General features: G+C 52.5%; 16 protein-coding genes, 12 long non-coding RNA genes and 4 other non-coding genes across 50 annotated transcripts; 19 read left to right on the top strand and 13 right to left on the bottom strand.

The window, feature by feature from the left end:
- Nucleotides 1–613: 613 nt before the first annotated feature.
- On the bottom strand, nt 614–18690 carry PTPN23 (protein tyrosine phosphatase non-receptor type 23). The gene is made up of 25 exons (XM_065667020.1): nt 18546–18690; nt 15731–15805; nt 14405–14532; nt 13757–13833; nt 12737–12786; nt 11663–11794; nt 11144–11224; nt 9771–9902; nt 9580–9627; nt 9316–9372; nt 8696–8754; nt 8358–8437; nt 8061–8175; nt 7638–7703; nt 7133–7278; nt 6424–6747; nt 5977–6131; nt 5323–5474; nt 4845–5024; nt 2454–4629; nt 2120–2304; nt 1877–1981; nt 1654–1792; nt 1452–1565; nt 614–1364 (listed from the first exon to the last, which is right to left on the bottom strand). Exons 1-25 carry the CDS (start codon nt 18627–18629, stop codon nt 825–827), a joined length of 5400 nt encoding a protein of 1799 aa, XP_065523092.1. The 5' UTR covers nt 18630–18690; the 3' UTR covers nt 614–824.
- Nucleotides 18691–19494: 804 nt separating this feature from the next.
- Nucleotides 19495–32414, bottom strand: MYO1G (myosin IG). 3 transcript variants are annotated; one of them, XM_065667032.1, is made up of 25 exons: nt 32277–32414; nt 31447–31538; nt 30896–30952; nt 30218–30689; nt 29358–29566; nt 29184–29277; nt 28320–28485; nt 28165–28218; nt 27554–27649; nt 27350–27466; nt 26413–26619; nt 26184–26329; nt 25609–25723; nt 24942–25112; nt 24802–24872; nt 23916–23990; nt 23682–23814; nt 22885–23051; nt 22606–22813; nt 21870–22093; nt 21099–21243; nt 20898–21002; nt 20701–20814; nt 19894–20048; nt 19495–19811 (listed from the first exon to the last, which is right to left on the bottom strand). In XM_065667032.1, exons 4-25 carry the CDS (start codon nt 30469–30471, stop codon nt 19655–19657), a joined length of 3183 nt encoding a protein of 1060 aa, XP_065523104.1. In that variant the 5' UTR covers nt 30472–30689; nt 30896–30952; nt 31447–31538; nt 32277–32414; the 3' UTR covers nt 19495–19654. The 3 variants fall into 3 exon arrangements, with proteins under 3 accessions (XP_065523104.1, XP_065523102.1, XP_065523103.1); XM_065667030.1 differs by lacking the exon at nt 32277–32414 and adding an exon at nt 31962–32188; XM_065667031.1 differs by lacking the exon at nt 32277–32414 and adding an exon at nt 31795–31955.
- LOC136009526 (small nucleolar RNA SNORA9) lies at nt 31612–31745 on the bottom strand. The gene has a single exon (XR_010610588.1). It is a non-coding gene; the product is annotated as a small nucleolar RNA SNORA9 (small nucleolar RNA).
- A 176-nt stretch (nt 32415–32590) lies between the features above and the next one.
- On the top strand, nt 32591–66462 carry CCM2 (CCM2 scaffold protein). Of its 2 annotated transcripts, none has more exons than XM_065667008.1 (10): nt 32591–32861; nt 56869–57042; nt 57305–57388; nt 57593–57776; nt 59293–59429; nt 60524–60659; nt 61162–61219; nt 61967–62105; nt 62616–62754; nt 64194–66462. In XM_065667008.1, exons 1-10 carry the CDS (start codon nt 32832–32834, stop codon nt 64472–64474), a joined length of 1362 nt encoding a protein of 453 aa, XP_065523080.1. In that variant the 5' UTR covers nt 32591–32831; the 3' UTR covers nt 64475–66462. The 2 variants fall into 2 exon arrangements, with proteins under 2 accessions (XP_065523080.1, XP_065523081.1); XM_065667009.1 differs by lacking the exon at nt 32591–32861 and adding an exon at nt 53808–53954.
- A 279-nt stretch (nt 66463–66741) lies between these two features.
- Nucleotides 66742–74380, bottom strand: NACAD (NAC alpha domain containing). Of its 2 annotated transcripts, none has more exons than XM_065667007.1 (9): nt 74232–74380; nt 68933–72754; nt 68244–68471; nt 68067–68155; nt 67895–67978; nt 67425–67571; nt 67206–67337; nt 66990–67112; nt 66742–66895 (listed from the first exon to the last, which is right to left on the bottom strand). In XM_065667007.1, the coding sequence occupies exons 1-9, from the start codon at nt 74308–74310 to the stop codon at nt 66881–66883; spliced, it is 4719 nt and encodes a 1572-aa protein (XP_065523079.1). In that variant the 5' UTR covers nt 74311–74380; the 3' UTR covers nt 66742–66880. The 2 variants fall into 2 exon arrangements, with proteins under 2 accessions (XP_065523079.1, XP_065523078.1); XM_065667006.1 differs by lacking the exon at nt 74232–74380 and adding an exon at nt 73220–73275.
- Nucleotides 74381–75988: 1608 nt separating this feature from the next.
- TBRG4 (transforming growth factor beta regulator 4) lies at nt 75989–90270 on the bottom strand. The gene is made up of 11 exons (XM_065667005.1): nt 90206–90270; nt 88990–89467; nt 85383–85700; nt 83954–84125; nt 82243–82400; nt 81601–81711; nt 80411–80555; nt 79312–79554; nt 78514–78625; nt 77710–77824; nt 75989–76164 (listed from the first exon to the last, which is right to left on the bottom strand). Exons 2-11 carry the CDS (start codon nt 89410–89412, stop codon nt 76063–76065), a joined length of 1899 nt encoding a protein of 632 aa, XP_065523077.1. The 5' UTR covers nt 89413–89467; nt 90206–90270; the 3' UTR covers nt 75989–76062.
- Nucleotides 78830–78968, bottom strand: LOC136009525 (small nucleolar RNA SNORA5). The gene has a single exon (XR_010610587.1). It is a non-coding gene; the product is annotated as a small nucleolar RNA SNORA5 (small nucleolar RNA).
- On the bottom strand, nt 79767–79905 carry LOC136009524 (small nucleolar RNA SNORA5). Its single transcript, XR_010610586.1, has one exon. It is a non-coding gene; the product is annotated as a small nucleolar RNA SNORA5 (small nucleolar RNA).
- LOC136009523 (small nucleolar RNA SNORA5) lies at nt 85044–85180 on the bottom strand. Its single transcript, XR_010610585.1, has one exon. It is a non-coding gene; the product is annotated as a small nucleolar RNA SNORA5 (small nucleolar RNA).
- Nucleotides 90271–94868: 4598 nt separating the features above from the next.
- Nucleotides 94869–96013, top strand: LOC136009229 (cathelicidin-B1-like). The gene is made up of 4 exons (XM_065669277.1): nt 94869–95192; nt 95417–95521; nt 95619–95702; nt 95821–96013. The coding sequence occupies exons 1-4, from the start codon at nt 94956–94958 to the stop codon at nt 95947–95949; spliced, it is 555 nt and encodes a 184-aa protein (XP_065525349.1). The 5' UTR covers nt 94869–94955; the 3' UTR covers nt 95950–96013.
- Nucleotides 96014–96355: 342 nt separating this feature from the next.
- LOC136009030 (cathelicidin-3-like) lies at nt 96356–97263 on the top strand. The gene is made up of 4 exons (XM_065669119.1): nt 96356–96653; nt 96760–96858; nt 96970–97050; nt 97136–97263. The coding sequence occupies exons 1-4, from the start codon at nt 96357–96359 to the stop codon at nt 97226–97228; spliced, it is 570 nt and encodes a 189-aa protein (XP_065525191.1). The 5' UTR covers nt 96356; the 3' UTR covers nt 97229–97263.
- A 675-nt stretch (nt 97264–97938) lies between these two features.
- CAMP (cathelicidin antimicrobial peptide) lies at nt 97939–99075 on the bottom strand. The gene is made up of 4 exons (XM_065669276.1): nt 98888–99075; nt 98698–98805; nt 98512–98595; nt 97939–98085 (listed from the first exon to the last, which is right to left on the bottom strand). The coding sequence occupies exons 1-4, from the start codon at nt 99059–99061 to the stop codon at nt 97975–97977; spliced, it is 477 nt and encodes a 158-aa protein (XP_065525348.1). The 5' UTR covers nt 99062–99075; the 3' UTR covers nt 97939–97974.
- A 338-nt stretch (nt 99076–99413) lies between these two features.
- On the bottom strand, nt 99414–101148 carry LOC136008167 (uncharacterized). Its single transcript, XM_065667004.1, has 5 exons — nt 100658–101148; nt 100116–100455; nt 99896–100006; nt 99731–99814; nt 99414–99612 (listed from the first exon to the last, which is right to left on the bottom strand). Exons 1-5 carry the CDS (start codon nt 100723–100725, stop codon nt 99430–99432), a joined length of 786 nt encoding a protein of 261 aa, XP_065523076.1. The 5' UTR covers nt 100726–101148; the 3' UTR covers nt 99414–99429.
- A 450-nt stretch (nt 101149–101598) lies between these two features.
- On the bottom strand, nt 101599–127330 carry KLHL18 (kelch like family member 18). 2 transcript variants are annotated; one of them, XM_065667001.1, is made up of 10 exons: nt 127141–127330; nt 114085–114215; nt 113759–113899; nt 111849–112047; nt 109579–109739; nt 109148–109284; nt 107760–107997; nt 105908–106012; nt 105498–105609; nt 101599–103416 (listed from the first exon to the last, which is right to left on the bottom strand). In XM_065667001.1, exons 1-10 carry the CDS (start codon nt 127291–127293, stop codon nt 103030–103032), a joined length of 1764 nt encoding a protein of 587 aa, XP_065523073.1. In that variant the 5' UTR covers nt 127294–127330; the 3' UTR covers nt 101599–103029. The 2 variants fall into 2 exon arrangements, with proteins under 2 accessions (XP_065523073.1, XP_065523074.1); XM_065667002.1 differs by having other exon boundaries at nt 107760–107982.
- A 76-nt stretch (nt 127331–127406) lies between these two features.
- KIF9 (kinesin family member 9) lies at nt 127407–159213 on the top strand. Of its 5 annotated transcripts, XM_065666996.1 has the most exons (22): nt 127407–127506; nt 129527–129670; nt 130789–130889; nt 131495–131660; nt 132531–132637; nt 133835–134059; nt 136264–136347; nt 136458–136550; nt 137216–137363; nt 138179–138243; nt 139883–139960; nt 141840–141908; nt 142346–142450; nt 144530–144585; nt 146220–146310; nt 146921–147048; nt 148818–149000; nt 151493–151701; nt 153664–153843; nt 155426–155541; nt 158266–158370; nt 158992–159213. In XM_065666996.1, exons 3-22 carry the CDS (start codon nt 130794–130796, stop codon nt 159097–159099), a joined length of 2412 nt encoding a protein of 803 aa, XP_065523068.1. In that variant the 5' UTR covers nt 127407–127506; nt 129527–129670; nt 130789–130793; the 3' UTR covers nt 159100–159213. The 5 variants fall into 5 exon arrangements, with proteins under 5 accessions (XP_065523068.1, XP_065523070.1, XP_065523072.1 ...); XM_065666998.1 differs by lacking the exons at nt 158266–158370; nt 158992–159213 and adding an exon at nt 157608–157928; XM_065666997.1 differs by lacking the exons at nt 127407–127506; nt 129527–129670; nt 130789–130889 and adding an exon at nt 131012–131404.
- Nucleotides 159214–161728: 2515 nt separating this feature from the next.
- On the top strand, nt 161729–225551 carry SETD2 (SET domain containing 2, histone lysine methyltransferase). 5 transcript variants are annotated; one of them, XM_065666995.1, is made up of 21 exons: nt 161729–161979; nt 177332–177347; nt 181092–185539; nt 187717–187848; nt 189236–189364; nt 192577–192700; nt 193824–193901; nt 194127–194224; nt 196125–196251; nt 197762–197896; nt 198552–198680; nt 201424–202062; nt 211735–211783; nt 212337–212520; nt 216240–216915; nt 217930–218064; nt 218682–218821; nt 219481–219592; nt 223888–223968; nt 224097–224198; nt 225131–225551. In XM_065666995.1, exons 1-21 carry the CDS (start codon nt 161942–161944, stop codon nt 225290–225292), a joined length of 7734 nt encoding a protein of 2577 aa, XP_065523067.1. In that variant the 5' UTR covers nt 161729–161941; the 3' UTR covers nt 225293–225551. The 5 variants fall into 5 exon arrangements, 3 of the variants coding, with proteins under 3 accessions (XP_065523067.1, XP_065523065.1, XP_065523064.1); XM_065666993.1 differs by lacking the exon at nt 161729–161979 and adding an exon at nt 164820–165010 and having other exon boundaries at nt 212340–212520; XM_065666992.1 differs by lacking the exon at nt 161729–161979 and adding an exon at nt 164820–165010.
- Nucleotides 225552–226559: 1008 nt separating this feature from the next.
- On the bottom strand, nt 226560–234575 carry LOC136008163 (D-serine dehydratase-like). 3 transcript variants are annotated; one of them, XM_065666991.1, is made up of 12 exons: nt 234465–234575; nt 233893–234048; nt 232841–233121; nt 232072–232258; nt 231168–231289; nt 230892–231081; nt 230720–230825; nt 228551–228680; nt 228363–228473; nt 228057–228207; nt 227829–227974; nt 226560–227082 (listed from the first exon to the last, which is right to left on the bottom strand). In XM_065666991.1, the coding sequence occupies exons 1-12, from the start codon at nt 234482–234484 to the stop codon at nt 226778–226780; spliced, it is 1905 nt and encodes a 634-aa protein (XP_065523063.1). In that variant the 5' UTR covers nt 234485–234575; the 3' UTR covers nt 226560–226777. The 3 variants fall into 3 exon arrangements, with proteins under 3 accessions (XP_065523063.1, XP_065523061.1, XP_065523062.1); XM_065666989.1 differs by lacking the exon at nt 234465–234575 and having other exon boundaries at nt 233893–234435; XM_065666990.1 differs by lacking the exon at nt 234465–234575 and having other exon boundaries at nt 227829–227959; nt 233893–234435.
- A 1073-nt stretch (nt 234576–235648) lies between these two features.
- NBEAL2 (neurobeachin like 2) lies at nt 235649–261198 on the bottom strand. 4 transcript variants are annotated; one of them, XM_065666987.1, is made up of 53 exons: nt 261101–261198; nt 256433–256521; nt 256065–256229; nt 255423–255504; nt 255181–255302; nt 255021–255103; nt 253915–254000; nt 253142–253427; nt 252964–253070; nt 252504–252587; nt 252267–252365; nt 251164–251735; nt 250943–251075; nt 250735–250854; nt 250324–250654; nt 250148–250230; nt 249950–250042; nt 249315–249486; nt 248629–248762; nt 248373–248532; nt 248196–248298; nt 247488–247641; nt 247187–247345; nt 246941–247100; nt 246679–246764; nt 245721–246389; nt 245464–245642; nt 245230–245389; nt 243948–244085; nt 243559–243864; nt 243193–243342; nt 242139–242296; nt 241935–242059; nt 241619–241739; nt 241370–241527; nt 240816–241150; nt 240254–240349; nt 240050–240174; nt 239827–239967; nt 239615–239745; nt 239411–239520; nt 239184–239301; nt 239015–239112; nt 238818–238934; nt 238642–238731; nt 238411–238520; nt 238146–238318; nt 237778–237872; nt 237533–237649; nt 237296–237457; nt 237067–237215; nt 236836–236971; nt 235649–236190 (listed from the first exon to the last, which is right to left on the bottom strand). In XM_065666987.1, exons 1-53 carry the CDS (start codon nt 261149–261151, stop codon nt 236086–236088), a joined length of 8286 nt encoding a protein of 2761 aa, XP_065523059.1. In that variant the 5' UTR covers nt 261152–261198; the 3' UTR covers nt 235649–236085. The 4 variants fall into 4 exon arrangements, with proteins under 4 accessions (XP_065523059.1, XP_065523056.1, XP_065523055.1 ...); XM_065666984.1 differs by lacking the exons at nt 252964–253070; nt 253142–253427; nt 253915–254000; ... (4 more) ...; nt 256433–256521; nt 261101–261198 and having other exon boundaries at nt 240816–240923; nt 241017–241150; nt 252504–252599; XM_065666983.1 differs by lacking the exons at nt 252964–253070; nt 253142–253427; nt 253915–254000; ... (4 more) ...; nt 256433–256521; nt 261101–261198 and having other exon boundaries at nt 247488–247638; nt 252504–252599.
- A 309-nt stretch (nt 261199–261507) lies between these two features.
- On the top strand, nt 261508–307539 carry LOC136008162 (coiled-coil domain-containing protein 12-like). The gene is given in 8 exon segments (XM_065666988.1): nt 261508–261559; nt 261562–261749; nt 291641–291711; nt 303603–303682; nt 305988–306049; nt 306147–306181; nt 306595–306671; nt 306976–307539. Coding segments are annotated over 8 exon segments (630 nt in total). The 5' UTR covers nt 261508–261522; the 3' UTR covers nt 307056–307539.
- A 3864-nt stretch (nt 307540–311403) lies between these two features.
- LOC136008160 (uncharacterized) lies at nt 311404–323890 on the top strand. The gene is made up of 3 exons (XR_010610006.1): nt 311404–311426; nt 320049–322138; nt 323551–323890. It is a non-coding gene; the product is annotated as an uncharacterized LOC136008160 (long non-coding RNA).
- A 5583-nt stretch (nt 323891–329473) lies between these two features.
- On the top strand, nt 329474–330965 carry LOC136008159 (uncharacterized). The gene is made up of 2 exons (XR_010610005.1): nt 329474–330213; nt 330588–330965. It is a non-coding gene; the product is annotated as an uncharacterized LOC136008159 (long non-coding RNA).
- Nucleotides 330966–335046: 4081 nt separating this feature from the next.
- Nucleotides 335047–340895, top strand: LOC136008158 (uncharacterized). Its single transcript, XR_010610004.1, has 2 exons — nt 335047–336168; nt 340382–340895. It is a non-coding gene; the product is annotated as an uncharacterized LOC136008158 (long non-coding RNA).
- A 20132-nt stretch (nt 340896–361027) lies between these two features.
- LOC136008155 (uncharacterized) lies at nt 361028–370139 on the top strand. The gene is made up of 2 exons (XR_010610002.1): nt 361028–361178; nt 369626–370139. It is a non-coding gene; the product is annotated as an uncharacterized LOC136008155 (long non-coding RNA).
- A 1713-nt stretch (nt 370140–371852) lies between these two features.
- Nucleotides 371853–417775, top strand: LOC136008154 (coiled-coil domain-containing protein 12-like). The gene is made up of 7 exons (XM_065666982.1): nt 371853–372003; nt 401879–401949; nt 413841–413920; nt 416224–416285; nt 416383–416417; nt 416831–416907; nt 417212–417775. The coding sequence occupies exons 1-7, from the start codon at nt 371875–371877 to the stop codon at nt 417289–417291; spliced, it is 534 nt and encodes a 177-aa protein (XP_065523054.1). The 5' UTR covers nt 371853–371874; the 3' UTR covers nt 417292–417775.
- On the top strand, nt 372523–374776 carry LOC136008156 (uncharacterized). Its single transcript, XR_010610003.1, has 3 exons — nt 372523–374307; nt 374447–374591; nt 374699–374776. It is a non-coding gene; the product is annotated as an uncharacterized LOC136008156 (long non-coding RNA).
- Nucleotides 417776–424105: 6330 nt separating the features above from the next.
- LOC136008153 (uncharacterized) lies at nt 424106–431839 on the top strand. Its single transcript, XR_010610001.1, has 2 exons — nt 424106–424481; nt 431326–431839. It is a non-coding gene; the product is annotated as an uncharacterized LOC136008153 (long non-coding RNA).
- A 10084-nt stretch (nt 431840–441923) lies between these two features.
- LOC136008152 (uncharacterized) lies at nt 441924–453256 on the top strand. The gene is made up of 2 exons (XR_010610000.1): nt 441924–442074; nt 452734–453256. It is a non-coding gene; the product is annotated as an uncharacterized LOC136008152 (long non-coding RNA).
- Nucleotides 453257–454157: 901 nt separating this feature from the next.
- On the top strand, nt 454158–456319 carry LOC136008151 (uncharacterized). Its single transcript, XR_010609999.1, has 2 exons — nt 454158–454307; nt 455574–456319. It is a non-coding gene; the product is annotated as an uncharacterized LOC136008151 (long non-coding RNA).
- A 5249-nt stretch (nt 456320–461568) lies between these two features.
- LOC136008150 (uncharacterized) lies at nt 461569–472894 on the top strand. The gene is made up of 2 exons (XR_010609998.1): nt 461569–461712; nt 472372–472894. It is a non-coding gene; the product is annotated as an uncharacterized LOC136008150 (long non-coding RNA).
- Nucleotides 472895–473795: 901 nt separating this feature from the next.
- On the top strand, nt 473796–494399 carry LOC136008147 (uncharacterized). The gene is made up of 2 exons (XR_010609995.1): nt 473796–473945; nt 493886–494399. It is a non-coding gene; the product is annotated as an uncharacterized LOC136008147 (long non-coding RNA).
- Nucleotides 494400–497957: 3558 nt separating this feature from the next.
- Nucleotides 497958–503751, top strand: LOC136008148 (uncharacterized). The gene is made up of 2 exons (XR_010609996.1): nt 497958–499075; nt 503238–503751. It is a non-coding gene; the product is annotated as an uncharacterized LOC136008148 (long non-coding RNA).
- A 22162-nt stretch (nt 503752–525913) lies between these two features.
- On the top strand, nt 525914–527714 carry LOC136008145 (uncharacterized). Its single transcript, XR_010609994.1, has 2 exons — nt 525914–526064; nt 527332–527714. It is a non-coding gene; the product is annotated as an uncharacterized LOC136008145 (long non-coding RNA).
- The last annotated feature ends 27111 nt before the right edge of the window (nt 527715–554825 follow it).

The raw sequence follows: 554825 nt of genomic DNA, 5'->3' as shown, positions 1-554825 counted from the left end.
GGCCCTCGCTCCACCCAGCCCCTTGGGGCACTCGGCCCTCCTCCTGGCTGCCCTTCCTGGCTTCTCCTTCACCCAGTTTGCAGCAATAGCACCTTCCTCCTCCTCCCGCTGCGGGGCCAGAGGAGGCTTTTCTCAGGTTGGGAGCGGGCAGGCAGCCCTTGCCCCCATCCTGCCTGCAGGCCTGGGGGAGCAGGGCAGGCTGGCAGAGCCGTGGGGGACCCCTGCATTCCTCCCCATCACTGCAGGCCGGGAGCTTGGCTCCCCCCACAGCTGCACAACAGGGGCCTGGCTGCTGCCCCACCAGCAGAGCCAGGGCCGGACCCTTCCCCTCCGCTCTCAGCCCTCGTGTCAATCAAGGCCGATGATGTCCATTAACCGAACCCTGGTGATTGTAGAGGCAGCGCCACGGGCCCCGGGGGGAGCAGGGCCGGGGGGTCCCCGGGGAGCCCTTCGCCTCCGCCGCGGGTGGCCTTAGCCCGGCTGTACGCTTTGTTCTGTACAGGGGACGCTTTTTGTACCGGATCGTGTTTTGTAACGTGTACAAGGACACCTCCAGTAAAACGGAACTAACCTGAGCGTGGCTGCACCCCCTCCTCCCCGCGCCGGCAGCACGTGCCAATCAAACTCGCTTTATTTTAGTAGCAAAGAGCTGAAAAAGTCAGTCTGAATTGAAGTCAAATAACGGGGCGAGCGCCAGTTACATCTGTACAGAGCTAAGGGGCTGGGGGGGTACAGGGCAGGACCCCACATGCACACCCCTTGGAGCTTGTCCCAAAGTGGGGTCCCAATAGGGAGGGTATTGGGGTCTGGGCCCCCGCCACCCCTCAGGCCTTGTTGAGGGTCCAGAGAGGGTCGAGCATACTGAGGGGGTCATCACTTGGCCGTGGTGCCCGCAGGCCCTCACCCGGCTGCGCCTGCAGGAAGTTCTGCTTGTTCATCCGCTGCTTGCCCTTGAGGGAGGCGTCCAGGGTGAAGGCCTCGGGCGTGAGGGAGGCCAGCAGCTCCAGCGAGGACGAGGAGGGGGGAGCAGCGGCAGGGGGGGGCACCGCCGCCACTGCCACCCCGCCAGGGGGCTCAGCTGCGCTGTTGCTGCTCTCGGGGGCGCCGGGTGGCTCATGGGGGGGTGACTGTGGCGGGCAGGGCTCAGGGGCACCAACACCGTCCATCGCGTCATCGGGAAGCACCGTCAGTGCCTCTGTGTCCACAGCGTCGGCTGGGGGGGCCGCTTCTGGCCCCCAGCCCCCCCCGGGCTCAGTGCTGGCCCCCCCTGGCCGTACGCTGAGCTTGGCGATGGTGGCCTGGATGGAGCTGATGGGCACATCCCCCCCCAGCACCAGGTCCTGGGAGTCCTGGGGGCAGTAGAGCTGGAGCAGGGGGAGGCTCTGTGAGTGGGGGAGCAGCAGCGCTCCCTCCAAACCGCACCCCCAGCTCCCCATTCCCACTGCACCCACCTTGGGGGAGGTGTTGTTGGTGGCCTTGGGGACAGCAGGAGCACCCACCCCATGGCGGAGCAGCACCTGCTCGGCGTGCAGCAGGACGGCCTCATAGCAGAATTTGAGGTGCAGCTGCCAGGGAGGAGGAGGAGGAGGAGGGCAGGGTGAGGCAGTGGCCCATGGCCCCCATCCCACGGCCGCCACCCCACGGCCCCACTACCTTCTCCTGGAGCATGTGCTTGCGCTGCTGCCGCATCCTCTTGACGATCTGGGCCAGGTCAGGGATGCCATTCCCCGCCTCCACCTCCTGCATGGCTGCGTAGAGCAGGCAGAAGGCCCCCGTGCGGCCCACCCCGGAGCTGCAGAGACACCCCCGGCTGTGACACCCCCACGAAGGAGACACCCCCACAGCCCCCCACAGGAGCACCCCAAGCCCTGCTCACCTGCAGTGCACGACGACCGGGGTGTGGAGCGGGCGCTGGTGCAGGTAGTGGCCATGCACCTCCTGGATGAAGCGCAGGAGGCTCCCCTTGCTGTCAGGCAGGCCCCTGGGGACACACACACACACACTTACTGCTCTCACCCCCACCCGCCCAGGAGGGCTCGGTGCCACCCTGAGGAGTAAATCGAGGGTCCCATGGGACTCCCCCCACCCACAGCAGGCCCCTTCCCCTCCAGTGCCATACAGCTCCGGCCAGGAGGTGAACTGGAGGTGGACCACAGTGCGCTTGAGGCTCTGGTCGCGATACTGCAGCGTCATCATCCTTTCCACATGGGTAGGGGCGACCTTCAGGCTGGTGAGGACGAGGGTGATGGGTCCCTGCACCATGGGCTGGCCCCGCTCAGTGGGGAAGTACCGCAGCACCTTCTGCTGCGGGGAGGGAATGGGCTGGCCTCAGGAGCGGGCAGTGGCAGCACCAGAATGCCCCAGCTGGTGCAGCCACTTCCCCAGGGGACCCTCTTGTCCCTTCCCGTCAGCTGTCAACAGCGGCCCTGGCCACCTCTAAGGGAAAGGTGTACCTTGTCCAGCTCCTGCTCTGACACCAGCATGACGACGACGGAGACCTTCTGCTCATAGATCATCAGCCAGAAGTCTGCGGCGGTGCCCAGCAGCGGGGCCTGGGTGGCGATGACCGTGGGGCAGTAGGGTGAGAGGTCCTCCACGCGGCTGGCATTGATGTAGTCATCCTTGCCCGAGCGCAGGACAACGCGGTTCCTGTCGTAGGGCATGATGTCCTGGTGCCGGTTCTTCATGGAGTAGCAGCGGGCAATGGCGATGGAGAGCTGCCGGGCATCGCGTTCCTGCGCGTCCTGCAGCTCTTTCCACACAGTGTCCAGTTCGCTGCCGCCACCGGGCCCCGGCTGCTCCAGCCGCTCCACCAGCCCGCGGAAGCGGTCCAGCTCCGCCAGCAGCCGCAGCACTCGCTCCGGTTTCTCATAGGGATCGTTCTCAATCAGCTGCACTGCTTTGGGCTTCTGCCCCTCCTTGGCATCTGCCTTGGTGGGCTGCAGCAGGGGCTGCCCCACGGCTGCCTTGGAGCCACCGTGCTGGCTCTCAGGGCTGGAGGACAGGAGGTCATCAGTGGAGGAGCTCTGCCGCTGGAATGGGGCCTCGCCAGGGCCCTGGGGCAGTGCGGGCCCCCCTGGCGTCAGTGCGGGTGGGGGTCTCTGTGGCACCAGTGCTGGGGGCTGCATGGCCAAGGCTGGCTGCGGGGAAGGGGCTGGGGAGGGGACCAGGGTGCCCTGGACCACCACAGCACCTGGGCCCTGGCTGAGGCTAGGGCTGGGAGAGGGAGTGACATGGTGGGGGGCAGCCTGGCCAGAGGGGCTGGGTGCCGGGGGACCCAGGGCCATGGTCCCAGGGGGCATCTGGCTGCTGGGGGGGGCAGGGCTGGGGCAGAAGGGCAGCCCTGGGGCGCCAGGGGGCACCGGCTGCAGCCCCCCCATTGCAGTGGGCAGGGGCTGCCTCGGGGGGCAGCTCTGGCTGGGGGCCCTGGGGAAGGGCTGGGCCCCAGCCTGCAGTGTGTCCTGCCCCGGGAGTGGATAAAGCTGGGGGGGCAGCGGGGGCCCCCCGGGGCCAGTAAAGGGCTGCTGGGCAAACCGGGCCGGGGGGGGCAGCGTGGGTGGGGGGAGCGGCTGGAAGGACAGAAGTACCGCGGCTCTCTCAGGGGGCAGAAAGGGGGCTGGGGGAAACTGCTGCGGGCCCTGGGCCCGAGCCGACATCTCCACACTGGGCTGGAGCTGTGCAGTGGGGGCAAAGGTGTGAGGGTGCTGCACAGGGGAGAAGGGGTGCTGCGCCGGCTGCCTGAAGGGCTGTGGCCCTCCCTGGGCATAGGGGTAGGGGGCAGGGGGGGCCCCTGGGGCCAGGAAGGGGCCTGGGGTTACGGCTGGGCCCTGGCTGGGAAGCCGTGGGACAGGGGGGCAGCTGGAGATGGGTGCCTGGATGCTGTCCACCGTGGTGGTGGCTGGCCGGGGACCTGGGGTCAGCTCAGGGCCACCCACCGGTGGCTGGGCACCCCTAGGGGCTGGCCCCACTGTGGCTGGCCCAGGCACGGGCACCCCAGGCTGGCCCAGGCTGTAGGACGCCACAGGAGCAGGAGTAGACCCGGGCAGGGGTCCGTGCTGTGGGGATGAGCGTGGGGGAAGCATGTGGGGCCCCACGTAGCCGGGCTGCACTGGGGCTCGCATCAGTGGCGCTGCTGGGAAGAGCTGGGGGGCTGCGGATGGGGCTGAGCTGGGGCCAGGGGGGAGCCCAGCTGCCTGTGGGGCAGTGGGCTGCAGGAGCTGTACCGGGGCCCCCGTACCAGGGGGAAAGGGGCTTGGTGCCGAGGCAGGGGCTGCTGCCAAGTGATAGTGTCCTGGGAGGGCTGGGGGCCCAGAGAAGCGGGCAAGGGGCTGCAGCGGGGCACTGGCAAGCCTGGCCCCTGGCAGGAAGGGCTCGGGGCCATGGGGCCGCAGCCCGGTGGTCAGGGCCGGGTTGAGGGCGGCCAGCGCGGGGGGCGGCAGGCGGGCCAGGTGCCCAGCCAGCACGTCAGGGGGCAGGCTGCGCAGCTCCTCGGGCAGGTCCGACAGCACCAGCGAGCCCAGCGGCGGCAGGTCCATGGCGTCCAGTCCACCTGCATCCAGCTCTGGGGGCTTCATCTGCAGGGCGGGTTTGGGGGCCGTGGGCCGGGGGGGCGGCTGCTTCTTCATCTCCCTGCCAGGAGGCAGCAGGGCTCAGAGGGGCTCAGGGCAGCACCGGAGGCCCCCAGCACACCCACCGCAGCAGAGTGAACCCCTCCAGCCCCAGCCCAGCTCACCCAGCAGCACCCAAAGGTGCTTCCCACCTCCCGGGGTGTCGCACCCCAACACTGGCTTTACAGCCCGCTTCAGCCCTACATGTGTCATGACAATGGCCGCGGCTCCACCTACTTCTCCAAGATCTGCTGCCGGTTGGCCTCGGCGGCTTGGCAGGCAGCACGGGCCTTCTCCAGCAGCTTGGCAGCTTTCCCCTCCAGGTCGGTGTAGAAGTCCTTCCCCTCCTGTGATTTCTTCATCAGATCCTCATAGGCTTCATAGGAGGCCACCAGGGTCTGAACGGTCGTGTTCCACCTGCAGAGGCAGGGCACAGAGCATGAGCAGGGGTGCAGCGCCAGGCCAATGCTGGGGGTCCCTGCTCCTGGGGCACCCCCCAGCACGCCGCTGGGATGGACACTTGGGTGCAGGATAAGCAGCCACCAGAGGCCCCCAGCCGTGAGGCAGGATGAGGGCAGAGCAGAGGAGCTGGCAGTGACCCTACAGCTCTCCCTCAGGGTGGGTAGAGGCTGTTCGCGTGCACCAAGACCCCATCATGGCACTGAGACCCCCCACCAGAGAACCACCCCCCGCCCCAGCCCTGCACACCACTCACTTGTGCTCCACCTCAGCCAGGGCCTTGCGCACGGCTGCGTATTTGACATTGGCGTCCGTCAGGGCCTTCAGGACGTTCTCCTGGGCAGCCAGGTTCTGCTCCAGGTAGACCTTGATCTGGTCGTACTTCTTCAGCTGCTCCTCAAAGAGTTTCTGCCAAGAGAGAGGGGGCTCTGAGAGGCTGCACGGATGGGGTGGGACAGAGCAGAGCTACTGCTGCAGCCCTGACTGGGATGTGTGGCACAGCCTGGAGAAGAGAAAGCTCCGGAGAGACCTTAGAGCAGCTTCCAGTGCTTAAAGGGGCCAACAAGAAAGCTGAAGAGGGGCTTTTGACAAGGGCAGGTAGGGACAGGACAAGGGGGAATGGCTCTAAACTGAGAAGGGAGATTGAGATGAGATCTGAGGCAGAAGTTCTTCCCTGTGAGGGTGGTGAGGCCCTGGCACAGGGTGCCCAGAGAAGCTGTGGCTGCCCCATCCCTGGCAGTGTTCAAGGCCAGGTTGGACACAGGGGCTTGGAGCAACCTGGTCTAGTGGAAGGTGTCCCTGCCTGTGGCAGGGTTTTGGAACTGGATGAGCTTTAAGGTCACTTCAAACCCAAACCAGTCTGTGCTTCTAGGAAGATGGGACTTCCCCAAACACAGTGGCTGGCACCAACCTTCATCTCGGAGCGGTCGGTGGTGACCAGCGAGGTGGTGATATCGTCCTTCTGGATCATTTCACGCAGCTGCTGCTCCAGGGACATCCGCTGGTCCCTCATCTCCTGTACCTTGGCCAGGATTCGCTTCAGGTTCTGCAGCACCTGCTTGTCATCTGGGGGACAGGGAGGGCTCAGTGACTGTGCTGGAGCCCCTTGAAGCACTCTGCAGGGGTACAGAGCCAACCTGCCCTTGGTCCAGCACACCCAAGGGTAAAGCCAGGCATCTGCCAGGACAAGAACCGCGTCTCTGTCCCCACACCAGGACCCCATTTCATGTGTTTTAGAGAGGGACAAGTCCCCAGCAGGGCTCACAAGGCACAGGGCGACAGGAGGGGAGCCCAGAGAGAGGCATGAGTGGGACCTGCCTTCCCCCAGCCCGGAGTGTGGGTGAGAGGCTCCACTCACCTTCAGTCAAGGTGGGTGAGGGCAGCGCGGCCCGGACCTGCTCCAGCGGCCCGCTGAGCAGGCGAAGGTTGCCGATGTGGAGGTTCATGGCTTTGTGGAGCTCGGTGTTGGTGAAGCTGGCCTTCTCATGCACCTCCAGGTACTTGGAGCACTCCTTGCTGACCTCAGCCAGCCCCGGGGATGGCAGTGGTGGGGACAACCCCTGCGGTGGTGGGACCTTCCCAAGCAGCTCCTGCAGCTTTCGCTCCTGCGCCTCGTCCTCCTCGAGGAGGTCTCGGATCTCCTTCAGGGAAGCCTCCACGTCGGTGAAGACCCCAGAGAGCACTGAAGGGGAGAGACATGGAGGCTGGGAAAGGGCTGAAGCACCACCAGCTATGAACCTGCCTGCTCTGAGCCTAAAGCCAGGCATTGATGTAGCAGCCTGAGGAATAAACCTGGCTGTGGGCAACCACAGAAGCAAAGACACCCTGCCCAAGACGTGTGGGTGCTGAACTCAGGGCCTGCCTGCACTGGCTCCAGAGAGCACCGACCCCCTCGGCCACAGCGGGGCTCAACAGGAAAAACATTTTAGGGTTCAGGAATTTATACCAGCAAAGAATCAGCCATCAGGGCGGGGGTTCCCCAAGCCGAGCCCAGGCATGGAGAGGGGTGCCTGCCCTGAGGCCAGCCCGGATGTCCCTGGTCTCTCTGTGGGTCCCCATGTCCTTACCCTGCATGGACTGCACGAGGTTCTTGACAGTGTCAGGGCGCACACTGAGAGCGGCGCATTTCTCCATCAGGATGGGGGGGATGTGGCTGTACATGTCCAGGTTGTCCACGGTCTCAGGGTCCAGCTGCATGGAGTCCATGAACTGGCTACAGGCAAGAGAACAAGCCCCTGAGTAGTGGCAGAGCCTCCCCGCACCTCCCTGAAGATCCTCCCATCCCAAACCACAGCCAGCTCAGAGCACAGCACTGCTGCATCACCCCAGGTGCTCAGCAAAGCTGCAGGGTGAATCTGGGAAGTGATCACCGGGACTGGAACTGGGAGGACAGGGTTTGCCCGGAGCTGGGCAAACTGGGATTTGACTGTGCTCAGTGTGAGGGTTACAGATTAGGGATGGTTGCACTCCCCTTGGCACTGGGGTAGGAAACCCAACAATGGGATCACTGGGATAACCTGCCCAGCGGGGAGGGACTGGCCAGGGCCCTGTTTGGGTGCAGCTCACACTTACTCCAGCACTTCGTTCTTGGCTTCAATTTTGGCCATCACATCTCGCAGGAGCTTGGCCTTCTCCTCACTGAGACAGGAGAAAATAACATCCTTTAGTGACGTGACAATACCAGGGAAACTTCCACCATAAACTGCAAGAGCCCCTTGGGACATGGCCAGAGCCTCAACCACCCCTCAGACTCCTGCATATGGCCCTCTGGAGCAGCTCCTGAGCCAGGCATGAAGACAACCCCCAGGATGTCAGTGCTTCCACTGTGGCTGGTTTGGTCACCTCCAGCTCCCTTCAGACAGCAGAGGCACAGAGCTGGACCATGGGCTATTTGTTGGTCTTGGTGCTGGAGATCTACATGCACAGCTCCACCGGCTGGTTGCCCTGCTCTGGCAGAGCCGTGCTCGTGACCCACCTATACAGCCTGGGACCCACCTGTACAGGGAAGAGGCCTCATGGGCAGCCATGGGCACCAGCTTGGCAAATATATCAGGGCCGGTGACAGCTGGATCCGTGGGGTTGACAGGGAGGGCTTTCACCAAGGGGGCACCTGGGGGGTGAACATACAACACAGCCCTGTCAGAAACCTTCAAGGGGAGCCTGCTACTCCCAAGTCACATCCTCCTGCTCCACACCTTCATTCCCAGCACATCTATGGAGAGCATGGCACAAAGTCCCATGGGTACCAGAGCCCCACGGATTCAGACAGGAGCGGGCACTGCCCATCCTCACCTTTCACAGACTGCAGCGTGTCTAGCGCAGGCACAGCTTCATGGTAGATGAAGTCATTGTCCTTTTTGGCCGAATTGTACCTGGAAACAAGCAGTGACACTGCATTGGTGAGGAGCAGATGGCATTCCCAGCTCCCTGAGCTCGCTCCCTGTGGGGTCAGGCCATGGCTCTTTTGAGGTCTCTTCAGGGAGAGCAAAGAGCAGCTTCACATCTCAAGTCTCTGGCAGCACAGGGTGCTTGGCTCTGCGCATCAGGGGACATGCTCCCCGGGCTGCTCTGGCCACCAGGCATTTCTGACCCACAGGTTACATCTGGGGGTGCCCCGTGCACAGACTCACTTGCCACCGATCACATCCATGGTGAATCTTAGGGCTTCCTGGACGGTTTCTGGCTGGCCCTGCAGGAATAAAAGCAACTTGGCACGGGCAGGGAGTGTTGAGTGCTTTCCCTGCAGCTGACCACAGCTCTGTGTGCCCAGGACCCAGCAGCAGTCTCACCAGCCATCTCTCCTTGTGCCCCATAGAGGAACCGAGATGCCTGGGGGCAGCCCCAAACCCTCTGTGCCCCAGTTTCACATGCAGACCCTGCCATGGGTTTCCCTGGCACTGCAGCAACGACACAAGGGGCTCTGTGAGGAACCCAATGAGGCAGCAGGGCTGATTCACAGCCCTTCTGGAGCTGCCCACATGCTCCTAAATGATTCAAACCAAACCAAACCCTGCTAAAGCACTTGTAGACAGTGACTAGAGCCTTGGGCTTGGCTGGATGTCCCAGAGGGAAGCAAAGTGAAACACTGGAAAGCCAGCACAGGTTTGCCAACATGCTGAACGAGAAGGAAAGCTTTTAAACTGACAAAGATTCTCATCTTTCCAGTCTGGCATCCCACTGCCCTGAGCCAGGGCCCAGCTCACTCCCTTTAAAAACCCAATTACTGCTCTTGGATGGAGCAGGGACGCACCTTAGCCAGCTTGATGGCTTCATTCAGTTTATCCAGAGCGCTCTGGAAGTAGATGACCTGCACAGAGACCAAGAATCAGGGCTGGCACTGAAGTAGGTGCCCTTGCTTTGCAGTGGACCACCACCAGTCCCTGAGAGCTGCAGCTTTCCATAGCTTAATGGGGCTTTCAAGAGCACCCACAAGTGCTTGCAGGAGGCAGGACGGTTCTGGAGTGTGTCACCAGCAATCACACTGAATGGGATGGGCTGACACGACTTTGCTTACCCTTTCCCCAAACTTCTGCTGCTCCTCAGCCTGTTTTCCCATGTGCAGCTGCAAGAAAACACAATCAGTGGCATCAGAGCTCCAGAACTCGAGGGAGATCTTTGAAACAAGCAAGAAAACCCCACAGGGATGGGAGCAAAGGGCAGGTCCCTCTGCAGCCCAGCAGCCCCCAAGTAGGTCTCCCCACTTACATGGGCCACAGCAGCAAAATAATAGATTTTCATTTGAACCAGCTTCTTCCAGTCCTTCTGGATCTTGCCCAGCAGTGAGGCCGTCTCTGAGTTTTCCAGCGCCCGGCAGGCCTCCTTGTAGTAATCCACCACCTACAGAGAAAGGGACGGGTGTTTGGGAAAGCCCCGGAAAGACAGACCCCAGGTGGAATTCAGAGCAGCAAGGGAAAGGAGGATTCATTGCCACCAGCGTTTGTGTCCAAGGTCTCAGATCACTCAGTGCAGGAAAACGGTCGGTGGAGAACTTGTGGGTGCATTTCAGGTCAGAACCAGGGACTATAGACATTGCCACAACAAACCTATCCCACACAGAGGGTCAGAACTGCAGACTGGTTTGGGTTGGAAGGGACCTTCCAACTCCCTGCCATGGGCAGGGACACCTTCCACTAGACTAGGTTGCCCAAGGCTCTGTCCAACCTGGCCTTGAACACTGCCAGGGATGGGGCAGCCACAGCTTCTCTGGGCAACCTGTGCCAGGGCCTCACCACCCTCACAGGGAGGAACTTCTGCCTCAGATCCCATCTCAATCTCCCCTCTGTCAGTTTAAAGCCATTTCCCCTTTTCCTGTCCCTACCTACCCTTGTCAAAAGCCCCTCTCCAGCTTTCTTGTTGGCCCCTTTAAGCACTGGAAGCTGCTCTAAGTTCTCCCTGGAGCCTTTTCCAGGCTGAACAAGCCCAGCTCTCTCAGCCTGTCTCCATAGCAGAGGTGCTCCAGCCCTTGGAGCATCTTAGCAGCCTCCTCTGGACTTGCTCGAGGAGATCCATGCCATTCTTGCACTGGGAGCCCCAGAGCTGGATGCTGGACTGCAGGGGGGGATCTCACCAGGGTGGAGTAGTGGTGGAGACCTCAACCTGCTGGTCATGCTGCTGGTGATGCAGCCCAGGACATGGCTGGTTTCCGGGCTGTGAGTGCACACTGCTGGGGCGTGGTGAGCTTCTTGTCACCCAACACCCCCAAGTCCTTCTCCTCAGGGCTGCTCTCAATCCAGCTTCCCCCAGCCTGTGCTTGTCCTTGGGATTACCCTGACTCATGTGCAGGACCTTGCATTTGGCCTTCACGCGCTTTGCACTGTCCCCATCTCCAGCCTGTCCAGGTCCCTCTGGATGGATCAGCTTCTTCTGGAGTATCTTACAGTCTCCTTTGAGGAGCTAGCGGCTGTGCTCCCAGCCTGAAGCAGCAGCAGCACCCCATATTGCTGTCTGACTGCACTGACGTTGTGCAGGGTCTGGGACACCCTCCCTGAGCTTCCAACCCCATGTGCAGTGGGAGTGGGGCTGTATTGGGAACAGCAAGTCCCCAGGAAGAAGTGGCCAGAGATTTCCCCAGAGCTCACCTGGGCACTGATCCGGGCCACGAGGAAACTCTTCCTGTTGTCCAACATGGACTTCTCCAGGAGACACTCTTGAGCCTGGCCCTGTCACAGACAAGAAGGAAATACTCACTCTCCCCTACACCTTGGACACTCCCTGTATCCAAGCCAGTGCCAGGCCGGAACCCTGGCAGGACCCAGCACCTACAACCCCTTTCTTGAGCTACAGCCCAAGGGACGCCCAACCGGCCCAGGGACAAGCAGAGCAGCCCAGAGCCCTCCCTCTCCCCTGCTACCTTGCAATACCTCCTTCCCTCCTGCAGGAGGGAGCCCCTCTTGCCTACAGCAGCCTGAATCCCACAGATAATATCCCTCCTGAACACTTGGATCCCATCTCATCTGGCTCCAAACACTTTGACCCCACAGGGAGCACCCAGTGCTAGGAATACCCATCTCCTGGTCACAGGGCAGCAGCCCTCGATGTGTGCAAGGAGCTGTCCCAGTGTGACCAGTGCCCCAGTGGAGGCACAACCCAGTTCCTACCAGCATGAGGTTGATGTTGAGGCTGAGGATCTGGTGGCTCATGTCTACGCTGTAGGAGTGAGGAAAGTGATCCCGCAGGTAGGTGAAGGCCCCAGCAGCACACTGGAAATGGGTGCAGGAAACCTTCATGCCCTGGGAGGATGGGAGGACATGTCAGCCCTCTTGCACACATGCCAAGCCAGCAAACGTACAGAGGCACATTCTGCCAGATGCGAGGAATTTGTGGAGACTCAGCCAGCCAGGAGAATCACACAATGATTTGGGTTGGATTGTAAAGTTCATCCAGCTCCAACCCCCTGCCACAGGCAGGGACACCTTTCACTGGACCAGGTTGCTCCAAGCCCCATCCAGCCTGGCCTTGAACACTGCCAGGGATGGGGCAGCCACAGCTTCTCTGGGCACCCTGTGCCAGGGCCTCAGCACCCTCACAGGGAAGAACTTCTGCCTCAGATCTCATCTCAATCTCCCCTCTGTCAGTTTAAATCCATTCCCCCTTGTCCTATCCCTACCTGCCCTTGACAAAAGCTCCTCTCCAGCTTTCTTGTCAGCCCAGAGCCTTCTTTTCTCCAGGCTGAACAAGCCCAACAAGGAGCAACCTGCTTTCTCACGGCAGGGTTAGAGCGACAGACTCCAGCCCAGCAGTGTTAAGATGTTCCCCACGCTCCTCATGCCTCCTCTGAGACCCCCAAAAACCAGCTGCCATAAACCTGAAGTGAATCCCTGGGCATCACAGGGCTTTAAATCACTCAGCACTTTCCCCTGGTCATGCATGCCCCAAGTTGCATCATATCTCTGCCCTCCCAGGTGCTGGGAAGTTCAGCCCAGCCAACCAGAACACAGAGCTTTGCTGGAGTAGAGACAGCAGCAACATGCATGGAGGTACACAGCCAGGAGGGGATGTCCCCTTGTAACACTCTAAGCGATACTAGGTCACAGCAGACATCTAGAGCTGGTATCCAACAGCTTTGTAACCACCCAGGTGACAGAGGAGAAGTAGTGGGGATGCTGCTGGCTGGTGGCTCGTAACCACATGGGAGAGGAAAGTCATACAGGGCAGATCCCAGGGACCGTTACCTCCTCAGACACTCTCTTGTCCATGGCGCCCAGCATGGAGTGCAGTGCACCTGTGGAAAGAGGATGGATGGTGGCTCAGAAGGGTGAGGAGACACCAACAGCAACCCTGTACTACTTCCAGGGATGGGGTGTCTGATACCAGAGAAGCCTGGACCTGTGGCACATTGGCCAGAGACACCTGACAGAACCCAGCCAGCTCCCTGCACCAGCAGAACACAGGAGAAGCAGCACTCTGGATGCTCCTGTCACAGGGCAGAAGTGCGGAAGGCTGCACACCCAAGTTATTCAGCACAGGAAAGTCCCAGGCTGGAAACAAACCCTCAGTATGGAAAAGCAAATATTTAACACCCTCCTGGTTGAACAAAGGTTTAGTCTAACTTGAGGGAACAGCTCTGGGCTGGGGTTTAAAATAAAGCTCTTTGCTCTGTGTGTGGTGAGCTGGGAGCACACAGTCAGCTCCTGAGCTGCAGTACAAGGGTGGGAGTGTTTCCAGTTACATTAAGCAGCCAGGGGCTGAGTGTTGCCTTTGGGGCTAAAAAAGCCCGCCTCTGAGCCGTGACTGTCCATGAATGACAGCAAGGGTGAGGGAACAAGTGTTAGACTTGGTGCTTTTACACTCATTTACTAGCTTTTGAGGCAATGGCATGCTGGATGAGCTGTACAAAGCCTGGTAGAATCCATAACTGCTCCAGAAAGGGCATTTGCGATGCTGCAGCTCACTGTCAGCCTCCTTGCTGCAACCTCTGGCCAAGACACAAGGCAGTGCATGGGCAGGGCATGCTTAGAGCAGGAGGAAAGGAGAGAAGACCTTGGACAAAAGCCAGCATCAACCTCTCATGCAGCTCTGATGATGAGCACCCAGCGAGGGGAAGAAGCACAATCAGGCTGATCTCCAGCTGCTGGTGGAACCAGGCGGGCCATGCTGCTGGCTGGCCACTCTAAGGAATGCTGACATGGAGCACAGAGACATCTCTCACGCCTGGGGCTGACCAAGAGGGCCGCTGGTCTCCAGGCCCTTACCCAGGTTGTAGAGGATGCAGGCCTGCTCATATTTGATGTCCTCATGAGTCACCGTCTTGCCTGAGAAGATCTCAGTCCTGCAAGAAAAGAAACCTCATTACCAGCCGTAGGTGGAGTTACTGGTGTTCCTGGGCACCACCCAGGGAAAGGATTTGTCAGGAGCTGCTCTCCCTCAGAGGATGGGAGATGGGGCCCTCCTGCCTGGCATCACCCTGGGCATTAAATCCAATTGGGATCTAACAGGAGCAGTCTCCACTGTTTTGGCTTCAAAAGCACAGACACACCTTTTACCCACAGCCAAGCAATTCTGCCACCCAGGGGGAGCTCAGCAGCATCACCTTGCACAGTGACAATGCCTTGCCTCTGCCTTGTGTCTCAGAGCCAGCTGTGCTGCCTTATGGCTTCATTTTGATGTCCTGCCAGATCTCCAGGGCAGGATGCCATTTCCCAAAGGGTCCCCAGGGCCACCAGGTACCAACTGCTGGACCCTGGGGAGGAGCACACCAGATGCACAGGGAGCGAGCAGCTGCTCTGCTTTGGGTCAGCCTCTGCATTTCAGGAAGCTCTCACTGGGAGCCAATCCTCCCACCCGCAACACCCAAGGCCTCATGCCAAGACAGAGGGTCTGGCGAAGCAGCTCCTCCTCACCATGCAATAGGGACCGCTGCCTCCTGCTCGGCGCCCATGGGTATGCGGCTCTGCAGGTAGTGGAGTTGGCCGAAGTACTTGCGCAGTGTGCTGCAGCCCTCGAAATCCCTGGGCACATTGACGGCACTCTGGAGGGGAGAAAGGAAGAGGAAAAGGCTACCACGGGGACAGAAGCAGTTGGGCAGGAACAGGAGCCTGCTGGATTTGTGTTGAGCTGCACAGGATGGGGTAGGAGTCTTTGTGGTTGGGATGGCCAGAGCTGGGTTCGCTAGCTGTCCCAGGAGGAAGGAGCATGGCCTTATAAAAAAGACCTGCAAAACACATCTAGAAAAACAGGTCTGTTCACCTAAAAGTGAGGCTGCTTTATGGATCTAGAGTAACTGATCCGTGAGGAGGTCTCTGCTCTGCTGAGCACAGGCTGCCGCAGGTGAAATAAATGAGGGGAACTTGGAAATGGCTGAAAAGGGGGTGTCTTGGACAGGGCACAGGACCTGCTGCTATGACAAAGCTGGGAGAAGAAAGGGAAGAGCAGGAGACACCAGAATGTTTTTCCAACCTCCTGCTTCACGGTTAAGCCTGCAGGCAGAGGCCAGAGCTCCCCAGATCTGGGCTATGGGTGTTTAAGCTGCCAGTCAGGGAGCTTAAACCCATCAAGTCCTACTGGAAGGCCACCACTGTGCTTTGGAGACACTGGTGAGGTGACAGCAGTGCCTGCACCAGGAGTTCCCCCTGCTCCACCCTACACATCAGGTTTATGGCCCCTCTACAAAACGAGCTCTGGTGCTGGCACAGGGCAGGGCTCTGAGCATCTCCAGCCAGTTTTACCACCCATGTCTCAGGTACCAGCTGGCCAGGGCCGAGGCTGCCTCTAACCTGCTCAGAACCACCAAAAGTGATGACTCCAGTGACTAAAACAACTATATGGGCTCCACAGTTGAGAGCAAAAAGCTGATTTATTCCCTGCAAAGACCTCAGGCACCAGCCCAACTGACAAAGCAATTCCTCCCACCCAACAGGGAACTACTCAATACAAATCCCCCCCATATTCAGGGAAGCAGACACAACAGAAGCTTAAGCATGCTCCTTGGAAAGTTTGAATCTGGGGAGCCAGGACACAGCCCAGTTTCCAAAAGCCTCATCTGTGGGCTGCTGGTGAGGAAGAGAAGCAGACATGGCAGCACTCCGGCACAGCTCCCAGTCCAGGGAGGTGGTGGAAGCCAGAAAACGGATCCTTGAGTGCAGGGCAGGTGATGAACCAACTCCCTGGGTTCACCTCTGGCAGGTCTCCCCAGGGCCACAACCAGTTCGGGAGGGAGCCCAGCTTACCTGCCGGAGCAGCTCCAGCTTCCGCAGCTCCTCATTGTAATTCTCTGGGTTCTCCCCATAGTTCTTCAGGACAAACTGGAGGGACAGGAAAGAGGTGAGAACCTGGCCTGACACCTGAAGCCACCTTCCTAGCCCCACACTGGAGCTACAGCTGGCAGCTCTCCAAGGAGAAGCCCCCAAGGCAGGTCTGGCAATGTGAAGGGGACGACTTGAGGCCTTCTGGGAGCTTGTTTCTCCCCTAAAACTCCCCAAATCTTGCCCAGTTCCTACTGAACCTCAGTTTAATGCAAAGGCAGGGCACAGGATCCTGCACAGACAACACCCTGGGCAGAGGCACTGATCTGGCACACAACGGAGACTTTGGAGCTGGGGTGTAAAAGCTGGAATCAAGTGGCCATGAGGTCCTGAGGAGTTACCAGCAAACAGGAGAGACAGAACTGAAGCGACTCCAGGACCTGCTCTGCACTGGAATGAAAGCAAAGTCTCTTGCAGAGCTTCAAAGGGTGATGCCGCGCTGGCAGCTGGCCAGGTAGCAGCTCATCCCAGTGAGGGCAGAAAGGGAAATGAAATGGGATAGCAAGGAAGAGCCTGGCCCCACAGCCCATACCAGAGAGGAGCTAGAGCCAGGGCTTGACCAAAGATGCTCATTAAGAAATAAAATTGCTGCTGCATCCCTGAGGAAGGCACCTGGTGATGAGTTATGCCTCCCAAACACCACAGAGGGAGCTGCCAGCACAGGGCTCCCCAGATGTGCATTTAGCAAGAGTTTTGGGATCCCTCAGATCATGATGCTGCCAGCAAGCATAGTGCTTCCCAACTGCAGGGAGCTGGGATCCTTCAATGGCCTGTCAGGAACTCATCCAACCTTCCTGACAGCCACAGGGGTGAATGAGGGACCTGCAGCCCCACTCTGCTCTGGCCCAGGTGGACACCGGAGGCTCGATCCACCCCAGCGGCTGCCAGGTTAAGGGTGGCTGGGGATGTGTGGAGGGCTGCCTGCACCCTCTGTCACTTGAGCTCAAGGTGAACACACTCAGCACTGGAGAAAGGAGGGACGTTTCCCTTCCATTTTGACCAGGGCACCAGGTTTCTATTTGCCAGTAAAGCAGCATGCGCTTCCATCAAACACCCACAGGGAAGCTGGGTTCACAAACCGGATTTCCACCTGCTGCCACACACACATTCCCTAAACAGCCCACTTTTGGTAAGACTCTATTTCTTGAGCCCAGCTCTGACCTGGAGGCCACCACCCATCCCTCTGCCTCAGCTCTGAGGCCCACAGCACAGCCAACTCCCCACTGAGAGCTGCTGCACCTTGTCCCGACTGGCACAGCATGACTCAGCTCGGTGATCCCACAACGCCTTCCTTCCGGCACAGGGATGTTCCCACCAGGCTAACACCACTGTCAGGGTCTGACAGGATGCCAGCCCTGCTCAGCACCCCAAAAAACAGGAAGGTGGAAAGTAGGTGGTGACATAAACACAGGAGAACCCCCGCTCCTTCCTCCACATCCATAAATCCTGCTTTTCATCTACGGGTGGCACTAGGAAACGCCAGGCAGAGGTGGAGCTTGTTTACAGCTGATTAATTAAGTCCTTCACGTCCCTAAAGCAACCAGCAAGGGCAGGTCATCTCCCCCGTGACCATCTGTGGCACCCACCAAACTCTCAACCTTCCTCCTACAAAGGGACTGGGGGTTTAACTGATGATCTGACAGCGTGGGGGCTGCTGCCAGTGGGAGATCCAGCATCCCCCTCCTCGGGTTCCCCTTTTAAACAAGCCCGTGGGAGCAGAGCAAAAGGAGATGCCAAAAGGAGACACAAGGGATTGGCCACAAAAGATGTGAGGAATCAGCTATCACCAACCCCAACCTTCTAATGCTATGGCATTAGTAATGACCGGCTGCTGGGGGGGTGCAGGCCGGAGCTGCCACTGGGGCTTGGGGAAGGGTGGCTGGAGTATCGGAAGCCGGGAGTCAGCGCAGTCACATGCAGCAGGGATGGACCTGCCAACTCACCGCTCTGCCCGGAGGTGGCAGGGGAAGGCTCTGCCCGGGGTAGGGGTGCTCCAGGGACCCCCCCTCCCCAAACTCTGTCCCTCTGCCAGCACTCGCTGACCCCGGCTGCTGAGGGAGCGAGTGGGGCCAAGCCGTGGGGCTGGTGGGGGCACACGGCATCACTCCTTATCATTCAAGGCAAAGGGGGCCACCGCACCTCACCCTCTCCCCATGCACCCAGCTGCCCAGGTCCCTGCTTCAGAACGCCCCCAGCAGCCCTGACCCACAGCCCCCACAAACGTCTCCAGCTTTAACTCTCTGCTCCACCAGGACCCCCCCCCCAAATCCCTAACCTTCTACACTCCCTTTCCGTGTGCACCCCAAACACTCCCTACGTCCCAAATACCCACCACAGAGCTCCTCTTCCTATCCCAAGCGCTCCTCATCCTCACAGACTCCAAACACCCCTCACAAAGCCCCCGATCCCCCCCGTGCCCCACACTCCAAGCACTCCCCTCCCTCACAGACCCTACCTATCTCCCCCCAAGCACTCCCTTCTCACAGACCCCAAACACCCCTTATATAGCCCCCACCCCAAACCCTCCCCTCCCCTACAGACCCCCTTCTCTTCCTCCCAAGCACTCTTCCTCACAGACCCCGCTCCCCACACCCTGAGCACTCCTCTCCCTCACACACATCATCCCCCCCACCCAAGCACTCCCCCCCCTCACAGGTCCCTCCCGCCCCGCCCCTGTCAGGCCCCTCCCGCTCCCCCCCGCACCCCTCGCCGGCCCCAGCCGCCCCTTTCCCAGCCCCACCTTCTTGACGGCGGCGTTGAAGGCGAACTCCCCGGCTTCCTTGAGGTCGAGCCAGATCATGGGCATGCGGGGCACGGCCTCCATCCCGGCCTGCGCCCGCCGGAACCACCCGCCCGCCGGAACCCCGCGCGCCGCCTCACGGGAAACCGAGTCCCCGCGACGAGGCTCGCCCCGCCCCGCCCCTTCCGGCGGCCGCTGCCACGCCCCCTCGGCGTCTCCGCCGCGGTTCCCATGGCGACGCTTCCCCCGCCTCCTGAAGGCGGGGTCGGTCGCAGGGGGGACGCCCCGCCCCGAGGCTGTTCCCATGGCGACGCCTCGCTCGCGGATAGGTGGAGGATGGCTGTTCCCATGGCGACCCACCGCCCCTCCCCCCGGGAGGCCGCGGGTCGTTGCTATGGCAACGGCCATCCCTGCCGGGCCTGGCCCAGTGTAGGCCCAAGCGAGGGCCGGGGTGTTCCAAGGACGACCCCTTCAGTTAGCCCTTTTCACTCCGCCTTCTGTGGTTCACCCCCAGTATCACAACGTACACTCAGATTCGTGCTTCATAGGTGATTCCCCATGGCGATTCCCTGGTCTCCCACACTAGGCTATCACCGGATCCACTCCAGTGACACCATTAATGTCAGAATGACAATGGTGGCGTTTCCTATAGCATCCCATTAATTGAACAGGTTGATGAGTTCTGGCTCGTTAACTGTCTTCCAAACACCCAGCCCTCCGCATCCCAGGGACTCCATCCCACCCGATCTAATCCCAGCCTATAAATCCCATCCCACAGATCCCAACCCATCTCATAGACCCTAGTTTACCCCATCTCAGAGATCTGATCCCTTCCATGTCACTCCATCCCACAGATCCCACCCCACCCATCCAACCCACCTCCACCCATGCCCTCCACTCCTTCCCCCCTTCTGGGCTGGGTGGTCCTGGCCGCTCCCAGAGGGCTGTGTGGGTCTCAGCCAGCTCTTTATTCCCAGTGCACACACAGGCTGTGGGATGGTCCCAGGGGAGATGCAGGGTTGGGGGTCACAGGGCCGAAGTGAGGCCACAGCAGAGGCCAGTGGGGTAGAGTGCGGGCAGGGGGTGATGGACCAGCTGCTCCCCCCCCCTCATTTCCCAGGCCAGTAAAGCACGAAGCCATCGCGGCTCTTGCTGAAATCCGGGGTGGCCGCATCCGGCCGTGTTTCCACCGTCAGCAGCCGCCGGCGCCCACGGAAGCTCAGCTGGATGCAGTCGGAGACCCGGACCTGCAGCTCCCGCTTGGTCCTGCAACAACGTCCCAGCATCATCAGTGGGGGGCTCACACGTGGGGCACTGCCACAGCCCCAGCCTGAGCCCCCCGACTCACGCGCGGCAGTGCTCCAGCAGGACCCCCACCAGCTCGCCCACTCGGTTGTCCCCCGCCGGCTGCATCTTGTGCAGGCACACGGCCAGGTCCTCCTGGCTCTGGGTGTGGAACACCACCAGCTGCGCCCGGCAGCTCGTCACGCTCAGGCCTGTCACCTGCGGGAAGAGGGGGACATGTCCCTGTGTCACCACCACGGCCATGGCACAGTGAAGACAGCATGGCACAGACAGTGTGGTGTGGAGAACAGGCAGGGTGGTGGGGACAGCACTGTGCAGATAGCATGGCATGGCCATCATGGCACAGACAGTGTGGTGTGGAGAACAGGCAGGGTGGTGGGGACAGCACTGTGCAGATAGCATGGCATGGCCATCATGGCACAGCCAGTGTGGTATGGAGAACAGGCAGGGTGGTGGGGACAGCACTGTGCGGAGAGCATGGCACGGCCAGCATGGCACAGCCAGTGTGGTGTGGAGAACAGGCAGGGTGGTGGGGACAGCACTGTGCGGAGAGCATGGCATGGCCAGCATGGCACAGACAGTATGGCATGGCCAGCATGGTAGGGAGAGTGTGGTGGGCCCAGCATCCTACCTCCATCCATCCCAGTGCACTTGACCGTGTCAATGCAATGGTCCCAGTGCATGGCTGTAGGGACCATTGAGGGGTCTCCAACCCTCTGGGTGTGAGCTGGACAACAGGACACCAGGTCCCCCTGACCCCGTCTTGCCAGGACAGGGGTACACCCTGCGGTGTTCTTTTCCCCCTGCCATACCCTGGGGACACTGGGGGAAGGTGGCTGGGGACACTCACAGTGCTGAGGGGTATCGCCCGCATCATCAAATAACGCTTCCGGGGATCCAGCTTGTAGACGTGCTGGTCTGTTACCAAGATGGCCCGATCCTGGCTCTTCCCAAAGCGGTTTATCTGCAGGGACAGGGAGAAGTGAGGGGACACACTGCGGGGTGACACAGATGTGGTGGCTTGGCAGGACTCCCCCTGTCCCTCACCTTGCGGACATGGCAGGAGAAGAGAACGGAGCCAAAATGCACCTTGTCCTTGAGGCTCTGGAGGCGGCGGGCAAAGAGCAGCGCCAGCGCCGGGTTCTCACTGGGCTGTGGGAGCCGTGGTGTGAGTAGGGGGTGACACCATAGGGAAGGAGCACCCCAGGGTGCTCTGTGGGGCACCCCAAACCCTCTGGCAGCCCTTACCGAGGAGAGGTAATCCCGTGCCCAGCTGCGCTGGCAGCCCCAGGCCTCCCGTAGCCCCCCCAGTGCCCCCATGGCTGCCACCTTGGCCCGGATCTGCCCCATCTCTGACGGGGGGATGTTCTTGATGATCTGCCGCGCTCGCCACCTGCATTGGGGGGACACAGCACGGTCATGGCCCTGTTCCGTGTCAGCATCCCACGTTTAAGTCCTCATCCTCATTCCCATTTTCCTATCCCACATTCCCAACCCACATCCATCTTACATTCCAGTTTCACATCCCCATCCATGTCCAAGTCCCTGTCTCACATCCCCATCCCACGTCCCCATCTCCTGTCCTCATCTCATGTCCTCATACCACATAAATATCCCACCTCATCTCTCTTTGAGTCCCCATCCTGTATCCCCATCCCATAGTCCCCATTCCCATCCCACGTCCCTATCCCATGTCCCCATCTTATGTCCCTGTCCCACGTCCCAGTTTCACGTCCCCATCCCATGTTCCTGTTCCATGCCCCCATCCCACATCCCACATCCCCATCCCTGTCTGGGTGCCCATCCTGTACCCCACCTCCCACGGTCCCCATCCCATGGCCCTATCCCATTACTCCATCCAACATCCCCATCCAACATCTCCATCCCACGGTCCTCATCTTGTGTCCCAAATCCACATTCCCAACCTACATTTCCATCCCATATCCCCAGTCCCACACCCCGTTCCCATCACCACATCCCCATTCCAACACACGAATGGAGCAGGATTTAAGATGGTACCTGAGGAAGAGGCGCTGGCTGGCATCCTGGAAGTGCGCCAGCACTGCCGGTGGCTCCGGCCAAACCACACTCTTCCCAAAATCAGGAAGGGTGCGGACGGCCTGGAAGCGCCGCAGCAGCTCGCGCAGGTACGCCCTCACCTTGTGCCGTTTGTAGCAGGCCATGATGGTGTAGGCTGCCCGCAGGTACCGGCAGCGCCGGCGTGCCAGGGCTCCGCGCCATGCCTGCTCAGTGCCTGCTGTCAGTGCGGGTGCTGCCACATGGGCCCCCCGGGAGCGCGGCTCCAGGAGGTCCCCAAAATGCTGCTCCCCCCCAAACTCCCTGGTGCAGCCCTTGCCCTGCTCCATGCTGTGCCCTGTGCCAGCCAGCCCCACATCCTGCCCCATAGCTGACCCTATAGAAGGTCCCACACCATGCTGAGCCCAATGCCGTGCCCTATTCTCTGCCCCATGCCATACTCTGTACTGTGCCCTGTACTATGCCCAATATCCCATGCCCCACGCCATGTCCCCCACCATGCCCCATTCCAGGTACCATATCCCATCCTGTGCCATGTCCCATGCCCTATGCCCTGCCCTGTGACATGTCCCCCAGCACACCCCATCCCCTGCCCATATCCTGCTCCACACCTTGGCCCATGCCATGCCCCATTCCATGCTTTGCCCATGCTCTGCACCATTCCGTGCCCCACACCCTGTGCAGCCCTGGGCACCCCCCTCACCCCCACATCACCCACCTTCTGCAGCAGCAGGACAATGATGGGGATGAGCTGCGCCCGCTCCTGCTCGAGGCAGACAAGGGTACGGGGTGTGCGGATAAAGACCTTGGTGTGGCCGTAAGCCACATCGTCCTGGAAGCCGTGCTGCTCCATGAGGGCTTGTGTAGCCTCCCGGTCACTGGCCATCAGGTGGTTGGGCCACGTGTACTCACAGGTCATTTTGTACCTGTGGGGCAGAGCAGGGTGAGGGGACATGGAGGCGGCACTGGGAGTCCCGGGGGTCGGGCCGGGCCATACCGCAGGAGGAAGCGGTGGTAGGGCTGGCGGTAGGCAAAGCCGGCGCGGCGCACACGGACGTTCTCCAGCAGCCCCAGGTAGGAGACCTGGTGCCGGCAGCGCTCCATGTCAAAGAGCGTCGGAGACTTGTGGTCATTGGGCTTGATGCAGCGCACGTAGTAGGGCTCCTGCAGGGACACCAAGGGGATGGTGCTGTGGTGGCACCCACCAGTGGCACTGAGCCCACGGGTGACCTGGGCTGAGGGCCTCAGGGGCTGCAACACACAGGGTGAGAATGCCTTGGACATGGGGACAGGAGAGCACAGTGGCCTGAGGACATGCCTGGATGGCACAGGGACACCTCGGCTGGCCCTGGGGACACGGCTGGCTGCCTCAAGGACGTGCCTGGCTAGCTTGGGGACATGCCAAGCTGTCACAGGGACATGCCAGGCTGGCTCAAGGACATCTTGGCTGGCCTGGGGACATGCCAGGTTGGTACAGGGACATGCCTGGATGGCACAGGGACATCTTGGCTGGCCTGGGGACATGCCTGGCTGTCACAGGGATATCTTGGCTGGCTCTGGGGACAGTTTGGTTGGCTACGGACATGCCTGTCTGTATCAAGGACATCTCGGCTGGCCTGGGGACATGTCACGGTGGTACAGGTACATGGCAGGCTGGCTCAAGGAATATCTTGGCTGTCTGGAGACGTGCCTGTGTGTCTTTGGGTCATACACAGCTGCCACAGGACACACCCAGATGGGTTAGGACATGTCAAGTGGGTGCAGGGATGTGCCTGGCTGTCCGCAGTCCCCTACCTTGGAGGCGAGGTTCTCCACCAGGGCCACGATGGAGTTCTTGAAGAGCGTGCCGGTGGTCAGCGGGCGCTTGGTGACCTCGGTGATGCTCTGCTCGCCGTCGGGCCACATGGCGCGCAGCACAGGGTCCGCACTGAGGGATGGCGTTGGTGTGGGACTGGCAGCACCAGGCACCCCACTCCTGCCCCACAGCTGTGCCATCAGCCCCACAGCTGTGTCTTCTGTGTCCCCAACCTGTTGTAGAAGAGCCGCTTGAAGTCCTGGAAGAGCGTGTCCTTGTTCTTGTCCAGGAACCCTTCCACCGAGTACCTGAGGGAGAGGGACACCATGCTGGGGCTGAGGGTGGGTCAGCTCCCAGCTCCAAACAGAGGTGACATGTGGCCCTAGGGGCACCCATGAAGACCAGGGGACTGTGGGGTTCAGTGCCTGCGGACACAGAGCCCACTGACCCTGTCCCTGCTGTCCCCATGGCACAGCACGTCCCACACAGCCCATCCTGCTGCACGGGGCCTCTGTGCCTCCCAGGCCCCATGGACTTCAGCGGTCCCCCTAAATGGCCTCCCACAGCCCTAGGTGGCTCCCATGCCCTCCTGAGGTCCCACATGGCCACCAATGATGGCCACCCACTTTCCCATGGCCTCAGCTAGCCCCCGGGCCAGTCCCCCATGATCCTCACAGCCTGACAGTCTCCCATGAGCCCAAATCACGACCCACAGTCTCTCAAGACCCTCCTCCATGTTTCCCCATGGTTGCCCAAGATCCCATGGCCAACCTTAGATCCCCCAACACCCCTTATAGTCACATGATCCCAAGTGGACCTCCATAGTTCCCCCACTCCCTCTCAATCCCCCCCATAGTTCCCCTGATCCCCACAACCTGAGGGTCCCTGTGGCCCCAAACCACCTCCCACAGACCCTCATGCACCCTCTCCATACTCCCCCGTGGTTGTCCAAGGCCCCATGGTCAACCACAGACCCCCAAGAACCTTACAGCCCCATGATCCCAAAACGCCTCCCCATGCTCTCCCAAAGCCCTCCATTGTGCCCCACAGCCCCATGGCTATCCAATGACACCCACAGCCCACTGTGACCCCCTCACATCCCCCCAGCTCCCCCCTCACGTGACGTCTCCTGCGTAGTGCTTGATGCGGAAGTCCCGGTTGAACTCCATGGTCTTGTCTGTGGGGCAGAGCTGGGGGGCAGGGGGGTGTCAGCTCCACACTCACAGACCCCTCCACTGCTCCTGACCCCCCAGAAGCACCTTGCGGCTCGTGTAGTGGGGATGGTGGCCCAGGCGGGTGTCCATGGAGGCGAGGAAGAGGGAGTCAGTGATGGTCCCTGCGGCCAGGCAGGCCTCGTCCAGCAGCGCCAGGATGCCACGGTGGGGCTGCTCCACCAGCTCCACGATGGGCTCGTTGCTGAAGTATTCGATCTAGTGGGGGGGAAAGGGGTGGGCACCCCAAATTGGCTCCCCCCAGCACCCTGATTTGCCCCACACACCCCAAATCTTGTCAGGACAGCTGATGGCATCCATGTGTCCCCTATGTTCCCTGTGTTCCCACCATGCTCTGCCAGGTGATGACCAGCAGGTCCCCCTCATGTCTCCCTCAAACCCCTCACCTTCTGCCAGGTCATGTCCCCAGCATGTGTCCCTAGAGCTCCCCATGTTCTAAAAGGTGATGCTACCCATGTCCCCCATATCCCCTTCATGTCCCTCTGTCTCCCCAACAGCCCCTCATGCTCTGCCAAGCACTGTCCCCTCATGTCTCCCCCATGACACCTGGGTTCCCTTATGGCTCCCCGGGCCCCCTCCAACCCCTCATGCTCTGCCAGGCAATGCCCCCCCTGTCCCCATCACGTTCCCCCCATGTCCCCTGTCCCCCAGGCTCTGGCAGGTGATGCCGCCATGTCTCCCTCATGTCCCTCACGCTCTGCCAGGTGATGCCCTCCCGCTGGTACTCGGCCTGCTCCTGCCGCAGGATCAGCTCAATGAAGAGCTGCTGCAGCTTCTCATTGCAGTAGTTGATGCAGAACTGCTCGAAGCTGTGGGCAGAGAGTCAAGGTCAGGACAGCCCCGCCAGCTGCCCCCTGTGCACCCCCCTGAGCTGCACGGCCCTCCTGGTCCTGTCCCCTTGCACGTGTACCTCGGACATCCTCCCTCTCCATGTGTTTCTCTCAAGCCCTGTTTCCCCTGGGCCCTGCCAACTTCATGAGGCACTCCCGAATCCTGCCCCTTCCCTGGCTCCCACCCCCACCCTGTGCCCCCACTGTGTCCTGTCACCTTCCTGTGTCCCTCCCAAGCCCCATCCCTCCCATGAGTCTTGGGGTCCCTTTCCTGTGTCTCTTCTGTGCCCTAACACCTCCCGGTGTTCCCATGCATCTCCCCAACACCTGTCCCCTCCAGGTGTCTCCCATCCCCTCCACATGTCTTTCCCATCCCCAATCCCACACCACATCCCTCCCAGGTCCTGTCCCTCCCCATGTTCCCTCTGGGCCACATCACCTGTTGGTGTCGAAGATCTCAAAGCCGTAGATGTCGAGCACGCCGATGACCGTGCTCTTACCGTGCACACGCACATCGTACCCGCGGGCAGCAATGCCAGCGTTGATGCGCCCCACGATCCAGCAGAAGAGCCGCTCATAGATAGCCTGAGGACAAGGACAGGGTGATGGGCACCCAAAGGTGCTGGTGCGGGCTGGGCTGGCACCCATCACCCTGAGTCCACCCCTACCTTGGCGCAGGCATCGCGGGCATACGCGGCCTCCTTGGGGCTGTGGCCCCTCTCGATGAGCTCCCCGGCACCGGCCGCCACGGTGCGGGTCAGGAGCGCCCGGCGCAGGCTGTCAGGGGCCGTGGCCGTCAGCTCGGCCAGCACCGAGACCCCTGATGCGTCCTCCACCAATGTCATCTCCTCCTCCTGTGTGAACCTGAGGTTGCCCTGGGGAGGGACGCATCTTGTTTGGGGGTGCACAGAGAGGGGAGACACCTGGCGGCACCCAGAAAGGGGTCAGGGTGTCCTGGCACCATGGACTGTACTGGTTTGTATGGGGTTGTGCTGGGTGGTACTGGTTTGTTTGTACCAGGCTCTACTAAGTTTGTATTGAGCTGTAGTGGTTTATACTGGTTTGTATGGCGCTGTGCTGGACACTACAGGTTTGATATCCAGTGATAGGACAAGGGGCAATGGGTGTAAACTGGAACATAGGAAGTTCCACGTTAACATCAGGAAGAACTTCTTTACTGTAAGAGTGACAGAGCACTGGAACAGGTTGCCCAGGGGGGTTGTGGAGTCTCCTACACTGGAGATATTCAAGGCCCGCCTGGACAAGTTCCTGTGTGATGTACTGTAGGTTACCCTGCTCTTGCAGGGGGGTTGGACTAGATGATCTTTTGAGGTCCCTTCCAACCCTTGGGATTCTGTGATTCTGTGATTCTGTACTGGGCTGTGCTGGTTTGCATCAAGCTATACTGGTTTGTGCTGGGCTGGGCTGCACTGCATAAAGCAACACTGGTTTCTGCAGGGGTCTACTTGTTTAAACCAGCCCATACTTGTTTGCACTGGTCTGTACTGGTAGCACTGGGCTGCAATTATCTGCATGGGGCTCTACCGGTTTGCCTGGGGCCAAAGTGGTGCAGAGGGGCCCGGTATGTCCTGGTGGTGGCCTCACCAGGTGCAGGATGGCAGCCAGGATCCGGCGCACGGAGCCCATCTCCTCTGGGGAGAAGCCAATCACAGCCATCGCCTCCTCCACTGCCCTGTAGCCGAACGCGTCATCTGTGCAGGCCTGAGGCCAGGGGGATGGCGTGAGGGGCCGGGACCCCCTCGTCTGCCCTCCCTGGTCCCCTCCTGGCCCTCCCCCAGCCCCACTCACGTCACCCTGGGCACCCTCCCGGGTGTAGCGGTAGGTGCCGGGGTCCTGGCAGAGGTGCAGCGAGGTCAGGAGTGCTGCCGGGGCACCCAGGAGCAGCTGTGGGGAAGGAGGGTGTCAGCACCAGTGCCATTTGTGTGTCCCTATCTCATCCTTCCCAACCCGTCCCATCCACCGCCATCCCACCTCACTTATCCCGTTCTGTCCCACCCACCCCATTCTATCCCATCTTATCCTTCCCAACCCCATCCCATCCATCATGTTCTATCCCAACCCATCCCATCTGCCCTGTCTCATCAATCCCAACCCCATCCCATCCTTCCCATGCCGTCCATCCTGTCCCCATTCCATCCCAAAACTCCCATTCCAACATTCTCATCACATCCATCCTGCCCCCATCCTATAGATCCCATCCATCCCATTTCATAAAATCCATCATCCATCCATTTCATCCATCCCCTGCCAACCTTCTCATCCCATCTGTCCTGTCCCCATCCCACAGATCCCATCTCATCTATCCCTTCCCTATCCCATAGATCCTATCCCACAGGTCCTATCTGTCCCAATCCAACCTTCTCATCCTATCCATCCCACCCACCCCATCCCTGGTTCACCTGGTAGAAGGCATGGAAGTTCCTCTCTCCCGGTTGCTGCTGGAGGACTCGGGACTAGAAGAAGGAGCAGGGGAGTGAGTGCCATGTGGATCCCCTGTGGGAGCAGTGTTCCCATGGGAGCGGTGCCCACCCGGCTGTACCCAGAGGGCCCCCACCTTCTCCAGCAGGTAGTTGTGGACGTGGCCGCCGGTGGGGTCACCCTTGAAGTCGAAGTTGATGTCCATGTACTTGCCGAAGCGGCTGGAGTTGTCGTTGCGGTTGGTCTTGGCATTGCCGAAAGCCTCCAGGACGCAGTTGGACTTGAGCAGCACATTCTTCACCCTTGGTGGGGCAGCATGGCACAGCTGCAGCATCACTGATGGCCCGTGGGCCCCACATACCACCCTGATGGCCTTGGGATGCCCCAAGCTCCCCACAACACCCCACAGGCACGAGGCATCCCTGGTCCCGACACACCTTCTCTATGGGCATGGGGCACCCCTGGTCACCTCATGCTGCCCCATGGCAACTCCTTCGTCCCCCCCACACCATCCCTCTGGCCATGGGACACTCCCAGAGCCCTCCAGGGCCACCCCATATGCATGGCGCACCCCTGATCACCCCAGCCCATCACTACATCCATGGAGCACTTCAGTCCCCCCACACCATCCCTGTGTGGCTGGGGTCCCCCAAGCTCTCCACGGCTTCCCTTCGTGTTTTGGGCACCCTTGTCTTCCCCCATCCCTATGGACACGGGACACCTCAGTCGCCCCACATCCCTATAGGCATGGCACACCCCAGGTTCCCCCAGAATCACCCTGCAAGAGTAGGGCACGCCTGGTCCCCTCACACCTTCCCTATGGCTAGGCAGCATCCCAGAACCGGAACCTATGAGCCTGGAATACCCCAACCCCTCCACTCCATCCCTATGGACATCGGGCACCATGGACCTCCCCACTCCATGGGCCTCCTCCCAGCTCCGGGCTGGTGGGTCCCGGCACCCACCCCACCTCCTGCCGTTGCCGTGGGGCTGGACCCACCTCTCCACCTCAGCGCGCTGGGTGGGGTTGGTGATGGCGGCTATGTACTGCATGATGTACTTGCTGGCCTCTGTCTTGCCTGCCCCGCTCTCACCTGGCAGGGAGGGAAGTAGCTGGGGGAGGGCACCCATCACCTAAGGGTGCCCCGCACCCAAGGGTGCCCCCAGCCCCTACCTGAGATGACGATGCAGGTGTCTTTAGCACGGCGCTTCATGGCCTTGTAAGCAGCGTCAGCCAGGGCAAAGAGATGGGGTGGGCGCTCGTAGAGCTCGCGGCCACGGTATCGCTCCACCATCTGAGGCCCGTAAAGTGCCAGTGCCTGGTATGGGTTCACCGCCACCACCACCTCCCCGATGTAGGTATAGATACGGCCCTGCGAGAACCTGTGCAGAGGAGTGGCCATGGGGCAGGCTGTGGGGTGGCACACTGAAAGATGTAGTGCTGCGGGGATGGCACAAAGTGCCATGGGGCAGGATGTTGCTGTGTCATGGGGTGCCACCCTGCAGGGTGCTGTGGGGCAGGACGATGCTGTGAGGTAGCACCATGCCTGGTGCTGTGCCATGGAACATGGTGGCACCCTGCAGGATGCTGAGCTATTGGGTGGGACATCCTGTGTGGTGCTGTTCAGCAAGGCAGCATCCTGTGGGGTACCATGGTGGGGTGTGGGGTGCCACGCCGTGGGGCAGGATGCACAGCCTGCAGACCACCCCGCCATGAGGCAGGCCATTTCCCCTTGGCGCCCAGGGGATGAGTGGCACGCTGTGAGGCAGAGCCCGCCACTCTACCCACAACCATGGGGCTGGGCGGTGCCGTGGGGCAGTGGCTCTTCCTGTAGGCAGGAAGTGCATGGGAGCCCCTATAGATGTGCACACACCACCACCCCCCCCCAGCCCCATAACCCCACACCAGCCCTCCAACCAGCTCCAAGGCAGGGAGGACCATGCCTTAGTTTCCCCCTGCCACAGCACAGCCCCACCCAGATGCTTCCCCCGGAGCCAAAGATCGGGGTCCCCCCTCCCTGGTGTCCCCCGTACCGCAGGCGCAGGTTCTCCAGGAAGTGCTCCATGGTCACCTCATCCAGGAGGACGAAATCGGCTTTCCCGAATTCGGGACCCTCCAGCTCCGCCATGCCGCGGCACCCACTTCCCTTCTCCCCCTCTCCCCAAAGCCGCGCCGGCTTCCTGCACCGCCAACCGCCGCGCAGGCGCGGTGAGGACCCGGCGTCACCCGGGGTGACATCCTTGCAGACAGCCAAATTTGGGGGTTGGCAACTCCCCACCATGCCCATCCCTCGGGACACGGTTTTGGGGGATCCCGGGGGGATGGTCACTGCTCACGTCACCACAGGTGGGAAAACCCAGTTATTTATTAGGATGCTGCTGGTCAACATAGCTGTGTTCCCATCCCAGTGTTCCCAGTTAAACCCCCAGGATAACTGGGGAGCTCTGGGAATGAGGTGCCCAAGGTGAAGGTCAGCAGAAAGGGAACCCCCATGCTGGCATCCAGCTGGAAGAAAAGAGGGAAAATCGTTAGGATAACGAGGATAACGGTGCTAACTGTGCTCTGCTGGTGGCTCCAAGCCCCTGGAATCCAAATTTCATGGCTCCACTCACGCTTATCGTGGCAAACCTGTGCTTGCCACCTTTCTCAGTCCCAACTTTTAACCAAAAAACCATTCCCAGCAAATCCCAGCAACCAAAAATCTTCCTTACCGAGGCTGTCAGCCAGTTTTCCTGGTGGCTTTCCCAAAAACCTCTCAGATTTTCCACCTGGAATGGAAGAAATAAGGAAGATTTGGACTCGCGATAAGGACAAGTTGAAAGTGTCCTGTTTAATGCACTGCATCCACACAGCTCCTTGGAGCTGAGTGCGACTGGGCAGAGCTTTTGCCTGAACGTTTAATTTAAGGGTATTAAATCCCTGAGGGCACATGTGTGGAACTTCACCGCTCCTTGGGGTCATCCGAACCTGCCCCAGGTGCAAATCCCAGGGGCACAGCCCCACGGCACAGCTCTCCGGTGGGATTTCAGCCTCTTGTTTGATGGCTGAAGGGGTTTAGCAGTGATAACTGCACTTAATCCAACTCATTACAGTAATGGGATGAGCCCACGAGATGCTCCCCACTCAGCACAGGGCTGCCCATAAATCCCTGTGGGATAAAGGGCTCTCCATCCCCCTGTGCCAATGCTCTCCAATGGAATGCCATCCCGAGACTCGTCTGGCACGTTATGAAGCGATCAGGCCTCAGCAGACCCCAACTTACAGTTCAGGTCCTGACAACGCATGGCCGCTGAACCCATCTCCTCGCTCCCGGTGTCTTCCTCACTCCACCCCATGCATCATCCCAGCGGGAGCCTGGAACCGGAGAAGGCAAACCGGCCTCAGCGGCTGCACCTTGCCCAAAGGCCGGGCGCTGCCCTCGGGCACGGCGTGTCCGGGATATCTATAACCCCGCCCCGGAGAGAGTGGGGAGAGGCCTCAAACCGTCCCGGGGTTGCTCTGGCAAGCGCTGTAGGAACGGCGGGGGCCACTCCAGGCCCCCCCACGCTGGAAGGCTTGCGGAGGGGGAACCGGGCCCCACCAGGCCCCTGAGTCACGCAGCCCCCCTTACCCCGCCCCGGTGATCCCTGATCACCCCGGGGACACGCAGCCCCCCCGGCCCGGCGAGCCCTGCTCATCCCGGGGGCACGCAGCCCCCCGGGGCCCGTGATCCCCGCTCTCATCGGTCAGGCCCCACGGAGAACTACCCTTCCCAGCATGCACCGTGCCCCACAGCACCTCACAGCAGCAGCGACTGAGCTCTGTAAGGGAGAAGCGCCCAGCCCTGCGCTGCCCCGGGGCGCCTCCGCTTCATCCCCGGTCCATGGGGGCGGTTCCGGTGGCGGATGGCAGCGGATGCCGCCGGATGGAGCAAGGCCGCGCCGCCCTCACTACACGCCACTGCCGCCATGGCTCAGAACAGAGACTCGCCGGCGTATGACGTCACTGCGCGACGTAAAGGCACAGCGCCACCTGGCAGGGAGGCAGCGCCGGAGGGGTCAGCGCATGCGCAGAAGAGCCGCAACCGCTGTAGAGCCCAGCACCCAGGCCCACCTGCCCGCTGCAGCCGCCGTAACGGAAAGGGGCCGGGAACGGCGTCACCCGCCCTGGCCGAGGGTTCGGCCTCATGGAATGTCTCCGTAGGGCGCACTGGTCTGGGGCGGTGCTAGGCCTCAGAATGGGCGTGGCCATGCGCATGGGCGGGGCCTACGAGCCCACGACTACTGTGGTTCCAGTGGAGGGCGGGGCTAGCGCTGGTGGGCGGGGCTTAACATCCTGCTGAGCGCACGCGCGGTGCGTTTCTGCTCTCCCCCCACCTCCGCGCGGGCCCGGGGAGGACTGACGTCAGTCCTCCCCGGGGAGGGCGGGGCGCGGTGCACGCCGGGAAGCCGCCGCCCAAGATGGCGGCAGGATTGAAAAGTTGTTGGTGGCGCTGAGGTGGTTCCGGGCGGGCCGCGGCCGGGAGCCGGAGCCGGGCCTCTGGTGGGCTCTATGGTCGCTGCCAGGCAGTGAGCCCGGTCACCTGGGCCCCGCCGCGCACCGAGGCCGAGCGAGCACGGCCGCTGCGGGGATGCCCCCTGGGGGGCCGGGGCCGCCGCCGCCGGAGACATGGAGGAGGAGGGCAAGAAAGGCAAAAAGGTGAGAGGGGGCCGCCTCTGGGGCGCCTTAGGGTTGTGAGGCCGCTCTGGAGGCGGAGGCAGAGGGGCATCTCCTCACCCCTGGGACCTCTCACTCCCCCCAGCCCCTTGGGTCCTCTGTGGCCCACGACTTGTGGCCAGCTGTGTTTGAAAGCCCACCTAGGTGCGGCTGGAGCCCCTCCTGGCCTTTTCCCATCCTTGTGGTGGCTTCAGGTGTGGCCCTGTCCGAGCTGACCACCTCCCAGTAGGTGTGACTTCCCTGAGGACTGGGGACCCACTTTCCTCACTAAAATACCTCTCTGTGAGTTTAGGGCTTAGGAGGTGTGTTGCTATGGCCTTCCTGCATTGGTCAAGGGCTGATTCCGGTGCTTTTCAGGCTGCAAACGAGCTTGGAAGCTAAAGACAAGCTTTAAACACTGTTCTGTAACAAAACTGGGTTGTTTTGTCTACTGACTGTGGTGCTAAACCGGCTGCGCTGCATACACGAGCATCATATTTGTATATCTAAATTGAGTCAACTACAGTCAAAGCTACTGCGCTGCAGGCGCCTTACAGCTCAGCAAGCTCCAGCTGCGTTGGCTGTACCCGGGCTGCTCCAGTTTCTCTTGTTTAAGCCTATTTTTACGTCGTGTGGGGGAGGTAAAGGAGCTGAAGATTGAGGCTGGGATGCTTGCCGACAGCAGTGCTCCCTGGGGTGGGGGTGGCTCCTTTTTGAAAGCAACCTGTCCTATGGTTTGGTGACATAAAGGGAGGCGAAAAGAGCTGTCTTCAGTTGTTTTGGGGGTACCTGCAGTAACGGCGATCTCAGAAGGTGGCAGCAGAGTCTCCTGCTGGAACTCTGGTTCGAAGTGATCAGGATACTCACAGAATGAGGATTATTAAATGTGGGTTTGTTGTCTGGTTTGGGTTCTTATTCTGGAGTTACCACACAAGTTTCTCAGGGCTGCGTCTGGGAAGTTAAACCACACCTGTATGTGGGGTGGAAGGATCAGCAGTGCAGGTGGAAGAGAAATTATTTGTCTGGATGTGTCATAGTCCTGCTTTTAAGAAATCATAAAACTATAGAATCACAGAAAGGCTTGGGTTGGAAGGGACCTTAAAGCCCATCCAGTTCCAACCCCCTGCCGTGGACGTGGATACCTTCTACTAGACCAGGTTCCTCCCCATCCAACCTGTCCTTGAACACTGCCAGGGATGGGGCAGCCACAGCTTCTCTGGGCACCCTGTGCCAGGGCCTCACCACCCTCACAGGGAAGAACTTCTGCCTCAGATCCCATCTCAATCTCCCCTCTCTCAGTTTAAAGCCATTCCCCCTTGTCCTGTCCTTACCTGCCCTTGTCAAAAGCCCCTCTCCAGCTTTCTTGTTGGCCCCTATTAGGCACTGGAAGCAGCTCTAAGGTGTTCACAGATCCTTCTCCAGGCTGAACAAGCCCAGCTCTCAGCCTGTTTCCATAGCAGAGGCGTGCCAACCTCAGAGTTGGATGCAGGACTACAGGAAGAATGCTCACTTCTGGGGCTGCAGGTAATTGTAGAGTAGCTGTAGATTTAAGCAAATACCTGATACTTGTGGTGGGCAGTGTCTGCAGGGCTAGGAGCCGTGCTCACCTAGAATATGCAGGCAAGATGCGGTAACCTTGTACAAGTGGAATCAACTCGTCTCTACTGAGAAATGTTTTCTGCTGCTTGGGGAAAAAATTGTGTGTGGGGGAGGTTGCCTTAGAAAATCATATTTTCCAAGAATATTGCTTGCTTTTGTGTCTGGAGATAGAGTGCTGTTGTGCCAGCTGAAGTAATTTGGGATCTTTGTGCTGCTGTCTGGTATCTCTTAGCATGAGAAGAGGTAGCCAGCTCCTGTGGTTGCAGATCCTCAGGACAGCTGAGGTGGCAGGGACCTGTGGAGATGGCCTAACCCAGCCTCCTGCTGGGAGCAGACTGTGTCTTCTTGGGGTTTGATTATCTCTGAGGATGAAGACTCCATGAACTCTCTGGGTAACCTGTTCTACTAAGATGTTCACCCCACATTAATAAGGTCAGGGGTTGACCTGATGCCCTTTTCCTGGGCCTGCTCCAGCATGTTCTGGTCTCTCATGTACTGGTGGCCCCAGATCTGGGCACTCCAGTCCCCCAGTGCTGTTTCCTTGCTGTGTGATAGGTGATCCCTATGGATAAGGAGGTCACTGTGACCCACAGGAGTGGGGCTGCAGCTGGGGAGCTTGGTGTCACACAGTGGTGGCATCTCTGTGGGCTTATGGAGCTTCTTTGGTGAAAGATTTTCATCACGGAGATGGTTGATTAATCCTTGGAGCATGTGCTATGGATGGGCATGTACAGCTGCTGTGCCACAGCAGTTCCCAGCTGCAGGGAGGAACTCTTCTTCCCATTTTTTTTACAAGCTCTGGGGTCATTCTAGATGGCAGGTACACATCCCTCTGCCAGCAGCAGGCTGAAACAGGGGATCTGAGTTCCTTCAGTGATGCTCTGAAGGGGTAGGAAGGCAGGTTTGGTCAGGTCTAGGGAGAAAATCCCAGCCCTGCTTTGGGGTGAACTCCAGCTTTAGGCAAAGCTTGTGCTCATTAAACTGCAGCCCTGGAAATCATGCCAGGAGCTTGCTCTTGGTGGCTCCCACCAAGGACCTTATCCCAGTCAGAACATGGCAAGGGCGGAAGGGAGCACATCCCAGCCTGCTTTTAGCTGTGGTTGAGAGGTGTCTCTTAAACATGTGAGGAATAAAACACCTGTTCCTCACTAATACTGGGAAGAAGGATGGATTGATTCAGAGTGTGTTGGCTCTAGTTGGGCTGTGTGGCTTTCATGGTGCTTGCCAGTGAAGTCAGCTGGGCTGTGGGAACCTGCTTGAAGCTGGAGAGCAGTTGGTCTCCTGCCTTGAGTGAGGATGGGTGTTCCTGGCATGCTTCTCCCTGGAAGGAGAAGGGGTGAAGGGAGGGTGGAGGCACATTTTAATTGTTTTAAGCTGCCAGTGAGGAGATCTAGATGAGATCTGAGGCAGAACCTCTTCCCTGTGAGGGTGGTGAGGCCCTGGCACAGGTTGCCCAGAGAAGCTGTGGCTGCCCCATCCCTGGCAGTGTTCAAGGCCAGGTTGGATGTGGCTTGGAGGAACCTGGTCTGGTGGAAGGTGTCCCTGCCCATGGCAGGGGGATTTGAACTGGATAAACTTTAATGTCCCATTCAGCCCAAACCTTTCTGTGATTCTATGATTTCTTTGCTACCCTGGTTAATTGCCTGTGGAGAGGATTTTCCTGCTGGCCTCCATTGTGCAGGCTCTTACAACATTTTCAATCCATATGATAGCTGCTAGGCTGCAGCAGGTGATCCACTGCAGAACGCTTCCCTGTCTTTCCTGAAGTAATTCTCTGGGCAGTGTTAGATGCTAGCCTGGAATTTCTTAGTTTTCCCTCACAGGTGTGCCCCAAATCTCTGCTGTTGGCTCAGTTTGCCTCTTCCAGCAGTTGCCGGCTCTTCCTTGTAAAGCTGATCTCAATCTGCAGCACCAAATTCCTTGTGGTTTTTAAATGCTGGTTAATGTAGAGGATGTTGGCCAGTCCAGCAATTCCTTCTTGTGCAGATCATTGGGAAATGTCTGCCAAAACTGTACTTGTTACTCCAGAGTGTTCTTTGCCCGGTGCTGGAGGACTTGGGCCGCAGGGTCATGTTCCGCACTGGGGTGTGCAGAGGGGTATGGAAAGCTGAGAAGCTTCTGGGGAGGGGGAAGTAAATAGCTGAAACTGTGAAACTGAGCTGTTTCTTGAAGCTGGATGGTGCAGGGCAAGTACTCAGCATTAATATAAAAGATATTGAGGGGTTCAGGGATTGACTTCAGTCACAGCTTTGTGGGATTTTCTGCTTGCAGGAGAAGTTGCTTGAGCTTCCTTTGTTATCACAAATATCCAGTTTGTACCAGAATAACTGTTGGGTGTTGACAAACCCCCTTGCCTGTGTTCCTGTCTGAGACTCCATTGCCGTAGGAATGGTTCTTATATGACTTCACTTATTTAGGTCACTTAAACCATAGAATCATATCATAGAATCCCAGAGTAGTTTGTGTTGGAAGGGACCTTAAAGCTCATCCAGTTCCAACCCCCTGCCATGGGCAGGGACACCTTCCACTAGGCAAGGCTGCTCCAAGCCCTGTCCAACCTGGCCTTGAACACTGCCAGGGATGGGGCAGCCACAGCTTTTCTGGGCAACCTGTGCCAGGGCCTCACCACCCTCACAGGCAAGAACTTCTTCCTCAGATCCCATCTCAGTCTCCCCTCTGTCAGCTAGAAGCCATTCCACTTGTCCTGTCAATACATGCGCTTGTAAAAAGGGGCTCCAAAGCTGGACACAGGACTGTGGGGGACTTTCACAAGAGCACATGGGGGCGAATTCTCTCCCTCAACCTGCTGGTCACGCTTCTGGAGATGCAGCCCAGGACATGGTTGGTTTCTGGGCTGCAAGCGCACAGTGCTGGGTTATGGTGAGCTTCTCGTTGACCAACACCCCCAAGTCCCCCTCCTCAGGGCTTCTCTCAGTCCAGTCTCCCCCAGCCTGTAGTTGTACTGATGTAACTAACACACTGTGTATTGTTTAGCTTGATTTTTAGGCTAGTGCACCCTGCACTGAGTTGGTTGTGAGCTCAGGGCTGTACTTCCAGCTGATCCAAGCCATGTGACACTCATTCCAGTATGCTGCCTGTCACCTCCTGCTCTCTTCTGTCTCACACCTCGATGCAGCAGCCCTGACCTGATCCCCAGCCATTTTGGGATGAGTATACTTATCAGTTGGGCTGTGATTCCCTGTAATAAAGCTTCAGTTACTGCCTCCTGGCGTGGTGGCTGCTTGGTCACTTCATGCTTTGCTTTGATGCTGTGATGCAGAGGGTGTGATGAGAGACTTTTAGCCTCTTTCTCTGAGCTCTGTGCCTGTGCAGAAGTCCCAGCTGTAACCTGAAAACCTGCTTCCAGGATAACTGCAGAGTTCGGAGTCCTAGGAGGAGTGTGCAATGAGCACTGTCACCTGCTCTGCTCCTGGTGGTCCGCTTGTCCCTAGCCTCGTGTGACTTGCGGTGAAAATGCAGCAGAAGCTGTCCAGGCATCTGCTTGAGTGAGCAGGGTTGGTGCCCTGTCCCAGTGGTTGGGAACCTGTGGAGGGGAGGGGAAATGGCTTCAGTCCTTGAAGGGCTTGGCAAGGGTAAGCCTGGCTGCCCTCATCCATTGCCCTGGTGCAGCTGGGCATGCAGGCATTGCCATCGGGGTGTCAGGGATAAGTTGGCATGCAGCAGACTGCTGCCTCATGCAGCATGGGGCCTGTGTGGTGGGTGCCTCCTGTTTGTAAAACAGGAGCCCAGCTTCTGAGCTCTCCTCATGGACAGACTTAGCTTTATGTGTTTGCTGATTAAGGTAAGGTGGTTTGAAATACAGCGGGGATCCAGCTGTAAGATTCTCTTACCAAGCCTCTAACCCCCCAGGGCTCCTGTACTGGTGACAGATGGTTAGGAATTGCTGATTGAAGTGCTGCCCGTTTTGGTCTCTGCTTTCCCAAGTCACCAGCCACTTTGGCTGCCACAAAGCTGGCTGAGCTCAGCCAGAGCACTCTTATGAGGTTATTCTTGGCTCTCCTGCGTGGAGGGTGTTCTCTGGTCCTCCTTTATAGCTGGAACATCACTTGCTGTGCACCTGAGCTGATGTTTTCAGATAACAGACTCTTCTGAAATGGCTGATATAAGATATCTCTGCTGCACTGTGTTGTGTGAGCCCCATGTGTAGGTGAGAACAACCAAACATCCGGATACAGTGCTCTGAAATCCCTTGGGATTCTGCTTCTTATCCCGTTAAACTTTAACAGTTCCGCTTGCAAGCCCCAGTGCTCTTCCAGACAAAGCTTGGGAAAACTCCCAAGTGCAACTCAGCATTTCCCTAATCACACTTAAACATGTCTGTCTGTGCTGAGCAGCTTGACAAGGAGTAAATCTGGTGTTCCTGCTCCCTCTGAAGGGATGGCCTCTGGGTTGGGAAATGGGCTTTTAGCTTCAAGATCTGTCTCATCATACAAGGCTTTGTGAAGAAGCCAGCCACCTGCTAGACTGAGTTTTAGCAGCTCTCTCCTTTGAAGTGCCAGTTCTTGGCTTGCTTTGGGGCTTGGTGGGACAATCCTGTCCTTGCTGGCTTTGGTCCAGTTAACAGTGTGCAGGGAGTTGCTCTCTTTCTATTCTTCATGCTTCCTCCTGCCTCTGGAGGAAGCCAAAACTGCCTTATGGAGTAGGAGGAGCAGAAGCTGAATGGAGGTGGGATCACATATGGGGTAGGCTTGAAGTCCAAAGAGGGGGAAATGTGGGATAAAAGCTGGGGGAAAGGGGAAGGGCAGGAGAGATGCCCCTCTGCTGTGCTGGCCTCAACCATGGCAGGTCTTATGCCCCATGCTGGGTGGTGGCATCTTGTTGCTGCTGAACCTTGGCTGCTTGGTGGGAAGGTTTGGATGGTTCTGGTGGACCTTGTGGTGACACACAGCTTGTGGCAAGGAACAATTTTAAAAGCTATTTAAAAAAATTAAGCTTAATTATTGTTCTCAAATTATGGCTACAAAGAAGGTGGAAACTTCCTATTTACAAGGAGTCGCATGGAGAAGAAGAATGATGGCATGTGTTACTCCTGGGGAGATTTTGATTGGACACAAGAGGAGAATTTTTCACCATGAGAGCTATCAGCTACTGGAATAATCTCACCAGGGAAGTGGTGACTCCCCAGTGCTGGACATGTGAGTTAGCTGGACAGGGTGCTGGGCTATCTAGTCTAGGTCGTGTGTTGCCTAGAAAGTTGGACCAGATGATCCTTGAGTACCTTCCAACCTGGGATTGTAGGATTCTATGAACTGTGGCATGGGACATCCCCAGCAGCACCTCTCCTGCTCTAAGGTATATACCTCCTGGCAGAAGGACTGAGAGTGGCCATTGGTGGGCATGGAGCTGCAGGTATGGGTCAGTTTGGAGTGCACTTTGCATGGTGCTTACTCTGAGGGTCCAAGTGCTGCAGGAGGGCTTCATGGCAGTGCTGTCCTTAGGATGCTGCTTGTATCCGGATAACTTTGGGACTCTGGTGGTACATGGGATCATCCCTTGTGTATGATAGTTGTGTGGCTGTGATAGTATACTGTGGTTCCAGGCCTTGGGGGTGGAGCAGGGAGGAAATGGGCCTGAAATCATAGAATCCCAGAGTAGTTTGTGTTGGAAGGGACCTTAAAGCTCATCCAGTTCCATCCCCCTGCCACAGGCAGGGACACCTTCTACTAGGTGAGGTTGCTCCAAGCCCCATCCAACCTGGCCTTGAACACTGCCAGGGATGGGGTAGCCACAGCTTCTCTGGGCAACCTGTGCCAGGGCCTCACCGCCCTCACATGGAAGAACTTCTGCCTCAGATCTCATCTCAGTCTCCCCTCTGTCAGGTTAAAGCCATTCCCCCTTGTCCTATCCCTACTTGCCCTTGTCAAAAGCCCCTCTCCAGCTTTCTTGTTGGCCCCTTTAGGCACTGGAAGCTGCTCTAAGTTCTCCCTGGAGCCTTCTCTTCTCCAGGCTGAACAAGCCCAGCTCTCTCAGCCTGTCTCTGTAGCAGAGGTGCTCTCTAGTCTTCAGAGCATCTTTGTTGCTTCCTCTGGACTTGCTCTAACAGCTCCATGCCCTTCTGTTGGGGCCCCAGAGCTGGATGCAGGACTGCAGGGGTGGGGTATGTCTGTCTGAGTGGGTTATGGGGGAGAATACCTTCCCTCCGGTCCCCAAAATAGGGATCCTGGAAACTTAAGAGGCCCCTTGAGACCTGGTGCTTGACCCTGAATGCAGGATGCTTAGTGTTTTTGTGACTGAGGGCAGTGACCTGCTGTGAAGAGGCTGCTGGGAGTGGTAGCTCTGCTCTCCTCCACCCTGGCTCCTGCCCTGTCCTTGGCACTGGTTCTGGAGCTCATCTTCTGCCCACCCAGCTTCCCGCACTCCCTGGGCTGTGCTGTCATAAGAGCAGGACAGCCCTTTCCTCTGGCAGGCAGCCACTAGATCAGAGGGTCTGCTGGCAGGGCTGTGGTCTGCCTTGAGATAGAGGAGGCTGTCCCTGAAACAAGTGAGGGCTGCCAGCAGGCATCGGTGTGATGCCTGGGAACAGGGATATATTCCCAGTTTGCTTCCCTGCTCAGATAGTGGTTGTACCAAACCAGTGCCATGTCTGTAGCTGACTTTTGAGGTTCACAGGCTGCTCCCGTACCAGGCTCCCACCCTGTCTTATGGCAGGTTCTCTGTGGCATGGTGCTTGCAGCTGTATGGCTCCTTCATCTGTGAGCTGATCCCACTCTGGATAGCATTGCTTCCTGCATCTCGGACTGGGACAGGCAAAGAGCTGGTCACCTCTGTCAGCATTATAAATACATCCACCACACTGACTTCCAGGTGGCTGCTGCTTGTTCAGGCTGAGGAAGGCTCCTCCTGGCCTCTGGTTACCCCCATTTCAAGCACCTTCCTGGTTTTCCCAGTGTTCCTCTGTCCCTGTGGGATGGGTGCATCAGAGCTTGATATCAGGAGGGTAATTCCAACAAACATGCTGTCTTCCTGGGTGGAAGCAGGAAAGAGTCTGAAGGTAGTGAGGTGGGAAGTATGCTGCCTGCCTCCTTCTGGGTACCACCTGGGTTCCGCTTCTGCCTGGCTGCTTGGCTGCAGGCAAACCTGAAGTGTTCTTTTTGGCAAGGGCAGGTAGGGACAGGACAAGGGGAATGGCTTTAAACTGTCAGAGGGGAGACTGAGATGGGATCTGAGGCAGAAGTTCTTCCCTGTGAGGGTGGTGAGGCCCTGGCACAGGTTACCCAGAGAAACTGGGGCTGCCCCATCCCTGGCAGTGTTCAAGGCCAGGTTGGATGGGGCATGGAGCAACCTGGTCTAGTGGAAGGTGTCCCTGCCTGTGGCAGGGGGTTGGAACTGGATGGGCTTTAAAATCCCTTCCAACTCAAACCATTCTGGGATTCTATGATCCTAACTGTTCCTGCCTCAGCAGCATCTCCCAGCTCATTCTCCCTTTTCCTCCAGATTTGTGTGTCCTCCCTTGTGTCAGCTGGCACCAGGATGTGAGCAGCAACTGTGACTGGAAGCGAGTTCCCTGGGCTGTGAGGCACTGTGGAGGACAAAGCTCTGCTTCAGAGTCACAGTGTGTCCTGATTTCCAGCCATAGGGAATACCTTCCAGCTGGCTGAGACTGGTGTAATCAGGTGCTTTGCCTTGGCTGCTCTGGCTTCCCACAGCTCCTGGGGTATGTTTGGTTTGTATTTGCTTTCACCTGCAAGGATGTGCAGAAATACTAGCCCAAATAGAGTGCCAGGGTGATGGTGAGGTGTCTTCCCTTAGACTTGGGGGTACAGCTCTTCCAGAAGCCCTGCTTGATGCTCACATGGAGCTTGAACACGTTGGTCTTCTTGTGGGTGCTTGTGGAAGCAGAGGGAAAGCATCCTTGCTGCTGCTGCTTGCTGTCAAGGTGTCTCCACCCCTATTACTTTCCACCTCAATGCATATCCTGGTTGAGTCTCCTCTGGGTTTTGAGCCTGGAGCAGCGTGAGGGAGTTGGGCTGGTGGGAAGGGCATTGCTGGGGTCATCTCTGTGGGGAGCTCATCCAGGGCAAGAAGTGGCCATGGCACCATGCAAGGGGGCACTTACTGGGGGTTGAGTCTTCACAACCATGGAAGCTAATGGTCCCATGTAGGATCACAGCATCACAGAATCACAGAATCCCAAGGGTTGGAAGGCACCTCAAAAGATCATCTAGTCCAACCCCCCTGCAAGAGCAGGGTAACCTACAGTACATCACACAGGAACTTGTCCAGGCGGGCCTTGAATATCTCCAGTGTAGGAGACTCCACAACCCCCCTGAGAAACCCTTTTCCAGTGCTCTGTCACTCTTACAGTAAAGAAGTTCTTCCTGATGTTAACGTGGAACTTCCTATGCTCAAGTTTGCACCCATTGCCCCTTGTCTTCAGTATCTTCAGCTTTTGGTAACCTTCACTGTACCCCAGACTGCTGCTTTGCTGCAGAGGCCAGCATGGGGAAGGACAGATTTCTGCAGCTTAATGCAACACAGATATTTTGCTGGGCTCGTGTCCTTGTGTCCAAATAGTTTTGCTGTTGTGGGTTTTGCTCGGTACAGAATAACTCTACCATGTAATTGGGTAAATACTTGCTTTGCTGTTTGGTTAGAGAATGGCAGACAAAGCTAAAGCTTCCCCAGACTGCATTGCTCAAGCAGAATGCTGGCTGAAGTGATAATACCAGCTTGAAGAAGTGTAACTTGCACTCTGCGAAGCTTCCCATGATGGAAGCTGTGACCCCACACAAGTCTGGTTCTAGCCCCAGATAAAAGCGTGAGGGATTCCTGGTCCTGCAGCCCTCGTTTAAGCCTCTGCCTCCCTCTTTTGGGTGTAACATCCAGAAAGCAGGTAATGTTTTCTTTTTCAGAGGGGCAGCCTGTTTCTGTGCTGGTGAGAGGCTGAAGTCATGCAGGAGTAGTGCTCTGAGACAAGACTCTGTTTAGTCCAGAGACTCTCTGAACGTGAGCAGTTTCCATGTTTACCATCTGCTGCCTTGTTGCATGGGGGGTTACTAGCCCAGCTGTGCTGGTAGATATGAAGCTTTGCCCTGTGGGGTGTTTCAGTCAGAGGCTCATCTTCATGGACCCATGGCACACAGCAGAGCCCAGTTCTCCAAGCATATTGTAGAATCGCATTGGGTTGAAAGGGACCTTGTGAGGTTGCTCCAAGCCCCATCCAACCTGGCCTTGAACACTGCCAGGGATGGGGCAGCCACAGCTTCTCTGGGCACCCTGTGCCAGGGCCTCACCACCCTCACAGGGAAGAACTTCGTCCTCAGATCTCACCTCAGTCTCCCCTCTGTCAGTTTAAAGCCATTCCCCCTTGTCCTGTCCCTACCTGCCCTTGTCAAAAGCCCCTCTCCAGCTTTCTTGTTGGCCCCTTTAGGCACTGGAAGCTGCTCTGAGGTCCCCCCTGGAGCCTTCTCTTCTCCAGGCTGAATGTGCCCAGCTCTCTCAGCCTGTCTCCATAGCAGAAGTGCTTCAGCCCTCAGTTCATTAGGTTTCGGATGACTTTGTTCTGTTTCTCTTCTTTCCAAAGAAGCTTCATGATTTTTCACCTCCAAGTCTGAGAACGTTACCTGATTGCTGTGTGTTTGCATGCTGTGGCATGCCTGCGTCTGGAGGGATACCTGCAGCGGGGAATGAGCTTCCAAGTGAGGAGGTAGAGCTCAGTAAGCAGCTTGGCACAGGAAGCTCTGAGGAGAGAGGTGATGACAGGCCAGTGGCATCACAAGATATGCTGCAGCCATGGTCTGTACAGCTTGGCAGATCCCCTCTGAGAGTCTGGCAGAGCTTTAGAACCTTTTGGTGGGGTGAGCCAGGCATCGGCTTTAAAGCAGGAGACTTGGATGAGGGAGAAGCTGGAGGGTGGTCTAGTTGCACAACTTGTGTTTCTATTTCTCATGTGAGATGGAAGGAGAGTCAGACTCTACACTTAGCTTTAGACACAGCTGATTTCTCCAGGCTGAAGTGGTGGGCTGCCCTTTCCTTCCTTCCTGCCCAGGAATTGGGAGACCTGGTGCCTATGGGACCAGCCCAAACTCAGGTGAGGGACTTCACAGGGACCGTGGGGAGTCTGACATACGGATTTCCAACTTATTTAACATTTCTGATCTCAAACTACAGCTGGTTCCTGCTTTAATTTTGCCGTACTTTTAAGACACTCAAGATTTTGTCAGAGGCAAGGTAGGACAACCAAAACTCACTGCATCAGCTCTGTTGGTGTTTCCAAGGGAAGGTAAAGCCAGTGGAGAGCAGCACTGGCCATCGTGGTGTCACTGCCTTCTGGTGCCTTAAGGGCAGGTAAAAGCAGAACTAGGGGCTGAAATAAATGGCATAATTATGCTCTGTAGCATAAGGGGAGCTCATGTGCTTTCCTTTTGTTCTGGGTGGCTGAAGTGGGCAAAAAGTGAGGTCTGGAAACCTTCCAGGTTGGAGGTAGCTGCTGTCACGGGTGGCTCAGCCTCTGTGCTTACGGGGCAGGGAGCACTGTCAATAAATAAAACTAACTCTGAAATAAATTAACGTCAGGAAAGCAGTGAAAGGATTTATGGAAACCAAGAGAACTGCCAAGCTGAAACCAGAGCACAAAGGTCAGAGCCTGACTGACCCGCCAGTGCGTAATGAGAGCTCAGACTTCCTCCTCTGTGTTTGAATTCCTCTGGGCAGGAATACCAATGGTAAAAGGATTCCTAAATCACTGGTTTTGTCCAAGTCTTGGCATAATGTTAAGTAAATAAATACTCTCAAGAAATTGACTCCTAACAGAGGAAATGTCAGGAGCCAGCCTGAGCGGTGGTGAAATTCCAGGCTTCGGACACTGCCCATGGCAAGTGTCTTACATGTGTGCCTGAGGCCGGCAAGCCTGAACCGTCGGCATCCTTTGAGGCAAGGTATTGCCTCACCTCGGCTGGAGACAGCCACTTGATCCTGCTCCTCCAGAGGGGAACTGCAGCGGATGCAGTTGAAGGGAGTTTTCAGGTCTGTGCCAGCTGTGGCTGAGTCAGGCCAAGGCTCTGGTTTCTCACCTGCACCTCCCTGCTTCCCACCTGCCAGCCTGCGTGGGTCCTTCCTGAGCCTGCCAAGCTTAATTTCAGCATGAAAAACTCCCAAGTTTTGCTCCATGCTGGCTTGTTTTGCCTCCAAACTCCACTCTGGCAGCTATATGTGCTGCTGTATCATAGGGGGAGGCTCTGGAGTAGGGTGGGCTGGGGCAGCACCCCCTTGCCTTGTCACCTATCCTTTGGAAATATACAATCATGTCCCTGAGAGCTGTTGTCTTATTTCCCTTGTGTACCTTCTGCCTGCTTCATTTCAAAACAGCTTTGGGAGTTGGTGCTGGCAGCACTTTCTGTGTCTGTACTTGGAGGATGGCTAAACCCATGTGCTGAGACTGCACCAGATCCCAGCCAGCTGAGGATGTAGGGAATATATGGTAAGTCCAGATCTTGAAAAGAGAGAGGAGAGACTTCTTGAAGCATTTCTGCAAATTTAATTTGACTTGTATAAGATTGTGCTTGTCTTTTTCCTAATCTAGTGGCTTTAATACCATTCAGAAGAGATACTTAGAAGCAGCGTTTCCATAAAGTCCTTCAAATTCTTTGCTTAGTCTTGCCAAACCTGTGTGCATCTGCGGACTTGGTCACCAGCTTCTCCTTGTCTCCCCAGGTACCTGTTTATGTTTACCTCGCTAGAAGCCAGCTATACCACACCCTTCTTGTGTCCATGCACTAGGAGTTTGCCAAGCAGGCTCTTCTTAACCAAAGCAAGTACACTAAGCTGTAAAAAACAACTTCAACAGTGCACTTTGTGCTGCTGGATGTGGACACTGGGTTGAGTGAATGTCTGGGCTTCACTGCTTTTGTTTTGTAACCTTGTTAGGTTAGTAAAATCAAGTGATTTCTTGATTAAAAGCAGGAAATGGCCACCTTTCCTGGTTTAATTTGAGGTGTGAAGTCTCCTTTGAGAGCAGCTTGCACATGAGGCAGGAAATATGGAAAAGCTCCAGAGCCCGGCTGAGCTAACATGGTGGTGGCAAGATGCTGCCTTAGTGACCTACCATCCCATATAGGGTTTTTTGGTTTTTTTTCTTTACTGCTGGAAATGAATGATGTTTCCACCCAAAGCAGATGAGCTCTCTGCCTTGTGTAGGTCCAGCCAGCCTGGCTCTGAAAGACTTTATTCTGAAAGACTACAGCTGGAGTCACCCTTGAAGATGGAACATTGCTGGATTTAGAGGAGCAGTTGCCTCAGGGAGCTGAATGTCACCTTGGGAAGTGTTCCTTGCAGGGTTCGCCTGGGACTGGTGCTTTATGATGACACGGAAACCAGAGACAACATGTCTTCAGCTGGCTTTTTTCATAGAAAACACCAGTGAAGAGGTCTTTGTGCACAGGGGGAGACTGAGTTTGGGAGGAGACAGTTTTAGCGTGTCTTAAATAGCTCGGGAGGTCATCCCTGAGCTGTGGGACACAAAGCCAAGTCACCCACAGAGCTCTTCTCTTCTCTTGCATGTTGTAAATCACATGTGACCTTGAACACCACAAGCTGCACAGTGAGACAGTATAAACCACCTCTCCTCTAAGGACTCCTGAAGGACCTGGTGCCACTTTACATCCCTGGTTTTTGTGGGAAGGGTCCTTCTGTGTCCCCAGTACACTCCATGTCCTGAGAAGGAAAGAAAAGCTTCAAGGTGCATAAGCTGCACACATGCATTCTCAGTGTAGGGATTTTGGCTCCTTTGACCAGTGGAAATGAATAGCAGCACATCCCGGAGAACACACTAAAACAACCCAGACCTTGTTTCTTACTGCCAGAAACATCCCAGATCCCTTATTTGACAGTCTAGACAAAAACCTGCTGGGGAGTTTATGTCTACACTGAGTCAATGCAAAGGGTGTTTCCTTGTGAAAGCATCCTCCCAGCAGACAGCCATAAACTATGTAATTGCATCTCTGGGTGTTTCACCTTTCCTCTTTCAGTATGCAGAGAATAGGGATAATCTCCTGAAAAATGAAGTTCAAGTGACTGTGCTGGAGGACAAGCCTCCAGCTGGGGCCCAGCGGTACTTAAACATTCCCATGGCTGCTCTTCCTCTTCTCCTTTCCTTTCTGTTTCCTTGTCTCTTCATGGCATGCATGATCTCATGTGAAGAACACCAGTAAGCCAGAACCTCACCTTGCCTGTGACTGCCTGAGGTAGTGTCTGTTTGCCAGTGCCCTGCTGCCTGGTCTCCCTGTGGTGCCCATCCACCTCCTGGACCCAGAGTATTGAACCTTTCTGTGTGGGTGGCCTTCCACGTCCACTTCCAAGGCTTGAAGAGGCAGCTGGGCTGGGAAGTGTGGTCTTCCTGCAGCTGGCAGGGTCCTGGGAAGTCCACATAAACAACCTACAGGATCTGTCAGCATCAGTCAGTGCTTTGGAACAACCACCCCTCTGAGACCATGCTTGTCACACCACTTCCTGCTGTTCCCAGGACCTGGACTGGCACAGCTGAGGGAGGCACTGAAATGGTGGGAGAGACCTCCTGGAGCTGGTTGTGATGTTGGAAAACCGTTGGATGCTGTGGGGATGGACAAATGACAGCCATTTCCTTAGGGATTTGTTTGTGGGAAGCTCCATCTTCAGTGTGACTCTAGAAGCTGGGCTTAAGGAAAAAACACTGGGGGTTTAGTTTTGGATAGAAAAAAACCTTAGGGATGTGAAATAAATGTTTAAACTTAACGAGAAGGTGAGTGTTCAAAATCTTTTAGTCCTGATGCCTTGGATAGAAACATTTGGGGAAAATCGGGGATCATAGAATCATACAATCACAGATTGGTTTAGGTTAGAAGGGACCTTAAAGCTTATCCAGTTCCAACCCCCTGCCACAGGCAGGGACACCTTCCACTAGACCAGGCTGCTCCAAGCCCTGTCCAACCTGGCCTTGAACACTGCCAGGGATGGGGCAGCCACAGCTTCTCTGGGCACCCTGTGCCAGGGCCTCACCACCCTCACAGGGAAGAGCTTCTGCCTCAGATCTCATCTCAATCTCCCCTCTGTCAGCTGGGCTTAAATTCTATCCAGTCCTGCAGAGGTGGATTCATGGAATTAGGAAGTGAGGCAGCCAGAGATCAGATCAAGCCCATGAGCTGCTATTAGTACCGCTTTCAGAGGTGTGCTGCTCCTAGAGGAGGGTTTAGCCGGTGGCTGTGTTGATGCTTTTGCCTCTCATTCTCAGCCCAGAGGCTGTGTCAGGGCTGCCTCTGGCCTCTTCCAGATGCATCAGCTCAGCGTGGCTCAGCTGTGCATCCAGGGATGAAAGCTGTGGGTGGAGGCCCGAGCCAGGCCTTAGGAATCTCTCCAGCAGGAGGAACAAGGCTCTGCTAAAAATAGCTGGGGAAAATTCCTTTCCTCTTGCCTTAGAGGAAAAGCCTGTCAGGGAGGCTGGAGCCTGGCTTAGCTGGCAGGGCGGTCCCAGATGTGAAAACACAGAGCTGAGCCTTGCTTTGGAAGTGGGCTTTGTGCAGCCATTGCCTTTCATCTCGAGCTGCTGCCCTCTTTGTGTTTTTGAAGCGGGACTTGGGCGCCAGGCTCACTGTTTTTAGGAAGAGTCTGTTTTTACATCACTTACATTTGATGATGTGTTTGGTTGAGGAGTGGCTTTGAAATCAAATACAGTGATGTCAAATCTGGGTGAAATAGGGATTTTTTTTATTGTTTCACTCCGATGCCACTGGGGTCAGCTCTGTGTCAGCCTGCAGGGAGATGGGGAGCAGCAAGAGGTACCAGGGACAGCAGGACCAGCCCACGAAGATGAAGCCAGGTCATGTGGAGCCACGTGAGGACCTGGAGATTGTCCCACCAGAAGGCTGCTGGGCAGGGTGGTAGGATCTAGAGGCTCTCTGAGCAGCCAGAGTGATCTCAGAGAACTGTCTGCTGACTGGGTTGGAGGAAAGCTGTCAAGGGTAGAAAGGGGACCCATGAGAAGCTCACCATGACACAGCAGTGTGTGCTTGGGCCCAGAAGCCAACCATGTCCTGGGCTGCATCACCAGCAGCAGGACCAGCAGGTCGAGGGAGGGGATTCTACCCCTCTGCTCTGCTCTGGTGAGACCCCACCTGCAGTCCTGCTCTGGGCAACAGCATAAGAAGGATGTGAAGCTGTTAGAGTGAGTCCAGAGGAGGCCATAAAGATGCTCTGAGGGCTGGAGCACCTCTGCTATGGAGACGGGCTGAGAGAGCTGGGCTTGTTCAGCCTGGAGAAGATGGTCTTCAGCATAGATCCCACATGGACCTTTGAGGGGGTTCTCCATGGCTCCTGTTGCTGAGCTCTTGATGTATTTTTCCCTTGCAGTGGTGGGGTCTGAATGGTGCATTTGTGGGATCTGGGTTAGTGGAGACCATCCCATCTTACCAGAGGCTGTTTTCCTACCACATATCAGCACTAAATGATGTTCCTCAATGAAACTACTTCTGAAGTTAAATGTGGAGAGGGTCCTGCTCCTTAGCGCTGAATCAGCCGCCCATCCCTGCTCAGAAACCTGGGCTGCCCGCACTGGGCTGGGTGCCACTGCTGGTCAGACAACTGCAAATCTGCTTGGCTTTGCCGTGTGCATTGCTGAGCTGCTTGTGGAACGTGAGTTTTGGCTTGTGCTCAGCTGCTTGGGCTGTAGACAGCAGTCAAAGGCAGCTCAGTCCTCTTCATACCAAGGGCAGGAGCTAACTCCTTGACCATCCCCTTGCAAGTTCAGAGATGAAACTGGCTTCTTTGGGGATGAGCTTTAGTATTGATCAAGTCAAAACAAACCTAATTACAGGGACAGGATGATCTGGAAAAGGTCACATCTACCTGAATGCCCTAGCTGCCCCTGGTACTTGTTTGATGCCTCCTGCCTAGTTCTGGTCCAGGACCAGAGAAGGTCGTGGTGAGCATCAGTAAACAACATGTCATAGAATCACAGAGTGGTTTGGGTTGAAAGGGACCTTACAGCTCATCCAGTTCCAACCTCCTGCCACAGGCAGGGACACCTTCCGCTAGACCAGGTTGCTCCAAGCCCTGTCCAACCTGGCCTTGAACACTGCCAGGGATGGGGCAGCCACAGCTTCTCTGGGCACCCTGTGCCAGGGCCTCACCATCCTCACAGGGAAGAACTTCTTCCCCAGATCCCATCTCAATCTCCCCTCTGTCAGCTTAAATCCATTCCCCCTTGTCCTGTCCCTGCCTGCCCTTGTCAAAAGCCCCTCTCCAGCTTTCTTGTTGGCTCCTTAAGGCACTGGAAGCTGCTCTGAGATCTTTCTCTTAGAGCCGCTTTCTCTTCTCCAGGCTGAACAACTCTCGGTCTCCCCCTTCAGGTGTTAGTGTTGCAGTGCTTCTCTGTGGCACAAAGAAAGATAAATAAGCTCTTCTTCTGGCAGGGCTGTGCACTTGCAGCGTTACTTTGAGGATACAGAGTACATACTCATTGCGTGTCTGGCTTTCCCAGGTCATAATCCACCTGTGCTCTCGTTGCCCTTGGCTTATGGAGCACGGTGGCTGGTGCTGGGGAGCCTATTCTACACCCACAAAGCCATGTTTCTGTGGCATCACCATGCTGGAGTCTGGTTGGAATTTATTTCTGACCTGCCACATCTTCTCTAAACAAGCTGAATGCGGTTTATTTCTTGCTTGGTTTCACATTTTGTTATGACAGGCATCTCCTGTGACTTCTTGTCCTGCCACACATGCCCTGTGGTCTGTTCTTTATTTCCTTGTGTTTGCCACTGACAGTGAGCTCACACAGGGCCCCTCTGGGCTTATTATTTCACACAGTGCTGTATCACGTGCTCCCTTTGTGCAGATACTCCCTCCACTGAAGCCTTCACGTCACTGGTAAGCTTAAGATTGGCTTTGTGATCTGCTCCCAAACATAGCCCAGTCCTGAAGTGCTGCTGGCAGCTCTCTAGGAGAGTTCTGCCTTCATCCAAAGCGAGCGTGCTGTACATCCCTTTAGGAGCAGGATAACTGGATTTGGGATGCAGGCTGTCCTGGGGATGCATTGCCAGCCAGCAGCAGCACTGAGTGGCTGTTTAGAGCTCTGGCTCCCTTAATCTCCATGCAGACATGCTAGGGGAGAATTAGCCTTACAAATTTGAGATAATCCACTCGAGGGGATTAAGAAGCTGTTTCTGCCGCTAATGAGAGGGATGCACTTTCACTTTTGTGTTCAGCTCAAAGGCTTGAATGTATTTAAAGGGACCATGCAAGGCTTCAGTGGTTTCTTGATGGATGCAAGAGGCCAGGCTCTGAATGAAAGCAGGAAATTGAAACTGCCGGTGCTCCAGCTGGAGCAGTGGTGATCTAAATGAAGTTTAAATCCTCCCTTTTCCCAGAAACACCTCTCTTGGGATGTCCAAAGCCCAGTGGGAGCTGGGGCCAGGACGCATGGCTGAGTGCGCAGGCCCAGCAAGCCACCAGCTTGGCGGCAGTTGGTCCCTGGCACTCACCAGTACCATGTGCCCTGGGCCTAGGTGGGTTCTGGGGGGACACTGGTGGGGCATGTTCCATTCTGGTTCCTCTCCAGTGTCTCTCATTCAAACCTATGTGACTTTTGTCAAGGATACATAGGGATAGGACAAAGGGGAATGGCTTTAAACTGACAGAGGGGAGGTTGAGATGAGATCTGAGGATGAAGTTCTTCCCTGTGAGGGTGGTGAGGCCTTGGCACAGGTTGCCCAGAGAAGCTGTGGCTGCCCCATCCCTGGCAGTGTTCAAGGCCAGGTTGGATGTGGCTTGGAGCAACCTTGCCTAGTGGAAGGTGGCCCTGCCCATGGCAGGAGGTTGGAACTGGATGAGCTGTAAGGTCCCTTTCAACCCAAACCATTCTGTGATTCTGTGGATTAGCCACAGAAATGCCTCCTTAAATGGATGAAATGACCTTTTCCCTCCTGAATTTCGGAGGCATTGGTAGCAGGAGGTCCTGAGAATTGACTGTGTTTCCCTAAGGAGTGACCATGTTTCCCATCCTCTGCCAGGAGCATGAAATGCTGAGTCCTGGCTGACGCAAGGTGTTCGTGTAACCCCTTCCCTGCTGCTTCGCCTCATTTCAAGATGCTTTTATATGCTTTCGAGAAGCAAGCCATGTGGGAATGAGCTCCTGGCATCTCTTGCCTGTGCTGCCGATGCCCAGCCAGTTCCCTGGCACAGGGATGAACCCGTCCTTTCCAGACAAGCTCTGCTCCCCATCCTAACGACTTTTACACGGCTGCCCAAGCTGTTCTGCTGCATATGTGTCTGGACCAGAGAGAAGTGCAGGCAGGTGGGCTGGAAAGTTGTGTTCAGAGATTGATATTGTGGGCAAGGAGGAGTTGGAGGAGAAAACAAGCTCATTATATGCGTTTTAAGGAGAAATGAGATCCTTCTTTACCCAACTCTACTGATTAGGCAGCGTGCTGGAGAGGTTCACTTGCACTCCAGGATGGGAAGAACCTGCAAGGTGCAACCACCAGTGGGTTGCAGCCTGTCAGGTCTTCGGGTGCCACTTCTCCAACTGACCTCCTTTTTGTCTCTGCTCAACACACAGATTTCATCAGGGAAATCACTGCCTTCACCTGTTTAATTTGATTCTCTGCTTGTGAAATGAGCAGCTTGTTTTCATTAATCCTCTGGGCCTGATTCGGGCTCACGTTGGAGCCCTGCAAGGCTTTCTTGAACACTTTGCGCACTCCTGAAGGGCCTCCTGGGAGGCCTTGGCTCAGGCAGGAAAGTCTTAACCTCATTTCCAAGCTTTGCTTTTCAAATGTGAATCTTAAGGACTAGAAATACAGAACCTGAAAAAGGTTCACAGCCCTTGGTCTCAGTAGATCACAGAATCACAGAGTGGTTTGGGTTGGAAGGGACCTTGAAGCTCACCCAGTTCCAACCCCCTGTCATAGACAGGGACACCTTCCACTAGAGCAGGTTGCTCCAAGCCCTGTCCAACCTGGCCTTGAGCACTGCCAAGGATGAGGCAGGCACAGCTTCTCTTGGAGAACAAAACAGCTCCAAAACTCAGGGGAAGAACCAGGGTTAAAAACTCCTGTGGGCTGGGGATATTTCCATCCTGGGTGTAAGTCCAGGCTGTAGTGACAAAGGCCAAAGGATGCTGAGGAGTTCCAGGAGGTTCAGGGGTGTAGGAGGCAGGCCGATGTGTCTGGGAGCCAGCAACATGATCGAGCTTTCTGAAATGGGCTTCAGCACCTGACTTTGCCTTGCGCCTGGCCTTGTTGCTGTCAGACCTTGCTAGTTCTTAACCAGCAACTTGATTTTGTCGCTGTTGCTGCGTGTAACAGAAGGAAGCTGTGGTTATTGCACTTCCTGGCCGCGAGCCGGGTTTGCCTGCCCTTCAGCACGGGCCGCAAGCTTGGGAAGCCCCTGAGACAAGGATAGCAGCTTCTCTCACCCCTCGGAGGTCCTTCCAGTGAAACCACCAGAGGCTCTGCTCCAGCACTGTTTGGTTCTGTTCCCCGTTAGGTGGGTACTTCAATGGAGAACGAGGTAGGTGCTGGTTTTATGTTGGCTCCCAGAAATGCAGAAGCTGCTGTTCCACGTTGCGTCATGCGGGGTAACGCCTTGGGCTTTGGTTTGGGCTTTGGTCTCAGGGGGCGTGGGATGGTCCTGTCGCAGCATCCTCCCAGCACTGCAGGGGCTGCCTGCATCCTCGAGGGAAAAGCAAGTTTCTTCTGGTTTGCTCCATATGGACTGGGACAGATCCAGCAGCCTTGGCATGGAGAGGTGAACTGAGCTGGAGCTGCCAGATCCTGGCTGGTGGAGGGGGAGGTGTTTTGGGGCCATTGTGGCACAATCCTGACCTTGGCAGCAGATTTCTGCTTCTCTGCTGTCGATTTCTACGGTATGCTGGTGGAATGAGATGTTTATGTACCAGCAGACAAGGTTTGGGTTTGGATACTGTTGTAGGTGGAGAGGCAGAGCCCCCCATGCACCAGTCTTGGCAAAAAGAGCTGTTGTGTTCAGGATTTTCTTCTTTCTGGGGATAGGAATGGTCCCAGCCCCTCAACAGGATGCCTTCCCTAGAAGCTGGGGTGCTTGGTGGTCTTGGTCCTGCTGCTGTGAAGGCAGAGCTGTTTCACAAGGCCAACATTGTGTAGCTTTGTTTTCTGTCCCTTCTGTCCTACAAACTCTCTATTTTTATCTCCCTGGTCCAAGGGACATTTTTCAGGGCCGCACTGTCCCCGATGTCCTTGTGGTGCCTGGCTCACTCTGGGAGCTGGTAAATACTATTCAGCCAGGAGCTTTTCCATCCCACTTTCCCATCCTTTTACAACGGTTTCAAATTCTTTTGGTTTGGCTTTAATCTGTCTTGTTCCTGTAGATAGAATCATAGAATCAGAGTGGTTTGGGTTGGAAAGGACCTTAAAACTCATCCAGTTCCAGCTTAGCTTTCTGGGCTGCAAGCGCACACTGCTGGGTCATGGACCAACACCCCCAAGTCCTTCTCCTCAGGGCTGCTCTCCTCAATCCAGCCTCCCCCAGCCTGCGTTTGTGCTTGGGATTGCCCTGACCCATGTGCAGGACCTTGCACGTGGCCTTGTTGAACTTCATGAGGTTGGCCCTGTCCCACCTCTGCAGCCTGTCCAGATCCCTCTGGATCCCATCCCTTCCCTCCAGTTTGGTGACTGCACCACACAGCTCAGCATTGTCAGCAAATTTGCTGAGGGTGCTCGACCCCACTGTCCATGTCACTGACAAAGCTGTTGAACAGTGCCGGTCCCAACCCCGACCCATGCTTGTCCACACTGAGAAAAGCAACGGGAGAGGCTGAAGCTGCCTGATGGGAGCAGATCCCACGCGTGCACCTGAGCATGGTCCTTAGTTGCTGTGCAGGGAGTGGGTGACGTGGTGATGGTGTTCCCCTGCCAATTATAACGTGCTGTGGCAAGGCTCGAGCGGTTTAGGTGACAGGTCTGCAGCAGTTCTTCTTGACGATGGTTTCTAAGGCGAAGTCCTGCAGTGGATGGTGGCAAGTTGAATTTGTTGGAGGGTGCTGTTCTTTAAGGTTGCAGAGCACTCCATGTTTGCCTGAGCAGAAGCACTTGGTTTATATTTAATTAGTTTGCCTTGGGACCATCTTTTCTGCCTGGGCAGAATCAGGGAAGTCAAGATGTGGTTGCCCTGAGGAGTGGGATGCAGAAAGCATCAGTGCCCTGGGATGGGGCAGCCAGAGCCAAGCATGCATGGGCATCCACTGAGGAGCTTGGGAGCTCTGCCTTTCCCCTTCAGTCCATGCAGTGGCCATTTCACACTGCTGGGAATCCCAAGCCCTGGATCTGCCCACTTCAAAGCATCCGTTGGAGATGGTAAACTGAATTGGAGATATCCGTGCACACTCCCAGTCGTTCAGCCATGGGGCGGGCTGGTGAGGAACTCGGTAGGGATCTAACACGGGTTGGTGACGGGCCCTGAGCGTGCAGCATTCCTGGGCTGTCTGCCCCATGCCAAGGTGGAAGGACGGTGGCAATGCTCCCTCTATAGCTGGGAGCTCATGTGTGTATGCTGCTGCCAGCTGGACTCGTGTTGGCTCGCATGTTTTTCCAAACCCAGCACTCAGTGCTTCGGGAACAGCCAGCAGCTGGTTTTCCCAGGGAAGGCCATCTCCTGTGTCATGTACTCACGTTTGTGGGTCTCCTCAGAGACCTCAGACAAGTTTTCAGCGTTTCTGCCTTTTCCTTTCACAATCCTTCATCAGGTTGCTTGCTGCAAATGCTTGGGTGAAAGATAAAATGGCTGTGGAGCTAGGAGGAAGCATGTGGCCATGGCTTGCTGACTCTTACCACTGCTCATCTGAGTAGCTATTTGTATTTGTTTTTCACTGAAAGGTTGGGCATCCTGACTTTAGGGCAAAAACATCCCATTTTGGTAGCAGGCACTTGTGTTCTCATGACATGTCCCAGGAAAAGAGTTTTCAGTGGACGATCCTGCACTTGTGTAGTAGTCATAGCTCTAAATCCAGACTTTCTGTTCAGTGGTTAAGGCTGCTCAAACCAGGCTGTGAGTGCAGATTTACAGGCTGGAGGAGCACTGGGCAGTGAGTGCTGGTGGTTTTATAGAATCCCAAACTGGTTTGGGTTGGAAGGGACCTTAAAGCTCATCCAGTTCCAACCCTCTGCCGTGGGCAGGGACACCTTCCACCAGACCAGGTTGCTCCAAGCCCCATCCAATCTGGCCTTGAGCACTGCCAGGGATGGGGCAGCCACAGCTTCTCTGGGCAACCTGTGCCAAGGCCTCAAGAACTGCTTCCTCAGATCTAATCTCAGTCTCCCCTCTGTCAGTTGAAAGCCATTCCCTCTTGTCCTATCCCTACCTGCCCTTGTAGTTTCATCCCATTTCTCTGCAGAAACTCCCTTTCTTGCCCTTAACCCCAAGGCCCCGGTGTTTCTCTTTCTCTCCTCAGCCTGGAATAGTGTCTCCTTTCAAACGAGTCTTCCTGAAGGGTGAAAAAGGGCGAGATAAAAAAGCCCAGGAGAAGGTTACGGAGAGGCGGCCTCTGCATACGGTGGTGGTGTCCCTGCCTGACCGCGTCGAACCAGATGTGCTGCTGAATGACTACATCGAGAAAGAAGTGAAGGTAACATCTGCCTGGCTGGGACTTAAATACATATATATATATCTATGTAGACTATATATATAACTATATATAGTTATATATACGGACTATATATAACTAGAGCATTATGGTGGCTTCAAGGCATAACAGATCTCCATATATAGCATGGCCTTTGGCCACCACCCCTTTGCTCTGTGCTGATGGTGTCTTGCAGTAGCTGGTGTGTTTGGGGCTGTTCTCTGTGTATTTGTACTGTGGTAATGGTTTGGTTCTTCTTTCCCAGTATTTAGGTCAACTCACATCCATCCCAGGATACCTGAATCCCTCCAGCCGCACAGAAATCCTGCATCTGATTGATAATGCGAAGGTGAGCACTTAGCATGTTGAGTGACCTACTCTGTGTCACCTCTCCGTGCAGCATAGAATAAGAATAGACTGTGTAGCTGCCTTCAGGCTGGGTCTTGGTCTAATTGGTGTCCTTCATCCTGGCATTACAAACGGGAGGGAAGCTCATTACCAGCCCATCACCAAAGAGGAAACATTTGAGCAAATCAGTGTAAATGTTTTGTAGAGAGCACACCAGCTCCCAGGGCAGCTGACCCAAGAACATGATGCTGTCATCAGCCTCTCTGCCTACAACATCAAGCTGGTGTGGAGGGATGGAGAAGATCTCATCCTCAGGGTCCCCATCCATGACATCGCATCTGTTTCCTACATCCGAGATGACTCCTCTCACTTGGTTGTGCTGAAAACAGGTAGGTTGTGGCCAGCACAAGCCATGGCCTCATATTTTGGGGCTGCTGTGTTTTGGGGTTGTAAGCCACAGTCCCACAACAGCCAGAGTTGTGCTCATGGAGGACGGCAGCCAGCCTGACAAGAAGCAGGACAAAGGTTATGTTGGATGAGAACAGTCCAAGGTGCCTTTCACAGAATCACAGAGTGGTTTGGGTTGGAAGGGACCTTAAAGTTCATACAGTTCCAAACCCCTGCCATGGACAGGGATACCTTCTGCTAGACCAGGTTGCTCCAAGCTTCATGCAGCCTGGCCTTGGAACACTGCCAGGGATGGGGCAGCCGCAGCTTCTCTGGGCAACCTGTGCCAAGGCCTCACCACCCTCACAGGGAAGAACTTCTGCCTCAGATCTCATCTAAATCTCCCCCCCTTTTAGTTTAAAGCCATTCCCCCTTGTCCTGTCCCCACCTGCCCTTGTCAAAAGCCGCTCTCCAGCTTTCTTGTCAGCCCCTTTAGGCACTGGAAGCTGCTCTAAGGTCCCCCTGGAGCCTTCTCTTCTCCAGGCTGAACAAGCCCAGCTCTCTCAGCCTGTCTCCATAGCAGAGGTGCTCCAGGCCTCAGAGCATCTTCATGGTCTCCTCTGGACTCACTCCAACAGCTCCACGTCCCTCTTATGTTGGAGGCCCCAGAGCTGGACACAGATCTGCAAGGCGGAGGTCTCACCAGAGCAGAGTAGAGGGGGAAGTATCCCCTCCCTCGACCTGCTAGTCACGCTGCTGGTGATGCAGCCCAGAGCACGGTTGGTTTCTGGGCTGCAAGCACACACTCATTGACCAGCCTCCCCAGGACCTTCTCCTCAGGGCTGCTCTCAATCCAGTCTCCCCCAGCCTGAATTTGTGCCTGGAACTTGTCCTGCTCTTCACAACCCTTGGGCTGTTGCTGGGAGGATTTTGTCACCATCTTGGTTATCTAAATGCCTGTGGTCAGTAACAGGGGTGGTATCACCTCTGCCACCCCTCACCTTTTTTAATACCCGGGGATTGCCTCCAGTCTGTTCCTGGCAACCCTGTTGTCACACCCACGTGGTTTTGGGCTCGAGCATCTGGAGAACGCTGAGCTACTTAAAAGATGTAATGACAGTGACTTGGTGGATTATAAACCCTGTGACAGCAAAGGACAGTCCATACAATAAATGAGTAAGTGACTTAGAAAGCTGTAATTCTGCTGCTGGGTTTCTGAGGCTGGCTAAGCCATGGAATTGAAGCTGGTGGCTTACAGAGTTGTCGAGAAATGGCTTTAAATTAAAGGCTTTGCATTAAAGACTTTGGCCCTGTGCAGTGTTCAGGTGCAGATCCTGAGCTTCTGGGAGCTCTGCCCTCCATGGTGCTTTCTCCTGCCCATGGGATCCTCTGTACTCCTGCTCTGGGGGCTTTACTCTCCCCACAGGCATCCTGTTCACAGTCCAGGTTGCCATGTGGGGACTCATCCTTGTTCTTTCCCTGCCTTGAGGTTTCCATCATGACTTCTCCCTTTCTCAGCTCAGGACCCTGGGATCTCCCCAAGCCAGAGTCTCTGTGCCGAGAGCTCCAAAGCACTTACTTCGGGCTCGCTGTCTGAGAGCGGGGTGGTTCCTGTTGAAGCGTGTTGTTTGGTGGTCCTGGCTACGGAGAACAAAGTAAGACTCAAGACACTCCATTAAAACTGCCCCACATTGGGGTTGCTTCCAGAGTCACTCTCAGATTGTGATCACACTGGGACTGGGATAGGGGGAGGTTTTCTGGCTCTTAGACTGGGGTGGCCACAACTTCTCAGGTGGATGGTGGAAAGCCATCAGCTGCAGGGTGGCCTCATCCTGCTCTCACCAAGTATCCCCTCTGTTACATGACCAGGTACTTACCTGGCCATACATTGTGTGATACACATAGGCCCAGTTGTAAGACTGTGGGGTGGGCTTTACTGGCACACAGGGTGCTACCTGGAGGAGAAAACCTGGTCCGTGCCCCAGACCTGATTTGGCTATAAAAGGATTGGAAGATGATTTTCCCTTGGTGGGAGTGCCTGCTGCACCAGGCTTTCACCAGCAGCAGCAAATCGGTGAAGGCGACTGAATCCTCCCACAATATTTTGCTAAGCAGGGCATTTTCCTGCTGCTGACCTGGAAATTTGTTTCATCTGGTGTCTGAATCCAGAAATTCTGATCTCAATCTGTGTGTTCTTGCTTCAATAGCAAGAACCTTTTGCCTTCAGAGTGGAGCTTTGCCCACCTTGTTTTCCGCTCTGATGGTCTCTGAGGTGCCTGCACCTGTTTGGGATGTAGGTTATGTAGCCAAAATTCTAGGGAGCTGTACTAAGTGGTTGGACAGAATGTCAGCATGAAATCTGGGTGTTACTAGCTGTGGGTTGATGACAGAGAATCCCATGTCCTATCACTTGGGTCTGGGTGGTTGAAGAGGGCTGGGATGCTTCTCTGGAGGGATGGTAGATCTCTAAGGGTTTGTCTCCTCTAGCACTGAAAAACCCTGTGGGACAGCAGGAGGTAGCTAACAAGGGTGGAAGTTTAGTACCTCCAGTCCTGGAGACCCTGTGGGTCAAGTAGTGCTGCCCAGGCTCTTGGACAAGTGGGTTCCATGTCCTTACTGGGACAGCCCTACAGATAGAACACACCACTGTTCCACGTGGCATACCCACCCTAGGAAGCCAAAAAGAAAGGCCACTGCAGCATCTGCATCTTCTTGCCTTGTGCCAGTGCTTCATTGCTCTCTTCCCCAGGTGACTGCCGAGGAGCTGTGCTCACTTCTCAGCCAAGTCTTTCAGATTGTTTACACTGAGTCCACGATAGACTTCCTGGACAGAGCAATATTTGATGGGGCCTCCACACCGACACGGCACATGTCCTTACACAGCGGTAAGTCTGGGCTCTGCACCTTCCTTTTTTCTTACTGGGCCCATCTGAGAGTCTCTCCTCATTTTCACCAACGTCCACCACCTCTCTCCTGCCACCCTCCGAGGTCAGAGCTCTCTCCTGCAAGGTACTGAAAACAGCCCTCTCCTCTGCTTTAACTGAGTGTGAGTTGGACAGGCACAAAGACTCTCTGGTGCCTGCAGATGTTTCCCCAGCTGGGCTGTGGGACATCAACCATTATCCTTCCCCCCCAGACCCTTTGCTTTTCTATTCATGTTGGATGGAAGCAGTTCATAAAACAATCCTTTTGTGGTTCTGCATCTCTGCTGAGTCAGTGTCCTGTCCTGCCACAGCACCTCTGGCACCATCCCGGCCTCAGCCCTGCACTTCTCACCTTCCAGCTGGAAAAACCGAGTCAGAAATCAGTTTGTGTAGGTCATGGGCTGACGAAAAGCACTGAGTTTCTGCCTCTCAGACTCCCATGTCTTGAATGCTTTCCTTGCAGATGACTCTTCTACAAAAGTGGATGTTAAGGAATCTTACGAAACAGAAGCAAGCACTTTGTAAGTTAAACGTGGCATGCTGTGCTCACTCGGCACTCGGACTTATTAGTGTGGCCTTGCTGCCAGGGTTAAAGCCCCCAGAGCAGGAACTGCTGCTGTCTGCACATTGAAAAGCTTCTGCTCGGTCTGGCTGAAACACTGGATGGTGTTTTTACTGTCTGTGTGCAATGCCCTGGTCCCTGCCTGGATTGTTCCACCACTGTGGCTTTCCAGAGAAGGTCACGTACACAGCGTATGCCCTGCGTCAGCAAAGCGGGGATGGATATGATGCTTGAATGGCTGCTTTGCCTTGGTGAAGTCCAAGCAAGTGGGGAGAAAGATTTTCCCAAAACTTCTGTATTGTGGAAACATTTTTCTTCCTAAATCAGTGATTGCTGAAAACATTGATGGTGTCTGGAGGCTGAAAACCTGACACACAAACCAGTTGTTTAAAATTGACTGGTGCTATTTGAAAATTTAACATTTAACACAAAATAAAGGGCTTTGACTTCTCCCTCCCCCCCCATTCCAAACAAAGAAAGCAGTTGGAGGGGAGATTTCCCCACTTAATCCTTCATTTGCAGCAGGTCACCAAGCCAATGTAGTTAAAGTCCCCCCCTGTGCTGTATGGGAGCCTACAGATGCCCTTCAGGAGCTGTAGGCTGCCAGCGTGACTGCAGAGAGCATGGCTCTCCCATGCCACAACCACCAGTGACGCAGAAGGTGCCAAGGAGATCTGGAGGACTCACTTTCTGTTTTGCATTTCAGTTCCTTTCCAGAAACCTTGGATGCAGGTGACAACTCCCCCTCTTCCTTCTCCACACAACAGTCTCCACACATTAAGACAGTCAGCGAGAGTGAGCTGAGCACCACAGCGACAGAGCTGCTCCAGGACTACATGATGACGGTAGAGTGTCCTTGGGGTGGCAGGGCTTTGGGGTGGATGGGTTTTCTTCCCTTTAAGGCATTCAAGTGCTCTCGGGATTTGATTTCGTTGCATTGGTGTGTAAAGCACGAGCTCATGCTGATATAGGAACATCTCATCCTCCTTTTCGTACAAGTTGTACTTGGACACCTCATGAGACCTGAACGCAGGCTTACATCCTTCAGGAGCACCCCGATCTCTTAGTACCCTCTCACCACATAAAGGCATGCCACACCATCCACGGTGCACCAGGCCCGTCACTTTGTGAGTCACAGGCCCTGTGTACACCCACAGCTTGTCCCTGTTTGAAAGCTGCCAGCTCCAGAGTGGGTCACACCAGCCTGTCCTGCTTTTCCATTGGGATGAGCTGGTTCATTAGTGCAGCTCTTATCAAGTAGCAATAAACCCCATAAATGCCATTCCCAGGCTCCACCTTGTCTCTTCCTCCTAAAAAAATCTCAGTGACAGTTGTGCTGTGCTTCTGTTCTGCAGCTCCGCACTAAACTCTCTTCCCAAGAGATCCAGCAATTTGCAATGCTGCTGCACGAATATCGCAATGGGGCTTCAATCCATGAATTCTGCATCAACTTGAAGCAGCTCTATGGGGACAGCAGAAAGTTCCTGCTCTTAGGTGAGTGGCTGCTGCCAGGGATCAATTGTGGCTGGGCAAGCGGAAGGTGAGAGCTGGCATCAGTCTGCTCCCAATGCCTCGTGATGTGGCCCGGTACCACTCACTGATACATGGGCCTCCTGAGAGGGGAGAGGGGTAATTGTGGGTAGCACAGATACTCCTTGGGATGTCACCAAACAAGGAACAACATCTCAATTGGTCTCTCCCTTGATGGTACTTCTTTCCTGAAGGCAGCTGGATCCATCTTGCTCAGGCCCTGGCCTCACAGGTTTGAGTTGCTCCTCAGGATGCTTACCACTCCTTCCTGACTGCAGAGGGAGCCTTCAGACCAGGCACTGGGCTTCTCTGGGCCCACTGGTGTAGAGAGATAGAATGTTCTGGTCCTTGGCTAGCCATGCAGTGCCCGACATCAAGCGATTCTGGTGGTGGATGTGCTGCACATCCAGGCATACTGAATCTGTGTTCCCTGGAGGGGACTTCATGGTGCTGGAAGGAGGGTGTCCACCGTGACAGGGGAGCAGGACCCTTTGGTTCCTCTTCATTAAAAGGAAGCTGAGAGCCTCAGAGACTCTTCATATCCCTCTGTCCTCAAACTCCCTGCTTTGATTTTGGGAAGATAAGGGAAGAGCAATTGACATCATCTACCTGGACTTTTGCAAGGCATTCAGCACTGTCCCACAGAACATCTTTGTCTCTAAACTGGATGGACATGGATTTGACAGATGAAGGAGCTGGCTGGATAGTCACACTCAAAGAGTCGTGGTCAGCAGCTCAATGTCCAAGTGGAGGCTAATGATGAGGGGTGTTCCTCAGGCGGTTGTGCTAGCACTGGCACTGTTCAACATCTTTGTCAGCAACATGGACACCCCAGCTCTAATTACAAGCAAAACCAAGTTAGTTACTTAGAATCCTCAAAGGGTAATCAGTGATGTGTCCAGCCCGCATCCTGCTGCCCCCCTGCTTCACAGCAGGTGACAGCCACCCTCCAGGGACTCTACCCAACGGTGGGAGGCACGAGGGAGACAGCACAGATGTTTCCTGAGTGCAGCCTGCAGCGTGGGCTGCTGCAGTAACAGCAATAAGCTCAGTAAAGCCAAGCAATATGTTTGGGTGAGGAATTGGAAGACGATCCTCTTGAAATCAGAAAATCCCACTTTAGCAGGATTTTTTAGGCTGCAGTTCTCAGGGGTGTAAAATGGGAGCTGGAGTCCTCAGAAGGCCTCATCCTTCCCTCCCCCCTAAACAGGCTCCTCTGCTGAGCCCTGTGCTGTTTGGGGGAGCTGAGGCACAACGGTGCAGCAGGGCTCTGCTGGAACACTCAGAAACCCCGGGGGGTGTTTCAGACAGCCAAGCAAATCCATGTGCAAATCCATCCCAGGTGTCTGTGCCATACAAATGATGCTGACATTTCCCTCCTCGTGTTTTCTTCCCGGCTCCAGGTCTTCGCCCCTTCATCCCCGAGAAGGACAGCCAACACTTTGAGAACTTCCTGGAGACCATTGGGGTGAAGGACGGCCGGGGCATCATCACAGACAGCTTTGGGAGGTACAGGCGGACTCTGAGCACCACCTCCAACTCCACCACCAATGGCAATGGCGCTGCCGGCAGCTCGGATGACCAGTCCGTCCCTTCCGAGGAGGACGAGTGGGACCGGATGATCTCGCACATCAGCAACGACATCGAAGCCCTGGGATGCAGCATGGACCGCGATTCCTCTTGAGAGCGAGCAGGGGGAGGACGGAGACACCCACAGCAGCGCGGGGATCCTCACCCTCCTTCTGGAAGAGGCTTTGGAGCTCCATCAGGATGCAGTTACTCTCCCATCCTCGTTCACAGCTCCAAGGGGCACCTGGTGCCCTCTTACCATGGAGGACCCCAGGGCAGGAGCCCAGCCTGTGGCCGTCTCCAATTTGGTTTTTACCGCTGCAGCAGGGAGACAGGTCGCCTACAGCCCTCTGCCTGGTTTACAGTTTTGCACATGGTATCCCTATTGTAACTGCTCTCCTCCTCCTCCTCTTCTTCTTCCTCCTCCCCCCGTTTTTGAATGAAGTTTACCACAATGTGAATTATTTAAACCTGGTGTTGATGTTGTCGAAACATTTTGGCTCCAGCCCCACAGGAGAAGCCGCCAATGCCTCTGCTGCTGCTGCCCGGCCTGAAAACCCCCCCATATCCCCCCCAGCTCTGCTCAGGGGGCCCCAGGAGCTGGAGAGGGGGGCACACAGCAGAAGTTTTCCCCACCAGCAGGGTCCTGTGTGCCCACAGACCCCTGTGTCTGCTGCAGCCTTCCCTTCCTGCCAAGCACAAAGCTTCGCCCCGTGAAACTCCCGTCAACTCAGTCTTCCCGGCACCCATCCTGGGGTGCTTGGTGGCTTCTGGGGCTCCCTGGAGACTGTGCCATCCCTGGGGGCCGGCGCCAGGATGGGAGAGCTGATCCCGGACCCACCCTAGGAAGGCTAGGAGTACATGTTGTACATGGTTTATATACAGTTATAAATACACACTTATTTTTTTAATCAGAATCCCTATGCAGAGGGAGAGGTGCCATTTGCAGCGGGCACCAGAGGAGAGGAGGCTGGTCCCTAGTTATCCTGGAGGAAGGATGGGGCTGGAAGAGGGATGGGACATCCCAGGCAGCACCCCAGGTCTCAGCCAGAGGCTCTGGCACCCAGGGGTGTTTCTGGCAGGGCTGGGAGTGCTCTAAGAGCAGATGCTGGCTCAGCAGTTTGGGGGATCAGGCCTTACCCCCCCCAGTGCCTTTAACCCCTGCTTTGTCCTTGCAGCCCCCCCCAGATCCTCCCTCCAGCCCCGTTCCTGTCCATCGCAGACGAAGACCAGCCTTCATCCATCCATGCTCTCCCTCCCCACCTTGCTCTGAGCAGCATTCCTTACCTGCCCTTCCCAGGATCGCAGGCACTGGCCCTTGGTACGATCTGGCACAGAGTCACCATTGCACCCCACATGAGGCTGGGGTCAGGGTGACCCCAATTCTGCTCCAGGGAGGGTCCTCACAGCCCAAATCCTCCTTTGTCCTTGACTCATGGGGTACACGAGGCCGCATCACCCCAGTGCCAGGCTAGGATACAGCTGGCCCTTTCGCTTCCAGTTTCAAGGCTGAAAAGAACAAGGCAAAGGGTCCCAGCACACATCCTCCAGCAGCAGGAAAAAGGATTTAGCCAGGACATATCCATCCCAGAGAGCATCGCGATGAAGAAGCTCACAGTTTCCTCCTGCCCCGTGTTTTTGCCATCCACCGAGGGAAAGGAAGCTGAAGGTCCCAGCTCCATCCATAGGGTCCCTAGGTGTCGGGGACTGAGATCTTCGTCCTCCTCCTCCTCAAGCCCAGGCGGCAGCAGCGTGGGGCTGGAGTTGTTTCAGTGCCTTTCTATGATTTACAGATTAAAACCCAAATTGCACGTATGGATGTTCAAGCGCGTAACAACTTCAGGAGAGTTGGAAGAGAAAACACACCCTATTTGGGACATGATTGTGTATGGAGAGGTTTAAACCAAGCTGTAACCACTTGCAGTGGGTTATTTTAATACAACAATGGGACTTAAACCTGGGAATAACCTGGGATGTGGCCTTCTGGGGGCCAAGGGGGGTTTCCTGCCTCCATCTCCCCGTCGGTGGCACCGGGAGGCCGCGTGTGTCTGCTCTCTGTATGGAGTGGTTGTTGCTACAGGTGAATACAGTTCTGCACCCGGCCGTGCTTTGTCTCCTTGCTAAAGCCCTCACTCAGCCCTCCTGGGTCACCCGGCTTCATTGAGCACCTCTAACTAGCAATAGGGGGGGTAAAGCCCTGATGGCTTCAGGAGCATCTTGGGACTCCTGTCACCCCATGCCACCCCCAGAGCCACCTGTCCCAGCACAGCCACCCACATTCCCCAGGTGCCCCCATCCCGTGCTGGAAACACGGGTGCCCCCGAGCTCCACGAGCCACAGGACAGCCCAGAGCCCCCCAAATCACCATGAGGAGAGGTGGGGTGCGATCCAAGTGATACATGAGGCCATTTATTGAGCGATACGGACGCAGAGGAGAAGTATGGGGGTGTATAGAGGAAGGATGGCAGAAGGGGGGTAGTAACTGTGCATCTATACAGGGGGGCCGGGACAGCGCCGGCCGCTACATGGTCAGCTCCTGTGGAAGAGAGCAGAGTGTGAGGGGACCACCCCACAGCACCCCAATTGGTGCTAGGGGTGCCAGGGGGTCCCCCCCCTTCCCAGCCACTCACCATGATGGCGTTGACAATGTCGTTGTTGTTGTGCCGAAGCGCCCGCACGGCTTTCGGGCGCGAGACATTGGCCTGGGCCATCACCAGCTCGATGTCCCTCACCTCCAGTCCCGTCTCATCCACCTGCAAGGTGGGAACACCACTGTCACCCCCCCCAGCGCTGGCCTGTCCCCAGGACACCGGGGGTTCCCCTCTGCCCCCTGTCCCAGCACCCACCTCCTCCTCCTCCTCGCTCTCCTCCTTGATGGTGAGGGTCGGGGCCGTCTCCGTGATCAGTGGCGAGTGCTCCATCGGCACCTTGAACTTCTCTGCCGCCGCCTTGTGCACTTGCTGCGACAGGTCCTCGATCTGCGGTGCGGGGGGGACAGCATCACCCACCCGTGCCCAAAGGGATGTCCCTGCCCGCCCCAAGGGGGGGCACCCCCCACCCCTCACCTTGGCTTCCCCAAAGACAATGTAGATGTCGGACGCGGGGCTCTTGAAGACGTCGGGTTTGGTGATGACGAAGAGGATGTTCTTGGACTTGCGGATGGTGATGCGGGTGACGCCGTGGATCTGCCGCAGCCCCAGCTTGGACATGGCCTGGGGACACACACACATGGACACACAGAGGTGACCTCATGTCCCACCACCCCAGGGCAGCCAAGGAAGGGGGCTCCAGCCCCACAGCAACACCCGCACCCCCTGGGACAAGGGCAAACCCAGGGTTGCAGGACAACATTGTCCCCTGCTGCAGCCCGGCTGAGTCCCCCACCAGGACAGGGGACCCCACATCACCCCCTACCCACCACAACCCCCAAAGCGGGGACTTGCCCTCTAACAGCCCAAGGCTCCCCCCCGCCTCCAATCCCTGGGATGGGATGAGGACCCCAGTGCCATGGCTGACCCCATCGATCCCATCCCACCTTCCTGGCCTTCTTCTCGCTCCGGCTCTGCTTTGCCTTGCTGACCGTCTCCTCCCCGGTGCCCAGCGAGTGGGTGAGCTGTGCCTGCCAGAGAGCACTGGGTGAGAGCAGCCCCAGCACCCTGGGGGGGGCCCCCCAACATCCCACATCCTGCCCCCCAAATCACCCCAACCTGTGTCTGCGCTGGCGGCGGCTCCGAGCCCTCGGGCTCCTCCAGCTCCGGGATGGACTCATCGTTGCTCTCCGACTCATTACAGGACCCTGTGGCCAAGCAGAGGGGTGCGATGGAGACATGCTCTGAGCCCCCCAAAACATGGGGGGAGGGAGCCCCCCGGGACCCTCCTCTCACCCTTGTGGTTGGCCTCGCAGCGGCGGGGGGCCGGGGGCTGCTTGTCCTGGCGCAGGGCGATGCCGGCGGCTTCCCGCAGGCGCTGGATCTCGGGGCAGGGGTACGGAGCCTCCGCCTCGCTGGAGGAGCTCGACTCCGACTGCAGCGACCCCCGGGGGGGGCCCCGGCTGCCCGGCCCCGCCTGCCGGCCTCGGGCCTCCTTCTCCTTGCGCGGGGAGGGCTGGGGGGCTGCAGGGGGGGGGGCAAGAGGGGGCTGAGCTGGGGCCCACCCCCGAACTCGCTTCCATAGGGCTGAACCTGCTCGCCCCATCACACAGCCTGCGAGCACCCAAAGCACACCCCCAGCACCACACCGTGGGGGATGCCCACCCTGGTCCCCCACAGCACCCTATGCGAGTGGGAGGGTAGGGCCAAGGTGGTAGCCCCCCAAATCCCTTCTGTGGGGCTGAACCCACCCCGGGATCCCACAAAGGGGACCCTGGCACTCCACCATAGGTGGCACCCAGCAACGCCTCATGGAAGCAGAGAGTGCCTGAGGGGGCTGAGCTGGTGATGCCCCCGAAATCCCCTCCATGGGGCCAAACCCAGCCTCCTTATCCCCATCGCACACCCTGGGACCTCCCGAAAGGGCCCCCCAAGCAGCCCACCCCACCGCAATAGGCAGGTGCGTGCTGGGGGATGCTTCTTACCCTCGAGGTGCTTCCTGGTGGGCGGCAGGACAGACGGATGCTCCTCGCCGGCGGGGAGCCCTGATGGGGTGTCCTGGGGGCCGCGGGCTGGGTCGGGACGTGGCGATGGCGGCGATGGGGCAGCGGCGAGAGGAGGCACTTGGCTGAGTTTGGGGAGCGGAGAGCAGGGGGCTGGCGGCGCGCTGGGGGGCTCGGGCCGGGGTTGGGGGGCAGCATCCCCGGCTGGCTCCGGGGAGGGCTCCGGCTGAGCATCCCCCCCTTGGCTGGCACCCAGAGCAGGCTGGGGGCTGGATGGGGTCCCCGCCATCGTCGCCATCATCTCCTCTTCCTCCTGCTGGCCGGGGGGCGCCGGGGGCTCACTGGGGGGGCTCGGGGGGCCGCTCTCCCCCAGGACTTTGGCATCGGTTTCCCCATCAGTCTGGCCCGGGGGGGCATCGCCAGGCAGAGGGGTCACGGGCTCCTCTGTTGCCCCATCACTTGGGGGACCCTCCAGGGGCTCTGCAGATGCCTCGGGGGGCTCCGTGGGCCTGGGGGGGAGGCGGGGGGCCGGCAGATCCCCAAAGGAGCCCTGCAGCATGGCAGTGACCCGCTGCCGGTCCTCCCGGCGCTGCCAGCCCGCCCCGCTCTCCGAAAAGGCACCGGGTGTGGGGAGCAGTTCGAGGGGGGCCCCCACGTACACCTCCCGCTCCGAAGCGGTGAAGAGCAACGGGGGGGCGGCGGGGGGCGAGGCGGGCAGGCAGAGGGCCAGGCAGCGGCGGGCAGCAGCATCCTCTGCATCCTCCTTGGGAGACGGGGGTCGGGGGGGGGCAGCCGCTGCTGCTGCGTGGTCCTCAGGAGCTGCGAAGGAGACGGGGTCGGTGCGGGAGCGGGAGGTGTCCAGCAGCTCCGGGGGGGAATCCTTGGAGGAAGCAGTGGGAGCCTCCCGTTCCTCGGGGGGAGGCACCGTTGTCTCCTGCGCCGTGGGACGCGCGCTCACTGGTGGCTCCAGGGATGCGCTGGCTGAGGCTGCCGCATCCACCAGATCCTCGCTGGCATCGCAGGGGGACACATCCCGTGGTGGGGGTGATGGTGCCAGGACGCTGGGAGTCACTGGTGGCACCAGGTCTGGGTCAGTGGATGCGGTGTCCGGCTCGCCCGGTGGGACTGGTGTCACCAGTGATGCCAGGTTCTTGGCCATGGTGTCCGGCTCATCCAGTGCGACTGGTACCACCAATGGCACCGCGTCAGTGGCTACAGGATCCAGCTCATCTGGTGGGATCGGTGTCACCAGTGGTACCATGTCAGTGGCTGCGGTGTCCGGCTCATCCGGCAGGCTGGGTGTTACCAATGACACCAGGTTGGGGGCCGTGGTGTCCAGTTCATCCAGTGGGATTGGTGTCACCATTGGTGCCATGTCAGTGGCTGCGGTGTCCGGCTCATCTGGCAGGCTGGGTGTCACCAATGACACCAGGTTGGTGGCCACGGTGTCTGGCTCATCCAGTGGGATGGGCATTACCAGCGGCACCAGGTTGGTGGCTATAGTGTCCGGCTCATCTGGTAGGTCGGGTGTCACCAATGGCACCAGGTCAGTGGCCATGGGCTCTGGCTCATCCGATGGGCTGGGTGTCACTGGTGGTACCAGGTTGGTGGCCATGGTTTCTGGCTCATCAGATGGGCTGGGTGTCACCGGTGGTACCAGGTTGGTGGCCATGGTTTCTGGCTCATCTGATGGGCTGGGTGTCACCGGTGGCATCAGGTTGGTGGCCATGGTGTCCGGCTCATCTGGAGGGCTGGCTGTCACCAGTGGCACCAGGTTGGTGGCCACAGTGTCCGGCTCATCCAATGGGCTGGCTGTCACCAGTGGCACCAAGTTAGTGGCCACGATATCTGGCTCATCTGGAGGGCTGGCTGTCACCGGTGGCACCAGGTTGGTGGCCATGGTGTCTGGCTCATCCGATGGGCTGGCTGCCACCAGGTTGGTGGCCAGACTGTCCAGCTCATCATGGCCATCAGTGGCTGCCAGCTCGGTGCTGTCCACTCTCCCAGTGCCAAGCTCATGGTCACTGTCACCAACATCATCACCATCATCATCTTCACTCCCAGGGCCACCCTGGGGCTCCCCGTTAGCTGGTGCCGCATCATCCTGCTGCACCCCCTCAATTTGGGGGTCCCTGGAGCAGAGGCTCAGGGGCTGCAGGATGCTGCTGCTCTCTGCTGGCTCCATGCTGGGCCCCTCTCCCAGTGCTGCCATGACGGAATCATCCTTTGCCACTGGCTCCTTCTCAGCACCCGGCATTGCCACTGGCTCCTCTGGGAGTTGCGAGGGTTCTGGCGGGGGACATTCCCTGGGAATGGGGTCTGGCTCCCGTGGGACACTGTGCTCCGGGGCTAACGCTTCCTCCAGCTCCGAGGAGGAAGAGGAAGACGTGAGGAAGGTCTCGCCATCCGGCTGCACGCTGCCTTCCCCAGAGGGTGCTGGGGGGGTCTCGCTGCCATCCCGCTCCTGCATCCCTGGCTCCGTGGTACCGATGTCCCCTCTGATGGCATCCTCCACACCGGGCACCGTGCTCGCCGGCTCCTCACCTCTGCTGTGCTGCGGGGACCCCTCCGCTGACCCATTGCCACCTGGGGCCACCCCGGCGTGAAGGTGGAGCTCGATGCCGCCGTCCCCAGCAGCATCGGTGCCGGCGGGCGCGGTGGCGGAGCCAGGGGGAGCCCCGTCGGCCCCCATGGCGTGGCGCTCGGTGCCGTAGAGCCGCTCGTCCTCCTCGCCATCGTAAGCGGCCGAGTCGGAGGAGGCGGAGGTGTCATCATGGAAGGCAAAGGACTCATCCACCCCTTCGGTGATGGAGGTCTCTGACAGAGAGCGCAGGAAGGAGGCCGAGGTGCTGCCACCTTCTTCCTCTTCCTCCTCCTCTTCTTCTTCCTCCTCATCCTCCTCTTCCTCCTCCTCCTCGCCGGTCAGGGGCAGCAGTGCTGTGCCGGCGGGCAGCGGGGTGATCTCCACCGCCTCAGCCTGGAAGAGCAGGCTGCCGCGGAAGGGCAGCAGTGCCGCTGGGATCAAGCCCGCACCGGGCAGCCCCTCGCCCCCCGACATGTCCCACTCCTCATCCTCCTCCTCGTCCTCCAGCGTCTGCCCATCACCATCATCACCCCCAGGCAGGGCGAAAAGTCCATCTTCCTCCTCATCCTCCTCCTCGGGAGACGGCGGGGTGAAGGCAGGGGGATGCTCCAGGCAGGGGGGCAGAGCTTCCACCTCCACCATGCCTTCAGCCTCAGCTTCAGCCACTGCCAGTGCTTCGGCCTCGGCCACCAGGTTGGGGGAGCAGGACGGGGAGGTGCTGGCCGTGCCGGAGGACCCCCAGCTGCCCCCCTCGGCCGTCATGTAGGAGCCGGAGGGGGACGTCGGGGGGGAGCAGAGCCCCTCGCTCTCCCCGTCCGTCTGCTCCTCGGAGGGAGGCGGCAGCAGCCGGGCCCCCCCGACCCGGATGGGGGTGGAGGGGGCCGTGAAGAAGAGGTCGGGGTCCATGGCGGCAGCAGCGGGGGTTCTCCCGGAGGAGGGCTCAGCCGCTTGGCGCTGGGGGGGATCTTTGGTGGGCGCAGGGAAGGGGCAAGGCACAGCAGGCAGGGGGGCCCCCCCCCGGAGCTCGGGGTCGGTGGGGGAGCGCGTCTCCTCCCCCATGACGATGCGGGTGTCCAGGGGGTCTGCGGGCAGGGGGGGCCGGCAGGACTCGCCGGGGGGGGCAGCAGCGGGGGGGCCCAGGTCGCAGCTGGCCCCCTCGGGCTGCGGGCGAGCCTCCTCCTTGGTGGCCATCGGTGGAGGGCCTGGGGCAGGCGGGGGCACTGCGGAGAGAGGGGGGAAACCCCGTCAGTGCCAGGGCACCCTGGGGTGGGGGGCACCCAGCCAGGACGGTGCCAGGCCCCTCTAGGGGTGGGAAAATAGGGTGACCCCCACCCAGAGCACCCACAGGGTTGGGTGACACTGGGGGGGGGACACACACACCAATAGCTCCCTCCAGCCCCTCTCTATGGGTAAAGGGTGCTGCTGTATTAAGGAAAGGGGGACACCCAGGTGTCCCCAAGAAAAGGCAACCTCTCCATTGCCGGGGGGGCTAAAACACCCCATAACCCCCCCACCTCACAGCATGACCCCTGCAGGGAGCTCTGTGCCCACCCGTGCACTGAGTGCGTGGGTCCTCAGCTGCTCATTACCCAGGTAGGGAACGCTGCAGGCATGGAGCACCACAGCATCCTCCCCATCCCATGAGCACCCCAAAGCCCTTTTCCCAGCGGTGCTCCCCACATTACCTGGGGTCCCCAAGGGCAAGCCCATAGGGAGGAGCAACCAGGACCCACCTCCAGCCACAAACACAGCAAAGCCCCATATGGCCCCCTCGGGGGCTTTATATAGGGGTGAGGGGGCGGGGCACGGCAGCGAGGGATGCTGGGAGGTGGGGGGGGCAGGGCCTCACCTGGGTATTTAGCAGGTGCTTTTCTCTCCCCCCCCCCATAGACCTGGGGTGGTTCAGTCTTGCCGTGTCTCCCCTGGGAGCTGGGCAGTGCTCAAAGGGTTAATGGGGGTGGTGGCTCTCCCCTGTGAGGGATACTGGGATCACCTTACCCCTTCCTTGCTGCTGTCTGTCCAACCGCTGGCTCCCCCCGTGCCTACTGGGGGGTGTTTTGGGGTTCCCCTGATCCCATCTGCACAAAGGACCTTGTTCCCCCCTGGAGGGGAAGCCCTGCTTTCCCCCCATCCCCGCGCACAAATCAGCCGCTCACTCCCTTTTGGGGGGATCATTGTGCTCCCCTTATGTGGCTTATGGGGAAGTGTGGGGAGGAAACCGAGGCACAAGGGGAGGGTGGCAATGGAGACACCCCCCCCCCCCCCGGCTGTCCTCAGCCCCCCATGCTGAGCCCGCGGGGTGACCTTGGGCCGCGGCTCTGCGCTGCCCGTGCCTCAGTTTCCCCACGCAGCTGTCCCTGGGGGGGGGGGGGGGTTCAGCCTCCCCGGGGCACCGAGACCCCCTGTGCGTCCCACGGGGGCTCTCGGTGCGGGGAATGGCGGGGCACGGCCCGGGGCTGGGCACTGGGGGTGAAGAGGGAGGCGTCCCCAAAGGGGTGTCCCCAAAGTCACCTCCCGCCGTGCTCCGGGGGTGCCGGTACCGGAGCCCCTCACGGTGCTGGCTGCCGAGAGCCGCCGCAGCGCCCGGCCCTGTGTCTCCCATCGCTCCTGCTCCTTCCTCCATTGCATCCCTCCATCCGCCCGCTCCATCCCTCCACCCCGCATCCCTCCATCCCCGCGGCCTCCCCGCGGCCTCACCTGCCTCCGATCCCTCCGGCATTCCGTTTTCCTCCTCCAATCCCCCCAGCCCTTGGCTTTTCACCGATTCTCCGGGCATGGCGATGCCAGAGCCCGGCCGGCCGGCCCGGGCGGCCGCCTGCCCACCCAGCTCAGCCACCTTTGGCTCGGGCTGGACGAAGGCGGCTGCGCCGGCAGGAGCGGAGCATTAGTGGGGCTCTGGCGGGGGGGCCGGCGGCCGGATCAGCCCCGTCATCCCAGATGATGTCAGCAGGAATTTTTTTTCCCTGTTTTTTTTCCCTCCCGTTCCCTTCCCTGCCTTTTCTCTCTCTCCAGTATCTTTTTCCCTTGTATTATATATCCCTCCGGCGGGGAGAAAGCGGGGTGTGTGCCAGGCACTGCGGCGGTGGGAGGGGAGGGCAGAGCCCACCCCGTCACCGCTTGCATCAGCTCGGGGTGGGGGACACACACACACACACAACACACACAGGGAGTGGGGTCCCCCCCAGCCTCAGTTTCCCCACCCGGGGTGGGATTGATGAGCAGGGGGGGTGAAGGGTGGATTTTGCCTCCCTAAAATATAGGGGTGAGCATCCAGAGGTCTCCTAGGGATCGGATTGTTTGCATCACCCCCCCCCCTAAAGCAGATGCGTGCGTTTGGTGGTGGCAGGAGGTTGGGGGGACGCCGGTGTCCCCTCCCTGCGCGTCCCCAGGGCATCGCCCCGCGCCCGGGTACCGCTGGGGAGGTAGGATGGGTGCCTGCACGGTCTCCATGGGAACGGCCCTTCTCCTCCTCTCGTCTCCGTGGTGATGGAGACGAGGATGAGGATGGCTCCCTGGCAACACGGCAGGGGGTGGTGGTGGGACCCCCCCTCTCTGGAAGCGGTAGGGAAGAGATCCTGATGGATGGATGGATGGATGAATGGCGATGCCCTGGTGGGACAGGTGACCCCCCCTGCAGACCCCCAGTGACCCTTGGGAAGAGGCAGCCTCTGCCGCAGGATGCTGTGGGGAAACTGAGGCACGGCCCCAGGGCACGGAGCGGGGGGCGCCTGGTGCCGGGCACGGAGCGATGCCGGTGATGCCGGTGCCAGGAGCAGCCCCGAGCCATGACTCAGCAGCTCCAGCACCGCCGCGGCCTCTGCCACAGAGCAGGGCTGCAGCCCACAGCACTGCAGGCAGCGACACACACACATGAGGCTGTGCCCCACAACCAGAGGGGATGGAAGGGACGTGGCAAGGACAAGCAGATGGCCACTAATCCAGCACCAACACCACTCCTGGCACCCGGTGCATCACGGCACAGAGGGGGTTCGTGGCCCACCTTGTCCCCCTAACCCAGGTTCACATGTACTGTGGGATGCTCTGTGTGTGTTGTGGTAGAAAGGGAAACAACAGAGGCACCAGGCCACATTTGGGCAGGATCTAACCCTTCCCCGTTACACTCTCCCACATTCCCAGGTCACCAGGGCTCTCCCCAGCCTGCTCCATGGGTGCCACTGCTCTGGGTGGAAGTGTCAGAGCACCTGAGCCAGCCCATCCTCCCCTCCCCTCTGGCAGTGCCCAGCCACCTGGGGAACAAAGCCCTGCTAATAAAATGGGACTAAGAGAAGACAGGATGGCTCTTAATCCTAATCTCAGCTCAGGCCGGCTTCCTCCGGGCACTGAGCCACGGCTGTGTGACAGGCATCCTGCTGAGCACCAGCATGGAGCTGGCTCCCTCCCCAGGAAGAGGCCAAGCTGCGTGGCCAGCAGCACAGACACCCCCCAGCCTGCAGCACTGTACAGCGGTGGGTTTATTCAAACACGTTTCCAACAGAGGCGCTGCCGGAGCCGCGGGGCAGTGCTGTGGTTAGCTCGCCATCTCCTTGGCCAGGGCCTTGTTGAGCTTGTCTTTGAGGTAGGCTGTCCGCTGCCGCTCCGCCTTCAGGTCCAGGAACTCGTAGTGGGGTACCTGCAGCAGGATGGGGTGAAGAGGAGCCGGCGTCAGAGCCCCGAGATGCACAACGGCATCCTCAAGGAGTCTCTCCCACTGGGACACGGGGCGCAGGCAGCCCATAGGCTGGTCCCCATCACAGCAGAGGTGGGCGCTGAACTTGAGGCAGCCGTGCGGGTGGCTGAGAGCACCCAATGGTCCCGTGGGGCCGTGGCATTGGCACCCAGGGGACCGAACCGCAGACAATTCGGGACTGTCCCCAAATTAACCCGCGTGACCACCACTGAACAACGGGGCTTCTGTGAGCAGCTGGGACGGCACAAAGCACTGGGATGGCCCCAGTGACCACCCTGCCCCTTGTAGAGGAGGACGTGGGGCAGCACCTTCACTGTGAGGAGGCTCGGGGACCTCCTGAGCACCAAACCGTGTTTCGGTTTCCATGTGGACGCAGAGGACGTGCAGGGCTCCATGTCCCTGCTGCCAGCACATCCCATCCTTCGCCCTGTGCCTGTCCCAGCCTGGTGAGCCGCGGATCAAGTGTTTATTTGGAGGGCACGCAGCTGGGGCAGAGGCTCACGTGCCCAGCACTTGCTCTCTGGCTGGAGGGTGATGGTTCAAGCTGCATTAGAACACTGGCACCGGCACGTCGGTCCTCAGTGGTGCCTCTGCCAGCCTGTACGAGGGAGCAGCCGTGTCTGGGGGGATCCCACCACCCACCCCTGCCTCTATATTTAGCAGGGCTGAAGCTGCAGGAAGCAGCACTTCCCTTCTCCTCCTCCTCCTCCTGTCTCCCTGAGTCTTTCTAGCCAGCCAGAGTGGGGGATTATGCAAGAGGCTGGAGAGAAACAGCGGCGGTGAACCTCGAACCTCACTTCACATCAGCCTCAAAGTTTGGCAGTGAGCTCAGAGAGCTGGAAGGAGGACGCTGGGGCAGGGCTGAAGCTCAGGGTTCTCACACGGAAGAGCATCAGACAGGCAGGGGGGACCGCAGTGATGCTCTGGGGTGCCATGCGGCCCTCCAGCCTCCAAAGAGCCACGCAGCTTGGGCAGCGCTGAGCCCAGGCTCTGCAGGGCAAGGGGCAGAGGGATGGCTCCCTGCCCGTGCTGGCAGCACGCTGAGCCACCCTCCCTCCTCCCCTAGCGCAGCCAGTAGCAGAGCAGTGCTTGCTGCCTGCCAGGAGAGCTATAATTACCTCCAGAAAGCTAAATAATGCATGACCCCATGGCTCCAGTGCAGGGGATCAGCACCCTAAGACCTTGTCTGCTGTCCTCCTTGATTACCAATACCCCCACACCACCTTCAGGCTGCCTGGCAGGTGGCCTGGAGGGGATCACGGCGGCTAATCCCAGTGACAGCAGGCAGGAGGGCGACTTGCCGAGCCATCCGCAATGGAGCTCTGGGCACCAGGGAGCGCTTGGGGCTGGCCTAGGGGTTCTGCAGGACCCAGAGCCACCAGGAAGGTGGTGGTGGGGGTAAGAAGGAAGCCAGATCCCCCTCCATGAAGGTGGCTGCTCCTCCATCTCTATGGAATCACAGACCCCTCTCTACCCGCGGCTACTCACGTCCACCACGAGGAAGCCGGCCGCCTGCACGTGGCGCCGGGCCATGACGAAGCGGCCCAGCAGGTCCTTGCTTCTGTTGCTGAAGTTGGGGAACTCCCACCGGAGGAAGGCAATCCTAGGAGACGCAAAGGGGAGCGGGAGGCTGTGAGATGAGAGGCTGGGCATGGGCACCATAAGCAGAGCTGGCAGCAGCACCCAGATCTCAAGGCAGCCATGGCAGAAGGGCCTGCTCCAGCTCTGCTGATTGCCCTGTGCCAATGGGACAGATTTATCCTGCTGGAGCCATTATCCTGCCTCTGAGCTATCCAAGAAGCACCAGGACAGCGGCTCAAGTGCAACTTATCCACTCTCCCTGCCTGGCAGCAAACTGAACGGGGTGATGCTGCCTTTTCCAGGCAGGAAGGAGGCAGCTCAGGGCCCTGCAGGCAGCCAGGCTCCATAGCAGAGAGACCTGGCAAAGGCTTTCTTCAGAGGGAAAACCATCGGCACAACGTGTATGTGGCCCCCTTCCCTTGCTGTGCTGCCACCAGGTTATCTGGCCAGAGCAGCCCCTCGCTCCAAAATGCTACCCTGGGTGCGGATGGCACAGCCTTACCCCAATTTCTGTCCAGCGCCCACCCCTTCTGCCCCCAAACAAGGGGGCACACAGCTGGGCATCACGTCCTTGGCACACATCACTGGCTGTGGTGCCCGGGAGGCACGGAGCCCGCAGCTCCTCACCACCACAGTGGCAGAGCCCTCCTTCTCCCTCTTTCCCCAGCAAGCTTCTGCCCAGCTGGCAGCCACAGCTGAGCCCAGACCCACCTCCTGGCGCCTGATGGCAACGGGTTTGTCCCTTCTGGGCAGAGCAGATGGGGAGCAGCAAAGTTCTTCACGGGGAGAGGTTTATTTTCGCTGTTCACGACCATCTCAGCATCTGCACGGAGAGGGGGGAACACAAGGACTCCTGAACTCCCACCTGGATGCTGCTCACACCATCCCTCCCAAGACTGGTGATGCAGAGCATGCAAGGTCACATTGCTCCCTTCCCAGAAAACCCATCCTTGCTGAAGCCCTGAAGCACCTCTGCACACACAGCGAGGGACAGGGTCTGCTTCCCAAGCATCTCCTCGGGCAGAAGGCATGTCCGTAGCCTGATTTTAGCCCAGCATCCCATGGGGAAGGGGATGTGGGGCTCATGGACCACAGAAGTGGCTGTGGCAGCCGTTTGGCCAATCCTTGCTATGGAAGAGGCAGGGATCGAATTTGACAGGGCTGCAGGAGAGCAGGGGGAGCCCAGGGTGGGCTGCAAGAGCCCAGGGTGCAGCAGAGGAAGGGTGATCAGGGCCAGAAGGCTCTCACCAGCCTTGATGCTGGTTGGCTGCAGGAGGAAGGCATTCCTCCTCCATCTGCTCCCCACAACCATGCCTGGGCTGCGGTTTCTGCTCTGCCGTGAGTTGGGGGAAAAAGATGAAACAAGGCAGGGCAGCTGCAACGAGGAGGCATGAGGCTGAGGAATGAGGGGGGTTAAACCCTGGTAGCTGTACCTGAGCCCTCAAGTTCAACTCCCTCCACTGCTGGGGTCCCGCTGCTGCCTGTGGAGGGGGCAGAGGAGGCACTCACCAATCTGCCAGCCGTAGATGGTGCGTGCATCAAAGCGCCCGTTGTCCTGGCTCCCCAGCACCCCCACCAAGGCCTCCCGCAGGCTGCTCTGCAGCAGGGTCACCTTCTCCCCTGCTGGCTCTGCCACGCTCAGCATCTCTGGCGGCAGGAATGGCCCTCGGTAGTCAGGGCTTTCCAGCTTGGCAGCAGCATTGATATGGATGAGCTTCAGCTGTAAGTTCTGGGCCTTGAGGGACTGATCACCTGGTGAGAAGAGAGAAGCAGAGCTCAGGCACAGCCCAAAGCCCTGGCTCTGTGTAGCCTGTGTGACTGTGAATCCTGGTTCCAATCCCCCCATGATGGTTCCCTGCCTACTGGCATGGAGATACAGTCCACCAATGGCCAAATGCTGGGGGGCTCGCAGGAAGATGGCAAAGCCAGAAATCCCTTGTTTGGCAGGGACAGCCCACGGAGCCCAGTGTCTGTGGTGTCATTTTGTTCCCAGTATCCCATGGGAAGGGAACATGGGGCTCACGGACCACAGAAGTTGCTGTGGCAGCCGGCTGGCCGGTCCCCACCATGGAAGAGGCAGGGATCGAATTTGACAGGGCTGCACCTTCCCAGCAGTCACCATCTGGTGAGGCAATACCCAGCCCTCCTGTCTCGAGGGGATCCCCTTGGCTATCACTGTCTTGTTCTCCTCCTCCCCCATCACACACAGGCACAAATCCACAGCCCAGGGGGCTGCTGGAGGCCATGGCTCTCATTAGCCCAACTCTCCTGGTGCTGCTGCCCTGCACTCTCCATGCCTGGGTACCCTACACAGAGCTCGGGGGGGGGAGAGGTGTTACAGCCACCCCTAACGAGATCTATTTCCTTGTGGTTCATAGAATCCTAGAATGGTTTGGGCTGGAAGGGACCTTAAAGCTCATCCAGTTCCAACCCCCTGCCATAGACAGGGACACCTTCCGCTAGACCAGGTTGCTCCAAGCCCCGTCCAACCTTGCCTTGTTAACAAGGTGTTAACCTAAACTAAATGGACCAGGCTCAGCACCCCCACTCCTTGTCCCAGGTCTGAGGTTCCTGGGCCCTTTCCCATTATCAGAGATGCCCATCTCACCTCGGATCTGAGCGTGGAAGTCAGGTGCCAGCACTTGCTGCAGGTAGGGAGCCTTGGCCTGCTGTAGCACACAAAGCGACCACACCAGGTCTGTCAGCAGGTGAGGCTCCAGGCTGTGCAGCTGGCCCTGGAGCGCCTCATGGACCTGCAGAGAGGGAAATCAAACAGCTCAGCTCAGCACAGTGCTGCTGACATCTCAGTCTTGCGGACAACACACAGGCCTGGCAGCTTGACAGATCCCTGAGGCCTTATGGTGCAACTGATGTGCCCCACCTCCTCTACAGCAGTACTTCTTCCCTGGGTTATCTGCAGAGGGGAAGACATTAAGATCACTCCAACGTGCCCCTGCAGCTCATGAGCGGTGGTTTGCAGGCCCGCGATGCTGCATCACTGCAGGGTAATGCACCACTGCAGCCAGCCCTGCCACAAGGCAGCAGTCAGGAAAGGGAGGGCTGGAGGTGACAGCCTCATCAGGATCCGCAACTACAACAGACCTGGAAGGGTCTGAGGCTGTATGGGTGGTGTTGTGGTGTCTGCCCGGGAATCACAGCAAGAGCCTGGAGCTCTGCACCCTCCCGGGGCTCTTCCTTTTCTACAATGTCTCAAAAATAAGTAGTTTTGCACTTGCTACAAAATCCCCCTTCACAGGACCATCGTTAATGCTGACAGTGGGAGCCCTGGCTGCTACTTCCCCACCTTGTCCTCACTGTCCCAGGGAGACCTCCTGCTCCCCAGGCTGGCCTGGCCACAAGGGATGGGCTGCCCTGTGGTGGCACATAGGGCCCTGCCAATTAGGGACACCCATATCTGATATCCTGGGCTGCATCACCTGCAGCGTGACCAGCAGCTCAAGGAAGGGGATTCTCCCCCTCTGCTCCACTCTGGTGAGACCCCACCTGCAGTCCTGCCTGTGAACATCCCCATGCTCCTGGTGTCTGGCAGAAAAGCAGCCCTGCAGGGCCAGTCAGGGACTAACTGGTTCAGCTGTTGCCCCCACAAAGCCAGGGGAGCACTGTGAAGGTTTTTCAGCCTGGCCAGAGCTCTGGGTTTCCTTTTCCCATTCCTGACACCATTTACAGCTGCCTCAAGCCACCCAACACCCATTTTCACACAGGGATGTGCTAGAAGGAGATCTGCAGCCTCCCCACTGACAGAGTTGATGAAGAGTGGGAAAGGAGGAAGAAGATTACCATGTTGAAGAAATCCTCACTTCCACTGGGCTGGAAGTTCAGGCGAGCAAAAGACAGGATGATACTGCACAGATGGGTGACTGACAGCTGCTTGGTGTTGTCCAGGGCGTACTAGGGGCAAAAGCAAAGGTTTAGGTCTGTCCTGTATCAGTCTAAAATCAGGGAAACACTGAAACCGTCAGCCAAAGATGCACACAGCCCTGTGGCAAGATGGGAAAATGAGAGCAAAAGATGTTTTAGGGCTTCCCTGGGATTTTATCCTGGCACAAGGGAAAGCTGTGAGTGGAAGCAAAGCTCTGGAATATTCCAGAATAGGTGCAAAATGCAGGCACATAAACTGGGGCAGAGCTCGGGGAGAGGAGCAGCGCTGGCACTTGGGGCTGGAGGCTCAGACAGAGCTGAGACCAGCCCAGCTCCACACGGATCCCCAGTGCTGACTTTAGCGGAACATGATAATCAAGCCCTGTCAGACTCAATTACAGCCACTGGCTGGGTAGGGAAAACAGTGACGACATCCCAGAGAGCATCTCGGGAGAGGTGGTGGAAAACTGCTCCCACCTCCAGGAACTGGGGTGGGTCACGGTTGCCCTGGTGCCAGTGGGAGCTCCAGCTCCAGCCCTCCCCAAACATCCTCCTCCTCACCTGTGCAATGGCCTCAAACAGCGGCAGGCTGAGCCACTTGAGGAGGGCGAAGGATCTGATGCAGCGCGTCACCTCGACGGGCGTCATGGTGGGGATGTGGGGCTGCAGGTCGGTGGCTATCTTCTGGAAGACCTGGGGCTGGTGGAAATTCAGTTTTCCTTAAAGGAGCAAAGAGAAAGGGGCAGCCACTTACAAGGAGCTGGTATGGGAGCTGGCAACACAAGGAAAAGCACAAAGCTGTTCATTTGGAGCACAGTGGTACTGCCCCCCTGCAGTTGCCTTGGCCCTATCCTTTCCAGTCAGACCAAGTCTCTACCACATCCTGCTGCACCCACCACCTCTCAATCCCGGTGCCATCTCGTGGCTCCAGCCTCCACCTAGTGCTGGTAGCAGAGTTTAGCTCCAATGTCTCCATCTACAGATCCTGGTCTGGTCAGAAGGGCCCTGAACTCCCTAAGGCTATCAGAAACCTCACGAGGTTCAACCCAGCAACGATCAGCAATCAGCAGCACCAAGACCCAGAGGGGCCTGGGTCAGTGTGGACCAGCCAGGAGGGGACAGTCCCAAGAGGGGCACAGGCAGGGTCTGAGACCGGCTGCAGCAGCAATGACAGGTACAAACCATCCTGACACAACAGTGTGGCAGCTACAAGCATTGAAGAGAAAGGTCAGCACAGGGTCCTGGCCAAGAGCATCTCCCCTGCAGTGGCTACAGCACTGCCAGAGCCTGTCCAAACCATGTCCAGCCATCGCAGTTGTCCACTTTGCACACTTTAAGGCTGGGGAACTGCTGGATTAGCTCCATGTATGACCCAGACTCATATACACTGTCCAGCTGCCCTTCCTTAGCAGGAGGACCTACAGCCCTGCCTCTGAGAAAGGCACCCAGCATAGGTTTGGAAGATGTGACACATGGAGCATCCACCACTCTCCTTGAAACCTGTTCCAGATTAACCAATTTACCAAAGCTGGTAACATCAACGAGAGAAGCACGAGCTCCCTCCAAAGGCAGGTCTACTGGGTTATTTATTTTTAGGGTATAGCTAACCTATGAAGCCTGTCCAGGCCACAGTGGCTGTGAGAAGAGCTGTTCCCACCACCAGAAGCTGGGCTGTCAACTGAAGGAGAGCTCCTCCTTGGCTCTCCTGGCTTCCTTGATCTCTCCTTGTTTGTGTTTTCCACTGGCTACCAACAGTAAGAGGAGAACAGGACCATGTAACATTGCACAGAAAGAGGACCCAGAGAACTAAATATCTTAAGCTAAATGATCAATCAGTGCTACTCTGCTGCTTACAGACCTGTTGTGTGCCAGGTCTGTAACCATCACGTATCTGGTGGCTCTGGTCTAGCCTGGGGCCAGGAACATCACCATGATGGCTGTAAGCACCCCTGTATCTTGTTAGTGCTTGTACACTGCAGCACAGAGGGACTCCCTGACACACGGACCACCCTTCCAGATTGTGCTCTCATCACAAATCCCCTCCTTTCAACATGCTGGATGGAAAATGGCATATTTAGGTTCATTCTACCTGTGCTTGGAGCTGGAAACTCCCTTACTGGGCTGGCTGATATGTTAGGTCCAGCCTAACGTACACCCATGAGCCTTTACCTGACTGTGGGAGCAATATCAAATTCCCACTCAAGTGCCCAAAATCAACTGGACCCTACCGCATGTAACACCCAGCACGTCCCGACACAACCATGCTCCTTACCATAGGCAAAAATAAGGTCCATCAGGATGTTGAGGCTGAGCTCAGAGTGTTTCTGAATCAGGTGGTAGGACATGGCTCGGAGCAGAGGCACGCAGCGCCGGTTCTGGTAGGCTAGAGCCAATGTTATTTTCCGGATGTCATCGGGGTTGAACTGTTCAGCAAGCTCCAGAGCCTGCCAAGAAATGTTTGGAACTGCCATGTAAAGGGAAACCACAAAGCTTGAGTACCTCGAGTCCTGCTTCCAGCTCAAGTGAGTCCAGAGGAGGCCACAAAGATGCTCTGAGGGCTGGAGCACCTCTGCTATGGAGACAGGCTGAGAGAGCTGGGCTTGTTCAGCCTGGAGAAGAGAAGGCTCCAGGGGGACCTTAAAGCAGTGCCTAAAGGGGCCTACAGGAAAGCTGGAGAGGGGCTTTTGACAAGGGCAGGTAGGGACAGGACAAGGGGAAACTGACAGAGGGGAGACTGAGATGAGATCTGAGGAAGTTCTTCCCTGTGAGGGTGGTGAGGCCCTGGCACAGGGTGCCCAGAGAAGCTGTGGCTGCCCCATCCCTGGCAGTGTTCAAGGCCAGGTTGGACAGGGCTTGGAGCAACCTGGTCTAGGGGGAGGTGTCCCTGCCTGTGGCAGGGGGTTGGAACTGGGCGAGTTTTATGATCCCTTCAGACCCAATATGATTCTAGGAAAGCAAGGTGCAGATCCAGCCTTTACACAGAGTGGGATGCACCACTGCTACCAGCTGAGCCCCTCCATGGGTGATGGGGACTGGAACCAGCAGTGAGTATTTAGCACATAGTGAGGCCATGCAGCTGGGAGGGAGCATGAGGGGAAGCAGACCCTTGCTCTCTCAGCAGAGCTCATCCAGGATCTCCCTGCTGCCAGCTCTGCCTCCTGCAGCAGGTGGGACCTCACCATCCACTCCATCCATTACATGCTGTCAGCAAAGACTGACAGGGCAAAGGCACCCACTGGTGGATCAGCACCCACTTTCCACTGTAATTCCATGTCATTGACAGGACACAAACCCAACATCATTAATTTGGGTTCTGCATAAGCCAACAACCCCACCAGATCCAGCTACTCTGCCCCACCACATGGTGTCTGCAGCATTTATTTATCCCCAGGGTCCAGGCAGAGGGACAGGGGGGTCAGGAGCTACAAATGTTGCTGTGGCAGCTGTTTGGCCAGTCCTCAGCACGGGCTGGATGAGGACTGAATTTGACGCAGCTGCATTCAGGCCTCCTGCAGCGGTTCTGACCCAAGAAAGGACATTTCCCTACTCCAGCGAGGAACAGGGATGCACTAAGCCTGTGTGGAATTAGTGTTCCCATATGGGATGAGCTACAGGTGACGGGACTTTCCTACTGTTATCACCTGCAGGGAGGTTGTCTGTCTGAAGGGAATGGAGATGAAAATGAGAGCCAAAGCCCATACCTTGTCCTCCAGCCGGTCCATCAGAGCTGGGGAGATGTGCCCGACCCTGCTCATCAGCATCACCACGGTTCGGGTGCCCTCGAGCTCAGTCCAACGCAGCTCCAGCTTCTTGATGATCTCATTCAGCAGCTGGCTCTCCTTCCCCTGCCTGATCACCAAGAACTCTGCCAGCGAGGCAAGATGCTTGAAGGTGAAGCGCCGCAGCCTCCACAGCACCTCCTGCTCCACTGACTGCATCACCCTGCTGTTTCTGTCCATCCTCAGGGAGTAGAGGCTCTTCAGAAGGCTCACCAAGGTGTTATTCCACACCTGAGAAATCTGGCAGTGAAAAGAAGTAAGGGAAAGGTGTTGATTAGAGACAGCATGAGAGTATCAAGTTGCCAGACACGCCGAACACCAGGCAATGCTCCCTCTACAGGAAGAACTGCACAGCAATGAGGGGGAGGCGAGGCAGACCTCCTTAGGCTGAGAATATCTAGCTGTACCCCACCATGACAGAAGACCTCTGCTCCCTCTCACAGGTTTAGCCTGCATGCTCAGAACCAAACCAAAGCGACCCAGACCCTGGTGAGGAAGAGGAATCTCAATGGCTGTACCAGAAGCTGAAGCCACACAAGGGTCCCAGCAGCATGGATGAGCTGAGGAGTAACCACACATGTTACTTACAGAGCTCTCTCTGCCTCAGAAAAGAAGACACACAGATTTGCTACCAGCTGGGTGAAATACTTACTCAGACTTTACCCTTCTCTCAAAGCACTTACGCTTCCTTGTGGTGCGGCTGGTGAAATGAAGAGCGGTGGGAAAGAGTTATAATTCAGAGGCAGAAACTTGAGGGCCTCGGGGAGGAAACACCATGGGATTCCAACTCGCCTCCGCCCCTCAGGTCAGGTGAAACTTACCCTGAAAGCTCTGATTTCTCTCCAGTGTCTCCGAAAGCATCTTCCCTGTAAGGCCCTGGCACAGGCTGCCCCGTGAAGCTGTGGCTGCCCCATCCCTGGCAGTGTTCAAGGCCAGGCTGGACAGGGCTTGGAGCAGCCTGGTATAGTGGAAGGTGTCCCTGCCTGTGGCAGGGGCTTGGAACTGGATGGGCTTTAAGGTCCCTTTTAACCCAAACCATTCTAGGATTCTATGACAGGATTCTATGAAAGGAGGCTAGGCACGAATCCTACCAGCTGTTTGGAGCACCAGGACCTGCCCAGTCAACACTCTGCCTGCCCACCACTGGCTCTTTCCCACCAGCAGCCCCAGCACAAGGCAAAGCTCATGGTTTTCCACCAGCCATTGGTCTTTCAGCTTTCACCTCCTTCAGTATTCATCAGTGAATGCTGTTTCCAGCCTCAGCTTCCCCAGCTGTGCTCTACTGCTGCTAGGCAGCACTAAAAGGCAATTCCAGTCTGAAAGCTCTCCTGATTGGTATAAAACCAACCCTGATCCTTAGCACAACATCGTTTCTTATGGGCCCTTCAGAAAGCATCACTGCACCAGCTGGTATAGAGCACTGCGCCTGTGCTTGACACAACATCCCAATGTTACAACATGATTGCAGGAATGAGGAGTTGCTTCTCAGTGTGGCTGTGCAGGAAGGAAGTGAGGCAGTGCTGTGAGACACTGAATTTCAGGCAGGAGGGGCCATGAGGGTTTGGGCAAAGGCTTTAACTCTCTGGCCTGTCCAAACTCCATCACTTCCACCAGCATGGCACATTCCTGAAGTTCAGCACCTCGGGCACAAGAATGACCTGAGCCCTGCCCCAGTGCTCTGCTAAAATGTAGAACAAAACCACATCAGGATGCAGCTGGGAAAGGAGCAGCGCTCATGAGGTGGCCCAGTGCACTCAGGTCACAATAAGAACCAGACTGCTCCGCCGACTGATCCCTCACCTTTTATCCCCATTCAGGTGCACAAAACTCACCTCACTAAGAGCATTCCTCCTCAATGCTGTCCTGCCCCATGCCTTAGCTACTGTTCAAAATCTCTGGCTTGTGGACATAAGGACATTGCAAGCTGATTGATTTCAGTTTCTTTGCACCAGACTGTTTTTCCATCTACACAATATTCAACTTACGTTCACTTAACTACATCTGTGGCTGCAGTAATAGCTCATTGGAGAAGAACAAGCATGTCTGCAACAAGTTTGCTTGCTTTACATCTCAAAATTCCTAGCTACACCCCCCTTGGCAGTTTCCAACACTGCCTCACTTGTCATATCACTCGTGCAGTGTGACGGCTTTGCCAGTGCTGGGGCATCCCTTCTCCACCAAGGAGTCTTAAGGACCCCCTGCGAATCCCTCTTATCAACTGGGGTGACAATGACACAGGACCATGTAAATCAGGAGCAAAACATTCAATCCAAATACAGTGGCATGGAACCATTACAGCCCATTACGAAGCTAAATGGGCAGCCTTTGGACAAATCCCATCTCTCTGCTACCCTTAGATGGGGTTTAGGAAGCAGAGATTATGGATGAAGATGAATACAAGGTGCCTACAGAACACTTGTACACTCAGGGCCCTACCAGGAACCTCAAGTTCACAATGCAAGTTCACAAGTCAGAGCAGCCACCTGTACCAGCACAGACTGTGCGATGGATGGACTGAGGAGGACCTGGGGGTACTGGCGGGTGAAAAATGTGACACAAGCTGGCAGTGTGTGCTTGCAGCCCAGAAACCAACCGTGTCTGGGCTGCATCACCACCAGCATGACCAGCAGGTCGAGGGAGGGGATTCTCCCCACTCTGTTCTGGTGAGACCCCAGCTGCAGTCCTGCATCTGACTCTGGGGCCCTGAGAGGAGCTTTTTATAAGGACATGTAGTGACAAGACAAGGGGGAATGGCTTTAAACTGACAGAGAGAAGATACAGATGAGAACTTAGGAACAAGTTCTTCCCTGTGAGGGAGGCGAGGCCCTGGCACAGGTTGTCCAGAGAAGCTGTGGCTGCCCCATCTCTGGCAGTGTTCAAGGCCAGGTTGGATGGGGCTTGGAGCAACCTGGTCTAGTGGAAAGTGGCCCTGCCTGTGGCAGGGGCCTGGAACTGGATGAACTTTAAGGTCCATTCCAGTCCAAAACATCCTGTGATCCACTCTGAGGTCCATGAGCTGCAGCTATTTCTGCAGCAGCTGGCAGGTCCAGCACCAACCACTGCAGATGACACTGAGTTTGAATTTGACAGGGCTGCTGAGGTTTGACAGTACAAAGTGCAGAGCACAGTGCACTGGTTCCCTTCAGGTGCTTCATCTTACCCAGTGGCTTCTCTACTGTCTGGCTGTGCAGCTCTGCTGTGCCTTGGCCAAGATGCAGCTTTATCTTACTGGGAAAACGGAAAATTCAAGGGAGCAGGAGCAAGGCAGCGTTCATTGAGGATGTTCTCTTGCTGCATTTTGTCTCTGGTATGAAAAGTGGTTGTTTTCTGATCGCAAAAATGAGGCATCCTGCCTAGAGCTGGTCATTTCCCTCCTGATCCCAGCAACTTCAGCTTGGAAAGGGAAGCCACAACCCCCTAATAAGCTGCTGGCTGGAGCCAGCTGCACTGTTTAAATTCCAGGAGCACTGTCTGCTTTCTGCCATGTATTCCTTCCCCAAACTACTTCTGCTACAAGGAGGAAACTCACCTGGGAATCCATGATGTTGACAAGCTGCTGGAATCGCTTATCTAGCACAATACTCTCTGTTTCCAGCTTTTTTTCTGCTGCGAGCCGGGAAAGTTGAGTAATTATTAGGGAGGCCTGGTTGCTAGTAAGGGGATGGAGTTCAGCCAGCTGCAGGAGCTCCTGAGGACTCGTGGCTGTTTCAACCACTTCCCCGATCAATTTGTACTCTTGACTTCTGTCCTCCGCCAGCTCTTTGACTGAGAATCCATCTGCCCAGCTGGAAGGGCCTGAAGTATGAAATGAAGCGAGAGGTGCTGGAGGCAGAGCTCTTGCCACCACCACCTTCCCAGCCGGCACCAGCAGGGACGCCGGGACTGCTGAGGCAGGAGAGATGAAGGCACCAAAGTGCCCCCAGCAGCAGCGTCGCACCAAGCGGGCTGCCATGGTGGAAGGCCGGGGCTGGTAACCAGCTGGGGGTCAGTGCCACATGTCAGGAAAGCTGTGAAAGGAAGAGAAACACTTTAGGTACAGGAAAAGTTAATAAACACGTGGTGGCCAAATTCTGGTAATGGTTGTGCTTCTGCCTGTGGCAGAGGGTTGGAACTGGATGATCTTCAAGGTTCCTTCCAACCCAAAGTACTCTATGATTCTGTGACTAGCAATATTGGATGAGAAGGAGCAATGAGAGGTTTCTGATGAGCAGCTAACAAAACACCGCTGTGGCAGAGGCACCTCCCCGCTGGGGCTAAACTCCAGTCGTGTGGCTCCCCAAGGTGGCTTGGAGCCACTTCAGACCGGCTGGCTGCGGGTCTGGCGCGCACACAGCTCCCCACCAGCCCTGACTGGGCCTCACCTGCCACTGGCAGTGCTCAAGGCCAGGTTGGATGGGGCTTGGAGCAACCTGGTCTGGCGGAAGGTGCTCCTGCCCGTGGCAGGGGGGTAGAACCGGATGAGCTTTAAGGTTCCTCCCAGCCCAACCAGTCCGGGATGTGGTAATTCCCCTCCCCGCTGCTCCCGGTTTCCCCGCACCACCTCCCTGGGCTCCCACCTCCCCTGCTCTGCCCGCGCCCCTCACAGGCCCGGGGCCTGGCCCCGCCGCCGGTCGATTCCCCTCAGAGGCCCCAGGCCCCGAGCCCAGCCCTCCGCTCCGGGCTCTTCCCCTCAGCGCCCCGGGCCCGGCTCTCCCCGCCCCGCACCAGGCCCGGCCCGGCCCGGCCCTCCCGCCGCCGCGCCTGACCTCGCCAGCCCCAGCCGCACGGCGGGCCGGCACAGAAGCGCCGCACGCATGTGCGCCGGCGCGGCTTGACTGCGTCATACCACCGCAGCAGAGCGCCCATTGGTTTAGGAGGCGGCACTTCCGGCGCGCGGCGGCGGCGGGCGGTGAAGGTGGCGTGGTCGCTGTGCGGCAGCGTGGGCTGCGGTGGGTTCGGTTCCGCCGTGGTGTGGGAGCGGTTCGGGTCGGAAGGAACCTCAAAGCTCATCCAGTTCCACCCCCCTGCCACGGGCAGGGACACCTTCCCCTAGACCAGGTTGCTCCAAGCCCCATCCAGCCTGGCCTTGAGCACTGCCAGCAATGGGGCAGCCACAGCTTCTCTGGGCACCCTGTGCCAGGGCCTCACCACCCTCACAGGGGAGAACTTCTGCCTCAGATCCCATCTCAGTCTCCCCTCTGCCAGTTTAAATCCATTCCCCCTTGTCCTGTCCCTGCCTGCCCTTGTCAAAAGCCCCTCTCCATCTTGCTTGTTGGCCCTTTTAGGCACTGGAAGCTGCTCTAAGGTCTCCCTGGAGCTGATGCAGAGGGTTAACCAATATACAAGGGGGTTAGAGGAATCCGCTTGCTTAAACAAAAGTCTGTTGTAAACACCTATCATGCCTACTAAGCAGAACAAAGGCACAAACTACTGATAAGGCAAGAAGCAGAGGTCTGGTTCTACTGATAAGCAACTATAGACAAGGAAAAGCGGATGCCTGAGTCTATTTATAAGGGGGAGTAGCAGAGGGTTTGTGCCTGGGATACCAACCAAGGTAAGGCCATGCGTGAAGATTAAAAGGTGAAAAGTTTAAGAAGAGGAAGACTCATTTACTTCATCTTGAGACCCCAGCCCATGACCAGAGGGGGGCACTGCACAGGCGCAAAGGACCTTCTAGCTCCTTATAATACAAAGTGGGGATAGATACTAAATATGTATAGGTGTATCAGTAATCTAATGCGTATGTATACCTTAAGAGAATACATGTAAAGGAAAAACGACCCTGGGTGTGCATACTTTGGAGGAGCTATCCCCATGCACCTCAGCGCTGAATGAAGCATACCTCCTTTACAACTTTAACGAGTTGTGGAGTCTATCTGCGTATCAGAGCCTTCTCTTCTCCAGGCTGAACAAGCCCAGCTCTCTCAGCCTGTCTCCATAGCAGAGCTGCTCCAGCCCTTGGGAGATCTTTGTGGCCTTCTCTGGCCTTGCTTCTGCAGCTCCACATCCTTCTTACGTTGGGGCCCCAAAGCTGAATGCAGGGCTGCAGCAGGGTCTCAAGAGAGCAAAATATGGGGATAGGGTGGGTGAGCTCAGGCTGCTGTGAGCAGGAGGTGTTCTTGGGGTGCCCCTCTACAAGCTCCAGTGAGACTGAGCCCCAACGCTGATTCCTCCAGCGCCCTCCTTCTTCTGACCTGTTAAAGGCCTGTCACGTGCAGCCCCTTTGGCTAGAGGGCTTCTTGTGGGGTGGATTTCCCCACAGCCCTCCCCAGGCTGCAGGGCTGATGGAGCAGCCATGTCCTCCCCTCTGCTGTTGAGGTGGTCACCAGCAGGAGTTACCCGTGTTCTGCCTCACCTACCCCCCATGTTTTCTTTCCTGCTCTATCCATGTCCAAACAGATCAGGGCCCGGCTGTGAGAACTAATGAAAGGCAAATAAATTCATGGCTTGCCAGGAATGAGGAGGGGCAGCTCAGTCTTGAGGTGGTCAAATAAAGTGGGGACTGATTTATGAGCAGGGTATTTTCCACAGCTTGGGGCCTTTGTGTTTGCTTTTGGGGGCGTTGCTTACCCCTGCTTCCAGCACAGGGTGAGGAGGTGGCCTGAGAAGCGCGGCTGTAGCTGTGTGGGATGTGATTTCCCCAACTAAAACTCTCCGAGCTTTTCCCTTTTTGTTCCCAAAATGGCCTCGCAGGATTTCATGTCTGTTGTGAAAGAGTGGAGCCTGCTTAGGGTTTACACAGGACACTTGAAACCAGTACTTAGAGGTCTTGACACTGGTTTTTGGTTGCTCCTAAATCCGAAGTTTGACCTGGTGCACCCTCCCATGGGACCCAGCCTCTTGCGTTGGGCATTATCCCAATTTCTGCTCTCTACAAGTGTCCAGGGCAGTGATCCTGCTTTCTGACCAGCTTCGCCCCTCAGGATCTTGAGCTTCACTATCCCGTGCTCACCACAGCTGGTGCTGCCCTGACCTTCTCATGTCCACCAGCTCCATCCTGGTTTGTAAGCGGGAGGTCCAGTGGAACACTTCTGGCTCCTGAGTTGCCTGGTTTTGGAGCCATCTTCCAGGCCCCCCATGGAGTGATGCGCCCAGTTCTGGACCTGCAAGTCAAGAAGGCCCCAAACAGTGTGGAGAAGGTCCTGAGGAGGGCCAGGATGATGGTCACAGGGCTGGAGAGCCTGCTCTAGGGGGGAAGATTGAGGGAGGTGAGTCTCTTCTCCCTGGAGAAGGCTTGTGGGGACCTCATCCCAGTGGTGGAGCCTTTCAAGGAGCCATGAGAGACATGGGACAGTGGGTACAGGGAGAGGTTTCATCTCAACTTAGGTTATACAGTGAGTCATTCCCTGGAATAACCTCCCCAGGGGCATGGTGGGGTCCCCATCACTGGAGGTTCTCAAGATGAGCATGGGGTGCAGGACAATTCTATATAGGGTCCCTTCTCCATGGAGGTTTGGACCTGGTTGCATCTGGATCTTTCCAGGGCCAAGCTGGACTGTCCCATAGATTGTGATTGAGTGTCCATCCCTGGGGACTTCCCACTAGCTGTGACCTGGGTGCGCTCGTCCCCGCTTGATCTACAGGCTGCTGGCAGAACGTACTCAATGGCTTTCAGCAGCCATGCAGCTCTGAGCCTGTCGGGTGGCTTTGGGCTTCCACTTGCTGTGCATGGCGGTGCAGATGGGGGTTGAACAGAGGGTCATCTTCCGGGCAGGGTTCCTGCAGGTGCTCCTGCAGATTCCTGCTTGGCTTCGGAGAGGGCGGCCGCTCCCAAGGCTGGTGTTTGGTCAAACCCACCGTGTTTGCTGAGAGCTGCAGGTGTCTTCACTGGCAAATGTTTTATCCGCCCAGCCATAAAACATCACCGGGGGCTGGAAAGCCCCGGCCGTGGGGCAGGGTGGATTCTTCATCTGGCCCCATGGGAGAGTGGGGTTGAGAACCCAACGTGGTGTCACCCTGTGTCCCCACCAAACCCAGGGCAGCTCTGTGGTGGTCACCTGTGAGAACATCGAGTCCAACTGTTAACATGGCACTGCCAAGGACACCACTGAATCATGTCAGTCGGTGCCACATCTACACGTCTTTTAAATCCCTTGGGGGCCAGTGCCTCCACCACTCCCTGGGCAGCCTGTGCCAGTGCTTGACAGCCCTTTGGGGAGGAAACTTCTTGTAATATCCAATCTGTTCCTGCCCTGGTGCAACTTGAGGCCGTGTCCTCTTGTCGCTTGTTGCTTGGGAAAGAGACTGGTTGAAGGATGGACTTCACCTGACTACAACCTCCTTTCAGGCAGAGGTGGTATTGTAGAGGGCAATCAAGTCCCCCTTGAGCCTCCTTTCTCTCCAGACTAAATCCCCCCCGGGTCCCTCAGCCATTCCTCATCACAGAACTTGTGCTCCAGACCCTTCACCAGCTTCATTGCCCTTCTCTGGACCCGCTCCAGCACCTCAGTGTCTCTGTCGTAGCAAGGGGCCCGGAGCTGAACACAGGACTCGAGGTGCAGCCTCACCAGGGAGGTGAGCTGCTGAGCTGAGCGCAGGGGGACAGTGCCTGCCCTTGGCCCTGCTGGCTACGCTATTGCTGATACAGGCCAGGATGCCATTGGCCTTCTTGGCTGCCTGGGCACAAGCTGCTCGTGTTCAACTGTCGACCAACACCCCAGGTCCATTTCCACTGAGCAGCTTTCCAGCCACTCTTCCCCAAGCCTGGAGCATTGCACGGGGTTGTTGTGACCAAGTACAGGACCTGGCACTTTGCCTTGTTGAACCTCACACCATTGTCCACAGCCCATTGATCCGGCCTGTCCAGATCCCTCTGCAGAGCGTTCCTACCCTCCAGCAGATCAACATTCCCAGCCAGCTTGCTGTCATCTGAGGGTGCACCTGATCCCCTCATCCGGGTCACTGCTAAAGTCACTAAACAGGCTGGGCCCCAACACTGAGCCCTGGGGAACACCGCTTGTGACTGGCCAGCAGCTGGGTTTAGCTCCATTCACCACCACTCTTTAAGCCCAGCCATCCACCAGTTCTTTACCCATCCAAGCTGTGAGCAGGCAGTTTCTCCAGGATAATGCTGTGGAAAACAGTGTCAAAGGCTTCATTTAGCTCTATGGGAGAACGGGGCTGAGAAACCCAACCTGGTGTCACCCTATGTCCCCATCAGACCTGGCTCAGCTCCTTGGTGGTGGTACCCAGGACCAGCACCCTCCATGGAGACGCTGTGGTTCAGCATCACCCCTGTCCTCATTTCACCCTCCCTGGGTATGCAGTGGCCTTCCACGGGGGACCCCCATGGTGGGGGGACCTCAACCCTGTGGCCTCTGTTCTGCTGAGCAGTGCTGGGCCAGCTGCTGCGGTGGCCAGAGGGGGATGGACTCAGCTCCTGGCCGGATTTGTCCCCCTGGGAATTCCCCACTGGGGGAAGTGTCAGCCCATGGGAACGCCCGTGGTGGCCGTGCCAGCGCATCCAGGGCAGATCCCATAAAAGGGCTGCCTGCACAGAGGGTGGCAGGAGGCAGGATGAGGCTGTGCCAGGTACTGCCGCTGCTGCTGCTGCTGCTGGGGCTGGCTGGAGCCACCACACCGGGGCCAGATGGATCCACACCGGGATCGGCTGGATCCATCCCAGTGTCCCTGCCAGGGCTCTGGACCGTGAGCTATGAAGACGTTGTCTCGGCGGCTGTGGAGCTGCTCAACACGAGGGTCGTCACTCCCTATGTCCTGCGGCTCCGGGACGTGCAGTCCCTGCCCGGCTGGGTGAGTGCTGAGCTCCTCCATCCCCACTGCACCCCGGTGGTGCAGGATCCGTCCCTTCTCAGGGCTGTATTGTCCTGTTTTGGGGCTGGGTCTGACCCACTATGGGGACGCTGCCCACCCAAACTGAGGATGGGGCTGAGCCATCTCCAGCCTGGATGCGGCTCCTCCTGGGGCTGGATCCCTGAACCAAGTGGGTCCCTGATGGGTCCTGTCCTCTCTCCCAGCGTGGGGACCTGCAGCACCTGCAGGAGCTGAGCTTCACCGTGGAGGAGACCTCGTGCCGTGCGCCAGCGATGGCCACCACTGCCTGCAAGAGCCGCTGGTTTGGGGTGAGGCTGCGTCCTGTGGGTCCCCAACAGGGAACCCGAGGCACGGGGAGCGGGGTTCAGCCTCCTCTTCCCCGTGTCCCACTCTGCTTCCCCACAGGCAGTAAGCTGGTGCCGCGGCTACGCCTTCCTGGAGCAGCAGCAGCCCATGGTGGAGCTGTCCTGCGAGAAGATGCCCATCACGGTAAGGAGATGTCCCCACTGCACCCCCTTGGCTTTGCTGTGGGACACGTCCCCGCGGGGGGTCACCCAGACCCCCTCGCCATCCCCCCCAGGGCTGACACCGCTGCTTCTCCCCCCAGCTCGGCCCGATCTGGAAATCCGGCATCAGGAACCTTTTTGGCAGGATCAAGGAGCGTTTCAAGGGCTTCTTCCAGTGCAGCAAGATCTGGATCCGCGACAAACTCAACCTGAAAAAGCCCAAATCCTGAGCGGGTGATGCCGCATCCCCCCTGCCCCGTGATCCCGCCCAGGTGCTCTGCTTCCAGTAAACATCCCTGCAATGATCCCAGTGTCATTCCAGTCCTGTGGGTCCCTGCGCCGCACCGTCCCTCCCTGTGCCCCAACAGGGAGCGGGGATGATCCCTTAGAGCTCCTAGTCCCACAACCTCCCCAGTGCCCAGACAAGGGGCTCCAATGGCTGGGGACACCCCCGGCAGTGGGGCTGTGTCCCCAGTGGGGACTGCCAGCACTTGGGACATGCCAGGACTTGGGACGTGTCCCCCCAACAGCAGCTGCTGCTCTGTGGGCTGGGGCCAGGCGTTTCCGGAGGGGGGATGTTCCCCAGCCTCCCGGAGCAGGGATAAAAGGGGATGCAGGCGGTGGCCGTGGCACAAGGATGCCGAGCTCCTGGGCACTGGTGCTGGTGGTGCTGGGGGGGGCCTGCGCCCTCCCTGCCCCGGCCCCCCTGGCCTACACCCAGGCGCTGGCTCAGGCCGTCAGCTCCTACAACCAGCGCCCCGAGGTGCAGAACTCCTTCAGGCTGCTCAGCGCCGACCCCGAGCCCGCCCCGGTGAGTGGCCCCCCACAGGGACCCCCCCACCGTGATCCCCGACTCAGGCTGCCCAGTGCTGACCCCAAGCCCATGGGGACATCAGGGGGACACCAGGACCTATGCATGGGGAGGGGTTTAGAGGTGCGGGGCGGGATGCGGGGCATGGTCCTCACTGGGCTGGCTCTGGGCGCCTGGGGATGGGTGTCCTTTCTCCCTGGTCACCCCGTCCCCATCCCCGAGCATCCAGCTCAGCTCCCTGCAGCGCCTCAACTTCACCATCACGGAGACGCAGTGCCTGGCGTGCTCCAGAATCCGCCCCGGTGCCTGCGAGTTCAAGGAGGACAGGGTAAGGGACAAGGGGAGTTCTTGGGGGGGGGGGGTGGCACCTCCTGTGGGGTCCCCAACCTGGGGCCGTTCCCCCCTGCGTGTCCCCGCGCTCAGCCCCTGCTCTCCGCAGCTCGTCAAGGACTGCTCCGCACCCGAGCCCCAGCGTGGCGGCTCCGTGCTCGGTGTCACCTGCAGGGACACCACCACAGACGTGAGCTGGGGGATCCCAGGATGCTGCAGGGCCTGGCCGGGGCCGTGGGGGTCCCCTCACCCTGTGACACCTCCTCTCCCCACAGCCCGTCCGGGTCAAGCGCTTCTGGCCGCTGCTGGTAACAGCCATCAGGACGGTGGCCGCTGGTGTTGGCATGTTGAAGTCCCTCAAGGGATGAGCCCCCCTCGCGGGGCTGCCATCTCCTCCCCTTCCCCTTTGGTGTCCCCCCTTCCCCAAATAAAGCTGCTTCCCAGCCCCACTGTGCCTTTTCCTGCCACTGTCACCCCACTGGGGGACAGGAAGGGGGGTGATGCTGATGCAGGAGGGTCCTGGGGTGGGGAGCAGAGTCAGCTCCCCCATATGGGCCTGGCATCATCCTAGCCCCATGGCACTGCTGACTCCCCAGCCCTCATCCTAGCGCTGGCCCTATGGGAGGTCTTGCCTCCTTGGGACTGAGGCAGCACCCCAAGAACAAAGGGTCCCCCGGGAGCTAGTGCCAGCCATGGGGTCCCCATGGGGTGCGTGTGGGGCACAAACCCAAGGGACTGTTGGCCCATGTGGGGTGGGGGGGAACAAGGCGTTACACCCCAGGGGCCACCGGAGCCAGGGCTGCAGCCATGACCATGGTCTGGCCACTTTTGGGGTGCAGGGGTCTGCATGCCCCGAAGTCCCCATCCCAAACTGCCTGTGACAGCACTGGCGGCACAGCTGAGGCCGGTCCGTGTCCCCCCGACAGGGCAGGGGTCAGTCACCGGGGACCCTGGGAGCTGAATTCCCCATGGCCCCTCTCTTGTTCTCCATCACCCATAGGGAGGATGTGGGCACTGGAGCCCTCTTCCCGTGTGCCTCAATTCCCCCCCTCACCCCAGGAGGCAGCCAGGAGCCGGCTCACACACACGGGCCGTGGAGAGCCCCTTTATTGGTTCAGCCCACGCGGATGGTCAGATCGGCTTTGCCGCTGATCCTGATCTTGGGCCTAAAGCGCCGGATCTTGCCCAGGAAGCGCCCGAACCGGCCACGCTGGACCAGGACCGGCTGCCGGAGGGATAACGGGGTCATCGGGATGCTCCAGACCCTGCATCCCACCCAGTGATGCACCCAAGGCACCTTGGACACTGCACCCAGGACCGCTTCCCCACCTCGGACCATACAGTGGGGACCCCGCAGCCCAGAGCCCGCACCCAGGATCCCTGTACCCGGTTCCCCAAGCCCAGTCCCTGCTCCCACCGCCCCTGCAGGACCGCGCACCCAGCACCCTGCACCCAGCACCCCGTGGGTGCCCCAAGACCCCCCCATCCCACCCTCCACTGCGGACTGGAGTTATCCTGGTGGGATGGAGACCTCGGGTTGTCCCTTCTGGGGACGGCAGACCCCAAGATGTGCAGAGGGAGGGAGGGAGGACCCTGACACCCATGGGTGCCAGCACCCACTCTCAGTGGGTGCTGCCCCCCTCAGACTCACATTGGAGGAGGCATCATTGCAGCTCAGGTCGATCTCAGGGGAGCTCTGCAGGAACTGCACCGGCCCTGAGCACTCCTTGATGACCTGGGGGGTAAGACATGGCACCCGGGGTCACCCCAGGGGCCCCGCTGAGGACACCCAGGACCACTGTGGCTGTCCGCCCCCCATCCCCATCCCCATCCTCACCCCATTCTCCTTGAAGTCGCAGTCCTCGGGGCTCACGCGGGAGCTGGGGCTGCACTCCGTCTCCATCATGCTGAAGTTGAGCACCCGCAGCGTGCTCAGCTCGAGGCCCTGTGGGGACACAAGCGTGTGTGTGGGTCACTAAGTGTGTGTGGGGGTCACGGTGGGGGGGTCCCTGTGGGGGGCCACTCACCGGGGCGGGCTCGGGGTCGGCGCTGAGCAGCCTGAAGGAGTTCTGCACCTCGGGGCGCTGGTTGTAGGAGCTGACGGCCTGAGCCAGCGCCTGGGTGTAGGCCAGGGGGGCCGGGGCAGGGAGGGCGCAGGCCCCCCCCAGCACCACCAGCACCAGTGCCCAGGAGCTCGGCATCCTTGTGCCACGGCCACCGCCTGCATCCCCTTTTATCCCTGCTCCGGGAGGCTGGGGAACATCCCCCCTCCGGAAACGCCTGGCCCCAGCCCACAGAGCAGCAGTTGCTGGCGGGGGGGACACGGTGTGGGGGGGTCCTAAGTGTGTCCCAAGTGCTGGTGTCATCACATCTGGTCCCTACTGGGGACATGGCCCCGCTCCCCCAAGGAGCCCCTTGGGGGGAGTTGTGGGACCCCATTGCTGCTGTTGGGGCAGCAACACCAAACCCCAGGGGTTGCCCCATCTCTATTGCCCAACTCTGTGGGGTGTGCCCCTGCCCCCAACCTGTCTCAGCCCCACACACGCACACATATGACCCCAAAACATCTTTATTCCAGCTCCACTGGGGATGGGGGGCGGCGGGGTGTCCCTGGGAGGGATGTGCCAACGCGGGGCCCGGGACGCTGGGGTGGCTGTGAGGAGGAGGAGGATGATGATGATGATGGGTGACTTGGGTTGGTGCCGACGGCTCGTGGGGTGCCGGGGGAGCGGGGCTGGGTGCTGCCACTGGGCTGTTGGGGGAGAAATAAGGGTGAGCTTCACTCTGCAGCCAAAACGTGTCCCTAGAGTGGGGGGGACACACATCCCACCACTGCGCCCACCAAAGGACTGGGGACGCGGAGCCCTCACCGGCTCCTTGCCGCACTCCACCATTGACAGTGGCACGTCGGGCAGGAAGGCAAAGACAGAGACCTGGGCCGTGCACCGCTGCACCTGGGGACACAGACCCTGAGCACCCTGGGGACACCTCTCTGTCCCCCTCCATGTGTCGGGGGGACCGTGTCCCACGCTTACCCTGCCCGGCCGGCCCTGGCAGCCGGCCCCGCGGCGGTCGGGGAGGTTTTTGGGGCAGGCGGGCTGCCGGGCGGTGAAGTTGATGCTGAAATGGGTGCCCCAGTCGAACGTCTGCCGGCAGAACAAGGACCTTGGCGGCTTCGCAGTGCCCGTGGGGAAACGGGTCCCACCGGGCTGGGTGCCGGAGCTGCACCCCCCCCATCGCCCACCCCGCTCCTACCGTCCTGGCGACTCCCAGCATCTTCAGCAGCCGCAGCTCCTGCCCGTGGGTCTCCAGCACCGAGCGTGCCAGGTCGCGGGGAGCCGGCAGCGCCGGAGGCACGGCGGCACCCGCGGCCAGCAGCACGGCTCCCAGCACCAGCGCCATGCGGCCGGGAAAGCGCAGGGACCAGGGAAGCGGCCGGCAGCTCGGGATCGGGAAGCGGCTGTCAGCTCTGCGCGGGGCCCCAGCTCCTCCGGCTTCGCCTCCAGGATAAACACTGGGCCCCGCGGCCGTGGGGAAGGGATCGGGTTGCCGCTGTTTTCCTTGGCCGGCTGCCGTGGTGGGCGCCTGCCCGGACCTGGCGGAGATGCCGGGCTGATCCCCCAACCGCGGCCCCTTCGCTCCACACACTCCCCATTTCACAGGGAGACAGTACAAGCGATGACAAGGGATGCACCCAGCTCCCGCTCCTCCCGAGCCGGGTGTGAGGGCCTCCTCCCGGCTCCTACGGAAAGGAAACCCAGGAACTGCCTTCCCTCTCCCTGTTTCTTTACACTTACGGGGATGTTTTTGAGCCCCTCTCACTGTGCTCAGAGCTCAGCCTTGTCTGAACAGCCCGGCCTCCCATGGATGTCACGCCATCACCCTTCCCACTCCACTTGGAAACACCACAGCAGCTGGCCAGGGGATGAATTTCTCCTGGGTTTAATATAGAAAGGGTTAAGTGACATTATAAGTGCCCTTCTGGGGTAGGGACACAGAGGGGAGAAGCAGCACAGAAAAGGCCCAGGGCTTGTTTCTCCAGAATTCAGTATCTTTCTGTCCCCTTATAGACACTTGGCTGAACAGCTGGGAGCTCCCCCTTGCCTTTGGTTCATCCACAAATGGAAAGCAAAGAAATGCCTAGGAAGGAAACCTGGAAGCCTGGTTGGGGGGCAGCTGAGCCCCCTGGGACCACCATGCTTTGAGGACCAGCTTGGGAGCCTGTGGGTCTTCAACAGCCCCGGCTTCAGCAGGTCTTAATGATGCTGCTCCTGCAAGCGTGTCTGATCCGATATTCATGTCTTTATGGACAGGAAGGCCCTCTGGGAGATGCTGGGAGGGAGAAGGGATGGAAGATGGGACAGCAGCCTGCTGGGAGAGTTGATGCATGTGCATCAAAGCCTCCTCTGCACAAGGCGACCATCAGGACACGTCCTGGAGAAGATGCTATGGGGCTGGAAGGAAAGGCAGGTCCAAGGCCACATGGCCACAATCCCCATGGCTTCCCCCAGCAGCTGTGTGGTCCTTCCCCACAAGAGGATGGAGGTGCCCCATCTGCAAAGACCCCATCACAGCTTCAGGTCTGGCACTCACAGCCTGAAAAGCAACTGCGTTTTCATTCCAGTGTTCATGGGTGGTTGCTTCTTTTGATTATTTTTTTCTTTTTAAAGAGTCTTAGCAGCATGGAACCCCCAGACGAATAACCCAGCAGCTGACATACATGGAAGAAATAGATACATACTGACAAACCACATTTATAGCCAGATACGTTCATTATATATACCTAAAATATACATAGTACCTGAATATATAGACATCCACATATACACCCAAAGTTCAAATCCCGAGTGATGCTGGGAGTCAGGTAGGAACAAGATGGGGGACTGGATTTGGGGACTGGGGTGAACATCCAGCTCCTTCCTGCTTGGAGCTGGGCAGGGGACAGGTTCCGAGCCCCCCACCACACTGGGATTGAGCAGCACAAGGGGTGAAAGCCTCATCCCTTTGCTGCTGCCCGTGGGATTAGTGTCAAGTTCCTCCTGCCCAAGCAGGCAGGGGTGGCAGCTGCCTGTCCCTGCCTGCCCATGGCAGTGGAAGAGGTATGGCTTTGCTGAAGGGTGGCATGGGAGGACAAGGGCATGAGGAGAGCCCCGGAGGGATGGCGGTTCACAGTCATGCAAGAGACGTGCTGAAGAGCTGATGCAGGCAAGGACTTTGCAGGGAGGGAGCTGCTGTGCTGCCTGCATGCTGCTGCTTCGGCCCTGGCAGCGCTCGGCCTCACGTCTTGGTCCTGGCACAAAACCCACTGTGGGCTTCCAGAGCTGACGCATTCAATGCTTACTTTTCTTGCCCTTCCTGAAAGATACTGGCCATGCTCTGCTCCAAATGCCTCTGAAACATTGACAATATCCAATATTTATAAAGCCATCCTGTAAGTTAAATAACACCTTAGCCTGTTTCCTATTTTGAAACCCTATGACTGTTGCTTAGTGTCGTTTACATTCAGCCTCCTCGTCCAAAGCTTGCTAAAACCATGCAATGGTTTAACCGACTGCTTGTCCTCATCCTAGTTTCTCCATCATGTGGCTCTTGTGGAGAAGTTTTCCCCACCGAGCTGAAGAAAGCACAGCTCTGCTCCGGGAAGCCAGCGATGTCTTGTGTAAGAAGCACCTTAGAAAAGGCAGAGCCTGGATGCGGTCTGGGAAGCGCTGCCGGTGGGTTTTTTCTGTCTCAATAAGCCAGATGTATTTCCAAAGTCATTCAAGTGGCAGTTTTTATGTCGCAATTAAGCCTGCCCCTGCTCCGCCAGCCCTTCCCAAAGGTGCAGCCAAAAGCGGACCGCAGGGCGATGTGGAAAACCAATGGCGAGAGGAAAGATTGGCTTGGCCACAGCTCCGAGCGCAGGCTAACGGGCATGGAGGGAGGCAGGCAGGTCCTTGCTCACACGAGAATGCAGATGTATTCCAACATGTTTGATCTTTGAGGAGCCTCAGCCCAAAAAGCCAAGGGCGGGGATTGGTTTGTCAAGTGGTTTTTATGTGCATGTATGTTTGTGAGTGACACTTGAGCACCTGGAAACGCACCGCTGCGGGTATCACATCATGAAACGCTCTCGGAACCCCTCTCTGTGTTGTCGCTAGGAAGACGGCCCAAACTAAAACCTTTCTTCTCAGATGGTGAGGAGGGGTATGCAGCCCACCCCAACCCCTCCCTCGTGGCACACCATCGGTGCCATGAACGTCCAGCGGTTTGTCTCCGGGTCATACATTTCTACCGAGCTGAGGTTGGACTGTCCGTCGTACCCCCCCACCGCGTAGAGACGGCCACAGTTTGCCACGAGGGAGACGCGGCTCCTCCGGGTGTTCATGGGGACGATCAGGTACCACTGGTCCGCCATGGAGCTGTAGACTTCGGCGATGCTGAGGAAGCCCGAGCCGTCGTAGCCCCCGCAGACGAACATCTTGCTGCCCAGCGAGGCTGCTCCGTGGCGGCAGCGCTTGTTGAGCATGCTGGCGACCGGGTGCCAGGTGCCCGTGTGGTGGTTGTAGTACTCCACCTGCAGTCACAGAGAGCATACGGTGTGAGGGGACCCCGGCTCGGGACCCACTGCACAGTGTGAGCGCACAGCCTGTGCTGCATCACACAACTGGAAACTGATAGAGAACGTAAGTTTACTCCTTGGTGCCATATACTCAGATTCCATATTGTTATTAAGCTTTTCCAGCATCCTGGATCCCACCTGCCCCCCCTTGCCCTCAGCCCAGGAACTCACTAGCGAGTTCTGGGGGCACAGACAGTTCTCCCCACCTGATGCATCACAGAAACTACAGCCAATGCAGCTTTGAAGGTTCTCCCTCTACCTCTCTCCCCTTTCACCAGCTTCTGAGTGCTGTTTTAAACAGGGATCTGAGCCCCAGCACCAAAAGGATTGGACACCCTTCAATTAAAAGTTCAACTGCCATAGGACTGTGTCTCAATATCAGTGTATTCGGTTTCCTCGTGCACACACCGTGTTGCTGCCCAAGGCAGAACGAGCCAAAGCTCTGTCAGACCCTAAGAGGGGCATGTTGAAGCTGTGCTGAACTCCCTAATTGTCCCCTAACCTTAAGGGAGGCCCTCTCTCTGCCCCAGGCAGCAGATTTAAGCTATAACAGTTCAAATTTTCCAGTTTCTCATGTTGGATGACCACCACTCGCTATGCAGTTTAAGCCTATGTCCTGAACCCTGTGGCAAAGGGTAGGGCCTCTTTCCTTTTGACAGTGCAGTGAAATCTGCACTTTCAGAAAAGGCCAGCACCTCCTCTCTGTACGTTTGTGGAATGGTTATCTGGGACCTCAGGGGGGAAAGCACACCATTCTGCATCCCTTGCGTTTGTAGAGAGGCCGTTAGATGGATCCCTTCTGTAAGGGCTCCAGCACTGCCCCAAACTTATGTTCAGGAACGTGCTCAGACAAGATTTGTACTTCTTGGCTCTGGGGTACTTCAGGCTGCAGGCGAGAGCCTGCCCCAATGTGCTGAGCAAGGCAGACATAATTACTGCTGCTCCCAGCAAACCCCTTATTACAAATGTTCAAGGGCAGTGCATTAGTGACAGACCCAGCTGGATACAGCTCCTACATTCTCACTCCTCAGCACATGAACGAGTCTTTTCTGATCTGCAGCAGGTTCGGGTTTGGGTTTTTCGGTTTGGTTTTGTTGTTTTTTTTTTAAGAAACAGAACCACAGAGCAGGTGAAGAGGACAAGCTAACCTCATACCTCCAGCTCCCCTGCTGTGAGGCTTGTTTCAGAAATGAAGAATCACAGAATGCTTTGGGTTGGAAGGGACCTCAAAGCTCATCCAGTTCCAACCCCCTGCCATGTGCAGGGACACCTTCCACCAGACCAGGTTGCTCCAAGCCCCTGTGTCCAACCTGGCCTTGAACACTGCCAGGGATGGGGCAGCCACAGCTTCTCTGGGCACCCTGTGCCAGGGCCTCACCTCCCTCACAGGGAAGAACTTCTGCCTCAGATCCCATCTCAGTCTCCCCTCTGCCAGTTTAAATCCATTCCCCCTTGTCCTGTCCCTACCTGTCCTTGTCAAAAGCCCCTCTCCAGCTTTCTTGTTGCCTCCTTTAGGCACTGGAAGCTGCTCTGAGGTCCCCCTGGAGCCTTCTCTTCTCCAGGCTGAACAAGCCCAGCTCTCTCAGCCTATCTCCATAGCAGAGGTGCTCCAGCCCTATCAATAATAACCTGTTTCTGAAACCGAAGCCATCAAACAGGCAAGAAAACAGAGGTAGAAGCCTGACATCTGGGATGCTTCAAAGCTCTAAGGTACAGAGATGCAATGATAAAATTATTTAAAAAGTGAAGGAAGCAGGGAGACAATAAAATGCATTAGGTCAATCCTTTTGATGCTTTGGGGAATAAAAGCAGCACTTGCAGTCCAGTTCCCAGCAGGTTCCTGACTATCTCACTTCCTCCTGAGCAAGAAGGGCCTGGGAAATGGCAGAATTTAGTGCTGCAAACACCCACAGCACTTAAGGTGCACAGGGAAAGGGCACAGAGGTGTCCCAGCTCCAGCCTGACCTTCCGGCTACCTGCTGGAGATGAATCTCTGCCCAAGGCTCGCAGGAAGCCGCAGCACCCCGCAGACTTACACTGTTGAAGATCTGCAGGCCATCGTGCCCTCCCGACACGTAGATCCGGCCCTCAAAGACAGTGACTCCAGCGGCGCTGCGGTTGGAGCTCATGGGGGTCACTACTGTCCACCTTGCCAGGAGAGAGGAGAGATTAGCAAGACTCCTGCAGGCACGGCACATGGATCATTTAAGCTCCACTGGATTTTCTAGGGCTGGGTTCTAGCAACTCTCCATTCACCACCTATTTAAACCAAGGTTTTGTACGCTTGCATCCAGGTAAACTCTTGCAAGGAGGGGTGCTGCTCTGCTGTCAAGGCTTTTCCGCATTGTTCACTGTACTCCTTTTCTAGCCCGGACCCCCAGTAGTGCCACAGCACTACCTGAGCAGCAAACAGATGGATAAGCTGTAGGGCACAAAGAGCTCTTACTTGTTTGTTTCTGGAGAATAGGACTCCACGGAGTTGAGAGATGAGTTTCCATCGTATCCGCCACATACGTAGATCTGACCATCCAGCACCACTGTTCCCATAGCACTGCAATGAAGGGCGGACACTGTGAGATGGCCCCCCAGTCTATAACACACTAAATCGGCACAGCCTGCCTTGCCCACTGCCTGCCCTCACCTCCTTCACCCCACCAAACCTCCTCCACCTTCTTCCTTGCTTCACCCCCAAGCTGCTCAACTGCTCAATCCCACCTGAACTCCAAGCCTCACAGGTCATGAAAAACGCCTGTGGCATATGAACACCCCATATTCCCAACAAAAAGAACTAAACCAAAACACAGAGAGAAATTCTGATCCACATCCTGGGTCAGAATCCCAGCAATTACAGCTTCCCATGAAGAACCTCCCCACTGCTGCTGGTTGGAGGTGACATTAATGAGGGACATCGCTGCACAGCTTCAGATGTGCTCTCAAATGTGAAGCTCTTTAAATCAAGGTGCCCAACCCTGTCATTACACCTTGTAAATCACGTATTTGGCTTTTAGAGGCAAATGGGACACTTCAAACTAGAAGCCCACCTTGGAAATGTAGTCATCAAAACTTCCTGTAGAAGCTTGGCAACACAATCCTTAGTGATAAAACCACAGCACTACAGCTGGAGTCGAGCAGTTTGTACAATAACCAACATCTTCATCTGCACGAAGAGTGCCTGATGCTTGTTATACTTCACTGCAAGGCAGAACAACCCAATCGTGGAAGAGCAACTGCCTCTCACTGTGGGAAAAGGTCCTGGGAACCTCCTTCCTATGGAAAAACTGAGCTGTTCTGCTACAAATCAGAGCCTTGTGCCCAGGGTTTCATGTACTCAACCGCTTGCAGTGTGCTCTTCCCAAGCGATCAACATCTCGGACCACAAAACAAGAAGACAGACAAACCCTTATGGTAAAGAAGTGCTGCAAAGCTTGCAGAAAAGTGAACAACTTAACAGCTCTCAGTGACCAGGCGTGAGTGCTAAGAAAACCGCAGCAGAAACCCTGGGAGATGTTTAAACATGAAAGTGGTGGGGACGACAGGATGACCACACAACTTAAATAGGTGGGTTTTCAAAATGAGGCAGGATAAGCTCCCAAACCACACAGCAGTTGGGAACCATGCAGCTCTGTCCAGCAAGCACAAACACCTTCTGCTTAGCAGTAAAGTCTTCTCCCTGGATGAGGAAGAAGACTTCTCCCTCCTCTTCTTCCCAGCTGTAATTTTCTTATGATTTCTAGTAGGGAAGGAAAATGCCAGCACTGGCCAGAGACGGTAAACCAAGTTTATCTGACTCTGAGCAGCACAGGAGTTTTCTACATGGTGCTCGCCAGTGCTTCACCTACCATCTAGTATCACAATGTGAAGAAATGAGGCTCTGACCGCATCCTTTGGGACTTCAAACCCTTACACGCTTCACCAGCAGAATCTCATCACTCTTGATTTCACTCCCGGATGCCACCAAGCCCAAGATCTCTGTAGCTTACAGCCCACAGTGCTCAGCTGCTTTTTACTTACCGAGGGCTTAACAGCTTTCCTGGTAAATCAGTGCTGTGATACACTGAAATAATATTGTTGGGCTGCTGAAAGTTTTCCTCTCTTACCAGCAAGCAGTTCCCAGAATCAGCATGAGTGCCTCAAAGGTGGCCAAGCAAATCCTGTATGCTTCCATGCTGCTCCACTCCTCCGTTTTCCTTTTGCTCCTTCCCCACACCACCCAACACCTCCAGCCTTCCTACAACCTCATTTCAACCCCCCTCCCCAACCTTCAAAGGCTCCCTGCCCACCGAGCAAGCTGCACGTACCTTCGCTTGCTGTTCATGCTTTCCACTTTGGACCAGGAATCCATCTCCGGGTTGTAAACCTCCACAGTGCTCAGCCTCAGCTGACCGTCGTAGCCGCCGATGGCATAGAGGAGTCCATTCACCACTGCTACCCCAACTCGGCTCCGGGCTGTTGTCATTGGCTGGCACTTCTCCCAGCGGTTGGCAATGGGATCAAAGACTTCCACCACATTCAGCGAGTCACCTGCATAAAAATTTGCTACTCAAATTAAAAGGGGGAGATCTGCTAAAGCACTGTTCTAGCATGCTTGCCTGTGGCAGAGGTGAATGAAGGATAAGCGATTGCTGCTCTGACCCCAAAGACGTGGCTGACACCAGGAATTTGCTCTTCTCTGGGGAAATGCCTGGGAAACGTATGTCCTACTCTGAGCTATTACACACTGTATTTCAGCCTCCCTGCTCCCACATCAAAGTCAAGTCAGGGGCATATTCCAGCAACATCTCTATTCACCTCTGAAAAATTTACATAAAGTGCACTCTGCAATGCAAAATGATCGCAGAGTGGTTCAAAGCTCGCCCATGCTCTGTGCCGTAACACTTGACAAGATCTAGGCTGTGGAAGTGGGACCTATTATAACCTCAGAGTGGCAGCAGAGACCTGCAGTGGCACGAACATGCTCTGAGGTCTGGAGCACCTCTGCTATGGAGACAGGCTGAGACAGCTGGGCTTGTTCAGCCTGGAGAAGGCTCCAGGGAGACCTCAGAGCAGCTTTCAGTGCCTAAAGGAGTCAACAAGAAAGCTGGAGAGGAGTTTTTTTGACAAGGGCTGGAGGGACAGGACAAGGGGGAATGGCTCTAAACTGACAGAGGGGAGATTGAGATGGGATCTGAGGCAGAAGCTCTTCCCTGTGAGGGTGGTGAGGCCCTGGCACAGGGTGCCCAGAGAAGCTGTGGCTGCCCCATCCCTGATAGTGTTCAAGGTTGGATGGGGCTTGGAGCAACCTGGTCTAGTGGTTGCACTAGACCTGGTTGCACGTGTCAGGGGGTTGGAACTGGATAATCTTTAAGGTCCCTTTCAAGCCAAACAATTCTGTGATTCTATGACCATCCCACACCCCAATACTACCACTCAGACACTCCAAGTTCTTGTTACTATAGGCAAGGTCACCACCCTCAAAATACTGATTCTTTAAGAATACTGTCCTAAATAAACTTGACTTAAACAGAATTTTTAGCTGGAAGATGTTAAAATAGGGGCACAGCCACCCTGAGCTTTTCAGTGGAAGGGTCGAAGTGCTGCATGGGGGGACAAACTGCTCAAGGCTTCACAAGAGAAGTCTACGATCCTATTGTCCCACCCAGCAAACTAGCCTGCTCTCTCCACGGTGGGGAGCAGATATGCAAGGTACCTGCTGAGTTCAGTCCTCCGACAGCATATATCAGTCCTGCAATCGACGTACAGCACCGAGGACGGGTCTTGAATGCCGGGAGGTGTGGCCGGCGCTCTGGCATGAGGTGATAATCTTTTGCCTCATCAACCAGATCCCTGAAAATCAAAGCCAAATAATGAAAGAGCTCAGCTGACACGAAGAAATCTGTCTCAAGTCAGATGCAGACTTAAGCAACTGACTTTCCGCCACCATGGCCAGTGCTTCTAGAAGGCAACGTGGCCCTACTGCCAGGTTAAAACTGGGGAGGGTGCTTTGGATTTGTGCTGTTATCTGTCTGGCGAGGACCTGTGTCCACAGAAAGTGAGACTTCTAAATAACGTCCTGCACCTCTATCACACCAACAGCCACCACCCCTGTGGTGGTTTTCTAACCGCACATCCAAGCCTCACCTGCATTTGTGGCAGCAGCGAACCAGGTCATCTTGTTGCACGCGGTCAGTGAGAAACTGAGGTCGACAAAGGGGGAGGCGGATTTTGGACAGGAGCTCAGGTAAGAACGACTCTCTCTGGTCTCGGTCATACCGTATCCACGCTAATGCAGCTTCAAACACCTGCCGGAAAAAGAGGCATGGGAAGTTGGAGTTTTGGGATTTATTTTTGTTTCTGCATGTTCCTACTGCTGCCAGTTGTCTTATGGAAAAGAAATCACGTATTGACAATGATCTTCGCTTGATTGCAGGTGATGTGGTTTCGGTACAGAACAGTGATGCTCTATACAGTGCCAGAAGGATGTGAAGCTGTTGGAATGAGTACAGAGGAGGCTATGAAGATGCTCCGAGGGCTGAAGCACCTCCGCTACAGAGACAGGCTGAGAGAGTTGGGCACGTTCAGCCTGGAGAAGGCTCCAGGGGGACCTCAGAGCAGCTTCCAGTGCCTAAAGGGGCCAACAAGAAAGCTGGAGAGGGGCTTTTGACAAGGGCAGGTAGGGACAGGACAAGGGGGAATGGCTTTAAACTGACAGAGGGGAGACCTGAGGCAGAAGTTCTTCCCTGTGAGGGTGGTGAGGCCCTGGCACAGGCTGCCCAGAGAAGCTGTGGCTGCCCCATCCCTGGCAGTGTTCAAGGCCAGGTTGGACACAGGGGCTTGGAGCAACCTGGTCTAGTGAAAGGTGTCCCTGCCCGTGGCAGGGGTTGGAGCTGGATGGGCTTTAAGCTCCCTTCATCCCAAACCTTTCTGTGATTCTACAGTCACAGGATTCAACAGGACTCTCCTGTTGCATGACACTTGGGTGGCTTGGCCTTGGCATTGCTTTCTCTGCCTCCAACTTAGCCTGCAATAATACTGATCTATTGTCCCATGGGATGGGATGTTTAGTACAAATGTTTTCAGGGAGATGAGGAACCTGGGAAGAGAATTCTAGTAGAGGAGGTAAGGCAGAATGCAAAACCTTATTTATTTAGTGTCAAAAATCAGCAAACCAGGGAAGGAAAGAGAATGGCGCTGCTGGAGGTGCAAACCTCTTCCAAGCACCACTCACTGCCCTGTTTTGGATGACTCCAGACTACAAAGGAGCCTGCTGACTGCTTTAATTGGAGACACATACTCCTTGGCTCACAGGACTCTCACAGTTGAAGCCTGAGCTGGGTTGTCCTTCTACACTCCTGCTCTTACATTCAGGTGACCACATCCAACTCCTGTCACCATCTACTCAGGTAGAGCTCCTACTGAGCACAGTGCCCCCAGCAGATAATCTGCACTGCAGTAAAATACTGCCATTTCTGAAGAGGGGGGCTGGCATATGGGGCACAAGGAAGCATCACCAGGGCAGATTCTTTGGACTCCTACCTGCTCCACTAAGAATTCACTTGGGAAATACAGCAAGGGATCAGTCTGTGGTACGATAGAGCAATGTGGCTGGAATGTGAAGCAGGTTCCCTTCCCTCCCTATTTCAGACAGCCTGATTAACGAAGCGCTCTCTTACCCTACATGGAGATAGCTGTAGGTCTGCTTTTCATTTGTCACCTCCCTAGTAACCTCCTTGGAAAAAGCAGGATAGATTTCCTGGCTCGATGACAGGCTGTTTCTTCCTGCAAGCTCTCAGCCCACCACTGATGGATTCTCAAGGCTGCTGAAACACCCTAAAGCTGTTCAGCCCAGCTTCCTGTTTGGGTTTTTATTTTTTCTAGGAACAAACCAGTCTAGAGGAGGCTCCTGATGGCAAATCCAGTGCAATATTTGTTACGAAATGCTGCAGCACTCACAGCAAATTCATTACACCTCAAAAGCACTCCTTTGGACTTGAACATCAGCTCTAAGGGCTCCCTGCTGTTGCCTACACTCTTGGGCTCTATCCCCAGGACCAGCAACTTACTGACAGTAAGGGACACAGCTGAAGGTCCTCAGAACCCAACAGGTTCCACCTTTGTCACTGATGAAGAATTAAAACACCTTAAACCAATGTTTTGTAAATTTATGGTCCAAAACCAGGGAAACTTTACCAGGCAGTTCTCAGAGCAAGGTGACGCTGGCAGCACAGACAAGAGGTAGGGCTTAAGGGAGTGATCCTGGCTCTATCAAGCACCTGTTAGTGCCCCTGGTGTGCCAGGACATCTCAGCTTCATTCAGACCTGGAAAAGGGTCATGTCCCATTCCACTTCCAAGCAACCAGAAAGTCTCAAGTTAAAATCAGCCTCAGCTGAGACCCACACCAGGTACACACCTGCTCTTCAGACTTCACATTGAGCTCATCCCTAGAAACAAGCTCCAGGACATCTTCAAAAGGCAGTGCCAGGAACTCTTCAGACATGGATACCTCCACAAAGTGCTGATGAATGAAGCTGTTGGCAGCATCGTAGAGCACCGCACACATCATTGTCTCTGCAAACTGCCGCACTCCCAGACAATTCTTAGGGTGAAGCCTGGGAAAGCGGGGAGGAGGTTAAACATCAGTTTAAGGGAAAGACAAAAGGAATTACAAAGAGGTTCAGTGAAGCAATGCAAGCAGAGTGTACACGATGCAGTGAAAGCCACAGCTGTGTACTCTTCAGCAGTGGCAAGCTCCAGCTCACTGATGGAGAGGACCTCAAGGCTCATCCAGTTCCAACCTCCTGCCATGGGCAGGGACACCTTCCACTAGACCAGGTTGCTGCAAGCCCCATCCAACCTGGCCTTGAGCACTGCCAGGGATGGGGCAGCCACAGCTTCTCTGGGCAACCTGTGCCAGGGCCTCACCACCCTCACAGTAAGTTTTCTGTGAAAAAGAGTAATCTTATATCTTTTCTAAGCATGAAGCTGTAACAGATGATGCTCTGTAGTGAAGTCATTTCCTCTGGCTTTCAGCAACCTGGTCTAGTGGAAGCTGTCCCTGCCTGTGGCAAGGGGCTGGAACTAGATGAGTTTTAAGGTCCCTACTAACTCGAATCAGTCTAGCATTCTGTGACCTTCAGGGCTCACACAGGGGTTGGTTACAGCACTGTGGACTCGTCTGTGCATAAGTGCCTAAAAACATCCCATGTCTTAATTCCCTTCTAGAATGAGAGCTGAGTGTGCACATTCCAGCTCTTCAGGACGGTCAAGAGTCCACTAATTTTCTTGTTATTAACCAAAGTGACAGCTACACACGCAAATTCAGGACTTAACGTGGGACACCTGGTTTCTCCTGGTAGAGTTGGGAGAACTGCGGCGGCTAAATGTGAGAAAACAAAGTCCCTTGTTTAATCTACATATAGATAGAACTACCTAAAGCTAGTCAGGACTCTGATACTGTCATATCCAGGATCTCATATAAAATGTTTTTTCTGCAGGAAAAATGAGTACTCTGTAGTCTTATGTAACTTAATTTTAAACCAACTGCAGAAATTCAGGATGCACAGGGGGACAGAAAATTGAGACATCTTAAACACGGAGGAAAAACATGTTTTCTCCCTATCCTGTGGTTTTAGGATACCTCTATTTAGAAGTGAAGAAAAATAAGTGGCTGAGATGTTCCATTTAGTTGGTAGGTATGTTTAATATCACACTACGGAATATGCTGAACAGCTGCAGAGAAATCAGGCTGAGGAAACTAAACACGTAAGACTCCCTGGCACGATCTGAAAACGCGTGTGGTACGTTTCCAAAGAGTAGTCCAGCTTTTCGTCTTCCAGTTCCTGCTGCTGGAACAGTCTGGCAGCCAAACACCAGCAAGGGAACTGAAAAAAACCTGGGACCAATTTAAGGTTCTGCCACAGCTTCCTGTCCAGCTCCTTGGCTGGGTCCCTTTGTTCCTCCCCTCTTACACATGCAACTGCCGAGAGGGTAATTACTGCGAGGGTGGGTTCATTAGCAGTAGAGGCAGTCACGCAGCACTGTGATGGGTAACCAGCTAGTTAACTCTTACAGGGAAATACTCACTTGCTTTTGCTTTAGGTATTATTTCCTGTGGCTGGCCAAGGCCCTATATTGTGTCCCAGCTGCAGCATCTCATAAGCCAGGTAAGTTATAGGGAATGAGAATGATGAGTCTTGGGAGATGCAGAGCTCCTTATCACACTGGCAGGAGACATCCTGCTTCTTCCCAAGCCAGACACAGATGACTAAAACCTTGCTGCTGTTGGGGAGCAGCAAACACAGCCAAAGGACAACCCCTTACCTCTCTCTGAGGAAAGTGCAACAAGCATCTTTGATGTTTTGCAGCTGAAGGAAACTCGCCCCCATCAGCAGAGACTGCACGTTCTGCTGATCTATGGCCAGGTGACCGTTGTAGGCAAAATTGATAAGAGCCTCAAGTGCACTAAAAAAGGGGGAGAAAGGGCAGAAAATGCATTGAATTCAAGTCAGCACAGGACCCTACTAACAGAAAAACCTTTTCTAGCACCATTCACACAAGGCTTTCAAGCCTTGCACACACAACACTGAGGCCCACAGAGCACTCCTGATGCTTCTGGAGATCCTGACTCGTGTGCATTGGGACATTACCTTGGATCCATCCCCTGCATGACAATCTCATCCTGCTTGCACTCCATCATGTCATTGGTGAACATGGCGTGGAAGTACGGGATGGAAGCCGCTAGCACGATCCGGTGAGCACTGAATTTATGGTCCCCTACCTAAAAAGACGGAAAAGGGGAAGGAGGGAAGATCAGCACCATTGACTCCCAACCACATGGTCCAGATAACTTAGTGTAGCAGAGCTCTGCCAGCCCGGCGGTAACTAAGGGCTGAAAACTGAGCAATTTCCATTTGCAAACAGGACTGCAGACTGTCTTTTCAATTCCAACTTTTAAAACCACTTTTCCAACCGTATAGGCAGCCACAAGTGGTCAGCTAGGCAAAGACAGAGTGGGTCATCTTCAGATTGCTAACAAAGCACGGCCAGGTCCCCAGAACCACATGTTTACACAAATCAACTCAGTATTCAACTGCACACACGGATTTCAAACCCAGATCTGTGCCAAGCAGTGGGGGAAGCAGGAAATCCCAAGCACAGCACAGGCTGGAAGAGACTGGATTGAGAGCAGCCCTGAGGAGAAGAACTTGGGGGTGTTGGTCCATGAGACACTCCCCATGACCCAGCAGTGTGCACTTCCAGCCCAGAAACCAGCCGTGTCCTGGGCTGCATCACCACCGGCGTGACCAGCAGGTCGAGGGAGGGGATTCTCCACCTCTGCTCTGCTCTGGTGAGACCCCACCTGCAGTCCCAGCACATGAAGGACATGGAGCTGTGGAGCTCCATGAGTTGGAGCAAGTCCAGAGGATGCCACAAAGATGCTCTGAGGGCTGGAGCACCTCTGCTACGGAGACAGGCTGAGAGAGCTGGGCTTGTTCAGCAGGGAGTTTGATCTAAACGATCTTTAAAGTCCCTTTCAAACCAAACCATTCTATGCTTCTACAAAATACTCCCCGAGCCCTGCTTCAGGTAACACCTTCTCCTACCAGCTGGCAATCACAGATCCCACATCATCCATCTGATCCCACATCACCCATCTGATCCCAGGACAAGCTGAGCACAGCCGCGCAGGCTCAGCGCAAATCCCACATTGTGATTACTCTGCAGAACTAAAAGCTGGGTGATGCAGCTGCCCATTTCCTCTTCCTTAGCTCTTCCTCTGAGCCGATAACTGACTTACAGGTTAAATCCCATGCACTTTTCTTCTTGTACCCCCAGCTTATGCTCACAGCCAGTCACCTTCACTATAACCTAGAAGCTCATACGGGCTCATCTTTCAATCTCCACAGGTTCACTTTCACCGGCTCTGCTATACCTGCATTCGTTTAAATCCTTCCTAACCCATACAGAGTGAGGCTTGGAAGGGCCTTCTTGCACCTCCAATTCCACTTCTCACTCCTCCCACCTCCTACATAAAGGCAGGTGGAGAACATGGGGGCTGTTCAGCCTGGAGAAGAGAAGGCTGCGTGGAGACCTCATAGCAGCCTTCCAGTATCTGAAGGGAGCCTACAGGGATGCTGGAGAGGGACTCTTTGTCAGGGACTGTAGTGATAGGACAAGGGGTTCAAACCAAAACAGGGAAGTTCAGGTTAGATATAAGGAAGAAGTTCTTTCCTGTGAGGGTGGTGAGGCACTGGAATGGGTTGCCCAAACAAATGGTAAAGGCTCCATCCCCAGGGGTGTTCAAGGTCAGGTTGGAAACAGCCTTGCACAACATGGTCTAATGTGAGATGTCCCTGCCCATGGCAGGGGGGTTGGAACTAGATGATCTTAAGGTCCTTTCCAAACCTGACTATTCTATGATTCCTGCAGATGCTATATGATACTTTCTCCTCTTCTGAACTTACTTCTCTCTGATGGTTCTGAGCTTTTTCCTCCCCTAATTTCCAGGCTAACCTGATTCATACCAGTCTCTACCCATCCCAGCTTGTGCAGAACTGCCCTTTTTCCCCCACTTCAGCAAGATTTTATCATTTCAGCTTTGTTTTGCTGGGACAAGCTGGAAGAGAAAGTCCTTTACTCATCAGGTCATCCAAGAAGCCCTTCTCTTCTCCTCCTTACTTCTCTACAAAGAGCTTCATCACCCTTACATGTCTAGGCAGCTTATTAACAAAAATGTTGCTTGCATTCAGGTTTTCACTGTTCCCAACAGTGCCTTGCCTCTCCCTCTAGGCCCAGAGCTCTCACACCCTCTAAATACAACTTGCTAGGAGTTCAGAAAGCAGAATTCCTGACACATGAAAAGAAAAAAAGAGAGGAATTGGGCACTACACAAGATGCGTAAGCAAGCAGGATATTTTTTTTCTTAAACAAAAGCATATTCAAGTACCACAAATGCTGTTAGAAGATATTTCTTTAAAACCAGCCTGACCACCCAGCTGCTCACTGTGCGTGCCTGCCTGCACGATGGCCAGGACTTGCAAACATTTGGAATGTGGTCAGCCTGTGGCACTGCATGCCTGGGGTGCAGGGGCAAGTCTGTTCTGCCAGAGCTTCCCAGTTTTAAATAGTGCTCCAAACATCCAGTCAAACTGCTTCCAAGACCTGCTCCAGCCTGGTAGTGGCAGGTCCACTTTTGGAGAGCCTTGTGTCAGTCCTGATGAACTCAGGTGTGCTTGAATCCATGTTGTCCGCTGTGCGTGGATTACCCTGCACTAATCCCACTGTCCTGGATTTTGCAGTTCTCAATGCCCAGGGCAAAAGCAGCAAGTGAAATGGCACGGGTTGTTGCAGCTCATGGGAAAGAATCCTCACATATACACTTGTACGGTGACTTGGGACACTGGCACAGGGTGCCCAGAGAAGCTGTGGCTGCCCCATCCCTGGCAGTGTTCAAGGCCAGGTTGGATGGGGCTTGGAGCAACCTGGTCTAATGGAAGGTGTCTCTGCCCATGGCAGGGGGTTGGAACTGAATGGGTTTTAAGGTCCCTTCCAACCCAAACCAGTCTGTGATTATCAGCTCAGGAAAGCAAGCTCAGGATGGGTAAAAAGCAGCATCAACGCCTTCTAATAACCCAAAACTACATGTAAAACATCCCATCAGCTCAATGACTCAAGTGCTGTGCCACAAATACCAGCAAATATGCTGCTGCTCTGTTCTCTTCTCTGCTAACTCAGTCATTAATTTCTCTCATGCTTTACCTCCAGCCCCTGCCCTCCTGAGCCCAGCAGAAACCAGACTATGATAGGGACAGAGGCAGGAATAAGAGTGCTTGCTTGGCAGATGAAGGCTAAGATGATATTCCATGAGAGAGAATGAAGAAGCAGAAAAGAATAAGGTAATGAAAGCACGAGGATAGATATTTATAGCAGTGAGCTGGGAAGTACAAGCATGTGAATTAAGACAGCAGCTCTACCACTGCTACAGCAGCAAGAGTTTTACCCTGGTACAGGCACAGCCCATGCTCCCTCAACATACAAAATCATCGGTAGATTCCTTGTGTGCATGCAGCAGGACAGGGAAGCTCCAGCACAGAGTCAGGACTGCTAATACTTGCAAAGGAGCCCACGGTCAAAGAGGGGATGGGGCTCAAGGCCATAAGCCCCAGCCCTGTTTAAGTAATGAATGTTTGCAGAGCAGGGCTCCCCACCCTGGCTTTACGCAGCGTCTTGTAAGTGAGTGCAAACTCTGGCCTGGCCTCTCTGCCACGAGGTTCAAAAACACTTCTAAATACACCGAGTTTAATGAGAAAAGCCCACAAGAGGAAGGAAGCGATTCAAGAACCCGTGCACCCCTGAAAGCTGACAAAACCTCCTTGTGTTCACAGTGGTGGGGTTTTCATTTCCTTACTGCACGCAGCTAACTGCCAAGTCAAGCACACGTGCACATGAACAACTTCGCTTCTGTTTGTCTCTCCATGTGAGTGCCTGACTAAGGTGCTGCTCATTGAGAGAAGCTCAAGAGGCACAGGATGCAGATAGGTAAATAAGGAGACCTGGGTGCTGAAGCTCTTTGTTTGGGACCTCTTGCTGGGGAAAAGTTTGTGTGTGACCAGCCACAACCTGGTTGACCACAATGAGTAACTCGCTGCTCAGCCTGTCCAAGCTCCAGCCCTGGGGCTCAGAAAGGCCAGACCTGCTCGACAAGCTCCGGCACTTCTTGGCCTGTTCTTACCAGTGGATGAAGCCACTCCACCAGCCTCATCCACTCCAGCAGCCATGCTCACAGCAGCTTTCCTGGCCCAGCTTCTCAATGGAAGGTAAACACCAGCAAAGCTAAAGACATGGGTATCATGGGTCTCTCTTAGTTGTCTCATTATGCAGTGTGTGCTTGCAGCCCAGAAAACCAACTGTGTCCTGGGCTGCATCACAAGGAGCATGGCTCCTCAAAAACAGATCTGTGTGTCAGATAGCCATCTATACCATGTGCTGGGATTTCCCCAGTCTGCTGTGCCCTGGGATTTCCCACTCCCTGAACATCTCACCAGCACTGCTCCTGCTTCCCTTTCCACCAAACTCAAGGTCAATCAGTGCTTCCCATGGTGGGATATATTAAGCACAGAATCACAAAACGGCTTGGGTTGGAAGGGACTTTAAAGATCATCCAGTTCCACCAAATGGCCCCATTATCCTTGTTAATACACCTTGTTATTGCAAAACCAATAATTTATAGTCATTCAGCGAGATTCCCGACACGTTAATGAGAGCTGTATCATCACAGGGATGAAATACTTTCTGTCTGGGCAGCAGCACCACCCTTCCAGCTCCAAGCTGCTCAGCAGCTCAACAGGACAGGATTGTTTCCCCAGTGGGGTTCTCACCCTTCATCAAGGAAAAGGTTTCACCCTGGGGAACACCCCATTTAACAGATTAACTGCACTGGGGATGACCCTGCACAGGCAAGGCAGGGTCTGAACCAGCTCTGGTTACCTATAAGGCTCAACGTCCTGCCCCAGCTTGGTCCCCGTCAACATGTGCAATGCAGCTGGACAACACAGATGAAGCCTCATTGTTCACAACTGCTTTGCTTGTGCTGGTGCTCGCCTGACCCTGCTGTTCAGGGAAATAAAACTGAAATAAGCTGTGCAAAAAGGGGAATCATTTTCTGCCATCAGAGCAGGAGAAAGGGGGGGGGGACGGGACTGGGACTGGCCCCTGTCAGCAGCAAGATCCACAGAGTTGCATCAGAAAAGAGCTGATCCACACTGCGACTGCCACCAACTGAATGGAAAGTATTTCCTGGTACTGGACAAGATAAAACCTGCGTTTCCTTTTGCTTTTTTAAACTTGCTTGTGTAATGATACAGGGGCCTCAGGGACATTTATAAATTGAGATTTCTGGTCTAGAAGCTATTATTATGTTCATACCAGTAGCACTTAATAGCAAGTCCCAAAGGAACAACTACATTTCTTGCTGCAGGTGGAAGGACAATACCTGTTTTTCCTGCAGAATATGAAAAATACTTCTGAGGATAAGCACACAGCCCTTGTGACCTAAATTCATCATTGTGTCTTCTGTTTCACGAAGCACTCCCTATCTCCAGCACTCTGTGTCATCATGGGATGCGTGTGTAAAACAGAACCTTGGTTGCAGATTTCAGCTTTCAGCTGAAGGCGGAAGCTCTTGTTTGCAGGAATAGATTGTTTCAAAGCAGTAACTGCTATGTTACCGTACCAGTTGCTCCTGTCGAGTTAAACAAAGATCAGTGTATTTCATAAAACCCTAGACTGGCTTAGGTTGGGGGGGGCTTAAAGCTCATCCAGTTCCAACCCCCTGCCACGGGCAGGGACACCTTCCACTAGACCAGGTTGCTCCAAGCCCCTGTGTCCAACCTGGCCTTGAGCACTGCCAGGGATGGGGCAGCCACAGCTTCTCTGGGCACCCTGTGCCAGGGCCTCACCACCCTCACAGGGAAGAACTTCTGCCTCAGATCCCATCGCAGTCTCCCCTCTGTCAGTTTAAATCCATTCCCCCTTGCCCTGTTGCAACCTGCCCTTGTCAAAAGCCCCTCTCCAGCTTTCTTGTTGGCCCCTTTAGGCTGCTCTAAGATGTCCCTGGAGCCTTCTCTTCTCCAGGCTGAACAAGTCCAGCTCTCTCAGCCTGTCTCCACAGCAGAGATGCTCCAGCCTTCTTTCACTGGAAAGATTTGGTTTTTGCTTTTTGAGCCTGGAGTTCAGGACTGTCTCCAGGCGCAAATGAAATCACCACAAACTTAACAATATCCACATCACTAAGCCAGAATTAGCTATTTATATAAGCACTAATAAAAGAAATACCCCAGGAACTTCACATCAACAAGCTCACTGGAAAGAGGCTTAAAGGCAAGTCCTTTGGGCAGGACTGTCATCCCTTTCATAGCCTGAGCAAAACACTGCCTTTCAGAAGATTTCCACCTTTATGCAAGGATGACAGGTTGGACAGGGCTTGGAGCAACCTGGTCTAGTGGAAGGTGTCCCTGCCTGGGGCAGGGGGATTGGAACTGAATGATTTTAAGGGTCCCTTCCAACTCAAACAATTCTAGGGTTCTAAGATAGAATCACAGAATCAACTAGATTGGAAAAAACCTTTAAGATCATCAAGTCCACCTGTTATGATTTTATGATGTGCTATTTTGCATCATAAAATGAAAGGCATCTACAATATGTAATTTTAGGTGCCTCTCCAGGCAAAAGATACTGTTTACCAGAAACAAGAACAAAACCACTGCTAGCAAAGCACCCTTGTTGACCACAAATACCACAGAATTCCCTTTCAACATGTTCCCTAACCAGTAACAAGAGGCACACTCTCCCTTACACTCCCACATCCACAAAATGCTAACAACTTCCAGGGTACAATGAATCTTTCTCCAGAGAAAAATGGTGTAGGTGGAATAAAGGCATCTATTGTCTTCATGGCATCATTACCCTGCATAGCTAAGAAATCTCTTGAGTTTTCTGCTGCAAAGATCTTCTCAAAACACCCCCATCATTCCTGACGTGACACTGGCATTCAGTCAAAGAGAGGACACAGCAGAAATTAAGGTAGCGCCCAAGTCATTGTAGCAAAGTGTTGTTAGGAAGAAGATAATGGAACAGTAAAATTCAAGAGATCTTGTATCAAAATTCAGGCACTGAAATAAATACCCTTCCACTGCACCCACCCCAAGAGCAGCTGGACGAAACGTGAAAGAGTTTAGATCGAACTCGGCTCATGCAAAACCAAGAGATTGATGCCATTAAGCCAGACATCCTCTGGTCTAGACTCTATTTCCCACAGGGACTGGGGAAAGGAAGCATCCTGAGGGGATCACCTCCGGCCCTGCCTGTCTTCCTGCTCCTGAGGGACTAGCAAAACCGAAGCTGAGGTTAACTCAACAGTGGAGGGCCCCTGCAGCCATAGGCTCCCTGCCACGTTCCCCCAACCTCTTCACAACAGTGACCCCAAACCTTTCCTATATTCTAACAACCCCTATGGCAACACGAAGAACACCCAGCCTCTGCTCTTAACTCATCCCACAGCCTCCAGCTCCTAACTGGGCAATAAGTACCTGCCAGACACCAGGTTAAACACCCTGCAACAGCAGGACAACTCCTGTTTTAAGGAAAGCAAACAAAACCCGTGCAAGTGGGTTTAGAAATCAGACACTAAAGCCTTTCTTCCATGCTCAGAGAAACAGAGGAAAAAGCTTCATGCAGTAATGTGCGGTTTGTGTTAACGCATCAGGTTTAACATCTTTGCAAAGCACTAAAAATACTCAACTTTTACATAAGGGGAGAAGCACTGATGCTAGGTGATACCTCAGGTGAGAAAACAAGCCCAGTCATAATCCAAAGTAGTTTGTTACTGCTGTACAACTTAAATTTAGTGTGAGATTTAAATAAGTGCGCATAACAGATTATTTGGATTTTTAAATCTACTGGCTCCTCAAATAAGCAAAATGCTCTCTTTCCTCCTCAGAGATATTCTCTCCTACCAAGCTCATTTTCCTCAAGAATCTCTTACAAACAGGCTCAAACGTCTGCAGAGCAGCCAGACACAGGGTTTTTAAGGACCCTGCTGAAATTACTCACGCAGCCTAAGCTGCCTGGAATTCCACTTATCTACCACTGCGGGACAAAGGGAGGCTCCTCCACCTCTGCGTCTGCTTGGCAGCGGCAGTTCTCTTGGGTGCATTTGCTGGAGTTTGGAGAGTTTCAAATGAACAGCCTGCTCTGGGAAAAACTGTGATTAGAAGGGGAGAAAAGCCAACAGCACTATGGCCTGTCAGTCTGATTTGGATTGTATGTGAAATAAATACTATAACCTCTCTGTAGCCTGGGAATATTTTAACTTGCCAGGGTTGTATTATTTTTGAAGACACTTTTCTAATGACTCTTGGAGTTAGTAATGGAAATACGGCATTCAAGCGATCCAAACCAAAATGAAGAGCAGCAACAAGAGGAGCTCATGTTAATTTCACTCTTTGAGGAGTCAGAAAGGCACAAACCTTCTCTTGCTGGACACAGGTTTAGCCAAGACTGAAGGTGCCAGCCTGGCACCCAGTTCTCTGGCTCTGACAGGAGCATGCAGGAGCTATAAAGACATTTGCTCTCCCTAAATTTGTCAATGAAGAAACAGGATAAGTATTGCTTCCCTGGCTTATGGAGTGGTGCAGTCCACAGGCTTCCAGCAAGCTGCTGGTATGTCCCTAGAGAGCACTTGTACCTTGGCCTAAAGCAGCCACGCAAGCTCCAGAAAACAAAGCTGCCCAAGCAGCTTTCATCTTCAGAGGATATTTGTCTTCCAAATACAATGCTCAGGAAGACAAATGCCAAGTGGCTGCTTTTCCGCAATTAAAAAGCAGACGAGGATCTCCAGGGAATAACACCCCCAATACCTGTGCTCATCATGGAACTGAAACTCTTTGCCCTTTTGCAGCATTTATTTGTGAGCTCTAAACCACTTTGAGAACACACACACAGAAAAAATGACTGCAAATCCACTGTAAAATAAGCAGGAAAGGTTCTGCTGCGCTACTGTGTATAGGAAAGCAAAGCAAGGAGGGTCCAAACTTTTAATGCAGAGCTTTTCCCTTCCAGTGAGCTTAACAATAAGCTAATTAATTTCTGTCAATACAGTAAAATCCACAGCAGTGGGGATAGCAGAAATCAGTAAAGGCTCCTAGGTTTCGGCAGAAAGCAATGCTAAGGGTGGAATGCTCTTGGGAAGAAAGAGCTCTGGGGAAGAGCAGAGCGGTGACAGGAGAGGAGCATGAGAGCCAGAAAACAACCCAAAAGTCTCCTCATATGAAGACAGCCTGAGAGAAAATGCTTTATATCCAGCTTCTGGGGTAAACCCAGTGGATACAGGAATCAAACCTCATTAAGTTCACCTGTCAATAACTGCAATAACATCTGGCCCATAGTAGGTGACACCCAGAGATCTCACTAGAGCAGATTAAATTCGAACCCATTGCTAGCATGGATACAGACTTTGCCCCTCACGGCCTATTTCAAGCCCGAGAGATGCGGATAACTGAAACTTCAGTCCATCACTGGAAACCCCAGTTTGGCCCCAGCTGTAGGGTATGGAAAGCTGCATGGAGAATGGCTGCTTCTGTGCTGGTTTTGTGGGATGTCCTGATTTAATAGAATTATGGAATGGTTTGGGTTGGAAAGGGCCTTAAAGCTCATCCAGTTCCAATCCCTTGCCATGGATGCTGGGACACCTTCCATGAGACCAGGCTGCTCCAAGCCCCTGTGTCCAACCTGGCCTTGAACACTGCCAGGGATGGGGCAGCCACAGCTTCTCTGGGCAACCTGTGCCAGGGCCTCACCACCCTCACAGGGAAGAACTTCTGCCTCAGATCCCATCTCAACCTCCCTTCTGTCAGTTTAAAGCCATTCCCCCTTGTCCTATCCCTCCCTACATGTCCTTCTTTTACCAGACAAGACCTCACCAACACACAATCTAGCGATCCTTAAAGAAGAAAGCAGTAGCAGAAATTTGGCTTTAGTAAGCAAAAATCCTACTCTCACCAAGGAAAAATGAACTAACCACAGAATAAGGTGTGCCTCCTTGCTTCCCTCCTGCCTCCAGTTTATCCACATGTGTTTCTATCAAACCATCCTCAAATTAGCATTTAACTAAACATTTCAGAGGGCCAATGAAAGGACAGATGCCTGCGATGGAATGTCTTCAAAAGCTCTGACCCATAGATATTTAAGAGACAGGAACAGAAAAGGACTTTTAAAATCTCTAGGCTCAAACATCCATGCACGAAGAAGCTTTGGCTCTCGATGGACACATCCTAAGCCGCTGGAAAGATGGCACATCTTGCTTACTGCCCTGTGAGATATTCATTTTCACACGGGCAGTCATGAGAAGCAGCAACGGATTTCCCTAAGCTGAGTTCGGATAATCGGACCTCCAAGGGAGCCAGTCAAGTCAGCACTTCTTGCTTTTAATCGCATCTAAACCCAGCTGCCGTAGGCTGCTGAGGCAGCACCGTCTCCTGCAGAGCAGCATGAACTGCAGGAAGATGGTTTCTGAGGAAGGGGAACAAATTCCACCCCTCATATTTACTGAATGAATTCTTGCCTGGCCTCATGAGGGAACTAATTGAGACAAACAAGAGTAACAACACTTCATAGCAATTTGTGGCCTGTTTATACATTTCTGTGGGCCGGGAGAATCATTTACAGCCACTGACCCCACGGTGATATTGGTACGGAGGCTGCTAAAAACCTGAACTGTGCTGCAACAAAGCTGCTTGCTCCCATTTCAGCCGCTGATTACATCAGAGGGAATCCAGCTTCTGGCCCAAAGTGGTGCTTAGTAGCTTTTTTCCTGATGTGACCTGAAGTCACACCAGAAGGCATTCTGCTGTAACTAGCAATCCTAGCACTTTTAGGCACACTAAGCCTTAAAAGTAATAGGATTAGAAAAAGAAAAGAGGGCAACAAACTCACTTCAGTGGTGCGAGACGCACCAGGACCCACCACGGTTTCCTTCAGGTGTGGTCTTTAAATGCTTCTCGGTGCTTTTCCTACCTTCATTTTGGGCAAGAAGCATTGGAAAGACATCCCTGTGCTCATGTAGCAGGGGCCTTCTGCATCGTGCTGGGTTTACAGCTTCACCAACACAAGTCAGGGATGAGCACGCTTTGCGTCAGCTGCATTCGAGGTGGTTCACCAGTTCAAAGCCACCTCCAAAGTCCAGCTAAGAAAAATTACTTCTTAACCAGTCAGCAGCTAGAGGAGACACCATGTACTGAACAAGAAGGGAAGGCTTGGCTCAGATTCATCAGGCTGCACTAATTCTATTGCCATGGGATGGAGAAATCTGATGTCAAGAGGCAGTAAGTGGCGAAGAAGTGAGATACTTTGATAGGGTGACTCAATACACACAAGGAACCAAACAGTCAATCCTGAGGCTGCATGTGTACAAAGGAAAGCAGGACTGTTGGAACCAACAGGGAAACATGCTGTCAGCCCTCTGCCAAACATACCAGTCATTGCCAGGGTCTCTCTTCAGTATAATAAAGAATTAAGCAAGTGGTGGAGAAAGTTAAGACTCATTTAAAGAACAACAGAGACATCATTCTTAATACATTTTAAGCCTTTGTAGGGATGAAATGCTCTGTGCCCTCCCCAGATAGCAACAGGCTCTGGAACAGAATGTAATAAAAAGACAAAAAGAAAGCAGGGCCAACAGAGCACCCTCACCCATGAAGTGGCCCAGCGCCATCAGCATATTCGGTCTGACCACTGCACTGGATAGGTCCTGCTGCTCTCAGAACTTCAAAACTTTTCCCACTCTGCCCCAGGAGATACACAAAGGGAGATGAGTAGGATTTAAAAAGCACTTGGCTATGGAAAATCTACAGAAATGGAAACCTTTTCAGAAGCGTTTTGTGAACAATGGTCAGGGAGATTGAGATGGGATCTGAGGCAGAAGTTCTTCCCTGTGAGAGTGGGGAGGCCCTGGCACAGGGTGCCCAGAGAAGCTGCGGCTGCCCCATCCCTGGCAGTGTTCAAGGCCAGGCTGGATGGGGCTTGGAGCAGCCTGGTCTAGTGGAAGGTGTCCCTGCCCGTGGCAGGGGGTTGGAACTGGATGAGCTTTAAGGTCCCTTCCAATCCAAACCATTCCATGATTCTGTGAAATACCACATCTTAAATGGTATGACCCCTGCCAAGGAGGACCAGCATACAGGCATGCTTTTCACAATAAGCATTTCAGCCAGGGGGCTATTGCTGATCTATGGAGATGAAGCATCCTCACATAGCCCAGGGATTCACCCAAATCCCGCATCCCCCACGACAGGCACAACCCTTGCCAGCTCCTTCTTCAGCAGCAGGACGTAGGTGAGATGTTTCAGCATGAGTAGGCTGGGAAACACCTTCACATTTAATTAAACTTCAGAGTTAATTCTGGAATGACTCAACCAATCCACGGAGCTACAGGCACACCCACCGCACAACAAACTCCTCCTGGACTGAGGACTCCAGCATCTCTGGCCCGGCACCGGCCACTCTCAGAGCCCTTTCAGCCCCCCCAGCAGAGCCAGAAACACAACCCTGAGGATTTACCTGTTATATATAATTTCTCTGATGCAGCAAAGTGGGTGCTCTATAAAGATAAAGGTTTCCCGAGGAAAACGACTCTTCTCCCAAGGTTTGGAGGAGAGGCTTGTCCACGAACCTGCACCAACCCATCCTCGGACCTCCCTCAGCACCAGCCCCAGCATCAAAACGTGGCAGAGGTGCTGGGGTGCCCTGTTTCCTCCCCAGAAAACCCCTTCATTGAATCACTCTGCCCGGCTGCTGGAAAACCCCACGATGGTCCCAAGGGAGACAGAAGCTCCATCTCCCACCCTGCACCCAGGGTGAGGAGCAGCGCCGGGGACCGGCTGTCACCAGCACACCCCTGCGCCCACCCTGGGCTGGAGCTGCTCAGCACACCCCTCACCGAGGGGCCCTCAAAGAGCTCCCCCCTGGGGCTGGGGAGACCAGACACCCCCTGATACCCCCCAAGAGCGGCTGGGGGGCCCTCAGCTCCCCCCTTTCCTCCCCCATCAAAGCACCCGAAAGGACCCCAGCTCCCTCCTTCTCCTCAGCAAAGGGTCCCTCCAAGCACCCCTCGGGGACCTGGGACCCCCCAGCGCCCCCGGGCTGGGCCGCACCTTGAGGGTCACGTCGCAGAGCTTGCCCTGCCGCCGGATCTCGCCCATCACGCCATAACCGCGGCTGGGCAGATCGCCCACCGAGAAGTGCACCAGGTCCTCGGGGTCCAGCTCCGGCTCAGCCCCCGCCGCCGCTGCCGCCGTCTCCAGCATCTTCCCAACCACTGCCACCACTCCCCGCCTCGCTTCGCCTCCCCCGCGCCTTGTCCACGCCCGGCCGCCGTAGCGCCGCCACCAGCCCGCCCACTTCCGTCATAAGCCTCTTCCGGAAGCGGGCGGAAGAGGTGGCTGCCATGGCAACGGTGTACACAGCCCCGGCCCCGCTGCGGCCACGCTTCGCCCCGGCCCGGCGGGGGCGGCACGCAGGTAGGTGCGGGCGGGGCTGCCCCGGGAGCAAGCCCCTCCGCAGGGCCGTGTCGCCACCCGCCTCTCCCGGCAGTGCCGGCCCCGCAGGCCGCATCAGCCCTCTTAGGACCTCGTCGTCGTCGTCCCCTCACCGCAAGGCTGTGTTGCCCCCACCCCAGGCGGTGTCTCCGCAGGCCTTGCTCTCTACGGCATGGATGATCCTTTCCCCCCTTTACTCCAGGCCCCGACAGATCACCCACCCGCCTTGGCCCCTGAGTGAGAAAGCAGGGCTGTGGGCACGGCTGGCCCTGGGAAACCTCTGTTCCCTGTTAGAGAATCACAGAATCCCAGACTGGTTTGGGTTGGAAGGGACCTTAAAGACCATCCAGTTCCAACCCCCTGCCACGGGCAGGGACACCTTCCACTAGACCAGGTTGCTCCAAGCCCCGTCCAACCTGGCCTTGAGCACTGCCAGGGATGGGGCAGCCACAGCTTCTCTGGGCAGCCTGTGCCAGGGCCTCACCACCCTCACAGAAGAACTTGTTGTTATTCCTGAGATCTCATCTGTATCTCCCCTCTGTCAGTTTAAAGCCATTCCCATTTGTCCTGTCCCTACCTGCCCTTGTCAGAAGCCCCTCTTCAGCTTTCTTGACAGCCCCTTTAGGCATTGGAAGATGCTGTAAGGTCCCCCTGGAGCCTTCTCTTCTCCAGGCTGAACAAGCCCAGCTCTCTCAGCCTGTCTCCATAGCAGAGGTGCTCCAGTCCTCAGTGCGTCTTTGTGGCCTCTTCTGGACTCACTCCGACAGCTCCACGTCCTTCTCATGTTGGAGCCCCAGAGCTGGACACAGGACTGCAGAGGTGGGGGGTCTCACCAGTGTGGAGTAGAGGGGGAAAATCCCCTCCCTCGACCTGCTGGTCCTGCTGCTGGTGATGCAGCCCAGGAGGACACGGCTGGTTTCTGGGCTGGAAGTGCACACTGCTGGGTCATGGGGAGCTTCTCATGGACCAGTACCCCCAGGTCCTTCTCCTCAGGGCTGCTCTCAATCCAGTCTCCCCCAGCCTGTGTTTGGGATTGCCCCTACCCAGGTGCAGGACCTTGCATTGGCCATGTTGAACTTCATGAGGCTAGTACTGTCCCACCTCTCCAGCCTGTCCAGGCCCCTCTGAATGGCATCCCTTCCCTCCAGCATGTCGACTGCACCACATAGCTCAGTGTTGTCAACAAATATGCTGAAGGTACACTCCATCTCAGTCAGTCCCAGCCATCCTCAAGCCCTTGTCCCTCTTCTTCTGCTTTGTTTGCTCTCAGCTCTTAAGGCAATTTGGGGCTGTTCTCCCCTGGTTCTCTTCAGGGCCGAGGTGGCACTGGATTGTTGGTGTCCAATTGGATGAACCCAATGCTCAAAGTGTCACTGCAGGTGGAATTCTAGGGGCTGCTTCATGGTTGTTTTCCCCAAGCAGCTTTGCCCTTTGCCTCCCTAGTTTGCTTCTCATGTTTAGGACAAGAGGAATGTCTTTAAACTGGCAAAGGGGAGATTTAGGTGAGACCTGAGGCAGAAGTTCTTCCCTGTGACAGTGGTGGGACCCTGGCACAGGTTGCCAGAGAAGCTGTGGCTGCCCCATCCGTGGCAGTGTTCAAGGCCAGGCTGGACGGGTCTTGGAGCAACCTGGTCTAGTGGAAGATGTCCATGTCTGTGGCAGGGAGTTGGAACTGGATGAGCTTTAAGATCTCTTCCAACCCAAACCAGTCTGGGATTCTGTGATTCTGTTATTCTATGAAATGAGGCACATACCAGTGTAATATTCTATTTGTGTAGCGGAGTTTTGTGACCTCTCACAATCCTTATAACCAGATGAGCAGCATTTCCATGCTGGCTCCCAGCTTTAAAGCTTCATTTCTCCTCCATTCAGCTTGTACCTGTGCTGCTCCCGTGTTTATTCACACAGTACTGGCAAATGTCTTGGCAGCTTTATGTTCCTGTCATTTAGAGATCCTTATGGGGATATCCGTGCAGTTCTTTATCACTGTGCTTTTTCACAGATCGTTTATTTGAAGACTGTCTCTGAATCTGAAGAGATTGTGATCATGGAAACTTAGCACCATTTTGGATTCCACAGCGGTCATGTGCTGGAATCACTGAGGTCATCTGCGAAGAGAACAAGGAGCCCACATTACCTTTACCAGGTAGTCATGCAAATGCTCACCTCTGTTTTAAATAAAGAGAAGTCTTGGTCCAACTCACAGCTCTACGTTTCTTTTTAGAGCAGTCACAGCAGATAAGGTGCTGGAGAGAGCGCAGTAATTAATAGACAAGAATTAGAAAATATTTTGGTTGAAAATAGAAATTGTCCCTAGATTATCACACAACTGTTGATCACAGGCTGTCTGTAGGAAATCGGGGGGGGGGGGTGGGGGGGTGGGGTGTGTGAAGAACACAGGATATGCATGTTCCAGGGGTTTAAAGCAGCTTTTTAAGCAGCTGGATTCATCCTGTGAGCCCACCTGCAGCGGATTTTGGTCAGCAGATCCTTTAGTGTCACTGAGTATTGACAGCCGCTGCCTGCATTCACACTGACCTGAAGAATAAAATAAGAATTTCATCAGTTGTCAGGCACATGATTTTTTTCTTTTACTTCTGTAGACTTTAAGATCAGGTCTTCATTAGGAACTTTAAAATATTTTTATGGCTTAGTATAAATAAGGGGTTCTAATTCCAAAATACAGTAAATACACAATCAATCCAGACTGTAAACAAGGTAACTGCTGTTCAGAGCACTGGAAATGTTTGCATATCAACTGCACAGCCCTTTGCAGTGCTGTTGAGATCCTTTTGGCTCAGTTTCACCTACAGCACATCTTACTCAAAACCTCAGAAGCCTGAAATCGAGTTCTGGATGATCAGACATTACAAACCAGGAGGCTGCAAGTGCCTTCACACACTGAAAACATTGGGCAAAAGAAAATGCTTCTCATATTCCTGCAATTATTTTCTTTGCAAGCCTGAGAGGGGGGAAAGCTTGTGCTGTCAAACACTAATGCGCGTGCTACGCAAGAGGAAATCATGATCAGTAATTCTCTGTATACCCACTCAGTGTTCTGAGCAGAACAATGCTGGAAAGAATTTTCAGCAACTGGTTGCCCACAGTTGCTTTTCATAAAGAATAGAAACTGCAACTGAACATTTGTCAACACTTTATTTTTAAACTTGACTACTCTGTACCTTGCCTTTTCATGACAAATAACATTACATTTCTTTTTAGGGAATGCAACAGTGTTGATTTTTTCCTTTTTTCCCTCTCTAGTTAGTATGTATCTAGTAAGAAAGAGAGTCCATACATTCGTGCGAGTCAAGCCAACAGCTGATTTTGCTCAAGATATGATCAAGTTTGGGCCAGATAACAAGGTAGACAAAAAGAGATTGCATGTGTAAAAGGTTTGGGATTTGATTTCAGTTTTGCCCACTGAAATGCAGACTTCTTCCACTCCTTAAGGCGACACGTTTTGGTGCATGTTGTTTTGTCCTGCTTGCTGTTCTCCTCTGCTCTGACAGAGGCTTGTGGTTTTGTATCAGCAAGCGTGACTACGGAAAGCACACTTCTGGTGATGCAGTGACTACAGGAAATCCTCAAAATGACTGGGACTCTGACTGATCCTTGAGGAAGTCCCAGTGGTAACTTCAGTTCCAACCTGTGGAACTGTTTCTATCCTCCCTTATGCAAGTTCCTCCCTTCATCTTCTTTGCTTAGTTCATAATTTCCCTGGGACACAAGATCAGACACATCACTGGGGGGTAAACAGATGACCTGAGCCACCTTTCCTTCTTTTTTTTTTTTTTTTAGAATATGTGTTACCAGAAAATACCATCAGGTGCAGTACACCAATAGTGCTCTTTGTGCTCCATTTCCTCCTGGCCTTCAGGTCTTCAGTGCATATTTTTTCTTTTTGGACAACAATTGCTGAAACTCTTCATGGTTATCAAAGTTAGCTTCGTCTCTTTTTGGGTTTCAGAGCATAGAGATGTGCCTCAAAAAAGATGCCAAGAAAGAAGCTATGAATAGCAGGCAGACCAACTGGAGCTTTAGGATGGATGGCGTCCTTCACAACACCTCCCAGGAACAGCTTTATGAGACAGTGGCAAAGAAATTGGTGTCTGAAGCTTTAATTGGCTATAATGGTAACTTGCTGCTATTTTTATTAACATAGAATGATAGAATCACAGACTGGTTTGGGTTGGAAGGGATCTTAAAGCTCATCCAGTTCCAACCCACTGCCACAGGCAGGGACACCTTCCACTAGACCAGGTTGCTCCAAGCCCCTGTGTCCAACCTGGCCTTGAACACTGCCACGGATGGGGCAGCCACAGCTTCTCTGGGCAACCTGTGCCAGGGTCCCACCACCCTCACAGGGAAGAACTCCTGCCTCAGATCTCACCTAAATCTCCTCTCTGTCAGTTTAAAGCCATTCCGTCTTTTCTTTTTGCCCCTGTCTAAAGCCCTTCTCCAGATTTCTTGTCAGCCCCTTTAGGCACTGGAAGCTGCTCTAAGGTCCCCCTGGAGCCTTCTTCAGGCTGAACAAGCCTAGCTCTTTCAGCCTGTCTCCGTAGCAGAGGTGCTCCAGCCCTTGGGAGCATGCCCATGGCCTCCTCTGGACTCGCTCCGACAGCTCCACATCTGTCATGTGCTGGAGCCCCAGAGCTGGATGCAGGGCTGCAGGGGGGATCTCACCAGAGTGGAGCAGAAGGGGAAAATCCCCACCCTTGACCTGCTGGTTGCGCTGCTGGTGATGCAGCCCAGGATGTGGTTTGTTTCTGGGCTGCAAGTACACAGTGCTGGGTCATGGTAAGCTTCTCATGGAGACTATCCAGTCTTCCACAGCCTTTATTTGTGCTTGGGATTGCCCTGACCCAGATGTAGGACCTTGCACTTGGCCTTATTTTGACAATAAGTGGAGATTTGATCTGAGGGAGAAATCCTGTTGATGTTCCATTTGAAAAATGCAGAGGTTACTTCCGGAGTTTATTCTTTTGCTTTTGAATCTTTTCTAGGCACAATAATGTGCTATGGGCAAACGGGGGCTGGTAAAACTTACACCATGATTGGAACTACTGCCGATTACAAGCATCGAGGAATCATACCACGAGCTATACAGCAGGTATTGGATCTGATTGGGAAAAGAAGCTGGAAGAAATAGCAAGGACATCTCTTGTATCAGCTCTTGCTAATACTCATAGAAGTGTTTTAACATGGTGAATATGTTATAAATTTATCTCCAGCAGTGGGCTTTTAAAATTCTTTTAATATATTATTAAAGATTTAAAGGAGCCTGTAAAACACAGTTACTTTCTAGATTTGTTTTACTACACCATGACCTTGTGCTCTGATAATGATGATGCTTAAGAGCATTGGGATGGTGCTGGCTGGAAATATGCTGATTTGTCAGTCCCATTGGTACATAGATATATCCCTGTTCAGAGGCACAGGCTTAGCAGTGCTTTGAAGGGACAGGTCTGTTTATCTTTAGGCAGTGACACAGAATGCTTTCCACTTCCACAAAGACAGCTGACACGCAGTGTGTGGGGCTGTTGGAGTGAGTCCAGCGGAGGACATGAAGATGCTCCAAGGGCTGGAACAGGTCTTATATGGAGACAGGCTGAGAGGGCTGGGCTTCTTCACCTTGAAGAAGAGAAGGGTCTGGGGAGACCTTAGAGCAGCTTCCAGTGCTAAAGGGGCCCACAAGAAAGCTGGAGAGGGGCTTTTGACAAGGGCATGTAGGGACAGGACAATGGGAATGGCTTTAAACTCATATAAGGGAGATTGAGATGAGATCTTTGGAAGAAGTTCTTCCCTGTGAGGGGGGTGAGGCCCTGGCTGTGGCTGCCCCATTGCTGGCAGTGTTCAAGGCCAGGCTGGATGGGGCTTGGAGCAACCTGGTCTAGTGGAAGGTGTCCCTGCCCATGGCAGGGTTGGGCAGAACTGGATGAGCTTTAAGGTCCCCTCCAACCCAAACCATTCAGCAATTTGATGATTCTGTGAAGCAAAGATGGAAAGAATTCTGTAGTTATGCTTTATTGTAATTTGCAGAGGTTCTTCCTGTTTAATTCTATTTGCTACTTCTCAAATGTAAGCAGGCGTTCAAAAGTGTTGTTTTCAGCACTTCCAGTTTGCAAAATCATATTAAAATTGTTGACCTAACCTTGTCAGCCCTCAGGCAACTCCTGTTCAGAATTAGCTACACACACGTGGATGCACTTCAGAAAGTTATGAATAGCTTTTCTGGAACACCATAAATAGCTAATTATTCTGTTTGTGAGCTAGCACCACTGTTAACAAACTCCTTGTCTTTGTATAGGTCTTCAAAGCAACTGCACAATCCACTGATCCACTCATCACTGTCCGAATATCCTATCTGGAAATCTACAATGAGACCTTGTTTGACCTTCTGTCCACCTTGACAAGCGATGGGAGCAGTGACATGCAGATGGCTATTGTGGATTGTCCGGATGGGGTTTATGTGAAGGGCTTATCTATACATAAAGTTAGCCTTGAGGAAGATGCTCTAAGTCTCCTTTTTGAGGCAAGAGAAAACAAATATTACACTTCATCTAATTGTTTATTGGCTTAGCACAGGGAGGAGGCAGTAAAGCAGGAGGTGGGTGGCCAGGAGGGATGGGGGGAGGTTCAGCCCTCCTTGTTCTCTTTGTTGTGTGGGTAGAAGAACTGGTAACTCTTTGTAGCCCATGTTCTGGCACAGAGATTCTGGAAGATCTCCTTGGGGAAATTCTGGGTTTAGTGTATGCCAGAGCAAGTGAAGTGATGGAAGAAACATGTTGGGGTGAGACACAGAACATAGTAGCATTGGAGGTTTCAGACAGCACCAAAATACAGAAGGCAGCCACAAAATGCCTTAATTTCAGAAGGTTTATCTCACTGGCCCCATCAGCAGGCTGAGATTCCAGACAGCCCAAAAGATTTGTTTTCATGACCCTGGTTATCACATAAGGGTGTTGGTGAATGGCTTAGTACAAAGTGTCCAATGTTTGGGATCCTTTTAGACCAACCAGCTGATCTACAGTGGAATTTCTTCTTGAAAAAACACACCCGCCTGACCTAGCTCTGTCCATGTTCCAAGGAAAGAGTCTTTGCAGCAGCATCTTGGGCAGATAGTTTGGGATGATCATGGCACAGGTACCATTAGTCAGATTTTACAGCAGGATGTTCAGACGAGGGGTTAGATTTGTGAAGGGAATTTGCTTACTTATACCTGCATCTTTCTTTCACTGTGGATGCTTTAGTTCTTAAGGAAAACATGAATAAAGACTTGATTCTGTATGCAGGAAGTGTATTCATAGCAGGAACCACCTGGTGTCTTTAAAGTATTTCACTTACCTTTTTAAAAATGTGACTGTGGTATCCTAAGCCAGCTTCTATGACTGGCAGGAACTCTCTTTTTCTTTTTAAAGAGTAGGGTAATGATAATGCAACTTAGCTTGAGATCTGTTAACAAAAGAAGTGCAAGTGGGGCCCGGGGACCCATTCAGCATCCTTAGATGAGTTCTGCCTGTGGTTTGAAGTTCACAGAAAGCTCCAGGCTTTGAGGAGCCTGGCCACATGCTGTGATTCTTCATTTGTGGACTGGGCTTGATAGTATTGATACCTGAAGTTCTTCACTTTCTTGCTCATGGATTTACACTGCCTAGCATGGAGCCAGTTACTGACCTTTCAGCTCTCAAAAGTCATCTTCCTTTGAGAGCCAGGCAGATTCTGGCTGTGAAACCTATTGACAGGAGCATTTCTGTGCCGTAGAGCCTTCCGTTTCCTTTTCTGCCTTGCCAGCCTGACAGCACTGCTCTGTGATAGCCTGGCACTCCTAACAAACAGTTACCACATCATTTTCAATGCCACTTTCTTTTCCTGTAAGCAGGCATTACAGATTTGTAGCTATTGTGTACGTTGGAGTTTTCTATGACTTTTGAAGCCTGGGGAGCACTTTGGGTTTCTAGTCATCAAGAAACTGAAACAGCCAGGGAGGTATTGCCTCTAAGCAAGGCTTGCCTGACTGTTTCTCAAAAAGCCACAGCTCTGTGAGCTGAGCATTGAGAGTGGAAATAGTTTCCAGTAAAAGGCATTATTATAGTAAACTGTGACCATTATCACCCCCCACGCCCCCCCCTCCCCCCCCCCCGAAATGCTTTGAGTGGCCTTTGAGTAAGAAAGCAAGGCAAATATGGTGAGTTCCCACTCTGACTGCCCTAACCATTGTTCAAGCCTGGAGAAGAGAAGGCTCGGGGGAGACCTCAGAGCAGCTTCCAGTGCCTAAAGGGGCTGACAAGAAAGTTGGAGAGGAGCTTTTGACAAGGGCAGGTAGGGACAGGACAAGGGGGAATGGATTTAAACTGACAGAGGGGAGATTTAAATGAAACATGAGGCAGAAGTTCTTCCCTGTGAGGGTGGTGAGGTCCTGGCACAGGTTGCCCAGAGAAGCTGTGGCTGCCCCATCCCTGGCAGTATTCGAGGCCAGGCTGGACGAGGCTTGGAGCAACCTGGTCTAGTGGAAGGTGTCCCTGCCTGTGGTAGGGGATTGGAACTGGATGAGCTGATTGGAAGGTCCCTTCCAACATTAACAATTCTGTGATTCTGTGAACCAACTGATTGGAGTTACAGTCTGTATGGAGCGAAAATAGAACTTCCATTTATTTAACCGTGTGGATCTATAATTTCCTTTTATTCTACCAATACAGAAGTTTAAAAACACTGTTTGAATTCTGACTTCATTTGCAGGGTGAGAACAAAAGAGTGATAGCAGAACATGCACTGAATAAGCATTCGTCCAGATCCCATTGCATCTTTACTATTTACATTGAGGTAAGCACTCCAGCAGTTTTTCTGGGGACTCAAATGGCTGAGGATCTTCACACATCTGGTTTTTATTGTATTTTGGTTTTGTCCACAGTTTATATTCTTTTCTCCCTCAGTCTCGTTTCAGATTTTTCTCAGACGTCAAATGTGTTAACTCTAAAATCAACTTAATAGATCTGGCAGGCTCAGAGAGACTGAGCAAGTCTGGAGTAAGTGATGGAAGAAATATTTCAGTCTGTGGTGACGAGCCCAGTAATCAACAAGATGGAGGTGAAATTACAGGGTTTCCCCACACCAGAATTCAGCCTGTGATAAATAGGCGACACTGTGACAAACTGTAAGTCACGGTAACACATCAGATGGTGCTCAGTTGTTTGCAGCTGCTGTGTATCGTTTCTAAGTCCACATGTGACTCCTATCCTGTGTTTGCTTTCAAACCCAACCCAGACTCATTTAATTTGAGAGCTGCTGATTTTCCTCTTCATTCCAGCAGCAACAGTGCAAATTCTGGTCACGGCAGGCAAACTGTCCGAAGTTTCACAGGGTGTTAGGGCTCAACAAATGAAAGCTTCTCAGGTCCTGTGTGACATTCTACACTGAGCAGAGTAGAAATTGCATCAGCCCCGTGCCAAAACATGATTTACCCTGTTGGGGGAAAGGCAGTGGTCTGTGTAGCCTTGTAATGAAAACTTGAGGTCTCTGAAAACTTGTTTTCAAACTGAAGAAAGCTCTAGCTCATGACTTTATCAGGTCTGAATTAGCTCCTTGCCCTCAGAGGCAAACAGTTGTACTCTCAGTGAGGAGTATGCTCCCTCCTGCACTTCTGCCAGAAGTATGTGTTGTGGAAGTTTTGCCTGTTGATCTTTCATTACAGTCTGAAGGACAGCTTTTGAAGGAAGCCACGTACATCAACAAGTCTCTGTCATTCCTGGAGCAAGTCATCACTGCCCTGGCTGATCCTAAGAGGGACCACATCCCCTTCCGGCAGAGCAAGCTCACTTACGTCCTTAAGGACTCTCTGGGTAAGAGCTGTGCATCATAGCATGCCCCAACATTTCCTAGTTGTAAGGTCATAACATAGAAACATGCAGAACTCACCATTGTTCAAAGGATGTCTGGTTTTCTTCATCAAATAAAACAGGAGGTGCAGGAGACAGTACAAAGCCCACACTCTTCAAACTGGTAGAAATTCACAAAACCTTAGTTAGAATGCTGTGAAAAACTGCCACAAAAAACCAAACCGGCATGTTACAAGCCTTTTCAGGTGCTCCTGCATTAGCATCAGGCTGCAGGCAATAAACCCAAAGCTGAGGCACATCATGAATCCAGGCTTGTGCTCCCGGAATGCTGGAGACATGGGAAGAGAAAGCAGTTGAAAACAGGCTGGAGGGGTTTGTGTGGTGTATCCAAAGGCATCAGAAAGGGGAGTGATGTTCAAGGCATTTCTGAGCCGAGTCTCGTACTGCTTTTAGGAAAGGCAGGAACTACATCCTGCCAGGTTCCCCACTGTTAGATTTAGGCCAAGGGATTTTAAAATCCTCTGCTCGTTTTCCCGATTTCAGGCTTTCACAGTTTGTGTTCTTGTCTTCCTACTGCATCGCCACCACGTGAGAAATGCAAGTTGCCTTTATTCTTAAGTCATTCCGTGCCACTGTGTCTCCATACCCATGGGAACTTTAGAGGGACAAACTGGCTGTGTTCTTTGTTGCTCTTTTTTCTCTTATTGTAGTCAGCCCAGAGCATAATACATTCAAAAAAATGAAACAATGAACCCCCTAATTATATTATTTGCCTTTTAGAAAATTATTCTTTTTTGATTTTTTTTTTTTTTTCCCAGGGAGAAACTGCAATACTGTCCTAGTGGCAAATGTCTGTGGGGAAGCTGCACATGTGGAACGCACTGTAAGTGAAACTGATTTCTGCAGATTCCAGTCTTGTTCTTGATGCTGTTGCAACTGGCTGCAGCTTGGTTTAAAGAACTGTCTATGGAGGGCTATGGCAGGAGTCCCAGAGCAACATTCTGCCTAATTCATCTTATCTCAAAGGCTAAGAGAAGAGATTGCTCTTACCAGTCTGCTTTGTGATGCAGATGAGTGGTAACTGGCCCAGGGGAAGAAATGAGAGCCTGAGGCACAAGCAGCTAAAATCTAAGCACACTGAGGAGTTGTAATTATTGATGGTTCAACTCTATAAATGCATTTGAATGATACATTGCATAACGAGGTCAGTGGGATTGCACTGGTTCAGAGCTGAGCTGGCTTTCTGCTGCTTCAGGAAGTGGGAGTAACCTCCTAACAGTGGGGTTTTTTTAACCTGTGAAATAGTGAAATTGAGGAAAGTCTCACTGTGTGAACTGAATCCACTTAACCACATCTGTAACCCAGAGAATCACAGAGTCCTGTGATCCCAGGTTGGAAGGGACCTCAAGGATCATCTGGTTCAACTTTTACAGGCAAAGCAGGACCCACACTGCATGGCCCAGCATCCTGTCCAGCCCAGTCTTAACAGTGTCCAGCACCAGAGAGTCACAATTTTCCTGGGGAGATTATTCCAATGGCTGATTGTTCTCATTGTGAAAAATTTTCCTCTTGTGTCCAACTGGAATCTCCCCAGGAGTAACTTGTGCCCACCACCCCTTGTCTTTTCAGTGGAACTACTTGTAAACAGGGAGTCTCCATCTCTTTTGTAGCCACCCTTTAAATTCTGGAACATGGTGATAAAGTCTCCTATGAGCCTTCTTTTCTGAAAAAAAGAGAGAGCTGAACAAGCCCAACTCTCTCAGCCTTTCTTCACATGGCTTTCCAGTCCTTGGATGATCTTTGTGGCCCTTCTTTGGACCCTCTCTGCCCTGTCCGCATCTTTTTTGTATAGCAGGGACCAAAACTGAACACAGTGTTTCAGGAGTCGCCTGACAAGCGCTGAGTGGGTGGGACAGTGACATCTTTATCCCTGCTGGCTCTGCTGGTGGTATCTTTGAAGGGCATCACTTTGCTCTTTGCCAAGAAAAATGTATGTATGTATGTTTGTAGCAAAAAAAAACCCAAACCCAAGTTAATCTGTTGGGTAGCTGTTTTCAAGGCAAAGTTGTTTTATCATCTTCTTGTGTTCTGACAGCATCTAGAAACAGTATTGCTCAGGAGTCAGCTACTATGCTTTGCATCAAGAGGACAATTTCAGGCTGTAGGGGTTTACTCTCAGGATACCACAATTGCAGGGGTTAAACGTGAAGGCCATTGGTGTGTTATTTGGAGGTTTTGGGATGTAAGTCTCATTTTTATGAGAAGTGGGAGTGGGTATTTTTGAGATCACTGCTCTGGTACACACAGAGCTGTCCACAGGCAGAAGAGAAAGGACAAAGACATCATCTGAAGCTGGCTAATCACACAGAAGCCACTGAGCATTAGAAGATATGATCCCCGAATGAGAAATCCTATATTGCTCCCTGCAGTTAAATAGCTTTTTTATTTCTGTGTTCTGGGATCTGATATGATTAAGAAGGAACAGATTATGAAAATTATATCCTTGCTAATATCTTTTTCAGTTGTCTTCTCTTCGGTTTGCTACCAGAATGAAATGGGTCACCACAGAGCCAGTCCTCAATGAGACATATGACCGAGAGGTATGTAGAGAAGGGGAACAGAGGAACGCAATTTTTGTCAGGTTCATTGATCTTTAAGATAATGACCTTAAAAACCAGAGATTTGATAGTGTAATGAATTACCACTCATCAGCTGAGCTGACATTTGCTATATTTAGGTAACTGATGAAATGGATTAGTATTAAACCTTTTTTCATTGGTATTTAATTACAGTTACCTTGAATATGCTACAAGTTACAGTCATGCAGATGGTCATGTCTTCACTGCCATGTGGTAATTCTTTCAAGTGCATGCATACAAGTCCCTCATTTTTCTGATAAGATTGACCTTTTAGCAGAGATTATGCTGTGGGCTACTCCCTGGGCCTGTGGGGAAATTCCTAGGCACTTCTACTATGGAGATACCCTGAGAGAGCTGGGCTTGTTCAGCCTGGAGAAGAGAAGACTCCAGGGACACCTTAGAGCAGCTTCCAGTGCCTAAAGGGGCCAACAAGAAAGCTGGAGAGGGGCTTTTGACAAGGGTGGGTAGGGACAGGACAAGGGAGAATGGCTTTAAACTGACAGAGGGGAGATTGAGATGGGATCTGAGGCAGAAGTTCTTCCCTGTGAGGGAGGTGAGGCCCTGGGACAGGGTGCCCAGAGAAGCTGTGGCTGCCCCATTGCTGGCAGTGTTCAGGGCCAGGTTGGACGGGGCTTGGAGCAACCTGGTCTAGTGGAAGGTGTCCCTGCCCATGGCAGGGGGGGCTGGAGCTGCATGAATTTTAAGGTCTTTCCCAACCCAAACCATTCTATAGTTCTATGAAATTATATACAGTCCTACCTGCGACTTTACACAGCATTATCCCCGTTGCTGCTGGTAACAACTTTTTTGCCACAATTACAAAACTTGTTTAAACTAGGAAATAACTTACAGAAAATGATGATACTATTTCAGATGTCTTGAGTGCACTTTCGCAGCTGAAACACATGTTCCCTGAATTACTGATGGCCGAAGGAACAAGTTTAGAGCTAACTGATCCATAACACATGTGGTGCGTGACAGCCCTGGCATATTTCATGGTCTAATCTCACTGGCAAGCAGAGAAACAGCTAGGGAGTTTCCTCCAGCAGCTTCCAGAAGAAGCTGTGCAGCAAACTGTCTTTTCCTCTTCAGTGCCTTTCATCTGAGATGTGTGGAGTGGAAAAGAGTAGCTGAAAGAGTATCGTAGAATCCTAGAATGGCTTTGGTCATGTTTGGCTTCTCATTGACCGACACCACCAAGTCTTTCTCTTTAGGGCTGCTCCCAATCCAGTAGTGTTTAACTTTTCTTTAAGAAAGCTATTGTGTTCAACAAGTCACTTAAAAAACAGCTCAGTATCCAATTCTCCCTGAATCCCAGGGTCATTTGTGTGTCCACACCTTTCTGAAAACAAATTCTAAATAGTGAATGCTTGAAGATATTCCATGTTATGGAGAAATTCAGGCAAATACATCACAGGGGACTTTCTCCTCTATTAAAGTTAATGTCAGAACTCCTGCTGAGTTCAGTAAGAGTCAGGGTGGAAACCTACACACTTCTTTGCATTTGAGATAATATCTCGTAGTCCAGAATGTGATGGCCCCTACAGTCCCAGCTCAGGAAATCATGAAATTAAAAGCCAGGTGGCCCTCCTTTGATGGCTTGGTCTGACTCTGCAGGCAGTACACCCAGGACACAACAGAAGCTGTCCTGTTGGAAGCTAATGAAAGGCAGAATGATTTCCAGAGCTGCTACTTCACTGATGCAAACCTGACAGCAAACCCTGGGGGAGCTGGTGTGCAGCTGTGATATCTTCTAGCAGCCAGTTTAATGCTGCTTTTCTGTAGGGTTTTTTCTCCAATAGCATTTAGTCATTTGCTCACCCTTTTGTTTTCCTGCTAGGGGACAGTGAAGGCTTTGGAGAAGGAGATTGCTCTTCTGAAGCAGGAACTGGCCATACATGACAGCTTGGTAAGGAATAGGTTGCAGCATCTTAGATGGGACCTAGTTAAAGCTATGTCCTGCTTTTTCTTTTGCAGTAGGATCAGCTAACTCAGCACTCGGCGTGATTGTATTCTTCCTTCAGCTTTCAGCCCTGTCTTTTGGGGTTTAGGCAAAGCTCTGAAGATCCTAGTGAGACTGTGTTGTAGCTTCAGTCCCCAGCCACCCCACCTATTTTTTTCAGACTCTTGAAGCCCTCCTGTTGTGTGATTGAAATGTGCAGGGGATGCATTGCTTCCAGCATGTCCCCATGTCCCATGTCCTGTCAACTGGGATGATGTGTGGAGTCACAATCAGAAATTAAACACAAGGCTTCCCTGGGCACATTAGAGCCATGTCAGGTGTTCATCAGACTTGCTTAGCTTTTTGTGATTTGCTGATACCCAGTTGTTCACCTTTTTTCTCAGGCAAATCGTTCTTTGGTGACTTATGACCCTCTGTCTCACATCCAGATAGAAGAGATTAAGTCTCAAGTCCATAGATACCTAAAAGGAGCCATTGATGAAATTGATGTAAGTAGCTTTCTAGTGGAGAAGCACATAAATACTGATTCCATCTCATTTTACTCTGGGACAGAAGCAATGAAAACGTCTTCTGAAGAGGCTGTCTTTAACCCCCAAAATGCTACAGAACAGTAATTTAATTTGGGTTTTTTTGTGTGTGTTAAGGACTGTCTCTTTGTTTTCATTCAAGTTTTGCTTTTTCAGAAGCTCGAGGAGACTTCTCCTCAGTCCCAAAACCCTTTAAGTTGCTTTATTTGGAACTTCTTTAAATAATTCATGACAAAATTTTGCTCTGCCAGTGTCAAACTAAGTCTTTGCAAGGCGTGTTTCCAAAATCTGTCCAGTCTTTCGGAGACAGATTCACTAAAGGCTGGGTTTCTTGACTTGAAACTAGCTGGTGACTGCAAAATGGTTGTGTAAAAAAACAGCAGAAATCCTGTGGACACAAATATTCCTGCCTGGGCAAACACGAAAACAAGCAAAATGTAAGAAAAAGGAAATGCAAATGCACACTCAGAGGTACTGTGAAATTTGGTTTGGTTGTGAGCAGAAGCCACTGTGACAAGAGTGCAGAAGTTGCTGGAAGAGTGTTTTCGAAACAGATAACCCTTTAGTTTGAACAAAAGACTCAAGACACTCATTTCATGTAATCGTTGTCTTCACTCAAAGTCCCTGTTTTCTCTTTCCAGTGGGCAGGAGTGGAGCAGAATAAGGGCATACATGAAGGTGTGTTTTACCTGACTTGCAAAATGTGATGTGAAGCAGGGAAAGTAGGGAAGGACTAAGGAGTTTTACACAGGGAAGGAGATGTTCAGTGACACTGAAGGATCTTTTAGAGAGGGTTGAGAGCAGAGACTGTGCATTTCATAGCGTGGGCCAGTCTTTCAGACCTTGGGAGAGCTGGAGGCAGATTCTTGCTCATCTGCAGACTGCCCATTATTTGTCCATGCCTCCAATCATCATCTCCAAAACAGAGAGTGGTATGGTTTGACTGCACTGATTTGTTACTATGGGTAAGAGGACTAAACAATAGTGCTGTGGCAGGTCTAACTAATCAGGCAGTCTTGGCCAGCAGTGCAAAGAGAAGTAGCATCATAATCTGCAAGGTGAGTAGATGCCATCTATGTAATTTTAAAAATCATAGAATCATAGAATCACAGAATAGTCAGGGCTGGAAAGGACCTTAAGATCATCAAGTTCCAAGCCCCCTGCCATGGCCAGGGTCACACTAAACCATGTCACCCAAGACTCCGTCCAACCTGGCCTTGAACACCGCCAGGGATGGAGCATTCACAACTTCCCTGGGCAACCTATTCCAGTGCCTCACCACCCTCACAGTAAAGAATTTCCTCCTTATATACAATCTAAACTTCCCCTGTTTAAGTTTGAACCCATTACCCCTTGTCCTATCACTACAGTGCCTAATGAAGAGTCCATCCCCAGTATCCTTATAGGCCCCATTCAGATACTGGAAGGCTGCTATGAGGTCCCCGCGCAGCCTTCTCTTCTCCAGGCTGAACAGCCCCAACTTTCTCAGCCTATCTTCATACGGGAGGTGCTCCAGTCCCCTGATCATCCTCGTGGCCCTCTCTGGACTTGTTCCAACAGTTCCATGTCCTTTTTATGTTGAAGACACCAGAACTGCACACAATACTCCAGGTGAGGTCTCACAAGAGCAGAGTAGAGGGGCAGGATCACCTCTTTCGACCTGCTGGTCACGCTCCTTTTGATGCAGCCCAGGATACGGTTGGCTTTCTGGGCTGCGAGTGCACACTGCTGGGTCATGTTAAGTTTCTCATCAACCAACACCCCCAAAAAATGACTATAATTAATTCATTACCTCAATGGCTGTGCGGTAAATGGAATTTACTGTAGTCTATCAGATTGCTCTCTCTTTAAAAGTCTCCTAAGAGTGAGCAGTGTGTCTACCTCCAGCCTGACTCTCAGGATAAAGGTAATTTTCCATGAGTGTGGACACCCAGCAAATGGAAAGCAGAGTACTTACAGTCTGAAATATTTGAATCAGGTCAGCTGACCACAGCCTAGAGATGCTTACCTACATCTTCACTGTATACCTCTCTTCCTCAGATAGTGAACCTCAGGCAAATCCAGGAGGTATTCAAGCAGTTCAAACTGATTTTAAGGTAAGATATCCAAGGTTGATGCATATCACAGTAAAGTTCAAGAAATGCTACCAGGCTTTTGTCTGTGGTATCACAGTTACAGTGAGTTATAGAATCCCAGACTGGTTTGGGTTGAAAGAGACCTTAAAGCTCATCCAGTTCCAACCCCCTGCCACAGGCAGGGACACCTTCCACCAGACCAGGTTGCTCCAAGCCCCATCCAGCTTGGTCTTGAAAGCTGCCAGGGATGGGGCAGCCACAGCTTCTCTGGGCAGCCTGTGCCAGGGCCTCACCACCCTCACAGGAAAGAGCTTCTTCCTAATATCTCATCTAAATCTCCCCTCTGGCAGTTTAAAGCCATTTCCTCCTTGTAATGGAAAACACAATTCTGGACAAATTCTGCTGGCCTCTGCACAAGAGGACTATTCCCTCTAACTTCTAATGCTCATACATCATGTGCAAGGGATCTTGATGGTGAACGTCACTGGTTATAAATTCTTCTTGGCAAATATACTGTCACTGAGCATAAACTGTGTGGGATCCCTAATCATGGAGCATATCTCCATTGCACAAGGCACTCTGCAAACAGATCAAAAGAAAAAGCAGACCTTGTAGGATGGGGTGATATAAAGTGTTCTCACCACAGCAGCCTCTAGAAGTCATCAGGTTTACTTGGTTTTTTTAGAGATTGTGGCAAAGGTAGGTCACAAAACAATTGCAGGAGCATGATAAGAAGGTTCTGTGGCTGTTTCCAGGGAGGTGCTCTCTGATGTGTGGCGTGGAATGGCAGAAAGCAAGAAAGTGCCTGTTGGAAAATGTCACCAGTGGATGGTGAAAGTTGTTTTTCAGGCTGAAGGAAGGAAGGTGAATGACAGGCTCCTAAAAATGAGGACAAGCAGCTTGCATGTCATGAAATAGAAGAGAACAAAGAAGAATAAGGGTATTAGGGCAACCCACGCAGTCCCTGCCCCATCAAGCTGTGCGACCTGGATGGGCAGTAGAGGTTGCAACTCACAAGCGTGACGGTGGGATGTTGCTGTAGAGAAGCTGCATGCCCTTGAGAAACTTGTGTGAGCACAAGTGTCTGTGGTACATCATCACACTGGGCAGTCAGGCTTTCCTTGGGACCTGAGAACAAAATGGGTTTCATGATAAAATTTTGCCTATTAGTTCTTTTTAACTTGCGGCTCATTTTATTGTTCTGAACCAGTGGAGTTTAGTAGTTTTTAACTTGGAGATTCTTTTAAGAATTTTCAGTCTTGTATAGTCTATTTGAGCCTGCTGATAATGCTTTTCCATAAAAAAAATCACTCAGTTTGAAAAATCACTAGGTTAAAGGAAGGGGATAGCACTGAATGGAGGTAACAGGGTTTGATCTGGACCACTAAAAGGTTATGTAGAGTATTAAAAGAGCCATCAGAAAGCTTCCGTATGTACAAGGCCTAAAGGGAGTTTGTAGAAAATAGGAAGAGGAGAGTAAATAAAGGTTACTGTGGCTATGGAAAGACTGGAAGGAGCAAGGTGGGGTGTTTGGGAATGAGATCACAGGTAAGAAATTATTTTCTTTAGAAATCTGATATTGGCATTATCAAAGGTTTTGACATAAGAAATAGTCCTCCTTGAACTCAATGGTAAGAGGCTGTTTTCTCCCCTAGTCAACAGGAGTGTGAAGTGGAGGCGAGATTACGAAGCAAGTACGCTCTGATAGACAAAAATGACTTTGTTACTATTGCTGCTCTTCATAAGGTAATGTCCGGCGCTCAAGCCTGGCCCAGAATCAGTCATAGAATTGGCTCCTTTGCTGCTGTAACATGAATTGCCTCAAGTTATCAACTTTTCCCTGTTGAAATACGAAGCTCAGAAATCAAAGAATCACCATAGAATCACAAAGTGGTTTGGGTCAGAAGGGACTTTAAAGCTCATCCAGTTCCAACCCCCTGTCACAGGCAGGGAGGCCTTCCACCAGACCAGGTTGCTCCAAGCCCCATCCAGCTTGGTCTTGAACACTGCCAGGGATGGGGCAGCCACAGCTTCTCTGGGCAACCTGTGCCAGGGCCTCACCAGACTTCAGAGGGTGCTTTTATTTCTTTTGGGACACTAGACCCAAGTTGTTCTCCCTCAAAATGGCTGAAACATTTGGCATATGAATTTGAGGATGATTTTGGCCTTACTTTAGTTCTCACTTCTTTCTTACAGATGTGTTTCCCTGGAATACTTGCTAGTGTGTACAGATTTCCATATTAGATGATACAACAGGATGGAATAACTGTTGGGCAAGGGCTGTATAGCTTTTTTGGTATAGAAAGCTACAGATTTAGTGCTTTCTGGTCCATGTTTTATTTCTTCCTGTTTCCAGGCAGGTGTAGTTGATGTGGATGGCCATTTGGTGCAAGAAGAGAATGAGCAGGCTTTTGACAGTAGAGCTGCTCCTTCACCCAGACGTGGTAGGAAGAAGAAATCCAGGAGGAATGGTGAGATGTCCAGGTGAGTTAAGTAGCCAGACTGCTCCCTCTTTTCTCTGCTAATGTGTCATCGCAGTGACCAGGTTTGCTCAAGGTGTGATTGGCAGCAACCCATGGGGAAAGACAGAGATAAAGCTGGCTTAAACAGGTATGTAAAAGTTTTGTGGTTCCTCAAGGAAGACAATTCAGCATAATGCTGTAAGGGTTTCTGGTGTCCTTATGGCCACCAGCCACACTCTTAGAAGGACATGGACCTGTTGGAGTTAGTGCAGAGCAGGCTTTTGGCCATGGGAGCAGTGGCAGAAAGAGCCAGTGCAGGGGACCTTACTTTCATACGTCGAAATCTTTTTCTGCTCACAGCGAAGAACTTCTTCCTCAGATCCCATCTAAATCTCCTCTCTGCCAGTTTAAAGCCATTTCCCCTTGTCCTGTCCCTACCTGCCCTTGTCAAAAGCCCCTCTCCAGCTTTCTTGACAGCCCCTTCAGGCACTGGAAGCTGCTCTAAGGTCCCCCTGGAGCCTTCTCTTCTCCAGGCTGAACAAGCCCAGCTCTCTCAGCCTGTCTCCATAGCAGAGGTGCTGCAACCCTCAGAGCATGTTTGTGGCCTCCTCTGCACTCACTCCAACAGCTCCACATCCTTCTTATGTTAGTCCAAGTCCTTGTATTACAGACGGGAGGAATTGCCAAGGCATTAGTATTCACATGACACAATGGGCTTCTCTGTGCAGTTCTGTTTTCTAGGGAGGTACAAGGAGATTTAGCAAATGCTTTGCTGTATCCCTTTGAAGTCATACTGTCCCCTGCAGATCAGGCTGGTGCTGTTTGTGGAGGTGAGCTAAGGGAAAAGAACAGAGAGCTGGGGTTGATTTTGATGTGAGTTAGATCGAATCCTGGGGAATTTGGTTTGTAAGTTCCTCTGAAAGTAAAGAGGTGCCACAGAAAAATTATGGACTCAGTCAGAGATCAATGTGATCAGAAAAAAGCCATTTATTACAAAGCATCTATCCTTTTTATACTGTTGTCTGCATCTGCTTACAATAGCTTGCTGTATTATAATCGGATACATATTCTTGTAGCACACAGCAACTATGACTACATATACAATAGCTCGCTGTATTATATTTGGATACATCTACAATAGCTTGCTGTAGTATAACTAGGTACATATTCAATAGCTTGCTGTATTACGATTGGATACATATACAATAGCTTAGTATATTATACTTTGATACTTTTTCTTGCAGCACACAGCAACTAGTAACAATTAATCAAATAACCGTATGAGAACTTAACCTTTAAAACTTGCTAACAGTTCACTATTTTGTATCTTAGCACATTCCAGTTTCTTCTTATCTTGCTTGCACTGTTACTTTTGCTTCCTTACCCACGTCCTCCTTCATCCTCGATTCATGTTGAGCTCCATGTAGGCACTTGCTGACTTGGGAACGTGGCCATTCTTTGCTAAAAATCCATCCACGAAGAGGGTTATCCTGTTTGCAGGCATGCTTCACTCCAGACACGGTGGGACTCTTGTCCTTGTGATCCTTCTCTAGAGATCTAGTCCAGCCTGTGCTATATTCTGTATTATTTGCTACCCAAGGCAATTTCTCTGCTCTAGGAGGTAAGGAGAACAAAGCTGATCTTACTCCTTGTCAGTAGGTATTTCACTGCAGGCTTTTGTAGGAGCCTCATCAGATTGCTAGTGTTTTGAATCAGCAACGCTTGCACCCGCAGCAAGATCTGGTTTCATGAAAAATTTAATTAATCTGGTTCATCTTTCCCCCCTGTCAGGAAGGAAGGAATGAGGAGCAATATTTCTTGGAAAGATGTGGAAGGGGATTTGCCATCAAGAAGTCAGGTAATGTTTTCTACTAAGGATCTGGATGTGAAAGAGGTACCAAGGGACCAGGATACAGCAAATATTGATGCAGAGCTCTCAAAGCCATCTCAAATGGAGGATTCCCAGCAGCCCAGGTAGGTTTTTCCTGTGAGGAAGAATATCCCCTTTGCCACAGGTTGGGTTGCACCGAAGTGATTGCATTGTGTTCCCCTAATACAACTATCTGCTTCAAAGTAAAGAGGAGGGATTCAGAGATCTTGCTTGCTTGGATTCATTAATACATTGTAGGACAGCAGTGGCTGTAGGGACACCCTGGGTGCTGAATTATGTTGTTGGTGGTTATCTTCTCCATCTGCTTTGAGCGCTGCCCTGGCCAGTTGCTCTATTACGTAGCCTTGGCCAGCACGTCGAGGAAGGGGATTGTCTCCTTCTATTCTGTTCTTGAGAGGCCCCACATGGAATACTGTGTCCAGCTCTGGGGCCCCAGCATAAGAAGGACATGGGGCTGTTGGAGCAAGTCCAGAAGAGGCCACAAAGATGCTCTGAGGGCTGAAGCACATCTGCTATGGAGACAGGCTGAGAGAGCTGGGCTTGTTCAGCCTGGAGAAGAGAAGGCTCTGGGGAGACCTTAGAGCAGCGCCTGAAGAGGCTGACAAGAAAGCTGGAGAGGAGCTTTCGACAAGGGCCTGTAGGGACAGGACAAGGGAGAATAGCTTTAAACGGACAGAGGAGAGACAGAGATGGGATCTGAGGCAGAAGTTCTTCCCTGTGAGGGTGGTGAGGCCCTGGCACAGGTTGCCCAGAGAAGCTGTGGCTGCCCCATCCCTGGCAGTGTTCAAGGCCAGGCTGGACGGGGCTTGGAGCAACATGGTCTAGTGGAAGGTGTCCCTGCTCGTGACAGGGGGCTGGAGCTGGATGAGCTTTAAGGTCCCTTCCAACCCAAACCGTTCTGGGATTCTATGATTAATTGGGAAGTCTTTGAAAATTGCAGCACTCTTTACCATTTAGCTAATAGTAAAAGTGCGGAAGCACCACATGTGCAGCCACAAAACGCCATGTAGTCATGAAAATGGGTCAATAGCTGCACAGATCATGTCAGGAGGTACCATATCAAAACAGAAGAGTGGAAAATGGCCAAAACTGGAGCAATGTGCCAACCAGCTGCTTGTAGCAAGACGAGTTTAGCATGGGAGGGCAGCACTGAATTGCATTTTGTGCTGGATGAGTGGATGGGGTGAAAAATCCTAAGGGTACCAAGACAAAGAACTCTTTCCAGGAGAATGGTCTCAATAGAATGAGGTTGTTTAGCTCACAGGAGTTCAGCCAGGGCCCTCTACAAACCAGTTCAGGACACTGGTTTTCTCATCATCAACCATCTTTTCTTGCTGAGAGCTCTCAAGTGATGCAGCTCTTAAGTATTGTGAGCACCTGCACTGCCTGTGCTGTAGACAACCAGTCCTTTTTCGTTCCTGCTGCCCAGGGAGAGCATCACAATGAAGCTGTCCCAGGAGAATTTACTCCTGAAGCACCTTAACATGTTATTGTGTTCCTCCAGGACCTCTGCATGTGTTTTAGTATTAATCTAAAAGTCCTGTGGCTGTCAGTGAAGACTGCTGCTGCAGCTGTGTAAGGCACCCAGAGTGCTTCAGGTAACTTGGTAGGTGGCTGTCAAAGCTGTAGCTGTGGCCGTCTGCCCAGTGGTGGTTGTTTACATTGCCATGCTAGCAGTTTGACAGGGAAAGCTGTCTGATGCAGCCTTTGAGAAGTCTGAAAATGCCCTGAAGAGGTCAATCAGGGAAAGGCAGTAGGCAGACTTCTGCTTTGACCAGTCTGGACTGAGGAATGAAGAGACTTCTGGCTACCTTCTGCTACCAGATCCAGCTTGCACACCAAGATCAACCTTATACAGCACAGAGCAGCATCCAAGGGAGTGTGACGTTCCCCTGAGGGTCTCTCCTTTTGCCTAGTGTGGTTTGTGTTGAACTAAGAGCTGGTGTTCATGGGAACACATTTGCATCATAGAATCAAAGAGTGGTTGCCTATTCTCCAGGCTGAACAAGGCCAGCTGTCTCAAAGGAGGAGTGCTCCAGCCCTCAAAGCATCAAAGCCTTTGCATCACAGCCATTTCATAGAAAAGTCGGGATCAACGTGTGCCACTTTGAATTCAGTCTTTCTAAATGGGCAAGACTTCAAAGCCATGGGTGGCAGCATTGTAGAGCCCATGCAGCTGTGGGGTTTGTTGGCAGAGGTGACTGACTGCTCTGTGCTGGGAATTCAGCAAGGAAAGAGCAAAGGCATTTCTGTTTAACAATTGGGAGGATAGTAATTACCTTTTTTCTGAACATTCAGACCATTAAAGGTCCACTTTCCAGAGGAGACTCGGTTCTGAGGCATCTCCTAAGGAATGTGGTTTCTGTGTTAATAACTCTTTCTTCTGGGAATAGTACTGGGGTACACATATGAGGGTTGGTGAAGAGATGGTGCCAGGGTGCAGCTAGGACAGTGAGATCCTCAAAGGGCACCTTGGAATACAAACCTCAGCTATGGCAACTATGGACTCTGTTGTGCTGCAGGGCAGAACTGACCTCCCCATGTCTATGTGTCTTTTCTTTGAATTCTGTTGCAGCTCCCCTCCACCCAAGCCAGCAGCATTTGAGATGTTTAAGGAGGAGTATGGAAGTGAGATCAGCCGGATCTTTACAGAAAACAAAAGCATCCTACTTGACAGGAAGAAGAGAAGAAGTACAGTAACACAGAGAATCAACTCCATCAAGCTTGAGATGGAGAGCATCAAAAAAGCTCTGGGGGATCAGCAGCAGGAGCGGTGGCAGCAGGGTAAGTGGACACTAGCCAGCAAGAACCTGACAGAAGAGGGGAGGTGCTGGTTTCAAAGCAGTTCTGGTAGTGAGACCACTGGACCACCACTGCTGCCTGCCAGGGCCAGGCTTTATGCCCCAGCTCTGCAGCTGAGCTTGTGTTTTGCTACCTGAGTCCTTCACCTGAGTCCTCCACCCTTCATCTGCACTGAATCATGCTACGCAGGCTTTACACTGGTGAGGTGAGCTGCAGTCAGGTTGATTCCTCACCCCATGCTGTGATGGACTAGGCAGCATTCTGCTGACAAAAGCAGGTCAGCACAGTGCAGAAATCCTGGGTAGCACGCCTGCCCTGACTGGTGGAAATGCGTTTCCTATAGCTCCATTTCATCAGGCCCTGGCACAGGTTGCCCCGAGAAGCTGTGGCTGCCCTGTCCCTGGCAGTGTCCAAGGCCAGTCTGGACATGGCTTGGAGCAACCTGGCCTAGTGGAAGGTGTCCCTGCCCATGGCAGAGGGTTGGAACTGGATGAGCTTTAAGGTGTCTTCCAACCCATTCCATGATTTATGAAAGTCAAAATCCCAAACTACAAGGTACTAGAGCAAAATATGGGGTAAGTGCCTTCCTACTTTGCTGTGGCAAGATGTTTGTTAGGTGCAATACACCTAGATGAGACTAGGAAGTGTGTCAAGTTACGTGCTCCCTGCAGCAGGGCTCCCAAGAGTCAATGCTGCTGCACTCTACAGAGGAGTGGAGAAGAAAAGCCTCTGGGTGAGGGAACAAATCTGAAACAAATGGCTTTAGTAACAGAGCAGTCTAGAGTGCTCTGTGAGGAAGTAGCAATGGTGTTCCTTGCATGCGGGGAGGACAGCAAAATAACTCAGTTCTGTGAAACTACACCCTTAATGGATGCCAGGCAATTGGTGGGAAATAAGAGGGAATGAGGGCCCTGACCAGTGAATGAGAGTCAGAGAGTCAGACCCAGTTTCCTCTGCTGGTTTCCATTTCTCTTCCTCTAGAGAGAATTTTATCCAAGGGGCCTTTTCCCATTGGGTCTGCAAGATGCAAAGCTCTTCTGGATAAATGACAAGCAAATCAGATCAAATCGAGGGTCTGTCTTTTCATGGCTTTTCTTGAGCCTTTGCTCTTTATGGTGACATTTACCAACTGGTGGTATATTGTGGATGCTGAAAACCACAGGAATAAGCTGATTTGAGGGTAGTAAAAACTGAGAGATGTTTATCATAGGACAGTAGCACTGGCTTAAGTGTCCCTAAAGGGCTGACCAGCCCTTTGTCACAAAAACCCTCACCATGGCTGCCCATGGGCTTTTTTGGTAGGAGGCATAAAAGCCCTCTGTGATACCCTCCAGCGGGCTGTCTTCCTGCAGAGCCTGGTCCCTTCTCTTCGTGAATCAGAGAATCCCAGAATGGATTGGGTTGGAAGAGACCTTAAAGCTCATCCAGTTCCAACCCCCTGCCACAGGCAGGGACATCTTCCACTAAGACCAGGTTGCTCCAAGCCCCGTCCAACCTGGCCTTGAACACTGCCAGGGATGGGGCAGCCACAGCTTCTCTGGGCAGCCTGTGCCAGGGCCTCACCACCCTCATGGGGAAGAACTTCTGCCTCAGATCCAATCTAAATATCCCCTCTGGCAGTTTAAAGCCATTCTCCTTTGTCTTATCCCTACAGGCTCTTATAAAAAGCCCCTCTCCAGCTTTCTTGTTGGCCTCTTAAGGTTTAAGTGCACATGCCTCAGTTGAGGGAGGAATGGTGTCTGAGAGGGTTCAGGAGTTCAGCAGAGATTTGTGCTGCACACCACTCCAGCACTGTATTTGTAGTAAGCATGTCTAAGGAAATGTCAGTTGTGTGGTTAACCTCAGTATAACTGGGTAACTACTGTGTGGTTCAAAGTATAATGACTGTTCTTCGTTCCTCTCCACCCTCATAAGAAACCTTAATTTCCTTTTCTTACCCTCCAGGAGAGTATGTTGATGAGAAAGGACACATCATAATTGATGAGAAGGAGTTTTTATTCATCGTGAAGCTGAAGGAGCTGAAGGAAGAGTACAGGTCTAGTTATGCTGAACTGCAGGACCTGAAGGCAGAAATCGAGTACTGCCAAGATCTGGTGAACAAATGCCGGAACAAACTCATCTCAGGTACTGGCTCGCCAGGGGAGTTTCCAAACAGTCTCCAGTTTGGAATCAGAATCACAGAATGGTGTGGGTTAGAAGGGACCTTCAAGCTTGACTGCATTTAGACACTGAGCTGGATGATTTCATTTAGTCGAGGTGGTGGCTAAGGAACTGCACTGGGCCAGGGCTTTAGCTTGGACTACAGATGTGTCCTCTGTACCCATATGAGATTCAGGTTCCAGTGTTGCAGCATGGGTGCCTTGGCAGGAAGCAGAGAGTGATCATTTTAGCGCATTCTTCATGAGCACCACTGTCATGGGGACAAGTCACACCTCTGCCGAGGGTGATGCATGCAGATTTCTGGTGCACTGAGCTGCAGGCCACTCCGTTTGAATCTGCTGTAACGGGATTGTAGTCCTGCTGTATTTTGGATTTATCCTGTCTGATGGAAGACAGTAGGTGTACAAATGCCAGATTCGCAAACATTTGGATGCCGTGCACATGGCAACGTTTGATTTTCTACAAACTTGCCAGAGCACAGCTTGTATCCATCAGTGCATCCCATGCTGAAAAAATGCCCGGCTTCTTCCAGGAGACAGACAGGGACAAATCATACATGTGCAGAAACTTTGCCACTGGTTTCCATTGGATCTGGGTTTGGTGTTTTTGCATGCTCCACATATCTGCTGTTTGTTCAAGCACACAGGCAGGGACTCACTCAATATCTGGGTCATCCCTGAGCGAAGAGGTCATCTCAGAGCTAAAACCAGGGGACAAAGTCAGTGCTATTGCATCATGTCCACCGTGCTGTGCAAGAGCAGGGCTCTGTGTTTAACCTTTATTTATCCTTCATGACTCCTGGCACAGAAAGCAGCTCAGTTCCTGGTGTCCCTCCTATGGAGCACAGCCCCCTTCAGGGTCTATGGGCTCTCGCACTCCATGGAGGAACATGTCAGAGTTGTGGAGCAAAGCACAGCTGCTTCACAGCAGGTGTCTGGGAAATGCCTAGTATTAATAAGGACACAATTCCTGCTGTGTGTTATCACTGGCTATTACGGGATGGAGAAAGCATTTGGAATTGAAATCTGAGCCCCAAATATGCTGACCCCTCAAAATGGCCAGCTCGGGGCAGGATGGCTCCAGGGTGCAGGAGCAGTGCCACCTTGCGGACAGCATCTTGGGCTGCAGAAGCCCAGAGGACTGTCCCCAGGGCCGGCCCCAACGATCCGGCCCCATCACAGGCAGCAGGGACAGACAGCAGTTGTCTAAGCACAGCCGATGCCAGCTAACAGTGCCCTGTCCTTTTAGACTAACTTTTCTAATAGTTAAAACCCAAGAATGCTCCATCCCTGGCGGTGTCCAAGACCGGGTTGGGCAGGGCCTTGGGTGACATGGTTTAGTGTGAGGTGTCCCTGCCCATGGCAGGGGCATTGGAACTAGGTGATCTTAAGGTCCTTTCCAACCCTAACTATTCTATGATTCTATAAGATGTGGGGGTTCTGAGGTCCCATCTGAATACTTACAAGCACTGAGTCCTATCTGACTCATGGACAGGAGCAATCTACCTGTCTCTTCCGTCATTAAACCCCCTTGCTTTGCTTTGCAGAGTTTGAGATCTGGTACAACGAGTCCTTCCTTATCCCCAAGGATATGCAGGAAGCTCTGAAGCCCGGTGGCAACATCAGACCTGGAATGATTCCCATAAACAGAGTCATGTGCTTGGTGAGTTTTCCTGGCAGCTCTGCTTATTCTCTTTGATAGCCGCACGTGGCATGGTAATGAGGGCACAACTAAGCCTGTGGGAGGAGGAGGAGGACATGGCATCTCTGCCTTTTTCCCTAAGCAGAGTGGCTGGTATTGAAATGCTATCTGCTATGATGCAGAGAGCAACTATCTGGAGATATGTCTTGCTTTCACATTAGCTTTACCATGAAGAGGCTAAAATAGGACAGAGTGATTGAAGTACCCAGTCATCTGCTGACTATCAGGAATCAGGCACGCTGCCCAGAGGTGCAAGGGGTAGTTGGGAGGGTTGTTTCCAGTTGGTACAGCTAAACTATTGTGTTTTGTATTGTGGCAACTGGTACACAGGCAGCCTTCTGTTTAGAAACCACAACTTTGGGGTGCTCAGGGTCTTCTGTCAGTTCAGTTCTTAAGCTTCTCATTTACCACACTTCTTTGCATTATCCTCCTCAGAAGTAATTCTAGGTTTTGTCCTTCATTGTTAAATGTCAGGCTCAAAACCTTCATGCTGTTTGATAGGAATGTGGTGGCAGTGCCTCCACTCAGTCTGACATGACCTACTGGAGTGAGTCCAGAGGCCACAAAGGTGCTTTGAGGCCTGGAGCACCTCTGCTATGGAGACAGGCTGAGAGAGCTGGGCTTGTTCAGCCTGGAGAAGAGAAGGCTTCAGGGACACCTCAGAGCAGCTTCCAGTACCTAAAGGGGCTGTCAAGAAAGCTGGAGAGGGGCTTTTGACAAGGGCAGGTAGGGACAGGACAAGGGGGAATGGATTTAAACTGATAGAGGGGAGATACAGATGAGATCTCAGGAACAGTAACAAGTTCTTCCCTGTGAGGGTGGTGAGGCCCTGGCACAAGGTGCCCAGAGAAGCTGTGGCTGCCCCATCCCTGGCAGTGTTCAAGGCCAGGCTGGATGGGGCTTGGAGCAACCTGGTCTGGTGGAAGATGTCCCTGCCTGTGGCAGGGGGTTGGAACTGGATGAGCTTTAAGGTCCCTTCCAACCCAAACCATTCTGGGATTCTGAGTCTATAACAAAAGAGTGAGATCCCACCCTGGCTATGAGGGAGAATCAGCCCTTTGTAGGTATAACCCATCTCCATTATTGCTGCTTAACTTCTGAAGATCGCAGAGAACAGCTACAGGGGACAGGTCATAGGTTTCTCTCTCCCAGAAGCCCATCCCCATCAGGTGCAGGGGGCACCCACAGGTGTTTGTGAAAGAGAATGAGCAGGATGTGAGCTGTGTGACCCCTTTCCTAAACGCATAGCCCCATTTCTAGCCAATGTGTAGTGGCTTTTACTTTTTAGAAGGAAAACAGAAAAGGAACTCTTGTCTTCAGGCGTCTGATTATTTTGAGTGTTAATCTCAGTGAAATGTTTTCTTCTTCCCTTCTAGAAAGATATGTGGTGCATTTCAAAGATCAGAGACAGGTTCTTCCCATCCTACTGAATTAGTTTCCCTTGAGGGTATGAGTAACAGACATAATGTGATGGAAAAAAATGGAGTTATTTTGAGTATACTTTTAAACAGAATGTTGTGATTTACAGACTGTGGAAGTTTTCAGACACAGATGCAGACCTGTATAGGAAAGAGCAAAAAACCAAACCTCAACCCTCCAGTGAGGTCAACAGGGAAACCATCTGACTGCTTGGGTCCAGGATGTCCCTCTCTGGGGAAAAGAGGATCCATCACTAGTCACTTCTGTTAACCCAAGTTACTCAGTGTGTTCAGCAATCTCCCTTAATGGCTTCCCGCCCTGGATTTCGTGTCATCACATCAATTATGATCCCAAAGATGAATGAAGCACGCCTTTTAGCAACGTTCTGCAGCTGTGTCAAGTTGCTGATGTTACAGGCAGAAATCTTCAGGGGAAGGATAAACAGTGTCCCTACTAATGTGGCTCAGTGCTGGTTTCTCTTGCTCCTTTTACCGGGCAGTTCACTGCAGCTTCCCAGGATCACTGGCCCCACTGAGGCACTGGGAGGCAACCACTCAGTTTTTCTCTGGAGGTTTGTTTCCTACTTAAAACCATTTTCCCTTTTCCAGGCCAGTTCTTCATTTGCTGTCCTAGACCGTTCCTCCAGGGTGTGAATCTTTTACTCTCAGCTAGATTCTATTTGGCCACCTGCCTTTTATCACGACAGAATTCCACTGTCGCCTTCTCGAGGCTACTCATGAATCACCACAGAAAGTGGCTTAAGCATCTGCTAGAACTATCCTCAAATATGTCATGAAAACATTATATACATGCTGATAACTCAAAATAAATGTACTTAATCCAACCCATGTTCCTATTCTGTGTGCTTACACCTCCTAGAAGGTTCCCTGGAGAAATGTGGGCATAGACATCAGCTAGCTGGGATCAGTGAGGACCACACTGAAGCTCAGACTTCCTTCACACTGCGAGATTATTGTGCAGTGGAAGGGAGACTGTCGACTGTCCTGTGGGCTGTCACAAGCAGAGCATGGCTGTGTGAAGACAGCTGGAGGAACTCCATTTGGGGCTTTACACTTCCAGATGGATTCTGGCCAAAGTCCTGCCCAAATCTGCTCACCTAAGTCATAGGAAGAGGGGACCTCCCACTTCCGAGGCTTCAGAGATACTGGTATATTGGCATTCAGTGAGGCACTTGGGATCGGTTGACCCCTATGCCTCCAGAAGTGTGTTTTTCATATGGAGTGGGGTCTGTCTGTCTCGTGGCAGGAGGAAGACGTTCAGGAGAGGTTCAAGCAGATGCAGGAGACAATGCTGCCAGCCTGCCCAGCTTCAGTCCCCTTCTACAAGGCAAGAATGAGGACTGATCAAAAGGTAATCTCAGGGGGGGCCAGTTCCATGTACCCCTGCCAATGCATGTTGGGAGAGTGATTCTGCACCTCGCTGCCAGGTGGGGTGTAGGACTCCTCCAGAAAGGATGTCATTTTGGCTGTAGCCCGTTGAAAGATGCTAGTTTGGTTTTGTAACTAAGCTCTTTGAAATGTTTTTTGGCTGATGTAAAGGCCCCATCCCATGCTGCTCTTATGCTAAAAACCAGTCTCAGCACCTCTCACTTGGAGTTCTTTCAGGGCTCGCCGTGAGATACCCGAGGCCCTGAGCTTCAAAAAGATCAGGACACTAACAGGGCTGCACATCACCATCAGTAAGGGTTTTTAAGGAACACATCTCAAAACCAGCTCTTCAGTGCTCATGAGGAGCGTTTCCCAGGGTTTCTTGTTGCCCTCCTTTGAGCCTGCTGGGATATGCCCCGGTAGGATGATGCTGGTGTGATGGGGCTTCTTTGGGCAGCTTTTTCCATCACCATTTGGAAAGACTGGGAAAGTGGTTTGGGGTTTGTTTGGGTTTTTTTTTTCAGGAAGAAGTCTTTTACAGGTGGGAATTCTGCTCTGAAAACTGAGCTCACATTGCTGATCCTTTGTTCTTTCCTGTTGCCAGCACGCGTACAGCAAAACCATGTCATCCCTAGAGCAAATGCGCAAGAAACCGGGGCTCGTCCCAGCTGCAGGGAAGAATAAAACCACGTCTTTTCTGCATGTCACATAGCAGATTTGGGCTCAGCCTGGAACCCATAAGCAACACCAGCTCGGAAGGTGCCTCATGTTCATATCCAAATAGATTTATCAACAATAAACAGTAGGAAAAACCCCCACCACCTAACTTTTGTGCAGCTAGACTGACAGTTATTGGTAATCGAACCCACTGTTTAGACAGGCAGCAAGCCAGGGGTTCAAATAGCAACGCTTGTTTATGACACCCTCCCCACCCCAGTGCAGCAGGACTAAGGCATTTTTTGCCCACTGCTTTCCGGGAAGGTGGTTCAGATTCAAGGTGAGATCATGGTGCCCAGCAACTGGAAAGCTCCAGGGGATACTGTGCTGCTTAGCCAGCCTACTGTTATCTTTGCCCATGACGCAGAGCATGCTGAAGGCCTGCTGGAAGTCGTCCTCTTCCTCAGAAGAGGTGGGAGGCTGCTTCCAGCTCGGCACATGCCAGGGGAGTTTGTGCACCAAATATCCAGCCAAAAGAATCCCATCTTCTCCTACTGCTGCCAAGAGGCAGCCATCAGCGTCAGCTCCCCTCTATGCCCATACCACAGGCTCTGAGGAGCGATACATGGATGTGGGCCCGTATATACATATATATATATATATATATGTTGTGCCAGCTGCAGGCTTGACCTAAAGTTGCTCCGGTGTTCAGCTTCTTCTTGGGTATTCCACTTCTTGTCTCTTCAAGGAATAAAAGAGTCAGCCGTGATTTTTGTGTCTACCATGAGTTTCGGGTGGCCCTTCACCACCGCAGCTGATGGGTGCAGGCTCCGGTCTGCATTCGGAACTACTGCAGGCAGGAGTCGCTCCTTTATCCCTCTGGGAGGTTGTGGAACCTCGAGAGCTTCAGAATTACCTGGGGAGCTTGAAGAATAACGCTGAAGACCCCCAAATGCAGCACCTGTGATCCGTGGCTCTTAGCAGCGTCCTGCCCAAAGCCTGGCAAATCACCAGCATTACTGGAAAAGCCACTGGCATGTGGCTTGGAGCGACTGGGTGATGCTGGCTGGGCCCCACTGAGCGATAGGACAGAGGACAAAGAGCCCCTGCTGCTAGACCTGGCACCAGCCACAGCAGGAGCATCCCTGGATTCACACATCCCAGGTCAAAGGTTTTCCACATGCTGCCTCCCCATTTACATGGAACTCTGGGAAATTAATTAATCCAAGCTGTTTGATTTCATTTGTTGCAGCTCACTCCTGTTACGGCAATGGCACCTGCTCCCCAGGAGTGCTGTGGGTAACAGCCTAGAAATGCCCTTTTGTGTCATTATCACTTTCCAAAGGCTTATCAAGCTTCTGGAAATTCAACCCAGCCTGAACTTCCCAAGCACACTCTTCCACAGAAACTGAGCTCCATCCACTCCTCTTCTGCTTCCCTGTTGTGCTTCCACGTGGATGCTGCTCCTGTCCCCGTGGGTCCCTGTGCCACTGCTGCCCATGCCATAGTCCCAAATCTGGAGAAAACAAAAGAGGAAGAAATGTCAATATTGGCTGCTGCAAGTGTAGTTTGGAGGCTCCTGTGTGAGCGGGAAGGTCCTCACACCCCGAAAGCAGGCAGGTATCCTGGGGTACTCCGGCACTGTCTCATTGAGATCTCCCCAGGCTTTGGGAAGTTGGTGGAATAAAGTGCTGCTGTCTTGCTGTGTTACTGGGGCTGTTCTAGGTGGGATCCCTGGGGTACCTGTGATGCCGGGAGAGATCTGGGGTTGTCCTGGGGTGCCAGTGATCCCTGGCTGCCAGGAATCCCAGAGTTATGGTGCCATTGTCTGGGGGTGTGGGTGATCAAGGGGTACCGGTGATCCTGGGTTGCTGGTGCCCTGGGGTATGGGATATCCTAGGGGTGCTGGTGACCCCAGATTCCTGTGGTGCCTGTGTCATGGGGCTGATCCTCATGCGCCGTGGATGACTCAGGATGCTGGTGATCCCAGTGAGATTCTGGTGTGGTCCCAGTGATCCTGGGGAGATCTCATTGATCCTGTGGCTGATCCCAGTGTAGTCCTGGTGATCCCAGGGAGATTTCAGTGATCCCATGGCTGATCCCAGTGTGGTCCCAGTGACCCCAGGGAGATCTTGGTGACAATGCGGCTAATCCCAGTGTGGTCATGGTGATTCCAGAGGTGATCCTGGTACGATCCCAAGGAGATCCCAGTGGTGCCGCGGCTGGCCCTGGTGTAGCCCTGGTAATCCTGGGTTGATCTCATTGATCCCGTGTCTGATCCCAGTGCAGTCCCAGTGATCCCAGGAAGAACTCGTTGAACCCATGGCTGAACCCAGCGCGGTCCCGGTGCTCCTGGGGAGATCTCAGTGATCCTGCAGCTGGTCCCAGTGCAGTCCTGGTGGATCCTGGCGGAGATCCCGGTGGTGCCAGGGCTGATGCCGGTGCGGTCCTGGTGATCCGGGGGATCTCGGCGCTCCCGCGCTTCTCCCGGTGTGTGGTGCGGGCCCGCTGCTCCCGGGGGAACGTCCCGGCGCCCCCGCGGCTGCTCCCGGCCCGGGCCCGTGCCCGTGCCCGCGCCGGGGGGAGCGGAGCGGAGCGGAGCGGAGCGGCGGGCAGGCAGCGGCGGCGCGGCGGCGCGGCGGGGAGGAGCCGGGCGGCCGGGGCGGACTCGGCGGCGGGCGGCGGGCAGGGCAGGGCAGGGCACGGCGCGGATGGCGGGGCCCCGCCGGCGGCCGCTGCAGCGCGGGGCCCAGCGGAGGATGTGAGGCGGCGGCGGCGGAGCCGAGCCCCCGCCGGGCTCGGAGGGCGGAGAGGGGCCTCCCCGCGGCGCGGCGCGGCCCTGCCCGGCCCGGCCCGCCCGAGGGGCCGCGCCTGCCCCCGACAGCGGCCGCCCGACCATGGGGGACTTCTACGACCCGGAGCACCCTACCCCGGAGTAAGCGCGGGCCGTGCCGGCGGCCGCCACGATCCCTCCTTGCGCCGCCGCGGCCTGAGGCCTGCGGGCCCGGGCGGGCCGGGACGAGCAGCGTCGAGCCGCGCCGAGCCAGGCCGGCCGGTCCGCGGGGAGCCGCCGGAGCCGGGAAGGGCCGCGGCACCGCCGCCGCTGCCCTTTCCCTCCCTCTGCAGTGCGCGGCGGGCGGGCGGGCCGCCGGGGTAGGCCGTGCATCCCCGGCCTTGCGTGAGCGCCGCGGCCGGGCGCCGGCGGGCGGAGGCCGGGCGGGTTGGCGGGTTGGCGGGGGTGGGGGATGTGGGTGAGGGAAGGAGCGGAGCGGCGGGCGGTGCTGGTAGCCGGGGGTGGAGTGGTGCGCTCTTGCCCAGCTCTCGCTCCCCTGCACGGGCGGCGGCGAGCCCCGGGCCCTCGGCCCGGCGGGGTGCGCGTTGCCGCTCGGCCCGCGGAGGGTGGCCGGGTGGTGAGTGCGGACGTGTCCCGGCCTCTCCGGGGCTGGGGAGGGGAGGGGGAAGGGTACGTTTCAGCACCTTTATTATTATTATTGTTATTATCGTTAATTTTCTTCCCGGCGTGCAGAGGAGTTACTGAGCCCGCTGTTTATTTTGCCCTTTGAATCCTTCTCCGACAGCTCCCGCCCGGCCCCTGCTCTGACCCCATTTTCTGACAGGAGGAAGGAGCCAGGCACAAGGGGGGGAGAGCAGCCTAATGGCCGGTGAACTGCGGTTCTCCTCTGTGCTGGGGATTTTCCCTAACCTCCCCCCCTCGACATCACGCCACGGCCACTAGCTTTATCGCTCCTTCTGAGCAAGCCATTCAGCACCCGCTGGCAGTGGTGTGGTTTCTTTCCCCACCCCTCCCTTTCCTTGTTGTTTCTGAATGGTGTTTTTACGTTTGTAGACTTCCCTGGTGAAGGATTCGGGTGCTTCGTCAACTTTACGCCAGTGGCATCCCCGGCACGTGGCCGGCCCCGGGGTGGAAGGAGGCAGACACCTGGCATGTTGCACACCTCTGTGCAGGGGTTGGGTTGGAAGCAGAGCTAAAAGCAGTGTGTTTTGAGCAAGGACGAGAGAGAGCAAACCTTTGTGAGCGAACGCTGTGGGTTCTGTCTGTGCCCACCTGGAGCAGCTGAGGGGCTGTTCCAGCTGAAAACGATGCCTGCTGCTGAGCCTCATGAAATTAGTGAGAGGCGGAGGACTTAAGTTTTCATCCAGGTTGTGTTTTGCTAGATGTGGCTTCTGCTTCCCTCCCAGCATGGGGGACCCTGCACCTGATTCACGTGAGCTTAACCCCGTCAGGGAGCGAGGTTCCATCCTGGGTGACCCTCTGGGTTCAAATGGCTCTGCTACCATCCAGAAAGTTTTAGCCTGATTTAGGTATTTCACCTTTGGAGCATGAGGACCCCGTCACCAGTGGTCTGTGGCATTCACTGTCAAACCAGGCATCAGACCGAGCTGAGCAGTTAATGTGTGGGGTATATCGTGCCGCTGCTAAAACAGTCTTGAGCGTTGCAACCCTTGGCTCTTGCAAGAAGCCAGAATGGTTTCTCTAATGACTTTTAAAAATAAATACTAATTTTTGGGGGTTTTTTTGGGGGGTGCTGGTGCTCTGGAAGCTGTCAGGAGGTGTTCACATGGTTGTAGGAGCCTTGTGTCCCAGTGTCCACCTGGAAGCGCAGCGTTTCGCTATGTCTTGAGTCACATTCACCGCTTCGTTAATGTGCGTCTTATTTAGGATGTGCTTTTCCCAGTGCATGCGCTTTTAGCTTGAGAGAAGCATTACTTGCAGTAGTGATGGTTTTCTTCAGAGGTTGGGGATGCCTCAAGGTTCATCATCTCCTTCCTTGCTCTCTAGTGTTGCGGTATGAGGCATGCGCCACAGCACGTCCCAGGAAACAGCTGGGTATTTCCAAAGTGCAGTGGGGAGCACAATTGAAAACAGACCCACGATGGCTGCAAGACGTTTGCTGCTGGTGGTGGCATTCCCCGGTCCCGTACCTGCTGTGGGGGTGTGAGGAAAAGCGATGTGTGCGATTTGGTTTTTGGAAGAGTTGCTTTTTATAGCTCGTAGCTGCTGCAAGATGTAGGGGCTCGGAGAGCGTTGGTCAGAGCCCTGTGATGCAGGCAGAGCCCAGTAAATCTTGAGGCTTATCCTTATCTTTCATGGGAATCATTCATAGAGTGGTTTGGGTTGGACAGGACCTCTAAAGGTCATCCAGTCCAACCCCTGGACAGGAACATCTCCTGCTGGCTTGCTCCAAGCCCTACTGAACCTGACCTTGAACCCTGCCAGTGATGGGGCATCATTGTTGCTGAGTTGGAGCTTCGCGCTGGCTGCAGGAGGTGGGATATGGAGTCAGGAGCTGAACGACCGGTGACTTGAATGTGTGCTGATGGCATTTACTGGAGTTTTGCTGTTAGCAAAGAGTCTCCAGCTTGGTTTAACCTGGTCGGTCTCCACGTCCCACTCATCAGCCGGTGCTCAGGTTCTTGCGAACTTCAGCATCCAGCGAAACCAGCTTACCTCGCCTCTGGGCTGATCAAATTTGGGCCAGCCTGAGCAAACAGGCTCAGAGCCGCCATGGAGCTTCTCCATGGAGCTGCCCGGTGCTGATCTGGACCTACTTAACGGATGTTTTTATGGTATCGTGGGCTACGAGGAGAAAAAACTTCGTCTCTTTGTGCTGTTACTGGAGCTGTGCTGGTGCAGCTGATACAGGCAGACCTGCGGCAAGCGAGTGCTTCCTTCAAGAAGACACCGACCTCATTCCTGGCCACACTGTTCAAGGGCAGAGGACCTTCTCAAACAACTGAGATGTCAGTGGGGTTGTTGCACAGGGCGAGATGGATTGCTTGGAGAGTCCTGAGGATTTGTTTAGCTCACGTCTGCACCCTATGATGGAGACTAAAGGTGCTGCAGCAGGTTCCTTTGCGTTCGCTATGGCTGAAATGTGTTTATCTGCTGCTTCTTCACTGTGCTGCAGGGAGACGTCCCAACCTGAATTTAGCTCCATTTTGGGGTAAGATGGCCATCCTGCATCCATGCAGGCTGGTGACAGCAGTGGGGCTTGGTGGTGCGTGTGAATGGTTTGGTGGGGTTGGGACTTGTAGTCAGTGTGTTTGAGCACCCTGTTGATTTTTGTTAATGTGACTTGATACAGATTCAGCAGTTTAAAACTTAAGGTTTTTGGCTGTGGCTGTTCCTACAGGCTTTATTTAAATGTGCATTTCAGCTGGGGAGACTCACAGGCTGCTCCGTGTTCATGTCACTTCAGGACTTGATTCTTTTTTGCTTCCTGTCAACATCTAGATTCTATTTTCTGCTCTTCTCTAGGGAAGACGATGGGTAGTGCTGGTGCCCTTGGCACAAGGTGGAAGCTCCTGGCAAGTGTGCTGTGGTTAAATACCCAAATCTAGATCCTTGAGTATGTTCTAATCCACTGGGGAGATGCTAATGGAAGGGAAAGGCTTGAAGGCTCTGTTTTACACCTGCATTTCCCTTGAACAGTCCTCCCCTTTACTAAGGAGACTAATGATGGTCCCATGAGGTGCAAAATCAAGAGTAGTAAGGGAGAGACCTGGCTCTCTCTGCCTGAGTGCACCTGAGGGTTTCTCAGCTCTATGCTTAAGCCTTAATGGCTCTGAAAAGTCAGTTTATTTGAAGAACATTCTCTTTGTACATCCAAATTTGTCTTGGTCATGGCAGGAGACTTCACCTGCTTGCCTGGCCAGCCAGTAAGTTATCAGACAGATTTCTCACTTGGGTTTATTATTTTTGATGCCGTTGTAAGAGCATTCCCAGCTGGACCTGAACTGTGGCTGATTGCTTGCAGTGGAACTGAATTCAGTGTGGTTATTGTTGGGTATCTCCAGGAAGGAGGTGCGGATGCCGTGCGGAATTGCCCCTTCCACTCTTCTGTTGCCTTTTTCCTGCTTCCTCTACAGCACATTTTCAGTACCAGTTCTCTTAAAAACAAAGCCTGAGGTCTGTAGATTTGGTCTTGGAGAAGTTGCCTTCTCCCTAGTTTTTGGTACCCAGCCCTGGGTCTTGCCACCACTGTTAGGGTTCGAAGCTTGTCCTTCTGCCCTGGATTCTTTTGCAGCTTCCATCCACTGCTCTGTCATTCCACCTTTTCCATTTGCTTGTGGTCCAGAAGGTCAGTGTGGAGCAAAGGCAGGGTAGATCTGCAGCATTTCAGAGGAAATTAAGAAAGTGAGGAAAATTAAAACTCCACACTTTGAGTTCGAGAAGTTGAGGTCCCTGTGGTTTCTGCCAACCAAAATGCCTGGAAGTAGGAAAATGGTGTGTTTGTCCGGGAGCTGGCTGGGTGTGAGCCTGCTAGGAATACTTTTCTCCTCTGATTTTCAGCTTTTTAGGTCTGCATATGGGCAGTGCTTCTCTATAGTTTAGTAATTAAAGATGTGATGATGTGCGTGAATGGGCTGGGGAAAGTTGTGGCCTCGGGATGCCTCAGTGGGAAGGCGTGCTCGATTAGCTGGGTTTCTCAAAAATGAGGGAATTTAGCACCTGTAGGCTACCCAGGGAATATATTTTGAGCTCTGAGTCGTTCCATGTACCTTTAGTCACCAGACACATGCTCAGGTAATTACACACTCCAGCAAGAGCAGCTAATATATGAACTCAGCTCTCCTAAATACTACGGTCCCGTGATCACAGGGAAAAGAGACGGAGAAATCTCTGTTTTTTAAAAGCTTTTCAATGGTTCTCTGGGTGTAATTGTTTCTATTTTTCCTTCTGTAATTTAATATTTTCCTTGCAATGCCTGAAAGTGGGCTTCAAGTGGGTAGGTGACAGCCTTCCTTCGACGTCCTGCAGCAGAGAGCTGTTGACGTAATTCTAAATATAATTTGTTTGTGTGTATATTTAGACAGCGAGAGAGGACTTATAAACACCTATTTTTAATAGAAACACGAAGAAAAGTTAATGTTTGACATATGTATGTGCCCTTAGTCACAATCAGTACACTGGCCGCACTTGATTGTTTAGGTGATTTAGATTTATTAATGAGCTGAGCCGTGCTGTGCATGTGGAGCCATGCAGGCTGCTTTGGTGTGGCTTCCTTGGTGCTGTGGGAAGTGGTTAGGAGCTGAAATGCTGCACTCCAGAGGCTGAAAAAGATTGTTTTTGTTTTTTTTCCTGACTTTTTTCCTGACTTTTCCCATCATTTTTTGTTTTGTGAACTTCCGTAATGCTCCATCCCTGCAACTGCCCCTCTCCAGCGAGCTTCTGCCCTTAGAATCCATCCCAGATGGGTGATATGACCTGCAATTCAAGACAAGTGCAGTCCAGGAGTCAAAATTTAACCAGAACGATCGATGTGGGAGGTTGAGGGGTCAGACCAGGTGTGGGGAGGGAGCTGGAGCAGGAGCAATGTTTAATGTGAAGCACCATTTTCAGGCTCAAATGTGGCTTTACCCATCGTTGCTCAAAGACTTTGGAATTTCCGCAATATCACATTGAAGCTGCATTATTACCTTCTTATTTGAAATGCATTAGCGGAGGTCTGCAGCTACACATTAGAAGTGTGTCATTGTGGGTTAGCAGATAACAATTATTATTAACATTTTGCAGCCTTCTGCTACAAAGTTTGATGCTACAAAACATCAGACATGAATTTATTCCACATAGATATCCAACAGAGAAAACTTTGGAGTCTGGTACTTGGATTTTTCTTGCACAGCCACTTCCCAACTTGCACTTTTGTTGCAAATTTCTGGTGTAAAGAGGGATGAAGGGGGTTGAATTTATCTGCTCCTACACTAGTTTCCCTGCCTGGCATCACCTTGTGTTCAGCATTGCCACAGCAACCGGCCGCGATGCTGCAGAGCGATAGCGGGGTGCAGGTTTTCAACTCCTTAGCTCTCATTTCTTCTTGCTGTGTTAGGCTGGGTTTAATCTCACTAAAATAGTTTGATTTAAAGCGCTCGGCTCTCCAGGAGTTGGTGTTGCAGCAAGCTTGGGCTGATTTTGTTTTACCGGATTGAGAGCGGCTCCCAAGATGTCTCCCACTGCCGACTTAACCTGCCCGGCAGGTTTATAATAGACAATTCAACTTCATCTATAATTGCATAAGAAATAAATACCTTCAGGATTTTATATTAAAGCAGCAACCTTAAGCTTGGCTGGGGCATTGTGGCGTTTCATTTATGGCACTGAGCTTTTTTTGGGGTGCGTGGTGCTGTTTTGACCCTTTGAAGTCCGAATTTAGTGATGCCTGATTATTGGAAAGTCCCTTCTTTTGGAACATGGGGGGAGTTTGGGGTGAGGATGGGGTGTTTTGTGAGTGCTGACTTCGATACGGTGAATAATGAAAGTGTTTGGTGCTGTATGTATGTCTGTGAATTTTAAGGTGACCTCACTACGCTGGCTGAAGGTGAAAAAGTCATTAAAATTGAATGGTTTTGCCTCTGTGAAGCTTTTGTCACAGTGTTGACTGTCATCTCCACACTGGGCACATCCAGCTGCAGGGGCAGCACAGATGCTTCCCTCTCACCCAGTGACACCAGGCTCTTTGGGCTGGGGGGAGGCCTCCCCATCTTCCATGAGTGGGACCACTGCTGTGGTCAGCCTCCTCATGAGGCAGGTAGACTTCACTGACCCCAGCCTGCAGTCTGAAACAGAAATCCTTATTTGCAAGGCATTTCAAGAGACAAAAGATGACCTGCAGTGCCAGGGCTGGTATTTGTCATGCAGACTTGGGAATGCCTTGATAAGGTCCTGTTAGGAGTTTGCTCACCCACAGAAGGAAAACCCAGCTGATGAATCAGGGTGGTGATTCCTGTATAAGGTCTCTTCGCGCCGATAGCCCAGTGAAGGAGGGGAAGGAGAGGTACAAATCTTTGTTTTACACAGTAAATCTGTAAATGCAGCAGAAGGTGCAGCGTAGCCTGGGGCTGCCCAGGGGGTCCTTTTCAGCCCTGGCGAGTGGGAACGACCCATCCTGCCTTGTGCCTGCCTTTCTGGGGGGAGGGCTTTCTGCTCAGTGGGGCCAGTCTTTCCTCTTTTTAGCACACAGACCTCATTACCCAGAGCCATCGCTCTGGTCAGATGAAGCCTCAAAGTCTCTGCTTGTCCAGCAAGATACGTGGTGGCCTGAGCTGCTGATTTCTCTGCCAAGAGTGAAGTCCTGTGGTGGTCGCTGGTAGTGATGGTCGTAAGTCAGCTAAGATATTTCTGATTATTTTATGCTTGCTTTTATTTTAAATGCTTTCAGGTTCCTCACCTCCTTCTGCTTCCCCTCTTGCTGCAGAGAGAAGCGTTGGTATATCTTGAGCTGGTATTTCCTGGAAGCTGGGTGTAGCCACTTGCTTTTCATCAGGATTTAAATACTGAAATCATGTTTCTGGTATCAAACATCTTTTAACTTAATTCGTTTAGTTCAGCACGTGCTGAACTTTCTCTTTGCAGCCTGCTGACTGCATGGGATGGCAATTTGAGCAAGATTAAAAAACATTGTTTTTTTTCTCCCTAATTCTATTAATTCCTTTCCCTCCAAGCCTAGAAATGTTCCTGGGGTATAGCCTGTGAATGCTGTGCTGTGACAGTCAAGTCAGATGCGACTGTCCCTACTGCACACGCCCTATATGAGAGGGAGCTTTGCAGAAGGCTGGCACTTGCTTTCTCTCCTTTTGTTAATGAACTTGGAGGGTGTTTACTGTCTGCAGCAGAACATTGGAAGGTTTTTGCTGCTTCTTGTGGTGGTGAGCAATTCAGGCGTGCAGGGTTGGTATCCCTGGAACTGTGCAATGGGGGTAGCTGGGATGTGTGATACAAGCTTAGTCCTTAGAGTGGTTTTGTGCTGGTAGGAGAAATGCTTTGTTGTATGGTTGTGCCACGGTGGGGCCTGTGCTTAAACCAGTGTCACAGCCTTGGTGTTGCTAACACTGTGCATAGGTGTCTGAAAGTGTCTGTGGCCTGAAGACCCTGTAAATAAGTAAGTGTGGGTGGAGGGGACAGATAAAAAAGTATGGGAGTGGGGATAACCATCTCAGTGACTTGTTCAGGGTCACACACAGGCTGTTGCAGAGCTAGAAACCAACCCCAAGCTTTTAAGCCTGGCGTAACCCCTGCCATAGGATTAAGGTTTTAATTTGGATGCTGTGAGTGCCCTGCACCAGTTTAGAAACCTGCTGTGGAGTGTTGGTTTTAATGTGGTTTTGGAGTTTTCTTGTGCATCTCCTGTGTGTTCCTGGCAGTACCCTGTGCAGAGACTTTGATGACAAACCACCCTGGAGTGTCAAACCACCCTGTGTCTTCCCCTGCTTGGCTGCTGAAGGTGATAAGCTGGAGGTGATAAAATGCCTTTGTGTTAGATCCAGCCTCATCCATCCCCAGGGGCAACTGCAGCCCTGGACTGACAGCTCAGGGGTGTGTACGTGTTTTAGGAATTAACTGCATCAGATAGGGGAAATGCAGTTTAAGGTTAGCTTGTATGTATGCAATGTTTTCTTTTGTCACCTTTTGAGACAGGGGTTTCCTGAAAAGTGATCCCATTTAAATTTTGTTGATGGGAAGGTACTAACTTTAAAAGCTGCTGCTGAAATTTCTCCTTCCCTGCTCCCAGAGGAGGAGGAAGCTTTCCAAGGACTGATGATCCCACTGTACTGAGCCAGAAACTGATTTTAAGTTAGCGTGGATTTGTGCCCTCTTCTTTTGGCACCGTTGCTCTTTTCATTTCCTCCTCCAGTCTGTCCTCCTTTCCCTTGCCATGTCAGTGCTCTGGTCGGTAAACCCCTTGCCTGGCTGCCATGGGAACAGCATTGCTTATGAGGATTGCTGTAATCATTTCCAACTTGACGTCTTCTTTAGACATGGCCTGGCACTGAGCAGAAAGGAAGAGCAGGAGCTGTGTGCATGGTGGTGAGTTTGAAATTCCTGGGAAGGAGCAGGGTCCTGTGATACCTTTATTGGAGCAGAAGACTGCAGACACTGGATAGCTTTCTTCTTAACTGAGTCTTTTTCCTGAAGTAGAAGATCTTAGCTTCTCTAAAACACTGACACTATTAAGACACAAGTAACTAAATAATCGGTAAATGAAGCTTTGGACAGCAGATAAAAAAATGACCCCCAAAACCTGAGTCTGTGGCTGTTGGCATGCTCCTGCCAGCGTCTCTTCTCTGACCCACCTTTGCAAAAGGAAGAGCAGCAAAGGCAAATGGGTTTCACAAATCGTCCTTTTCCCTCTTCAGTTGTTCCCCTTCTCTTTAGGGTTTGGTTGCTGTGGGGTGAATCTTCCTGGGGAAGGATCTGCATGGGCTCTATCAAACCCAAGGCTTAATCCACAGCTTGGGCACAAGTCCCTTCACTGGTGCTGCCAACTGGCAAAGAACAGGCACATTAGCTCATGCCATTTCTTTTTTTTTTTTTTTAGCTTATATTTTCCCCAGCTGTGAAGAGAGTAGATGCTTGTAGTAAAAGTTTATAGTGTTGTGGGTGTTCCATATTGTGTCGTAATGCCTTTTGAATCTCTTCTCAGTGGCTCTCCTCCAGAGAGATGAGAAATGGGACCCCGGGCTAGCCTGGAGTGGAAGCTGCAGCGCTTTAGTTTCTAAATCGTCTTCATACCTGCTGTTGGTATGGCTCGTGTCTGGGGCTTTGTCTTGATTTATAAAGTTCATTTCAAGGGGTGTATTGGGAGAGAGCATTCACTGATGATTGCAGGTGATTCCACCAGTCACCTGTATTAAAACAAAAATCCCTTTCTGGCATACCTGTGGCTATGCAGGATGTCACTCAGCCCTTATCTTTACGATGAAAGAAGAAATACTTGGTTTTGGTATATACAGCTGCTTGTTTTCCTGGCACGTTCAATCCGCTCTGTTCTTTCCTATTTCAGGGCAGGAGAAATGGTTTCTCTTCCCCTGCTCCAAACTTAACAACTCCAAACCCAGAGAAAATGTATAAAGCAGGGAACGCTGATTTAGGAAAGCACAGGGAATGGGAGAGATGGATCTGCGGGATGTGCCGCAGGGACAGGTATATGCTTACAGCTACCTTGACCTCATTTTCTGGTGAGCTTGACTTTGTTTCCCACTTCTGTTTGAATAAGATGTTTGATACCATTAGTGATTTTTTTCTCCCCTCCTGGATGTGCTTTAGCCTTTCCTCTGTCCCTATTTTTTGTGGGGAGGAGTAGGATTGTCTGTTGACTTCCCTGCTTTTTTCTCTGGTTGTATATTATCCAGTTGTGATGTGGTATTTTTGGGAGGAGGGACCCATTTGGGTATTAAAAGCTCGGAGTTCTGTACAAAAGAGTTCACAGCAATTAGCACTGTGTTTCGGTTAATCACAGGGCCCGCAGAGTGTTTGTCCTTACTTTTTATCTCTAGCCAGCCACATTAGAGACTGATAAACCTAAGTGCGAGATAGTGCTTCAGCCCGGGGAGTATTTTTATCAAGTTGTTTTGGTATTGAGGGTGGCAGGAACTGCAGGAGAGCAGCAGGGAGTGAACTTCATCTGCAGAATCCCAGAGGTGCAGCCAGCCATTCATCACCAGCTGGGCAGCGGTGGAATCTGCCTGGATATTTAGGATCTTGTTGGAACCATGAATTTCCACCTGAGGTGTTAGTTTGTTGTGTTGCCTTCTGGTTTGCTTAGCCCTGGTGCTGTGGATGAAGGTGGCGATGGATCCATGAGCAGCTCTGGCAGTCTGTCCTCATCCCCACTCTGGTAGGATGTATGTGGCCTAAGCAAAAGAGCCTGGAGGTTGGAATTTTCTTCCGCTGAGTGCTGATGTGTTGCACTTTCTCTCCTTTCTTCAGAAAGAAAGGTAATCGCTGAGTCAGGTAGGCTTTCATATGGACCTGTGCTAGTGCTGGCACAATACCCCATTGTCAGCTTAAAGCAAGGTGAGCTGAGTGCCTGCTGGGATAAGGCTTTTTAAGCTGGCAGGGTTTAGTCTTGCAGATGTTTAGATCTGGTGGCTTTAGGCTTCCAGATTCTTTTCTCTTATGAAGAAGAAAATAAAAAAATGGAAAGAGCACACATGGGAGATGAGGCTCGTCAAGCCTTGTCTGAATGCAGCCCAGCATTTGTCATTTAAACTGCTGGAACCTGAGGGCATGTTTGGTTTTTGTTTGCTTCTTTAGCGTAAGCAAAGCCCTGCGTGTAGTTCACATTATGGCATGAAGTCTCATTCATGTCAAGCTGTTCAAGCATCTACAAAATGCTGGATCTGCTGAGCCACAGAGTTAAAATACAACCTTATTTTTTCATTGACATGCCTGTGACAAAACTGGGATGTTTCCATAAGCATAGCAAAGCTGTTGAATTTTAAATATAATGAATTTTGGTAAAAATGGGGGTCTGTAGCCTTAAAAAAGCCTTCCCTGCAAATACAGACTCCTCTGTACGATATGGGGTTTACTTGCCGCCGTGGTTGCTGTCGGGTGCAGTTGTGAATTTGTAGGGAGTGTGCAAGGACATCTTGCTCTCCCCTGATCAGTATTCATCACTAGTTAATCAGATCTGACTGGTGGATGGGCAGGATTGTTCTTTAAGTTTTATATTAGGGACAGATTAGGGAAAATGCCCCAACAGGAAGATGGTGCAGCTTCCTGCTTTGGGCATTTTCTTTCAGTTTAATTTATTATCCACTTGTTTGTATGGTCTTCAGGTTTCCTTTGAGTTTTATTTTATGTTTTAACGATCCCTTTCTCCTAACATTTATGGAAATGAGCCACTGAGTGTATGAATCCAATGCTAATTTTAATAACAGTCTTCCTTTTGTGCACCTGCAGATAGCAAGGTGCAGCCGGAGGGAAACAAGTGGGATTGCTCTAAACCTCTGGGGCTGGAAACCTGCTGGAAAACCTCCGGGTTGTGTGTTTGGATGGATCCCCAGCTAGCGTATGCTCTTGTTGTGCCGAGCCTCCCGTGTGCCAGCTCCTTCCTCGGGCTTCTGACGCTGGGATTTTATGTAACTTCAAACCCAGCGTGGGAGGAATTTGGCAAAAGGGTTTCAAGCGAACAGCAGTGCGTTCACTAATTCTGGAAATCTATTTATATGGTTTTTTGATCTGGGGCGAAGGAAGAGGTTGTAAATGGGAATGGAATCCATAACCCAAGCCAGCTGCCTCCTTTAGTAAGGTTAACCTGCGCGAGGGCACCTCTGACAAGGTGGGGTGAATTTTGGCGAAAGACAGAATGGCAATTCAGGAGAGAAAAGCACAACTGAAGTACCACTGAGGATAGGGAATACTGCTCTTCCCACTGTGAGAAGAATTACTTTTCTGTCCAGGAGACATTAAATTGTGCATGTAGGCATCTAAGACTGTAGAAGATACCTTACCAGTAATGCCATCTCTGCTTCATTCTTACGTATTTTATTTTAAGCCAGTTTAATTCATGCAATGTTTTCTATTTTGTAGCTTCTTAACTGTTTTCTATCTTCTAATATTCTGATTTCTCGCTTGCCACCGTTAAGCTGTTCAAGTTTGAGCAATTTCCCCCACACCAAGTGGCTTTAGAGCAGCAAGATGCCCCATGGGAGTGTTGAAGGCCAGGTTGGATGGGTCTTGGAGCAACCTGGTCTAGTGGAAGGTGTCCCTGCCCATGGCAGGGGGTTGGAACTGTGTGACCTTCAAGGTCCCTTCCAACCCATCTGTGATTCTATGATACGATTCTATGAAGATCATCCATTGCTTAATTCAGCTCACTTTCTCCTGCAAGGTTTTCTCTGGGATTTGAAGGATTTCAGCTGTCTTTATTTCCCCTTGAGTGTGTTGCATTTTTCTTGCATGTTTCGACCCACCATGCAGGAGCTTTGTGCTTTGCCAAGCTGCCTTCATGGAGTGACTGTCTCGAGGTGGAAGATACTGAGGCTGGCATCTTGTTTGGGAAATCTGCTGTCGTGGCTTTGAGCAGGACATGAGCTTACAGCTGGCCCGGATCATGCCATGACTCCTGCTGTTTTGTAGGCTGCATTCTTGGAAGAGAAAGTTTTGTTCTCAGCTTTCAGGTTTTGGAGACATCTACTTTGTGTTCTTGCCAGCATTTTAGCTTAGCACTGGGTTTTAGCTTAATACTGGTTTTATGCAATGTTTCAGCAACGAGAGAAAAAATGGGTTATTAAGAGAGATTAGTTACTCCTTTATACTATTTTAGTATTAATTTTAAATACTAAAGTTCACTACCTGTCTCCCAATACATAGCTACTTAAATCTGTGTTCGTATGTATAAACAGACAGTTATTTCCTTTTGATTTAGGACCAACAACTTTCATCTGTTTTTATTCTGTGCCATATCACAACATGTTTGGTTATGGATGTGTTGAAAATCATCATAGAATCATTTAGGTTGGAAAAGAGTCTTAAGGTTATTGACTCTAGTGTTCATATCATAGAATCATGGAGTCACAGAATGGTTTGGGTTGGAAGCGACCTTAAAGCTCATCCAGTTCCAACCCCCTGCCATGGTCAGGGACACCTTCCACTAGACCAGGTTGCTGCAAGCCCCGTCCAACCTGGCCTTGAACACTGCCAGGGATGGGGCAGCCACAGCTTCTCTGGGCACCCTGTGCCAGGGCCTCACCACCCTCACAGGGAAGAACTTCTGCCTCAGATCCCATCTAAATCTCCGCTCTGTCAGTTTAACATCCTTGTCCTCTCCTTAAGGACCTTGTCAAAAGCCCCTCTCCAGCTTTCTTGTTGGCCCCTTTAGGCACTGGAAGCTGCTCTAAGGTGTCCCCGGATGCTTCTCTTCTCCAGGCTAAGCAAGCCCAGCTCTCTCAGCCTGTCTCCATAGCAGAGGTGCTCCCTTGGAGCATGCTTGTGGCCTCCTCTGGATTCATTTTATCAGGTCCATATCCTTTTTTATGCTGGGGGCTTTGTTGGGTGCTAGATGTCAGTGCTCTTCTTACCCCTGTAGGCATGTGTGTTTAACACTCCAAATATGTGACTGTCAAGAGTGACAGTTTCCTGGAAGTCTAAAACTCCACTTCATGTGATTCTAAAAATGAAACCTCCTTTTAGGTACTAATTCACGTCAAAGTGCCGTTCTGAGAGGGCATGTGACCCCCCTCTGCATTAGCAGCATTTTGAATTCATGGCTTGGTTAACCCCATTAAGTCGCATGCATGCCCTCTTGTACTCTAGAGCTTGCTTAAACGCATGGCTCACGTTTCCTCAGTGAAAACAAACTCTGTTCTTTAAGAATAATTTATAGCCTCTTAATAAGCTTTATCAACAGGCCGTGAGCCTTCGTAGAGGCAGGAGTATATTAGTGCTGGTGATACATCCTTCTAGCTACTTGCTTGGAGTTTTCTGTTGTTGATGATTTAAATGGGGAGATACGTGGTTATTGTTGTGCCGTCACCACTTTGGGTTCCTGCCTGTGTTACACAGAAACCGAAAGCTTTGGCTTTCTTTTCCAGAAACTGATACTTGTCGCTTAGCTGATACTTGAAGTGAAATCTGTGAACCTTTTCTGCAAGAAATCTTTCACTGTGTCACCACAACAGTGCCAAATTATGGCTCAAAAGATGATAAGGATTAGCAGAAGCCTGACTGAAAACTTCCTCTGTGTCTATAAGGTAGAAGGGGAAAAAGCTGTGTGTGGGACAATGTAAAGGTTAAAGCACTGGAGAGTGCTCTGGGCCTTGTGTTAGAGGAGATAACAGATGAAGACAGGTGGGCTATTGGCATCTTGGTGAAGGCGTATTGGTAACCACTGAAACTTGTACATCTGCTTCTGTAGTTTCCCTGTGGGGGCCGAGAGACTCACTGAAACTCTCCTAGGTATTGAGCAAAGGAAGGAGCAAGTGACTAGTTGTGTTCTTGTTCGTTCTTTTTCTGTGGAGGAGAAGCTACTTTGCTCATGGTATCTGAGTGAGGAACTTGGGGAAGTGACGTTTGCTGTTGGGCCAGCATTGGCAGGTTTGGTTGGGATCAGCGTAGTGCTCCAAACTGATCAATTGTTGAGTGGCTGGCTGCCAAAGTACTGATGAATGTCTGTGTTACCGGTCTTCAAATAAGGTTCTTGCTGGTTTGCAAGCCCTCAGATGACAACACCGAGCCAGCAGTTTGCTCAGAAAAGGTTTGCTCTGTTAAAGTCCCTGCAGAATTTTCAGTGTGGAAATTCCTGATCTTCAAAACCATGCCAGAGGTGGTCATTTTGTCTGCTTGACCATTGGGTGATGTTGGCAGGGACATGTGTTGCTGCAGGATTACTTATGGGGTGGTTGTTACCAACACCCTGTGTCCCTGGGTCCATCGCGTTTGCAGTGCCAGACTTCTGATGTTAGGTTTCTTGTTTCTGCTTGACGTTTATGCTCTCTTTTTATGTTTTCTTTTGCATGTTTCCTCGGCTGGATTGCAATAGAGAAGAAGAAAATGAGGTGAGTAAAACTGATTTCTTTCTTGGTGTAGCTCCTGAGACATTCATTAGCCCAACCTGGTTAGTCTGACCTAAAGATTTCTTGAGTGGAGAGTGACTTAGGGTCTAAATAAAGCAACCTGATGTTTTTCTGGGGTGCCTCTACTCCAGGGGTTAAATCCAGGAAAGAAGTGAAACGCCTTCAGTACCACCTCTGCCATTTACACATGGATGCGATAGAGTGTGACAGTGTCCTTGAGTCATTCAGTGTAGGTAGGTGCTGCTTTCTGCACCGTGAGAGGATGATTATTTAAGGACTTCACCTGTAAAAAATGATTAGTTTTGCTGTGTGTGTCTCAATGAATTTAAGAGGAAAGGAGAAAACCTGGGGGGACTGGCACAATTTACAATATCCCTGCACAGCAAGAAGTGCTGCTAATAATTTTTTATGCTGTAGGACAATAGTTTTACAAGGGCAGGTACTGGCAGGACAAGGGGAGATGGCTTTAAGCTGGCAGAAGGGAGATTGAGATGGGATCTGAGGCAGAAGTTCTTCCCTGTGAGGGTGCTGAGGCCCTGGCACAGGGTGCCCAAAGAAGCTGTGGCTGCCCCATCCCTGGCAGTGTTCAAGGCCAGGTTGGATGGGGCTTGGAGCAACCTGGTCTAGTGGAAGGTGTCCCTGCCTCATCCACCTGGAAGTGGGTGCTCTTTAAGGTCTCTTCCAACCCAAACCATTCTGGGATTCTATGATCTTGTGACTCATATCTGCTCTGGTTGTGCTGGTGAGCATACTGTGTGTCCTCCATACGTTCCTAGCAGATCGAGAGCTGCAGGATCGCTGCTGCGTCAGTAATGGTGTAAGTTCTGCTGAGTATGCAAAGGAACTTCTGTCACCTTTTTCTTTCTGTAAAATACTCACAGTAGCATTTTGGGGAATGTTGCCTTTCTGTAAAAGATGAAAGGAAGAACTCCTACTAGGGAGCTTTTACCAGTAATTGCTGCCTGTTAAGTTTCCTAAGTCATGATTTGTTAAACGTGGTGTTATTTAAGAAGAAAAATCCCTGGAAGAAGGGTGAGCACATGAGGGTGAAACGTTTGTTTGGAAATGTATAATCTCTGCTGAATAGACTATGGAAAGGGGAGGAGTGGAAGCTTAACAGCTCCTAATTTTGCCTTCAGGTGCTATGTTTTGTGTAAAGGTGGATGTATCAAAACCCCGTTATTCATGCGTAAGCTCAGATTTCAGATCTGTTGTGCTTTAAGTTGGAAACATTTTGATCAAAACATTGGCACGTTTCCATAACTGTGAATTTTGCATGCAAAACAATTTCACAATAGTTCTCATCAGAAGACTCTTGGCTGCTGATGCACTCTATTTACTACATTTTTAAATATGAATTTGATTCATGGAGACTTCTTCCATTAGACGTCAAGGTATGGTCAAAGATAGGAACCTGCTCTCTTACTCTTCCATTGTCCCAAGACATACACACAGTTTGGGATAAAAAGATGGGAATTTCTGGATGCGTAGGGATAACAATTGACTCCACAAACCCAAAAAATAAACACCGTTCCTTTGCTCTTCAGGAGGCTGAGACCAGTGTGCTATGGGAGGGTGATCTCAGTAGCATTGAGACATGTAGAAGCTCCTACCAGACAGGCTGGACACTTGATTTTGTCTTTTATTCCTCCATGAATTAGTTTATATACACTTGTGCATTGATCTCTAGATCACTTCTGGTGTGTGGATTCTTTTGAAAACACGGATGGTATTTTCAGCACGACTTTCTGGAGATGGTTGTGAGGCAGTTGTGGAGAGAAGAGCGTGTTTCAGAGCCGGGCAAGTGTATGGACATACACTTTGTTTTTAGGGTCACTTTGTTTCGGTGCCCTTTTAGCCACGACCCTCATTTAAAGCAGCCATGAAAATGCACCTGTATAAATAACACCCATTTAGAAAGAGTACTTTTTATTTTTTGCACCCATTTTTTCTAGAATGCAGTTAATATCTGCTGCTGAAGATCAAATGCATGTACGGTGCTGGGTTGGGTAGCCAAAAGTCTAGTCATGTGGAGGCCATGGTGTGGTTTTCACCATTAAAATAAACCCCCGTGTGTTTCCTCAGAAACGAGGACATTTTTGTGTATGTGATGTCCAGGGCTGCAAACAGAATGGGTTGGGGTTTCCATTCCACCAGCGTCTTATTTAATAATTTACTATGGTGCCTCTGGCCTGAGCAACTCTGCGTTGTTTTACAAAAGTTAAAGGATAACAAAGTACATAATCATTCACAGTGGCTTGCAGGGAAACTGCTGCTGCTGCCAAAGATGTGTTCATGCAACAGTTACGGGACTAAAACCCAGCTCTGTACTGATTTTTACATGGCTACAACTGTTTCCATTGGACTTAATGCTTCTTGCACAAGATTTAATTACGCTAATGCAATTTGGATTTAAGGGGATAAAGATTATTGACAAGAACACCCCTTCACCATGGTGCCGTGATACTCGTCTTTAGGGACTACACTCCTGTGACACAGCTTTTGCACAGACAAACCTTAAGCCTTAAAATAGTTGGAGAAATACTAAGGGTAAACATACGGTGTTTTGTCTCTGAAAACTGCTAATCTCAGACTTGGATAGGGTAAGAGGTTCCCATGTGGAAGGAGCTTTGTTGCTCTACACTTGCCCTATTTCCAAAGCCAGGATTCAATCGCAAGTGCTGTCATGGCAGCTTTCCTGATGGAGATCCTGAGCTCTTAATCACAGAATCACCGAATGATTTGGGTTGGAAGGGACCTTAAAGCTCATCCAGTCCCAACCCCCTGCCATGGGCAGGGACACCTCACTCTAGAGCAGGTTGCTTAAAGCGCACTCTGCCAGGTCATGGTGAGCTTGTCTTCAGCCAACATCCCCAAGTCCTTCTCCTTCTCCCAGCCTGTATTTGCATGTAATGTCCTAGAGAAGATGACTTTCGGCTCATTAGCATAAAAACCAAACAGACTTTCTGTAGCATGGTCCTCACTGCAGTGTGGTGAGTGAGATCCTGGGCAGAAGGCAGCAGTTAGCTTCTGGTGAGGTGCATGAGCAGTGTATTACAGTCGGTTGGCCTTGAGGTGACAGTCATCATGCGTGACTGGGTCCTCATGGGAGTTCTTGAAGGTTGTTCTATTAATAGTATGCCTCAGCCTGGAAACTTATTAGGAATTACTAATGACTGAGATAATGCTGTCAGTGGGAGGTGGGAAAGGACAGGGCTTAAAATTGTTGCTGTAATTCTTGATAGTCTGATTTATGCTGAAATTAAATGCATCCAGGTGCAGCCTCCTGGGATGTGAAAACAAATGCACTTAGATGTTAAAAATACAGGTTAACTTATAGCCCAAGACCATAGACACAGCGTAAATAAAGCGATACTATCTCTTCATTTAGCTTTATATGTTAAACTATCTCTTTTTTAAAGAAATAAGAATTATATCAGACAAGGACTTCTCATTTGGTTATTACTAAGTCAGTTAAGCCTCAGCCCAGGCCCCAAAGGAGGTTTTGCTCTAAGCTGGAATTGACTGGGTAGTTGATTTTGTTCAAGAGAGCAAGGCACAGAAGGCATCATGTTTGTGCTGTCCCAGACTCCAGCCCAGGGTATCAATTTCTATTTTATTGTAATGAAAAAATCACCAGATAAAAGAAAACTATTTAGTGTGCCTGTAGCACTGTTAAAACCCCCAGAACGGTTCTTCTAACTGCATCGTCTTTATCTTTCGCAGGGCAAGCCTGAAACCGTGCAGAAAGCTGGCTTTATCAAAGGCCCCGTGTTTAAAGGCGTTGCTTCAAGTCGCTTTTTGCCCAAAGGCACCAAAACAAAGGTTAACCTTGAGGAGCAAGGAAGACAAAAGGTGTCTTTCAGCTTTAGTTTAACCAAGAAAACCTTACCGAATAGATTTCTGACTGGTCTCGGAAACGAGAAACAAAATGAAACTCAGAACTCCCCAGCAGTACCCCTTCAGACTGACTTTAACCCCAAAACTAAAATGGACCTGGGGGATGCCGCTGGTTCAGCTGAGGAGTCATCACCTCCGAAACCGAAGGTAGAATTAGGGAAGATCCATTTTAAAAAACACTTACTTAATGTCACGGCAAAACCACCACCAGCTACAGTGACAACGCTACCGCCGCCACCGGCAGCTGTGGCACCAGTAACAGAACTGGTGGCATTGGCCGCGGACTTTCCCTCAACGCCACCGCCTCCCCCTCCTCCTCCTCCTCCTCCTCCTCCACCACCAGCAGTGTTTCCAGCAGCATCGATGCCTGTTCCTGCAGCAGCAGTCTTGCCACAACTGCCGATAACGCTGATGTCAACGCTGTTGCTGACACCGCCCGTGGAAGCTGAAGTTCCTGCTTCGAAGGAGCTGTGCCATGTGGTGCCTAAGGAGGGTCTGGAGCTGGCTATCAAGCAGGATGTGGTATCGCATGGTTCGGAAGAACGTGTAGTTCAAAACATGCCTGAGCAGACGGAAATAACTCCACAGAAGGAAGATTCCCATATTGGGAAAGAGGATGAGGTTTCCGATGGCTCAAAGGGTGCTGCCCTCTGCTCCCGAAGGCAGGGGTCGAAGAGGAAGTTCTCCCAATCTGATGGAACTGTGCAGGGCTCTGAGTCCGATGAAGATTCGGTGAGGACCTCCTCCAGCCAACGGTCACATGAGCAGAAGATATCCAGTACAGAAAAGGAGAGAGATCCCAGGCGAAGCTCCACGTCCCTCAGAAGTGATGATGTGGGGAAGTCCTCCTCACGCTCCAGGTCGGACAGGGATGAGAAGTACTCGAGCTATTCAAAATCAGACAGAGATTCACGGTATGTGTCCTCCCGCTCTCGATCAGACAGAGAGAGAAGGCGAAGCCGATCTCATTCCCGTTCCCGATCTGATCGAGGCTCCCGAACCAGCTCTTCCTACTCAAGGTCGGAGCGCTCGCATTACTATGAATCAGACCGCAGATACTATCGGAGCTCCCCATACAGGGAAAGGTCGAGATATTCCCGTTCGTATGCGGACAGCAGGGCGCGAGAGAGTTCGGACTCGGAGGATGAGTACAGGAGGACACATTCCAGATCGAGCGATTCAAGGCGTACATCATCCTACTCCTCCTCCTACAGAGACTCGAGGTCTTCTTACTCTAAGTTGGACAGGGATAGCAAAGTAGAATCATCTTATGCTGACATGGAGAGGAGAGGAAAGTCTTCTTTGAAAACAGATAGAGATTCAAAAAGGACTTCAGAAAGTGAAGTAACCAAAAGGTGCTCTCCCCTAGACGAGCTAGGCTATCGAAAGGGGACATCCCATTCTAAGCCCGACAGTAATGTGAATTCCTCCCGTTATAAGTCCACCCCTTCAAAGACCCCTGCACCAAAGCCTGAGAAGTTTAAGAGTTCTTTCTGTTGTACAGAATCAATTGAAGAAATAAAACAGCAGTCTAATTCTCTAGATTTAGAGACTTCTTGTCTAAAAAGCAATGAGATCAGGGTGTCCATTGCGAAAAAAATGGAAAGGGAAAAGACACTTTCTCCATTAAACCAGTTAAATGATTCGCCTGCTTTTAAAAAGGCAGACGAATCAAAAGCGGGTTTTGCTAACTCAAAGTCTGAGGAACTTACAGGCAATGAATGCCATGGCAGTGTTAAGGAGCAAGAAACTCTATTGCAGATAAAACACGATCAGTTAAGAACATGTTTCCCCACGGAGCTGAGTGTAAATGGGTCCCCGGAGGGTAAGGCTGAAGGTTTGGCCACTTCCAGTGCCTCCAAAACAGAGGATGTTGTCCCATCTTCTGATGATAACCTGTGTCGGTCAGAAGTATTGCCTGTTGTGAAGGCAAGTCTGTCATATCCTTTGCCATCTAATGGGTTTGAGAACACATATGCATCTCAAGAGCAAGAGCTGGATGATTCTCGAGTCCAGTCTAGTGAGTGCGACAGTTTGTTTAGGGAAGCAGAGGCTCCAGTCCTGCAGCAGCAAGTGGAAGTCACCCCTTTGCCCGTTGTGAATGTAGATCACCCTGAAACTGTGCTTAAGAAGCTGGATGATCAGGCAACTCCGTGCGATAAAACCAAAGAACCAGTTTTTTGCTACATTTCAGACGATGCTGCCCCTGCTTTGTATCATTCGGAAGTTGAAATTGAAGCAGAACCAGCAGATACAAAAGTTACATCTGAGTCTTTTCTGGACGTGCAGGTAGAGCCACAGACTGTTACGTGCGATTATGAGAGCATGGAGGATCACCTCTCAAAGTCTGCCTGTGATGATGAGCATAGTCATCCTTCCCATAAAATTAGCCTGGCAGTGGAGAGCTCAAGCAGGGATTTCTCCCAGGATGGCTGTTCCCTGAGGCTCAGGTCAGACTGTCCTATCCCGGAGGAAGGCGTCTCTTCCAAATGGGATGTGCCGCCGCCGGATGGACATCAGGAGGTGCTCCAGCATTCGGAAACCGAAGATGTGCTTGAGTTGGAAACTCAGCATGTTGATCTTGGTTTGGCAAAAGGCAAGCCATCATTCAAAGATGAGCATTCATACTATTCGGAAGTGCCGCTGGAGCACCGCAGCAGAGAGGTCGTGGAAGAAAGTGCTGTTTCCACTGAGGGTGTTGGGTTTGATGATTTACGAGTTCGGTGTCCTGTTGTATTGGGTGAGAAGGACGAGGGAAATGAGCCTTTAGTGGCTTCGGCTTTTCCAGATGCCTTTTTTCCCTCCTGTGATGTTGTTGTCACTGCAGAAGAAACAGAGACAGTAAGTCAAGCCCCAACGTGTGACAGCAGTGGCAACGCCGCTGAATTTGTTCCTGATGGCCACGATGATTACTCTGACACGGGGGATAGTGACACTGAGGGGGGCAGTGAAGACAGTGACACGGAGGACTCAGATTCTGATGATGGAACACCACGGAAACGGCTGCAGTCTGTCGTGGTTGTACCAAAGAACTCAACCATTGCTATGGAGGAGAGCAGCCCTGGCTCCTCGCGGAGTAGCCAGGGCAACCGGCGCTATTCCGACCACTGGGATGATGAGCGACCAGAGCCGAGTAGACCCTACTATGAGGAGAGGTTAGAGACTATGGCGAGTAAAGGTGGTCCACAAGTAGAGAGCAGATACTCTCCTAGAGGGATGGAGAAGAGTCCAGCAACTTCTACAGAGCTCAGCAGGAAGGAGACGGAGGAGCTGCGAATGGATCCGTGCCAGCCTCAGAGTGACAGTGTTGACAGTACAAGTCAGGCAGACCTAACAACAGATTCCCATGGCAAACCCAACTCAGATGAGAAAATAATGAAGGAGCTGATGTCCATTGGTAGGCCGATTGGCCAACAGGACGAGCAGCCATTTTGCCTGTCAGAGAGTTTTGAGAGCACTGATAAGCACCAGATGAGCTCTTCCAAGCCAGACAGTAGGCAAGGGAAGGATGGGCTTAACCAGCCTGGTGTTGGAGACTTCACCAGGCTGGATGGTTTTCAAACGACAGAGGAGCTGAGTGGCTTGGGCTGGGACTTTTCCCAGCCAGAGAAGCCCAGTAGCACCTACCAGCAGCCAGATAGCAGCTTTGGGGTCTACTCGGGCTACGTTTACCAACCAGGTTCAGGGGCATATGGTGGCTCTCAGAGTTACTGGCAAGGCAATGGTTACTGGGACGTGAGGTCTGCTAGCAGACCTTCCGCAGTTAATTGTGAACGAATTCAAGGGCAAGTACCAGATTCTCTAACGGAGGATCACGAGGAGTACGAAGAGGATGACCGTTGGGATGATGACTGCAAGCCTCGTTTTCCCAGCCCCTCAAGTAAAAGCCAGATGCCTGGACAGCAAGAAGAAGGCTCCGTGCAGGCACATGAGATCAGCAGCAATTCGACCAAGGAGCCGGTGCCTGTTGGGGAGAAGAAGGAGGAGGTGAAGGTCTCGGAAAAAAATGATGTGAAGGAACGAGGTCCACCAAAAAAAAGGCGCCCAGAGTTGGAGAGCGACTCCGAGAGTGACGTGGACTCGAGGGAGAAGAAGAAGGCAAAACTGGAGGGGGGGGAGCAGGTGGAGTTGGCACCACAGGACGCCTCCATGGTTGGTCGGTTGTGTATCATGGATGACTTCAGAGACCCCCAGCGCTGGAAGGAGTTTGCCAAGCAAGGAAAGATGCCCTGTTACTTTGACCTTATTGAGGAGAACGTGTATTTGACTGAAAGGTAACTTGAGGATTTTTACCCTTTTTTTCTCTTGCCTGTAGCAATTTCAGATTTTAACTTACATTTGGTTCTGTGAGAGTTTGGTGTTTCTATCATGGCCGATATTTGGAGGGAGAGGGAGGCATGTCATGTTCCCTGCATGAGCCAAAGCTGCTCATAGAGGAGATGACACTGGGCAAGCGTTTAATCCACCCTGGGGCTCTTCTCCTAAACAGAAACCCCGAGTTGGGCCCAGGCAGGCCCTGGTGTTGCAAAGAGGCAAAAGATGGGAGGATGTGGGGGAAGGATGATTTATTTATACCTTCTTCTCAGTCGTCTTGCAGCATCCCCTTTCTCTAGTGTTGATTTGAGTATCAGGCAGGACTTGCACACGTGGGATTACTGGCATCTGCACCGAGTAAACATGTTATTTTTGCACCCATGGTAGTTTGTAAGAGTGATTAAGTTATTTTCCAAGCTTTTTGCTTTATTGCCCACTGTTCAGCACCAACTTGGTGCAGCTGTGTTGGAGCCCAGAGCCGTGCATAGCAGCATCATGTCTGGGCTTGCCAGATCTTGTCTGTTTAGTGTCTCCAAATGCCAGCTCTGAAGACACAGGGAAATCTGGGTGTGGGAAAGGTTTTGGACAAACTAAGCATATTTCCAAAGGCCTTGGTTATTTGCATGTAATTATTTGTCATCTCAGATGAGTGATTTTAGATCTAAGAGGCTGTCATTTGAAATATCAGAGGGTAGCTGTTAGCTGCAGATTGTCCTTTTCCCTTTTGCATGGGAACATTGAATGGGATATGATCCCTGGAAAATAAAATTATCTCTTTCCTGGCTTTAGGGATGATTAGTAGGTGTATTGCTTTAGGGCTTAACTACCTTCGTCCTTGCCAAAACCATACTTGCTTTGGCTTTAACGTGTAGGTAGGAGCTCCTTATGAGCATGTAACCAATTGTTACTCCTGGCACAGACTACGACAAGGCCTCCTGATGATTTATGCCTATTTAATTTGCCATTTCAGTCAACCTCGTGGTCCTTTTTCATCTCACGATTCCTCAGGGGTGGTTGAGTAACGGTGTTTCCTGCTGGACCATGGGGCACCAAGCGCTCGCCAGCAGCGAGGGCACCCTCACGCAGCACGAGCACAAGGCGACACTTGAATTTATACCCCTCTTGGGCTTCATGTGTTGTGGTCTTAACACTCGAGGTTTTGCCACATATTTTGTTCGTTAAAATGTTTGGGTTTGGTTGTTTTTTGTTTTTTATAAGTGCTTTTTAAAGTATGCTTGTGATTCAGAGTCTGAATATCAACCACCTCTAGGCTGATAAAACCTGCTCTTTATTTCAGTCCCCGTTTTTTTCCTTATGTATTTTTTTCTTGTTGGGATCCACACTCTGAACCATTTCCCTATCATCACATGGCAACTAAAATATCAATAATTAGATGCCTTTGATGCCCTACCTTTTCCGTAACTACAGTTTTCTTCCCTTTTTCATCATCTTACTTGACAGTAAAGCGGAGCTAACCCCTACAATCTGCTTTATTAGAATAATGCCATTGTAAAATGCGCTGTGAGCTCGGTTTATGTGTTAATATTTTAGAATAGAGTTTTTCTCCTGACCTTTGCATCAGTGAAACCAAGTGGACTATTACAGAATAGCTGAGATTGGAAGGGATCTCTGGAGATTGTCTGTGTAGTATTATGTATCATTACAGAATATAGCATTTCCTGGGAGGCTCACCAAAGTTTACCCTTTTAGTTTAAATCTTAGAACTTGTGTTACGTGGTGAGAAATCCTCTCACCACATAAAAAAGTCTGGAAGAATCAGTTCTGAATTTTCTGGAAATTGGTTTCTTGTGTGACAAAATGACGGGGGTTTAGTTCTTCCTTTGGGTGTAGGTGCATGTGCACATCCACACTGAAAATAGATTGGATTGTGGACATTGAGCAGAAGTGAAAAAAGTTAAATCTTTTGTGATCAGAGATTCATCACCTCATCACTTCCTGCTCAAAACAAACCAGGTGTCCTGAGTATCTTCCTGTGGTTCTCCAAAGGTAATCAGTCCGTATATCCAGTTTCTAGAGAATAAATTGATTTCCTCTTATAGCAACTGATAAAGATTGAGGAGTAATTTTTCTACCCAAATGCTGTCTAACCGGTATTTCAATGACTTGTCTTCCATAGAAAGAAGAACAAATCTCACCGGGATATTAAGCGAATGCTATGTGAATGCCCTCCACTTTCCAAAGAAGAGCGAGCTCAGGGGGAGGTTGCTTGTGGAGAAGACTGTCTCAATCGCCTGCTCATGATAGAGTGGTAAGCAGCATTTCAGGAGTTGCCAGCATTGGGCAGTGTTGTCTGTGAGATGACTTGGAAGTCCCTAAAATCACAGAGAATTCCCTGGGCAGTGGCAGTGCACTGGCTGTGTGCTCTCATTTTCACTGGCTGGTGTAGAGTCATCTTCAGAGCCTACCCACCAGTATTTAAATCTGATTTCAGATGATCTGCAGGAGGCTAGGCCATAGCAACCTCCTGTTAAAAACTGCTACAAATGCTGTGAGTCTTCTGTTCCTCAGCCTTAGCTCTAGTCCTCTAAGCATGGTTGGAGGGAGCCAGGAATGCAAATGTAGCTCTCTACCTGAGAGGTAGGGCCCCCAGCAGAAGGATGTGGAGCTGCAGGAGTGTGTCCAGAGGAGGCCACAAACATGCTCTGAGGGTTGGAGCACCTCTGCTATGGAGACAGGCTGAGAGAGCTGGGCTTGTTCAGCCTGGAGAAGAGAAGGCTCCAGGGACACCTTAGAGCAGCTTCCAGTGCCTAAAGGGGCTGCAAGAAACCTGGAGAGGGGCTTCTGACAAGGGCAGGTAGGGACAGGACAAGGGGGAGTGGATTTAAACTGACAGAGGGGAGACTGAGATGGGATCTGAGGCAGAAGTTCTTCCCTGTGAGGGTGCTGAGGCCCTGGCACAGGTTGCCCAGAGAAGCTGTGGCTGCCCCATCCCTGGCAGTGTTCAAGGCCAGGTTGGATGGGGCTTGGAGCAACCTGGTCTAGTGGAAGGTGTCCCTGCCTGTGCAAGGGGTTGGAACTGGATGGGCTTTATGGTCCCTTCCAACCCAGACCATTTCAGAATACAGTGATTCATTATTTCCTCTTTTTTTCTCCTTTTGCATCTTTCCTCTCCCTAGAGCCTCAACAGGTTACAGGTGTTGTTTCCTTTTGTCTTCTGGGAGAGGCTAGGAGGAGAAAGAGCTGCTGCTCTGTGTGAGAGGGAGGCAGGAGAAAGGGTGCTTAGTGGCATTCACCCACCTGGCAGAAGGATTGTCACAGCTGGGATAGAAGGAGAGAAATTATCTGTCATTATCTATTTGTTTTCTGTTTCCTTGCCCAGGCAGTAGACACAGAAGGGGATATCCTGCGGAAAAAACCCATAAAACGCGGAGAGGGGGCCAGTTCATCCCATTTTGGTTATAAGACATAGAAGTACAGCCACATTAGCATTCCAACTGTTTTTATCCTCCTTCCAGAAATAAATAGTGTGCATTTGCATGTTGATAGTCAGATGGCTATGCTTTTTATAGTGAAACCCATTTGAAGATTTTACACTGAATTTATTGTGGTTACTTGGTATCTATTTCCCATGTGAGCCGTTCCAGTTCTTGTTGTTGTGCTGCTAGGAATTGATTTGTTCCATTTCTTTCTCTTAGTTCTTCCAGGTGCCCAAACGGCGACTACTGCTCCAACAGGCGCTTCCAGAAGAAACAGCATGCAGACGTTGAAGTGATCCTCACTGAGAAGAAAGGCTGGGGGCTGAGAGCTGCCAAAGATCTGCCATCGTAAGCATTTGCTCTTTGAATGACATCCTCGTGCTATTTTACTCCCTTGTGAAGGGAAAATAAGTTCCTTGCATTTTCTTGGTTTCATTGACATTAGTAGCTTTGCTGAGGTTCTTCCAGCTTTATATACTGTCCTTGTGCTCTGTCCCTCCTGGTTATTGGCACCTGCACGTCCACTAATTGCGTGTTAGACCTCCCACACCTGTTTCACTCTTCTCATTAGGGTTTCTGACAGGCTTGCTGTGGCTTCATAGAATCACAGAATGATTTGTGTCTCTTCTGCTCTTCCCACCTCTGCAAGAATTACCCTCTTGTCAAGTCCTCCTTCGCCTCCCCTTCAGACTACAGGAAGACCCTGTGGGGATCTTTCCTCCCTCATTAGCCTGTTGTTACTTAATGGCTGTACTTACAAGTGCATCAGCCATGTTTACAGATCTGAGTCTGTGTTTGACTCATCTCTCTTTCACTCAAGCAAGACAATGTTTACCTGGATCAGTTCATTTACTGACACTGTAAGGCACAAGGAAGCTGGTGGGACTTGAACGCAAGGGCTGTGTGGTGCTTCGCCCCGTTGGTCCCCTCCTAGGTTGGCAGCGGGATGGACCTTGATATTTTTTGCGTTATGTTCCTGTTTGGGAGCCTGCACTCAAAAAGTGAGTGTGGCTGGGAAGAAGAGTAGCGTTAGGTACATTTTACTCTACAGGTGTGTGTGCAAGGAGCAGCTCTGAGATGGGGATGCCTTCTCACTAGGCAGAGTAACTCAAGGAGTTGCCTTCTGTGTTGCCAACCTGGTGTTTTCTCATACTCCCGGTAGTAAAAAGAGCTTTAGGTGAGGCTGTGAGAGAAGTGAGAGGAGCAAAGGCACTCATAGAGCTGTTGGAGCCTGAAGCACAAGGTGCAGCGGAAGGAGCAGGATGAGCAGGAGACAAAGATGGGGTTTGCTGGGAGAAGGGAGCAGGGTGAGAGGTTTCTGAAGGTGAGAGCGGCTGCAGTGAACTGCTGGGCTCAGCTAGCAAGACGCAGATGGCTTTTCCTACCGCAGGTTCAGACCTCACCACTTGAGTGGTTGTGTGGGAGTGGATGTCCTCCCAGAACCACGCCAGGTGAGCAGAAGTTGGTTGTGCTGTTCCACAGAGGGACAACATACTTTGCAGATGAACTCACTGGAGTATTCTGCCATGAGGGAGGCGGTGCTGTGCGCCAGAGTTGCACCAGGCTCTCATTTCCATCTCAAAAGGTTGTGGGATGGGCACTGGGGGTCTGTTCATCCTCAAGAGCACCAGGGACTGAGCTTAGAGACTGTGACAATCTGCCTAGAACTTAATTGTGCAAAGATTTTCTGTAGCTCTGGATGTTACAGTGAGTTTCCGTGGAAACTCTGAATCAATTTTTTCTTGGCTTCTGTTGAAGACAGAGTTCTGAGGAATCCAGTAATGCTTGTGACACTTGAGAAAGCTCTAGGTCTTACAGCAGAGTTCTTTTACTGCTATACCGACTATACGAGACTAATTCACAGGAAGATACGTGGAAGAGTTTTGATTGCTTTGGAGACGTATGCCAACTTATCTAAAATGCAGTAAAAACAATTCTGCATTCTCAACTTGATATGTTTAACCAAGAGTGCCTTCATACTATGTTTATGTAGAAGGTGACAGTGTTGAGCGACTGTCAAAATGAGTGAGCGCTCCCCATCACTGTTCTGTTGCACAGCAACTGTGTCTGAGGAGAGGGTGAGATTCATAGTGTTTTCTGACTCTTCCTTTTCCAGATTTGCCACATAATCTGGGAAGTCCCTGGTGCTGCTGGATGTAACCTTTGCAAGAGGAGGGTCCCGTTGTTTATAGAGTAGTGCATGCACAGAGAAGTATCAGTGATGGGGACTGTTGCCCTGTGTGGAAATGCCAGATCCAGTTTTATTTAAAGGTTTAGGAATTTCTTTTGAAGACAAGGTTTTACTAAAGATGCAGCTGATAGTGAGCATTTTACCATAGCAAGCACTGTATCTGCTAGGTGGGCTAGGATCAGGAACATTGAGAAAGATGGGAAGGGGATAACTGTGTGAAGACCATCTTGGGTAGGGAGGTAAATATGTCATAGAATCCTAGAACGGTTTGGGCTGGAAGGCACCTTAAAGACCGTCTAGTTCGAGCCCCCCTGCTACAGGCACAGATACCTTCCACTAGACCAGGTTGCTCCAAGCCCTGTCCAACCTGGCCTTGAACGCTGCCAGGGATGGGGCAGCCGCAGCTTCTCTGAGCAACCTGTGCCAGGGCCTCAAACCCTCACAGGGAAGAACTTCTTCCTCATGTCTCATTTAAATCTCCCTTCTGTCAGCTTAAAGCCATCCCCCCTTGGCCTGTAACTACATGCCCTTGTGAAAATACAGTCCTTCAGCACCATTTGGTGGACACAGAGATGGGGGAAGGTGGCCCCATTTATTCACATGGGCTGGAAGGCCAGCACGGTACTGCTGGAGGGATTAATGATGGGAAGGAAATGGGGTGAGCTCAAAACACCAAAGGCCTGGTCTAGGTCGAGCTCGGCAAGAGCTTTTTCTTTCCTGGGGCTCTCCCAGGTAAGCACAAGGGAGAAGTTAAAGGGTTCAGGATGATATTTAGCAAGGGAAGACTTAGGACAGATAGCAAGGAAGATATATCACAATGTGCCTTTGTAGACTGGAGGGTTTAAAGCCCAACTATGCTGCATAATGCAACCTGATAGGTTTGTCTGAGTATAGAGGTAACTCCTTGTTCTCTTCCATCTCTGCTTTTAAATTCACTTTTCCTGTGGCCATAAAGGATATTTTATTGACCCCCTCATTTCACCCTCCAGACCAGGAAGGTGCAGACAGGTTTTCCATTTCAGTTGATGACAATCACCTGCCTGCACCTTCTCTTAATACAATTTGTCCTCTTGACAGGGCCCACAAGGTCTTATGCTTTTATCAAATGAACCCTGCTTGAAGGGCAGCTTTATTCTTGTGTCTGGGCTTTTCACTGTGATATACCTGCCTCTGTGATAGCATAGAAAATAAATTAATCAGAACTGCCTGAGATTAAGGCATGCAACAGTCGTAGCTTCACCACCTGGATGACCAGGCTCCAAGTTGTATTCAGAGAGCCCATCTCCACAGTGGCTGTTTTCTTTTCCTTTGTGTTTCTTGCTTATGGCAAAGCAGAGTGATGTTTGGTTTTTTCCCTTGGGCTTTGCAGCAACACTTTTGTCTTGGAGTACTGTGGAGAAGTGCTGGATCACAAAGAGTTCAAGGCTCGTGTGAAGGAATATGCCCGGAACAAGAACATTCACTATTATTTCATGGCCCTGAAAAATGATGAGGTGAGTGGTGAGCCAAAGAAAACATTGGCTGGCTTTGTGTTGTCATGCCTTACATTCTTAAATCATTTTTTTAACCCTTTGCTCAGTTTCAACCTAGTTTAACGGAAGTCTGGCAGCCTAACTGTATCCCAGTCCTTGGAGAGAAGAAATTGTCCTCCCAAGGGAAGGAATGGGGTATGGCCCATCACTTTCACATGAGCAAACCTCTGTGGGAGAGAAACTGTATCTGGGTCCCACGATGGGGAGATGCTTCAAGCCAAACTCATCCTTCTTGAATGCCCAACAAAACAAGTCTAGAAAACACACCAAGAAGCCATGTTACCTTTCTTCCCTTGCTCGCAGAACTACGTTAAGCTGGGACACTTTTAGCTGGAGTCCCTATGTGCGGGATTACTGACATTGAAATATTTATATACCAGATGTGCTTAATTATTTATCTCTGCTTCAGCTCTATGGGATTGCAGAGCTGTGACGCAGAGAGCGCAGCTTTGCTTACCTTGGGCAACGGGCCCTCCCTTGCTGAGAACAAAGCTTATAAATAGAAATTTAATATCATATTCTGCTTGTGTCTTCTGTCAAGACTTTCTGGGTCTGGGTAGCTTTACAGTAAATGAGCTAAAGATACTCTTTTTTTCCCCCAAAGTAAGCATTTTTTTGTAGCTGCCATGGGATTGCTGTGTGATCACAAGGGGGCACAGAGGAGTGTTTCCAGTTATAAAAAAGGACGCAGTGATGCAGGAGACAACCTTCTTATTTGAGTCTGATGTGCATGGCAAAGATGTTTGGCTTTCTCAGCCCTCATGGTCACTGTAGCACATATCAGAGGGTCAGAAACAGATAAAAAATTGAGGATCCCAACCCACCAGAAGAACTCTGCATTAACGTGCTGCTAAGAACCGTGTGCCAGCTGCTTAGTGCTCTTCTTTTGTGGGGGGCACTTAGTATCACTATAAAAGCCATTCTCCAAACCATATAAAGTCAATAGCTGGAACAGGAGAGGGTGGTAACTTCTACGTGGGTTGTCTTCAACTGCGTGATGTTCATAGCTATACTGCTTCGTATTTCTGCCAGTGCAGAAAGAGGGAGGCTGTTTCACTGCGTTTGTTGCTTCTTTTCTTTTCAGATAATCGATGCTACCCAGAAAGGAAACTGCTCTCGTTTTATGAACCACAGCTGTGAACCAAACTGTGAGACACAAAAGGTAAACCGTGGGATCAAAGCTGCTGGCTTCTCACTTCCACTGCCTTGCGACTTAGCAAGCTCAGAGTGAAAAGCATTTCTCCTTTATCTCTCTTTGTTGCTTTTTTGTTCTTTAAATTTATCAGTGGTGCTGTTTGAAGGTTTAATCTTGTTAATTCAAAGCAAAACCAGAGTCAAGCCTGGCTTTTGTAATAACTGCTGTCATCTTGTTTTTCCCTTGCCTCAGTGGACTGTGAACGGACAGCTCAGAGTTGGATTTTTCACCACCAAACTAGTCCCATCGGGCTCAGAGCTGACGTTTGATTACCAATTCCAGAGATACGGGTACGTTTCTTCTCTCTGCTTAAGCTGCTGGAAGTGGGTTTTGTGAGCATTGGTGCGGTCGTGCTCCGAAACAAGTCATTACAAAGCCTCGTCTAACAGAGCAGCTGGAAATGAACTGGAATTCAACTGTATAAAAAGCTACCTGAATAATTTTCTTCCATTTCTAACATAGATTGGGAGAGGAATTTCCTTTTGATTTGTCTTTTCCAATTCACTTTATTGCTTTTGGTTCCACTTCCTACCCTCTCTCCCCAGTGGAAATTTCCCAGATAATCATCTTGACTGTTTCTTTCCCCTGTCTCATTATTAATTAGCCAAGCTCCAGACTTTGCAGTGCTCTTAAATAATGCCTCTTCTTCCCCACCCACCCCTGTTTTACGACTTTGCAAATAGTTGCAGAGCTGTAAAACCCCAATAGATAGGACATCCTCTCTTCCTGGCTGACTCCAGAAGTGCAGGTGTGCAAGCTCCAGCGTGGGCTTTGGCTCCCTTCTCTAAACCTGAGCCGAATATTTTCATATTACTGCTTGTCCAGGTGTATGGTGAATTATTTCACTCTCTTTATCGTGACAAGCATGAAACAGCATCTGATAGGCTTAAAGCAACCTGTAACTATGACATTAATTGTAAATCCATTTTATAATCCCTAGGCTTTTTAATTGAATATAGTTGTTTAAGGAGCATCTCTTCCTTTTTCTTCTGGATCCTGCCTCCTGCAATAGTGTGACTCTTTCTGTAAGGAGGAGAATCAGAAACTAATTTTTAATTGTATTTTTAAATTACTTGTGCTAAAGTGTCAAGTGCTGTCATGGACTTTTCCTAGTCCAAACTTTCAGGAAAGAAGGCAAACTTAGTCTTTCTGGTTGCTCTTGCAGCAAGGCTTCTTTAATTTTTAGGCACATTGGAATATCAGAGAATCATGGAATGGCTTGGGTTGGAAGAGACCTTAAAGCTTCTCCAGTTCCACCCCCCCCCCCCCCCGCCATGGGCATGGACACCTTCCACTAGACCAGGTTGCTCAAAGCCGGGTTTAATATTGTGGCCCTGTTAGGGTCTCTCTAGTGAAGAATCATTTTGCTGTATTGGCCCACTCTGATACCGTGCGTATTTGAGTTCAGTGAGTCTAGTCTTGTCTCAATGGAGTTTTCCAGCTCTAATCTTTTGGGTGTCCTTCCTGAGCTCAGGTTCTGCTTTATAGAAGATCCTGCAGTTTTCTTCCCTGGTTCTTACTGCTGCAAAGCCATGTTCCTCCAGTGGATTATGCACATAAACATCCCCCCCTGCCAGCCCATAACCCACAAACCCCCTCACCAGAAAAACCCTCCAAAACAACCATTCTCCCAAGCAACTGTGGTATGTAGTTTAAAATTTATGGTGTGTCAAGTAGAAAATACAGAGGCTTTGTAGAAGTATTGCCTGAAGGTAATTTATGTCTTTTGCTCTCCATGGCTGTATATGGAGAGCATATCTACCACCCGAATCTTACTACTTCCGTGAATCTTTATTCTGTTTTGAGTATAACTTGCAAGCCTTTTTCCTAATGGATGTATAATCCTGATTACATGTTCTTTAGGAAAAATAATGTATTGATTTCAGTGTGTGGTAAGAAGTTGGCAGACTCAAGAGCCCCAGCTTTTTGTTTCTAGTTCATGGTTCTTGACCTATAAAAAGCCTAGAAGTGAAGCAGACTTTGGTTTCCGGCTGAGACAATATGGGGTCACCATAGCTGTGTGAGAAATACAGACTTAGTTTGAGTTTTCAGTGGCCTCAAAAGCCTTGCCATGCCGAGAAGTTCCTGTCACTTTCTTCTGAGGATGCACTGAAGAGTAAGGGTAAATAACTTGCTGTGGATGGGGTTGATGTGTTATTAAACTGCTCTGTTGCTTATGCCCGCCGATAGCAAAGAGGCTCAGAAATGTTTCTGCGGCTCAGCCAACTGCCGGGGTTACCTGGGAGGAGAGAACAGGGTCAGCATCCGAGCTGCTGGAGGGAAGATGAAAAAGGAGCGCTCCCGCAAGAAGGACTCGGTGAGTCTGAGTCTCCCTCCTGTGAATGTTCTTATTCATATCTAAGAGCAGCAGCAACCAAGGGCTGACTCCAGGCTTCATCTTCTGTATGAGAGTCTTCAGGTCACCTCTGCAGTCATCTATGATTGGTGACTCATGATGGCATTAAGGTTCTGTCTTTTCCATAGATGTATTTGTATCATTTTATTTCACAGGTGCCCTTAGTACTTGTGTTTTCTTGGAGCTTTAGTTAAATCTGTTTCTTTCTCTGGGTTACTTAGCAGCAAGTCCCACTGGAGAGGGACTTTGCCTGGTACAGTATCTGGTCATCAGTACTGTGTGCTACTAAAAAGCATACAAAATTCTACCTGGTTTGAAAAATCTAGTTTATGTTGCATGATTTCTAAATGTTGGTGAAAGGCAGGCAATGCCAGCTTCACTTTCCAGGATGTTACCTGAAATTTGACAGCTGAGAGGGCGCAGATGTTTGCCATCTCCAGGCTGGGATGTGAAATTTGAACCTCTTAACTGCTGTGGCCTAGGGGCAAGACAGCTTCCAGGAGGAACTTGTATGAACATGTGTCGCATTTGTGCTGGCTTCAGTTATAGTTGTGTTTGCAGATGGATGTGAATGAAATATGTAACTTAAATCCAGACTGGTTTTCTAGTCTTTTTATAGCTTTTCGTGTGTGTAATCCTTCCCAAGTGGTTCTATGAACCAACTCCCCATACTGAATTGCAGGGATGGATTCACATGGGAGATGTAGGAAACTGTGCAGAGAAGTTTGAGCAATGCAATCTAATAGAGTTTTTCCTGTGTGGGCTCTTTTTGCTTCCTACAAAATGTAGTAGTTCTGTCCTTGAAGATACAAAACTGTTCCTACAGATAAGATTTGTTACCTGCTCTTTTGGAAGAAGCTGCCTTTAAAAATGTTAGCTTCATATTTATTTACTATGTTAGAGCATCAGGAAGTCAAAAAGTTATTTATAAGTCCTTTATGAGGTATCTTAAAATGGTGATTAGTGGCACTGAGCAGTAGGGTAAATTATGAATGATGATATTTCAGTCTGCACAGAGAGGAATGTGCCTCTGGTGGTAAAGATCATAAATATCCATTAGGTATTTAAAGAAGTAAATCTATTGGCAATAAAGGATAATCTCGTAGTACACATCTGTTTTCCTACATGAAAAGATAAACTTGCCACTGGAAGTATTTTGGTGTGTACCCCTGGAATTTCCTCTATGCAGCATTAGATGTATACATCTAAATCATGCCATTGTTTTGGGAAAATGGATGTTGGAGTCTAGGGATTCCTGCCTTTGGCATATGTCCTAGGCAGGACCAACCCCCATAATAGGCCAGATAAAAGAAACCCAACCATGCTGAGTCAAATTAAAGCCAGGCTTCTTTTCCATATGGAAAATTCCTCGGGAGAGGCTTCTCTTGGCTCTCGAAGATTGTGTCTGCCATCACGTAGGGTGGCACAAGCCTGGTATGACCTGAGAGTTGTTTCTCTTTGGCCGTGGTAGGTGGACGGGGAGCTGGAAGCGCTGCTGGAGAATGGAGAGGGTCTCTCTGATAAGAACCAAGTTCTCAGCTTATCTCGGCTGATGGTTCGGATTGAAACGCTGGAGCAGAAGCTCACCTGCCTCAAACTCATCCAGGTAAGGAAGACCCAGCTGAAGCGGAGAGACCCACATCCTCTTTAAGCTATGTCCTTGGAGCTCTTGGTGGATGAAGAGAGGGAAAGTGGGAGAAAGGTGCCAGCAGCCCATGTGTGAGACAAGCAGTTCTGCTTCATAGATCACATGTGATTTCCACCCTTTGTTCATTTTATGCTTGGTGGAACATGGCCTGGGTGGTGATGTAAAATGCCCATTTCTAGGAGTAAATGAATTCTTTATATGTAAGGGCTTAGAGAGTAAAGAAGTAGTTTGTCAGCTTAAAATTGTAGTTGTCTTCTCTCCAAGATCACCCTGTATTTTAACCTCTGTCTGAGCGCAGATGAGCTGCAGCCGGGTTTCTGTACCATCCCTTATCATTAAGTTTTACTCCCCAGTCTGAGCTGTCCACCAGGTAATCGTTGTAACAGTTCTGCTGTCTGTGTTACTGCCCCTAACCCAGTAGTTATGGCCACTTAAACGATGTTAGATGTGCGCTGGTCTTGGCTGGTCCCTAGTTCTGGCTTCTGTGATGAGTTTGACAGGTAATGTAAGCCCAGTTGAGCAGTTAGCCATGTTAGTCTGGGGAAATTAAAGTGGGTTTTGCCTGTAAGTCTCTGGTCATTCCCATGGACTCTCTTTACTGCGGCTCATCCAGAACACGCACTCGCAGTCCTGCCTGAAGTCCTTCCTGGAGTGTCATGGCTTATCTCTCCTCTGGATTTGGATGACGGAGCTGGGCGATGGAAGAGGAAGCAGTGCTAACAACCTGAAGCTGCAGCTGGAGGTCAGTAATTCCCTTGGGTTTGAAGCTTTCCCTCGCAGCTTTAATAGTTACTCAGAAGCATGGTGATTTTATTGGTTTTTTTTAAATGTATGTATTATATGCCAGGTGTTCATGAAAACAAACTTTGGTATCCTCAGAACTACAGCCTTAAAACTTGTGTTTTAAGGGAGATCCTTGACATATATGGAAATAATTTGCTTCTGTGGTTTTTCTTAGAGTTCTCAGTTAGCAACATGAGACAAACTTAAATAAAGATCATTGCCATTACTGTTTAATTCCATACTGAACCACATAGGGAATTTGAGGTATTGACAGTCTGAAGTGGAGCTTGTGTATTTCTGTTTTCTATACACACTTCGCTGTTGCATGCAAAAATACATCTGGAAGTTCCTTTAATAAAGACACTTCTGCAAGAAGGTTGCTATGCAGTTTGGAGAGGCACACACAGCCACACATCCCGAGCAAGACAGCAGAAGCTGTCTGAGCTGTAGAGCTCAGCGTGCCTCTTCTCCTGCTGACTTCTCCTTTGGTCTTCAGAAGCAATCCTTCCCAACCCAGCTTCCTTAGGCCAGCATGATTTTTCTCTGAGCTGGTACTTTGCATTTCTGAATGAGTTGTGTCCTACTCATGCCTTTCTCCTCTTTAACACTGTGGCTTAATCCTTGAATGATCCTAGAGTGGTTGGGGTTGGAAGGGACCTTAAAACTCATCCAGTTCCAACCCCCTGCCACGGGCAGGGACACCTTCCACCAGACCAGGTTGTTCCAAGCTCCGTCCAACCTGGCCTTGAACACTGCCAGGGATGGGGCAGTCACAGCTTCTCTGGGCACCCTGTGCCAGGGCCTCACCACCCTCACAGGGAAGAACTTCTGCCTCTGATCTCATCTCAGTCTCCCCTCTGTCAGTTTAAAGCCATTCCCCCTTGTCCTGTCCCTACCTGCCCTTGTCAGAAGCCCCTCTCCAGCTTTCTTGTCAGCCCCTTTAGGCACTGGAAGCTGCTCTAAGGTCCCCCTGGAGCCTTCTCTTCTCCAGGCTGAACAAGCCCAGCTCTCTCAGCCTGTCTCCATAGGAGAGGTGCTTCAGTCCTTGGAGCCGCTTTGGTTCAGGAGATCCCTAGTAAAATGAGCACCGTTGATGTCACAAGATGAAGAGCTTCCTATGTGTGCTTTTCTGAGTCTTCAGCTCTTCGAGTGGGATGAGGATACCTGAAAGTTTTTGGAGCCCAGATCACTATCAGACCTAGTAAGATGGCTTCTGCACTTCTCTCTGTGCTGCTGGTGGTTAGAAGGACAGCAGATCTGTTTGCTCTGCAGTATGTCCTGGGGGAATGCCACCAGTTCCACCTCCTAGTCTTTATCTGTCCTTACTAAGACAAAGTTTTGGCTGTAATACGTGCAAAACTTCAGTGCGTGGGGTTCGGGATCTCTGACGGTAAGTTAGAGCTTCTTGACTTAGAGTAGACTTACCCTTACTTCATCTCCATTGTGCTGTGAAGAGCATGTTGTTGTCGATGGGCCATGCATGTTGTGTGCAAGGCATGGATTTGGCAGGTGCCTCCAGTTTTCTCTCCTGCTTATGCGATGTGGCTTTTCAGTACTTCTAGCCAAAGCAGAAGTGCTTGACAGCCACTGAGTGAACATTCCTCTTGCCGCAGTGCATCACTCCCGTCTTGCTGTATGGAGAGGCACTGCTCCTGAGTCTGCAGAAAGATATTTTGAGACCAAGTCTACAGGGGCTGACTTAATCTGTTGCAGTAACTGCTTTTAGAAGGGAGCTGTTCCCCTTTGGGACTGCAGTATTTTCTTCTTTGGGGTAGATAGGATCCATCCCACTTTCTGCATGTTGGAACTGTTGCTCCGAGGGAGTCTCAAGTCTGGATTGTATATGCAGTGCCTATCCTCCTTGCTCCCTGACATACGGGTGCCATGGCATTGCAGAGCTGCAAGGTAGCTCACATCCAACTCATCTTTGACTTCTAGCTTTGGAGAAGTCCATGGTCAGGTTAAGGTTAGACTCTGTTTTCCCCTGTAATAGATTCAAGCACTTTAACTTCATTGTTATGGCTGCTAGCGGCAGCCATATATTTTGGCACAGTTAATTGATCTAGAAGTGCCATCAATATCAGAGGTGCTTGCCTTGTCTTGTGGTTTGGAGGTCCCCAGTTGTCCATATCTCTTTGTGCTTAAGGTTTAGCTCCATGAGCAGCAGGCTGTCTCCTTTCCACTGACACTGGTAACACTCCAGCTTCTGCTGCGGCACATGGCACTGCTGTCAAGTAAAGAAAAGCTTTCCTCACTTGTTTGCAATTAGTTTGCAGGCTTTTTTTTTTTTGGTCAAACTGTTCTGTTTTGAGTGCTGATCCATCTTGCTGTTTCTGATCAGGTTTTTTTTCGTATAGCACATCTAAATGCTGCGTTGTTGTATTGATTGTCCTAGGAATGCGTATGGCTGCTGCTAAGTGCTTGAGCTCCTTGAAATCGGTTTAATTGCAGTTGATTGCTAAATTAGTTTAATTGCTAAATGCTCACTCTTTTCCACACGCTTATGGTTTATTTGCTCTCAACAGCAGTTCACTGCTGCAGTTTAGCCTTGAGGAGGGACATTGTTTTTTCTTACCCATGACTTGTTGCCATCATTTTGATATCTGTTACCTTTTTGTTGAGAAAAAGAAATTGTTCCAACTTGGAGATGGCTTTAAATTCTGGTGGCTCTAACAATGTGATTTTTTTTTCTTTACAATTAGATTATGAAGACACTAGAGCTCCTGCCTATACCTACCAAGAACATGCTGGAGGAGAGCAAAGTGCTTCCCATTATTCAGCGTTGGGCTCAGACCAAGACTGCTGTCCCACAGCTCAGCGAAGGGGATGGCTACTCAAGTGAGAACACCTCACGGGCTCACACACCGCTCAACACACCAGATCTTTCCACCAAGCAGAGTGGGGAAGGTGACACGGACACCCCCAAGAAGCTGGTATTTCGGAGGCTGAAAATTATAAGTGAAAACAGCATGGACAGTGCCATCTCAGATACAACCAGTGAGCTGGAAGGGAAGGAGGGCAAAGAGGACCTGGACCAGCTGGAGAGTGCCCCAATGGAGGTGTCAGAGGAGCATCAGCAGCAGGACATCAAAGCTGTCATTGATGTGCCAGTGGAGAGCAGCAAACCCCAAGCTGCAGAGCTGGAGGTTGAGCCTGAAGCAGAGATCAAGGAGAGCAATGGTGCAAAGCTGGAAGAGCCCATCACGATGGAAACGCCATCTCAAGACGAAGAGGAAGGTGTATCTGACGTTGAGAGTGAGAGGAGCCAAGAACAGACTGACAAAATTGTGGACGTGAGCGATTTGGCTACCAGGCTGCTTGACAGCTGGAAGGAGCTCAAGGTAAGAGGCACCTATCTGCAGCTACACCACCTCCACTCTTGCTAAGGAAAATGCAGAGTTGTTTGCAGTTCAGTAAAAATGGGGTTGAGTTGTTGCCCTGTTGGTAAATGTTTGATAACTCAGATTGCCTTTCCTACACAGAAGGGCTTCTCTGAGTGCTTTCTATATATCTCCTTTTGTTGCAAACTGCCCCGTACATGACTTCAAGTAGATTTCCAGGCATCGGTGCATTGCAGGCTGAAAGCAGCAGATAATTCAGTTTGGGCACACCACAAAGACACCTTAGTCATGAAGTTATTTTTTAGGCTGTTCAGGGGGAGGACAGCTCTAAGGAATTGAGATTCTCTTCCAATCCAAACCATTCTGTGAAATGCCACAAGCATTTTTGGTTGAAGTGACCCAGTATCTGTCAATATTGAAACAAACTGATGGACTATCTACTCCTTACTTCAGTTATCACAACATCATCAGCATTTCCTGTCCTGTTAACATCTGCTGTTCATCTGCAGTGTATAGAGCTTCCAGATCCTGGTCTGCTGGCCATATCATGTTCTCTCAGTAGTAGTTGTGTGGCTTAACCTCATGTTGTTTGCAGTAAATACTCAGATTTGTGGGTGTTATTTGAGCCTTTAAAGACTGCTGGAGTATGCAGATGCTCATGGTTTCGATCCCATCAAGGTCTTCCTCAAGCAGATAACCTCTTTAAGAGAAGAGCTTGGTGGCTGCAAGCTGCCATCTCCTCCAGAATTAGGTGCATGGCCCTGTGCAGCATAGGTGGCCAACTTGGCCGCTTGGTCTTCAGCTGACAGCTCTTTTGGTGGGCCGTAGGATGACGTTCCAGTAGCTCAGCACTCAGCAGTTCAGGCATTTCCTGGGGTGTCTTTATGTCCTTGGAAACCCCTTGCCCATCTGCTGATTTTGTAGGATTATATTCCTTGTATTTGAGAGCAGCAAGGGTGGGAACCTTGAAGTTGCTTTTACACTTTAATAAGTGTGAAAACTTCCACTTATTTGTAATCCTCTTTTGCTGAGGATCCAGCAAAGGAATCAAAGGCATTGCCGTGCTTCTGGCATGGTGTGGCTTTGATGGAAAAGGTCGTGGAGGATCTTCTGCCCTTTTCTTAATCAAGCGTCTGTCCAATTTTAATTACTGGAAGTGGTTTTTAAGCAAATTGCTTTTTATGATGCAGCATGTAGCTAAAGAGTTGATTTACCCATCGAATTTGATAATGAGTAATTATTTAGAAGAGGCTAATAAAAATGGTGGGTGTTACGCATACTACGACGTCACGTGCAGATGGAAACCACAGCAAGCTTTGTACTGTTCAGCAACCGTAGCTACAAACATCAGCATTTATAAAACGTATCTAGAGAGTTACATAAGGCTTAAAAGAAATCTCACCTTCATCTCTGAGTTGTTCAGAAAAAACAGACATTTGCTGATTGTTGGCTAGACTTCAATTTGTAGACTCTTAAAATTTGTGCGGGCCTCATGGTTTTCTTTACTGAAGTGACACTGTCAGGTTGAATTTATGGTTCAATTGAAACAGCATCCTTCTCATCAGTTGCTAGTACCTGGGGTTGTTTAAACTGAAAGCTAAGTCAAGTCGTAGTCCAACACTGCTTTGCAGATAGGTTTGCTCTGGACTACCCAGCCTCAGTTTTATGTTGGCTCACTTCCAGGATGATGTGCTGTGGTGATTAGACTTGAAACAGCACAGAAAATACGTTGAAAACCAATAATGAAAAGTGTAAAGCTTCACCACATGAGTGACTCCTCCGAAGTGGTGGTCTGAGACCAAACTTGATCTTAGGGTGTCACTTTATCACCAAGGCTTGTGTTTTCTGTTGAGCTTGGAGGAGCTCGGCCTTGGCTATGTAGAGTTTGGTTGAGCTGTGGAGTCACAACTTGTCAGTGTTGCTATTTAAGGTGTGGATTCACATCTCTGTGTACTTACTAATTAACTTCAGGTCTTTATAAAGGATGCTAATAGCCTGATGCAGCACGCATGTCTGGTCGTAGGGGTGGGGTTGTATCTCACAAGCTTTAGCTTTGTAGTAGTCCCAGCAAATCCAACCCCAAAAAGCAGAATCATGCCATGGGTCTGTGAAAACTCATTTCTCTCGCACAAAGCGTTTGTGGGGAAACTGTGACCTGGGGCTTCATTCTGTCCTAGATGTTATCATGGCACTAAGAGTTAACTGCTTCTGTCCGATTCTCACCTGTTAAAATGCCAGGTGCCACCACAGGCCAGCCCAGAGGTGGCTGATGTCTAAAAGAAAAGACTAAGCTGGCAGAGCATTGCTTTAGATGGAATGCTTTAGAACCCAGTCACCCCAGCGGCATGAAAGCCAGGGGCCTTTTCCAGCACTTCCAAGCTTTTTAAAAGCTGTCTTTGTTTTGAGTGGTGGAACATCTGCAATAACTGGCATTGGATGGGGGGGTGGGAGGGTCTGAAACCTCGTAACTTAAGCTATGTCCTCTCCAGTCCTGCTGATGACCCCCTTGTAATTTCAACCATTTCCATCTAGCTTCTCAGGGCAGCAAGGAGCTGACCATGTGTCTCCTTTTCTCAACTCCATTTTCAACTCCGTGCTGAAGAAGGGAGAGGACATAGCGTGCATACGGTGAAGAAACGGGAAGATGGTTGGGAAGCTGGATGATGCATGAGCAGTATAATAGGTGAAAAGAGGACAGAGGTGGTTAACTCATTGATGCCGACGTTATTTTGGTGTGTCCATTGCCGGCAATGGACGTCGCTCCGGGAAAATCCCAACTCCTGGCATGAAAGGATTAAGTGAGCTATCTTTTTCTATACCTCTATACACAGGACTTGTAAGTCCTCAGCTTACAGGGCTCGTACACTCTGGCTCCTTACCCATGAGGAGTGTTGGCCACTGCTACATACCCATCACAGCACACACTCACACTCCCCAGTGGAGTAAGTTTTCAGCCTGGGCTTGTGCACGCTGTTCCTGCCCTCCGAGGAAGCAGTGCATATCTTCTCCCATGCTGAAAACTCACTCTGAGTGGCAAGGGCTGGTTGGTGTACACAGGTGGTGGTTCAATGTGATTCTTCCAGGCACCTTAGCTCACTCCAGCCAGAGGATTACGCTCAGGTAAGGCTCCGTGGACTGATCTGTACAGCCAGACCCATGGTGGAGGCAACACATGGTGCTATGGCAAACAGACCTGGTGCTCTACCCTCTTGGCATCACAGGAACAAGTGTTAGGGTCAGCACCACAAAGCATAGTAAGCTTTTCTCAACATCCTTTTGATGGCTTACGTTTCAGTAGCTAAGGCTGATGGACAAGAGAGCAAGTTTGGCTTCAAGTGTCGCATGTGCTTTAATAGCATTGGTGTTTCAGGGTTGTCTGGCTGTTGGGGTTTCCTCACCATTTATGCTGAAGCAGGGCCTCGGGGTCCCGCAGCTCTGCTACCCAAGTTGTAGGCTTCTTGTGATGAAATACCTGAAACAAGTTCCATAGAGAACCTGCGTGCTCTGCCAACTGACTAATGCTGTGTGAACACAACCAGCATGGCAGTGCTGGCTGCTGCAGAATGTTCCACTGTGCTAGTGTAGTTTGGGCACTGCTCTGCTGTGGGTATAACTGAGTTTTTGGCATCTTCCTCCACTCCTCGAGGGCAGAGGATGGGCAGAGGATGCCTTCATCTTGTGGTGAGGCAGCAGGTAGGAACTGTAGTTGTGTAGTTGTGGGGATCCCCAGTCCTTGCCCTTGTGAGGTGGAGAAGACCTTTTTAATTTCAGAAAAGCCTTTTGGAAGAGCCAAGTATTTTGGGTTTAAAAGGTTTTGGTTGGACACTTGTAGCCTCGTAAGTATTTAGCAGTGACTTGGGAGTTCAAGCCTGAAGTGTTACCCCAACTTTAGCCAACGTGGACCTTCTTTTCTTGCAATGAAAACTCCCATTCTGTGAGCTTAATCATCAGCTTGAATAGAGAGATACCAGAGCTTGGGCGACCCAAGCAAACTGAGCCTTTGTCTTCCTCTGAGATAGTCTTTACAAATCACGTCTGATACATCTTGATAGGACAGCCCTGTGAAGCTGCTCTTGCCTGTCCCTTTTCCTAGACAAGCCATCCTGGAGTGGCTGGCTCCTGCTCCAGCACACACATCATGTGCTTTAATTAGGAGGCTTATAATTTGTTATAACTTAGAGCAAGAAATAGTTTGCAAAAACAATAGGTGCTGGCGAGCAGCCAGGCTGTTGTTTGTGGTGGGTTTTTTTGGCCTTCAAGCAGGGATGTCATGGCATTAGTCCTTTCTCTTGCTCTCCTCCATCCCTTGGCATCATGCTGGAGCTTCATGCTCATGCAGAAGGTGTGGGGAGCTGCAGAGGGAAGGAGGGAGGGAAGCAAGGAAGAGGAGATCCAGCTCTGGCTGGTGGAGCATTGGATTTCCAGCCTGGTAGAGAGCAGATTCGGTTGTGTGGCGTTTATTCAGCAAATAAGTGACTTAAGTTCAGAAAACTACAGAGCAGAGTTAGGTGAGACAGCATGGTCTGCAGGTTGTCTTGGCTTAGAGCATGTAAGCCCTGCCAAATGTGGTGAGCTTTGGTGGGCTGCAGGCAGCTTTCCAGAGTAATCTCCTTGGCCTTAGGAGAGGCATGCCTGCTCCCTGTTTGAGTGGCAGAGGTTTTGAAGCACGGGTGTGCGGCTGGATTGGTGTAAAAGAGCAGTCACCCCTTTGCCAGCTGTGCATCTGCTGGCACAAACACAGCCTCCATCCAGTTGCATCGTTGTTTCCCTGTGCCCACCGTTGGTGTCCACTGGTCTTCTGCAGTTTAGTACCATTAAATCTGAAATAATAAGCAGCTAAGGGCAGACATCTGGAGAGCATTTTCTTAGGCACAGTCTTCCTTTCCTACCGCTTTGAGTCTTGAGACTGTTCTGCAGCTCTTTTGCTCCTCCCAAGCCATGGATGGTTTTGTGTCTGCAGCTGGACAGCCTAAATCCTGGGGGATTTTTAGTTTTTAGTTCTTCTCTTTTTGTTCTTAACGGACTTAACACTGCTTTTCTTTCTGTATTTAATTTTCTGTGCAACTCATTAAAAACTGTTCTGGAAGGTAGGGAGCCATTTGGACTCTGTTAGCGGCAGTTGCATTGATTTAGCAGTTATGCACGCTCAAAGCCAGCAGCTTCCGTTTCCAAAAATAAAATAGGCTTTTCTTCGGAGTTCCCCCTGGCTTGCGTCTGGTTTGACCACCATCTGGTTTTCATGGAGCAATTTTGACATACTCCTCCGTTTGTTCCTGCTTCAAAGACTCTGCTGCCTCCCATCTTCACCACACTGATGCTAGAGGCTCTGCAGCCCCTTGAGTAGATCTGTAGCTGCACTCCAACAAGACGTTGCTTGCTCTCTGCTTCGTAATTGTCTTATATTTTGAGCCCCTTGGACCCTTGTTAGGGCAGTACAGTTTGATGGGGTTGATCCTGCCGTTTTCTTCTTCAGTGCCTCCTGTTGCTGTCGGCACAGCTTCATCTTTCACAGGAAGATGCTTTCTCCTACCTAGAGCTGCATCTTTCACAGGCAGATGCTTTCTTTCTCCTTGCACATTCAACCATCACTGACCTTGAAGATTAGACTTAATTATCTCTGTTGAGCTGAAATTGCTGTATTTCTTAGCTGCACTTTGAATCTTCTGCTGCAGCCAAAGCAATGCATGGCTGGAGTGAACACTGCTGTGTATATCAAATCCACTTACCGCAAAGTGGCCCCTGGCCTCGTTCTATTCCCACTGACACTTTTTTTCACTATTTTCCTATTGCACATCCTCCTATTTAATGGGACAAATCTCTTAGGAGCTGAGAAACGTACTCCAGCTTAGCTCTTCCTTACACTTGCCTGCTGCCTTGTCCTTTGGCTGTCCTGGCTGGTTCATCCATCGTAGAATCTCAGAATCATAGAATGGTTTGGGTTGGAAAGGTCCTTAAAAGCTCATCCAGTTCCAACCCCCTGCCAAGGGCAGGGACAGCTTCCAGTTAGCACTGTCCCACCTCTCCAGCCTTTCTGGGCCCCTCTGGATGACATCCCTTCCTTCCAGCATGTCATCTGCACCACACAGCTCAGTGTTGTCCGCAAACTTGCTGAGGGTGCACTTGATCCCACTGTCCATGTTATGCTCCTCATCACACCATCTTCCCTGCTGATGGGACCAGCCCTTGGGCCAGACATGGGGTGTTTTTTTGAGCATGCTGCTCTGTGGTGTGTCTGAGAATGAGCTTTTTGGAGGTGATGTGAGAGAAAGAAAAATAAATACAGAAAACCTGTTGTTCGTGGGTGATTCGGGTCTGCAGAAGCTGCCCTCATGGTCCGCTCGTTCCCACACAAGCCGATAAGAGGCAAAACTGTCCCTGCCACTGGACGGCGAGTAGATAGCATTATATTGGCTTTATTATCCCAACCAGGTCTTTGTGCATCCCTCCCCACCTCTAGCAGTGAGCTGCTGCCTTCTTTGCATTTCGTTAAAAACACACTAGATTTGGGGTCTTTTGATCCATAGCAAACATGTAAATAAATAAGTAACAATTTAAAAAGGGCATGTTTACAGGCTCTCATCACAGCATATGTATCTGCAGCTGCTTCAGACTGCACGTGTTTGCTGTGTTGTGTTCATACGCCATGAAAAAGTAAAATGAGTATTTAAAAACCTAAAAATGTTGGCTAAACTAACTTCTTTTCTATAACCATCATCAGCACTTTTGAAGTGGTTTTGTCTGGTGAACAAAGACCACAGTGGGGTGTCTTCTACTTTCATTTATTTCACCAAAGGAAAGCATAGTTTCTTAGCCCACAGGGTGCGTTTTTTTCCTAACGCATTAAGAGGGGCATTCTCAAACCTGGGATATCTTGTTAAATCCTGTGCTGGAGGTGGACACGCAGCTAGTGAGGGATGCAGTGGGGTGCAGCTGAACAGCCCAGCATAGACGCCAATCAATTAAATAAATCATTTAATTTCCAATTAGCTGTAAAAAATCAATGGGGATTTTATGTAGAAGATAAACAATATATAAGGTTGAGAGTCAAGTCTAGGTAAAGCTTCGTATGTCTGACTGTAGGGAAGCTTTAAATACGCAGCTAGAAGCAGCCTTCATTCACTCCTCCAGTAACATTTCAATACATCTTTTTCTCCTCTCTGCCTCATCCGTGACCCAAATTAAAGGGTATTTTAGTGCTTTAGGGAAGGTCCTCAGTGTTTCTCCCTTGAGGTGCAGTCGGTGAATGTGGCATCACATGGAGTATGAAGAATTAACGCTGTTCGGAGGGTCTGATGGTCATGGACTTGGGGAGGTGGCATTGCTGAGGTTTTGGCTTTGGGAGGGTCAGTTAATTTAGATGCTAGAAGATCACAAATGCTACAAGTCATGAATAGTAGTCTTGAGTGTGTTTTAACAGTGCTGGGGGTAGGATATAGTGCAAATGGGGATCAAAACCAGGCAGGGGCTTGGTGGCCCAGCAGAGACTGGGTTGAGGGCTCTTGGAGGTGCAGAGGTGCGTTGGGTGCGCATCACAGAATCATAGAATAGTCAGGGTTGGAAAGGACCTTAGGATCATCCAGTTCCAACCCCCCCGCCATGGCCAGGGTCACACTAAACCATGTCACTCAAGACTCCATCAAACCTGGCCTTGAACACTGCCGGGGATGGAGCATTCACAGCTTCTTTGGGCGGCCTGTTCCAGTGCCTCACTTCCCTCACAGTAAAGAACTTCTTCCTTATATCTAACCTAAACTTCCCCTGTTTAAGTTTTAACCCGTTACCCCTTGTCCTATCACTACAGTCCGTAATGAAGAGTCCCTCCCCAGCATCTTTATAGGCCTCCTGCAGGTACTGGAAGGCTGCTATGAGGTCTCCACGCAGCCTTCTCTTCTCTAGGCTGAACAGCCCCAACTTTCTCAGCCTGTCTTCATATGGGAGGTGCTCCAGTCCCCTGAGCATCCTCGTGGCCCTCCTCCGGACTTGTTCCAGCAGTTCCATGTCCCTTTTATGTCGAGGACCCCAGAACTGCATGCAATGCTCCAGGTGAGGTCTCACAAGAGCAGAGCAGAGTGGCAGGATCACCTCCTTTGACCTGCTGGCCATGCTCCTTTTGATGCAGCCCAGGATACAGTTGGCTTTCTGGGCTGCGAGCTCACACTGCAGCCGGCTCATGTTCATTTTCTCATCAACCAACACCCCCAAGTCCTTCTCCGCAGGGCTGCTCTGAGTCTCTTCTGTGCCCAGCCTGTAGCTGTGCCTGGGATTCCTTTGACCCAGGTGTAGAACCATGTGCTTGTCATGGTTGAACTTCATAAGGTTGGCATCAGCCCACCTCACAAGCGTGTCAAGGTCCCTCTGGCTGGCATCCCTTCCCTCCAGTGTATCAACCAAATCCACACAGCTTGGTGTCATCAACGAACTTGCTCTGCGTTTCAGGCCCTCAGTATTCATGAGCATGCAGGTGGTGGCTGTGGTCTCAACAGCTCCCCATTCCTGCCCCTGTCCCTGTGGATCTGCTACCCTGTGGCTGAAGGGGTCATGGCCTGGATTCAGCTAGGTGGGCATGGCAGCATGCTGGTGGTGCGGAAAGGAGAGCATTTACAGGGAAAAGAGCACTAGCAACGCCTCTGCATCCCGCACCTCTGCTCTGGGCTCTCCTCATCCCATTTTCTTACTTCTGCCTCTTTTGATCTATGTCAAACATGTAAATAAATAAGAACGATTAAAAAAGGGCCTATTTACAGGCTCTTAGTATGTAGCTAGCTTGTACGAATACTGGAATAGCCACAGTACACAAGGTAGCGTATTTGTAGATGCTTCAGACTGCAGATGTTCACGGTGGTGTGTTCAGGCTCCATGGAATAAGTATTTTTTAAAAATCAGAATCTTGTCCGAAATTATTTTTAACTTTCAGCAGCACTTTTGAAGTGGTTTTGTCTTGTGAACAGACCACAGTGGGATTTATCGTACTTCCATTTTTCCACCAAAGGAAAATGTGTTTTCTTAGGCCAAAACGTGGGGCTTGATATCTTTTTCTTAGATACATATGTATGTGGTTTTTTTCTTAGCTAAAAGGTGGCTATAAAAAGCATCCAGGCACGTGGGGGCTGCTTAAAGGATGGGAAAGGCGAGTTTCTTTGGTAGGTTATCTGGGACATGCTTCTTCCATGCATTGTCCCCATGCCTGATGCTCAGGCATGATTTTCCTGGATAGAAAAATACTGCTTTTCCTTGATAGAAGAAAAAACCATAAAATCACAGAATGGTTTGGGTTGGAAGGGACCTTAAAGCTCACCCAGTTCCAACCCCCTGCCACAGGCAGGGACACCTTCCACTAGACCAGGCTGCTCCAAGCCCCGTCCAACCTGGCCTTGAACGCTGCCAGGGATGGGGCAGCCACAGCTTCCAGTCCAACTGAAACCATTCCATCCTATGATTCTATGATTTATCAAACACAAAATGCTGATCAGAGGCAATATATAGAAAGCACCGTAATGATTTACCTAAAACCAGAACTTTGTGTCAAGAAACACGATTTTACTGTTTGTTTTAAAATTATAATGGAATTGTTTAATTATTAGTGCTGTGTTACGATTCTTACAGCCCTGTAGATATTGAGGTTGTTCTTGTGAGTAGCTGTAATGCTGACCCTGCTTGTTGTTTGCTTTGCAGGAGGTGTACCGGATCCCAAAGAAGAGTCAAGCAGAAAAGGAGAGCAGTGGTATGTATTCACATTTTGCCGTGTATCGCTCTGCTCCTATGAAACTACTTAATTTTCCCGATCTGGGATGTCAAGAGATGTTCTGCCTGTGTGTTCATACTCCTTGAAAACAGTTTCTCTAAATAGGAAAGATAATCTTAGCAGTGGGTGTTGGGAAATGTAGCCCTGAGGCTGATATGGAGCCGTCTGTAACTTGTTTGAATGGAGACTCTGTTGACTACTGCTCTGTTGTTGGGGGAATTCCTGTTGGACACAAGAAGAAAAATTTTCACCAAGAGCACAATCAGCCATTGGAATAACCTCCCCAGGGAAGCGGTGACACCCCAGCACTCGACTCTGTTCAGACTGGGCTATACGCGCTGCTGGGCCATCTAGTCTGGGTTATACTTTGCCTAGAAAGGTTGGACCAGGTGTTCCCTTGAGGTCCCTTCCAACCTGGGATCCTAGGATCCTATGATTCTATGACTAACAGAAGCCACTGAAACTGCAGGAAGAAGGAGCTAGAGATACTCTGAATTACAACAGTTCTCTCCCTTTTGTCTATGTTCCCCAGCAGCTGACCGTGGGAGAGAGACAGCCGGCCCCAAGGACCAGACTCCTGCTCCGAAGAACCCCATCCTGAGCAGAGAGCGGGATCCCGAGAGGCAGAGCCAGAGTAAAGAGAAGAAGAGACGGAGGGACTCGATGTCCCCTCCATCCTCAGCGTATGAGCGAGGAACAAAGAGGCCGGAGGACAGGCAAGTTGTCTGGCAGCAGTGGTGGCAGGGATAAGACTGCCTGACTGGGAGTGTTGGATCTGGGATAGTCCTGGGTCAGAACACTGGCAAAAATGGTCCTGGTGATCTCTGGGAACACCCAGGATGGGTAAGGGAATTTTTTGCCTGGAGGAATCCTGTGTGCATGCTGAGATGCATTCCCTGGCTCCTTGCTGTTAGGTGGCCTTTCCTCTTGGATAGCCTTTGTCTTCAGGCATGTTCTGGGAATTAGATGGACGATTACAGGAGCTATATCCAGCTCTCACACAGGAACAAAGGATGTAGCTCTCCTAATGCAAAGAGGTCTTCTGAGTCCATCAAAACCCATTCCCTTCTACATCCCCTCTCCTGAGTATGTTTGGGGATTATTCTAGACTTGAACTGAGAAGCCTATGCGTGTAGAAAAGCTATCAGTGAACAAGTCAAACAGGAGTTCTAAACCAAAACAACTTCCTTGACCAAATTAATATCCACCAAAATCAGTGAGTGCAAGGGAAGTGATCCAGGTAGGTATAACCTTGCTAAGCTGTTTCCATGTCTCCTGCCTTCCCTTGGGGATGGCGGCATTATGCTGCACTGGCTGGGAAGCCAACTCTTTAAGTTGTAAGGACCTTGCAGTGACCAGCAGGTCGAGGGAGGGGATTCTCCACCTCTGTTCTGCTCTGGTGAGACCCCCCCCTGCAGTCCTGCATCCAGCTCGGGCCCCCAACACAAGAAGGCCGTGGAGCTGTTGGAGCGAGTCCAGAGGAGTCCGCAAAGATGGTCCTAAGCATCAGTGCCTTTGCTATGGAAACAGGCTGAGAGAGCTGGGCTTGTTCAGCCTGAAAAGAAGGCTCTGGGGAGAACTTAGAGCAGCTTCCAGTGTTTAAAGGGATGCACAGGAAAGCTGGAGAGGGGCTTTTGACAAGGACAGGTAGGGACAGGACAAGGGGGAATGGCTTTAAGCTGGCAGAGGGGAGATTGAGATGGGATCAGAGGCAGAAGTTCTTCCCTATGAGGGTGGTGAGGCCCTGGCACAGGCTGCTCAGAGAAACTGTGGCTGCCCCATCCCTGGCAGTGTTCAAGGCCAGGTTGGACGGGGCTTGGAGCAACCTGATCTAGTGAAAGGTGTCCCTGCCCTTGGCAGGGGGTTGGAACTGGATATTGGTTCCCTTCTGACCCAAACCATGCGAGGATTCTGTGAGTTTTACTTTGTGTTTCTTTTTTGTGGGCTCTCTGTTGCCCCATGGATTCCCACCTGCCCTGCAAGTGATGGATACAAGGGAATGCGGGAACTTCAGATTTGCTTACATCTTATTACAAAAAAGCTTTTTAAACACGGGTTGTCTAGGGAAGGCAGGCACAAAGTCTGTAAGCTCCAGTGAAGGTGTAAAATATTTTAAATTGCAGTGCACACAGGTACTGAATATAAAGTAGAAAATAAAAGTAACCATTTTGTGTTGTGTTAGCGTGACTTGTGCCCTTCTGCATTAAATACTTCTGCTAACCAGGTCTGGTGAGATGGGTGTTTAGAAGAGTAAGGGCTAGATAACTGAAATACAGACAGCTTTTGTCGTGGTGAGTTGGCCAGTTCAAGGAGCAAGCAATAAGAGAAAATATTTTTAGCTATTAGTTTAGCTGTTCTCCCAGATCTTAAGTGAGAATCAGACCGGTTCAGTGACCCTGGCAGCCACCCAAAGCTCCTTTTCCTGTAGGTTCACACCATTGCTTTTAGAGTGCCTGAGGCTGTGCTGGCTCCCGGGGTTATTCCCTAGGGCCCCAGGAGCATTTGGCTGGGCAGAGCCAAACCCTCCTGAGGCCAGAGGCATGATGGAGGTGGCAGTTGTGGCAGGGCTGGCCCGAGGCAATGCATGAATTAGCGGCTACTTGTTAGCAGATACCCGTTTTCCTCCCTCAAAAGTTGCTTCTTAAGGAAAGCATTTCATGTCTTGCATTACAGGGAGACCTCAAATCATGTTAAAGGCGGTAAGAATACCAAAGAGTTTCCTTTAAAGAAGTCAGTTTTCTGCTGTCCCTCTTAAATAGGATCTAAAGCCACTTAGTAATTAGGGAACAATTGGTGGTGAGTCAGCCAGACGAGGAAACTTTTGTCCTCTTACTGAGCTGTGCTGGGAAAGTTTAAAACATCTGGGTTAAAAAAAAATTGCATGTAAATCTATACTACTGTAATTAGCCATTTGGAGGATGGAAACATCACTGAGGTCTGGGGATGCAATTGGAGCTGAGTAACAGCGGTGTGTCGAGAGATACGAAGAAGAATGGAATAAATAGTATGTATTTTTGTGTTACTTTAAACAGAGCAACCTCTTTGGTGGGCAAGGCGTTGCCCACTCTGGCTCTTCCCTCCTGTGGCCATGTCCTTGTCGGTGAGTGGTGCCCACAGGCGGAAGGGCTGGGGTGCTGGCATCCTTCTCCCTGCTCGACTGTCCCCTTTGTGTTTGTTCCATGAAGGGTTTAATAAGACAAAATAATAGGTGAAGAGAGGAATAGATACCCGAGTGTCGCTGGTGTGCTTGACACTAAACCAGCCCAAACCAATCTACGATTCTAAGCCCTCAGTTTTCTTCTGCCCATCCCTTCACGCCGGCTGCTTCTCGTGTAAACTCTCCAGGCAGTGCCAGGAAATGCTTTAATTATTGAAATCGAACCCTTCACGTCAATAAGGTTCCCATTAACGGATCCTTGCAGCTACTCTGGGAACCCGAGGAAACATCTTAAGTGTATGTGTTGGTAGCAATGTGCTTTTGATATGTAAATGGAACGCATGAACATCGAGTGACTGTATAGACAATATGCTGGATGCTTTGTAGAATCCATTATATTAGGGCTGCAAAGCATTTTTGCTCATAATCCCTGTTTTACCACACTCATAACTTCTCAAAATACCCACCTTTGATCTGAAATTTTCCTTGGTTGAGGTCTGATCAAAGTCCTTAGGCTTTTTTTTCTTTAACTCCTTGGAAAAATCCCTCCAGCTGCTCTGCGTCTTGGGATGAAAATTCTTATTTGTAAAAAAGGATTTTAAAAAACCCCTCCACACTGTCATTATTTTTTAAGCTGGAGCTGTGGTCTAGTAAATAGCATACTCTCAACAGAAATGTGCTATTTGTTCTTCACAAACATGCCTGTGTCTACAGCTCCAGTGTGGTCCTTAAACAAGAAAGATGGGGTGCTGCCCTGGTCTGGCTTGGTGCAGGTGCTGTGGTGTTATCTGTACCTTCTGCTCGGAGAGCCTCTTCTAAAACCTTCTGTGTTGGTCCTGCTTTGGAAAACTGTGGCAGAGGGTCTCCAGCACAGACACTCAGCCCTTTTGGGAGACATCCTGCTTATTCTACCCTCTCCTCAGGTTCCCTCTTGGCCCTGGAGATGTTACCTCCCCTCTCCGGGTATCTCAGTGCTGCCTGGCCAGTCCCTCAGACAACTTCTGCTGCATTTTTGCGTCTCTGTTAGCTTCAGCACCAACCTAAGTTGATAAATCCAGTGCAGCCTAGCTCATCTTCTGCCCTGGCTCCTTGCTTGAGGAGTTGCTGTGTATAGTTGGTCAAGCAGCTGAAAACAAATGAATGTTTTTAGCAATTGATGTTTCTCTTGGGCATTTGATCTCCCCCAGGTCTGCCACTGTCAGTGGTGGCCTTTTTGCTGCTGGAGCCCTGGGCCTGCAGTTTTCTGGGGTCTCACAAAACCTTTTCTGTCCCTCCCAGGTATGACACGCCAGCGTCTTCAAAGAAGAAAGTCCGGCTTAAGGATCGCAACAAGCTGTCCACGGAGGAGCGCAGGAAGCTGTTCGAGCAGGAGGTTGCCCAGCGGGAAGCCCAGAAACAGCAACAGCAACTGCAAAACCTGGGAATGACATCCCCCCTGCCCTACGATTCCATGGGCTACAGCACGCCCCACCACAGCTTTATTGGCTACCCACCTGGCTACCCCATGCAAGCCTATGTAGATCCCAGCAACCCCAATGCTGGCAAGGTGCTGCTGCCCACACCCACCATGGATTCCATGTGCTCGCCAGCGGCGTATGAGCACCCGCAGACTTTAGTTGGGCACACGGTGGAGCCAGCCCTCACTACTTCTCAGCCGGTACCAGTAGTCCAACATGTAGCAACAACGATGGAGGTTACAACTCCACAGTATGTAGCACAAAGCGATACCGTGGTCCATCAAGAACCCAATGTGGCTGTCCTGCCTGTGGCCACGTCAGGACCAGTGCAGAGCCAGAGCTATGGGGTCTGGGATTCCAGCCAGCAGACTGTAGCTGTCCAGCAGCAGTACTCGCCAGCCCAGTCCCAGCCAGCCATATATTACCAAGGACAGACTTGTCAGACAGTTTATGGTGTGACATCCCCCTACTCGCAGACGACCCCACCTATTGTGCAGGTAATTTCCATTTCAGGCAAGGCCTGCAAAACAAAGGGTACCATCCTGCAGCCAGGAAAAACACTATTTTCTCGCTCTTTGCTAGTGCTCTTAATATCAGAGCACCCTGCTTTGCTCTGATATTAAGCTGCAGTAGCACTTCTCGCATAACTTCCCATCTAAGAGTATGAGAAAGGCACATTCAGGTATTTTTTGTGTACAAACACTGTAGATTCATAAAAACATAGAATCACAGAATGGTTTGGGTTGGAAGGGGTGTTAAAGCTCATCCAGTTCCAACCCCCTGCCATGGGAAGGGACACCTTCCGCTAGACCAGGTTTCTCAAGGCTCTGTCCAGCCTGCCGTTGAACAATTCGAGGGATGGGGCATCCATTATATCTATATTGGATATATATATAATATATATTTTATATAATATATAGTTGTTAGGGTCAAGCAGGAGTTTATGCCTTGTTGAGATTTTTTTTAACCTGTTGGTAAAAGTTATGTTTGTTTCTTTATGATTGTTGGTTATGTTGAACGGATATTTCCAGGTAAGAGCTTCCACTGTCATTGACCAAGTAAGCAGTAGAACATGGAGGTGTGAGCTCACCTTCTGTTGGGTTTTGGAAGTAGGGTCTGGAGCTGCCAGCTCTTGTATGACTTAAACCAAGCAAAATGCCCAACAGATCAACCTTCTTTATCTGTTTTCTCTGAATTACGTGTCCTCTTCCATGAGGCTCAGCCTGGAGCTCCAAATGGCCGCGCTAAAGTGCTTTATCCTTCTGCTTTTTCTTCACAAACAGGTGTCTTGCCAATGCCTAATTCTTCCTAAAATCAAGATGTAGGCAATTGTATGACTCTGGGATACTTGATTTGGGTTGGATATTATCTTCCAGTAGTCCTCGAGGACTGTTACCATCTTCCTGCTTTCACTATTTGGTTTCCATCAAGGAAATCTATACTGTGTCCTCCAAAAAGGGGTTTTGTTTGGTAAAGCAAGCTGATTGATGATTCCCCGTGCTCCGTTTCAGAGTTACGCCCAGCCAGGTCTCCAGTACATTCAAGGCCAACAGATTTACACAGCTCATCCGCAGGGAGTCATAGTGCAGCCACCAACAGCAGTAACAACCATTGTCGCAGCTGGGCAGCCTCAGCCCATCCAGCAGGTAGGGCTCGGAGGGTCAAAAGGGATGGGGAATGTTCCTCTACATCTGCTTTGGGCTTGCTTTGGGAGTCATGTAGAGCTACGATTTCCCGTAGCTTATGGATGCTGTGAAGGCAGTGGTGGTACCAGCCAGAGGAGTTCCCCATATGGCAGCATGCTGGTACTCTTTGCAATGCTGTCCTCCAGGCTGAATGTAGGCATCAGACACATTACTGTGGGCTTTGAGCCCCGATCTTGTTGTGTTCAGGCTTTCTTCCAGCACATCAGGAGAAGGCTGTGTATGGGTGGGCATGTGGAAGTTCCACAACCTGCTTTTGGTGCTGAAACGCCTCCATCAGAACTGGTACTTTTGACATTCACCACAGAGAATTTAAGAACACAGGTAGCAAAGTGGCTGTTATTACAAGCTCAGGATGTGGTTGAGTGGATAATTGGGGTATTTGATGAAGAACTAGGGGGAGATACTGTCCTCGCTGCTTCTTGGGCAAGCACTAGTGTTGTTCTTAAGGTTTACCTTCAACAAGGTCTTTGTTATGGTGGAAAGAGCTGTCAGGGCTGCTCTGACCTCTTTCACGACTACTCACGTTTTACTCTTTGCCCCTTTTGTGCTGTTCTTAGCCAGAGCTTGTGGTGACCAATAACCTCCTGGACTTGCCTCCACCGTCCCCTCCAAAACCCAAAACGATCGTCCTCCCACCCAACTGGAAAACAGCCCGAGATCCAGAGGGGAAGATCTACTACTACCATGTGGTAACGAGGTAAGCATGGTTATGAGGTGAGCGTGATAACAAGGTGAGTGTGATGGCGGCTTCGGGGTTGGAGTTCGAGATATTTCTGCAGAAATGGTGCTTCATGTGTGCAGGGAGCCAAAGAGAGCTCTTGTCGTATGTTTAGCCTCTCCTAGTGTATGCCTGAGCTTCGTGGCATCCACCCATCCATCCCTTCAAACTCCTGCTCATTCCTGTGGCCTTTCTCATGATCTTTGGTCTGTGTCTGTTCCACAGTAAGATACCTGTGGCTGTACGTTTGGCTTGAGGTGCCAAGGGCTGACCCTTGCTCTGCAAGAAAGCATTCCCCAGGGTCTTTGCTGTGATGTCTCGCATCTTTCCATGCTAGAATTGCCAACCTTCTTTATTTCCTGCCTGTGATGAACTCTCCTTGATTCCACATGAAGTGTCACCAGTAATACAAAACAGTGCAAATTCCCTTTTGAAGTTCTTGCTTGGCTTTAGCCTTCTCCAGCTTAGAAGCCTACTCAACGTATCATTAATAGCAAAATGGGGCCATGTGTTAGACCCATGTTAAAGAGCTTTGATGACTGGTGGAGATCAGATGTCCCAGTTGATGGGACAATCAATAAGCAGGTACCAGTTACTTTAAAGAGGGTGACAGGGTCTCTCCATCTGTCTTCCTCCAGGCAAACCCAGTGGGATCCTCCTACCTGGGACAGCCCAGGGGATGATGCCAGCCTTGAACACGAAGCTGAAATGGACCTTGGGACCCCAACTTACGACGAAAACCCCATGAAGGTAAGTGCAGGGTCAGGAAGGAGAAACTTGGCGTTAGATCTCTTTGACAGACCATGGAGACAATCCTGTGCTGTGGAGCAAGAGCAGCAAATGCCAGGGCTGTTGCTGAGGCTGGGTCAGTATTACACGTACCGCACCAGCATTCCCTGCTCAGCAGGAAAAGGAGCCAATAGTCACAGCACCTCGAAGATCCATAAACATGCGAGTGTCCTGGGAGGGCTGGGGCTTGATAGATCCCTTGGGCGAGCTTTGGGCTTAGTAGTGTGCAGCAACCTTGCGTTGTGCTGCTCTGGCTAATGCCTCCTTTCATTGTGCTCAGGAAGAGCATTAAAACCTGACGTTGTGCCCCAGATGACTCAGGCTGAAAGAACAGCAAATATTCTTCATTGGCCTGTTTTCTACAGCACGTTTTGCTTCCGTGGGAAGGGTTTGCCCTGTGCTCGCCTTGAGTCGATCGTGGTTTATCTGCACTTGTTGCTTCTGGGTTTGGGTTACAGATTGCTGTTGAAGGATGTCAGCATGCCAAGCGATACATGAGATCCTGTTAATCAGAGACCTTCATTTTAGGCTTTAAGGCGAGGTTTTCTTAATAGCTGTAAATTGCATCCCCATGGAAGGATGTGCTGCTCTAGCCGTACAAGCTAAAATGCAGTGGTGTGGACCAGCCTGGAGATACTAGGGAACTTCCTCGGGATGCTGAGAAGAAGGTTGGGCTCTTCTGAGCAAGAAAAGAGAGTTGTGCTGCAGCTTTGCAGCTTGTGAGTCTTTTTCCTACGGACTGTAGAGGATCTCAGCAGTGCCTGTGGCTGCAGAGGGAGCAAGGAAAGATGCTTCTGTAAGTGCAGGCAGGTGTTCATGCGCCAGATTCAGAACTGTAAGGGTAAAAAGAAGTGCTGGGGAGTGGGGCAGGGCTTGAAGGGCTTCACCTTGGGGCAGACATGAGCTGGCTGCTTCTGCCAGGAGTTTGCTGCTGCTCACTCAACCCCCCAGATCCCTGTTTTCTGGTGCAAAACTTCTCTGAAGCCATCAATACCTCTTTCCTAGGTTAAGATGAACTGCACAGCGTTGGCTGACCTTGTGGTGATGCGGTTCTTACTCAGTGTAGGGCTTTAAATCTTGTTTCTTCTCAGCCAGGATGGCCTGAAGGTTGGGTTTTTCCCACTCATGGAAATAACATTAAATTCCCCTGTGGTCGTAGCTCGCTCACTGCCGCCTCCGTAACGATGCTTCCACCCTCAAATCACAACCACATTCCTAGGATTTTTTTACACGCCTCCTCTTCACCCCACACCTTTTCCATGAGGGATTAAACCCACCAGCCTCGTGGCTCTGACCATCCAACAGCTGCTGCTGCTATTCCTGGTGTCCCCCGGCCGCGTGGCACCGGCAAAATCCATGCAGTAGCGGTGCCTGGCGTATTTTATTTCCTCCAGAGCCCTCTTCCGAGCATCACCTGCTCCCTTCTTGATAGCCTCCAGGCCCCGGCATCGCCACGGCTGATGTCAGTGGTGGGTGAGCTCGCCCGGTGCTCACATGCTGGTATAAGGATTTTGATGGAAAGGCACAAGAGGTGCGTGAAGCCACGCTCACTCTTTCGCTTAAAGCATGTTTTAAACCCTGTTTTTTTCCCTTGGAAAAGGGGTTTCATGAGAGGGGGGCCCCAACGGAGCACTCGGGGAGGCTGGCAGTAACACAGGGCTGGAAAAAAAAAGATGGAAAAAGGACAGATTTCTTGCATGGATGTGTTAGTGTCTCTGCTCATTTGTTTCTCGCTCTTCTCCCACCATGGCTCGTTTTTCCCAGGGTTTCTCCCACCGATGCTGGTTTTGCAGGCTGGTTTTTCCCTTACAGTTTTGCCGGCTTCTCCATTCCCAGCTTTCATCCCAAGCAGGGCTGATCAGTGTGAATACCACAATTTTGGGGGCTTTCTCTGTTACAGTTCTCCTAGCGGGCAGCATGGCCCTGGATTAGGGGAATGCTTTGGAGGGGCTATAGGGAAAGCACTGTGGTCATGTTCACAGAGGCTGAAGTCCTCTGATAAGCTCAGTCTCACTGTTACCAAACTGACCCCCGCATAGAAAATCACTCCTCCTTTGTGCTGTCTTAGGGGAATTAAGAGAAACTGGGGTGTGCTGGAGGTGCTGGGGAGATGCAGAAGGGCCTGGTGATGGAGAAGGTCCCGGGGATGGTGAAGGTCTTGGTGATGGGAGGTGGCAGGGCTTGATGACGCCTCCACTGTGCTGGTGCCGGAGCCGGTGCCATGCCGGGAGCCAGCAGGGAGCCATCTGCTCCCCATCACTGGCCTTTTGATGTTGCTGCCTGAGCCCCGGGGCAGGGAGCGAGGAGCTTTGATGTGCAGCCAGCCCAGAGACACACCAGGGCTTGCTCAGGACAGCCCTGGGCAGTAAAACCTCCCTGTCAAGGGTTGATTTAAACGCCGCAGTGGTTTGCTCACGGGATTCTGCAGCTCTGCCCTCCAGCCTCGGCCAGGCACGTCTTTGGGATTTGAAAGGGGTGGGATGGCTGGATCCTGCTTTTTTCAGTGTTAAGTACTTTAAAAACCTGGTGTTTTTAGTTAAAAGAAGCACTAAGCCACCTCCAAAGAGCAAATCTCCTCCCAGCCTTTTGAGCCTTTAACAAGGTGGTTTGCTGTCTCCATCTTTAAAATCCAAGTCAGGATAACCTGCCATGCCCAAACCTCTCCCGAAAAGCAGCGCCAGAGGAGAGATCCTGCTTTCCATTTTCTTAGAAGCTGAGAAGGTCGCGGGGCTGGAAGGCAAAGCCCACAGGGCTGGCATGTATGGATGCTCACCGGGGTGCCACCGCTGGCGGCAAATTAAGTCAGCCATGTTTGTGCTCTGTGGGATTAGTACTGAGGAGAACAGTCAGAAATCCCTTTAAAATTCACCTTTATCCTTCCGTGATTGTGGCTAAGGAGAGGTAGTAGATGCGCCATCCCTGGAGACGTTCAAAGCCAGGCTGGATGTGGCTTTAGGTACCTGATCCAGTTGTCACTGCAGGAGGGTTGGCCTAGATGACTTCTGAAGGTCCCTTCCAACACAAACCATTCCCTGATCCTAAAATCCACTGTAAATCCTCCCTGGCAAAGTCCCAACCATTGCAGTGCTTTCAGCACGAGGTTCCAACGCTGCTCCCCACTCCAGTGGGGATGGTTCCGCTGGAGCCATGGCCTTGGTTAGCGGGATGAATACATGTTGCTCCATCAGCCCGCAGAGTGGGGTCAGGACAGTGTTTCCTTCCCCTGGGCGTGCAGCTGGGCTGGATCCATCCCTGCAAATGATTGTTGTGCTGGTAATTTGGAGATGTATGGGGAGGGGGCCACCTATGCTTCCCCCTTATCTCCAGGTAAAGATAATTCCCCACACAGTAGGGCTCCCCCCCCCCGCCCCGAACAGCCCTGCTCCCCAGGACCAGCTCTCACCCTTTATCCAGCTTTTTTTCCCAAAGAAAACAAGGGCGAGGAGTGGGCCCTGCGTCTCCCAGGGGGTTGTGCTCCCAGCCCAGCAGTGTGGCTGGAGCGTGCTGGGAAGCGCGCTGGGACTGGGCTGGGGAGCACTCTGGGTGCGCTGGCACCAGGTTGGAGAGCGTCCCAGGATCAGGCTGGGAAGTGCACTGGTACTGGGCTGGAGCACGGGGCTAGGGAGCATGCCAGGATCAGGGTGGGGAGCACACCAGCAGCGGGCTGGGAAGCTCATGGGGAGCAGGCTGGCAACCATGCCTGGATTGAGGTAAGGAGAATTCCAGCATCCGGCTGGGAAGTACACTGGCACTGAGCTGGGAAGCATGTCAGGACTGGGTAGGGAAGCACACTGGGACTTGGCTGGGAAGCTCACCAGGAGCAGATTGGGAAGTGTGCCTGGATTGGGCTGGAGAGCATGTGAGCATTGGGCTGGGAGGCTCAGCGGGACTGGGCTGGGAATTTTGTTGGGAATGGACTTGGAAGTGTGCTAGGACTGGGGTGGAGAGCATGCCGGCAGTGGGTTGGGAAGCTCACCGGGACCACGCTTGGAAGGGTGCCTGAGCTGGGCTGAAGGGAGTGCTGCTGGGAAGCATGCTGGGACCGGGCTGGGAAGTCCACCAGGACCAGGACCCCTGCGTGTTGGCCCTGTGTGGGAAGTTCACTGGGACAAGGCAGGGAAGCGTGCGCTGCCTGCCTGGCTGTGGGGCAGGGTTGGGCAGGGGGATTACTGTGCTCAAGGTGGGGACAGGGATGGGTGATCCTGGCTCGCACCGGGCAGCATCGAACATCCTCTTCTTCCTTCCCTCCGTTCCAGTCTTCCAAGAAGCCCAAGACAGCGGAAGCGGACACATCGAGCGAGCTGGCCAAGAAGAGCAAGGAGGTGTTCAGGAAAGAAGTGAGTGTCCCCAGTGCCGGGGGGGGGGGGGTCTGTCACCATGCAGGGGGTCACTGGGTCCTCGGGGCCGCGTTGCCCTGGGGCTGGTGAGCGCGGGCAGGGCCAGATCCTGTTCTCCTCTGGCGCAGATGTCGCAGTTCATCGTGCAGTGCCTGAACCCGTACCGCAAACCCGACTGCAAGGTGGGGCGCATCACCACCACCGAGGACTTCAAACATCTGGCGCGCAAGGTGGGGACACGCGGGGGGCACACGGGGGGATGGCCCCTTCATCCCCGGGGCGGCTGGGTCACCCCTTCTGCCACGCGTCTGGGAGGATAAGGGAAGGAAGATGGTGGTGTCGGGGGAATCGGCCGATGTTTGGGGAGTAATAGGGAGTATTGGAGGGGGAAGTAGGTAACATTTGGGGAATAATAACAAAATAGGTTTGGGAATAATAGGAAATATTTTGGGAATATTTGTGGGGAAAATAAAGCAAGCGTTTGGGAATAATAGGAAGTATTAGGGGAATATTGAGGAATAATAGGAAATGCTTGGGGAATATTGGGGTGCTTGGGGAATATTGCAGTACTTGGTGAAAATAGGAAGTATTTCGGCAATATTTAGGGAATATTGGGGGAATATTTGGCGATTAATAGGAAATGCTTGGGGAATATTGGAGTACTTGGTGAAAATAGCAAATATTTCGGCAATATTTAGGGAATATTTGGGGAATATTTGGGAAAAGATAGAAAATATTAGGGGAACAGTAGGAAATATTTAGGCAATATTGGGGACACGTGGGGAATATTTGGGGAAAAAATTGGGGAATAACAGGAAATATTTGGGGCAGTAGCAGATATTTGCAATAATAGCAAATATATGGGGAATATTGGGGAATACTTGCGAAAATAGCAAATGTTTGGGAAATAATAACAAAATAACTTGGGGAATAGCTGGGGACTAATAGCCAATATTTGAGGAGTATCAGGAAATACATGGGGAATATTGGGCAATAATAGGAAATGTTTAGGGAATAATAGCAAATATTAGGGGAATAATAGTGAATAGTTGAGGAATGATAGCAGAATGTAGGGGATGGTAACAGAATGGCTTAGGGAGCCCCTGGGACGTGCGTTATCGGGAATAACGGTGAGTATTCCCTGCCTGTCCTCCCCCGGCAGCTGACTCACGGAGTCATGAACAAGGAGCTGAAATACTGCAAGAACCCGGAGGACCTGGAGTGCAACGAGAACGTGAAACACAAGACGAAGGAGTACATCAAGAAGTACATGCAGAAGTTCGGGGCCATCTACAAACCCAAAGAGGACACGGACCTGGAGTAAGCTCCGCTCCGGCCGCGCCGAGCCCCGGGATACCCCGACTCCGCCAGGATTCACCCCCTTAAACACCAACCTGTGAATTTCCTCCTTTGATTTCGCTTTGGGTTTCATCAGAGAAAGGAAATAAACTCGGTTCCCTGCAGCAGGAGCGGTTTGTGCTACCGGGTCCAAGCCGGCTCCCTCACCCCGGCGCTGCCATCGGGCGCACCACCAACCTCTGTATTATATTTTAACCTATATGTGAATATATGGATAATTTTTCCTTTGTTTTTCCCTTTTTTTCCCCATCCCGCTTCTAGCCCAAGACGTGCCGATCCCACGGGAACACTTTGTAAGGATAGTTTGGGGGTTTCTTACTTCTTGGCTTTTTATTTCGTTTCCCTGGTTGGTTCCTCGGTTTTACTTTTGGTTCCGCGAGGTTTAATCTCTTCTCCTTGTAAATAGCGCGGAGCGGGGCTGCCCCCGGGTTCGCGGCAGGCCTCGCGCTATGTTGATAAGATTGATTTTACTGCTTCAATCATTTTACTTTATCCAATTTTTACGGAACTTTTTATGTAAAAAAAAAAAAAAAAAAAAGGGAAAAAAATTAAATAAAAAGAAAAAATGACAAAAAATCAACACCGGCCCCGGACCCAAAAGAGGTTTGGCATGGCCAGGCCTGGAAGGGGGACATACAACCTACCAGTGGCACCGGTAGGGAAATGGGTGGTCTGTCCCCCCTCGCTCTTAGACAGGTTTTGGGGTGACCCAGCTCGGGGCAGAGCTGCCCGTGCGTGTTTTGGGGCTGAAATGGCTCTTTTCTGTCACACAATGTCCCCCAGTGCCACTCCTGAGGTGTTTGGTGGTGGTGTCCCTCCCCAGTGCCCCCCCCCCCGCTGTCCTTATGGGGACAGGTGTGGGGTGTGTGGGGACACACATAGCTTGGGGCCACGTGAATGCCTGGTCGTGGGGACACATCCCGGGGGCAGGTGCTTGTGGGGGACACACAGAAACTTGAGGACTCATGGATGCTTGAGGACGCACATGGACACCCGAGGGGGATACATCCCATGGAGATGCACTCGTGGACGTCTGAGGACACATGTAATGGGAACAGGCGCTGGTGGGGACACACAGACACCCAGGGACCATCGGAAGCTTGAGGACACATCCTACTGCCACGTCTGTGTGGGGACACATGGACACCGGGGCACGCGTGAACGCCTGAAGGGACGCATCCCATGGACACGCGCTTGTGGGGACGCACGGACACTGAGGACACCCATCCTGGTGACACACAAGTGACACATTTAATGTGCCCGTGCAGGAACCAGTCGCGTCCCCCATCTCCCACCCTCCACCACCACCCACAGCCACCATCTTGGGGCCGCCAAATCACATCCCTGTCCCCATCCCGCCCCCAGCACCCCTGGAAAAGTACAAAACCCACTCATAGAAAACCCCAGAGAGCTCTGGCAGGAGGAGTCGTCGGTGTCCTGGTGTCCCTGGTCACACGGCAGAGGTGGCATCCCCGGGTCCTGCCAGGCCCCGCGCCGCGTCCTGCCGGCCGATGGCACCCAGCGCCTGGCACAGGCTCTCCAGCGTGGCCCCCTCCGTGCTGGCCCAGGCGCTGAGCAGGGTGCGGGTGGGCGCCCGGCCCCGGCCGAAGGTGCCGATGGCTTCGGGGCCGAAGCCCAGGCGTGCGGCCAGGCTGCGCCAGTCCCCGCCGGGACCCCCGCTCTCCAGCAGCCGCTCCAGCTCCTCCTGGCGCTGCGGCGGCACCGCGCTGAGCGGGTGCCCCTCGGGGTAGGGAGCTGCGAGGGGGCAGAGCTGGCACCTCAAATCCCTGCCCAGCACCCAAAGGCGTTTCCGTGCTGGAGGTGCCGCCAGCTCTGGGGAGAGGGATGTAGCGGGGCCCAACCCCGTCTGGGTGCTCCGCATGGCAGGGATGCTGCGCAGCCCCGTCTGGGTGTTTCCCAGGACACAGGTGCTCCCCAGCTCCACTTGGATGCTCTCTGACCCCATCTGTGTGCTACTCAACCCCTTCTTGGTCCTTCCCAGGGCATGGGTGCTCCTTGACCCCATGTGGGTGCTCCCTGACCCCATTTGGGTGCTCCCTGGTGCAAACATGCACCCTCACCCCATCAGGATGCTCCCTGGGGTGTGGGTCTATCCCAGCCTGACCTGGGTGCTCCTTGGGGTGTGATTCCCCCCCAAAACCTGTGCAGATACTCCCAAAGTATGGATGTTCCCTGGGGCATGGGTTCTCCCCAGCCCACCCAGGTGAACCCCAAGGTAGGGATGCTTCCCAACCCCACATGGGTGCTCCCTCGGGTTTAGGTGCACCCCAACCCCATACGGGTGCTCTGCAGGCCATGGTGGCACCCCAAACCCATATGGATGCTCCCTGGGCCAAGGTGGTGCTCCCAACAGCATCCCAACCCCATCCAGATGCTTCCCGGGGGCAGAAGCGCCCTGATCCCCACCCCAGCCATGGCGTTCCCCAACCCCATCCCAATGGCACTGGGGGACAAACGCGCTGTGGGCGGTGGGTGCTCACCCTTGCCGGGCTGGTGGGGCTCCTGCAGGCTATGGGTGTCGAGGAAGACCCCGCTGTCGCTGTGCAGCTTCTCCCCCTCGGGGCACGTCCCCACGTCCCCTGCCCGCGCCTTGGCCAGCTGCTGCTTCTGCCTGCATGTGCGCCAGCTGCCCGCGCCCAGGTCACCCGGGGTGCCGGGGTCTTGCTCCCCCCTGCCCCGTCTTTGTCCCTTGTGCCCCCCAAACCTACCACTTGAAGGCCACGTAGGCCAGGAGCCCCACCACGACGGCGGCCAGGAGGGAGCAGTACACGGGGATGATGTCCTCACCGCTGGCCTCCGGTGGTGGCAACACAAGCTCAGGGGGGGCAGGCGAGGGGTCCACCGTCACCAGCTCCTCATCTGCGGGGTTCGGACGGAGACCCCCCCCCCCAAAGGTGAGGGGAGCTCCGTTTGCCCGGCCGCTGCCTCGGTGCCCCCTTCAGAGGGGAAACTGAGGCACGGCCCCCCCATCCTGCACACATACACAGAGCAGAGGGTACCCGGGTGCCACTCACGGGTGCAGAGGGTGTCGCGGGCAGGGGTGCAGGGCCTCGCGGGGGGCAGCGGGCAGGGGGTGCAGGGCAGGCAGGGCTCCTCCGCGCTGCTCACCGCAGAGAAGGTCCGGTCTGGGGGGGGGGGGGGAGAGAGGGTGCGGGTGGGTGCTGGGGTGGGTTTGGGTGCGGGGGGGCCGGGGGGTACTCACTGTGTGCGCAGGGCTGGCAGCGGGTGTCAGCGTGGCCGCAGGGCTCCGAGACACCGAACCCGGGGGGGCACGGGGTGCAGCACCCCCCCGCCAGCGTCCGCCTCCCGCACTCCTCGCCGCGACCCGGAACCTATGTGGGGGGGGGGCGGCATCAGGATCTGCCCCCTTCCTGCCCCGGGGGGGGGGGGGGAACCAGGAGCCCCCCCCCCAAGAGCCCTCCCAAACCTCCGCTGTGCTCCCCACCGCGGGGTGGGGTCTTGGGGCACCCCGTGGTCCCACTCGGGATGGGGGAGTAAAGGGGTGCTGGGCGGTGGGGTCGCGGGTACCACTGCTTGGGAAGAGGGGGAGGATAAAAGAGAGCGGGTTGGGGTGAAGAACCGGGGAATCGGTTTAAATAGAAAGAAAGAATGAGTGGAAATAAATGGATTTGGGAAGTCCCGTGGAAATAATAAGGAAAAAAGTAAATCGTCACGTAAAGAATAAAAAGAATCATGAAATAAAATGGGTTGAGGTGAACTAAAAAGAAAGAAAACGAAATCAGATGAAATCAAAAGAAATAAAGTGAAAGGGGATGAAATAAAAATGAAATTAAATCAGGTGAAATAGAATGAAACGAAGTAAAATAAAATGCAAAGAAATTAAATAACCTCAAATGAACAAAACTGAGATAAACCCGAAAAAAGTAAAACAAACCCAAAAGAAACACAACGAAAGGGAAGTGGAACGGGGCACCGGTGGGTCCCACAGCGGTACCGGGGAGTCCCGTCCCGTCCCGTCCCGCCCCGCTCCGGTCCCGGTCCGATCCCGCCCGGTCCCGCCCGCACCGAGCAGAGCAGCAGCAGCAGCAGCAGCAGCAGCACCGGCCCCGGCAGCCCCGCACGGCCCCGCCGCATCGCGGACACCCGGGCCCGGCCCCGGGGGCTCCGAGCCGAGTCGAGCCGAGCTGAGCCGATCTGCGCCGAACCGCTCCGATCCGCTCCGGCTCTGCTCGCTCCGCTCCGCCTCGGTTCGGCTCCCCTCGGTCCGGTCCGGCTCCGCTCGGCTCGCTCCGGTCCGCCTCGGCGGGGCTGGGCGCGGCTCCCCCCGCCCGAGCCGGGCCGGGCGGGGCGCTCCGCCATTGGCTGCGAGCCGAGGGGCGGGGGGCTCCGTGCTGGGCTCCGCCCCTCCCGGCTCTGCTGGGTTCGGGTCGCTGAGGGTTCGGGTCCCGGCCCGGCCAGCCCGGCGGTACCGGCCCCACCGGGACCGGCCCGGCCCAGACAGAGCCGGAGCGGGCCGCTTTCCACCGGTTGCGCTGAGTGTCCCCCTCACCGCTCCCCCCCTTCTCGCCCCGGAGCAAAAGTGTCTCCCAGTGGGAGAAGCAGCTTTATTGATTCGGTATTGGGGTGCAGCACCCCGGGGTGGGTGCAGGGGCTCGGGGTGGGTGCAGCACCACACGTGGATGCAGGACCCCAGTGTGGGTGCAGGGGCTCAGTGTGGGAGTAGCAGGACCTTGGCACGGGTGCAGGATGCTGGCGTGGGTGAAGCACTGGGGTATGGATGCAGGATGCTGGCGTGGGTGAAGCACTGGGGTATGGATGCAGGATGCTGGCGTGGGTGAAGCACTGGGGTATGGATGCAGGATGCTGGCGTGGGTGCAGCACTGGGGTATGGATGCAGGATGCTGGCGTGGGTGCAGCACTGGGGTATGGATGCAGGATGCTGGCGTGGGTGAAGCACTGGGGTATGGATGCAGGATGCTGGCGTGGGTGCAGCACTGGGGTATGGATGCAGGATGCTGGCGTGGGTGCAGCACTGGCGTATGGATGCAGGATGCTGGTGTGGGTGCAGGAGTGTGGTATGGATGCAGGATGCTGGCGTGGGTGCAGCGCTGTGGTAAGGATGCAGGATGCTGGCGTAGGTGCAGCAGTGTGGTACGGATGCAGGATGCTGGCGTGGGTGCAGCGCTGGGGTATGGATGCAGGATGCTGGCACAGGCGCAGGGTCTCGGTGTGGGTTCAGCTCCCCACTCTCCTCCCTACCAGCCGCGGACGGGGCGCCAGAGCTCCACCACCTTCCCCTCAGCGTGGACGTAGTAGACAGGGTGCATGGCGGCGGTGGCACAGGCCTGTGGCGGGTGGGAATGTTGAGCCACGGCAGGGCATGGCAGGGTATGATGGGATCGATACTCACATGGAATGGGATAAGAGCCAGGATGCTGCCCAGCGGGTAGCGCCCAAAATCCAACTGTCCATCGACGGCTCCCACCTGCCCGTGCTCCTGCGTCAGCCCCACCAGCCTGTGGGGACACGCTGTCACATCCCCCCCCTTATCTGCTCCCCCCATGTCCCGCCACGGTGCTCACCGGAGCTCGGGGTGCCCCTCGATGGCGGCGCAGCCCGCGGGCGACTGGTCACGGCCATGGAGGCTGAGGGCGGCCCACCCGCAGTCCACCAGCAGCTGGTTGCGGTGCGGGTAGTGGCCGATGACCCTGGTGAGGACGCGGATGGCCACCTCCTCCGGCAGACAGGAGCCCAGCAGCGTCTGCTGCAGGTCTGGGAGGAGACGGTGCCCGGGTCAGGCTGGGGTGCATCCCACCGCAGGGGGTCACACCAGGGCTGGGGGGGCCGTCCTGACCCACCGTAGAGGAGGTAGTTGCCCGGGTGCACCTCGGTGAGCTGGGCCATCTCTGGCACCGGGTGGCTGCAGGATGGTGTGGAGCCGATGCTGGCCTGGGGACACGGCACCCCCGCCTGCCGCAGCCTGCGGGCACATGGGACCTGCTGAGCGCCCTGGGGGGCAGCACCAGAGGTGGTGATGCCTCAAGGAGCCCCAGGTGTGCCAGGGAGACCCCCAGACGGCCAAGGGAGCCAGCCAGATGTGCCAGAGAGCCCCACTCAGGGCAGGCCTCCCCTCCATCCCTGATATGCCAGGGCACCTGTCCTGGTGTGCCTGCGACCCCTTCCCGATGCTTCTGGACCCCTCTAGATGTGCTGCAGCACCCACCAGATGTGCTCGGGGCCAGCCCAAGATGTACCTGGGAGCCTCAGCTATGCCAGAGCAGCCCCCCAAAATTTGGGGATGAGGAGGGACTGGAGGGGCAGGAGGTTTCCCTGCGTGCCTCAGTTTCCCCATCACAAACCAGTGCCACAACCGGCTGGGCTGGGACTGGGGAGCACATCCCTGTGTCGGGAGCGATGGGGGTCCCAGGGGACCCCATTGACCTCGCCCCACCTCCTCAGCAGGAACCATCCGGCAGCAATTCCCTCCAGGATGCAAAACAAAAGGGTGACAAGGAGGAGGGGGACAATGACACAGGTCATAACCCACCACCAAAGCCACATCAAAGGAGACTGGAGCCGCCAACATCCTCCTCCAGCTCCCCGGGGGGGCTTTGTAGGGCACCTTTTATGGGGGTCATTTGTATTTACAAGCAGCCACGGGGGCTTTATGGGGTTGGAGAGAGGGCCCTGGTGTGGATGGAGACATCCCCCCCCCTGCAGAATACCCCTTAACGCTGCTGGCGCCTGGGTTCGGGCACTCACGCGGTGACGAAGTCGAGCACGGCGCTGGTGGTGGCCCTGGCGATGGCCTGGACGGCCTGGACGTCGCGGCAGCCGTACGTGTTCCCACAGTGGGCATAGACCCCGACCAGCGTCACCTCCTCCGGTGCCTCCTCGGCGATGGCCCGGGCCAGGGCCATGGCACTGGGGTCTGTGGGGCGCACACCGGCTGCAGGGTGCAAGGAGGGTCGCGATGTGGGTGCTGGGGTGGGGGGCTTGGGAGGGATGGCGGGGATGGGGAGGGGACATGGGGCATCACCACCATGGGGCGTCCTGGGTGTGCGTGAAAATGGGGGGAGTGGGAGGGACTGAAATCATAGAAAAATACCAGTGTGGAACTGGGTTGGAGGGGACCTTAAAGCTCACCCAGTTCCACCCCCTGCCATGGGCAGGGACACCTTCCACCAGACCAGGTTGCTCCAAGCCCCTGTGTCCAACCTGGCCTTGAACACTGCCAGGGATGGGGCAGCCACAGCTTCTCTGGGCACCCTGTGCCAGGGCCTCACCACCCTCACAGGGAAGAACTTCTGCCTCATGGGGCTTTGGGCCACCTCTGCCCCACGGCACATCCTTGAGTGCTATTGTGGGGGAAGAGCGTCTTAGATGCCCCATCCTGGCTCAGCTGTGGGGGAGCATCCCGCCCCACTGGGCATCCTGGGGGCCGGTGCCTGGGTGCCAGCTCCCCTGCAGAGGAGGTGTCCCCCCCGGGTCAGGTCAGCGCACCCTCAGCCAGGCTATTGCTGCCACCCACCCCGGCCGTTTCCGCAGTCGAGCTTGAGCCAGACGAGCCAGCGCTTGCCGGGGGGCAGCGGGCGCCGGCGCAGCAGGGCCAAGGCCTGGCGGCTGTCGAGGAGGAGCTGGAAGGCCTCGAGGCGCTGGGCCAGGGCGGCACACTCCTCCAGCCGCCCCCCCGGCAGCGGGTACGCGTACAGGATGTCGTCGAAGCCCCCCGCCGCGAAGAACCGGGCCTCGGCCAAGGTGGACACCACGATGCCGCGGCGCGTGCCGCCGGTGGCCAGCTCAGCACCCTCGCTGGGGGGACGTGAGAGGGGGACGCTAAGGAGGTACCAGGGGGGAAGGTGGGGAGGGGATGGGGTTGCTGCTGGGGTGATCGGGGGGGTGTTGGGAGGGATAGTGGGGGGAGAAGTGGGGAGATGTTGGGGGCAGGATGAGGGATGCTGGGGGTGAAAATGGGGGATGCTGGGTGGGATACTGGGCGGATGCTGGAGGAACGCTGGGGAAGGTGCTGGTGAGATGCTAGGGGGATATTAACGGGGATGTTGGATGGGAAGTCTTGGGGAAGGATGGGGTGCTGCTGGGGAGGATTCCTGGGGGATACTGGGAGGGAAGATGGGGGATGCTGGAGGGATGATGGGGAAATGCTTAAGGGGATCTTTTGGGGATGCTGAAGGGGGATTTGGGGGAGGAAGTTCTGGAGATGCTGGTGGGGAAAGTGGGGGGAACGTTGGGGTGAAGTTGGGGGATGCTGGTGGGGGATTTCTGGGAAGAGGATCAGGATGATGCAGGCGGGGAAGGTGAAGAGAACGGTGGGGGGATACTGGGGGGGGATTTTAGGGAGGAGGATGGGAAGATGCTGGTGGGGAAGGTGGAGGGAATGTCGAGGGACTCTGGGGGGATGCCGGAGGAGGATTTGGAGGGAAGGATGGGGAGACACTGATGGGGAAGGTGGGGAATACCAGGGGGATGTTGGGAGTTAGAATGGGGAGATGCTGGGGGGCTGCTGGGGGAGAGGGCGTGCGGATGTCGGGGGGGTGCTGGGGCAGATACTGGGGACACACTCACAGGGTCTTGTGGGTCTTGACGTGGGGGCGCAGGCGCAGGCCCAGCGCCTGGCAGCGCTCCCGCATGCGCTCGGCGTTGCGCCGCATCGTCGCCTGGTCCAGGGTCAGCGCCGGGGTGGGCAACTGCTGCAGGGGGGCTCCCAGCCACGTGCTGGTGCTGCGGGGACGGGGCACGGAGCGGGGGAAAGAGGGAGCCTGACCTGCACCCACCCCGAAGCCAGCCCCGCACCAGGCCATGCACCCCCCACACCTCTACCCAGCGTGCACCCCCTCCATTAAAAACCTTGCACCCACACCAGGGTCGTCCTATATCGGTGCTGGATCACCGGGATAGGACTCCAGGAACAGGGACAGCTGGCACAGGGGTGCCTGCGACGGGGCCACTGGGCGCCGGGCTACGTGGGGCACATGAGACTGTGCCACCTAGGCTGCCTGTGCCACTTGGGCCAGGGCGTGGGGACAGCAGCGGGACCTTGGCGTCCCCCCCGGCCCGCAGGGCACCCGGCACAGCCCCTCCAGGGTGAAGGTGCCGCCGGCACCCCGAGCCCCCAGCCCTCCCCTGCGCGGTCCCACCTGTCTGTCCGCCCGTCCATCCCTCCGCCCGGCGCTGCCGCTGCTCCCGGCTCGGCTCCGGTGGCCCCGCTGGTGCCCGCTCCACGTGATGCCACGGGCACCGCAGCCAGCCTCGGCCGGGGACAGAGGTCGCTGCGGGCCATGGGGCCCCCCCGGGGGGGGCGGAGCAGGGGAGGGCACTCGGTCTGCCTGGGACAGCGCAGGGACAGGCTGCCAGCTCCAGCGACAGGCTGCGGAGCCTCTGTGTGTGTGTGCGTGTGTTGGGGGGGTGTCGAGGAAGGGTGGCTGTGTATGCACAGGGCTGCCGAGAACCCCCCCGTGCGGGTGACACGTGGGTGCGCGGCTGCTGAGAGCTCAGTCCTGTGCCAAGGGGGTGCATGGGGGTGCGGAGTCACCCCCCGCACCCAGGACTTGCTGGTAGACGGCTGCTGAGACCACCCTATGCAGCGCACAGCTCCCGGCCTTGCGCCGTGTGGGTACGTGGCAGCTGAGACCCCCCCATGCTCATGACACGTGTGTTTACGGCTGCTGGCACACGGGTGCTGAGACCTCCATGCTCACACCACATGGGTGTGCGGCTGCTGAGACCCCCCCCCCCGCCTCCTGATGTGGCTGCTGAGACCACCCCACACTTGTGACACGCGGGATGCATAGCTGCTGAGACTCCCTCCCCACATACGCATAACACACGGGTGCCTGGCTGCTGGGACCCCCTGCACTCGTGACACATGGGTACAGGGCTGATGACACAAAGACCCTCCCTTTCCCCAGCTCTGCCATACGGATGCATGGCTGCTGAGACCCACCACCACTCATGACACACGGGTACCCACGGCTGATGAGCCCCTCTACACCCATGACATGGGTACAGGGTTACTGGGAGCCCTTACACTTGTCACACATGGGTACATGGCTGCAGAGCCTCACGGGCTCCTGCGTCCCCCCGCACTCATGACATGTGTGTCCCCATGTCCCAGCCTGGCTGCATCCTGCTGGTCCCCAGCCTGGAGCACAGGCTGTGCTGGGATGGCCCCAGTACGTGGTGAGGGCAGAAAGGGCTTCAAAACACCCCACGGTGGGACACAGACACCGGAGAGTGGGATACATGGAAGAGGGGGGCAGATGGGAGCGGGGGAGACCGCAGAGGGGGTGTCACTCCCCCATCCGGCGCAGGGCAGACGGGGGCCTTGCACGCGTTTATTTCCCATAGATATATTATTATTAATTTCTTTTTCTGTAAAAGGTCTAAAAATGGATAGAAAAGAAACCAACGAAACAACAAAAAGGGGGAAAGAGAGAACACACTGGCCGGCTCCTGGCCAGCGGAATGGCGGGGGGAACGTGGCACCCCCCTTCCCAGCGAGGGGGCCCCACCGCCAATTCCTCTCCCCCATCCTTCCATAGGATGGAGGGACACGTCCCCCTAAAACTGGGGGGGGCAAGCCTGCGCCCCCCACCCCACCGGGGGCTGGATAAGGCCACGGGCGATGGGCTGAGCAGGCAGCCTGCGGGCAGCGCGGGGCTCACCGGCTCCCCAGGGCTCACCGGCCCCCCGGCTCTGCGGGTGCAGGGGCACCCGTGTCTGTGTGCCGGGCACCCTGGGCGGGTGTTGGGTGCCAGCCTAGGCCTTGCCCTCGGCAGGGTGGTACTCGGTCTCCCCGGCAGAGACCTGGGAGATGCGCCGCGTGGAGCGCCACAGCCGGCGGTGGAACTGGCCTGGTCGCACCTGGGTGAGAGGGGATGAGCACCCACCCCCTGTCCCCTTCCACGTCCCTTTATCCATCCTCATTGCCTTCTCCATCCCCATCACCTCCCAAACCTCCATCCTGTTCTCCATCCTCTCTCCCTTCCCCATCTCCACCTTTATCCCTTTGTCCTTTCCCATCACTGTCACGTCCCAAATGTCCAACCCCTTCTCCATCCCCATTTTTTCCATGCCTGTCCTCATCCCCTTTTCCATCCTCTTCCAAACCTCCATCGCTCCCACCCCTTTCTCATCACACAGCCCCTTCCAACCCCCATCCTTTGCTCCACCCACACTCATCCCCTTCCGAATCCTTATCCCCATCCCTCCTCCCATCAACATCACCTTTCCCATCAGCACCTGCATCCCTTTCCCAACCCCTTCATCATCACCATCCACCCACCATCCCCTTCTCCACCTCCATCTCCATCCCTTTCCCTATAACCCACCTCTATCTCCATTCCCTCCCTTTCCCATATCTCCTCCTCCGTATCTCCCCACCCCACCCCTGTCCACTTCTGCTCTGGAGACCAAGGAGGACAAGCGGAGATCTCCAGCCCAGCAGCACCCAGCGGACACTGAGGTACAACCCCCCCAGCCCCCCCACCACTGGGGGTCCACGCTCACCTCCGCGGGCTGCCCAGCCCCCACCACGATGAGCTTCCCGTCCTCCAGCCCCACCAAGATGTGACTCTTCTCCTTGGTGACGGACACGCTGTGGATGGGCACCCGCATGGGCACAGGGGCCACGGCTGCCCTCAGGCTGTGAGGAGACAAGTGATGGGATGGGACCCCTCGATCCTCCCGGGCACCCGAAGGGGGTGGTTGGAGTGGGACAAGGCGGGCGGTAGCCTTCACCTCTGGAGGTCACGGATCTCCAGCCCGCACTGCATGGTCCCCAGCACCACGAAGTCCTCTGTCAGGCACATGGCTGTCACCTCCTCATCCAGCGGGACGGAGGAGAGGTGCTTCCCGTTCACCGAGTAGAGGTGCAGCGCGAACCTGTCCTGAAAGACAGCGCAAAGTCGGGGGGAAACACCCACGCTGACTGTGCCGACAGGGAGGAGGCAGCGACACTTGGCCATACCTTCAAGCAGGCTCGCTGACCCACGGCGGTCTGGGCCACCACCTGCCCTTCTGGCCCCACAGCCAAGTGGGAGAGGGTGGTGGGTGGCGAGCTCTCGCCGGGCGGCCGCAGGGACCGGATGAAGAGACCCCGGCGGATGGTGTGGATGATGATGGTGCCATCCTACGGGGACACAAGGCGATGGTGATGGTGGCACTGCTCACCCTGCCACCCATGCTGCTGCCCACCCCAGCTCACCTTGGAGCCTGACGCTGCCATGTCCAGCTCGGTGCTGATGGCCACGCACGTCACCTCGGCGTCGTGACCGTACAGGACCTGGACGGGTTTGGGAGCCAAGCCACTGGAAAACCCACCCTGGCGTTGGGGACACGGGGACCTCAGTGACCTGGTGGCAGTGCCACCACGAGCTCTGTGGCTGGAGCGCGGAGTAGGGCTCCCTACCCCACCATGGCTGGAACGTGGGGTAAGGATCAACCCCCTACCTGCTGCAGGACCTGCCACACCATGCAGGTGGTGTCCCGGGACCCAGAAATGAGGTAGATGCCACAGAGGTCAAGCGCCAGGCAGGTGACAACATCTGCAATGCCCAGAGGGACACTGTGAGGTGCTCATCCCGTCCCACCATGCTTGGCCCCCTGACCCCAGGGGATAGCATCAAGATGTATTCTGGGGGGTGAAGATGCTGCTAACCCTAATCCCATCCTGCGACTGAGACAGAGCCTGGACTGTCTCCAGAAGATGGGAGGCACTGGGAGATGTCCCCTACCCTCTCACATGTCCCTGCCTTCCCCCGTGGTGCTACAAACCCATCAGGGCATCATTGGACCTTCACCACTGGAGGAGGACATACCTATGTGCCGGGTGATGTGCCCAACGACCTTCCCTTTGGCCAGCGAGGTGACGCGGAGGCTGTTGTCCCAGTGTCCCCCACTGAAAAGCAGCTTCCCATCGGGGGACACAGCCAGCGTCCTGGAGCAGAGGTCTGCGCCGGGGGCGAAGGGGCCCTGCAGGAAGCGCTGGGTCCTGGTGGGGAAGGACGTGGGACAGCGGCAGAGCCATGAGTGGGCCGGTGGCACCTCTGGGGACCCTCGCCAGGTCCCAAGCGCCCAACTCACTTTGCATTGGAGACGGTGGGGTCTTTGGTGAAGCTGAAGTAGTTGGAGATGTTTTTGTCATAGGGTAACCAGTTATGGGTGCCCAGCAAGCCGTTGGCACTCACGGTGACCTGGGCAGAGATGGAGAGGGAGGTGGCACAGCTCCCACCACTAGAACCCTCCTGGGGTTTGGTCCCAGTCTCCCCCCAGGGCTAGCAGCATGCATCCATGCCTCAGCTCCCCTGCACTCACCAGGACGTCAGGTGATCCCTGAGTGATGAAGGAGTGTGCCTGGTTCTTGGGGACCACAGCCTGCACGAGGGCCACCCCATCGCTGATGCCCTGCAGGAAGACAGCAACTGCTGGGTGCTCTCCTGGCCACCACCCCCCCCCTAACCCTAGCCAGGCCCCCCTAGGGTTGTCCTCACCTCCACAAAGAAAGACTTGAGCTGGTCCAGGTTCTCAAAGACATTGGGTGAGCGGGTGTCGAGACGGGCCAGGCTCCGGGCAGCGCTCTCTGCTGAGAGCCGGGCGGGATGGGGCTCCTGGAGGGCCAAGGGAACCCATGAGAAGGGGGGTGGCCCCCCGAAAGGGGCTGGTGTTTTGGGGTGGGGGTATGAGCTACCTTAAGCAGCTGGCAGGGCGTCTGCCCAAAGTTGCTGATGATGCCCTCCAGAGCCTTCCTCTGTGTCTCGTCAGCGATGGCATCAAGGTCCACAGCCCCTGGGGATGGGGACAGTCATGCGGGGAACACCTTGCAGATGCTCCCCCCAACTACTTGCCCCATGGCTCACCTTCATAGGTGCAGTAGTAGAAGACGTTGAGGGCGTCCACGGCAGCCGGGCCTCGTTGCTTGTACCCAAAAATGAGGTCGATCCATTCGTGGAGGTGGGCTGAGACGTACTCCGACTCCTGTCCAAGGATGGGACATCAGGGTGGGCCACAAATGCCCACCACCCCCTGCAGCGACTCCCCCAGGGATGGGAGCAGAGGAGGGGCTGGGTGAGCTCCACCACCTCACCAGGGCTTTGCGGTGCTGGTGGATGAAGTCCTCGCGGGAGCGCGCCCACCGGGGCAGCACCACATCGCCCACCTTCTCGTTGGAGAGCTGCAGGCAGCCCAGGTCGAAGCCTGCAGGCAGAGCAGGCAGGGGGTGAGGGATACTGACCCCTGCGGTGCCCCCATGGGTGCTGTCCCCATGGTGGGGACGTTGGGTGCCCCTCACCGTTCATGTTCTCCAGGAACTCGGGGAAGTAGAAGAACTCGGGGATGAGCTCCTTGACGTCCACAGGGTTCTCCATGCGTGCTTGCCATGCTGCTGGCACCGAGTGGAACTGCCGGTCTGAGCAGTCAAACCTGGTAGCACAGGACAACTGGTTAGAGCCTGCCCGTCCCCACTGATGTCCCCTCCCTGGGGGGCACCCGCTGGGCACCCACCTGCCACTCTGCAGCTGGATGTGGAGGGTGGTGAAGGGCTCGGTGCGGATCAGGTAGTGCATGACCCCCGCTGCGTTGGAGTAGTGCGTGCCGTAGTGGAACTTGTCCACCGTGCCTGTGGGGTCCTCAAAGCTCTCGTACCTGGGGGCGAGGTGGAGGGGGGTCCACCAGGAGCCAGCCAAACGCTCCCTGCACCCCCATCCCTCACCTGTGGGGTACTCACTTTTCCTTCACCTCCTGGGCATGCCGCTCATTGGCCACTCCAATGGGCTTGGACAGGTCCCGGAACACTGCCGGGTTGGTGAGGTCAAGGGTCTCCGAGACGTAATCCCGCAAGATCCAGGGGAACTGCGGGGGGTGGGAGGTGGGTGAGGCTGGAGGGAGGGCATGGGATCTCTGGGGGACAGTGGGGGGAGATGGGGCTCACCACAGGGTATTGGGAGAGGTCATTGTAGGTGCGCCCTGCAATTGTGTTCAGCTGCATGAGGTACTCGAAGTTGGAGATCTCCCGCAGGACCCATTTCTGGGGTGAAGCAAGGGTGGCCAAGATGGGTTGGCAGAGGCAGAAGATGGGGCAGACACCCCCACCGCATGGCTGTGCTGGTCCCATGGCCATCCCTAGTCCCAGATTGTCCCTGGTACCACGGTCATCCCCATGCCATGACCATCTCTGGTCCCATAGCCATCTCTGATCCCACAGCCATTCCCATTCCATGGCCATCCCTGGTTCCAAAGCCATTCCCATTCTGTGCCCATCTCTGGTCCCATGGCCATCCCTGGTCCTACAGCCATTCCCATTCTGTGGCAATGCCCAGTCCCATGACCATTCCCCATCCTATGGTCATCCCTAGCCTATGGCCATCTCTAGTCCCATGGCCATCTCTAGTCCCATGGCCATCCCTGGTCCCATGACCATCCCTGGTCCATGGGCATCCCCCCCTTTGCCAAAGGGAGATACAAGGTGGAGGTGGGCAAGGCAGGGCTGGTACCTGTGTGAGCCCTGAGGCTTTCAGCAGCTCCTGGGGCGATCGGCTGCCAAAGTAGATCTGGTTGGGGGGACGCAGGCCAAGGATGCAGGAGTACACCTTGTTCCTCACCTGTGCGGATGGAGGGGAGGACATGGAGTGGCTGGAGCCTGGGCAGCGCTGAGGCCCCAAGAGGGGTTGGGGCGGGAGGAAGGTTGCCACCACCTTTTTCCTGAAGTTGAGGAAGTAGTTGGCCTGGTCAATGAAGAAGAGCTCCAGTGCGGAGCGGCGCAGGTTGTAGCGGCGCAGGTGGACCTCCCGGAGGTGGGACAAGGGGCGCTTGAAGTCGTAGCCGATCCCTGCCGAGATGCGAACACAGAGCCCCGTGTGTGCCACCATCCACCCAGACCCCCATTCCCGAGGCAGTGACTGGGGCCAGCATTGCTCTGGGAATGGGAGGAGACCACCCCCAAAACACCAGCACTTGGTGTGATGGGCTTCTGGGGGGATCGGATGGGTAAGGGGGGTCCTCACCCCAACCTTGCTGCAGGAACCCCCCAGTTAGCACACGCTGTTACCTCCCTCCGTCTCCTCCTTCTCACTGCTGCCGTCGTAGAAGTAGATGTGCTGCGTTGTCACCTCCAGGCGCCCGGGTATGACAGCCACCGTCGTGATGAGCTCGCAGTCCTCTGAGACCACCAGCTTCTCCCGCTGGTTCTGCTCCTTGGGCTCAGCCCTGGGGGACACCCAGGGGGGTGAGGAGACCCCACTGGTGACACCCCCAGTCTGGTTAAGCCAACGCCATTGAAGGGAATGGGAACACTCACTGGCTGTCCAGGACGGGGAGGTCCTCCTCGGCCAGTTGGTCATCCTCCAGCTCGCTCACCTTGGCCTCCTTGGCCATGGCAAGTGGGAGGGACTCAGCGGGGTTGTGGAGGTGGTCAGCTCCTGCAATGGGGAGAGGGTCAGCAGGCCTCCATCACAGCTGGGGGACAAGTCCTGTGAAGGACCCCATCACACCCCGAGTCCCAACAGGGTCCATGACAGCTCCCAGCTCAATCCCACCATGTACAGCCAACTGCTGGCACCCTCTTGCCTGTGGCATATGGGGACCCCCGGGTGCCCCACTCCCATCAACCTCACCTAAGTTGTCCCGTAGGGCACTGGCCTCCAAGTGTTGGTCAAAATTCAGGTTGGGCACCAGTTTCAGCCTCATCCTGGAGTAGGTCTCGGCACTTGACAGCTTCCAGCGGACCTCCGGTGGGTTCCTGGGGGCAGGTGAAGGTGATGCACCCCGCGGACCCCCAGCCATGGCACCCCTCCATGGGGACTCAGGTTGGGACTCACCGGTCAGCCCAGGCGGAGCGGGGAGAGGTGAGGAGGCGGCACAGGGACCGCCACTGCTTCAGCACGGTGCTGTGGTGGTTGTTGGCCTGCTTGAGCATGTTGGCATGTCGGATGTTTTCCACCTTGGAGCGCTTTGCCGCTGGCTCCAGCACCAGCTCCTGCCAAGGGAGCAGGAGAGTGAAGTGACAGCAGGGCTGGGGTTTGGGGACATCCCCAGGGTAAGGAGCATGTCCATGGGGTGTCATCCCCAAGGCGAGGAGAATATCCCCAGGATGATGTACTTGGGGTGAGGAGCACATCCTAGGATGATGGGCACATCTCCAGGATGGTGTTCCTGAGATGAGAAGCACATCCCTATAAAAATGTCCCCAGGATGAGGAGCACTTCCTGAGGGCAGTGTCCCCAGGGTAAGGAACATGTCCCCGTGATGAAGAGCACATCCCCAGGATCAATGTTTCCAGGCTGATGAGCATGTCCCTGGGGCAAGGATGTCTCTAGGATGACATCCCCAGACCGAGGAACACATCCCCGTGATGATGTCCCTGGGGTGAGGAGCATGTCCCCAGAACAATGTCCCCGGGATGAGGAGCGCATCCTGAGGACAATGTCCTCAGAGTGAGGAAGATCTCCCCATGATGACATCCCCAGGATGAAAAGCACATCCCCCAAATGAATGTCCCTAGGGTGAGGAGCACATCCCCACGACCCCTGGGTGATGACCCTGGAGTGAGAAGCACATACGCAGGGTGAGGAGCACATGAAACAATGTCCCTGGGCTGACAAGCACGTCCCTGAGATGATACTCCCAGGATAAGGAGCATGTTCCAAGGACCATGTCCCCAGGGTGAGGAGGATGTCCCCAGGATGACATTCCTTGAGATGAGGAGCACAATCCCCAGGATTACTTATTCAGGGAGAAGAGCATGTTCCTAGGATGACAACCCCAGAGCAAGGAGCACATCTCCTGGATGACATCTTTGGGGTAAGGAGCATGTCCCCAGGATGAGAAGCACATTCCCAGGGCGATATCCCAGGGGCGAGGAACAGGCAATACCTGGAACATCTTGCCACTGGCTGCCTTCTCCTGCTCCCGCCGCTGGGAGCTGCTCATCATAGCATCATAGCAGGCATTCCAGAAATTGGACATGTGGTCGTGGCTCTTGGCGAAGGTGTCCATCTCAAACTGGGCCATGGTGGGCTGCACCTACCAAGAGAACCGGGACAAGAGGGGAGGTGTTTGCAGGGCTGGGCACCCACCAACCATCCTCCAGGCTATGAGCATCCCTGCCCTGGAGGTCACCCCTGCAGGCTATCCCACTCTGGTGGTGACATGGGAACCCTGCCACAGCACAGACCCATCTCTAAGCCTGGGACAGGATTCCTGCAATAGCAACGCCACCCCATGCCCCATGGTACCCACGTGCTTCTCGATGAAGCCTCTCCACTCCGGTGTGGTACAGAAGAGCTGGAAGTCCTCATAGAAAGTGGGGCTGCCATTGGTGGGGGGCAGCGAGGGCAGGAAGAGCTGCAGCTGCAGGGTCTCATAGCACTGGTCCATCAGTGTACGGACGATGGGCACCAACCAGGAGAAGGTCTCTGACTTGGCATCCAGTGAGCGCCGTAGGGGGGTCTCCAGCTTGCCCAGGAGGTAGCAAGCCTCATCCTTTTTGGGAGCCGAGGAGGTCTGCAGCAGGCTGTGCAGCTTCACATACGCCAGCGAGTGCAACTTGGGGGGGGACACAGCCATCAGATGGGGCCAGCTGCCCTGCCTCAAGGGCTGGGGTCCCACCCCAAGACAGGATGACCCACCTGGGGGTCCTGCAGCATGATGTAGCCCACGAGGATGCGTAGACCCATCTGGGCCATCTCCTTGAGGTCGGAGGTGCCGTTGGCCAGGTGGTACCAGACGCCCAGTTTGTCCAGCAGGCTGCTCACCCCCTCATAGATCTGGGGGGGCACAGTGAGCCCCACACCCGGCCACGCACCCACCCCACCTCTCTGGCTGGGTGGGTGCGTAGCCACCAGGTCTCTCCCCGTCATGGGGGGGCTTTGCTTGCCATGAGTTTGGGTTATGGGTAGGGGTTAGGATTAGAGTATAGGGGTAGGTCAGAATCCTGACTCAAAGGCCTAAGGACAAGCTAGTTTGGGTCTGGCATCAGGGTTACGTACTGGGGCTTAGGGGTTTATGGTAAGGGTGGAGGGATAGGGTTAAAGGTTACGACTGGGGTTAGGGGTAGGGTGTAGGATTGGGATTAGGGTTGAAGTTTACACCAAGTATGTAAGGTTAAGGTTTGGGTTAGGATTTAGGAGGTATGGTTAGATTTGTAAACTGTAACTTCATCTTAGAGTTTACGGTATAGGATTAAGATTCTGGTTTCCTGTAAGAATGTAGGGTTAGGGTTAAGGGTGGGGATTTGGCTTAGGGCTAGGGTATAGAATTGGGGTTAGGGCTGAGATTTACAGCAAGGATATAGGCTTAAGGTTTAGGATTCGGATTTAGGAGGTATGGTTATGAGTTCAGTTTACAGTTTAGGGTTATAGATTAGAACATAGGGCTAAGGCTTTGAGTTTACAGTAAGGGTGTAGAGGTTAGGGTTTAAGCTCAGGGTTAGGCTTTATAGCAATAGCATAGGATGAGGGTTTACAGCAAAGGCTAGGGTGAGATTTACAGGTTAAGAGTTAGGGATGGGGTTTAGGGTTAGATTTTAGCATATAGGATTAGAATATTGGATCTGGGTTTACGGTAAGGTTGTAGGAGTGGGGTTAAAGGTTAGAATTAGGGGTTAGGACTAGGATATAGCATTGGGCTTCACAGCAAGGTTGCAGGGTTAGAACTGAGGTTTAGAGTTAGTGTCAGGTTTATGGCAAGGGTGTAGGGCTAGGGCTAAGCTTTAGGGTTAGGGTTTGATTTACTGGTTATGGGTTAGGGTTGCGGTTTAGGATTAAGGCACAGGTTACTTTCTAAGGTTAGGTTCAAGTGCTGCAGGTAGGGGCAGAGTTTAGGGTTAGGGCTAGCATCAGCAGTTAGGGGTTAGCATTAGGGTTCAGAGCTCGGGTTTGGGATAAGGAAGCCCTGCTCGTGCCCATGCACCTTCTCACTCCAGAGGGCCTGGTTGTTGTGTCCCTCGGAGAACAAGAAGTCCTGGAGCAGCCTTAGCAGCTTGAGGGCATTGTGGGTGAGACCGGGCAGGGTGGCTGGCCCCGACTCCTTCAGATCCGTCAGCGCTGACTCCAGCATCATCTCCAGCAGGCTGCGGAAGGGCAGGCGGCTCTGCAGGGCGGTCCTCCCTCGGCACACACCCATCCGGACCTGCACAGGACTCACCTGCGCTTGATCTCATCGGGAGGCCGCACCAGCTCGCACGCCGTCCCCAGCTTGGTGAGCACGGAGAAGACCTGTCCGCGCTCCCTCCACGCCACGTCGTCCCAGCCCTCCACACCGCGCCAGGTCACGGAGAAGATGATGTTGGTCAAGAGGTTGCACAGCTCCTCCTCAGGTGTTTGCTGCCAACAGAGAGGAAGGGTGAGAGGTTCCATTGCCAGCATAGCCCAGTGTGGCGGGCACGATGGTCTGGGGCTCACCTGGGGGTTGCTGGTGTTGGATACGTTGTCACTGGGCAGCATGTCCTGGTAGCTGCTCTCATCCAGGACATTGGAAAGGCTGGAGCTCTTGCGCGCTCGCATCCCTGGGAAGGGCTTGAAGCTCTCCAGGGGTGATGGGGTGCCAGGGCCACTGGCAGGGGTCTGAGTGCCACTCTCAGCCGTGGCGATGGAGCTGGTGCTGGCCAGGTCGAGCCCCAGGTCAAACGGTGAGGTGGAGAAAGGTGAGAGCGGGTGGTAGACACCATCAAAGGGAGGACCATCACCAGGATTGGAGGATGAGCGGCTGGCCCGGTCGGAGGAGTCAAAAGACCTGAAGTTGTAGGAGTGGAAAGACTTGGTGCGGCCACTTGGGGAGATGGAGTGGTCAGAGAAGCCCTCAGAGAGCTCCTGGTCTGAGGCCTCATAGCCCAGAGGCAGGAAAACATCCAGCTCCTGCAGCTCGGCCGGTGGTGGGCTTGCCCCATCCTTGCCAGCGGGGTCTGAGAGGCGGAGGAGCTCCAGGCAGCCCCCATTGCTCCCGTTGCTCAGGCTGTGCTGGCGGGACTCGTAGGACTCCTTGACGTAGAGCTTGGTGAGTGTGTCCTGCCAGCCAGCCAGCCTCGCCAGCTGCTTCACCATGTCCTGTTGCGCGTAGATCAAGTGGAAGAGCTGCAAGAGAAAGCAAAGGGGGAGACCTGATGATGTTGCCCCAGCTCCTGTTTGCCTCTTGGTGGGGTTAGCTCCTCCAAGGGACAGGATGCTTGATCCTCCATAACTATCATGGGGTCCTGAGGCTGCACCATGTCCATGCTGATATGTCCAGGTGCTGGCAACTCTGTGCATGAGGTGTTACCACCATCCCCATGGCCTCTGTGTCTGGGCATGGCTGAGTGCCCAGGAAACTCAGCCCTAGGATGACAACTCAGTCACGGCCCCTTGCGCTCCCTGCCCGGCTCACCTTGCGGCAGATGTCGAGCCGGACGGTCAGCTCAGCCCGGTGGGACAGGTAAACCACGGCCACTAGGTCCTTGTAGTTGGGAGGGTCTATGGACAAGGAGAGAGAGCACAGTGGTGGGACACCTCCTTCTGTCCCCAAAACCACCAAAGGACCCCAGTCCCAACAGTAGCTGAGCCACATGGGCAGCCACCATGATGACCCCATGGCGTGTGTTTGGGATGGGTGGTCAGGGCTAGCCTGGTGTTGGTAGGGCACATAGTACCTGCTCCAAGGACCTGCTCTGAGAGGCAGCGGAAGAGCAGCATGGAGCCGGGGATGTCACTGAGGCAGGCGATGAGCCCCTGGTACCCGATGTCCTTCAGCTTCAGGCGGTTTTTGCTGCGCTCAGGGACCTTCTCGTACTTCAGCATCTTGTAGAGGACCTGGTGAGACAGAGAAATGTGGCCACTGCATTGCAGCAAAGCCCCTGGCGACTGAGCAAAACGTTGGCACTGGGCACCTGCCTTACCTTGAAAACCCTCTCTCGCACTTCATCAGAGAACTTCTTCTGCACTAGCAGTGAGAAGAGGACCTCCACATGGCCTGGCTCGAAGAGGAAGGCAAAGAGCTGCTCCTGGGCAGGCGAGCCCTTCAACAGGCTGTGGATCACCTCCAGTGCCCCGCAGACCTGCAGGACATGGGGCTGATTGTCCACTGCTCTCCATGCGCCCCACTGGCACCTCAGCAGCTTCTCCCCACCTGCTGCCAAGTGTTGGGCCAGCTCACAGCACACTGAGGTGTTTGGGGACCAGGGTGGCTTGGTGCTGTACCTGCTGCTCATCCTGAGCCCCGGCCACATAGCTCAGCAAGCTCTGCATCTCCTCCCCAGAGAAGCTTCTGCAGAAGAAATCTTTCACCAGGCTGAAGAGGGATGTTTGCACTGTCTTGATGTCATCGGTGGCTGTGGTCTTCTCCCTGGAGCTGCTGATGGACGGACATACATGGGCATCACCTCTGGGGACCTGCGCAACCGCCCCTTGTCACCCACTGCCAGCATGATCCCAAATCCCACCATGAAGTCCAAGACGCTTCGGGATAGCCCAGTGTGGACATCCCTTCTAGCCAATCCTGCCCACTGGGAAATGTCCACCCCACACATTTGGGTCTCTGTGGGGTGTGAACACCCTCACTACTACTGGTGTGCAGAAACACACCGGGTCAGATAAGAAAAGGGCATCAGCCTGCTGCAGGAGCCACCATGCTGCTCTCCATTGCTGCTGGAGAGATGCTGGGGGTGGATTTGGGGGCTGACTGAGCCCTGAAATCTCTGGGTGGAGGCTTGGGCATGGGGCATGGCCATGGGGAGTGGAGGGTCCTGCACCCACCACCATGCTCCCACACTGAGAAAGCATTCCAAGAGGTGCTTGCAGGGGGACTATTACCCCAGCAAATGGTGTCTACCCTCAACTGTAGCTCCAAGAGGTGAAGCCCACCACCACAACAGCATATGGAGGTCCTGGCTACAAGTGGCAGCTCACCCATAATACGTCCGGATGGAGTCAAGGATGTACTGCACCCCATACTTCTTGCGGATGCGCTGCTTGTGGTCCTTGACAACACCGGCCAGATACTGGATGTGACCTGCAGGGGGAAGCTGTGAGTAGCCATGGAAGCCAGTTGGGATGGAGAACACCCCAAGCACCCCCGGTTCCCACCTAAGCGGACGGCAAAGTCGCTGTTGCTCCAGATGCGGAAGTCGAAGAGGAGATGCTGGTAGAGGAGGTGCAGCAGGAGCCCGCTGCCCTCGGAGGCCACCTGCTCCATGAGGATCTGTGAGGCCATCAGTGTGCTCATGTCCAGCAGTGGGCTGGAGACCTGCCATGGGTGAGAGGTGAGGCTTGCAGACCCGGCATCCCCTTTGGGGAATGGTACTGGGGACAACGGGATGGAGCCCTCAGTAGCCCACCACACCTTCTGCAGCAGCGCCCCGATGATGGCCGGCCCGTGGCACTGCACCAGGCTCTCCTGGTTCACAGGGTGGTTCTGGATGAAGTTCTTCACCAGCAGCAGGAACGCGGCCACGCTGTTCCTCTCGAGCCTGCTCTCTGCAAGGCACAGGGCAGAGCCCCACAAGTAGCTGTGAGCCCTGTGCCCATGCAAACACCATTCTACAGTGCTGCCTGTATCTGCCTGCGAAGAGCATCCTGGAGACCCCCACCATTAATGTTTCTCTGCAAAGCTTTCAGCTTGTTCTCCCTTCTCCCCCACATTTATGCAAGTGGAAACCTCTATTGCTCTGAGCTTGGAAATAAGCTCAGGGGTGTTGGGAGAAAGCACATTTCACCTGTGCAGATGAAGGCTCTGGCATGAACCCAGTTCTACAGACATCAGAGATTCTACTCAAAGGCAAACTGGAGGTAAGCAGGCTGAAGTCACCCTCATCTTCCCAGCATTGCTTGTTTATGACTAATTGGGGCATAACAACATTAAAAGTTGTCAACACTTTCTCCATTGCCCATCATTCTTGGTTGCCTCAGGCAAGACCTGAGCAAGACCTAAGACACCGGCTTAGTCCAGGCAGCACTCACATAACAGCAGGGTTACCTCCAGCCGCCTGAGCAGGATGGCTCCTGCTCCACATCCCCCAAGGTCCTCACCTGAGGACTTGCCCAGTGGGATGAGCATGCCCTGGGCATTCCTGGAGGACGTCAGCTCTGGCCCCACCAGGTCACTGGTCTCCTGCTCATCCTCTGGCTCCTCCCTCTTGGAGACCACTTGCTCGAGCAGGGGCAGCAGCACACCCATCCCACCGACACAGTTGACCACGTCCTGCCAGAGGGAGGTGAGAGGCTTTGCTGGGTGCTGTGTGGTGATGGCAGCGTAGAGGACGAAGTTGCACGTGCAGCCGGGGTCCATCCTGCCTGCTCACAGGCTCAGCCCAAGCTGGGGAGAGCCAGGCCCTGTGGCTAGCAAAGACCACGATGTGCCCAGACCCATCCTACAGCACAAACCTGAAACAGGTTCCCGAAAAGGACCTGCTCCATGGCACCACTGATGGTGCCCACCCTGAGGGCCTATGGGGCAGGCAGATCCTCAGGGGACCTATGGGTCATGCAGGTCCTTGGTGGACCCAATACCATGTGGCAGAGTCCCTGTAGAGTCCAGGGGAACCACTATGGCTAGCCAAGACCCTGTGGAGGGCCTGCTCTTTTCTTCTACCCAAGAAGGGACCCAACTGCTTCCATGCCATAGGGCTGATGAGCCAGGATGTGCCACCCTTTACCCAACATACCTTGATGTCCCAGTTGACCACCTTGTGCCCCGTCAGCCTTCCATCCAAGACATGGCTGGGAGAGAGGTCCAGGCAGATGTTGTTCCTGCAGGCCTAGAAGAGAGCACCATAAGAGCATCCTCATGCTCCTGGTGATGTCACTTATGGCCAAGGGTGAGCCTGCACTGTCCCCGTCACCAAAGGGGTTGCTCTCCTCACCTGTGGGGTGTAGTACAGCAAGAGCTTGCTGCTGAGCTCTGCCAAGTCACCTTCCAGTGTAAATGGTGATGTGACATTTGGTCCTGAGGGAAGAGGACTGGGATGAGCTGGGGCATGGTGGAGAAGACCCTGCTGGGCACCAGAACCACACTTCCCCCAGTCCCATCCTGACATACCTGTGCAGAACAGTGTCTTGACCTGGGCTTGCTGCAGAGCCTCACAGAAGATAGCCACGGAGCCGAGGTGACCCTCCAGGGAGGTGGGGCTGCCCCACTCCATGTCCTGGCTGCCGGCTGCTGTGGTGGCCACCACCCCCTCGGTGGGAGGCTGAGTAGGGGTCCAAGCATGGGGCCCCAGTGCGGCGGGGACAGACTGGGAGCGGCCCAGTGCAGGGTGCTGGGGGAAGACCAGCTCCGGCCCATGGGAAGCTGGTGGGTGGCTGGCGGTGGTGGCAGTGGTGGTGGTGGTCCGGTGTCCCGCAGAGCCAATGCAGCAGGAAGTGAAGGACTGGAAGGGAGACGAATTGTGCTCAAACCCCAGCTCCATGCCATGGGGAGGGGTCCGGCTGGGTGCTGGGGGTCTCCTACCTCATGGAGGGAAGGAAAGCGGAGCTGTGCTGTTTTCCGCAGGTGCCCATCGGCATAGATGCTGACAATGGTCTGGCCAAAGGGCCGGCGGCCGGCAACGTGGACAATGTCAACGCAATGCTGGGTGGACAAGGAGGGGCATCAGGCGCCCTGGGGTCCTTGTTGCCCCCTTAACAGGGATGGGGACAGGGACTGGGATGATGCTCACCCAAGCTGAGTCATTGAAGGCAAACTCTGGCAATGCCACTGTCATGTAGTCTTTCTTGGTGCAGACAGCCACCACCAACACGCCGCCGGCGGTGAAGAATGCCTCAAAGCCTGTCCCGCCAGCTGTGAAGAAGCTGGTAGGGAAAGGAGCATGGTGAGGACGGTGGTGCTGCCCCTCCTCGTCCTCACCTTAGCTGCCCTGGTCCCTCCATTGAGCATCACCTGTAGAGCTGCCTCCTCTTTGGCCTCGCGGGTGGCTCGGGCTCCTCCTCACTCAGGCACAACCAGGCGTGGAAGGCGAAGGCACTGCCAGGCCACTTCTGGATGGTGGGCACCATGATCCCTGCCATGCCGGGTGTCAGGTCGAAGCACTGCAGTGCCCGGGGCGGTCCCTCGACCCGTGCCATCCCTGAGAGCGCCCGGATGACGGGCTCCACGTAGGGATGTGGTCCTTGACCCGGCTCACGCCGCAGCAGGCGCAGCAGCTGCCGCAGCTCTCCGGGGCGAATGGAGAGGCTGCCCAATGCCCGCAGCAGCTCCAGCAAGTTTTCGGAGCAGGCAGTGGGCAGCGCTGGCTCGGTGGCCAGGGCAGCCAGCAGGCAGCCCACCATGCCCGCCTTGACGCAGGTGAGGCGGCTGGGCAGGGAGGCTTCGCAGAGCCGCCGCAGCCAGCCCGACAGGAAGACCTGCAGCTCCCGGCATGCCAGAGCCGGCAGCCAGGCCAGCAGGATGAGCAGGGGCTGCTCGTTGCGGATGGGGCGCACGGGGAAGGAGCTGTGGTCACCCTCCAGTGCCTGCCAAAACACAAGAGCCGGTTGGTACAGCCCTGACCCTGTGGAGAGGGATGGATCCTTCCCCCGGCTGCTCTGGGCTGGCAGCAGAGACCTGGTGCATCAAGCCCCTTGGAGACTCCTGTGCATCAAACGTATCAGAGACCCTCATGCATCAAAAGTCTTGGAGAACCCTGTTCATCAAGCATCCTGGAGACCCTCATGCATCAGGAGTTTTGGAGACCATATGCATCAAAGGGTCTTGGAGACTCTCATGCATCAGAGACCACCATGCATCAAGCACTTTGGAGACCTTCCATATACAGCAGTACCGGAGCAAGCAGTAGTACAACAGAAAGGGCTCAAAACTCCAATAAAGTGAGCATAACTTCAAGCTAAAGATGGCCCCAAGACCCTTCAGGAGGAAGCTGATTGGGAACTAGCAGGGTGGAGAGGACTGGAGGGCAAGGAATGGGGCTATTGGGGGCCAAGGTCTGCCACAAACCACCAGTGCCAAGGGCTTTGTTAAGTGCGGAGGAGAAGTGGGATGCTCACCATGTTGAGGAGCTCCTGAAGCAGGTGTTGGGTTGGCTGGCCTTGGCTCTTCAACACCTCATAGAGGTGGGCATAGCCAATGCGCTCCTTGAACACCTCCTGCAAGCATACAGGCACATGGGACCCCTTGCTGAACCCCACCACACGCTGCTTGCACCCCAGCCCACCTAGCAAAGTGAAAATGCCCAAACCCATCCACTTTTGGGGTGTCCTCCCTGCCTCTGGTCCGCTGCCCACCTTGGCCGAGGGAGAGTTGCTCATGATCGCAGTAAGCACCCCAACAGCATGGACCGCGATGGCATCGGAGCTGCTGTTGAAGACCTATAGGGACATGGGAGTCTGCTGAGCCATGGGATTGATGGGACACCATACCTGGAGGTTTGGTTATGGGGTGGCCTCACATGATACCTGCTGGAGCCCATTCCTGTCTGGTGGCTGTGTGGGGAGCTTGTCCTGGGTTTCATTTGCCTCCCGTGAGCTGCCGAGGTAGAGCTGTGGGACATGAAGTGGGTGTCAGCTCCAGGAACAGTACCTGGTACGGGGTGGGGGAAAGAGGGAAGGGGGTTATGGAGGGTCCCCACCCCACAGTTGCCACTGCGGCACAGTCACCCTGTCCCAGCACTGTTTAGAACCAAGAAGGGTGAGAATGGAGATGAGCATTCCCAATCCTAGTGTCACCAAGTGGCAACGCTGGTACCTTGCTGTTTTGGAGGAGCCGAATGATGTGCTCAAAGCAGTTGTTGCTGAGAAAGACAGCCTGGAGGACTGGTCGGTCCTCACAGTTCAGCATGGCCGGGATGGCATCTACAGTGAAGTTAGGATGGCTCAGCACCCACCCCATGTCCCAGTCCCCATCCCCGTCCCTAGCCACCTACCCAGCATGAGCACGCGGAGAGCGATGAGGCCATCGGCCGCCTCCGGCGCCAAGGAAGCGACAGGCAGGTCCGAATTGAGCACCCTGAAGTAACCATCCAGGAGGACACGCAAGGGCACGGGGCCGGCGCCGGGACTGCTGCCGTGCAGCACGTGGACCACGGCCACCACGCTGCGCAATGCCAGCTCCAGCAACCCGGGGACCGGGGGGGTCCCCCCGCCTCCCCACTGCAGCACCCCCAGCAGCGCCTCCACCGCCGACGGCGTGATGGCCCGCAGCGCGTTGGGCTGTCGGGATGATGGGGGGAGACGGGATTTTATGGTGCCTATCGCGATATAAACCCCCTTTTTCAAGCTATTAATGCTGAGCTCAACATCTCCAGCGCTGCAGGCTTTACTCATCTCACTGCACCCTGCTCCTGGGTGCGTGCAAATGAATTTAAAGTGACTTTCGGAGCTATTAATTAAACCCTGATTTTTAAGTACTGGGTTAATTGCAACCTATTTCTGCTCAAATTTATTCAGACAAGAAGTTCTCATCTGCCACCCCACCGGTGATGAACCAGCAGCTTCAACTCAAGCCCCTCTTTAATTGATTTGCTTCAAAGGTAAACCCACTGAATTTAGGGCTGGGATTTTGAAGAACGGCTTTTAAAGGCTTTCGAAAGTGAAGTGGTTTAATCCCAGTGTTTATCTTGCTTAGAATAAATAAAACTTTGGGGCTTATCACTTGGACGATTACCCCAAATCCTCCCCACCCGCTTCCCAGTGCTACCTTGGATCCGGAGAGGATGGCCCCGAAAAGATGGATAAGCCGGAGCTGGAGTGTTTCAGGGAGCTGCTCTCCAGCTTGGAAACTCTCTGCGAGGATGGGAAGGGAAAGACTTACTTCAGAGAGCAAGCAGCCAAAACCCCCCAAAATAGGGACAAAATCCATTTTTCTATCCAAATCCACCCCAAAAGTCAGCCCGTGTGGGTGCTGGACCCTGCTGATGAGGATGCTCAAGTGTTCTGCAGCTCTGGTTGCACCAGGGAAGGTTATTTTGTCCTAACCAATATGAGGGGGTTTGTTCAAAACCAGGGTTCAGTTTGGGGATTTCCAGGCAGTTGGGTGTGTTGGGAGTTTTAGGTGATTTTTTGCAATGCCTTTGCCTCAGGGTTGTTTTTTTTTAGGGGGGGCTTCCCCCCAAAAAAAGTCCCTTTCGCATTAATTTTTGCAGTCTCTCCAGGTTGTGAAGGACCTAATCCCTGCTTCAGGATCCTACATCTGCCCCCCGGGATTCCGGGGTGCAGTTATAGGCTCCTATATTTGCCCTTCAATGATGGAATCATAGAATGGTTAGGGCTGGAAAGGACCTTAAGTTCATCCATTTCCAACCCAATCATATAACAGTCCTGGGGTCAGATACAGGCTCCCAAATGACATCCTGATCCTGGGGCAAATATAGGATCCTATATTTGACCTTCCCTACAAGCATATACAGGGTCCTAGAGCAGGTATAGGATTCGATATTTGTCCTGGCATCAATACTGATCCAGGGGCATGTATAAGATGTTGGATTCTATGTTTGCAGGGACAGGTAGAGGATGTCCTGGGGCAGGAATAAGGTCCTATATTTGCATGGACAGGTATAGAATAATCAGGGGCAGGTATAGAATCCTCTATTTGCCCTCGAATCACATACCTGCCTCTGAATATTATATGCCCCCACGGACCCTATATGCGCTCCTCGATCCCATCCCATGCACTGTATGCCCCCGGCTGCTCTGTGCACCTATGGATCCCAACACTGACCCTCTAGGTGCCCCTAGATCCCATTGCTGGAGCACGCAAGCCCAGCTGCAGCGGGTGAAGGCAGGGTGATTAGGAGCCCCTTTTACCTTGGAAGAAGGCGCCAAACTCGGGGGGCAAAGGGGCCGGGGTGAACTTGTATTTACTCTTCTCCTTCGCACTGATGATTTCCCTGGAAAGAGAGGGGTGAGGTGTGGGGGAAAAATGAGGAAGGGGATTTTGGGGTGCAGGGGGGGCATCTCCGCTCACCCGCTCAGCTGCCGCCTCCAAGTCTGGTAGGGGTCGAAGAAGCACTCGCAGAGATGCAGGGCATAGAGCATCCCGTTCTCCAGCTGCATCCTGCTCCGCTCATCCTCCTGGATAGTCTTCAGCTGCCAGAAAAACAGAGCAGAATTAAACCTCCCCCCCCAGGAAACCCTCCTCTGGCCAAGTTCCCCCCAGAATTAGGGCAGGGGTTCTCCCTGTGTCCTTCTCCCATCTCCCCGTGTCACCTTGATTGCACAGACCCGCAGCAGCTTCAGCACCTCCGGGATGAAACCAGGAGTTTTGTCTGCTTGGATGTTTTCCAGGTTCCTGCAAAAGGTCGGGGGGTAGGAGCTGGGATACAACGCATTGAGAGGTTCATGCATTGGGGTCACCTTATGTTGGCTGGACAGAGGCGGCAGGGCCAAGGAGAGTGGGATGCACTTTGGGAGGGGGATAAATACCGTGTTTTGGGGTGATGTGAGGTACTTCAGATGGGGAGTGATGTACTCAGGTGTGGATGATGCTCTCTGTGTGTGTGGGAATGATGCACTTTTGGGGGGGGATGCTACATTCTGGGGGGAGTATGCAGTTTGGAGGGGGATGCTACACTTCAGTGGGAGGGTTGTGTGTCTTGGAGGGATGCTGATGTATATCCAAGAAGGCACTGTATTGGTCCATGGCAGTCTAGTGATACCAGTTTGGTCCCTTTAGCAAAGATTTGGGGCAGCCCAGAACCCAGAGATGGGGGCGTCCCCTCCATGTCCCCCCAGCACCTGGGGCTCATCCTGCAGTGCTGGAGGACTGAAACCAGGACCATCCGTATGTGTGGCGGGGATGGAGGCAAGCCGGCCCCCCCTCAGGGGTGCCGATGGAGGGGTGTCACCCACCTGCAGATGATGATGAAGAACTTGAGGAGGAGCAGCGCCTGCCCCAGGCTGGCCCCGGCACCCTCCTCCCGTGGGACCTGGGCCACGCACTGCCCCAGCCGCTGGCTCAGCACCTGCAGCACCTCCCGCGGCAGCACCGGGATCTCCGACACCGACTCCTCTGGCCTGTGACAGGGGCAGCACAGGGCGGCAGGATGTGACCCCACAGCCCCCTCCACCATCAACCCCTCCAGAAGCCTCAGCCCGGATGGCTGAAAACCACTGAGAGCGGATGAGCTGCTGCCACGGCAACCCCCAATTTAGCCGTGGATGTCGCCTCCTCCCCCCGCATCGCAGGGTGTCACCCAAGGGCGCTGGGGCGGTCTCACCTCCGGGGCTCCAGCGACGGCAGGGCAATGATCTTCTCGAAGTTCATGACAAACGCTTCCAGCCACTGCTGCAGGTACGAGAGGTCCTTCTGCAAGGGTGGGGAGCCACTGGCCAATCAGATCCCACAGTGACCACCGCCACCGGAGGTATCAGCCAATCAGTAGCTAGAGTGGTCAAGCCCCTCCTTGGTCATTTCAGCCAATGGGCAATCAGAAAAGTACAACCTGTAGAGCTGCTGACCAATCAGCACTCAAAGCAGCACAACCTGTGGACTTACTGACCCATCAGCACAATCCGTTAAGCTCCTGACCAATCAACACAAAAGACCACCTGCCCCATAGACAATAACCGGCCAATCAGCAGTATGAGCCGCTGGCCCTTAAAGACCACTGCTGGCCAACCACCTGCACAGAGCACCTCATCCCTGGGACCTGCTGACCAATCAGCATGCAGAACACCTGCCCCTACAGGCAGCTGCCAGCCAATCCGGTGGCAGAGCCAGGCACAGGCAGCCAGCACTGCCTGACACAACCACCAGCCCGGTGGTTGTGCAATGGCCTGATTCACCCGGGCTGTCACCGCACCCCGGGGCCGGGCACCTCCCGCACAGTGCCCACGGGGGTCACCCATGGCCCTGAGCACCCCAGTGCAGCCCCCTGGGGTGACCCAGGTCCCAGAGAACCCCAACACAGCCCCTTGGGGCCACCCATGTCCCCGAGCACCTCAATAAAGCACTTTGGGGTGACCCATGCACCCCAGTGCAGCCCCTTGGGGTCACCCATGTCCCCAAGCACCCCCATGGAGCACCTTGGGGTGACCCACAGCCCTGAGCACCCAATGCAGCACCTTGGGGTGACCCATGTCCCTAAGCATCTCCGTGCAGCCACTTGGGGTGACCCACGTCCCCACGCACCCCCATGCAGCACCCTCAGGTGTCCCCAGCCCAGGCAGGGACTGTCCCCGCCTGGGGACATCCTGCTCCCCACAGAGACCCGCCTCCCCATCCCCAACTCCCCCCATGACATGGGGAGCCCCGTCACTCCTCCGGGCATTGTCGGCACCTCCACAGTGTGGGGGTCCCCAAGGAGACCTCATGCCCCCCCCCCCAGCAGCATCCCCCCCAAACCCATCCCCCCCATTGTCCCATTCGTTCCCCCCCCATATCACCTATTTCCTCCCAAACTCCCCCATTTATCACTGGGTACCACTCAGCTGCAAGCACCCAGTGGGGTGAGCTGGCTGTGGGGTGTCCCCCCCCTACCCCGCAACCAGACCCTGTTACCTGTCCGCCGTGGCCACCCATGATCCCAGGTGAGCTGCGCTGGTGCAGCCGCGCCGGGACGGGGGATGCAGTTATTCTACACGTTCCCCCCTCCCTTTCTCACCACCGCCTCGCTTTGCTCTTGTGCAAAGCACCCAAAAACACAACAAACCCCAGAGGATCAGGAAATGCCAAGTCACCCGCCGCCCCAACGGCGCTTCCTCCCACTGCAGCTGCCTGCCCGGCACTGCTCTGGGGTGCCAACAGTTGCCCCCAACCCCACGCACCCACCGGCAGCACCGGGATATGCCAGGGATGCAGCCAGGGACATGGTAGCGGCCACGGCGCACACGGGATGATGGGCACCGCTGCTGGAGCTGGCACGTGGCACGGGCACGAAGCTCCGAGGCGGTGGGTTGCAAACACCATGGATAACCAGATCGTGCCAAAACCACGAGCCAAATCCTGCCTGCGTGCCCCCCCTCCCATCAGTGCAACCAAAGCTGGGCTGTCCTGAGTCTGCCAGTTCTCAGCATCCCTCATCCCACCCAATATCCCCCCACCTTGCGCCCATCCGGAGCCGGTGTCCTATCCCATCCCGGCGCAGCACTCACCGGGACGGTGCCAGTGGCCGCCTCCGCTGCCAGTGCCTGTCCCAGCCGGTTGCCGGCTGGCAGAGCCTGTTGGGTGGCTTCTATGCTCCGCCGGCGCGGTGCCGCCTGGGAACGTCATGCCAGCACCTCCATCCCTCACCAGCACTGCTGCCGGCAGCTCCGGACTGCCGCCCAGTAGTGCCAGTGGCAAAGCCACCAGGTTGTCACCTCCCTGCCATCAAGTCCCATGGGGGGGCATCGGGGGTCCTGCTGGATCTCTTTGGATGGATGGTGTGGGACAACACAGCCAGCACCATGCCTGCCAGGGCATGGCCACCTCACAGGACATCCCTGGGGACACCCCTGTCCCCTGCCAGCAGCGGTGGCGCGGTGACGGGAGCTCTGCCCTGTTTTAAAGCCATGAGAGATGGCACCCGCTCTCCCAGCGCACAGCCCTTCCCTGATCCCACCAGCCGGGGAGGGCTGCCATGATGGGGAATGCTGCCCTCGAGGTGACACTCAGACCAGTGCCATCACCAGCTGCATTCAAACCTCAAACCCAGCAGTGACACAGGGAGAGGTGGATGTGGGACAGGGACATGGCCCAGCAGCCTTGTCCTCACCCGTGCCTGCGGGCATCACCACGGGGAAGGCCAGGGCAGCTTTGCACAGGACCCAGCTGGGGAGGTGACACCGAGGTCTCACCTCAGCCTTGGCTCCTCCTGTGTGGCTCTGACTGCGCACACCCTGACAGTGCACCACGCTTGCTATGCAAGGGTGTCCCCGTAAGGCCATGCACACCCCAGCGGCGTGGCACATGTCTCTCTATGACCATGCGCACCCAAGAGCATGTCACGTATGTCCATGCACACCCTGACAGCATGACACATGTCCCCACAGGACCATGCACACCCAGCAGTGTGCCGTGTGTCCCCTGCACAACCATGCACGCTCTGACGGTGTGGCACGTCTCCTCATACAACCATGCACACCCAAACAGCGTGGCACATGTCCTTGTATAACCACACACACCCAATAGCATGTCATGTAGCACCGCGCACACCCCGACAGCATGATGTGTCCCCTGTACAACCATGCAGGCCATGATGGCATGGCACGCGTCCCCACATGACCATGCACACCTGATGACATGGCACGTGTCCCTGTATGACCACACAGCCCCCAACAGTGCAGCACCCATCCCCGTGCAAGTGTGAACACCCAACAGTGTGGCATGTGTCCCTGTATGACCACGGGCACCCAAGGAGATGTCACTCATCCCTGTACAAGCATGCACACCTGATGCCACGTCCCTATACCGCCATGCACACACCAACAGTGCAGCGTCTGTCCCTGGTCAAGTGTGAACACCCCAAAAGCATGTCCCATACCCCCGTACCACCACACACACCTGAAGGCATAGCACGTGTCCCACATGTGAGCACGTACATCCACGTCCCTGTATGACCATGGTCAGACAAGGACATACCGCCCATCCCTATACAACCACTCACACCTGAACAGTGCAACGACCGCACCTGGGTGAGCGTGAACACCCCAATGGCATGGCGTCTGCCCACATGTAACCACGCACACCCTGACAGCGTGGCACATGTCTGCCCCTGCACCATCGCATGCACCTGACAGCATGGTTGGTGTCTGTCCCTGGGTGAGTGTGAACACCCCACAACGTGGCACGTGCTCCTTGTACAAGCCCCCCCCCCAACAGGGGTCCTGGGGGACATGGCGGGGCCAGGGGAGGAGATGGACACAACCGCTGTCCCTGTTCCCAGGTGGCCCCAGGGTCCCCATCCCTCCTGGAACCCCCTGCCATGTGCTGGGAACACGGCAGGGTTTTAGGGAAGAAATAATCCCCTTCACCCCAATCTCTCTGAGACGGACACCCCAGCCCGTGGCATAGGAGCTGGGGGAGACACAGGGGGGTGTGTGATCCTTTCCTCCAGGATCCCCCCCACTACCCTTCCCCAAACCTGGACGCACGGATACTTAAGGAGAAAACAAAGCATAAGGGGCTTTGGAGGTGGATACGGAGGGTCCCCCACGCTGCCGCTCAGAACCCCCCATTCTCCAGGACCCCTGCCTGTGGGACCTGCCCCAGCAGAGGGAAATACGAGGGGGGGACGGGACGGGACGGGACAGGCGGTGGTGCCGGGAGGGTCCCCCCTGTACAGGGAACCCCCGTTTCCCCCCTGCTGCTGCTCCAATGTCACCGCGGCCGCACCTGCTGCTTGGCAAGGGTGCGGGGACCCGGAAGGGGGAAAGGACCCCTCCAAACCCACCCGGGCCGGGTGTAAGGGGATGTGTGTACCCCCCAAATACCCCCGTGATAGATGGGATGCGGTGGGGGAGTCCCGGAGGGTGCGGTGCCCCCCGAGGGGGATCGCGGAACTCGGGGTACGGGGGGGGGGTGTCATCCCCGTGATATAGCAATGGGGATCCGGGGCGGGGGGGGACGACACGCGGTGGCGGCTCCCAGGATGCGGCAGTAGGGTGCGGGCGGGGGGGGTTTGCGGTGACCCCCAAATAGGGAGAATGGGGCGGGGGGATCACGGGATGCCGCAATGAGGGGTACGGAGGGAACGCGGTGCCCCCCCAAGTCGGGGGTGAGACGGGGAGGAGGTGCCGGCAGGGGGTTGCAGGCAGGGTTTAGCGTTCCCCTTTCCCCTAGGGAAGGGGGATGCAGGCAGCGGGGTGATGGGGGTTAAAAGGGGTGCTGCCCCCCCACCCCACCCCACCCCCGAGGGGAGGGAAGGAACTGGGGTGTGCGTGGGGTCCTCCGGTGCCGACCTCACCTTGGCGAAGTAGAGCATCCACAGCTCGTAGAGCCGCTCCCGGGAAGCCATGCCGGGCCGGCACGGCTCGGTACGGCACGGCACGGGCAGCTCCGCCCCCCCCCCCATGGACGGGCCCTCCCCCAGGTACAGGGGGGGCGGTGACAAGGACCCCCCCAAGTAACTGATGCTAGAAGGGGGAGCTTTTCACAGCCCCCCTTTTACCTTCTCCCCCACGCAGCTCCGCTGCGGGGGGAGAAGGTAAAAGGGGGGGTGCGAAAAGGTTAAATGCCCCCTTGAAGTAATCGTCCCTTCCAATCAACGCAACTGAGCCTTGCGCGCCCTAGGACAGCGGGGGAATAAGCGTAGCAAGGCCACAAAGAGGATGATTTGGGACAATTTTACCTTTTATTTGTTAAATCCCATTTATTTTGAATCATTTTATGTGCACCCCACCACCGAAGCTCGGCGCTCGGTGGGTTGAAGGCGCTCGATGCGCGCATGCGCGCTGCGGGTTGTACGGAGTATAAGGAGAAGGGGAAAGATGGCGGCGCCCGGCGGTGGTGTGGAGGTGGAGGAGGAGGTGCACGGCCTGGTGTTGGGGAGGCTGGAGGAGGAAGCGCGGCGGCGGCAGGAGAGGCTGCGGGCTCTGAGGCAGCGCACGCTGCAGGTCGGCGAGGGGCTGTCGGTGGGAGGTGTGTGGGGTGGGAGATGGAGGGGTGTGGAGGTCTGGAGTGGGCCTCTGTGTGTGTGTGTGGATGGTCTGAGGTGGCCTTGGTGGTTTGGGGGAGGAGAGAGAAGGGATGTGGGGGTCAGGGGGTCTCCAGTGGGTCTGTAGTTATTTGGGATGTGGGGGGCAGAGGGTGTGGCGAGTAGGTCTAGAGGTGTGAGAAGGATTGGGCAGGGACAGGAGCATCTGAGGGTAGGTGGGGGGTTCAGGGGTGCTAATGGGTCTGGAGCCCCCAGGCTGGGTGTAACGAGGGGTTCAGGTTGTGGGGCACTGCGGGTTTATGGGGCCAAGTGGGAGGAATGGCTGGTGCCTGGTGGGGTGTGTGGGGAAACAATGGGGAGCAGGCTGTGGGGTGGAGGGAGGAGGAGGGGAGAGTAGTGAGGCAGAGGGGGTGCCCTGCTGTGGGGAAGGGGATGTGGGGTGAGAGGGGTGCCAGAAAAAGCAGGGTGTGAGTGCTGGAGGGGGTTTGGGATTTATGTGATGGTCCTGAGCCTCCTTGGTCTTGTCTGTGGGTTTGTGTGGGCTCTGTATGACCCCAGGGCCTGTATGGCCTGTCCTCGGGCTTCCTCTGGCTTTTAGTTCTGCCTTTGCCATCCCTGGCCTTTGCTAACCCCCTCTCCCAGTGCGTGATTCAGCCTCTTGATTTTCCCGTGCTCTCTCCCCAGTTTGCTGTGTTTGCATCACATCTGGCAGCCAGGCCGCAACCTGGTTTGGTGGTGAGGATGGAAAGAGCTTCACCCCGGGATTAATTAATAGCATGTTGCGTTTCTCTGCTGCTTTCTGGGCCTTCAGCTTCTCATCCAGGAGATGCTGAGACCTCGTTGCCTGTAGTGCAGGCTTGAGGCTACTGAAGCTGTGTTGCCAAAGCCAGGGTCCAGACATGGTGGTTTTCTTCTTGTATGTGTGTGCTGTGCATGGTGCGGCAGGCTCCTTGCTCCGCCCCAGGGGAATTCACTGTGGTTAGTGTAAACCTTGTGTTGCAGAAGGTGCTGCTGGCAGCAAAATATCTGGGCTCAGTTATTACATTTATCTGAGAACTTTTGCCATTGCTTGGATTCTCACCCAGAAAACTGTGGTTGTTTTTCCTGGTGTCCTTGTTGCCTCTGCAGATGCTGAGCTCAGAACATTACAATGGGGTTTTTATTTTATTTTTTTTTAATTGGGGATGGAGTAAACTTGACAAACTCGGTCATTAATATCTTGGCAGCTCCTGCTGAGGAAGGCGGCCGTGCTCCAGTGTGTCTCTGCACATCCTGGCATCGCTTGGTTCTCCTCTTTTGGGCTAGTAGGGCAGCGCTAGCTCTGCTCCTCTTCCACCACAACATCCTGAATTTGTTGATCCAGCTTAGTATGGACTACTAGCGTGGGAAGACGCTCTGTCCTTCCACTGAGGGCCCTTCTCTTGGGGCCACTAAAGGGAGCCGTGGTTTGGTGGTCAGGCCAAGTGTGTTCTGCTCTGGTTCTTGTCTTAAGGTGTACATTATGGTCGGGGAACTGAGCTTTATGAATCAGGAGAGTGGGATACAGCCCTGTGATGACTCTTACCAGGAAGAAAAACCGTGGAAAAGAAAAGCGTCTCCTAAAAGAAAAGCTCTTTCCTTTATTTTCTGTCCCATCTAGCAAATCTAGAAGGAGCGAGGCGTTGCGGAAGGAGTCATGCGTGGAGTGCTGTTCTCATCTGCGTTATTGCTGTAGGGTTTTTGTTCTTAATTTTAGGTGAGATTTTCTGACGTGGTCTCTGTGAAAGCTAATGTGGCTGTTGTTTAACACAAATAGCATCTCACACACAGTACCACTGAACTGTGCCTTTGAGGGTAAAGCTCCTGGTAGACCTGTCCTGGTAAGTTTGTTGAAGCCTCTCTAAATCCATTTTTACTCTTGGCTTTTGCAGCTTCCTGAGACAGAGTTCCACCATTTAATGACAAAACTACTTCCTTTGGTTTAAAACCCATTAAATGGAAGTTGCCTTGGGTGCTCTCTCACGCAGCCCTTGTGAGAAATAAAATACTCACTCCATGTTCTTGTTCATGAGTTTATAGCGTGCTTGGTCTCCCTTTCAGATCCAGGCTGTGGTACGTGAAGTCTGTCTTTGTACACAAATCTCTCTGAATCACCTCGATGACTTTTCCTGGTGCCTCCCTGAGTGCTGGGATGCCCTTTTGCTGTGAGCAGATCAGGATGTGGGGCACTTGTGAGTCGACAGCACTGGCATTTATTTCATGTTCCCCACCTCTCATGTTCTCACTTTGGTTACACAAGCCTGTCTTCAACAGTCAAAAGCTTGTCTGCTTTTTCCAGTCTTATTGGTCTTAACTGAGACCTTTCCACAGGGGCCTTCTCCAGGCTGAACAAGCCCAGCTCTCTCAGCCTATCTCCATAGCAGAGGTGCTCCAGCCCTCGGAGCATCTCCATGGCCTCCTCTGGACTCACTCCAACAGCTCCGCTTCCTTCTCATGTTCTAGGCCTCGGAGCTGGGTACGGGACTGCAGAACAGAGCAGGGAGGGAGAATCCCCTCACTCGACCTGCTGGTCATGCTGCTGGTGATGCAGCCCAGCACACATACTGTTGTCTCATTGCTCAGATGTCGTTTTACAACCCGTCTGCCAGCTGCTGCTGGATTTCCTTCTGAGCGATTTCACCTGCAGCTGCTGTCATCTAGCCAGGCAGGTCTTTCCCAAGTCTTCTGTGGTGCTTGTGACAGCCCAAACCCTGGCAGAGGGCATGAGGGTCGAGAAGAAGAAGGGATCCTCTCCTGCTGCTGTGAAAAGCTGCTGCTGGGGTTTGCAGGAGTGAAGGTGCTGCACTTTCCGCTGTGTTTCTGTTTGAGGAGCAGGTACTTGAGGTGCAGTGAGGAGCCTCCTCCAGCTCAGGACTTCTCTACAAGTTGCGCTGTGTGCTCAGTCTTCCTGGGAAGATGATGCTTCTCTTTTCGCAGATCAGTGAGGAAACGTGGAGTAACTAATGTCCAGACACATAAAAACTCAGAGAACGATCTTATGCTTTCTGCTTTGCTTACCCCACCTGTCGTGCCACCTTTTATTGATTGACAGCAAATGGGCTTTTACTCAATAAAAAGTGTTTGACTTCTGGGTGTAATTTACATTTGAGAAACATCAGTCACTGCTTGCTTCTACAAAGATTCTTAGAACAGTCTGTAAGCTCTCAACCTCAGTGCACAGCCTTGGTGTCAGCACAGTATGCAATGTCAGGGATCAGGTACAGTATCAGAGAGGCTGTTTCCTTCCGAAATTTAAATAGCATTGCCTTTCAGTAGCAAGACATTAAATTGCAGACTCTGACTTGTTGGCATATTGAATATTACTTCCTGTTCCGGCAAAAAAAGTACAGTTTTGGATTGTGTAACTGTTATCTTGGTTTGCAAGCTTTCCTCTCTTCTTGTCTCCTCCCCCAGAAATCTTGCAGTAGTTGCTTACTAAGCTTACAAGCCCTGAGGGCTGCTGCAGTGGCTGGGGAGCTTAAGGGCTGCTCATCTAGGAGTTGCCGGTATGGAACTGAAATGTCTGACCCCCTAAGGCTTCATATGATGCTTCTGAGCACCCAGCATGTCAGGCTATTATCTGAATATGTTTTTACTGCTTTGGGATAAGCCTGATCCATGCAGCCATGGATCCAAACATCCAAACATGGTTTTTGTGTTTTTTCCCTTTGGGCATTTTTACAGTTTCTGTGAGTACAGTTTCTCTTGAGTTTCTTCAAAAGAATCATGAGCAACAGGTTGAAGGAGGTGATCCTGCCCCTCTACTCGGCTCTCGTGAGACCCCACTTGCAGTTCTGCGTCCAGCTCTGGTGTCCCTGATACAAGGACATGGAACTGTTGGAATGAGTCCGGAGGAGGCCACAAAGATAAATGGAGTGGAGCACCTCCCATATGAAAGCAGGCTGAGAAAGTTGGAGCTGTCGAGCCTGGAGAAGAGAAGGGTCTGGGGAGGCCTCATAGCAGCCTTCCAGTGTCTCAAGGGTGCCTACAAGGATGCCGGAGAGGGATTCTTCATCAGGGCTGTAGTGATAGGACAAGGGGTAATGGGCTAAAACTGCCAGAGGGGAGATTTAGATAAGATCAGAGGCAGAAGTTCTTCCCTGTGAGGGTGGTGAGGCCCTGGCACAGGTTGCCCAAAGAAGCTGTGGCTGCCCCAGCCCTGGCAGCGTTCAAGGCCAGGTTGGACGGGGCCTGGGGCAACCTGGTCTAGTGGAAGGTGTCCCTGTGTATGACAGGGGGTTGGAAGTGAGTGATATTAAGGTCCTTTCCAAACCAAGCCATTCTGTGATTCCATGAAAGATCAGATCTCCCTGTTTTATATGCCCCCAAAAATCTGAAACCAAGGAAAGGGAAGCCAAAAATAAAAATGCCAATAAAACAACTCCACAGTATCCTGTTACCTGGAAGCCATTGGAAAGTCATGTGGGAGCAGCCTTGAAGGTAAGCTTTCTGCTGTGCCAAAGCAGAGGAGCCGCACAGGGAAGTGCCATAGTCTCTTAACGTGTCTGTGCGTATTTTCTGCCCGCTTATGATATATAAAAAAGCGTTTCTGAAGCTGATTGCTTATGAAACCGCTGCTTAGCTCATGTTTTCATTGCTGCCTTTTATTAACAGGAAAACCCCACCAAGTTTTTGCAGGGAGCCTTATGAAAGCTCCCATGGTGACATTAGATCTTGTCAAGGTTAAGGTTGGTTTTCTGTGTATGTTTTAGGAAGCAAATGGTTCTAGCTCCCGAGGTCCTGCTGCGGGGAAAAGCGGGACAGGCTGTGCAGACATCTCCAGAATGAAGGCATTGGGGTTAAGAGCTAAGGAATGGGATTCTTCATATGTCTTTTATTTTGCAAATGACTTGAGTATGGGCAGTAGAAGCTGTGTGAGGGCTGGATGGGTCTGTAGCTCACTCTTTGCCCAAGGGTTGTTGTGCTGATGCTCATGACAGTGGTGAGGCTCCTCCTCACAGTATCGTGTGGTAAAGCCCCACTTATCTTCTCTTTTTCTTTTTTTTCTTGCCTAATGTTAAAAATCAGATTAAAATGTTCTCTGTGTGTTTCTCAGGAAGACTTTTATTTTTTTTTTTTTTTTTTAGCTGAAGAAAACCTTTAACCCAATTTAAGCTTCAGCTTAGCACGACTGTATTTAGTTTAGCAGTTCCTGACTGTCACCTAACTGTACACTTTGAAGTAGACTCATAAATCCCAGAATGGTTTGGGTTGAAAAGGACCTTAAAACTCATCCAGTTCCAACCCCCTGCCATGGGCCAGGGGCATCTTCCACTAGACCAGGCTGCTCCAAGCCCCATCCAGCCTGGCCTTGAGCACTGCCAGGGATGGGGCAGCCACAGCTTCTCTGGGCAGCCTGTGCCAGGGCCTCACCACCCTCACAGGGAAGAGCTTCTTTCTAAGGCGTAATCTAAAATGGGAGAGCAAGGTCTCCTGAACCTTTTTGAAGGTAGCTGGCTGGAGGTGACTCTGTATTTGCACACACTGAGGTCTTGCCAGTGCTTGCTGGAGCAAGCTGGAGCAGTTTGACCAGCCGTGAGATATGCAAAACCATGGGTATTTTCAGGATGGAGACATTGTGTGCAAAGTTTCAATGGCACTTTGCAGTTTTCTGGCTTAAAATAAGGTGCTCGGCAGCATGGTGTTTCCTGTGAAAAGCTGACAGCACTTGCACCACCTCAACTATAAAATCATTGTCCTGCAGATTGGACTGAAGCTTTTGGGGAGATTTGTCTGCTTAACGGAGTGTTGAGTCCAAAACTGTGTTTGGAGCGGAAAGGAAGTCCTTGTCCGAGATAAGAAGCCATGAGGTAGCTCTGTTGATCCCCACTGGCTGGTGTAAGAGGAGCCATTGTCCCTTCCTATCTGGAAACAGGAATTTTGTTTCAAGTCCTCTTCTTAATCCACAAGAAGCTGTATTTCCATAACTACAGCTTTCTGCTGAGCAAGTTGATAATTAACTATAGTTACTTGTATTTATGTATTTATGAAATGCTTGTCTGCAGGTTGCCCTTGAAACTGGTTCTCTGATGCATTCCCATCTGCCCGGTTTGGAGTGGAAGTCTTTGCTTGACTGTGGTGTGTGCTGAAGTTTACCTTGCTAAAAATCCTGTTAAGATCACTGTGTAATGTCAGTTCTTCCAGCGGGCACATCCTGTGATGCGGCTGTAAACACCTTGTAAATTGGAGCTTGCATCTTAAAAATATTGAGGTCTCTGCAAAAGCTTAGCTGATTTGGGGATCCATCTGTGATGAGGAAAGCTGTGCTGGTAAAAAAGGGTGGGAGATGGAAAGGTCACGGGCTCTTTAGTTGGTTCGTGTACCCCAGTGCAGTGTGTGTGTGTGATCTACGAATGATTAGGGAGGAATTTGATTTTGGTCAAGAATATGTGTATGTATATTTAGTATAGGATTTGATAGGTTTTCCTCTGGATAGCGCCAAAGAAGCATTGTAGTAGTGAGATAAAGTAGTACGTACATTATCTTTCTTGCAAGGAGCTAAGTACTTTTCCCACAGCTACTTATTTTTAGCAATAGATATCTGAGTAGAGGAGCTGTCGTCTCGGATGCTGCTTGTAACCGGGGTCTGCTCCTTTGATCCAGCTATTGAAATAATCTTGTGTGTGGCTGCTATTGAAATGAGAGGAAATACTTCATGGCTGCTGGTGGCTTGACAGGGCTGTGGCACATTGCTGCTGGGTTAATTTGGATGACAAGGGAGAGGACGGTGTTCAGAGGAAACTTCCCAAATTCACCTCTGCAGGACTGCAAGCGGAGAGGTTGAAGGTGGGCTGGCTCAGGCTGTCAGATGCTGAATGCAGTTAAAACATTGAGAGGAGCTTTGCATCCACTTCTGACCTTTCCCTGCCAGTTTCTAGGGTTTCAGGGTGGGTTTTCCCCCCCCGTTTCAATAATACGGCTTGTGGCTGATGTAAAGACAAAAAGGCAGTGAAGTGCCAATGCGTGCAGGGAGGATTTGGATGGCAGCAGAGCTGGACTCATCTGATGGAGCAGCTCTGTGCTAGGAAGACATGTGGAGCAATCCTTTCTTGTTTTGTTTGGCTCTTTAATGGGCTGCTCTGTCCTGTCCGAGGCTCAGCAGTGCGGGAAGGATGGGCCAGCATGCTTGATGTGGCAAGGAAACATGGCACAGTGGGCAAGGATGAACTGTGGGGAGATGTAAAGCAAATTGCACTAAGTGAAAGGGAGGGAAGCTTGAGGTGCAGTACATGGCCTGGCAGTGTGCACTTGCAGCCCAGAAAGCCAGCCATGCCCTGGGCTGCATCACCAGCAGCGTGACCAGCAGATCGAGGGAGGGGGTTCTCTCTGCTGCGCCCTCGTGAGACCTGCCCCTTGCAGTCCTTTGTCCAGCTCTAGGGCCTCCAACACAAGAAGGGTGTGGAGCTGCTGGAGCGAGCCCAGAGGAGGCCACGAAGATGTTCCAAGTGCTGGAGCACCTCTGCTATAGAGATAGGCTGACAGAGATGTTTGAGATGCTGTTCCTTAGGCCAAGACTTGTACAGGCAGATGCTGTAGGCAGAACTAGCTTGACTCAGACCCTCTTTTTCATATTGCTTTTGCCATTGCCAGCAGGCACTGTTGCCGCTTGTCAGACTGCCAGTGGATCAGCCCAGCAGAAGTTGGCACTTGGAGGCAAAAATCTGTGAAAAGACCATGCCAGATGTTTTCCTCCTTTCAGTACAGAGCCACTGTGATATAATAAACCCTGTCAGGAGTGTATCTTGTAATGGGAGGGCTAGCTTTCCTAGGAGAAACCACCATAAAGTTTGAGATCTGATTTTTTTCTGATGCTCATTAATTTTGAGTGACTTCTGCATCGCCATGATAGTGGACAGAGGGATTTTACATAATTTTTCTCTTTTCACCTGTACCTATACAAAAAGATTAAGCACTCGTTTTCAGCCCAAACTAAGACAGTGCTAAAACCTCAGCTCCTTTAATCTACCACTCGGTAGCCCCAGCTGTGCTGTCTGGGCTGCCTTTTTGCTGAGGCCTTAGGATGGGCTCCGTGGAAATAACAACTGACACGAAGCCTCTTTTCATCCATTGCTGATAACGCACTCGTGCCGAATGAGTAGGAGCTCCAAAGGGTAATGCAGAGCCGGAGGGATGACTTGTGGTAGCGATACAGATAGTGTATAAGCTCTCCGTTGGGGAAATCTCATTTAGCCTTCAAATGTATAAGCTTGTCTCTATCACTGCTTGTTCTTTCCATTATTTAAGGTACCTGTTGTGAGTAGCTTTTTATTTTTTAATATAACAACCTTGTTTTTCCAGGGATGCAGTGCTGGAGGGATTGTGTCTCTCCTCCCTAGCTGCTGGCCCCACTGACTGGTTTCATGCTGTGGTGATGGAGGGCTGATACTCTGTAGCTATGAGGCCTTTCCAAGCTTCAGGAAAAGTGGGTATCAAAGATAGCTGATTTTCTTTTTTACACCCTACTGAAAGGGTTAGTGTGAGCTCAGCTGTTATGAGCTATTAAGGAACTGATATGGGAGATTTGCTGTGAAGCTGAACTGTGGAAGCCGTTTTGATTGGAGTTCCTGTTTTATTACACCTTGGAGAACATACCCAGGAGTCAAATCCGCAGAAGAGCAGGCCTGAACCTACAACAGTTCCTGCGGGAATTTCACTTGGCATCTCTTATTGAAGGAAATATACGATGGTTGTTACTGGGAAGGCAACATTAGTGTGATCCTGAGCTCTTTGGCTTTGTAAATTGTGATACCATTCAAGGTGCTGCTTGTTGTTGAACAGTGTAGTTAAAGGTCAGTTTGAAGCTTTTCCTCCCATGGAAGCGTTTGATTCCCTTTCAGATTCTATTTTTGAAGCTTTTAAAAGCTTTTTGTTTATTCAGATTTGGTTCTGTTTCCTTTGACAACTCCCAGCATCCTTTTGTTTTTTGTCTCTTTTGTTTTTTTTTAACTGGGGCTCGACATTTGTTTTCTTGGTGCCCTCAGTTCCATAAATACAGCAAATGCAAATCATCCCGCTCCTCAGATCGTCTAGTGTAAAGCATGGCCCTTTCAAGGGTAAAGTATTTTCATCTGGAAGAAAGTAATTTGAAATACAAGTGCCAACAGGGAAAAGGAGCTTCTGTGTGAACTTTCAGGCACGCTCCTTAAGCTGCAAATGTGGTGCAGAAATGGGGATGCAAAGCTGATCTAAGCAGCAAACGCATTCCTGAGAGGATTTAGGACAGCTACAAAGGATATTGTTAATAAGCAAAAATCAAGTGACCTTTAGTAGCATGATAAGAGGCAGTGAAGGGCAGCACACCACCTTGAACGTGCGGTCCAGGCTGGTAGTGAGGACGATGTGGGGCATCTAAAGCCAGAAGGTGTTTGCCAAAAGTTGGGGACAAGCTGAAATGAGAAAATCTATTATGTAAGCGCCCAAATTTCACCCATTTCTTGCAGCTTATGCAGCTTGTGTGAGCTTGTGCAGCCCTAATGACAAGACATGCTGCTCTTCCTTTAATTGTATTGTCTTTCCTGCCTCTCTTGGGATGCAGCTAGCTTTGTGCTGAATATGTGTCAGCTTCATGTTGTTTGCACTGCTTTGTGTGAATAGAGGTGAACAAGAGGAGTGGCTGTGGGTCTGTGGAGAAACTGGTGTCTGGCCCTGGCCTGTGCTGTAAATATCCAGGTGCTTGGGACTGCTGGGGATTTTGTGCCGAGGTGGTAGAGGCATCTAAAAAGAAGCAAAAAGTGGATGCCTTGTTTCTGCTTGCTCAGGTTCTCTATCAGAATAGCTTAAGGAGAGCTCTCAAAAAATGCTTAGTTGTGTTTAGGTATAAAAAATAATACCAAAGAACAATAAATAATCCAAATAATGAGAGCTCTGCTTTGAAATACCATGAAACCAGCACTGTGAAGTATGAAGTGGCTTAATAAGCATCCTTTGTCTGTAGCGTTTGAATTTCCAAGGGAGATGAGCAGATGGTTGTGCTGTTGGCTTCTGTGGAAAGGCTTGTTGTAGGCATGTATTGCCCATATAATAAAGAGCATGTACATGTGTATCTCTGTTATGAGTTCCTGCATTAAGATTCTACCTTCTCCGTCCTTGCAGCCTTCCCTCCCTTTCTTCACTTGTGAAGCGGGTGGTGTAATACTTTTTCCTGTCACTTAGGGAGGAACGGTTGTATGGGAAAAAGTCCTCACTGAGGTAGTATTTAGCATTTACACTCATAGACAGACCTTCTCATGCACCTGTGTTCTGGATGTACAGGCTTTCTTTGTCCTTTGGCACTTGGCTCTGCTGCTCTTAAATTCTGGGACAGCATTTGATTGCTGCAGCTAAATAACAGGATCCACTAATAGGTAATTTCCCAGTGGAAGAGCTAGGTTCTCCTCCTCTTTGAAAACAGACTATCCGGAGGTTCAGGGGGATGCTGCTCATTTTCCAAAAGTGTCTGTCAGCAAAACCAAGGAGATCATCAGGTGGGAGGCACTTGCTGTTGTGGGTACTCAGCTCAGCAGGGAAGATGCCTTTCTCTGCACTGAGCCTTCATAATGCAATAACCTAACAAGTGGAATAGCTGCATAGCTGTTTCTCATGCTTTGTTGGCCAAAAAGCCATGACTGAGGCCAAAAAAGGGGGAACCTCTGAGGCTTGTACATCTGTTGAGCTGTGTTTATATGGCAAGGAAGGGTCTCCCACCTGCTCCTTTGCTCCGCGTCCCTGCACCGGTGCTAAAGCTTTTGTGGCTGTATCATGCATTGCACTGGGGGGGAGAAAATGGCTTTGGCCACAGCCCAACCTTTTGTTTAATGTTGCTTTCACTTTGCAGCCAGATCGCTTCCCTGCTCCTCCACGCCTGCCTGTGCTGGCAAGAGAGAGGTAGGTGGGGGAGGAAGGGCACAGAGCTGCTTGTTTCCTTTGCAGTGCAGCTCTGTGCTGTGTTTTCCTGCCACTGCTGTGGATGAGGAGCCTTTCTGCCTGGTTTTCCAGGCTGTCTGGAAGAATCAGTCAATCTGCAAACACTGGTGGACTCTGACCGAAACCTCTCTCCTGTTGAAGACTGACTGGTGTGTGGCCTGGCAGCTTGGCTTGCTTGCTGCCCCCAGTTTTGTTCTTTTCTGCTTGTTTTTTTATCTTGGTGGAGCAAAGCAGCCTTGTGTTCCTGAAAGCAAACTACCAAGTGGCTGAGAAAACAGTTGCTGTGGAAACAGACTGTATTAAAGTTATTGCAGCGAGACTAAAACACACACTTTAGGGCTACAGAGGCTTCATTCCTCTTCAGGCTTTATTAGGAAAGTAATAAACCGTCACAGTGGTGCTCAAGTGGCTGGAGATGGAAGCCTGCAGCCAAAATGATTGTGCTTCCATCAGTGACATGTAAATAGGCATGCAGTGGGTGTCCAGGAGCGGTCGGTCATCTAACCTTGTGAAAGGTTCCTTGAGGCTCTTCTCTCTGGTACCACACTGTTGTTGACTTTGAGACAAGAAGGTTCTCCAGAGCTGTGTTTGTGTATTGCAGGATCTGGGGTGATGGGGAGGATGGGATCGAGGCGGCTGGGATGTTAATTTGGATCCAGGGTTTGCTGGAGATGCGGGTGTTTCTTGATGCCTGTAGTGAGGTCCCAGCTCCGGTGTTGTGTTGCTTGATTGGTACCCGCAGGGAAATCTGTTGACAATAAGATGTGAAGAGCGGTATATTCTTAAGCACTCACTTAGTCTTGTGGGCTGCTTTGGCTTGGAAGCCGATTGTGTGAAATGCATGTTTGGTTTTCTGCTTTCTTTAAGCTCTGGAAACCTTTTGTGACTGTGTGGTTAGGAAAGGGAAAGACTGGAAAATAAGGTGGTAGAGGAGTGCCAGAATATCATTACTTAACCCAGTGCTTTGCTCAACACAAAAGGTGGGAGCTAAAAGTGGAGGTTTCAGGTGAATCACACTTAGGCTGTGCATTGCTGATGCCAGTTCTGTGAAATAAGGAGCTGTCGGTGCTTCTGTAGAAAGGTGGGTCTCTTTGTTTCCTCTAAGGATGTGCACATTTGGTGGTTATAGTCAAGGCCTGAATTAATGTCTGCTCATTCACAGCTCCCTGCTGTAATCACTGGAAACGGTGGCAGTCACAGCTGTCTCCTCCATGTGCGCTTTGACAGGTTTTATGCATGGGAGCCAAATAAATACAAGTATTTTGCTTCAGCTGTAGTTCCCAAGATGCTGCCACACAGACATAAGCCTGCGCTACCAGGGAAGACGGTGATCCTGCTTTTGCTGCTCTCTCTGCCCCTCCTCTGGTGAGCTGAGGTTAAAATAAACCCAGCCAGGTTACAGTGAACCCAGCAGGAAAAAGGAAGCACTTGGTTTCTCTCTGCTTCAATTCCTGGTTCACAGAGAGGCCTTGTGAGCAGGAGGGGTGGGAGAAGGGTGGCCAGACTTTCGTTTAAGCGCTGGCTTTTGTGTATGTGCGGGCCTGTGGCGATAGGCTGGAGTTGAACAACCTTTCACACCCATCTGAGTGGATTCTCCTGTGGCCGCAACCTTACTGTAGCTGCCTGCACTGGCATGCGTTTGACCCTGCCGTGAACTGGTTCAGGAAGCTAACTGGCTTTTATTTTACTTCTTTCTCCTTTTGTTTGGTTGGTTTGGTTTAATTTTTGTGGGAGAGTGAGTCCTTGAAGTGGTTTCCTATGGGGTGAGGTGAGCGCTGGCAATTGGAAGGTGTGGCTGGTGGGATGGACGGAGGATGAAGATGCAGCGGGGCTCTGACATGATCACCTTGGGTGGGACAGGCAGCAGGGTGGCAGTGCCAGTGAGGCCAGCCAAAAGCAGGCTGCTCATGGGGCCAGGGCTGGGGCTGACAGACTGGGAGGCTAGGTGAGAGGTATTTATTTTTAAGCTTGTGACAGTCAGCACCCAGGTATAAATAATGGAGTGTGATGGGATTATTTTGAGTAAAAGCACATTGAGCTGGCACAGAGGCATCCGGGATAATAATAGAATCAGGGAATGGTTTGGGCTGAAAAGGATCTTAAAGCTCATCCAGTTCCAACTCCCTGCCATGGCCAGGGACACCTTCCACTAGACCAGGTTGCTCCAAGCCCCTGTGTCCAGCCTGGCCTTGAACACTGCCAGGGATGGGGCAGCCCCACCTTCTCTGGGCAGCCTGTGCCAGGGCCTCACCACCCTCACAGGTAAGAACTTCTGCCTCAGATCTCACCTAAATCTCCCCTCTGTCAGTTTAAAGCCATTCCCCCTTGTCCTTTCCCAACATGCCCTTGTCAAAAGCCCCTCCAATTAAATCAGTTAAATGCTTGATTAAATGAATTTGAAAAGCACTTTAAACAGGTTTACCCGCAAGTACTTTCTGTGATGCAGTGCTCTGTTCACCCTTGAGAGATGCTGGCCTCCCCCAGACTTGCTTTACTTCAGTGCACCCCATCTGCGTTACTCTGATGGATAAAGTGCAGCAAGAAGCTGCCAACCTCCTACGAGTCAGGCAGGGACCTGCAGAGCTGCTGAGAGCTGGGGGAATCCCTCCTGTCCTGTAACCAGCAGCAGTTAGTAACCAGCGGCACAAAAGCTTTACAGTCTGTAACTCTCGCCCGTCCAAAAGACGGCGGTTGGAGAATGACATAATTGACCTCGTCAGCAAAATGCATCAGATGTTGTGAGGTCAGGGTTACTCAGCCCAGGCGCTGAGCAGATGGACGGGTAAAACATTTTGTTCCGCACGATTTGAGTGTTAATCAGGCTGTGCTTGATTCTGGGAGTCCCTCTGTGCCCATTCCCTCTTGCAGTCTCGCACTTCAATGCAGGTGGAAGAGGAGACTTCCTTCTTTCCCATCTAATTTCTGCTTTGTTGTGGGTGTGTGAGGAGTTTGGAGACAAGACTGGCAAAAGCTGTGTTATGCCTTTTTTCTTTTTTTCTGGTTTTTTTTTGAGGGAACGTGCAGGGCTTCTTTCCTCTACCCACAACAGCGTTACTCTCCTTCCTGCCCTAGAGCTTTGCCAGAGAGGTGGAGATTAGACCTGTCTATGGGACAGCACGTCTGTTGGAGCTGTGGTGTGTATCCTGTGGGTGTGTACTGCAGTCCTGTGTCCAGCTCAGGGGCTCCCAGCATGAGAAGGATGTGGAGCTGGTGGAGCGAGTCCAGAAGAGGCCACAAAGATGCTCTGAGGGCTGGAGCACCTCTGCTATGGAGACAGGCTGAGAGAGCTGGGCTTGTTCAGCCTGGAGAAGAGAAGGCTCCGGGGAGACCTTAGAGCAGCTTCCAGTGCCTAAAGGGGCCCACAAGAAAGCTGGAGAGGGGCTTTTGACAAGGGCAGGTAGGGACAGGACAAGGGGGAATGGCTTTAAACTGACAGAGGGGAGATTGAGATGAGATCTGAGGCAGAAGTTGTTCCCTGTGAGGGTGGTGAGGCCCTGGCACAGGGTGCCCAGAGAAGCTGTGGTTGCCCTATCCCTGTCAGTGTTCAAGGCCAGGTTGGATGGGGCTTGGAGCAACCTGGTCTAGTGGAATGTGTCCCTGCCCATAGCAGGGGGCTGGAACCAGATGAGTTTTGAGTTTCCTTCCAACCGAAATCATCTTAGGATTCTATGTCTGAACTCAGCCTGCTTCATACAGTGAGGCACTGCTACTTCTCTTTATGAAGGGAGACACCACTGTGTGAGCATTCAGGCCATAATGCTCTTTCCTGGAGGTATGTGCAGCATCTCTGCCCATGGCACTATGGAATTTCTCCAGGCAGTTTCTCAAGGAGACAAGTAGCTGAGCTTCTTGGTGACCTCTTGTTGAATAGCCGTTGATGGTGCCTCCCATTAGCTGTTTCCTCTGTTCAGCCCATTTTCCATTTTGGGTACTTATGCTAAATTTCCATGCTGTTTGTCAGTGCTGTGTTCGCTGTTGGGTCCATTGTCTGAACTGCTGGTGTGCTGCTACCACACTGCAGGTGTTGCAGCATCTCAGGTGATGTCTGAACACTTAAACATTCATAAAGGTTGTCAGAGGCTTTAAAGAAAAAAATAAAAAAGGTGACACTTGTATTTGGTGTTTTTCAGAAAATATAATGCAAAGCTCAACTTTTTGAGCACTTTGTCATCTTCTTCTGTATGTTTCAGGCTCTTTGCAAAAGGGAAATGATGCTGTTCTGCCCCAAAATGAGTCTGAAGCAGGTCAGGACTTGGGGTTCCAGCAGCAGGCAGAGATCTTTGTTATTGCTCAGTTTGAGGAGCTGAAGTTACAAAGTTTGATTGAAAATACTTGTCCTTAGCCAAAGAACGTTAGTCCCTGAGCTGAATTTTCAACCCAATGCTGAAATGCTAACTGAAACTCTGTAGGTGCTTTGGGTGGATGTAGGTGGCTTGGTGCTGCCCCTCTCCTGCTGTCAGAAGGAGAGAAATAGTTTTTATATCCAAAATAGTGTGGCCAGCAGGACTAGGTTAGCGACTGTCCCGCTGTACTCAGCACTGGTGAGGCTGCACCTTGGATACTGTGTTCAGTTTTGGCCCCCAAACTATAAGAAAGACATTAAGGGGCTGGAGTGTACCCGAAGAAGAGGGAGGAGCTGGCAAAAGGTCTGGAGCACAAGTCTTGGGAGGAGTGGCTGAGGGAACTGAGGTATTTTGACCTGGAAGAAGAGAAGGCTCTGGGAGGACCTTATCACTCCTTACAGTATCTAAAGGGAGATTGTAGCTAGGGGGAGTTGGTCTCTTCTCCCAAGTAAGAGGGGATAGTACAAGAGGAAATGGCCTCAAGTTGCACCAGGGGAGGTTTAGATTGGATATTAGGAAAATAAGTCTTCACCAAAAGGGTTGTCAAGCATTGGAACAGGCTGCCCAGGGAAGTGGTGGAGTCACCAGTGCTGGTGGTATTTAAAAGATGTGTAGATGTGGCACTTAGGGACGTGGTTTAGTGGTGGCCTTGGCAGTGCTCATTAACGGTTAGACTCGGTGATCTCAATGGTGTTTTCCAACCTAAATGATTCTATGATCCACCACGGCCCAGCAGAGGATTGCAGCATATGGAGAAGGAAAGGTTCAAAGGAGGATTTGTGTCCGTGTTTCTGCAAGAAACTATTTTGTTTTTCAATCAAGGCTTTTGTTCCTGGCTGGTTTGGTGCATGTCTTGAAGTCCCCTGTGGCCATAACCTTGGGTGAATCATGGAAAAGAAACTGCATTTGTTAATGCCACCTCTCCCAGTGCCGCCCAGTCACTTTGGTCTGGACTGTAGTTGCACCTTCTGTGAAACTGTTGAGCTGTTTGCCAAGCCTGTGTGTTCATTGAACGTCGCGGCATCCCTCTCGGGTGAATTCGAACCATCCCAATTTCACGATGGGGAAATTAAAATCTCGTTGCTGAAATAATGTGTGTTGTAAAAAGCCTGAATGAATGGCTGTGTGCTGCTGGGCCGTTCATTTGCTACATGAACATAAGGTTGCTGTTAGTTGTAGAGGAATTTATTTGTAAAGTTGAGTTCCCTTGTAACCTCCAAGCAAATAACTTAAAATACTCATGAAGACGGGATGGGCTTGGTGAACTCCATCCATACACAGGCTTCCCCAGCATCTTTCTGCCTGGGAGAACAAAGTGGAATGCAAGAAAGCAACAGATGATCGAAGAATCCTAGAATAGTTTGGTTTGGAAGGGACATGGTTTCTGGGCTGGAAGTGTACAGTGCTGGGTCATGGAGAGCTTCTCATGGACCAACACCCCCAAGTCCTCCTCAGGGCTGCTCTCCTCAATCCAGCCTCCCCCAGCCTGTGATTTTGCTTGGGATTGCCCTGACCCATGTGCAGGACCTTGCACTTGCCGTGTTGAATTTCATGAGGTTCGCGCTGTCCCACCTTTCCAGCCTGTCCAGGTCCCTCTGGATGGCATTCCTTCCCTCCAGCCTGTTGGCTGCACCACACAGCTCGGTGTTATCAATGGACTTGCTGAGGGTGCTCAATCCCACTGTCCATGTTGCCCACAAAGATGTTGAAAACCATGGCCTGTAGCTGGAGAGCAGCAGCTGTGCTCTGTTATGGTTGGCTGGCATTGCTTTTCAATGGGCTTGTTTGTTTAGTTTATGAATAGGAAAAAGAGACCTCCAGAAAATAGGTTAATCATCAGCTCCAAAAATGCAGTTGGGTTTGCCTGGTGCCCAAGCAGCGCTGCTTAATTGGGGCATGTGAAGCTGTGATTTACATTTGTGAATCTCTCAGTAGTTTATCTAACTTTATATATATATATATACACACGCACACACATATATATACACATATATATATACACATATATATATATGAGTATGGTATGGGGAGGATTCAAGTGTGGAGCTTGTTGGCTGCAGCAAACTGTTAACCTTTCAGCAATGTCCTGGTGTTTAAACCCCAACCTTGTTGTAGTCTTTCTCTTTTTGTTTTTAACTTCCTCAGAGAAATGAAACTGGCCATGTGTAGCGTTTGGTTTTGTTTCTGCTTTTATCTGAGAGCTACAGGAGTGACATATTAACTTGCTGAAAGGCTTCCAAAATCCAGCCAAGCAGCCTGCCCTCTCTTCCCTCCCACCCCAGAGGAGAACAAGAAGATAAGCGGAACGTTGTCCCTGTCTGCGGTGGTGGCTTCTCAGCTTGAATATGACTGACAGGTGTTTTTTTTTTCTAAAGCTGTGTTTTATTTTTTCCTGGATAGTAGAAGAGACTTATGTGACTTAGCGAAGATATAATGGGAGTTAAAGCAGGCACGCTGTTTCTCTGGCAAACATTCTTGAGTTAAACCCCCTTTTTTGGTAGAAAACCAGCCGATTCCCGAGTGTTGTGTCCTGTAAATCAACAGCTTGTACTGGAGGATGGGATGACTTTTGCAAGCACATTAACCTGTCAAATTCAAATAAAGGAGTTTTGTTGTTGGGAGAACAAGCTGTAATGGTCTGCTCTGCCTGCTGCCAGCGCAGCTTTTGCAGGAGGGCTGGCTGTACCTTCTCGGAAGCACGCTCTGACCGCAGCCTGCACACCCCCCCAGATTTTCCATTGCTGATAACAGCAGTGGTTTTATTGGGTGCTGAGGAGTGACTTTTTACTGCCCATCTTCAAGCATATTTATCCTGCCATTTCAAGGATGGATAGTCATAGAACCCTGGAATGGTTTGTGTAAGAAGGAACCTCAAAGCTCATCAAGTTCCAGCCCCCTGCCATCGACAGGGACACCTTCCACCAGACCAGGTTTCTCCAAGCCGCTGTGTCCAACCTGGCCTTGAACACTGCCAGGGGTGGGGCAGCCACAGCTTCTCTGGGCACCCTGCGCCAGGGCCTCACCACCCTCTCAGGGAAGAGCTTCCTCCTCAGATCTCATGTCAATCTCCCCTCTGTCAGTTTAAAGCCATTCCCCCTTGTCCTGTCCCTTCCTGCCCTTGTCAAAAGCCCCTCTCCAGCTTTCTTGTCAGCTCCTTTATGCACTTGGAAGCTGCTCTAAGATGTCCCTGGAGCCTTCTCTTCTCCAGCATGTCTCCATAGCAGAGATGCCCCAGCCCCCCAAGCCCCAGAATTAGACACAGGGCTGCAGGGGGGGTCTCACCAGAGTGGAGTAGAGGGGGAGAATCCCCTCCCTCGACTTGGTCACGCATCTTTGCAGATTAGGAGCTAGTTTCTCGTGTGCGTTTGCTCCATTTAAGGCAGTGGCTCTGGTGCGTATTTCCTTTGGAGAAGCAACTTCAGACTCACACTTCAGCAAAGCACCACTTTACCTCTTATTATTTGGTGCTTTTTCAAATCGTCAGCTCTGTCCATTCTCTCTGATCATGTCAGTGTTTCCCTGCTGGCACAGTCACTCTCCCCACTGCTTCCCAGTGAAGGGTTATGGTATTTCTTAGCAGCATGCAGTGTTTTGCCAGCCAGGGCTGCGGCTTCACTGCAGAGGGTGAGTTTGTTTGAAGGAAAGCCCTGAATTAACATTTTGGATTAATAGGGAGGATTACGGGAGATGCTTGGCATGGGGACTGGGACAAGACTCATTATTCACACTGGATCTGAGGTTAGTGGCAGGGCATCTCTAATAGCCACCTAAAGCAGGCAACACCAGTGCATGCATGTACCCATTGTTAACAGAATCGGTAACAATGTTGGAGCAGCAGCATCCTGTGCCAATGTGAACTGCCGTGACCCAATTGAATCAGTGTCATGAGAAATACCAGGGTGAGGATGGAGGGTGGAATGTAAGCTTAAACTTATTCAGGGCCTGGAAAACGGGTAGTAAGAATTTGTCCAAAATGGGCGATGCCAAGGAAATTTGGTGTGAAGTGGTGTTCTTCTGTAGTGTGTTGGGCAAAGCTCTTAGAGGGAACCTATGGACTGTGTGCGCTCAGGGGTTGTGCCCCAGCCCCCAGTGTTTGTGTTCTGTGCAGCTCGGATTTTGCTTTGACAATGCCCTGCATGTAAAGGGATTAGTGATTTTTCTACTATATTGGGATGGAGAAACTTACTCATGGCTTTTCTAGCTCTTTGATGCCTAAAAAAAAAATGTTCTGGCTTTGAAATGTCTTGTTTGTTCTGCTCAAAAGCTCCTATTTCCTCTCCCTCAAACTTTCTGCATTTAATAGAAACTCATGTATTTTCACATACGCGTTGTCTTCACTGAAGTCTGTAGCTCTGACCTCGGGGAAGTGTCTGTGTCACTGATTTCACTGGGGGACAGCAACTTGCTGCCAGTAACATTCTCGTGTTTGCTGTGTAAGAGCAGTGCTTGCGACGTTTTGAGGTTCTGAAATCGTGATAATAGGCATTTAAAACAGGAAACCACAATCACTTAGGAGTCATTTTGGGTTATTTGAAGGAAAGAAATAGTTGTGCTTGTTCATTATCTAAAAAACCCAACTATTAAAAAAATGAGATAGTATTAAAAATACCTTTCCTTTTGGAAATGTGAGGTTATTTTGTGGCGGCATGGACATAAAGCAAGGTGTTTGATTTTTCAGAGGCAGTTTTGTTCCTTGTTTTTTTTCCTCATGGGAAGTCACGCTGTTCAGGCTCTGATTTAACCATTTCCATAGTAACCAGCTATGAGTGAACCAGGATTAGGCTTCAATAAGGAATAAGCAGCAGGGACACAGAAGTTCCGGCTCTTAAAAAATCATGTTTTTATACAATTACCGCAAGGGATGCTATGAGTAAATGGATTCCTAAGAGCTTTTGAAAAATATCAGTGGATCTCGGGTACTGAGTATACTTTAATGATGTTTTTATGTTCAGAACTTTTTGCCGTGACACCTGATTATGAGGTCCTTTTGTTGGCTATTTAGGGAATTTAAACTGTTGGTTTGCAAACATGCTTTATTGCTAATAGAAACCTTTAGCTACTTGGTGACATTTTGTGATACAGCTTTTTGCATTCTGGCATTAAACATCTTGAAAGAGCAGTGAGGTGAGAGCAGGGCTGCACAGCAGTGCCTTGCCAGATGTCAAGGACATCTAAGCTTAAACCCTGGCCAAGTGGGAAGCAAAAAGTACTAGTACGTGCCATGCTCGGACCAAGGAACCGTGACTCCGGCCTCACCTCGTAGCCGATCTGATTGCTGCGTATGCGTCAGAACAAAGAAATGCTGAGGGAAATGGTGAATGTAACCACCAAACAGGACGAATGCTCGTTACCTGGATGAAGCTGTCTGCTTGTGCAGAAAATCAGACTATATGACCTAGGAGCTTCCCAGTTGTCAGATATATGAGGACAGGCTGTTGTATGGGCTGGTCTTTTCGAGTGCTAGTACTTTGCCTTGCATGGGCTCCCTGTGGCTGGCTCTGGGCAGCCAGTAAGTGGGAATAGGAGCAGCTACAGCTCAGCTGTCAGAGAATAGCTGGAGAGATCAAACTTGCTTTGTTCCAGCACTGACCTCTCTTTAACTCCTCAGAAAGAGACAGTTATTTGTGCCAGAGAAGCACTTGACTGGTAATGTGACCATCCTCTAAGCCTTAAATGGAAGATAAGGAGATCTTTAGTATTCTGGTCAGTCCCAAAGGAAAATAAGTTGGTGTTAGTTCCTGGGAAGAGGAGAAGCTGTCAGGTCATTCTGTTGACTTTAGGGGTTGCCAGGGGATGGCTAGCTGTGGCTGGGTTGCATTTAATACAGTCCGGCAGGGCCAGCTGAGTAGCCTGGGGGATTCGAAAGAGCAGCTCTGCTAAAGCTGGGGAGGAATGGAAAAGTGAGTTGGAAGATTTAGGCATATACCGAAACGTGGCGATTTGGTTATTGTAATGTTGGGTAAAGGCCAGCCTTGATTAAAGGTTGGCCTTCTTCAGACAGAAGTTTTAAAAGACAGTGGAGAGAAGGAAACAAATACAAGCTTCAGTTTACAAAGTGTATTTGGGAAGGAGTTGAGTGACACACTTGTGTCATATGGGAATGATGAGCTGCCTTCCAGACCAGCGGTGATGAGAGGATATTAGGCAGCTAGCGAAAACACTTAAAATCAGCAGTTGTAGGCAATTTGCACCTAGGAATCCTAAAATAATCAGCTAAAGAGGTTGCTGGCCTGCTGCGTTTTGATTTAAATCTTTTCAGAATACTGGATAAATTCCAAAGAACTGGAAGAGCGGTAATAAAACACCACTGTTTAAAATAAATGCAAGAAGGGTAGCTTGGGCGAAGCCAGTTCGACTGCTGTTGGCTTTGAGCAGAATGATGAAAAGGCTGATTTGCAATTCTCTTAACTAAGAGCAAGGAAAAGGGAGTGCCATTTTTGTCATGTAAATTTGATTTAGTGAAGGGTTAGTATTGCACGACATGCTGGTTAAAAATTACGACTCTGAAACGGGTAACCGATAGCTTGATAGCTGTCAAAGGGGCATCGTCATATGGCAGAGAAGTGTTGCTTTGTGGGGCCTGTGCACCCAGTCTTTCCATTAGTCATTTGGAAGTATGTGTAGATTTTCTGCTGGCTTAATGGCAGCTGACTCAAAGTGTGAAGGCTGGTGAGGTCTGAGTAGCGATTGTCTTCTGTTTGTAGTAAGTATGAGCCCTTTTGAGCAAAAAGGGGTTTCAGGGTATGTGGATGTATGCTCTGTACACCTGCATGGGGAAAAGATGGGGTTTATCCATAAAATGGGTTCCTCTCCAGGAAGCCACCAGTGCTTAGAAGGAAGCTGGTTCTTGGGCCCATGTATCAGGTAGGGGATGGTGTTGCCCCCACATTGTGCTGGTTGGTGTGTGTGCATTTGGAGACATCTTAAAAAGTCAGTGATTGGGTGGGGGTAGGAAGAGAGAGACACGTTACTATGGTGGCTTATCAAAAAGATTTGAGAAGTGTCCTTGACTGTAGTGCACAAGTGTTTGTACCCTTTAAATGTACCAGGTACAGAATGTGGGAGTGGTTGCAGGAACCAGCAACTGGAAATAAGTTACAGCATTGTATGGGCTTTAAGAGAAGCTGCTAAAGAAAGGAGGGACAGCTCTACCCACTGTCTTCAGGAAAAGGTTCTGTCCTTTCCCTTTTCTTAGAAAAGGTGATTTTTTTCAGATCTGGATTGCTACAGTGAAGGGATAACTGGCTGAGACTTAGAATGGTTTGGGTTGGAAGGGACCTTAAAGCTTATCCATTTCCACCACATTTCATGGGCAGGGACACCTTCCACTAGACCAGGTTGCTCCAAGCCCCTGTGTCCAGCCTGGCCTTGAACACTGCCAGGGATGGGGCAGCCACAGCTTCTTTGGGTAACCTGTGCCAGGGCCTCACCACCCTCACAGGGAAGAACGTCTTCCTAATGCTTCATCTCAGTCTCCCCTTCTGTCAGTTTAAAGCCATTCTCCCTTGTCCTGTCCCTACCTGCCCTTGTCAAAAGCCCCTCTCCAGCTTTCTTGTGGGCCCCTTCAGGCACTGGAAGCTGCTCTAAGGTGTCCCTGGAGCCTTCTGTTCTCCAGGCTGAACAAGCCCAGCTCTCTCAGCCTGTCTCCAGAGCAGAGGTGCTCCAGTGCCCAGAGCATCTTTGTGGCCTCCCCTGGACTTGCTCCAACAGCTCCACATCCTTCTTATGTCAGGGGCTCCAGAGTTGGACGCAGCACTGCGGGGCTGGGGGGAGTACTGTGAGGCCTTCTTCATGTCCTGGGTAACCAGGTGTCTCAATTGCTTTCAGAGAGGGCCCACATTTTCCCACATCTTCCTTTATCACCAGTGTACCTACAGAAGTTTATCCTGTTGCCCTTGATGTGCCTAGCCAGATTTAATTCTGCCAGGGCTTTAGATTTCCTAATCTGATCCCTGACTGCTTGGACAATTTCTTCATATTCCTTTCCTACTACCTGTCCTACTGTCTCTAGGCTTCCCTTTCATGTTGGAGTTTGTCCAGAAGCTCCTTGTTCATCCATGCAGGCCTCCTGGCATTCTTGCCTTTGTTGGGGTGCATCCCTCCTGAGCTTGGAGTACTTCCCAGATCAGAGGCGCTGCAAGTCAGATGAGGTGACTTAAACGTATCTTTTGGCTTTTTAGATCTTTGAATGTGATGCAAAGTGAGCTGCATCCCTTGTTATTACAATGGAAGGCACCAAATAGCTGGGTAGGCTCCTACCAGCAAGAAAAGAATCGTGATAATGTGCTGATGCCCTGGGAAAGTTTCATATTCCTCAAAAAGTCTCATTCCCCAGAGCAGATTCTTCTCGCAGGTAGCGAAGACCTGCTCCACATGCAGGGAAGCACGTGATGGGTAGGAGAGTTTGCTTTACTGCTGGTAAAATGCATCTCATGTTTTGTAATTTCATATGCAAAGTTTGGCTGTATGCTGAGAGACATGATAGAGATGGTTTCTGTGCCCACATTCCTCTCTGTTGATGATCAAGGCTTACCTCCTGCTATATGATACGACCTGCCTGAAGACTGGGAAGTGGTAGAACACGAAATACGGTGCTTTCCCCAAAATGCTGGAGGAACCTGATATTTTGCAATGGGAACTTGATAAAATCCAGTTGTTCATCAGGCAAATGAAACTTCTGCCTGGCAGGACTGTGGGTTGTGGGTGGTGACAGGGCATGGACTCATCTCCCTAATGATGACCCATAAACCTTCCTCTTTGCTGCCTTCTGCTATGTATAAACACTCGGCCGTGCTTACAAAGTGTTTTTGCTAAGCTGTCATTGTCCATCTCTGAATGCTGAGCTGTGGGATATGTTCTTTTCTCTGCCTGCTGCTGGCTAAAATGGAAGCAAACTAACGCTGTTAATGCTGGGCAAATATTGCGGTTTGCAACCCAGGTTTGCAGGACCCAGGTTCTGAACCATACATGTATCATCCAGTTCCTCGTATGTGTTCAACTAGGAGCAGAAGGCCTTCACTGATCCCATATAAAGCCTGCTATGGGTCTTGCAGTTGTTGCAAAGAGGCAACAGACACCCTTCTTTGAACAACATGATGCAAATCTGCTTGGATTTACACCTTGAAGAGGCAGCAAATTAGACTCTTTTTCATCTCAGACTTTGTGAAGAGTGGGAGTCCATGGAGCAAAACTCTTCAGGTTGGTAGTTGCAAGCCAAGGTTGCCAGCTGCAACGTCTGCAAATTAAAACAGGTAGGAGACTGCAAGCCAGCAAGCTTTTTAATGTTGGGAGATTATCTTTGGAGTGTCTCCTTCCAGAGACTGAAGGATGGGAATGACTTTGTTTGTAGGCAGATTTGTAGACTTGTGCATGTGTCTCTGGTCTTCTGACTTACAGCGAATAATAAACACCTTGCCACAGGGTGCCTTGGAAAGAGGAATCACTAGAGCGAGAGTGGAACGGTAGAGGGGTTATTTTCAGTTCCCTTTGTGGCATTAAGGCTTGAAAGGTGATAAAATTAAGTTGAACTGAAAAGTAGCGAGAGTTGAATTGCTGCTGTGCAGCTGTGGGAAGTGACCACCAGCAAGCAAAGGGAAACACATTAAAACACTTGAAGGAGGGATCAGTAATTAGGGCAAGTGCTGTTTTGGGGAGGAATACATCCTTTCCTGAGTTAAGAAATGAAAGTTGTGACACAACTGTTGAACAGGAATACTTGATGATGAAGGGACAAATCTTAAGGTGAAAAATCAAAGCGAAGTGGAGAACCACAGGGCATTACTGCTGTGTCAAAAGCACGAGGATAAATTCTGGATGGGCAGAGAGGGTAGAGGAGAGGGATGGGGCAGCAGGAAAACAAGGGGCTGTAAGTTAAGTTGTCTGTTTGAGGGGCTGTCTCCGTATCAATAAATGATCAGGGTAATGGGATCTGCTTTTCTACAGTCCCTTGCTCGTGAGGAGGCACAGCGTCCTCCCCACAGACGTATCTTGCATGTGGTTTCAGGTTCTGCACCTACAGGAGTGGCTGGAGAGGGAAGCTGTTCCTCGTTGGTTCAGCTGTTGCCTGCATGGCTGGTTGTGCACAGGAGGAAGGAGGTGTTGGTTGCAAACCCCTGTTGCTTCTCTCTGCAAGGGCAGTTAATCATCCACCTCTGCGCTAAGCAGAATTATCAAACAAACGTGATTTCCCTCTTTTCCCTGCAGCTATCAGTGGCTCTCTGAGTACCACCGTCTCTCAGCTATGCTCAGGCGAGTTCCTGTAAGCAAGGATGCTTCATATCTTAGCCTGGTTAATTTACAGTGTTAATTTATAGTGGTGTTGGCTGCTCTGGCTGCCTTTGCACCGAAGTGGCTGAGCTCATACACAGTCCTTCTGCGACTGATGCTCTGTCTGCATATGAGGATGGTAGCGTTATATGGTATTTCAGCTCTGCCCCAGCTCTTTGTTGATGCCTCAGGGGTTTCTGATAGGTATTCCCTTAAGAACGCAGCTGTATTTGTTCAGCCTAAGGTGTTAGCTTTAAATATAATTTCAGAGTATGCTCTGAGTGTATACACCTGGAGAGTGCAGGGCATGGAGGTGAAGCTTGCAGCTCTAAACCTTTTCTATTGCTAGCCAAAGCTATGGGCATTGCCAGATGATGTGGTGCATGAATGATCTCTGTTGAAGGGGAAATCCGGACCAAGCTGCTGTGACCATTAAGTGAGTCCTTTCTGTCTCCTACTGTCCTTGTGCACAGTCTCGAAGGGTGCAGACAATTTCAGTTGCCTCTCTCTGCTGGACTAGTTGGAAATTCAGCTTTCTTACACAGTGAGAAACCTCAGCATTTTGGATGAGGAAGCGCGGAAAGCAGAGGAGGGGTCTTCTCCAAAGCCTGTCTGTCTGGGTGCTGCTGGCTTTGCTCCCCGCTTGCTGTCTGCACCAGCATAAAAGCGTCGAGAAGTATTTTGAACGAGCTGTAATTTGTATGTATATTTAGAAACCCATGACTGCTCCCTCCCGCAGTATCGCCAGTAGGCCACTGTCGTCTTAAAACTTTGCCTTTATTCAGCTCACGTGAGTTAAAGTGCTTGAAGGCAGCACAGGAAACCCTCGTGGTAAGCTGTGGGCAGGGAGTGTGTGCAGGGGGAAGGCAGTGCAGCATGGCTGGAAATGCAAGCAAAAAGCTCGGCAATCAGAAGAGGAGCTGTACTCCTCCTCTGTTGCATCCATTAAATACTGCTTTAGAACCCCATTTTTTGTAGATTTGATGATGAACTCTGCAGAGCTGCAGGTGTTCCCAATGCTGCTGGAGGTTTATGGTCTCCTCAGCATGTGTTGTCTGTGCCCAAGTGGCTGGGGATTTTTGTCACGCTGCTCACAAAACTGAAATCTTGCTTGCAGACCATTTGCAAACAGGGAACCAGCGTTAATTTCACTTGCTGGGATGCCTGACGGCAGACATCCATTAAAAAACTCTTCTGGTGTTGTACTCGCACACTGATCTACCTGGTGGGTCCTGACCAGTAGCAGGTGATGGCAGGGTATATAATTTAGAGGGCATTTGTGTTGGTGATGAGCAGCCTGAGTTACACTGTCTCTTTGAACTGTACAGCATAGAATCATGGAATGGTTTGGGCTGGCAGGAGACTTAAAGCTGATGCTGTTCCAACCCGCTGCCATGGGCAGGGACATCTTCCACTACGTCTGGTGGTCTTGTCTGAGCTCTCTCCAGCATTTGCACATCCTTCTTATGTTGGAGGCCACAGAGCTGGGAACAGGACTGCAGGTACTGCAATTCTCATTATCCTGCGTTCCCTGCTGCTGAAGTGTAGGATGGACCATATCGTGTTCTTTCCAGCTCTGGACATCCCCAGGGAGACTCTGTCACCCATCCTCATGTTGCTGAAGGGCAGCACGCCTGCTCTGCACCATGTAAGGTACTACAAGGAGAGCTGTAGCAGAGAAAAAGTCCATGGTTGAAGTCACTATGGGGCTTATTGCATGAAGTTGCGTTTGCTGGTGGTGTGCTCAGTTTTTCTAGGGGTATGGTCAAGACTTCAGAAAACGTTTGAATCGTAAAGGGAAATAAACTGGAATTTGGGATTTTAGGCAAGCTCTAGAAGAGTGGTAGGATTTCAGTATCAAATTACTTCAGCATATGGGGAAAAGAAGGATTTTGAGGCTTGCAGTGTAAAGAACATCCATGGCTGGATGTGAATATTTTTGCTAAATATCTCTTTAGGATTTCTGACCCTGCTTATCACCCTCCTGGGTAAAACTCTAGCAAGAATGAGGGGAATGCAGGCTGTACGTGCTTGCATTAAAAGTAGGAAGATATGAAAGGAATGAGAAGGGACTTTTGAGTGCAAGAAGGTACTTCCCACAGCTTTGAATAATGTGTGGACTGAAGGGTGTCTAAATATTACCCAGTGCTAAGCTCACACCAGAAAGTTATAGCAGGCTGTGTGTGCTCTTCCCCAGCCAAGCTCATGGTCTTCATTGAACAAAAATGTCTGTGCAAGTATCACAAGGTTAATACGGAGTTTAAAACTAAAATTGCAAACAGGGAGTTAAAACTGTACTGAATATTTGGTTTAGGAATGATGTTTATCTTTTATTCTCTTTTTGAAAAGACAGGACCGTTTTTATTGCCCTTTGATCAGGAGCTGAACCTGAACAACTCCAGTCACTGATGAGCCTGAAACAGAACTATTTCCTGGATCGCCTCCCTGTTTGCATGTAATCTAATTTTTAACCCAGGTCGCAGAATAGACTTTTAAAGTTCGTGTAGTCAAGATACATGTGGTAAGCAAGCTGTTCACTAGAGAAACCATTCTGGTCCTTTCAGAGGTTAGGAATAAGTTTAGCTGCAAATAAACTTGGTATCCTGAAGTTGGCGTTAGTTATCTGAAATCCCCAGTGAAGCTTTTGAAACAACAAGTAACTAATCAAAGTCATTTCAGATCTGAAAGTGATCTTGGTTGTGTTCTAGTCAAACCCAATTTTTCAAAGCAAGATGTGGAGGTATTTCAGGGTTGAAAAAAGACTTTGAACAGACTGACCTACAGGGCTTCATCTGGGTAACCTTTGCAGTGCGATGGAAGGATGTTTCTTGAAAACAGTTTCTGTGGTGTCTGAGCTGTTCCTGTTGAAAGGTAGATGAATACTGATGCCACAGCCCCCATGCATTTGTGATGACGTGAATCGTAGCCAGACACTACAAATGCTGTGTATTTATTACCTGTTAAATTGGGTAATACTTCTCCTGGAAGTGGTCGTGTTCAAGAAAATAAAGACTTCATCTGCTGCCTGCTAGAGCTGCCACATTTTGCTTCTTATTTGTGAGTTGCCCCAAGAAGCTGTGGCTGCCCCATCCCTGGCAGTGTTCAAGGCCAGGTTGGACGGGGCTTGAAGCAGCCTTGGTCTAGTGGAAGGTGTCCCTGCCTGTGGCAGGGGGTTGGAAATGGATGAGCTTTAAGGTCTCTTCCAACCCAGGCCGTTCTGTGATGCTATGATTCTGTGACTGGCAAGTCAGAAAAGCAACACTTTCCAGGGAAGTTGTTCATTCATTGCATTTGCTATAGCGATATACACTTCAAAATAAGGGCATATGTGTTTGCTGTGGAGTATACTTTGTTCAGCATCTGGATGAAAGTACTTGATCAGTGTGAAAACCAAATAACCCCCTTTCCAGCTCATTATTGTTAATGTTTGATATCTGTGCCTGTTTGGATAATGGATGTAATTGGTAACTTGACTAGTAAGGCATTAGTACCAGTGTCTGGGTGATGCAAAATGAGCCTTTTTACAATACTGTAGCACTGTGTTAAAGAGAAATTTGATTTGTGTTACTGCACAGTGTCTCTAAAGCTGAAATCAGACCTTTTGTTGTGCTGGTCGCTGTTTAATTACTGCTGCCTTGTTTTGCAACCTGTTAAAATGTCCAAAATGATTATTTAGGCGAAAAAAAGGGACCTGTGTGAAGCCTCCTGATAATGTGCTTTTGCAGGTGATGGGCTGCGTTGCCAGCCAGCCGGACATGGACTTGCTCACTTCCTCAACTTGTATTATCTCTTCTGTCCTCCCTTTAACCAATGCAATAATATCCATCCTTTCTTCTGGATCCAGAAATGCGGTGTTTAACTTCAGGTCCCTGCCACAATGACATAGTAAGGTGTCTTAGCTGCCAGCAGTCCTCTGTTTTGCTCAGTGCCCCGATCTCCTTATGTGAGGTGATAATTCAGACACGGGATGAGGTTTCTGAACCTTGTTATTGATTGCAACTTGCTGTTCGCTCTCTGAATTGATGCAGTTACCGGTAATGAGGGGGTCTCAGCACTGAGCGGCGTGATTGCCTCTGAGAGGAAAATGAAATTTGCCATGCTGCCGGTTCTTATCTTTGTTTATCGTGCTCTCTGTACAGGCAGAATACTAAAGGGAGAAAAAGGAAAACAGGCTTAATTTTAAAGGTGTCGTAGCTGAAAAGTAATTTCAAAGCACAACTTGCTGTTTGCCTTGCGCCCTGCGGGAGGGTTTTGGGGCTGCTGTTTGCTTTCCATCATTTATAGAGGGGACAGGGCCTAACAGATCAACTTCTTCTTTCAGAATAAGGACAGCGGTGAATGTGAGAACAAGCGTCCCAGAGAAGATGAAGAAGAGGAGACCGTCAAGCACAAGTAATTATTTATTTATTCCCACTTGTCTCTCTTGTACGTGTCATTCAGGCACTGCTGACGTTGGATAATTAGGATCTTTCCTTGGCTTCTAACACGTGATTTAGTTTTGTTCTTAAGTGTCAGCTTGATCTCATGCTCATGGAAATGATCTGAAATGGGGGCATAAAGGGGAAGAGCCTGTGGCTGACCTACAGGGCTCTTGAGGGTAGCAAGAGAAGGTGCCCTTCACCATCAGAGGTGAATGTGCCAGCCATTGCTGTACCCCTGTCCCCTGCATGTGTGCTCATTTAAATGTGGAGGTTATTATTTTCCATGAACAGCAGCCCATAGGGTACACGTGGCTGCTTAACTGTTGCCCACCGCTGTTCTGTCTTGTCACCGGAAAACGTGAACACAAAACTAACCGAGGCGCAGTGTGGCTCCTGGCAGGGCCAGCTGACTGTGCACTTGGTTTCCTGCCAGTAAAAACGCTGTCAAGTCTCCTTTGGAGATGATGAGGGGTAAAGTTTGGTTTGAAGATGTGGGACATGACCTTTTCTCATCATTTTACTGCTAGAAACCTCCTCTGTGGGAGGTGTGCTGTGGAGATGATGCTGTGGATGAGCACATGTGAGAAAGCAGTACAAAACTCTTGCTGCTTCTGGGGAATAACTGCATAAAAAGGATTGTGGCCAACAGGCTGAGGGAGGAGGTTCTCCCCCTCTGCTCCGCTCTCATGAGATTCCCCTTGCAGGCCTGCTTCTAGCTGTAGGGCCACCAGCATAAGAAGGACGTGGAGGTGTTGCAGTGAGTCCAGAGGAGGCCACAAAAACGCTCCAGGGGCTGGAACGCTTCTCCTATGGAGACAGGCTGAGAGAGCTGGGCTTGTTCAGCCTGGAGAAGAGAAGGCTCTGGGGACACCTTAGAGCAGCTTCCAGTGCCTAAAGGGGCCAACAAGAAAGCTGGAGAGGGGCTTTTGACAAGGTTGGGTAGGGACAGGACAAGGGGGAATGGCTTTAAACTGACAGAGGGGAGACTGACATGAGACATTAGGAAGAAGTTCTTCCCTGTTGGGGTGGTGAGGCCCTGGCACAGGGTGCGCAGAGAAGCTGTGGCTGCCCCATCCCTGGCAGTGTTCAAGGCCAGGTTGGATGGGGCTTGGAGCAACCTGGTCTAGTGGAAGGTGTCCTTGCCCGTGGCAGGGGGTTGGAACTGGATGAGCTTTGAGGTCCCTTCCCACCCTGACCATTCTAGGATTATATGGTATCTCCTGGCAGAAAATACATCCTTTCTTTATAACAGTCCACGTGGATTTGGTGCTGGGAGTGCTTCTTGAGAGCCATCACTGAGACCAAAATTGGTTCGTAGGTTTTGGTTTTGTGCCAGAAGAGGCATGAGGTCTGGGCTGAAGCTGAAACAGGAGGTAGAGATCATGGAAATGATGAATAATGAATAAACAGCTCTTGCTTTCCAGCCCTGCCACTTGATACACTGTGTGGTGAGGTGATGCAGCTTGTGGTGGCCCACTGGCAAGATGCGTCAGGCCTGGGCTGTCTTTACCACTATATAAGCTGGCATCATTAGGCTAACAGCAATGCATTGCTGCTCTGAAACTGAAATTATGAATTGGTTCTCTGAATCTCTGAAAATAATCTGCTTTTCTACTGTGACTGACTTCCAGGCTGGGGATTGATACTTTTTATCTACTATTGGAGTGTATCAGAGTTGATGTGGTTTCTTACTGAGTCTTCAGCGTCACTGCTGTCAAGTTGGTAAATCACTTTTTCCACGAGCGCTTGTTTGTGAGCTCTCATCTTATGGCAGGTTCAGTAAAAAGCCTTCCCCTGCCTGAGGGTGATGCCCTTGAAACTTCACCAAGGCGGAATGTAAAGAGGAGAGGTGTTGAGTAGGAGCTCCCATCTCCAGCCAGCTCTGTACTAATGCACGAAACTCCCCACAGGTATGGGCCAAGGCTTCTCCCGAAGTATGTGGGAGTGGTGCCTTTGGGAGGCAGCTTTTGGGGTGAAATTCTGCTTTCCAGGTTGATTTTCCTGCAGGAGTCTGTATCTCTTTGTCCATCTATCCAACTACAGCATGTTCTGTTGGGATCCAAGTGTAACTTTGCAAGGCAAATTAGGGCAAGATCTGCTCTGCAGGAAATGTTTGAATCACAAATTTGGCTGAGATGATTCTTAGCTTTTGCTTTACTTGTTGCATGTCCTTTCTCTGTTGCCGGAATTGGATCTGTGTTAAGATCTTAGAAAGCTGGTGAGCTGATAATATTTTTATTTCCCAATAGTGTATATGAACTTTCTGAGCCCTTTGAAAAAGGGAACTGCTTTGCACTAATGCCCTGTTTGCTGGTGGCAGAAGGTGAGCAGGGATAATCTGCTGGCATTTACCCCGAATTTGGGAAAGGAGGGGTCCTGGTAAATGAAATCTGCCTTCCCTGCAAACCACTTGCACCTAAACAAGCACCTCAATAGCTGTGCTGCTTTCTCAAGCTGAAAACCACCACGAGCACCACGTGGGGAGGGGAAATGTGGTGGTTCAGTAAATAATCCCATGGCCTGTGTGCAGGGTTTAGGTGCACTGCCTGCCCTGAGAAGCAAACAGCAGCCTGGGGCTTTTGCTGCAGGCCGGTTCCTCTTGCCTCCCTGCAGCTGCACCTTCTGCACCGGCCTGAGACCATCCTTTATTCCCTATACAAAGGACAGAACTGCTGGGCGCTGCCTTAACTAATACTTTCCTCTGCCTATGGGGCGACAGGCTTTTTGGCAGCAGCTTCCTGTTTTGTTTTGTTTTCTGATTGACTCAAATATCCCCATCCCCCTCACCCCCTTTTTCCTTTTCTTTTTTTTTTCTTCCTTGTTTTTATCTTTTGCTGCAAGCCACCACCACAGGAACAAGTGCTGACGAAGCCCCTTGCGAAAACCTCGCAGCAGTTTCAGCTCGGGCTATCTCTGATCTGAGCTCTCGGGGGAGTTTGTATCGTTGTAATTGTGAAGGGCTGGGGTTATTTATGTTTTTGTAACCAGTTTTGCTTTAGCCCCTTGACCAGGAAACACCTTCTGCCGCGGCGCAGGCTGCGATCTGCCTTTGTAAGGAACAGGGTGTGGGTGGACTTCGGCCCTTCCGCCCCATTCCCGCAGGGAAAAGCAGTCTGGGACATGGGAATCGGCAAGGCGAGCTCTGCGTAAAGCCAAGGCTGGCTGGAGGCTGGCACTGCTGCCCCACAGGGAGCAAAGAGGCGTTGGGCTGTAGTTCTGCAAGCAGAGCTCGTCAGGGATGTTAGAAGCTTCAATAAAAATCCAAGGTAGGGCTTGGAGAGGAAGGCCGGAGGTTGGGGGGAGGTAACAATCTTCAACTCTTCAACTTAACTAGAAATGAAGCTTCAGTGAGCTGCTGCTAACCAGCTGCCGGTGTTTCGACACTTAGTCATCCTGTAAAATGACAGCTCTGTGCTGTGCTGCTTGCAGAGATGAATTTCTGGGAGGAGCTGGGGGAGGCCGGGTTGGGAAACGAGATCTCTCCCCTCTCGTGGGAAGAATGTCACGGGGCAGGTCAAACCCACTTTATTTTCTCTGCACAAAAGAAACTACAGTGGCGAGTCTCCTCAGTGTTTGCTTTAGCTTGGCAGGATGGCCAAGGCAGTGGCAGGGATAACTGCTGTGTGGACGTGGTTCCTCACATCCTGGAGCGTGGAGAGCTTAATGAAGAGTTTAACAATAATAAATAGAATGAAATCAAATACGGGAGACATCAGTGTTGGCAGGTAGGCTGGGTTTGGTACATGTGGCATATCTGATCAACATCTGCATGGACAGCTGAACCTATTACTGCTAGTGGTGTGTCCTGATGGACACGGCAGTGTGTCAGGCTCCATCCCCACTCTGCATCTCCAGGGACCATCTGGACCATGTTCCCTTTGCTGAGGAAGTGCTTGGCCCATAGAGGAGGAGGTGGGCATGGGCAAGGCTGTGTAGCATTGTATCTTTTGCTCAGTGCTGGAGAAGGGAGGACAGGAGTTTAGACGGCTGAATTCACTTGGCTGGAGAGACACGGGAGCTGGCAGGATCTTAGCTCCATCCTGAAGGTGCTTGTCCACATTTTGATGCAGCGCAGAGCCCTCTTCCAGAGCAGTTAAGGATGTAAGGATGCTGTGGACCTTCACTCTCATTACAGCTGTATCTGTAACTGGGGGAGATATCCAGAACATGATTTGCTTTTGCAGGGGAAGCCCCATGGAGCTTCAGCTGGTCCAAAGCCTGGCTGCACTCTCCTAACCAAGGCTGTTGCTGTGTTCGATGGGTGCCTGCTGATTCTGGCTTTGCCTTGGACAGGTTGGGTGTCCCTCTGCCTGTTCCCCAACAGCAGGGTGCAAGTGTGAGCACCCAAAGGGTGAAACCTTGGTCCTTCCCATCCAACAACTGGCTCTCAGTTCCCAGCATCTTTCCAGCAGTCCACTCTTCTTCAGTAGTAGAAACCCTGTAAGAGCATCAGCAAAGTATGCTCTTGTGCCAGCATGTGAAGGAGCATAGCTGGGTGCTGCAGGCAGTTTGCATATAGAATCATAGAATTGTTTAGGTTGGAAAAGATCTTCAAGATCATTGAGTCCAACCATTAACCAGACACTGCAAACCAGACACCACTAAACCATGTTCCCAAGTGCCACATCTACACGTCTTTTAGATTCCTCTGAGGATGGTGATTCCACCACCTCTCTGGGCAGCCTGTTCCAATGCTTGACAAGCCTTTCAGTGAAGGAATTTTCCTTATATCCAATCTAAACCTCCCCTGGCACAACTTGAGGCCATTTCCTCTCATCCTACAGCCAGATCCTGGTGCTGTGTCGCCAGCCTGGGTCCTGTGCTGCAGATCAAGTATGGGTTTTGTCCTGATTGTATTTACTGGTTGTAAAGCAGGCACAAGTTGTTTGTGTCTGCTTTGAATGTGCTCAGCTGCCTGGAAAAGCAGCATAGGAGGCCTGACAGCCTTGTGGCACCTGCCTGCGCCTGAAGAGCTTCCCTTGCAGCAGCACTCAGGGATATTTCTCTCCCCATCCTTGCTCCCCCAAGAAGCGCGTCCTGAGAAACCAGCTGCCTCGGCAAGTTTCTGGGGCTCATGGTGTTAATACAGGCCTTTGTTTCTTTGGCATTCCTCGAGTGCCTTTTGGCAGCTTGGGGAGGAGGATGTGCTCTGACATGCTCAGCTATTTGAGCAGGAGCAGCCCTCTCCCAGTGAGAAGAGATTGCTCCTGGGAGGGTGCGTCCTGATGGGTCTCTGCCTCTGCTTGTTGCTTGCTCCTTTTCTGCCTTGGGTGAGGAATCCAGGAAGGAAAGCAGTAACTTTGTCCTCTTGATCAAACAACAGTTCTGGACCTTGGTGTTAGAGAGGACCCCATTTTACTGCAAGAGTGGGTGTGAGTTGAGCCTTGACTAATGTGGTAACATGGTGTGTGTTTGGACGTGAAAGCAATTAGTTGGTTTCCAAGTAGTAGCAGATGCAGCTGTCTTGGTGTCTGTCTTGGCTGCTGAAAAGTCACTCTACACAACAAGGCACCCTGGAGATGGACGGACCTTGCTCTCAAGCCAGCCTGCCTGTATGGGAGCCTCCAGGAAGCTTGTGGCAGGAGGTGGTGCAGCCAGATGTCAAAGCTGCCTGCAAGGGGACCAGCTGGTAGGAAAGCAAAGTGTAAGAAAAAAAAAAGGAGGTTGTGAAATACCTTAAGGGGACTGACAAAAAGTCTGGAGAGGGACTTTCTGCAGGGGCAGGTAGGGACAGGACAATGGGGAATGGCTTTAAACTGACAGAGGGGAGATTGAGATGGGATCTGAGGCAGACGTTCTTCCCTGTGAGGGTGGTGAGGCCCTGGCACAGGGTGCCCAAAGAAGCTGTGGCTGCCCCATCCCTGGCAGTGTTCAAGACCAGGTTGGACACAGCGGCTTGGAGCAACCTGGTCTGGTGGAAGGTGTCCCTGGCCGTGGCAGGGGGTTGGAACTGGATGGGCTTTAAGGTCCCTTCCAACCCAACCCATTCTGTGATTCTATTAAATTAAGTTTGTGCCAGGAGTGATGGGTGTTGTATAGCAAGTCTTGCAGTGGCCTTGAAGGGTGATGGTGCTGTAGAGTTCCATCGGTACCCATTGGTGATCATGCAGCACCCACTATATACTAGGTGACTTTGCAGAGAATTGCAGCAGGTCAGGGAGGGTGTGACTGAAGGGAGCAAAGAGAATAAGCCAAGAATCCAAGCCTGGAATCTCTGTCCAAATGCTCTTAATCTCATTCTTTCCATGGAATCTAAAGATGGTACGAGAGAGTTTATGTTTGTCACTCAGTTGAACTCGCCATACAGTGAATTTTCCCAGAAAAAAAATATTAGGGGACCTGTAGAAGAAGCTTGAAAGTGATGTCTGCTATTTGGTTTGCAATTGGAAGCAGAAGAGGGAAGAGGCATTTTGAGGAGAAGTGTGCTGCTGCTGAAGAGCATCTGAGTGCTGCCCCAAGGGACATCTTCGCTTCATGGTCTTCAGGTATCTCAGCATCCCTGCTCCTTTCAGGTTCTTCAGTAGCTTGGCCAGAGTCTAATGTGGGCTCCCTCCGGCTTGAGTCCCAAACCTCCTGGGCTGCTGCAGGAGTCTCCTGCTTTGCTGTTCTTGGTTGTCGGGCTGCCTTGTCCCTGCTCCTTCAAACCTTCTTGCGCTCACGGAGCACGTGGTGGAGCAGAGAAGGGTCCACCAAACCACTACTCCTTCAGGGATTTGGGCACTTTGCCGTATCTTCTGTAGCAGTAACTCCTTTACATGTTTGAGTGTGGCTTCCCAGGACCCCCAGGAGTCAGTGAATTCTGGAGATGCAGAGAAATAAAATGAAATTCTTGTGCTGGTTCCTCTTTAAAGAACAATGTGGAAATGGTTGCTCAGGACGTTTGGTTCCAAGCAAGTTGGAATAGTGGTCACAAAAATGGAAGGCTCTGAATATGGGGGCTCTGGAGCAGCTTGAGAAGATCAAAGGGCAGGAAATTCTCCTACCAGATGGTATTTCTCCAGGATTTTGAAAGAGAAGTTGCCTGAAGTTGCTAAGACAGGTTTGCGAGCACCCAGTTTAGTCTTCCCTAAACTGCTTCCAAAGAATGGAAGGGCACTTCAGAAATAGCACTCTATGAGCCTGGGTGTTTGAAACCACTTAATTTTGGTGATGCAGCAGGGGAAGTGTCTTTTTCCCCTAGCTTCATCAGGTGCCTAGAGCTGACACTGACGAGCACAAAAGACATTTAAGCAGCGTGATGGGAAGGGCTTGAGCCGTGGAGGGCACTCACCTCTGATCCTGGGCAGAGTAAGCAGGGTCTACAGATGCTGTTGGACTCTTGCCTTCTGCTAGTACCTGTCCTGCTGAGGTCCACTTGCATCTTTTACCTCCAGAAGCACTACGTAAACTGTACTGAGATGTCCTAGCCAGCTTTCCTCGGCCTCTAGCCTTACCCTCAGAGAGGTAAGACCAGGAAGGTGCCCTTCAAGCAGTCTAGTCAGTGCAGCTCCTAGTGATTGTTTTCTGATAATAACTGTGGAAGTGAGGATGCTATGACACCTAAGAAATTGCTGTTACAGGGTTTCTTGGCAAACGCATTCCCCGTGCTCCTGATGCAAGGACATCAGTATGGGGGCTCTTCACCGGAAGTCTTAAAAAGATCCATTCATCAATTGGGGAAACTGTTTGTTCCATAAAGCCCTTGGGGCTGGAGGAGTAAAGCAAAAAACAACCTGTCAGGAAGCTTTTAAGTGTCCTGTGTTTTGCATTGAGATAGCTGTTTGCATTCTGTGCATACCCTGCATGCCATGCTGTTTCCAACCTGCCTGCTTCAAAGAAAACTTAAGGTCTCCTCTTCTTCCTCAGCAAGGAGCTCCAGGCCTGAGTGGAAATTGGATTTGAGGAATTCCTGACACAAAACAGGGAGCATGCCACTCGTGACAGGTCTTTAGGAGATGCTGGAAGGCTGTGTCCATAGCGTCCCTCTGTAATTGCTGCAGCTGCCCAAATCCTCATGTGGTCCTAGGAGCTTCTAGCACAGACCTGCCCTCACCACCAGTTGTAATGGTATAACCATCTCCATTGCTAACTGTCCTGCCTTGTTTGGGCTGCAGTGGTCTGGAAAACACTCCACAAGGTGCTCAAGGAATAGGAGATCATCTGGGTTGGGCACATCCTCCATCACTTACAAGGAGATGGTGTTAAAATCTGGTAGTTGACCATGCATGAACTCGATTTCAACCTAGAGCCAAATGGATCAAACCCAGCTCTTCTCTGGGTGCTCAGCCCTTCCCTCTGAGCATGTTAGTGCTGGTGCTTCACCGTGATGTACCCTCCATCCCCAGGAGCTGTGCTCCCTAACCTGGCTCCTATGTTCCCGTTCTGCCGCAGAGCCTGATGTTAATTCTGGTGTTATTTTTGTTTTCATGGGAACTCGGGTAATTCATCAGTTGTGAAGTGCACCAGCTGTCTTCTTGGAATGCAGCACTAGAGGAACCGCTGGTACCTGAACTTTATTTAACCCACCTCTGCAGAAGATCAGCAACTTCTAAATATAAATATATATATGTATAGTTAACCCTTGCCTGCTTTCAAGTTACTCGGGATAGCACCTCCCTGCTCCTCATCTCTGTTTTTACAGCCTCCTGTGCACAGAAGGGGGAGATGATGTGAGCGTGACCTTGCTGTTAAGTCCCTGAGCCCCCCAAGGAGGCTGCTGTGGGATCACTGGGCACCGAGAATTACCAGAGGCAGGTGCAAGAGCTGCTCTCGCCTCACCCAGTTAATTAAAGGGATCGGTTTTTGTTTGTTTTCTCCCAGTGCTCGCAGTTTAAACCCAGCACATGGGTTGAATAAGGAGCTGAAAGCACTGGTGCCAGGCACGGAGGGGGCTGTGTGCAGCTTTGCAGCCCTTCTCCTCTTCACCACCGCTCGTCTGCTGCTTCCCCTTCTGCCGGGCCAGTGCCACTGCTTGTCCCCATCTGTGGTACAGCCTGCCAAGTTGTGCATTGTGGTTTTATTTTCTTTAATCTTGTGGATGAACCTCCAGCAAGCATGAGCAGTGCTGGACTGCAAGGCTTTTGTTTGCAAGCCGAGGTGGGGCTTTCTGAGTGGGAAGAGTGTCAGGGAGCAGCTTTAAACTCCCAGTTCCTCTTCCTTGTGTGATCCTCAAGTGATGCCAAAGCCCTGCAATAATGTAATGAAGGGCTGGTCTCCCTTCTTGTACCAGGAACCAGGCCTCCAGCATGTGTGTCCCTTGAAATGTGGGACTGGGAGCTTCTGCTGCAAACAGAAGACCTCTTAGCTCTGCTGGCTTGGCTGTGGCCAAGCAGCCGCAGCTCCCACTGCATGTGTAGAATCACAGAATGGTTTGGGTTGGAAGGGACCTTAAAGGTGGCCTAGTTCCAACCCCCTGACATGAACAGGGACACCTAATGATTTTAAAAGATTGCTTGTCAAGATGTAATGGCAGGGTTTTGCTGGACCAAAGGGAACAGCTTGTTTGGCTCAAAACTCTCTTGTTTTGGGTTGTCTGACCCTAGGGAGTCTCGGATTGGTTCCCTTTTAGCTGCAAATCGTTCTAAATGTAGTAAGCTAAGGAGATCAGGATGTCTGGGAGATGCTGAAGTTTGTGTTCTGCAGGGTCTGCCTCTTTGCCGTATAAATCCCCTCCAGCACGTGTGAGCCAGCCTTTGGTCAGATGTGAGACATCACAGCCTGGTGTCCCATTGCTTCCTGAATGAAGCAACTGCTCCTCTTCCTCCTGCAGCTTCCCAGGTTAGAAACAGAATCCTGCTAATTGGAGATTGTCTCTGAAATCACAGAATAACGGTGATTCCTGTGTGCCTGGAGTTGGCATCTCCTTCTGCAAGAAAGTAATTGCTTGATCCTCCAAGATCAACCTTCCTCAAAAGAGCTGCCTTTCTGGCTGGGGATTGATGCTGATCAGTACAGGGTAATTTGATAATTCCCTCCTTCCAGGGCATGTGTGTGTAAAAATACATGTGAAACTCTGCACAGCAGCTTGTCTTCATGAGGTAGTGGTGCTCTTGGCCTGGGGAAGGTATTGTAGCTACATGCTGATCTCTCCTGTGTTTCTTTTGAGCATCCTGTCTCCCACTGCTGGGGAAAGGTGTTCCTGTTTCATAGTGTTGCATTGATGCAAAGGCTCAGGGGACCTGGGCTTGATGACATGAGAAGTGTCTGCAAGTCTTCTAATCTGCCTGGGCTCTGTTTTTCAGTCTGCTGGTTGCATTTATCTTGCTGAGCTCCAGCCGTGTCCTTCCACCACAACTGTGGCACCAGCCATGGTGTGGGTTGGACTCTTTGCAAATAGATTCAGCTGCTGGAGAGGGGATGGCATGGCATGGCATGGGAAGGGTAGGACCTTCCTGTTGTGCTCCAGGAACCACCAAAGTTGTTTGATTTTTGTGGTTCCCACACATGCATGGCCATCTGGCTGCTGACTTTCCTCTTCTCATCTTTCTTGGACTGTAACTTCTTCACCTTTAGTCATTCTTTGCTTTGACTATAAGCCCTTGGGTTGGGTTGTATCTTATGTGCTTCTCCATCAGTAAACTCTAGCAGGGAGATGGCCCCAGGTATTACCTGTCTGCTGGGAGAAAAATGGTAATATTAAACAGTTGATTTTCCTGCCTGATCAAAGCACCTTCTGCTGTGTTTGCATTGGAGCTTTCTGCATCCTTCTCTGCAGCGACACAACTGCCCTCACCGCTGCTGAAGGCTTTGCTGATATCTGGGGCAGAAGCATTTCTGGGCAGCAAGTGCCTCAGTTTCTGTTTAAACTGATTGAGCTCATTGACAATGTTAAATGAATTTAATCTACTTAATTTGCCCTGTTGGCTTAGTGTACTGTTATTAAGATCCATTGACCTGCAGGGCGTGTTGTAGGCATGTGTAAGCAGCTGGAGGTGGGATGGGGTTCTGTGAGCTGGATCCTCAGGGCTCTAGTTGTGGAAATACCTCTGCTTGAAGCTTGTAGGTTTTGACCTCAGGAAGGAATTGACTTGGGAGCCCCCATGACTGTCTAATGGTTGTCCATTTGAGGCCTAAATTATTTGGGAGAAGTATAGAAAGAACTTGAATAGGGGGAGAATTAACATCTGAGTGTCAGGGAGGCGTGTGCCCTGTGGAGAGGACTGACTGCTGACATTGAGCTCTTGTGGAGGGAGGTGTAAGGATGGGTGAACGTAGAATCATAAAATCCTAGAGTGGACCCTTAAAGCTCATCCAGTCCCAACCCCCTGCCACAGGCAGGGGCACCTTCCACTAGACCAGGCTGCTCCAAGCCCCATCCAGCCTGGCCTTGAGCACTGCCAGGGATGGGGCAGCCACAGCTTCTCTGGGCAGACTTCTGTGAGGTTCGGGTATCATCATCCCTGTGTGTGTCAGCTCCATCACCCATTTGCTCAGGAACCTGAATTTGCTCCCCTTACTTGCACCGTGTGTTTGTAGTACTGCAGAAGCCTCTGGTGACTGAGTAAGCGCCTTGTACCCCAAATACTCTTTTCTCCCTGTCCTTCCTATGTACCTTCCTGGGATAGTTTTTTCCCTTGGTTGTGGATCTCTGGTGTTCCCATACTGAGTCTGTCACTGGATTGAGATCTAGAAGGGAGCTGGGCTGAAGTTCAGAGCTTTGCAAAACCACTTGTGTCCAAGCCTCTGCTTGGCTTGCCAAGACATCACCTTTATCCTGCTGAGCTCTGTCATGACCCTGTCTTTTCTGACAAGCATGGGTTGCTGCCAACTCCTGGCCACTGCCTGCAGCTGCTATTGCAGATATGCCCCTCACTATTGAGAGCCCATGGTCTAGCGTGGCAAGTATGTGTCTCACTGCTCTGTGCTCTTCCTTTTCCTTCCCAGGGAGCTCAAACTGCGAAACTACGATCCTGAAGATGAGGAGCTTAAGAAGAGGAAGATGCCCCCGGCCAAGCCGGCCTCAGGTGGGTGCTAGGGTGTGCATGGGAGGTGACACAAGGAAGGACAACAGCAGAAGCGTTGCCGGAGGTGGTGCTGGTGCCTGTGGTGAGGCTCCCTGTGCTTTACTCTCTTCTTGAGTCTTTCAGGCAAGGCAGATCATAGAATCACAGACTGGTTTGGGTTGGAAGGGACCTTAAAGACCATCGAGTTCCAGCCCCCTACCATGGGCAGGGACATCTTCCACTAGACCAGGTTGCTCCAAGCCCCTGTGTCCAACCTGGCCTTGAACACTGCCAGGGATGGGGCAGCCACAGCTTCTCTGGGCAACCTGTGCCAGGGCCTCACCACCCTCACAGGGAAGAACTTCTGCCTCAGATCCCATCTCAGTCTCCCCTCTGTCAGTTTAAAGCCATTCCCCCTTGTCCTGTCCCTACCTGCCCTTGTCAAATGCCCCTCTGCAGCACTCTTATCAGCCCCTTTAGGCACTGGAAGCTGTTCTAAGGTCCCCCTGGAGCCTTCTCTTCTCCAGGCTGAACAAGCCCAGCTCTCTCAGCCTGTCTCCATAGCAGAGGTGCTCCAGCCCTTCAAGCATCTCTGTGACCACCTCTGGACTCACTCCAACAGCTCCATGTCCTTATATTGGAGTCCCAGATCTGGACGCAGGATTGCAGGGGGGCTCTCATGAGAGCAGAGGGGGAGAATCCCCTGCCTCACGCAGAGCCCGTTGCAGGGATTCACTGACTGCTATGATGGGGCTCTCTATAACAGCACATCCCATCTGCATCCCATTCACCAGTCTCCCACACCAGCCATGTTCCCAGGGAGAATGAGGCAACACTTGTCATTGTGAGGACAAAATAAACCAGCACGGAACTTTGCATCCAGCCAGCATGCTGCAGAGTGGATGGGTTGTACCTTTCCTTTCCAAAAGCCAGGTGGCTTGGAAACCTCTGTATTCCTGATCACTTCAGCCAAAGGTGCAAAAGTCACTGGATGTATTCTGTTGGTAGCTTGTTGGTGTGAGGTGTTTAGGTTGTAGGAGATGACTGTCTGCATCCCTGGAGGGTGATGGCATGTCTGAGCAGCCATGGTGGGAGTGCCAGAGCTTTCCCACTGCTGCTGGGTGAGTGTGATGCTTGCGGCCCATGTTTGCCTCATCTTCCTCTCACCCATGAGGACTTCACACCCTGTGTTGCACAAGTGGGGTGGGTGTGTGAGCACACCGGGTCCAGCCCCAAACCAAAGGGTTGACACTCAGGGGAGCCGAGCTCTTGCTGGAGGGTCCTAAAGGAGACTCTGGCTTTTTTTTGTTTGAGTTATCTTTAAACAAATATTAGTCATGAGTCCAGGGTGTTCAGTCTGCTGTTTCCTAGCACTGAACCTCAGCACAGCTCTTGAGAGGGAAGTAAAGGGTAGAAGTTCCCTTGATCTTGAAATATGAAGTCTTCCTGGAGTAGATCTTTTTTAAAATGCCCTATATCAAAAGGCTGCCTGTGGGAGCATGGCAGAGATCTGCTGACACTCTGCTTTCTTGGTCCTTTTGTAAAAGTTTAAAACTTCCCCTGATTCTTCCCTGGAGTGTCATTTGGAATTGGGAACAGGAATTTTGGCTGTTTCCAGTAAAACTCGTCCTCTCAGGAAGCCCTTCTTTGGAGCTGCTGTTCCTGTGTCTGGAGCATCCAACCTGTCTGCCCTTGGGCACTTTGTGGGAGGGAGAAGGACAGAAGGGCTGGGGCTCGGTGTGATTTCATATTAAACGTGCCTTGGGCATATCCGTTTACTGGACCAGGATTCCCACCACAGGGATGTGCTCTCCCTGGTCCCCACACCCCCTCCTTGCACAGACACAGTGTTGAAGGATGGAGGGCTGTTTGCCATGCAAGCTTTGCCATTATCCTTGGTATCTGCAGACCTTTATGTATGGTTTGGGCTGGAGCTTGATTTGTCCAAGTTGTCTCAGGTGGTGGCCTTGTAAATGAGTCACAGTGAGTCAAATGCCACTTGCGGAGCAGCTGGTCCCTGCAGGTTTTATGGAAAGAGGGCTGGAACCCAGCAGGCGACTTCTTGCTGCTGTTGGTTTGTGGCATTTAATGGTTGTTGGGTTTGCATCATTTCCAGGTGATTTTTGGGAGTCTCTGAAAGGGTTTGGGTGGTGGGAGTACACATGCTGCTTGTACTCACTTGTGTGTGCCGTGCTCTTAAGGCAAAGATGTTCAAATTGGCTTTTGTGAACCAAGTCCAGAGCTCTGGTGGGTTTTGCTGTGCCTCGTCCTCTTGGTGTCCTGCTGTTGCGCCTTGCACTAATGCTGGTCTTGTTCCCCCATCTAGTGGAAGACAAGGTGAAGGACCAGCTGGAGGCTGCCAAGCCAGAGCCCATCATCGATGAGGTGGTACGTATATTGCAAGCCATTCTGTGCCAGGTACATCTATCTGTGTCCAGGCTTGAACCTTGCCTGCAGCTCTCAGTGGGTGTCTTCTCTTCCCTAGGATCTGGCAAACCTGGCCCCCAGGAAACCAGATTGGTGAGTGCCTGCAGAGCTCTGCTATGGGGAAAAGGTTGTTGGCATCAGTGGTGGGTTATTATCAGCTCGAGGTTGTCCAGGTTGGGTTAAAACTGCTAGAAATGGGAAACCCAGCCCTGCTTTGAGGAAAATTCAAAGCACGGGACTGTCTTCACTTTTCCTGCTTCCACCAGGTGACTCTGCTGATCCCTCTGGGATGCTTGTCACCATGGTGGCCTCAGTGACAAGGAATGCTAGAGCATTGAGTGGTTTGCCCATCAGTGTGTTGTCCTGATGGGAAACACACTCTGCTCCATGGTGCTCACAGGAGAGATAATAAGTATCTCTTCCAGCGGGAAGGGTGTAATATAGCCCTTGATTTCACATCTGCCTGGGGTGAGGATTTGTTCTGACGTTGTCTCTCTCCTCTCCAGGGATTTGAAGCGAGATGTAGCCAAGAAACTGGAGAAGCTGGAGAAGAGGACACAGAGAGCCATCGCTGAGCTAATAAGTGCGTTACGGTGCCGGAGGGATGGTGTACGTGGGGGTCACCATTTGTTCCAGAGGGATTACATGATGCTTGCTGGGAGCTTGGTGTCTTGCTATTGGGCCAGGGAGGCACTGGCAGAGCTTGGTGGCCGTCCCAAAAGGGTCTGGGAAGCTGTTGGTCCTGCTAGCTTCCCCAAGACTGCATGCACGCTTGGCTTGCATGGCTGGGGGGATGGTCTGTGGGCTCAGGGATTCATGTCCTCCACCATGTAGGTTCCCCAGTACAGCCAGTTTATCACTAAGCCACTGCTGTTTTTCACTTGCAGGAGAGCGGTTGAAAGGGCAGGAGGAGGAGCTGGCATCTGCTGTCGGGTCAGCAAAGCAGGAGGGAAGTGACTCTGACTGAGGAGGTTCATCAGGCAGCCTTGGGCTTGGGATCTGCCAGCAATTCCAATCCTGTTGCCCTCAGGTAGAGGCACCTTGTTGGGACATGCTGCTCGCCAGCCCTTAGAGAGCCAGAGCCATGACAATTTCCCAGAGGACTGGTTCTCCTCTTCCTGCACAAAGATGCTTTTTTAAGGTGCTTCTTTCTGTGGAAGAGCTGGTGGTGACAGCCAGGTGGGGAACAAAGAGGTGGTTTTCTCTAGAGAACTGGCTGTGTGTATTTGGGAGCATCCATGGTCAGACCCAACATGTGCTGGAAGTGGCTGAGTGGCTTGGGACCCGATTGCTGCTTGATGTTAATTTGCAATTTGTTCTATTCTTTGAGGTTTCCCGACCCTCCCAGTGGTGCAGTGTGTCTGTGTATATACACCACTTCTATGTATTGTGTAATTGACAAAGTTTGTTGTTAACAAATCTTTTAATAATAAACCAGTCCCACAGGGGAAGGAGTTGTCACTTGTTCTGCAGAGGACTGGGTAGAGGCAGCTCATGGAATCCTTGAGCACTTCCAGGGATGGAGCAGCCTCAGCTTCTTTGGCCAACCTGTACCACTGCCTCCCCAGCCTCACAGGGGAGAACTTCCTCATATTAGCCCATCTAAATCTCCCCTCTGTCAGTTTAAATCCATTCCCCCTTGTTCTGTCCCTACCTGCCCTTGTTAAAAGTCCATCTCCAGCTGTCCTGTTGGCCCCTTCAGGCACTGGAAGCTGCTCTAAGGTGTCCCGGGAGCCTTCTCCAGGCTGAACAAGCCCAGCTCTCTCAGCCTGTCTCCATAGCAAAGGTGCTTCAGCCCTTGGAGCATCTTTGTGGCCTCTGAACTCACCCCAACAGCTCTATGCCCTTGTGTTGTTGCCTCAGAGCTGGGTGCAAGACTGCAGGGGAGTCTCACCAGAGCAGAGGAGAAGTGGAGAATCCCCTCCCTCACCCTGCTGGTCACACTGCTGGTGATGCAGCCCAGGGCACGGTTGATTTCTGGGCTGCAAGTGAACACTTCTGGGTCATGGAGAGCTTCTTGTCAGCAAAGCTCACCTCATCTCTCTTACGTCTGTGGGGACTTCAGACCACTGTTCGCTAGTCCCTGTCCCCTTCGCTTCCCTGGGATGAGCAGCAGTGGACTTTGAGGTGGCTGAGCTTGTAGCTACCGCAGTTCTAAGCACAACTCCTGGGCTGTGAATGGGGTGACGTGGGATGATGCCAACCTGATGTGGCTGGAAGAAGCAAGGGGGTGGGATGCTGCAAAGCTGACCCTGCACTTTTCCCAGGAACCTTTGCTGTGCTTCTGGGAGGTCTTAAAGGCTGGGTGCCTTGGTCAGGCCTGATTGTACGGGCTTCTGAATCCTCTGTGCTTGGTTCAAAGTGTTCTTATCTTGAGGTAAGACATCTGGGGCATCTGCCTTTGACAGCAGCATTGACAGAAGAGTTCACCTGTGATAAAAATAACTGTTCCTGTCAATGCACACATCCTGCTGCTTTTAAAAGCCTGTTTGAAAGAGCTGCTGGAGGGGGAGAGGTTCTTCATGTGGTAGCAGCCTGCCTTGGAAGGGGGTGGCATTTCTGCCCTCAAGCCTGCTGGAGCCTTGGTGGCTGGAGTGGCCATCTCAGATTATCCCCAGCTGGACCAGGTCTCCACACAGGACACAGTCAGTCCCAGCCATGCTAAATACAGACTGATCAACGCTTGTTCCTCTGCCAGATCTGCTGCTACTGCAAAACTGCTGTGTGGTTGTGTGTGATAAGCAAGTTTCAGGGCTTTCCACCTGCAAGAGTCCCCCTACCTGGTTCCACATGAAGGACAAGGAGCAAAGAGCTGGTGAAATACTCTCTTGATCCTCCAACTTCTGTGCACAAATGGCTGCTTAAAGCCTCCATCCCTAGCTGCCTCCCCTCTCCCTTGGTGTGCTGGTTCCTGGTGTTTGCAGCCATCCCTGCTGCATCCTCCCCTCAGCCTGTCACCCCTCAGAGGGGCCCTTCCGTGCTACATGAGGCCAACAAAGAGATGGAAACCCATGGAGCAAGGGGACATCAGTACCCACCCGACCAGTGAGTATCCAGCACCATGCCAAAGAGTTGATGTGTGGCTGTGGATTCCCTCTGGGCTCTCTAGTGGGAAAGCACTAGGAGTGAAAGCCCAGCCATCTTCCCGAGTGTCATTTTTGTCTCATTTTTACCGTTTTGCTCTGTTTTACCCTGTGCAGGAGGCAGCCAAGTGCCCTCCACCCATGTTTGTGGGCAAGAAAGCCAAGATGTATCATAGGTGTGAAGGTGCCACATAGACACAGGTGGGTGCTGCGTGTCATGGGTGCTCCTGTCCAGGTAACACTGTGTTGTGGGTCTGTCATAGAAAATGGGGGTGTATCTGCTCTACAGGGATATCCTTGGCACTGGGCAGAGCATGTGGTGATGCTTCAAAGATGCTTAAAAATGAAAAGGACCCAACTTGTGACAGTCTCCAACACCAAAGTGAAACTGTGGATCAAGATGAGTGTTGGGTGATCACGGGTGTTTGTAGTTAGTTAGTAACGACCTGGGGCTGTCACACACCTTAAAGTGCATTTCTCCACTGGGAAGGAAATCGGGGAGTGTGAATATGCATCCTCCAAGTAGCTACAGTCTCGTCTCTGTGAAACGCCCTGTAGATGTCAGCAAATATCTGTGCATAAAACCACGCTGCATCCAATCCCAGTACCTGGACCCTGCTCCTCTGTCCATCTGGCTGCGTGGTACCAATGCCAACTTTCCTTTCCCTCTGGACACAGGCTGATGACCTCTGCTCTGAAATACATGTCCAATATGAATATGAACACAGTGTGCATGACTCTTACCAGAAAGAAAAACCGAGGGGAGGGAAGGAACTGGGGTGTGCGTGGGGTCCTCCGGTGCCGACCTCACCTTGGCGAAGTAGAGCATCCACAGCTCGTAGAGCCGCTCCCGGGAAGCCATGCCGGGCCGGCACGGCACGGGCAGCTCCGCCCCCCCCCATGGACGGGCCCTCCCCCAGGTACAGGGGGGGCGGTGACAAGGACCCCCCCAAGTAACTGATGCTAGAAGGGGGAGCTTTTCACAGCCCCCCTTTTACCTTCTCCCCCACGCAGCTCCGCTGCGGGGGGGAGAAGGTAAAAGGGGGGGTGCGAAAAGGTTAAATGCCCCCTTGAAGTAATCGTCCCCTCCAATCAACGCAACTGAGCCTTGCGCGCCCTAGGACAGCGGGGGAATAAGCGTAGCAAGGCCACAAAGAGGATGATTTGGGACAATTTTACCTTTTATTTGTTAAATCCCATTTATTGTGAATCATTTTATGTGCACCCCACCACCGAAGCTCGGCGCTCGGCGGGTTGAAGGCGCTCGGCGCTCGATGCGCGCATGCGCGCTGCGGGTTGTACGGAGCATAAGGAGAAGGGGAAAGACGGCGGCGCCCGGCGGTGGTGTGGAGGTGGCACAGGTGGCACCACCACAGGGTGGTGAGGCCCTGGCACAGGTTGCCCAGAGAAGCTGTGGCTGCCCCAGCCCTGGCAGCGTTCAAGGCCAGGTTGGACGGGGCCTGGGGCAACCTGGTCTAGTGGAAGGTGTCCCTGTGTATGCCAGGGGGTTGGAAGTGGGTGATCTTAAGGTCCTTTCCAAACCAAGCCATTCTGTGATTCCATGAAAGATCAGATCTCCCTGTTTTATATGCCCCCAAAAATCTGAAACCAAGGAAAGGGAAGCCAAAAATAAAAATGCCAATAAAACAACTCCACAGTATCCTGTTACCTGGAAGCCATTGGAAAGTCATGTGGGAGCAGCCTTGAAGGTAAGCTTTCTGCTGTGCCAAAGCAGAGGAGCCGCGCAGGGAAGTGCCATAGTCTCTTAACGTGTCTGTGCGTATTTTCTGCCCGCTTATGATATATAAAAAAGCGTTTCTGAAGCTGATTGCTTATGAAACCGCTGCTTAGCTCATGTTTTCATTGCTGCCTTTTATTAACAGGAAAACCCCACCAAGTTTTTGCAGGGAGCCTTATGAAAGCTCCCATGGTGACATTAGATCTTGTCAAGGTTAAGGTTGGTTTTCTGTGTATGTTTTAGGAAGCAAATGGTTCTAGCTCCCTAGGCCCTGCTGCAGGGAAAAGCGGGACAGGCTGTGCAGACATCTCCAGAATGAAGGCATTGGGGTTAAGAGCTAAGGAATGGGATTCTTCATATGTCTTTTATTTTGCAAATAAGGGGAAAGATGGCGGCGCCCGGCGGTGTTGTGGAGGTGGAGGAGGAGGCCCAGGGCCTGGTGTTGGGGAGGCTGGAGGAGGAAGCGCGGCCGCGGCGGCAGGAGAGGCTGAGGGCTCTGAGGCAGCGCACGCTGCAGGTCGGCGAGGGGCTGGCGGTGGGAGGTGTGTGGGGTGGGAGATGGAGGGGTGTGGAGGTCTGGAGTGGGCCTCTGTGTGTGTGTGTGGATGGTCTGAGGTGGGCTTGGTGGTTTGGGGGAGGGGAGAGAAGGGATGTGGGGGTCAGGGGGTCTCCAGTGGGTCTGTAGTTATTTGGGATGTGGGGGGCAGAGGGTGTGGAGAGTAGGTCTAGAGCTGTGAGAAGGATTGGGCAGGGACAGGAGCATCTGAGGGTAGGTGGGAGGTTCAGGGGTGCTAATGGGTCTGGAGCCCCCAGGCTGGGTGTAATGAGGGGTTCAGGTTGTGGGGCATTGGGGGTTTATGGGGCCAAGTGGGAGGAATGGCTGGTGCCTGGTGGGGTGTGTGGGGAAACAATGGGGAGCAGGCTGTGGGGTGGAGAGAGGAGGAGGGGAGAGTAGTGAGGCAGAGGGGGTGCCCTGCTGTGGGGAAGGGGATGTGGGGTGAGAGGGGTGCCAGAAAAAGCAGGGTGTGAGTGCTGGAGGGGGTTTGGGATTTATGTGATGGTCCTGAGCCTCCTTGGTCTTGTCTGTGGGTTTGTGTGGGCTCTGTATGACCCCAGGGCCTGTATGGCCTGTCCTCGGGCTTCCTCTGGCTTTTAGTTCTGCCTTTGCCATCCCTGGCCTTTGCTAACCCCCTCTCCCAGTGCGTGATTCAGCCTCTTGATTTTCCCGTGCTCTCTCCCCAGTTTGCTGTGTTTGCATCACATCTGGCAGCCAGGCCGCAACCTGGTTTGGTGGTGAGGATGGAAAGAGCTTCACCCCGGGATTAATTAATAACATGTTGCGTTTCTCTGCTGCTTTCTGGGCCTTCAGCTTCTCATCCAGGAGATGCTGAGACCTCGTTGCCTGTAGTGCAGGCTTGAGGCTACTGAAGCTGTGTTGCCAAAGCCAGGGTCCATACATGGTGGTTTTCTTCTTGGATGTGCGTGCTGTGCATGGTGCGGCAGGCTCCTTGCTCCGCCCCAGGGGAATTCACTGTGGTTAGTGTAAACCTTGTGTTGCAGAAGGTGCTGCTGGCAGCAAAATATCTGGGCTCAGTTATTACATTTATCTGAGAACTTTTGCCGTTGCTTGGATTCTCACCCAGAAAACTGTGGTTGTTTTTCCTGGTGTCCTTGTTGCCTCTGCAGATGCTGAGCTCAGAACATTACAATGGGGTTTTTATTTTATTTTTTTTTAATTGGGGATGGAGTAAACTTGACAAACTCGGTCATTAATATCTTGGCAGCTCCTGCTGAGGAAGGCGGCCGTGCTCCAGTGTGTCTCTGCACATCCTGGCATCGCTTGGTTCTCCTCTTTTGGGCTAGTAGGGCAGCGCTAGCTCTGCTCCTCTTCCACCACAACATCCTGAATTTGTTGATCCAGCTTAGTATGGACTACTAGCGTGGGAAGACGCTCTGTCCTTCCACTGAGGGCCCTTCTCTTGGGGCCACTAAAGGGAGCCGTGGTTTGGTGGTCAGGCCAAGTGTGTTCTGCTCTGGTTCTTGTCTTGAGGTGTACATTATGGTCGGGGAACTGAGCTTTATGAATCAGGAGAGTGGGATACAGCCCTGTGATGACTCTTACCAGGAAGAAGAACCGTGGAAAAGAAAAGCGTCTCCTAAAAGAAAAGCGTCTCCTAAAAGAAAAGCTCTTTCCTTTATTTTCTGTCCCATCTAGCAAATCTAGAAGGAGCGAGGCGTTGCGGAAGGAGTCATGCGTGGAGTGCTGTTCTCATCTGCGTTATTGCTGTAGGGTTTTTGTTCTTAATTTTAGGTGAGATTTTCTGACGTGGTCTCTGTGAAAGCTAATGTGGCCTTGAGCACTGCCAGGGATGGGGCAGCCACAGCTTCTCTGGGCAGACTTCTGTGAGGTTCGGGTATCCTCATCCCTGTGTGTGTCAGCTCCATCACCCATTTGCTCAGGAACCTGAATTTGCTCCCCTTACTTGCACCGTGTGTTTGTAGTACTGCAGAAGCCTCTGGTGACTGAGTAAGCGCCTTGTACCCCAAATACTCTTTTCTCCCTGTCCTTCCTATGTACCTTCCTGGGATAGTTTTGTCCCTTGGTTGTGGATCTCTGGTGTTCCCATACTGAGTCTGTCACCGGATTGAGATCTAGAAGGGAGCCCCTTGTACAAGCCCCCCCCCAACAGGGGTCCTGGGGGACATGGCGGGGCCAGGGGAGGAGATGGACACAACCGCTGTCCCTGTTCCCAGGTGGCCCCAGGGTCCCCATCCCTCCTGGAACCCCCTGCCATGTGCTGGGAACACGGCAGGGTTTTAGGGAAGAAATAATCCCCTTCACCCCAGTCTCTCTGAGACGGACACCCCAGCCCGTGGCATAGGAGCTGGGGGAGACACAGGGGGGTGTGTGATCCTTTCCTCCAGGATCCCCCCCACTACCCTTCCCCAAACCTGGACGCACGGATACTTAAGGAGAAAACAAAGCATAAGGGGCTTTGGAGGTGGATACGGAGGGTCCCCCACGCTGCCGCTCAGAACCCCCCATTCTCCAGGACCCCTGCCTGTGGGACCTGCCCCAGCAGAGGGAAATACGAGGGGGGGACGGGACGGGACGGGACAGGACAGGCGGTGGTGCCGGGAGGGTCCCCCCTGTACAGGGAACCCCCGTTTCCCCCCTGCTGCTGCTCCAATGTCACCGCGGCCGCACCTGCTGCTTGGCCAGGGTGCGGGGACCCGGAAGGGGGAAAGGAGACCCCCAAACCGGGTGTAAGGGGATGTGTGTACCCCCCAAATACCCCCGTGAGAGATGGGATGCGGTGGGGGAGTCCCGGAGGGTGCGGTGCCCCCCGAGGGGGATCGCGGAACTCGGGGTACGGGGGGGTGGTGTCATCCCCGTGATATAGCAATGGGGATCCGGGGCGGGGGGGGACGACACGCGGTGGCGGCTCCCAGGATGCGGCAGTAGGGTGCGGGCGGGGGGGGTTTGCGGTGACCCCCAAATAGGGAGAATGGGGCGGGGGGATCACGGGATGCCGCAATGAGGGGTACGGAGGGAACGCGGTGCCCCCCCAAGTCGGGGGTGAGACGGGGAGGAGGTGCCGGCAGGGGGTTGCAGGCAGGGTTTAGCGTTCCCCTTTCCCCTAGGGAAGGGGGATGCAGGCAGCGGGGTGATGGGGGTTAAAAGGGGTGCTGCCCCCCCACCCCACCCCCGAGGGGAGGGAAGGAACTGGGGTGTGCGTGGGGTCCTCCGGTGCCGACCTCCCCTTGGCGAAGTAGAGCATCCACAGCTCGTAGAGCCGCTCCCGGGAAGCCATGCCGGGCCGGCACGGCACGGGCAGCTCCGCCCCCCCCCCATGGACGGGCCCTCCCCCAGGTACAGGGGGGGCGGTGACAAGGACCCCCCCAAGTAACTGATGCGAGAAGGGGGAGCTTTTCACAGCCCCCCTTTTACCTTCTCCCCCACGCAGCTCCGCTGCGGGGGGGAGAAGGTAAAAGGGGGGGTGCGAAAAGGTTAAATGCCCCCTTGAAGTAATCGTCCCCTCCAATCAACGCAACTGAGCCTTGCGCGCCCTAGGACAGCGGGGGAATAAGCGTAGCAAGGCCACAAAGAGGATGATTTGGGACAATTTTACCATTTATTTGTTAAATCCCATTTATTTTGAATCATTTTATGTGCACCCCACCACCGAAGCTCGGCGCTCGGTGGGTTGAAGGCGCTCGGCGCTCGATGCGCGCATGCGCGCTGCGGGTTGTACGGAGTATAAGGAGAAGGGGAAAGACGGCGGCGCCCGGCGGTGGTGTGGAGGTGGCACAGGTGGCACCACCACAGGGTGGTGAGGCCCTGGCACAGGTTGCCCAGAGAAGCTGTGGCTGCCCCAGCCCTGGCAGCGTTCAAGGCCAGGTTGGACGGGGCCTGGGGCAACCTGGTCTAGTGGAAGGTGTCCCTGTGTATGCCAGGGGGTTGGAAGTGGGTGATCTTAAGGTCCTTTCCAAACCAAGCCATTCTGTGATTCCATGAAAGATCAGATCTCCCTGTTTTATATGCCCCCAAAAATCGGAAACCAAGGAAAGGGAAGCCAAAAATAAAAATGCCAATAAAACAACTCCACAGTATCCTGTTACCTGGAAGCCATTGGAAAGTCATGTGGGAGCAGCCTTGAAGGTAAGCTTTCTGCTGTGCCAAAGCAGAGGAGCCGCACAGGGAAGTGCCATAGTCTCTTAACGTGTCTGTGCGTATTTTCTGCCCGCTTATGATATATAAAAAAGCGTTTCTGAAGCTGATTGCTTATGAAACCGCTGCTTAGCTCATGTTTTCATTGCTGCCTTTTATTAACAGGAAAACCCCACCAAGTTTTTGCAGGGAGCCTTATGAAAGCTCCCGTGGTGACATTAGATCTTGTCAAGGTTAAGGTTGGTTTTCTGTGTATGTTTTAGGAAGCAAATGGTTCTAGCTGCCTAGGCCCTGCTGCGGGGAAAAGCGGGACAGGCTGTGCAGACATCTCCAGAACGAAGGCATTGGGGTTAAGAGCTAAGGAATGGGATTCTTCCTATGTCTTTTATTTTGCAAATGACTTGAGTATGGGCAGTAGAAGCTGTGTGAGGGCTGGATGGGTCTGGAGCTCGCTCTTTGCCCAAGGGTTGTTGTGCTGATGCTCATGACAGTGGTGAGGCTCCTCCTCACAGTATCGTGTGGTAAAGCCCCACTTATCTTCTCTTGTTTTTTTCTTGCCTAATGTTAAAAATCAGATTAAAATGTTCTCTGTGTGTTCCTCAGGAAGACTTTTATTTTTTTTTTTAGCTGAAGAAAACCTTTAACCCAATTTAAGCTTCAGCTTAGCACGACTGTATTTAGTTTAACAGTTCCTGACTGTCACCTAACTGTCCACTTTGAAGTAGACTCATAGCATCCCAGAATGGTTTGGGTTGAAAAGGACCTTAAAGCTCATCCAGTTCCAACCCCCTGCCACAGGCAGGGGCACCTTCCACTAGACCAGGCTGCTCCAAGCCCCATCCAGCCTGGCCTTGAGCACTGCCAGGGATGGGGCAGCCACAGCTTCTCTGGGCAGACTTCTGTGAGGTTCGGGTATCATCATCCCTGTGTGTGTCAGCTCCATCACCCATTTGCTCAGGAACCTGAATTTGCTCCCCTTACTTGCACCGTGTGTTTGTAGTACTGCAGAAGCCTCTGGTGACTGAGTAAGCGCCTTGTACCCCAAATACTCTTTTCTCCCTGTCCTTCCTATGTACCTTCCTGGGATAGTTTTTTCCCTTGGTTGTGGATCTCTGGTGTTCCCATACTGAGTCTGTCACCGGATTGAGATCTAGAAGGGAGCCCCTTGTACAAGCCCCCCCCCCAACAGGGGTCCTGGGGGACATGGCGGGGCCAGGGGAGGAGATGGACACAACCGCTGTCCCTGTTCCCAGGTGGCCCCAGGGTCCCCATCCCTCCTGGAACCCCCTGCCATGTGCTGGGAACACGGCAGGGTTTTCGGGAAGAAATAATCCCCTTCACCCCAATCTCTCTGGGACGGACACCCCAGCCCGTGGCATAGGAGCTGGGGGAGACACAGGGGGGTGTGTGATCCTTTCCTCCAGGATCCCCCCCACTACCCTTCCCCAAACCTGGACGCACGGATACTTAAGGAGAAAACAAAGCATAAGGGGCTTTGGAGGTGGATACGGAGGGTCCCCCACGCTGCCGCTCAGAACCCCCCATTCTCCAGGACCCCTGCCTGTGGGACCTGCCCCAGCAGAGGGAAATACGAGGGGGGGACGGGACGGGACGGGACGGGACAGGACAGGCGGTGGTGCCGGGAGGGTCCCCCCTGTACAGGGAACCCCCGTTTCCCCCCTGCTGCTGCTCCAATGTCACCGCGGCCGCACCTGCTGCTTGGCAAGGGTGCGGGGACCCGGAAGGGGGAAAGGACCCCCCCAAACCCACCCGGGCCGGGTGTAAGGGGATGTGTGTACCCCCCAAATACCCCCGTGAGAGATGGGATGCGGTGGGGGAGTCCCGGAGGGTGGGGTGCGGTGCCCCCCGAGGGGGATCGCGGAACTCGGGGTACGGGGGGGGGGGTGTCATCCCCGTGATATAGCAATGGGGATCCGGGGCGGGGGGGGACGACACGCGGTGGCGGCTCCCAGGATGCGGCAGTAGGGTGCGGGCGGGGGGGGTTTGCGGTGACCCCCAAATAGGGAGAATGGGGCGGGGGGATCACGGGATGCCGCAATGAGGGGTACGGAGGGAACGCGGTGCCCCCCCAAGTCGGGGGTGAGACGGGGAGGAGGTGCCGGCAGGGGGTTGCAGGCAGGGTTTAGCGTTCCCCTTTCCCCTAGGGAAGGGGGATGCAGGCAGCGGGGTGATGGGGGTTAAAAGGGGTGCTGCCCCCCCACCCCACCCCACCCCCGAGGGGAGGGAAGGAACTGGGGTGTGCGTGGGGTCCTCCGGTGCCGACCTCACCTTGGCGAAGTAGAGCATCCACAGCTCGTAGAGCCGCTCCCGGGAAGCCATGCCGGGCCGGCACGGCACGGGCAGCTCCGCCCCCCCCCATGGACGGGCCCTCCCCCAGGTACAGGGGGGGCGGTGACAAGGACCCCCCCAAGTAACTGATGCGAGAAGGGGGAGCTTTTCACAGCCCCCCTTTTACCTTCTCCCCCACGCAGCTCCGCTGCGGGGGGGAGAAGGTAAAAGGGGGGGTGCGAAAAGGTTAAATGCCCCCTTGAAGTAATCGTCCCCTCCAATCAACGCAACTGAGCCTTGCGCGCCCTAGGACAGCGGGGGAATAAGCGTAGCAAGGCCACAAAGAGGATGATTTGGGACAATTTTACCTTTTATTTGTTAAATCCCATTTATTTTGAATCATTTTATGTGCACCCCACCACCGAAGCTCGGCGCTCGGTGGGTTGAAGGCGCTCGGCGCGTTGAAGGCGCTCGGCGCTCGATGCGCGCATGCGCGCTGCGGGTTGTACGGAGTATAAGGAGAAGGGGAAAGACGGCGGCGCCCGGCGGTGGTGTGGAGGTGGCACAGGTGGCACCACCACAGGGTGGTGAGGCCCTGGCACAGGTTGCCCAGAGAAGCTGTGGCTGCCCCAGCCCTGGCAGCGTTCAAGGCCAGGTTGGACGGGGCCTGGGGCAACCTGGTCTAGTGGAAGGTGTCCCTGTGTATGCCAGGGGGTTGGAAGTGGGTGATCTTAAGGTCCTTTCCAAACCAAGCCATTCTGTGATTCCATGAAAGATCAGATCTCCCTGTTTTATATGCCCCCAAAAATCTGAAACCAAGGAAAGGGAAGCCAAAAATAAAAATGCCAATAAAACAACTCCACAGTATCCTGTTACCTGGAAGCCATTGGAAAGTCATGTGGGAGCAGCCTTGAAGGTAAGCTTTCTGCTGTGCCAAAGCAGAGGAGCCGCACAGGGAAGTGCCATAGTCTCTTAACGTGTCTGTGCGTATTTTCTGCCCGCTTATGATATATAAAAAAGCGTTTCTGAAGCTGATTGCTTATGAAACCGCTGCTTAGCTCATGTTTTCATTGCTGCCTTTTATTAACAGGAAAACCCCACCAAGTTTTTGCAGGGAGCCTTATGAAAGCTCCCATGGTGACATTAGATCTTGTCAAGGTTAAGGTTGGTTTTCTGTGTATGTTTTAGGAAGCAAATGGTTCTAGCTCCCTAGGCCCTGCTGCGGGGAAAAGCGGGACAGGCTGTGCAGACATCTCCAGAACGAAGGCATTGGGGTTAAGAGCTAAGGAATGGGATTCTTCCTATGTCTTTTATTTTGCAAATGACTTGAGTATGGGCAGTAGAAGCTGTGTGAGGGCTGGATGGGTCTGGAGCTCGCTCTTTGCCCAAGGGTTGTTGTGCTGATGCTCATGACAGTGGTGAGGCTCCTCCTCACAGTATCGTGTGGTAAAGCCCCACTTATCTTCTCTTTTTTTTTTCTTGCCTAATGTTAAAAATCAGAATAAAATGTTCTCTGTGTGTTCCTCAGGAAGACTTTTTTTTTTTTTTTAGCTGAAGAAAACCTTTAACCCAATTTAAGCTTCAGCTTAGCACGACTGTATTTAGTTTAGCAGTTCCTGACTGTCACCTAACTGTCCACTTTGAAGTAGACTCATAGCATCCCAGAATGGTTTGGGTTGAAAAGGACCTTAAAGCTCATCCAGTTCCAACCCCCTGCCACAGGCAGGGGCACCTTCCACTAGACCAGGCTGCTCCAAGCCCCATCCAGCCTGGCCTTGAGCACTGCCAGGGATGGGGCAGCCACAGCTTCTCTGGGCAGACGTCTGTGAGGTTCGGGTATCCTCATCCCTGTGTGTGTCAGCTCCATCACCCATTTGCTCAGGAACCTGAATTTGCTCCCCTTACTTGCACCGTGTGTTTGTAGTACTGCAGAAGCCTCTGGTGACTGAGTAAGCGCCTTGTACCCCAAATACTCTTTTCTCCCTGTCCTTCCTATGTACCTTCCTGGGATAGTTTTTTCCCTTGGTTGTGGATCTCTGGTGTTCCCATACTGAGTCTGTCACTGGATTGAGATCTAGAAGGGAGCCCCTTGTACAAGCCCCCCCCCCCAACAGGGGTCCTGGGGGACATGGCGGGGCCAGGGGAGGAGATGGACACAACCGCTGTCCCTGTTCCCAGGTGGCCCCAGGGTCCCCATCCCTCCTGGAACCCCCTGCCATGTGCTGGGAACATGTGGAGGATTGGCTTGTCGAAAAAAGGTCAAAGGTCATGCTCCCATCAACGAGCTGAAACAAGACATCTGTGTAGAAGATGGTGCAAACCTCTCACGCCAGATAATGAGGAAATGAAGGACACCGGCAAACAGCAACATACTATGACCAATCACAGCCAAGGCCACTAAGTGATAAGTGCATGAGAAGGAGGATGGGGGGGGGTGCACGGTGTAGCTGCAAAAATGTAGAAGCTATAAACCAATGATCTTGTAACATGTAAAAGCTATGAGCCAATGATCTCTCTGTAACCAAACTATAAACATGCAAGCAAGGTATATAAGTATCGATCTGCTTAGCAATAAACGAGACTTGTCGGTCATCATCTGATGAGCTCGTCTCCCGGCGATTCCCACAAATGGTGACCCCGACGTGATCCCTCGAACACCACGGTGGGACGACGTAAGTTGTGCTCGGGTCCTGATCGCAGCCACAGGACGGTCAAAGCGCCAAGATCTCGGGATTTTAAGCGCCGGACCCTGGGTGACCGTATAGACGAGCCCGGCCGATACGCGCCGCCGAAACCTGAAGGGGCTGCAACAAGCGCGCTAAAGGTATGGAAAGGCAAGCGGCGTATGATTTATTTACTGCCTTCTTACAAAAGCGGCAGGTTAAAGGGATCGACCTGCAGAAAGACCTGCAGGGACCGTTAGCTTATGGACAGTCTAAGGGATGTTTTGTTAACCCTCACAGTGTCCATGAATTAGCAGAATGGCGAAAATTTGGAGATAAGATTTGGCAAGCTATATATAATACCCTGTTAAAACAAAAGGCTGGGAAGACAGCAGGGATCAGGAAAGCTCCGAAGAACGCAGCCACGGAGGGCAGTGACACTGTGAAACATTTGTTGGTCATTTGGAGAACTATTTTAGAGATGTTAAAGTCAAAAAGTGAGATCGTGGAACCCAGTGTCCCCCCCCCACCCCTGGCCACCCTTGAGCCTCTGCCAGTTGCCGCCGTGGCTGCAAAGTCTGAAGACAGAGATGAAGACACTCTTTTTGACCCAGACCCTATTGACCCCAAGAAAGAGCCTGTGCGTGCTCATCAGGCTGCTGTTGCTGCTTCTGAAGTTCTGACGCCTGTTAATTCTGATGCTGACCTGGATGATCCTTTTAACATGGAGCCGGAAAAGAAGCCTAATTTATATCCCCCAGATCCTCATGATAAATGGACAGCTGTAAAGGAAGAAGCGAGATGGGTGTGGGATGCAGATGTATTGTGTGCTTTCCCTGTGATGTATGTGCTGGATCAAGACCCGTGGTGGGAAGGTCTCTCGTATGCCCTTATCAGGGGTATCGAGAGGACTGTGGTGGACTGTGGTGGTCCGTGGACTTGGGGTCCCATATACAACTCATTTGATACAGTCTGTCTGTGATACTCATGTACTAGAAGTTAGCAAATATGTCTATGATCTTATTGATGCTTGGAAACCTTTATAGATATTGCTGGCCACTTCTTCTGACATAGGCTGGCCACCTGTGTCAGAATGAGTGTGCATTTTGGTCAGTATAAAAGCCCAAGCCTCATGCGATGTGAGGGAGGCAGAGCCTCTGTGGGGACGCTCGCTAGGGCTGAGCCTGCCACCTCACACTGCGATGATGCTTGTTGGAGCTGGTTTCCTGATAGTCTTCACAGGGTCCTTATGCCACATTCTGTACGTGGAACTGTGTAGTGCGAGTAATGATTGTCTGGATTTTGTGTTTCAAACACTGTAGTTGTGTGAAATGTGCTTGTGGGATCCCATATGCATACGTATGTGTGTGTGTGTGTGTGATGAGAGCAGATGGTGTTCTATGTATTTTTTTTTGTTATCGTGTTCATGTAAAAGTTTTTAACAGGTAGTGGTTTAACATTTCAGGCAAGAAAGGGTTAATGCAAAAGTGTGGTTGCTGACAGGTATTTATGGCTGCTGCTGAAGCAGGCAGGCAGCTGTAGCTGCTGCCCAGCAGGCTGCTGTTTGTAGCCGCGCAAGGCAGAGCGAACAACTTCTGAAAAAAGGTAAAGTTGCAGAGCACAGGCAGACAAATGCGAACCCAGGTGATAGACTGGAAATCTATTCAGAGAGAGGCTCTGTCAAACAATGATTTTGATTGTTGCAGGAAAAGATTCTCGCCTTTCCTGTTAAGTACCAGATTAACGCTCAAGGTCAGGCAGTAAATGCTGAAATGTCTCCCTTAAATTGGAAATTGCTATCTCAGTTAAGGCAAACTGTTATTTCTACAGGCATTCAGTTTGAACCCACTAGGCAGATGTTGTCATATATTTGGGGAACAGATTTGCTGTTATATTAAAAGTATTGTGAAATTGATCCTCACCCCTTCGCAGTTGTTGTTATGGAACATGTATTGGCAGAAAACCTGTCAAGAGGCAGTTGCAGTTCAGCAAGGCCAGGGAGATCCCCTGATTGGGGTGCAATTACAACACCTGATGGGAACTGGACAGTTCTCCACTAAGGAGGCTCAAGTCCAGCTAGGTCCAGAATTGTTAAAAGAATCTATGAAACTAGCCTTGCTACTGGGGAGATCATCATCTGCGTTGAAAGGACTATTCATTGTTCCAGGTGCCATCGATGCTGATTATATGGGTGAAATTACGTTAAATTATTTATGCATCTTTGGTGATGAACAAACTCCAGCGGTTATTAAGCACTTTGTACAAACAGAAGATAAAGCCTTCTTTTAAGGCGTACTATCGAGATCCTAATACAGATTTGTGGCAGGGACCGGCAGAAGTAATATATCTGGGCCGTGGTTACGCCTGTGTTTGTGCTCCTGCAGGACCCTTGTGGGTACCATCCAAGTGACTAAGACCGGCTGTTGCAGAAGCTCCAGTGACGGCGTCTCCGAGCTAGTGTATGGACCCTGACTCGCAGGCCCGGGAGCAGCGTTGCTTGCGCGGAGCGCTACAGCCACTAATAGAAGAACTTAACTCCTTAGTCAACACAGAGCTTTCATTGAGCACGGTCGCCCTCCTAGATCCGGTCCATGGCCACAGGCATATAGTGGTACAACTGAGATTGGTGATACAAGTGCTTCGGTAACTCTGTAGTTTTTGTCATCAGTGTGACCCTACAGTAGAATTATATTGTGGTGGTTGTCAGTCTATAAGGCGTCTTCGCCAGAGTTAGCTGAAACAAAGACCTTTTGTATAGTCTGTCAAATTATCTTTTATGCAACCCGCTTATAGCGCTTCAGAAATATTTAGCTGATTTTAGAAGTACAGATTTTGAATTACTCGAGTTATTTGAAAATCGAGGTTCACTTCATAGAGCTGCATATACGTTTGCTTTACAAGCTGCTTTGCCGTTATAGGTCTCATAATTATAGGGGGTTTGTTACTTTGTTATGCTTTGCAATGTTGTTCTGCTTGTTTACAACGACTCCTGACTCAGTCCTTATTCCTTTATAAAGAAAAAGGGGGAATTGTGGAGGATTGGCTTGTCGAAAAAGGTCAAAAGGTCACGCTCCCATCACCGAGCTGAAACAAGACATCTGTGTAGAAGATGGTGCAAACCTCTCACGCCAGATAATGAGGAAATGAAGGACACCGGCAAACAGCAACATACTATGACCAATCACAGCCAAGGCCACTAAGTGATAAGTGCATGAGAAGGAGGATGGTGGGGGGGTGCACGGTGTAGCTGCAAAAATGTAGAAGCTATAAACCAATGATCTTGTAACATGTAGAAGCTATGAGCCAATGATCTCTCTGTAACCAAACTATAAACATGCAAGCAAGGTATATAAGTATCCATCTGCTTAGCAATAAATGAGACTTGTCGGTCATCATCGGATGAGCTCGTCTCCCGGCGATTCCCACACCCCAGCCAGTGGCATAGGAGCTGGGGGAGACACAGGGGGGTGTGTGATCCTTTCCTCCAGGATCCCCCCCACTACCCTTCCCCAAACCTGGACGCACGGATACTTAAGGAGAAAACAAAGCATAAGGGGCTTTGGAGGTGGATACGGAGGGTCCCCCACGCTGCCGCTCAGAACCCCCCATTCTCCAGGACCCCTGCCTGTGGGACCTGCCCCAGCAGAGGGAAATACGAGGGGGGGACGGGACGGGACGGGACGGGACAGGCGGTGGTGCCGGGAGGGTCCCCCCTGTACAGGGAACCCCCGTTTCCCCCCTGCTGCTGCTCCAATGTCACCGCGGCCGCACCTGCTGCTTGGCAAGGGTGCGGGGACCCGGAAGGGGGAAAGGACCCCCCCAAACCCACCCGGGCCGGGTGTAAGGGGATGTGTGTACCCCCCAAATACCCCCGTGAGAGATGGGATGCGGTGGGGGAGTCCCGGAGGGTGCGGTGCCCCCCGAGGGGGATCGCGGAACTCGGGGTACGGGGGGGGGGGTGTCATCCCCGTGATATAGCAATGGGGATCCGGGGCGGGGGGGGACGACACGCGGTGGCGGCTCCCAGGATGCGGCAGTAGGGTGCGGGCGGGGGGGGTTTGCGGTGACCCCCAAATAGGGAGAATGGGGCGGGGGGATCACGGGATGCCGCAATGAGGGGTACGGAGGGAACGCGGTGCCCCCCCAAGTCGGGGGTGAGACGGGGAGGAGGTGCCGGCAGGGGGTTGCAGGCAGGGTTTAGCGTTCCCCTTTCCCCTAGGGAAGGGGGATGCAGGCAGCGGGGTGATGGGGGTTAAAAGGGGTGCTGCCCCCCCACCCCACCCCACCCCCGAGGGGAGGGAAGGAACTGGGGTGTGCGTGGGGTCCTCCGGTGCCGACCTCACCTTGGCGAAGTAGAGCATCCACAGCTCGTAGAGCCGCTCCCGGGAAGCCATGCCGGGCCGGCACGGCACGGGCAGCTCCGCCCCCCCCCCATGGACGGGCCCTCCCCCAGGTACAGGGGGGGCGGTGACAAGGACCCCCCCAAGTAACTGATGCTAGAAGGGGGAGCTTTTCACAGCCCCCCTTTTACCTTCTCCCCCACGCAGCTCCGCTGCGGGGGGGAGAAGGTAAAAGGGGGGGTGCGAAAAGGTTAAATGCCCCCTTGAAGTAATCGTCCCCTCCAATCAACGCAACTGAGCCTTGCGCGCCCTAGGACAGCGGGGGAATAAGCGTAGCAAGGCCACAAAGAGGATGATTTGGGACAATTTTACCTTTTATTTGTTAAATCCCATTTATTTTGAATCATTTTATGTGCACCCCACCACCGAAGCTCGGCGCTCGGTGGGTTGAAGGCGCTCGGCGCTCGATGCGCGCATGCGCGCTGCGGGTTGTACGGAGTATAAGGAGAAGGGGAAAGACGGCGGCGCCCGGCGGTGGTGTGGAGGTGGCACAGGTGGCACCACCACAGGGTGGTGAGGCCCTGGCACAGGTTGCCCAGAGAAGCTGTGGCTGCCCCAGCCCTGGCAGCGTTCAAGGCCAGGTTGGACGGGGCCTGGGGCAACCTGGTCTAGTGGAAGGTGTCCCTGTGTATGCCAGGGGGTTGGAAGTGGGTGATCTTAAGGTCCTTTCCAAACCAAGCCATTCTGTGATTCCATGAAAGATCAGATCTCCCTGTTTTATATGCCCCCAAAAATCGGAAACCAAGGAAAGGGAAGCCAAAAATAAAAATGCCAATAAAACAACTCCACAGTATCCTGTTACCTGGAAGCCATTGGAAAGTCATGTGGGAGCAGCCTTGAAGGTAAGCTTTCTGCTGTGCCAAAGCAGAGGAGCCGCACAGGGAAGTGCCATAGTCTCTTAACGTGTCTGTGCGTATTTTCTGCCCGCTTATGATATATAAAAAAGCGTTTCTGAAGCTGATTGCTTATGAAACCGCTGCTTAGCTCATGTTTTCATTGCTGCCTTTTATTAACAGGAAAACCCCACCAAGTTTTTGCAGGGAGCCTTATGAAAGCTCCCGTGGTGACATTAGATCTTGTCAAGGTTAAGGTTGGTTTTCTGTGTATGTTTTAGGAAGCAAATGGTTCTAGCTCCCTAGGCCCTGCTGCGGGGAAAAGCGGGACAGGCTGTGCAGACATCTCCAGAACGAAGGCATTGGGGTTAAGAGCTAAGGAATGGGATTCTTCCTATGTCTTTTATTTTGCAAATGACTTGAGTATGGGCAGTAGAAGCTGTGTGAGGGCTGGATGGGTCTGGAGCTCGCTCTTTGCCCAAGGGTTGTTGTGCTGATGCTCATGACAGTGGTGAGGCTCCTCCTCACAGTATCGTGTCGTAAAGCCCCACTTATCTTCTCTTTTTTTTTTCTTGCCTAATGTTAAAAATCAGATTAAAATGTTCTCTGTGTGTTCCTCAGGAAGACTTTTATTTTTTTTTTTAGCTGAAGAAAACCTTTAACCCAATTTAAGCTTCAGCTTAGCACGACTGTATTTAGTTTAGCAGTTCCTGACTGTCACCTAACTGTCCACTTTGAAGTAGACTCATAGCATCCCAGAATGGTTTGGGTTGAAAAGGACCTTAAAGCTCATCCAGTTCCAACCCCCTGCCACAGGCAGGGGCACCTTCCACTAGACCAGGCTGCTCCAAGCCCCATCCAGCCTGGCCTTGAGCACTGCCAGGGATGGGGCAGCCACAGCTTCTCTGGGCAGACTTCTGTGAGGTTCGGGTATCCTCATCCCTGTGTGTGTCAGCTCCATCACCCATTTGCTCAGGAACCTGAATTTGCTCCCCTTACTTGCACCGTGTGTTTGTAGTACTGCAGAAGCCTCTGGTGACTGAGTAAGCGCCTTGTACCCCAAATACTCTTTTCTCCCTGTCCTTCCTATGTACCTTCCTGGGATAGTTTTTTCCCTTGGTTGTGGATCTCTGGTGTTCCCATACTGAGTCTGTCACCGGATTGAGATCTAGAAGGGAGCCCCTTGTACAAGCCCCCCCCCCAACAGGGGTCCTGGGGGACATGGCGGGGCCAGGGGTGGAGATGGACACAACCGCTGTCCCTGTTCCCAAGTGGCCCCAGGGTCCCCATCCCTCCTGGAACCCCCTGCCATGTGCTGGGAACATGTGGAGGATTGGCTTGTCGAAAAAAGGTCAAAGGTCATGCTCCCATCAACGAGCTGAAACAAGACATCTGTGTAGAAGATGGTGCAAACCTCTCACGCCAGATAATGAGGAAATGAAGGACACCGGCAAACAGCAACATACTATGGCCAATCACAGCCAAGGCCACTAAGTGATAAGTGCATGAGAAGGAGGATGGTGGGGGGGTGCACGGTGTAGCTGCAAAAATGTAGAAGCTATAAACCAATGATCTTGTAACATGTAAAAGCTATGAGCCAATGATCTCTCTGTAACCAAACTATAAACATGCAAGCAAGGTATATAAGTATCGATCTGCTTAGCAATAAACGAGACTTGTCGGTCATCATCTGATGAGCTCGTCTCCCGGCGATTCCCACAAATGGTGACCCCGACGTGATCCCTCGCACACCACGGTGGGACGACGTAAGTTGTGCTCGGGTCCTGATCGCAGCCACAGGACGGTCAAAGCGCCAAGATCTCGGGATTTTAAGCGCCGGACCCTGGGTGACCGTATAGACGAGCCCGGCCGATACGCGCCGCCGAAACCTGAAGGGGCTGCAACAAGCGCGCTAAAGGTATGGAAAGGCAAGCGGCGTATGATTTATTTACTGCCTTCTTACAAAAGCGGCAGGTTAAAGGGATCGACCTGCAGAAAGACCTGCAGGGACTGTTAGCTTATGGACAGTCTAAGGGATGTTTTGTTAACCCTCACAGTGTCCATGAATTAGCAGAATGGCGAAAATTTGGAGATAAGATTTGGCAAGCTATATATAATACCCTGTTAAAACAAAAGGCTGGGAAGACAGCAGGGATCAGGAAAGCTCCGAAGAACGCAGCCACGGAGGGCAGTGACACTGTGAAACATTTGTTGGTCATTTGGAGAACTATTTTAGAGATGTTAAAGTCAAAAAGTGAGATCGTGGAACCCAGTGTCCCCCCCCCACCCCTGGCCACCCTTGAGCCTCTGCCAGTTGCCGCCGTGGCTGCAAAGTCTGAAGACAGAGATGAAGACACTCTTTTTGACCCAGACCCTATTGACCCCAAGAAAGAGCCTGTGCGTGCTCATCAGGCTGCTGTTGCTGCTTCTGAAGTTCTGACGCCTGTTAATTCTGATGCTGACCTGGATGATCCTTTTAACATGGAGCCGGAAAAGAAGCCTAATTTATATCCCCCAGATCCTCATGATAAATGGACAGCTGTAAAGGAAGAAGCGAGATGGGTGTGGGATGCAGATGTATTGTGTGCTTTCCCTGTGATGTATGTGCTGGATCAAGAGCCGTGGTGGGAAGGTCTCTCGTATGCCCTTATCAGGGGTATCGAGAGGACTGTGGTGGACTGTGGTGGTCCGTGGACTTGGGGTCCCATATACAACTCATTTGATACAGTCTGTCTGTGATACTCATGTACTAGAAGTTAGCAAATATGTCTATGATCTTATTGATGCTTGGAAACCTTTATAGATATTGCTGGCCACTTCTTCTGACATAGGCTGGCCACCTGTGTCAGAATGAGTGTGCATTTTGGTCAGTATAAAAGCCCAAGCCTCATGCGATGTGAGGGAGGCAGAGCCTCTGTGGGGACGCTCGCTAGGGCTGAGCCTGCCACCTCACACTGCGATGATGCTTGTTGGAGCTGGTTTCCTGATAGTCTTCACAGGGTCCTTATGCCACATTCTGTACGTGGAACTGTGTAGTGCGAGTAATGATTGTCTGGATTTTGTGTTTCAAACACTGTAGTTGTGTGAAATGTGCTTGTGGGATCCCATATGCATACGTATGTGTGTGTGTGTGTGTGATGAGAGCAGATGGTGTTCTATGTATTTTTTTTTTGTTATCGTGTTCATGTAAAAGTTTTTAACAGGTAGTGGTTTAACGTTTCAGGCAAGAAAGGGTTAATGCAAAAGTGCGGTTGCTGACAGGTATTTATGGCTGCTGCTGAAGCAGGCAGGCAGCTGTAGCTGCTGCCCAGCAGGCTGCTGTTTGTAGCCGCGCAAAGCAGAGCGAACAACTTCTGAAAAAAAAAAAAAAAAAAAAAAAAAAGGGGGGGGGGAGAGAAGAAAGGAAGGTAAAGTTGCAGAGCACAGGCAGACAAATGCGAACCCAGGTGATAGACTGGAAATCTATTCAGAGAGAGGCTCTGTCAAACAATGATTTTGATTGTTGCAGGAAAAGATTCTCGCCTTTCCTGTTAAGTACCAGATTAACGCTCAAGGTCAGGCAGTAAATGCTGAAATGTCTCCCTTAAATTGGAAATTGCTATCTCAGTTAAGGCGAACTGTTATATTACAGGCATTCAGTTTGAACCCACTAGGCAGATGCTGTCATATATTTGGGGAACAGATTTGCTGTTATATTAAAAGTATTGTGAAATTGATCCTCACCCCTTCGCAGTTGTTGTTATGGAACATGTATTGGCAGAAAACCTGTCAAGAGGCAGTTGCAGTTCAGCGAGGCCAGGGAGATCCCCTGATTGGGGTGCAATTACAACACCTGATGGGAACTGGACAGTTCTCCACTAAGGAGGCTCAAGTCCAGCTAGGTCCAGAATTGTTAAAAGAATCTATGAGACTAGCCTTGCTACTGGGGAGATCATCATCTGCGTTGAAAGGACTATTCATTGTTCCAGGTGCCATCGATGCTGATTATATGGGTGAAATTACGTTAAATTATTTATGCATCTTTGGTGATGAACAAACTCCAGCGGTTATTAAGCACTTTGTACAAACAGAAGATAAAGCCTTCTTTTAAGGCGTACTATCGAGATCCTAATACAGATTTGTGGCAGGGACCGGCAGAAGTAATATATCTGGGCCGTGGTTACGCCTGTGTTTGTGCTCCTGCAGGACCCTTGTGGGTACCATCCAAGTGACTAAGACCGGCTGTTGCAGAAGCTCCAGTGACGGCGTCTCCGAGCTAGTGTATGGACCCTGACTCGCAGGCCCGGGAGGAGCGTTGCTTGCACGGAGCGCTACAGCCACTAATAGAAGAACTTAACTCCTTAGTCAACACAGAGCTTTCATTGAGCACGGTCGCCCTCCTAGATCCGGTCCATGGCCACAGGCATATAGTGGTACAACTGAGATTGGTGATACAACAAGTGCTTCGGTAACTCTGTAGTTTTTGTCATCAGTGTGACCCTACAGTAGAATTATATTGTGGTGGTTGTCAGTCTATAAGGCGTCTTCGCCAGAGTTAGCTGAAACAAAGACCTTTTGTATAGTCTGTCAAATTATCTTTTATGCAACCCGCTTATAGCGCTTCAGAAATATTTAGCTGATTTTAGAAGTACAGATTTTGAATTACTCGAGTTATTTGAAAATCGAGGTTCACTTCATAGAGCTGCATATACGTTTGCTTTACAAGCTGCTTTGCCGTTATAGGTCTCATAATTATAGGGGGTTTGTTACTTTGTTATGCTTTGCAATGTTGTTCTGCTTGTTTACAACGACTCCTGACTCAGTCCTTATTCCTTTATAAAGAAAAAGGGGGAATTGTGGAGGATTGGCTTGTCGAAAAAGGTCAAAAGGTCACGCTCCCATCACCGAGCTGAAACAAGACATCTGTGTAGAAGATGGTGCAAACCTCTCACGCCAGATAATGAGGAAATGAAGGACACCGGCAAACAGCAACATACTATGACCAATCACAGCCAAGGCCACTAAGTGATAAGTGCATGAGAAGGAGGATGGTGGGGGGGTGCACGGTGTAGCTGCAAAAATGTAGAAGCTATAAACCAATGATCTTGTAACATGTAGAAGCTATGAGCCAATGATCTCTCTGTAACCAAACTATAAACATGCAAGCAAGGTATATAAGTATCCATCTGCTTAGCAATAAACGAGACTTGTCGGTCATCATCTGATGAGCTCCTGTCCCGGCGATTCCCACACCCCAGCCCGTGGCATAGGAGCTGGGGGAGACACAGGGGGGTGTGTGATCCTTTCCTCCAGGATCCCCCCCACTACCCTTCCCCAAACCTGGACGCACGGATACTTAAGGAGAAAACAAAGCATAAGGGGCTTTGGAGGTGGATACGGAGGGTCCCCCACGCTGCCGCTCAGAACCCCCCATTCTCCAGGACCCCTGCCTGTGGGACCTGCCCCAGCAGAGGGAAATACGAGGGGGGGACGGGACGGGACAGGACAGGCGGTGGTGCCGGGAGGGTCCCCCCTGTACAGGGAACCCCCGTTTCCCCCCTGCTGCTGCTCCAATGTCACCGCGGCCGCACCTGCTGCTTGGCAAGGGTGCGGGGACCCGGAAGGGGGAAAGGACCCCCCCAAACCCACCCGGGCCGGGTGTAAGGGGATGTGTGTACCCCCCAAATACCCCCGTGAGAGATGGGATGCGGTGGGGGAGTCCCGGAGGGTGCGGTGCCCCCCGAGGGGGATCGCGGAACTCGGGGTACGGGGGGGGGGTGTCATCCCCGTGATATAGCAATGGGGATCCGGGGCGGGGGGGGACGACACGCGGTGGCGGCTCCCAGGATGCGGCAGTAGGGTGCGGGCGGGGGGGGTTTGCGGTGACCCCCAAATAGGGAGAATGGGGCGGGGGGATCACGGGATGCCGCAATGAGGGGTACGGAGGGAACGCGGTGCCCCCCCAAGTCGGGGGTGAGACGGGGAGGAGGTGCCGGCAGGGGGTTGCAGGCAGGGTTTAGCGTTCCCCTTTCCCCTAGGGAAGGGGGATGCAGGCAGCGGGGTGATGGGGGTTAAAAGGGGTGCTGCCCCCCCAACCCACCCCACCCCCGAGGGGAGGGAAGGAACTGGGGTGTGCGTGGGGTCCTCCGGTGCCGACCTCCCCTTGGCGAAGTAGAGCATCCACAGCTCGTAGAGCCGCTCCCGGGAAGCCATGCCGGGCCGGCACGGCACGGGCAGCTCCGCCCCCCCCCCATGGACGGGCCCTCCCCCAGGTACAGGGGGGGCGGTGACAAGGACCCCCCCAAGTAACTGATGCTAGAAGGGGGAGCTTTTCACAGCCCCCCTTTTACCTTCTCCCCCACGCAGCTCCGCTGCGGGGGGGAGAAGGTAAAAGGGGGGGTGCGAAAAGGTTAAATGCCCCCTTGAAGTAATCGTCCCCTCCAATCAACGCAACTGAGCCTTGCGCGCCCTAGGACAGCGGGGGAATAAGCGTAGCAAGGCCACAAAGAGGATGATTTGGGACAATTTTACCTTTTATTTGTTAAATCCCATTTATTTTGAATCATTTTATGTGCACCCCACCACCGAAGCTCGGCGCTCGGTGGGTTGAAGGCGCTCGGCGCTCGATGCGCGCATGCGCGCTGCGGGTTGTACGGAGTATAAGGAGAAGGGGAAAGACGGCGGCGCCCGGCGGTGGTGTGGAGGTGGCACAGGTGGCACCACCACAGGGTGGTGAGGCCCTGGCACAGGTTGCCCAGAGAAGCTGTGGCTGCCCCAGCCCTGGCAGCGTTCAAGGCCAGGTTGGACGGGGCCTGGGGCAACCTGGTCTAGTGGAAGGTGTCCCTGTGTATGCCAGGGGGTTGGAAGTGGGTGATCTTAAGGTCCTTTCCAAACCAAGCCATTCTGTGATTCCATGAAAGATCAGATCTCCCTGTTTTATATGCCCCCAAAAATCGGAAACCAAGGAAAGGGAAGCCAAAAATAAAAATGCCAATAAAACAACTCCACAGTATCCTGTTACCTGGAAGCCATTGGAAAGTCATGTGGGAGCAGCCTTGAAGGTAAGCTTTCTGCTGTGCCAAAGCAGAGGAGCCGCACAGGGAAGTGCCATAGTCTCTTAACGTGTCTGTGCGTATTTTCTGCCCGCTTATGATATATAAAAAAGCGTTTCTGAAGCTGATTGCTTATGAAACCGCTGCTTAGCTCATGTTTTCATTGCTGCCTTTTATTAACAGGAAAACCCCACCAAGTTTTTGCAGGGAGCCTTATGAAAGCTCCCGTGGTGACATTAGATCTTGTCAAGGTTAAGGTTGGTTTTCTGTGTATGTTTTAGGAAGCAAATGGTTCTAGCTCCCTAGGCCCTGCTGCGGGGAAAAGCGGGACAGGCTGTGCAGACATCTCCAGAACGAAGGCATTGGGGTTAAGAGCTAAGGAATGGGATTCTTCCTATGTCTTTTATTTTGCAAATGACTTGAGTATGGGCAGTAGAAGCTGTGTGAGGGCTGGATGGGTCTGGAGCTCGCTCTTTGCCCAAGGGTTGTTGTGCTGATGCTCATGACAGTGGTGAGGCTCCTCCTCACAGTATCGTGTGGTAAAGCCCCACTTATCTTCTCTTTTTTTTTTCTTGCCTAATGTTAAAAATCAGATTAAAATGTTCTCTGTGTGTTCCTCAGGAAGACTTTTATTTTTTTTTTTTTAGCTGAAGAAAACCTTTAACCCAATTTAAGCTTCAGCTTAGCACGACTGTATTTAGTTTAACAGTTCCTGACTGTCACCTAACTGTCCACTTTGAAGGAGACTCATAGCATCCCAGAATGGTTTGGGTTGAAAAGGACCTTAAAGCTCATCCAGTTCCAACCCCCTGCCACAGGCAGGGGCACCTTCCACTAGACCAGGCTGCTCCAAGCCCCATCCAGCCTGGCCTTGAGCACTGCCAGGGTTGGGGCAGCCACAGCTTCTCTGGGCAGACTTCTGTGAGGTTCGGGTATCCTCATCCCTGTGTGTGTCAGCTCCATCACCCATTTGCTCAGGAACCTGAATTTGCTCCCCTTACTTGCACCGTGTGTTTGTAGTACTGCAGAAGCCTCTGGTGACTGAGTAAGCGCCTTGTACCCCAAATACTCTTTTCTCCCTGTCCTTCCTATGTACCTTCCTGGGATAGTTTTTTCCCTTGGTTGTGGATCTCTGGTGTTCCCATACTGAGTCTGTCACCGGATTGAGATCTAGAAGGGAGCCCCTTGTACAAGCCCCCCCCCCCCCCCAACAGGGGTCCTGGGGGACATGGCGGGGCCAGGGGAGGAGATGGACACAACCGCTGTCCCTGTTCCCAGGTGGCCCCAGGGTCCCCATCCCTCCTGGAACCCCCTGCCATGTGCTGGGAACACGGCAGGGTTTTAGGGAAGAAATAATCCCCTTCACCCCAATCTCTCTGAGACGGACACCCCAGCCCGTGGCATAGGAGCTGGGGGAGACACAGGGGGGTGTGTGATCCTTTCCTCCAGGATCCCCCCCACTACCCTTCCCCAAACCTGGACGCACGGATACTTAAGGAGAAAACAAAGCATAAGGGGCTTTGGAGGTGGATACGGAGGGTCCCCCACGCTGCCGCTCAGAACCCCCCATTCTCCAGGACCCCTGCCTGTGGGACCTGCCCCAGCAGAGGGAAATACGAGGGGGGGACGGGACGGGACGGGACGGGACAGGCGGTGGTGCCGGGAGGGTCCCCCCTGTACAGGGAACCCCCGTTTCCCCCCTGCTGCTGCTCCAATGTCACCGCGGCCGCACCTGCTGCTTGGCAAGGGTGCGGGGACCCGGAAGGGGGAAAGGACCCCCCCAAACCCACCCGGGCCGGGTGTAAGGGGATGTGTGTACCCCCCAAATACCCCCGTGAGAGATGGGATGCGGTGGGGGAGTCCCGGAGGGTGCGGTGCCCCCCGAGGGGGATCGCGGAACTCGGGGTACGGGGGGGGGGTGTCATCCCCGTGATATAGCAATGGGGATCCGGGGCGGGGGGGGACGACACGCGGTGGCGGCTCCCAGGATGCGGCAGTAGGGTGCGGGCGGGGGGGGTTTGCGGTGACCCCCAAATAGGGAGAATGGGGCGGGGGGATCACGGGATGCCGCAATGAGGGGTACGGAGGGAACGCGGTGCCCCCCCAAGTCGGGGGTGAGACGGGGAGGAGGTGCCGGCAGGGGGTTGCAGGCAGGGTTTAGCGTTCCCCTTTCCCCTAGGGAAGGGGGATGCAGGCAGCGGGGTGATGGGGGTTAAAAGGGGTGCTGCCCCCCCCCCCACCCCACCCCCGAGGGGAGGGAAGGAACTGGGGTGTGCGTGGGGTCCTCCGGTGCCGACCTCCCCTTGGCGAAGTAGAGCATCCACAGCTCGTAGAGCCGCTCCCGGGAAGCCATGCCGGGCCGGCACGGCACGGGCAGCTCCGCCCCCCCCCCATGGACGGGCCCTCCCCCAGGTACAGGGGGGGCGGTGACAAGGACCCCCCCAAGTAACTGATGCTAGAAGGGGGAGCTTTTCACAGCCCCCCTTTTACCTTCTCCCCCACGCAGCTCCGCTGCGGGGGGGAGAAGGTAAAAGGGGGGGTGCGAAAAGGTTAAATGCCCCCTTGAAGTAATCGTCCCCTCCAATCAACGCAACTGAGCCTTGCGCGCCTTAGGACAGCGGGGGAATAAGCGTAGCAAGGCCACAAAGAGGATGATTTGGGACAATTTTACCTTTTATTTCTTGTAAGAAACTATGAATTAGGATATTGTTTATTAAGATTTATGTTAAGCCCAATGTAAAGGTTAGGCAATAAAAAGTATGAAATCGCTTACATAGACTAACAGTCGCGAACCGCAAATCGCCTATCGCTTATGCAAACATAGCAGATGTTGCCTAAAGATAGCTGTAAGATGTTCCAGGATATGGCAGAGATAAGACGAACAAAGGACATAGGAGTAGAGGGGTCAACAATGGGACAAAAGAGGAAGACTTCTCACTTCGGCAGAAAACGACCCCGTAACAACAGCTGAAGCATGGCAGAGTACCTGCACTACTTCATGAACACGGAAGTAAAGATGTATAAAAAGGGACTGTTTGAACTGCTCAGGACGGCAGTTGGCGGAGCGCAGACTCCCCTGTCGTCCAGCGCTGTCTTTGCTCATATTCTACTTGCTATAATTAATGAAATTTCAATTGGATTATGATCCGTTGTGGTCTCAATTTATAACAATTTCTGGTGCCGTGACTCGGATGCGGAACGGTGGGCTTTGGTCCTCCGGGGGGGCGCCCCGCGACATTTCGCGGCCCCGCGGCCAACAGCTTACCTCATCCTTACCGACGAACCTAAATGCTAGAATATGAGCAAAGGGAAAACCGGTAAAATCCCATAAAAATTCTGTGCACGGGAGTCCGGACGAAGACGCAGGACGCGTAAGTATATTGCGAAACTTTCCGCAGAGCGAAATAGTTCGCGGCGGAGGACTGCAGAGTGAAATTGTTCACGGCAGGTCTGCAGAGTGAGGTTGTTCACGGCAGGTCTGCAGAGTGAAATGGGTTCACGGCAGGTCTGCAGAGTGAAATGGGTTCACGGCAGGTCTGCAGAGGGTTCACGGCAGAGTTGTTCGCAGGTTTGCCGTTCGGGCGGGATTGGGTTTCCTGGAATATAACGAATGAGAGGTTCGATATACTGAACCAAGCGAGTGTGGACCCTTAAGTACTGCGGTTCCCATCTCCCGCGAGGGACTGGGCCAGGAACAAGGGGGAGCGAGTGAGTGCGTGTTCGGAGATGTTCCAGAAGATGGGGGCGAAGGGCAGCAAGCCTTCGACTCCCATGGGAAGGGTACCCATTGTATGTATAGGCGTAAGGGAATAAATGTAAAGGAAAAACGACCCTGGGTGTGCATACTTTGGAGGAACGATCCCCATGCACCTCAGCGCTGAATAAAGCACACCTACTTTACAACTTTAACGAGTTGTGGAGTCAACCCGCGTATCAATTTGGCGAGCCAGCCAGGAGGCCTCTGTTCGGCTGCAGGATCAGGTGAGGAGCGGATATCCTAAGCCCCCCCCCCCGGCCGCTTGCCTGGGGGAGCTCCGCTTCTCATCCGCTCACTGCGGGGACAGACAGCGACCTGCGCCGGCTGCGGAGAGGCGGTATGCTTGGAATTTGGGTACTTTGGGGGGCCTGTAGGGCGTACGCGTGGCCGGGGCTGCTGGTAAGGCGTGCAGAGACGTCTGGCGCACAGCGGAGTTCCCCGTGGCAGGTAGGGCTTGCAAGCTGGGGGGGCTTGACCGATAGCGCGGCTGCCAGCGATCCTGGAGGCGGATCGGGCGAGCCCGGGTTTTCGCTGCATCCCAAGTTTTGGAGCCAGGGCGGACCTGCTAATGACCGTGTAGGAAGCAGGAGAAGGGCAAGCGGAACCATAGCGTGAGTGTGTGGGAGCCCATGTGTTTCTGTGTGACTGAGACGTAGCGTAGCTACGAAGCGAGTGTGGAGTCCTAATCCGCGGTTCCGTGTCTCCGCGAGGGGAGCGGCCGGAGACGGACGAAGCGTTTATGTTTTTCTGTCCTGTGTCTTGTCTGTGTATAACCATCAAGCAGCTCAGAAAGCGGGGGAAGGTCCGGCTGCCCGTCCCGCAGTGGATAACTTTACGAAATACAAGGGCAAGGGAATTTCCTATATGCCCTGTGAGAGTATGTGCCTTGTAGGAGTGTAACTGTATGGGACGGGTGGCATTTCACGTGGATATTGCCACTCAGGACAGCGGTGGGGCAGATACTGCTCGGGGTGTCTTACAAAACACTGCCAGGTAGAAAATTATAATTATCTAATCGGTGACCAGAAATAAAAGATTACTTTGTGGAGAAAAGCCACAAAATCCTGGCGGACTTCCGGGAAGTTAGAATGGAAAACTGAGAAAGGGTTTATAGAAGGTATCAAAGAAAATTTGAGAAGATGTGGTTACAAAGGGAAAAAAAAAATGGGAATACAACAATTAATGTCTCTTTTTGGGACAATCAACGGGGGATATCAGGAAAACCTTCGTAACCTGACATATGAGTGCATAACAAGTTTTGAACAGTGGAACCTGCTGTGGATACTAGGGCAGTGTAAATTTTGCTGGAACTGAAACTATGTTCTAACGACAGGGGAGTTGATCTGCAGAACCCAGAGATACTATCTTACTGAATCCCCTGAGGATATCATAAAACTTGTGTGTGGGTGCTCTCATATTTTAAGTGCCTTTGCAGAGCACCGGGAAAGAGAAGCTATAGAGATTTGTAAGAGATTGTTTGAAATGGGAGCCGGTCAAAACAAGGGAATTCTGAAGAAAAGCCCATCGGGTTACATTTTGGCACATTGGAAAGAACTGGGAGGTTCTTCTGGGGGCTCGGTAAACAAGAAAACATTGGTAAAATATTGTAATCAATGGTGGCCTTTATAAACTTTGGAAAATCAGGAAAAATGGCCTAAAAATGGAACTCTGAATTCTAATGAATTTTTTTACAATTTATGTTGGTTTTGAGGTGGCCAAGAAAATGCAGTGAAGTAATGCATGCAGACATGTTTCGCTTTAAGAAAGCACCTGGAGTGGCAGACAGAATGTGAAATTAATATAACCCTGCCAGATCCCTAATTTTGGTTTTGGAAAAACAGAAAGCTAAGCTGGAGAGATGTTGTTCAGCCTGTGATATTGGGACAGTCATCAAGAAAATTATATATCACAGGTACCTCCGAGAGGAGCACCCTCTGCCTCTGTCCTATCAGGTATTGATAAGGAGGAGGAAATTGCTGTCACTGGCAACAAGCAGCACATTCACATTCAGGGTTAAGAAGGGGTTAAACCAGAAGTGCTGTTGCAGAGGCGGGCATCTGTAACCCCTGCAGAGCAGGGTGAGCACCTGTGAAAAATAACAAATAAATAAATAAAAAAGGGAAAACCAAAGGGGAAAGGAGGGAAGCTCCCGCAGTTCCTGTGTTTGAGCATGAGATGGGTGCTGGGGCAGGCAGACAGACATGTTGACAGACGGGATTGAACGGTTGATGAATAAATGTGGATGGGAGTGAAGGAGGAAGCATGGAGAGTGTATAGGAATTGGAAATAGGTAGAAAAGAAAAAGCTGGGTCGTGCTACAGCCACGGCTGCGCTGGTTGCTTTGAAACTGGTGGAGGACGAATGTCGGACAGAAGTGGGGGAGTGACCTCCTCTTCTGTGGAGCCGGATCGGTGTGAGTGCTATGAGGAGTTTGGACGCTGGGAGTGAGACTACCCTAGTGGGAGTGCCATGGGGTGGCTCGGGTGATTGAATTGGAACTAGGCTGACGGGACCAGGGGAATCTTCCCTAGCAGATCCACTGGGTACAATGGAATTTTTGGTTGATACAGGTGCAATGTATTCAGTTTTAAACAAAGCTTTAATACCTTTGGGGACGATTATATGATGATAAAAGGGGCGACTGGCCAAGGTGAAAAGGCTTATTTTTGTAAACTACTAAAATATCAATTGGGAAAACAATGGGGCATCCATAAGTTTTTGTATATGCCTAACTCCGCAAAAGCTCTTTTGGGGAGAGATTTGTTAGAACACTTGGGAGCAACCATTACTTTCAAAGGAGGCGAGATCACTTTAAAAGTAAAGGACCAACAGTATATAGAAATGTTAAAAGCTTAATTTTGATCACTAATCATGTCGAGGGAGAAGTCAGATTGAAGATATACTGGATCAGGTATTCCCAGGGATATGGGCTACAAACATACCTGGAAGAGCTCCTAAAAGAATACCAGGTACAAACGGGGAACGTGCTGTTACAGTATGTAGATGATCTGCTCATAGCAGGGAATAATAAGGAGGATGTAAGAAAAGAAAGCATTCGACTTCTAAACTTTCTTGCACAAAAAGGCCTACGGGTATCACAAGAAAAGTTACAATTTGTGGAGGAAAAAGTGAAATATTTGGGACATTATTTGTTTAACGGCCAGAAAATATTGGAGCCAGTCGCATTAAAGGCCCAGTGACGAGACCCCACTGGAAAGTACTCAGTACTCCAGGGGACACCAAGATAACCCTGAAAAGATAACGTAATGATAGAGACTTCATTTAATTATTTTGCCGCATTATCTTTTGGCATAAAGTGTGTATTGCTGTTTATATTTGCTATAATTATTTCTCCTCTTTTCTATTATATATGGAAGCGTACAAAGTGTGCTGAAGGAAATTGCTAAACTTATGCAACCACACAATAGTGAATATAGAAGATATGCTGATGTAAATAATGTATGTACTCTAGGTATACGAATTAGGTGTAATAATTTGAATTGCAATTGTTATCCATTTGCTTGTTTTAGGTGTAAGGTATGTCAGGATAAATGGTGGACACACTGTGAGTGTGGATGCCCTCCAATAGGAGTTTGCACACAGTGTTGGAAAATCCAAAGAACTCTCACTGTGTGGAAACTAAAACAATTAGAGTCTAAAACAAGAAATTATTTGGGAATCCCATGAGTGGTGGGAGATTTTTGCCAAAGGAATAAACCCTCAATATTATTGTTACCACTCCAATGAACCAGTCCCCTTTATAGCCGAAATTTTGATTATAAAGTGTAGAAGGGAAGTACTAACTGTATCTTGCTTTGCCCCATTAGTTAAGGCTGCAAAGTGGGAAGCCTATGTAAACAGGCAGAAAGCCCGAAACAGCTGTTCTCCTGAAGAATTCCCTTGCTGCCGAGAAGATGGTACACCCCGTGGCTCGAAGCAACCGAGTCGACGGGCGAGGCAGAGGAGGAATAAACCGTGGAGAAAAGAACCAGAACAATGGGATGCAAAACCAGCAATGGCCGAACTTCCCCAGGACTGGTAAAAATATACTTAAATTGGCAAAAATTGACAGACACCCTTTTTCCTGGTATACCGTTAGTTTTGTTATTGATAATAACCCAAGCAAATGGAAACCCGCATGAACCATTAAAGTGGGAATTAATATCCTGGGAAACATCCAAAGTGATAACCACTTTCACTGGGGCGGGACAACCTGAATTCCCTGTACAACCTTAATGTAGAACTCCGGAAAAGGTTAAATCAACGTAAGAAAGATCGTCCAGCGCTGTCTTTGCTCATATTCTACTTGCTATAATTAATAAAATTTTAATTGGATTATGATCCGTTGTGGTCTCAATTTATCCCGAGGGGGATCGCGGAACTCGGGGTACGGGGGGGGGGTGTCATCCCCGTGATATAGCAATGGGGATCCGGGGCGGGGGGGGACGACACGCGGTGGCGGCTCCCAGGATGCGGCAGTAGGGTGCGGGCGGGGGGGGTTTGCGGTGACCCCCAAATAGGGAGAATGGGGCGGGGGGATCACGGGATGCCGCAATGAGGGGTACGGAGGGAACGCGGTGCCCCCCCAAGTCGGGGGTGAGACGGGGAGGAGGTGCCGGCAGGGGGTTGCAGGCAGGGTTTAGCGTTCCCCTTTCCCCTAGGGAAGGGGGATGCAGGCAGCGGGGTGATGGGGGTTAAAAGGGGTGCTGCCCCCCCACCCCACCCCACCCCCGAGGGGAGGGAAGGAACTGCGGTGTGCGTGGGGTCCTCCGGTGCCGACCTCCCCTTGGCGAAGTAGAGCATCCACAGCTCGTAGAGCCGCTCCCGGGAAGCCATGCCGGGCCGGCACGGCACGGGCAGCTCCGCCCCCCCCCCATGGACGGGCCCTCCCCCAGGTACAGGGGGGGCGGTGACAAGGACCCCCCCAAGTAACTGATGCTAGAAGGGGGAGCTTTTCACAGCCCCCCTTTTACCTTCTCCCCCACGCAGCTCCGCTGCGGGGGGGAGAAGGTAAAAGGGGGGGTGCGAAAAGGTTAAATGCCCCCTTGAAGTAATCGTCCCCTCCAATCAACGCAACTGAGCCTTGCGCGCCCTAGGACAGCGGGGGAAGAAGCGTAGCAAGGCCACAAAGAGGATGATTTGGGACAATTTTACCTTTTAGTTGTTAAATCCCATTTATTTTGAATCATTTTATGTGCACCCCACCACCGAAGCTCGGCGCTCGGTGGGTTGAAGGCGCTCGGCGCTCGATGCGCGCATGCGCGCTGCGGGTTGTACGGAGTATAAGGAGAAGGGGAAAGACGGCGGCGCCCGGCGGTGGTGTGGAGGTGGCACAGGTGGCACCACCACAGGGTGGTGAGGCCCTGGCACAGGTTGCCCAGAGAAGCTGTGGCTGCCCCAGCCCTGGCAGCGTTCAAGGCCAGGTTGGACGGGGCCTGGGGCAACCTGGTCTAGTGGAAGGTGTCCCTGTGTATGCCAGGGGGTTGGAAGTGGGTGATCTTAAGGTCCTTTCCAAACCAAGCCATTCTGTGATTCCATGAAAGATCAGATCTCCCTGTTTTATATGCCCCCAAAAATCTGAAACCAAGGAAAGGGAAGCCAAAAATAAAAATGCCAATAAAACAACTCCACAGTATCCTGTTACCTGGAAGCCATTGGAAAGTCATGTGGGAGCAGCCTTGAAGGTAAGCTTTCTGCTGTGCCAAAGCAGAGCCGCACAGGGAAGTGCCATAGTCTCTTAACGTGTCTGTGCGTATTTTCTGCCCGCTTATGATATATAAAAAAGCGTTTCTGAAGCTGATTGCTTATGAAACCGCTGCTTAGCTCATGTTTTCATTGCTGCCTTTTATTAACAGGAAAACCCCACCAAGTTTTTGCAGGGAGCCTTATGAAAGCTCCCATGGTGACATTAGATCTTGTCAAGGTTAAGGTTGGTTTTCTGTGTATGTTTTAGGAAGCAAATGGTTCTAGCTCCCTAGGCCCTGCTGCGGGGAAAAGCGGGACAGGCTGTGCAGACATCTCCAGAATGAAGGCATTGGGGTTAAGAGCTAAGGAATGGGATTCTTCCTATGTCTTTTATTTTGCAAATAAGGGGAAAGATGGCGGCGCCCGGCGGTGGTGTGGAGGTGGAGGAGGAGGCCCAGGGCCTGGTGTTGGGGAGGCTGGAGGAGGAAGCGCGGCGGCGGCGGCAGGAGAGGCTGCGGGCTCTGAGGCAGCGCACGCTGCAGGTCGGCGAGGGGCTGTCGGTGGGAGGTGTGTGGGGTGGGAGATGGAGGGGTGTGGTGGTCTGGAGTGGGCCTCTGTGTGTGTGTGTGGATGGTCTGAGGTGGGCTTGGTGGTTTGGGGGAGGGGAGAGAAGGGATGTGGGGGTCAGGGGGTCTCCAGTGGGTCTGTAGTTATTTGGGATGTGGGGGGCAGAGGGTGTGGAGAGTAGGTCTAGAGGTGTGAGAAGGATTGGGCAGGGACAGGAGCATCTGAGGGTAGGTGGGGGGTTCAGGGGTGCTAATGGGTCTGGAGCCCCCAGGCTGGGTGTAACGAGGGGTTCAGGTTGTGGGGCATTGGGGGTTTATGGGGCCAAGTGGGAGGAATGGCTGGTGCCTGGTGGGGTGTGTGGGGAAACAATGGGGAGCAGGCTGTGGGGTGGAGAGAGGAGGAGGGGAGAGTAGTGAGGCAGAGGGGGTGCCCTGCTGTGGGGAAGGGGATGTGGGGTGAGAGGGGTGCCAGAAAAAGCAGGGTGTGAGTGCTGGAGGGGGTTTGGGATTTATGTGATGGTCCTGAGCCTCCTTGGTCTTGTCTGTGGGTTTGTGTGGGCTCTGTATGACCCCAGGGCCTGTATGGCCTGTCCTCGGGCTTCCTCTGGCTTTTAGTTCTGCCTTTGCCATCCCTGGCCTTTGCTAACCCCCTCTCCCAGTGCGTGATTCAGCCTCTTGATTTTCCCGTGCTCTCTCCCCAGTTTGCTGTGTTTGCATCACATCTGGCAGCCAGGCCGCAACCTGGTTTGGTGGTGAGGATGGAAAGAGCTTCACCCTGGGATTAATTAATAACATGTTGCATTTCTCTGCTGCTTTCTGGGCCTTCAGCTTCTCATCCAGGAGATGCTGAGACCTCGTTGCCTGTAGTGCAGGCTTGAGGCTACTGAAGCTGTGTTGCCAAAGCCAGGGTCCATACATGGTGGTTTTCTTCTTGGATGTGTGTGCTGTGCATGGTGCGGCAGGCTCCTTGCTCCGCCCCAGGGGAATTCACTGTGGTTAGTGTAAACCTTGTGTTGCAGAAGGTGCTGCTGGCAGCAAAATATCTGGGCTCAGTTATTACATTTATCTGAGAACTTTTGCCGTTGCTTGGATTCTCACCCAGAAAACTGTGGTTGTTTTTCCTGGTGTCCTTGTTGCCTCTGCAGATGCTGAGCTCAGAACATTACAATGGGGTTTTTATTTTATTTTTTTTTAATTGGGGATGGAGTAAACTTGACAAACTCGGTCATTAATATCTTGGCAGCTCCTGCTGAGGAAGGCGGCCGTGCTCCAGTGTGTCTCTGCACATCCTGGCATCGCTTGGTTCTCCTCTTTTGGGCTAGTAGGGCAGCGCTAGCTCTGCTCCTCTTCCACCACAACATCCTGAATTTGTTGATCCAGCTTGGTATGGACTACTAGCGTGGGAAGACGCTCTGTCCTTCCACTGAGGGCCCTTCTCTTGGGGCCACTAAAGGGAGCCGTGGTTTGGTGGTCAGGCCAAGTGTGTTCTGCTCTGGTTCTTGTCTTGAGGTGTACATTATGGTCGGGGAACTGAGCTTTATGAATCAGGAGAGTGGGATACAGCCCTGTGATGACTCTTACCAGGAAGAAGAACCGTGGAAAAGAAAAGCGTCTCCTAAAAGAAAAGCTCTTTCCTTTATTTTCTGTCCCATCTAGCAAATCTAGAAGGAGCGAGGCGTTGCGGAAGGAGTCATGCGTGGAGTGCTGTTCTCATCTGCGTTATTGCTGTAGGGTTTTTGTTCTTAATTTTAGGTGAGATTTTCTGACGTGGTCTCTGTGAAAGCTAATGTGGCCTTGAGCACTGCCAGGGATGGGGCATCTACCGCTTCTCTGGGCAGACTTCTGTGACGTTCGGGTATCATCATCCCTGTGTGTGTCAGCTCCATCACCCATTTGCTCAGGAACCTGAATTTGCTCGCCTTACTTGCACCGTGTGTTTGTAGTACTGCAGAAGCCTCTGGTGACTGAGTAAGCGCCTTGTACCCCAAATACTCTTTTCTCCCTGTCCTTCCTATGTACCTTCCTGGGATAGTTTTTTCCCTTGGTTGTGGATCTCTGGTGTTCCCATACTGAGTCTGTCACCGGATTGAGATCTAGAAGGGAGCCCCTTGTACAAGCCCCCCCCCCCCCCAACAGGGGTCCTGGGGGACATGGCGGGGCCAGGGGAGGAGATGGACACAACCGCTGTCCCTGTTCCCAGGTGGCCCCAGGGTCCCCATCCCTCCTGGAACCCCCTGCCATGTGCTGGGAACACGGCAGGGTTTTAGGGAAGAAATAATCCCCTTCACCCCAATCTCTCTGGGACGGACACCCCAGCCCGTGGCATAGGAGCTGGGGGAGACACAGGGGGGTGTGTGATCCTTTCCTCCAGGATCCCCCCCACTACCCTTCCCCAAACCTGGACGCACGGATACTTAAGGAGAAAACAAAGCATAAGGGGCTTTGGAGGTGGATACGGAGGGTCCCCCACGCTGCCGCTCAGAACCCCCCATTCTCCAGGACCCCTGCCTGTGGGACCTGCCCCAGCAGAGGGAAATACGAGGGGGGGACGGGACGGGACAGGCGGTGGTGCCGGGAGGGTCCCCCCTGTACAGGGAACCCCCGTTTCCCCCCTGCTGCTGCTCCAATGTCACCGCGGCCGCACCTGCTGCTTGGCAAGGGTGCGGGGACCCGGAAGGGGGAAAGGACCCCCCCAAACCCACCCGGGCCGGGTGTAAGGGGATGTGTGTACCCCCCAAATACCCCCGTGAGAGATGGGATGCGGTGGGGGAGTCCCGGAGGGTGCGGTGCCCCCCGAGGGGGATCGCGGAACTCGGGGTACGGGGGAGGGGGTGTCATCCCCGTGATATAGCAATGGGGATCCGGGGCGGGGGGGGACGACACGCGGTGGCGGCTCCCAGGATGCGGCAGTAGGGTGCGGGCGGGGGGGGTTTGCGGTGACCCCCAAATAGGGAGAATGGGGCGGGGGGATCACGGGATGCCGCAATGAGGGGTACGGAGGGAACGCGGTGCCCCCCCAAGTCGGGGGTGAGACGGGGAGGAGGTGCCGGCAGGGGGTTGCAGGCAGGGTTTAGCGTTCCCCTTTCCCCTAGGGAAGGGGGATGCAGGCAGCGGGGTGATGGGGGTTAAAAGGGGTGCTGCCCCCCCACCCCACCCCACCCCCGAGGGGAGGGAAGGAACTGGGGTGTGCGTGGGGTCCTCCGGTGCCGACCTCACCTTGGCGAAGTAGAGCATCCACAGCTCGTAGAGCCGCTCCCGGGAAGCCATGCCGGGCCGGCACGGCACGGGCAGCTCCGCCCCCCCCCCATGGACGGGCCCTCCCCCAGGTACAGGGGGGGCGGTGACAAGGACCCCCCCAAGTAACTGATGCGAGAAGGGGGAGCTTTTCACAGCCCCCCTTTTACCTTCTCCCCCACGCAGCTCCGCTGCGGGGGGGAGAAGGTAAAAGGGGGGGTGCGAAAAGGTTAAATGCCCCCTTGAAGTAATCGTCCCCTCCAATCAACGCAACTGAGCCTTGCGCGCCCTAGGACAGCGGGGGAATAAGCGTAGCAAGGCCACAAAGAGGATGATTTGGGACAATTTTACCTTTTATTTCTTGTAAGAAACTATGAATTAGGATATTGTTTATTAAGATTTATGTTAAGCCCAATGTAAAGGTTAGGCAATAAAAAGTATGAAATCGCTTACATAGACTAACAGTCGCGAACCGCAAATCGCCTATCGCTTATGCAAACATAGCAGATGTTGCCTAAAGATAGCTGTAAGATGTTCCAGGATATGGCAGAGATAAGACGAACAAAGGACATAGGAGTAGAGGGGTCAACAATGGGACAAAAGAGGAAGACTTCTCACTTCGGCAGAAAACGACCCCGTAACAACAGCTGAAGCATGGCAGAGTACCTGCACTACTTCATGAACACGGAAGTAAAGATGTATAAAAAGGGACTGTTTGAACTGCTCAGGACGGCAGTTGGCGGAGCGCAGACTCCCCTGTCGTCCAGCGCTGTCTTTGCTCATATTCTACTTGCTATAATTAATGAAATTTCAATTGGATTATGATCCGTTGTGGTCTCAATTTATAACAATTTCTGGTGCCGTGACTCGGATGCGGAACGGTGGGCTTTGGTCCTCCGGGGGGGCGCCCCGCGACATTTCGCGGCCCCGCGGCCAACAGCTTACCTCATCCTTACCGACGAACCTAAATGCTAGAATATGAGCAAAGGGAAAACCGGTAAAATCCCATAAAAATTCTGTGCACGGGAGTCCGGACGAAGACGCAGGACGCGTAAGTATATTGCGAAACTTTCCGCAGAGCGAAATAGTTCGCGGCGGAGGTCTGCAGAGTGAAATGGGTTCACGGCAGGTCTGCAGAGTGAAATGGGTTCACGGCAGGTCTGCAGAGTGATTGTTCACGGCAGAGTTGTTCGCAGGTTTGCCGTTCGGGCGGGATTGGGTTTCCTGGAATATAACGAATGAGAGGTTCGATATACTGAACCAAGCGAGTGTGGACCCTTAAGTCCTGCGGTTCCCATCTCCCGCGAGGGACTGGGCCAGGAACAAGGGGGAGCGAGTGAGTGCGTGTTCGGAGATGTTCCAGAAGATGGGGGCGAAGGGCAGCAAGCCTTCGACTCCCATGGGAAGGGTACCCATTGTATGTATAGGCGTAAGGGAATAAATGTAAAGGAAAAACGACCCTGGGTGTGCATACTTTGGAGGAACGATCCCCATGCACCTCAGCGCTGAATAAAGCACACCTACTTTACAACTTTAACGAGTTGTGGAGTCAATCCGCGTATCAATTTGGCGAGCCAGCCAGGAGGCCTCTGTTCGGCTGCAGGATCGGGTGAGGAGCGGATATCCTAAGCCCCCCCCCCTGGCCGCTTGCCTGGGGGAGCTCCGCTTCTCATCCGCTCACTGCGGGGACAGATAGCGACCTGCGCCGGCTGCGGAGAGGCGGTATGCTTGGAATTTAGGTACTTTGGGGGGCCTGTAGGGCGTACGCGTGGCCGGGGCTGCTGGTAAGGCGTGCAGAGACGTCTGGCGCACAGCGGAGTTCCCCGTGGCAGGTAGGGCTTGCAAGCTGGGGGGGCTTGACCGATAGCGCGGCTGCCAGCGATCCTGGAGGCGGATCGGGCGAGCCCGGGTTTTCGCTGCATCCCAAGTTTTGGAGCCAGGGCGGACCTGCTAATGACCGTGTAGGAAGCAGGAGAAGGGCAAGCGGAACCATAGCGTGAGTGTGTGGGATCCCATGTGTTTCTGTGTGACTGAGACGTAGCGTAGCTACGAAGCGAGTGCGGAGTCCTAATCCGCGGTTCCGTGTCTCCGCGAGGGGAGCGGCCGGAGACGGACGAAGCGTTTATGTTTTTCTGTCCTGTGTCTTGTCTGTGTATAACCATCAAGCAGCTCAGAAAGCGGGGGAAGGTCCGGCTACCCGTCCCGCAGTGGATAACTTTACGAAATACAAGGGCAAGGGAATTTCCTATATGCCCTGTGAGAGTATGTGCCTTGTAGGAGTGTAACTGTATGGGACGGGTGGCATTTCACGTGGATATTGCCACTCAGGACAGCGGTGGGGCAGATACTGCTCGGGGTGTCTTACAAAACACTGCCAGGTAGAAAATTATAATTATCTAATCGGTGACCAGAAATAAAAGATTACTTTGTGGAGAAAAGCCACAAAATCCTGGCGGACTTCCGGGAAGTTAGAATGGAAAACTGAGAAAGGGTTTATAGAAGGTATCAAAGAAAATTTGAGAAGATGTGGTTACAAAGGAAAAAAAAAAATAAAATGGGAATACAACAATTAATGTCTCTTTTTGGGACAATCAACGGGGGATATCAGGAAAACCTTCGTAACCTGACATATGAGTGCATAACAAGTTTTGAACAGTGGAACCTGCTGTGGATACTAGGGCAGTGTAAATTTTGCTGGAACTGAAACTATGTTCTAACGACAGGGGAGTTGATCTGCAGAACCCAGAGATACTATCTTACTGAATCCCCTGAGGATATCATAAAACTTGTGTGTGGGTGCTCTCATATTTTAAGTGCGTTTGCAGAGCACCGGGAAAGAGAAGCTATAGAGATTTGTAAGAGATTGTTTGAAATGGGAGCCGGTCAAAACAAGGGAATTCTGAAGAAAAGCCCATTGGGTTACATTTTGGCACATTGGAAAGAACTGGGAGGTTCTTCTGGGGGCTCGGTAAACAAGAAAACATTGGTAAAATATTGTAATCAATGGTGGCCTTTATAAACTTTGGAAAATCAGGGAAAATGGCCTAAAAATGGAATTCTGAATTCTAATGCATTTTTTTACAATTTATGTTGGTTTTGAGGTGGCCAAGAAAATGCAGTGAAGTAATGCATGCAGACATGTTTCGCTTTAAGAAAGCACCTGGAGTGGCAGACAGAATGTGAAATTAATATAACCCTGCCAGATCCCTAATTTTGGTTTTGGAAAAACAGAAAGCTAAGCTGGAGAGATGTTGTTCAGCCTGTGATATTGGGACAGTCATCAAGAAAATTATATATCACAGGTACCTCCGAGAGGAGCACCCTCTGCCTCTGTCCTATCAGGTATTGATAAGGAGGAGGAAATTGCTGTCACTGGCAACAAGCAGCACATTCACATTCAGGGTTAAGAAGGGGTTAAACCAGAAGTGCTGTTGCAGAGGCAGGCATCTGTAACCCCTGCAGAGCAGGGTGAGCACCTGTGAAAAATAACAAATAAATAAATAAAAAAGGGAAAACCAAAGGGGAAAGGAGGGAAGCTCCCGCAGTTCCTGTGTTTGAGCATGAGATGGGTGCTGGGGCAGGCAGACAGACATGTTGACAGACGGGATTGAACGGTTGATGAATAAATGTGGATGGGAGTGAAGGAGGAAGCATGGAGAGTGTATAGGAATTGGAAATAGGTAGAAAAGAAAAAGCTGGGTCGTGCTACAGCCACGGCTGCGCTGGTTGCTTTGAAACTGGTGGAGGACGAATGTCGGACAGAAGTGGGGGAGTGACCTCCTCTTCTGTGGAACCGGATCGGTGTGAGTGCTATGAGGAGTTTGGACGCTGGGAGTGAGACTACCCTAGTGGGAGTGCCATGGGGTGGCTCGGGTGACTGAATTGGAACTAGGCTGATGGGACCAGGGGAATCTTCCCTAGCAGATCCACTGGTTATAATGGAATTTTTGGTTGATACAGGTGCAATGTATTCAGTTTTAAACAAAGCTTTAATACCTTTGGGGATGATTATATGATGATAAAAGGGGCGACTGGCCAAGGTGAAAAGGCTTATTTTTGTAAACTACTAAAATACCAATTGGGAAAACAATGGGGCATCCATAAGTTTTTGTATATGCCTAACTCCGCAAAAGCTCTTTTGGGGAGAGATTTGTTAGAACACTTGGGAGCAACCATTACTTTCAAAGGAGGCGAGATCACTTTAAAAGTAAAGGACCAACAGTATATAGAGATGTTAAAAGCTTAATTTTGATCACTAATCATGTCGAGGGAGAAGTCAGATTGAAGATATACTGGATCAGGTATTCCCAGGGATATGGGCTACAAACGTACCTGGAAGAGCTCCTAAAAGAATACCAGGTACAAACGGGGAACGTGCTGTTACAGTATGTAGATGATCTGCTCATAGCAGGGAATAATAAGGAGGATGTAAGAAAAGAAAGCATTCGATTTCTAAACTTTCTTGCACAAAAAGGCCTACGGGTATCACAAGAAAAGTTACAATTTGTGGAGGAAAAAGTGAAATATTTGGGACATTATTTGTTTAACGGCCAGAAAATATTGGAGCCAGTCGCATTAAAGGCCCAGTGACGAGACCCCACTGGAAAGTAATCAGTACTCCAGGGGACACCAAGATAACCCTGAAAAGATAACGTAATAATAGAAACTTTATTTAATTATTTTGCCGCATTATCTTTTGGTATAAAGTGTGTATTGCTGTTTATATTTGCTATAATTATTTCTCCTCTTTTCTATTATATATGGAAGCGTACAAAGTGTGCTGAAGGAAATTACTAAACTTATGCAACCACACAATAGTGAATATAGAAGATATACTGATGTAAATAATGTATGTACTCTAGATATACGAATTAGGTGTAATAATTTGAATTGCAATTGTTATCCATTTGCTTGTCTTAGGTGTAAGGTATGTCAGGATAAATGGTGGACACACTATGAATGTGGATGCCCTGCAATAGGAGTTTGCACACAGTGTTGGAAAATCCAAAGAACTCTCACTGAGTGGAAATTAAAACAATTAGAGTCTAAAACAAGAAATTATTTGGGAATCCCATGAGTGGTGGGAGATTTTTGCCAAAGGAATAAACCCTCAATATTATTGTTACCACTCCAATGAACCAGTCCCCTTTATAGCCGAAATTTTGATTATAAAGTGTAGAAGGGAAGTACTAACTGTATCTTGCTTTGCCCCATTAGTTAAGGCTGCGAAGTGGGAAGCCTATGTAAACAGGCAGAAAGCCCGAAACAGCTGTTCTCCTGAAGAATTCCCTTGCTGCCGAGAAGATGGTACACCCCGTGGCTCGAAGCAACCGAGTCGACGGGCGAGGCAGAGGAGGAATAAACTGTGGAGAAAAGAACCAGAACAATGGGATGCAAAACCAGCAATGGCCGAACTTCCCCAGGACTGGTAAAAATATACTTAAATTGGCAAAATTGACAGACACCCTTTTTCCTGGTATACCGTTAGTTTTGTTATTGATAATAACCCAAGCAAATGGAAACCCGCATGAACCATTAAAGTGGGAATTAATATCCTGAGAAACATCCAAAGTGATAACCACTTTCACTGAGACGGGACAACCTGAATTCCCTGTACAACCTTAATGTAGAACTCGGGAAAAGGTTAAATCAACATAAGAAAGATCGTGAGGCGAGCAGGTCATGGTATGAAAACTGGTTTAATGTCTCACCTTGGCTAACCACTTTGTTGTCTGCTCTAGCAGGACCGCTTATCATGTTGATTCTGAGACTTATATTTGGGCCTTGTATATTACGCTATATTTTACACTTTATTAGAGAAGGGTTTGACATAGCTAAACTGCTTATTTTAACTACGAGATCTGGGGTAAAATATAAGAGTGTATCTATTGATGAGGATGAAGATTGTTGTGAATGTGTCATGCCACGTAAAAAAATATACCTGTGATTGTAAGGAATTACCTTGTGAGTGTTATGATAAATGTTGGGAGTGTGGAAAAAGGTTGGCTTACAATTCTGAAAATGAAAGCAGCATCTAATAAACAATAATAGGATAAAAGAAAAAGGGGGGATTGTGAGAAACTATAAATTAGGATATTGTTTATTAGGATTTATGTTAAGCCCAATGTAAAGGTTAGGCAATAAAAAGTATGAAACTGCTTACTCAAACAGTCACCGGACACAGCTTACATAGACTAACAGTCGCCAACCGCAATCGCTTATCGCTTATGCAAACATAGTAGATGTTGCCTAAAGATAGCTGTAAGATGTTCCATGTGAGAAACTATAGACTAGTGTATTGTTTATTAAGATATATGTTAAGCCAAATGTAAAGGAACTGACAGAGATAAAACACAGCTGGCCAATATAAGATAGCCGCAAGATGTCCCAGGAACTGGCAGAGATAAGACTAACAACTCCCTGCAAAGACATATGGATGAAGGATCAAAGGAGGAAGACTTCTCACCTTGGTCTCATCGATCACCAGGAGGCAGGAAACTACCCCCTAACAACAACTGAAGCATGCGCAGAGTACTTCCACTATTTCATGAACAAAGAAGTGAAGATGTATAAAAAGGGGCTGTTTGAAATACTTAACACGGCAGTTAGCGGAGCGCAGACTCCCCTGTCGTCCAGCGCTGTCTTTGCTCATATTCTACTTGCTATAATTAATAAAATTTTAATTGGATTATGATCCGTTGTGGTCTCAATTTATAACATTATCTAATCGGTGACCAGAAATAAAAGATTACTTTGTGGAGAAAAGCCACAAAATCCTGGCGGATTTCCGGGAAGTTAGAATGGAAAACTGAGAAAGGGTTTATAGAAGGTATCAAAGAGAATTTGAGAAGATGTGGTTACAAAGGAAAAAAAAAATGGGAATACAACAATTAATGTCTCTTTTTGGGACAATCAACGGGGGATATCAGGAAAACCTTCGTAACCTGACATATGAGTGCATAACAAGTTTTGAACAGTGGAACCTGCTGTGGATACTAGGGCAGTGTAAATTTTGCTGGAACTGAAACTATGTTCTAACGACAGGGGAGTTGATCTGCAGAACCCAGAGATACTATCTTACTGAATCCCCTGAGGATATCATAAAACTTGTGTGTGGGTGCTCTCATATTTTAAGTGCATTTGCAGAGCACCGGGAAAGAGAAGCTATAGAGATTTGTAAGAGATTGTTTGAAATGGGAGCCAGTCAAAACAAGGGAATTCTGAAGAAAAGCCCATTGGGTTACATTTTGGCACATTGGAAAGAACTGGGAGGTTCTTCTGGGGGCTCGGTAAACAAGAAAACATTGGTAAAATATTGTAATCAATGGTGGCCTTTATAAACTTTGGAAAATCAGGAAAAATGGCCTAAAAATGGAATTCTGAATTCTAATGAATTTTTTTTTTACAATTTATGTTGGTTTTGAGGTGGCCAAGAAAATGCAGTGAAGTAATGCATGCAGATATGTTTCGCTTTAAGAAAGCACCTGGAGTGGCAGACAGAATGTGAAATTAATATAACCCTGCCAGATCCCTAATTTTGGTTTTGGAAAAACAGAAAGCTAAGCTGGAGAGATGTTGTTCAGCCTGTGATATTGGGACAGTCATCAAGAAAATTATATATCACAGGTACCTCCGAGAGGAGCACCCTCTGCCTCTGTCCTATCAGGTATTGATAAGGAGGAGGAAATTGCTGTCACTGGCAACAAGCAGCACATTCACATTCAGGGTTAAGAAGGGGTTAAACCAGAAGTGCTGTTGCAGAGGCAGGCATCTGTAACCCCTGCAGAGCAGGGTGAGCACCTGTGAAAAATAACAAATAAATAAATAAAAAAGGGAAAACCAAAGGGGAAAGGAGGGAAGCTGCCGCAGTTCCTGTGTTTAAGTATGAGATGGGTGCTGGGGCAGGCAGACAGACATGTTGACAGACGGGATTGAACGGTTGATGAATAAATGTGGATGGGAGTGAAGGAGAAAGCATGGAGAGTGTATAGGAATTGGAAATAGGTAGAAAAGAAAAAGCTGGGCCGTGCTACAGCCACGGCTGCGCTGGTTGCTTTGAAACTGGTGGAGGACGAATGTCGGACAGAAGTGGGGGAGTGACCTCCTCTTCTGTGGAACCGGATCGGTGTGAGTGCTATGAGGAGTTTGGACGCTGGGAGTGAGACTGCCCTAGTGGGAGTGCCATGGGGTGGCTCGGGTGACTGAATTGGAACTAGGCTGACGGGACCAGGGGAATCTTCCCTAGCAGATCCACTGGGTATAATGGAATTTTTGGTTGATACAGGTGCAATGTATTCAGTTTTAAACAAAGCTTTAATACCTTTGGGGACGATTATATGATGATAAAAGGGGCGACTGGCCAAGGTGAAAAGGCTTATTTTTGTAAACTACTAAAATATCAATTGGGAAAACAATGGGGCATCCATAAGTTTTTGTATATGCCTAACTCCGCAAAAGCTCTTTTGGGGAGAGATTTGTTAGAACACTTGGGAGCAACCATTACTTTCAAAGGAGGCGAGATCACTTTAAAAGTAAAGGACCAACAGTATATAGAAATGTTAAAAGCTTATCACTAATCATGTCGAGGGAGAAGTCAGATTGAAGATATACTGGATCAGGTATTCCCAGGGATATGGGCTACAAACATACCTGGAAGAGCTCTTAAAAGAATACCAGGTACAAACGGGGAACGTGCTGTTACAGTATGTAGATGATCTGCTCATAGCAGGGAATAATAAGGAGGATGTAAGAAAAGAAAGCATTCGACTTCTAAACTTTCTTGCACAAAAAGGCCTACGGGTATCACAAGAAAAGTTACAATTTGTGGAGGAAAAAGTGAAATATCTGGGACATTATTTGTTTAACGGCCAGAAAATATTGGAGCCAGTCGCATTAAAGGCCCAGTGACGAGACCCCACTGGAAAGTACTCAGTACTCCAGGGGACACCAAGATAACCCTGAAAAGATAACGTAATGATAGAGACTTTATTTAATTATTTTGCCGCATTATCTTTTGGCATAAAGTGTGTATTGCTGTTTATATTTGCTATAATTATTTCTCCTCTTTTCTATTGTATATGGAAGCGTACAAAGTGTGCTGAAGAAAATTGCTAAACTTATGCAACCACACAATAGTGAATATAGAAGATATGCTGATGTAAATAATGTATGTACTCTAGGTATACGAATTAGGTGTAATAATTTGAATTGCAATTGTTATCCATTTGCTTGTTTTAGGTGTAAGGTATGTCAGGATAAATGGTGGACACACTGTGAATGTGGATGCCCTCCAATAGGAGTTTGCACACAGTGTTGGAAAATCCAAAGAACTCTCACTGAGTGGAAACTAAAACAATTAGAGTCTAAAACAAGAAATTATTTGGGAATCCCATGAGTGGTGGGAGATTTTTGCCTAAGGAATAAACCCTCAATATTATTGTTACCACTCCAATGAACCGGTCCCCTTTATAGCCGAAATTTTGATTATAAAGTGTAGAAGGGAAGTACTAACTGTATCTTGCTTTGCCCCATTAGTTAAGGCTGCAAAGTGGGAAGCCTATGTAAACAGGCAGAAAGCCCGAAACAGCTGTTCTCCTGAAGAATTCTCTTGCTGCCGAGAAGATGGTACACCCCGTGGCTCGAAGCAACCGAGTCGACGGGCGAGGCAGAGGAGGAATAAACCGTGGAGAAAAGAACCAGAACAATGGGATGCAAAACCAGCAATGGCCGAACTTCCCCAGGACTGGTAAAAATATACTTAAATTGGCAAAAATTGACAGACACCCTTTTTCCTGGTATACCGTTAGTTTTGTTATTGATAATAACCCAAGCAAATGGAAACCCGCATGAACCATTAAAGTGGGAATTAATATCCTGGGAAACATCCAAAGTGATAACCACTTTCACTGGGGCGAGACAACCTGAATTCCCTGTACAGCCTTAATGTAGAACTCCGGAAAAGGTTAAATCAACGTAAGAAAGATCGTCCAGCGCTGTCTTTGCTCATATTCTACTTGCTATAATTAATAAAATTTTAATTGGATTATGATCCGTTGTGGTCTCAATTTATCCCGAGGGGGATCGCGGAACTCGGGGTACGGGGGGGGGGTGTCATCCCCGTGATATAGCAATGGGGATCCGGGGCGGGGGGGGACGACACGCGGTGGCGGCTCCCAGGATGCGGCAGTAGGGTGCGGGCGGGGGGGGTTTGCGGTGACCCCCAAATAGGGAGAATGGGGCGGGGGGATCACGGGATGCCGCAATGAGGGGTACGGAGGGAACGCGGTGCCCCCCCAAGTCGGGGGTGAGACGGGGAGGAGGTGCCGGCAGGGGGTTGCAGGCAGGGTTTAGCGTTCCCCTTTCCCCTAGGGAAGGGGGATGCAGGCAGCGGGGTGATGGGGGTTAAAAGGGGTGCTGCCCCCCCACCCCACCCCACCCCCGAGGGGAGGGAAGGAACTGGGGTGTGCGTGGGGTCCTCCGGTGCCGACCTCCCCTTGGCGAAGTAGAGCATCCACAGCTCGTAGAGCCGCTCCCGGGAAGCCATGCCGGGCCGGCACGGCACGGGCAGCTCCGCCCCCCCCCCATGGACGGGCCCTCCCCCAGGTACAGGGGGGGCGGTGACAAGGACCCCCCCAAGTAACTGATGCTAGAAGGGGGAGCTTTTCACAGCCCCCCTTTTACCTTCTCCCCCACGCAGCTCCGCTGCGGGGGGGAGAAGGTAAAAGGGGGGGTGCGAAAAGGTTAAATGCCCCCTTGAAGTAATCGTCCCCTCCAATCAACGCAACTGAGCCTTGCGCGCCCTAGGACAGCGGGGGAATAAGCGTAGCAAGGCCACAAAGAGGATGATTTGGGACAATTTTACCTTTTATTTGTTAAATCCCATTTATTTTGAATCATTTTATGTGCACCCCACCACCGAAGCTCGGCGCTCGGTGGGTTGGAGGCGCTCGGCGCTCGATGCGCGCATGCGCGCTGCGGGTTGTACGGAGTATAAGGAGAAGGGGAAAGACGGCGGCGCCCGGCGGTGGTGTGGAGGTGGCACAGGTGGCACCACCACAGGGTGGTGAGGCCCTGGCACAGGTTGCCCAGAGAAGCTGTGGCTGCCCCAGCCCTGGCAGCGTTCAAGGCCAGGTTGGACGGGGCCTGGGGCAACCTGGTCTAGTGGAAGGTGTCCCTGTGTATGCCAGGGGGTTGGAAGTGGGTGATCTTAAGGTCCTTTCCAAACCAAGCCATTCTGTGATTCCATGAAAGATCAGATCTCCCTGTTTTATATGCCCCCAAAAATCGGAAACCAAGGAAAGGGAAGCCAAAAATACAAATGCCAATAAAACAACTCCACAGTATCCTGTTACCTGGAAGCCATTGGAAAGTCATGTGGGAGCAGCCTTGAAGGTAAGCTTTCTGCTGTGCCAAAGCAGAGGAGCCGCACAGGGAAGTGCCATAGTCTCTTAACGTGTCTGTGCGTATTTTCTGCCCGCTTATGATATATAAAAAAGCGTTTCTGAAGCTGATTGCTTATGAAACCGCTGCTTAGCTCATGTTTTCATCGCTGCCTTTTATTAACAGGAAAACCCCACCAAGTTTTTGCAGGGAGCCTTATGAAAGCTCCCGTGGTGACATTAGATCTTGTCAAGGTTAAGGTTGGTTTTCTGTGTATGTTTTAGGAAGCAAATGGTTCTAGCTCCCTAGGCCCTGCTGCAGGGAAAAGCGGGACAGGCTGTGCAGACATCTCCAGAACGAAGGCATTGGGGTTAAGAGCTAAGGAATGGGATTCTTCCTATGTCTTTTATTTTGCAAATGACTTGAGTATGGGCAGTAGAAGCTGTGTGAGGGCTGGATGGGTCTGGAGCTCGCTCTTTGCCCAAGGGTTGTTGTGCTGATGCTCATGACAGTGGTGAGGCTCCTCCTCACAGTATCGTGTGGTAAAGCCCCACTTATCTTCTCTTTTTTTTTTTTTTCTTGCCTAATGTTAAAAATCAGATTAAAATGTTCTCTGTGTGTTCCTCAGGAAGACTTTTATTTTTTTTTTTTAGCTGAAGAAAACCTTTAACCCAATTTACGCTTCAGCTTAGCACGACTGTATTTAGTTTAGCAGTTCCTGACTGTCACCTAACTGTCCACTTTGAAGTAGACTCATAGCATCCCAGAATGGTTTGGGTTGAAAAGGACCTTAAAGCTCATCCAGTTCCAACCGCCTGCCACAGGCAGGGGCACCTTCCACTAGACCAGGCTGCTCCAAGCCCCATCCAGCCTGGCCTTGAGCACTGCCAGGGATGGGGCAGCCACAGCTTCTCTGGGCAGACTTCTGTGAGGTTCGGGTATCCTCATCCCTGTGTGTGTCAGCTCCATCACCCATTTCCTCAGGAACCTGAATTTGCTCCCCTTACTTGCACCGTGTGTTTGTAGTACTGCAGAAGCCTCTGGTGACTGAGTAAGCGCCTTGTACCCCAAATACTCTTTTCTCCCTGTCCTTCCTATGTACCTTCCTGGGATAGTTTTTTCCCTTGGTTGTGGATCTCTGGTGTTCCCATACTGAGTCTGTCACCGGATTGAGATCTAGAAGGGAGCCCCTTGTACAAGCCCCCCCCCCAACAGGGGTCCTGGGGGACATGGCGGGGCCAGGGGAGGAGATGGACACAACCGCTGTCCCTGTTCCCAGGTGGCCCCAGGGTCCCCATCCCTCCTGGAACCCCCTGCCATGTGCTGGGAACACGGCAGGGTTTTAGGGAAGAAATAATCCCCTTCACCCCAATCTCTCTGAGACGGACACCCCAGCCCGTGGCACAGGAGCTGGGGGAGACACAGGGGGGTGTGTGATCCTTTCCTCCAGGATCCCCCCCACTACCCTTCCCCAAACCTGGACGCACGGATACTTAAGGAGAAAACAAAGCATAAGGGGCTTTGGAGGTGGATACGGAGGGTCCCCCACGCTGCCGCTCAGAACCCCCCATTCTCCAGGACCCCTGCCTGTGGGACCTGCCCCAGCAGAGGGAAATACGAGGGGGGGACGGGACGGGACGGGACGGGACGGGACGGGACAGGCGGTGGTGCCGGGAGGGTGCCCCCTGTACAGGGAACCCCCGTTTCCCCCCTGCTGCTGCTCCAATGTCACCGCGGCCGCACCTGCTGCTTGGCCAGGGTGCGGGGACCCGGAAGGGGGAAAGGACCCCCCCAAACCCACCCGGGCCGGGTGTAAGGGGATGTGTGTACCCCCCAAATACCCCCGTGAGAGATGGGATGCGGTGGGGGAGTCCCGGAGGGTGCGGTGCCCCCCGAGGGGGATCGCGGAACTCGGGGTACGGGGGGGGGGGTGTCATCCCCGTGATAGAGCAATGGGGATCCGGGGCGGGGGGGGACGACACGCGGTGGCGGCTCCCAGGATGCGGCAGTAGGGTGCGGGCGGGGGGGGTTTGCGGTGACCCCCAAATAGGGAGAATGGGGCGGGGGGATCACGGGATGCCGCAATGAGGGGTACGGAGGGAACGCGGTGCCCCCCCAAGTCGGGGGTGAGACGGGGAGGAGGTGCCGGCAGGGGGTTGCAGGCAGGGTTTAGCGTTCCCCTTTCCCCTAGGGAAGGGGGATGCAGGCAGCGGGGTGATGGGGGTTAAAAGGGGTGCTGCCCCCCCACCCCACCCCACCCCCGAGGGGAGGGAAGGAACTGGGGTGTGCGTGGGGTCCTCCGGTGCCGACCTCACCTTGGCGAAGTAGAGCATCCACAGCTCGTAGAGCCGCTCCCGGGAAGCCATGCCGGGCCGGCACGGCACGGGCAGCTCCGCCCCCCCCCCATGGACGGGCCCTCCCCCAGGTACAGGGGGGGCGGTGACAAGGACCCCCCCAAGTAACTGATGCTAGAAGGGGGAGCTTTTCACAGCCCCCCTTTTACCTTCTCCCCCACGCAGCTCCGCTGCGGGGGGGAGAAGGTAAAAGGGGGGGTGCGAAAAGGTTAAATGCCCCCTTGAAGTAATCGTCCCCTCCAATCAACGCAACTGAGCCTTGCGCGCCCTAGGACAGCGGGGGAATAAGCGTAGCAAGGCCACAAAGAGGATGATTTGGGACAATTTTACCTTTTATTTGTTAAATCCCATTTATTTTGAATCATTTTATGTGCACCCCACCACCGAAGCTCGGCGCTCGGTGGGTTGAAGGCGCTCGGCGCTCGATGCGCGCATGCGCGCTGCGGGTTGTACGGAGTATAAGGAGAAGGGGAAAGACGGCGGCGCCCGGCGGTGGTGTGGAGGTGGCACAGGTGGCACCACCACAGGGTGGTGAGGCCCTGGCACAGGTTGCCCAGAGAAGCTGTGGCTGCCCCAGCCCTGGCAGCGTTCAAGGCCAGGTTGGACGGGGCCTGGGGCAACCTGGTCTAGTGGAAGGTGTCCCTGTGTATGCCAGGGGGTTGGAAGTGGGTGATCTTAAGGTCCTTTCCAAACCAAGCCATTCTGTGATTCCATGAAAGATCAGATCTCCCTGTTTTATATGCCCCCAAAAATCTGAAACCAAGGAAAGGGAAGCCAAAAATAAAAATGCCAATAAAACAACTCCACAGTATCCTGTTACCTGGAAGCCATTGGGAAGTCATGTGGGAGCAGCCTTGAAGGTAAGCTTTCTGCTGTGCCAAAGCAGAGGAGCCGCACAGGGAAGTGCCATAGTCTCTTAACGTGTCTGTGCGTATTTTCTGCCCGCTTATGATATATAAAAAAGCGTTTCTGAAGCTGATTGCTTATGAAACCGCTGCTTAGCTCATGTTTTCATTGCTGCCTTTTATTAACAGGAAAACCCCACCAAGTTTTTGCAGGGAGCCTTATGAAAGCTCCCATGGTGACATTAGATCTTGTCAAGGTTAAGGTTGGTTTTCTGTGTATGTTTTAGGAAGCAAATGGTTCTAGCTCCCTAGGCCCTGCTGCAGGGAAAAGCAGGACAGGCTGTGCAGACATCTCCAGAACGAAGGCATTGGGGTTAAGAGCTAAGGAATGGGATTCTTCCTATGTCTTTTATTTTGCAAATAAGGGGAAAGATGGCGGCGCCCGGCGGTGTTGTGGAGGTGGAGGAGGAGGCCCAGGGCCTGGTGTTGGGGAGGCTGGAGGAGGAAGCGCGGCGGCGGCGGCAGGAGAGGCTGCGGGCTCTGAGGCAGCGCACGCTGCAGGTCGGCGAGGGGCTGTCGGTGGGAGGTGTGTGGGGTGGGAGATGGAGGGGTGTGGAGGTCTGGAGTGGGCCTCTGTGTGTGTGTGTGGATGGTCTGAGGTGGGCTTGGTGGTTTGGGGGAGGGGAGAGAAGGGATGTGGGGGTCAGGGGGTCTCCAGTGGGTCTGTAGTTATTTGGGATGTGGGGGGCAGAGGGTGTGGAGAGTAGGTCTAGAGATGTGAGAAGGATTGGGCAGGGACAGGAGCATCTGAGGGTAGGTGGGGGGTTCAGGGGTGCTAATGGGTCTGGAGCCCCCAGGCTGGGTGTAACGAGGGGTTCAGGTTGTGGGGCATTGGGGGTTTATGGGGCCAAGTGGGAGGAATGGCTGGTGCCTGGTGGGGTGTGTGGGGAAACAATGGGGAGCAGGCTGTGGGGTGGAGAGAGGAGGAGGGGAGAGTAGTGAGGCAGAGGGGGTGCCCTGCTGTGGGGAAGGGGATGTGGGGTGAGAGGGGTGCCAGAAAAAGCAGGGTGTGAGTGCTGGAGGGGGTTTGGGATTTATGTGATGGTCCTGAGCCTCCTTGGTCTTGTCTGTGGGTTTGTGTGGGCTCTGTATGACCCCAGGGCCTGTATGGCCTGTCCTCGGGCTTCCTCTGGCTTTTAGTTCTGCCTTTGCCATCCCTGGCCTTTGCTAACCCCCTCTCCCAGTGCGTGATTCAGCCTCTTGATTTTCCCGTGCTCTCTCCCCAGTTTGCTGTGTTTGCATCACATCTGGCAGCCAGGCCGCAACCTGGTTTGGTGGTGAGGATGGAAAGAGCTTCACCCCGGGATTAATTAATAACATGTTGCGTTTCTCTGCTGCTTTCTGGGCTTTCAGCTTCTCATCCAGGAGATGCTGAGACCTCGTTGCCTGTAGTGCAGGCTTGAGGCTACTGAAGCTGTGTTGCCAAAGCCAGGGTCCAGACATGGTGGTTTTCTTCTTGGATGTGCGTGCTGTGCATGGTGCGGCAGGCTCCTTGCTCCGCCCCAGGGGAATTCACTGTGGTTAGTGTAAACCTTGTGTTGCAGAAGGTGCTGCTGGCAGCAAAATATCTGGGCTCAGTTATTACATTTATCTGAGAACTTTTGCCGTTGCTTGGATTCTCACCCAGAAAACTGTGGTTGTTTTTCCTGGTGTCCTTGTTGCCTCTGCAGATGCTGAGCTCAGAACATTACAATGGGGTTTTTATTTTATTTTTTTTTAATTGGGGATGGAGTAAACTTGACAAACTCGGTCATTAATATCTTGGCAGCTCCTGCTGAGGAAGGCGGCCGTGCTCCAGTGTGTCTCTGCCCATCCTGGCATCGCTTGGTTCTCCTCTTTTGGGCTAGTAGGGCAGCGCTAGCTCTGCTCCTCTTCCACCACAACATCCTGAATTTGTTGATCCAGCTTAGTATGGACTACTAGCGTGGGAAGACGCTCTGTCCTTCCACTGAGGGCCCTTCTCTTGGGGCCACTAAAGGGAGCCGTGGTTTGGTGGTCAGGCCAAGTGTGTTCTGCTCTGGTTCTTGTCTTGAGGTGTACATTATGGTCGGGGAACTGAGCTTTATGAATCAGGAGAGTGGGATACAGCCCTGTGATGACTCTTACCAGGAAGAAGAACCGTGGAAAAGAAAAGCGTCTCCTAAAAGAAAAGCTCTTTCCTTTATTTTCTGTCCCATCTAGCAAATCTAGAAGGAGCGAGGCGTTGCGGAAGGAGTCATGCGTGGAGTGCTGTTCTCATCTGCGTTATTGCTGTAGGGTTTTTGTTCTTAATTTTAGGTGAGATTTTCTGACGTGGTCTCTGTGAAAGCTAATGTGGCCTTGAGCACTGCCAGGGATGGGGCAGCCACAGCTTCTCTGGGCAGACTTCTGTGAGGTTCGGGTATCCTCATCCCTGTGTGTGTCAGCTCCATCACCCATTTGCTCAGGAACCTGAATTTGCTCGCCTTACTTGCACCGTGTGTTTGTAGTACTGCAGAAGCCTCTGGTGACTGAGTAAGCGCCTTGTACCCCAAATACTCTTTTCTCCCTGTCCTTCCTATGTACCTTCCTGGGATAGTTTTTTCCCTTGGTTGTGGATCTCTGGTGTTCCCATACTGAGTCTGTCACCGGATTGAGATCTAGAAGGGAGCCCCTTGTACAAGCCCCCCCCCCCCCCCAACAGGGGTCCTGGGGGACATGGCGGGGCCAGGGGAGGAGATGGACACAACCGCTGTCCCTGTTCCCAGGTGGCCCCAGGGTCCCCATCCCTCCTGGAACCCCCTGCCATGTGCTGGGAACACGGCAGGGTTTTAGGGAAGAAATAATCCCCTTCACCCCAATCTCTCTGAGACGGACACCCCAGCCCGTGGCATAGGAGCTGGGGGAGACACAGGGGGGTGTGTGATCCTTTCCTCCAGGATCCCCCCCACTACCCTTCCCCAAACCTGGACGCACGGATACTTAAGGAGAAAACAAAGCATAAGGGGCTTTGGAGGTGGATACGGAGGGTCCCCCACGCTGCCGCTCAGAACCCCCCATTCTCCAGGACCCCTGCCTGTGGGACCTGCCCCAGCAGAGGGAAATACGAGGGGGGGACGGGACGGGACGGGACGGGACAGGCGGTGGTGCCGGGAGGGTCCCCCCTGTACAGGGAACCCCCGTTTCCCCCCTGCTGCTGCTCCAATGTCACCGCGGCCGCACCTGCTGCTTGGCAAGGGTGCGGGGACCCGGAAGGGGGAAAGGACCCCCCCAAACCCACCCGGGCCGGGTGTAAGGGGATGTGTGTACCCCCCAAATACCCCCGTGAGAGATGGGATGCGGTGGGGGAGTCCCGGAGGGTGCGGTGCCCCCCGAGGGGGATCGCGGAACTCGGGGTACGGGGGGGGGGGGTGTCATCCCCGTGATATAGCAATGGGGATCCGGGGCGGGGGGGGACGACACGCGGTGGCGGCTCCCAGGATGCGGCAGTAGGGTGCGGGCGGGGGGGGTTTGCGGTGACCCCCAAATAGGGAGAATGGGGCGGGGGGATCACGGGATGCCGCAATGAGGGGTACGGAGGGAACGCGGTGCCCCCCCAAGTCGGGGGTGAGACGGGGAGGAGGTGCCGGCAGGGGGTTGCAGGCAGGGTTTAGCGTTCCCCTTTCCCCTAGGGAAGGGGGATGCAGGCAGCGGGGTGATGGGGGTTAAAAGGGGTGCTGCCCCCCCACCCCACCCCACCTCACCCCCGAGGGGAGGGAAGGAACTGGGGTGTGCGTGGGGTCCTCCGGTGCCGACCTCCCCTTGGCGAAGTAGAGCATCCACAGCTCGTAGAGCCGCTCCCGGGAAGCCATGCCGGGCCGGCACGGCACGGGCAGCTCCGCCCCCCCCCCATGGACGGGCCCTCCCCCAGGTACAGGGGGGGCGGTGACAAGGACCCCCCCAAGTAACTGATGCTAGAAGGGGGAGCTTTTCACAGCCCCCCTTTTACCTTATCCCCCACGCAGCTCCGCTGCGGGGGGGAGAAGGTAAAAGGGGGGGTGCGAAAAGGTTAAATGCCCCCTTGAAGTAATCGTCCCCTCCAATCAACGCAACTGAGCCTTGCGCGCCCTAGGACAGCGGGGGAATAAGCGTAGCAAGGCCACAAAGAGGATGATTTGGGACAATTTTACCTTTTATTTGTTGTAAGAAACTATGAATTAGGATATTGTTTATTAAGATTTATGTTAAGCCCAATGTAAAGGTTAGGCAATAAAAAGTATGAAATCGCTTACATAGACTAACAGTCGCGAACCGCAAATCGCCTATCGCTTATGCAAACATAGCAGATGTTGCCTAAAGATAGCTGTAAGATGTTCCAGGATATGGCAGAGATAAGACGAACAAAGGACATAGGAGTAGAGGGGTCAACAATGGGACAAAAGAGGAAGACTTCTCACTTCGGCAGAAAACGACCCCGTAACAACAGCTGAAGCATGGCAGAGTACCTGCACTACTTCATGAACACGGAAGTAAAGATGTATAAAAAGGGACTGTTTGAACTGCTCAGGACGGCAGTTGGCGGAGCGCAGACTCCCCTGTCGTCCAGCGCTGTCTTTGCTCATATTCTACTTGCTATAATTAATGAAATTTCAATTGGATTATGATCCGTTGTGGTCTCAATTTATAACACTTTCTGGTGCCGTGACTCGGATACGGAACGGTGGGCTTTGGTCCTCCGGGGGGGCGCCCCGCGACATTTCGCGGCCCCGCGGCCAACAGCTTACCTCATCCTTACCGACGAACCTAAATGCTAGAATATGAGCAAAGGGAAAACCGGTAAAATCCCATAAAAATTCTGTGCACGGGAGTCCGGACGAAGACGCAGGACGCGTAAGTATATTGCGAAACTTTCCGCAGAGCGAAATAGTTCGCGGCGGAGGTCTGCAGAGTGAAATGGGTTCACGGCAGGTCTGCAGAGTGAAATGGGTTCACGGCAGAGTAGTTCGCAGGTTTGCCGTTCGGGCGGGATTGGGTTTCCTGGAATATAACGAATGAGAGGTTCGATATACTGAACCAAGCGAGTGTGGACCCTTAAGTACTGCGGTTCCCATCTCCCGCGAGGGACTGGGCCAGGAACAAGGGGGAGCGAGTGAGTGCGTGTTCGGAGATATTCCAGAAGATGGGGGCGAAGGGCAGCAAGCCTTCGACTCCCATGGGAAGGGTACCCATTGTATGTATAGGCGTAAGGGAATAAATGTAAAGGAAAAACGACCCTGGGTGTGCATACTTTGGAGGAACGATCCCCATGCACCTCAGCGCTGAATAAAGCACACCTACTTTACAACTTTAACGAGTTGTGGAGTCAATCCGCGTATCAATTTGGCGAGCCAGCCAGGAGGCCTCTGTTCGGCTGCAGGATCGGGTGAGGAGCGGATATCCTAAGCCCCCCCCCAGGCCGCTTGCCTGGGGGAGCTCCGCTTCTCATCCGCTCACTGCGGGCACAGACAGCGACCTGCGCCGGCTGCGGAGAGGCGGTATGCTTGGAATTTAGGTACTTTGGGGGGCCTGTAGGGCGTACGCGTGGCCGGGGCTGCTGGTAAGGCGTGCAGAGACGTCTGGCGCACAGCGGAGTTCCCCGTGGCAGGTAGGGCTTGCAAGCTGGGGGGGCTTGACCGATAGCGCGGCTGCCAGCGATCCTGGAGGCGGATCGGGCGAGCCCGGGTTTTCGCTGCATCCCAAGTTTTGGAGCCAGGGCGGACCTGCTAATGACCGTGTAGGAAGCAGGAGAAGGGCAAGCGGAACCATAGCGTGAGTGTGTGGGAGCCCATGTGTTTCTGTGTGACTGAGACGTAGCGTAGCTACGAAGCGAGTGTGGAGTCCTAATCCGCGGTTCCGTGTCTCCGCGAGGGGAGCGGCCGGAGACGGACGAAGCGTTTATGTTTTTCTGTCCTGTGTCTTGTCTGTGTATAACCATCAAGCAGCTCAGAAAGCGGGGGAAGGTCCGGCTACCCGTCCCGCAGTGGATAACTTTACGAAATACAAGGGCAAGGGAATTTCCTATATGCCCTGTGAGAGTATGTGCCTTGCAGGAGTGTAACTGTATGGGACGGGTGGCATTTCACGTGGATATTGCCACTCAGGACAGCGGTGGGGCAGATACTGCTCGGGGTGTCTTACAAAACACTGCCAGGTAGAAAATTATAATTATCTAATCGGTGACCAGAAATAAAAGATTACTTTGTGGAGAAAAGCCACAAAATCCTGGCGGACTTCCGGGAAGTTAGAATGGAAAACTGAGAAAGGGTTTATAGAAGGTATCAAAGAAAATTTGAGAAGATGTGGTTACAAAGGAAAAAAAAAATGGGAATACAACAATTAATGTCTCTTTTTGGGACAATCAACGGGGGATATCAGGAAAACCTTCGTAACCTGACATATGAGTGCATAACAAGTTTTGAACAGTGGAACCTGCTGTGGATACTAGGGCAGTGTAAATTTTGCTGGAACTGAAACTATGTTCTAACGACAGGGGAGTTGATCTGCAGAACCCAGAGATACTATCTTACTGAATCCCCTGAGGATATCATAAAACTTGTGTGTGGGTGCTCTCATATTTTAAGTGCGTTTGCAGAGCACCGGGAAAGAGAAGCTATAGAGATTTGTAAGAGATTGTTTGAAATGGGAGCCGGTCAAAACAAGGGAATTCTGAAGAAAAGCCCATTGGGTTACATTTTGGCACATTGGAAAGAACTGGGAGGTTCTTCTGGGGGCTCGGTAAACAAGAAAACATTGGTAAAATATTGTAATCAATGGTGGCCTTTATAAACTTTGGAAAATCAGGAAAAATGGCCTAAAAATGGAATTCTGAATTCTAATGCATTTTTTTACAATTTATGTTGGTTTTGAGGTGGCCAAGAAAATGCAGTGAAGTAATGCATGCAGATATGTTTCGCTTTAAGAAAGCACCTGGAGTGGCAGACAGAATGTGAAATTAATATAACCCTGCCAGATCCCTAATTTTGGTTTTGGAAAAACAGAAAGCTAAGCTGGAGAGATGTTGTTCAGCCTGTGATATTGGGACAGTCATCAAGAAAATTATATATCACAGGTACCTCCGAGAGGAGCACCCTCTGCCTCTGTCCTATCAGGTATTGATAAGGAGGAGGAAATTACTGTCACTGGCAACAAGCAGCACATTCACATTCAGGGTTAAGAAGGGGTTAAACCAGAAGTGCTGTTGCAGAGGCAGGCATCTGTAACCCCTGCAGAGCAGGGTGAGCACCTGTGAAAAATAACAAATAAATAAATAAAAAAGGGAAAACCAAAGGGGAAAGGAGGGAAGCTCCCGCAGTTCCTGTGTTTGAGCATGAGATGGGTGCTGGGGCAGGCAGACAGACATGTTGACAGACGGGATTGAACGGTTGATGAATAAATGTGGATGGGAGTGAAGGAGGAAGCATGGAGAGTGTATAGGAATTGGAAATAGGTAGAAAAGAAAAAGCTGGGCCGTGCTACAGCCACGGCTGCGCTGGTTGCTTTGAAACTGGTGGAGGACGAATGTCGGACAGAAGTGGGGGAGTGACCTCCTCTTCTGTGGAACCGGATCGGTGTGAGTGCTATGAGGAGTTTGGATGCTGGGAGTGAGACTGCCCTAGTGGGAGTGCCATGGGGTGGCTCGGGTGACTGAATTGGAACTAGGCTGACGGGACCAGGGGAATCTTCCCTAGCAGATCCACTGGGTATAATGGAATTTTTGGTTGATACAGGTGCAATGTATTCAGTTTTAAACAAAGCTTTAATACCTTTGGGGACGATTATATGATGATAAAAGGGGCGACTGGCCAAGGTGAAAAGGCTTATTTTTGTAAACTACTAAAATATCAATTGGGAAAACAATGGGGCATCCATAAGTTTTTGTATATGCCTAACTCCGCAAAAGCTCTTTTGGGGAGAGATTTGTTAGAACACTTGGGAGCAACCATTACTTTCAAAGGAGGCGAGATCACTTTAAAAAGGACCAACAGTATATAGAAATGTTAAAAGCTTATCACTAATCATGTCGAGGGAGAAGTCAGATTGAAGATATACTGGATCAGGTATTCCCAGGGATATGGGCTACAAACATACCTGGAAGAGCTCTTAAAAGAATACCAGGTACAAACGGGGAACGTGCTGTTACAGTATGTAGATGATCTGCTCATAGCAGGGAATAATAAGGAGGATGTAAGAAAAGAAAGCATTCGATTTCTAAACTTTCTTGCACAAAAAGGCCTACGGGTATCACAAGAAAAGTTACAATTTGTGGAGGAAAAAGTGAAATATCTGGGACATTATTTGTTTAACGGCCAGAAAATATTGGAGCCAGTCGCATTAAAGGCCCAGTGACGAGACCCCACTGGAAAGTACTCAGTACTCCAGGGGACACAAGATAACCCTGAAAAGATAACGTAATGATAGAGACTTCATTTAATTATTTTGCCGCATTATCTTTTGGCATAAAGTGTGTATTGCTGTTTATATTTGCTATAATTATTTCTCCTCTTTTCTATTGTATATGGAAGCGTACAAAGTGTGCTGAAGGAAATTGCTAAACTTATGCAACCACACAATAGTGAATATAGAAGATATACTGATGTAAATAATGTATGTACTCTAGGTATACGAATTAGGTGTAATAATTTGAATTGCAATTGTTATCCATTTGCTTGTCTTAGGTGTAAGGTATGTCAGGATAAATGGTGGACACACTGTGAGTGTGGATGCCCTCCAATAGGAGTTTGCACACAGTGTTGGAAAATCCAAAGAACTCTCACTGAGTGGAAACTAAAACAATTAGAGTCTAAAACAAGAAATTATTTGGGAATCCCATGAGTGGTGGGAGATTTTTGCCTAAGGAATAAACCCTCAATATTATTGTTACCACTCCAATGAACCGGTCCCCTTTATAGCCGAAATTTTGATTATAAAGTGTAGAAGGGAAGTACTAACTGTATCTTGCTTTGCCCCATTAGTTAAGGCTGCAAAGTGGGAAGCCTATGTAAACAGGCAGAAAGCCCGAAACAGCTGTTCTCCTGAAGAATTCCCTTGCTGCCGAGAAGATGGTACACCCCGTGGCTCGAAGCAACCGAGTCGACGGGCGAGGCAGAGGAGGAATAAACCGTGGAGAAAAGAACCAGAACAATGGGATGCAAAACCAGCAATGGCCGAACTTCCCCAGGACTGGTAAAAATATACTTAAATTGGCAAAAATTGACAGACACCCTTTTTCCTGGTATACCGTTAGTTTTGTTATTGATAATAACCCAAGCAAATGGAAACCCGCATGAACCATTAAAGTGGGAATTAATATCCTGGGAAACATCCAAAGTGATAACCACTTTCACTGGGGCGGGACAACCTGAATTCCCTGCACAACCTTAATGTAGAACTCCGGAAAAGGTTAAATCAACGTAAGAAAGATCGTCCAGCGCTGTCTTTGCTCATATTCTACTTGCTATAATTAATAAAATTTTAATTGGATTATGATCCGTTGTGGTCTCAATTTATCCCCAGGGGGATCGCGGAACTCGGGGTACGGGGGGGGGGTGTCATCCCCGTGATATAGCAATGGGGATCCGGGGCGGGGGGGGACGACACGCGGTGGCGGCTCCCAGGATGCGGCAGTAGGGTGCGGGCGGGGGGGGTTTGCGGTGACCCCCAAATAGGGAGAATGGGGCGGGGGGATCACGGGATGCCGCAATGAGGGGTACGGAGGGAACGCGGTGCCCCCCCAAGTCGGGGGTGAGACGGGGAGGAGGTGCCGGCAGGGGGTTGCAGGCAGGGTTTAGCGTTCCCCTTTCCCCTAGGGAAGGGGGATGCAGGCAGCGGGGTGATGGGGGTTAAAAGGGGTGCTGCCCCCCCACCCCACCCCACCCCCGAGGGGAGGGAAGGAACTGGGCTGTGCGTGGGGTCCTCCGGTGCCGACCTCCCCTTGGCGAAGTAGAGCATCCACAGCTCGTAGAGCCGCTCCCGGGAAGCCATGCCGGGCCGGCACGGCACGGGCAGCTCCGCCCCCCCCCCATGGACGGGCCCTCCCCCAGGTACAGGGGGGGCGGTGACAAGGACCCCCCCAAGTAACTGATGCTAGAAGGGGGAGCTTTTCACAGCCCCCCTTTTACCTTCTCCCCCACGCAGCTCCGCTGCGGGGGGGAGAAGGTAAAAGGGGGGGTGCGAAAAGGTTAAATGCCCCCTTGAAGTAATCGTCCCCTCCAATCAACGCAACTGAGCCTTGCGCGCCCTAGGACAGCGGGGGAATAAGCGTAGCAAGGCCACAAAGAGGATGATTTGGGACAATTTTACCTTTTATTTGTTAAATCCCATTTATTTTGAATCATTTTATGTGCACCCCACCACCGAAGCTCGGCGCTCGATGCGCGCATGCGCGCTGCGGGTTGTACGGAGTATAAGGAGAAGGGGAAAGACGGCGGCTCCCGGCGGTGGTGTGGAGGTGGCACAGGTGGCACCACCACAGGGTGGTGAGGCCCTGGCACAGGTTGCCCAGAGAAGCTGTGGCTGCCCCAGCCCTGGCAGCGTTCAAGGCCAGGTTGGACGGGGCCTGGGGCAACCTGGTCTAGTGGAAGGTGTCCCTGTGTATGCCAGGGGGTTGGAAGTGGGTGATCTTAAGGTCCTTTCCAAACCAAGCCATTCTGTGATTCCATGAAAGATCAGATCTCCCTGTTTTATATGCCCCCAAAAATCTGAAACCAAGGAAAGGGAAGCCAAAAATAAAAATGCCAATAAAACAACTCCACAGTATCCTGTTACCTGGAAGCCATTGGAAAGTCATGTGGGAGCAGCCTTGAAGGTAAGCTTTCTGCTGTGCCAAAGCAGAGGAGCCGCACAGGGAAGTGCCATAGTCTCTTAACGTGTCTGTGCGTATTTTCTGCCCGCTTATGATATATAAAAAAGCGTTTCTGAAGCTGATTGCTTATGAAACCGCTGCTTAGCTCATGTTTTCATTGCTGCCTTTTATTAACAGGAAAACCCCACCAAGTTTTTGTAAGGAGCCTTATGAAAGCTCCCGTGGTGACATTAGATCTTGTCAAGGTTAAGGTTGGTTTTCTGTGTATGTTTTAGGAAGCAAATGGTTCTAGCTCCCTAGGCCCTGCTGCGGGGAAAAGCGGGACGGGCTGTGCAGACATCTCCAGAATGAAGGCATTGGGGTTAAGAGCTAAGGAATGGGATTCTTCCTATGTCTTTTATTTTGCAAATAAGGGGAAAGATGGCGGCGCCCGGCGGTGTTGTGGAGGTGGAGGAGGAGGCCCAGGGCCTGGTGTTGGGGAGGCTGGAGGAGGAAGCGCGGCGGCGGCGGCAGGAGAGGCTGCGGGCTCTGAGGCAGCGCACGCTGCAGGTTGGCGAGGGGCTGGCGGTGGGAGGTGTGTGGGGTGGGAGATGGAGGGGTGTGGAGGTCTGGAGTGGGCCTCTGTGTGTGTGTGTGGATGGTCTGAGGTGGGCTTGGTGGTTTGGGGGAGGGGAGAGAAGGGATGTGGGGGTCAGGGGGTCTCCAGTGGGTCTGTAGTTATTTGGGATGTGGGGGGCAGAGGGTGTGGAGAGTAGGTCTAGAGGTGTGAGAAGGATTGGGCAGGGACAGGAGCATCTGAGGGTAGGTGGGGGGTTCAGGGGTGCTAATGGGTCTGGAGCCCCCAGGCTGGGTGTAACGAGGGGTTCAGGTTGTGGGGCATTGGGGCTTTATGGGGCCAAGTGGGAGGAATGGCTGGTGCCTGGTGGGGTGTGTGGGGAAACTGAATTCTAATACATTTTTTACATTGTTCATTTCATTAACCCTGTATCAAAACAATGGGGAGCAGGCTGTGGGGTGGAGGGAGGAGGAGGGGAGAGTAGTGAGGCAGAGGGGGTGCCCTGCTGTGGGGAAGGGGATGTGGGGTGAGAGGGGTGCCAGAAAAAGCAGGGTGTGAGTGCTGGAGGGGGTTTGGGATTTATGTGATGGTCCTGAGCCTCCTTGGTCTTGTCTGTGGGTTTGTGTGGGCTCTGTATGACCCCAGGGCCTGTATGGCCTGTCCTCGGGCTTCCTCTGGCTTTTAGTTCTGCCTTTGCCATCCCTGGCCTTTGCTAACCCCCTCTCCCAGTGCGTGATTCAGCCTCTTGATTTTCCCGTGCTCTCTCCCCAGTTTGCTGTGTTTGCATCACATCTGGCAGCCAGGCCGCAACCTGGTTTGGTGGTGAGGATGGAAAGAGCTTCACCCCGGGATTAATTAATAGCATGTTGCGTTTCTCTGCTGCTTTCTGGGCCTTCAGCTTCTCATCCAGGAGATGCTGAGACCTCGTTGCCTGTAGTGCAGGCTTGAGGCTACTGAAGCTGTGTTGCCAAAGCCAGGGTCCATACATGGTGGTTTTCTTCTTGGATGTGCGTGCTGTGCATGGTGCGGCAGGCTCCTTGCTCCGCCCCAGGGGAATTCACTGTGGTTAGTGTAAACCTTGTGTTGCAGAAGGTGCTGCTGGCAGCAAAATATCTGGGCTCAGTTATTACATTTATCTGAGAACTTTTGCCATTGCTTGGATTCTCACCCAGAAAACTGTGGTTGTTTTTCCTGGTGTCCTTGTTGCCTCTGCAGATGCTGAGCTCAGAACATTACAATGGGGTTTTTATTTTATTTTTTTTTAATTGGGGATGGAGTAAACTTGACAAACTCGGTCATTAATATCTTGGCAGCTCCTGCTGAGGAAGGCGGCCGTGCTCCAGTGTGTCTCTGCACATCCTGGCATCGCTTGGTTCTCCTCTTTTGGGCTAGTAGGGCAGCGCTAGCTCTGCTCCTCTTCCACCACAACATCCTGAATTTGTTGATCCAGCTTAGTATGGACTACTAGCGTGGGAAGACGCTCTGTCCTTCCACTGAGGGCCCTTCTCTTGGGGCCACTAAAGGGAGCCGTGGTTTGGTGGTCAGGCCAAGTGTGTTCTGCTCTGGTTCTTGTCTTAAGGTGTACATTATGGTCGGGGAACTGAGCTTTATGAATCAGGAGAGTGGGATACAGCCCTGTGATGACTCTTACCAGGAAGAAAAACCGTGGAAAAGAAAAGCGTCTCCTAAAAGAAAAGCTCTTTCCTTTATTTTCTGTCCCATCTAGCAAATCTAGAAGGAGCGAGGCGTTGCGGAAGGAGTCATGCGTGGAGTGCTGTTCTCATCTGCGTTATTGCTGTAGGGTTTTTGTTCTTAATTTTAGGTGAGATTTTCTGACGTGGTCTCTGTGAAAGCTAATGTGGCTGTTGTTTAACACAAATAGCATCTCACACACAGTACCACTGAACTGTGCCTTTGAGGGTAAAGCTCCTGGTAGACCTGTCCTGGTAAGTTTGTTGAAGCCTCTCTAAATCCATTTTTACTCTTGGCTTTTGCAGCTTCCTGAGACAGAGTTCCACCATTTAATGACAAAACTACTTCCTTTGGTTTAAAACCCATTAAATGGAAGTTGCCTTGGGTGCTCTCTCACGCAGCCCTTGTGAGAAATAAAATACTCACTCCATGTTCTTGTTCATGAGTTTATAGCGTGCTTGGTCTCCCTTTCAGATCCAGGCTGTGGTACGTGAAGTCTGTCTTTGTACACAAATCTCTCTGAATCACCTCGATGACTTTTCCTGGTGCCTCCCTGAGTGCTGGGATGCCCTTTTGCTGTGAGCAGATCAGGATGTGGGGCACTTGTGAGTCGACAGCACTGGCATTTATTTCATGTTCCCCACCTCTCATGTTCTCACTTTGGTTACACAAGCCTGTCTTCAACAGTCAAAAGCTTGTCTGCTTTTTCCAGTCTTATTGGTCTTAACTGAGACCTTTCCACAGGGGCCTTCTCCAGGCTGAACAAGCCCAGCTCTCTCAGCCTATCTCCATAGCAGAGGTGCTCCAGCCCTCGGAGCATCTCCATGGCCTCCTCTGGACTCACTCCAACAGCTCCGCTTCCTTCTCATGTTCTAGGCCTCGGAGCTGGGTACGGGACTGCAGAACAGAGCAGGGAGGGAGAATCCCCTCACTTGACCTGCTGGTCATGCTGCTGGTGATGCAGCCCTGCACACATACTGTTGTCTCATTGCTCAGATGTCGTTTTACAACCCGTCTGCCAGCTGCTGCTGGATTTCCTTCTGAGCGATTTCACCTGCAGCTGCTGTCATCTAGCCAGGCAGGTCTTTCCCAAGTCTTCTGTGGTGCTTGTGACAGCCCAAACCCTGGCAGAGGGCATGAGGGTCGAGAAGAAGAAGGGATCCTCTCCTGCTGCTGTGAAAAGCTGCTGCTGGGGTTTGCAGGAGGGAAGGTGCTGCACTTTCCGCTGTGTTTCTGTTTGAGGAGCAGGTACTTGAGGTGCAGTGAGGAGCCTCCTCCAGCTCAGGACTTCTCTACAAGTTGCGCTGTGTGCTCAGTCTTCCTGGGAAGATGATGCTTCTCTTTTCGCAGATCAGTGAGGAAACGTGGAGTAACTAATGTCCAGACACATAAAAACTCAGAGAACGATCTTATGCTTTCTGCTTTGCTTACCCCACCTGTCGTGCCACCTTTTATTGATTGACAGCAAATGGGCTTTTACTCAATAAAAAGTGTTTGACTTCTGGGTGTAATTTACATTTGAGAAACATCAGTCACTGCTTGCTTCTACAAAGATTCTTAGAACAGTCTGTAAGCTCTCAACCTCAGTGCACAGCCTTGGTGTCAGCACAGTATGCAATGTCAGGGATCAGGTACAGTATCAGAGAGGCTGTTTCCTTCCGAAATTTAAATAGCATTGCCTTTCAGTAGCAAGACATTAAATTGCAGACTCTGACTTGTTGGCATATTGAATATTACTTCCTGTTCCGGCAAAAAAAGTACAGTTTTGGATTGTGTAACTGTTATCTTGGTTTGCAAGCTTTCCTCTCTTCTTGTCTCCTCCCCCAGAAATCTTGCAGTAGTTGCTTACTAAGCTTACAAGCTCTGAGGGCTGCTGCAGTGGCTGGGGAGCTTAAGGGCTGCTCATCTAGGAGTTGCCGGTATGGAACTGAAATGTCTGACCCCCTAAGGCTTCATATGATGCTTCTGAGCATCCAGCATGTCAGGCTATTATCTGAATATGTTTTTACTGCTTTGGGATAAGCCCGATCCATGCAGCCATGGATCCAAACATCCAAACATGGTTTTTGTGTTTTTTCCCTTTGGGCATTTTTACAGTTTCTGTGAGTACAGTTTCTCTTGAGTTTCTTCAAAAGAATCATGAGCAACAGGTTGAAGGAGGTGATCCTGCCCCTCTACTCGGCTCTCGTGAGACCCCACTTGCAGTTCTGTGTCCAGCACCTCCCATATGAAGGCAGGCTGAGAAAGTTGGAGCTGTCGAGCCTGGAGAAGAGAAGGGTCTGGGGAGGCCTCATAGCAGCCTTCCAGTGTCTCAAGGGTGCCTGCAAGGATGCCGGAGAGGGATTCTTCATCAGGGCTGTAGTGATAGGACAAGGGGTAATGGGCTAAAACCGCCAGAGGGGAGATTTAGATAAGATCAGAGGCAGAAGTTCTTCCCTGTGAGGGTGGTGAGGCCCTGGCACAGGTTGCCCAGAGAAGCTGTGGCTGCCCCATCCCTGGCAGCGTTCAAGGCCAGGTTGGACGGGGCCTGGGGCAACCTGGTCTAGTGGAAGGTGTCCCTGTGTATGACAGGGGGTTGGAAGTGGGTGATCTTAAGGTCCTTTCCAAACCAAGCCATTCTGTGATTCCATGAAAGATCAGATCTCCCTGTTTTATATGCCCCCAAAAATCTGAAACCAAGGAAAGGGAAGCCAAAACTAAAAATGCCAATAAAACAACTCCACAGTATCCTGTTACCTGGAAGCCATTGGAAAGTCATGTGGGAGCAGCCTTGAAGGTAAGCTTTCTGCTGTGCCAAAGCAGAGGAGCCGCACAGGGAAGTGCCATAGTCTCTTAATGTGTCTGTGCGTATTTTCTGCCCGCTTATGATATATAAAAAAGCGTTTCTGAAGCTGATTGCTTATGAAACCGCTGCTTAGCTCATGTTTTCATTGCTGCCTTTTATTAACAGGAAAACCCCACCAAGTTTTTGCAGGGAGCCTTATGAAAGCTCCCATGGTGACATTAGATCTTGTCAAGGTTAAGGTTGTTTTTCTGTGTATGTTTTAGGAAGCAAATGGTTCTAGCTGCCTAGGCCCTGCTGCGGGGAAAAGCGGGACAGGCTGTGCAGACATCTCCAGAATGAAGGCATTGGGGTTAAGAGCTAAGGAATGGGATTCTTCATGTCTTTTATTTTGCAAATGACTTGAGTATGGGCAGTAGAAGCTGTGTGAGGGCTGGATGGGTCTGGAGCTCGCTCTTTGCCCAAGGGTTGTTGTGCTGATGCTCATGACAGTGGTGAGGCTCCTCCTCACAGTATCGTGTGGTAAAGCCCCACTTATCTTCTCTTTTTTTTTTTTTTCTTGTCTAATGTTAAAAATCAGATTAAAATGTTCTCTGTGTGTTTCTTAGGAAGACTTTTATTTTTTTTTTTTTTTAGCTGAAGAAAACCTTTAACCCAATTTAAGCTTCAGCTTAGCACGACTGTATTTAGTTTAGCAGTTCCTGACTGTCACCTAACTGTACACTTTGAAGTAGACTCATAAATCCCAGAATGGTTTGGGTTGAAAAGGACCTTAAAACTCATCCAGTTCCAACCCCCTGCCATGGGCCAGGGGCATCTTCCACTAGACCAGGCTGCTCCAAGCCCCATCCAGCCTGGCCTTGAACACTGCCAGGGATGGGGCAGCCACAGCTTCTCTGGGCAGCCTGTGCCAGGGCCTCACCACCCTCACAGGGAAGAGCTTCTTTCTAAGGCCTAATCTAAAATGGGAGAGCAAGGTCTCCTGAACCTTTTTGAAGGTAGCTGGCTGGAGGTGACTCTGTATTTGCACACACTGAGGTCTTGCCAGTGCTTGCTGGAGCAGTTTGACCAGCCGTGAGATATGCAAAACCATGGGTATTTTCAGGATGGAGACATTGTGTGCGAAGTTTCAATGGCATCTTGCAGTTTTCTGGCTTAAAATAAGGTGCTCGGCAGCATGGTGTTTCCTGTGAAAAGCTGACAGCACTTGCCACCACCTCAACTATAAAATCATTGTCCTACAGATTGGACTGAAGCTTTTGGGGAGATTTGTCTGCTTAATGGAGTGTTGAGTCCAAAACTGTGTTTGGAGCAGAAAGGAAGTCCTTGTCCGAGATAAGAAGCCATGAGGTAGCTCTGTTGATCCCCACTGGCTGGTGTAAGAGGAGCCATTGTCCCTTCCTATCTGGAAACAGGAATTTTGTTTCAAGTCCTCTTCTTAATCCACAAGAAGCTGTATTTCCTTAACTACAGCTTTCTGCTGAGCAAGTTGATAATTAACTGTAGTAACTTGTATTTATGTATTTATGAAATGCTTGTCTGCAGGTTGCCCTTGAAACTGGTTCTCTGATGCATTCCCATCTGCCCGGTTTGGAGTGGAAGTCTTTGCTTGACTGTGGTGTGTGCTGAAGTTTACCTTGCTAAAAATCCTGTTAAGATCACTGTGTAATGTCAGTTCTTCCAGCGGGCACATCCTGTGATGCGGCTGTAAACACCTTGTAAATTGGAGCTTGCATCTTAAAAATATTGAGGTCTCTGCAAAAGCTTAGCTGATTTGGGGATCCATCTGTGATGAGGAAAGCTGTGCTGGTAAAAAAGGGTGGGAGATGGAAAGGTCACGGGCTCTTTAGTTGGTTCGTGTACCCCAGTGCAGTGTGTGTGTGTCATCTACGAATGATTTAGGGAGGAATTTGATTTTGGTCAAGAATATGTGTATGTATATTTAGTATAGGATTTGATAGGTTTTCCTCTGGATAGCGCCAAAGAAGCATTGTAGTAGTGAAATAAAGTAGTACGTACATTATCTTTCTTGCAAGGAGCTAAGTACTTTTCCCACAGCTACTTATTTTTAGCAATAGATATCTGAGTAGAGGAGCTGTCGTCTCGGATGCTGCTTGTAACCGGGGTCTGCTCCTTTGATCCAGCTATTGAAATAATCTTGTGTGTGGCTGCTATTGAAATGAGAGGAAATACTTCATGGCTGCTGGTGGCTTGACAGGGCCGTGGCACATTGCTGCTGGGTTAATTTGGATGACAAGGGAGAGGACGGTGTTCAGAGGAAACTTCCCAAATTCACCTCTGCAGGACTGCAAGCGGAGAGGTTGAAGGTGGGCTGGCTCAGGCTGTCAGATGCTGAATGCAGTTAAAACATTGAGAGGAGCTTTGCATCCACTTCTGACCTTTCCCTGCCAGTTTCTAGGGTTTCAGGGTGGGTTTTCCCCCCCTGTTTCAATAATACGGCTTGTGGCTGATGTAAAGACAAAAAGGCAGTGAAGTGCCAATGCGTGCAGGGAGGATTTGGATGGCAGCAGAGCTGGACTCATCTGATGGAGCAGCTCTGTGCTAGGAAGACATGTGGAGCAATCCTTTCTTGTTTTGTTTGGCTCTTTAATGGGCTGCTCTGTCCTGTCCGAGGCTCAGCAGTGCGGGAAGGATGGGCCAGCATGCTTGATGTGGCAAGGAAACATGGCACAGTGGGCAAGGATGAACTGTGGGGAGATGTAAAGCAAATTGCACTAAGTGAAAGGGAGGGAAGCTTGAGGTGCAGTACATGGCCTGGCAGTGTGCACTTGCAGCCCAGAAAGCCAGCCATGCCCTGGGCTGCATCACCAGCAGCGTGACCAGCAGATCGAGGGAGGGGGTTCTCTCTGCTGCGCCCTCGTGAGACCTGCCCCTTGCAGTCCTTTGTCCAGCTCTAGGGCCTCCAACACAAGAAGGGTGTGGAGCTGCTGGAGCGAGCCCAGAGGAGGCCACGAAGATGTTCCAAGTGCTGGAGCACCTCTGCTATAGAGGTAGGCTGACAGAGATGTTTGAGATGCTGTTCCTTAGGTCAAGACTTGTACAGGCAGATGCTGTAGGCAGAACTAGCTTGACTCAGACCCTCTTTTTCATATTGCTTTTGCCATTGCCAGCAGGCACTGTTGCCGCTTGTCAGACTGCCAGTGGATCAGCCCAGCAGAAGTTGGCACTTGGAGGCAAAAATCTGTGAAAAGACCATGCCAGATGTTTTCCTCCTTTCAGTACAGAGCCACTGTGATATAATAAACCTTGTCAGGAGTGTATCTTGTAATGGGAGGGCTAGCTTTCCTAGGAGAAACCACCATAAAGTTTGAGATCTGATTTTTTTTCTGATGCTCATTAATTTTGAGTGACTTCTGCATCGCCATGATAGTGGACAGAGGGATTTTACATAATTTTTCTCTTTTCACCTGTACCTATACAAAAAGATTAAGCACTTGTTTTCAGCCCAAACTAAGACAGTGCTAAAACCTCAGCTCCTTTAATCTACCACTTAGTAGCCCCAGCTGTGCTGTCTGGGCTGCCTTTTTGCTGAGGCCTTAGGATGGGCTCCGTGGAAATAACAACTGACACAAAGCCTCTTTTCATCCATTGCTGATAACGCACTCGTGCCGAATGAGTAGGAGCTCCAAAGGGTAATGCAGAGCCGGAGGGATGACTTGTGGTAGCGATACAGATAGTGTATAAGCTCTCCGTTGGGGAAATCTCATTTAGCCTTCAAATGTATAAGCTTGTCTCTATCACTGCTTGTTCTTTCCATTATTTAAGGTACCTGTTGTGAGTAGCTTTTTATTTTTTAATATAACAACCTTGTTTTTCCAGGGATGCCGTGGTGGAGGGATTGTGTCTCTCCTCCCTAGCTGCTGGCCCCACTGACCGGTTTCATGCTGTGGTGATGGAGGGCTGATACTCTGTAGCTATGAGGCCTTTCCAAGCTTCCGGAAAAGTGGGTATCAAAGATAGCTGATTTTCTTTTTTACACCCTACTGAAAGGGTTAGTGTGAGCTCAGCTGTTATGAGCTATTAAGGAACCTATATGGGAGATTTGCTGTGAAGCTGAACTGTGGAAACCGTTTTGATTGGAGTTCCTGTTTTATTACACCTTGGAGAACATACCCAGGAGTCAAATCCACAGGAGAGCAGGCCTGAACCTACAACAGTTCCTGCGGGAATTTCGCTTGGCATCTCTTATTGAAGGAAACATACGATGGTTGTTACTGGGAAGGCAACATTAGTGTGATCCTGAGCTCTTTGGCTTTGTAAATTGTGATACCATTCAAGGTGCTGCTTGTTGAACAGTGTAGTTAAAGGTCAGTTTGAAGCTTTTCCTCCCATGGAAGCGCTTGATTCCCTTTCAGATTCTATTTTTGAAGCTTTTAAAAGCTTTTTGTTTATTCAGATTTGGTTCTGTTTCCTTTGACAACTCCCAGCATCCTTTTGTTTTTTGTCTCTTTTGTTTTTTTTAACTGGGGCTCGACATTTGTTTTCTTGGTGCCCTCAGTTCCATAAATACAGCAAATGCAAATGATCCCGCTCCTCAGATCGTCTAGTGTAAAGCATGACCCTTTCAAGGGTAAAGTATTTTCATCTGGAAGAAAGTAATTTGAAATACAAGTGCCAACAGGGAAAAGGAGCTTCTGTGTGAACTTTCAGGCACGCTCCTTAAGCTGCAAATGTGGTGCAGAAATGGGGATGCAAAGCTGATCTAAGCAGCAAACGCATTCCTGAGAGGATTTAGGACAGCTACAAAGGATATTGTTAATAAGCAAAAATCAAGTGACCTTTAGTAGCATGATAAGAGGCAGTGAAGGGCAGCACACCACCTTGAACGTGCGGTCCAGGCTGGTAGTGAGGACGATGTGGGGCATCTAAAGCCAGAAGGTGTTTGCCAAAAGTTGGGGACAAGCTGAAATGGGAAAATCTATTATGTAAGCGCCCAAATTTCACCCATTTCTTGCAGCTTATGCAGCTTGTGTGAGCTTGTGCAGCCCTAATGACAAGACATGCTGCTCTTCCTTTAATTGTATTGTCTTTCCTGCCTCTCTTGGGATGCAGCTAGCTTTGTGCTGAATATGTGTCAGCTTCATGTTGTTTGCACTGCTTTGTGTGAATAGAGGTGAACAAGAGGAGTGGCTGTGGGTCTGTGGAGAAACTGGTGTCTGGCCCTGGCCTGTGCTGTAAATATCCAGGTGCTTGGGACTGCTGGGGATTTTGTGCCGAGGTGGTAGAGGCATCTAAAAAGAAGCAAAAAGTGGATGCCTTGTTTCTGCTTGCTCTGGTTCTCTATCAGAATAGCTTAAGGAGAGCTCTCAAAAAATGCTTAGTTGTGTTTAGGTATAAAAAATAATACCAAAGAACAATAAATAATCCAAATAATGAGAGCTCTGCTTTGAAATACCATGAAACCAGCACTGTGAAGTATGAAGTGGCTTAATAAGCATCCTTTGTCTGTAGCGTTTGAATTTCCAAGGGAGATGAGCAGATGGTTGTGCTGTTGGCTTCTGTGGAAAGGCTTGTTGTAGGCATGTATTGCCCATATAATAAAGAGCATGTACATGTGTATCTCTATCTGTTATGAGTTCCTGCATTAAGACTCTACCTTCTCCGTCCTTGCAGCCTTCCCTCCCTTTCTTCACTTGTGAAGCGGGTGGTGTAATACTTTTTCCTGTCACTTAGGGAGGAACGGTTGTATGGCAAAAAGTCCTCACTGAGGTAGTATTTAGCATTTACACTCATAGACAGACCTTATCGTGCACCTGTGTTCTGGATGTACAGGCTTTCTTTGTCCTTTGGCACTTGGCTCTGCTGCTCTTAAATTCTGGGACAGCATTTGATTGCTGCAGCTAAATAACAGGATCCACTAATAGGTAATTTCCCAGTGGAAGAGCTAGGTTCTCCTCCTCTTTGAAAACAGACTATCCGGAGGTTCAGGGGGATGCTGCTCATTTTCCAAAAGTGTCTGTCAGCAAAACCAAGGAGATCATCAGGTGGGAGGCACCTGCTATTGTGGGTACTCAGCTCAGCAGGGAAGATGCCTTTCTCTGCACTGAGCCTTCATAATGCAATAACCTAACAAGTGGAATAGCTGCATAGCTGTTTCTCATGCTTTGTTGGCCAAAAAGCCATGACTGAGGCCAAAAAAGGGGGAACCTCTGAGGCTTGTACATCTGTTGAGCTGTGTTTATATGGCAAGGAAGGGTCTCCCACCTGCTCCTTTGCTCCGCGTCCCTGCACCGGTGCTAAAGCTTTTGTGGCTGTATCATGCATTGCACTGGGGGGGAGAAAATGGCTTTGGCCACAGCCCAACCTTTTGTTTAATGTTGCTTTCACTTTGCAGCCAGATCGCTTCCCTGCTCCTCCACGCCTGCCTGTGCTGGCAAGAGAGAGGTAGGTGGGGGAGGAAGGGCACAGAGCTGCTTGTTTCCTTTGCAGTGCAGCTCTGTGCTGTGTTTTCCTGCCACTGCTGTGGATGAGGAGCCTTTCTGCCTGGTTTTCCAGGCTGTCTGGAAGAATCAGTCAATCTGCAAACACTGGTGGACTCTGACCGAAACCTCTCTCCTGTTGAAGACTGACTGGTGTGTGGCCTGGCAGCTTGGCTTGCTGCTGCCCCCAGTTTTGTTCTTTTCTGCTTGTTTTTTTATCTTGGTGGAGCAAAGCAGCCTTGTGTTCCTGAAAGCAAACTACCAAGTGGCTGAGAAAACAGTTGCTGTGGAAACAGACTGTATTAAAGTTATTGCAGCGAGACTAAAACACACACTTTAGGGCTACAGAGGCTTCATTCCTCTTCAGGCTTTATTAGGAAAGTAATAAACCGTCACAGTGGTGCTCAAGTGGCTGGAGATGGAAGCCTGCAGCCAAAATGATTGTGCTTCCATCAGTGACATGTAAATAGGCATGCAGTGGGTGTCCAGGAGCGGTCGGTCATCTAACCTTGTGAAAGGTTCCTTGAGGCTCTTCTCTCTGGTACCACACCGTTGTTGACTTTGAGACAAGAAGGTTCTCCAGAGCTGTGTTTGTGTATTGCAGGATCTGGGGTGATGGGGAGGATGGGATCGAGGCGGCTGGGATGTTAATTTGGATCCAGGGTTTGCTGGAGATGCGGGTGTTTCTTGATGCCTGTAGTGAGGTCCCAGCTCCGGTGTTGTGTTGCTTGATTGGTACCCGCAGGGAAATCTGTTGACAATAAGATGTGAAGAGCGGTATATTCTTAAGCACTCACTTAGTCTTGTGGGCTGCTTTGGCTTGGAAGCCGATTGTGTGAAATGCATGTTTGGTTTTCTGCTTTCTTTAAGCTCTGGAAACCTTTTGTGACTGTGTGGTTAGGAAAGGGAAAGACTGGAAAATAAGGTGGTAGAGGAGTGCCAGAATATCATTACTTAACCCAGTGCTTTGCTCAACACAAAAGGTGGGAGCTAAAAGTGGAGGTTTCAGGTGAATCACACTTAGGCTGTGCATTGCTGATGCCAGTTCTGTGAAATAAGGAGCTGTCGGTGCTTCTGTAGAAAGGTGGGTCTCTTTGTTTCCTCTAAGGATGTGCACATTTGGTGGTTATAGTCAAGGCCTGAATTAATGTCTGCTCATTCACAGCTCCCTGCTGTAATCACTGGAAACGGTGGCAGTCACAGCTGTCTCCTCCATGTGCGCTTTGACAGGTTTTATGCATGGGAGCCAAATAAATACAAGTATTTTGCTTCAGCTGTAGTTCCCAAGATGCTGCCACACAGACATAAGCCTGCGCTACCAGGGAAGACGGTGATCCTGCTTTTGCTGCTCTCTCTGCCCCTCCTCTGGTGAGCTGAGGTTAAAATAAACCCAGCCAGGTTACAGTGAACCCAGCAGGAAAAAGGAAGCACTTGGTTTCTCTCTGCTTCAATTCCTGGTTCACAGAGAGGCCTTGTGAGCAGGAGGGGTGGGAGAAGGGTGGCCAGACTTTCGTTTAAGCGCTGGCTTTTGTGTATGTGCGGGCCTGTGGCGATAGGCTGGAGTTGAACAACCTTTCACACCCATCTGAGTGGATTCTCCTGTGGCCGCAACCTTACTGTAGCTGCCTGCACTGGCATGCGTTTGACCCTGCCGTGAACTGGTTCAGGAAGCTAACTGGCTTTTATTTTACTTCTTTCTCCTTTTGTTTGGTTGGTTTGGTTTAATTTTTGTGGGAGAGTGAGTCCTTGAAGTGGTTTCCTATGGGGTGAGGTGAGCGCTGGCAATTGGAAGGTGTGGCTGGTGGGATGGACGGAGGATGAAGATGCAGCGGGGCTCTGACATGATCACCTTGGGTGGGACAGGCAGCAGGGTGGCAGTGCCAGTGAGGCCAGCCAAAAGCAGGCTGCTCATGGGGCCAGGGCTGGGGCTGACAGACTGGGAGGCTAGGTGAGAGGTATTTATTTTTAAGCTTGTGACAGTCAGCACCCAGGTATAAATAATGGAGTGTGATGGGATTATTTTGAGTAAAAGCACATTGAGCTGGCACAGAGGCATCCGGGATAATAATAGAATCAGGGAATGGTTTGGGCTGAAAAGGATCTTAAAGCTCATCCAGTTCCAACTCCCTGCCATGGCCAGGGACACCTTCCACTAGACCAGGTTGCTCCAAGCCCCTGTGTCCAGCCTGGCCTTGAACACTGCCAGGGATGGGGCAGCTCCACCTTCTCTGGGCAACCTGTGCCAGGGCCTCACCACCCTCACAGGTAAGAACTTCTGCCTCAGATCTCACCTAAATCTCCCCTCTGTCAGTTTAAAGCCATTCCCCCTTGTCCTTTCCCAACATGCCCTTGTCAAAAGCCCCTCCAATTAAATCAGTTAAATGCTTGATTAAATGAATTTGAAAAGCACTTTAAACAGGTTTACCCGCAAGTACTTTCTGTGATGCAGTGCTCTGTTCACCCTTGAGAGATGCTGGCCTCCCCCAGACTTGCTTTACTTCAGTGCACCCATCTGCGTTACTCTGATGGATAAAGTGCAGCAAGAAGCTGCCAACCTCCTACGAGTCAGGCAGGGACCTGCAGAGCTGCTGAGAGCTGGGGGAATCCCTCCTGTCCTGTAACCAGCAGCAGTTAGTAACCAGCGGCACAAAAGCTTTACAGTCTGTAACTCTCGCCCGTCCAAAAGACGGCGGTTGGAGAATGACATAATTGACCTCGTCAGCAAAATGCATCAGATGTTGTGAGGTCAGGGTTACTCAGCCCAGGCGCTGAGCAGATGGACGGGTAAAACATTTTGTTCCGCACGATTTGAGTGTTAATCAGGCTGTGCTTGATTCTGGGAGTTCCTCTGTGCCCATTCCCTCTTGCAGTCTCGCACTTCAATGCAGGTGGAAGAGGAGACTTCCTTCTTTCCCATCTAATTTCTGCTTTGTTGTGGGTGTGTGAGGAGTTTGGAGACAAGACTGGCAAAAGCTGTGTTATGCCTTTTTTCTTTTTTTCTGGTTTTTTTTGAGGGAACGTGCAGGGCTTCTTTCCTCTACCCACAACAGCGTTACTCTCCTTCCTGCCCTAGAGCTTTGCCAGAGAGGTGGAGATTAGACCTGTCTATGGGACAGCACGTCTGTTGGAGCTGTGGTGTGTATCCTGTGGGTGTGTACTGCAGTCCTGTGTCCAGCTCAGGGGCTCCCAGCATGAGAAGGATGTGGAGCTGGTGGAGCGAGTCCAGAAGAGGCCACAAAGATGCTCTGAGGGCTGGAGCACCTCTGCTATGGAGACAGGCTGAGAGAGCTGGGCTTGTTCAGCCTGGAGAAGAGAAGGCTCCGGGGAGAACTTAGAGCAGCTTCCAGTGCCTAAAGGGGCCCACAAGAAAGCTGGAGAGGGGCTTTTGACAAGGGCAGGTAGGGACAGGACAAGGGGGAATGGATTTAAACTGACAGAGGGGAGACTGAGATGAGATCTGAGGCAGAAGTTGTTCCCTGTGAGGGTGGTGAGGCCCTGGCACAGGGTGCCCAGAGAAACTGTGGTTGCCCCATCCCTGTCAGTGTTCAAGGCCAGGTTGGATGGGGCTTGGAGCAACCTGGTCTAGTGGAATGTGTCCCTGCCCATAGCAGGGGGCTGGAACCAGATGAGTTTTGAGTTTCCTTCCAACCCAAATCATCTTGGGATTCTATGTCTGAACTCAGCCTGCTTCATACAGTGAGGCACTGCTACTTCTCTTTATGAAGGGAGACACCACTGTGTGAGCATTCAGGCCATAATGCTCTTTCCTGGAGGTATGTGCAGCAGCTCTGCCCATGTCACTATGGAATTTCTCCAGGCAGTTTCTCAAGGAGACAAGTAGCTGAGCTTCTTGGTGACCTCTTGTTGAATAGCCCTTGATGGTGCCTCCCATTAGCTGTTTCCTCTGTTCAGCCCATTTTCCATTTTGGGTACTTATGCTAAATTTCCATGCTGTTCGTCAGTGCTGTGTTTGCTGTTGGGTCCATTGTCTGAACTGCTGGTGTGCTGCTACCACACTGCAGGTGTTGCAGCATCTCAGGTGATGTCTGAATGAACACTTAAACATTCATAAAGGTTGTCAGAGGCTTTAAAGAAAAAAATAAAAAAGGTGACACTTGTATTTGGTGTTTTTCAGAAAAAATAATGCAAAGCTCAGCTTTTGAGCACTTTGTCATCTTCTTCTGTATGTTTCAGGCCCTTTGCAAAAGGGAAATGATGCTGTTCTGCCCCAAAATGAGTCTGAAGCAGGTCAGGACTTGGGGTTCCAGCAGCAGGCAGAGATCTTTGTTATTGCTCAGTTTGAGGAGCTGAAGTTACAAAGTTTGATTGAAAATACTTGTCCTTAGCCAAAGAACGTTAGTCCCTGAGCTGAATTTTCAACCCAATGCTGAAATGCTAACTGAAGCTCTGTAGGTGCTTTGGGTGGATGTAGGTGGCTTGGTGCTGCCCCTCTCCTGCTGTCAGAAGGAGAGAAATAGTTTTTATAGCCAAAATAGTGTGGCCAGCAGGACTAGGTTAGCGACTGTCCCGCTGTACTCAGCACTGGTGAGGCTGCACCTTGGATACTGTGTTCAGTTTTGGGCCCCAAGCTATAAGAAAGACATTAAGGGGCTGGAGTGTACCCGAAGAAGAGGGAGGAGCTGGGGAAAGGTCTGGAGCACAAGTCTTGGGAGGAGTGGCTGAGGGAACTGAGGTATTTTGACCTGGAAGAAGAGAAGGCTCTGGGAGGACCTTATCACTCCTTACAGTATCTAAAGGGAGATTGTAGCTAGGGGGAGTTGGTCTCTTCTCCCAAGTAAGAGGGGATAGTACAAGAGGAAATGGCCTCAAGTTGCACCAGGGGAGGTTTAGATTGGATATTAGGAAAATAAGTCTTCACCAAAAGGGTTGTCAAGCATTGGAACAGGCTGCCCAGGGAAGTGGTGGAGTCACCAGTGCTGGTGGTATTTAAAAGATGTGTAGATGTGGCACTTAGGGACGTGGTTTAGTGGTGGCCTTGGCAGTGCTCGTTAACGGTTAGACTCAGTGATCTCAATGGTGTTTTCCAACCTAAATGATTCTATGATCCACCACGGCCCAGCAGAGGATTGCAGCATATGGAGAAGGAAAGGTTCAAAGGAGGATTTGTGTCCGTGTTTCTGCAAGAAACTATTTTGTTTTTCAATCAAGGCTTTTGTTCCTGGCTAGTTTGGTGCATGTCTTGAAGTCCCCTGTGGCCATAACCTTGGGTGAGTCATGGAAAAGAAACTGCAGTTGTTAATGCCACCTCTCCCAGTGCCGCCCAGTCACTTTGGTCTGGACTGTAGTTGCACCTTCTGTGAAACTGTTGAGCTGTTTGCCAAGCCTGTGTGTTCATTGAACGTCACGGCATCCCTCTCGGGTGGATTCGAACCATCCCAATTTCACGATGGGGAAATTAAAATCTCGTTGCTGAAATAATGTGTGTTGTAAAAAGCCTGAATGAATGGCTGTGTGCTGCTGGGCCATTCATTTGCTACATGAACATAAGGTTGCTGTTAGTTGTAGAGGAATTTATTTGTAAAGTTGAGTTCCCTTGTAACCTCCAAGCAAATAACTTAAAATACTCATGAAGACGGGATGGGCTTGGTGAACTCCATCCATACACAGGCTTCCCCAGCATCTTTCTGCCTGGGAGAACAAAGTGGAATGCAAGAAAGCAACAGATGATCGAAGAATCCTAGAATAGTTTGGTTTGGAAGGGACATGGTTTCTGGGCTGGAAGTGTACAGTGCTGGGTCATGGAGAGCTTCTCATGGACCAACACCCCCAAGTCCTCCTCAGGGCTGCTCTCCTCAATCCAGCCTCCCCCAGCCTGTGATTTTGCTTGGGATTGCCCTGACCCATGTGCAGGACCTTGCACTTGCCGTGTTGAATTTCATGAGGTTCGCGCTGTCCCACCTTTCCAGCCTGTCCAGGTCCCTCTGGATGGCATTCCTTCCCTCCAGCCTGTTGGCTGCACCACACAGCTCGGTGTTATCAATGGACTTGCTGAGGGTGCTCAATCCCACTGTCCATGTTGCCCACAAAGATGTTGAAAACCATGGCCTGTAGCTGGAGAGCAGCAGCTGTGCTCTGTTATGGTTGGCTGGCATTGCTTTTCAATGGGCTTGTTTGTTTAGTTTATGAATAGGAAAAAGAGACCTCCAGAAAATAGGTTAATCATCAGCTCCAAAAATGCAGTTGGGTTTGCCTGGTGCCCAAGCAGCGCTGCTTAATTGGGGCATGTGAAGCTGTGATTTACATTTGTGAATCTCTCAGTAGTTTATCTAACTTTATATATATATATATATATATATATATATATATATACACATACACATATATATATACACATACATATATATACACATATATATATGAATATGGTATGGGGAGGATTCAAGTGTGGAGCTTGTTGGCTGCAGCAAACTGTTAACCTTTCAGCAATGTCCTGGTGTTTAAACCCCAACCTTGTTGTAGTCTTTCTCTTTTTGTTTTTAACTTCCTCAGAGAAATGAAACTGGCCATGTGTAGCGTTTGGTTTTGTTTCTGCTTTTATCTGAGAGCCACAGGAGTGACATATTAACTCGCTGAAAGGCTTCCAAAATCCAGCCAAGCCAGCCTGCCCTCTCTTCCCTCCCACCCCAGAGGAGAACAAGAAGATAAGCGGAACGTTGTCCCTGTCTGCGGTGGTGGCTTCTCAGCTTGAATATGACTGACAGGTGTTTTTTTTCTAAAGCTGTGTTTTATTTTTTCCTGGATAGTAGAAGAGACTTATGTGACTTAGCGAAGATATAATGGGAGTTAAAGCAGGCACGCTGTTTCTCTGGCAAACATTCTTGAGTTAAACCCCCTTTTTTGGTAGAAAACCAGCCGATTCCCGAGTGTTGTGTCCTGTAAATCAACAGCTTGTACTGGAGGATGGGATGACTTTTGCAAGCACATTAACCTGTCAAATTCAAATAAAGGAGTTTTGTTGTTGGGAGAACAAGCTGTAATGGTCTGCTCTGCCTGCTGCCAGCACAGCTTTTTCAGGAGGGCTGGCTGTACCTTCTCGGAAGCACGCTCTGACCGCAGCCTGCACACCCCCCCAGATTTTCCATTGCTGATAACAGCAGTGGTTTTATTGGGTGCTGAGGAGTGACTTTTTACTGCCCATCTTCAAGCATATTTATCCTGCCATTTCAAGGATGGATAGTCATAGAACCCTGGAATGGTTTGTGTAAGAAGGAACCTCAAAGCTCATCAAGTTCCAGCCCACCTTCCACCAGACCAGGTTTCTCCAAGCCGCTGTGTCCAACCTGGCCTTGAACACTGCCAGGGATGGGGCAGCCACAGCTTCTCTGGGCACCCTGCGCCAGGGCCTCACCACCCTCTCAGGGAAGAGCTTCCTCCTCAGATCTCATGTCAATCTCCCCTCTGTCAGTTTAAAGCCATTCCCCCTTGTCCTGTCCCTTCCTGCCCTTGTCAAAAGCCCCTCTCCAGCTTTCTTGTCAGCTCCTTTATGCACTTGGAAGCTGCTCTAAGATGTCCCTGGAGCCTTCTCTTCTCCAGCATGTCTCCATAGCAGAGATGCCCCAGCCCCCCAAGCCCCAGAATTAGACACAGGGCTGCAGGGGGGGTCTCACCAGAGTGGAGTAGAGGGGGAGAATCCCCTCCCTCGACTTGGTCACGCATCTTTGCAGATTAGGAGCTAGTTTCTCGTGTGCGTTTGCTCCATTTAAGGCAGTGGCTCTGGTTGTGCGTATTTCCTTTGGAGAAGCAACTTCAGACTCACACTTCAGCAAAGCACCACTTTACCTCTTATTATTTGGTGCTTTTTCAAATCGTCAGCTCTGTCCATTCTCTCTGATCATGTCAGTGTTTTCCTGCTGGCACAGTCACTCTCCCCACTGCTTCCCAGTGAAGGGTTATGGTATTTCTTAGCAGCATGCAGTGTTTTGCCAGCCAGGGCTGCGGCTTCACTGCAGAGGGTGAGTTTGTTTGAAGGAAAGCCCTGAATTAACATTTTGGATTAATAGGGAGGATTACGGGAGATGCTTGGCATGGGGACTGGGACAAGACTCATTATTCACACTGGATCTGAGGTTAGTGGCAGGGCATCTCTAATAGCCACCTAAAGCAGGCAACACCAGTGCATGCATGTACCCATTGTTAACAGAATCGGTAACAATGTTGGAGCAGCAGCATCCTGTGCCAATGTGAACTGCCGTGACCCAATTGAATCAGTGTCATGAGAAATACCAGGGTGAGGATGGAGGGTGGAATGTAAGCTTAAACTTATTCAGGGCCTGGAAAACGGGTAGTAAGAATTTGTCCAAAATGGGCGATGCCAAGGAAATTTGGTGTGAAGTGGTGTTCTTCTGTAGTGTGTTGGGCAAAGCTCTTAGAGGGAACCTATGGACTGTGTGCGCTCAGGGGTTGTGCCCCAGCCCCCAGTGTTTGTGTTCTGTGCAGCTCGGATTTTGCTTTGACAATGCCCTGCATGTAAAGGGATTAGTGATTTTTCTACTATATTGGGATGGAGAAACTTACTCATGGCTTTTCTAGCTCTTTGATGCCTAAAAAAAAAATGTTCTGGCTTTGAAATGTCTTGTTTGTTCTGCTCAAAAGCTCCTATTTCCTCTCCCTCAAACTTTCTGCATTTAATAGAAACTCATGTATTTTCACATACGCGTTGTCTTCACTGAAGTCTGTAGCTCTGACCTCGGGGAAGTGTCTGTGTCACTGATTTCACTGGGGGACAGCAACTTGCTGCCAGTAACATTCTCGTGTTTGCTGTGTAAGAGCAGTGCTTGCGACGTTTTGAGGTTCTGAAATCGTGATAATAGGCATTTAAAACAGGAAACCACAATCACTTAGGAGTCATTTTGGGTTATTTGAAGGAAAGAAATAGTTGTGCTTGTTCATTATCTAAAAAACCCAACTATTAAAAAAAAATGAGATAGTATTAAAAATACCTTTCTTTTTGGAAATGTGAGGTTATTTTGTGGCGGCATGGACATAAAGCAAGGTGTTTGATTTTTCAGAGGCAGTTTTGTTCCTTGTTTTTTTTCCTCATGGGAAGTCACGCTGTTCAGGCTCTGATTTAACCATTTCCATAGTAACCAGCTATGAGTGAACCAGGATTAGGCTTCAATAAGGAATAAGCAGCAGGGACACAGAAGTTCCGGCTCTTAAAAAATCATGTTTTTATACAATTACCGCAAGGGATGCTATGAGTAAATGGATTCCTAAGAGCTTTTGAAAAATATCAGTGGATCTCGGGTACTGAGTATACTTTAATGATGTTTTTATGTTCAGAACTTTTTGCCGTGACACCTGATTATGAGGTCCTTTTGTTGGCTATTTAGGGAATTTAAACTGTTGGTTTGCAAACATGCTTTATTGCTAATAGAAACCTTTAGCTACTTGGTGACATTTTGTGATACAGCTTTTTGCATTCTGGCATTAAACATCTTGAAAGAGCAGTGAGGTGAGAGCAGGGCTGCACAGCAGTGCCTTGCCAGATGTCAAGGACATCTAAGCTTAAACCCTGGCCAAGTGGGAAGCAAAAAGTACTAGTACGTGCCATGCTCAGACCAAGGAACCGTGACTCCGGCCTCACCTCGTAGCCGATCTGATTGCTGCGTATGCGTCAGAACAAAGAAATGCTGAGGGAAATGGTGAATGTAACCACCAAACAGGACGAATGCTCGTTACCTGGATGAAGCTGTCTGCTTGTGCAGAAAATCAGACTCTATGACCTAGGAGCTTCCCAGTTGTCAGATATATGAGGACAGGCTGTTGTATGGGCTGGTCTTTTCGAGTGCTAGTACTTTGCCTTGCATGGGCTCCCTGTGGCTGGCTCTGGGCAGCCAGTAAGTGGGAATAGGAGCAGCTACAGCTCAGCTGTCAGAGAATAGCTGGAGAGATCAACCTTGCTTTGTTCCAGCGCTGACCTCTCTTTAACTCCTCAGAAAGAGACAGTTGTTTGTGCCAGAGAAGCACTTGACTGGTAATGTGACCATCCTCTAAGCCTTAAATGGAAGATAAGGAGATCTTTAGTATTCTGGTCAGTCCCAAAGGAAAATAAGTTGGTGTTAGTTCCTGGGAAGAGGAGAAGCTGTCAGGTCATTCTGTTGACTTTAGGGGTTGCCAGGGGATGGCTAGCTGTGGCTGGGTTGCATTTAATACAGTCCGGCAGGGCCAGCTGAGTAGCCTGGGGGATTCGAAAGAGCAGCTCTGCTAAAGCTGGGGAGGAATGGAAAAGTGAGTTGGAAGATTTAGGCATATACCGAAACGTGGCGATTTGGTTATTGTAATGTTGGGTAAAGGCCAGCCTTGATTAAAGGTTGGCCTTCTTCAGACAGAAGTTTTAAAAGACAGTGGAGAGAAGGAAACAAATACAAGCTTCAGTTTACAAAGTGTATTTGGGAAGGAGTTGAGTGACACACTTGTGTCATATGGGAATGATGAGCTGCCTTCCAGACCAGCGGTGATGAGCGGATATTAGGCAGCTAGCGAAAACACTTAAAATCAGCAGTTGTAGGCAATTTGCACCTAGGAATCCTAAAATAATCAGCTAAAGAGGTTGCTGGCCTGCTGCGTTTTGATTTAAATCTTTTCAGAATACTGGATAAATTCCAAAGAACTGGAAGAGCGGTAATAAAACACCACTGTTTAAAATAAATGCAAGAAGGGTAGCTTGGGCGAAGCCAGTTCGACTGCTGTTGGCTTTGAGCAGAATGATGAAAAGGCTGATTTGCAATTCTCTTAACTAAGAGCAAGGAAAAGGGAGTGCCATTTTTGTCATGTAAATTTGATTTAGTGAAGGGTTAGTATTGCACGACATGCTGGTTAAAAATTACGACTCTGAAACGGGTAACCGATAGCTTGATAGCTGTCAAAGGGGCATCGTCATATGGCAGAGAAGTGTTGCTTTGTGGGGCCTGTGCACCCAGTCTTTCCATTAGTCATTTGGAAGTATGTGTAGATTTTCTGCTGGCTTAATGGCAGCTGACTCAAAGTGTGAAGGCTGGTGAGGTCTGAGTAGCGATTGTCTTCTGTTTGTAGTAAGTATGAGCCCTTTTGAGCAAAAAGGGGTTTCAGGGTATGTGGATGTATGCTCTGTACACCTGCATGGGGAAAAGATGGGGTTTATCCATAAAATGGGTTCCTCTCCAGGAAGCCACCAGTGCTTAGAAGGAAGCTGGTTCTTGGGCCCATGTATCAGGTAGGGGATGGTGTTGCCCCCACATTGTGCTGGTTGGTGTGTGTGCATTTGGAGACATCTTAAAAAGTCAGTGATTGGGTGGGGGTAGGAAGAGAGAGACACGTTAATATGGTGGCTTATCAAAAAGATTTGAGAAGTGTCCTTGACTGTAGTGCACAAGTGTTTGTACCCTTTAAATGTACCAGGTACAGAATGTGGGAGTGGTTGCAGGAACCAGCAACTGGAAATAAGTTACAGCATTGTATGGGCTTTAAGAGAAGCTGCTAAAGAAAGGAGGGACAGCTCTACCCACTGTCTTCAGGAAAAGGTTCTGTCCTTTCCCTTTTCTTAGAAAAAGTGATTTTTTTCAGATCTGGATTGCTACAGTGAAGGGATAACTGGCTGAGACTTAGAATGGTTTGGGTTGGAAGGGACCTTAAAGCTTATCCATTTCCACCACATTTCATGGGCAGGGACACCTTCCACTAGACCAGGTTGCTCCAAGCCCCGTCCAGCCTGGCCTTGAACACTGCCAGGGATGGGGCAGCCACAGCTTCTTTGGGTAACCTGTGCCAGGGCCTCACCACCCTCACAGGGAAGAACGTCTTCCTAATGCTTCATCTCAGTCTCCCCTCTGTCAGTTTAAAGCCATTCTCCCTTGTCCTGTCCCTACCTGCCCTTGTCAAAAGCCCCTCTCCAGCTTTCTTGTGGGCCCCTTCAGGCACTGGAAGCTGCTCTAAGGTGTCCCTGGAGCCTTCTGTTCTCCAGGCTGAACAAGCCCAGCTCTCTCAGCCTGTCTCCAGAGCAGAGGTGCTCCAGTGCCCAGAGCATCTTTGTGGCCTCCCCTGGACTTGCTCCAACAGCTCCACATCCTTCTTATGTCAGGGGCTCCAGAGTTGGACGCAGCACTGCGGGGCTGGGGGGAGTACTGTGAGGCCTTCTTCATGTCCTGGGTAACCAGGTGTCTCAATTGCTTTCAGAGAGGGCCCACATTTTCCCACATCTTCCTTTATCACCAGTGTACCTACAGAAGTTTATCCTGTTGCCCTTGATGTGCCTAGCCAGATTTAATTCTGCCAGGGCTTTAGATTTCCTAATCTGATCCCTGACTGCTTGGACAATTTCTTCATATTCCTTTCCTACTACCTGTCCTACTGTCTCTAGGCTTCCCTTTCGTGTTGGAGTTTGTCCAGAAGCTCCTTGTTCATCCATGCAGGCCTCCTGGCATTCTTGCCTTTGTTGGGGTGCATCCCTCCTGAGCTTGGAGTACTTCCCAGATCAGAGGCGCTGCAAGTCAGATGAGGTGACTTAAACGTATCTTTTGGCTTTTTAGATCTTTGAATGTGATGCAAAGTGAGCTGCATCCCTTGTTATTACAATGGAAGGCACCAAATAGCTGGGTAGGCTCCTACCAGCAAGAAAAGAATCGTGATAATGTGCTGATGCCCTGGGAAAGTTTCATATTCCTCAAAAAGTCTCATTCCCCAGAGCAGATTCTTCTCGCAGGTAGTGAAGACCTGCTCCACATGCAGGGAAGCACGTGATGGGTAGGAGAGTTTGCTTTACTGCTGGTAAAATGCATCTCATGTTTTGTAATTTCATATGCAAAGTTTGGCTGTATGCTGAGAGACATGATAGAGATGGTTTCTGTGCCCACATTCCTCTCTGTTGATGATCAAGGCTTACCTCCTGCTATATGATACGACCTGCCTGAAGACTGGGAAGTGGTAGAACACGAAATACGGTGCTTTCCCCAAAATGCTGGAGGAACCTGATATTTTGCAATGGGAACTTGATAAAATCCAGTTGTTCATCAGGCAAATGAAACTTCTGCCTGGCAGGACTGTGGGTTGTGGGTGGTGACAGGGCATGGACTCATCTCCCTAATGATGACCCATAAACCTTCCTCTTTGCTGCCTTCTGCTATGTATAAACACTCGGCCGTGCTTACAAAGTGTTTTTGCTAAGCTGTCATTGTCCATCTCTGAATGCTGAGCTGTGGGATATGTTCTTTTCTCTGCCTGCTGCTGGCTAAAACGGAAGCAAACTAACGCTGTTAATGCTGGGCAAATACTGCGGTTTGCAACCCAGGTTTGCAGGACCCAGGTTCTGAACCATACATGTATCATCCAGTTCCTCGTATGTGTTCAACTAGGAGCAGAAGGCCTTCACTGATCCGATATAAAGCCTGCTATGGGTCTTGCAGTTGTTGCAAAGAGGCAACAGACACCCTTCTTTGAACAACATGATGCAAATCTGCTTGGATTTACACCTTGAAGAGGCAGCAAATTAGACTCTTTTTCATCTCAGACTTTGTGAAGAGTGGGAGTCCATGGAGCAAAACTCTTCAGGTTGGTAGTTGCAAGCCAAGGTTGCCAGCTGCAACGTCTGCAAATTAAAACAGGTAGGAGACTGCAAGCCAGCAAGCTTTTTAATGTTGGGAGATTATCTTTGGAGTGTCTCCTTCCAGAGACTAAAGGATGGGAATGACTTTGTTTGTAGGCAGATTTGTAGACTTGTGCATGTGTCTCTGGTCTTCTGACTTACAGCGAATAATAAACACCTTGCCACAGGGTGCCTTGGAAAGAGGAATCACTAGAGCGAGAGTGGAACGGTAGAGGGGTTATTTTCAGTTCCCTTTGTGGCATTAAGGCTTGAAAGGTGATAAAATTAAGTTGAACTGAAAAGTAGTGAGAGTTGAATTGCTGCTGTGCAGCTGTGGGAAGAGACCACCAGCAAGCAAAGGGAAACACATTAAAACATTTGAAGGAGGGATCAGTAATTAGGGCAAGTGCTGTTTTGGGGAGGAATACGTCCTTTCCTGAGTTAAGAAATGAAAGTTGTGACACAACCGTTGAACAGGAATACTTGATGATGAAGGGACAAATCTTAAGGTGAAAAATCAAAGCGAAGTGGAGAACCACAGGGCATTACTGCTGTGTCAAAAGCACGAGGATAAATTCTGGATGGGCAGAGAGGGTAGAGGAGAGGGATGGGGCAGCAGGAAAACAAGGGGCTGTAAGTTAAGTTGTCTGTTTGAGAGGCTGTCTCCGTATCAATAAATGATCAGGGTAATGGGATCTGCTTTTCTACAGTCCCTTGCTCGTGAGGAGGCACAGCGTCCTCCCCACAGACGTATCTTGCATGTGGTTTCAGGTTCTGCACCTACAGGAGTGGCTGGAGAGGGAAGCTGTTCCTCGTTGGTTCAGCTGTTGCCTGCATGGCTGGTTGTGCACAGGAGGAAGGAGGTGTTGGTTGCAAACCCCTGTTGCTTCTCTCTGCAAGGGCAGTTAATCATCCACCTCTGCGCTAAGCAGAATTATCAAACAAACGTGATTTCCCTCTTTTCCCTGCAGCTATCAGTGGCTCTCTGAGTACCACCATCTCTCAGCTATGCTCAGGCGAGTTCCTGTAAGCAAGGATGCTTCATATCTTAGCCTGGTTAATTTACAGTGTTAATTTATAGCGGTGTTGGCTGCTCTGGCTGCCTTTGCACCGAAGTGGCTGAGCTCATACACAGTCCTTCTGCGACTGATGCTCTGTCTGCATATGAGGATGGTAGCGTTATATGGTATTTCAGCTCTGCCCCAGCTCTTTGTTGATGCCTCAGGGGTTTCTGATAGGTATTCCCTTAAGAACGCAGCTGTATTTGTTCAGCCTAAGGTGTTAGCTTTAAATATAATTTCAGAGTATGCTCTGAGTGTATACACCTGGAGAGTGCAGGGCATGGAGGTGAAGCTTGCAGCTCTAAACCTTTTCTATTGCTAGCCAAAGCTATGGGCATTGCCAGATGATGTGGTGCATGAATGATCTCTGTTGAAGGGGAAATCCGGACCAAGCTGCTGTGACCATTAAGTGAGTCCTTTCTGTCTCCTACTGTCCTTGTGCACAGTCTCGAAGGGTGCAGACAATTTCAGTTGCCTCTCTCTGCTGGACTAGTTGGAAATTCAGCTTTCTTACACAGTGAGAAACCTCAGCATTTTGGATGAGGAAGCGTGGAAAGCAGAGGAGGGGTCTTCTCCAAAGCCTGTCTGTCTGGGTGCTGCTGGCTTTGCTCCCCGCTTGCTGTCTGCACCAGCATAAAAGCATCGAAGTATTTTGAACGAGCTGTAATTTGTATGTATATTTAGAAACCCATGACTGCTCCCTCCCGCAGTATCGCCAGTAGGCCACTGTTGTCTTAAAACTTTGCCTTTATTCAGCTCACGTGAGTTAAAGTGCTTGAAGGCAGCACAGGAAACCCTCGTGGTAAGCTGTGGGCAGGGAGTGTGTGCAGGGGGAAGGCAGTGCAGCATGGCTGGAAATGCAAGCAAAAAGCTCGGCAATCAGAAGAGGAGCTGTACTCCTCCTCTGTTGCATCCATTAAATACTGCTTTAGAACCCCATTTTTTGTAGATTTGATGATGAACTCTGCAGAGCTGCAGGTGTTCCCAATGCTGCTGGAGGTTTATGGTCTCCTCAGCATGTGTTGTCTGTGCCCAAGCGGCTGGGGATTTTTGTCACGCTGCTCACAAAACTGAAATCTTGCTTGCAGACCATTTGCAAACAGGGAACCAGCGTTAATTTCACTTGCTGGGATGCCTGACGGCAGACATCCATTAAAAAACTCTTCTGGTGTTGTACTCGCACACTGATCTACCTGGTGGGTCCTGACTAGTAGCAGGTGATGGCAGGGTATATAATTTAGAGGGCATTTGTGTTGGTGATGAGCAGCCTGAGTTACACTGTCTCTTTGAACTGTACAGCATAGAATCATGGAATGGTTTGGGCTGGCAGGAGACTTAAAGCTGATGCTGTTCCAACCCGCTGCCATGGGCAGGGACATCTTCCACTACGTCTGGTGGTCTTGTCTGAGCTCTCTCCAGCATTTGCACATCCTTCTTATGTTGGAGGCCACAGAGCTGGGAACAGGACTGCAGGTACTGCAATTCTCATTATCCTGCGTTCTCTGCTGCTGAAGTGTAGGATGGACCATATCATGTTCTTTCCAGCTCTGGACATCCCCAGGGAGACTCTGTCACCCATCCTCATGTTGCTGAAGGGCAGCACGCCTGCTCTGCACCATGTAAGGTACTACAAGGAGAGCTGTAGCAGAGAAAAAGTCCATGGTTGATGTCACTATGGGTCTTATTGCATGAAGTTGCGTTTGCTGGTGGTGTGCTCAGTTTTTCTAGGGGTATGGTCAAGACTTCAGAAAACGTTTGAATCGTAAAGGGAAATAAACTGGAATTTGGGATTTTAGGCAAGCTCTAGAAGAGTGGTAGGATTTCAGTATCAAATTACTTCAGCATATGGGGAAAAGAAGGATTTTGAGGCTTGCAGTGTAAAGAACATCCATGGCTGGATGTGAATATTTTTGCTAAATATCTCTTTAGGATTTCTGACCCTGCTTATCACCCTCCTGGGTAAAACTCTAGCAAGAATGAGGGGAATGCAGGCTGTACGTGCTTGCATTAAAAGTAGGAAGATATGAAAGGAATGAGAAGGGACTTTTGAGTGCAAGAAGGTACTTCCCACAGCTTTGAATAATGTGTGGACTGAAGGGTGTCTAAATATTACCCAGTGCTAAGCTCACACCAGAAAGTTATAGCAGGCTGTGTGTGCTCTTCCCCAGCCAAGCTCATGGTCTTCATTGAACAAAAATGTCTGTGCAAGTATCACAAGGTTAATACGGAGTTTAAAACTAAAATTGCAAACAGGGAGTTAAAACTGTACTGAATATTTGGTTTAGGAATGATGTTTATCTTTTATTCTCTTTTTGAAAAGACAGGACCGTTTTTATTGCCCTTTGATCAGGAGCTGAACCTGAACAACTCCAGTCACTGATGAGCCTGAAACAGAACTATTTCCTGGATCGCCTCCCTGTTTGCATGTAATCTAATTTTTAACCCAGGTCGCAGAATAGACTTTTAAAGTTCGTGTAGTCAAGATACATGTGGTAAGCAAGCTGTTCACTAGAGAAACCATTCTGGTCCTTTCAGAGGTTAGGAATAAGTTTAGCTGCAAATAAACTTGGTATCCTGAAGTTGGCGTTAGTTATCTGAAATCCCCAGTGAAGCTTTTGAAACAACAAGTAACTAATCAAAGTCATTTCAGATCTGAAAGTGATCTTGGTTGTGTTCTAGTCAAACCCAATTTTTCAAAGCAAGATGTGGAGGTATTTCAGGGTTGAAAAAAGACTTTGAACAGACTGACCTACAGGGCTTCATCTCTCTGAACTGGGTGCAAAGCACCAGTAACCTTTGCAGTGCGATGGAAGGATGTTTCTTGAAAACAGTTTCTGTGGTGTCTGAGCTGTTCCTGTTGAAAGGTAGATGAATACTGATGCCACAGCCCCCATGCATTTGTGATGACGTGAATCGTAGCCAGACACTACAAATGCTGTGTATTTATTACCTGTTAAATTGGGTAATACTTCTCCTGGAAGTGGTCGTGTTCAAGAAAATAAAGACTTCATCTGCTGCCTGCTAGAGCTGCCACATTTTGCTTCTTATTTGTGAGTTGCCCCAAGAAGCTGTGGCTGCCCCATCCCTGGCAGTGTTCAAGGCCAGGTTGGATGGGGCTTGAAGCAGCCTTGGTCTAGTGGAAGGTGTCCCTGCCTGTGGCAGGGGGTTGGAAATGGATGAGCTTTAAGGTCTCTTCCAACCCAGGCTGTTCTGTGATGCTATGATTCTGTGACTGGCAAGTCAGAAAAGCAACACTTTCCAGGGAAGTTGTTCATTCATTGCATTTGCTATAGCGATATACACTTCAAAATAAGGGCATATGTGTTTGCTGTGGAGTATACTTTGTTCAGCATCTGGATGAAAGTACTTGATCAGTGTGAAAACCAAATAACCCCCTTTCCAGCTCATTATTGTTAATGTTTGATATCTGTGCCTGTTTGGATAATGGATGTAATTGGTAACTTGACTAGTAAGGCATTAGTACCAGTGTCTGGGTGATGCAAAATGAGCCTTTTTACAATACTGTAGCACTGTGTTAAAGAGAAATTTGATTTGTGTTACCGCACAGTGTCTCTAAAGCTGAAATCAGACCTTTTGTTGTGCTGGTCGCTGTTTAATTACTGCTGCCTTGTTTTGCAACCTGTTAAAATGTCCAAAATGATTACTTAGGCGAAAAAAAGGGACCTGTGTGAAGCCTCCTGATAATGTGCTTTTGCAGGTGATGGGCTGCGTTGCCAGCCAGCCGGACATGGACTTGCTCACTTCCTCAACTTGTATTATCTCTTCTGTCCTCCCTTTAACCAATGCAATAATATCCATCCTTTCTTCTGGATCCAGAAATGCGGGGTTTAACTTCAGGTCCCTGCCACAATGACATAGTAAGGTGTCTTAGCTGCCAGCAGTCCTCTGTTTTGCTCAGTGCCCCGACCTCCTAATGTGAGGTGATAATTCAGACACGGGATGAGGTTTCTGAACCTTGTTATTGATTGCAACTTGCTGTTCGCTCTCTGAATTGATGCAGTTACCGGTAATGAGGGGGTCTCAGCACTGAGCGGCGTGATTGCCTCTGAGAGGAAAATGAAATTTGCCATGCTGCCGGTTCTTATCTTTGTTTATCGTGCTCTCTGTACAGGCAGAATACTAAAGGGAGAAAAAGGAAAACAGGCTTAATTTTAAAGGTGTCGTAACTGAAAAGTAATTTCAAAGCACAACTTGCTGTTTGCCTTGCGCCCTGCGGGAGGGTTTTGGGGCTGCTGTTCGCTTTCCATCATTTGTAGAGAGGACAGGGCCTAACAGATCAACTTCTTCTTTCAGAATAAGGACAGCGGTGAATGTGAGAACAAGCGTCCCAGAGAAGATGAAGAAGAGGAGACCGTCAAGCACAAGTAATTATTTATTTATTCCCTCTTGTCTCTCTTGTATGTGTCGTTCAGGCACTGCTGTCGTTGGCTAATTAGGATCTTTCCTTGGCTTCTAACACGTGATTTAGTTTTGTTCTTAAGTGTCAGCTTGATCTCATGATCATGGAAATGATCTGAAATGGGGGCATAAAGGGGAAGAGCCTGTGGCTGACCTACAGGGTTCTTGAGGGTAGCAAGAGAAGGTGCCCTTCACCATCAGAGGTGAATGTGCCAGCCATTGCTGTACCCCTGTCCCCTGCATGTGTGCTCATTTAAATGTGGAGGTTATTATTTTCCATGAACAGCAGCCCATAGGGTACACGTGGCTGCTTAACTGTTGCCCACCGCTGTTCTGTCTTGTCACCGGAAAACGTGAACACAAAACTAACCGAGGCGCAGTGTGGCTCCTGGCAGGGCCAGCTGACTGTGCACTTGGTTTCCTGCCAGTAAAAACGCTGTCAAGTCTCCTTTGGAGATGATGAGGGGTAAAGTTTGGTTTGAAGATGTGGGACATGACCTTTTCTCATCATTTTACTGCTAGAAACCTCCTCTGTGGGAGGTGTGCTGTGGAGATGATGCTGTGGATGAGCACATGTGAGAAAGCAGTACAAAACTCTTGCTGCTTCTGGGGAATAACTGCATAAAAAGGATAGTGGCCAACAGGCTGAGGGAGGAGGTTCTCCCCCTCTGCTCCGCTCTCATGAGATTCCCCTTGCAGGCCTGCTTCTAGCTGTAGGGCCACCAGCATAAGAAGGACGTGGAGGTGTTGCAGTGAGTCCAGAGGAGGCCACAAAAACGCTCCAGGGGCTGGAACGCTTCTCCTATGGAGACAGGCTGAGAGAGCTGGGCTTGTTCAGCCTGGAGAAGAGAAGGCTCTGGGGACACCTTGGAGCAGCTTCCAGTGCCTAAAGGGGCCAACAAGAAAGCTGGAGAGGGGCTTTTGACAAGGTTGGGTAGGGACAGGACAAGGGGGAATGGCTTTAAACTGACAGAGGGGAGACTGACATGAGACATTAGGAAGAAGTTCTTCCCTGTTGGGGTGGTGAGGCCCTGGCACAGGGTGCGCAGAGAAGCTGTGGTTGCCCCATCCCTGGCAGTGTTCAAGGCCAGGTTGGATGGGGCTTGGAGCAACCTGGTCTAGTGGAAGGTGTCCTTGCCCGTGGCAGGGGGTTGGAACTGGATGAACTTTGAGGTCCCTTCCCACCCTGACCATTCTAGGATTATATGGTATCTCCTGGCAGAAAATACATCCTTTCTTTATAACAGTCCACGTGGATTTGGTGCTGGGAGTGCTTCTTGAGAGCCATCACTGAGACCAAAATTGGTTCGTAGGTTTTGGTTTTGTGCCAGAAGAGGCATGAGGTCTGGGCTGAAGCTGAAACAGGAGGTAGAGATCATGGAAATGATGAATAATGAATAAACAGCTCTTGCTTTCCAGCCCTGCCACTTGATACACTGTGTGGTGAGGTGATGCAGCTTGTGGTGGCCCACTGGCAAGATGCGTCAGGCCTGGGCTGTCTTTACCACTGTATAAGCTGGCATCATTAGGCTAACAGCAATGCATTGCTGCTCTGAAACTGAAATTATGAATTGGTTCTCTGGATCTCTGAAAATAATCTGCTTTTCTACTGTGACTGACTTCCAGGCTGGGGATTGATACTTTTTATCTACTATTGGAGTGTATCAGAGCTGATGTGGTTTCTTGCTGAATCTTCAGGGTCACTGCTGTCAAGTTGGTAAATCACTTTTTCCACGAGCGCTTGTTTGTGAGCTCTCATCTTATGGCAGGTTCAGTAAAAAGCCTTCCCCTGCCTGAGGGTGATGCCCTTGAAACTTCACCAAGGTGGAATGTAAGGAGGAGAGGTGTTGAGTAGGAGCTCCCATCTCCAGCCAGCTCTGTACTAATGCACGAAACTCCCCACAGGTATGGGCCAAGGCTTCTCCCAAAGTATGTGGGAGTGGTGCCTTTGGGAGGCAGCTTTTGGGGTGAAATTCTGCTTTCCAGGTTGATTTTCCTGCAGGAGTCTCTATCTCTTTGTCCATCTATCCAACTACAGCATGTTCTGTTGGGATCCAAGTGTAACTTTGCAAGGCAAATTAGAGCAAGATCTGCTCTGCAGGAAATGTTTGAATCACAAATTTGGCTGAGATGATTCTTAGCTTTTGCTTTACTTGTTGCATGTCCTTTCTCTGTTGCCGGAATTGGATCTGTGTTAAGATCTTAGAAAGCTGGTGAGCTGATAATATTTTTATTTCCCAATAGTGTATATGAACTTTCTGAGCCCTTTGAAAAAGGGAACTGCTTTGCACTAATGCCCTGTTTGCTGGTGGCAGAAGGTGAGCAGGGATAATCTGCTGGCATTTACCCCGAATTTGGGAAAGGAGGGGTCCTGGTAAATGAAATCTGCCTTCCCTGCAAACCACTTGCACCTAAACAAGCACCTCAATAGCTGTGCTGCTTTCTCAAGCTGAAAACCACCACGAGCACCATGTGGGGAGGGGAAATGTGGTGGTTCAGTAAATAATCCCGTGGCCTGTGTGCAGGGTTTAGGTGCACTGCCTGCCCTGAGAAGCAAACAGCAGCCTGGGGCTTTTGCTGCAGGCCGGTTCCTCTTGCCTCCCTGCAGCTGCACCTTCTGCACCGGCCTGAGACCATCCTTTATTCCCTATACAAAGGACAGAACTGCTGGGTGCTGCCTTGACTAATACTTTCCTCTGCCTATGGGGCGACAGGCTTTTTGGCAGCAGCTTCCTGTTTTGTTTTGTTTTCTGATTGACTCAAATATCCCCATCCCCCTCACCCCCTTTTTCCTTTTCTTTTTTTTTTCTTCCTTGTTTTTATCTTTTGCTGCAAGCCACCACCACAGGAACAAGTGCTGACGAAGCCCCTTGCGAAAACCTCCCAGCAGTTTCAGCTCGGGCTATCTCTGATCTGAGCTCTCGGGGGAGTTTGTATCTTTGTAATTGTGAAGGGCTGGGGTTATTTATGTTTTTGTAACCAGTTTTGCTTTAGCCCCTTGACCAGGAAACACCTTCTGCTGCGGCGCAGCCTGCGATCTGCCTTTGTAAGGAACAGGGTGTGGGTGGACTTCGGCCCTTCCGCCCCATTCCCGCAGGGAAAAGCAGTCTGGGACATGGGAATCGGCAAGGCGAGCTCTGCGTAAAGCCAAGGCTGGCTGGAGGCTGGCATTGCTGCCCCACGGGGAGCAAAGAGGCGTTGGGCTGTAGTTCTGCAAGCAGAGCTCGTCAGGGATGTTAGAAGCTTCAATAAAAATCCAAGGTAGGGCTTGGAGAGGAAGGCCGGAGGTTGGGGGGAGGTAACAATCTTCAACTCTTCAACTTAACTAGAAATGAAGCTTCAGTGAGCTGCTGCTAACCAGCTGCCGGTGTTTCGACACTTAGTCATCCTGTAAAATGACAGCTCTGTGCTGTGCTGCTTGCAGAGATGAATTTCTGGGAGGAGCTGGGGGAGGCCGGGTTGGGAAACGAGATCTCTCCCCTCTCGTGGGAAGAATGTCACGGGGCAGGTCAAACCCACTTTATTTTCTCTGCACAAAAGAAACTACAGTGGCGAGTCTCCTCAGTGTTTGCTTTAGCTTGGCAGGATGGCCAAGGCAGTGGCAGGGATAACTGCTGTGTGGACGTGGTTCCTCACATCCTGGAGCGTGGAGAGCTTAATGAAGAGTTTAACAATAATAAATAGAATGAAATCAAATACGGGAGACATCAGTGTTGGCAGGTAGGCTGGGTTTGGTACATGTGGCATATCTGATCAACATCTGCATGGACAGCTGAACCTATTACTGCTAGTGGTGTGTCCTGATGGACACGGCAGTGTGTCAGGCTCCATCCCCACTCTGCATCTCCAGGGACCATCTGGACCATGTTCCCTTTGCTGAGGAAGTGCTTGGCCCATAGAGGAGGAGGTGGGCATGGGCAAGGCTGTGTAGCATTGTATCTTTTGCTCAGTGCTGGAGAAGGGAGGACAGGAGTTTAGACGGCTGAATTCACTTGGCTGGAGAGACACGGGAGCTGGCAGGATCTTAGCTCCATCCTGAAGGTGCTTGTCCACATTTTGATGCAGCGCAGAGCCCTCTTCCAGAGCAGTTAAGGATGTAAGGATGCTGTGGACCTTCACTCTCATTACAGCTGTATCTGTAACTGGGGGAGATATCCAGAACATGATTTGCTTTTGCAGGGGAAGCCCCATGGAGCTTCAGCTGGTCCAAAGCCTGGCTGCACTCTCCTAACCAAGGCTGTTGCTGTGTTCGATGGGTGCCTGCTGATTCTGGCTTTGCCTTGGACAGGTTGGGTGTCCCTCTGCCTGTTCCCCAACAGCAGGGTGCAAGTGTGAGCACCCAAAGGGTGAAACCTTGGTCCTTCCCATCCAACAACTGGCTCTCAGTTCCCAGCATCTTTCCAGCAGTCCACTCTTCTTCAGTAGTAGAAACCCTGTAAGAGCATCAGCAAAGTATGCTCTTGTGCCAGCATGTGAAGGAGCATAGCTGGGTGCTGCAGGCAGTTTGCATATAGAATCATAGAATTGTTTAGGTTGGAAAAGATCTTCAAGATCATTGAGTCCAACCATTAACCAGACACTGCAAACCAGACACCACTAAACCATGTTCCCAAGTGCCACATCTACACGTCTTTTAGATTCCTCTGAGGATGGTGATTCCACCACCTCTCTGGGCAGCCTGTTCCAATGCTTGACAAGCCTTTCAGTGAAGGAATTTTCCTTATATCCAATCTAAACCTCCCCTGGCACAACTTGAGGCCATTTCCTCTCATCCTACAGCCAGATCCTGGTGCTGTGTCGCCAGCCTGGGTCCTGTGCTGCAGATCAAGTATGGGTTTTGTCCTGATTGTATTTACTGGTTGTAAAGCAGGCACAAGTTGTTTGTGTCTGCTTTGAATGTGCTCAGCTGCCTGGAAAAGCAGCATAGGAGGCCTGACAGCCTTGTGGCACCTGCCTGCGCCTGAAGAGCTTCCCTTGCAGCAGCACTCAGGGATATTTCTCTCCCCATCCTTGCTCCCCCAAGAAGCGCGTCCTGAGAAACCAGCTGCCTCGGCAAGTTTCTGGGGCTCATGGTGTTAATACAGGCCTTTGTTTCTTTGGCATTCCTCGAGTGCCTTTTGGCAGCTTGGGGAGGAGGATGTGCTCTGACATGCTCAGCTATTTGAGCAGGAGCAGCCCTCTCCCAGTGAGAAGAGATTGCTCCTGGGAGGGTGCGTCCTGATGGGTCTCTGCCTCTGCTTGTTGCTTGCTCCTTTTCTGCCTTGGGTGAGGAATCCAGGAAGGAAAGCAGTAACTTTGTCCTCTTGATCAAACAACAGTTCTGGACCTTGGTGTTAGAGAGGACCCCATTTTACTGCAAGAGTGGGTGTGAGTTGAGCCTTGACTAATGTGGTAACATGGTGTGTGTTTGGACGTGAAAGCAATTAGTTGGTTTCCAAGTAGTAGCAGATGCAGCTGTCTTGGTGTCTGTCTTGGCTGCTGAAAAGTCACTCTACACAACAAGGCACCCTGGAGATGGACGGACCTTGCTCTCAAGCCAGCCTGCCTGTATGGGAGCCTCCAGGAAGCTTGTGGCAGGAGGTGGTGCAGCCAGATGTCAAAGCTGCCTGCAAGGGGACCAGCTGGTAGGAAAGCAAAGTGTAAGAAAAAAAAAAGGAGGTTGTGAAATACCTTAAGGGGACTGACAAAAAGTCTGGAGAGGGACTTTCTGCAGGGGCAGGTAGGGACAGGACAATGGGGAATGGCTTTAAACTGACAGAGGGGAGATTGAGATGGGATCTGAGGCAGACGTTCTTCCCTGTGAGGGTGGTGAGGCCCTGGCACAGGGTGCCCAAAGAAGCTGTGGCTGCCCCATCCCTGGCAGTGTTCAAGACCAGGTTGGACACAGCGGCTTGGAGCAACCTGGTCTGGTGGAAGGTGTCCCTGGCCGTGGCAGGGGGTTGGAACTGGATGGGCTTTAAGGTCCCTTCCAACCCAACCCATTCTGTGATTCTATTAAATTAAGTTTGTGCCAGGAGTGATGGGTGTTGTATAGCAAGTCTTGCAGTGGCCTTGAAGGGTGATGGTGCTGTAGAGTTCCATCGGTACCCATTGGTGATCATGCAGCACCCACTATATACTAGGTGACTTTGCAGAGAATTGCAGCAGGTCAGGGAGGGTGTGACTGAAGGGAGCAAAGAGAATAAGCCAAGAATCCAAGCCTGGAATCTCTGTCCAAATGCTCTTAATCTCATTCTTTCCATGGAATCTAAAGATGGTACGAGAGAGTTTATGTTTGTCACTCAGTTGAACTCGCCATACAGTGAATTTTCCCAGAAAAAAAATATTAGGGGACCTGTAGAAGAAGCTTGAAAGTGATGTCTGCTATTTGGTTTGCAATTGGAAGCAGAAGAGGGAAGAGGCATTTTGAGGAGAAGTGTGCTGCTGCTGAAGAGCATCTGAGTGCTGCCCCAAGGGACATCTTCGCTTCATGGTCTTCAGGTATCTCAGCATCCCTGCTCCTTTCAGGTTCTTCAGTAGCTTGGCCAGAGTCTAATGTGGGCTCCCTCCGGCTTGAGTCCCAAACCTCCTGGGCTGCTGCAGGAGTCTCCTGCTTTGCTGTTCTTGGTTGTCGGGCTGCCTTGTCCCTGCTCCTTCAAACCTTCTTGCGCTCACGGAGCACGTGGTGGAGCAGAGAAGGGTCCACCAAACCACTACTCCTTCAGGGATTTGGGCACTTTGCCGTATCTTCTGTAGCAGTAACTCCTTTACATGTTTGAGTGTGGCTTCCCAGGACCCCCAGGAGTCAGTGAATTCTGGAGATGCAGAGAAATAAAATGAAATTCTTGTGCTGGTTCCTCTTTAAAGAACAATGTGGAAATGGTTGCTCAGGACGTTTGGTTCCAAGCAAGTTGGAATAGTGGTCACAAAAATGGAAGGCTCTGAATATGGGGGCTCTGGAGCAGCTTGAGAAGATCAAAGGGCAGGAAATTCTCCTACCAGATGGTATTTCTCCAGGATTTTGAAAGAGAAGTTGCCTGAAGTTGCTAAGACAGGTTTGCGAGCACCCAGTTTAGTCTTCCCTAAACTGCTTCCAAAGAATGGAAGGGCACTTCAGAAATAGCACTCTATGAGCCTGGGTGTTTGAAACCACTTAATTTTGGTGATGCAGCAGGGGAAGTGTCTTTTTCCCCTAGCTTCATCAGGTGCCTAGAGCTGACACTGACGAGCACAAAAGACATTTAAGCAGCGTGATGGGAAGGGCTTGAGCCGTGGAGGGCACTCACCTCTGATCCTGGGCAGAGTAAGCAGGGTCTACAGATGCTGTTGGACTCTTGCCTTCTGCTAGTACCTGTCCTGCTGAGGTCCACTTGCATCTTTTACCTCCAGAAGCACTACGTAAACTGTACTGAGATGTCCTAGCCAGCTTTCCTCGGCCTCTAGCCTTACCCTCAGAGAGGTAAGACCAGGAAGGTGCCCTTCAAGCAGTCTAGTCAGTGCAGCTCCTAGTGATTGTTTTCTGATAATAACTGTGGAAGTGAGGATGCTATGACACCTAAGAAATTGCTGTTACAGGGTTTCTTGGCAAACGCATTCCCCGTGCTCCTGATGCAAGGACATCAGTATGGGGGCTCTTCACCGGAAGTCTTAAAAAGATCCATTCATCAATTGGGGAAACTGTTTGTTCCATAAAGCCCTTGGGGCTGGAGGAGTAAAGCAAAAAACAACCTGTCAGGAAGCTTTTAAGTGTCCTGTGTTTTGCATTGAGATAGCTGTTTGCATTCTGTGCATACCCTGCATGCCATGCTGTTTCCAACCTGCCTGCTTCAAAGAAAACTTAAGGTCTCCTCTTCTTCCTCAGCAAGGAGCTCCAGGCCTGAGTGGAAATTGGATTTGAGGAATTCCTGACACAAAACAGGGAGCATGCCACTCGTGACAGGTCTTTAGGAGATGCTGGAAGGCTGTGTCCATAGCGTCCCTCTGTAATTGCTGCAGCTGCCCAAATCCTCATGTGGTCCTAGGAGCTTCTAGCACAGACCTGCCCTCACCACCAGTTGTAATGGTATAACCATCTCCATTGCTAACTGTCCTGCCTTGTTTGGGCTGCAGTGGTCTGGAAAACACTCCACAAGGTGCTCAAGGAATAGGAGATCATCTGGGTTGGGCACATCCTCCATCACTTACAAGGAGATGGTGTTAAAATCTGGTAGTTGACCATGCATGAACTCGATTTCAACCTAGAGCCAAATGGATCAAACCCAGCTCTTCTCTGGGTGCTCAGCCCTTCCCTCTGAGCATGTTAGTGCTGGTGCTTCACCGTGATGTACCCTCCATCCCCAGGAGCTGTGCTCCCTAACCTGGCTCCTATGTTCCCGTTCTGCCGCAGAGCCTGATGTTAATTCTGGTGTTATTTTTGTTTTCATGGGAACTCGGGTAATTCATCAGTTGTGAAGTGCACCAGCTGTCTTCTTGGAATGCAGCACTAGAGGAACCGCTGGTACCTGAACTTTATTTAACCCACCTCTGCAGAAGATCAGCAACTTCTAAATATAAATATATATATGTATAGTTAACCCTTGCCTGCTTTCAAGTTACTCGGGATAGCACCTCCCTGCTCCTCATCTCTGTTTTTACAGCCTCCTGTGCACAGAAGGGGGAGATGATGTGAGCGTGACCTTGCTGTTAAGTCCCTGAGCCCCCCAAGGAGGCTGCTGTGGGATCACTGGGCACCGAGAATTACCAGAGGCAGGTGCAAGAGCTGCTCTCGCCTCACCCAGTTAATTAAAGGGATCGGTTTTTGTTTGTTTTCTCCCAGTGCTCGCAGTTTAAACCCAGCACATGGGTTGAATAAGGAGCTGAAAGCACTGGTGCCAGGCACGGAGGGGGCTGTGTGCAGCTTTGCAGCCCTTCTCCTCTTCACCACCGCTCGTCTGCTGCTTCCCCTTCTGCCGGGCCAGTGCCACTGCTTGTCCCCATCTGTGGTACAGCCTGCCAAGTTGTGCATTGTGGTTTTATTTTCTTTAATCTTGTGGATGAACCTCCAGCAAGCATGAGCAGTGCTGGACTGCAAGGCTTTTGTTTGCAAGCCGAGGTGGGGCTTTCTGAGTGGGAAGAGTGTCAGGGAGCAGCTTTAAACTCCCAGTTCCTCTTCCTTGTGTGATCCTCAAGTGATGCCAAAGCCCTGCAATAATGTAATGAAGGGCTGGTCTCCCTTCTTGTACCAGGAACCAGGCCTCCAGCATGTGTGTCCCTTGAAATGTGGGACTGGGAGCTTCTGCTGCAAACAGAAGACCTCTTAGCTCTGCTGGCTTGGCTGTGGCCAAGCAGCCGCAGCTCCCACTGCATGTGTAGAATCACAGAATGGTTTGGGTTGGAAGGGACCTTAAAGGTGGCCTAGTTCCAACCCCCTGACATGAACAGGGACACCTAATGATTTTAAAAGATTGCTTGTCAAGATGTAATGGCAGGGTTTTGCTGGACCAAAGGGAACAGCTTGTTTGGCTCAAAACTCTCTTGTTTTGGGTTGTCTGACCCTAGGGAGTCTCGGATTGGTTCCCTTTTAGCTGCAAATCGTTCTAAATGTAGTAAGCTAAGGAGATCAGGATGTCTGGGAGATGCTGAAGTTTGTGTTCTGCAGGGTCTGCCTCTTTGCCGTATAAATCCCCTCCAGCACGTGTGAGCCAGCCTTTGGTCAGATGTGAGACATCACAGCCTGGTGTCCCATTGCTTCCTGAATGAAGCAACTGCTCCTCTTCCTCCTGCAGCTTCCCAGGTTAGAAACAGAATCCTGCTAATTGGAGATTGTCTCTGAAATCACAGAATAACGGTGATTCCTGTGTGCCTGGAGTTGGCATCTCCTTCTGCAAGAAAGTAATTGCTTGATCCTCCAAGATCAACCTTCCTCAAAAGAGCTGCCTTTCTGGCTGGGGATTGATGCTGATCAGTACAGGGTAATTTGATAATTCCCTCCTTCCAGGGCATGTGTGTGTAAAAATACATGTGAAACTCTGCACAGCAGCTTGTCTTCATGAGGTAGTGGTGCTCTTGGCCTGGGGAAGGTATTGTAGCTACATGCTGATCTCTCCTGTGTTTCTTTTGAGCATCCTGTCTCCCACTGCTGGGGAAAGGTGTTCCTGTTTCATAGTGTTGCATTGATGCAAAGGCTCAGGGGACCTGGGCTTGATGACATGAGAAGTGTCTGCAAGTCTTCTAATCTGCCTGGGCTCTGTTTTTCAGTCTGCTGGTTGCATTTATCTTGCTGAGCTCCAGCCGTGTCCTTCCACCACAACTGTGGCACCAGCCATGGTGTGGGTTGGACTCTTTGCAAATAGATTCAGCTGCTGGAGAGGGGATGGCATGGCATGGCATGGGAAGGGTAGGACCTTCCTGTTGTGCTCCAGGAACCACCAAAGTTGTTTGATTTTTGTGGTTCCCACACATGCATGGCCATCTGGCTGCTGACTTTCCTCTTCTCATCTTTCTTGGACTGTAACTTCTTCACCTTTAGTCATTCTTTGCTTTGACTATAAGCCCTTGGGTTGGGTTGTATCTTATGTGCTTCTCCATCAGTAAACTCTAGCAGGGAGATGGCCCCAGGTATTACCTGTCTGCTGGGAGAAAAATGGTAATATTAAACAGTTGATTTTCCTGCCTGATCAAAGCACCTTCTGCTGTGTTTGCATTGGAGCTTTCTGCATCCTTCTCTGCAGCGACACAACTGCCCTCACCGCTGCTGAAGGCTTTGCTGATATCTGGGGCAGAAGCATTTCTGGGCAGCAAGTGCCTCAGTTTCTGTTTAAACTGATTGAGCTCATTGACAATGTTAAATGAATTTAATCTACTTAATTTGCCCTGTTGGCTTAGTGTACTGTTATTAAGATCCATTGACCTGCAGGGCGTGTTGTAGGCATGTGTAAGCAGCTGGAGGTGGGATGGGGTTCTGTGAGCTGGATCCTCAGGGCTCTAGTTGTGGAAATACCTCTGCTTGAAGCTTGTAGGTTTTGACCTCAGGAAGGAATTGACTTGGGAGCCCCCATGACTGTCTAATGGTTGTCCATTTGAGGCCTAAATTATTTGGGAGAAGTATAGAAAGAACTTGAATAGGGGGAGAATTAACATCTGAGTGTCAGGGAGGCGTGTGCCCTGTGGAGAGGACTGACTGCTGACATTGAGCTCTTGTGGAGGGAGGTGTAAGGATGGGTGAACGTAGAATCATAAAATCCTAGAGTGGACCCTTAAAGCTCATCCAGTCCTAACCCCCTGCCACAGGCAGGGGCACCTTCCACTAGACCAGGCTGCTCCAAGCCCCATCCAGCCTGGCCTTGAGCACTGCCAGGGATGGGGCAGCCACAGCTTCTCTGGGCAGACTTCTGTGAGGTTCGGGTATCATCATCCCTGTGTGTGTCAGCTCCATCACCCATTTGCTCAGGAACCTGAATTTGCTCCCCTTACTTGCACCGTGTGTTTGTAGTACTGCAGAAGCCTCTGGTGACTGAGTAAGCGCCTTGTACCCCAAATACTCTTTTCTCCCTGTCCTTCCTATGTACCTTCCTGGGATAGTTTTTTCCCTTGGTTGTGGATCTCTGGTGTTCCCATACTGAGTCTGTCACTGGATTGAGATCTAGAAGGGAGCTGGGCTGAAGTTCAGAGCTTTGCAAAACCACTTGTGTCCAAGCCTCTGCTTGGCTTGCCAAGACATCACCTTTATCCTGCTGAGCTCTGTCATGACCCTGTCTTTTCTGACAAGCATGGGTTGCTGCCAACTCCTGGCCACTGCCTGCAGCTGCTATTGCAGATATGCCCCTCACTATTGAGAGCCCATGGTCTCGCGTGGCAAGTATGTGTCTCACTGCTCTGTGCTCTTCCTTTTCCTTCCCAGGGAGCTCAAACTGCGAAACTACGATCCTGAAGATGAGGAGCTTAAGAAGAGGAAGATGCCCCCGGCCAAGCCGGCCTCAGGTGGGTGCTAGGGTGTGCATGGGAGGTGACACAAGGAAGGACAACAGCAGAAGCGTTGCCAGAGGTGGTGCTGGTGCCTGTGGTGAGGCTCCCTGTGCTTTACTCTCTTTTGAGTCTTTCAGGCAAGGCAGATCATAGAATCACAGACTGGTTTGGGTTGGAAGGGACCTTAAAGACCATCGAGTTCCAGCCCCCTACCATGGGCAGGGACATCTTCCACTAGACCAGGTTGCTCCAAGCCCCTGTGTCCAACCTGGCCTTGAACACTGCCAGGGATGGGGCAGCCACAGCTTCTCTGGGCAGCCTGTGCCAGGGCCTCACCACCCTCACAGGGAAGAACTTCTGCCTCAGATCCCATCTCAGTCTCCCCTCTGTCAGTTTAAAGCCATTCCCCCTTGTCCTGTCCCTACCTGCCCTTGTCAAATGCCCCTCTGCAGCACTCTTATCAGCCCCTTTAGGCACTGGAAGCTGCTCTAAGGTCCCCCTGGAGCCTTCTCTTCTCCAGGCTGAACAAGCCCAGCTCTCTCAGCCTGTCTCCATAGCAGAGGTGCTCCAGCCCTTCAAGCATCTCTGTGACCACCTCTGGACTCACTCCAACAGCTCCATGTCCTTATATTGGAGTCCCAGATCTGGACGCAGGATTGCAGGGGGGCTCTCATGAGAGCAGAGGGGGAGAATCCCCTGCCCCACGCAGAGCCCGTTGCAGGGATTCACTGACTGCTATGATGGGGCTCTCTATAACAGCACATCCCATCTGCATCCCATTCACCAGTCTCCCACACCAGCCATGTTCCCAGGGAGAATGAGGCAACACTTGTCATTGTGAGGACAAAATAAACCAGCACGGAACTTTGCATCCAGCCAGCATGCTGCAGAGTGGATGGGTTGTACCTTTCCTTTCCAAAAGCCAGGTGGCTTGGAAACCTCTGTATTCCTGATCACTTCAGCCAAAGGTGCAAAAGTCACTGGATGTATTCTGTTGGTAGCTTGTTGGTGTGAGGTGTTTAGGTTGTAGGAGATGACTGTCTGCATCCCTGGAGGGTGATGGCATGTCTGAGCAGCCGTGGTGGGAGTACCAGAGCTTTCCCACTGCTGCTGGGTGAGTGTGATGCTTGCGGCCCATGTTGCCTCATCTTCCTCTCACCCATGAGGACTTCACACCCTGTGTTGCACAAGTGGGGTGGGTGTGTGAGCACACGGGGTCCAGCCCCAAACCAAAGGGTTGACACTCAGGGGAGCCGAGCTCTTGCTGGAGGGTCCTAAAGGAGACTCTGGCTTTTTTTTGTTTGAGTTATCTTTAAACAAATATTAGTCATGAGTCCAGGGTGTTCAGTCTGCTGTTTCCTAGCACTGAACCTCAGCACAGCTCTTGAGAGGGAAGCAAAGGGTAGAAGTTCCCTTGATCTTGAAATATGAAGTCTTCCTGGAGTAGATCTTTTTTAAAATGCCCTATATCAAAAGGCTGCCTGTGGGAGCATGGCAGAGATCTGCTGACACTCTGCTTTCTTGGTCCTTTTGTAAAAGTTTAAAACTTCCCCTGATTCTTCCCTGGAGTGTCATTTGGAATTGGGAACAGGAATTTTGGCTGTTTCCAGTAAAACTCGTCCTCTCAGGAAGCCCTTCTTTGGAGCTGCTGTTCCTGTGTCTGGAGCATCCAACCTGTCTGCCCTTGGGCACTTTGTGGGAGGGAGAAGGACAGAAGGGCTGGGGCTCGGTGTGATTTCATATTAAACGTGCCTTGGGCATATCCGTTTACTGGACCAGGATTCCCACCACAGGGATGTGCTCTCCCTGGTCCCCACACCCCCTCCTTGCACAGACACAGTGTTGAAGGATGGAGGGCTGTTTGCCATGCAAGCTTTGCCATTATCCTTGGTATCTGCAGACCTTTATGTATGGTTTGGGCTGGAGCTTGATTTGTCCAAGTTGTCTCAGGTGGTGGCCTTGTAAATGAGTCACAGTGAGTCAAATGCCACTTGCGGAGCAGCTGGTCCCTGCAGGTTTTATGGAAAGAGGGCTGGAACCCAGCAGGCGACTTCTTGCTGCTGTTGGTTTGTGGCATTTAATGGTTGTTGGGTTTGCATCATTTCCAGGTAATTTTTGGGAGTCTCTGAAAGGGTTTGGGTGGTGGGAGTACACATGCTGCTTGTACTCACTTGTGTGTGCCGTGCTCTTAAGGCAAAGATGTTCAAATTGGCTTTTGTGAACCAAGTCCAGAGCTCTGGTGGGTTTTGCTGTGCCTCGTCCTCTTGGTGTCCTGCTGTTGCGCCTTGCACTAATGCTGGTCTTGTTCCCCCATCTAGTGGAAGACAAGGTGAAGGACCAGCTGGAGGCTGCCAAGCCAGAGCCCATCATCGATGAGGTGGTACGTATATTGCAAGCCATTCTGTGCCAGGTACATCTATCTGTGTCCAGGCTTGAACCTTGCCTGCAGCTCTCAGTGGGTGTCTTCTCTTCCCTAGGATCTGGCAAACCTGGCCCCCAGGAAACCAGATTGGTGAGTGCCTGCAGAGCTCTGCTATGGGGAAAAGGTTGTTGGCATCAGTGGTGGGTTATTATCAGCTCGAGGTTGTCCAGGTTGGGTTAAAACTGCTAGAAATGGGAAACCCAGCCCTGCTTTGAGGAAAATTCAAAGCACGGGACTGTCTTCACTTTTCCTGCTTCCACCAGGTGACTCTGCTGATCCCTCTGGGATGCTTGTCACCATGGTGGCCTCAGTGACAAGGAATGCTAGAGCATTGAGTGGTTTGCCCATCAGTGTGTTGTCCTGATGGGAAACACACTCTGCTCCATGGTGCTCACAGGAGAGATAATAAGTATCTCTTCCAGCGGGAAGGGTGTAATATAGCCCTTGATTTCACATCTGCCTGGGGTGAGGATTTGTTCTGACGTTGTCTCTCTCCTCTCCAGGGATTTGAAGCGAGATGTAGCCAAGAAACTGGAGAAGCTGGAGAAGAGGACACAGAGAGCCATCGCTGAGCTAATAAGTGCGTTACGGTGCCGGAGGGATGGTGTACGTGGGGGTCACCATTTGTTCCAGAGGGATTACATGATGCTTGCTGGGAGCTTGGTGTCTTGCTATTGGGCCAGGGAGGCACTGGCAGAGCTTGGTGGCCTTCCCAAAAGGGTCTGGGAAGCTGTTGGTCCTGCTAGCTTCCCCAAGACTGCATGCACGCTTGGCTTGCATGGCTGGGGGGATGGTCTGTGGGCTCAGGGATTCATGTCCTCCACCATGTAGGTTCCCCAGTACAGCCAGTTTATCACTAAGCCACTGCTGTTTTTCACTTGCAGGAGAGCGGTTGAAAGGGCAGGAGGAGGAGCTGGCATCTGCTGTCGGGTCAGCAAAGCAGGAGGGAAGTGACTCTGACTGAGGAGGTTCATCAGGCAGCCTTGGGCTTGGGATCTGCCAGCAATTCCAATCCTGTTGCCCTCAGGTAGAGGCACCTTGTTGGGACATGCTGCTCGCCAGCCCTTAGAGAGCCAGAGCCATGACAATTTCCCAGAGGACTGGTTCTCTTCTTCCTGCACAAAGATGCTTTTTTAAGGTGCTTCTTTCTGTGGAAGAGCTGGTGGTGACTGCCAGGTGGGGAACAAAGAGGTGGTTTTCTCTAGAGAACTGGCTGTGTGTATTTGGGAGCATCCATGGTCAGACCCAACATGTGCTGGAAGTGGCTAAGTGGCTTGGGACCCGATTGCTGCTTGATGTTAATTTGCAATTTGTTCTATTCTTTGAGGTTTCCCGACCCTCCCAGTGGTGCAGTGTGTCTGTGTATATACACCACTTCTATGTATTTTGTAATTGACAAAGTTTGTTGTTAACAAATCTTTTAATAATAAACCAGTCCCACAGGGGAAGGAGTTGTCACTTGTTCTGCAGAGGACTGGGTAGAGGCAGCTCATGGAATCCTTGAGCACTTCCAGGGATGGAGCAGCCTCAGCTTCTTTGGCCAACCTGTACCACTGCCTCCCCAGCCTCACAGGGGAGAACTTCCTCATATTAGCCCATCTAAATCTCCCCTCTGTCAGTTTAAATCCATTCCCCCTTGTTCTGTCCCTACCTGCCCTTGTTAAAAGTCCATCTCCAGCTGTCCTGTTGGCCCCTTCAGGCACTGGAAGCTGCTCTAAGGTGTCCCGGGAGCCTTCTCCAGGCTGAACAAGCCCAGCTCTCTCAGCCTGTCTCCATAGCAAAGGTGCTTCAGCCCTTGGAGCATCTTTGTGGCCTCTGAACTCACCCCAACAGCTCTATGCCCTTGTGTTGTTGCCTCAGAGCTGGGTGCAAGACTGCAGGGGAGTCTCACCAGAGCAGAGGAGAAGTGGAGAATCCCCTCCCTCACCCTGCTGGTCACACTGCTGGTGATGCAGCCCAGGGCACGGTTGGTTTCTGGGCTGCAAGTGAACACTTCTGGGTCATGGAGAGCTTCTTGTCAGCAAAGCTCACCTCATCTCTCTTACGTCTGTGGGGACTTCAGACCACTGTTCGCTAGTCCCTGTCCCCTTCGCTTCCCTGGGATGAGCAGCAGTGGACTTTGAGGTGGCTGAGCTTGTAGCTACCGCAGTTCTAAGCACAACTCCTGGGCTGTGAATGGGGTGACGTGGGATGATGCCAACCTGATGTGGCTGGAAGAAGCAAGGGGGTGGGATGCTGCAAAGCTGACCCTGCACTTTTCCCAGGAACCTTTGCTGTGCCTCTGGGAGGTCTTAAAGGCTGGGTGCCTTGGTCAGGCCTGATTGTATGGGCTCCTGAATCCTCTGTGCTTGGTTCAAAGTGTTCTTATCTTGAGGTAAGACATCTGGGGCATCTGCCTTTGACAGCAGCATTGACAGAAGAGTTCACCTGTGATAAAAATAACTGTTCCTGTCAATGCACACATCCTGCTGCTTTTAAAAGCCTGTTTGAAAGAGCTGCTGGAGGGGGAGAGGTTCTTCATGTGGTAGCAGCCTGCCTTGGAAGGGGGTGGCATTTCTGCCCTCAAGCCTGCTGGAGCCTTGGTGGCTGGAGTGGCTATCTCAGATTATCCCCAGCTGGACCAGGTCTCCACACAGGACACAGTCAGTCCCAGCCATGCTAAATACAGACTGATCAACACTTGTTCCTCTGCCAGATCTGCTGCTACTGCAAAACTGCTGTGTGGTTGTGTGTGATAAGCAAGTTTCAGGGCTTTCCACCTGCAAGAGTCCCCCTACCTGGTTCCACATGAAGGACAAGGAGCAAAGAGCTGGTGAAATACTCTCTTGATCCTCCAACTTCTGTGCACAAATGGCTGCTTAAAGCCTCCATCCCTAGCTGCCTCCCCTCTCCCTTGGTGTGCTGGTTCCTGGTGTTTGCAGCCATCCCTGCTGCATCCTCCCCTCAGCCTGTCACCCCTCAGAGGGGCCCTTCCGTGCTACATGAGGCCAACAAAGAGATGGAAACCCATGGAGCAAGGGGACATCAGTACCCACCCGACCAGTGAGTATCCAGCACCATGCCAAAGAGTTGATGTGTGGCTGTGGATTCCCTCTGGGCTCTCTAGTGGGAAAGCACTAGGCGTGAAAGCCCAGCCATCTTCCCGAGTGTCATTTTTGTCTCATTTTTACCGTTTTGCTCTGTTTTACCCTGTGCAGGAGGCAGCCAAGTGCCCTCCACCCATGTTTGTGGGCAAGAAAGCCAAGATGTATCATAGGTGTGAAGGTGCCACATAGACACAGGTGGGTGCTGCGTGTCATGGGTGCTCCTGTCCAGGTAACACTGTGTTGTGGGTCTGTCATAGAAAATGGGGGTGTTATCTGCTCTACAGGGATATCCTTGGCACTGGGCAGAGCATGTGGTGATGCTTCAAAGATGCTTAAAAATGAAAAGGACCCAACTTGTGACAGTCTCCAACACCAAAGTGAAACTGTGGATCAAGATGAGTGTTGGGTGATCACGGGTGTTTGTAGTTAGTTAGTAACGACCTGGGGCTGTCACACACCTTAAAGTGCATTTCTCCACTGGGAAGGAAATCGGGGAGTGTGAATATGCATCCTCCAAGTAGCTACAGTCTCGTCTCTGTGAAACGCCCTGTAGATGTCAGCAAATATCTGTGCATAAAACCACGCTGCATCCAATCCCAGTACCTGGACCCTACTCCTCTGTCCATCTGGCTGCGTGGTACCAATGCCAACTTTCCTTTCCCTCTGGACACAGGCTGATGACCTCTGCTCTGAAATACATGTCCAATATGAATATGAACACAGTGTGCATGACTCTTACCAGAAAGAAAAACCGAGGGGAGGGAAGGAACTGGGGTGTGCGTGGGGTCCTCCGGTGCCGACCTCCCCTTGGCGAAGTAGAGCATCCACAGCTCGTAGAGCCGCTCCCGGGAAGCCATGCCGGGCCGGCACGGCACGGGCAGCTCCGCCCCCCCCCCATGGACGGGCCCTCCCCCAGGTACAGGGGGGGCGGTGACAAGGACCCCCCCAAGTAACTGATGCGAGAAGGGGGAGCTTTTCACAGCCCCCCTTTTACCTTCTCCCCCACGCAGCTCTGCTGCGGGGGGGAGAAGGTAAAAGGGGGGGTGCGAAAAGGTTAAATGCCCCCTTGAAGTAATCGTCCCCTCCAATCAACGCAACTGAGCCTTGCGCGCCCTAGGACAGCGGGGGAATAAGCGTAGCAAGGCCACAAAGAGGATGATTTGGGACAATTTTACCTTTTATTTGTTAAATCCCATTTATTTTGAATCATTTTATGTGCACCCCACCACCGAAGCTCGGCGCTCGGTGGGTTGAAGGCGCTCGGCGCTCGATGCGCGCATGCGCGCTGCGGGTTGTACGGAGTATAAGGAGAAGGGGAAAGACGGCGGCGCCCGGCGGTGGTGTGGAGGTGGCACAGGTGGCACCACCACAGGGTGGTGAGGCCCTGGCACAGGTTGCCCAGAGAAGCTGTGGCTGCCCCAGCCCTGGCAGCGTTCAAGGCCAGGTTGGACGGGGCCTGGGGCAACCTGGTCTAGTGGAAGGTGTCCCTGTGTATGCCAGGGGGTTGGAAGTGGGTGATCTTAAGGTCCTTTCCAAACCAAGCCATTCTGTGATTCCATGAAAGATCAGATCTCCCTGTTTTATATGCCCCCAAAAATCGGAAACCAAGGAAAGGGAAGCCAAAAATAAAAATGCCAATAAAACAACTCCACAGTATCCTGTTACCTGGAAGCCATTGGAAAGTCATGTGGGAGCAGCCTTGAAGGTAAGCTTTCTGCTGTGCCAAAGCAGAGGAGCCGCACAGGGAAGTGCCATAGTCTCTTAACGTGTCTGTGCGTATTTTCTGCCCGCTTATGATATATAAAAAAGCGTTTCTGAAGCTGATTGCTTATGAAACCGCTGCTTAGCTCATGTTTTCATTGCTGCCTTTTATTAACAGGAAAACCCCACCAAGTTTTTGCAGGGAGCCTTATGAAAGCTCCCGTGGTGACATTAGATCTTGTCAAGGTTAAGGTTGGTTTTCTGTGTATGTTTTAGGAAGCAAATGGTTCTAGCTCCCTAGGCCCTGCTGCGGGGAAAAGCGGGACAGGCTGTGCAGACATCTCCAGAACGAAGGCATTGGGGTTAAGAGCTAAGGAATGGGATTCTTCCTATGTCTTTTATTTTGCAAATGACTTGAGTATGGGCAGTAGAAGCTGTGTGAGGGCTGGATGGGTCTGGAGCTCGCTCTTTGCCCAAGGGTTGTTGTGCTGATGCTCATGACAGTGGTGAGGCTCCTCCTCACAGTATCGTGTGGTAAAGCCCCACTTACCTTCTCTTTTTTTTTTCTTGCCTAATGTTAAAAATCAGATTAAAATGTTCTCTGTGTGTTCCTCAGGAAGACTTTTATTTTTTTTTTTTTAGCTGAAGAAAATCTTTAACCCAATTTAAGCTTCAGCTTAGCACGACTGTATTTAGTTTAACAGTTCCTGACTGTCACCTAACTGTCCACTTTGAAGGAGACTCATAGCATCCCAGAATGGCTTGGGTTGAAAAGGACCTTAAAGCTCATCCAGTTCCAACCCCCTGCCACAGGCAGGGGCACCTTCCACTAGACCAGGCTGCTCCAAGGCCCATCCAGCCTGGCCTTGAGCACTGCCAGGGATGGGGCAGCCACAGCTTCTCTGGGCAGACTTCTGTGAGGTTCGGGTATCCTCATCCCTGTGTGTGTCAGCTCCATCACCCATTTGCTCAGGAACCTGAATTTGCTCCCCTTACTTGCACCGTGTGTTTGTAGTACTGCAGAAGCCTCTGGTGACTGAGTAAGCGCCTTGTACCCCAAATACTCTTTTCTCCCTGTCCTTCCTATGTACCTTCCTGGGATAGTTTTTTCCCTTGGTTGTGGATCTCTGGTGTTCCCATACTGAGTCTGTCACCGGATTGAGATCTAGAAGGGAGCCCCTTGTACAAGCCCCCCCCCCCCAACAGGGGTCCTGGGGGACATGGCGGGGCCAGGGGAGGAGATGGACACAACCGCTGTCCCTGTTCCCAGGTGGCCCCAGGGTCCCCATCCCTCCTGGAACCCCCTGCCATGTGCTGGGAACACGGCAGGGTTTTAGGGAAGAAATAATCCCCTTCACCCCAATCTCTCTGAGACGGACACCGCAGCCCGTGGCATAGGAGCTGGGGGAGACACAGGGGGGTGTGTGATCCTTTCCTCCAGGATCCCCCCCACTACCCTTCCCCAAACCTGGACGCACGGATACTTAAGGAGAAAACAAAGCATAAGGGGCTTTGGAGGTGGATACGGAGGGTCCCCCACGCTGCCGCTCAGAACCCCCCATTCTCCAGGACCCCTGCCTGTGGGACCTGCCCCAGCAGAGGGAAATACGAGGGGGGGACGGGACGGGACGGGACGGGACAGGCGGTGGTGCCGGGAGGGTCCCCCCTGTACAGGGAACCCCCGTTTCCCCCCTGCTGCTGCTCCAATGTCACCGCGGCCGCACCTGCTGCTTGGCAAGGGTGCGGGGACCCGGAAGGGGGAAAGGACCCCCCCAAACCCACCCGGGCCGGGTGTAAGGGGATGTGTGTACCCCCCAAATACCCCCGTGAGAGATGGGATGCGGTGGGGGAGTCCCGGAGGGTGGGGTGCGGTGCCCCCCGAGGGGGATCGCGGAACTCGGGGTACGGGGGGGGGGTGTCATCCCCGTGATATAGCAATGGGGATCCGGGGCGGGGGGGGACGACACGCGGTGGCGGCTCCCAGGATGCGGCAGTAGGGTGCGGGCGGGGGGGGTTTGCGGTGACCCCCAAATAGGGAGAATGGGGCGGGGGGATCACGGGATGCCGCAATGAGGGGTACGGAGGGAACGCGGTGCCCCCCCAAGTCGGGGGTGAGACGGGGAGGAGGTGCCGGCAGGGGGTTGCAGGCAGGGTTTAGCGTTCCCCTTTCCCCTAGGGAAGGGGGATGCAGGCAGCGGGGTGATGGGGGTTAAAAGGGGTGCTGCCCCCCCACCCCACCCCACCCCCGAGGGGAGGGAAGGAACTGGGGTGTGCGTGGGGTCCTCCGGTGCCGACCTCCCCTTGGCGAAGTAGAGCATCCACAGCTCGTAGAGCCGCTCCCGGGAAGCCATGCCGGGCCGGCACGGCACGGGCAGCTCCGCCCCCCCCCCATGGACGGGCCCTCCCCCAGGTACAGGGGGGGCGGTGACAAGGACCCCCCCAAGTAACTGATGCTAGAAGGGGGAGCTTTTCACAGCCCCCCTTTTACCTTCTCCCCCACGCAGCTCCGCTGCGGGGGGGAGAAGGTAAAAGGGGGGGTGCGAAAAGGTTAAATGCCCCCTTGAAGTAATCGTCCCCTCCAATCAACGCAACTGAGCCTTGCGCGCCCTAGGACAGCGGGGGAATAAGCGTAGCAAGGCCACAAAGAGGATGATTTGGGACAATTTTACCTTTTATTTCTTGTAAGAAACTATGAATTAGGATATTGTTTATTAAGATTTATGTTAAGCCCAATGTAAAGGTTAGGCAATAAAAAGTATGAAATCGCTTACGTAGACTAACAGTCGCGAACCGCAAATCGCCTATCGCTTATGCAAACATAGCAGATGTTGCCTAAAGATAGCTGTAAGATGTTCCAGGATATGGCAGAGATAAGACGAACAAAGGACATAGGAGTAGAGGGGTCAACAATGGGACAAAAGAGGAAGACTTCTCACTTCGGCAGAAAACGACCCCCTAACAGCTGAAGCCTGCGCAGAGTACCTGCACTACTTCATGAACACGGAAGTAAAGATGTATAAAAAGGGACTGTTTGAACTGCTCAGGACGGCAGTTGGCGGAGCGCAGACTCCCCTGTCGTCCAGCGCTGTCTTTGCTCATATTCTACTTGCTATAATTAATGAAATTTCAATTGGATTATGATCCGTTGTGGTCTCAATTTATAACAATTTCTGGTGCCGTGACTCGGATGCGGAACGGTGGGCTTTGGTCCTCCGGGGGGGCGCCCCGCGACATTTCGCGGCCCCGCGGCCAACAGCTTACCTCATCCTTACCGACGAACCTAAATGCTAGAATATGAGCAAAGGGAAAACCGGTAAAATCCCATAAAAATTCTGTGCACGGGAGTCCGGACGAAGACGCAGGACGCGTAAGTATATTGCGAAACTTTCCGCAGAGCGAAATAGTTCGCGGCGGAGGACTGCAGAGTGAAATGGGTTCACGGCAGGTCTGCAGAGTGAAATGGGTTCACGGCAGATCTGCAGAGTGAAATGGGTTCACGGCAGGTCTGCAGAGTGAAATTGTTCACGGCAGGTCTGCAGAGTGATTGTTCACGGCAGAGTTGTTCGCAGGTTTGCCGTTCGGGCGGGATTGGGTTTCCTGGAATATAACGAGTGAGAGGTTCGATATACTGAACCAAGCGAGTGTGGACCCTTAAGTACTGCGGTTCCCATCTCCCGCGAGGGACTGGGCCAGGAACAAGGGGGAGCGAGTGAGTGCGTGTTCGGAGATGTTCCAGAAGATGGGGGCGAAGGGCAGCAAGCCTTCGACTCCCATGGGAAGGGTACCCATTGTATGTATAGGCGTAAGGGAATAAATGTAAAGGAAAAACGACCCTGGGTGTGCATACTTTGGAGGAACGATCCCCATGCACCTCAGCGCTGAATAAAGCACACCTACTTTACAACTTTAACGAGTTGTGGAGTCAATCCGCGTATCAATTTGGCGAGCCAGCCAGGAGGCCTCTGTTCGGCTGCAGGATCAGGTGAGGAGCGGATATCCTAAGCCCCCCCCCCAGGCCGCTTGCCTGGGGGAGCTCCGCTTCTCATCCGCTCACTGCGGGGACAGACAGCGACCTGCGCCGGCTGCGGAGAGGCGGTATGCTTGGAATTTGGGTACTTTGGGGGGCCTGTAGGGCGTACGCGTGGCCCGGGGCTGCTGGTAAGGCGTGCAGAGACGTCTGGCGCACAGCGGAGTTCCCCGTGGCAGGTAGGGCTTGCAAGCTGGGGGGGCTTGACCGATAGCGCGGCTGCAAGCGATCCTGGAGGCGGATCGGGCGAGCCCGGGTTTTCGCTGCATCCCAAGTTTTGGAGCCAGGGCGGACCTGCTAATGACCGTGTAGGAAGCAGGAGAAGGGCAAGCGGAACCATAGCGTGAGTGTGTGGGATCCCATGTGTTTCTGTGTGACTGAGACGTAGCGTAGCTACGAAGCGAGTGTGGAGTCCTAATCCGCGGTTCCGTGTCTCCGCGAGGGGAGCGGCCGGAGACGGACGAAGCGTTTATGTTTTTCTGTCCTGTGTCTTGTCTGTGTATAACCATCAAGCAGCTCAGAAAGCGGGGGAAGGTCCGGCTACCCGTCCCGCAGTGGATAACTTTACGAAATACAAGGGCAAGGGAATTTCCTATATGCCCTGTGAGAGTATGTGCCTTGCAGGAGTGTAACTGTATGGGACGGGTGGCATTTCACGTGGATATTGCCACTCAGGACAGCGGTGGGGCAGATACTGCTCGGGGTGTCTTACAAAACACTGCCAGGTAGAAAATTATAATTATCTAATCGGTGACCAGAAATAAAAGATTACTTTGTGGAGAAAAGCCACAAAATCCTGGCGGACTTCCGGGAAGTTAGAATGGAAAACTGAGAAAGGGTTTATAGAAGGTATCAAAGAAAATTTGAGAAGATGTGGTTACAAAGGAAAAAAAAAATGGGAATACAACAATTAATGTCTCTTTTTGGGACAATCAACGGGGGATATCAGGAAAACCTTCGTAACCTGACATATGAGTGCATAACAAGTTTTGAACAGTGGAACCTGCTGTGGATACTAGGGCAGTGTAAATTTTGCTGGAACTGAAACTATGTTCTAACGACAGGGGAGTTGATCTGCAGAACCCAGAGATACTATCTTACTGAATCCCCTGAGGATATCATAAAACTTGTGTGTGGGTGCTCTCATATTTTAAGTGCATTTGCAGAGCACCGGGAAAGAGAAGCTATAGAGATTTGTAAGAGATTGTTTGAAATGGGAGCCGGTCAAAACAAGGGAATTCTGAAGAAAAGCCCATTGGGTTACATTTTGGCACATTGGAAAGAACTGGGAGGTTCTTCTGGGGGCTCGGTAAACAAGAAAACATTGGTAAAATATTGTAATCAATGGTGGCCTTTATAAACTTTGGAAAATCAGGGAAAATGGCCTAAAAATGGAACTCTGAATTCTAATGAATTTTTTTTTTACAATTTATGTTGGTTTTGAGGTGGCCAAGAAAATGCAGTGAAGTAATGCATGCAGATATGTTTCGCTTTAAGAAAGCACCTGGAGTGGCAGACAGAATGTGAAATTAATATAACCCTGCCAGATCCCTAATTTTGGTTTTGGAAAAACAGAAAGCTAAGCTGGAGAGATGTTGTTCAGCCTGTGATATTGGGACAGTCATCAAGAAAATTATATATCACAGGTACCTCCGAGAGGAGCACCCTCTGCCTCTGTCCTATCAGGTATTGATAAGGAGGAGGAAATTGCTGTCACTGGCAACAAGCAGCACATTCACATTCAGGGTTAAGAAGGGGTTAAACCAGAAGTGCTGTTGCAGAGGCAGGCATCTGTAACCCCTGCAGAGCAGGGTGAGCACCTGTGAAAAATAACAAATAAATAAATAAAAAGGGAAAACCAAAGGGGAAAGGAGGGAAGCTGCCGCAGTTCCTGTGTTTAAGTATGAGATGGGTGCTGGGGCAGGCAGACAGACATGTTGACAGACGGGATTGAACGGTTGATGAATAAATGTGGATGGGAGTGAAGGAGAAAGCATGGAGAGTGTATAGGAATTGGAAATAGGTAGAAAAGAAAAAGCTGGGCCGTGCTACAGCCACGGCTGCGCTGGTTGCTTTGAAACTGGTGGAGGACGAATGTCGGACAGAAGTGGGGGAGTGACCTCCTCTTCTGTGGAACCGGATTGGTGTGAGTGCTATGAGGAGTTTGGATGCTGGGAGTGAGACTACCCTAGTGGGAGTGCCATGGGGTGGCTCGGGTGATTGAATTGGAACTAGGCTGACGGGACCAGGGGAATCTTCCCTAGCAGATCCACTGGTTATAATGGAATTTTTGGTTGATACAGGTGCAATGTATTCAGTTTTAAACAAAGCTTTAATACCTTTGGGGACGATTATATGATGATAAAAGGAGCGACTGGCCAAGGTGAAAAGGCTTATTTTTGTAAACTACTAAAATATCAATTGGGAAAACAATGGGGCATCCATAAGTTTTTGTATATGCCTAACTCCGCAAAAGCTCTTTTGGGGAGAGATTTGTTAGAACACTTGGGAGCAACCATTACTTTCAAAGGAGGCGAGATCACTTTAAAAAGGACCAACAGTATATAGAAATGTTAAAAGCTTAATTTTGATCACTAATCATGTCGAGGGAGAAGTCAGATTGAAGATATACTGGATCAGGTATTCCCAGGGATATGGGCTACAAACATACCTGGAAGAGCTCTTAAAAGAATACCAGGTACAAACGGGGAACGTGCTGTTACAGTATGTAGATGATCTGCTCATAGCAGGGAATAATAAGGAGGATGTAAGAAAAGAAAGCATTCGACTTCTAAACTTTCTTGCACAAAAGGGCCTACGGGTATCACAAGAAAAGTTACAATTTGTGGAGGAAAAAGTGAAATATTTGGGACATTATTTGTTTAGCGGCCAGAAAATATTGGAGCCAGTCGCATTAAAGGCCCAGTGACGAGACCCCACTGGAAAGTACTCAGTACTCCAGGGGACACCAAGATAACCCTGAAAAGATAACGTAATGATAGAGACTTTATTTATTTAATTATTTTGCCGCATTATCTTTTGGTATAAAGTGTGTATTGCTGTTTATATTTGCTATAATTATTTCTCCTCTTTTCTATTGTATATGGAAGCGTACAAAGTGTGCTGAAGGAAATTGCTAAACTTATGCAACCACACAATAGTGAATATAGAAGATATGCTGATGTAAATAATGTATGTACTCTAGGTATACGAATTAGGTGTAATAATTTGAATTGCAATTGTTATCCATTTGCTTGTCTTAGGTGTAAGGTATGTCAGGATAAATGGTGGACACACTGTGAGTGTGGATGCCCTCCAATAGGAGTTTGCACACAGTGTTGGAAAATCCAAAGAACTCTCACTGAGTGGAAACTAAAACTATCAGAGTCTAAAACAAGAAATTATTTGGGAATCCCATGAGTGGTGGGAGATTTTTGCCTAAGGAATAAACCCTCAATATTATTGTTACCACTCCAATGAACCGGTCCCCTTTATAGCCGAAATTTTGATTATAAAGTGTTGTCCTGGTTTTGAGCAGCAGCAGTCATTTTTCTCCTTCTTAGGAGCTAGTACAGTGCTGTGTTTTGATCTTTTGGCCTTGGAGCAGTGGTGATAACGCCGATGTTTTCAGTTGCTGCTCGAATGTTTGGTGTGGCCAAGGACTTTGTGAGCCTCATGCTCTGCCAGGGAGGAGGGGAGGCTGGGAGGAAGCAGAGACAGGACACCTGACCCAAACTAGCCAAAGAGGTATTCCATACCACAGCACGTCATGCCCAGGATGTAACGGAGAGTGACCCGGAAGGGTTGGGACTGCAGGGTTGGACGAGGTATCGGTCGGTGCTCGGCTGGGGGGAGTGGGGCGAGTTATTGGTCGGCTGGTGTTGAGGTGTTGTATTCTTTCCTCTTGTTATTTCCTTTATCAGTATTATTATTGGTGGTAGCAGTAGTGATCTATGTTATACCTTAGTTACTAAACTGTTCTTATCTCAACCTGTGGGAGTTGCATTCTTTTTGATTCTCCTCTCCGTCCCTCCAGGAGCAGGGGGAGGGCAAGAAGGGGGGGGGAGTGAGTAAAAGAGGTTTGTGGTTGGGTTCAAACCACGACAGTTCTTTTTGGCGCCCAACGTGGGGCACGAAGGGTTGAGATAAGAACAGCGATGATCAGATTAATAGTCGTCACAGTGCTGATTTATTGGCTCTCAAAGTTGTTTCTCTTGCTCTCAGCGCTTCAGAATGTAGTACATTACATAGAGCCGGTATTCCCTGTGTTCGTGTTTATCAAGTGTGGGGCTTGGGCTAAGGTTTTTGTTTCACTGTACTTTATGGCAATGGCTTGTAATACGGGTGGGCTCCAGCAGCAGGGAGAGATGGATGTGGCCGTGGACTTGTACCCGGCCGTCCCGCTGCTCTTCAGCGCCCTGGCCCTTGTCCTCGCCTCTGTCTTTGTGAATCTGCGGGGAGCCGAGGGGGAGCGGCCCCGGGAGCCGGTGGCGGCCGAAGCGGCCCGGGAGAGCGGCCCCGGGGACCAGGCGGCGGCGGGAGCGGGGCCGGAGGAAGGGAGGAAGGCGGCTGCTGAGCAGCGGGAGGAGGCGGCGGAGGAGCCGAGCCCCGCGGAGGAGCCGAGCCCCGCGGAGGAGCCGAGCCCCGCGGAGGAGCCCAGTCCCGCGGCGGCCGAGAGCGTTCCCCGGCAGCCGCCCGCCGAGCCCCAGGAGGATGCAGGGGCCCAGGCAGCATTTCCCAGCACGGCAGAGGAGGAAGAGCTGCACCCAGGGAAAGAGAAGCTGGTGGTGGGAGAGCCGGCAAGCATAGCAGCTGCACCAGCCCCAGGGACAAGCACAGCAGCGTCATTGGAGAGTTCTGAAGGGTTTGAATGGCCTTTGGGTACCCTTGGGACCTGCCTGCTGATTGTGATGGGGGTCAGCATGGTGGCACACACACAGAGTGTGTTCTACCCACGGCCATTTTGTCTGATCTCAGAAGTCAAGCAGACTCAGGTTTGCTTCTTGTTTGGGGTTAGACCACAATATGGGAAGACCAGGAGATCTTCCCCAAGGCTGGACAGCCATGAGTGGCAGTGTGTGTGGGACAGTATGAGCGAGTACCTGGTCCACTGGGCCCCTCCAGTGCTTTGGAAGCATTGGAGATGGAAGGCAGCTGTATGGAGTCCCCAGCAACAAGCTGCAGAAACTGCTGAAGGGGACAGTGAATTATTTTGAACCTGGTGGGCCCATGGCACTTCAGGCCATCAGGGCAGAGATGCGACACAGAGATGGACTCATCATCGAGGGGTGGACTTAGCAATGGACACTATTGCCCAGGTTATTCACTAGTGTGAACACTGCACACAGCCTCTCCTGCTCTGAGAGACTGTAACAAGAGATGGAACCTGACATCATGGACCAGATGGACTCAGCAGCTTTATAGGTCCATGCACTAAGAAATGATGTTTTTCTCTGTGTATATGTAGATGTATATATATATGTAAGAGTGATGGCATATTGAAGATGTGGGATCTGAGCATGACGTGAATGGTATGGAATAAGGGGTGGATAATGTCCTGGTTTTGAGCAGCAGCAGTCATTTTTCTCCTTCTTAGGAGCTAGTACAGTGCTGTGTTTTGATCTTTTGGCCTTGGAGCAGTGGTGATAACGCCGATGTTTTCAGTTGCTGCTCGAATGTTTGGTGTGGCCAAGGACTTTGTGAGCCTCATGCTCTGCCAGGGAGGAGGGGAGGCTGGGAGGAAGCAGAGACAGGACACCTGACCCAAACTAGCCAAAGAGGTATTCCATACCACAGCACGTCATGCCCAGGATGTAACGGAGAGTGACCCGGAAGGGTTGGGACTGCAGGGTTGGACGAGGTATCGGTCGGTGCTCGGCTGGGGGGAGTGGGGCGAGTTATTGGTCGGCTGGTGTTGAGGTGTTGTATTCTTTCCTCTTGTTATTTCCTTTATCATTATTATTATTGGTGGTAGCAGTAGTGATCTATGTTATACCTTAGTTACTAAACTGTTCTTATCTCAACCTGTGGGAGTTGCATTCTTTTTGATTCTCCTCTCCGTCCCTCCAGGAGCAGGGGGAGGGCAAGAAGGGGGGGGGAGTGAGTAAAAGAGGTTTGTGGTTGGGTTCAAACCACGACAAGTGTAGAAGGGAAGTACTAACTGTATCTTGCTTTGCCCCATTAGTTAAGGCTGCAAAGTGGGAAGCCTATGTAAACAGGCAGAAAGCCCGAAACAGCTGTTCTCCTGAAGAATTCCCTTGCTGCCGAGAAGATGGTACACCCCGTGGCTCGAAGCAACCGAGTCGACGGGCGAGGCAGAGGAGGAATAAACCGTGGAGAAAAGAACCAGAACAATGGGATGCAAAACCAGCAATGGCCGAACTTCCCCAGGACTGGTAAAAATATACTTAAATTGGCAAAAATTGACAGACACCCTTTTTCCTGGTATACCGTTAGTTTTGTTATTGATAATAACCCAAGCAAATGGAAACCCGCATGAACCATTAAAGTGGGAATTAATATCCTGGGAAACATCCAAAGTGATAACCACTTTCACTGGGGCGGGACAACCTGAATTCCCTGCACAACCTTAATGTAGAACTCCGGAAAAGGTTAAATCAACGTAAGAAAGATCGTCCAGCGCTGTCTTTGCTCATATTCTACTTGCTATAATTAATAAAATTTTAATTGGATTATGATCCGTTGTGGTCTCAATTTATCCCGAGGGGGATCGCGGAACTCGGGGTACGGGGGGGGGGGTGTCATCCCCGTGATATAGCAATGGGGATCCGGGGCGGGGGGGGACGACACGCGGTGGCGGCTCCCAGGATGCGGCAGTAGGGTGCGGGCGGGGGGGGTTTGCGGTGACCCCCAAATAGGGAGAATGGGGCGGGGGGATCACGGGATGCCGCAATGAGGGGTACGGAGGGAACGCGGTGCCCCCCCAAGTCGGGGGTGAGACGGGGAGGAGGTGCCGGCAGGGGGTTGCAGGCAGGGTTTAGCGTTCCCCTTTCCCCTAGGGAAGGGGGATGCAGGCAGCGGGGTGATGGGGGTTAAAAGGGGTGCTGCCCCCCCACCCCACCCCCCCCCCGAGGGGAGGGAAGGAACTGGGGTGTGCGTGGGGTCCTCCGGTGCCGACCTCCCCTTGGCGAAGTAGAGCATCCACAGCTCGTAGAGCCGCTCCCGGGAAGCCATGCCGGGCCGGCACGGCACGGGCAGCTCCGCCCCCCCCCCATGGACGGGCCCTCCCCCAGGTACAGGGGGGGCGGTGACAAGGACCCCCCCAAGTAACTGATGCTAGAAGGGGGAGCTTTTCACAGCCCCCCTTTTACCTTCTCCCCCACGCAGCTCCGCTGCGGGGGGGAGAAGGTAAAAGGGGGGGTGCGAAAAGGTTAAATGCCCCCTTGAAGTAATCGTCCCCTCCAATCAACGCAACTGAGCCTTGCGCGCCCTAGGACAGCGGGGGAATAAGCGTAGCAAGGCCACAAAGAGGATGATTTGGGACAATTTTACCTTTTATTTGTTAAATCCCATTTATTTTGAATCATTTTATGTGCACCCCACCACCGAAGCTCGGCGCTCGGTGGGTTGAAGGCGCTCGGCGCTCGATGCGCGCATGCGCGCTGCGGGTTGTACGGAGTATAAGGAGAAGGGGAAAGACGGCGGCGCCCGGCGGTGGTGTGGAGGTGGCACAGGTGGCACCACCACAGGGTGGTGAGGCCCTGGCACAGGTTGCCCAGAGAAGCTGTGGCTGCCCCAGCCCTGGCAGCGTTCAAGGCCAGGTTGGACGGGGCCTGGGGCAACCTGGTCTAGTGGAAGGTGTCCCTGTGTATGCCAGGGGGTTGGAAGTGGGTGATCTTAAGGTCCTTTCCAAACCAAGCCATTCTGTGATTCCATGAAAGATCAGATCTCCCTGTTTTATATGCCCCCAAAAATCGGAAACCAAGGAAAGGGAAGCCAAAAATAAAAATGCCAATAAAACAACTCCACAGTATCCTGTTACCTGGAAGCCATTGGAAAGTCATGTGGGAGCAGCCTTGAAGGTAAGCTTTCTGCTGTGCCAAAGCAGAGGAGCCGCACAGGGAAGTGCCATAGTCTCTTAACGTGTCTGTGCGTATTTTCTGCCCGCTTATGATATATAAAAAAGCGTTTCTGAAGCTGATTGCTTATGAAACCGCTGCTTAGCTCATGTTTTCATTGCTGCCTTTTATTAACAGGAAAACCCCACCAAGTTTTTGCAGGGAGCCTTATGAAAGCTCCCATGGTGACATTAGATCTTGTCAAGGTTAAGGTTGGTTTTCTGTGTATGTTTTAGGAAGCAAATGGTTCTAGCTGCCTAGGCCCTGCTGCGGGGAAAAGCGGGACAGGCTGTGCAGACATCTCCAGGATGAAGGCATTGGGGTTAAGAGCTAAGGAATGGGATTCTTCCTATGTCTTTTATTTTGCAAATGACTTGAGTATGGGCAGTAGAAGCTGTGTGAGGGCTGGATGGGTCTGGAGCTCGCTCTTTGCCCAAGGGTTGTTGTGCTGATGCTCATGACAGTGGTGAGGCTCCTCCTCACAGTATCGTGTGGTAAAGCCCCACTTATCTTCTCTTTTTTTTTTTTTCTTGCCTAATGTTAAAAATCAGATTAAAATGTTCTCTGTGTGTTCCTCAGGAAGACTTTTATTTTTTTTTTTTTAGCTGAAGAAAACCTTTAACCCAATTTAAGCTTCAGCTTAGCACGACTGTATTTAGTTTAACAGTTCCTGACTGTCACCTAACTCTCCACTTTGAAGTAGACTCATAGCATCCCAGAATGGTTTGGGTTGAAAAGGACCTTAAAGCTCATCCAGTTCCAACCCCCTGCCACAGGCAGGGGCACCTTCCACTAGACCAGGCTGCTCCAAGCCCCATCCAGCCTGGCCTTGAGCACTGCCAGGGATGGGGCAGCCACAGCTTCTCTGGGCAGACTTCTGTGAGGTTCGGGTATCCTCATCCCTGTGTGTGTCAGCTCCATCACCCATTTGCTCAGGAACCTGAATTTGCTCCCCTTACTTGCACCGTGTGTTTGTAGTACTGCAGAAGCCTCTGGTGACTGAGTAAGCGCCTTGTACCCCAAATACTCTTTTCTCCCTGTCCTTCCTATGTACCTTCCTGGGATAGTTTTTTCCCTTGGTTGTGGATCTCTGGTGTTCCCATACTGAGTCTGTCACCGGATTGAGATCTAGAAGGGAGCCCCTTGTACAAGCCCCCCCCCCAACAGGGGTCCTGGGGGACATGGCGGGGCCAGGGGAGGAGATGGACACAACCGCTGTCCCTGTTCCCAGGTGGCCCCAGGGTCCCCATCCCTCCTGGAACCCCCTGCCATGTGCTGGGAACATGTGGAGGATTGGCTTGTCGAAAAAAGGTCAAAGGTCACGCTCCCATCAACGAGCTGAAACAAGACATCTGTGTAGAAGATGGTGCAAACCTCTCACGCCAGATAATGAGGAAATGAAGGACACCGGCAAACAGCAACATACTATGACCAATCACAGCCAAGGCCACTAAGTGATAAGTGCATGAGAAGGAGGATGGTGGGGGGGTGCACGGTGTAGCTGCAAAAATGTAGAAGCTATAAACCAATGATCTTGTAACATGTAGAAGCTATGAGCCAATGATCTCTCTGTAACCAAACTATAAACATGCAAGCAAGGTATATAAGTATCCATCTGCTTAGCAATAAACGAGACTTGTCGGTCATCATCTGATGAGCTCGTCTCCCGGCGATTCCCACAAATGGTGACCCCGACGTGATCCCTCGAACACCACGGTGGGACGACGTAAGTTGTGCTCGGGTCCTGATCGCAGCCACAGGACGGTCAAAGCGCCAAGATCTCGGGATTTTAAGCGCCGGACCCTGGGTGACCGTATAGACGAGCCCGGCCGATACGCGCCGCCGAAACCTGAAGGGGCTGCAACAAGCGCGCTAAAGGTATGGAAAGGCAAGCGGCGTATGATTTATTTACTGCCTTCTTACAAAAGCGGCAGGTTAAAGGGATCGACCTGCAGAAAGACCTGCAGGGACCGTTAGCTTATGGACAGTCTAAGGGATGTTTTGTTAACCCTCACAGTGTCCATGAATTAGCAGAATGGCGAAAATTTGGAGATAAGATTTGGCAAGCTATATATAATACCCTGTTAAAACAAAAGGCTGGGAAGACAGCAGGGATCAGGAAAGCTCCGAAGAACGCAGCCACGGAGGGCAGTGACACTGTGAAACATTTGTTGGTCATTTGGAGAACTATTTTAGAGATGTTAAAGTCAAAAAGTGAGATCGTGGAACCCAGTGTCCCCCCCCCACCCCTGGCCACCCTTGAGCCTCTGCCAGTTGCCGCCGTGGCTGCAAAGTCTGAAGACAGAGATGAAGACACTCTTTTTGACCCAGACCCTATTGACCCCAAGAAAGAGCCTGTGCGTGCTCATCAGGCTGCTGTTGCTGCTTCTGAAGTTCTGACGCCTGTTAATTCTGATGCTGACCTGGATGATCCTTTTAACATGGAGCCGGAAAAGAAGCCTAATTTATATCCCCCAGATCCTCATGATAAATGGACAGCTGTAAAGGAAGAAGCGAGATGGGTGTGGGATGCAGATGTATTGTGTGCTTTCCCTGTGATGTATGTGCTGGATCAAGACCCGTGGTGGGAAGGTCTCTCGTATGCCCTTATCAGGGGTATCGAGAGGACTGTGGTGGACTGTGGTGGTCCGTGGACTTGGGGTCCCATATACAACTCATTTGATACAGTCTGTCTGTGATACTCATGTACTAGAAGTTAGCAAATATGTCTATGATCTTATTGATGCTTGGAAACCTTTATAGATATTGCTGGCCACTTCTTCTGACATAGGCTGGCCACCTGTGTCAGAATGAGTGTGCATTTTGGTCAGTATAAAAGCCCAAGCCTCATGCGATGTGAGGGAGGCAGAGCCTCTGTGGGGACGCTCGCTAGGGCTGAGCCTGCCACCTCACACTGCGATGATGCTTGTTGGAGCTGGTTTCCTGATAGTCTTCACAGGGTCCTTATGCCACATTCTGTACGTGGAACTGTGTAGTGCGAGTAATGATTGTCTGGATTTTGTGTTTCAAACACTGTAGTTGTGTGAAATGTGCTTGTGGGATCCCATATGCATACGTATGTGTGTGTGTGTGTGTGATGAGAGCAGATGGTGTTCTATGTATTTTTTTTTGTTATCGTGTTCATGTAAAAGTTTTTAACAGGTAGTGGTTTAACGTTTCAGGCAAGAAAGGGTTAATGCAAAAGTGCGGTTGCTGACAGGTATTTATGGCTGCTGCTGAAGCAGGCAGGCAGCTGTAGCTGCTGCCCAGCAGGCTGCTGTTTGTAGCCGCGCAAAGCAGAGCGAACAACTTCTGAAAAAAGGTAAAGTTGCAGAGCACAGGCAGACAAATGCGAACCCAGGTGATAGACTGGAAATCTATTCAGAGAGAGGCTCTGTCAAACAATGATTTTGATTGTTGCAGGAAAAGATTCTCGCCTTTCCTGTTAAGTACCAGATTAACGCTCAAGGTCAGGCAGTAAATGCTGAAATGTCTCCCTTAAATTGGAAATTGCTATCTCAGTTAAGGCAAACTGTTATTTCTACAGGCATTCAGTTTGAACCCACTAGGCAGATGTTGTCATATATTTGGGGAACAGATTTGCTGTTATATTAAAAGTATTGTGAAATTGATCCTCACCCCTTCGCAGTTGTTGTTATGGAACATGTATTGGCAGAAAACCTGTCAAGAGGCAGTTGCAGTTCAGCGAGGCCAGGGAGATCCCCTGATTGGGGTGCAATTACAACACCTGATGGGAACTGGACAGTTCTCCACTAAGGAGGCTCAAGTCCAGCTAGGTCCAGAATTGTTAAAAGAATCTATGAAACTAGCCTTGCTACTGGGGAGATCATCATCTGCCTTGAAAGGACTATTCATTGTTCCAGGTGCCATCGATGCTGATTATATGGGTGAAATTACGTTAAATTATTTATGCATCTTTGGTGATGAACAAACTCCAGCGGTTATTAAGCACTTTGTACAAACAGAAGATAAAGCCTTCTTTTAAGGCGTACTATCGAGATCCTAATACAGATTTGTGGCAGGGACCGGCAGAAGTAATATATCTGGGCCGTGGTTACGCCTGTGTTTGTGCTCCTGCAGGACCCTTGTGGGTACCATCCAAGTGACTAAGACCGGCTGTTGCAGAAGCTCCAGTGACGGCGTCTCCGAGCTAGTGTATGGACCCTGACTCGCAGGCCCGGGAGGAGCGTTGCTTGCGCGGAGCGCTACAGCCACTAATAGAAGAACTTAACTCCTTAGTCAACACAGAGCTTTCATTGAGCACGGTCGCCCTCCTAGATCCGGTCCATGGCCACAGGCATATAGTGGTACAACTGAGATTGGTGATACAACAAGTGCTTCGATAACTCTGTAGTTTTTGTCATCAGTGTGACCCTACAGTAGAATTATATTGTGGTGGTTGTCAGTCTATAAGGCGTCTTCGCCAGAGTTAGCTGAAACAAAGACCTTTTGTATAGTCTGTCAAATTATCTTTTATGCAACCCGCTTATAGCGCTTCAAAAATATTTAGCTGATTTTAGAAGTACAGATTTTGAATTACTCGAGTTATTTGAAAATCGAGGTTCACTTCATAGAGCTGCATATACGTTTGCTTTACAAGCTGCTTTGCCGTTATAGGTCTCATAATTATAGGGGGTTTGTTACTTTGTTATGCTTTGCAATGTTGTTCTGCTTGTTTACAACGACTCCTGACTCAGTCCTTATTCCTTTATAAAGAAAAAGGGGGAATTGTGGAGGATTGGCTTGTCAAAAAAGGTCAAAAGGTCACGCTCCCATCACCGAGCTGAAACAAGACATCTGTGTAGAAGATGGTGCAAACCTCTCACGCCAGATAATGAGGAAATGAAGGACACCGGCAAACAGCAACATACTATGACCAATCACAGCCAAGGCCACTAAGTGATAAGTGCATGAGAAGGAGGATGGTGGGGGGGTGCACGGTGTAGCTGCAAAAATGTAGAAGCTATAAACCAATGATCTTGTAACATGTAGAAGCTATGAGCCAATGATCTCTCTGTAACCAAACTATAAACATGCAAGCAAGGTATACAAGTATCGATCTGCTTAGCAAGAAACGAGACTTGTCGGTCATCATCTGATGAGCTCGTCTCCCGGCGATTCCCACACCCCAGCCCGTGGCATAGGAGCTGGGGGAGACACAGGGGGGTGTGTGATCCTTTCCTCCAGGATCCCCCCCACTACCCTTCCCCAAACCTGGACGCACGGATACTTAAGGAGAAAACAAAGCATAAGGGGCTTTGGAGGTGGATACGGAGGGTCCCCCACGCTGCCGCTCAGAACCCCCCATTCTCCAGGACCCCTGCCTGTGGGACCTGCCCCAGCAGAGGGAAATACGAGGGGGGGACGGGACGGGACGGGACAGGACAGGCGGTGGTGCGGGGAAAAGCGGGACAGGCTGTGCAGACATCTCCAGAACGAAGGCATTGGGGTTAAGAGCTAAGGAATGGGATTCTTCCTATGTCTTTTATTTTGCAAATGACTTGAGTATGGGCAGTAGAAGCTGTGTGAGGGCTGGATGGGTCTGGAGCTCGCTCTTTGCCCAAGGGTTGTTGTGCTGATGCTCATGACAGTGGTGAGGCTCCTCCTCACAGTATCGTGTGGTAAAGCCCCACTTACCTTCTCTTTTTTTTTTTTTCTTGCCTAATGTTAAAAATCAGATTAAAATGTTCTCTGTGTGTTCCTCAGGAAGACTTTTATTTTTTTTTTTAGCTGAAGAAAACCTTTAACCCAATTTAAGCTTCAGCTTAGCACGACTGTATTTAGTTTAACAGTTCCTGACTGTCACCTAACTGTCCACTTTGAAGGAGACTCATAGCATCCCAGAATGGTTTGGGTTGAAAAGGACCTTAAAGCTCATCCAGTTCCAACCCCCTGCCACAGGCAGGGGCACCTTCCACTAGACCAGGCTGCTCCAAGCCCCATCCAGCCTGGCCTTGAGCACTGCCAGGGATGGGGCAGCCACAGCTTCTCTGGGCAGACTTCTGTGAGGTTCGGGTATCCTCATCCCTGTGTGTGTCAGCTCCATCACCCATTTGCTCAGGAACCTGAATTTGCTCCCCTTACTTGCACCGTGTGTTTGTAGTACTGCAGAAGCCTCTGGTGACTGAGTAAGCGCCTTGTACCCCAAATACTCTTTTCTCCCTGTCCTTCCTATGTACCTTCCTGGGATAGTTTTTTCCCTTGGTTGTGGATCTCTGGTGTTCCCATACTGAGTCTGTCACCGGATTGAGATCTAGAAGGGAGCCCCTTGTACAAGCCCCCCCCCCCAACAGGGGTCCTGGGGGACATGGCGGGGCCAGGGGAGGAGATGGACACAACCGCTGTCCCTGTTCCCAGGTGGCCCCAGGGTCCCCATCCCTCCTGGAACCCCCTGCCATGTGCTGGGAACACGGCAGGGTTTTAGGGAAGAAATAATCCCCTTCACCCCAATCTCTCTGAGACGGACACCCCAGCCCGTGGCATAGGAGCTGGGGGAGACACAGGGGGGTGTGTGATCCTTTCCTCCAGGATCCCCCCCACTACCCTTCCCCAAACCTGGACGCACGGATACTTAAGGAGAAAACAAAGCATAAGGGGCTTTGGAGGTGGATACGGAGGGTCCCCCACGCTGCCGCTCAGAACCCCCCATTCTCCAGGACCCCTGCCTGTGGGACCTGCCCCAGCAGAGGGAAATACGAGGGGGGGACGGGACGGGACGGGACGGGACGGGACAGGCGGTGGTGCCGGGAGGGTCCCCCCTGTACAGGGAACCCCCGTTTCCCCCCTGCTGCTGCTCCAATGTCACCGCGGCCGCACCTGCTGCTTGGCAAGGGTGCGGGGACCCGGAAGGGGGAAAGGACCCCCCCAAACCCACCCGGGCCGGGTGTAAGGGGATGTGTGTACCCCCCAAATACCCCCGTGAGAGATGGGATGCGGTGGGGGAGTCCCGGAGGGTGCGGTGCCCCCCGAGGGGGATCGCGGAACTCGGGGTACGGGGGGGGGGGTGTCATCCCCGTGATATAGCAATGGGGATCCGGGGCGGGGGGGGACGACACGCGGTGGCGGCTCCCAGGATGCGGCAGTAGGGTGCGGGCGGGGGGGGTTTGCGGTGACCCCCAAATAGGGAGAATGGGGCGGGGGGATCACGGGATGCCGCAATGAGGGGTACGGAGGGAACGCGGTGCCCCCCCAAGTCGGGGGTGAGACGGGGAGGAGGTGCCGGCAGGGGGTTGCAGGCAGGGTTTAGCGTTCCCCTTTCCCCTAGGGAAGGGGGATGCAGGCAGCGGGGTGATGGGGGTTAAAAGGGGTGCTGCCCCCCCACCCCACCCCACCCCCGAGGGGAGGGAAGGAACTGGGGTGTGCGTGGGGTCCTCCGGTGCCGACCTCACCTTGGCGAAGTAGAGCATCCACAGCTCGTAGAGCCGCTCCCGGGAAGCCATGCCGGGCCGGCACGGCACGGGCAGCTCCGCCCCCCCCCCATGGACGGGCCCTCCCCCAGGTACAGGGGGGGCGGTGACAAGGACCCCCCCAAGTAACTGATGCTAGAAGGGGGAGCTTTTCACAGCCCCCCCTTTTACCTTCTCCCCCACGCAGCTCCGCTGCGGGGGGGAGAAGGTAAAAGGGGGGGTGCGAAAAGGTTAAATGCCCCCTTGAAGTAATCGTCCCCTCCAATCAACGCAACTGAGCCTTGCGCGCCCTAGGACAGCGGGGGAATAAGCGTAGCAAGGCCACAAAGAGGATGATTTGGGACAATTTTACCTTTTATTTGTTAAATCCCATTTATTTTGAATCATTTTATGTGCACCCCACCACCGAAGCTCGGCGCTCGGTGGGTTGAAGGCGCTCGGCGCTCGATGCGCGCATGCGCGCTGCGGGTTGTACGGAGTATAAGGAGAAGGGGAAAGACGGCGGCGCCCGGCGGTGGTGTGGAGGTGGCACAGGTGGCACCACCACAGGGTGGTGAGGCCCTGGCACAGGTTGCCCAGAGAAGCTGTGGCTGCCCCAGCCCTGGCAGCGTTCAAGGCCAGGTTGGACGGGGCCTGGGGCAACCTGGTCTAGTGGAAGGTGTCCCTGTGTATGCCAGGGGGTTGGAAGTGGGTGATCTTAAGGTCCTTTCCAAACCAAGCCATTCTGTGATTCCATGAAAGATCAGATCTCCCTGTTTTATATGCCCCCAAAAATCGGAAACCAAGGAAAGGGAAGCCAAAAATAAAAATGCCAATAAAACAACTCCACAGTATCCTGTTACCTGGAAGCCATTGGAAAGTCATGTGGGAGCAGCCTTGAAGGTAAGCTTTCTGCTGTGCCAAAGCAGAGGAGCCGCACAGGGAAGTGCCATAGTCTCTTAACGTGTCTGTGCATATTTTCTGCCCGCTTATGATATATAAAAAAGCGTTTCTGAAGCTGATTGCTTATGAAACCGCTGCTTAGCTCATGTTTTCATTGCTGCCTTTTATTAACAGGAAAACCCCACCAAGTTTTTGCAGGGAGCCTTATGAAAGCTCCCGTGGTGACATTAGATCTTGTCAAGGTTAAGGTTGGTTTTCTGTGTATGTTTTAGGAAGCAAATGGTTCTAGCTCCCTAGGCCCTGCTGCAGGGAAAAGCGGGACAGGCTGTGCAGACATCTCCAGAACGAAGGCATTGGGGTTAAGAGCTAAGGAATGGGATTCTTCCTATGTCTTTTATTTTGCAAATAAGGGGAAAGATGGCGGCGCCCGGCGGTGTTGTGGAGGTGGAGGAGGAGGCCCAGGGCCTGGTGTTGGGGAGGCTGGAGGAGGAAGCGCGGCGGCGGCGGCAGGAGAGGCTGCGGGCTCTGAGGCAGCGCACGCTGCAGGTCGGCGAGGGGCTGGCGGTGGGAGGTGTGTGGGGTGGGAGATGGAGGGGTGTGGAGGTCTGGAGTGGGCCTCTGTGTGTGTGTGTGGATGGTCTGAGGTGGGCTTGGTGGTTTGGGGGAGGGGAGAGAAGGGATGTGGGGGTCAGGGGGTCTCCAGTGGGTCTGTAGTTATTTGGGATGTGGGGGGCAGAGGGTGTGGAGAGTAGGTCTAGAGATGTGAGAAGGATTGGGCAGGGACAGGAGCATCTGAGGGTAGGTGGGGGGTTCAGGGGTGCTAATGGGTCTGGAGCCCCCAGGCTGGGTGTAACGAGGGGTTCAGGTTGTGGGGCATTGGGGGTTTATGGGGCCAAGTGGGAGGAATGGCTGGTGCCTGGTGGGGTGTGTGGGGAAACAATGGGGAGCAGGCTGTGGGGTGGAGAGAGGAGGAGGGGAGAGTAGTGAGGCAGAGGGGGTGCCCTGCTGTGGGGAAGGGGATGTGGGGTGAGAGGGGTGCCAGAAAAAGCAGGGTGTGAGTGCTGGAGGGGGTTTGGGATTTATGTGATGGTCCTGAGCCTCCTTGGTCTTGTCTGTGGGTTTGTGTGGGCTCTGTATGACCCCAGGGCCTGTATGGCCTGTCCTCGGGCTTCCTCTGGCTTTTAGTTCTGCCTTTGCCATCCCTGGCCTTTGCTAACCCCCTCTCCCAGTGCGTGATTCAGCCTCTTGATTTTCCCGTGCTCTCTCCCCAGTTTGCTGTGTTTGCATCACATCTGGCAGCCAGGCCGCAACCTGGTTTGGTGGTGAGGATGGAAAGAGCTTCACCCCGGGACTAATTAATAGCATGTTGCGTTTCTCTGCTGCTTTCTGGGCCTTCAGCTTCTCATCCAGGAGATGCTGAGACCTCGTTGCCTGTAGTGCAGGCTTGAGGCTACTGAAGCTGTGTTGCCAAAGCCAGGGTCCATACATGGTGGTTTTCTTCTTGGATGTGTGTGCTGTGCATGGTGCGGCAGGCTCCTTGCTCCGCCCCAGGGGAATTCACTGTGGTTAGTGTAAACCTTGTGTTGCAGAAGGTGCTGCTGGCAGCAAAATATCTGGGCTCAGTTATTACATTTATCTGAGAACTTTTGCCGTTGCTTGGATTCTCACCCAGAAAACTGTGGTTGTTTTTCCTGGTGTCCTTGTTGCCTCTGCAGATGCTGAGCTCAGAACATTACAATGGGGTTTTTATTTTATTTTTTTTTAATTGGGGATGGAGTAAACTTGACAAACTCGGTCATTAATATCTTGGCAGCTCCTGCTGAGGAAGGCGGCCGTGCTCCAGTGTGTCTCTGCACATCCTGGCATCGCTTGGTTCTCCTCTTTTGGGCTAGTAGGGCAGCGCTAGCTCTGCTCCTCTTCCACCACAACATCCTGAATTTGTTGATCCAGCTTAGTATGGACTACTAGCGTGGGAAGACGCTCTGTCCTTCCACTGAGGGCCCTTCTCTTGGGGCCACTAAAGGGAGCCGTGGTTTGGTGGTCAGGCCAAGTGTGTTCTGCTCTGGTTCTTGCCTTGAGGTGTACATTATGGTCGGGGAACTGAGCTTTATGAATCAGGAGAGTGGGATACAGCCCTGTGATGACTCTTACCAGGAAGAAGAACCGTGGAAAAGAAAAGCGTCTCCTAAAAGAAAAGCTCTTTCCTTTATTTTCTGTCCCATCTAGCAAATCTAGAAGGAGCGAGGCGTTGCGGAAGGAGTCATGCGTGGAGTGCTGTTCTCATCTGCGTTATTGCTGTAGGGTTTTTGTTCTTAATTTTAGGTGAGATTTTCTGACGTGGTCTCTGTGAAAGCTAATGTGGCTGTTGTTTAACACAAATAGCATCTCACACACAGTACCACTGAACTGTGCCTTTGAGGGTAAAGCTCCTGGTAGACCTGTCCTGGTAAGTTTGTTGAAGCCTCTCTAAATCCATTTTTACTCTTGGCTTTTGCAGCTTCCTGAGACAGAGTTCCACCATTTAATGACAAAACTACTTCCTTTGGTTTAAAACCCATTAAATGGAAGTTGCCTTGGGTGCTCTCTCACGCAGCCCTTGTGAGAAATAAAATACTCACTCCATGTTCTTGTTCATGAGTTTATAGCGTGCTTGGTCTCCCTTTCAGATCCAGGCTGTGGTATGTGAAGTCTGTCTTTGTACACAAATCTCTCTGAATCACCTCGATGACTATTCCTGGTGCCTCCCTGAGTGCTGGGATGCCCTTTTGCTGTGAGCGGATCAGGATGTGGGGCACTTGTGAGTCGACAGCACTGGCATTTATTTCATGTTCCCCACCTCTCATGTTCTCACTTTGGTTACACAAGCCTGTCTTCAACAGTCAAAAGCTTGTCTGCTTTTTCCAGTCTTATTGGTCTTAACTGAGACCTTTCCACAGGGGCCTTCTCCAGGCTGAACAAGCCCAGCTCTCTCAGCCTATCTCCATAGCAGAGGTGCTCCAGCCCTCGGAGCATCTCCATGGCCTCCTCTGGACTCACTCCAACAGCTCCGCTTCCTTCTCATGTTCTAGGCCTCGGAGCTGGGTACGGGACTGCAGAACAGAGCAGGGAGGGAGAATCCCCTCACTCGACCTGCTGGTCATGCTGCTGGTGATGCAGCCCAGCACACATACTGTTGTCTCATTGCTCAGATGTCGTTTTACAACCCGTCTGCCAGCTGCTGCTGGATTTCCTTCTGAGCGATTTCACCTGCAGCTACTGTCATCTAGCCAGGCAGGTCTTTCCCAAGTCTTCTGTGGTGCTTGTGACAGCCCAAACCCTGGCAGAGGGCATGAGGGTCGAGCACAGGTGGCACCACCACAGGGTGGTGAGGCCCTGGCACAGGTTGCCCAGAGAAGCTGTGGCTGCCCCAGCCCTGGCAGCGTTCAAGGCCAGGTTGGACGGGGCCTGGGGCAACCGGGTCTAGTGGAAGGTGTCCCTGTGTATGCCAGGGGGTTGGAAGTGGGTGATCTTAAGGTCCTTTCCAAACCAAGCCATTCTGTGATTCCATGAAAGATCAGATCTCCCTGTTTTATATGCCCCCAAAAATCTGAAACCAAGGAAAGGGAAGCCAAAAATAAAAATGCCAATAAAACAACTCCACAGTATCCTGTTACCTGGAAGCCATTGGAAAGTCATGTGGGAGCAGCCTTGAAGGTAAGCTTTCTGCTGTGCCAAAGCAGAGGAGCCGCACAGGGAAGTGCCATAGTCTCTTAACGTGTCTGTGCGTATTTTCTGCCCGCTTATGATATATAAAAAAGCGTTTCTGAAGCTGATTGCTTATGAAACCGCTGCTTAGCTCATGTTTTCATTGCTGCCTTTTATTAACAGGAAAACCCCACCAAGTTTTTGCAGGGAGCCTTATGAAAGCTCCCGTGGTGACATTAGATCTTGTCAAGGTTAAGGTTGGTTTTCTGTGTATGTTTTAGGAAGCAAATGGTTCTAGCTCCCTAGGCCCTGCTGCGGGGAAAAGCGGGACAGGCTGTGCAGACATCTCCAGAACGAAGGCATTGGGGTTAAGAGCTAAGGAATGGGATTCTTCCTATGTCTTTTATTTTGCAAATGACTTGAGTATGGGCAGTAGAAGCTGTGTGAGGGCTGGATGGGTCTGGAGCTCGCTCTTTGCCCAAGGGTTGTTGTGCTGATGCTCATGACAGTGGTGAGGCTCCTCCTCACAGTATCGTGTGGTAAAGCCCCACTTATCTTCTCTTTTTTTTTTTTTCTTGCCTAATGTTAAAAATCAGAATAAAATGTTCTCTGTGTGTTCCTCAGGAAGTCTTTTATTTTTTTTTTTAGCTGAAGAAAACCTTTAACCCAATTTAAGCTTCAGCTTAGCACGACTGTATTTAGTTTAGCAGTTCCTGACTGTCACCTAACTGTCCACTTTGAAGTAGACTCATAGCATCCTAGAATGGTTTGGGTTGAAAAGGACCTTAAAGCTCATCCAGTTCCAACCCCCTGCCACAGGCAGGGGCACCTTCCACTAGACCAGGCTGCTCCAAGCCCCATCCAGCCTGGCCTTGAGCACTGCCAGGGATGGGGCAGCCACAGCTTCTCTGGGCAGACTTCTGTGAGGTTCGGGTATCCTCATCCCTGTGTGTGTCAGCTCCATCACCCATTTCCTCAGGAACCTGAATTTGCTCCCCTTACTTGCACCGTGTGTTTGTAGTACTGCAGAAGCCTCTGGTGACTGAGTAAGCGCCTTGTACCCCAAATACTCTTTTCTCCCTGTCCTTCCTATGTACCTTCCTGGGATAGTTTTTTCCCTTGGTTGTGGATCTCTGGTGTTCCCATACTGAGTCTGTCACCGGATTGAGATCTAGAAGGGAGCCCCTTGTACAAGCCCCCCCCCCAACAGGGGTCCTGGGGGACATGGCGGGGCCAGGGGAGGAGATGGACACAACCGCTGTCCCTGTTCCCAGGTGGCCCCAGGGTCCCCATCCCTCCTGGAACCCCCTGCCATGTGCTGGGAACACGGCAGGGTTTTCGGGAAGAAATAATCCCCTTCACCCCAATCTCTCTGAGACGGACACCCCAGCCCGTGGCATAGGAGCTGGGGGAGACACAGGGGGGTGTGTGATCCTTTCCTCCAGGATCCCCCCCACTACCCTTCCCCAAACCTGGACGCACGGATACTTAAGGAGAAAACAAAGCATAAGGGGCTTTGGAGGTGGATACGGAGGGTCCCCCACGCTGCCGCTCAGAACCCCCCATTCTCCAGGACCCCTGCCTGTGGGACCTGCCCCAGCAGAGGGAAATACGAGGGGGGGACGGGACGGGACGGGACAGGCGGTGGTGCCGGGAGGGTCCCCCCTGTACAGGGAACCCCCGTTTCCCCCCTGCTGCTGCTCCAATGTCACCGCGGCCGCACCTGCTGCTTGGCAAGGGTGCGGGGACCCGGAAGGGGGAAAGGACCCCCCCAAACCCACCCGGGCCGGGTGTAAGGGGATGTGTGTACCCCCCAAATACCCCCGTGAGAGATGGGATGCGGTGGGGGAGTCCCGGAGGGTGCGGTGCCCCCCGAGGGGGATCGCGGAACTCGGGGTACGGGGGGGGGGTGTCATCCCCGTGATATAGCAATGGGGATCCGGGGCGGGGGGGGACGACACGCGGTGGCGGCTCCCAGGATGCGGCAGTAGGGTGCGGGCGGGGGGGGCTTGCGGTGACCCCCAAATAGGGAGAATGGGGCGGGGGGATCACGGGATGCCGCAATGAGGGGTACGGAGGGAACGCGGTGCCCCCCCAAGTCGGGGGTGAGACGGGGAGGAGGTGCCGGCAGGGGGTTGCAGGCAGGGTTTAGCGTTCCCCTTTCCCCTAGGGAAGGGGGATGCAGGCAGCGGGGTGATGGGGGTTAAAAGGGGTGCTGCCCCCCCACCCCACCCCACCCCCGAGGGGAGGGAAGGAACTGGGCTGTGCGTGGGGTCCTCCGGTGCCGACCTCACCTTGGCGAAGTAGAGCATCCACAGCTCGTAGAGCCGCTCCCGGGAAGCCATGCCGGGCCGGCACGGCACGGGCAGCTCCGCCCCCCCCCCATGGACGGGCCCTCCCCCAGGTACAGGGGGGGCGGTGACAAGGACCCCCCCAAGTAACAGATGCGAGAAGGGGGAGCTTTTCACAGCCCCCCTTTTACCTTCTCCCCCACGCAGCTCCGCTGCGGGGGGGAGAAGGTAAAAGGGGGGGTGCGAAAAGGTTAAATGCCCCCTTGAAGTAATCGTCCCCTCCAATCAACGCAACTGAGCCTTGCGCGCCCTAGGACAGCGGGGGAATAAGCGTAGCAAGGCCACAAAGAGGATGATTTGGGACAATTTTACCTTTTATTTCTTGTAAGAAACTATGAATTAGGATATTGTTTATTAAGATTTATGTTAAGCCCAATGTAAAGGTTAGGCAATAAAAAGTATGAAATCGCTTACATAGACTAACAGTCGCGAACCGCAAATCGCCTATCGCTTATGCAAACATAGCAGATGTTGCCTAAAGATAGCTGTAAGATGTTCCAGGATATGGCAGAGATAAGACGAACAAAGGACATAGGAGTAGAGGGGTCAACAATGGGACAAAAGAGGAAGACTTCTCACTTCGGCAGAAAACGACCCCGTAACAACAGCTGAAGCATGGCAGAGTACCTGCACTACTTCATGAACACGGAAGTAAAGATGTATAAAAAGGGACTGTTTGAACTGCTCAGGACGGCAGTTGGCGGAGCGCAGACTCCCCTGTCGTCCAGCGCTGTCTTTGCTCATATTCTACTTGCTATAATTAATGAAATTTCAATTGGATTATGATCCGTTGTGGTCTCAATTTATAACACTTTCTGGTGCCGTGACTCGGATACGGAACGGTGGGCTTTGGTCCTCCGGGGGGGCGCCCCGCGACATTTCGCGGCCCCGCGGCCAACAGCTTACCTCATCCTTACCGACGAACCTAAATGCTAGAATATGAGCAAAGGGAAAACCGGTAAAATCCCATAAAAATTCTGTGCACGGGAGTCCGGACGAAGACGCAGGACGCGTAAGTATATTGCGAAACTTTCCGCAGAGCGAAATAGTTCGCGGCGGAGGACTGCAGAGTGAAATGGGTTCACGGCAGGTCTGCAGAGTGAAATGGGTTCACGGCAGATCTGCAGAGTGAAATTGTTCACGGCAGAGTTGTTCGCAGGTTTGCCGTTCGGGCGGGATTGGGTTTCCTGGAATATAACGAATGAGAGGTTCGATATACTGAACCAAGCGAGTGTGGACCCTTAAGTACTGCGGTTCCCATCTCCCGCGAGGGACTGGGCCAGGAACAAGGGGGAGCGAGTGAGTGCGTGTTCGGAGATGTTCCAGAAGATGGGGGCGAAGGGCAGCAAGCCTTCGACTCCCATGGGAAGGGTACCCATTGTATGTATAGGCGTAAGGGAATAAATGTAAAGGAAAAACGACCCTGGGTGTGCATACTTTGGAGGAACGATCCCCATGCACCTCAGCGCTGAATAAAGCACACCTACTTTACAACTTTAACGAGTTGTGGAGTCAACCCGCGTATCAATTTGGCGAGCCAGCCAGGAGGCCTCTGTTCGGCTGCAGGATCAGGTGAGGAGCGGATATCCTAAGCCCCCCCCCAGGCCGCTTGCCTGGGGGAGCTCCGCTTCTCATCCGCTCACTGCGGGGACAGACAGCGACCTGCGCCGGCTGCGGAGAGGCGGTATGCTTGGAATTTAGGTACTTTGGGGGGCCTGTAGGGCGTACGCGTGGCCGGGGCTGCTGGTAAGGCGTGCAGAGACGTCTGGCGCACAGCGGAGTTCCCCGTGGCAGGTAGGGCTTGCAAGCTGGGGGGGCTTGACCGATAGCGCGGCTGCAAGCGATCCTGGAGGCGGATCGGGCGAGCCCGGGTTTTCGCTGCATCCCAAGTTTTGGAGCCAGGGCGGACCTGCTAATGACCGTGTAGGAAGCAGGAGAAGGGCAAGCGGAACCATAGCGTGAGTGTGTGGGATCCCATGTGTTTCTGTGTGACTGAGACGTAGCGTAGCTACGAAGCGAGTGTGGAGTCCTAATCCGCGGTTCCGTGTCTCCGCGAGGGGAGCGCCCGGAGACGGACGAAGCGTTTATGTTTTTCTGTCCTGTGTCTTGTCTGTGTATAACCATCAAGCAGCTCAGAAAGCGGGGGAAGGTCCGGCTACCCGTCCCGCAGTGGATAACTTTACGAAATACAAGGGCAAGGGAATTTCCTATATGCCCTGTGAGAGTATGTGCCTTGTAGGAGTGTAACTGTATGGGACGGGTGGCATTTCACGTGGATATTGCCACTCAGGACAGCGGTGGGGCAGATACTGCTCGGGGTGTCTTACAAAACACTGCCAGGTAGAAAATTATAATTATCTAATCGGTGACCAGAAATAAAAGATTACTTTGTGGAGAAAAGCCACAAAATCCTGGCGGACTTCCGGGAAGTTAGAATGGAAAACTGAGAAAGGGTTTATAGAAGGTATCAAAGAAAATTTGAGAAGATGTGGTTACAAAGGAAAAAAAAATGGGAATACAACAATTAATGTCTCTCTTTTTGGGACAATCAACGGGGGATATCAGGAAAACCTTCGTAACCTGACATATGAGTGCATAACAAGTTTTGAACAGTGGAACCTGCTGTGGATACTAGGGCAGTGTAAATTTTGCTGGAACTGAAACTATGTTCTAACGACAGGGGAGTTGATCTGCAGAACCCAGAGATACTATCTTACTGAATCCCCTGAGGATATCATAAAACTTGTGTGTGGGTGCTCTCATATTTTAAGTGCATTTGCAGAGCACCGGGAAAGAGAAGCTATAGAGATTTGTAAGAGATTGTTTGAAATGGGAGCCGGTCAAAACAAGGGAATTCTGAAGAAAAGCCCATCGGGTTACATTTTGGCACATTGGAAAGAACTGGGAGGTTCTTCTGGGGGCTCGGTAAACAAGAAAACATTGGTAAAATATTGTAATCAATGGTGGCCTTTATAAACTTTGGAAAATCAGGAAAAATGGCCTAAAAATGGAATTCTGAATTCTAATGCATTTTTTTACAATTTATGTTGGTTTTGAGGTGGCCAAGAAAATGCAATGAAGTAATGCATGCAGACATGTTTCGCTTTAAGAAAGCACCTGGAGTGGCAGACAGAATGTGAAATTAATATAACCCTGCCAGATCCCTAATTTTGGTTTTGGAAAAACAGAAAGCTAAGCTGGAGAGATGTTGTTCAGCCTGTGATATTGGGACAGTCATCAAGAAAATTATATATCACAGGTACCTCCGAGAGGAGCACCCTCTGCCTCTGTCCTATCAGGTATTGATAAGGAGGAGGAAATTGCTGTCACTGGCAACAAGCAGCACATTCACATTCAGGGTTAAGAAGGGGTTAAACCAGAAGTGCTGTTGCAGAGGCAGGCATCTGTAACCCCTGCAGAGCAGGGTGAGCACCTGTGAAAAATAACAAATAAATAAATAAAAAAGGGAAAACCAAAGGGGAAAGGAGGGAAGCTCCCGCAGTTCCTGTGTTTGAGCATGAGATGGGTGCTGGGGCAGGCAGACAGACATGTTGACAGACGGGATTGAACGGTTGATGAATAAATGTGGATGGGAGTGAAGGAGGAAGCATGGAGAGTGTATAGGAATTGGAAATAGGTAGAAAAGAAAAAGCTGGGCCGTGCTACAGCCACGGCTGCGCTGGTTGCTTTGAAACTGGTGGAGGACGAATGTCGGACAGAAGTGGGGGAGTGACCTCCTCTTCTGTGGAACCGGATCGGTGTGAGTGCTATGAGGAGTTTGGACGCTGGGAGTGAGACTGCCCTAGTGGGAGTGCCATGGGGTGGCTCGGGTGACTGAATTGGAACTAGGCTGACGGGACCAGGGGAATCTTCCCTAGCAGATCCACTGGGTATAATGGAATTTTTGGTTGATACAGGTGCAATGTATTCAGTTTTAAACAAAGCTTTAATACCTTTGGGGACGATTATATGATGATAAAAGGGGCGACTGGCCAAGGTGAAAAGGCTTATTTTTATAAACTACTAAAATATCAATTGGGAAAACAATGGGGCATCCATAAGTTTTTGTATATGCCTAACTCCGCAAAAGCTCTTTTGGGGAGAGATTTGTTAGAACACTTGGGAGCAACCATTACTTTCAAAGGAGGCGAGATCACTTTAAAAAGGACCAACAGTATATAGAAATGTTAAAAGCTTAATTTTGATCACTAATCATGTCGAGGGAGAAGTCAGATTGAAGATATACTGGATCAGGTATTCCCAGGGATATGGGCTACAAACGTACCTGGAAGAGCTCCTAAAAGAATACCAGGTACAAACGGGGAACGTGCTGTTACAGTATGTAGATGATCTGCTCATAGCAGGGAATAATAAGGAGGATGTAAGAAAAGAAAGCATTCGACTTCTAAACTTTCTTGCACAAAAAGGCCTACGGGTATCACAAGAAAAGTTACAATTTGTGGAGGAAAAAGTGAAATATCTGGGACATTATTTGTTTAACGGCCAGAAAATATTGGAGCCAGTCGCATTAAAGGCCCAGTGACGAGACCCCACTGGAAAGTACTCAGTACTCCAGGGGACACCAAGATAACCCTGAAAAGATAACGTAATGATAGAGACTTTATTTAATTATTTTGCCGCATTATCTTTTGGCATAAAGTGTGTATTGCTGTTTATATTTGCTATAATTATTTCTCCTCTTTTCTATTGTATATGGAAGCGTACAAAGTGTGCTGAAGGAAATTGCTAAACTTATGCAACCACACAATAGTGAATATAGAAGATATGCTGATGTAAATAATGTATGTACTCTAGGTATACGAATTAGGTGCAATAATTTGAATTGCAATTGTTATCCATTTGCTTGTTTTAGGTGTAAGGTATGTCAGGATAAATGGTGGACACACTGTGAATGTGGATGCCCTCCAATAGGAGTTTGCACACAGTGTTGGAAAATCCAAAGAACTCTCACTGAGTGGAAACTAAAACAATTAGAGTCTAAAACAAGAAATTATTTGGGAATCCCATGAGTGGTGGGAGATTTTTGCCAAAGGAATAAACCCTCAATATTATTGTTACCACTCCAATGAACCGGTCCCCTTTATAGCCGAAATTTTGATTATAAAGTGTAGAAGGGAAGTACTAACTGTATCTTGCTTTGCCCCATTAGTTAAGGCTGCAAAGTGGGAAGCCTATGTAAACAGGCAGAAAGCCCGAAACAGCTGTTCTCCTGAAGAATTCCCTTGCTGCCGAGAAGATGGTACACCCCGTGGCTCGAAGCAACCGAAGCAACCGAGTCGACGGGCGAGGCAGAGGAGGAATAAACCGTGGAGAAAAGAACCAGAACAATGGGATGCAAAACCAGCAATGGCCGAACTTCCCCAGGACTGGTAAAAATATACTTAAATTGGCAAAAATTGACAGACACCCTTTTTCCTGGTATACCGTTAGTTTTGTTATTGATAATAACCCAAGCAAATGGAAACCCGCATGAACCATTAAAGTGGGAATTAATATCCTGGGAAACATCCAAAGTGATAACCACTTTCACTGGGGCGGGACAACCTGAATTCCCTGTACAACCTTAATGTAGAACTCCGGAAAAGGTTAAATCAACGTAAGAAAGATCGTCCAGCGCTGTCTTTGCTCATATTCTACTTGCTATAATTAATAAAATTTTAATTGGATTATGATCCGTTGTGGTCTCAATTTATAACAGGGTGTCATCCCCGTGATATAGCAATGGGGATCCGGGGCGGGGGGGGACGACACGCGGTGGCGGCTCCCAGGATGCGGCAGTAGGGTGCGGGCGGGGGGGGTTTGCGGTGACCCCCAAATAGGGAGAATGGGGCGGGGGGATCACGGGATGCCGCAATGAGGGGTACGGAGGGAACGCGGTGCCCCCCCAAGTCGGGGGTGAGACGGGGAGGAGGTGCCGGCAGGGGGTTGCAGGCAGGGTTTAGCGTTCCCCTTTCCCCTAGGGAAGGGGGATGCAGGCAGCGGGGTGATGGGGGTTAAAAGGGGTGCTGCCCCCCCACCCCACCCCACCCCCGAGGGGAGGGAAGGAACTGGGGTGTGCGTGGGGTCCTCCGGTGCCGACCTCCCCTTGGCGAAGTAGAGCATCCACAGCTCGTAGAGCCGCTCCCGGGAAGCCATGCCGGGCCGGCACGGCACGGGCAGCTCCGCCCCCCTCCATGGACGGGCCCTCCCCCAGGTACAGGGGGGGCGGTGACAAGGACCCCCCCAAGTAACTGATGCTAGAAGGGGGAGCTTTTCACAGCCCCCCTTTTACCTTCTCCCCCACGCAGCTCCGCTGCGGGGGGGAGAAGGTAAAAGGGGGGGTGCGAAAAGGTTAAATGCCCCCTTGAAGTAATCGTCCCCTCCAATCAACGCAACTGAGCCTTGCGCGCCCTAGGACAGCGGGGGAATAAGCGTAGCAAGGCCACAAAGAGGATGATTTGGGACAATTTTACCTTTTATTTGTTAAATCCCATTTATTTTGAATCATTTTATGTGCACCCCACCACCGAAGCTCGGCGCTCGGTGGGTTGAAGGCGCTCGATGCGCGCATGCGCGCTGCGGGTTGTACGGAGTATAAGGAGAAGGGGAAAGATGGCGGTGTCCGGCGGTGGTGTGGAGGTGGAGGAGGAGGCGCAGGGCCTGGTGTTGGGGAGGCTGGAGGAGGAAGCGCGGCGGCGGCGGCGGCAGGAGAGGCTGCGGGCTCTGAGGCAGCGCACGCTGCAGGTCGGCGAGGGGCTGGCGGTGGGAGGTGTGTGGGGTGGGAGATGGAGGGGTGTGGAGGTCTGGAGTGGGCCTCTGTGTGTGTGTGTGGATGGTCTGAGGTGGGCTTGGTGGTTTGGGGGAGGGGAGAGAAGGGATGTGGGGGTCAGGGGGTCTCCAGTGGGTCTGTAGTTATTTGGGATGTGGGGGGCAGAGGGTGTGGAGAGTAGGTCTAGAGATGTGAGAAGGATTGGGCAGGGACAGGAGCATCTGAGGGTAGGTGGGGGGTTCAGGGGTGCTAATGGGTCTGGAGCCCCCAGGCTGGGTGTAACGAGGGGTTCAGGTTGTGGGGCATTGGGGGTTTATGGGGCCAAGTGGGAGGAATGGCTGGTGCCTGGTGGGGTGTGTGGGGAAACAATGGGGAGCAGGCTGTGGGTGGAGAGAGGAGGAGGGGAGAGTAGTGAGGCAGAGGGGGTGCCCTGCTGTGGGGAAGGGGATGTGGGGTGAGAGGGGTGCCAGAAAAAGCAGGGTGTGAGTGCTGGAGGGGGTTTGGGATTTATGTGATGGTCCTGAGCCTCCTTGGTCTTGTCTGTGGGTTTGTGTGGGCTCTGTATGACCCCAGGGCCTGTATGGCCTGTCCTCGGGCTTCCTCTGGCTTTTAGTTCTGCCTTTGCCATCCCTGGCCTTTGCTAACCCCCTCTCCCAGTGCGTGATTCAGCCTCTTGATTTTCCCATGCTCTCTCCCCAGTTTGCTGTGTTTGCATCACATCTGGCAGCCAGGCCGCAACCTGGTTTGGTGGTGAGGATGGAAAGAGCTTCACCCCGGGACTAATTAATAACATGTTGCGTTTCTCTGCTGCTTTCTGGGCCTTCAGCTTCTCATCCAGGAGATGCTGAGACCTCGTTGCCTGTAGTGCAGGCTTGAGGCTACTGAAGCTGTGTTGCCAAAGCCAGGGTCCATACATGGTGGTTTTCTTCTTGGATGTGCGTGCTGTGCATGGTGCGGCAGGCTCCTTGCTCCGCCCCAGGGGAATTCACTGTGGTTAGTGTAAACCTTGTGTTGCAGAAGGTGCTGCTGGCAGCAAAATATCTGGGCTCAGTTATTACATTTATCTGAGAACTTTTGCCGTTGCTTGGATTCTCACCCAGAAAACTGTGGTTGTTTTTCCTGGTGTCCTTGTTGCCTCTGCAGATGCTGAGCTCAGAACATTACAATGGGGTTTTTATTTTATTTTTTTTTAATTGGGGATGGAGTAAACTTGACAAACTCGGTCATTAATATCTTGGCAGCTCCTGCTGAGGAAGGCGGCCGTGCTCCAGTGTGTCTCTGCACATCCTGGCATCGCTTGGTTCTCCTCTTTTGGGCTAGTAGGGCAGCGCTAGCTCTGCTCCTCTTCCACCACAACATCCTGAATTTGTTGATCCAGCTTAGTATGGACTACTAGCGTGGGAAGACGCTCTGTCCTTCCACTGAGGGCCCTTCTCTTGGGGCCACTAAAGGGAGCCGTGGTTTGGTGGTCAGGCCAAGTGTGTTCTGCTCTGGTTCTTGTCTTGAGGTGTACATTATGGTCGGGGAACTGAGCTTTATGAACCAGGAGAGTGGGATACAGCCCTGTGATGACTCTTACCAGGAAGAAGAACCGTGGAAAAGAAAAGCGTCTCCTAAAAGAAAAGCTCTTTCCTTTATTTTCTGTCCCATCTAGCAAATCTAGAAGGAGCGAGGCGTTGCGGAAGGAGTCATGCGTGGAGTGCTGTTCTCATCTGCGTTATTGCTGTAGGGTTTTTGTTCTTAATTTTAGGTGAGATTTTCTGACGTGGTCTCTGTGAAAGCTAATGTGGCCTTGAGCACTGCCAGGGATGGGGCATCTACCGCTTCTCTGGGCAGACTTCTGTGAGGTTCGGGTATCATCATCCCTGTGTGTGTCAGCTCCATCACCCATTTGCTCAGGAACCTGAATTTGCTCCCCTTACTTGCACCGTGTGTTTGTAGTACTGCAGAAGCCTCTGGTGACTGAGTAAGCGCCTTGTACCCCAAATACTCTTTTCTCCCTGTCCTTCCTATGTACCTTCCTGGGATAGTTTTTTCCCTTGGTTGTGGATCTCTGGTGTTCCCATACTGAGTCTGTCACCGGATTGAGATCTAGAAGGGAGCCCCTTGTACAAGCCCCCCCCCCAACAGGGGTCCTGGAGGACATGGCGGGGCCAGGGGAGGAGATGGACACAACCGCTGTCCCTGTTCCCAGGTGGCCCCAGGGTCCCCATCCCTCCTGGAACCCCCTGCCATGTGCTGGGAACACGGCAGGGTTTTCGGGAAGAAATAATCCCCTTCACCCCAATCTCTCTGAGACGGACACCCCAGCCCGTGGCATAGGAGCTGGGGGAGACACAGGGGGGTGTGTGATCCTTTCCTCCAGGATCCCCCCCACTACCCTTCCCCAAACCTGGACGCACGGATACTTAAGGAGAAAACAAAGCATAAGGGGCTTTGGAGGTGGATACGGAGGGTCCCCCACGCTGCCGCTCAGAACCCCCCATTCTCCAGGACCCCTGCCTGTGGGACCTGCCCCAGCAGAGGGAAATACGAGGGGGGGACGGGACGGGACGGGACAGGACAGGCGGTGGTGCCGGGAGGGTCCCCCCTGTACAGGGAACCCCCGTTTCCCCCCTGCTGCTGCTCCAATGTCACCGCGGCCGCACCTGCTGCTTGGCAAGGGTGCGGGGACCCGGAAGGGGGAAAGGACCCCCCCAAACCCACCCGGGCCGGGTGTAAGGGGATGTGTGTACCCCCCAAATACCCCCGTGAGAGATGGGATGCGGTGGGGGAGTCCCGGAGGGTGCGGTGCCCCCCGAGGGGGATCGCGGAACTCGGGGTACGGGGGGGGGGTGTCATCCCCGTGATAGAGCAATGGGGATCCGGGGCGGGGGGGGACGACACGCGGTGGCGGCTCCCAGGATGCGGCAGTAGGGTGCGGGCGGGGGGGGTTTGCGGTGACCCCCAAATAGGGAGAATGGGGCGGGGGGATCACGGGATGCCGCAATGAGGGGTACGGAGGGAACGCGGTGCCCCCCCAAGTCGGGGGTGAGACGGGGAGGAGGTGCCGGCAGGGGGTTGCAGGCAGGGTTTAGCGTTCCCCTTTCCCCTAGGGAAGGGGGATGCAGGCAGCGGGGTGATGGGGGTTAAAAGGGGTGCTGCCCCCCCACCCCACCCCACCCCCGAGGGGAGGGAAGGAACTGCGGTGTGCGTGGGGTCCTCCGGTGCCGACCTCCCCTTGGCGAAGTAGAGCATCCACAGCTCGTAGAGCCGCTCCCGGGAAGCCATGCCGGGCCGGCACGGCACGGGCAGCTCCGCCCCCCCCCCATGGACGGGCCCTCCCCCAGGTACAGGGGGGGCGGTGACAAGGACCCCCCCAAGTAACTGATGCTAGAAGGGGGAGCTTTTCACAGCCCCCCTTTTACCTTCTCCCCCACGCAGCTCCGCTGCGGGGGGGAGAAGGTAAAAGGGGGGGTGCGAAAAGGTTAAATGCCCCCTTGAAGTAATCGTCCCCTCCAATCAACGCAACTGAGCCTTGCGCGCCCTAGGACAGCGGGGGAATAAGCGTAGCAAGGCCACAAAGAGGATGATTTGGGACAATTTTACCTTTTATTTGTTAAATCCCATTTATTTTGAATCATTTTATGTGCACCCCACCACCGAAGCTCGGCGCTCGGTGGGTTGAAGGCGCTCGGCGCTCGATGCGCGCATGCGCGCTGCGGGTTGTACGGAGTATAAGGAGAAGGGGAAAGACGGCGGCGCCCGGCGGTGGTGTGGAGGTGGCACAGGTGGCACCACCACAGGGTGGTGAGGCCCTGGCACAGGTTGCCCAGAGAAGCTGTGGCTGCCCCAGCCCTGGCAGCGTTCAAGGCCAGGTTGGACGGGGCCTGGGGCAACCTGGTCTAGTGGAAGGTGTCCCTGTGTATGCCAGGGGGTTGGAAGTGGGTGATCTTAAGGTCCTTTCCAAACCAAGCCATTCTGTGATTCCATGAAAGATCAGATCTCCCTGTTTTATATGCCCCCAAAAATCGGAAACCAAGGAAAGGGAAGCCAAAAATAAAAATGCCAATAAAACAACTCCACAGTATCCTGTTACCTGGAAGCCATTGGAAAGTCATGTGGGAGCAGCCTTGAAGGTAAGCTTTCTGCTGTGCCAAAGCAGAGGAGCCGCACAGGGAAGTGCCATAGTCTCTTAACGTGTCTGTGCGTATTTTCTGCCCGCTTATGATATATAAAAAAGCGTTTCTGAAGCTGATTGCTTATGAAACCGCTGCTTAGCTCATGTTTTCATTGCTGCCTTTTATTAACAGGAAAACCCCACCAAGTTTTTGCAGGGAGCCTTATGAAAGCTCCCATGGTGACATTAGATCTTGTCAAGGTTAAGGTTGGTTTTCTGTGTATGTTTTAGGAAGCAAATGGTTCTAGCTCCCTAGGCCCTGCTGCGGGGAAAAGCGGGACAGGCTGTGCAGACATCTCCAGAACGAAGGCATTGGGGTTAAGAGCTAAGGAATGGGATTCTTCCTATGTCTTTTATTTTGCAAATGACTTGAGTATGGGCAGTAGAAGCTGTGTGAGGGCTGGATGGGTCTGGAGCTCGCTCTTTGCCCAAGGGTTGTTGTGCTGATGCTCATGACAGTGGTGAGGCTCCTCCTCACAGTATCGTGTGGCAAAGCCCCACTTACCTTCTCTTTTTTTTTTTTTCTTGCCTAATGTTAAAAATCAGATTAAAATGTTCTCTGTGTGTTCCTCAGGAAGACTTTTATTTTTTTTTTTAGCTGAAGAAAACCTTTAACCCAATTTAAGCTTCAGCTTAGCACGACTGTATTTAGTTTAACAGTTCCTGACTGTCACCTAACTGTCCACTTTGAAGGAGACTCATAGCATCCCAGAATGGTTTGGGTTGAAAAGGACCTTAAAGCTCATCCAGTTCCAACCCCCTGCCACAGGCAGGGGCACCTTCCACTAGACCAGGCTGCTCCAAGCCCCATCCAGCCTGGCCTTGAGCACTGCCAGGGATGGGGCAGCCACAGCTTCTCTGGGCAGACTTCTGTGAGGTTCGGGTATCCTCATCCCTGTGTGTGTCAGCTCCATCACCCATTTCCTCAGGAACCTGAATTTGCTCCCCTTACTTGCACCGTGTGTTTGTAGTACTGCAGAAGCCTCTGGTGACTGAGTAAGCGCCTTGTACCCCAAATACTCTTTTCTCCCTGTCCTTCCTATGTACCTTCCTGGGATAGTTTTTTCCCTTGGTTGTGGATCTCTGGTGTTCCCATACTGAGTCTGTCACCGGACTGAGATCTAGAAGGGAGCCCCTTGTACAAGCCCCCCCCCCAACAGGGGTCCTGGGGGACATGGCGGGGCCAGGGGAGGAGATGGACACAACCGCTGTCCCTGTTCCCAGGTGGCCCCAGGGTCCCCATCCCTCCTGGAACCCCCTGCCATGTGCTGGGAACATGTGGAGGATTGGCTTGTCGAAAAAAGGTCAAAGGTCACGCTCCCATCACCGAGCTGAAACAAGACATCTGTGTAGAAGATGGTGCAAACCTCTCACGCCAGATAATGAGGAAATGAAGGACACCGGCAAACAGCAACATACTGTGACCAATCACAGCCAAGGCCACTAAGTGATAAGTGCATGAGAGGGAGGATGGTGGGGGGGTGCACGGTGTAGCTGCAAAAATGTAGAAGCTATAAACCAATGATCTTGTAACATGTAGAAGCTATGAGCCAATGATCTCTCTGTAACCAAACTATAAACATGCAAGCAAGGTATATAAGTATCCATCTGCTTAGCAATAAACGAGACTTGTCGGTCATCATCTGATGAGCTCCTGTCCCGGCGATTCCCACACCCCAGCCCGTGGCATAGGAGCTGGGGGAGACACAGGGGGGTGTGTGATCCTTTCCTCCAGGATCCCCCCCACTACCCTTCCCCAAACCTGGACGCACGGATACTTAAGGAGAAAACAAAGCATAAGGGGCTTTGGAGGTGGATACGGAGGGTCCCCCACGCTGCCGCTCAGAACCCCCCATTCTCCAGGACCCCTGCCTGTGGGACCTGCCCCAGCAGAGGGAAATACGAGGGGGGGACGGGACGGGACAGGACAGGCGGTGGTGCCGGGAGGGTCCCCCCTGTACAGGGAACCCCCGTTTCCCCCCTGCTGCTGCTCCAATGTCACCGCGGCCGCACCTGCTGCTTGGCAAGGGTGCGGGGACCCGGAAGGGGGAAAGGACCCCCCCAAACCCACCCGGGCCGGGTGTAAGGGGATGTGTGTACCCCCCAAATACCCCCGTGAGAGATGGGATGCGGTGGGGGAGTCCCGGAGGGTGCGGTGCCCCCCGAGGGGGATCGCGGAACTCGGGGTACGGGGGGGGGGTGTCATCCCCGTGATATAGCAATGGGGATCCGGGGCGGGGGGGGACGACACGCGGTGGCGGCTCCCAGGATGCGGCAGTAGGGTGCGGGCGGGGGGGGTTTGCGGTGACCCCCACATAGGGAGAATGGGGCGGGGGGATCACGGGATGCCGCAATGAGGGGTACGGAGGGAACGCGGTGCCCCCCCAAGTCGGGGGTGAGACGGGGAGGAGGTGCCGGCAGGGGGTTGCAGGCAGGGTTTAGCGTTCCCCTTTCCCCTAGGGAAGGGGGATGCAGGCAGCGGGGTGATGGGGGTTAAAAGGGGTGCTGCCCCCCCACCCCACCCCACCCCCGAGGGGAGGGAAGGAACTGGGGTGTGCGTGGGGTCCTCCGGTGCCGACCTCCCCTTGGCGAAGTAGAGCATCCACAGCTCGTAGAGCCGCTCCCGGGAAGCCATGCCGGGCCGGCACGGCACGGGCAGCTCCGCCCCCCCCCCATGGACGGGCCCTCCCCCAGGTACAGGGGGGGCGGTGACAAGGACCCCCCCAAGTAACTGATGCGAGAAGGGGGAGCTTTTCACAGCCCCCCTTTTACCTTCTCCCCCACGCAGCTCCGCTGCGGGGGGGAGAAGGTAAAAGGGGGGGTGCGAAAAGGTTAAATGCCCCCTTGAAGTAATCGTCCCCTCCAATCAACGCAACTGAGCCTTGCGCGCCCTAGGACAGCGGGGGAAGAAGCGTAGCAAGGCCACAAAGAGGATGATTTGGGACAATTTTACCTTTTATTTGTTAAATCCCATTTATTTTGAATCATTTTATGTGCACCCCACCACCGAAGCTCGGCGCTCGGTGGGTTGAAGGCGCTCGATGCGCGCATGCGCGCTGCGGGTTGTACGGAGCATAAGGAGAAGGGGAAAGATGGCGGCGCCCGGCGGTGGTGTGGAGGTGGAGGAGGAGGCGCCGGGCCAGGTGTTGGGGAGGCTGGAGGAGGAAGCGCGGCGGCGGCGGCAGGAGAGGCTGCGGGCTCTGAGGCAGCGCACGCTGCAGGTCGGCGAGGGGCTGTCGGTGGGAGGTGTGTGGGGTGGGAGATGGAGGGGTGTGGAGGTCTGGAGTGGGCCTCTGTGTGTGTGTGTGGATGGTCTGAGGTGGGCTTGGTGGTTTGGGGGAGGGGAGAGAAGGGATGTGGGGGTCAGGGGGTCTCCAGTGGGTCTGTAGTTATTTGGGATGTGGGGGGCAGAGGGTGTGGAGAGTAGGTCTAGAGATGTGAGAAGGATTGGGCAGGGACAGGAGCATCTGAGGGTAGGTGGGGGGTTCAGGGGTGCTAATGGGTCTGGAGCCCCCAGGCTGGGTGTAACGAGGGGTTCAGGTTGTGGGGCATTGGGGGTTTATGGGGCCAAGTGGGAGGAATGGCTGGTGCCTGGTGGGGTGTGTGGGGAAACAATGGGGAGCAGGCTGTGGGGTGGAGAGAGGAGGAGGGGAGAGTAGTGAGGCAGAGGGGGTGCCCTGCTGTGGGGAAGGGGATGTGGGGTGAGAGGGGTGCCAGAAAAAGCAGGGTGTGAGTGCTGGAGGGGGTTTGGGATTTATGTGATGGTCCTGAGCCTCCTTGGTCTTGTCTGTGGGTTTGTGTGGGCTCTGTATGACCCCAGGGCCTGTATGGCCTGTCCTCGGGCTTCCTCTGGCTTTTAGTTCTGCCTTTGCCATCCCTGGCCTTTGCTAACCCCCTCTCCCAGTGCGTGATTCAGCCTCTTGATTTTCCCGTGCTCTCTCCCCAGTTTGCTGTGTTTGCATCACATCTGGCAGCCAGGCCGCAACCTGGTTTGGTGGTGAGGATGGAAAGAGCTTCACCCCGGGACTAATTAATAGCATGTTGCGTTTCTCTGCTGCTTTCTGGGCCTTCAGCTTCTCATCCAGGAGATGCTGAGACCTCGTTGCCTGTAGTGCAGGCTTGAGGCTACTGAAGCTGTGTTGCCAAAGCCAGGGTCCATACATGGTGGTTTTCTTCTTGGATGTGTGTGCTGTGCATGGTGCGGCAGGCTCCTTTCTCCGCCCCAGGGGAATTCACTGTGGTTAGTGTAAACCTTGTGTTGCAGAAGGTGCTGCTGGCAGCAAAATATCTGGGCTCAGTTATTACATTTATCTGAGAACTTTTGCCGTTGCTTGGATTCTCACCCAGAAAACTGTGGTTGTTTTTCCTGGTGTCCTTGTTGCCTCTGCAGATGCTGAGCTCAGAACATTACAATGGGGTTTTTATTTTATTTTTTTTTAATTGGGGATGGAGTAAACTTGACAAACTCGGTCATTAATATCTTGGCAGCTCCTGCTGAGGAAGGCGGCCGTGCTCCAGTGTGTCTCTGCACATCCTGGCATCGCTTGGTTCTCCTCTTTTGGGCTAGTAGGGCAGCGCTAGCTCTGCTCCTCTTCCACCACAACATCCTGAATTTGTTGATCCAGCTTAGTATGGACTACTAGCGTGGGAAGACGCTCTGTCCTTCCACTGAGGGCCCTTCTCTTGGGGCCACTAAAGGGAGCCGTGGTTTGGTGGTCAGGCCAAGTGTGTTCTGCTCTGGTTCTTGCCTTGAGGTGTACATTATGGTCGGGGAACTGAGCTTTATGAATCAGGAGAGTGGGATACAGCCCTGTGATGACTCTTACCAGGAAGAAGAACCGTGGAAAAGAAAAGCGTCTCCTAAAAGAAAAGCTCTTTCCTTTATTTTCTGTCCCATCTAGCAAATCTAGAAGGAGCGAGGCGTTGCGGAAGGAGTCATGCGTGGAGTGCTGTTCTCATCTGCGTTATTGCTGTAGGGTTTTTGTTCTTAATTTTAGGTGAGATTTTCTGACGTGGTCTCTGTGAAAGCTAATGTGGCTGTTGTTTAACACAAATAGCATCTCACACACAGTACCACTGAACTGTGCCTTTGAGGGTAAAGCTCCTGGTAGACCTGTCCTGGTAAGTTTGTTGAAGCCTCTCTAAATCCATTTTTACTCTTGGCTTTTGCAGCTTCCTGAGACAGAGTTCCACCATTTAATGACAAAACTACTTCCTTTGGTTTAAAACCCATTAAATGGAAGTTGCCTTGGGTGCTCTCTCACGCAGCCCTTGTGAGAAATAAAATACTCACTCCATGTTCTTGTTCATGAGTTTATAGCGTGCTTGGTCTCCCTTTCAGATCCAGGCTGTGGTATGTGAAGTCTGTCTTTGTACACAAATCTCTCTGAATCACCTCGATGACTATTCCTGGTGCCTCCCTGAGTGCTGGGATGCCCTTTTGCTGTGAGCGGATCAGGATGTGGGGCACTTGTGAGTCGACAGCACTGGCATTTATTTCATGTTCCCCACCTCTCATGTTCTCACTTTGGTTACACAAGCCTGTCTTCAACAGTCAAAAGCTTGTCTGCTTTTTCCAGTCTTATTGGTCTTAACTGAGACCTTTCCACAGGGGCCTTCTCCAGGCTGAACAAGCCCAGCTCTCTCAGCCTATCTCCATAGCAGAGGTGCTCCAGCCCTCGGAGCATCTCCATGGCCTCCTCTGGACTCACTCCAACAGCTCCGCTTCCTTCTCATGTTCTAGGCCTCGGAGCTGGGTACGGGACTGCAGAACAGAGCAGGGAGGGAGAATCCCCTCACTCGACCTGCTGGTCATGCTGCTGGTGATGCAGCCCAGCACACATACTGTTGTCTCATTGCTCAGATGTCGTTTTACAACCCGTCTGCCAGCTGCTGCTGGATTTCCTTCTGAGCGATTTCACCTGCAGCTACTGTCATCTAGCCAGGCAGGTCTTTCCCAAGTCTTCTGTGGTGCTTGTGACAGCCCAAACCCTGGCAGAGGGCATGAGGGTCGAGCACAGGTGGCACCACCACAGGGTGGTGAGGCCCTGGCACAGGTTGCCCAGAGAAGCTGTGGCTGCCCCAGCCCTGGCAGCGTTCAAGGCCAGGTTGGACGGGGCCTGGGGCAACCGGGTCTAGTGGAAGGTGTCCCTGTGTATGCCAGGGGGTTGGAAGTGGGTGATCTTAAGGTCCTTTCCAAACCAAGCCATTCTGTGATTCCATGAAAGATCAGATCTCCCTGTTTTATATGCCCCCAAAAATCTGAAACCAAGGAAAGGGAAGCCAAAAATAAAAATGCCAATAAAACAACTCCACAGTATCCTGTTACCTGGAAGCCATTGGAAAGTCATGTGGGAGCAGCCTTGAAGGTAAGCTTTCTGCTGTGCCAAAGCAGAGGAGCCGCACAGGGAAGTGCCATAGTCTCTTAACGTGTCTGTGCGTATTTTCTGCCCGCTTATGATATATAAAAAAGCGTTTCTGAAGCTGATTGCTTATGAAACCGCTGCTTAGCTCATGTTTTCATTGCTGCCTTTTATTAACAGGAAAACCCCACCAAGTTTTTGCAGGGAGCCTTATGAAAGCTCCCGTGGTGACATTAGATCTTGTCAAGGTTAAGGTTGGTTTTCTGTGTATGTTTTAGGAAGCAAATGGTTCTAGCTCCCTAGGCCCTGCTGCGGGGAAAAGCGGGACAGGCTGTGCAGACATCTCCAGAACGAAGGCATTGGGGTTAAGAGCTAAGGAATGGGATTCTTCCTATGTCTTTTATTTTGCAAATGACTTGAGTATGGGCAGTAGAAGCTGTGTGAGGGCTGGATGGGTCTGGAGCTCGCTCTTTGCCCAAGGGTTGTTGTGCTGATGCTCATGACAGTGGTGAGGCTCCTCCTCACAGTATCGTGTGGTAAAGCCCCACTTATCTTCTCTTTTTTTTTTTTTCTTGCCTAATGTTAAAAATCAGAATAAAATGTTCTCTGTGTGTTCCTCAGGAAGTCTTTTATTTTTTTTTTTAGCTGAAGAAAACCTTTAACCCAATTTAAGCTTCAGCTTAGCACGACTGTATTTAGTTTAGCAGTTCCTGACTGTCACCTAACTGTCCACTTTGAAGTAGACTCATAGCATCCTAGAATGGTTTGGGTTGAAAAGGACCTTAAAGCTCATCCAGTTCCAACCCCCTGCCACAGGCAGGGGCACCTTCCACTAGACCAGGCTGCTCCAAGCCCCATCCAGCCTGGCCTTGAGCACTGCCAGGGATGGGGCAGCCACAGCTTCTCTGGGCAGACTTCTGTGAGGTTCGGGTATCCTCATCCCTGTGTGTGTCAGCTCCATCACCCATTTCCTCAGGAACCTGAATTTGCTCCCCTTACTTGCACCGTGTGTTTGTAGTACTGCAGAAGCCTCTGGTGACTGAGTAAGCGCCTTGTACCCCAAATACTCTTTTCTCCCTGTCCTTCCTATGTACCTTCCTGGGATAGTTTTTTCCCTTGGTTGTGGATCTCTGGTGTTCCCATACTGAGTCTGTCACCGGATTGAGATCTAGAAGGGAGCCCCTTGTACAAGCCCCCCCCCCAACAGGGGTCCTGGGGGACATGGCGGGGCCAGGGGAGGAGATGGACACAACCGCTGTCCCTGTTCCCAGGTGGCCCCAGGGTCCCCATCCCTCCTGGAACCCCCTGCCATGTGCTGGGAACACGGCAGGGTTTTCGGGAAGAAATAATCCCCTTCACCCCAATCTCTCTGAGACGGACACCCCAGCCCGTGGCATAGGAGCTGGGGGAGACACAGGGGGGTGTGTGATCCTTTCCTCCAGGATCCCCCCCACTACCCTTCCCCAAACCTGGACGCACGGATACTTAAGGAGAAAACAAAGCATAAGGGGCTTTGGAGGTGGATACGGAGGGTCCCCCACGCTGCCGCTCAGAACCCCCCATTCTCCAGGACCCCTGCCTGTGGGACCTGCCCCAGCAGAGGGAAATACGAGGGGGGGACGGGACGGGACGGGACAGGCGGTGGTGCCGGGAGGGTCCCCCCTGTACAGGGAACCCCCGTTTCCCCCCTGCTGCTGCTCCAATGTCACCGCGGCCGCACCTGCTGCTTGGCAAGGGTGCGGGGACCCGGAAGGGGGAAAGGACCCCCCCAAACCCACCCGGGCCGGGTGTAAGGGGATGTGTGTACCCCCCAAATACCCCCGTGAGAGATGGGATGCGGTGGGGGAGTCCCGGAGGGTGCGGTGCCCCCCGAGGGGGATCGCGGAACTCGGGGTACGGGGGGGGGGTGTCATCCCCGTGATATAGCAATGGGGATCCGGGGCGGGGGGGGACGACACGCGGTGGCGGCTCCCAGGATGCGGCAGTAGGGTGCGGGCGGGGGGGGCTTGCGGTGACCCCCAAATAGGGAGAATGGGGCGGGGGGATCACGGGATGCCGCAATGAGGGGTACGGAGGGAACGCGGTGCCCCCCCAAGTCGGGGGTGAGACGGGGAGGAGGTGCCGGCAGGGGGTTGCAGGCAGGGTTTAGCGTTCCCCTTTCCCCTAGGGAAGGGGGATGCAGGCAGCGGGGTGATGGGGGTTAAAAGGGGTGCTGCCCCCCCACCCCACCCCACCCCCGAGGGGAGGGAAGGAACTGGGCTGTGCGTGGGGTCCTCCGGTGCCGACCTCACCTTGGCGAAGTAGAGCATCCACAGCTCGTAGAGCCGCTCCCGGGAAGCCATGCCGGGCCGGCACGGCACGGGCAGCTCCGCCCCCCCCCCATGGACGGGCCCTCCCCCAGGTACAGGGGGGGCGGTGACAAGGACCCCCCCAAGTAACAGATGCGAGAAGGGGGAGCTTTTCACAGCCCCCCTTTTACCTTCTCCCCCACGCAGCTCCGCTGCGGGGGGGAGAAGGTAAAAGGGGGGGTGCGAAAAGGTTAAATGCCCCCTTGAAGTAATCGTCCCCTCCAATCAACGCAACTGAGCCTTGCGCGCCCTAGGACAGCGGGGGAATAAGCGTAGCAAGGCCACAAAGAGGATGATTTGGGACAATTTTACCTTTTATTTCTTGTAAGAAACTATGAATTAGGATATTGTTTATTAAGATTTATGTTAAGCCCAATGTAAAGGTTAGGCAATAAAAAGTATGAAATCGCTTACATAGACTAACAGTCGCGAACCGCAAATCGCCTATCGCTTATGCAAACATAGCAGATGTTGCCTAAAGATAGCTGTAAGATGTTCCAGGATATGGCAGAGATAAGACGAACAAAGGACATAGGAGTAGAGGGGTCAACAATGGGACAAAAGAGGAAGACTTCTCACTTCGGCAGAAAACGACCCCGTAACAACAGCTGAAGCATGGCAGAGTACCTGCACTACTTCATGAACACGGAAGTAAAGATGTATAAAAAGGGACTGTTTGAACTGCTCAGGACGGCAGTTGGCGGAGCGCAGACTCCCCTGTCGTCCAGCGCTGTCTTTGCTCATATTCTACTTGCTATAATTAATGAAATTTCAATTGGATTATGATCCGTTGTGGTCTCAATTTATAACACTTTCTGGTGCCGTGACTCGGATACGGAACGGTGGGCTTTGGTCCTCCGGGGGGGCGCCCCGCGACATTTCGCGGCCCCGCGGCCAACAGCTTACCTCATCCTTACCGACGAACCTAAATGCTAGAATATGAGCAAAGGGAAAACCGGTAAAATCCCATAAAAATTCTGTGCACGGGAGTCCGGACGAAGACGCAGGACGCGTAAGTATATTGCGAAACTTTCCGCAGAGCGAAATAGTTCGCGGCGGAGGACTGCAGAGTGAAATGGGTTCACGGCAGGTCTGCAGAGTGAAATGGGTTCACGGCAGATCTGCAGAGTGAAATTGTTCACGGCAGAGTTGTTCGCAGGTTTGCCGTTCGGGCGGGATTGGGTTTCCTGGAATATAACGAATGAGAGGTTCGATATACTGAACCAAGCGAGTGTGGACCCTTAAGTACTGCGGTTCCCATCTCCCGCGAGGGACTGGGCCAGGAACAAGGGGGAGCGAGTGAGTGCGTGTTCGGAGATGTTCCAGAAGATGGGGGCGAAGGGCAGCAAGCCTTCGACTCCCATGGGAAGGGTACCCATTGTATGTATAGGCGTAAGGGAATAAATGTAAAGGAAAAACGACCCTGGGTGTGCATACTTTGGAGGAACGATCCCCATGCACCTCAGCGCTGAATAAAGCACACCTACTTTACAACTTTAACGAGTTGTGGAGTCAACCCGCGTATCAATTTGGCGAGCCAGCCAGGAGGCCTCTGTTCGGCTGCAGGATCAGGTGAGGAGCGGATATCCTAAGCCCCCCCCCAGGCCGCTTGCCTGGGGGAGCTCCGCTTCTCATCCGCTCACTGCGGGGACAGACAGCGACCTGCGCCGGCTGCGGAGAGGCGGTATGCTTGGAATTTAGGTACTTTGGGGGGCCTGTAGGGCGTACGCGTGGCCGGGGCTGCTGGTAAGGCGTGCAGAGACGTCTGGCGCACAGCGGAGTTCCCCGTGGCAGGTAGGGCTTGCAAGCTGGGGGGGCTTGACCGATAGCGCGGCTGCAAGCGATCCTGGAGGCGGATCGGGCGAGCCCGGGTTTTCGCTGCATCCCAAGTTTTGGAGCCAGGGCGGACCTGCTAATGACCGTGTAGGAAGCAGGAGAAGGGCAAGCGGAACCATAGCGTGAGTGTGTGGGATCCCATGTGTTTCTGTGTGACTGAGACGTAGCGTAGCTACGAAGCGAGTGTGGAGTCCTAATCCGCGGTTCCGTGTCTCCGCGAGGGGAGCGCCCGGAGACGGACGAAGCGTTTATGTTTTTCTGTCCTGTGTCTTGTCTGTGTATAACCATCAAGCAGCTCAGAAAGCGGGGGAAGGTCCGGCTACCCGTCCCGCAGTGGATAACTTTACGAAATACAAGGGCAAGGGAATTTCCTATATGCCCTGTGAGAGTATGTGCCTTGTAGGAGTGTAACTGTATGGGACGGGTGGCATTTCACGTGGATATTGCCACTCAGGACAGCGGTGGGGCAGATACTGCTCGGGGTGTCTTACAAAACACTGCCAGGTAGAAAATTATAATTATCTAATCGGTGACCAGAAATAAAAGATTACTTTGTGGAGAAAAGCCACAAAATCCTGGCGGACTTCCGGGAAGTTAGAATGGAAAACTGAGAAAGGGTTTATAGAAGGTATCAAAGAAAATTTGAGAAGATGTGGTTACAAAGGAAAAAAAAATGGGAATACAACAATTAATGTCTCTCTTTTTGGGACAATCAACGGGGGATATCAGGAAAACCTTCGTAACCTGACATATGAGTGCATAACAAGTTTTGAACAGTGGAACCTGCTGTGGATACTAGGGCAGTGTAAATTTTGCTGGAACTGAAACTATGTTCTAACGACAGGGGAGTTGATCTGCAGAACCCAGAGATACTATCTTACTGAATCCCCTGAGGATATCATAAAACTTGTGTGTGGGTGCTCTCATATTTTAAGTGCATTTGCAGAGCACCGGGAAAGAGAAGCTATAGAGATTTGTAAGAGATTGTTTGAAATGGGAGCCGGTCAAAACAAGGGAATTCTGAAGAAAAGCCCATCGGGTTACATTTTGGCACATTGGAAAGAACTGGGAGGTTCTTCTGGGGGCTCGGTAAACAAGAAAACATTGGTAAAATATTGTAATCAATGGTGGCCTTTATAAACTTTGGAAAATCAGGAAAAATGGCCTAAAAATGGAATTCTGAATTCTAATGCATTTTTTTACAATTTATGTTGGTTTTGAGGTGGCCAAGAAAATGCAATGAAGTAATGCATGCAGACATGTTTCGCTTTAAGAAAGCACCTGGAGTGGCAGACAGAATGTGAAATTAATATAACCCTGCCAGATCCCTAATTTTGGTTTTGGAAAAACAGAAAGCTAAGCTGGAGAGATGTTGTTCAGCCTGTGATATTGGGACAGTCATCAAGAAAATTATATATCACAGGTACCTCCGAGAGGAGCACCCTCTGCCTCTGTCCTATCAGGTATTGATAAGGAGGAGGAAATTGCTGTCACTGGCAACAAGCAGCACATTCACATTCAGGGTTAAGAAGGGGTTAAACCAGAAGTGCTGTTGCAGAGGCAGGCATCTGTAACCCCTGCAGAGCAGGGTGAGCACCTGTGAAAAATAACAAATAAATAAATAAAAAAGGGAAAACCAAAGGGGAAAGGAGGGAAGCTCCCGCAGTTCCTGTGTTTGAGCATGAGATGGGTGCTGGGGCAGGCAGACAGACATGTTGACAGACGGGATTGAACGGTTGATGAATAAATGTGGATGGGAGTGAAGGAGGAAGCATGGAGAGTGTATAGGAATTGGAAATAGGTAGAAAAGAAAAAGCTGGGCCGTGCTACAGCCACGGCTGCGCTGGTTGCTTTGAAACTGGTGGAGGACGAATGTCGGACAGAAGTGGGGGAGTGACCTCCTCTTCTGTGGAACCGGATCGGTGTGAGTGCTATGAGGAGTTTGGACGCTGGGAGTGAGACTGCCCTAGTGGGAGTGCCATGGGGTGGCTCGGGTGACTGAATTGGAACTAGGCTGACGGGACCAGGGGAATCTTCCCTAGCAGATCCACTGGGTATAATGGAATTTTTGGTTGATACAGGTGCAATGTATTCAGTTTTAAACAAAGCTTTAATACCTTTGGGGACGATTATATGATGATAAAAGGGGCGACTGGCCAAGGTGAAAAGGCTTATTTTTATAAACTACTAAAATATCAATTGGGAAAACAATGGGGCATCCATAAGTTTTTGTATATGCCTAACTCCGCAAAAGCTCTTTTGGGGAGAGATTTGTTAGAACACTTGGGAGCAACCATTACTTTCAAAGGAGGCGAGATCACTTTAAAAAGGACCAACAGTATATAGAAATGTTAAAAGCTTAATTTTGATCACTAATCATGTCGAGGGAGAAGTCAGATTGAAGATATACTGGATCAGGTATTCCCAGGGATATGGGCTACAAACGTACCTGGAAGAGCTCCTAAAAGAATACCAGGTACAAACGGGGAACGTGCTGTTACAGTATGTAGATGATCTGCTCATAGCAGGGAATAATAAGGAGGATGTAAGAAAAGAAAGCATTCGACTTCTAAACTTTCTTGCACAAAAAGGCCTACGGGTATCACAAGAAAAGTTACAATTTGTGGAGGAAAAAGTGAAATATCTGGGACATTATTTGTTTAACGGCCAGAAAATATTGGAGCCAGTCGCATTAAAGGCCCAGTGACGAGACCCCACTGGAAAGTACTCAGTACTCCAGGGGACACCAAGATAACCCTGAAAAGATAACGTAATGATAGAGACTTTATTTAATTATTTTGCCGCATTATCTTTTGGCATAAAGTGTGTATTGCTGTTTATATTTGCTATAATTATTTCTCCTCTTTTCTATTGTATATGGAAGCGTACAAAGTGTGCTGAAGGAAATTGCTAAACTTATGCAACCACACAATAGTGAATATAGAAGATATGCTGATGTAAATAATGTATGTACTCTAGGTATACGAATTAGGTGCAATAATTTGAATTGCAATTGTTATCCATTTGCTTGTTTTAGGTGTAAGGTATGTCAGGATAAATGGTGGACACACTGTGAATGTGGATGCCCTCCAATAGGAGTTTGCACACAGTGTTGGAAAATCCAAAGAACTCTCACTGAGTGGAAACTAAAACAATTAGAGTCTAAAACAAGAAATTATTTGGGAATCCCATGAGTGGTGGGAGATTTTTGCCAAAGGAATAAACCCTCAATATTATTGTTACCACTCCAATGAACCGGTCCCCTTTATAGCCGAAATTTTGATTATAAAGTGTAGAAGGGAAGTACTAACTGTATCTTGCTTTGCCCCATTAGTTAAGGCTGCAAAGTGGGAAGCCTATGTAAACAGGCAGAAAGCCCGAAACAGCTGTTCTCCTGAAGAATTCCCTTGCTGCCGAGAAGATGGTACACCCCGTGGCTCGAAGCAACCGAAGCAACCGAGTCGACGGGCGAGGCAGAGGAGGAATAAACCGTGGAGAAAAGAACCAGAACAATGGGATGCAAAACCAGCAATGGCCGAACTTCCCCAGGACTGGTAAAAATATACTTAAATTGGCAAAAATTGACAGACACCCTTTTTCCTGGTATACCGTTAGTTTTGTTATTGATAATAACCCAAGCAAATGGAAACCCGCATGAACCATTAAAGTGGGAATTAATATCCTGGGAAACATCCAAAGTGATAACCACTTTCACTGGGGCGGGACAACCTGAATTCCCTGTACAACCTTAATGTAGAACTCCGGAAAAGGTTAAATCAACGTAAGAAAGATCGTCCAGCGCTGTCTTTGCTCATATTCTACTTGCTATAATTAATAAAATTTTAATTGGATTATGATCCGTTGTGGTCTCAATTTATAACAGGGTGTCATCCCCGTGATATAGCAATGGGGATCCGGGGCGGGGGGGGACGACACGCGGTGGCGGCTCCCAGGATGCGGCAGTAGGGTGCGGGCGGGGGGGGTTTGCGGTGACCCCCAAATAGGGAGAATGGGGCGGGGGGATCACGGGATGCCGCAATGAGGGGTACGGAGGGAACGCGGTGCCCCCCCAAGTCGGGGGTGAGACGGGGAGGAGGTGCCGGCAGGGGGTTGCAGGCAGGGTTTAGCGTTCCCCTTTCCCCTAGGGAAGGGGGATGCAGGCAGCGGGGTGATGGGGGTTAAAAGGGGTGCTGCCCCCCCACCCCACCCCACCCCCGAGGGGAGGGAAGGAACTGGGGTGTGCGTGGGGTCCTCCGGTGCCGACCTCCCCTTGGCGAAGTAGAGCATCCACAGCTCGTAGAGCCGCTCCCGGGAAGCCATGCCGGGCCGGCACGGCACGGGCAGCTCCGCCCCCCTCCATGGACGGGCCCTCCCCCAGGTACAGGGGGGGCGGTGACAAGGACCCCCCCAAGTAACTGATGCTAGAAGGGGGAGCTTTTCACAGCCCCCCTTTTACCTTCTCCCCCACGCAGCTCCGCTGCGGGGGGGAGAAGGTAAAAGGGGGGGTGCGAAAAGGTTAAATGCCCCCTTGAAGTAATCGTCCCCTCCAATCAACGCAACTGAGCCTTGCGCGCCCTAGGACAGCGGGGGAATAAGCGTAGCAAGGCCACAAAGAGGATGATTTGGGACAATTTTACCTTTTATTTGTTAAATCCCATTTATTTTGAATCATTTTATGTGCACCCCACCACCGAAGCTCGGCGCTCGGTGGGTTGAAGGCGCTCGATGCGCGCATGCGCGCTGCGGGTTGTACGGAGTATAAGGAGAAGGGGAAAGATGGCGGTGTCCGGCGGTGGTGTGGAGGTGGAGGAGGAGGCGCAGGGCCTGGTGTTGGGGAGGCTGGAGGAGGAAGCGCGGCGGCGGCGGCGGCAGGAGAGGCTGCGGGCTCTGAGGCAGCGCACGCTGCAGGTCGGCGAGGGGCTGGCGGTGGGAGGTGTGTGGGGTGGGAGATGGAGGGGTGTGGAGGTCTGGAGTGGGCCTCTGTGTGTGTGTGTGGATGGTCTGAGGTGGGCTTGGTGGTTTGGGGGAGGGGAGAGAAGGGATGTGGGGGTCAGGGGGTCTCCAGTGGGTCTGTAGTTATTTGGGATGTGGGGGGCAGAGGGTGTGGAGAGTAGGTCTAGAGATGTGAGAAGGATTGGGCAGGGACAGGAGCATCTGAGGGTAGGTGGGGGGTTCAGGGGTGCTAATGGGTCTGGAGCCCCCAGGCTGGGTGTAACGAGGGGTTCAGGTTGTGGGGCATTGGGGGTTTATGGGGCCAAGTGGGAGGAATGGCTGGTGCCTGGTGGGGTGTGTGGGGAAACAATGGGGAGCAGGCTGTGGGGTGGAGAGAGGAGGAGGGGAGAGTAGTGAGGCAGAGGGGGTGCCCTGCTGTGGGGAAGGGGATGTGGGGTGAGAGGGGTGCCAGAAAAAGCAGGGTGTGAGTGCTGGAGGGGGTTTGGGATTTATGTGATGGTCCTGAGCCTCCTTGGTCTTGTCTGTGGGTTTGTGTGGGCTCTGTATGACCCCAGGGCCTGTATGGCCTGTCCTCGGGCTTCCTCTGGCTTTTAGTTCTGCCTTTGCCATCCCTGGCCTTTGCTAACCCCCTCTCCCAGTGCGTGATTCAGCCTCTTGATTTTCCCGTGCTCTCTCCCCAGTTTGCTGTGTTTGCATCACATCTGGCAGCCAGGCCGCAACCTGGTTTGGTGGTGAGGATGGAAAGAGCTTCACCCCGGGACTAATTAATAACATGTTGCGTTTCTCTGCTGCTTTCTGGGCCTTCAGCTTCTCATCCAGGAGATGCTGAGACCTCGTTGCCTGTAGTGCAGGCTTGAGGCTACTGAAGCTGTGTTGCCAAAGCCAGGGTCCATACATGGTGGTTTTCTTCTTGGATGTGCGTGCTGTGCATGGTGCGGCAGGCTCCTTGCTCCGCCCCAGGGGAATTCACTGTGGTTAGTGTAAACCTTGTGTTGCAGAAGGTGCTGCTGGCAGCAAAATATCTGGGCTCAGTTATTACATTTATCTGAGAACTTTTGCCGTTGCTTGGATTCTCACCCAGAAAACTGTGGTTGTTTTTCCTGGTGTCCTTGTTGCCTCTGCAGATGCTGAGCTCAGAACATTACAATGGGGTTTTTATTTTATTTTTTTTTAATTGGGGATGGAGTAAACTTGACAAACTCGGTCATTAATATCTTGGCAGCTCCTGCTGAGGAAGGCGGCCGTGCTCCAGTGTGTCTCTGCACATCCTGGCATCGCTTGGTTCTCCTCTTTTGGGCTAGTAGGGCAGCGCTAGCTCTGCTCCTCTTCCACCACAACATCCTGAATTTGTTGATCCAGCTTAGTATGGACTACTAGCGTGGGAAGACGCTCTGTCCTTCCACTGAGGGCCCTTCTCTTGGGGCCACTAAAGGGAGCCGTGGTTTGGTGGTCAGGCCAAGTGTGTTCTGCTCTGGTTCTTGTCTTGAGGTGTACATTATGGTCGGGGAACTGAGCTTTATGAACCAGGAGAGTGGGATACAGCCCTGTGATGACTCTTACCAGGAAGAAGAACCGTGGAAAAGAAAAGCGTCTCCTAAAAGAAAAGCTCTTTCCTTTATTTTCTGTCCCATCTAGCAAATCTAGAAGGAGCGAGGCGTTGCGGAAGGAGTCATGCGTGGAGTGCTGTTCTCATCTGCGTTATTGCTGTAGGGTTTTTGTTCTTAATTTTAGGTGAGATTTTCTGACGTGGTCTCTGTGAAAGCTAATGTGGCCTTGAGCACTGCCAGGGATGGGGCATCTACCGCTTCTCTGGGCAGACTTCTGTGAGGTTCGGGTATCATCATCCCTGTGTGTGTCAGCTCCATCACCCATTTGCTCAGGAACCTGAATTTGCTCCCCTTACTTGCACCGTGTGTTTGTAGTACTGCAGAAGCCTCTGGTGACTGAGTAAGCGCCTTGTACCCCAAATACTCTTTTCTCCCTGTCCTTCCTATGTACCTTCCTGGGATAGTTTTTTCCCTTGGTTGTGGATCTCTGGTGTTCCCATACTGAGTCTGTCACCGGATTGAGATCTAGAAGGGAGCCCCTTGTACAAGCCCCCCCCCCAACAGGGGTCCTGGAGGACATGGCGGGGCCAGGGGAGGAGATGGACACAACCGCTGTCCCTGTTCCCAGGTGGCCCCAGGGTCCCCATCCCTCCTGGAACCCCCTGCCATGTGCTGGGAACACGGCAGGGTTTTCGGGAAGAAATAATCCCCTTCACCCCAATCTCTCTGAGACGGACACCCCAGCCCGTGGCATAGGAGCTGGGGGAGACACAGGGGGGTGTGTGATCCTTTCCTCCAGGATCCCCCCCACTACCCTTCCCCAAACCTGGACGCACGGATACTTAAGGAGAAAACAAAGCATAAGGGGCTTTGGAGGTGGATACGGAGGGTCCCCCACGCTGCCGCTCAGAACCCCCCATTCTCCAGGACCCCTGCCTGTGGGACCTGCCCCAGCAGAGGGAAATACGAGGGGGGGACGGGACGGGACGGGACAGGACAGGCGGTGGTGCCGGGAGGGTCCCCCCTGTACAGGGAACCCCCGTTTCCCCCCTGCTGCTGCTCCAATGTCACCGCGGCCGCACCTGCTGCTTGGCAAGGGTGCGGGGACCCGGAAGGGGGAAAGGACCCCCCCAAACCCACCCGGGCCGGGTGTAAGGGGATGTGTGTACCCCCCAAATACCCCCGTGAGAGATGGGATGCGGTGGGGGAGTCCCGGAGGGTGCGGTGCCCCCCGAGGGGGATCGCGGAACTCGGGGTACGGGGGGGGGGTGTCATCCCCGTGATAGAGCAATGGGGATCCGGGGCGGGGGGGGACGACACGCGGTGGCGGCTCCCAGGATGCGGCAGTAGGGTGCGGGCGGGGGGGGTTTGCGGTGACCCCCAAATAGGGAGAATGGGGCGGGGGGATCACGGGATGCCGCAATGAGGGGTACGGAGGGAACGCGGTGCCCCCCCAAGTCGGGGGTGAGACGGGGAGGAGGTGCCGGCAGGGGGTTGCAGGCAGGGTTTAGCGTTCCCCTTTCCCCTAGGGAAGGGGGATGCAGGCAGCGGGGTGATGGGGGTTAAAAGGGGTGCTGCCCCCCCACCCCACCCCACCCCCGAGGGGAGGGAAGGAACTGCGGTGTGCGTGGGGTCCTCCGGTGCCGACCTCCCCTTGGCGAAGTAGAGCATCCACAGCTCGTAGAGCCGCTCCCGGGAAGCCATGCCGGGCCGGCACGGCACGGGCAGCTCCGCCCCCCCCCCATGGACGGGCCCTCCCCCAGGTACAGGGGGGGCGGTGACAAGGACCCCCCCAAGTAACTGATGCTAGAAGGGGGAGCTTTTCACAGCCCCCCTTTTACCTTCTCCCCCACGCAGCTCCGCTGCGGGGGGGAGAAGGTAAAAGGGGGGGTGCGAAAAGGTTAAATGCCCCCTTGAAGTAATCGTCCCCTCCAATCAACGCAACTGAGCCTTGCGCGCCCTAGGACAGCGGGGGAATAAGCGTAGCAAGGCCACAAAGAGGATGATTTGGGACAATTTTACCTTTTATTTGTTAAATCCCATTTATTTTGAATCATTTTATGTGCACCCCACCACCGAAGCTCGGCGCTCGGTGGGTTGAAGGCGCTCGGCGCGTTGAAGGCGCTCGGCGCTCGATGCGCGCATGCGCGCTGCGGGTTGTACGGAGTATAAGGAGAAGGGGAAAGACGGCGGCGCCCGGCGGTGGTGTGGAGGTGGCACAGGTGGCACCACCACAGGGTGGTGAGGCCCTGGCACAGGTTGCCCAGAGAAGCTGTGGCTGCCCCAGCCCTGGCAGCGTTCAAGGCCAGGTTGGACGGGGCCTGGGGCAACCTGGTCTAGTGGAAGGTGTCCCTGTGTATGCCAGGGGGTTGGAAGTGGGTGATCTTAAGGTCCTTTCCAAACCAAGCCATTCTGTGATTCCATGAAAGATCAGATCTCCCTGTTTTATATGCCCCCAAAAATCGGAAACCAAGGAAAGGGAAGCCAAAAATAAAAATGCCAATAAAACAACTCCACAGTATCCTGTTACCTGGAAGCCATTGGAAAGTCATGTGGGAGCAGCCTTGAAGGTAAGCTTTCTGCTGTGCCAAAGCAGAGGAGCCGCACAGGGAAGTGCCATAGTCTCTTAACGTGTCTGTGCGTATTTTCTGCCCGCTTATGATATATAAAAAAGCGTTTCTGAAGCTGATTGCTTATGAAACCGCTGCTTAGCTCATGTTTTCATTGCTGCCTTTTATTAACAGGAAAACCCCACCAAGTTTTTGCAGGGAGCCTTATGAAAGCTCCCGTGGTGACATTAGATCTTGTCAAGGTTAAGGTTGGTTTTCTGTGTATGTTTTAGGAAGCAAATGGTTCTAGCTCCCTAGGCCCTGCTGCGGGGAAAAGCGGGACAGGCTGTGCAGACATCTCCAGAACGAAGGCATTGGGGTTAAGAGCTAAGGAATGGGATTCTTCCTATGTCTTTTATTTTGCAAATGACTTGAGTATGGGCAGTAGAAGCTGTGTGAGGGCTGGATGGGTCTGGAGCTCGCTCTTTGCCCAAGGGTTGTTGTGCTGATGCTCATGACAGTGGTGAGGCTCCTCCTCACAGTATCGTGTGGTAAAGCCCCACTTATCTTCTCTTTTTTTTTTTTTCTTGCCTAATGTTAAAAATCAGATTAAAATGTTCTCTGTGTGTTCCTCAGGAAGACTTTTATTTTTTTTTTTTTAGCTGAAGAAAACCTTTAACCCAATTTAAGCTTCAGCTTAGCACGACTGTATTTAGTTTAACAGTTCCTGACTGTCACCTAACTCTCCACTTTGAAGTAGACTCATAGCATCCCAGAATGGTTTGGGTTGAAAAGGACCTTAAAGCTCATCCAGTTCCAACCCCCTGCCACAGGCAGGGGCACCTTCCACTAGACCAGGCTGCTCCAAGCCCCATCCAGCCTGGCCTTGAGCACTGCCAGGGATGGGGCAGCCACAGCTTCTCTGGGCAGACTTCTGTGAGGTTCGGGTATCCTCATCCCTGTGTGTGTCAGCTCCATCACCCATTTGCTCAGGAACCTGAATTTGCTCCCCTTACTTGCACCGTGTGTTTGTAGTACTGCAGAAGCCTCTGGTGACTGAGTAAGCGCCTTGTACCCCAAATACTCTTTTCTCCCTGTCCTTCCTATGTACCTTCCTGGGATAGTTTTTTCCCTTGGTTGTGGATCTCTGGTGTTCCCATACTGAGTCTGTCACCGGATTGAGATCTAGAAGGGAGCCCCTTGTACAAGCCCCCCCCCCAACAGGGGTCCTGGGGGACATGGCGGGGCCAGGGGAGGAGATGGACACAACCGCTGTCCCTGTTCCCAGGTGGCCCCAGGGTCCCCATCCCTCCTGGAACCCCCTGCCATGTGCTGGGAACATGTGGAGGATTGGCTTGTCGAAAAAAGGTCAAAGGTCATGCTCCCATCAACGAGCTGAAACAAGACATCTGTGTAGAAGATGGTGCAAACCTCTCACGCCAGATAATGAGGAAATGAAGGACACCGGCAAACAGCAACATACTGTGACCAATCACAGCCAAGGCCACTAAGTGATAAGTGCATGAGAAGGAGGATGGGGGGGGTGCACGGTGTAGCTGCAAAAATGTAGAAGCTATAAACCAATGATCTTGTAACATGTAGAAGCTATGAGCCAATGATCTCTCTGTAACCAAACTATAAACATGCAAGCAAGGTATATAAGTATCGATCTGCTTAGCAATAAACGAGACTTGTCGGTCATCATCTGATGAGCTCGTCTCCCGGCGATTCCCACAAATGGTGACCCCGACGTGATCCCTCGAACACCACGGTGGGACGACGTAAGTTGTGCTCGGGTCCTGATCGCAGCCACAGGACGGTCAAAGCGCCAAGATCTCGGGATTTTAAGCGCCGGACCCTGGGTGACCGTATAGACGAGCCCGGCCGATACGCGCCGCCGAAACCTGAAGGGGCTGCAACAAGCGCGCTAAAGGTATGGAAAGGCAAGCGGCGTATGATTTATTTACTGCCTTCTTACAAAAGCGGCAGGTTAAAGGGATCGACCTGCAGAAAGACCTGCAGGGACTGTTAGCTTATGGACAGTCTAAGGGATGTTTTGTTAACCCTCACAGTGTCCATGAATTAGCAGAATGGCGAAAATTTGGAGATAAGATTTGGCAAGCTATATATAATACCCTGTTAAAACAAAAGGCTGGGAAGACAGCAGGGATCAGGAAAGCTCCGAAGAACGCAGCCACGGAGGGCAGTGACACTGTGAAACATTTGTTGGTCATTTGGAGAACTATTTTAGAGATGTTAAAGTCAAAAAGTGAGATCGTGGAACCCAGTGTCCCCCCCCCACCCCTGGCCACCCTTGAGCCTCTGCCAGTTGCCGCCGTGGCTGCAAAGTCTGAAGACAGAGATGAAGACACTCTTTTTGACCCAGACCCTATTGACCCCAAGAAAGAGCCTGTGCGTGCTCATCAGGCTGCTGTTGCTGCTTCTGAAGTTCTGACGCCTGTTAATTCTGATGCTGACCTGGATGATCCTTTTAACATGGAGCCGGAAAAGAAGCCTAATTTATATCCCCCAGATCCTCATGATAAATGGACAGCTGTAAAGGAAGAAGCGAGATGGGTGTGGGATGCAGATGTATTGTGTGCTTTCCCTGTGATGTATGTGCTGGATCAAGACCCGCGGTGGGAAGGTCTCTCGTATGCCCTTATCAGGGGTATCGAGAGGACTGTGGTGGACTGTGGTGGTCCGTGGACTTGGGGTCCCATATACAACTCATTTGATACAGTCTGTCTGTGATACTCATGTACTAGAAGTTAGCAAATATGTCTATGATCTTATTGATGCTTGGAAACCTTTATAGATATTGCTGGCCACTTCTTCTGACATAGGCTGGCCACCTGTGTCAGAATGAGTGTGCATTTTGGTCAGTATAAAAGCCCAAGCCTCATGCGATGTGAGGGAGGCAGAGCCTCTGTGGGGACGCTCGCTAGGGCTGAGCCTGCCACCTCACACTGCGATGATGCTTGTTGGAGCTGGTTTCCTGATAGTCTTCACAGGGTCCTTATGCCACATTCTGTACGTGGAACTGTGTAGTGCGAGTAATGATTGTCTGGATTTTGTGTTTCAAACACTGTAGTTGTGTGAAATGTGCTTGTGGGATCCCATATGCATACGTATGTGTGTGTGTGTGTGTGATGAGAGCAGATGGTGTTCTATGTATTTTTTTTTGTTATCGTGTTCATGTAAAAGTTTTTAACAGGTAGTGGTTTAACATTTCAGGCAAGAAAGGGTTAATGCAAAAGTGCGGTTGCTGACAGGTATTTATGGCTGCTGCTGAAGCAGGCAGGCAGCTGTAGCTGCTGCCCAGCAGGCTGCTGTTTGTAGCCGCGCAAAGCAGAGCGAACAACTTCTGAAAAAAGGTAAAGTTGCAGAGCACAGGCAGACAAATGCGAACCCAGGTGATAGACTGGAAATCTATTCAGAGAGAGGCTCTGTCAAACAATGATTTTGATTGTTGCAGGAAAAGATTCTCGCCTTTCCTGTTAAGTACCAGATTAACGCTCAAGGTCAGGCAGTAAATGCTGAAATGTCTCCCTTAAATTGGAAATTGCTATCTCAGTTAAGGCAAACTGTTATTTCTACAGGCATTCAGTTTGAACCCACTAGGCAGATGTTGTCATATATTTGGGGAACAGATTTGCTGTTATATTAAAAGTATTGTGAAATTGATCCTCACCCCTTCGCAGTTGTTGTTATGGAACATGTATTGGCAGAAAACCTGTCAAGAGGCAGTTGCAGTTCAGCGAGGCCAGGGAGATCCCCTGATTGGGGTGCAATTACAACACCTGATGGGAACTGGACAGTTCTCCACTAAGGAGGCTCAAGTCCAGCTAGGTCCAGAATTGTTAAAAGAATCTATGAAACTAGCCTTGCTACTGGGGAGATCATCATCTGCGTTGAAAGGACTATTCATTGTTCCAGGTGCCATCGATGCTGATTATATGGGTGAAATTACGTTAAATTATTTATGCATCTTTGGTGATGAACAAACTCCAGCGGTTATTAAGCACTTTGTACAAACGGAAGATAAAGCCTTCTTTTAAGGCGTACTATCGAGATCCTAATACAGATTTGTGGCAGGGACCGGCAGAAGTAATATATCTGGGCCGTGGTTACGCCTGTGTTTGTGCTCCTGCAGGACCCTTGTGGGTACCATCCAAGTGACTAAGACCGGCTGTTGCAGAAGCTCCAGTGACGGCGTCTCCGAGCTAGTGTATGGACCCTGACTCGCAGGCCCGGGAGGAGCGTCGCTTGCGCCGAGCGCTACAGCCACTAATAGAAGAACTTAACTCCTTAGTCAACACAGAGCTTTCATTGAGCACGGTCGCCCTCCTAGATCCGGTCCATGGCCACAGGCATATAGTGGTACAACTGAGATTGGTGATACAACAAGTGCTTCGGTAACTCTGTAGTTTTTGTCATCAGTGTGACCCTACAGTAGAATTGTATTGTGGTGGTTGTCAGTCTATAAGGCGTCTTCGCCAGAGTTAGCTGAAACAAAGACCTTTTGTATAGTCTGTCAAATTATCTTTTATGCAACCCGCTTATAGCGCTTCAGAAATATTTAGCTGATTTTAGAAGTACAGATTTTGAATTACTCGAGTTATTTGAAAATCGAGGTTCACTTCATAGAGCTGCATATACGTTTGCTTTACAAGCTGCTTTGCCGTTATAGGTCTCATAATTATAGGGGGTTTGTTACTTTGTTATGCTTTGCAATGTTGTTCTGCTTGTTTACAACGACTCCTGACTCAGTCCTTATTCCTTTATAAAGAAAAAGGGGGAATTGTGGAGGATTGGCTTGTCGAAAAAGGTCAAAAGGTCACGCTCCCATCACCGAGCTGAAACAAGACATCTGTGTAGAAGATGGTGCAAACCTCTCACGCCAGATAATGAGGAAATGAAGGACACCGGCAAACAGCAACATACTATGACCAGTCACAGCCAAGGCCACTAAGTGATAAGTGCATGAGAAGGAGGATGGTGGGGGGGTGCACGGTGTAGCTGCAAAAATGTAGAAGCTATAAACCAATGATCTTGTAACATGTAAAAGCTATGAGCCAATGATCTCTCTGTAACCAAACTATAAACATGCAAGCAAGGTATATAAGTATCGATCTGCTTAGCAATAAACGAGACTTGTCGGTCATCATCTGATGAGCTCGTGTCCCGGCGATTCCCACACCCCAGCCAGTGGCATAGGAGCTGGGGGAGACACAGGGGGGTGTGTGATCCTTTCCTCCAGGATCCCCCCCACTACCCTTCCCCAAACCTGGACGCACGGATACTTAAGGAGAAAACAAAGCATAAGGGGCTTTGGAGGTGGATACGGAGGGTCCCCCACGCTGCCGCTCAGAACCCCCCATTCTCCAGGACCCCTGCCTGTGGGACCTGCCCCAGCAGAGGGAAATACGAGGGGGGGACGGGACGGGACGGGACGGGACGGGACAGGCGGTGGTGCCGGGAGGGTCCCCCCTGTACAGGGAACCCCCGTTTCCCCCCTGCTGCTGCTCCAATGTCACCGCGGCCGCACCTGCTGCTTGGCAAGGGTGCGGGGACCCGGAAGGGGGAAAGGACCCCCCCAAACCCACCCGAGCCGGGTGTAAGGGGATGTGTGTACCCCCCAAATACCCCCGTGAGAGATGGGATGCGGTGGGGGAGTCCCGGAGGGTGCGGTGCCCCCCGAGGGGGATCGCGGAACTCGGGGTACGGGGGAGGGGGTGTCATCCCCGTGATATAGCAATGGGGATCCGGGGCGGGGGGGGACGACACGCGGTGGCGGCTCCCAGGATGCGGCAGTAGGGTGCGGGCGGGGGGGGTTTGCGGTGACCCCCAAATAGGGAGAATGGGGCGGGGGGATCACGGGATGCCGCAATGAGGGGTACGGAGGGAACGCGGTGCCCCCCCAAGTCGGGGGTGAGACGGGGAGGAGGTGCCGGCAGGGGGTTGCAGGCAGGGTTTAGCGTTCCCCTTTCCCCTAGGGAAGGGGGATGCAGGCAGCGGGGTGATGGGGGTTAAAAGGGGTGCTGCCCCCCCACCCCACCCCACCCCCGAGGGGAGGGAAGGAACTGGGGTGTGCGTGGGGTCCTCCGGTGCCGACCTCACCTTGGCGAAGTAGAGCATCCACAGCTCGTAGAGCCGCTCCCAGGAAGCCATGCCGGGCCGGCACGGCACGGGCAGCTCCGCCCCCCCCCATGGACGGGCCCTCCCCCAGGTACAGGGGGGGCGGTGACAAGGACCCCCCCAAGTAACTGATGCTAGAAGGGGGAGCTTTTCACAGCCCCCCTTTTACCTTCTCCCCCACGCAGCTCCGCTGCGGGGGGGAGAAGGTAAAAGGGGGGGTGCGAAAAGGTTAAATGCCCCCTTGAAGTAATCGTCCCCTCCAATCAACGCAACTGAGCCTTGCGCGCCCTAGGACAGCGGGGGAATAAGCGTAGCAAGGCCACAAAGAGGATGATTTGGGACAATTTTACCTTTTATTTGTTAAATCCCATTTATTTTGAATCATTTTATGTGCACCCCACCACCGAAGCTCGGCGCTCGGTGGGTTGAAGGCGCTCGGCGCTCGATGCGCGCATGCGCGCTGCGGGTTGTACGGAGCATAAGGAGAAGGGGAAAGACGGCGGCGCCCGGCGGTGGTGTGGAGGTGGCACAGGTGGCACCACCACAGGGTGGTGAGGCCCTGGCACAGGTTGCCCAGAGAAGCTGTGGCTGCCCCAGCCCTGGCAGCGTTCAAGGCCAGGTTGGACGGGGCCTGGGGCAACCTGGTCTAGTGGAAGGTGTCCCTGTGTATGCCAGGGGGTTGGAAGTGGGTGATCTTAAGGTCCTTTCCAAACCAAGCCATTCTGTGATTCCATGAAAGATCAGATCTCCCTGTTTTATATGCCCCCAAAAATCGGAAACCAAGGAAAGGGAAGCCAAAAATAAAAATGCCAATAAAACAACTCCACAGTATCCTGTTACCTGGAAGCCATTGGAAAGTCATGTGGGAGCAGCCTTGAAGGTAAGCTTTCTGCTGTGCCAAAGCAGAGGAGCCGCACAGGGAAGTGCCATAGTCTCTTAACGTGTCTGTGCGTATTTTCTGCCCGCTTATGATATATAAAAAAGCGTTTCTGAAGCTGATTGCTTATGAAACCGCTGCTTAGCTCATGTTTTCATTGCTGCCTTTTATTAACAGGAAAACCCCACCAAGTTTTTGCAGGGAGCCTTATGAAAGCTCCCATGGTGACATTAGATCTTGTCAAGGTTAAGGTTGGTTTTCTGTGTATGTTTTAGGAAGCAAATGGTTCTAGCTCCCTAGGCCCTGCTGCGGGGAAAAGCGGGACAGGCTGTGCAGACATCTCCAGAACGAAGGCATTGGGGTTAAGAGCTAAGGAATGGGATTCTTCCTATGTCTTTTATTTTGCAAATGACTTGAGTATGGGCAGTAGAAGCTGTGTGAGGGCTGGATGGGTCTGGAGCTCGCTCTTTGCCCAAGGGTTGTTGTGCTGATGCTCATGACAGTGGTGAGGCTCCTCCTCACAGTATCGTGTGGTAAAGCCCCACTTATCTTCTCTTGTTTTTTTCTTGCCTAATGTTAAAAATCAGATTAAAATGTTCTCTGTGTGTTCCTCAGGAAGACTTTTATTTTTTTTTTTTAGCTGAAGAAAACCTTTAACCCAATTTAAGCTTCAGCTTAGCACGACTGTATTTAGTTTAACAGTTCCTGACTGTCACCTAACTGTCCACTTTGAAGGAGACTCATAGCATCCCAGAATGGTTTGGGTTGAAAAGGACCTTAAAGCTCATCCAGTTCCAACCCCCTGCCACAGGCAGGGGCACCTTCCACTAGACCAGGCTGCTCCAAGGCCCATCCAGCCTGGCCTTGAGCACTGCCAGGGATGGGGCAGCCACAGCTTCTCTGGGCAGACTTCTGTGAGGTTCGGGTACCCTCATCCCTGTGTGTGTCAGCTCCATCACCCATTTGCTCAGGAACCTGAATTTGCTCCCCTTACTTGCACCGTGTGTTTGTAGTACTGCAGAAGCCTCTGGTGACTGAGTAAGCGCCTTGTACCCCAAATACTCTTTTCTCCCTGTCCTTCCTATGTACCTTCCTGGGATAGTTTTTTCCCTTGGTTGTGGATCTCTGGTGTTCCCATACTGAGTCTGTCACCGGATTGAGATCTAGAAGGGAGCCCCTTGTACAAGCCCCCCCCCCCCCAACAGGGGTCCTGGGGGACATGGCGGGGCCAGGGGAGGAGATGGACACAACCGCTGTCCCTGTTCCCAGGTGGCCCCAGGGTCACAGAATCACAGAATCACAGAATCCCAAGGGTTGGAAGGGACCTAAAAAGATCATCTAGTCCAACCCCCCTGCAAGAGCAGGGTAACCTACAGTACATCACACAGGAACTTGTCCAGGCGGGCCTTGAATATCTCCAGTGTAGGAGACTCCACAACCCCCCTGGGCAACCTGTTCCAGTGCTCTGTCACTCTTACAGTAAAGAAGTTCTTCCTGATGTTAACGTGGAACTTCCTATGTTCCAGTTTACACCCATTGCCCCTTGTCCTATCACTGGATATCACTGAAAAAAGCCTAGCTCCATCATCCTGACACCTACCCTTCACATATTTGTAAACATTGATGAGGTCACCCCTCAGTCTCCTCTTTTGCAAGCTAAAGAGACCCAGCTCCCTCAGCCTCTCCTCATAAGGGAGATGTTCCACTCCCTTAATCATCTTTGTGGCTCTGCGCTGGACTCCTTCAAGCAATTCCCTGTCCTTCTTGAACAGAGGGGCCCAGAACTGGACGCAATATTCCAGATGCGGCCTCACCAAGGCTGAGTAGAGGGGGAGGAGAACCTCTCTTGACCTACTAACCACTCCCTTTCTAATGCACCCTAAGATGCCATTTGCCTTCTTGGCCACAAGAGCACATTGCTGGCTCATGGTCATCCTCCTATCCACCAGGACCCCCAGGTCCCTTTCCCCTTCACTACTTTCCAGCAGGTCACCCCCCAACCTGTACTGGTACATGGGGTTGTTCTTCCCCAGATGCAAGACTCTACACTTGCCCTTGTTAAATTTCATCAAGTTTCTCCCCGCCCAACTCTCCAGCCTGTCCAGGTCTCGCTGAATGGCAGCACAGTCCTCTGGTGTGTCAGCCACTCCTCCCAGTTTTGTGTCATCAGCAAACTTGCTGAGGGTGCACTCAGTTCCCTCATCCAGGTCATTGATGAAAATATTAAACAGCACCGGTCCCAGCACCGACCCCTGAGGAACTCCACTAGTCACAGACCTCCAGCTAGATTCTGCGCCATTGACCACAACTCTCTGCCTTCTTCCTTTCAACCAGTTCTCGATCCACCTCACTACTTGATCGTCAAGCCCACACTTCCTTAGCTTATCTATGAGGATGCTGTGGGAGACAGTATCAAATGCCTTACTGAAATCAAGAAAAACTACATCTACCGCTCTACCATCATCCCTCCACCTAGTCACTTCCTGGAACCCCCTGCCATGTGCTGGGAACACGGCAGGGTTTTAGGGAAGAAATAATCCCCTTCACCCCAATCTCTCTGAGACGGACACCCCAGCCCGTGGCATAGGAGCTGGGGGAGACACAGGGGGGTGTGTGATCCTTTCCTCCAGGATCCCCCCCACTACCCTTCCCCAAACCTGGACGCACGGATACTTAAGGAGAAAACAAAGCATAAGGGGCTTTGGAGGTGGATACGGAGGGTCCCCCACGCTGCCGCTCAGAACCCCCCATTCTCCAGGACCCCTGCCTGTGGGACCTGCCCCAGCAGAGGGAAATACGAGGGGGGGACGGGACGGGACGGGACGGGACAGGACAGGCGGTGGTGCCGGGAGGGTCCCCCCTGTACAGGGAACCCCCGTTTCCCCCCTGCTGCTGCTCCAATGTCACCGCGGCCGCACCTGCTGCTTGGCAAGGGTGCGGGGACCCGGAAGGGGGAAAGGACCCCCCCAAACCCACCCGGGCCGGGTGTAAGGGGATGTGTGTACCCCCCAAATACCCCCGTGAGAGATGGGATGCGGTGGGGGAGTCCCGGAGGGTGGGGTGCGGTGCCCCCCGAGGGGGATCGCGGAACTCGGGGTACGGGGGGGGGGGTGTCATCCCCGTGATATAGCAATGGGGATCCGGGGCGGGGGGGGACGACACGCGGTGGCGGCTCCCAGGATGCGGCAGTAGGGTGCGGGCGGGGGGGGTTTGCGGTGACCCCCAAATAGGGAGAATGGGGCGGGGGGATCACGGGATGCCGCAATGAGGGGTACGGAGGGAACGCGGTGCCCCCCCAAGTCGGGGGTGAGACGGGGAGGAGGTGCCGGCAGGGGGTTGCAGGCAGGGTTTAGCGTTCCCCTTTCCCCTAGGGAAGGGGGATGCAGGCAGCGGGGTGATGGGGGTTAAAAGGGGTGCTGCCCCCCCACCCCACCCCACCCCCGAGGGGAGGGAAGGAACTGGGGTGTGCGTGGGGTCCTCCGGTGCCGACCTCCCCTTGGCGAAGTAGAGCATCCACAGCTCGTAGAGCCGCTCCCGGGAAGCCATGCCGGGCCGGCACGGCACGGGCAGCTCCGCCCCCCCCCCATGGACGGGCCCTCCCCCAGGTACAGGGGGGGCGGTGACAAGGACCCCCCCAAGTAACTGATGCGAGAAGGGGGAGCTTTTCACAGCGGAGCTGCGTGGGGGAGAAGGTAAAAGGGGGGGTGCGAAAAGGTTAAATGCCCCCTTGAAGTAATCGTCCCCTCCAATCAACGCAACTGAGCCTTGCGCGCCCTAGGACAGCGGGGGAATAAGCGTAGCAAGGCCACAAAGAGGATGATTTGGGACAATTTTACCTTTTATTTGTTGTAAGAAAGTATGAATTAGGATATTGTTTATTAAGATTTATGTTAAGCCCAATGTAAAGGTTAGGCAATAAAAAGTATGAAATCGCTTACATAGACTAACAGTCGCGAACCGCAAATCGCCTATCGCTTATGCAAACATAGCAGATGTTGCCTAAAGATAGCTGTAAGATGTTCCAGGATATGGCAGAGATAAGACGAACAAAGGACATAGGAGTAGAGGGGTCAACAATGGGACAAAACAGGAAGACTTCTCACTTCGGCAGAAAACGACCCCCTGACAACAGCTGAAGCCTGCGCAGAGTACCTGCACTACTTCATGAACACGGAAGTAAAGATGTATAAAAAGGGACTGTTTGAACTGCTCAGGACGGCAGTTGGCGGAGCGCAGACTCCCCTGTCGTCCAGCGCTGTCTTTGCTCATATTCTACTTGCTATAATTAATGAAATTTCAATTGGATTATGATCCGTTGTGGTCTCAATTTATAACAATTTCTGGTGCCGTGACTCGGATACGGAACGGTGGGCTTTGGTCCTCCGGGGGGGCGCCCCGCGACATTTCGCGGCCCCGCGGCCAACAGCTTACCTCATCCTTACCGACGAACCTAAATGCTAGAATATGAGCAAAGGGAAAACCGGTAAAATCCCATAAAAATTCTGTGCACGGGAGTCCGGACGAAGACGCAGGACGCGTAAGTATATTGCGAAACTTTCCGCAGAGCGAAATAGTTCGCGGCGGAGGACTGCAGAGTGAAATGGGTTCACGGCAGGTCTGCAGAGTGAAATGGGTTCACGGCAGGTCTGCAGAGTGAAATGGGTTCACGGCAGGTCTGCAGAGTGAAATGGGTTCACGGCAGGTCTGCAGAGTGAAATGGGTTCACGGCAGGTCTGCAGAGTGATTGTTCACGGCAGAGTTGTTCGCAGGTTTGCCGTTCGGGCGGGATTGGGTTTCCTGGAATATAACGAATGAGAGGTTCGATATACTGAACCAAGCGAGTGTGGACCCTTAAGTACTGCGGTTCCCATCTCCCGCGAGGGACTGGGCCAGGAACAAGGGGGAGCGAGTGAGTGCGTGTTCGGAGATATTCCAGAAGATGGGGGCGAAGGGCAGCAAGCCTTCGACTCCCATGGGAAGGGTACCCATTGTATGTATAGGCGTAAGGGAATAAATGTAAAGGAAAAACGACCCTGGGTGTGCATACTTTGGAGGAACGATCCCCATGCACCTCAGCGCTGAATAAAGCACACCTACTTTACAACTTTAACGAGTTGTGGAGTCAATCCGCGTATCAATTTGGCGAGCCAGCCAGGAGGCCTCTGTTCGGCTGCAGGATCAGGTGAGGAGCGGATATCCTAAGCCCCCCCCCAGGCCGCTTGCCTGGAGGAGCTCCGCTTCTCATCCGCTCACTGCGGGGACAGACAGCGACCTGCGCCGGCTGCGGAGAGGCGGTATGCTTGGAATTTAGGTACTTTGGGGGGCCTGTAGGGCGTACGCGTGGCCGGGGCTGCTGGTAAGGCGTGCAGAGACGTCTGGCGCACAGCGGAGTTCCCCGTGGCAGGTAGGGCTTGCAAGCTGGGGGGGCTTGACCGATAGCGCGGCTGCCAGCGATCCTGGAGGCGGATCGGGCGAGCCCGGGTTTTCGCTGCATCCCAAGTTTTGGAGCCAGGGCGGACCTGCTAATGACCGTGTAGGAAGCAGGAGAAGGGCAAGCGGAACCATAGCGTGAGTGTGTGGGAGCCCATGTGTTTCTGTGTGACTGAGACGTAGCGTAGCTACGAAGCGAGTGTGGAGTCCTAATCCGCGGTTCCGTGTCTCCGCGAGGGGAGCGGCCGGAGACGGACGAAGCGTTTATGTTTTTCTGTCCTGTGTCTTGTCTGTGTATAACCATCAAGCAGCTCAGAAAGCGGGGGAAGGTCCGGCTGCCCGTCCCGCAGTGGATAACTTTACGAAATACAAGGGCAAGGGAATTTCCTATATGCCCTGTGAGAGTATGTGCCTTGCAGGAGTGTAACTGTATGGGACGGGTGGCATTTCACGTGGATATTGCCACTCAGGACAGCGGTGGGGCAGATACTGCTCGGGGTGTCTTACAAAACACTGCCAGGTAGAAAATTATAATTATCTAATCGGTGACCAGAAATAAAAGATTACTTTGTGGAGAAAAGCCACAAAATCCTGGCGGACTTCCGGGAAGTTAGAATGGAAAACTGAGAAAGGGTTTATAGAAGGTATCAAAGAAAATTTGAGAAGATGTGGTTACAAAGGAAAAAAAAAAATGGGAATACAACAATTAATGTCTCTCTTTTTGGGACAATCAACGGGGGATATCAGGAAAACCTTCGTAACCTGACATATGAGTGCATAACAAGTTTTGAACAGTGGAACCTGCTGTGGATACTAGGGCAGTGTAAATTTTGCTGGAACTGAAACTATGTTCTAACGACAGGGGAGTTGATCTGCAGAACCCAGAGATACTATCTTACTGAATCCCCTGAGGATATCATAAAACTTGTGTGTGGGTGCTCTCATATTTTAAGTGCATTTGCAGAGCACCGGGAAAGAGAAGCTATAGAGATTTGTAAGAGATTGTTTGAAATGGGAGCCGGTCAAAACAAGGGAATTCTGAAGAAAAGCCCATTGGGTTACATTTTGGCACATTGGAAAGAACTGGGAGGTTCTTCTGGGGGCTCGGTAAACAAGAAAACATTGGTAAAATATTGTAATCAATGGTGGCCTTTATAAACTTTGGAAAATCAGGAAAAATGGCCTAAAAATGGAACTCTGAATTCTAATGAATTTTTTTACAATTTATGTTGGTTTTGAGGTGGCCAAGAAAATGCAGTGAAGTAATGCATGCAGATATGTTTCGCTTTAAGAAAGCACCTGGAGTGGCAGACAGAATGTGAAATTAATATAACCCTGCCAGATCCCTAATTTTGGTTTTGGAAAAACAGAAAGCTAAGCTGGAGAGATGTTGTTCAGCCTGTGATATTGGGACAGTCATCAAGAAAATTATATATCACAGGTACCTCCGAGAGGAGCACCCTCTGCCTCTGTCCTATCAGGTATTGATAAGGAGGAGGAAATTGCTGTCACTGGCAACAAGCAGCACATTCACATTCAGGGTTAAGAAGGGGTTAAACCAGAAGTGCTGTTGCAGAGGCAGGCATCTGTAACCCCTGCAGAGCAGGGTGAGCACCTGTGAAAAATAACAAATAAATAAATAAAAAGGGAAAACCAAAGGGGAAAGGAGGGAAGCTCCCGCAGTTCCTGTGTTTAAGTATGAGATGGGTGCTGGGGCAGGCAGACAGACATGTTGACAGACGGGATTGAACGGTTGATGAATAAATGTGGATGGGAGTCAAGGAGAAAGCATGGAGAGTGTATAGGAATTGGAAATAGGTAGAAAAGAAAAAGCTGGGCCGTGCTACAGCCACGGCTGCGCTGGTTGCTTTGAAACTGGTGGAGGACGAATGTCGGACAGAAGTGGGGGAGTGACCTCCTCTTCTGTGGAACCGGATCGGTGTGAGTGCTATGAGGAGTTTGGACGCTGGGAGTGAGACTACCCTAGTGGGAGTGCCATGGGGTGGCTCGGGTGACTGAATTGGAACTAGGCTGACGGGACCAGGGGAATCTTCCCTAGCAGATCCACTGGGTACAATGGAATTTTTGGTTGATACAGGTGCAATGTATTCAGTTTTAAACAAAGCTTTAATACCTTTGGGGACGATTATATGATGATAAAAGGGGCGACTGGCCAAGGTGAAAAGGCTTATTTTTGTAAACTACTAAAATATCAATTGGGAAAACAATGGGGCATCCATAAGTTTTTGTATATGCCTAACTCCGCAAAAGCTCTTTTGGGGAGAGATTTGTTAGAACACTTGGGAGCAACCATTACTTTCAAAGGAGGCGAGATCACTTTAAAAAGGACCAACAGTATATAGAAATGTTAAAAGCTTAATTTTGATCACTAATCATGTCGAGGGAGAAGTCAGATTGAAGATATACTGGATCAGGTATTCCCAGGGATATGGGCTACAAACGTACCTGGAAGAGCTCTTAAAAGAATACCAGGTACAAACGGGGAACATGCTGTTACAGTATGTAGATGATCTGCTCATAGCAGGGAATAATAAGGAGGATGTAAGAAAAGAAAGCATTCGACTTCTAAACTTTCTTGCACAAAAGGGCCTACGGGTATCACAAGAAAAGTTACAATTTGTGGAGGAAAAAGTGAAATATTTGGGACATTATTTGTTTAACGGCCAGAAAATATTGGAGCCAGTCGCATTAAAGGCCCAGTGACGAGACCCCACTGGAAAGTACTCAGTACTCCAGGGGACACAAGATAACCCTGAAAAGATAACGTAATGATAGAGACTTTATTTATTTAATTATTTTGCCGCATTATCTTTTGGCATAAAGTGTGTATTGCTGTTTATATTTGCTATAATTATTTCTCTTTTCTATTATATATGGAAGCGTACAAAGTGTGCTGAAGAAAATTGCTAAACTTATGCAACCACACAATAGTGAATATAGAAGATATGCTGATGTAAATAATGTATGTACTCTAGGTATACGAATTAGGTGTAATAATTTGAATTGCAATTGTTATCCATTTGCTTGTTTTAGGTGTAAGGTATGTCAGGATAAATGGTGGACACACTGTGAGTGTGGATGCCCTCCAATAGGAGTTTGCACACAGTGTTGGAAAATCCAAAGAACTCTCACTGTGTGGAAACTAAACCAATTAGAGTCTAAAACAAGAAATTATTTGGGAATCCCATGAGTGGTGGGAGATTTTTGCCAAAGGAATAAACCCTCAATATTATTGTTACCACTCCAATGAACCAGTCCCCTTTATAGCCGAAATTTTGATTATAAAGTGTAGAAGGGAAGTACTAACTGTATCTTGCTTTGCCCCATTAGTTAAGGCTGCAAAGTGGGAAGCCTATGTAAACAGGCAGAAAGCCCGAAACAGCTGTTCTCCTGAAGAATTCCCTTGCTGCCGAGAAGATGGTACACCCCGTGGCTCGAAGCAACCGAGTCGACGGGCGAGGCAGAGGAGGAATAAACTGTGGAGAAAAGAACCAGAACAATGGGATGCAAAACCAGCAATGGCCGAACTTCCCCAGGACTGGTAAAAATATACTTAAATTGGCAAAAATTGACAGACACCCTTTTTCCTGGTATACCGTTAGTTTTGTTATTGATAATAACCCAAGCAAATGGAAACCCGCATGAACCATTAAAGTGGGAATTAATATCCTGGGAAACATCCAAAGTCATAACCACTTTCACTGGGGCGGGACAACCTGAATTCCCTGCACAACCTTAATGTAGAACTCCGGAAAAGGTTAAATCAACGTAAGAAAGATCGTCCAGCGCTGTCTTTGCTCATATTCTACTTGCTATAATTAATAAAATTTTAATTGGATTATGATCCGTTGTGGTCTCAATTTATCCCGAGGGGGATCGCGGAACTCGGGGTACGGGGGGGGGGTGTCATCCCCGTGATAGAGCAATGGGGATCCGGGGCGGGGGGGGACGACACGCGGTGGCGGCTCCCAGGATGCGGCAGTAGGGTGCGGCCGGGGGGGGTTTGCGGTGACCCCCAAATAGGGAGAATGGGGCGGGGGGATCACGGGATGCCGCAATGAGGGGTACGGAGGGAACGCGGTGCCCCCCCAAGTCGGGGGTGAGACGGGGAGGAGGTGCCGGCAGGGGGTTGCAGGCAGGGTTTAGCGTTCCCCTTTCCCCTAGGGAAGGGGGATGCAGGCAGCGGGGTGATGGGGGTTAAAAGGGGTGCTGCCCCCCCACCCCACCCCACCCCCGAGGGGAGGGAAGGAACTGGGGTGTGCGTGGGGTCCTCCGGTGCCGACCTCCCCTTGGCGAAGTAGAGCATCCACAGCTCGTAGAGCCGCTCCCGGGAAGCCATGCCGGGCCGGCACGGCACGGGCAGCTCCGCCCCCCGCCCATGGACGGGCCCTCCCCCAGGTACAGGGGGGGCGGTGACAAGGACCCCCCCAAGTAACTGATGCGAGAAGGGGGAGCTTTTCACAGCCCCCCCTTTTACCTTCTCCCCCCCGCAGCGGAGCTGCGTGGGGGGAGAAGGTAAAAGGGGGGGTGCGAAAAGGTTAAATGCCCCCTTGAAGTAATCGTCCCCTCCAATCAACGCAACTGAGCCTTGCGCGCCCTAGGACAGCGGGGGAATAAGCGTAGCAAGGCCACAAAGAGGATGATTTGGGACAATTTTACCTTTTATTTGTTAAATCCCATTTATTTTGAATCATTTTATGTGCACCCCACCACCGAAGCTCGGCGCTCGATGCGCGCATGCGCGCTGCGGGTTGTACGGAGTATAAGGAGAAGGGGAAAGACGGCGGCGCCCGGCGGTGGTGTGGAGGTGGCACAGGTGGCACCACCACAGGGTGGTGAGGCCCTGGCACAGGTTGCCCAGAGAAGCTGTGGCTGCCCCAGCCCTGGCAGCGTTCAAGGCCAGGTTGGACGGGGCCTGGGGCAACCTGGTCTAGTGGAAGGTGTCCCTGTGTATGCCAGGGGGTTGGAAGTGGGTGATCTTAAGGTCCTTTCCAAACCAAGCCATTCTGTGATTCCATGAAAGATCAGATCTCCCTGTTTTATATGCCCCCAAAAATCGGAAACCAAGGAAAGGGAAGCCAAAAATAAAAATGCCAATAAAACAACTCCACAGTATCCTGTTACCTGGAAGCCATTGGAAAGTCATGTGGGAGCAGCCTTGAAGGTAAGCTTTCTGCTGTGCCAAAGCAGAGGAGCCGCACAGGGAAGTGCCATAGTCTCTTAACGTGTCTGTGCGTATTTTCTGCCCGCTTATGATATATAAAAAAGCGTTTCTGAAGCTGATTGCTTATGAAACCGCTGCTTAGCTCATGTTTTCATCGCTGCCTTTTATTAACAGGAAAACCCCACCAAGTTTTTGCAGGGAGCCTTATGAAAGCTCCCGTGGTGACATTAGATCTTGTCAAGGTTAAGGTTGGTTTTCTGTGTATGTTTTAGGAAGCAAATGGTTCTAGCTGCCTAGGCCCTGCTGCGGGGAAAAGCGGGACAGGCTGTGCAGACATCTCCAGAACGAAGGCATTGGGGTTAAGAGCTAAGGAATGGGATTCTTCCTATGTCTTTTATTTTGCAAATGACTTGAGTATGGGCAGTAGAAGCTGTGTGAGGGCTGGATGGGTCTGGAGCTCGCTCTTTGCCCAAGGGTTGTTGTGCTGATGCTCATGACAGTGGTGAGGCTCCTCCTCACAGTATCGTGTGGTAAAGCCCCACTTATCTTCTCTTTTTTTTTTTTTCTTGCCTAATGTTAAAAATCAGATTAAAATGTTCTCTGTGTGTTCCTCAGGAAGACTTTTATTTTTTTTTTAGCTGAAGAAAACCTTTAACCCAATTTAAGCTTCAGCTTAGCACGACTGTATTTAGTTTAGCAGTTCCTGACTGTCACCTAACTGTCCACTTTGAAGTAGACTCATAGCATCCCAGAATGGTTTGGGTTGAAAAGGACCTTAAAGCTCATCCAGTTCCAACCCCCTGCCACAGGCAGGGGCACCTTCCACTAGACCAGGCTGCTCCAAGCCCCATCCAGCCTGGCCTTGAGCACTGCCAGGGATGGGGCAGCCACAGCTTCTCTGGGCAGACTTCTGTGAGGTTCGGGTATCCTCATCCCTGTGTGTGTCAGCTCCATCACCCATTTGCTCAGGAACCTGAATTTGCTCCCCTTACTTGCACCGTGTGTTTGTAGTACTGCAGAAGCCTCTGGTGACTGAGTAAGCGCCTTGTACCCCAAATACTCTTTTCTCCCTGTCCTTCCTATGTACCTTCCTGGGATAGTTTTTTCCCTTGGTTGTGGATCTCTGGTGTTCCCATACTGAGTCTGTCACCGGATTGAGATCTAGAAGGGAGCCCCTTGTACAAGCCCCCCCCCCCCCAACAGGGGTCCTGGGGGACATGGCGGGGCCAGGGGAGGAGATGGACACAACCGCTGTCCCTGTTCCCAGGTGGCCCCAGGGTCCCCATCCCTCCTGGAACCCCCTGCCATGTGCTGGGAACACGGCAGGGTTTTAGGGAAGAAATAATCCCCTTCACCCCAATCTCTCTGAGACGGACACCCCAGCCCGTGGCACAGGAGCTGGGGGAGACACAGGGGGGTGTGTGATCCTTTCCTCCAGGATCCCCCCCACTACCCTTCCCCAAACCTGGACGCACGGATACTTAAGGAGAAAACAAAGCATAAGGGGCTTTGGAGGTGGATACGGAGGGTCCCCCACGCTGCCGCTCAGAACCCCCCATTCTCCAGGACCCCTGCCTGTGGGACCTGCCCCAGCAGAGGGAAATACGAGGGGGGGACGGGACGGGACGGGACGGGACAGGCGGTGGTGCCGGGAGGGTCCCCCCTGTACAGGGAACCCCCGTTTCCCCCCTGCTGCTGCTCCAATGTCACCGCGGCCGCACCTGCTGCTTGGCAAGGGTGCGGGGACCCGGAAGGGGGAAAGGACCCCCCCAAACCCACCCGGGCCGGGTGTAAGGGGATGTGTGTACCCCCCAAATACCCCCGTGAGAGATGGGATGCGGTGGGGGAGTCCCGGAGGGTGCGGTGCCCCCCGAGGGGGATCGCGGAACTCGGGGTACGGGGGGGGGTGTGTCATCCCCGTGATATAGCAATGGGGATCCGGGGCGGGGGGGGACGACACGCGGTGGCGGCTCCCAGGATGCGGCAGTAGGGTGCGGGCGGGGGGGGTTTGCGGTGACCCCCAAATAGGGAGAATGGGGCGGGGGGATCACGGGATGCCGCAATGAGGGGTACGGAGGGAACGCGGTGCCCCCCCAAGTCGGGGGTGAGACGGGGAGGAGGTGCCGGCAGGGGGTTGCAGGCAGGGTTTAGCGTTCCCCTTTCCCCTAGGGAAGGGGGATGCAGGCAGCGGGGTGATGGGGGTTAAAAGGGGTGCTGCCCCCCCACCCCACCCCCGAGGGGAGGGAAGGAACTGGGGTGTGCGTGGGGTCCTCCGGTGCCGACCTCACCTTGGCGAAGTAGAGCATCCACAGCTCGTAGAGCCGCTCCCGGGAAGCCATGCCGGGCCGGCACGGCACGGGCAGCTCCGCCCCCCCCCATGGACGGGCCCTCCCCCAGGTACAGGGGGGGCGGTGACAAGGACCCCCCCAAGTAACTGATGCTAGAAGGGGGAGCTTTTCACAGCCCCCCTTTTACCTTCTCCCCCACGCAGCTCCGCTGCGGGGGGGAGAAGGTAAAAGGGGGGGTGCGAAAAGGTTAAATGCCCCCTTGAAGTAATCGTCCCCTCCAATCAACGCAACTGAGCCTTGCGCGCCCTAGGACAGCGGGGGAATAAGCGTAGCAAGGCCACAAAGAGGATGATTTGGGACAATTTTACCTTTTATTTCTTGTAAGAAACTATGAATTAGGATATTGTTTATTAAGATTTATGTTAAGCCCAATGTAAAGGTTAGGCAATAAAAAGTATGAAATCGCTTACATAGACTAACAGTCGCGAACCGCAAATCGCCTATCGCTTATGCAAACATAGCAGATGTTGCCTAAAGATAGCTGTAAGATGTTCCAGGAAATGGCAGAGATAAGACGAACAAAGGACATAGGAGTAGAGGGGTCAACAATGGGACAAAACAGGAAGACTTCTCACTTCGGCAGAAAACGACCCCCTAACAACAGCTGAAGCATGGCAGAGTACCTGCACTACTTCATGAACACGGAAGTAAAGATGTATAAAATGGGACTGTTTGAACTGCTCAGGACGGCAGTTGGCGGAGCGCAGACTCCCCTGTCGTCCAGCGCTGTCTTTGCTCATATTCTACTTGCTATAATTAATGAAATTTCAATTGGATTATGATCCGTTGTGGTCTCAATTTATAACAATTTCTGGTGCCGTGACTCGGATACGGAACGGTGGGCTTTGGTCCTCCGGGGGGGCGCCCCGCGACATTTCGCGGCCCCGCGGCCAACAGCTTACCTCATCCTTACCGACGAACCTAAATGCTAGAATATGAGCAAAGGGAAAACCGGTAAAATCCCATAAAAATTCTGTGCACGGGAGTCCGGACGAAGACGCAGGACGCGTAAGTATATTGCGAAACTTTCCGCAGAGCGAAATAGTTCGCGGCAGAGGACTGCAGAGTGAAATTGTTCACGGCAGGTCTGCAGAGTGAAATGGGTTCACGGCAGGTCTGCAGAGTGATTGTTCACGGCAGAGTAGTTCGCAGGTTTGCCGTTCGGGCGGGATTGGGTTTCCTGGAATATAACGAATGAGAGGTTCGATATACTGAACCAAGCGAGTGTGGACCCTTAAGTACTGCGGTTCCCATCTCCCGCGAGGGACTGGGCCAGGAACAAGGGGGAGCGAGTGAGTGCGTGTTCGGAGATGTTCCAGAAGATGGGGGCGAAGGGCAGCAAGCCTTCGACTCCCATGGGAAGGGTACCCATTGTATGTATAGGCGTAAGGGAATAAATGTAAAGGAAAAACGACCCTGGGTGTGCATACTTTGGAGGAACGATCCCCATGCACCTCAGCGCTGAATAAAGCACACCTACTTTACAACTTTAACGAGTTGTGGAGTCAATCCGCGTATCAATTTGGCGAGCCAGCCAGGAGGCCTCTGTTCGGCTGCAGGATCGGGTGAGGAGCGGATATCCTAAGCCCCCCCCCCTGGCCGCTTGCCTGGGGGAGCTCCGCTTCTCATCCGCTCACTGCGGGGACAGACAGCGACCTGCGCCGAGAGGCGGTATGCTTGGAATTTGGGTACTTTGGGGGGCCTGTAGGGCTTACGCGTGGCCCGGGGCTGCTGGTAAGGCGTGCAGAGACGTCTGGCGCACAGCGGAGTTCCCCGTGGCAGGTAGGGCTTGCAAGCTGGGGGGGCTCGTCGACCGATAGCGCGGCTGCCAGCGATCCTGGAGGCGGATCGGGCGAGCCCGGGTTTTCGCTGCATCCCAAGTTTTGGAGCCAGGGCGGACCTGCTAATGACCGTGTAGGAAGCAGGAGAAGGGCAAGCGGAACCATAGCGTGAGTGTGTGGGATCCCATGTGTTTCTGTGTGACTGAGACGTAGCGTAGCTACGAAGCGAGTGTGGAGTCCTAATCCGCGGTTCCGTGTCTCCGCGAGGGGAGCGGCCGGAGACGGACGAAGCGTTTATGTTTTTCTGTCCTGTGTCTTGTCTGTGTATAACCATCAAGCAGCTCAGAAAGCGGGGGAAGGTCCGGCTACCCGTCCCGCAGTGGATAACTTTACGAAATACAAGGGCAAGGGAATTTCCTATATGCCCTGTGAGAGTATGTGCCTTGCAGGAGTGTAACTGTATGGGACGGGTGGCATTTCACGTGGATATTGCCACTCAGGACAGCGGTGGGGCAGATACTGCTCGGGGTGTCTTACAAAACACTGCCAGGTAGAAAATTATAATTATCTAATCGGTGACCAGAAATAAAAGATTACTTTGTGGAGAAAAGCCACAAAATCCTGGCGGACTTCCGGGAAGTTAGAATGGAAAACTGAGAAAGGGTTTATAGAAGGTATCAAAGAAAATTTGAGAAGATGTGGTTACAAAGGGAAAAAAAAATGGGAATACAACAATTAATGTCTCTTTTTGGGACAATCAACGGGGGATATCAGGAAAACCTTCGTAACCTGACATATGAGTGCATAACAAGTTTTGAACAGTGGAACCTGCTGTGGATACTAGGGCAGTGTAAATTTTGCTGGAACTGAAACTATGTTCTAACGACAGGGGAGTTGATCTGCAGAACCCAGAGATACTATCTTACTGAATCCCCTGAGGATATCATAAAACTTGTGTGTGGGTGCTCTCATATTTTAAGTGCGTTTGCAGAGCACCGGGAAAGAGAAGCTATAGAGATTTGTAAGAGATTGTTTGAAATGGGAGCCGGTCAAAACAAGGGAATTCTGAAGAAAAGCCCATTGGGTTACATTTTGGCACATTGGAAAGAACTGGGAGGTTCTTCTGGGGGCTCGGTAAACAAGAAAACATTGGTAAAATATTGTAATCAATGGTGGCCTTTATAAACTTTGGAAAATCAGGAAAAATGGCCTAAAAATGGAATTCTGAATTCTAATGCATTTTTTTTTTTTTTACAATTTATGTTGGTTTTGAGGTGGCCAAGAAAATGCAGTGAAGTAATGCATGCAGATATGTTTCGCTTTAAGAAAGCACCTGGAGTGGCAGACAGAATGTGAAATTAATATAACCCTGCCAGATCCCTAATTTTGGTTTTGGAAAAACAGAAAGCTAAGCTGGAGAGATGTTGTTCAGCCTGTGATATTGGGACAGTCATCAAGAAAATTATATATCACAGGTACCTCCGAGAGGAGCACCCTCTGCCTCTGTCCTATCAGGTATTGATAAGGAGGAGGAAATTGCTGTCACTGGCAACAAGCAGCACATTCACATTCAGGGTTAAGAAGGGGTTAAACCAGAAGTGCTGTTGCAGAGGCAGGCATCTGTAACCCCTGCAGAGCAGGGTGAGCACCTGTGAAAAATAACAAATAAATAAATAAAAAGGGAAAACCAAAGGGGAAAGGAGGGAAGCTGCCGCAGTTCCTGTGTTTGAGCATGAGATGGGTGCTGGGGCAGGCAGACAGACATGTTGACAGACGGGATTGAACGGTTGATGAATAAATGTGGATGGGAGTGAAGGAGAAAGCATGGAGAGTGTATAGGAATTGGAAATAGGTAGAAAAGAAAAAGCTGGGTCGTGCTACAGCCACGGCTGCGCTGGTTGCTTTGAAACTGGTGGAGGACGAATGTCGGACAGAAGTGGGGGAGTGACCTCCTCTTCTGTGGAACCGGATCGGTGTGAGTGCTATGAGGAGTTTGGATGCTGGGAGTGAGACTGCCCTAGTGGGAGTGCCATGGGGTGGCTCGGGTGACTGAATTGGAACTAGGCTGACGGGACCAGGGGAATCTTCCCTAGCAGATCCACTGGGTATAATGGAATTTTTGGTTGATACAGGTGCAATGTATTCAGTTTTAAACAAAGCTTTAATACCTTTGGGGACGATTATATGATGATAAAAGGGGCGACTGGCCAAGGTGAAAAGGCTTATTTTTGTAAACTACTAAAATATCAATTGGGAAAACAATGGGGCATCCATAAGTTTTTGTATATGCCTAACTCCGCAAAAGCTCTTTTGGGGAGAGATTTGTTAGAACTCTTGGGAGCAACCATTACTTTCAAAGGAGGCGAGATCACTTTAAAAGTAAAGGACCAACAGTATATAGAAATGTTAAAAGCTTAATTTTGATCACTAATCATGTCGAGGGAGAAGTCAGATTGAAGATATACTGGATCAGGTATTCCCAGGGATATGGGCTACAAACATACCTGGAAGAGCTCCTAAAAGAATACCAGGTACAAACGGGGAACATGCTGTTACAGTATGTAGATGATCTGCTCATAGCAGGGAATAATAAGGAGGATGTAAGAAAAGAAAGCATTCGACTTCTAAACTTTCTTGCACAAAAAGGCCTACGGGTATCACAAGAAAAGTTACAATTTGTGGAGGAAAAAGTGAAATATCTGGGACATTATTTGTTTAATGGCCAGAAAATATTGGAGCCAGTCGCATTAAAGGCCCAGTGACGAGACCCCACTGGAAAGTACTCAGTACTCCAGGGGACACCAAGATAACCCTGAAAAGATAACGTAATGATAGAGACTTTATTTAATTATTTTGCCGCATTATCTTTTGGCATAAAGTGTGTATTGCTGTTTATATTTGCTATAATTATTTCTCCTCTTTTCTATTGTATATGGAAGCGTACAAAGTGTGCTGAAGGAAATTGCTAAACTTATGCAACCACACAATAGTGAATATAGAAGATATGCTGATGTAAATAATGTATGTACTCTAGGTATACGAATTAGGTGTAATAATTTGAATTGCAATTGTTATCCATTTGCTTGTTTTAGGTGTAAGGTATGTCAGGATAAATGGTGGACACACTGTGAGTGTGGATGCCCTCCAATAGGAGTTTGCACACAGTGTTGGAAAATCCAAAGAACTCTCACTGAGTGGAAACTAAAACAATTAGAGTCTAAAACAAGAAATTATTTGGGAATCCCATGAGTGGTGGGAGATTTTTGCCTAAGGAATAAACCCTCAATATTATTGTTACCACTCCAATGAACCGGTCCCCTTTATAGCCGAAATTTTGATTATAAAGTGTAGAAGGGAAGTACTAACTGTATCTTGCTTTGCCCCATTAGTTAAGGCTGCAAAGTGGGAAGCCTATGTAAACAGGCAGAAAGCCCGAAACAGCTGTTCTCCTGAAGAATTCCCTTGCTGCCGAGAAGATGGTACACCCCGTGGCTCGAAGCAACCGAGTCGACGGGCGAGGCAGAGGAGGAATAAACCGTGGAGAAAAGAACCAGAACAATGGGATGCAAAACCAGCAATGGCCGAACTTCCCCAGGACTGGTAAAAATATACTTAAATTGGCAAAAATTGACAGACACCCTTTTTCCTGGTATACCGTTAGTTTTGTTATTGATAATAACCCAAGCAAATGGAAACCCGCATGAACCATTAAAGTGGGAATTAATATCCTGGGAAACATCCAAAGTGATAACCACTTTCACTGGGGCGAGACAACCTGAATTCCCTGCACAACCTTAATGTAGAACTCCGGAAAAGGTTAAATCAACGTAAGAAAGATCGTCCAGCGCTGTCTTTGCTCATATTCTACTTGCTATAATTAATAAAATTTTAATTGGATTATGATCCGTTGTGGTCTCAATTTATCCCGAGGGGGATCGCGGAACTCGGGGTACGGGGGGGGGGTGTCATCCCCGTGATATAGCAATGGGGATCCGGGGCGGGGGGGGGGCGACACGCGGTGGCGGCTCCCAGGATGCGGCAGTAGGGTGCGGGCGGGGGGGGTTTGCGGTGACCCCCAAATAGGGAGAATGGGGCGGGGGGATCACGGGATGCCGCAATGAGGGGTACGGAGGGAACGCGGTGCCCCCCCAAGTCGGGGGTGAGACGGGGAGGAGGTGCCGGCAGGGGGTTGCAGGCAGGGTTTAGCGTTCCCCTTTCCCCTAGGGAAGGGGGATGCAGGCAGCGGGGTGATGGGGGTTAAAAGGGGTGCTGCCCCCCCACCCCACCCCACCCCCGAGGGGAGGGAAGGAACTGGGCTGTGCGTGGGGTCCTCCGGTGCCGACCTCACCTTGGCGAAGTAGAGCATCCACAGCTCGTAGAGCCGCTCCCGGGAAGCCATGCCGGGCCGGCACGGCACGGGCAGCTCCGCCCCCCCCCCATGGACGGGCCCTCCCCCAGGTACAGGGGGGGCGGTGACAAGGACCCCCCCAAGTAACTGATGCTAGAAGGGGGAGCTTTTCACAGCCCCCCTTTTACCTTCTCCCCCACGCAGCTCCGCTGCGGGGGGGAGAAGGTAAAAGGGGGGGTGCGAAAAGGTTAAATGCCCCCTTGAAGTAATCGTCCCCTCCAATCAACGCAACTGAGCCTTGCGCGCCCTAGGACAGCGGGGGAATAAGCGTAGCAAGGCCACAAAGAGGATGATTTGGGACAATTTTACCTTTTATTTGTTAAATCCCATTTATTTTGAATCATTTTATGTGCACCCCACCACCGAAGCTCGGCGCTCGGTGGGTTGAAGGCGCTCGGCGCTCGATGCGCGCATGCGCGCTGCGGGTTGTACGGAGCATAAGGAGAAGGGGAAAGACGGCGGCGCCCGGCGGTGGTGTGGAGGTGGCACAGGTGGCACCACCACAGGGTGGTGAGGCCCTGGCACAGGTTGCCCAGAGAAGCTGTGGCTGCCCCAGCCCTGGCAGCGTTCAAGGCCAGGTTGGACGGGGCCTGGGGCAACCTGGTCTAGTGGAAGGTGTCCCTGTGTATGCCAGGGGGTTGGAAGTGGGTGATCTTAAGGTCCTTTCCAAACCAAGCCATTCTGTGATTCCATGAAAGATCAGATCTCCCTGTTTTATATGCCCCCAAAAATCGGAAACCAAGGAAAGGGAAGCCAAAAATACAAATGCCAATAAAACAACTCCACAGTATCCTGTTACCTGGAAGCCATTGGAAAGTCATGTGGGAGCAGCCTTGAAGGTAAGCTTTCTGCTGTGCCAAAGCAGAGGAGCCGCACAGGGAAGTGCCATAGTCTCTTAACGTGTCTGTGCGTATTTTCTGCCCGCTTATGATATATAAAAAAGCGTTTCTGAAGCTGATTGCTTATGAAACCGCTGCTTAGCTCATGTTTTCATTGCTGCCTTTTATTAACAGGAAAACCCCACCAAGTTTTTGCAGGGAGCCTTATGAAAGCTCCCGTGGTGACATTAGATCTTGTCAAGGTTAAGGTTGGTTTTCTGTGTATGTTTTAGGAAGCAAATGGTTCTAGCTCCCTAGGCCCTGCTGCGGGGAAAAGCGGGACAGGCTGTGCAGACATCTCCAGAACGAAGGCATTGGGGTTAAGAGCTAAGGAATGGGATTCTTCATATGTCTTTTATTTTGCAAATGACTTGAGTATGGGCAGTAGAAGCTGTGTGAGGGCTGGATGGGTCTGGAGCTCGCTCTTTGCCCAAGGGTTGTTGTGCTGATGCTCATGACAGTGGTGAGGCTCCTCCTCACAGTATCGTGTGGTAAAGCCCCACTTATCTTCTCTTTTTTTTTTTTTCTTGCCTAATGTTAAAAATCAGATTAAAATGTTCTCTGTGTGTTCCTCAGGAAGACTTTTATTTTTTTTTTAGCTGAAGAAAACCTTTAACCCAATTTAAGCTTCAGCTTAGCACGACTGTATTTAGTTTAACAGTTCCTGACTGTCACCTAACTGTCCACTTTGAAGTAGACTCATAGCATCCCAGAATGGTTTGGGTTGAAAAGGACCTTAAAGCTCATCCAGTTCCAACCCCCTGCCACAGGCAGGGGCACCTTCCACTAGACCAGGCTGCTCCAAGCCCCATCCAGCCTGGCCTTGAGCACTGCCAGGGATGGGGCAGCCACAGCTTCTCTGGGCAGACTTCTGTGAGGTTCGGGTATCCTCATCCCTGTGTGTGTCAGCTCCATCACCCATTTGCTCAGGAACCTGAATTTGCTCCCCTTACTTGCACCGTGTGTTTGTAGTACTGCAGAAGCCTCTGGTGACTGAGTAAGCGCCTTGTACCCCAAATACTCTTTTCTCCCTGTCCTTCCTATGTACCTTCCTGGGATAGCTTTTTCCCTTGGTTGTGGATCTCTGGTGTTCCCATACTGAGTCTGTCACCGGATTGAGATCTAGAAGGGAGCCCCTTGTACAAGCCCCCCCCCCCCAACAGGGGTCCTGGGGGACATGGCGGGGCCAGGGGAGGAGATGGACACAACCGCTGTCCCTGTTCCCAGGTGGCCCCAGGGTCCCCACCCCTCCTGGAACCCCCTGCCATGTGCTGGGAACATGTGGAGGATTGGCTTGTCGAAAAAAGGTCAAAGGTCACGCTCCCATCACCGAGCTGAAACAAGACATCTGTGTAGAAGATGGTGCAAACCTCTCACGCCAGATAATGAGGAAATGAAGGACACCGGCAAACAGCAACATACTATGACCAATCACAGCCAAGGCCACTAAGTGATAAGTGCATGAGAAGGAGGATGGTGGGGGGGTGCACGGTGTAGCTGCAAAAATGTAGAAGCTATAAACCAATGATCTTGTAACATGTAGAAGCTATGAGCCAATGATCTCTCTGTAACCAAACTATAAACATGCAAGCAAGGTATATAAGTATCGATCTGCTTAGCAATAAACGAGACTTGTCGGTCATCATCTGATGAGCTCGTCTCCCGGCGATTCCCACAAATGGTGACCCCGACGTGATCCCTCGAACACCACGGTGGGACGACGTAAGTTGTGCTCGGGTCCTGATCGCAGCCACAGGACGGTCAAAGCGCCAAGATCTCGGGATTTTAAGCGCCGGACCCTGGGTGACCGTATAGACGAGCCCGGCCGATACGCGCCGCCGAAACCTGAAGGGGCTGCAACAAGCGCGCTAAAGGTATGGAAAGGCAAGCGGCGTATGATTTATTTACTGCCTTCTTACAAAAGCGGCAGGTTAAAGGGATCGACCTGCAGAAAGACCTGCAGGGACTGTTAGCTTATGGACAGTCTAAGGGATGTTTTGTTAACCCTCACAGTGTCCATGAATTAGCAGAATGGCGAAAATTTGGAGATAAGATTTGGCAAGCTATATATAATACCCTGTTAAAACAAAAGGCTGGGAAGACAGCAGGGATCAGGAAAGCTCCGAAGAACGCAGCCACGGAGGGCAGTGACACTGTGAAACATTTGTTGGTCATTTGGAGAACTATTTTAGAGATGTTAAAGTCAAAAAGTGAGATCGTGGAACCCAGTGTCCCCCCCCCACCCCTGGCCACCCTTGAGCCTCTGCCAGTTGCCGCCGTGGCTGCAAAGTCTGAAGACAGAGATGAAGACACTCTTTTTGACCCAGACCCTATTGACCCCAAGAAAGAGCCTGTGCGTGCTCATCAGGCTGCTGTTGCTGCTTCTGAAGTTCTGACGCCTGTTAATTCTGATGCTGACCTGGATGATCCTTTTAACATGGAGCCGGAAAAGAAGCCTAATTTATATCCCCCAGATCCTCATGATAAATGGACAGCTGTAAAGGAAGAAGCGAGATGGGTGTGGGATGCAGATGTATTGTGTGCTTTCCCTGTGATGTATGTGCTGGATCAAGACCCGTGGTGGGAAGGTCTCTCGTATGCCCTTATCAGGGGTATCGAGAGGACTGTGGTGGACTGTGGTGGTCCGTGGACTTGGGGTCCCATATACAACTCATTTGATACAGTCTGTCTGTGATACTCATGTACTAGAAGTTAGCAAATATGTCTATGATCTTATTGATGCTTGGAAACCTTTATAGATATTGCTGGCCACTTCTTCTGACATAGGCTGGCCACCTGTGTCAGAATGAGTGTGCATTTTGGTCAGTATAAAAGCCCAAGCCTCATGCGATGTGAGGGAGGCAGAGCCTCTGTGGGGACGCTCGCTAGGGCTGAGCCTGCCACCTCACACTGCGATGATGCTTGTTGGAGCTGGTTTCCTGATAGTCTTCACAGGGTCCTTATGCCACATTCTGTACGTGGAACTGTGTAGTGCGAGTAATGATTGTCTGGATTTTGTGTTTCAAACACTGTAGTTGTGTGAAATGTGCTTGTGGGATCCCATATGCATACGTATGTGTGTGTGTGTGTGTGATGAGAGCAGATGGTGTTCTATGTATTTTTTTTTGTTATCGTGTTCATGTAAAAGTTTTTAACAGGGAGTGGTTTAACATTTCAGGCAAGAAAGGGTTAATGCAAAAGTGCGGTTGCTGACAGGTATTTATGGCTGCTGCTGAAGCAGGCAGGCAGCTGTAGCTGCTGCCCAGCAGGCTGCTGTTTGTAGCCGCGCAAAGCAGAGCGAACAACTTCTGAAAAAAAAAAAAAGGGGGGGGGGGAGAGAAGAAAGGAAGGTAAAGTTGCAGAGCACAGGCAGACAAATGCGAACCCAGGTGATAGACTGGAAATCTATTCAGAGAGAGGCTCTGTCAAACAATGATTTTGATTGTTGCAGGAAAAGATTCTCGCCTTTCCTGTTAAGTACCAGATTAACGCTCAAGGTCAGGCAGTAAATGCTGAAATGTCTCCCTTAAATTGGAAATTGCTATCTCAGTTAAGGCAAACTGTTATTTCTACAGGCATTCAGTTTGAACCCACTAGGCAGATGTTGTCATATATTTGGGGAACAGATTTGCTGTTATATTAAAAGTATTGTGAAATTGATCCTCACCCCTTCGCAGTTGTTGTTATGGAACATGTATTGGCAGAAAACCTGTCAAGAGGCAGTTGCAGTTCAGCGAGGCCAGGGAGATCCCCTGATTGGGGTGCAATTACAACACCTGATGGGAACTGGACAGTTCTCCACTAAGGAGGCTCAAGTCCAGCTAGGTCCAGAATTGTTAAAAGAATCTATGAGACTAGCCTTGCTACTGGGGAGATCATCATCTGCGTTGAAAGGACTATTCATTGTTCCAGGTGCCATCGATGCTGATTATATGGGTGAAATTACGTTAAATTATTTATGCATCTTTGGTGATGAACAAACTCCAGCGGTTATTAAGCACTTTGTACAAACAGAAGATAAAGCCTTCTTTTAAGGCGTACTATCGAGATCCTAATACAGATTTGTGGCAGGGACCGGCAGAAGTAATATATCTGGGCCGTGGTTACGCCTGTGTTTGTGCTCCTGCAGGACCCTTGTGGGTACCATCCAAGTGACTAAGACCGGCTGTTGCAGAAGCTCCAGTGACGGCGTCTCCGAGCTAGTGTATGGACCCTGACTCGCAGGCCCGGGAGGAGCGTCGCTTGCGCCGAGCGCTACAGCCACTAATAGAAGAACTTAACTCCTTAGTCAACACAGAGCTTTCATTGAGCACGGTCGCCCTCCTAGATCCGGTCCATGGCCACAGGCATATAGTGGTACAACTGAGATTGGTGATACAACAAGTGCTTCGATAACTCTGTAGTTTTTGTCATCAGTGTGACCCTACAGTAGAATTATATTGTGGTGGTTGTCAGTCTATAAGGCATCTTCGCCAGAGTTAGCTGAAACAAAGACCTTTTGTATAGTCTGTCAAATTATCTTTTATGCAACCCGCTTATAGCGCTTCAGAAATATTTAGCTGATTTTAGAAGTACAGATTTTGAATTACTCGAGTTATTTGAAAATCGAGGTTCACTTCATAGAGCTGCATATACGTTTGCTTTACAAGCTGCTTTGCCGTTATAGGTCTCATAATTATAGGGGGTTTGTTACTTTGTTATGCTTTGCAATGTTGTTCTGCTTGTTTACAACGACTCCTGACTCAGTCCTTATTCCTTTATAAAGAAAAAGGGGGAATTGTGGAGGATTGGCTTGTCGAAAAAGGTCAAAAGGTCACGCTCCCATCACCGAGCTGAAACAAGACATCTGTGTAGAAGATGGTGCAAACCTCTCACGCCAGATAATGAGGAAATGAAGGACACCGGCAAACAGCAACATACTATGACCAATCACAGCCAAGGCCACTAAGTGATAAGTGCATGAGAAGGAGGATGGTGGGGGGGTGCACGGTGTAGCTGCAAAAATGTAGAAGCTATAAACCAATGATCTTGTAACATGTAGAAGCTATGAGCCAATGATCGCTCTGTAACCAAACTATAAACATGCAAGCAAGGTATATAAGTATCCATCTGCTTAGCAAGAAACGAGACTTGTCGGTCATCATCTGATGAGCTCGTCTCCCGGCGATTCCCACACCCCAGCCCGTGGCATAGGAGCTGGGGGAGACACAGGGGGGTGTGTGATCCTTTCCTCCAGGATCCCCCCCACTACCCTTCCCCAAACCTGGACGCACGGATACTTAAGGAGAAAACAAAGCATAAGGGGCTTTGGAGGTGGATACGGAGGGTCCCCCACGCTGCCGCTCAGAACCCCCCATTCTCCAGGACCCCTGCCTGTGGGACCTGCCCCAGCAGAGGGAAATACGAGGGGGGGACGGGACGGGACGGGACGGGACAGGCGGTGGTGCCGGGAGGGTCCCCCCTGTACAGGGAACCCCCGTTTCCCCCCTGCTGCTGCTCCAATGTCACCGCGGCCGCACCTGCTGCTTGGCAAGGGTGCGGGGACCCGGAAGGGGGAAAGGACCCCCCCAAACCCACCCGGGCCGGGTGTAAGGGGATGTGTGTACCCCCCAAATACCCCCGTGAGAGATGGGATGCGGTGGGGGAGTCCCGGAGGGTGCGGTGCCCCCCGAGGGGGATCGCGGAACTCGGGGTACGGGGGGGGGGGGGTGTCATCCCCGTGATATAGCAATGGGGATCCGGGGCGGGGGGGGACGACACGCGGTGGCGGCTCCCAGGATGCGGCAGTAGGGTGCGGGCGGGGGGGGTTTGCGGTGACCCCCAAATAGGGAGAATGGGGCGGGGGGATCACGGGATGCCGCAATGAGGGGTACGGAGGGAACGCGGTGCCCCCCCAAGTCGGGGGTGAGACGGGGAGGAGGTGCCGGCAGGGGGTTGCAGGCAGGGTTTAGCGTTCCCCTTTCCCCTAGGGAAGGGGGATGCAGGCAGCGGGGTGATGGGGGTTAAAAGGGGTGCTGCCCCCCCACCCCACCCCACCCCACCCCCGAGGGGAGGGAAGGAACTGGGGTGTGCGTGGGGTCCTCCGGTGCCGACCTCCCCTTGGCGAAGTAGAGCATCCACAGCTCGTAGAGCCGCTCCCGGGAAGCCATGCCGGGCCGGCACGGCACGGGCAGCTCCGCCCCCCCCCCATGGACGGGCCCTCCCCCAGGTACAGGGGGGGCGGTGACAAGGACCCCCCCAAGTAACTGATGCTAGAAGGGGGAGCTTTTCACAGCCCCCCTTTTACCTTCTCCCCCACGCAGCTCCGCTGCGGGGGGGAGAAGGTAAAAGGGGGGGTGCGAAAAGGTTAAATGCCCCCTTGAAGTAATCGTCCCCTCCAATCAACGCAACTGAGCCTTGCGCGCCCTAGGACAGCGGGGGAATAAGCGTAGCAAGGCCACAAAGAGGATGATTTGGGACAATTTTACCTTTTATTTGTTAAATCCCATTTATTTTGAATCATTTTATGTGCACCCCACCACCGAAGCTCGGCGCTCGGTGGGTTGAAGGCGCTCGGCGCTCGATGCGCGCATGCGCGCTGCGGGTTGTACGGAGTATAAGGAGAAGGGGAAAGACGGCGGCGCCCGGCGGTGGTGTGGAGGTGGCACAGGTGGCACCACCACAGGGTGGTGAGGCCCTGGCACAGGTTGCCCAGAGAAGCTGTGGCTGCCCCAGCCCTGGCAGCGTTCAAGGCCAGGTTGGACGGGGCCTGGGGCAACCTGGTCTAGTGGAAGGTGTCCCTGTGTATGCCAGGGGGTTGGAAGTGGGTGATCTTAAGGTCCTTTCCAAACCAAGCCATTCTGTGATTCCATGAAAGATCAGATCTCCCTGTTTTATATGCCCCCAAAAATCGGAAACCAAGGAAAGGGAAGCCAAAAATAAAAATGCCAATAAAACAACTCCACAGTATCCTGTTACCTGGAAGCCATTGGAAAGTCATGTGGGAGCAGCCTTGAAGGTAAGCTTTCTGCTGTGCCAAAGCAGAGGAGCCGCACAGGGAAGTGCCATAGTCTCTTAACGTGTCTGTGCGTATTTTCTGCCCGCTTATGATATATAAAAAAGCGTTTCTGAAGCTGATTGCTTATGAAACCGCTGCTTAGCTCATGTTTTCATTGCTGCCTTTTATTAACAGGAAAACCCCACCAAGTTTTTGCAGGGAGCCTTATGAAAGCTCCCATGGTGACATTAGATCTTGTCAAGGTTAAGGTTGGTTTTCTGTGTATGTTTTAGGAAGCAAATGGTTCTAGCTGCCTAGGCCCTGCTGCGGGGAAAAGCGGGACAGGCTGTGCAGACATCTCCAGAACGAAGGCATTGGGGTTAAGAGCTAAGGAATGGGATTCTTCCTATGTCTTTTATTTTGCAAATGACTTGAGTATGGGCAGTAGAAGCTGTGTGAGGGCTGGATGGGTCTGGAGCTCGCTCTTTGCCCAAGGGTTGTTGTGCTGATGCTCATGACAGTGGTGAGGCTCCTCCTCACAGTATCGTGTGGTAAAGCCCCACTTATCTTCTCTTTTTTTTTTCTTGCCTAATGTTAAAAATCAGATTAAAATGTTCTCTGTGTGTTCCTCAGGAAGACTTTTATTTTTTTTTTAGCTGAAGAAAACCTTTAACCCAATTTAAGCTTCAGCTTAGCACGACTGTATTTAGTTTAACAGTTCCTGACTGTCACCTAACTGTCCACTTTGAAGTAGACTCATAGCATCCCAGAATGGTTTGGGTTGAAAAGGACCTTAAAGCTCATCCAGTTCCAACCCCCTGCCACAGGCAGGGGCACCTTCCACTAGACCAGGCTGCTCCAAGCCCCATCCAGCCTGGCCTTGAGCACTGCCAGGGATGGGGCAGCCACAGCTTCTCTGGGCAGACTTCTGTGAGGTTCGGGTATCCTCATCCCTGTGTGTGTCAGCTCCATCACCCATTTGCTCAGGAACCTGAATTTGCTCCCCTTACTTGCACCGTGTGTTTGTAGTACTGCAGAAGCCTCTGGTGACTGAGTAAGCGCCTTGTACCCCAAATACTCTTTTCTCCCTGTCCTTCCTATGTACCTTCCTGGGATAGTTTTTTCCCTTGGTTGTGGATCTCTGGTGTTCCCATACTGAGTCTGTCACCGGATTGAGATCTAGAAGGGAGCCCCTTGTACAAGCCCCCCCCCCAACAGGGGTCCTGGGGGACATGGCGGGGCCAGGGGAGGAGATGGACACAACCGCTGTCCCTGTTCCCAGGTGGCCCCAGGGTCCCCATCCCTCCTGGAACCCCCTGCCATGTGCTGGGAACACGGCAGGGTTTTCGGGAAGAAATAATCCCCTTCACCCCAATCTCTCTGAGACGGACACCCCAGCCCGTGGCATAGGAGCTGGGGGAGACACAGGGGGGTGTGTGATCCTTTCCTCCAGGATCCCCCCCACTACCCTTCCCCAAACCTGGACGCACGGATACTTAAGGAGAAAACAAAGCATAAGGGGCTTTGGAGGTGGATACGGAGGGTCCCCCACGCTGCCGCTCAGAACCCCCCATTCTCCAGGACCCCTGCCTGTGGGACCTGCCCCAGCAGAGGGAAATACGAGGGGGGGACGGGACGGGACGGGACGGGACAGGCGGTGGTGCCGGGAGGGTCCCCCCTGTACAGGGAACCCCCGTTTCCCCCCTGCTGCTGCTCCAATGTCACCGCGGCCGCACCTGCTGCTTGGCAAGGGTGCGGGGACCCGGAAGGGGGAAAGGACCCCCCCAAACCCACCCGGGCCGGGTGTAAGGGGATGTGTGTACCCCCCAAATACCCCCGTGAGAGATGGGATGCGGTGGGGGAGTCCCGGAGGGTGCGGTGCCCCCCGAGGGGGATCGCGGAACTCGGGGTACGGGGGGGGGGTGTCATCCCCGTGATATAGCAATGGGGATCCGGGGCGGGGGGGGACGACACGCGGTGGCGGCTCCCAGGATGCGGCAGTAGGGTGCGGGCGGGGGGGGTTTGCGGTGACCCCCAAATAGGGAGAATGGGGCGGGGGGATCACGGGATGCCGCAATGAGGGGTACGGAGGGAACGCGGTGCCCCCCCAAGTCGGGGGTGAGACGGGGAGGAGGTGCCGGCAGGGGGTTGCAGGCAGGGTTTAGCGTTCCCCTTTCCCCTAGGGAAGGGGGATGCAGGCAGCGGGGTGATGGGGGTTAAAAGGGGTGCTGCCCCCCCACCCCACCCCACCCCCGAGGGGAGGGAAGGAACTGGGCTGTGCGTGGGGTCCTCCGGTGCCGACCTCACCTTGGCGAAGTAGAGCATCCACAGCTCGTAGAGCCGCTCCCGGGAAGCCATGCCGGGCCGGCACGGCACGGGCAGCTCCGCCCCCCCCCCATGGACGGGCCCTCCCCCAGGTACAGGGGGGGCGGTGACAAGGACCCCCCCAAGTAACTGATGCTAGAAGGGGGAGCTTTTCACAGCCCCCCTTTTACCTTCTCCCCCACGCAGCTCCGCTGCGGGGGGGAGAAGGTAAAAGGGGGGGTGCGAAAAGGTTAAATGCCCCCTTGAAGTAATCGTCCCCTCCAATCAACGCAACTGAGCCTTGCGCGCCCTAGGACAGCGGGGGAATAAGCGTAGCAAGGCCACAAAGAGGATGATTTGGGACAATTTTACCTTTTATTTGTTAAATCCCATTTATTTTGAATCATTTTATGTGCACCCCACCACCGAAGCTCGGCGCTCGGTGGGTTGAAGGCGCTCGGCGCTCGATGCGCGCATGCGCGCTGCGGGTTGTACGGAGCATAAGGAGAAGGGGAAAGACGGCGGCGCCCGGCGGTGGTGTGGAGGTGGCACAGGTGGCACCACCACAGGGTGGTGAGGCCCTGGCACAGGTTGCCCAGAGAAGCTGTGGCTGCCCCAGCCCTGGCAGCGTTCAAGGCCAGGTTGGACGGGGCCTGGGGCAACCTGGTCTAGTGGAAGGTGTCCCTGTGTATGCCAGGGGGTTGGAAGTGGGTGATCTTAAGGTCCTTTCCAAACCAAGCCATTCTGTGATTCCATGAAAGATCAGATCTCCCTGTTTTATATGCCCCCAAAAATCGGAAACCAAGGAAAGGGAAGCCAAAAATAAAAATGCCAATAAAACAACTCCACAGTATCCTGTTACCTGGAAGCCATTGGAAAGTCATGTGGGAGCAGCCTTGAAGGTAAGCTTTCTGCTGTGCCAAAGCAGAGGAGCCGCACAGGGAAGTGCCATAGTCTCTTAACGTGTCTGTGCGTATTTTCTGCCCGCTTATGATATATAAAAAAGCGTTTCTGAAGCTGATTGCTTATGAAACCGCTGCTTAGCTCATGTTTTCATTGCTGCCTTTTATTAACAGGAAAACCCCACCAAGTTTTTGCAGGGAGCCTTATGAAAGCTCCCATGGTGACATTAGATCTTGTCAAGGTTAAGGTTGGTTTTCTGTGTATGTTTTAGGAAGCAAATGGTTCTAGCTGCCTAGGCCCTGCTGCGGGGAAAAGCGGGACAGGCTGTGCAGACATCTCCAGAACGAAGGCATTGGGGTTAAGAGCTAAGGAATGGGATTCTTCCTATGTCTTTTATTTTGCAAATGACTTGAGTATGGGCAGTAGAAGCTGTGTGAGGGCTGGATGGGTCTGGAGCTCGCTCTTTGCCCAAGGGTTGTTGTGCTGATGCTCATGACAGTGGTGAGGCTCCTCCTCACAGTATCCTGTGGTAAAGCCCCACTTATCTTCTCTTTTGTTTTTTTTTTTCTTGCCTAATGTTAAAAATCAGATTAAAATGTTCTCTGTGTGTTCCTCAGGAAGACTTTTATTTTTTTTTTTAGCTGAAGAAAACCTTTAACCCAATTTAAGCTTCAGCTTAGCACGACTGTATTTAGTTTAACAGTTCCTGACTGTCACCTAACTGTCCACTTTGAAGTAGACTCATAGCATCCCAGAATGGTTTGGGTTGAAAAGGACCTTAAAGCTCATCCAGTTCCAACCCCCTGCCACAGGCAGGGGCACCTTCCACTAGACCAGGCTGCTCCAAGCCCCATCCAGCCTGGCCTTGAGCACTGCCAGGGATGGGGCAGCCACAGCTTCTCTGGGCAGACTTCTGTGAGGTTCGGGTATCCTCATCCCTGTGTGTGTCAGCTCCATCACCCATTTGCTCAGGAACCTGAATTTGCTCCCCTTACTTGCACCGAGTGTTTGTAGTACTGCAGAAGCCTCTGGTGACTGAGTAAGCGCCTTGTACCCCAAATACTCTTTTCTCCCTGTCCTTCCTATGTACCTTCCTGGGATAGTTTTTTCCCTTGGTTGTGGATCTCTGGTGTTCCCATACTGAGTCTGTCACCGGATTGAGATCTAGAAGGGAGCCCCTTGTACAAGCCCCCCCCCCCCAACAGGGGTCCTGGGGGACATGGCGGGGCCAGGGGAGGAGATGGACACAACCGCTGTCCCTGTTCCCAGGTGGCCCCAGGGTCCCCACCCCTCCTGGAACCCCCTGCCATGTGCTGGGAACACGGCAGGGTTTTCGGGAAGAAATAATCCCCTTCACCCCAATCTCTCTGAGACGGACACCCCAGCCCGTGGCATAGGAGCTGGGGGAGACACAGGGGGGTGTGTGATCCTTTCCTCCAGGATCCCCCCCACTACCCTTCCCCAAACCTGGACGCACGGATACTTAAGGAGAAAACAAAGCATAAGGGGCTTTGGAGGTGGATACGGAGGGTCCCCCACGCTGCCGCTCAGAACCCCCCATTCTCCAGGACCCCTGCCTGTGGGACCTGCCCCAGCAGAGGGAAATACGAGGGGGGGACGGGACGGGACGGGACGGGACAGGCGGTGGTGCCGGGAGGGTCCCCCCTGTACAGGGAACCCCCGTTTCCCCCCTGCTGCTGCTCCAATGTCACCGCGGCCGCACCTGCTGCTTGGCAAGGGTGCGGGGACCCGGAAGGGGGAAAGGACCCCCCCAAACCCACCCGGGCCGGGTGTAAGGGGATGTGTGTACCCCCCAAATACCCCCGTGAGAGATGGGATGCGGTGGGGGAGTCCCGGAGGGTGCGGTGCCCCCCGAGGGGGATCGCGGAACTCGGGGTACGGGGGGGGGGTGTCATCCCCGTGATATAGCAATGGGGATCCGGGGCGGGGGGGGACGACACGCGGTGGCGGCTCCCAGGATGCGGCAGTAGGGTGCGGGCGGGGGGGGTTTGCGGTGACCCCCAAATAGGGAGAATGGGGCGGGGGGATCACGGGATGCCGCAATGAGGGGTACGGAGGGAACGCGGTGCCCCCCCAAGTCGGGGGTGAGACGGGGAGGAGGTGCCGGCAGGGGGTTGCAGGCAGGGTTTAGCGTTCCCCTTTCCCCTAGGGAAGGGGGATGCAGGCAGCGGGGTGATGGGGGTTAAAAGGGGTGCTGCCCCCCCACCCCACCCCACCCCCGAGGGGAGGGAAGGAACTGGGCTGTGCGTGGGGTCCTCCGGTGCCGACCTCACCTTGGCGAAGTAGAGCATCCACAGCTCGTAGAGCCGCTCCCGGGAAGCCATGCCGGGCCGGCACGGCACGGGCAGCTCCGCCCCCCCCCCATGGACGGGCCCTCCCCCAGGTACAGGGGGGGCGGTGACAAGGACCCCCCCAAGTAACTGATGCTAGAAGGGGGAGCTTTTCACAGCCCCCCTTTTACCTTCTCCCCCACGCAGCTCCGCTGCGGGGGGGAGAAGGTAAAAGGGGGGGTGCGAAAAGGTTAAATGCCCCCTTGAAGTAATCGTCCCCTCCAATCAACGCAACTGAGCCTTGCGCGCCCTAGGACAGCGGGGGAATAAGCGTAGCAAGGCCACAAAGAGGATGATTTGGGACAATTTTACCTTTTATTTGTTAAATCCCATTTATTTTGAATCATTTTATGTGCACCCCACCACCGAAGCTCGGCGCTCGGTGGGTTGAAGGCGCTCGGCGCTCGATGCGCGCATGCGCGCTGCGGGTTGTACGGAGCATAAGGAGAAGGGGAAAGACGGCGGCGCCCGGCGGTGGTGTGGAGGTGGCACAGGTGGCACCACCACAGGGTGGTGAGGCCCTGGCACAGGTTGCCCAGAGAAGCTGTGGCTGCCCCAGCCCTGGCAGCGTTCAAGGCCAGGTTGGACGGGGCCTGGGGCAACCTGGTCTAGTGGAAGGTGTCCCTGTGTATGCCAGGGGGTTGGAAGTGGGTGATCTTAAGGTCCTTTCCAAACCAAGCCATTCTGTGATTCCATGAAAGATCAGATCTCCCTGTTTTATATGCCCCCAAAAATCGGAAACCAAGGAAAGGGAAGCCAAAAATAAAAATGCCAATAAAACAACTCCACAGTATCCTGTTACCTGGAAGCCATTGGAAAGTCATGTGGGAGCAGCCTTGAAGGTAAGCTTTCTGCTGTGCCAAAGCAGAGGAGCCGCACAGGGAAGTGCCATAGTCTCTTAACGTGTCTGTGCGTATTTTCTGCCCGCTTATGATATATAAAAAAGCGTTTCTGAAGCTGATTGCTTATGAAACCGCTGCTTAGCTCATGTTTTCATTGCTGCCTTTTATTAACAGGAAAACCCCACCAAGTTTTTGCAGGGAGCCTTATGAAAGCTCCCATGGTGACATTAGATCTTGTCAAGGTTAAGGTTGGTTTTCTGTGTATGTTTTAGGAAGCAAATGGTTCTAGCTGCCTAGGCCCTGCTGCGGGGAAAAGCGGGACAGGCTGTGCAGACATCTCCAGAACGAAGGCATTGGGGTTAAGAGCTAAGGAATGGGATTCTTCCTATGTCTTTTATTTTGCAAATGACTTGAGTATGGGCAGTAGAAGCTGTGTGAGGGCTGGATGGGTCTGGAGCTCGCTCTTTGCCCAAGGGTTGTTGTGCTGATGCTCATGACAGTGGTGAGGCTCCTCCTCACAGTATCCTGTGGTAAAGCCCCACTTATCTTCTCTTTTGTTTTTTTTTTTCTTGCCTAATGTTAAAAATCAGATTAAAATGTTCTCTGTGTGTTCCTCAGGAAGACTTTTATTTTTTTTTTTAGCTGAAGAAAACCTTTAACCCAATTTAAGCTTCAGCTTAGCACGACTGTATTTAGTTTAACAGTTCCTGACTGTCACCTAACTGTCCACTTTGAAGTAGACTCATAGCATCCCAGAATGGTTTGGGTTGAAAAGGACCTTAAAGCTCATCCAGTTCCAACCCCCTGCCACAGGCAGGGGCACCTTCCACTAGACCAGGCTGCTCCAAGCCCCATCCAGCCTGGCCTTGAGCACTGCCAGGGATGGGGCAGCCACAGCTTCTCTGGGCAGACTTCTGTGAGGTTCGGGTATCCTCATCCCTGTGTGTGTCAGCTCCATCACCCATTTGCTCAGGAACCTGAATTTGCTCCCCTTACTTGCACCGAGTGTTTGTAGTACTGCAGAAGCCTCTGGTGACTGAGTAAGCGCCTTGTACCCCAAATACTCTTTTCTCCCTGTCCTTCCTATGTACCTTCCTGGGATAGTTTTTTCCCTTGGTTGTGGATCTCTGGTGTTCCCATACTGAGTCTGTCACCGGATTGAGATCTAGAAGGGAGCCCCTTGTACAAGCCCCCCCCCCCCAACAGGGGTCCTGGGGGACATGGCGGGGCCAGGGGAGGAGATGGACACAACCGCTGTCCCTGTTCCCAGGTGGCCCCAGGGTCCCCATCCCTCCTGGAACCCCCTGCCATGTGCTGGGAACATGTGGAGGATTGGCTTGTCGAAAAAAGGTCAAAGGTCATGCTCCCATCACCAAGCTGAAACAAGACATCTGTGTAGAAGATGGTGCAAACCTCTCACGCCAGATAATGAGGAAATGAAGGACACCGGCAAACAGCAACATACTATGACCAATCACAGCCAAGGCCACTAAGTGATAAGTGCATGAGAAGGAGGATGGTGGGGGGGTGCACGGTGTAGCTGCAAAAATGTAGAAGCTATAAACCAATGATCTTGTAACATGTAGAAGCTATGAGCCAATGATCTCTCTGTAACCAAACTATAAACATGCAAGCAAGGTATATAAGTATCCATCTGCTTAGCAATAAACGAGACTTGTCGGTCATCATCTGATGAGCTCGTCTCCCGGCGATTCCCACAAATGGTGACCCCGACGTGATCCCTCGCACACCACGGTGGGACGACGTAAGTTGTGCTCGGGTCCTGATCGCAGCCACAGGACGGTCAAAGCGCCAAGATCTCGGGATTTTAAGCGCCGGACCCTGGGTGACCGTATAGACGAGCCCGGCCGATACGCGCCGCCGAAACCTGAAGGGGCTGCAACAAGCGCGCTAAAGGTATGGAAAGGCAAGCGGCGTATGATTTATTTACTGCCTTCTTACAAAAGCGGCAGGTTAAAGGGATCGACCTGCAGAAAGACCTGCAGGGACTGTTAGCTTATGGACAGTCTAAGGGATGTTTTGTTAACCCTCACAGTGTCCATGAATTAGCAGAATGGCGAAAATTTGGAGATAAGATTTGGCAAGCTATATATAATACCCTGTTAAAACAAAAGGCTGGGAAGACAGCAGGGATCAGGAAAGCTCCGAAGAACGCAGCCACGGAGGGCAGTGACACTGTGAAACATTTGTTGGTCATTTGGAGAACTATTTTAGAGATGTTAAAGTCAAAAAGTGAGATCGTGGAACCCAGTGTCCCCCCCCCACCCCTGGCCACCCTTGAGCCTCTGCCAGTTGCCGCCGTGGCTGCAAAGTCTGAAGACAGAGATGAAGACACTCTTTTTGACCCAGACCCTATTGACCCCAAGAAAGAGCCTGTGCGTGCTCATCAGGCTGCTGTTGCTGCTTCTGAAGTTCTGACGCCTGTTAATTCTGATGCTGACCTGGATGATCCTTTTAACATGGAGCCGGAAAAGAAGCCTAATTTATATCCCCCAGATCCTCATGATAAATGGACAGCTGTAAAGGAAGAAGCGAGATGGGTGTGGGATGCAGATGTATTGTGTGCTTTCCCTGTGATGTATGTGCTGGATCAAGACCCGTGGTGGGAAGGTCTCTCGTATGCCCTTATCAGGGGTATCGAGAGGACTGTGGTGGACTGTGGTGGTCCGTGGACTTGGGGTCCCATATACAACTCATTTGATACAGTCTGTCTGTGATACTCATGTACTAGAAGTTAGCAAATATGTCTATGATCTTATTGATGCTTGGAAACCTTTATAGATATTGCTGGCCACTTCTTCTGACATAGGCTGGCCACCTGTGTCAGAATGAGTGTGCATTTTGGTCAGTATAAAAGCCCAAGCCTCATGCGATGTGAGGGAGGCAGAGCCTCTGCGGGGACGCTCGCTAGGGCTGAGCCTGCCACCTCACACTGCGATGATGCTTGTTGGAGCTGGTTTCCTGATAGTCTTCACAGGGTCCTTATGCCACATTCTGTACGTGGAACTGTGTAGTGCGAGTAATGATTGTCTGGATTTTGTGTTTCAAACACTGTAGTTGTGTGAAATGTGCTTGTGGGATCCCATATGCATACGCATGTGTGTGTGTGTGTGTGATGAGAGCAGATGGTGTTCTATGTATTTTTTTTTGTTATCGTGTTCATGTAAAAGTTTTTAACAGGTAGTGGTTTAACATTTCAGGCAAGAAAGGGTTAATGCAAAAGTGTGGTTGCTGACAGGTATTTATGGCTGCTGCTGAAGCAGGCAGGCAGCTGTAGCTGCTGCCGAGCAGGCTGCTGTTTGTAGCCGCGCAAAGCAGAGCGAACAACTTCTGAAAAAAAAAAAAAAGGGGGGGGGGAGAGAAGAAAGGAAGGTAAAGTTGCAGAGCACAGGCAGACAAATGCGAATCCAGGTGATAGACTGGAAATCTATTCAGAGAGAGGCTCTGTCAAACAATGATTTTGATTGTTGCAGGAAAAGATTCTCGCCTTTCCTGTTAAGTACCAGATTAACGCTCAAGGTCAGGCAGTAAATGCTGAAATGTCTCCCTTAAATTGGAAATTGCTATCTCAGTTAAGGCAAACTGTTATTTCTACAGGCATTCAGTTTGAACCCACTAGGCAGATGTTGTCATATATTTGGGGAACAGATTTGCTGTTATATTAAAAGTATTGTGAAATTGATCCTCACCCCTTCGCAGTTGTTGTTATGGAACATGTATTGGCAGAAAACCTGTCAAGAGGCAGTTGCAGTTCAGCGAGGCCAGGGAGATCCCCTGATTGGGGTGCAATTACAACACCTGATGGGAACTGGACAGTTCTCCACTAAGGAGGCTCAAGTCCAGCTAGGTCCAGAATTGTTAAAAGAATCTATGAAACTAGCCTTGCTACTGGGGAGATCATCATCTGCCTTGAAAGGACTATTCATTGTTCCAGGTGCCATCGAAGCTGATTATATGGGTGAAATTACGTTAAATTATTTATGCATCTTTGGTGATGAACAAACTCCAGCGGTTATTAAGCACTTTGTACAAACAGAAGATAAAGCCTTCTTTTAAGGCATACTATCGAGATCCTAATACAGATTTGTGGCAGGGACCGGCAGAAGTAATATATCTGGGCCGTGGTTACGCCTGTGTTTGTGCTCCTGCAGGACCCTTGTGGGTACCATCCAAGTGACTAAGACCGGCTGTTGCAGAAGCTCCAGTGACGGCGTCTCCGAGCTAGTGTATGGACCCTGACTCGCAGGCCCGGGAGGAGCGTTGCTTGCGCCGAGCGCTACAGCCACTAATAGAAGAACTTAACTCCTTAGTCAACACAGAGCTTTCATTGAGCACGGTCGCCCTCCTAGATCCGGTCCATGGCCACAGGCATATAGTGGTACAACTGAGATTGGTGATACAACAAGTGCTTCGGTAACTCTGTAGTTTTTGTCATCAGTGTGACCCTACAGTAGAATTATATTGTGGTGGTTGTCAGTCTATAAGGCGTCTTCGCCAGAGTTAGCTGAAACAAAGACCTTTTGTATAGTCTGTCAAATTATCTTTTATGCAACCCGCTTATAGCGCTTCAGAAATATTTAGCTGATTTTAGAAGTACAGATTTTGAATTACTCGAGTTATTTGAAAATCGAGGTTCACTTCATAGAGCTGCATATACGTTTGCTTTACAAGCTGCTTTGCCGTTATAGGTCTCATAATTATAGGGGGTTTGTTACTTTGTTATGCTTTGCAATGTTGTTCTGCTTGTTTACAACGACTCCTGACTCAGTCCTTATTCCTTCATAAAGAAAAAGGGGGAATTGTGGAGGATTGGCTTGTCGAAAAAGGTCAAAAGGTCACGCTCCCATCACCAAGCTGAAACAAGACATCTGTGTAGAAGATGGTGCAAACCTCTCACACCAGATAATGAGGAAATGAAGGACACCGGCAAACAGCAACATACTCTGACCAATCACAGCCAAGGCCACTAAGTGATAAGTGCATGAGAAGGAGGATGGTGGGGGGGTGCACGGTGTAGCTGCAAAAATGGAGAAGCTATAAACCAATGATCTTGTAACATGTAGAAGCTATGAGCCAATGATCTCTCTGTAACCAAACTATAAACATGCAAGCAAGGTATATAAGTATCCATCTGCTTAGCAATAAACGACACTTGTCGGTCATCATCTGATGAGCTCGTCTCCCGGCGATTCCCACACCCCAGCCCGTGGCATAGGAGCTGGGGGAGACACAGGGGGGTGTGTGATCCTTTCCTCCAGGATCCCCCCCACTACCCTTCCCCAAACCTGGACGCACGGATACTTAAGGAGAAAACAAAGCATAAGGGGCTTTGGAGGTGGATACGGAGGGTCCCCCACGCTGCCGCTCAGAACCCCCCATTCTCCAGGACCCCTGCCTGTGGGACCTGCCCCAGCAGAGGGAAATACGAGGGGGGGACGGGACGGGACGGGACGGGACAGGCGGTGGTGCCGGGAGGGTCCCCCCTGTACAGGGAACCCCCGTTTCCCCCCTGCTGCTGCTCCAATGTCACCGCGGCCGCACCTGCTGCTTGGCAAGGGTGCGGGGACCCGGAAGGGGGAAAGGACCCCCCCAAACCCACCCGGGCCGGGTGTAAGGGGATGTGTGTACCCCCCAAATACCCCCGTGAGAGATGGGATGCGGTGGGGGAGTCCCGGAGGGTGCGGTGCCCCCCGAGGGGGATCGCGGAACTCGGGGTACGGGGGAGGGGGTGTCATCCCCGTGATATAGCAATGGGGATCCGGGGCGGGGGGGGACGACACGCGGTGGCGGCTCCCAGGATGCGGCAGTAGGGTGCGGGCGGGGGGGGTTTGCGGTGACCCCCAAATAGGGAGAATGGGGCGGGGGGATCACGGGATGCCGCAATGAGGGGTACGGAGGGAACGCGGTGCCCCCCCAAGTCGGGGGTGAGACGGGGAGGAGGTGCCGGCAGGGGGTTGCAGGCAGGGTTTAGCGTTCCCCTTTCCCCTAGGGAAGGGGGATGCAGGCAGCGGGGTGATGGGGGTTAAAAGGGGTGCTGCCCCCCCACCCCACCCCACCCCCGAGGGGAGGGAAGGAACTGGGGTGTGCGTGGGGTCCTCCGGTGCCGACCTCCCCTTGGCGAAGTAGAGCATCCACAGCTCGTAGAGCCGCTCCCGGGAAGCCATGCCGGGCCGGCACGGCACGGGCAGCTCCGCCCCCCCCCCATGGACGGGCCCTCCCCCAGGTACAGGGGGGGCGGTGACAAGGACCCCCCCAAGTAACTGATGCTAGAAGGGGGAGCTTTTCACAGCCCCCCTTTTACCTTCTCCCCCACGCAGCTCCGCTGCGGGGGGGAGAAGGTAAAAGGGGGGGTGCGAAAAGGTTAAATGCCCCCTTGAAGTAATCGTCCCCTCCAATCAACGCAACTGAGCCTTGCGCGCCCTAGGACAGCGGGGGAATAAGCGTAGCAAGGCCACAAAGAGGATGATTTGGGACAATTTTACCTTTTATTTGTTAAATCCCATTTATTTTGAATCATTTTATGTGCACCCCACCACCGAAGCTCGGCGCTCGATGCGCGCATGCGCGCTGCGGGTTGTACGGAGTATAAGGAGAAGGGGAAAGACGGCGGCGCCCGGCGGTGGTGTGGAGGTGGCACAGGTGGCACCACCACAGGGTGGTGAGGCCCTGGCACAGGTTGCCCAGAGAAGCTGTGGCTGCCCCAGCCCTGGCAGCGTTCAAGGCCAGGTTGGACGGGGCCTGGGGCAACCTGGTCTAGTGGAAGGTGTCCCTGTGTATGCCAGGGGGTTGGAAGTGGGTGATCTTAAGGTCCTTTCCAAACCAAGCCATTCTGTGATTCCATGAAAGATCAGATCTCCCTGTTTTATATGCCCCCAAAAATCTGAAACCAAGGAAAGGGAAGCCAAAAATACAAATGCCAATAAAACAACTCCACAGTATCCTGTTACCTGGAAGCCATTGGAAAGTCATGTGGGAGCAGCCTTGAAGGTAAGCTTTCTGCTGTGCCAAAGCAGAGGAGCCGCACAGGGAAGTGCCATAGTCTCTTAACGTGTCTGTGCGTATTTTCTGCCCGCTTATGATATATAAAAAAGCGTTTCTGAAGCTGATTGCTTATGAAACCGCTGCTTAGCTCATGTTTTCATTGCTGCCTTTTATTAACAGGAAAACCCCACCAAGTTTTTGCAGGGAGCCTTATGAAAGCTCCCGTGGTGACATTAGATCTTGTCAAGGTTAAGGTTGGTTTTCTGTGTATGTTTTAGGAAGCAAATGGTTCTAGCTCCCTAGGCCCTGCTGCGGGGAAAAGCGGGACAGGCTGTGCAGACATCTCCAGAACGAAGGCATTGGGGTTAAGAGCTAAGGAATGGGATTCTTCCTATGTCTTTTATTTTGCAAATAAGGGGAAAGATGGCGGCGCCCGGCGGTGTTGTGGAGGTGGAGGAGGAGGCCCAGGGCCTGGTGTTGGGGAGGCTGGAGGAGGAAGCGCGGCGGCGGCGGCAGGAGAGGCTGCGGGCTCTGAGGCAGCGCACGCTGCAGGTCGGCGAGGGGCTGGCGGTGGGAGGTGTGTGGGGTGGGAGATGGAGGGGTGTGGAGGTCTGGAGTGGGCCTCTGTGTGTGTGTGTGGATGGTCTGAGGTGGGCTTGGTGGTTTGGGGGAGGGGAGAGAAGGGATGTGGGGGTCAGGGGGTCTCCAGTGGGTCTGTAGTTATTTGGGATGTGGGGGGCAGAGGGTGTGGAGAGTAGGTCTAGAGGTGTGAGAAGGATTGGGCAGGGACAGGAGCATCTGAGGGTAGGTGGGAGGTTCAGGGGTGCTAATGGGTCTGGAGCCCCCAGGCTGGGTGTAACGAGGGGTTCAGGTTGTGGGGCATTGGGGGTTTATGGGGCCAAGTGGGAGGAATGGCTGGTGCCTGGTGGGGTGTGTGGGGAAACAATGGGGAGCAGGCTGTGGGGTGGAGAGAGGAGGAGGGGAGAGTAGTGAGGCAGAGGGGGTGCCCTGCTGTGGGGAAGGGGATGTGGGGTGAGAGGGGTGCCAGAAAAAGCAGGGTGTGAGTGCTGGAGGGGGTTTGGGATTTATGTGATGGTCCTGAGCCTCCTTGGTCTTGTCTGTGGGTTTGTGTGGGCTCTGTATGACCCCAGGGCCTGTATGGCCTGTCCTCGGGCTTCCTCTGGCTTTTAGTTCTGCCTTTGCCATCCCTGGCCTTTGCTAACCCCCTCTCCCAGTGCGTGATTCAGCCTCTTGATTTTCCCGTGCTCTCTCCCCAGTTTGCTGTGTTTGCATCACATCTGGCAGCCAGGCCGCAACCTGGTTTGGTGGTGAGGATGGAAAGAGCTTCACCCCGGGACTAATTAATAACATGTTGCGTTTCTCTGCTGCTTTCTGGGCCTTCAGCTTCTCATCCAGGAGATGCTGAGACCTCGTTGCCTGTAGTGCAGGCTTGAGGCTACTGAAGCTGTGTTGCCAAAGCCAGGGTCCAGACATGGTGGTTTTCTTCTTGGATGTGTGTGCTGTGCATGGTGCGGCAGGCTCCTTGCTCCGCCCCAGGGGAATTCACTGTGGTTAGTGTAAACCTTGTGTTGCAGAAGGTGCTGCTGGCAGCAAAATATCTGGGCTCAGTTATTACATTTATCTGAGAACTTTTGCCATTGCTTGGATTCTCACCCAGAAAACTGTGGTTGTTTTTCCTGGTGTCCTTGTTGCCTCTGCAGATGCTGAGCTCAGAACATTACAATGGGGTTTTTATTTTATTTTTTTTTAATTGGGGATGGAGTAAACTTGACAAACTCGGTCATTAATATCTTGGCAGCTCCTGCTGAGGAAGGCGGCCGTGCTCCAGTGTGTCTCTGCACATCCTGGCATCGCTTGGTTCTCCTCTTTTGGGCTAGTAGGGCAGCGCTAGCTCTGCTCCTCTTCCACCACAACATCCTGAATTTGTTGATCCAGCTTAGTATGGACTACTAGCGTGGGAAGACGCTCTGTCCTTCCACTGAGGGCCCTTCTCTTGGGGCCACTAAAGGGAGCCGTGGTTTGGTGGTCAGGCCAAGTGTGTTCTGCTCTGGTTCTTGTCTTGAGGTGTACATTATGGTCGGGGAACTGAGCTTTATGAATCAGGAGAGTGGGATACAGCCCTGTGATGACTCTTACCAGGAAGAAGAACCGTGGAAAAGAAAAGCGTCTCCTAAAAGAAAAGCTCTTTCCTTTATTTTCTGTCCCATCTAGCAAATCTAGAAGGAGCGAGGCGTTGCGGAAGGAGTCATGCGTGGAGTGCTGTTCTCATCTGCGTTATTGCTGTAGGGTTTTTGTTCTTAATTTTAGGTGAGATTTTCTGACGTGGTCTCTGTGAAAGCTAATGTGGCCTTGAGCACTGCCAGGGATGGGGCATCTACCGCTTCTCTGGGCAGACTTCTGTGAGGTTCGGGTATCCTCATCCCTGTGTGTGTCAGCTCCATCACCCATTTGCTCAGGAACCTGAATTTGCTCCCCTTACTTGCACCGTGTGTTTGTAGTACTGCAGAAGCCTCTGGTGACTGAGTAAGCGCCTTGTACCCCAAATACTCTTTTCTCCCTGTCCTTCCTATGTACCTTCCTGGGATAGTTTTTTCCCTTGGTTGTGGATCTCTGGTGTTCCCATACTGAGTCTGTCACCGGATTGAGATCTAGAAGGGAGCCCCTTGTACAAGCCCCCCCCCCAACAGGGGTCCTGGGGGACATGGCGGGGCCAGGGGAGGAGATGGACACAACCGCTGTCCCTGTTCCCAGGTGGCCCCAGGGTCCCCATCCCTCCTGGAACCCCCTGCCATGTGCTGGGAACACGGCAGGGTTTTAGGGAAGAAATAATCCCCTTCACCCCAATCTCTCTGGGACGGACACCCCAGCCCGTGGCATAGGAGCTGGGGGAGACACAGGGGGGTGTGTGATCCTTTCCTCCAGGATCCCCCCCACTACCCTTCCCCAAACCTGGACGCATGGATACTTAAGGAGAAAACAAAGCATAAGGGGCTTTGGAGGTGGATACGGAGGGTCCCCCACGCTGCCGCTCAGAACCCCCCATTCTCCAGGACCCCTGCCTGTGGGACCTGCCCCAGCAGAGGGAAATACGAGGGGGGGACGGGACGGGACGGGACAGGCGGTGGTGCCGGGAGGGTCCCCCCTGTACAGGGAACCCCCGTTTCCCCCCTGCTGCTGCTCCAATGTCACCGCGGCCGCACCTGCTGCTTGGCAAGGGTGCGGGGACCCGGAAGGGGGAAAGGACCCCCCCAAACCCACCCGGGCCGGGTGTAAGGGGATGTGTGTACCCCCCAAATACCCCCGTGAGAGATGGGATGCGGTGGGGGAGTCCCGGAGGGTGCGGTGCCCCCCGAGGGGGATCGCGGAACTCGGGGTACGGGGGGGGGGTGTCATCCCCGTGATAGAGCAATGGGGATCCGGGGCGGGGGGGGACGACACGCGGTGGCGGCTCCCAGGATGCGGCAGTAGGGTGCGGGCGGGGGGGGTTTGCGGTGACCCCCAAATAGGGAGAATGGGGCGGGGGGATCACGGGATGCCGCAATGAGGGGTACGGAGGGAACGCGGTGCCCCCCCAAGTCGGGGGTGAGACGGGGAGGAGGTGCCGGCAGGGGGTTGCAGGCAGGGTTTAGCGTTCCCCTTTCCCCTAGGGAAGGGGGATGCAGGCAGCGGGGTGATGGGGGTTAAAAGGGGTGCTGCCCCCCCACCCCACCCCACCCCCGAGGGGAGGGAAGGAACTGGGGTGTGCGTGGGGTCCTCCGGTGCCGACCTCCCCTTGGCGAAGTAGAGCATCCACAGCTCGTAGAGCCGCTCCCGGGAAGCCATGCCGGGCCGGAACGGCACGGGCAGCTCCGCCCCCCCCCCATGGACGGGCCCTCCCCCAGGTACAGGGGGGGCGGTGACAAGGACCCCCCCAAGTAACTGATGCTAGAAGGGGGAGCTTTTCACAGCCCCCCTTTTACCTTCTCCCCCACGCAGCTCCGCTGCGGGGGGGAGAAGGTAAAAGGGGGGGTGCGAAAAGGTTAAATGCCCCCTTGAAGTAATCGTCCCCTCCAATCAACGCAACTGAGCCTTGCGCGCCCTAGGACAGCGGGGGAATAAGCGTAGCAAGGCCACAAAGAGGATGATTTGGGACAATTTTACCTTTTATTTGTTAAATCCCATTTATTTTGAATCATTTTATGTGCACCCCACCACCGAAGCTCGGCGCTCGGTGGGTTGAAGGCGCTCGGCGCTCGATGCGCGCATGCGCGCTGCGGGTTGTACGGAGTATAAGGAGAAGGGGAAAGACGGCGGCGCCCGGCGGTGGTGTGGAGGTGGCACAGGTGGCACCACCACAGGGTGGTGAGGCCCTGGCACAGGTTGCCCAGAGAAGCTGTGGCTGCCCCAGCCCTGGCAGCGTTCAAGGCCAGGTTGGACGGGGCCTGGGGCAACCTGGTCTAGTGGAAGGTGTCCCTGTGTATGCCAGGGGGTTGGAAGTGGGTGATCTTAAGGTCCTTTCCAAACCAAGCCATTCTGTGATTCCATGAAAGATCAGATCTCCCTGTTTTATATGCCCCCAAAAATCTGAAACCAAGGAAAGGGAAGCCAAAAATAAAAATGCCAATAAAACAACTCCACAGTATCCTGTTACCTGGAAGCCATTGGAAAGTCATGTGGGAGCAGCCTTGAAGGTAAGCTTTCTGCTGTGCCAAAGCAGAGGAGCCGCACAGGGAAGTGCCATAGTCTCTTAACGTGTCTGTGCGTATTTTCTGCCCGCTTATGATATATAAAAAAGCGTTTCTGAAGCTGATTGCTTATGAAACCGCTGCTTAGCTCATGTTTTCATTGCTGCCTTTTATTAACAGGAAAACCCCACCAAGTTTTTGCAGGGAGCCTTATGAAAGCTCCCATGGTGACATTAGATCTTGTCAAGGTTAAGGTTGGTTTTCTGTGTATGTTTTAGGAAGCAAATGGTTCTAGCTCCCTAGGCCCTGCTGCGGGGAAAAGCGGGACAGGCTGTGCAGACATCTCCAGAACGAAGGCATTGGGGTTAAGAGCTAAGGAATGGGATTCTTCCTATGTCTTTTATTTTGCAAATGACTTGAGTATGGGCAGTAGAAGCTGTGTGAGGGCTGGATGGGTCTGGAGCTCGCTCTTTGCCCAAGGGTTGTTGTGCTGATGCTCATGACAGTGGTGAGGCTCCTCCTCACAGTATCCTGTGGTAAAGCCCCACTTATCTTCTCTTTTTTTTTTCTTGCCTAATGTTAAAAATCAGATTAAAATGTTCTCTGTGTGTTCCTCAGGAAGACTTTTATTTTTTTTTTTTTAGCTGAAGAAAACCTTTAACCCAATTTAAGCTTCAGCTTAGCACGACTGTATTTAGTTTAGCAGTTCCTGACTGTCACCTAACTGTCCACTTTGAAGTAGACTCATAGCATCCCAGAATGGTTTGGGTTGAAAAGGACCTTAAAGCTCATCCAGTTCCAACCCCCTGCCACAGGCAGGGGCACCTTCCACTAGACCAGGCTGCTCCAAGGCCCATCCAGCCTGGCCTTGAGCACTGCCAGGGATGGGGCAGCCACAGCTTCTCTGGGCAGACTTCTGTGAGGTTCGGGTATCCTCATCCCTGTGTGTGTCAGCTCCATCACCCATTTGCTCAGGAACCTGAATTTGCTCCCCTTACTTGCACCAAGTGTTTGTAGTACTGCAGAAGCCTCTGGTGACTGAGTAAGCGCCTTGTACCCCAAATACTCTTTTCTCCCTGTCCTTCCTATGTACCTTCCTGGGATAGTTTTTTCCCTTGGTTGTGGATCTCTGGTGTTCCCATACTGAGTCTGTCACCGGATTGAGATCTAGAAGGGAGCCCCTTGTACAAGCCCCCCCCCCAACAGGGGTCCTGGGGGACATGGCGGGGCCAGGGGAGGAGATGGACACAACCGCTGTCCCTGTTCCCAGGTGGCCCCAGGGTCCCCATCCCTCCTGGAACCCCCTGCCATGTGCTGGGAACACGGCAGGGTTTTAGGGAAGAAATAATCCCCTTCACCCCAATCTCTCTGAGACGGACACCCCAGCCCGTGGCATAGGAGCTGGGGGAGACACAGGGGGGTGTGTGATCCTTTCCTCCAGGATCCCCCCCACTACCCTTCCCCAAACCTGGACGCACGGATACTTAAGGAGAAAACAAAGCATAAGGGGCTTTGGAGGTGGATACGGAGGGTCCCCCACGCTGCCGCTCAGAACCCCCCATTCTCCAGGACCCCTGCCTGTGGGACCTGCCCCAGCAGAGGGAAATACGAGGGGGGGACGGGACGGGACGGGACGGGACGGGACAGGCGGTGGTGCCGGGAGGGTCCCCCCTGTACAGGGAACCCCCGTTTCCCCCCTGCTGCTGCTCCAATGTCACCGCGGCCGCACCTGCTGCTTGGCAAGGGTGCGGGGACCCGGAAGGGGGAAAGGACCCCCCCAAACCCACCCGGGCCGGGTGTAAGGGGATGTGTGTACCCCCCAAATACCCCCGTGAGAGATGGGATGCGGTGGGGGAGTCCCGGAGGGTGCGGTGCCCCCCGAGGGGGATCGCGGAACTCGGGGTACGGGGGGGGGGTGTCATCCCCGTGATATAGCAATGGGGATCCGGGGCGGGGGGGGACGACACGCGGTGGCGGCTCCCAGGATGCGGCAGTAGGGTGCGGGCGGGGGGGGTTTGCGGTGACCCCCAAATAGGGAGAATGGGGCGGGGGGATCACGGGATGCCGCAATGAGGGGTACGGAGGGAACGCGGTGCCCCCCCAAGTCGGGGGTGAGACGGGGAGGAGGTGCCGGCAGGGGGTTGCAGGCAGGGTTTAGCGTTCCCCTTTCCCCTAGGGAAGGGGGATGCAGGCAGCGGGGTGATGGGGGTTAAAAGGGGTGCTGCCCCCCCACCCCACCCCCGAGGGGAGGGAAGGAACTGGGGTGTGCGTGGGGTCCTCCGGTGCCGACCTCCCCTTGGCGAAGTAGAGCATCCACAGCTCGTAGAGCCGCTCCCGGGAAGCCATGCCGGGCCGGCACGGCACGGGCAGCTCCGCCCCCCCCCCCATGGACGGGCCCTCCCCCAGGTACAGGGGGGGCGGTGACAAGGACCCCCCCAAGTAACTGATGCTAGAAGGGGGAGCTTTTCACAGCCCCCCTTTTACCTTCTCCCCCACGCAGCTCCGCTGCGGGGGGGAGAAGGTAAAAGGGGGGGTGCGAAAAGGTTAAATGCCCCCTTGAAGTAATCGTCCCCTCCAATCAACGCAACTGAGCCTTGCGCGCCCTAGGACAGCGGGGGAATAAGCGTAGCAAGGCCACAAAGAGGATGATTTGGGACAATTTTACCTTTTATTTGTTAAATCCCATTTATTTTGAATCATTTTATGTGCACCCCACCACCGAAGCTCGGCGCTCGGTGGGTTGAAGGCGCTCGATGCGCGCATGCGCGCTGCGGGTTGTACGGAGCATAAGGAGAAGGGGAAAGACGGCGGCGCCCGGCGGTGGTGTGGAGGTGGCACAGGTGGCACCACCACAGGGTGGTGAGGCCCTGGCACAGGTTGCCCAGAGAAGCTGTGGCTGCCCCAGCCCTGGCAGCGTTCAAGGCCAGGTTGGACGGGGCCTGGGGCAACCTGGTCTAGTGGAAGGTGTCCCTGTGTATGCCAGGGGGTTGGAAGTGGGTGATCTTAAGGTCCTTTCCAAACCAAGCCATTCTGTGATTCCATGAAAGATCAGATCTCCCTGTTTTATATGCCCCCAAAAATCGGAAACCAAGGAAAGGGAAGCCAAAAATACAAATGCCAATAAAACAACTCCACAGTATCCTGTTACCTGGAAGCCATTGGAAAGTCATGTGGGAGCAGCCTTGAAGGTAAGCTTTCTGCTGTGCCAAAGCAGAGGAGCCGCACAGGGAAGTGCCATAGTCTCTTAACGTGTCTGTGCGTATTTTCTGCCCGCTTATGATATATAAAAAAGCGTTTCTGAAGCTGATTGCTTATGAAACCGCTGCTTAGCTCATGTTTTCATTGCTGCCTTTTATTAACAGGAAAACCCCACCAAGTTTTTGCAGGGAGCCTTATGAAAGCTCCCGTGGTGACATTAGATCTTGTCAAGGTTAAGGTTGGTTTTCTGTGTATGTTTTAGGAAGCAAATGGTTCTAGCTCCCTAGGCCCTGCTGCGGGGAAAAGCGGGACAGGCTGTGCAGACATCTCCAGAACGAAGGCATTGGGGTTAAGAGCTAAGGAATGGGATTCTTCCTATGTCTTTTATTTTGCAAATGACTTGAGTATGGGCAGTAGAAGCTGTGTGAGGGCTGGATGGGTCTGGAGCTCGCTCTTTGCCCAAGGGTTGTTGTGCTGATGCTCATGACAGTGGTGAGGCTCCTCCTCACAGTATCGTGTGGTAAAGCCCCACTTATCTTCTCTTTTTTTTTTCTTGCCTAATGTTAAAAATCAGATTAAAATGTTCTCTGTGTGTTCCTCAGGAAGACTTTTATTTTTTTTTTTAGCTGAAGAAAACCTTTAACCCAATTTAAGCTTCAGCTTAGCACGACTGTATTTAGTTTAGCAGTTCCTGACTGTCACCTAACTGTCCACTTTGAAGTAGACTCATAGCATCCCAGAATGGTTTGGGTTGAAAAGGACCTTAAAGCTCATCCAGTTCCAACCCCCTGCCACAGGCAGGGGCACCTTCCACTAGACCAGGCTGCTCCAAGCCCCATCCAGCCTGGCCTTGAGCACTGCCAGGGATGGGGCAGCCACAGCTTCTCTGGGCAGACTTCTGTGAGGTTCGGGTATCCTCATCCCTGTGTGTGTCAGCTCCATCACCCATTTGCTCAGGAACCTGAATTTGCTCCCCTTACTTGCACCGTGTGTTTGTAGTACTGCAGAAGCCTCTGGTGACTGAGTAAGCGCCTTGTACCCCAAATACTCTTTTCTCCCTGTCCTTCCTATGTACCTTCCTGGGATAGTTTTTTCCCTTGGTTGTGGATCTCTGGTGTTCCCATACTGAGTCTGTCACCGGATTGAGATCTAGAAGGGAGCCCCTTGTACAAGCCCCCCCCCCCCAACAGGGGTCCTGGGGGACATGGCGGGGCCAGGGGAGGAGATGGACACAACCGCTGTCCCTGTTCCCAGGTGGCCCCAGGGTCCCCATCCCTCCTGGAACCCCCTGCCATGTGCTGGGAACACGGCAGGGTTTTCGGGAAGAAATAATCCCCTTCACCCCAATCTCTCTGAGACGGACACCCCAGCCCGTGGCATAGGAGCTGGGGGAGACACAGGGGGGTGTGTGATCCTTTCCTCCAGGATCCCCCCCACTACCCTTCCCCAAACCTGGACGCACGGATACTTAAGGAGAAAACAAAGCATAAGGGGCTTTGGAGGTGGATACGGAGGGTCCCCCACGCTGCCGCTCAGAACCCCCCATTCTCCAGGACCCCTGCCTGTGGGACCTGCCCCAGCAGAGGGAAATACGAGGGGGGGACGGGACGGGACAGGCGGTGGTGCCGGGAGGGTCCCCCCTGTACAGGGAACCCCCGTTTCCCCCCTGCTGCTGCTCCAATGTCACCGCGGCCGCACCTGCTGCTTGGCAAGGGTGCGGGGACCCGGAAGGGGGAAAGGACCCCCCCAAACCCACCCGGGCCGGGTGTAAGGGGATGTGTGTACCCCCCAAATACCCCCGTGAGAGATGGGATGCGGTGGGGGAGTCCCGGAGGGTGCGGTGCCCCCCGAGGGGGATCGCGGAACTCGGGGTACGGGGGGGGGGTGTCATCCCCGTGATATAGCAATGGGGATCCGGGGCGGGGGGGGACGACACGCGGTGGCGGCTCCCAGGATGCGGCAGTAGGGTGCGGGCGGGGGGGGTTTGCGGTGACCCCCAAATAGGGAGAATGGGGCGGGGGGATCACGGGATGCCGCAATGAGGGGTACGGAGGGAACGCGGTGCCCCCCCAAGTCGGGGGTGAGACGGGGAGGAGGTGCCGGCAGGGGGTTGCAGGCAGGGTTTAGCGTTCCCCTTTCCCCTAGGGAAGGGGGATGCAGGCAGCGGGGTGATGGGGGTTAAAAGGGGTGCTGCCCCCCCACCCCACCCCCGAGGGGAGGGAAGGAACTGGGGTGTGCGTGGGGTCCTCCGGTGCCGACCTCCCCTTGGCGAAGTAGAGCATCCACAGCTCGTAGAGCCGCTCCCGGGAAGCCATGCCGGGCCGGCACGGCACGGGCAGCTCCGCCCCCCCCCCATGGACGGGCCCTCCCCCAGGTACAGGGGGGGCGGTGACAAGGACCCCCCCAAGTAACTGATGCTAGAAGGGGGAGCTTTTCACAGCCCCCCTTTTACCTTCTCCCCCACGCAGCTCCGCTGCGGGGGGGAGAAGGTAAAAGGGGGGGTGCGAAAAGGTTAAATGCCCCCTTGAAGTAATCGTCCCCTCCAATCAACGCAACTGAGCCTTGCGCGCCCTAGGACAGCGGGGGAATAAGCGTAGCAAGGCCACAAAGAGGATGATTTGGGACAATTTTACCTTTTATTTGTTAAATCCCATTTATTTTGAATCATTTTATGTGCACCCCACCACCGAAGCTCGGCGCTCGGTGGGTTGAAGGCGCTCGATGCGCGCATGCGCGCTGCGGGTTGTACGGAGCATAAGGAGAAGGGGAAAGACGGCGGCGCCCGGCGGTGGTGTGGAGGTGGCACAGGTGGCACCACCACAGGGTGGTGAGGCCCTGGCACAGGTTGCCCAGAGAAGCTGTGGCTGCCCCAGCCCTGGCAGCGTTCAAGGCCAGGTTGGACGGGGCCTGGGGCAACCTGGTCTAGTGGAAGGTGTCCCTGTGTATGCCAGGGGGTTGGAAGTGGGTGATCTTAAGGTCCTTTCCAAACCAAGCCATTCTGTGATTCCATGAAAGATCAGATCTCCCTGTTTTATATGCCCCCAAAAATCGGAAACCAAGGAAAGGGAAGCCAAAAATAAAAATGCCAATAAAACAACTCCACAGTATCCTGTTACCTGGAAGCCATTGGAAAGTCATGTGGGAGCAGCCTTGAAGGTAAGCTTTCTGCTGTGCCAAAGCAGAGGAGCCGCACAGGGAAGTGCCATAGTCTCTTAACGTGTCTGTGCGTATTTTCTGCCCGCTTATGATATATAAAAAAGCGTTTCTGAAGCTGATTGCTTATGAAACCGCTGCTTAGCTCATGTTTTCATTGCTGCCTTTTATTAACAGGAAAACCCCACCAAGTTTTTGCAGGGAGCCTTATGAAAGCTCCCATGGTGACATTAGATCTTGTCAAGGTTAAGGTTGGTTTTCTGTGTATGTTTTAGGAAGCAAATGGTTCTAGCTGCCTAGGCCCTGCTGCGGGGAAAAGCGGGACAGGCTGTGCAGACATCTCCAGAACGAAGGCATTGGGGTTAAGAGCTAAGGAATGGGATTCTTCCTATGTCTTTTATTTTGCAAATGACTTGAGTATGGGCAGTAGAAGCTGTGTGAGGGCTGGATGGGTCTGGAGCTCGCTCTTTGCCCAAGGGTTGTTGTGCTGATGCTCATGACAGTGGTGAGGCTCCTCCTCACAGTATCCTGTGGTAAAGCCCCACTTATCTTCTCTTTTGTTTTTTTTTTTCTTGCCTAATGTTAAAAATCAGATTAAAATGTTCTCTGTGTGTTCCTCAGGAAGACTTTTATTTTTTTTTTTAGCTGAAGAAAACCTTTAACCCAATTTAAGCTTCAGCTTAGCACGACTGTATTTAGTTTAACAGTTCCTGACTGTCACCTAACTGTCCACTTTGAAGTAGACTCATAGCATCCCAGAATGGTTTGGGTTGAAAAGGACCTTAAAGCTCATCCAGTTCCAACCCCCTGCCACAGGCAGGGGCACCTTCCACTAGACCAGGCTGCTCCAAGCCCCATCCAGCCTGGCCTTGAGCACTGCCAGGGATGGGGCAGCCACAGCTTCTCTGGGCAGACTTCTGTGAGGTTCGGGTATCCTCATCCCTGTGTGTGTCAGCTCCATCACCCATTTGCTCAGGAACCTGAATTTGCTCCCCTTACTTGCACCGAGTGTTTGTAGTACTGCAGAAGCCTCTGGTGACTGAGTAAGCGCCTTGTACCCCAAATACTCTTTTCTCCCTGTCCTTCCTATGTACCTTCCTGGGATAGTTTTTTCCCTTGGTTGTGGATCTCTGGTGTTCCCATACTGAGTCTGTCACCGGATTGAGATCTAGAAGGGAGCCCCTTGTACAAGCCCCCCCCCCCCAACAGGGGTCCTGGGGGACATGGCGGGGCCAGGGGAGGAGATGGACACAACCGCTGTCCCTGTTCCCAGGTGGCCCCAGGGTCCCCATCCCTCCTGGAACCCCCTGCCATGTGCTGGGAACATGTGGAGGATTGGCTTGTCGAAAAAAGGTCAAAGGTCATGCTCCCATCACCAAGCTGAAACAAGACATCTGTGTAGAAGATGGTGCAAACCTCTCACGCCAGATAATGAGGAAATGAAGGACACCGGCAAACAGCAACATACTATGACCAATCACAGCCAAGGCCACTAAGTGATAAGTGCATGAGAAGGAGGATGGTGGGGGGGTGCACGGTGTAGCTGCAAAAATGTAGAAGCTATAAACCAATGATCTTGTAACATGTAGAAGCTATGAGCCAATGATCTCTCTGTAACCAAACTATAAACATGCAAGCAAGGTATATAAGTATCCATCTGCTTAGCAATAAACGAGACTTGTCGGTCATCATCTGATGAGCTCGTCTCCCGGCGATTCCCACAAATGGTGACCCCGACGTGATCCCTCGCACACCACGGTGGGACGACGTAAGTTGTGCTCGGGTCCTGATCGCAGCCACAGGACGGTCAAAGCGCCAAGATCTCGGGATTTTAAGCGCCGGACCCTGGGTGACCGTATAGACGAGCCCGGCCGATACGCGCCGCCGAAACCTGAAGGGGCTGCAACAAGCGCGCTAAAGGTATGGAAAGGCAAGCGGCGTATGATTTATTTACTGCCTTCTTACAAAAGCGGCAGGTTAAAGGGATCGACCTGCAGAAAGACCTGCAGGGACTGTTAGCTTATGGACAGTCTAAGGGATGTTTTGTTAACCCTCACAGTGTCCATGAATTAGCAGAATGGCGAAAATTTGGAGATAAGATTTGGCAAGCTATATATAATACCCTGTTAAAACAAAAGGCTGGGAAGACAGCAGGGATCAGGAAAGCTCCGAAGAACGCAGCCACGGAGGGCAGTGACACTGTGAAACATTTGTTGGTCATTTGGAGAACTATTTTAGAGATGTTAAAGTCAAAAAGTGAGATCGTGGAACCCAGTGTCCCCCCCCCACCCCTGGCCACCCTTGAGCCTCTGCCAGTTGCCGCCGTGGCTGCAAAGTCTGAAGACAGAGATGAAGACACTCTTTTTGACCCAGACCCTATTGACCCCAAGAAAGAGCCTGTGCGTGCTCATCAGGCTGCTGTTGCTGCTTCTGAAGTTCTGACGCCTGTTAATTCTGATGCTGACCTGGATGATCCTTTTAACATGGAGCCGGAAAAGAAGCCTAATTTATATCCCCCAGATCCTCATGATAAATGGACAGCTGTAAAGGAAGAAGCGAGATGGGTGTGGGATGCAGATGTATTGTGTGCTTTCCCTGTGATGTATGTGCTGGATCAAGACCCGTGGTGGGAAGGTCTCTCGTATGCCCTTATCAGGGGTATCGAGAGGACTGTGGTGGACTGTGGTGGTCCGTGGACTTGGGGTCCCATATACAACTCATTTGATACAGTCTGTCTGTGATACTCATGTACTAGAAGTTAGCAAATATGTCTATGATCTTATTGATGCTTGGAAACCTTTATAGATATTGCTGGCCACTTCTTCTGACATAGGCTGGCCACCTGTGTCAGAATGAGTGTGCATTTTGGTCAGTATAAAAGCCCAAGCCTCATGCGATGTGAGGGAGGCAGAGCCTCTGCGGGGACGCTCGCTAGGGCTGAGCCTGCCACCTCACACTGCGATGATGCTTGTTGGAGCTGGTTTCCTGATAGTCTTCACAGGGTCCTTATGCCACATTCTGTACGTGGAACTGTGTAGTGCGAGTAATGATTGTCTGGATTTTGTGTTTCAAACACTGTAGTTGTGTGAAATGTGCTTGTGGGATCCCATATGCATACGCATGTGTGTGTGTGTGTGTGATGAGAGCAGATGGTGTTCTATGTATTTTTTTTTGTTATCGTGTTCATGTAAAAGTTTTTAACAGGTAGTGGTTTAACATTTCAGGCAAGAAAGGGTTAATGCAAAAGTGTGGTTGCTGACAGGTATTTATGGCTGCTGCTGAAGCAGGCAGGCAGCTGTAGCTGCTGCCGAGCAGGCTGCTGTTTGTAGCCGCGCAAAGCAGAGCGAACAACTTCTGAAAAAAAAAAAAAAGGGGGGGGGGAGAGAAGAAAGGAAGGTAAAGTTGCAGAGCACAGGCAGACAAATGCGAATCCAGGTGATAGACTGGAAATCTATTCAGAGAGAGGCTCTGTCAAACAATGATTTTGATTGTTGCAGGAAAAGATTCTCGCCTTTCCTGTTAAGTACCAGATTAACGCTCAAGGTCAGGCAGTAAATGCTGAAATGTCTCCCTTAAATTGGAAATTGCTATCTCAGTTAAGGCAAACTGTTATTTCTACAGGCATTCAGTTTGAACCCACTAGGCAGATGTTGTCATATATTTGGGGAACAGATTTGCTGTTATATTAAAAGTATTGTGAAATTGATCCTCACCCCTTCGCAGTTGTTGTTATGGAACATGTATTGGCAGAAAACCTGTCAAGAGGCAGTTGCAGTTCAGCGAGGCCAGGGAGATCCCCTGATTGGGGTGCAATTACAACACCTGATGGGAACTGGACAGTTCTCCACTAAGGAGGCTCAAGTCCAGCTAGGTCCAGAATTGTTAAAAGAATCTATGAAACTAGCCTTGCTACTGGGGAGATCATCATCTGCCTTGAAAGGACTATTCATTGTTCCAGGTGCCATCGAAGCTGATTATATGGGTGAAATTACGTTAAATTATTTATGCATCTTTGGTGATGAACAAACTCCAGCGGTTATTAAGCACTTTGTACAAACAGAAGATAAAGCCTTCTTTTAAGGCATACTATCGAGATCCTAATACAGATTTGTGGCAGGGACCGGCAGAAGTAATATATCTGGGCCGTGGTTACGCCTGTGTTTGTGCTCCTGCAGGACCCTTGTGGGTACCATCCAAGTGACTAAGACCGGCTGTTGCAGAAGCTCCAGTGACGGCGTCTCCGAGCTAGTGTATGGACCCTGACTCGCAGGCCCGGGAGGAGCGTTGCTTGCGCCGAGCGCTACAGCCACTAATAGAAGAACTTAACTCCTTAGTCAACACAGAGCTTTCATTGAGCACGGTCGCCCTCCTAGATCCGGTCCATGGCCACAGGCATATAGTGGTACAACTGAGATTGGTGATACAACAAGTGCTTCGGTAACTCTGTAGTTTTTGTCATCAGTGTGACCCTACAGTAGAATTATATTGTGGTGGTTGTCAGTCTATAAGGCGTCTTCGCCAGAGTTAGCTGAAACAAAGACCTTTTGTATAGTCTGTCAAATTATCTTTTATGCAACCCGCTTATAGCGCTTCAGAAATATTTAGCTGATTTTAGAAGTACAGATTTTGAATTACTCGAGTTATTTGAAAATCGAGGTTCACTTCATAGAGCTGCATATACGTTTGCTTTACAAGCTGCTTTGCCGTTATAGGTCTCATAATTATAGGGGGTTTGTTACTTTGTTATGCTTTGCAATGTTGTTCTGCTTGTTTACAACGACTCCTGACTCAGTCCTTATTCCTTCATAAAGAAAAAGGGGGAATTGTGGAGGATTGGCTTGTCGAAAAAGGTCAAAAGGTCACGCTCCCATCACCAAGCTGAAACAAGACATCTGTGTAGAAGATGGTGCAAACCTCTCACACCAGATAATGAGGAAATGAAGGACACCGGCAAACAGCAACATACTCTGACCAATCACAGCCAAGGCCACTAAGTGATAAGTGCATGAGAAGGAGGATGGTGGGGGGGTGCACGGTGTAGCTGCAAAAATGGAGAAGCTATAAACCAATGATCTTGTAACATGTAGAAGCTATGAGCCAATGATCTCTCTGTAACCAAACTATAAACATGCAAGCAAGGTATATAAGTATCCATCTGCTTAGCAATAAACGACACTTGTCGGTCATCATCTGATGAGCTCGTCTCCCGGCGATTCCCACACCCCAGCCCGTGGCATAGGAGCTGGGGGAGACACAGGGGGGTGTGTGATCCTTTCCTCCAGGATCCCCCCCACTACCCTTCCCCAAACCTGGACGCACGGATACTTAAGGAGAAAACAAAGCATAAGGGGCTTTGGAGGTGGATACGGAGGGTCCCCCACGCTGCCGCTCAGAACCCCCCATTCTCCAGGACCCCTGCCTGTGGGACCTGCCCCAGCAGAGGGAAATACGAGGGGGGGACGGGACGGGACGGGACGGGACAGGCGGTGGTGCCGGGAGGGTCCCCCCTGTACAGGGAACCCCCGTTTCCCCCCTGCTGCTGCTCCAATGTCACCGCGGCCGCACCTGCTGCTTGGCAAGGGTGCGGGGACCCGGAAGGGGGAAAGGACCCCCCCAAACCCACCCGGGCCGGGTGTAAGGGGATGTGTGTACCCCCCAAATACCCCCGTGAGAGATGGGATGCGGTGGGGGAGTCCCGGAGGGTGCGGTGCCCCCCGAGGGGGATCGCGGAACTCGGGGTACGGGGGAGGGGGTGTCATCCCCGTGATATAGCAATGGGGATCCGGGGCGGGGGGGGACGACACGCGGTGGCGGCTCCCAGGATGCGGCAGTAGGGTGCGGGCGGGGGGGGTTTGCGGTGACCCCCAAATAGGGAGAATGGGGCGGGGGGATCACGGGATGCCGCAATGAGGGGTACGGAGGGAACGCGGTGCCCCCCCAAGTCGGGGGTGAGACGGGGAGGAGGTGCCGGCAGGGGGTTGCAGGCAGGGTTTAGCGTTCCCCTTTCCCCTAGGGAAGGGGGATGCAGGCAGCGGGGTGATGGGGGTTAAAAGGGGTGCTGCCCCCCCACCCCACCCCACCCCCGAGGGGAGGGAAGGAACTGGGGTGTGCGTGGGGTCCTCCGGTGCCGACCTCCCCTTGGCGAAGTAGAGCATCCACAGCTCGTAGAGCCGCTCCCGGGAAGCCATGCCGGGCCGGCACGGCACGGGCAGCTCCGCCCCCCCCCCATGGACGGGCCCTCCCCCAGGTACAGGGGGGGCGGTGACAAGGACCCCCCCAAGTAACTGATGCGAGAAGGGGGAGCTTTTCACAGCCCCCCTTTTACCTTCTCCCCCACGCAGCTCCGCTGCGGGGGGGAGAAGGTAAAAGGGGGGGTGCGAAAAGGTTAAATGCCCCCTTGAAGTAATCGTCCCCTCCAATCAACGCAACTGAGCCTTGCGCGCCCTAGGACAGCGGGGGAATAAGCGTAGCAAGGCCACAAAGAGGATGATTTGGGACAATTTTACCTTTTATTTGTTAAATCCCATTTATTTTGAATCATTTTATGTGCACCCCACCACCGAAGCTCGGCGCTCGATGCGCGCATGCGCGCTGCGGGTTGTACGGAGTATAAGGAGAAGGGGAAAGACGGCGGCGCCCGGCGGTGGTGTGGAGGTGGCACAGGTGGCACCACCACAGGGTGGTGAGGCCCTGGCACAGGTTGCCCAGAGAAGCTGTGGCTGCCCCAGCCCTGGCAGCGTTCAAGGCCAGGTTGGACGGGGCCTGGGGCAACCTGGTCTAGTGGAAGGTGTCCCTGTGTATGCCAGGGGGTTGGAAGTGGGTGATCTTAAGGTCCTTTCCAAACCAAGCCATTCTGTGATTCCATGAAAGATCAGATCTCCCTGTTTTATATGCCCCCAAAAATCTGAAACCAAGGAAAGGGAAGCCAAAAATACAAATGCCAATAAAACAACTCCACAGTATCCTGTTACCTGGAAGCCATTGGAAAGTCATGTGGGAGCAGCCTTGAAGGTAAGCTTTCTGCTGTGCCAAAGCAGAGGAGCCGCACAGGGAAGTGCCATAGTCTCTTAACGTGTCTGTGCGTATTTTCTGCCCGCTTATGATATATAAAAAAGCGTTTCTGAAGCTGATTGCTTATGAAACCGCTGCTTAGCTCATGTTTTCATTGCTGCCTTTTATTAACAGGAAAACCCCACCAAGTTTTTGCAGGGAGCCTTATGAAAGCTCCCGTGGTGACATTAGATCTTGTCAAGGTTAAGGTTGGTTTTCTGTGTATGTTTTAGGAAGCAAATGGTTCTAGCTCCCTAGGCCCTGCTGCGGGGAAAAGCGGGACAGGCTGTGCAGACATCTCCAGAACGAAGGCATTGGGGTTAAGAGCTAAGGAATGGGATTCTTCCTATGTCTTTTATTTTGCAAATAAGGGGAAAGATGGCGGCGCCCGGCGGTGTTGTGGAGGTGGAGGAGGAGGCCCAGGGCCTGGTGTTGGGGAGGCTGGAGGAGGAAGCGCGGCGGCGGCGGCAGGAGAGGCTGCGGGCTCTGAGGCAGCGCACGCTGCAGGTCGGCGAGGGGCTGGCGGTGGGAGGTGTGTGGGGTGGGAGATGGAGGGGTGTGGAGGTCTGGAGTGGGCCTCTGTGTGTGTGTGTGGATGGTCTGAGGTGGGCTTGGTGGTTTGGGGGAGGGGAGAGAAGGGATGTGGGGGTCAGGGGGTCTCCAGTGGGTCTGTAGTTATTTGGGATGTGGGGGGCAGAGGGTGTGGAGAGTAGGTCTAGAGGTGTGAGAAGGATTGGGCAGGGACAGGAGCATCTGAGGGTAGGTGGGAGGTTCAGGGGTGCTAATGGGTCTGGAGCCCCCAGGCTGGGTGTAACGAGGGGTTCAGGTTGTGGGGCATTGGGGGTTTATGGGGCCAAGTGGGAGGAATGGCTGGTGCCTGGTGGGGTGTGTGGGGAAACAATGGGGAGCAGGCTGTGGGGTGGAGAGAGGAGGAGGGGAGAGTAGTGAGGCAGAGGGGGTGCCCTGCTGTGGGGAAGGGGATGTGGGGTGAGAGGGGTGCCAGAAAAAGCAGGGTGTGAGTGCTGGAGGGGGTTTGGGATTTATGTGATGGTCCTGAGCCTCCTTGGTCTTGTCTGTGGGTTTGTGTGGGCTCTGTATGACCCCAGGGCCTGTATGGCCTGTCCTCGGGCTTCCTCTGGCTTTTAGTTCTGCCTTTGCCATCCCTGGCCTTTGCTAACCCCCTCTCCCAGTGCGTGATTCAGCCTCTTGATTTTCCCGTGCTCTCTCCCCAGTTTGCTGTGTTTGCATCACATCTGGCAGCCAGGCCGCAACCTGGTTTGGTGGTGAGGATGGAAAGAGCTTCACCCCGGGACTAATTAATAACATGTTGCGTTTCTCTGCTGCTTTCTGGGCCTTCAGCTTCTCATCCAGGAGATGCTGAGACCTCGTTGCCTGTAGTGCAGGCTTGAGGCTACTGAAGCTGTGTTGCCAAAGCCAGGGTCCAGACATGGTGGTTTTCTTCTTGGATGTGTGTGCTGTGCATGGTGCGGCAGGCTCCTTGCTCCGCCCCAGGGGAATTCACTGTGGTTAGTGTAAACCTTGTGTTGCAGAAGGTGCTGCTGGCAGCAAAATATCTGGGCTCAGTTATTACATTTATCTGAGAACTTTTGCCATTGCTTGGATTCTCACCCAGAAAACTGTGGTTGTTTTTCCTGGTGTCCTTGTTGCCTCTGCAGATGCTGAGCTCAGAACATTACAATGGGGTTTTTATTTTATTTTTTTTTAATTGGGGATGGAGTAAACTTGACAAACTCGGTCATTAATATCTTGGCAGCTCCTGCTGAGGAAGGCGGCCGTGCTCCAGTGTGTCTCTGCACATCCTGGCATCGCTTGGTTCTCCTCTTTTGGGCTAGTAGGGCAGCGCTAGCTCTGCTCCTCTTCCACCACAACATCCTGAATTTGTTGATCCAGCTTAGTATGGACTACTAGCGTGGGAAGACGCTCTGTCCTTCCACTGAGGGCCCTTCTCTTGGGGCCACTAAAGGGAGCCGTGGTTTGGTGGTCAGGCCAAGTGTGTTCTGCTCTGGTTCTTGTCTTGAGGTGTACATTATGGTCGGGGAACTGAGCTTTATGAATCAGGAGAGTGGGATACAGCCCTGTGATGACTCTTACCAGGAAGAAGAACCGTGGAAAAGAAAAGCGTCTCCTAAAAGAAAAGCTCTTTCCTTTATTTTCTGTCCCATCTAGCAAATCTAGAAGGAGCGAGGCGTTGCGGAAGGAGTCATGCGTGGAGTGCTGTTCTCATCTGCGTTATTGCTGTAGGGTTTTTGTTCTTAATTTTAGGTGAGATTTTCTGACGTGGTCTCTGTGAAAGCTAATGTGGCCTTGAGCACTGCCAGGGATGGGGCATCTACCGCTTCTCTGGGCAGACTTCTGTGAGGTTCGGGTATCCTCATCCCTGTGTGTGTCAGCTCCATCACCCATTTGCTCAGGAACCTGAATTTGCTCCCCTTACTTGCACCGTGTGTTTGTAGTACTGCAGAAGCCTCTGGTGACTGAGTAAGCGCCTTGTACCCCAAATACTCTTTTCTCCCTGTCCTTCCTATGTACCTTCCTGGGATAGTTTTTTCCCTTGGTTGTGGATCTCTGGTGTTCCCATACTGAGTCTGTCACCGGATTGAGATCTAGAAGGGAGCCCCTTGTACAAGCCCCCCCCCCAACAGGGGTCCTGGGGGACATGGCGGGGCCAGGGGAGGAGATGGACACAACCGCTGTCCCTGTTCCCAGGTGGCCCCAGGGTCCCCATCCCTCCTGGAACCCCCTGCCATGTGCTGGGAACACGGCAGGGTTTTAGGGAAGAAATAATCCCCTTCACCCCAATCTCTCTGGGACGGACACCCCAGCCCGTGGCATAGGAGCTGGGGGAGACACAGGGGGGTGTGTGATCCTTTCCTCCAGGATCCCCCCCACTACCCTTCCCCAAACCTGGACGCATGGATACTTAAGGAGAAAACAAAGCATAAGGGGCTTTGGAGGTGGATACGGAGGGTCCCCCACGCTGCCGCTCAGAACCCCCCATTCTCCAGGACCCCTGCCTGTGGGACCTGCCCCAGCAGAGGGAAATACGAGGGGGGGACGGGACGGGACGGGACAGGCGGTGGTGCCGGGAGGGTCCCCCCTGTACAGGGAACCCCCGTTTCCCCCCTGCTGCTGCTCCAATGTCACCGCGGCCGCACCTGCTGCTTGGCAAGGGTGCGGGGACCCGGAAGGGGGAAAGGACCCCCCCAAACCCACCCGGGCCGGGTGTAAGGGGATGTGTGTACCCCCCAAATACCCCCGTGAGAGATGGGATGCGGTGGGGGAGTCCCGGAGGGTGCGGTGCCCCCCGAGGGGGATCGCGGAACTCGGGGTACGGGGGGGGGGTGTCATCCCCGTGATAGAGCAATGGGGATCCGGGGCGGGGGGGGACGACACGCGGTGGCGGCTCCCAGGATGCGGCAGTAGGGTGCGGGCGGGGGGGGTTTGCGGTGACCCCCAAATAGGGAGAATGGGGCGGGGGGATCACGGGATGCCGCAATGAGGGGTACGGAGGGAACGCGGTGCCCCCCCAAGTCGGGGGTGAGACGGGGAGGAGGTGCCGGCAGGGGGTTGCAGGCAGGGTTTAGCGTTCCCCTTTCCCCTAGGGAAGGGGGATGCAGGCAGCGGGGTGATGGGGGTTAAAAGGGGTGCTGCCCCCCCACCCCACCCCACCCCCGAGGGGAGGGAAGGAACTGGGGTGTGCGTGGGGTCCTCCGGTGCCGACCTCCCCTTGGCGAAGTAGAGCATCCACAGCTCGTAGAGCCGCTCCCGGGAAGCCATGCCGGGCCGGAACGGCACGGGCAGCTCCGCCCCCCCCCCCATGGACGGGCCCTCCCCCAGGTACAGGGGGGGCGGTGACAAGGACCCCCCCAAGTAACTGATGCTAGAAGGGGGAGCTTTTCACAGCCCCCCTTTTACCTTCTCCCCCACGCAGCTCCGCTGCGGGGGGGAGAAGGTAAAAGGGGGGGTGCGAAAAGGTTAAATGCCCCCTTGAAGTAATCGTCCCCTCCAATCAACGCAACTGAGCCTTGCGCGCCCTAGGACAGCGGGGGAATAAGCGTAGCAAGGCCACAAAGAGGATGATTTGGGACAATTTTACCTTTTATTTGTTAAATCCCATTTATTTTGAATCATTTTATGTGCACCCCACCACCGAAGCTCGGCGCTCGGTGGGTTGAAGGCGCTCGGCGCTCGATGCGCGCATGCGCGCTGCGGGTTGTACGGAGTATAAGGAGAAGGGGAAAGACGGCGGCGCCCGGCGGTGGTGTGGAGGTGGCACAGGTGGCACCACCACAGGGTGGTGAGGCCCTGGCACAGGTTGCCCAGAGAAGCTGTGGCTGCCCCAGCCCTGGCAGCGTTCAAGGCCAGGTTGGACGGGGCCTGGGGCAACCTGGTCTAGTGGAAGGTGTCCCTGTGTATGCCAGGGGGTTGGAAGTGGGTGATCTTAAGGTCCTTTCCAAACCAAGCCATTCTGTGATTCCATGAAAGATCAGATCTCCCTGTTTTATATGCCCCCAAAAATCTGAAACCAAGGAAAGGGAAGCCAAAAATAAAAATGCCAATAAAACAACTCCACAGTATCCTGTTACCTGGAAGCCATTGGAAAGTCATGTGGGAGCAGCCTTGAAGGTAAGCTTTCTGCTGTGCCAAAGCAGAGGAGCCGCACAGGGAAGTGCCATAGTCTCTTAACGTGTCTGTGCGTATTTTCTGCCCGCTTATGATATATAAAAAAGCGTTTCTGAAGCTGATTGCTTATGAAACCGCTGCTTAGCTCATGTTTTCATTGCTGCCTTTTATTAACAGGAAAACCCCACCAAGTTTTTGCAGGGAGCCTTATGAAAGCTCCCATGGTGACATTAGATCTTGTCAAGGTTAAGGTTGGTTTTCTGTGTATGTTTTAGGAAGCAAATGGTTCTAGCTGCCTAGGCCCTGCTGCGGGGAAAAGCGGGACAGGCTGTGCAGACATCTCCAGAACGAAGGCATTGGGGTTAAGAGCTAAGGAATGGGATTCTTCCTATGTCTTTTATTTTGCAAATGACTTGAGTATGGGCAGTAGAAGCTGTGTGAGGGCTGGATGGGTCTGGAGCTCGCTCTTTGCCCAAGGGTTGTTGTGCTGATGCTCATGACAGTGGTGAGGCTCCTCCTCACAGTATCCTGTGGTAAAGCCCCACTTATCTTCTCTTTTTTTTTTCTTGCCTAATGTTAAAAATCAGATTAAAATGTTCTCTGTGTGTTCCTCAGGAAGACTTTTATTTTTTTTTTTTTAGCTGAAGAAAACCTTTAACCCAATTTAAGCTTCAGCTTAGCACGACTGTATTTAGTTTAGCAGTTCCTGACTGTCACCTAACTGTCCACTTTGAAGTAGACTCATAGCATCCCAGAATGGTTTGGGTTGAAAAGGACCTTAAAGCTCATCCAGTTCCAACCCCCTGCCACAGGCAGGGGCACCTTCCACTAGACCAGGCTGCTCCAAGGCCCATCCAGCCTGGCCTTGAGCACTGCCAGGGATGGGGCAGCCACAGCTTCTCTGGGCAGACTTCTGTGAGGTTCGGGTATCCTCATCCCTGTGTGTGTCAGCTCCATCACCCATTTGCTCAGGAACCTGAATTTGCTCCCCTTACTTGCACCAAGTGTTTGTAGTACTGCAGAAGCCTCTGGTGACTGAGTAAGCGCCTTGTACCCCAAATACTCTTTTCTCCCTGTCCTTCCTATGTACCTTCCTGGGATAGTTTTTTCCCTTGGTTGTGGATCTCTGGTGTTCCCATACTGAGTCTGTCACCGGATTGAGATCTAGAAGGGAGCCCCTTGTACAAGCCCCCCCCCCAACAGGGGTCCTGGGGGACATGGCGGGGCCAGGGGAGGAGATGGACACAACCGCTGTCCCTGTTCCCAGGTGGCCCCAGGGTCCCCATCCCTCCTGGAACCCCCTGCCATGTGCTGGGAACACGGCAGGGTTTTCGGGAAGAAATAATCCCCTTCACCCCAATCTCTCTGAGACGGACACCCCAGCCCGTGGCATAGGAGCTGGGGGAGACACAGGGGGGTGTGTGATCCTTTCCTCCAGGATCCCCCCCACTACCCTTCCCCAAACCTGGACGCACGGATACTTAAGGAGAAAACAAAGCATAAGGGGCTTTGGAGGTGGATACGGAGGGTCCCCCACGCTGCCGCTCAGAACCCCCCATTCTCCAGGACCCCTGCCTGTGGGACCTGCCCCAGCAGAGGGAAATACGAGGGGGGGACGGGACGGGACGGGACGGGACGGGACAGGCGGTGGTGCCGGGAGGGTCCCCCCTGTACAGGGAACCCCCGTTTCCCCCCTGCTGCTGCTCCAATGTCACCGCGGCCGCACCTGCTGCTTGGCAAGGGTGCGGGGACCCGGAAGGGGGAAAGGACCCCCCCAAACCCACCCGGGCCGGGTGTAAGGGGATGTGTGTACCCCCCAAATACCCCCGTGAGAGATGGGATGCGGTGGGGGAGTCCCGGAGGGTGCGGTGCCCCCCGAGGGGGATCGCGGAACTCGGGGTACGGGGGGGGGGTGTCATCCCCGTGATATAGCAATGGGGATCCGGGGCGGGGGGGGGACGACACGCGGTGGCGGCTCCCAGGATGCGGCAGTAGGGTGCGGGCGGGGGGGGTTTGCGGTGACCCCCAAATAGGGAGAATGGGGCGGGGGGATCACGGGATGCCGCAATGAGGGGTACGGAGGGAACGCGGTGCCCCCCCAAGTCGGGGGTGAGACGGGGAGGAGGTGCCGGCAGGGGGTTGCAGGCAGGGTTTTTTTTTTTTTTTTTGTGGCCTTGCTACGCTTATTCCGCCGCTGTCCTAGGGCGCGCAAGGCTCAGTTGCGTTGATTGGAGGGGACGATTACTTCAAGGGGGCATTTAACCTTTTCGCACCCCCCCTTTTACCTTCTCCCCCCCGCAGCGGAGCTGCGTGGGGGAGAAGGTAAAAGGGGGGCTGTGAAAAGCTCCCCCTTCTAGCATCAGTTACTTGGGGGGGGTCCTTGTCACCGCCCCCCCTGTACCTGGGGGAGGGCCCGTCCATGGGGGGGGGGGCGGAGCTGCCCGTGCCGTGCCGGCCCGGCATGGCTTCCCGGGAGCGGCTCTACGAGCTGTGGATGCTCTACTTCGCCAAGGGGAGGTCGGCACCGGAGGACCCCACGCACACCCCAGTTCCTTCCCTCCCCTCGGGGGTGGGGTGGGGTGGGGGTGGCAGCACCCCTTTTAACCCCCATCACCCCGCTGCCTGCATCCCCCTTCCCTAGGGGAAAGGGGAACGCTAAACCCTGCCTGCAACCCCCTGCCGGCACCTCCTCCCCGTCTCACCCCCGACTTGGGGGGGCACCGCGTTCCCTCCGTACCCCTCATTGCGGCATCCCGTGATCCCCCCGCCCCATTCTCCCTATTTGGGGGTCACCGCAAACCCCCCCCGCCCGCACCCTACTGCCGCATCCTGGGAGCCGCCACCGCGTGTCGTCCCCCCCCCGCCCCGGATCCCCATTGCTCTATCACGGGGATGACACCCCCCCCCCCGTACCCCGAGTTCCGCGATCCCCCTCGGGGGGCACCGCACCCTCCGGGACTCCCCCACCGCATCCCATCTCTCACGGGGGTATTTGGGGGGTACACACATCCCCTTACACCCGGCCCGGGTGGGTTTGGGGGGGTCCCTTTCCCCCTTCCGGGTCCCCGCACCCTTGCCAAGCAGCAGGTGCGGCCGCGGTGGACATTGGAGCAGCAGCAGGTGGGGAAACGGGGGTTCCCTGTACAGGGGGGACCCTCCCGGCACCACCGCCTGTCCCGTCCCCGTCCCGTCCCGTCCCCCCCTCGTATTTCCCTCTGCTGGGGCAGGTCCCACAGGCAGGGGTCCTGGAGAATGGGGGGGTTCTGAGCGGCAGCGTGGGGGACCCTCCGTATCCACCTCCAAAGCCCCCTTATGCTTTGTTTTCTCCTTAAGTATCCGTGCGTCCAGGTTTGGGGAAGGGGTAGTGGGGGGGATCCTGGAGGAAAGGATCACACACCCCCCTGTGTCTCCCCCCAGCTCCTATGCCACGGGCTGGGGTGTCCGTCTCAGAGAGATTGGGGTGAAGGGGATTATTTCTTCCCTAAAACCCTGCCGTGTTCCCAGCACATGGCAGGGGGTTCCAGGAGGGATGGGGGACCCCTGGGGCCACCTGGGAACAGGGGACAGCGGTTGTGTCCATCTCCTCCCCTGGCCCCCGCCATGTCCCCCAGGACCCCTGTTGGGGGGGGGGGCTTGTACAAGGGGCTCCCTTCTAGATCTCAATCCGGTGACAGACTCAGTATGGGAACACCAGAGATCCACAACCAAGGGAAAAAACTATCCCAGGAAGGTACATAGGAAGGACAGGGAGAGAAAAGAGTATTTGGGGGTACAAGGCGCTTACTCAGTCACCAGAGGCTTCTGCAGTACTACAAACACACGGTGCAAGTAAGGGGAGCAAATTCAGGTTCCTGAGCAAATGGGTGATGGAGCTGACACACACAGGGATGAGGATACCCGAACCTCACAGAAGTCTGTCCCAGAGAAGCTGTGGCTGCCCCATCCCTGGCAAGTGCTCAAGGCCAGGCTGGATGGGGCTTGGAGCAGCCTGGTCTAGTGGAAGGTGCCCCTGCCTGTGGCAGGGGGTTGGAACTGGATGAGCTTTAAGGTCCTTTTCAACCCAAACCATTCTGGGATGCTATGAGTCTCCTTCAAAGTGGACAGTTAGGTGACAGTCAGGAACTGTTAAACTAAATACAGTCGTGCTAAGCTGAAGCTTAAATTGGGTTAAAGGTTTTCTTCAGCTAAAAAAAAAAATAAAAGTCTTCCTGAGGAACACACAGAGAACATTTTAATCTGATTTTTAACATTAGGCAAGAAAAAAAAAAAAAGAGAAGGTAAGTGGGGCTTTACCACACGATACTGTGAGGAGGAGCCTCACCACTGTCATGAGCATCAGCACAACAACCCTTGGGCAAAGAGCGAGCTCCAGACCCATCCAGCCCTCACACAGCTTCTACTGCCCATACTCAAGTCATTTGCAAAATAAAAGACATAGGAAGAATCCCATTCCTTAGCTCTTAACCCCTTGAGATTTAAGTCGTCGTCTTCTACTGGGCTAAATGTGTCCTGCTCAGGTTTGTTTTCTCTCTGGTTTTGAACCATTTGCTTCCTAAAACATACACAGAAAACCAACCTTAACCTTGACAAGATGTAATGTCACCACGGAGCTTTCATAAGGCTCCCTGCAAAAACTTGGTGGGGTTTTCCTGTTAATAAAAGGCAGCAATGAAAACATGAGCTAAGCAGCGGTTTCATAAGCAATCAGCTTCAGAAACGCTTTTTTTATATATCATAAGCGGGCAGAAAATACGCACAGACACGTTAAGAGACTATGGCACTTCCCTGCGCGGCTCCTCTGCTTTGGCACAGCAGAAAGCTTACCTTCAAGGCTGCTCCCACATGACTTTCCAATGGCTTCCAGGTAACAGGATACTGTGGAGTTGTTTTATTGGCATTTGTATTTTTGGCTTCCCTTTCCTTGGTTTCCGATTTTTGGGGGCATATAAAACAGGGAGATCTGATCTTTCATGGAATCACAGAATGGCTTGGTTTGGAAAGGACCTTAAGATCACCCACTTCCAACCCCCTGGCATACACAGGGACACCTTCCACTAGACCAGGTTGCCCCAGGCCCCGTCCAACCTGGCCTTGAACGCTGCCAGGGCTGGGGCAGCCACAGCTTCTCTGGGCAACCTGTGCCAGGGCCTCACCACCCTGTGGTGGTGCCACCTGTGCCACCTCCACACCACCGCCGGGCGCCGCCGTCTTTCCCCTTCTCCTTATGCTCCGTACAACCCGCAGCGCGCATGCGCGCATCGAGCGCCTTCAACCCACCGAGCGCCGAGCTTCGGTGGTGGGGTGCACATAAAATGATTCAAAATAAATGGGATTTAACAAATAAAAGGTAAAATTGTCCCAAATCATCCTCTTTGTGGCCTTGCTACGCTTATTCCCCCGCTGTCCTAGGGCGCGCAAGGCTCAGTTGCGTTGATTGGAGGGGACGATTACTTCAAGGGGGCATTTAACCTTTTCGCACCCCCCCTTTTACCTTCTCCCCCCCGCAGCGGAGCTGCGTGGGGGAGAAGGTAAAAGGGGGGCTGTGAAAAGCTCCCCCTTCTCGCATCAGTTACTTGGGGGGGTCCTTGTCACCGCCCCCCCTGTACCTGGGGGAGGGCCCGTCCATGGGGGGGGGGCGGAGCTGCCCGTGCCGTGCCGGCCCGGCATGGCTTCCCGGGAGCGGCTCTACGAGCTGTGGATGCTCTACTTCGCCAAGGTGAGGTCGGCACCGGAGGACCCCACGCACAGCCCAGTTCCTTCCCTCCCCTCGGGGGTGGGGTGGGGTGGGGGGGCAGCACCCCTTTTAACCCCCATCACCCCGCTGCCTGCATCCCCCTTCCCTAGGGGAAAGGGGAACGCTAAACCCTGCCTGCAACCCCCTGCCGGCACCTCCTCCCCGTCTCACCCCCGACTTGGGGGGGCACCGCGTTCCCTCCGTACCCCTCATTGCGGCATCCCGTGATCCCCCCGCCCCATTCTCCCTATTTGGGGGTCACCGCAAACCCCCCCCGCCCGCACCCTACTGCCGCATCCTGGGAGCCGCCACCGCGTGTCGTCCCCCCCCGCCCCGGATCCCCATTGCTATATCACGGGGATGACACCCCCCCCCCGTACCCCGAGTTCCGCGATCCCCCTCGGGGGGCACCGCACCCTCCGGGACTCCCCCACCGCATCCCATCTCTCACGGGGGTATTTGGGGGGTACACACATCCCCTTACACCCGGCCCGGGTGGGTTTGGGGGGGTCCTTTCCCCCTTCCGGGTCCCCGCACCCTTGCCAAGCAGCAGGTGCGGCCGCGGTGACATTGGAGCAGCAGCAGGGGGGAAACGGGGGTTCCCTGTACAGGGGGGACCCTCCCGGCACCACCGCCTGTCCCGTCCCGTCCCGTCCCGTCCCCCCCTCGTATTTCCCTCTGCTGGGGCAGGTCCCACAGGCAGGGGTCCTGGAGAATGGGGGGTTCTGAGCGGCAGCGTGGGGGACCCTCCGTATCCACCTCCAAAGCCCCTTATGCTTTGTTTTCTCCTTAAGTATCCGTGCGTCCAGGTTTGGGGAAGGGTAGTGGGGGGGATCCTGGAGGAAAGGA

This window comes from Lathamus discolor, chromosome 2 (assembly GCF_037157495.1).
Source record: "Lathamus discolor isolate bLatDis1 chromosome 2, bLatDis1.hap1, whole genome shotgun sequence".
Classification (NCBI taxonomy): domain Eukaryota; kingdom Metazoa; phylum Chordata; class Aves; order Psittaciformes; family Psittacidae; genus Lathamus; species Lathamus discolor.
This window is presented reverse-complemented; position numbering and strand designations above follow the sequence as displayed.

What these genes read in the sequence shown, in the direction of transcription:
- SETD2 (XM_065666992.1), top strand. Translation starts at nt 164,835, where the DNA reads ATGGATTGCTTGGAGAGTCCTGAGGATTTGTTTAGCTCACGTCTGCAC. An exon ending in CAAACTGTGAGACACAAAAG is followed by an intron (nt 193,902 to 194,126) that starts GTAAACCGTGGG and finishes CCCTTGCCTCAG; the next exon opens with TGGACTGTGAACGGACAGCT. An exon ending in AGCCTCAGCCCATCCAGCAG is followed by an intron (nt 218,065 to 218,681) that starts GTAGGGCTCGGA and finishes TGCTGTTCTTAG; the next exon opens with CCAGAGCTTGTGGTGACCAA.
- CAMP (XM_065669276.1), bottom strand. Translation starts at nt 99,061, where the DNA reads ATGCCGAGCTCCTGGGCACTGGTGCTGGTGGTGCTGGGGGGGGCCTGC. An exon ending in GCGACTTCAAGGAGAATGGG is followed by an intron (nt 98,596 to 98,697) that starts GTGAGGATGGGG and finishes CTTACCCCCCAG; the next exon opens with GTCATCAAGGAGTGCTCAGG. An exon ending in GCAATGATGCCTCCTCCAAT is followed by an intron (nt 98,086 to 98,511) that starts GTGAGTCTGAGG and finishes TCCCTCCGGCAG; the next exon opens with CCGGTCCTGGTCCAGCGTGG.
- LOC136009229 (XM_065669277.1), top strand. Translation starts at nt 94,956, where the DNA reads ATGAGGCTGTGCCAGGTACTGCCGCTGCTGCTGCTGCTGCTGGGGCTG. An exon ending in TGCAGTCCCTGCCCGGCTGG is followed by an intron (nt 95,193 to 95,416) that starts GTGAGTGCTGAG and finishes CCTCTCTCCCAG; the next exon opens with CGTGGGGACCTGCAGCACCT. An exon ending in GCAAGAGCCGCTGGTTTGGG is followed by an intron (nt 95,522 to 95,618) that starts GTGAGGCTGCGT and finishes GCTTCCCCACAG; the next exon opens with GCAGTAAGCTGGTGCCGCGG.
- TBRG4 (XM_065667005.1), bottom strand. Translation starts at nt 89,412, where the DNA reads ATGGCAGCCCGCTTGGTGCGACGCTGCTGCTGGGGGCACTTTGGTGCC. An exon ending in TCAACATCATGGATTCCCAG is followed by an intron (nt 85,701 to 88,989) that starts GTGAGTTTCCTC and finishes TTTCACTGCCAG; the next exon opens with ATTTCTCAGGTGTGGAATAA. An exon ending in TGTTTGAGGCCATTGCACAG is followed by an intron (nt 81,712 to 82,242) that starts GTGAGGAGGAGG and finishes TTTTGCCCCTAG; the next exon opens with TACGCCCTGGACAACACCAA.
- NACAD (XM_065667007.1), bottom strand. Translation starts at nt 74,310, where the DNA reads ATGCCCGGAGAATCGGTGAAAAGCCAAGGGCTGGGGGGATTGGAGGAG. An exon ending in TTGTCTTTGGGGAAGCCAAG is followed by an intron (nt 67,338 to 67,424) that starts GTGAGGGGTGGG and finishes CCCGCACCGCAG; the next exon opens with ATCGAGGACCTGTCGCAGCA. An exon ending in AGAGCGAGGAGGAGGAGGAG is followed by an intron (nt 67,113 to 67,205) that starts GTGGGTGCTGGG and finishes CCCACCTTGCAG; the next exon opens with GTGGATGAGACGGGACTGGA.
- MYO1G (XM_065667032.1), bottom strand. Translation starts at nt 30,471, where the DNA reads ATGGGCATGGTGGGGAGTTGCCAACCCCCAAATTTGGCTGTCTGCAAG. An exon ending in GGGAGGGTGCCCAGGGTGAC is followed by an intron (nt 27,467 to 27,553) that starts GTGAGTGGGGCT and finishes CCCTGGCCTCAG; the next exon opens with GCCTGCACAGATGACGCGTT. An exon ending in AGCCAGCGCCTCTTCCTCAG is followed by an intron (nt 21,244 to 21,869) that starts GTACCATCTTAA and finishes CCCCCAATGCAG; the next exon opens with GTGGCGAGCGCGGCAGATCA.
- KLHL18 (XM_065667001.1), bottom strand. Translation starts at nt 127,293, where the DNA reads ATGCTGGAGACGGCGGCAGCGGCGGCGGGGGCTGAGCCGGAGCTGGAC. An exon ending in TCTGCGACGTGACCCTCAAG is followed by an intron (nt 114,216 to 127,140) that starts GTGCGGCCCAGC and finishes CCGTCTTTTTAG; the next exon opens with GTAGGGGACCATAAATTCAG. An exon ending in AGCATGAACAGCAAGCGAAG is followed by an intron (nt 106,013 to 107,759) that starts GTACGTGCAGCT and finishes CCTTCATTGCAG; the next exon opens with TGCTATGGGAACAGTGGTGC.
- LOC136008167 (XM_065667004.1), bottom strand. Translation starts at nt 100,725, where the DNA reads ATGGGAGGCCGGGCTGTTCAGACAAGGCTGAGCTCTGAGCACAGTGAG. An exon ending in AGGGGCTCAAAAACATCCCC is followed by an intron (nt 100,456 to 100,657) that starts GTAAGTGTAAAG and finishes CATCTCCGCCAG; the next exon opens with GTCCGGGCAGGCGCCCACCA. An exon ending in TGGAGTGCGGCAAGGAGCCG is followed by an intron (nt 99,613 to 99,730) that starts GTGAGGGCTCCG and finishes CTCCCCCAACAG; the next exon opens with CCCAGTGGCAGCACCCAGCC.
- PTPN23 (XM_065667020.1), bottom strand. Translation starts at nt 18,629, where the DNA reads ATGGAGGCCGTGCCCCGCATGCCCATGATCTGGCTCGACCTCAAGGAA. An exon ending in AGCACATGCTCCAGGAGAAG is followed by an intron (nt 1,566 to 1,653) that starts GTAGTGGGGCCG and finishes CCTCCCTGGCAG; the next exon opens with CTGCACCTCAAATTCTGCTA. An exon ending in CCAACAACACCTCCCCCAAG is followed by an intron (nt 1,365 to 1,451) that starts GTGGGTGCAGTG and finishes CCCCTGCTCCAG; the next exon opens with CTCTACTGCCCCCAGGACTC.
- LOC136008163 (XM_065666989.1), bottom strand. Translation starts at nt 234,128, where the DNA reads ATGGCCTGGTGCGGGGCTGGCTTCGGGGTGGGTGCAGGTCAGGCTCCC. An exon ending in CGACTGCGGAAACGGCCGGG is followed by an intron (nt 232,259 to 232,840) that starts GTGGGTGGCAGC and finishes TGCACCCTGCAG; the next exon opens with CCGGTGTGCGCCCCACAGAC. An exon ending in CTGCCAGCCCTGCGCACACA is followed by an intron (nt 228,474 to 228,550) that starts GTGAGTACCCCC and finishes CCCCCCCCCCAG; the next exon opens with ACCGGACCTTCTCTGCGGTG.
- LOC136008154 (XM_065666982.1), top strand. Translation starts at nt 371,875, where the DNA reads ATGGCGGCGCCCGGCGGTGTTGTGGAGGTGGAGGAGGAGGCCCAGGGC. An exon ending in AGCCCATCATCGATGAGGTG is followed by an intron (nt 416,286 to 416,382) that starts GTACGTATATTG and finishes TCTCTTCCCTAG; the next exon opens with GATCTGGCAAACCTGGCCCC. An exon ending in AGCCATCGCTGAGCTAATAA is followed by an intron (nt 416,908 to 417,211) that starts GTGCGTTACGGT and finishes TTTCACTTGCAG; the next exon opens with GAGAGCGGTTGAAAGGGCAG.
- LOC136009030 (XM_065669119.1), top strand. Translation starts at nt 96,357, where the DNA reads ATGCCGAGCTCCTGGGCACTGGTGCTGGTGGTGCTGGGGGGGGCCTGC. An exon ending in GCGAGTTCAAGGAGGACAGG is followed by an intron (nt 96,859 to 96,969) that starts GTAAGGGACAAG and finishes TGCTCTCCGCAG; the next exon opens with CTCGTCAAGGACTGCTCCGC. An exon ending in GCAGGGACACCACCACAGAC is followed by an intron (nt 97,051 to 97,135) that starts GTGAGCTGGGGG and finishes CTCTCCCCACAG; the next exon opens with CCCGTCCGGGTCAAGCGCTT.
- CCM2 (XM_065667008.1), top strand. Translation starts at nt 32,832, where the DNA reads ATGGAGGAGGAGGGCAAGAAAGGCAAAAAG. An exon ending in AGGGCAAGAAAGGCAAAAAG is followed by an intron (nt 32,862 to 56,868) that starts GTGAGAGGGGGC and finishes TTCTCTCCTCAG; the next exon opens with CCTGGAATAGTGTCTCCTTT. An exon ending in GAAACAGAAGCAAGCACTTT is followed by an intron (nt 61,220 to 61,966) that starts GTAAGTTAAACG and finishes TTTGCATTTCAG; the next exon opens with TTCCTTTCCAGAAACCTTGG.
- KIF9 (XM_065666996.1), top strand. Translation starts at nt 130,794, where the DNA reads ATGTATCTAGTAAGAAAGAGAGTCCATACATTCGTGCGAGTCAAGCCA. An exon ending in TGGCCATACATGACAGCTTG is followed by an intron (nt 141,909 to 142,345) that starts GTAAGGAATAGG and finishes CTTTTTTCTCAG; the next exon opens with GCAAATCGTTCTTTGGTGAC. An exon ending in GCAGGAGCGGTGGCAGCAGG is followed by an intron (nt 151,702 to 153,663) that starts GTAAGTGGACAC and finishes CTTACCCTCCAG; the next exon opens with GAGAGTATGTTGATGAGAAA.
- NBEAL2 (XM_065666987.1), bottom strand. Translation starts at nt 261,151, where the DNA reads ATGGCTTCCCGGGAGCGGCTCTACGAGCTGTGGATGCTCTACTTCGCC. An exon ending in TGGTCAACTGGGACATCAAG is followed by an intron (nt 249,487 to 249,949) that starts GTATGTTGGGTA and finishes TCCCTCTGGCAG; the next exon opens with GACGTGGTCAACTGTGTCGG. An exon ending in AGAGCAGGTCCTTGGAGCAG is followed by an intron (nt 246,765 to 246,940) that starts GTACTATGTGCC and finishes CCTTGTCCATAG; the next exon opens with ACCCTCCCAACTACAAGGAC.